Raw genomic sequence first — 514,873 nt, forward strand, 5'->3', positions numbered from 1 at the left:
ACCTGGGCAAAATGTTCTAGTCCAGCCCACTCCCTGATACGCCAGTTTTGTACCTGCAGCAAGTGTTTCATAAAGAGAAGCATTAAATGATGTGATTTTTCTCACCAGCCACCTGTCATCTCAGGACCCAGTCCTATCCAACTTTCTAGCACCAGTGCAGCCATAATGCAGCCCCAGGGTAAGGGAACAAATGTTCCCATACCCTGAGGAGGCCTCTGTGACTTCCCCCCCACACCGTAGGATGCAGCGCAAGCCCTATTGGCACAGCTGCACCGGCATTGGAAAATTGGATAGGATTGGGCCCTCAGTCTCCTACACGGGTAGACCAGGTCTCCTACTGGGAAGTTCACATCCCCCAATCACTTGGAAGATCACTACCCCCCAATCATATCAGCCAGGAGTGGATCTGATGGATCAATGGTCTGACATAAATTAAAAAGGCAGTTTTGTTCCTCAGGTTATGGTTTGATAAGGCAAAAAGATTGCCTTACAATATGCCAAATGTATCAAATATATCCAGACAAATCCACAGTGTAGATAACTACTGAATCAAAAACACATTAAAATGGTTAGTTATGATTGCTAATGTCCAATATCATAACACAATTGCAAATCTGCAATTGAATCTTACTGGTTCCCATGGCAAATCATGCTATTTTATAAGTTGCGCTCTTATTACTGTCATTCAGGAATACCCCCAACACCTCCCCATTATACATAATGGTAAATGTTACTTTTAATAATACATTCTAAAAACAAAGTTATTTTAATTCTTGCTGATGGATCGTAAGGATATGATAGCACACAAACCTTGCCACATTCTGTATTATAATTTAAAAATCACTTTCACTCACCTTTTGGCCCCCTTTCTTTTGACTTGGGCTGCTTTCTTTTGAGTTTGCTGTGTATTATCACTGGGCATTTCTTCTCTGTTGCTCCTAAAAGAACTGGCAAAACATCTTTTCCTATGGAGCATAGTTCCTTCCCATCAAGATACTTGCCCAGTTATATTCCTGGCATTGGAACTTTACAGCTTGAATTCTTCCTTGGCTTGTAAGGGATCAGCCCAATTGCAATGCAAAATAGCTCTATTTATGATCATTACACCAAGGTGATAAATTTGCCAGAGCCCTGACAAATTCCACAACATGCACCTAATCATAGAGGAATAAATTCCTTAAAGATATGATACATTTTTGGAATTAGAACAAAAACACTGCTCAAAGGGCCAGAAATAAAATCTGTTTAATTCCTTCATGTCCACCAATAAGGTTTTGGAATCCCAACAAAGGCTCCCATTTTCTCTTATACTTCAGAGGTTTTCTAGATGTCTCTTGTTCCTTTAAAATAGCTTTTAAAGGGTGTTAAGGGGGCATACTGGATATACCCATGTCATATTTCATCTCAGTTCTTTCCCCCTTGATATTCAATGCTGCATGTTGTCCATATAAATGTGTTGTTTTTTTTTCCTTTTCAGAGTTGCAATTTATTTACTTATTTATTTCTGTAAAAATGTGTTTATTTAAGTAAAAAATGGAATCTATATGAATCACGCCATACATACAAGATGCAGATACAAGATACAGATACCTACCAAAGACTAAGATGCCCCTGTGTCATGGTGCAAACTCATGGTCAGAAGAAGAAGAAAAGCAGGGGAGGGCAGAGGAATTGTTAGTAGAGAAGCAGAACAGGGAGCAAGTGCTTGTGTTTTTTCACTTTCCTCTTCTTTGCTTCAGATCAGGCTCCTATTCGGTTTTCTCCTATATACAGCATATCGCAATTGCTTATTGCTCTTAGCTGCTGTGCTGTTATTTTATGAATGTTTTAGGACCCAATCCTATTTAACTTTCCAGCACCGGTGCAGCCGCAGTGCAGCCCCAAGGTAAGGGAACAAATGTTCCCATACCTTGAGGAGGCCTCTGTGCCTGCTTCCTTAACATAGGAAGCAGTGCATACTCCATTGGCACAGCAGCACCGGCACTGGAAAATTGGATAGGATTGGGCCCTTAGTTGTTTTTACTCATGTTTTGTCTTCATGTTGTTGTCTTCAAATTTCGCAGGAGTATATGTGCTATTCCTAGTAAGGCAGCCTTTTGTAATTGGTTGATGGTACTTGTGCTCTTCCCAATGGCTTTCAAGTACTTTTCATCATAATGATGATGATGATGATGATGATTTAAGAAGAAGAAGAAAACTGTTGTATGTGTACTGATGCATCACCTAATTGGGCGCTCTGAGCAAATATGGTCCCTGATTGCATGGACCACTTACAGCGCAATCCTATACATGTCTACTCAGAAGTAAGCTCCATTAATTTCAATGGGATTTACTGCCAGGTCTACATACTGCCAGGTCTCTTACTCAGGTCTGTCTACTCTGTCTGCTTCTGTCTACTCAGAAGTAAGCTCCATTAATTTCAATGGGATTTACTGCCAGGTCATTTACTGCCAGGTCTCTGTCTACATACAGAGAATGCTAGCAAAGAGCTACTTGGTCCATAGAGCACAACTCATTTGTGAAGTCTCCCAATTATGGAGAGAAACAACATGGTTTGCTCATAGAGCAGCGATTTTCAGCCACTGTTCCATGGCACATTAGTGTGTGCAGCAGGAGTTTGGGGGAGGATCATTTATTAGTAGGGCCATTGGGGAATGTGAGCCCCCGCCAACAGCATAGTGCGACTTATCAATTGTCCAAATACTGATGGTGTGCCTTGACAATTTTAGTGCCTTGTCAGTGTGCTGTGAAATGAAAAAGGTTGCAAATTGCTGGTCTGGAGGAATTTTGCACTTATGCCAGGTATAGTTCAGCTTGTTTACTCCTCCCTTAAACTTCTGCAACTAAGGGCACAATCCTAACTGCGCCTTGGGCCAGTGCAAGTCCCTTGTGCTGGCCCAGGAGGGTCGTAAACATGCTGTAAAGGAGGGTCGCAAACATGCACCTCCTTGAGAGTTGGCAGGGCTGGCGCAGGGACATGCACCAGCCCACGGAGGCTGGATGCAGCCTCCGCGCCGACTTAGGGAGGGAGGGTTACGTCGGTCGAAATTGGCTGACGCAGGGGTCTGTGGTTGGTGGGGAGGAAGCAGCAGGGAGGCGTTCCGGGGCAGGGGAAGGATGAGCGGAGGGCAGTCCCAGGGGCAGGCAGGCAGGCAGGGAACAGGAGACGGGGTTGGGACTCAGCTGTTATGCCAGATCCCAGCCCCATTCCCTGAGCAGCACAGGGTAGCTGAAAGTTGCTCTGCTCTCCTCAGACTTATGTCACTGTCGTACACTTCGTACACTCCCAGGGTTTTGGGGTGCTCAGAGTTCTTGGTTCTAGAACCCTAGAGCCCCCAAGGACCCCTGTTCGGTAGTACTGCCACCACCCTGTATGTGCCAGTGTCTCAGTCCAGGGACACTGAGACCCTCTAGGCTTAATTCTATCCCTTGCAGGCACTGAGCGCTTCCTTTAATTAAAGCCTCAAGTTACTAGTCCTCAATGAGGATTTGGTAGCTTGCTGAACGGCTAGGCAGGATTCTGAAACTTTGTCCCCAACAGACAATGAAACAACTTAGTAAAAGGATTTTTACTTTATTAAATACATAGGGTTACATAAGTTACAAAAAGCAGCAAATGCTAGAGGCATAAAACTTCTAGGAAACATATCAGCATTAAAATAACAAAGCTAACTGGCTATCTCTACTTTTCCCTAACTCTCACCAGGGTCAGCTTTCTTTTGTAGATCTTTCCTCTAAGTTACCTATGAGGCCACATGGCCCTGGTGGATCAGGCTCTCCGCCTGCCGATGTTGCACCCACGCCAAAAAACAAAGACAAAAGACCAAGACACCCCTTTGGGCTTTATTCTTATACTTCTCATGCTAACAGGATGGGGTGACTCTGTACTCATTTAAACTGTCCAATCAGAGGCCCTTGGGGCCAGAATCTTCCCAAAGTAGGGCTGGATGCTAGTCCTTCCCCTCCCCACCGGAGATTCATGGGCGCCTCTCTGTCCATTTAGGTGCTACATTATCACCTTCCATTGAGTTGTAAATTCCTTGCAGCTAGGACTGCAAGCCACTTCTCTGTTACTGGGTTACTTTGGTTCAGGCTTTACATGCTCCTAGGCCTAAAAACTGTACATATTCATGACAGTCACTTCCGGAGATGGCGCAAGTCCAAGTAGATCCATTGGGGTTCTGGTGGCTTACCAGGGATAAGGGGAAGAGTGTCCCCTTAACTCTGGCTGAGCCACTTCAGACCCCAATCTTGTGCTGGACACAGTTCAGGCCTCCTGGCCTGCCTGTTCCAGTGCAAGATAGGATTGCGCTGCACATGACCCTTTTTTTCCTGTTTGCACTGCCACTTCCATTGGGAAGTTACCTGTTGGTTTGCCAGCACTAAAATGTAAACTGGTAGCTCTTCCATATTCCCGTGGTTTGAATAAAGGGCCATGGAGGATGCTGTTTTTGAAAAGGGCATTTGACATGTTTCCACCCAGGTATATAGAACTCATTATGCACTTTTTCCCAACTCATGTCTTTTCAGAATTTTAGGGCAATAGTAGTAAAATAATTTCACACCAAGCAGCTTTTGTCAAATGAGATTTTTTACCACAATAGGGGATACATTCATAAAGGGGCAGCTTTATGTGGGGCTGCCCCTGAAGACGGTTCGGAAACTGCAATTAGTGCAGAATGCGGCGGCCCGTGTGGTCACTGGAGCTAGGTGGTTTGACTCTGTCAGTCCGCTTCTCCGGGGGCTACATTGGCTGCCCATTCATTTCCGGGCCCAATTCAAGGTGCTGGTCTTGACCTTTAAAGCCCTATACTGCTCTGGGCCAGGCTATCTTAGAGATTGCCTACTCCCGTACAATCCGGCTCGTCCTCTCAGGTCATCAGAGAAGGCCTTTTTACATGTGCTGCCGCCTAAAGAGGTACGTGGGGCGGCTGCAAGAAATAGGGCCTTCTCAGTAGTGGCACCAATGTTATGGAACTCCCTTCCCCTTGACCTGAGAATGGCTCCTTCCCTCGAGACCTTTCGGTGAGGCCTGAAGACCTTGTTGTTTACACAAGCCTTCTGACTCTATGGCCTTTTAAACATCTTTTATACATCTTTTAGTTTTTTACAGGCGTGATTCCTCTTTGAACTGCTATTTTATGCTCTTTTTATTCTGACTTTTATTTGATTACTGTTTTTATGGTTTCTCTTAATGTGTTTTTAATATGTTTTTATCTGTTAAATTATGTTTTAATTTGTTTTTTTTAATATGTTGTAAGCCGCCCTGGGTCCCTTTGGGGAGAAGGGCGGGATAAAAATAAAGTTGTTTATTATTATTATTATTATTATTATTATTATTATTATTATTATTACATTCAGCAGAAAAAAACTGGACAATTGTTACTGGACCATTGCAAATAATATATCCAGCCTCAAGGAAAAACCCTGGCATGGGGTTAGTTGCTGTACTCTTAGGGTATTCTGTGTGCACACATGAAGTTTACATCAACCATACAGTTGGATTTCATAATATGAATTAAATCTGCCATGGTCCCAAATAGTCAAATCCTAAATGAACTGGTATAAAAGTCTGTACGCACACTAAAAACACCATAAACGCTCATTTTAATTGCCACCATAAACACACTTTAATAAGCTTTCTGTCAAATTCTGTAGTTTGCTGAGGCACTGAGAATTCTCTGTTGGAAGCCTGTAGCCTGCCCCCTGCAGAACTAATCCCCATTCCTTAGGGAAATGGAATGAGCCCTAAAACCTATACAAACCTGTAAACATGACCAGTCAACAGCGAGTACTGTACCTCAGCAGCAATCATGCAGTAGTGCTTCTTCAACAGCAGAGGGCAGCATAGGATAACAGTGTCATACCTTGGTTCCAATGATGGCAGCCATCTGCTGAAATTGCTAGTGGTCTGTTTCTAGCTCTATATTGCCAAATGTGTCTAAATAACAACCAACCACTTAAATACACTTACGGATATTTGAGTATTTCATTTAAGCATTTGAACTATTAGAATGTGCAGCATATATTTTTTGTTCTACTCTTCTTCCTACAATGTTCTGATGTCGTTTCCACCTTGAAACACACATCTAGAACACGTCCTCTTTGTGTATGTTAGTGTAATGCTGGTTTTTGATGCCAGCAACTCTTCCCACCCTGAAAGCCTACCTGGTTCCTAATACAACGTCCACAAAACAAACAGCATTCCATTTTGTGAAGACCTTTCTAGGCATTCAAATTTGTTTCCTTCCAGATCTGCGCATCACTTTTCACATGAAAAGTATAACTGCCTTGAAGAAGATATGTTGGAGAAACTTGATGTCAGCAGGCTTTGACTTTTGCTACTAAATGCTTCATTTTTAATGTTTGCATGTCAAGTTGCTTTGGAAGATATTACAGTCCCTCCCTTAGGAGGACTGGCCAAGGACCCACATCAATCAGAGGGCTCTTCTGGGCAAGCCCCAGAGCCCAGTGTTGGTGGCAGTAGTAGCAACCAGTGCAGCATTGGAGAGTGGGCAGGGGGTACGAAGGTGGGTCCAGGGCAGGGCTTTGTTTCTGGGCCTCCAACAACTTGATGCCAGCACTGCCCCCATGAAAGCATGGCCAAAAAGCTGAAAGTGGCTGTACTTCACATGGAAGCAGAAACATTTTAACTGGCACCCCATGTGTTGCACCTATTGGATAGCACCTGTGCACACTAGCACATACCATGGATGTGCCGGAGCCACAGTGCAGAGTCCCAAGTTGAGTCCCCAGTTTCTGCCCCTCTTGACTCAACCATGAGTCGTAACAGCAGCCATCGTGTTTCGCCCAGGGCCATTTTTGAGTCATTTTGACTTGAGTCTGAGTCTTTTTGAAAAGCAAGTCAAGCCCCAGAAGCGGCGAAGAAAAAGCAAGCAAGCACACACAAAAGTAAGTCTTTACTAGAATCTATTCGAGTCTTTTCATTTTTAGGGTAAAACCCCTGAGTCCCAAGTCAGTGCCCAAGTTTTTGACACATGTGACTTGAGTCTGTACAAGTCGCAAAAAAAAAAAAATCTGTTCTCGCGAGTCGAGTCCAAGTCATCTGAGTCTTGGCCCATCTCTGGCACTTACCTAGGGGGAGGAAGATTAACCTTGTCACTCAGCAGAGTGCCAAGTTTTCTTTTCTTTTAATTATTTCAAATTAAAGCTCTACCTCTGACAGCGTTCCCCCCTTCAATACTCAAGATACTACATTGTTCCAGAACACTGTGGGAAAAAATGGCTACCATGGGAAAAAGCAAATAATATATCCAGCCTCAAGCAAAAACGCTGACACAGGAAAAAATGACTGCTGTCACAAAAACACTGTCTCTTCCACTAGCAGCAGCCATCCCCCCCATGATCTGGAATGATGCAACATCAGGGACACTTCAGAGAACAATGGCAGATGTCAGAGGCAAACATCCAAAGGAGATATGTCACTCCTTTTCGTCTCTAAATGGTTAATAAGGATAAAAAGGCTGCCACTCTCCTTTGCGACAGCCCCCCATTCCAAAACCACATTTGTGAACAAACTGAATGGTACATATGCTAGTCAGGAACTTTTCCCATTTGTTTCATAACAAATTAAGAAGGATTCAAATATGCTTGATTCAAATGTTATTTCATTTGTTCCCAAACAAATGTGCTGCCCAAATCTCTCTCTCTCTCTCTCTGTGGATGTGTATGTGTCACTAACCATGCCTCAACAGAAGCAAAAGGATTTCAGCTGCCTGTCCAGAGGTTTGTTTAGTATCAGGATCGAGATTTGGCAGTCATTGGCTCTTCCTGAATGGCTGCTGTTGGCGATGAAAAACGCTGCCACATTTCAGAAGCAGGAACCAAACACGCTTGCTTACTTAGGAAGCAAAGCTGACAAGTTTGTACAGATCACTTGGAAACAAACACTGTCACTCACTCAGAATGCTTCCTGTTAACGTTGACAAACTGTTGGGCTTACCCTCCCAGCCTAGAGAGTCAATGAAAGCAGAAGGCATTGCTGTGTGCATACAAATGAACCAAGGGGGCAACTTTTTTGGAAGAAAATGTTTAACATTCTGATTGTTTCTCTTTGGCTAGATGCTGCACTGGGTGAGTGTCCACATCTTCTGCTTTCCAATGATTCCAAACAGGAAAACTTTGTTAGATTAGCTTTTTTTTCATTTCACTGTGTTTATATATCACTACTGTTTATTGAAGAAAGAGGAAGGAGAATGTCTGATTTGGAAGGACTCACTGCATAGCAGAACCCTTCACGATTGATTGATTCTTCTAACCGACTAATGCACTTATCTGCTTACTGAGATCCCTGCAGCTGCCAGATCAATCCCTGATACTATTGGGGATTACTATGAATGAATGAGTGCCACTGAATTTTTTAGATCTTTAAATTTTGAGCAAATAGATCAATGAGCAAAAGGGGGTAAGTCGGTGAATGCTGACAAATGCAAGGCATGGTGAACAAACACATCATGCCCCTGTTTCATCAATCGTTTCATCAATTGAATTTCATCAATTCAAGATGCTAGTGATAACCTGTACAGTCTTATATGGCTTGGAAGCTAAATGGCCATCTCCCCTGTATGAATCTGCCCATCCCCTGAGATTAACTGAAAGGACTTCCTTGTATGTCCCACCACAAGCAAGAGACATAAGAGAAGGCTTACTGTTGATTTGTACAGTGGCATAAAAACATTGGCCATTTTATTCTCAATCCCTCTTTTAATGAACCCAAGCATGGAATTGGTCTTTTTCACAGCTGCAGCACCCTGGGTCAACAAAATAAAAGGCCCCCCGAGGGGTAACTGTTTGTGACACTAACATTATTGAAGTTCATAGGGTTCATTCTGTCTTGATCATACGTGGGCTCACTGGTTTCTGGAACATGTTGCCCAAGTCTTTTTAGAGACTTCGGGCGCAATCCTAACCCCTTATGTTGGTGCTTTCCAGCACTGGCATAGCGGTGCCAATGGGACGTGTGCTGCATCCTTCAGTTGGGTGTCACTCATGGAGGCCTCCTCAAAGTAAGGGAATGTTTGTTCCCTTACCTCGGAGCTGCATTGCTGGAAAGCATTGACATAAGGGATTAGGATTGCGCCTTTATTGGATCTGAGTGACTGTAGGAACTTGTTGTTGTCATTCAGTAATTTAATCTAGATTAGCAACTGAATTTCTGGAGTAAGAGTGCAAGCCTACGCATGTCTACTCAGAATTAAAGCCCATTGTGCACAGTGAGGCTTACTCCTGGGAAAGTGTGTATTGAATTGCATCCTAAGGCTGCAATCCTATCCACACTTTCCTGAGAGTAAACCCCATTGAACAGAACGCTTCTGAGTAGACATGTATAGGATTGTGCCCTGACTCAGTACAAAGCTGACAATAATGACCTGTGGAGGTATCCAAGCAACTACAGAGTTAAATACGTATCTGAAATGATTCTGTTGACGCTACAGTTATGTCTTGCAACATCCATGGAGTAATTTAATGCACACCTTTGCCATTAGCTTACAAAGTAAATGTGCTGGCAAAGACAGGGCAGCTACTGTCCTGTACTAGTCTGTGAGCCTTATTGGCCAGCAGAGAGTGCAGCCATGCAGGCTGAATATCCCAGTGCAAACTGAGGACTCTGTCTGAATCAACAAGCCTTGTTTATTTGGCAGGGGATCACAAACAGATTGCAAAGGCAAACAGTATTTTTCCTCTTTTCTTACAGGTCTCACACTACTCGGTGTGACATCTGAAAGGCCAGAGCCTGTCCCAGAAAATGCTCCTGCACACACAGTTGTAACTAACATCACGGTGGTTGTCCCTCAGCACCATTCTTTAGTTGGAGACCCGGCCATAGTGAATGCCAACCCCTTAGTGCACCCATTTGTTATATCTCCGGCAGACACAAATAGATGGCAGGTGAGCATCTGACCCTGACCCCTGAGTTATCATGTGGTACGTCTAACTTCACATGCCTGGGATTGTGCTGTTAGTTTACTGTAGATTTACACCACCTAAATCCCAATTCATAGCTCAATCTCATAACTACAAGGCTACACTGGATGGTAGGTCCAGGACTTCGTTTCATGTACTGTGGGATCAGTCCTGACAGAGGAGCAAGATATCTTTGACTATCTCTGATAGTTTTTAAAAACAAACACACACCAGGAGTCTGATGACCAGTCCATCCAAACAGAATTTTCATGTTGCAGTGTTTATGTCTCTTGCCAAATCTGAGTTCAGCTTGTTATGGGAAGGCCATTGTCCACTTGCTTTCCTCCCCTTGCAACAAATGGTTGGTTGGCAACCTTCAGTCTCGAAAGACTATGGTATAAGCCTACAGCACCCTGTATTCCCAGGCGGTCTCCCATCCAAGTAATAAATAATAAAAATAATAAAACTTTATTTTTATCCCGCCCTGCTCCCTAACGGGACCCAGGGCGGCTAACAACATATTAAAAACAGATTTTAAAAAACATTAATACAAGCAGATAAAAACATTTAAAAACACACTACAGAGGCCATAAAAACAGTAGTCAGATTAAAAGAGTAAAAGAGCAGATCACCGAGGAATCAAGCCTGTAAAACTAAAAGATGTATAAAAAGTTAAGAAGGCCAGAAATCAGAAGGCTTGTTTAAACAACAGTGTTTTCAGGCCTCGCCGAAAACTCTCAAGAGAGGGAGCCATTCTCAAGTCAAGGGGAAGGGAGTTCCATAATGTTGGTGCCACTACTGAGAAGGCCCTATTTCTTGCAGCCGCCCCCCGGACCTCCTTGGGTGGCGGCACTTGCAAAAAGGCCTTCTCTGATGACCTGAGAGGACGAGCCGGATTGTACGAGAGTAGGCGATCTCTAAGATATCCTGGCCCAGAGCAGTATAGGGCTTTAAAGGTCAAAACCAGCACCTTGAATTGGGCCCAGAAACGAATGGGCAGCCAATGTAGCCCCCGGAGAAGCGGGCTGACAGAGTCAAACCGCCTAGCTCCTGTGACCACACGGGCCGTCGCATTCTGTACTAATTGTAGTTTCCGAACCATCTTCAGGGGCAGCCCCACATAGAGCGCGTTACAGTAATCTAACCTCGATGTCACCGTGGCATGGATCACCGTGGCCAGGTCTGCACGATCCTGCCTGACCCTGCTTAGCTTCCGAGATCAGACGAGATCAGGCATGTGCAGGGTAACAGTTGCTGCCTGCAACAAATATCACCCACGATTATAAGTGAGATTGTTTTATTAATCACATTTTATTTGTTTGTTTACCACCTTTCCAGTTTCAGTTTCAATTTATTTGCTTAAAACCATAGGTCGTCGCATACCACCTTTCCAATAATCTCAAATCTCATATTCACAAGGTGGTTTACATAGGAAGGCTAATCATACCCCCCCTTTTTTTCAAACGGGATTTTTACAAGTGTTATTCTATGTGAGAAAATCATAGAATCCAGGGACAGACCTCCCAAGCCCCAGCTAGGGGCAAAGGTCCATGATGGTGCCCCCTGCGGGCTGTCGCTGCCCCCCCTGTGAAAATCCGCCCCCCACTCATCTGAGGCTCACAGAGCCTCGTGTGACCTAAGCCCATGTTGGAGAAGCCTCTCTGAGGTTCCCGACGCTATAAACTATGCTTCTGGAAAACCAGAAGCACAGTTTCCAACCCTGTTGGGAGCTTCAGAGAGGCTTCTGCAGGGCCCTAGAGGCTCGCTCCTGGGGCAATTGCCCCATTGGACCTAATGGTAGGTCCACAGCTGATAGAATCTTCCATTTCTCCAGCTGTTTCCCTTCATGGTGCAATCGTCGTTCCAGCTACACCAGTCTTGAACCACAAAGTCACTTCTTCTGCAACTCAATTTAATGCGGTCTGCCAAATTAATTGACTAACAGCCCAATCCCATGGTTTTCTGTGCCATACCACAAAGCTGCACCAAAGTGGGTTGTGCTGCATGCTGTGGCGGTGGGCAGATCAGAAGGCTTGGGAAAGGCACATATTTACCTCAGCTCCCCGTAAGCCTCCCAGTCACCAAGGGGTCTCCTCAAACCTGCATCACCTCTAGTACAGGTCTGATGAGAAAATGGGGTCAAGTCAAGGAAAAGGATAGCATCTGGCATAATTCACCTGCACTGGGTACCATCCCTGACCGTCTACAGCTTCGGTCCTGCTTCCGCTCCATTCCATTCCACCCTCCCTGCTAATTCACCATAATCAGCTGGTGCTCCTCTTCCTGGCATTGTGCTCTGGGCCTCTATGGTCTGTTGAGTGCATATGTGCATTTCCAGATAACTGATTATGTTAGCTGGAAAGAGCAGTCTGCTATGATAGGATTGGGCCGTAAGACTTTAAAAGAAGAATGTTTGTGAAGTTTTAGCTTAGTGCTTCTTTTTCAAGGATGAATGTCTCATCCATTTGTATTTTCCATTGAATTTATTCCCAAGCATCACCCATCCATCATCCGCTTCGCGTGCTATAGCCAGAGTTCACAACTTGGCAGATTTCTGTTCAAAACAAAACAAAACTTGTCCTTCTCGAATGAATACATGCTGCTTATGAATGAATTTGTAAAGTGACAGTGAAGGAAACTAGTACAGCTGAGGAGAAAGGAGCCAAGTACCCTTGTTGGTATTTATCTTGGCATCGACAAGCATCAGAAAGCAAATGTGCCTTTTTGCATTTGTGTTATCCTATCCCTTTGCTTAGGAGCCTTAGTGCTTAGGAGTGCTTAGGGCCTTAGGAGTGGACCTCAACTGGTGGGAAACCCTGGCCTCTGAGCAGCCCGCTTGGAGGCAGGCTGTGCAGCATGGCCTTTCCCAGTTTGAAGAGACACTTGGCCAACAGTCTGAGGCTAAGAGGCAAAGAAGGAAGGCCCATAGCCAGGGAGACAGACCAGGGACAGAGCGCACTTGCTCCCGGTGTGGAAGGGATTGTCACTCCCGAATCGGCCTTTTCAGCCACACTAGACGCTGTGCCAGAACCACCATTCAGAGCGCGATACCATAGTCTTTCGAGACTGAAGGTTGCCAACAACAAATTATCCCTTTGCTTGTTTGTGCTACAATTATTCATACCACCTAAGAAGGATCTGGGCAGCTAGTCAAACAAAAGAACAGTGATTTCATCAGGGAATAATGGCAAGGCAACCAAACACACTGATTGCATAGAGACATCAGTGCAAAAGAGGCACAGAAGGTATGTAATTTGCCAGTCGCTGCTGGTCCATTGCTCTGAGTTTAGTTAGCTACATGAAATGCTGTGGGGCCATGGGATGGTAAACTAAATTATGGATAACTTTTGAAGCCCTGTCTGCTTTATTTCTTTCAACAGCAAAACTACTACTGAACCCAAAGAGAACTTTATACTTGGGTCACTCTTAATTATTTAATTTATAAAAGCATTTCTATGTCACCTCTCTGGTACAGCCAAACGCAATCCAATGCAGCTTGCAACACAAGAAAATGGAGAACTACAATCTTATCCACACCTTCCTGGGAGTAAGCCCCATTGATGATAGTGGGACTTACTTCTGAGTAGACATGCATAGGATTGGGCTCATAGTGGCCAAGCAACTGTGCTGGGCGTTGAAACTTCCCTGGTTCAAAGGTTGCCTCTTTCATCAACTCAATAGGAAAGTTTCAGCTTCAACTCTCCAGCTGCATAAGAGGCAGAGCCAGCCTCAGGTGGTAGACTGGTGGAAGGTGCCCATCTCTGCCTGCCTACTTACCTACACTGCTCCTCTTTTGCCTTCCACTTGATAAATTGGAAAACAAAGAGAGGGGCAGGGAGGAAGAGGAGAAGTGGAGGGGAGGAGAGTGCTAATCTAGAACATTGGAGAGGGGGAGGATCAGAGGCTGGCATATTTTGGGTAAGGGAGGCAGCATTGGGTGTGCCCCCTCAGAAGGACTTGGACCAGCCCTGAACAGGACGGTAATAATACTTACCTTGCAGGGTTGTTGTAAGGATTCCAAGATAATTCATGTGAAGTATTTTACACAAAAAGAGTAACTGCAGCTAAAATCACAACTTACCAGATGGGGGACCAGATATTAACCAATCTGTTCAGGTCAAAGTCCTGCCTGATATAAAAGTCTTAAGTAAGTGGCAAAATGCTATGGAGGGGGCCGAACAGAACTCCCAAGGTGAGGGGTTCAGAGGATGGGTGCCACCACTATTTTTATCCACAATTAAATATACTTCAGCTTATTACTTTGTCACATTTCTTCAACTGTCTAGTTGATGACGAAAGCATCACCCAGGTTGGATTTTGAAACTGTCAGCCTTTACATCCTTCCCATTCTTGTGAGAGACAACAAAGGGAGTTCAGCTTCTCAGACTATCTTTGTCCAGATTGCGGATGTCAATGAGCCACCTGTCTTTACTGGAGCCCTTTCCCAGCCTGGCCAAGGTATAAAGGACCTTTGCTTCTATGGTGGGATCCGTGGTGGTTTTCTAAAGGTGTTCTTTCCATCTTGTAAGGCAAGGGTGTCCAAAGTTTTTGGCAGGAGGGCCACATCATCTCTCTGACATGGTGTCGGGGGCTGGGGGGGAAAGAATTAATTCACATTTAAATTTTGAATAAATTTACATAAGTTTACATAAATGAATATATTAAAGATGAACTTATATAAATGAATGAAGGTCTTGCAATAGCTCAAGGCCTATAAAAGGCCTTGTGCAAAGCAAGGCTGGCCTTTCCTTTGCTGCCACTACTGCATCACAGACGTGAAACAGCAAGCAGTGGAGGGAGCCCTCATCCCACAGCTAATGTGAGAGGTCAAACAGTTGCCCTCACTCTGAGAGCAGTTGCATCGGGCCAGTGTGGGCTCCAACAAATCTCCAGAGGGCCAGAGGCTCATTGGAGACTGGGGGCTCCCTGAGGGCCTCATTGAGGGACCTTGAGGGCCGCAAGTGGCCCCAGGGCCAGGGTTTGGGCACCCATGTTGTAAGGCATTCCTAGGGTGATAAATGGGACTGGGATAATTCTGTGTTTACGGTGACATGTTTATGACTGACATTCATGGTCCCCTCAAGTGTAAGGGATGGAGTGGGATCAATAAAGAAACCAGCAAGTAGGAAGTCAGTATTCACATTACAAGAATAATCCTAGACCTGTTATTTTCCATTGGCCTATAGCGGTTGAAATTTATATAGCAGAGGATATCCTACAAAACACTGGGATTTTTACCATCACAGCCAAGGATCCTGAAGAAGCACCTTTGAAGGTAATTTTCAGTGACTTCTGTATTTTGGGCTAAAATAATTAATGTGGCTTCCTGCACTATTTTTTCCCTACCCATCTTCTCCTAATAGCTTCTATGAAATAAAGTAAAGCTATCATGTCCATTTGTCCTGTACAAACTGTAAATCTGCAGGTATATTGGCGTGATGGACTTGGTTGGTTGATTAATCATTCCAGACTTAATCTATTCTTTAATTTATTAAATTCATTAAAACGGATTATTTAATTTGATGCATAACCTTATTTATATTTTTTTATTTGCATAACCTTCCATTTGAGTGTGGTCAGGGCTGGCGCCAGGCTGTTTCGTGCCCTAGGCAAGGCAGACTAATTGCACTTCTCTCCCAAATTTTTTTTCCATAAGACTTTATCATTAATTATTTTGCGCAGCACTGCTGTGGTATTTATCTTAAAATCGAAAAAGCATACATTGTCAGTTGCGTTCTTTACATTGTTAAAAAGCTGATCTGTATAAAATTGTGCCCCTGAAATGTCAGCACTGTGCCCCTTTCAGGTCTACACCTTAGGCAGCTGCCTAGTGACCTAATGATAACACCAGCCCTGGTGCCTCTTGAAAAGGAAGTCTGGGTGTAGCTCAGAGTCTGGACCATTTAGTGTTTTTGTTTTAAAGAGATCTTCAGTGCAGGAATATTGCCAGCTTCCCCATGTGTTTCCAAAATATGTTCATTTGCCCATCCATCCCTTAATTCCTCTAAGATCCAAATCCTAACCAACATTCCCACACTGGCACAACTGTGCCAATGGGGCATGTGCTGCATCCTACAGTTGGGTGGCAGTCACGAAAGTCTCCTGAAGGTAAGGAAATGTTCATTCCCTTACCCCGGAGCTGCACTGCCCTTCCCTCTGTGCTGGAAAGTTGGTTAGAATTGAGCCCTAAAAGAGATACTGAGACTTGGAATACATGCTGGAGAAATTTGGTGGTTTAAACTCTCTAGTGGATAAGGAGGCTGGTGGAAACAGGCCACATGGAAAATAGTTTCCGGTGCACGACCTGCAATAGGGTCAAGGCCTGGAAGTCATATGAAAAGGTCAAAAGTAAGTATGGATCCCAATCAGGCCAAAGCTAAGGTCCAGGGCAGTAAACACAGATCAGAGAAGCAAGGGGAGGTGCAGAGCCTCCTTAGCCAAGAGGCTGCCTGAAGCAGCTTCTCTGAACAGAGTGCTGGGGGGAATGGCCAACTGACAAGGACAACCTACCTCTTCCTCGAGTACTGCCATTGTGAACAATTGATGCTGCAGGGCGAGCCTGTTCTAATTGCTGACTTCCATTAATGATCAGGAGAGGACTGCTCAGCTCCACCTTCTTGCTCACCCAGCAAGAAGACCAGAAGGAGAAGGAAGAGGAGCTTGTCACTCCTTCTTTCTCTTTCAGGCTATCTGCTGACATCTCTTCCTCCTTGCCCTTCACCCAGCTCTTTGAAACAAAGAGGATGGGCAGAGCATGCTGGGAAGTGAGAGGAGGGGGGCTTTGGATTGGCTTGGTTTAGCTCCTAGGTAAGCAAGATGTAGGAGAAATAGGAGGAGACAATGGCTGTGGCAACAGCAGTGGCATCAGGGCACAGGCGCTAATGTGAGATGATTATTAAGAGGGGAGTTATGGGGTTGTGTGAGTGAGCAGGCAGGTGAAGCAGATCTCTGCAAACCCAGGCAGCAGATCCTCTAGGACCATTCCAGGGCAGGTGTGTATTCAAGGTCATGCAGATGGTCAAGTTGCAAAAGGAAGCAGTCAAAGAGGTAGAAGCAACAGCTTCTGGTGTTGGACTTAAACCTGGAAGATCCAGGTTCAAATCCCCATTCAGCCATGAAGGTTCCTGGGTGACCTTGGGCTGGTCGCTATCTCTCAGCCTCATGCACCTCACAGAGTTGTTGTGAGGACAACCAGAGGGAAGGAACCCTGCACAACACCCTGAGCTCCTTGGAGGAAGGGCAGTAAAAAAAAATGCTCTGTATAAAATAAAGTGGGAAGCATGGTACAACACAAAGAGTCTGTATGGGTACTATCAGTGGTGTAGCTAGAGGAGGAGCAAAATGGTACGTTCTGCAGGTGCTGCAATGTGTTGTGTAAGCAGCCCTTCTGCTTGCCATTGGAGCTATTACAGGCAGCGATGGCAACTCATAGGAGATGCCTACGTATTGCCATCATACCTGGAGTGGCTCAGATGGGAACCAGGTGGGAGGGGCCAATTACACAGTGCATTGTGGCACCTTCAGTACTCACTGTGCCGCCCCCCTTCTGACTATGCTACTGGGCTGGGAACTCCAGCAACAAATTGTTCAGGCTGAGAAACTGAGCCTGAGGCAAGTTATGTATGTCTAAGTCAGCTCCTCTCTGATGATTAGCTGGGTGGCATTACAGAGCAGCTAAATTGTTTGTCCAATAACTGCCCTAGTGAAGCAGTAAGTCACGTGCCTGCTTCCTGCTGCCAGGTTCCCGACTTCAATCCCCGTCAGGCCTCACGTGAAGTGCTTCTGTCAGAGATCCTCAAAAAGAGACTAAAACCTTGAATCTTTGTGCTAGACCTTAAGTCATGGCGACCCTTTTCATGAAGGAGGCTTTATTGGGAGACTCTAAAAAAATAATCATAAGTAGTCATCTCCATGAGAAGTAATTATATAGCAAAGAATGATACGTTAGCAATGCCTATAATTAAGGAACTGTTTGGATTTTAATTATAAGGCGCCGTCTTCAGTGGTTGATAATTCGGCTACGAAGCAAACATTAAACAGAAGCATGACAGTTTCCAAGATATGGGGCAGAATATCGGCGTGATTTATTCTTATCGCTTGTTCCTTCATTCTAAGCTCTGGGGAGACTCATGGTTAAATCCTCAAATGCGAGGCCGGAATATATTTTTGTATAAATTATTCAGAGCAGTGGATGTTCTTTTAATGAGCATGTCTCGCTTGGGTCCACTTCTGCTCTTGTTGCATGATCTTTCAGCACCAATGGGAGTTTCACAACTCAGAGCAAAAGGGAATATTTGTCACCTTATTCGGTCCAAACACAAAGTAAATAGAAGTGCCTTAAAAAAAAATTCAGCCGAGGATTATAGACCTGTTTGCTTTGAAGCAGTGGATTCCTCATCATAGAACAATTCTTGCGAAGCGCAGGCAAGCATACGTTTTGCCACGTGTTATCTCTTTTGAAGCGGTCATTACAACCTTGGGCATGATATTTCCTAATTGAGAACCAGGGTGGTGTAGTGGTTCGGGAGGTGGACTTAGACCTGGAAGATCCAGGTTCAAATCCCCCTTTAGCCATGAAGCTTCCTGGGTGACCTTGGGCCAGTCACTTACTCTCAGCCTCACCTATCTCCCAGGGTTACTGTGAGGACAAAAGGGGAGCAGCTGTGTACACTGCCCTGAGCTCTTCAGAGGAAGGGTAGTATAAAAATGTGAAAAATAAATAAATAACATAATGCGAACATAACAAATTCTGGTTAGGGTCCTGGTGCAAGAAGGATTGGTGAGCAGTGGCATAGCGGTGAATTATGAAGCACAGGAGCTTGTCATGAGCCCCCCATAGTTATGCCCCACAAGACTACACAACCAAGAAAAACCCCACCCTTTAAATTTCTTCATTAGAGCAATTTCTTTTCCTACTGCTTTCTCCCACTTTGGGACTTATAATATTTCACTTAAAAGGAATGGATCCCATTTCATCCCAAACTCTTGCAATTGTTTTAAAAAAAATTCATAAAAATTGGAAAAAAAAAATGGAATTTTAAAACCCCCATCCCAAATAACTATAAAATGTATGCTAACATACTAGCTTATATGTTTACTCAGAAGTAAGTCCCACTGTACGGTCCAGTAGGATTTACAATCAAATAAAGGTTGCAATCCTAACCAATTTTCCAGCAGTGACAAATGGGCAATGCAACTCTGGGGTAAGGGAACAAATGTTGTCTTACCTTGAGGAGGCCTCCGTGACTGCCCCCCAATTGCAGGATGCAGCACATGCCCCACTGGCAGAGCTATGCCAGTGCTGGAAAGTAGGTTAGGATTGCGCCCAAACATGCATAGGATTATAACAATAGTGTAACATAAGCTGCAAGAGGGATCTGAAGGCCTTAGGGATGGGCCTCAACAAGTGGGAAACCCTGGCCTCTGAGCGGCCCGCTTGGAGGCAGGCTGTGCAGCATGGCCTTTCCCAGTTTGAAGAGACACTTGGCCAACAGACTGAGGCAAAGAGGCAAAGAAGGAAGGCCCATAGCCAGGGAGACAGACCAGGGACAGACTGCACTTGCTCCCAGTGTGGAAGGGATTGTCACTCCCGGATTGGCTTTTTCAGCCACACTAGATGCTGTGCCAGAACCACCTTTCAGAGCGCAATACCATAGTCTTTCGAGACTGAAGGTTGCCAATACAATACAATGTAACATAAGCTATATACTGTCTCTCAGGCAGCCCTTGGGATGGCCTAGACATGTCCCTAGGTAAATTTCTCAGTTTGCTTCCTGTTGAGCCTGTTGCTTCTTCTTGATTCAGGTTTCTCGAAAAAAACTTTCAAAGTCAGAAAGAGCACCAGAGCACTTCTCCTGATGACATCACTGTTCCAGCTGTAGGGGAGGAACTGACACTTTGTTCCCCCACCCCCCAGCTGCACCCATCGTATTGAACGTGAAGACAGGAAATTCATAGGGCCTTCATTCTGGGTAACAGCTGGTGCACACTAAGGAGAGGAATAGAAGGGCTCTATTGAGCCTTCAGTCAACCTTTCTGTGCTCACACAGGCACTTGTGCTGGAGAGAATCCTAGTACCTGATTAGAGAAGACATCTGGGGTTGGCTAGGTTGTATAATGGCCGAGGGCTTACATCCATCAGAGAGCCCACCAAACCAGACCAGCTCCTGAACCCTTAATGCTGGTGCCTGTCAGAAACATCTAATGTATCATCAGGGGGTGGGTAGGGGTCACCATTGAGGTCTTAGTGCAGGATTTTGTCCCAGGACCCCAACAACCTGGCACCAATTCTATAAAAAGTAGGATGAAGCGGATGGGTTATTATTTAGTTTATACATGAATTGATTGCTTTCACATGACTAAGCTTACAAATCAACTTACAGTAAAAAAGAAGAACAAAAAACGTATTACTGAATACATGGTGGCTGAAGTGTTGGCCAAGTCAGGCAATGGCCAAGGGCCCACAACCATCAGAGGGCCACCTGGCCAGGGCATGTACAAAACATTCAGCACCAATGGAAGCGTCTGTTGCACCATCAAATGGCAGGTCCAGGTGCCATGGGGGACCCAAAGTAAAGTTTTACCCCAAGGCCCCCACTGTTAGTAACCTGAGGACCACAGCAGCAGAAGATAGGGAGGTAATGAATTTCTAATTGTGTCCATGGTCTAACACCATATTAGCCACCAGGTGGCAGACAAGTTCATAACTTTAGTTGACCATAACTAAATGTAGCATTTAATTTTTCTACGAAGTTACAATTTGCAAAGATGTAGGGTAGCTCTAGAGTTTGTGAACTAGTTCACATTTATAAGTGTCTGCAGTTTTGGTACGAATCAATGTTGTTTGGCCTACCTAGATTAATAGGAATGTGATAAGAGTTTCAGTGGTAAAAGAAGGGGTGAATGGTTGGATAGACAGGAAACAAAAATGGTTCCTAGAGGGTCAACCCGCCCAAGAGGCAGACTAAGCATCTGCCTTGTGCAAGAAGCTGGGAGGGAGGGTGAACTGGCAGGGAGTGCTTGTCCTCTATGCCTTTCCTGGTCCACTGACTAGCCAGGCAGCTGACCTGCTCCCCAAGCACCTCTGCCAGGGAACATGCTGACAGAGCTGAAAAGAGGGGTGGGACTAGCACTACAGTCTTGTTCTTGATAGTTCTCCAGCAATTGGAAAGAGGACTGCCACCTCCCTTTTATTTGCCTTCACCTTCCCTGCTCTCTGTGCCCTTGTCCATATATTCACAGGCTGGACAGTGAAGACGTTGGGAGCGGAACTTCCAGATCCTTCCCATCCAGCCAGATTTGAAGATATGATAGCTTGTTGTCTTGTGTGTTCCCTGAATCATTTGGTGGGCCACTGTGAGATACAGGAAGCTGGACTAGATGGACTTTTGGCCTGATCCAGTGGGGCTCTTCTTATGTTCTTATAGGCAGAGGAGAAGGGGCTGAGAAGGGGGCAGCAGCTGTGATACAAATCAAAACCCAGCTCCTACATACAGTATTCAAAAGGAACACAATAAAGCCGTCACCTAAGACATTTTCAGTTTTCAACATTTCTGAATTTCCTAGTACACAGCTGAGCTGACGGATTTTGGTTTTTGTTTAGCCCAGAAATGACAGGCAGCCCAATCCTGAGCTGTGCGTTGAGCCGGGACTGCCACAGCACCGAAACAACTGCCACAGCATCCTGCATGCAACAGGGCAGCGGCCGGTGGCTCCTCGGGGAAAGGGGACTTCCCCTTTCCGTGGGTAAGGCAAGTAGTCCCACAATAGGGCTACTCAATTCTGCAGCAACCCTTGGGCTGCCACAGAATCATGGATGCTCTGGGTGTGGAAGAGCAGAGCTCCTCCGGTCCCGCCTCCCTCCCACCCTGCTCCCTCCCCCTGGCACGCTTCCTCCCTTCCCTCTCCCTGCCCTCTCCCCACCTTTCCCGCCCCAGAACATCTCCTCCCCACCTCCCCCCACGCCCCCACCTATCTCTCCACTGCCCAGCGGTTCAGGCGACTGCAGAGTGGCAGAGCAGCAGCGGTTCACCGGCTCTAGCCCAGTGCCAGCTGGCACTGAGTTAGCACCAGCACTGGATCGGCGCTGAGGGTTGCAGACATGCCTTACGGCATGTTTGTGACACTCAGCACCAGAGGTGGACCAGTGCCAAGAGCTCAGGCTTGAGCTCTTAGCCCAATGGTTCCCAAACTTTTTAACACCAGGACCATCTTTTTTAAATGACACTCTATCAGGTCCCACCTAACTTTATGAGACTTTTTAAAAAAGGAGATCACAAAGGAAATCATATTGTATCTATAATATTATAATAATAATATGTAGGTATTTATTTATTTACAATCATAAGAGGACTAATGCCTACTTCCTAGTGCCATGCTTCAGGGAATCACTTGAGAGAGGCTAAGGGCATAATCCTAACCGGCACTTATGCCAGCACAGGAGCCCCGAGAGGGTCACAAACGTGCCGTAAAGCATGATTGCGCCTCTGTGGGAGGAAGCTGCATCGGTGTATCTAAATGACCCAACGCACAGAGGCTGGCAGAAGCCTCCGCGGTGGCTTCCTCCCCCCCAGTTGTGCTGGCACACCCGTGCTGACACAAGCGGCGAAGGTAGGCATGGGGGGCGGGGAGAAGGTGGGAGGGGGTGTTTCTGGGTGGGGGAGGGCGGGCGATGGGCAGCCCTGGGGGTGGGCGTGCAGGGAGCTGGGGGTGGGGCTGGGACCTGGCGGTTATGCTAGATCCCAACCCCCGTCCCTGGGGAGAACGGAGCGGCTTGAAGCCACTCTCCTCTCCTCAGACTTGCGCCACCTCCAGAGGCAGCACAGGTCCGAGGAGACCCATTGGGGCCAGCAGCCCTTACCCAGGGGTAAGGGGAAGAGCTTCCCCTTGCCTCTGCTGAGCCGCAGCCGGCCAGTAACCCGCATTGGATGCAGCGCAAGCCTCCTGACTTGCCTGCTCCAGTGCAGGTTTGGATTGCGCCCTAATCCAAATGAAATGAATTTACATGATAGACTCTCCTCCCCCTCCTCTCTTGTCTTTGAGAAGAGTGACAAAACTTGTCATGGTGGAGCTTTGAACCATGATAGTTTCATTTAGCCCCCTTCCCCACCGCCCAACAAGCTTCTCTATCTCTGTGTTTTCCTCCTCCCTCAATCCAGCTTGGCAACTTCACCCAGTTTCCTTTGTTTTCTGAGCCGCATGTAGTAGCCTCAACCAAAAGAAATAGGAAAGGAAGTCGAATGACAAATCTCTGTTATGCTATGTAGTGTCATGTATCTTTCTTAGACAAGTCAAGAGAGAAATTTTCCACCTTCAGTAGGGGGCAGACTCCTGAAGTGAGTCAACTGGTCCTGAAAACTGGCTGTTCACTTTGAAACTCTGCCCTGTGATGGGAGAAAAGGAAACCATGGCCCCTTCGGTTCTAACCCTAGAATCCACCTCTGGAGGTGCTGGAAATAATCCCTGCAGCAGCGACAATCACAACGGGTGAGAAACCCCTGCCTTTATACCAGCTGGTGAGGGGAGCTATGAGCAACCCTATGCAAGCATGTGGTTGCTGAATAGATGGGCATCCCCTCTGACATCAGGAATTCATGACCACTTGCCTGGGCCACCCTGGGCCACCTGCCCGCTCAGCAACTGTGCTCCTGCAAGGTGATGGTTCTCACTTTCCACTAGCTGGAAGAAAATGTAGCGATTTCGTTTATCACCCATTGCGTCTGCCCAAGAGCAGCACAAGGTGATTTCATCAGCTTTGGGATCATTATTAGCAGGTCACGGTCTGGGGGGGGGGGCATGGGACATTCTAGGACCAGGACACGAGGATCTTCAGCTGTCTTTTATTTTCTCTGTGGCAACAGGAGCTTTAAAGGCAGCAGCTGATCTCTGTTCAGCTCACCTGGCAACCCAAGTGGTGAGCTAACACTTATCAATTATCCTCACACAGAGGGTGCAAGCCAGTCAAATTTAAGCACTTACAAGACCCACTGATTGGAATGGCAGATGTGCCAACTCCCCGGTTGACATTAATGGATTTGAAAGTGCTTAGTGTCTGAAGTGTGCCCTTAATATCTTAATAATCCCCGGGAAGCACCGGTGTGTCCGTTTGCCAATAACAAGCCGAGGCAGTTATTCCAATAACTGAAATTATTGTGATTGCCTCTCACAGGCTCCAATAGTTGTGAAAAGTCATGCAGAATGTCCTGATTCCTTCAGCTGTCTGTTGCCTAGGAACCATTCAAGCCCCTCTGTAAATGTAAGCGTATCAGACTGTAACAAGCTATCGGCCCGAGTTTGTTTGTGTAATGAGGGAACGAAGCTCTCCTGGCATAACTCTTCTCTTTCCTATACAAATATTAAATCATTGGAATTTATACATTTGTAACAATGGCTGAGAAGCATCAGAAGAGTTCCTTGTCTGGCAAATTCGCCTGTCATTTGAGAACAGAGGCCTGAAGCTGCAATTTCTCTAGTTATTGTAAACTTTTAGAGTAGATCTTATTTATGGCTTTTGATACTGTTGACTATTACGAGTCTTGAGTGATATGACTGTGGCACTCCTCTTACACACACACACACACACACATATATATCAGCTTTCAGAGAGGTAACAGGGTGAGATTACTGCAGTAAAAATAACAAACAGCCTTGTGGCACCGTAATGGCTAAAGTGCAATCCTGAGGGCACCTTTGGCTGGTGCAAGTCCTTTGCGCTGGCCAAAGAGTGTCTTGAAAGTGCTATAAAGCACTTTTGCGCTGACTCTGGAGGAGGGAGGCTGATGCAATCCCTGCTTGGCCAGTAAAAGAGGTAAGCCCTGTACCAGCTGAGTCAGGCCAGCGCGGGGGGGGGGGTGTGATTTGGGGAGGCAGGTGGAGGGCAGGAAGGAGGCATTTTGGGGCAGGGGGAGGGAGGTCAGTAGATGGGCCATGGGTGGGGAGCTGGCAAGGGGTGGGTGGGGCCAGGATCTGGCACTTATGCCAGATCCTATTCCAGGTCCTGGGCAGCCTGGAGCAGCTCCGGGCTGCTTGGATTTGTGCCACCTCTTGAGGTGGTGCAGATCCGAGTGGCCCCATTGGGGCTGCTGCGGCATTACCTGGGGTAAGAGGAAGGAATTCCCCTTGCCCCGGGCTGAGCTGCAACTGGCCCCAACCCTGCTCTGAATGTGGGGCCGGCCTGATCCTATCCAGCTTTCTGGAGCCGATGTAGCCGTAATGCAGCCTTGAGGGAAGGGAAGAAAATTTCCCTTCCCTTACCTTGAGGAGGCCTCCATGACGTCCCTCCCGTTGCAGGATCCAGTGCACCGTTGGCATGGCTGCATCAACACTGGGAAGTTGGATAGAACTGGAGCCCAAGAAATGTATTGTGACATATTCTTTTGTGGATCAAAAGCTGAAGCCAAGCAATTCCATCTGCTCTGAGCGTGGGAGGATGGAGGCCAGAATGTGAAGCCAGATCGGAATGAAACACCTGAATGTAGTGGTTCTTGAAAGAAAGAACCTTCTTTCAATTGTAAAAATCCCAATTTAATAAGGGATTTAAATAAAGCCTGCCTATGTAAACCGCCTTGAATAAAGTCTTGAATAAAGACCAAGAAAGGCGGTATATAAATACCTGTTGTTGTTGTTGTTGTTGTTGTTGTTGTTGTTGTTGTTATTATCAGGGTCTTCCTCATCAGATGCAGCTTATGCCACAATTATTTATTGTAATACTTATAGACCAGTTTTTAGCACAAAAGAGTTGACAAGGCAGTTTCGACAGCTAGATAAATAAATATTACTATCACTGCCACCACAAGCTTACTGCTGTCTGTATGCATATGAAAGGAAGGAGATGGAAGGCAGGTGGAAGGAAGAAGAGAGGAAAGAAGAGAGACAGAGAGGCAATGCAAGAAAAAGCAGTTGCTTTACATTGGCTCCTCTGTTTCCTGTTGGGTGGATTCCAGGAAACCAGAGATTGCTCATCACTTTATTGAAATTTTCTCCGGGTGGGAATCTCAGAGTTCTAGCTCAGCTTATGCTCAGCATATAGGCAACCATGTTAGACAAGACTATGTAGAGATTTGCCATTGGTTTGCTATCAGCAAGCCATCAGAACACCTGCTTGTGTGAGTATGTCAATGTATATAGAGAGATTAATTGAAACTGAAGGAATTCATTTTATAATGTTGTTAGGATTTGGTCCAGTGGGATGAGAATCCCACAGCCAGGGATGGGGGTGGAAGGGAGAACAGGTTTAACACTTTGCCTCTAATCTGACAGGATTATAATGCAAAAGCCTGGTGAATATGGAGGTTCAGGAAAGTAAACTATGGAAGGCTATAGCAACTGTACTAGGAATTTATAACTTATCTACATTTATACATTGTATAACCCCCTATACACTGGTCTTCTCCAAGGATGTCCCTGTATGAGTACCTCACCTTGTGGGGTATAATAGAACTGGTGACTATAAGATTTGGGGTCTTTTCAGTGATGGCACTCCAGTCATAGGATTCTCTGATCAAGAAGTCCACTTACTGATCTCCTTACTTGCAGGTAAATCCAGTTCTCTTTCAAGGAGGATGTGCTTAATTAAGATAGGCTCTTGTACTTTTATTCTAAAGAACAATTTAGTCTTTGCTTTGTTTTACTATTACTGATGTTATTTAGACAATACCGGTTTTTGTTGTTGTTTTTGCTGCTATTTCATTAGTTTTTTCTGCTATTTATTCATTAGTTTTTCATTCATTAGTTTTTGCTGCTATTTCAAACAGTCTGAAAAACATTCAATGAAAAACATTCATTAGTTTTTGCTGCTATTTCAAACAGTCTGAGGCTAAGAGGCAAAGAAGGAAGGCCCATAGCCAGGGAGACAGACCAGGGACAGACTGCACTTGCTCCCGGTGTGGAAGGGATTGTCACTCCCGGATTGGCCTTTTCAGCCACACTAGACGCTGTGCCAGAACCACCTTTCAGAGCGCGATACCATAGTCTTTCGAGACTGAAGGTTGCCAATACAATTCATTAGTTTTAATTGAAGGGGTGAGAATAACTTTTTATGCATAAATAAATGAAGAACCCGATGACATTGATGGATTATCCCATAGTATGCAGTGGGCAAACAAATGTTTGAATTCACCTTATGAAAGAATTTTTGTCAACCTCACTCAACATAATCCAGTGTCAAAGCTTTATATACACCTCAGTTATTGTTGTAGCAGGAACATAAGAACAGCCCCGCTGGATCAGGCCATAGACCCATCTAGTCCAGCTTCCTGTATCTCACAGCGGCCCACCAAATGCCCCAGGCAGCACACAAGGCAACAAGAGACCTGCATCCTGGTGCCCTCCCTTGCGCAGGAGACTGTCCTGTGACTTGAGTTGCAAAGACAGAGCAGGGAGAACATGCCTCAGAATGAAACACAGGAGTCCATTAATGTATCAATTTCTATCCACCTGTTTTCTTCTGATCTATAATACTGTGCATTAAAAATGCACTTATGTTTTATGTGGAAACGAATCAACACTGAATTTTTTCCTAACAGTTCTCTATTGAGGTCACCCCAAATCATACAGTGTTTGAGATTGATGATACAGGGACCCTTTCTACAATAGAATCCTTTGATTATGAAAGCAGCGAGAAAAGGTAAGCAGGGGTTTGTTCTGTGGGTTTTTTAAACTTAAAAATCATTGGGTTTTTTCCCCCCAATGGTGAAAATCTCAACTGTTTTTAATTCAAAATATTTTCTATTCAGGGCGGCTGCAGCAACAATTATTGTTATTATTTTGGGGATGGCTAATAATTTATTATTATTATTATTATTATTATTATTATTATTATTATTATTATTAAATAACAAGATCTCCTTAATGATTAAGGCATAACAATAATTCTTCTCAATATTTTTCGTGTTAAGAAAGCAAGCAAGCTGAAGGCCAGCCCAAGAGCTCCTGGTATCTGTGGCAGTGTGCCAACTGCTGCCTGCCCTTACCCAGTGATGCCCTCATCTGTCCTCCTCCCTAGATTGGAAAAAGAAGAGGGGGATCCGAGGCAGGGTGACCTGGTGATGTTGCCCCCTGCATCACTGTGACACACCCTGTGCCACCCTGCCACACCTGCAACGTCCAGAATGGCTCCATTTTGGAGTCACAGGGAAACAGGGGAGGGTGGGAGGGGGTGGGAGGGCCCAACACTCCTGTTGCTTTCGTTGCCTTCACCAACGCTCTTCACTTCCTTTGCTACCTGCTGTAAATCCACACCCAGTGCCATGCCTCAGTTGGCACCTGGAGCGCACGACCTGACCCTCGCACCACCCGGTATCCCTCTGAGTTAGAGAGGGGGGGATCAAGGAGACATTTTAAAGTGAGGAGAAGAACCCTAAACCTTTAAAAGCTTGATGAGTGGTCAGTCCATGTGTATTCAAAAAGTGGTTCAAACTGGGCCTTTTACACGATAACCTCAAAATCTTAGTGTTAGAGAGTTTGCATAGAAACTCTTCATGAATTCATAGGAATTCATTGCAGAAGTTTCTTTTAGAGATTAAGATTAAACATCTTCAGCCCCTTCCCTCTTGTGATGTTCAGAAACCCACTCCTTGTTCCAGGGGAACCCCTTGCCACAGGATGTGGTGATGGCATCTGGCCTAGATGCCTTTAAAAGGAGATTGGGCAAATTTCTGAAGGAAAAGTTCATCACGGGTTACAAGCCATGACGTGTACGTGCAGCCTCCTGATTTTAGAAATGGGCTACGTCAGAATCCCAGGTGCAAGGGAGGGCACCGGGATGCAGGTCTCTTGTTGTCTTGTGTGCTCCCTGAGGGATTTGGTGGGCCACTGTGAGATACAGGAAATTGGACTAGATGGGCCTATGGCCTGATCCAGCAGAGCTGTTCTTATGTTTTTATGCTTTCTACTAGTGCTAGCATATCCAAATCTATAGAATTTCTAACCCCAGTTTTACTGATCACTCATTGTTTCCATAGGCTAGACTTGCTCAGGATCCATGATTGATTCTGGTTGGTCTCAGTCTATAGGTGTGTGTGCACTAAAGTTCTTTCATTAAAACTGGATTTTTGCCATAATGAATTCTCTGTGTTTTCCAGGGTCTGTGAAAAGTGTAACGCTGGCAATAATTTTTGTATTTGTATATTTTACACTTGTTTATCAGTTTCCTTAGAGGCAACTGAGTCAAAGGTGCCTAATTTGTTTAAATTGGGAATGGCTAATTAATTCAGACTGCCTCAACAGTAACTTCAGCAACATTTGCAAGATGCAACAGGGCTAGAGCTATAAATGAATAAGAATACACTGCATTCATTAATTTCTCTCCATCTGCATATTAATAATGCCTGGTGTTATTTAAAAAATAAATGCACCTTTTTAAAAATAACATTTCTTACTTGGGTAGCTTGGGGGAAAAAATGAACTTGACCGAAAAATATACATGAATCGCTTTGCTCTGTTTTACTGTGTTATAAGAGGTTGCTACAGAAATGATAGCCAGAGAGCATCCCGCCTTATTCCCTGGGAGGGTACAGAACTTTCTGCTCAGCCAGGAAAAAAAAAAAGTATTAAATTAATTATACACTTTTAATTTACAGATGCTGCTTGTTTATTGCTACTGTTTTACTCTAGCAAGTTAAATGACAGGGGGAAACTGCTGATCATTATACTTTCCAGAGAGCACTCTGGGAGCGGAGTGATGATTTAACTAAATCAGACAGAGAGTGGGACAGGAAATGGAATTATCGGGAAGGGAAAGACAGTTGCCTAGGGACACATTATCCTCTCACCAGAGCTTTCAGTTCATAGCTCAGTGGCAGAGCACGTGCTGAAGGTTCCAGGTTCAACACCTGGCATCTCCAGATAGGGCAGAGAAAAATTCTTCACTAAAAGCCTGAACTAAGTGGGTCAATAACCTGATTCAGTATAAAGCAGTTTCAGTTTCATTTACTGACTATATTGTTATGATCCCTTCCTACCACACACAGAATATTCAGTGTGGTGGAAAGTGCTTCTTCACACAATACATAATTCATGTGCAGAATTTACTGCCACAGGATGTGGTGATGGCCACTTAGGTGGCTTTCAAAGGGTATTAGACATATTTGTAGAGGTCAGATCTATTCCTGGCTATTTGTCATGATGCCTCTGGGGCACTCCTACGCTCAGAGGTCGTATATATCTGAATATCAGTTTCTGGAGGAGGGGCTGTTGTTCCTTCATAGACTTCCCAGAGGGATCTGGTTGGCTAGTGAGAGGGGGAACAGAATATTGGTTGTGATGAACATTTGTTTCAAGCCAGCAGGACTCTTTTCACTTTCAAGCCCCCCCCCCCACCCATGTATAATGCATTGAACCTCTTCACACCCAAACACTCTTAAACTCAGTTGATTCAGAGTTCATTTACAACTCCCTAAATAGGTTTGAAAAGTTGGATCAGCCTCATGGCACATGGCAGTGATTTGCTTGTCTAATCAAGGCTCCCATGGTTACTGGCTGGTATGGCCACCATTTTGAATTAGTGTGCATCCAAAAACTCGATCCCTGTGTAGCCTCTTTAGTGGACAGCCAGGTTCATTAGATTATCAGCAGAGCATTTAATATAAAAATATTACAGGACATAGATATAATCAACACCTCAGAGTCACACTTAGCATTGGAAAACTGTTATCTGTATGTGTGTTTCGCTCACAGCTATGCAGTGAAGGTGACAGTGACAGATCCAGAGGGCCTTTCTTTGAGCAGACATTTAAAAGTGTTTCTTGTACAAGTGAAGGACACTGGCCTCATTCTTTCATGCACGTAAGTATCTGGAATGGTGCTCATGTTTACAGATGGTGCACATATGTGCTATGTATGGCTGATAGTTTTTCAGAGACTTACAGCCCACCATTTCTATATGGGCTTTATGCTTCTGGAACTAGCATTCCAGTGGCATAAAGCACTTCACAGTGGTTGCAAACACCACCCATTGTCATGAGCATCTGGGCCACTGCCACAAGCACTGACTAGTGGCAACAGCCTGGCAGTGGATCTGTTGCATCCCCCAACACTGGTAAGTTTGTGAAGGGGTGGGTGGGAGAATGATTAGGAGGGGGCAGAATGGGGTGGGGAGGAAAAGGAATGAGGAGGCAATGGGAGCAGAATGAGGGTTGAAAGGGAGCCATACTGGTGGCAGCAGTGCAGCTGATAACCTATCCCCCTTCTAGACCTCAATCTGCCCCCTTGGACTATCCTAATCCCACAATCCTAAACCCACTTGAACTTTCACCAGTGAAATCACTGGTGCAGGTCTAGATAGATCTGTTCCAGCTTACACCTAGGTAGGAGACTGAATGTTCTCTTACATCGAGACCTCCGGGACTGTCCCCCCAACCACAGGAAGCAGTGCATTGCTGTGGTGGTGTGGTGGCATTGGTGGGGATGGAAAATGATAAAGTTGGGGCCTTAAAGTCAGTTTGATAGAGCTATAGTTTCCCACAAGTATGAATGTGATGTTTTGTATATTCTCTGGTCAATCAGATATTCTAGATTTTTGAAACATGACATAAACTTGCAAAGCTTGTTTCACCATGGATCACAGTTACCCACACACACACCCCCACCATATAATATAGCACCTTCAGATCTTTCAAATAACTCTTTCTCCTTCACAGCCATGGAAATCCAAGGTGATTTCCAGAATAGAAAGCCATTTTCATGTACTTCTATACCACGTTTCATATATTTCTTGCACGCACTTTTGTTTAGGAACAGAGGTTGTGTGAAATCTGGATGTTCACGTGAATAATGTCAGACCAAGTTTTCATCAACTGATCTCCCAAATTCTCCAACCATTGCTCTGCTTTTATCCCAACTACCCTAACTGAGTGAAGGGCAGTGTAGCAGTGTCCATAAACACAAGTTGTGGGTCTGGTTGTCCCTTCATCAAATCTCAGTGGAGTTCTGAACCTCCTGTCCTTCAGCAACATCACCTCTGTCTCAGTCTGAAGCTAATAATGCTGGCCTACCGCAGGGCTGTAAGAAAGGTTGCATCAGATGATCCTCTGATATGAGTCTTTTATTGAATTGTTGTATGTTGCCTTTTCTCTTTGTGAAAAGGAGTTGAGTATACTTTGAAGATAAATAACATGGCTGGCTGATAATACTGGATGGTACGGATAAGGCACAGTGAGGATGCTGTATGTCTGGGCACGAGAGGATTTAGCAAGCCAGCTCTCACCCAAAGATACAATTTTATAATGCAAAGAAAACTGGGCATCTACTACTGAATTGTGCATTATGTTTTGTTGATGTTTCTAGTTTATTCAGCATTGCCAAAGGTGGACTGACTTCCAGAACAGAAGATTCTACATCATTGGCTACAGTAAACATTACCTTGGATGAAGAAATTTCCATTGGAAAGACAGTCGGCACTTGTCATGTTGGGAAGAATGACCCAATCAATGACGTCACCTTCAGTCTTGATCCAAGCAACCCTTACTTCATGATTGACAGAAGTAAGTGATGGTAGACACTGCCAGCAATCTTCAGAAACCTTTAGTTTTATTAGTCAAAGGGAATAGGATCACCTGATATAATGCTGAGCTCTGTCCTATCCTTTACCCCCTGCTGGTGCAGCCACCTCAAGGACCATGCTGTATCTGGCGGGGAGGAGGATCAGGAAGCTTTGGAGAGGAAAAGAGATTTAAACCTCCTTACCTCTCTGTAAGTTTCCCACTGTGCAATGGGTTTCATTCGACCAGTGCCAGCTCTTTAGCTGGTACCTGAGAATAGAAAGGGGGGAAGTTGCTGATGGAGGGGATAGGATCTGGCATCCACCATTGCCACTGGATCCACGCCTCCCACAGCTTTCCCACTGAATTCCTCTCCCCTCCCCACTTCCTCCTCTCCCCCCAGTTTTGCCCCCTCCTCACCACCACCTTACTTGCTTCAGCAGATGTGATGTCCTGGCCATGTACAGAGAATGCTGCTACTTCTTGCAACAGCGCTCCCAAAATGGCCACTGATAGAGTGCTCTGCACACCGTTTTTATCCCAATTACCCGAACTGCTTGGCCTTTGCTGGTGAGAGTAAAATAGTCAGGTTTTGCCAACCATCCTCACTATCATATACCAATGTGGGAGGCTAGGTTGAGTAGCTTAGACTGATTCTCCCAGTCTTCCATTGATGGTAAAGGTAATGCTACAGCTCTGTGTTTCTGGGGGCTGTGTGTCTCTGAACCTACGACACATGCCTATTGCCGCTCCATAACCTAGCATCTATTTTGCAGCCCATGGTACCCTAGCAATCGCATCTCGACTTGACATGGAAGAGGATGGCTTTCTCAGTGCGCAGTCCTTCACAATCAAAGCTTGCAACAAAAACCGGAGGTGTTCAGGCATTCCTGTGGTTGCAAATGTTCATGGTATCAATGATAACCAGCCATTCTGTGATCAGTATGTGTACAGGTGAGTTTGCAAACTCTTGCTTCCAAAGGGAAGCAAATAGCTTCTATGGAATAAGACAACCAGCTGAATTAACTCTAACACAACTGACTTGACTGGTGAGCCACATAAAGACAGCTGCTGTATGGTAGTGACCTAACTGGGGCAGCTCTTTAGCATGGACAGCCTGAGTGCTGTAAATCCTGCCTGTCCATTTCATTTTTACATTGAAACTGTTTCTAGACATATTTTTAAGTTAGGTAAGATGATCCCTCCTGAGATAAGTGCAGGCAGTTGGAAAGGAGCTGGACCAACTCTGCTGCTTAATTGCAGTTGCTGAAGTGCAATAGCTGGAGAGTCTTGTTGACTTCCAGTCCAGCTGGTGGGATTCTTGAAAGCACCTTGTTGGCCATTGCGGGAAACAGGATGTTGGATGATCTGGGCCAGTGGTCTGACGCAGCAGAGCCCTTCTAATGTTCTCTTCTAATGTATTGATGCCATTTTGACACCTTCTAGTCCTTGGTGGAGCTAGGAGTTGAATGCTAACCCAATATCCATCACTTTAGTACCAGGAGTCTGGATGTCTGGCTGTATGGTCTCTTGGTCACTGCATCTTCTATCTTATCTCCAACCTTCATTGTGTTCTCCTTCTTCCACCTCATATAGATGTGGCCAAGAGGAAGGCATGGCATGTCAGACACAACCTGCACATACAATTTTACAGAACCTTCATCCTGTTTTGCCCCAACACTGTAGCTGTGCAAGTATAGTGCTTTAAGCCTGCTGAAGTCTCCATAAAGCGTAGCTGTGGAAAAGTAAGCCAGTTAAACCTTTTCCTCCTATCTCCGAGACATCCAGTCCTTGCTGTCAGTACTGTATTCTTACAAGACTATAAAATGGGATTCATTTGAACTCCTGTCAGGGTTGCACTTCAACTACTGGGTATAAACATTTGCAGACACATGGCTCCTCTCCCCTGGGGGCTGGGGGATAAGAATAGGCCCTCGGTTTGGCTGTACTTGTCGTAAGAGGCGACTAAACAGCCACCGGGTAGTTGGGACTTGTTAGCCTGGGAAGGCAGCTCATCTGAGAGAAGGAAAACTCTGATCCCAAACCTCCACTGCCTTGTGGTTACATCCAGTTATGGAAAAGGCTTCAGGAGTCAACCTCGAGGCAAAATCCGGAGATGGGGTCCCTGAGGCAGTTCATGGCTGAACACAGTCACGTTTTGGCAACTCCTGTGACGCCGGTGGAACCAACCGTATTGGCTTCTGCCTTTCCATTGGACCATTTCAGAGATGTGGAGAGGGGGGATTTGCTGCATGGGTAACAGTCTATCCTCCATATCTACTTTACCCAGGCTTTGCGTACTGGAGAGGACACTCTGTTCCAGAACCACCATTCAGAGCACAATACCATAGTCTTCCGAGACTGAAGGATGCCAACATACGGCTCCTATAAATCAGAGTGCCTTCTGAAGCATTGTAGTGGAACTCTTCCCAATTTTTGCTCCCTGAGCGTCTTGCTGAATTATCTCTTTATAATGGCAGGTGATATAGTAACATTTCATGCCTGATGGATGTTTATAAAAGATAATTGGGGTTATTGGTACAAACGGAATCTCTTTTATGACATTCTGATGGTTTCTTTTTCATCAGATATACTGGCAAAGAAGTTATTGCGAAGAACACTGTGGTCGCTAATGTAAGCTGTCATGATGGAGACAAGCCCCCTGATGTACTTCATTATGAACCAAACAGTGGCCCAGTTGGGGCTGGAATGCTATTTGAACAAGTTGCGGGTGCCAGGAATGCCATTTGGGTAAGTAAATGAAGATCTGAAACAAGATTAGACAGCAGCTATAGATGCACATGGAAGCCTAAGAATTGGATCTCATTGAACATCTGCCAGGATGGTTGGAGAAGGGATTCTCTGGGAGAACAAACATTGGGCCACCAGGATTTAGCAGAATTGATACCTCCCTGCTAACTGGGCAAAGAGGCATCCTATAAAATAGTGACCTCTTATATTTGGCAGAAGGAGAGTAACTATCCCTCTTCATAGCAGCATGTCATCTTTTCCAGCGGCCATTGTTTGTGTCTCTTCTGTGTTTTTTTCTTTTAAGATTGTGAACAGGGAACCATTTATTGATTTCTTTTACTACGTATGTAAACCACTTTGTGATCTGTGCTTCTTGAAAAGTGGTATATCAATATTCTTAATAACAATAACAATGATGATGATGATAACAGACGGCCATTATATTCAATGGCATTGCTAGGGGTGTGTGGGGAGCATGGCCTGCACCGGGTGACACGCACGGGGGGGTGACATGCACATGCTAAAATCATGGTTTGTAGGAATAATACCATCATGTTACATACCATTTGATGTGTAATTTACAGCAGAATGCGATGAAAAGACCCAGAGTGAAATATCTCCATTCTATCAAAAGTTACGGCGAAAAAACCAGAACACAAAATGCAACTTTCTTATACTGTATAACTAAAAAGTACATTTGCTTAATTCAAAACGGACCAATGAAATGAGTGTTCGAAGAGCCCATGAGATGTTATTATGAGACAGCATGGAAGCAATAAGGTGTTAGTAAGGTGATAGTCTGGGAGGGGTGACACCACTAGTGACCAAAATCGCTAAAATCGTGGTTTGTAGGAATGATACCATAATGTTATTTACCATTTGATGTGTAATTTGCAGCAGAACGCAATGAAATGAACTGCTTTGAAATATTTGTATTTTGTCAAAAGGTATGAGCAAAAAACCCGTGGGGGCAGAGCAAAGGTACATCACCACACCCTCCGCTTTGGTTGTTGCCCTGCCCACTGCATGAAAGGAGGTCCATCATGGGGGTGACATGCTGGCCTCTTGCATTGGGTGATGCAAACCTTAGTGAGGCCACTGATTATAATTGTACATTATACAGCAACAAATTTGTACTCCACAGAAGCCTTGTTTCCTGGCTCCTTGTTTAGTGTCTTTGCATAGTTCATGTGTTTTCAAACATGTTTGCTGCATACACACTTGGTATTTTGGAGCGTACGCTTGAACAACTAGGGCCCTGCACATGCCCAATCTCGTCTGATCTTGGAAGCTAAGCAGGGTCAGGCCTGGTTAGTACTTGGATGGGAGACCGCCTGGGAATACTGGGTGCTGTAGGCTTCTACCATAGTCTTTCGAGACTGAAGGTTGCCAACCATGCCAACCAATCGTATCGCCCACTACATTATAGCATGCAGTAGAAGCAAAGGAGCGTGTGCTGCATGCTCAACACTGTAGCTGTGCAACACTGTGTAGCTTCCCCCTATGGGGGGGGGAAGGGGAACCTGAAGGCAAATAGGAGGTAAGTAAAATCTTTTTCACTTACATAAGCCTACAGGCTGCCTAGGATCTCCTCAGACACACTCCAGTCAATTTGGTGGTGTATGTCCAAGAAGGGAAAAGGGGAGAAGGTTTTGGAAAGCGGGGATAAGAACCAGGGTGAGTGATTGCCACCAGATCCACCCTGTCCTTCCCACTCCTTGTTCCACTTCTTCCCCAAAATGCTTCATTATTCCCCCCGCCTATGCCCCTCCCGAGAGCTGATGTACCAGCACCTCCACAGCTTCCCAAGGCTGCTGTTGCAGGCACCGCACCTCTTGCCATTTACAGCATCAGCCCAGCAGCGCACAACTGCAGCCCAGCTTCCACACTGCCATTGATAACCTTATGCTGCTGGAACACGAGTTCTGGCAGTGCAAGGCCCCAACAGGATCGGGGCCTAACGATGTAATGCATTGAACTTAACGGGACTTGCTTCTGAGTAGACATGTATAGGCTTTCAGTGTTAAGCTACCGATTTGAAATATGCATGAACGTTGATTTGTCTTCGACATGATAATTGTCACTTAATTGCTCCACTGTTGCTATGTTGCAAGATAACCCGAGACTTAGACTATGAGGACCCACATAATCTTGCAGTCGATGGCATCTATGAAATGGCGCTCTCTGTTTCTGACAGTGCAAATCCTTCACATACAGGTGAGCTGCAAAAAGAACACCCACATATTTCTCAGCATGTCAAACCTCCTTACAAGCGAGATTATTTGCCTGAGGATCTGTCTTGTTCCTATTTCTTCTTTGACCCACAGTTTTCATTCATGTGAGATGAATAAGGCTGCTCTTTGCTACTTTTCACTGCTTACTTGCCAGGCAGCTTGGAACAAGATACAATTTTTGGTCTCAATCTCTGTGAAGATAATGAATTATATACATTTGTACCTGGTTTTCTATCTATTCCTGCAGGGAAAATTTCTCCCTGATATTGCAGTGGAAGAAATATCATTCCAATGAAAGTTGGTTCATAGCAGATAAACTCAAATTAAATTTTTATTGGACCAACTTAGGTTCAAGAAGGTGTACATGGCACTCCTGATGGCCATTCTACCCTGTATGCCTCTTCTTCTGGGTATACAATGATGGCAGTTTAGTCCTAAAAAAGTATGGCAGAGCTATACCACTGAGTTCTATTAACTTTACTGTATGCTATTTTCCTGTTATCAGTTAGTTGGCTAGTTGAATTCTCAGGTTAAAATTTTGGAAAAACTGATCTCTCTGTTCTTTTACCAGTAACTGCTATGATCATTGTGGAAATCACACCTGTCAATGAATTTAGTCCAGACTTTAATAAAGCACATTATGTATTTATGGTTCCAGAAACAGCTGGAGGTAGGTTGTTTTAACTTTGTTTCAGCATAACCCAGGAACCATGCTGGAGATAAGTAAGGTGTGACTCTGGCCTGTATTGAGATCGGACCACCAAAGAACCTTATGTACTTGACTTCTGTGTTTAGATGAAATAACTTATAAGGACAAACCTGAGTACAGCATCAGATGTTGGCTAACCTACTTGAATTAGAACTTAAAAACCAAACACCCGGGAAAATTAAGTCTAACCTGGTGGTAAAAACTGTACAAGGATTACACCTTGTAAAAGGTATGGCTGTTCTGCAATGATTCATTTTCACTGTCCTTAGAATCATAGTTTGAACTGACAAAAGACTGGGTTCAAATTTGAGTTGGAATTGAGGATAGAATGTCAATCAATAGGGGGAGGAAAGCTGCGTGATAGTAAAGGACAGAGAAATAGGATAGTACTACAGTGTCATTTATTCTAGTGCCCTGCTACCCAAAATATCAGATGTACAGTTAAGTGGACATGCTATTAATACTAAACTGTGTGGGAATTAAAAATAAAAAAACACATGATGTGAAAAAATAAGGACCTTAGTCTAAACAAGATTCAAATAATGGGGTTGGGTAGCAAATTCTCTTCAAAATAAATATGCTAACTTTTTTAAAATTTTACCTAGTCTCTCTTAAAAGTCCAGGGATGTAGGCAACCTTCAGTCTCGAAAGACTATGGTGTCGCGCTCTGAATGGTGGTTCTGGAACAGCATCTAGTGTGGCTGAAAAGGCCAATTCGCGAGTGACAATCCCTTCCACACTGGAAGCAAGTGCAGTCTGTCCCTGGTCTGTCTCCCTGACTATGGGCCTTCCTTCTTTGCCTCTTTGCCGCAGACTGTTGGCCAAGTGTCTCTTCAAACTGGGAAAGGCCATGCTGCACAGCCTGCCTCCAAGCGGGCCGCTCAGAGGCCAGCGTTTCCCACTTGTTGAGGTCCACTCCTAAGGCCTTCAGATCCCTCTTGCAGATGTCCTTGTATCGCAGCTGTGGTCTACCTGTAGGGCGCTTTCCTTGCACAAATTCTCCATAGAGGAGATCCTTTGGAATCCGGCCATCATCCATTCTCATGACATGACCGAGCCAACGCAGGCGTCTCCAACAGAATAAACTAAGGGCACAATCCTAAGCATCCATTTGGCTGGCACAAGTCCCTTGCACCGACCAAGGAGTGTTGTGAAAGTTCCGTAAAGCACTTTTGCGCCATTCTTGGGGGAGATAGGCTGGTGCATGGACATGTGCTGACCTCCCTTCACCTTCATGAACCCCAGGGCCCAGTATGTTTGCATTGGCCGAGCTCAGCCAGTGCAGGGGTCTGGGGAGGGCACATGGGGAGGGTGGGGAGAAAGCTAGAGGAAGGCATTTTAGGGCAGGGGAGGATGGGCAGTGGGTGTTCCTGGAGCCGGGTGGGGAGTGAGAGACGGGGACAAGATTTGGCACTTATGCCGGATTCTAGCCCCATTCCCGCACGGCCTGGGGCAGTACTGAGCTGCTCAGATTTGTGCCGCCGATTTAGGTGGCACAGATCTGAGTAGCCCCATTGGAGCTGCTGTGGCTCTCCAAAGGGTAAGGGGAAAAGTTTCCTCTTTCCTCGGGCTGAGCCTCAGATAGCCTGAAACTTGCAATAGATACAGCACAGGCCCGCTGGCCTGCCTGTTCCAGTACAAACTAGAATTAGATTGTAAGTTACTCTTTGTATTAGTACAAAATTGCCTTGTACAGGGTCTTGATAACTATATAATTAGGGACAATTATACCACTCTGAAATATTTAAAGTAATTTTCTCTGATGAAGTTTGACATGAACCTGGGTCCTGTATTGACAGCAAAAGGGGGGGAAAAAATGAGCACGCATATAAAATTAATTTTCTTTTAACCTGAAAAATTATTTTTAAAAAATCTGGAAGAGTTTTATCACATCCTAAATGCTCAATCATGTTGTGCTAGAAATCACGAGGGAAATGAAATTCATTTTCAGTCATCTTCAAGGAGCAAAGTTGGCAGCTTTTCAGGAAGTTTCATAATGGTTCTTTTTAAAACACGCACTTGAAAAGTACTCAAGTTAGCTTCTTACGATTTTATTTTTCACACCTGCAAAAAAAAAAAAATCAGTTTTCCATTAAATGGAATATTAAATGTGAAAATGAGAGAGAAGGACAGCACTCTCATGAACAGCAAGAATGGCGGATGGTTAAGCTTTCCATCCAGATTTGGTAGTCATAACAGATAGTAGTAAGTAAATGGGACAGACCGGGAATGGGGGGTCAGTAGTAAGTAAATGGGCTGGACCGGGAAGGGCTGTTTTACCTCCACTGGCACAGCAGATCACTGCCAGGGTGGAAGACCACATGGGAACTATAAAGCCACCCTGACCTCTATTAGAGGGTACAACAGTGGCATTCCCAAAGGGAGGGCACAGCACTAAGTTTTGCAGAGTGCCTCTATGGGCAGTGTAAGCTGCCCCACTTCCTCGCCTTTAGAGCCATTCTGGACAGCAAGAGCGACGGGGAGGAAACACCACTGCATTGCTCTTGCTGCCCAGAATGGCTCCAATAGCCAAGGGAAGGCGCAGCTTACATGGCACATTGAGGCACTCAACAAAAACTAGTGCAGAGCCCCCCTCTGGGAGTGCCACTGGGGTACAGCCCCTGCCCAGAGGTTGTATAACAATAGTAGGATGATGATATTAAATATCTCTCAGACTGGAAACTTTGTCCACAGGCCAGCATCTCTTCTTGCCCCCTTTAGACCTTCCAGGGTTGCCAGTTCACCATACTTACAAACATGGCATTGTGGGAAATCTGGAAATAGGAGCTGCAAGCTGGTAAGATCCAAGGATCCCTGATGATGCAGCAGGGATACACAATAATGCATATGAGGTGGGATAGAGGCTGGACTGGGGACACGTGAAGGAACAACCTTCTCCTACCCAAACCCAAAGATGCTGAATCTGAACCTCATCCTGGTATGTACGTACAGCCCTGTACGGCAAATCACAAACATAGTCCCAGTGATTGATCACATTGGGACATTACAGGGCAGATTTTCAGACAAGTATCAGAGTTGCATCCCACGTTCTGATTTAGGGACACATGAATGCCCCCACCTCCCAGGAGTTCACCTAATAGTCTGAAAACTTAATGTCAGACAAATAAAAGCACATAACTAGACTAGGGGAAGATGCACCTCTAGAGTCTCTTATAGTGAGGTCAACCGGAGACAAGTTTAATGGTCAATTAAATTACATTCTCATCCTAACAGTGATAAAAGTATCTTAAGCCTTGCACTCATTGTAAAGTAATTAATGAGCAATGTTTGTATGAATCTGCACTGTTATATGGCTAAATAGAAGTGATTGGTAATCAGTATTACAAAACCAGCATAGAAGATTTAATAGAGTCATTTTTGGTGCACTCAGCTTTCAAGCACTACCACATTAATTCTGACTAAATGAAATAAAAGCTCTGCAAATTAGCCTACATAAAGTACTGCTATCTTCTTACAGCCAAGCATCAAGTTGGAAAAGTAACAGCCACAGACAAAGACTACCCACCAGACTGTGTGACTTACAGAATAGTGAAGGAAGACATTCGTCCCGTTAAGATGTTCTGGTTGAATCCAAAGTCTGGCATGCTAGAACTGGCAACACAACCAGACTATGAATCTGTCCAACAGTACAACCTGACCATTGAAGCTGTTGATTGTGATACGGTCACCCCTAGAACTGCTGTTACTCTGGTAAGTCAGATGCAACTTTGGTAAGAAAATGCAAACCAGTGATCTGTCCAATTGCTTTAGCAGCTACACAGTCCAGTAAACTGGAAACATCAAAGGCAGCTGGATGTTATGTAGACTACATTGTTTCTTTAGGGTACAAATATATAGGAACCCCTGCCTATGCCTTTGCCACACCATTCTGATGGCCTGAAATGGTCACAATAAACCTTGACATGGCTTTCATTGGAAGTTCTCTCTTTATAATCACGTTGTTGGCAACCTTCAGTCTCAAAAGACTATGGTATCGCGCTCTAATCAAACTATCAAATACAGCAGGCATCAAAATGCTGTGGTCAAAGATTCCAAAGATTTACTGATTATACACAGTAGTATGTATATACAAGAAGCTGACGGAACATACCAAGATCCAGGTCTACAGAGCTTGCGTCCTGAGTACACTTCTGTACTGCAGCGAGTCATGGACTCTCTGCTCACAACAGGAGAGGAAACTGAACACTTTCCACATGCGCTGCCTCCGACACATTCTCGGCATCACCTGGCAGGACAAAGTTCCTAACAACACAGTCCTGGAACGTGCTGGAATCCCTAGCATGTATGCACTGCTGAAACAGAGACGCCTGCATTGGCTCGGTCATGTCGTGAGAATGGATGATGGCCGGATCCCAAAGGATCTCCTCTATGGAGAACTCGTGCAAGGAAAGCGCCCTACAGGTAGACCACAGCTGCGATACAAGGACATCTGCAAGAGGGATCTGAAGGCCTTAGGGATGGACCTCAACAAGTGGGAAACCCTGGCCTCTGAGCGGCCCGCTTGGAGGCAGGCTGTGCAGCATGGCCTTTCCCAGTTTGAAGAGACACTTGGCCAACAGTCTGAGGCAAAGAAGGAAGGCCCATAGCCAGGGAGACAGACCAGGGACAGACTGCACTTGCTCCCAGTGTGGAAGGGATTGTCACTCCCGGATTGGCCTTTTCAGCCACACTAGACACTGTGCCAGAACCACCTTTCAGAGCACGATACCAGAGTCTTTCAAGACTGAAGGTTGCCAATACAACACAGTAGTATGTTTGAGATGGGAAAATAGGATTTGTTTTGGAGAAAAAGAGAGAACGGATGCCTAGAAGAAGAATATTATCAGACCAAAAAATGAGGGACTGTGTGCCTTCAGCTAAAATAAACAAAGGAAGGACCGAAAGTATGTCACCAAGAGAGATAAGGAAGGAAAATGAGGATATAGATGGCAGAGGTACAAGGAAAAAGTTGAGAGTAGTTTTTTTTAAAAAAAGGGATTTGCTGACTAGTGAAAAGTTATATAAAGATCTGATTGACAGCCAAGGAGGCTCATTGTAATAATCTGATCCAACATTCTGCTAAACAAAAATCATTCAAATCATTGCAACTTAAGACAGGGCAACTCTTCTTGAAATGCTCCAGCCCCACTTTGCCTTGGAGATGGGCTGTCTATTCCATGTTGCTTAGCAGAGAAGGTGAGGTTCAAGGGAAGCCTGGAGCTGTGCTAGACATAAAGTTGGACTAAATGAGTTCTGAGAAGGTAATCTCAGACCCTCTACATGCACATTGTTTCCCATTTCAAGCTAGGGGGTCTGTATGAGCCTTGAGAAAAAGAAATTCTTGGGATTGTTCCCCCCCCCCAAATCACTACATACTTTGCATGCTAGCCAAGAGGGATGTAAAAATAGAAGCAAAGAATAGCAGAAGACATGGCTTGATAAGTTGAAGCTCTTCATTTTTCTGGTAGATCAAAGTCATGAAGACAGCTAGCGCTGGAAGTCCAAGTCACAGCTGGGGCCTGCTAAGACTGTGGGCTGCTGGCTGGTGCACCCAATGCATCACAAGCTGTTGTACAACTCATCTGGTATTTTCAGTGGTGTGTGCAGTGTGTATCATCTTCTCTCCCCAGCTGCTGGGAACATTTTAATTAATGCTTGCAGGCATCAGATCACTAAGGCACAACCCCCCCCCCCATTTATTGATTACAAGTTACAAAGCTAGAGTGCTTTCTCCTTGAACCCCAGGGTATAATAATGACAGGTACCTTTTTTTTTTTTAAGGGGAGGAGCATGAAGAAAACATAGAAACGGGTCCTGCAGGGGCTTGGTAGTGTTTTTAACCAGTGAAGAACTTCCTCTTCTGGTTTTTAATTAGAATTTCTGCCTTTAAAGTATGCCTTCAGATGATAGGGAACTAACAGCCATCTGATGCAAGAATCATAATGTCTGGTGCAAGAATTATAATGTCCTTGGAGTTGTTCTTAAATTTGGACTGGTGACTCAGCTTCATCCTGTGGAAGTCAGCGAGGCAAAGGCAACATACCTAGCACATGCTACACTCACTGCCCATCTGCACCACAGCCACTGCCCCATCCTGTTGTGGCTTGCTTTCCTTGGACATGAGCAAGAAGTTGAAGGGGCAGCTCACCTTCTGCTCCACTGCCAAGATCATGGCTGCAGAATTGACGAACAAGGCTGCAATCCTGTTCCTAACGGCACTCCTCCTGGAAGAAGTGCCATAAGAAAGAACATTGCTTCTTCCTTACCTCCTGATCAGCTGTTCAAAACAGTCTAGTTTGGGGAGGATCCCTCCCATGATCCCTCCATTAACCAGTGTTGAAGATCTACCAGTGGAAGAAGTAAGGGGAGCTGTGGCAATGATGGTGATGGGGGAGTGCATGAACTTGAAAGGGCTCCTGAAATAAACATGGAGGGACGGCAGAATTGGCTGCCTCAAGTGGTGCTCAAGCATCAGCTAGGTCTGGCTTTGGGGACTGCTTTTGCCTTAGCAGGTTACAATTTTGCATGCTTAAAGCATTGTTCTACATGTCTTCAGGTTGATCCGTGATGCTTCTCGCATGTCTGATGCTCCCCTCATGCTCTCCTCATGTCATTAATCTTTGAAATCCCCTCATGTGCTTTGTCACTTTATACCAGTGGTTCCCAAACTGTGTGCTGGGGCAACCTGGGACACTGGCAAACTCACAAGGGAGTCACAGGATGTCCCTGGCAGCCTTTCTTTCTGGCTTGGCAGGCCAAGATTGCACAAAATCTCATGCAATTGCATGAGAATTGCATGAGATGTCATGCAGTATCACACCTTGACAAGGGCCATAAAAGAAGAGCACTGTGACTGTGATAAGTTTGGGAATCGCTGCTTTATACCATCAAGGGCAAATAAAGTTTGCCTTTTAAACCACATTTAGAGGTACATTGGCTTCTGTATAAAGAAGGTTAATAATTGATTAGACCCTCTGAGATTAATGGGACTTACAGCCCAATCCTATCCAGCACAGGAGGGGTGGCCCCATATGGCTACTGTCAGATCTTGCGCTGGATCTGAGCAGGCAGGTGGTCTTCTTGGGGGAAGGGATCATTCGTCCCCTTACCCTGAATAAAGCCTCAGCCTGGTCGATGGGGCTTCTCAAGTCTGCACCAGCTATTTTGCTGGTGAAGGCTGGAGAAGCTCTGTGTCAGGCTTCTGAGCCTGTCACAGGGGATAAGCTTCAGTGGAAGAGATCTCCGCCAGTTGTATCCCCACCCAGGCCTGTCCCACTTCCCATTCATTCTCTCTCCACCCTCTCTCTGCTCAGAAACACCAAAAGCAAGCAGCTCGTTCAGAAGCCGTAATCAAACCACGGAATTGCAGATGTCCCCCACCTTGCTGGGGACTGATGTGTGAGAAGTGTGCCTGGAACACCTCTGCTGCTGGGGCAAAGCTCTGATGGTTCATGCAGACTGGATGCAGGCAGGGACACATCCTACCCTTCAAACGAGTGCCATGCTGCTGTATCCTCAGGCTCCCATAATATGTGGCCTAGGAGACTGCTCTTTTCTCTGCCTGCAGGCTCACTGGGAAGTGCCTACAAGGCTGTGCAAAGAGCCTTCCTTCATAATTCAGCCCATAGAGACTCATTATAGAACTACATCTAAGTTGGGGGGGGGGGGAGGTTTCCAAGACAGAAGATATGATTTGGGTAGGCTTGTTTTAAAGTACCTTTCATTTTATCTGTTAAGCCCTGGGATAATTACAGTAACTGAAAATGTGAATTATAAACATCTGTAGGGTGCCCACCTACAACACCACTGTCCTCTCACACAGGTAGATTATTGATACCTTTGGCTTGCATTTTTGCAAACAACTGGAAAATACAATGACGTGCTCTCTCCTCCACACCTGTAGAAAATGCTTCCTGAAATCATTTTCTCTGAGAATTATTCAGGATGCATTGGCAGGTGGGAGCAACTTGGTGACAATGGTGGAGCACGACAGAAGCTCTAGTCGCTTGGCTGAGTTAATAAGAAGTTGCAGAAAGTTACTCTCGAGCTCTTTGGGGGGGGCTCTTGAGCAAGGGAAGCAGCACATTGAGATGACTCATGAATGTTTCAAGTGAGATACCATTCGTCATCTCCGTGGCAAGTAACCTTTATGTTTAGCCTGGCATTTTCAACTTGTTGCCATTTTGATCTTTTCCATGTAAATTAAGGCAGCAGATTCCCCCCCCCCCCAGATTTAGAAAATGCAGTTTGAGGTATCTATAATAATTCCTCCTGTGGATACAGAAGGAATAATGCTATTTATGTGAAGGAGGTAGAGAAGGGCACAAGCCTGTCACATTATATATTGTCACATTGTGTGTGTGTGTGGGTGGGGGGTACTAGATGTAGGGTTGAAATTTGGTATGACATCAAACTTTTCCGAGTGGTAAAGACCAGAAGTGATTGTGAGGAGCTCCAGAAGGATCTCTCCAGACTGGCAGAATGGGCAGCAAAATGGCAGATGCGCTTCAATGTCAGTAAGTGTAAAGTCATGCACATTGGGGCAAAAAATCAAAACTTTAGATATAGGCTGATGGGTTCTGAGCTGTCTGTGACAGATCAGGAGAGAGATCTTGGGGTGGTGGTGGACAGGTCGAAGAAAGTGTCGACACAATGTGCGGCGGCAGTGAAGAAGGCCAATTCTATGCTTGGGATCATTAGGAAGGGTATTAAGAACAAAACCGCTAGTATTATAATGCCGTTGTACAAATCTATGGTAAGGCCTTACCTGGAGTATTGTGTCCCGTTCTGGTTGCCGCATCTCAAAAAAGACATAGTGGAAATGGAAAAGGTGCAAAAGAGAGCGACTAAGATGATTACGGGGCTGGGGCACCTTCCTTATGAGGAAAGGCTACGGCGTTTGGGCCTCTTCAGCCTAGAAAAGAGACGCTTGAGGGGGGACATGATTGAGACATACAAAATTATGCAGGGAATGGACAGAGTGGATAGGGAGATGCTCTTTACACTCTCACATAATACCAGAACCAGAGGACATCCACTAAAATTGAGTGTTGGGCGGGTTAGGACAGACAAAAGAAAATATTTCTTTACTCAGCGTGTGGTCGGTCTGTGGAACTCCTTGCCACAGGATGTGGTGCTGGCGTCTAGCCTAGACGCCTTTAAAAGGGGATTGGACAAATTTCTGGAGGAAAAATCCATTATGGGGTACAAGCCATGATGTGTATGCGCAACCTCCTGATTTTAGAAATGGGTTATGTCAGAATGCCAGATGCAGGGGAGGGCACCAGGATGAGGTCTCTTGTTATCTGGTGTGCTCCCTGGGGCATTTGGTGGGCCGCTGTGAGATACAGGAAGCTGGACTAGATGGGCCTATGGCCTGATCCAGTGGGGCTGTTCTTATGTTCTTATGTTCTTATGGTATACGCTAGGAAAGTTGTCAGCTTTGGTAAGACAGTATAAAGGTTGGTGATCCACTACCCAGTTTTGAAGATTTTATTTTATTCTTAGGGCACAATCCTAACCAGGTCTCCTCTGAAGTAACTCCTATTTTGTTCAATGGGGCTTACTCTCAGGAAAGTGTGGTTATGATTGCAACCCAAGATTTATATTCCACTTTTTATACAAAGACTCCAAAGTGGTTTACAGCAGTAGCAAAATATTTAGAATATCAGCATCCAAAGCAACCAAACAAAGAATCAGGCAACATCCAAACAAAGTTTTATACCTTGTGCTCTCCAACTCAGAAGACCTGGTGAAAAAAAAAAAATGGTTTCATGGGCTAAATGGATAAGTAGAGCAGATCTGGCACATCACCTATGGGAGGGAATTCCAGAAGTATGTGTGCAGGGAGGTAGTCCTCCCTGTGTATCCAATAAGCCAGCAACAGATATATGGTTGGGTGCAGAAATAGTTTGTCATTGACTTCCTGTTTTGTTATGTTTGTAACCTGCTCTTCCTCCATGTAGCTCAGAGCTTATTATATAGGTTCCCAGGCAATCTCATAAAAATACAAGACTGGCCCCTGCTGGTTGACTGCAGACCAAAGACCAACTTACTGTCCAGTCCTGTATGAACCTTGTGTCCATCAGTGCAATATGCTTGTGCTCTTATTTTATAGGTTACCATAGATATTGGAGAAGAGAATGACGAGGCCCCTGAATGCAAGCCATCAACCTACAGAACAAAAATACTTGACAGCCTGCTGCCCGGAACAAACATAAACAGCTTTAAACTCAACTGCAATGACAGGGACTCTGCTCCCACCGCCATGAGGTTTGAGATTGTCTCTGGTAAGAGTTCTTCTCACTCTCTTTAATGTAAGCACTTTCATTCTCTTTAATGTAAGCACTTTCCAAATATCTTGGGTCTCAAGTTCCAAATGACCCACAGCCCAATCCGATCCACACTTTCCTGGGAATAAGCCCTATTGACTTTAATGAGACTTACTTCTGAGTAGGCATGCATAGGATTGGGCTGCCAGTCAACTATTAGGGTTTCTCATGATGCAGGCTCGGTGCCTTTAACAGCTATAAGACTTTCAGAAGTTCAGCAGCCAAAGCCGTTCCTGGCCTGATGTAGCTGATGATTTTGCTTTTCAACAAAACAGTTGTCAAAGCTGTTTGAAATAATAAAAAAAAAAGTGACAGAGAGAAAAATGGGCCCCTGGTCCAAAAGGTTTCACAATCTAAAACCCACATACAAGTGAGGCACCAGCAACAGCCATTGGGGTGTGTGTGTGTGTGTGTGTGCGCGCTGTTTTGAATGAGGACACTTGGGCTGCAATCCTAACCACACTTTCCTAAGAGTAAGTCCCATTGAACAAAATAGGACTTACTTCTGAGTAGACCTGGTTAGGCTTGTGCCTGCTAACCCCCAGCTCAGTATGAAAGTACTGCTCTTTAAAAGGTGCCTCTCGCCCAGTTAGTAGGAGATCTGCAGTGATGGATAAAGTTTTCCCTGCTGATTTCTTCCTTTGCCACTGAACCATTGCTCACCTCTAATGCCAAGACCAATCCTTAATTATTTTTATCATGTGAAGCTTTCTTGTATCTAATCAGTTCAATAGTCCATCTCGCCCCAAACTCAGACTGACAGTAGCTCTTCAAGGTCTTGGGCTTAGGTCATTTGTAACTGGTATTCTGTTCCTATTAATACTTCTAAACACTTCCTCTACAAGCCATTCTCCTTGCCTTCATGAACTGGGTAGATACCAAGCCTGTGGTATTTTTGGATTTCTGATTGTCCCTGTCCTCTAATTGCTAATCTTCATTGTTATACATTGCCACTGACCTATTCTGCTGCCAATCTAGCATCTTGCTGGCTCTGATTTACATTGGTTGCTCATTTGGATAAAGATCCACCACTGGAAGAGCTCTAAAAGCCAGCCTAGATGGAAGACGAGGGTTCTGAGATTGGGGGCTCAATCCTGTTCAAATTTCCATTGCCAATATGTCTGTAATGCAACCCCCTTGAGGAGGACTTGCTGATTCCCCCCCCCCCTCCCTTGCAGGATGCAGCACATGCCCTTGTTAGCACAGCTGCATCAGCACTGGAAAACTGGATAGGATTGGGCCTGATCTTACAAAGTCTTTTCTTTTGCAAAACACAACTGCAATGGAGACTGGTTTAAAACAGGAGACCCTATGTAGGGGAGCAGAGGCAATAACCCTTCTCCCTTGTACTGTGTGGCACAATACAAGTCCATCTGAAACTACTGAAGCTGCAAAGAGGAAAAATAAGGGCTTCAAAGTAGCCCATGTATTGGCAACCTTCAGTCTCGAAAGACTATGGTATCGCGCTCTGAAAGGTGGTTCTGGCACAGTGTCTAGTGTGGCTGAAAAGGTCAATCCGGGAGTGACAATCCCTTCCACACCGGGAGCAAGTGCAGTCTGTCCCTGGTCTGTCTCCCTGGCTATGGGCCTTCCTTCTTTGCCTCTTTGCCTCAGACTGTTGGCCAAGTGTCTCTTCAAACTGGGAAAGGCCATGCTGCACAGCCTGCCTCCAAGTGGGCCGCTCAGAGGCCAGGGTTTCCCACTTGTTGAGGTCCATCCCTAAGGAAAGTAGCCCACGTGTTTTCAACTCTGTAGTAAACAGCAACTGCAGGAGAGCACATTATCAGCCCATTTCCCAGGGCCCAGGAGACGTAAGGAAAAAGCTTTGTTACCTTTCTAGAGTGGATAGAAGGATGTTGTCTCCCCTCTCATAGAACACCAGAACACATAGACCAGGGGTGTCCAAACCCCGGCCCGGGGGCCACTTGCGGCCCTCAAGGCCTCTCAATGCGGCCCTCAGGGAGTCCCCAGTCTCCAATGAGCCTCTGGCCCTCCGAAGATTTGTTGGAGCCCACACTGGCCCGATGAAACCACTCTCACTGTGAGGGTGACTGTTTGACCTCTTGCATGAGCTGTGGGATGAGGGCTCCCTCCACTGCTTGTTGTTTCACATCTGTGATGCAGTAGCAGCAGCAAAAGAAAGGCCAGCCTTGCTTTGTGCAAGGCCTTTTATAGGCCTTGAGCTATTGCAAGACCTTCATTCATTCATATAAGTTCATCTTTAATATATTTATTTATGTAAACTTATGTAAATTTACTCAAATTTTAAATGTAAATTAATTATTTTCTTCCCCAGCCCCTGTCACAGTGTCAGAGAGACGATGTGGCCCTCCTGCCAAAAACTTTGGACACCCCTGACATAGACCACCATAGAACACCAGAACACATAGAACACCAGAACCAGGGACATCCACTAAAACTGAGTGTTGGGAGAATGAAAATTGCCCAGTGTGTAATTAGTCTGTGGAACTCCTTGCCACAGGATTTTTAGAGTCCATCAGATTACAAGCCATGATGGGTATGTGCAACCTCCTGCTTTTAGAAGTAGGTTACCTCAGAAGGCCAGATGCAAGGGAGTGGAACCAGGATGCAGGTCTCTTGTCCTGAATGCTCCCTGAGGCATCTGGTGAGCACCTGTGAGATACAGGAACCTGGAGTAGATGGGCCTGTTCAGTGGGGCTCCTCTTATGTTCTGTAGGCTGCCTATGTTGATACTGGCTCTTTAGCTGCCATAAGTCTGAGGACACTCCTACTCCTGAGGGCAGGGATAGAATTGAGTCATAAATCAGGAAATGGATGCAGTATCAAAGAGTTAAACTCCACCCACTTCAATTTTCAAACCCCTCCCCACCCAACTGCTTTCTTTTCTGGATAAAAGAAAAAGGCATTCACAGAACTCTAATCACAGAATGCTCACATCATACAGTTTCCTTTAAGATTCTGAAATTCCTTGAGAATGAAGCATCAGCATTCCAGAAAGAAGAATAATGTATTGCTTTGCTATGAACATGTGATTGCTGATATTTCATTGTTGGCGGAGTCCATATATAGAAGATCTGTAGTTCTAGTTATACTGTATGCTTTGTTATTGAATTGTAATGCAACTGAATTCTAAAGTCAGCATTTTCATATCTGCTCTGGAAATGAAAGCCAAAACAAACAAACAAAAAACCAAGTCCATTGTTTGTTCCTTCATTTAGCCATTTGTCTTCTGCAAATGTGCATCTTTTATGGACGTGACCCAAACAGCAAACACTGGCAACTTTTCAGATAGCTGCATATACTACATGTCTTTTGCTCTATTAAAAATATGCCCAAGAAAACATAAATCTGGAGACATTCTAATCTCTCTTTTTCTGTCCCACACAAAGGAAATGTGAATACCCATTTTGGCTTGGATCCGTCTCAAGGGTCTAGCTCACCTAAACTGATCCTGAAGACCCCGTTTGACTTTGAAAGTGGGGTGGACATCCAGCAGCAATATCACCTTGTGGTTCATGTTATAGATGATAATGTGTACAATGCCACAGTTTCCAAACCTAGGACAGGAATGGTCTTAATAGACATTTCAGTGGTAAGAACAAATACACCTTCTCCAGCAACAACTCCTTTGGAGGTAAGTAGATATATGTGTTCAGTGCAGACAAACCAAAATAATCATCAAAAAACAACAAAGATGTGTCCAACGAAGTGGGCTCCAATCTACAAAAGCTTATGCAGAAATTAATGTGTTTGTCCTTAAGGTGCTACAAGACTGTTTGTTATAGATTTCCAATGGGAAAAAAATGTTTGAGAGCAGCAGTCACCAGTTTGGTGTCAGAAAAAGTAGTTCCCGTTTGGACCAGAGCTTACCATTCCACCCCTGGGCCATGTGCCTTCTCAGTAGTTATGGGCACTGGGATGCTCTGGGCAGTTGCATCTATTGCCTAGCATCTCAGAAGACTGTGCAGCACACAACTCCCAGGCACACAACTGCCCAGAACATCCCGGTGCCCAGATCTACTGAGAAGGCAACGGCTTGGATGCAGAAAAGTAAGCTCCACTCTTGGAGCAGAGAGCTTTCTCCAAACCCCAGATCTGGCCTCCAGGCCAGAGTTGGAAAGCCTTGTTTTAGAGTACAGGTGAACTGGACCCGATTCCTTCCCATTGCTCTTTCTTTTTGTCATTGTCTTATTTGTATTCTGAGAATCTCAGCTTTCATTAAAAAGAAAATTTCTAGATGTCATGGTAGTTTGAGGCAGAATTGGGCTGGGACAGAGTGCGGCAGGCGGAAGGGCAGGGGAGGAGGATGAATGCCCTTCGGGGAGATATAGCAGAGTAGAAATTCAGTCAACAAATAAATGTTGGTGGCGGTAGTACAAGCTGAGAAACTATGCCCCCTTCCCAGCCTGGACCAACCCCCTAATTCTTCTCAGAATTACACCAGTAAAAGAGCTGGCATAGGTCCAAGGAGACCCATAGGTGGCCAAGTGACCTACAGAGACATAAGTAAAAAATGTTTTTAGTTACCTCTTGTAGGATGCCTGGTTCCCCCCCCCCCACCACCACCATAGGATGCAGCATACACTCTGTGGGCACCACTGCATCATTTAAACTGATGCAGGATATGATTGGGGCATGAATTAGTAGATGCCCCTATTGCAGCAATTATCAATCATTTTACTACCGCAACCCACTTTGTTGGCCGTGGCAGCTGTGACACACCCCAGAATGCTTTGCTGGGGTGCACCCCAGAATACAAGGCTGCGAGGCATTCTGGGGTGTCATGTGGACAATGAAGTGGGCCGTGGGTCAGCACTACTTGCAAGCCGCAAGGCATTATGGGGCATGACATTTCCCCAAATGCCTTGCTGCTTCTAAATAGTGCTGGCTTTGTGACCCACCAAAGATTGGGTCATGGCCCACAAGTGGGTTACCACCTGCTGTTTGAGAACCACTGACCTCTTCCCATTTCTCCCTCTTCATTGTGCTTTCTTTCCTCTAAAGATTCTATTTCCACCCAGTTCTGCAAAGTTTGTTTTCAAGATAATGAAGCCAGCTCTTTCTGCTCTTGAAACAATCCCCACTGGCAGTGGCAGGTGTTGTGTACACTCCAAGTGACTCCTCTTTCTCTGTCTTATTAAGCTTAAAAGTCAGGAGTCTGTTCAGAGCCACTCAATATCCTGGTTGTCAGCTGCGCTCGGCTTTGTTCAGTGGATACAAGGGAGAGTCAGCAGCAAGATGATCTGATTATAACACGGATGGGGGCGATACTTTCACAGTAGCATCAGCCCCAGTTGGCCAGCCAAATCTCATACAATGAGAGTCTTGACTATCTCCGTTTATTCGCTTGCTAACTTGAGCATAAAATTGAAAGAACGTATTGGTTAATTGGTGAAAAGCAGAATGTATGACTCCTAGAAAGAGATTAGCTGTGAGGCCCTGGCTTTTTGGAAGATGGCAGTATGAGCTGTGTTGTTGTTGTTGTTGTTGTTGGCATCCTTCAGTCTTGGAAGACTATGGTGTCACGCTCTGAATGGTGGTTCTGGAACAGAGTGTCCTCTCCAGTGCGTGAAGCCTGGGTAAAGTAGGTATGGAGGATAGGCTGTTACCCATGCAGCAAATCCCCCCTCTCCACGTCGCTGAAATGGTCCAATGGAAAGGCAGAGGCCAATACGGTTGGTTCCAGCGACGTCGCAGGAGTTGCCAGAACGTGACTGTGTTCAGCCATGAACTGCCTCAGGGACTCCGTCTCCGGATTTTGCCTCGAGGTTGACTCCTGAAGCCTCTTCCATAACTGGATGTAGCCACAAGGCAGTGGAGGTTTGGGATCAGAATTTTCCTTCTCTCAGATGAGCTGCCTTCCCAGGCTGAAGAGTCCCATCTACCCGGTGGCTGTTTAGTCGCCTCTTACAACAAGTACAGCCAAACTGAGGGCCTATTCTTATCCCCAGCCCCCAGGGATAAGAGCTGTGTGTACCATCCCAATTTCCCATGTATTATGCACTTTTGGATGAATTCATTGAAACTCCTTATCCCAAAGCTGCATTTCTCTCAAATTGGTGCCATCCTCGAATTCCCTCTTCAGAAAACCTTGTACTAATGTATTTAGGGATTTAATTTTTGAGGCTTGCCTCTTGGCCCCCAAAAGGACCCTTTAGCCACTGCGGATCCTCTTCCGCCCTTCACGGGAGGAGCTGGATATCCAAGCGATTAATGAGATCAACTTGAATTTTTCTCACTGTGGGAGTTTGTCTGAACAAAAACTTTATTGTGTTGCTTGTTCTCTTTGCATTTACAGCAAAAGAAGGGCCTGACCATTGTGTACAAGTCTGTCAACACCTTCAGTCCTGATGATTGGTATATCCCTTTCATCTTCACATTAATTGCCATAATGTCTATTGGGCTGGTAGCTGGTTGCTGTTACTTGATTTGGAGATATGCCCGTTGTGAAGAAACCTGTTTTAAAAAGCAGGCCAAAACTTCAAAAGCAATAAATGAGTAAGTAGGCCTAATGCGAACTGGGTTACCCCTGCTGGGTTACCCTACTAACTGGGCAAGAGGCATTTTTTCAAGTGGGAGTTGCTCTTTTATTTAGCAGGGGAGAGTAACTAGCCCTCCTCACCCTAGCAGTGTCTTTTCTAGTGGCTTTCTGCTGGTGTTTTGTATCTTTTAGATTGTGAGTTAGGATTGGGTCGCCTGTTTCCTTAGCCTGGGATGGTGGCAGTGGCTATTTCTCTTCCCACCCCCAACCCCACATTCAAATACTGTCCAAGTAAATCAGTGAAGAGCAGGAAGGAGTGCTAACCACTAGGCACTAGTCCATTTGGTCAGCCCCTGGCTTCCTTAAAAGGATGCCATAATATAGTATAGTTCTTCCTTGCTTCAGTTTCATGTCTCAAGCACATTCCAATAAGTTGATCCAGTAAATTGATGCATTTACCAGAGCCTTCTACTCTTAATGAAAATAAATGCTGGGCAACCATTTGATCCGCCTGCTTCAAGCATCTTCAAGAATAGGTGTTCTGTATACTTTATGTACACTATTCAGACAACAGAAAGTGTTGTAGTACACTGATTTTAAATATACTTTTTCTGCAGATTGCAAACATACAAGCCCGGTGAGTCCTTTTGTGCTACAATAATAGACATAACTATTTTTTGTATTGTGATGTGTGCAGTGTGTGTGTGTGTGTGTGTGAGTGAGTGAGAGAGAGAGAGAGAGAGAGAGAGAGAGAGAGAGAGAGAGAGAGAGAGAGACTATAAAAGTAATTATGATGGCATGCTGTTTGCTCACTGCCCAATTTTGTTCCCCTCCCCCCTAAGACAAGGGCAGAGGACTGCTCCCAGTCAATTGTCTGGGGGTGAGGAAGATTCACATGGTCACTTGAAGCAGGTATGGTGTGGGTTTTGGGTAGGATAGGTAAGATCTGGTGTCCATCTGGAGCAGCAAGGTTGGAGAGACAATCATGCCAGCTCACGCTTGCTTGCCCGGCTTGGTGAGACAGGTTAGTCATCCTCAGGTCATGTATGCAACAGCAGATGGGGCTTGTCCCATCGTCAGCACTATCCAGCTACCCCAACCCCTGTGGGGTGGCAATGATGGGCATGCCAGGTTTGCTAGCTGGCATTTTCCAGAGTCAGGGTGGTTCACCCATAAGTGAAGAGGGGATGTAGACAGACAGTCCTTCTCCCCCTTTAGTTAGAACCTGCACAACTTTGGGATTGGAGTTTAGGACCCTGCTTCAGTTTGTGTATTAAACAGTTCATAAAGTGGCCCCTTCTTCCATCAAAACTCTGTTTATTTAGGGGTGAGGGTGTAAAATGTCTTTAATGCTTTTATCCTCATAATGAAAATGAATATTTTATTATTGAAACAGGAACCTGGAAAGAAACTGTAGAAGTTACAACGGTAAGTAACATTTTCGATCACCTGAAAATGGCACAGCATATAAAGGATTTTATTGTGCCCCATTTTTACAACTGAAGTATCGACTGATGGCCCAGTCCTATTCGGATGCCTCATTGATGGCACTTGGACACATGCAACATCTGACACATCCTCAGCCTGTCCTGGCAGTGCCATACTGAAAGCATACTGACACTGGTACAACAGGGACTAGATGCCACACCTGTCCTTGCAAAGTAATGCGAGGTCAGCCCTTCCCAGAAACACCCCCAGCATCCATGGAAACGTTGACACTGCCTGTTATCCATGGAGCAACATCCTGACATCAGTGGCTCATCCTTGATGTCATGTGTCACTGCTGTGCATTTCCCCTCACCAGCAAGGCACTCACCATTTGCATGACTGACCAGAAACACCCACAGCAAGGACAACAACAGGCAGAGGAGACCTGTTTCGAACCCACACCAGCTACTCCTCGAGGTTGCTCACTAACCACCCAGCCACTGTAGGAGATATATAAAGAACACCCTATCCAGCATCTTGTATCACCTTAGTGCTTGTGTTCATGGCACATATATTGGTAGGTGAATTTCTACCTTGGTGGGGCTGTTGTTGCACTGGAGATACACTGACACACCTTGAGGGTTGGATTAGGCCTTCACAGAGCTGTTTCTCCCACTGAAATGACTAAGGAAGCAAATAAAGGTAACCCATATAGTTCTATGGCATGTGCTGAAAGCGCATGATATAGCTACTTTACTAAAGCTATACACATCATGGGAGAATGAGCACGAAAATTGGCCCATTGCTGAAAATTGAGTACTTTTGTTATAATATTTATGAAGCATCAGCATTTTGTCCCCTCAAGGAAACCACTAGTTTTGAAACTGTGTTTGATGGAGAAGCCAAGGATCCAGGTAAGTTTTTTTTCAAAAAATATTTTATTTGCTGTGGGTCAAATTTACACCTAAGTGATAATTTTAACAGCAGTAGATCAATATGTTTGTGGATTTCTGAATGCTTGAATTTTCGGCTTTAAATTTGATTTAAATCATGATTGCTTGATATGTAGACTCCAAAGACATCATATGAAATGTCTTCTCCAAAGGATATAGAAAGGTTTGTAGGTGCACGTTTTACTCATAGCTATTTTTATTTCTAATTAGGGTTAGAACTAAGTTTGGGCTGGAAAAATGTGCAATTCAAAGGAAATTGCCAAGGTGAAACTTGAAAAAGTTTCTAGAACTTTTGAAATGAGTTTCTAGAAGACATATGACATGCCTTCTAGTGGTTCCCCTATCCAGTGCAGAGCTGTGTCCCTTTATGGCCCAGGTCTGGGGTATTTGAGGGACCGCCTCCTTCCCTACAATCCTGCCCGTGCTCTTAGATCATCTGGGGGGGGGCCCTTTTGACTGTGCCGCCACTAAGAGATGTGAGAGGGGTGGCGGCCAGGAAGAGGGCCTTCTCGGTGGTGGTCCCTGAACTGTGGAATACCCTCCCCTTAGAACTGAGAACTACTCCCTCGCTGCTAACGTTTCGGCGTGGACTGAAGACCTTTTTATTTCAAAAAGCTTTTAATTGTTGACAGGCTGGCTGGCGTTCTTGCTTTTTATATGAAAATCCACGGGGTTTGTTTGTTTTTAGATTTTTTAATTATTGTAAATTGCTTTTAATGATTGTTTTTAATGTATTTTTAAAGTGTTGTAAGCCGCCTTGTGTGCTTGTTGGGCAAAAAGGCAGGGTATAAATTAAAATAATAATAATAATAATAATAATAATAATAATAATAATAATAATAATAATAATAATAATAATGCCTTCACAGTGCAGAGCTGTGTCATGCGACAGTATTAATGTTTGACTGAATTAGTATTGAATTAGCTATTAGTATATTCTTACTGAGAACTGCGATGTTCAAGCAGGAAGCAATCCAGACTATGCCGGTTTTTCATGCAATACAAGCAGGGTTATGTGCATTAATGTGCTGGGACTGGTGCACAGAAGACTCTGCCATAGGATGTAGCGTTAGATATGCTTATGACCTCTGGATTTTTTTTTTACCATAACATTCTGGGCAATGGTGTCACTAGGAGGTGTGGGGAGTGTGGGCCACACAGAGTGATGCACACAGAGAGGTGACACCACTACTGGCCACATTTTTTAAATCTTGGTATTTTCAAATAATGGCATCATGTTATATATCATTCAGTGCATAATTTCATGCAGAATGCAATGAAACAAACAATACTGTTGTTAATAATAATAATAATAATAATAATAATAATAATAATAATAATAATAATAATAATAATAATAGCAGCGCAATCCTAAGCCTTAGCTGAGCTGGTGAGGCCAGCACTGCACTGGCTCAGAGTGTTGCAAATGTGCTGAGGCCCATTTGTGGCTATTTGAGAGCTGGCTGGATTGGCGTGAAGGTCTGCGCTGGCCTGCTGGTGCCACGTCCCATCCCTGCACTGGCCAGTACAGATAAGATTGCACTGGGCAGTGCAGGGACTGGGAGAAGATGGCAGGAGGGCATTTTGGAGGTGGGAGGGGGCATTTCTGCAAGGGAGGACAGAATGGAGTGCGGATCAGCCTAGGAGGTGAGTGGATTTGGTGACGGCGCACACCACATCCTAACCCCCTTCCTCCAGCCAAGGAGCCCTATACGAGATTTCCCACTGCATTGGATGCAGTGCAGGTCATGTGGTCTGGCTGTACCCATGCAGTTTAGGATTGGACTGCCTGATTAAGAACATTGCTGAAATGAAACCTACATTGTATCTATTGTTAATAACCCAAATAGGCAATAACTCAAAATTATGTTGATTTCTTTCCTAGTCACAGGGGATTTCTACCAATATAACAGCAAGTCAGGAGCAAGGAAGTGGAAGGTCTATCAAGAGCCCAAGAGGAAAAATATGGAACTTACAAATGTTTATTTGGTGTCTCAAAAGCTCTCTCCTAACAACAACATGCCAGTGAAATCCCCAAAGAACTATAGCTTCAGCAGTCATTAAATAATATTATTTTCATCATAATTGTGATTTATTTCTCTACCATGTAAAATGAAGTTAGCAGTTTTGTAGCTGAACTTTTGGTCATGAACTATTCGATGAATGAAGAAGAAAGTTACAAAACGAATCTATTATTGTTTTGAAGTAATATGTGGTGTTGCCCCAGGCTCTTTTTTTCAGGGAAAGTCAAGGGATGGCAACTGCCAAAGGCATTACACGGTGCCACATCAACTTTGGCTAGTAATATACTTCATTACAATATATTACTTGGCTAGCAATAAACTTCAACCATGAAAAGAAAGAAGAGGGGGTTCAAATGAAGGTTCAGACCCTAAACTTCTTGTTGTTATCAGTAGTGGACCTCCCTAGCCCTGTGCTGTGGGGCAAAGGTCTGCGATGGTGCCCCCTGTGGGACGCCGCCGCCCCCACCACAAATCCCCCCCACTTACCTGGAGTGCACAGAACCTCACATGATTCAAGTCAAGCATGCCTCCTGAAGCTTTCCCGATGTTTTAAACTGTGCTTCCAGCAAACTGGAAGCACAGTTTCCAACCATGTCAGGAGGCTTCCGTGCAGTCCTAGAGATGCGTGAGGCTCTGCACCTGGGGCATTTGCCCCATTCATTTAATGGCAGGTCCGCCACTGGTTGTTATAAGAAGGCCTGATCTCCACACATTTTATAAAGCAGTGTTGCCCTGCCTTCATAAACTGCAGTTACCATGAATCAAAGGCAGAGAAAATCACAGTGCAATGGCACAATTTCAGTTAATATGTATACAGCACACCTCTTGTCTTTTTGGAAGGAAATCCAAACCCAAAGCAGCTTAAAATAAGGTAAAAAACAATCAATATATTACTAATGTCACATATTTTATATCACTAGGTATTTTTGAGAGAGGTGAGGAGGAGATGGAGAGCTGCACTTTTGGCACATGCTAGACACCTGCCCAAACATCTAGTTCTGTTCAAAATTTGTCCTAGGTTCCACCTTATCTAGTTTTGTTTATACTAATTGTTAGTAATATTCAGGCAGACCGATGTGATGGTACCCCACCACCGATGGTACAGCCTCAGTGCTGGTGCTGGGTGTTGGAGACGTGATGTAAGGCATATATGCATCACCCAACGAGTAAGCAGCACTGGCGGGAGGTCTGCCCCATCTATGTCTCAGTTGAAGTCCTGGCCACTAGTGGAGCAGAAGGAGGGTGATAGGTGGGCATGTGGGATGTGTTAAGGACATAAGAAGAGCCTTGCTGGATCAGGCCCAAGGCCCATCTTGTTGCGCTTCCTGTATCTCACAGTGACCCGCCAAATTCTTCAGGGAGCACACAAGACAAGGAGGGCGAGTGGAGGGCAGAAAAGGGGAAGATGGAGGGCAGAACAGGGGAGGGATAGGCCCAGAATTGGGGGGGGGGGTGGAGCTGTCAGAAGCCTTCTCTCCTGGCTCCTATCTCCTGCATCAGGCTCAGAAGCCCGATACGAGGTAACTCGAGTCTGCGCCAGTTATTTAGCTGGAGCAGACTTGAGGGGCCTCGCTGAACAGTCTGGAGCTTTACTGGGAACAAACGTTCTCTTCCCCGCGAGGAAACTTCCAGCCTGCTCAGATCCAGCCCAGGATGCAAAGGTAGGCCTTTAGAGACGATGCTCCTATGCTGGACAAGATTGGGATTTAAGAAGTCTTTACCTGTCCTGTTGCTTGTTACCCTAAGGATAGAACCTGTCCTAATTTCTGATGGGGAAAAAAAGCATGCAGCTTGTTATTGAGCTAAAGCCATTTTGCAGTGAAAAGGAAATTTTTGGATTGTGCCATCACTCCTAAAGCACATATTTAAAGCTTTAAAGCTCTTAAACGTCAACTATGATTTCCCTGAGCTTTATTTTGTGTGCTAAACAAATCACCAACATTGTCTGATCCATGACTCTTATATCAAAAATTGTATTTATCACATATTTTAAATAAATAACTCTTGATCAATTGTTTCCTTTTGAATTATTTTTTTAAGTGTAAAATTAGCAATAGACAAATAATTTCCCTTATGCCCAGTCTTATCCTCAGCTGGCCCACGAACTTAGCAATTTGGTTACTTTAAAATTTTTTACTTACCTATTCTACTATGCCGTGGTTTCCAATGGGCCTGTTCTTATCTGGGCCAGCCCTTTGGCCAGCCTAAATCTAAGTGGGTCCAAAGGAGAATGTCCAGCAGGGAGCCAGAAAAGGAGCATAGGATATCAGCAGCCCTGCTTCTACATGTCTACCTGAAGTCTCTGCTGGCCTCAGAATGACAGAGTCAATATAATGTGACTTCTGATTTCTATTGTAAAACAAGGTGGCGTTTTTATTGCCTTATAAATCATTCTGAGGCTCAGGGAAGCTCCAGGGTGGGGTGCAGGGAGGGGTTAATTAAAATCAAGGATATGAGATCCGTGGATATGCCCCCCCCCCCGTATTTACAACCAAAGGTATTTATATGGTCATGGTTATAAATACCCTCCTCTTCTGTATTCACATGGGAGTGGGCTTTTTTTTAGAAGCCAGATTTTCACTTGAATTTACCCAGGCTTAGTGTTTTAGCAGCCTTCTAGCTGGGGAAATTTGTCTTTACTGTCTGCACTTTAGTGGAGCATTCACATCTTTGTTCCTAGTGGTATCAGGATTTTAAGTTTTGTGTTTCAGTCCTTTGACAATGCCCTTCAAAATAGAAGGTGAAACATTAGGAAGAGCTAAACGTTTATGACTGTGGTCCAGAAGCCTGTAGGAAGAATTTTTCACCCCACGAAAATTTTTACATTGTATCACAGTATTGGTAGCCATGAGAAAATTTTTGACAACTGTCAAGGCACACCATGCTGCTGGTGGGGGTATCACATCCCCCAAAGCCCTACTAATAAATGGTTGGTCTGTGGAACTCCTTGTCACAGGATGTGGTGGTGCCTTTAAAAGGGGATTGGACAAATTTCTGGAGGAAAAATCCATTACGGGTTACAAGCCATGATGTGCATGTGCTGTTATATAGTGGGTCCATGCGAATAAAGGAAAGCATAGTGATAACAGCTCAATATGTTTATTCCATCTTCAAAACAGAACCTAGCAAAATATAAGGCAAACCCTGGCTTTTTATAGCCTTTAACTCCACCCAGACTTCCAGTGATTGGTGCAATTGAAACCTTAACTAGAGGGCCAATTGGATGGTAGGATTTCGATCCATCACCCGATTGGCCAGAACTTACAATAACTAGAGGGTCAATCGGATGGTAGGATTTCGATTCATCACCTGATTGGCCAGCCATAAGTCTGGGCCAATCAGTTATGCAGGATTTCGATCCTACATAACTTACATACATAACACCTGCAATCTCCTGTTTTTAGAAATGGGCTATGCCAGATGCAAGGGAGGGCACAGGATGCAGGTCTCTTGTTATCTGGTGTGCTTCCTGGGGCATTTGGTGGGCCTATGGCCTGATCCAGTGGGGCTGTTCTTATGTAAAATAATTTAAATACACCTAGACCACTCAGGGTCATTGATACAAGCAGGTTTTAACCTGGTTTGAATTACTTCTTATTTTAGTTTATCAATTTTGTTCCAAACCTGGTGATGCTGATGAAGCAACCAGGATGAAACTTCATGATGCTGGCAACTGAAGTGAAAGGGAATTCTGTTTCCACAACCAGAGAAATTGTTGATGGGCTTACATATAACTCCAAAACATCTGTAGGGCAACAATGATGAACAAAACACCCTGTTTCTCTAGAAAAGCCATTTTCAACACTGTGCCATGAATGGTCTGCAGATGTGCTGCGGAAGTTTGGGGGAGGGTCATTTATTAGTAGGGCCATTGGGGGATGTGAGGACCCCACCAACAGCATGGTGTGCCTTAGCAATTGTCAAAAAACCGATGGTGTGCCTTGACAATTTTAGTACCTTGTCAGTGTACCATGAGACAAAAAAAATTTAAAATCACTGCTCTAGAAGTAACAATAGAAGAAGGTGTTTAAGGCACACAATCAGTGGCACAATTTTCTATCTCAACTGGTATGATATTGTAGAAAACGGTGTAGATATCTGTAGGAACATAAGTCACCCATCTGCTAAACACATTTGTATTTTCAATGCAAGTAAATAAAACCTCAGCTTTTCAAAAATGCTATAACTTTCTATAAGTGTAGAGGCCATATCTGAGATGCAGATATTTTTAAGACACCAGGAAGAAGCAGTTGGAGAAGGTCTGATTAATTCCAGTCCAGGATTGTGTTGTTGTGCACAGATATTTCCGACAGCAGAACAAGAGTTCCGATATTATAAAATGTCAACCAACAGAGTAAGCACAGTTCTGTCAGTGGCCATTTTGGGAGCACTGCCGCAAGAGGCAGAAGAGCTCTCTGTCCATCGGCAGATCTTCCTGGACCTGCTGGAGTAGGTAAGGTAGCAGCAAAGGGAGTGAGAGGCTGCGGGAGGGGTGGACCCAATAGCGATGGTGCGCACTGGATCCTATTCCCTCTTTTTTTGAGCCTCCCCGCCTCCCCTCTGGCTTTGGCCTTGTGGCAGCTACAGAGCTGGCACAGGTCTCAGGAGACCCATTGCTGAGTGGAAGCCTCATGGAAGGGTAAGGGGATTTAAATTCCTTTTTTCTTTCGAAGCCTCCCGATCCATCCACCCCACTCGATACACGTCGTTGGCAACCTTCAGTCTGGAAAGACTATGGTATTGCGCTCTGAAAGGTGGTTCTGGCACAGCGTCTAGTGTGGCTGAAAAGGCCAATTCGGGAGTGACAATCCCTTCCACACTGGGAGCAAGTGCAGTCTGTCCCTGGCCTGTCTCCCTGGCTATGGGCCTTCCTTCTTTGCCTCTTTGCCTCAGACTGTTGGCCAAGTGTCTCTTCAAACTGGGAAAGGCCATGCTGCACAGCCTGCCTCCAAGCGGGCCGCTCAGAGGCCAGCGTTTCCCACCTGTTGAGGTCCATTCCTAAGGCCTTCAGATCCCTCTTGCAGATGTCCTTGTATCGCAGCTCTGGTCTACCTGTAGGGCGCTTTCCTTGCACAAGTTCTCCATAGAGGAGATCCTTTGGCATCCGGCCATCATCCATTCTCACGACAGGGTACGTACCCATATTCAGTGTGCCTGCATCAGCAGGGAGGTGGGAAGAATCGGATTGGGCCATGAAAACACCTGCATTGACCTGTAACAACATAGGTTCTTTGCTGCATTTCTTACCTTTACTACAGCTGTATTCCTAACCCAATGTTCGAACATCTGCTCATTCACTTCTGTTATTACGAATTTGATACTTGTCAAAAGGAACAGCATTAAAAAGAAGAAATCAGATGCCAAATTTTTCTTTGGGGAAATTTTATTCTCAAGGTTTTCTTTTTTTAAATGCAGATAGCTTGCAATGATTTCTCTAGGTGGCTCATCCTAATTTGTTTATCTATATCACATTGTGCTGGTTGAATTAAAAAAAAAACCTGTTTAGACTGAACAGGGGAATTCAGTTAGTATCAGATGCCAAGGTTCTTGAATACCTGATTTTTATGCACACCTGAGTAGTTTGGAATTATTAAACTGACAACCATTGTTTATTTCCATCTCTGATGAGGAGTAGAAACCAGAGAAAAATGGATGTAAGTGTTCTTTAGACTTTTTAAAGAAAGTCCATTTTAAACATTTTAAAGAAATGGGAACCCAGCAATAATGCTTTCTTTTGCTCCTTGAAATGCAGTCACCTCTGGATGACTGATGCTCAATGCAAACTTAGTTAAGACTGTCCAACAGATAAACCCTTAGTGAGAGGAGCTGACACTTTCATTAAGTTCCTGATAGACGCTCATCATCATCACTCTTGTGTGCAGCAAGCAATGTGCAGTCACATTGGGGAAATATATGCCCAGCAACAAAAAGAGACTAATTTCACCTATTGATTGCTTATGCCAGATGACTTGCTTGAGATTAATTTAACAGTGAAGAATAGTTGGAACAGCTGTCTACCTGTATGCCCCCCTGTGTACTAGAAAATGAAACAATAAATTGCCAGCAAATGAACAAGCCTCCCTTCCACAGTTCTCATTACTGAGATCCACAAGTGGCTTCCTACATTCAACAAGTGCTGCTGAAAAGCTGTTTGGTCAGGATGATTCCATTCATGATGACTTCACTTCCTTATCTTGCCTTCTCTAATCATGCTTTCTGGCTACACCCACAATATTCTGTGCACTAGAGTATACTATAGAGCAGAGGGGCGTAAGCCCCAGCCCAGAGGCCATTTTTGGCCCTTGGGGACCCCTAATCCAGCCCACAGGGAGCCCCCAGTCTCCAATGAGCCTCTGGCCCTTGTAGACTGTTGGAGCCTGTACTGGCCTGCGACTGCTGGTCACGACCACCAGATGTGAGCTGCAAGCTGAGTTAGAGCAAGGCCTTTTATAGTCTTCATGTGTTTTCTGCTTTTCCCTGGGTTATTTTAACCTCCCCCCCCCCCCCATTGCCTCTGAACAACTTATGTCTCCATGGGTTTCTGGCTTAGTCTGTATGTTTTCACTGTGCAAGAGGTGTGTGGCAAACAGTTCATAGTTCTCATGTGGTTCTACATGCCTGTATTAGAGTCCTCATGTGTATTATAAACAAGCTCAGCAAAATTCATTCATTCATATAAGTTCCATTTTTAATATATTCAATAATGTAAATTTATTCAAATTTGAACTGTGAATGGATCCCCCCCCCCGGACCCCAACACAGTGTCAAAGAGATGATATGGCCCTCCTGCCAAAATGTTTGCCCACCCCTGCTATAGAGTTTCAGCAAGGACCTAAGCCATTTCCTAAAGAAGACACGATAAATGGGTTAATGCTGGAGCTTGCTGCTCTAGATTACTTTGTATCCAGCCTGACTCTTGTTACAGCTGCACAATGAGCTAACCATGGTTCTGATCTCCTGTGAAGAATTAGCCTGTGCTCCTGCTGAATGTAGCCAGTACCCATAGCAAGCCCAGCCTGAAACTGGGTCTCCTATAGTGAGAAGAGCACTGAGAATGTTTTTCTCTTATGCATCTTAGGGCACAGTGTTAACCCCTTATGTCACTTTCCAGCACTGACACAAAGGCAATGCAGCTCTGAGGTAAGGGAACAAACATTCCCTTACTTTGAGGAGGCCTCCGTGAGTGACACCCAACTGCAGGATGCAGCACATGCCCCATTGGAAAGCACTGACATAAGGGGTTAGGACTGCACCCTCAGCTGTTCACCAAGCTAAGAGAAAGACAAATGCTAGTCAGAGGCTAAGATGTGTAGGAAGATTGCTTATAACCTCTGTTGCTGTTTACGCTGGTAAAGAGATTAAAAAACCCTTTGGCTATGGGAGAGTATGATGGATGCAAAGTCGTTGGAACTCTAAATCTTTCTCATTTCAAGTTATTGCAGCTTTTCAAAATTAATTGCCAACCTGGGCTATAGGCTGACCCATGCAATAGTCCCAAGCGAACGTCCTTATAACTTTGTCCCATGTGATGCTTTCCCATCAGGACCAATGGCCATTTCTTATGACATAGCATATGTTCAAAGAATGCTCAGTTGGCCATGTCAATTCTCAATGAGTGATGAGATGAGACTAGAAAGAATTACATTCCTCTTTATAAATTTTCAATTAATTTAAAGGAGCATTCAGATGACTTTGACTGTTTTCATGTGGGGGCTGAAGTTGCTTCTTAAGTCTTTACTTGTGGTATTTATGTGGAAAAGATGTTTTTGTAATGTGAATCTTGCCAAGCTGGGATTTCCATTTGCATCACAGAATGACTTAAGCAAATGTATAAAAACAACCTGCTCTAATTTGCTACACAACTAGCTGTAATGATTTTTTTTTAATTGGCAGCATGCTCTGGGCTGGTTTCGGGGTTGCATGAATCAGCCCAAAGTCACATTACACAACCTGCTATTTTGTTTTTCTTAAATAGGTGCAGAACTCCTTTATTCCTTTTTCCCTGCAATTTCCTTCTTTTCAGAAAGATCTCAGTAACTTTAATTAGACTCAGAGTCTCTTTGGTTTTGGAACATGAATATACATGATTGTCTCTAACAGCTTTCCTAGTGCAATTGTTTGAATGATGAATGGGAGGACTTTGAGAATAATTAGTATTCTCATGAAAATTCTTTTTGATGCAGAGAGGTTTAAATAACCTTAAATCGCTTGTGCTAACTAGTTATTGTCAGATTATTCACAGTAAGAGGAAGTACATCACCCCTAACTTTGCTCTTCCTTCCTTATCCCCAAAGGATGCTGGGAGAGACCGGGCAGGTTGTCAGTTTACTTATATTCTAAGCAGGATCAAAGTTTCAGCCTATATACTTCCATTTGTCAATCACACTGAGAAACCATGGGAGGCACATGGCGATGGATAAAATATGGTGTTTTATAAAGCTAGATAATGCATGCACAATAGAGGCAGAGCCATCTATTGGATGCCAGAGACTGGCAGGCACAATGGGGAGGAGAGTACCCTGTTGTGTGATAAAGCTGTACACTCCATAATGATCACAAAGGCATGACAAATGCTGAACAGATGAGCGTTTTAAAAAGGTCTATGTAGCATCATAGAACAACATGCTAAATGTGATCATGAGAAAGCAAGGCATTAGGTGGTTTCTTTTAAAAAAAATGCATTTCTCTGTAGTGCAGCTCTTCCCATTCCCTCATATTTAATTTGAACAACAAAGCTTTGAAAAAGCCACTTGGCATTCTCACAATTATGCTGCAGCGGACTCAATGAATCATTTCCCCAATATGCCTGTCTCTTCCTGGCATGGCCACTGGAAGACATCAGCTTTAAAATTAAAAAAAAAAAAAAATTAAAGTCCCCCTGCTGTAGTTCACATTAACCTAATTAACCACCATGATGAGTCTAGACATTTTGCATAATTAAACAGCAAAGACAATTGCTCACAACTTTTTTTTCTTTTGGTAACTAATTCCATGTATACTACCCTTCCCTTCCATCTCCTTCCTTGGATGGAGCACCTGCAACTCACAGGCTTACCTATGAAACGGCACAATTACTTGTGATGGTGAAAACATTGTGCTAAAGATTGCTCTGGAGCCACCAGCAGAAATGGCCAGAGGCTGCATGCAAGTTGGCAGATGCGTTGAGAGAGGATCAGGGTGGAGAGAGAGCCAAACCGAGGGACAGTTCAAGGGCAAGAGGGAGTGAATCCTAGTGGCTGTCATGCAAGATGGATCCTATCCCCTTTTCCTGGCCCAGATCCACGTCTTGAGGCTCCTTGGACTTATGCCAGCAAAACAGCTGGTGCAGGTCTGAGGAGGCTCATTGCTGACCAGGCGGCCTACTAGGAGGTAAGTAAAAAAAAAATATTTATTTTTCTCTCATGGACCATCTGGTCACCCCTGTCACAATCAGGTGGGCAGAAGATTTTCACAAGTCAGGCAATCAGCAGGGCAATAACTCAATCACCCTCTAAATACCTAACCAGCTTCTGCTCCCTGTTAATTTGCTCTCTCAACCTGAGAAGCCCACAGACCATACCACAGGTCAATTTGTACTTTTCCTTCCAAAGCCTAGGCTTACCAGCCAGAGTCCCCACTCAGCTTGCAACAGGTTGCAAGGCACAGTTACTGGGCATTGGGGAAGCGTAAGGCCAAGTCACTGGAAGCCAGTCCCATTTACCACCAGTTTCTCCCTTTCCGTGGTTCCACTAATCCAACCAGCTGTAAATAGATAGGATTTATTAAGGGACAGAAATAACATATGACGGGTACTTTACTTAGGCATAGATTTAGGAATTTAAAGAGAGCGTACAATACACGCCAAAATTAAACTTACAAAAACTAACTCCTAACATAATACTATCACTCACCAAAGTCTCACATCAATAAATCTCAGCTGGCCCTGCTGCAGTCAGGATCTGACCAGCTTGTAACAGAGTGGTCAAAGCTCAGGCCCCACAGACTAGAGAAGAACTAAAACAAAGAATGTTCCTTACAGGTGACCCGAACCAGGGGACATCCACTAAAATTGAGTGTTGGGAGGCTTAGGACAGACAAAAGAAAATATTTCTTTACTCAGCGTGTGGTTGGTCTGTGGAACTCCTTGCCGCAGGATGTGGTGATGGCATCTGGCCTGGATGCCTTTAAAAGGGAATTGGACAAATTTCTGGAGGAAAAATCCATTACGGGTTACAAGCCATGATGTGTATGTGCAACCTCCTGATTTTAGAAATGGGCTATGTCAGAATGCCAGGTGCAAGGGAGGGCACCAGGATGAGGTGTCTTGTTATCAGGTGTGCTCCCTGGTGCATTTGGTGGGGCCACTGTGAGATACAGGAAGCTGAACTAGATGGGCCTATGGCCTGATCCAGTGGGGCTGTTCTTATGTTCTTATGACTCTTGTAACTGACTTGAGCTCAACAGCCAATTAGAGATCAGAAGCAGTCAAAGGTTCTAGTGGTGGACATGCGGTCAGGGAACTCACTTATGGAGGGCCACCCCTCCCAACCTGAAAACCTGCAGCTGGAACAGTCTCCTAATCAAGGTGTCCTTGGTCAATCAAACCACTCTGAGAACAGCTATCTCTTAGAAATGAGGGCCGGATGCTCCACATCCCTCCGAGAAGTTAGCTCTTGTAGAATGCTCTAATTAATAACTCTCTCACAGCTGCATCTGACTAGCATGGTTCCAAGCATTTAACATGGCTTCAAGCAGAGGCCTATATTTTTGCTTTTACCCAATTTTTGCCTTTCCTGTGACAACCCCCTCCCACCATTGCATGCAGCACATATTCTGTTGTGGAGATGGCGCAGGTAGGATTGGGCTACCCTATATATTAAAAACCATAAAAGCAATACCTCTGATATAGCTGGCTTCTTTAATGCTGTTTTGTTACCACACTCTTCATCCCAGGTCGTTTGGCAGCTACTATAGCCAATGGGGGCAATGTGTCCTGGGAACAGAGGGCCAATCAGTTGTCAATCCTTCCAGTGGTATCTTTTTAGGACTCTTTCATGCAGTGATTGACTTTGGAGGAATGAATCTTCTGTGCTGATGGAGATATTACTATACATGTTACAAAGCACAACACACAACAGAGACAGGTAATTTCGTGGAAATTATTGCCTGGTACTATCCCCCACCATTGGCGCTGATGCAGTTGCACTGCACGCTGCATCCATTGGTGGGGGAAGGCAATTGGACAGCCAGCAGAAGGTAAGTAAAAATCGAAGTAGGCTTCCCAATCACCTTTGGGCCAGCCATTTTGCTGGTGTATGTCTGAGGAGAGAAAAGGGGTTAGGTGGCTTGGAAAAGAAAGAATAGGTCTGGCAAACCCTGGTACTGCTGAGATCTACCCCCATTGCCCAAATTGGCTGAGGTCTATAGTGGCTGATCTATAGCGGTAAGGAAGAAAAAAGGTAAGGGTGAAGGAGGCAAGCCCACAGCCTGCAGACTCCTGCTAATAGCAGGCTTCAGGAAAGCAGCAGCACATTTGGGGTGAGAATCAGTCCGTGTGCTTTTGCTGCTCCTCTTAGCTCATCACTACACAACAGTTGCCTCACCCTTGAGCCACTTCTGATAGGAGTTCTTAAACCTGCAGCAAATCACTGTTGGGTAGAAAGGGAATTTTTGACTTCTCTAGTAAGTGATCAGGAGAAATATAGGAAGTTTCTGTTGAACTTGATCAAAGTTTTAGGCCATGCACTGACAGCTACTCCTTCATTTTCCTCTTCAATCTCTCTGGTTCAGCTGATATTGTGTGTATCCCCTGTTCTTGATGGGTTTTTGTTTTTTGTTTTTTGTTTTGCATAAAAACTTGTAGTTACTACTTTTTTGGGACCATTGTGCTTTCCCTCTCCTCTTCTGATTCTCCTTAAAGCCATTGGATTTAATCTTATGATGCATTCCAGTCGTTTCTAACTACTTTTGGATTTGGGGATGTAAGAAGTTATTACTTATATTTCTTATTACTGTTTCCAAAGATTACTCAGATGGAACTATGACTTTTAATTTTCTCCGTTTCATGATGGTTCTGTTATAACGATTCTTAGTGGCTGTTACTTTGCGCTGTGCAATTTTCATTAAAATATCAATAAAAATGTAAATATGAATGAAAGGGAGAACAAGAGAGAAAAAGCAAAGAATGAAGGTATGTACATCCAAGAAATTATGGACTGGGGAGAATGAATGATAAGATTTTTTGGTTTCAATTTTACCCCTAGGTATGTGCACATAAATCTCACTCAATTCAGTGCATGTATCACTATGTTTAGGACTGCAGCCCTATGTTCCAATTCTACAAATCCTTTTGTTGGTGTGTGGGTACTGATGCAAATATGGATCTCATATTTGCTCCTTGAGGCTTCATTCATTCCAGTAGAGTGGGTACTTCAGTGGTGTGCCATGCGCATTTGTGCCCTCTTCATTGAAGTGGACAAGGGAGCCTGATCAGGCAAGAGCTCTGTCTGCCCACTAGGATTAATACACAAATCTCTGAATCTGGGGTGTGGGCAGCGATCTTTTTGCTAATTGTCTTGCATTAACATCCATAGATGTTCATCTTGAGATGGAGAAAACAGACAGGGAAACTGGAGATATTGTTATGTATTGAGAGAGAACACAAGACATGTGGAAACCTGATCACTAAAGTAAAGAGTTCCAGAAAATCTGAGAGTAAAATCAGAAGGTTGCTGTGCAACAGACAGGCACATAAAACTGTTTACAATGGAGAAGTCGGAGGCACTGGTGAAAAGAACAGCATTGGCCAACTCTTGTTTTATTGCATGAAAACCTGACCTTTCCATCAGATCCCCCAAAGCAGCATATTTTCCATCAAACAATAAAACCCCCAACACAGTAATTCCCCATTCTACAATCTTTTAAATTGCTCCATGAAAACTGCTCACAAGGTGCAAAATCAAACAGTGAAAAATGTTTTTTTTCTATAGGTTCCTATGTTATAATTTCGGATTGGTTGCTGGATGCTCAAAAATTCACTCTCAAATCCAAAAATTGACCAAGATAAAGCACAGAGTGTTACGTAATTGTGGAAACAATTCCTGCACAATGATTTACGCAATTACCTTGAAGTACCTTGTGACCCTTGGGGTGAGAAGTGGGAAGAGCAGGGGTGGCTCGGGGGCAGGAGAAGTGGATCCTTGTAGCAGTAGCATGAACCTTACATGGCCCCTCCCTCTCCTTGGACTTGCGCTAGCAAAAGAAGTGGTGTGGATCAAGGAGACCTGTTGGTGACTGGGCGGGCTATTGGGAGGTAAGTTAGAAAAATGTTTACTTATCTCTTTCAGGTCATTTTGCTGACCCCACCCACATCCCTTACCATTGCACGGAGAGTGTGCTTCATCAGTGTAGCTGCATGGTGTAAAATGGTGGTGGATATTTTGGGCTGTTTGCATTTGGACTGGAAGAGTTGTGTGATCCATCAGTATACAGCAAAAAAAAAAAAAAAAATCAGTCTCCTCTGACTCCCCTTGATTCTCATAAGTGTTCAGTCTAATGATGGTGTCCTCCTCCTCCAAGGAGGAGGCTTGTCCAGTTGTGGTCTGGTTCCAACAAGAAGATGCTAGAGCACAACATAGACTAAGAGCAAACATGAATTTGGCCCCAATCCCGTTGGGGCCGTGAACTGGCAGAACTAATGTTCTGGCAGTACAAGTTCCTTTACAGTGGCACAAAACCCAGGCCACTGTTGCATGCTGCTGGGCAATTGCTGTATATGGTGAGAGGTGCATGCGCAAGGCAGTGGCCCTGGGAGATTCTGCACTGGCAGATTGGCAGCAGGGGTGGGCCTTGGCCTTGTTACGCATACGGGATCTTATCCCTCCCTTTTTTCCCCCCCACTCCGCTCTCTGGCTATCCTCAGACTTGCACCAGCTGCATAGCTGGCATAGGTCTGAGGAGACCCATATGCATTCAGGCAGCCTTCCAGGGGTAAGTAAAACTATTTATACTTATCTCTTTCAGGCAGTCTGATCACCCGCACCCTACCCTTATGAAGTGAAGCCTCAGGTGGTGTGGCTGCATTGGGTAGTTTGTAATTTAAAACTGCAACCCATCTCACTAATGGCACACATGACCAATTTACATACCCACATTTTAAAAAGTGAAATTGACCCTGTTTGCCATTTTCCATTGATTTTGGTCTATACTCCAGTGCTTGACTAGCCTACATCACAGATCATGTTATTTGGCTTCATTGAACTTGGCAAGAGTTTTTGAAGATGGCTTAGAGATGTGTCAGGTAACTTATAAGAATGCTAGATCAAATTACACACCACCTCTGCCACCCCTTCTCTATGAGTGTTAAGAATCCAGTCTGCTTAAGAACTCTGTTACTGTGTAGGTGAAAACCATTTCTGTGCCACGAGAAATTTGTCAAGTCAACAGTACCAACATGATTGGAAAAGAGGTGACCCCCCCCCCCCGCAGTACAGAGTTCAATTGAGTTTCTTCCAGTTTGTGCCATACCGCATCTATTAGTTTGCTGCTCTTGGCTGAAGTACTACAGTTTAGAAAGTCACCTAGATGAGAGCTGAAAAAGTGGAAAATGCCTCCAATACGTTGAAATGACTTTCACTGTTTTAAAAAGAAATGAACCTTAGTGCCATATCATCCTCTTTCAACCTCAGATCTTCTTCTTCTTCTTCTTCTTCTTCTTCTTCTTCTTCTTCTTCTTCTTCTTCTTCTTCTTCTTCTTCTTCTTCTTCTTCTTCTTCTTCTTCTTCAAAAGGGCACTGGATATATGTATGTAAAAATTTCTTGGCCTCCTTTCAGTGAAACCAAGGTGACTAATGAGAATGAAACAATCCTTAAAACAAATACAACAATGAAACCCAACTAAAACATAAAAAGAAACCAGATTTATTGGGAGTAAAGCCAGCAATAAAACAACAAGAACAGATGAAATATGAATCATGGGCAGCCCAATCATATATGGGCCTTATGCTGCCAGAATTAGCATTACAGCGGTGTAAGATCCTTTATGGTTGTTGCAAAAGCTGACATACCATATCAAGGATATGGGCTGTTGCCAGGAGTGGCAAGAAGCTGTGGCTCCACGTCACCCAGTGCTGATAAATCAGTGCAGGAGGGGAGGAAGGCAGGGAGGGGGCAGAATAGTGTGGGGTGGGGTAGAATGGGGAGAAGATGGGGCAGAATGGGGGGGTGGGCTGGAAGGGGCTAAACGAATAATGCATATGGTGTGGTGGGGACATTAAATAAAGAAATAGAAACTCCTCTTTGGCTTGCCACTGCAGAATGACTGAGGTTCTTAAGTCAAATATTGTACTGTATCAACCAAAGGTCATTGCAATACTTTTGGGGTTGGGGGTAGGAAAGACATGTACACATGAAAGTAAAAAGCATTTTAAAAGGACTAGAATGAGATACATTATTAGTCCAAACAAGAAAAAGTGATCTTCCCCATTGGCTTAGTCCTAAGATGCTCAGCAGATTGGCAAACGGAAATGTCAGCTATGTTCCAGACACATCTACTTTATAGCTGCTATAAGATAACAACTCTTCTGGGCTTCTGTAAAATCTAATAAGTTAGTTATAAGGTCACAAATAAATATCCCTTTCAGCTCTTTATAGAGGGAACTTAGAATCCTGTATTAGGAGAGTACGACTTCTTTTTAGGTAACCAGACAGCAGCTCATATTTTCCAGGGGTTCTGTTTTAGCATTTCATTTCCATCATGACAAAGGCAGCGAGTGTTGGGATAGAGAGACTGATCTGTGACTCAAGACTTCTCCAGTTTGAACCTTGTCTCTGCCATTAATGCACTAGGTAGCTTCCAGCAAGACACACCCTCTCAGCCTCAGCTGCAACACCTGGACAGTAATCTTTTCTCATCTTACAGAAGTTTGAAAGGAAAGCACCATGATAATAAATGCAATACACTTAACATGCCCAGAAACTGCTATATGGTAAGTGTTATTGGAAAGCTCCCTCAACAGGTCTAGGTCTGATAGGAAAGCTGTAGACTGCCCTTCCACTTAAGATCAGTCCTTTAAGATGAATGAGCCTCAGAAATCCACTTCTTGAACTGGCACAGCCATTTCATACAATACTTTGAGAACCGGGTTAGGTAAGGCAGCAGCAATGAAAGCATGAACTCAGGAAATGTGATGTCTCAGGTTTTCATCCCTTCCAGAAGACTTGCTAAAATCTTGCTGGGACTTTTCCAGACGCCTGCTCAGGAATCTTGAGTGGCTCCTTGTTATGTGTGGAACTAACCAGCCTCAAGGAAAAGAAATTCTGCATACATTGTAGATGGGTCTTTGGAGGCTTATTAGGTCTTATTTGTTTTGCCTTCCCAATTATGCATGCTAATACAGTTTGGCACTGTGCTCTTCAGTATACAAGTTAAAAAAAATCAAACTCATTTGGGAAACTGGGCATTGAGTGCAAAGTGGATTTAGCTTCCCCTCCTTCCCCAGCCCTGCACTGCCCAAGGATTCCTTGGGGATTGTCATTCATTGCCTCCCAGTGCATTCAATCAAGCTTTCTAAGAAAGCAGACTGTTAAAGACTCAGCAAGGCAAAAACAAAGCAAAGTGATAGCAGCTTTGAAAGGAGCAATTTGATAACTGAAACTGGTTCTCAGAATTCCTGATGACCACCAGAGGTAATTCACTGGGGCTGCTGCTGGATGGGAAATACTATTTTCTCCTGTCTCCAGCAGCAAATCAAATTCGGACTTTCCAGCAAGAAGAGATAAAGATTATATCATGCTGTTAGATGAAAAACCATTCAGGAAACAAAGTCTGCTGCCTGAAGCTAAAGCAGGGGTCTCCAAACTTTTTGGCCAGAGGGCCGCATCAAATATCTGACAAGGTGTTGAGGGTCGGAAAAAAATTTAAATATAAAATTTATTTAAATAAATTAGAGATAGAACTTAGATGAGTGAATAAATGAATGAATGGGATCATTCATTTAACCTCTCTGGCCCTTGAACACCCTCATGTTTGGCCAAGTGGGCCAGAGGTTTTCAGGGGAAAAGAGGCTGGAAGCAGGCCAGATAGAGGCTCGCCGAGGGCTGCATCTGGCACCCGGGCCAGGGTTTGGAGATCCTGAGCTAAAGGGTAATTGCCAAGATGTTCCCAAAGGACAGAAGTTACCAATTGGTACCAGTTGGAGTAACATGGTCTACCTGGGAGGCCTGAGTAGCAAGCTGGAATCCTAGGTTTGCACTAGTTGCAGTATCCAGATTCTATTCAAGTCCACTGCAATAACCACAAGTGGGATTTAACTAACAGCCCAATCCTGTTACAGTGTTTGGGGCTCTTCAGTCTAGAACAGTGCTTCTCACACATTTAGCACTGGGAGCTACTTTTTAGAATGAGAATCTGTCAGGGCCACCAGAAGTGATGTCATGACCAGAAGTGACATCATCAGGCAGGAACATTTTTAACAGTCCTAGGCTGTAATTCTATCCACACTTACCTAGGAGTAAGCCCCATTTACTATCATTGTTGAAAGAATGTACGTAGTAGTTTGTTAAAAGTACAGGTCTCTAACATTTCCCCAAATCCAGTCACATACCATGCTAGCATCAAGTCTAATATATTAAAAATAAAATATTGAAATGAATGGGGACCCATCTGAAATTGATTCATGACCCACCTAGTGGGTCCTGACCTACAGTTTGAGAAACACTGGTCTAGAAAGAAGGTGTATGAGGGAGGACATAATTGAGACATATAAAATTATGCATGGGATGGATAGAATGGATAGAGACATGTTCTTTTCCCTCTCAAGCAACACCAGAACCAGGGGATATCCACTAAAACTGAATGTTGGGAGAGTTAGGACAAACAAAGGAAAATATTTCTTTACCCAGCATGTAATTAATCTGTGAAACTCCTTGCCACAGGATGTGGTGATAGCACCTGGTCTCAATGCCTTTAAAAGGGGATTGGACATATTCATGAAAGAAAAGTCCATCACAGGATACAAGCCATGATGAGTATACACAACTCCCTGGTTTTGGAAGTAGGCTACCTTAGAATGCAAGAGGCAAGGGAGTGGCACCAAGATGCAGGTCTCTTGTTGTCTTGTGTGCTTCCTGAGGCATCTGGTGGGCCACTGTGAGATACAGAAAGCTTGACTAAATAGTCCCTTTGCTTGATCCAGCAAGACTTTTCTTATGTTCTTACATGTATATGTGAAATTGGGTTTTTTTGTCCCAAGGTACATCACTTTTCACTTGTTGACATTGAACTGAATGTGCTACCTTTTGCTTGTTCACCTAGCTTGGGGAGATCCTTTTGGAGCACTTCACAACTCCTTTCGGTTTTCACCATCCTGAATGCTTTGGGTCAGCTACAATCTTGGTCACCTTGCTGCTTATTCCTAACTCATGGAAGTTGATGCATAAAGCTGTTAAATTCTGTAACCAGAAGTACAGATAAAGAATGCACAGTTTGGATGTTGGACCTCAGTTCTTCAACCAGTTCCAGCCTAATAATATGATTATCTCTAGCACCGGGGTTCAAAATGGAGAGCATGTTCTAAAAGTGGAAATATCCATTTACAACCTTTGCTGGAAAGCTGCCATTTCTCCCTACATTATTTCCTTGGTACATTTCTAGGTACTAAAACACACTCATTCCTGCTTCCTTAAAAAAAAGAAAAGCAAAGCTAATTATATGGCATAGATCAATTTGTTAGGACACCTGCTGTTTGATCGTAGACCAGCTGCCATTTCTTTACAGTTTGTTTCTCAAACTCTGACACTCCTGGGCAATTTCTTGGAAAAGTTGCACTGCAAGTAGGTTCAGGGAGGCAAAGTTGTGTAATGAGGATCATTTACCCCCACACTTGTTTGCCATTGATTTCGCTGGGTGGAGGGTGGCAAGTAACCAGTGCTTTTCCTGTGTCTTGCTTTGTGAGACATCCTTCAGGTTTGTTATTTTTTTAAAAAAAACCTACATTTATGTTTTGGATTAAAGTACATGCCTGAACTTGCAGTTGCATATAACCCCACTGCCCACGTACAGAGCTAGACACCCTTATGCTAAGTCAATAAAATGCAGGCGATCAGATTGTTAGTGGCCATGCTGATCTTACCAAAGACTAACATGGAGTTGATTCAGGCAGTGCATTTTATTGATCTGATTAATGTTAACAGCTTGCTCCTCAGCCAGCAATTTTCAACCTTTTTCATCTCACGGCATGCTGACAAGGTACTAAAATTTGAACACCACCAGCTTTTTAACAATTGACAAGGCGCACCACAATGCTAGTGGGGGGCTTGCATCCCTCAATGATCTTACTAATAAATGCCCTTCCCCCAACCCCCGTGGCACACCTGTGGACCATTCACAGCACACCAATGTGCTGCAGCACACTGAGTTAAAATCACTGCCCTCAGCACTAATTAGTTAGTTTCAGACCATTTTCAATGGGACCATGGGATGAAGGGAAAGAGTAAAGACCTTTGCCCCGTGTGCCATGATCCCAGGCATGATCAGGCCCTCCAAACTTGCTAATGTTTAAAAAGATGGAAGTCTGCATGTGGCACTTGTCTCGAGCCTAATGCTTGAAACTTGCCAATGACTAGCATTCTTCGAAGCAAACCCTGAACAAAGCTTATATGGGCTTTGCATTGGACAAAATGTGGTAGAAACTGGCAAAGAAAATATGACACTAGTCCAACGTTCTGAATGCAGTCTAAACTCAGTGTTTGCTTCTGTGCAGAAATGTATCAACCAGCATTTTTTTAATGCTTATCACAGAGACATTCCATTGCACCCCTGAGGCCTCACAGCTTTTTCCTGTGATACTTTCAAATACTGCAATTCCTGAAAGGGGGGGGGGAAACCCACTGGAGATAGCGAACACATCATTTGGCTGCCTGGTGGAACAGCAGACCTTAGCAAGCAACTTCCAGTGAAGGTTCATCTCAAGACCAATGGCTCTGTGGAACTCGAAGACATTATGGCAACCACCCTCCAAGTCTTCCCCTTGAGACTAGCTGCCCTTGCAGTAATCACACAGCCGACATCTCATGAGAACAAGTTTTGCTAAGGAACAATGTATACCTGATGAATCCTTGTGATTTATCTTGCAGAGAACAGCAGCCCTGGGCTAACACCCTCCTTCCCCTGCCATAACATTTAGTACATACTTCCTTGCGTTCTGATGTCATATTGTGGTGCATTTTCCCCACCTCTGCTCAACATCATTGACTACTGCTGGGGAGACCCAAGAAGCACATTAGGACCTGAGGCAAGTTGTACTACAGTGGGGGGATGACCAACAACTTGCCATTGATGGCAACAAATCTGAGGGTGCTATCCAACTTTCCAGCACTGAGATAAGGGCAATGCAGCTCTGAGGTAAGGGAACAGACATTCCCTTACCTCAAGGAGGTCTCTGTGACTGCCACCCAACTGCAGTGTTCAGCACATGCCTCAATGGCACAGCTGTGTCTGTGCAGGAAAGTTGGTTAGGCTTTGGGCCTAAGTTTCTTATACTACTTAGATATCATTCTCACAAATGGTGGGTAGCATCCAGTTTCCTGGATCCACAGAAAGAGAAATTGTCGATGCTCCTCCAAAACGAGATGGTACAACTTGTGTCTGGAACGAACCACTTCAGACTACTGTTGGAGTTTCACATAATTGAATGTTTCCCCAGTGGGAAAAGGTTCCTACGTGTCAGTGCCAACATCAGATTGCTGGGAAACTTTGAGTGCTCCCCCACTTCATGCTGGCATACCACTGCCCCTAAGAGGTCAGTTGTCCTGCACACTCTGATGGCCCATCTGCTACTAGATCTTACTCTCAGTTTCACTTGTAAGATGCCAGAAGAGACATCACTACACAGTGTTCATGGATGTCCAAGTTTGTCCTGAACCCAGTGAAATGTGTGTTGCTTCCAAAGCTTTAGGGAGACTATTCCAGAAGTTGCACCCATCGTTGTTTTTGCAACTGATAGGATCAGGCCATGAGTTCTTTCTTGGGAGGCTGGAACCAGAGCCACTGAGAGGAATTATATCGGAGGGTGCAAAGTTTATTTTGGACCCCTTTCCCCTTCAAATGTGAATTTGGCTCCCAAGTTCCCTTTTTTGTCTCCCTTTGGCTCCCAGGACCCCTTTTTGACTCTGGGCCCAGGTACAATGTACTCCCAGCATTCCTCTCTCAGAGGCCCTGCCTAGAACAGTTGCACCCTTGCCTTAGGAAAGCTCACGTGGGAACTCCTGTTCCTTTGCAGTCGTCCAGCCTTTAATGCCAGTGGGGTGTACTGATGAGAGTATTCAAATTCCCACCCAGCCATTAAGCTCATAAGGTGACTGTGGTGAAGAGACTTCACACGGTTCTGTGTAAGGATAAAGGGGAGGTGGGGAACTCAATGTAACTCTGCGTATACCGCCTTGTAGGAAGGGTGAGATAAAAATGAAATCAATTAATAACAGCATTATTCTTTCAGGAAGGGGGATCTTCAGGCTCATGTCAGCTGTGAGAAGTGCTGGTTGCCAGTGCATACTGAGCTTCATGTCAGTGAGCTAAATCTGCTCTTTACGCCTATATATTTTACTCCTTCATTAGCACCAAAGGTCATCAGTGAATGGGCTAATTTTTTCCAACTTCTCTTTCTTCCTGCCAAAAGAAAATAAGAGCATGTCAAGGCAAAGGCACCGCCCATCCGCCTCCACTTCTCAGGCAAGTAAGAGAAAATGAAGGGGTTGAACGACTGTGGTTGCACTGATACCTTCCGAGCCTTTTTTGGGCATTTTCCTTCCAAATTCTTATTTAAAAACATTCGTCCTGCTAAAGTAGGGGAATTAGAAAAATCTGTAGCACAGAATACAGAGCTTTAGAGACAGCAACGGTTACCCTGCACATGCCCGATCTTGTCTGATCTTGGAAGCTAAAGCAGGGTCAGGCCTGGTTAGTACTTGGATGGGAGACCGCCTGGGAATACCAGGTGCTGTAGGCTTATACCATAGTCTTTCAAGACTGAAGGTTGCCAATCACCATCACCAATGTTAGGGTGCAATCCTAACCCCTTATGTTCAGTGCTTGCCAGCACTGACATAAGGCAATGCAGCTCTGAGGTAAGGGAACAAACATTTTCTTACTTTGAGGAGGCCTCCGTGAGTGACACCCAACTGCAGGATGCAGCACACGTCCCATTGGCACCTCTATGCCAGTGCTGGAAAGCACCGACATAAGGGATTAGGATTGCACCCTTAATTACCTATTTCACACACTGGTTTTTGAATTCTTGCTGTTGATATTTCAGTTGTCCCAATCCTACTTTTCTGACAGCTCAATCCTATCCATTCCCCCAGCACCAAAATGGCAACTGCTGCATCATATGGTGGTGGGGGGGGGGGTAGTTGCAGAGGTCTCCTCTGGGTAACAGACAGTCATTCCCTTACCTGGGGGTAAGCCTTCACAGTGCAGGGGGTGTATTTGGACCTGCATGACCTAAATATCTGCCACAGGTCCATGCGGAACCACACCGCAGGATCAATTTCAGGAAAGAGGATAGGATATTGGTGGTGCTGGTGCTGCCAATCCCACCAGCATCCTAGGCTGGATCTACCCATCCTGCCCCTCCTCATCTGTGTTCCATCCTGCCCCACCCCTCCTGCCCCACCTGCTAACTTACCTGCTTTGGTGAGTGGTAGGGGAAGTAGTTGAGTGGTATGCTGGTGTTCTGCCAGATTCCCAGTCCAAGTTCCACCTGGAGAATTATGACCACTTTTAGCTAATTAGCTCCCCTTCTTTCCTCAAAAATGACCCTGGTTCTGCCCTGCAGTACTGCTGGACCCCACCACCAGGGAAGCTCACCTGTTTAACCTACAGAGGTCCTCCTTCCTGCCAGCAGCCTCCCACCACTACAGCAGCCCCTTGGTCCTCAGCAGGCCTTGGTCCTCAGCACAGCAGCCAAACACCAGTCTTAGTGTCTCCAGTAGTTTCTGCTCCAGCAGCTTTCAAAGTCCATTCACACATCAGTCCATTAGCCATCAATCCCTTGGTCCAGTCTGTCTTTCCTCCTTCTGTTGCCCACACCAAACTCTCCCTTCATCAGGTGCTTTTATGCCTGAGGGCCCTATTGCCTTCAAGTGACTGCAGCTGTGCATCACACTCTGCTGGATGCTCAGGCCTTACCCTTAAAGGGGCCACTGCTGACACCACATCTACCTCCTTGCCAGATCTTCCGCGATTCCAATACAACTGGTGAAGCACTTTTTAGGAAGCACACTGCCAATGGGTGGCACATGTAAGATTAGTGCATTAGTGCATACACCGGCGTCGCTAGAGGGGTGCTGGGGGTGCGGGCTGCACCAGGTGACGCACTGGGGGAGTGATGCGCCCTGGGGGGAGGACACGCTAGCATTGCTGGGTTAGGAGGTACCGCATCAAGCCATATGCTGTTGGATGTGGAATGGCCAGCAGAGTGTAGTGCAAAAAACAGCATTGAAATAGCTCCTTTTGTTCAAAAGTTATGGCCAAAAAACCAGAAGGAAAAAATGCATGGAGCACTATGGAAAGAGAAGGTGAGCCATGTCGCGCGTTTACTAGTGAGTAGGCGAACTTGCCATAGTCTGTTGGAAAGGGCAGGCTGAGAGGAATCCAACGACACCACAATGGTCCGGATCCAATGAATGCAGCCCCCCAAAAAACACCCGAGAAGCGCCCCCCCTCCCAGCTGTGAGCCGGAAATGAAGAGCCTGCCTGCGGGCTCCCAATCAGGTCTACTCAGAAGTAGTCTCATTAGAGTCAATGGGGCTTACTCCCAGGAAAGTGTGGATGGGATTGGGAAGTGCACTGGGGGAAGGGCAGATGCTGCTGCGCAGGTGTGCTCTCCTAGGAATGGGGCCGGGCAGCAGCACTCTAGCACAGGAAAAGCTGCACGCTGCTGCTCTGCGCCTCTGCGAGTTGCTTTTTTCTTACCTTGTGCCTGAAGAAAGCCTAAAATGGCGGCGCCCAGGCTTTGCCCTCTTTCAAAATGGCGCTGCCTGGGTCTTTTGCCCTTTTCTTTGCCACCAGCTTCTGGGGACCCACCTGAAATCCTTTTGCGACCCACAGTTTGAGAACCTCTGAGCGAAGGAATTTGAAACCTAACCTTCAAGGGGATGCAGGGGTAGTTCAACGGGGACAGGATGATCATGTACATCTGAATGTGCCTTGTCTAATACCTTTCCTATTGTTCCACATAATACGAAGACCACATTCTCATTCTACCTGTCCTCAGTGTGGATGGGAACACTTATTAGGTATCAGGGAACAATGTGTATAGCATTTCCTTCTAATGTACTGGTCTCATACAATACCTTATTGTGTGCGTCTGCTTCTGAATTGGGGCTAATATCTGGTTTTTGCCATGCTGTATGATTTTTATTCATTTTCATGCAATTTTATTAAATTTAGTCCATTCTCAGAAGTCAACTCATTAATGGGATTTATTAATGGGTCCCTTTTAGGGAGAAGGGCAGGATATAAATAAAGTTTATTATTATTATTATTATTATTATTATTATTATTATTATTATTATTATTATTATTATTATTATTATTATTATTCCCAGGCAAGTGTATACATGACTGCAGCCATCTTGTGCATGGTGAATTCAAAAGTCCTACTGAATTCATTGGGACTCAATATTCAGGAAGTATGTATAGGATTGTGACCTTCTTATCTTATGAATTCTAACCTGTATTTGGAAGAAATTCTACTGATTGCAGTGGGCCTTTGAGTAAGCATACACCAGACTGCCACAGTTCAATTTCTCATCTGATCTTTGATGTATTTAGATTGTAGCCGAAAGGCATGTACTATCTAAATTGTTCTCTGGATAATGTCTAATAATGTACTTTTCTGTGGTCCTACAGTCGATCTATCATCAGTTCAGGAACTTTCCATAGTATAATATCATTTTTCTCAGTTCCCCGAACCACAAATTCATCAGTTCTGACATTCATTTAGTTTTCCGCACATTCTGGATCTCTTGCCGGAGGTCAGACATCAAGGTGAGACTAAGCAGCTGAACCATGAAATCTTCAAAATCAGTTTGGTCACTCATGTTCTCATCAAGGGCAGAAATGATTTCCTGGTATTTGGGTTTAGTTTCTTGTCCCTGTGAAGGAATTTGAATAAGTTTGTAGCAAAAACTGCAATCATTGTTACCATCACCACCGTTAGTCCAGTTCAGCAATCAAACAACAGAGTCCTTTTGGTGGAGTCTCAAGACTTTTAGGGAGACTTTTAAATGTTGACATTGAGGGGCTGGCGCTTTATATGAAACATCATTTTAACTGTGATCCAATTGAGCTTATTGTTTTAATTGTTTTTTATGGTTTCAATTGTTTCTACATTAATGTTTTAGCGTTGTTTTATCCATTGTATAGAAATATTATTTTGTAAGCTGCCTTGAGGACCCATAAGCGGGGTGGAAAGATGGGAAACAAACAAACAAACAAACAAATAATATTACCTGCAGAAAATGTGTAAACTGAGTTTGTAGCAGTGCTTTAGTTTCAGATTTGCTGAGCTTGCCCTCAGCGTCTGCAGCGTTATCATAAACCAAAGCTAGTGTAGCCATGGCTTTTTCAAGATCAGAGCCTTTCCCTAGAGCTGAGGAAAAAAATATGCATGTGAGGAAGATAGGAACATTTTCTGGAACCATTATAGTCCAGAATAAATCAGCAAGAATATCTATCTATCTATCTATCTATCTATCTATCTATCTATCTATCTATCTATCTATCTATCTATCTATCTATCTATCTATCTATCTATCTATCTATCTATCTATCTAGCAAGAATAAATCAACCTGATTTCATCATTTAAAAAACAAATGAAAAACAACACACCCCCCCCCCCCCCCAAAAAAAAACAAACACCACAGAACGTACTTGCAAAAGAAACATGACCAGGGGTGTACCTGGGGAAGAGCAGAGTGCTGGACACAGGTTTACAATAGCCTTGGCTCTCTTTGAAAGGGCCTGTGTGTTGCAAGATGTGTGTCCATCCATCCCCCAAAAAACAGTAGACAATGCTAGGGTAGCAATGCAACTAAGGACGTAATCCTATCCAACTTTCTAGCACAAATGCAGTTGCAATGCAGCCTGGAGGTAAGGGAGCAAACATTACCTTAATAGAGCCAGGGTGGTGTAGTGGTTTGGGAGGTGGACTCAGACCTGGAAGATCCAGGTTCAAATCCCCCCTCAGCCATGAAGCCTTCTGGGTGACCTTGGGCCAGTCACCTTCTCTCAGCCTCACCTACCTCACAGGGTTGTTGTGAGGACAAAAGGAAGGGAGTGGCTGTGTACACTGCCCTGAGCTCTTTGAAGGAAGGGTGATATAAAAATTTGAAAAATAAATAAGGCCCCCATGATTGCCCCCCTCACCACAGGAAGCAGTGCATGCCCTGTTGGCAATTCTCCATCAGCACTGGAAAGTTGGATAGGATTGGGCCCTAAGAAAGATGAGGAATATAACAAAGTCCTTGGTGACCTCAAGGTTTAGGGAAACAACCTTCTGACTGCAAAAATAGCCCTTTGGGTAGGGCCAGGGATGGAGTCAGCAATGTCTGGTGGGTCAAAGAGGAGGCTGGAATAATCTGAAAGTTGAGGGATGGCATCAGAATACAATACAGGGGATCAGGAACAGAGCATGAGCAAAATTTGGCAAATCAGAGGCAGAGAATGGGCAGAATGTGGAGTTCATTGGCCTTTTACACTATTTATTTCATATATTTTTACCCTGCCTTTCCCCGCCACTGTGTTCACCCATGGCTCTCTGTTCCGGTCCTAGTTCTCTGACAGGATGCTGTTTCTGGTTGGAACTGGAAAGTACTGGTTGGTTGCCAACTGTAGTCCCTGTGGGCACTGTTCTGTATTGGGATGCTATACATGCCGGGGATAGGGGGGCCTGTATTTTAAACTTGGTATTTGTCAGTATTGGTATTAAAACTTGGTATTCATGAATTCTCTAATAAAAATATATTGCCTGACTTTCAGCTTTGCCATTGTATTCTCCCCTTTGGCCCAATACCTTATTGGCAATTAATTATTGCACTTCTGACCCTTTGGAGATAGAATCCTATGCAAGCCGTGGAGCTTCCCAAAAGAACTGCTGGACTACGTAATTTTGGGATGACAATGGTGTATGCTTTGTATGGCAACATATCTATTCACATGTTAATTCATGGTGTCTGGTGCTGTGTTTGATACCAAGAAAACAGATGGATGGAGGGAGTAAAGCAAGGAGTCGACCACCTTACCTTTAATAGAAGTCAGCTGCTTGGATATTGGAATACTGGGAATTTAACAGAGACACAAGAGTATTACTGGAGTGGTCAGTTCTGCTAGGAATGTATTCCTGTAACTTTCATTCATGGGGAATGGAAGAGATTATAGTGGTAAGTGGTTTCTAATACAGGCAGACCCCTGTATCTGTGAATCTGCACCCCACGTACCCCTACCCCCCCCCGAGTCCAATAATGTTACTGAAAGTCTTACTAGGGTGAAGTGTTTCTTGCTTTTATAGTAGTAGTTGGCAACCTTCAGTCTCGAAAGACTCTGGTATCGCGCTCTGAATGGTGCTTCTGGAACAGCGTCTACTGTGGCTGAAAAGGCCAATCCGGGAGTGACAATCCCTTCCACACTGGGAACAAGTATAGTGTGTACCTGGTCTGTCCCTGGCTATGGGCCTTCCTTCTTTGCCTCTTTGCCTCAGACTGTTGGCCAAGTGTCTCTTCAAACTGGGAAAGGCCATGCTGCACAGCCTGCCTCCAAGCGGGCCGCTCAGAGGCCAGGGTTTCCCACCTGTTGAGGTCCATTCCTAAGGCCTTCAGATCCCTCTTGCAGATGTCCTTGTATCGCAGCTTTACAGGCCATTATAAGCATTTGAGCTTATAGTGATGTGCAGGCAAGCTGCTGGCAGCCTGAATGCTTGAAAAAAAACTAGATCGGGATGCAGTTAACAAAACTGAATGGAGAAGGGAACAGGTTTGCAGAGGCTGTGGGAAGGGGTGGATCTGGAGGTGCTGACTCTGGCTAGATCCTATTCCCTCAGACAGAAGGCTTCCCACCCTCTTTCTCTCTTTGGACTTGCACTAGCTAAAGAGCTGGCACAGGTCCATGGAGATGCAATGTCAAGCGGGAGGCGTATGCTGTGATCAAGGAAAAGAATAGCCCTTTCCCTTCCAAAGCCTAATGCTCCCACCCCCACTGGATACAGTGCATACCTTTTCGGCACAAAAGCACCAGTAGGGGGTGGGGGATGGGGAAGGATTGAATTGGGCCACAAGTGAATGGGCTAGCAGATCCCCATACGGTTGCTTTGTTAACACTCAGCTAAATTGCTGTGGACCTCATTTGTGCTTGGCTAGCGGACCATAGGGAGTGTCATGTAAGCCAGTCAGAGATTTCTGGAAGACTGGGGCTTACCTCGGACAAATAAAATACATAATTCATGTTTTTTTTTTCTTTTTTCAAAAAAATTACTAAGAAAATGTTCTTGGAGGATTTTTCCATTCTCCCTCGGGCTTTAACATTTTAATAGAAAGAATGATTACTTTTGCTAAAGTGGTAGAATCTCATTATAGTCTAGCCCACAAGCTGTGAAATCACGGTCTCTTTTCTCGTGGGGGTGCACAAGAATACACAGACACACTCACACAATGCAGATAATCCATAATAGATAATGAACTTTGGGATAAATTAGGCGTTCGTAGAGAGGGAAAGAGAACAGGTTTCTTGCTTACCGTTTGGGCATTTTTGCTGAAGGTTTTGTCCCTTTGCTTGACGGCTGAGCTTGAGAATCTGATTTTATGTTTCCAGTGCTGGACGCACAGCCACACATCTTGCCCTGTAGCCTGGCCACTGTTTATGATCTCCAAGGCACCTGAGATATTGCAAGCACTCAAACCTTTGTGCTGTTCAGAGTGAAGGCGGCACAGCCTGTTTGCTCGCCAGGCCTACAGAAAATGGCAACGCTTCCTGGTCGTTGAACTGCTGGTGAATTAAATCAGTCTGAAGTGCCTGCTTACTGTTTGGGTTGTGTATCACACTCCTGAGTGATTCCATACATTATGCTATAATTTCTGCGGAATTTCTCTTGTGGGGTTTGTGTGAACATGTGAATGCTGACATGAAACAGAAACTAAATGTTTTGACGGAATAGCTTTTCAACCAATGTAGGCATTACATTAGAATTTTATCTGATCAGGAAATGCTACAAGCAGCTCAGTCTTCCGTATGTACACTGCAAGTTGCTTAAGGATGCTTAGGACTGCAGCAGCATTAGTGCCATTTATTTACCCACACCCTCTGAGGAAGTGAACTGGAAAAATGCTGACAATTATTTCCAAGTTTCCTTGTCAATCATGAGGACTAGAAACTTCATCTCTTCTTTAAATTAAAAGTGAGGTTCTTTGAATGCAGATATCAGATTTTATTCTTACACAGTGAAGCAATTTTTTTCCTTTTTTGAGATGGTTCTCTCAGTTTCCAGTTATATCATTTGAAAGAGATGATAGCAGAACTTCAAGAACTGGCAGATCTCCTTTGAACTTTGTTATTTATCAGTGAGACTGATGATATTTGAAACTGTTATCTTCTGCCATAGATTTGTGTGTGTGTGTGTGTGTGTGTGTGTGTGAGGAAGCACCTTAAACTTAAACCAGTGTTTGTGAGCACTGTAAAACAGTGCAGTGGAACCACAGGACTGAGAGCCCAATCCTGTGGTCCGCGGCACGGCTCCATGCCGCGGACCACAGTAGCAAACGTGCCATAAGGCACGTTTGTGGGGCTTACTGCCGGGCTCCCACCGGACCTAGCCCAGCACCAGCTGGAGCTGGGCTAGTGCGCGCCAGTCTCCCGGACCGCCGGGCTGCGGAACAGGAGGCGGGGGCGTGGCCGGGGGCATGGGGGAGGCGTTCTGGGGAGGGGGGAGGCATGCCAGGGGGTGGACGGGAGGCGTGTCGGGGGGAGGGAGAGAGGCGGAGCCATAGAAACCAACTATGGTATGGCAAGGTAATTACTCACACAGTTACGATTAATCAACATGCTGCTACACTTTACAATAAATGCTTTTTTGTTTATGTAACACCCCCCAATATAGGGGGGCTTGTTATCTGCTTTGGAATGGAACTGGAATGGGAAAGTGTGGTAGAAATCCTTGTCACCCAGGGACTTACCCTGGGCGGCAATTCACAGCAGGGAAGGAGGAGGACGAGAAAAGGCGAGCTGAGGGAGAAGGAGTCCCCCCCAAGGGAACACCCAGAGGACTGCCCTGGGGGGGGCGAGGAGCCAACCAGGGAGGGTAAGGATCCAGGGCCACGAATACAGACAGCCCATTGGGCAGGGCAGAAGCCTCCCAAGAGACAGGGCAGCCCAGGTGCAGCTACCCCTTTTAACAGGTAGGGCGGGGCCTGCAGTAGGAAGACCTGAGATCAGGAGATCTCAGGCCCAGGACAGATCAGGAAGAGGCGGGGCTGGAAGGGCTGCCCAGGAGGATAAAAAGAGACTAGGCAGCCACAGGGGAAAGAAGTGCCTTCCTGAGCTCCAGCAGGGAGGAGACAGAAAAGGCAGAGGCGTGGAGGATGGTCGGGGCTCTTGCAACCTGGAGGCAGCAAGAGCCTGGAGGCAGCCACAGGCTGGCCGAGGCCAGGGACAATGTCCCAAAGAGGGGAGACCCTCCCCAGGGCTATTGGAGAGCCCTAACAGAAGGAGACCCCAGGAGCACATCTAGCCTGGTCCCACATACCTGGGGCGAGGACTACTCCCCATCTGGATGGACAAGGAACCCTGTGACCGTTGGACCAGAAACTACCTGGGGGACTGAGAAGGGGATGAGAACGCAATCCCGGCCCCTCCCAAGACAACTCCCGTTCCAAGGGCACTGCCCTGGTGTACCTACCTTGCAGTGGGGATCACAACTTACCCAGCACAATTCGTGGTGAGGATTACTGGAGAGGGGACCCGTGAGGTAATTGGCCCCCTTTGGGGGATTGTTATGGACTTTAACTGGCAGTGTATGGGGAATGCTCCGAGGATTCCTGTGATGAAACAGGGCCACCCCCAGATGAATGTAAAAACCTCAACTAAAGTAAAAAAGTCAACAAACCCCTTTTTGCAGCTCCCCGTTCTTTGCGCCAGCTAGGGAGAGACTGGGCGGGCCTGGACTGCACAGTAGACACCGCACCCCTTGATTCCACCTCCTAGATGGACATCACAATCCTTTAAGCCAAATAAATAAAAGGGACTTTGCTTTAAAGGTGATTAAAATAATTCAGGAAGCTCTGTTTATTCATATATGGCTCACTGTGTACCCTGAGCATTCCATAGCTCTTTTTATGCTGGCTCCCCAAAAGTCTCCTGAGGATGTATTACTACCAAGACATTGGTACAGGCCACTTCATACTGCTGTTTCTCTAATTGCTAACAAATATTTTCTGTGCACTGCTAAAATACCAGCAACATAATCATCTGCAGTGAGACTTTATGCAACGTGATGACTCAGAGTCAAAGGTGCAACAGATGGGCCAAAGATTTACACTGTTTTCCTCATTAGTGAAAGTGAAATTACCGAAGTGAAAATGAATACAGATGCTTTCTCCCTTCTTGAATGATCATTATCTTTCCTCAGGTCTGGGAAAGGACAATATTTTTCCCATCTTTAGCATCTCATCTTTAACACCATTTCCCACCTGTTCCTTAGTAAATGTTCAAGATGTGTTAGATTTCTGGTGCCTTCTTTAGGGAAGGCGTATGAATGAAATCCAATCCAAACGTATAATCTATGCACATTATCCCCACAATTAATATGCTATATATATATTTGGATTATTGCTCATGCTTAATAACAAGGCTGCCCCTGATTTTCAGACTGAAAGCAGATTGCTAAAACTAAATTTCTATGCAACTTTAGCATGTTAATTGTGGGGATATTGAGCATGGATTAGCATGCTGTGTTTTGGCGGTGACACCTTAGTTAGAGATTGGATTTCATTCATAAGCCTTCCCTAAAGAAGGCACCAGAAATCTAACACGTCTTGAACATTTACTAAGGAACAGGTGGGAAATTGTGTTAAAGACGAGATGCTAAAGAAGGGAAAAATAAAGATTGTCCATTTTTAACCTTATAACGAGGCACAGAATGCCTTCTGTCTGCATCTGGGGTAATTGGCCAAGCAATTGGGAAGGTTTGGGTCATTAGCTGAGATCTGAAGTACTGCTTGCATTGCATTTATTTTTAAGAGTAGCCCCCTCAGTGCTGCACATCAAATCACTCTTGAAATGGAGGGCTTTTGCAAACATAATTTGTGACATGGGGGAGGGGTGTCATCCAGAATAATAGTGAAACCTTTCACTGAGTTTAAGCCCTTAGATAGCCTGAGTCACTATTTGAATCCCAACCATTGCATCCCTGATGTAGAATCTCAGCTGTAGAAGGAAAGACTAACAGCCCTAATATGGCTGTAAGGTACAGTGGTGCTGAAACAGCAGTTGCTGTGTCCCATGGAGCCAGGGAGGCAGCTGGAGATCTCAGTTGTTCAGTTGAACAGTTGTTCTCTTACCTTGTGTCACACTTCAGCAGCCTCAATGGGTCTACTTGGATCTGGACCAGCTCTGGCAGAACTAAGTAGCCCCATGAAGGGCTTTCAGGCAGGGGAAGGGGACATAAGAAGAGCTCTGCTGGATCAGACCAGTGGCCCATCTAGTCCAGCTTCCTGTATCTCACAGTGGCCCACCAAATGCTTCAGGGAGCACACAAGACAACAAACACAACCTGTGGCCTGGTGCCCTCCCCTGCATCTGGCATTCTGAAGACAAGATGTGGCAGTAGCCTCTGCTGCTGCAGGAGGTAAGGACACCCAATCACCTTTGGGTCTCCTTGGACCTATGCCAGCCATTTTACTGGCATAAATGCAAGGACAGTTGGAAGCATTCCAGGAAGGGGTATTGGGGATAGGATCCAGGTGCAAGTCGCTGCCACTGGATTCAACCCCTCTCCTCAACATGCCCTGCTGTTCCTCCTCCAACGTGCTCCATTTGGTCCACCTGGACTGTCACTTGCAAACTTCCTGGAGTCTCTTACCATGTGCATCTCACCTCTTGTCATCTGTGCCAGCAGCCTGGCAGTGTGTGACAGCGGCTTAGCTTTTGTACTGCTGTACAGCACTCTGTGCTGCTGTAACTCTAGTTCTGGTAGTGCAAGCCCACGATATGCACTTATACGTCTCTTTAAGGTAAACATGAATATGTTAAGAAGATATAGATACCATTTCAAAGGCATGTGTGCAATGGAGATCTCTTTACATTGCTGAAACAGCACCATATGCCTTCAAGTAAGCATTATATGCAATAAACTTTATTTATTAGGGTCAAATATAGATATTTCACAATATTGATTCATCCACTGAGCAGCCATACATTGGTTACAACAATCATATAAGTGACTATGCTGTTTTATGCTAAAAGATGCTTCGAACATATACAGCTCATACAATGATATTATAGATACACTTTTATTTAGAAATGCAGATGTTCAGTGGTTTTTTTTTTATCATGTGTTTTGTTGCAGGCTGCAAAATGAATAAGACAGAGGGTGGCTAAGGTGACCCTTGTTTTGCTGGACACTAAGCCATGTGATCTCATTTAGTGGTTGGCAACATTTTCTCCTTCCTGGAATACACCAGCCAGTTAGACATGTGGCAGGATACAGTGGCAGCAACTAAGGGCACAATCCTAACCAGGTTTACTCATAAGTAAATCCTATTTTGTTCAATGGGGCTTACTCTCAGGAAAGTGTGGTAAGGATTGCAGCATCGCACTAGTAAGATGTTTCACCTGGTCAGGTAGAAACTGTTCCATCTCATCTCATGGCATCTTTCAGAAAGCAGTCAATACTCAGCTCACACAAGACAATCTTTTCCTGGAATCCGGGAGAAGTTGCTTTCAAATTCACTTCCACTTAACAATGGGAGATGTGTGTAGCCTTGTTGCTGTTAAGGGTCTGGTGTTCTATTTAAAACTGCCCATCTAAGGGCAGACTCTTAGAAAGAAAGACTCTTAGAAAGAGTCTGACCTTGATCGCTTGCCATGGAGCTAAAGGAAACTTCTGTGGATAAATGGTTGAACGGGAACCATTTTTTCATTGAATTAATAGAGAATGTGCAATTGGCATAGTCTCTAAGTTAGTTATGTCCCTTGTATGCCTGCTAAGGAACTGGCTCTGTGGTTTTGATTGTTGAGATCTTGACACTCTCCTACTTACTGATAGCACCATATCCAGTACTCATCATAATGACTGGACTGAACAGACTATGAACAATTTTGGAACAGCATAGAGAAAAAAAAAACATTCGTCATAATCAATGGTAATATAAGAATAGCTACTCTTTTGTAGTTTTTAACCACAGACTACATGTACACATGTCGCACTATCAATCAACATGGTAATTTTTCCATGTGGTTTCACTTACTGATATCTGCACCTCTGTTACCCTAATGAAGTAAATAACTTTGTAAACATGTAAACACAGTTACTTGGTCCTTATGTTACACAGTTCACGTTCAAAGGATCACAAAACATCAATAGAAATATGGATCTGTAGAAGGAGTATTGAGCTTGAATCAGTCAGTTTATAGCATATATTTCTGAATGCCCTTTAAGGAAAGTCATTTTGAGTTATACATGGCATTCAGGGTTTGGATAAGCCATTGATCTCACTCTGCAAAATATATAAAATAGGCATACATATATTATCTAAAACATTATATTAAACCAACCAACCAATTGAAAAGAGTAGTGGCAGTCATTGAAAAAATCCCATGTACAGAGTGCATCACATTCTCTTGGTGTGAAAAATGTGTTGCTTCATGCATTAAGAAATGCGAATTTGCTAATCAGGAAGGATGTCAAAAAAAAAAATCATTCAACAGCAAATTAAATAAATAGAAGAGGACAAACTTAACAGTTGTACAGGCAATGCTGAAATCCAGGAGCTACAGTGCATGCATTGTGATGTACAGAGTAACCTTCAGGAATCATATGAAAACACATTTTGCTCTTCACCCAAATGCAGAAGAAAACCTAATGCTGATTTAATTGTGTTCAAATGCATATTACATACTACAGACTCCGGGCTACAAAATGCTGCTACATACACATACAAAACTACTGTAAAGTTATCTATACAGTACATACAACAATTATTTACTCCAATTCACCACCTGTGATGAATGTATCATCAATCATCTATTCACTAGAAGAAATATATAAACAAATAAGAGCTACAACCCTCCTTCTTCAGTTGGCCCTGTCAGATTTTTGATTTACAGAAAAACGCTCTGTCTCATTTCTTTAAAAGCTTCTGAAATCTGCTGCCGCTGTGTTTCAGCCTGCCACATATATGACGCTCAGCATTAGAATTCTCAGAACTCGGCAAGTGCTAAATCTGGTTGGCAAATGAAGTTGTACCACTCTGACTCAAGCTTTGCGGCTGCTGCTGCCCAAATTCACCAACTTGGCCATAGCTGGTTTGCTGGCCAAAGCTGCCTCCCTGTTGGTTATACCCACCACTTGGCCCATAGCTATCTTGGTTGTATCCACCTTGGTTGTAACTGCTCGATTGTTTCTCCATGGTGTCTTGAGGGTACCTCGTTCCTGAAGAATGCCAGCCAGTCTCCTTAAAAACAAACCAAATGTTTCCTGCCCAGAGGATAAAGTTCAAGTATCCAAAGACCTAAACAAGAAGCAACAGAAGCCATTCATTTTCTTATATGGTTTCATCATCTCCTAAAGCTTGACAAATCAGAATCACATTGTCACAATAGTAGTTGTTTAAAAAAAAACAACAATTATAATTTATAGGTTCAACCTTTTCAGACACTGATTTTTTTATCCATGGATTAGACTCAACACTGATGGCCACTGCAGATAAGAAGGACTCTGCCAATCCCTGGAGATTGGAAATCCCTGGAGAATCCACCACGCTGCGCCAGAGCTTGAGTTTTCGGATCAAAACTGCGCGCCAGAGTTTGGAGGCCCTTGATTTACATATTACATACTTACAGTATTACATGCTTCTTACATATCACAGAGCATTAGGTGATAATACTAAAGTGTATATAATTAGGGAAGTGGCCATAGCTAAGTGGTGGAGCTCCTGCTTTGCATGTAGAAGATTCTAGGTTCAATCCCCAGTGAGGGAAGAAATCATCTCTTAAACCCTACAGTTAGTGCTTACAATACTGACTAGTCTGGACAATTTATCATAAGGCATGGTATACTGATTCTATAGGCTCTTTCTTATACTCAGATTGAACTAAATTAGGCTAGAGCTATTCAAACTGGGGTGTCGTGACACCCCAGCCTGACAGCCCTGGCCGCTGCCCCCGCTGCCTCTCTCCCCTCCACTGCAAGGACTTACTGCGGTCCTCAAACTCCCTGAGGGTTTGAAAATTGCACGGTTAGGCAATGGGAACATTTTAACTGATCATGTGGTGAGTTATTGCCTTTTTTCTTTCAGTCGGATTCTTTGTTCATTTACTATAAAGGAAATACTCACCACTGAAGTATTCAAACTGGACATAACAGGGCTGCGCAGAGGCAAGCACTTGTTGGACTGCTGTTTGCAAGCGGACATGAGTAAGAGCACTTCATTTGGGTCAGTGGCAACTTTCACATCCGACAGTCCTTTGGCCCAAGCAGAAGAACCCACTAGCCACATGAATGAAAATACCACAGTCACAATGAAATCCTATGGAAAAAAAAAAAAAGATCAAACACTGGAAACTTATGTTTGGTATACAGTGAGAATGATACAGTTATACTGTAGCTTATTTGAGAGGGGAGAAGGTCAAGTAGCCAGAAGGACATGTCTTTCATATGACTGGACCACACTGGATTGCAACCCTGCAACTGGTATTAGGCTTTGTTCATCACCTCAGCTGTTCACTATGATGCTTTATCATAGGATAAATGTGGATCATAGGATCAATTTATCATAGGATAAATGAGGATGCTGTTTTGTTATTCTGCACTGCAAGCAGGGGCTATAGAGCCATTGTCACTTGCCTGTACAGTTACACCAGCGATTTTCAACCTCTTTCATCTCACAGCACACTGACAAGGCACTAAAATTGTCAAGGCACACCGTCAGTCTTTTGACAATTGATAAGGCACACAATGCTGCCAGTGGGGAGCTTACATCCCCCATTAGCCCTACTAATAAATGACCTTCCCCCAAATTCCTATGGCACACCTGTGGACCACCGACGACACACCAATGTGCCATGGCACAGTTGTTAAAAACGGCTGAGTTAGGGCCCAATCCCATCCAACTTTCCAACTCTGGTGCAGTCACAATGCAGCCCCGAAGTAAGGGACCAAATGCTCCCATACCTTGAGGCGGCCTATGTGACTGTCTCCCCCACCACAGGATGCAGCACACGCCCCATCGATATAGCTGCACCAGCCCTGGAAAATTGGTTAGGATCTGGGCCTTAGTCTCTCAATTTAAGGCCAAGTTTGATAAGATGTTGGAGACCCATCATTGGATCTCCTTTCTCTTCAAATTGCAATTGTGAAAAAGCAATTGTGAGGAGACGCACTTCATACTGGAATCATGATAAAGGAGAAGAGGGGTTGTTTTCTGTGCGCTGTTATTCAGATGAAAATTGTTCTCCCCCTACTAGCAATTTGTGCTATTAGGGAAAACTGAGGTACGCTGCCCTGCTGATAGACACAGGAACACTCAGCCAGCCTCTAATAAGAATATAGTGGGCCCTCCTTATCCGTGAGCTTGACATCCATGGATTTGAGTATCCACAGATGCCAATCCTGCAGCTGGAGAGCCTCAGAACACCTCTTGGATGCACCGGCATAAACCAGAAGTGCCTGCCTTCTAGTTGTGTCTGGGTGACCTTGTGAGGAGGAGGGCCTCCTCCTTGGAGTTGGAGACCCTCCAACTTCAGGAGGGCCAGGCATGGCCCACAGGTAAGTTATTGCAGCTGTGTTCTGCACCTCCCCCCACAGATTTCATTATCCACAGAATTTGGTATTCCTCGGAGGGGGGGGGGGCATGTCCTGGAACGAATCCCTTGAGGATTCCAAGGACCCACTGGATTCAGGGCTGGCCCATCCATGAAGCCACCTGAAATGTTGGCATGGAGTGGCATACAGGCACACTTGGGGGAAAGCCAACAAATGAACCCCTGCCTGCCTGTTTGCCACTATCTCTAGCCTGCTGGATGCTGTGATCCTCCTCTGACTTGCTGAGAGCAAGCAAGGTAGGCAGTGGGAAGCGGATTCCGGTGACACAGAGGCACATACTGCCCTGGAAATACTCCTGATATGAACTCTCTCTCCAAGCAACCTGGAACAGCAACTGAGAATTTGGGGAAGGTGTCAGGAGGGGGAGGTAAGGAAAAAGGACACAATTTGTCTGTCCCATGCTTGAAAAACGTGTCCCTTCGGTGCTACCGGTACTAAGGGCTCTGTTCATGACTGACTGATGAAGATTCTGGATTGAACTACATTCAAGCTCGATTCATTTTTGTTAAGCTAAAGGTACCCTCTGGGGATTTTCTCCAACATAATTTAGTGTTCCTTCTGAACACATATAGTGAGGTCTGGTGTTTGTTTACCATGTCTTGGAGACCAACAGAAAACAAAGGTTCTCCTGGGTGTGGCGGAAAAAAGTGAAATCTAAGCGAATGGGGATGCACTCAGAAGTAAGGTAAATATAAAGGGGGAAAAATTGACAGGCATGAAAATGACAGGCAAGCTTTGCCAAAGTACATAGCTGTGGCTAACAGCACTTTGATGTATGTTGACCTCACTTCAGTTCCCAAGGAACTAATCACAAACATCCAAACATGAAAGCACTTCATGACAGGGTGTAAATGCTAGCTAAGAAGATTCTCACTGAGACCTCCAATCAAAGGTAATTATTGCGTACATGAAATCCTATCAGTTAACAGCATTTCTTTTTATTTCTGTTATAAATTAAATATTAAAACAAAAAAAATCAATAAATCTTCAAAATAAATAAATAAATAAATACATCCCCCATCCAGCTACGAAACTCACTGGGTAACTTCAGCCACTCAGGGTCTTTCAGTCTTACTTCACACAGTGCTGGGATGAAGGGCAGGTGTTGGCGAGGGACATGACTGAACTTCTTCAAGGAATGGTGGGATCAAACTTCTAACGGAATAAGATAAGCTTCCCTTTTTACAAACTTCTGATTATCTGTTTTGGCTTCCCCCTGAGACTGTATGAAAACATTGAACTGATTTATACCGACTGTGACAGCTCCACTAATTATTTTCACAGATTGAAGGCGATGAAAATGTCACCACTGTAACTTTTGTACTGTTTAATCCTATTGTTTGTATTCTGCTTGTGACTGTTGACTGGGGATTCAGGAACTAGAAATACATTAATATGTGCTGGCATTAGGATTCTGTCACAACCTCTGCTAATCAAGATTATCTTCACTGAAAATAATGGAGTCACAATAGTGTTAGATTGCTCAAAGGGGGGGCTATCAGATTAGGGACAGGTCTGACTTGGAAATGTCTTTTACACATCAAAGTGAGAGATTATGCTCACTGGAGTCAAGGGCACCTATGTAATGAATGCTGCCTGTTGAATACTAAACTACGCATACACACAGGCCTATTAACTCATTTTTGCCCAGTCCACAGGTGATCATATTTGGTTCCTGTTGCGTATATGCAACATTGGGCAGAAACGTTAAATAAAATGCATTGTGGATGGCAGCAAATGGGTTGTTCTAATGGAATTTGTACCACCCCTATCTCATTTTTTCCCCCCCCAGAACATGGAAATTTGTGCATCTTATATTTCTCCACACAAGCTTCTATCAGGCTGTCCAATGTGGCCACAAAAAAGAAGAGATCAAAATAAACAAAAATGATCTCTGCAATATAAAACATCAGGATTGTCAACAACCCTAATAAGCACGTATGGTGGGTGGGAAGGCAGGTGAAACAGATCCTCCCCGCCTTCGAAAAGCTCTGCCACCGTGGGAGATGTGCAAGCACTCACAATCCACGCACTTCCATACGTGGGTTGTGAGTGCTTGCATGCCTCACATGGTGAAGGTGGTTTTTGAAGGACTCTGGTGGGGAGGCTCTGCCTCACCTTCCTCCCCACCCACCACACATCCCTGACCCCTAACAGCAGAGTGTTCAAACAGCAGAAAATCAAACTTGAACCAGCAGAATGGCAGGCATGTAGCAGAACAATCTACTCTGCCCCCAAGCCTTCCTGAGTGTAAAGGTCTTTAAAGAGCATTGTAAGCCCCAGACTGAAGGGGCCCTGTGAGTGTTCTGGGAAGGGAAGAGAGTTCCACATTTGGAGTGCAATGACCATAAAGGCTCTGTCTCACACACCCACCTGCCTAAACTCTGAAGGAGGGGAAGTACAAAAGAGGACTCCACTGAAGTAGGCTAATAAGGGAAGAGGCAGTCCTTCACTATAGCAGGGTGGGGAAGGAAACCTGCTTGAGGGTTCTGTGAGCACTAGAGCGTAGAAACAGAAACAGTTCCTATCTGATGATAGGACTCCAGAAGAGACAGCAGCATATTTTGATAAATATTTATGTTGGTGTGAAGGAGCAGATGAATGGAGGTAAAACTTGTTGCACGTTACAGGAAGAGGAGGAGAACTAAAGCACTGGGCAATGGTGCGACAGAGAAGAACAGTCTTGGTTATAGTAATCTGAATATCTCATGATGTGTTGGGTAAAGGTACTGGTCTTTGGGATGAAGAGATAAAGATTGTAAATGAGAAGGGAGCTGTAAATCCCTCCCCCCCAAGGCTTCAAAACATAGCTCTTCTCTTACAGTCTTATTCAATCTGATTTGGGGTTCATGGTGGCAGATCTCACATCTTCACTTTAAGTTCTGGACTGATGGTGCAAAAGCTGTGCTGCTGTGTCCATCACTACAAATGGTCACAGGCTCCACACGCCTGACAGTGGCTTAAAGATGCCCCACCAGAGCAAGTAGGGGCAGTTCAAGTGAGGGTGTTGGTTTAGGATGGGGAGTGAGCCAGGAAGGGGTGGGAAAGGGAGGATGTTGGTGGCAACCATGCACACTGAGAGCCCATCCCCCTTTCCCCACCCTGCTTTGAGTCTCCTTGGATGTATACCAACTAAAAGGTTGGCATAGGTCATAGGAGACCCATTGGAGGCCAGGCAGCCTCTGGGAAGGTAAGATTTTTATTTACCTCTCCTGGGCTATCTGGTCACCCCACTGTAGTATGCACGCATATTCTAACAGTGGTGCTGCATACTATGGGCTGACAGAGGGTAGAATGGGGCCCTTAATTTAGGAACTCCTCATGACCACCATACAATGCGGGGTGTACTGTGGACTAGCCTCTTTGTGGTGCACTTGTCATGGCCAAATTGTCTACACACATTGGCTGCTGGATCTACATGGACCTCCCAGCAAGAAGAAGCAGAATGAACCATACAAGGCCATCTACTGAACTTCATGCAAAGCAGGTGCTTGAATCTGTCTCTCTTGTCTACTCTAAGCCCTGTTGTCTAACCCACTCCCCCCCAAGCAAGCCTGATAGTGCAAATTTGTATTTTTTCAAGAATTGCAGGATAGTTCTGTGACTTCAGGTGGATCTTCTTCTACACTTCTGATGGAGGTAAAATGTTCTTCTATTTGTTTTTATCCTACTGCCATAGAGATTTAATGCTTCTTGTCCTTGTGCCCTGTGATGGTGATGACCAAGTGTCCTTTTCCCTTCAAAGTCTCTTTTAAATATGCAAGCTCTGTCACCTTGCTCTGCCAGCCCTTAATCGTCTATGCTAAACATATGCCACTCCTTCTGCTGCAAATGCCCCAGTGATCAATTCAGTGTCAGAACAGCTCTTTGCACCTGCAGTTACAAAGGAGGCACAAAACTCTAACCATCATCAAATATCTGAGCACTTACAATATGCTAGTCACTATACATTCATTTTGGATTATTTTAAGGGAGACAGATAATTTTTCATTAGAGAAATATTGAATCCTTTTCAGTGATTTTTTTTAAGACTGCCACTTGCATGGAAAAAAAATCAATCAGCAAATGAAACAAAATGTGCTTTAATTACTCAGCAAAAATGTAATCATTAGTATTGTTTTTTTTTAATTACTGAACCACTGCAGAGCATTTTTGTTACACTTGGGAAATTTTAATGTTTTGATCCCTCGATATTTTATTAAATCACTCTCAAAACACATTTTGCGACTGTTTGTTTTACACTGAGTGAAGCCTGCCTCGCTTATATTCCAGCAGTCCTGCAGCCTTTCACACTAGAATTAATGGCCTCTCCTTCCTCTAGCACATTCTGCTTTTTAGAAGTGTTCAAAGCACCTTGAGATGTATGTATACAGATCGGACCTCATCGTCTGTGGATTTTTAATTCACATGGTTAGCAACCTTTAGTCTCGAAAGACTATGGTATAAGCCTACAACACCCGGTATTCCCAGGCGATCTCCCATCCAAGTACTAACCAGGCCTGACCCTGCTTAGCTTTCGAGATCAGACGAGATCAGGCAGGGTAACAGTTGCTGCTTAATCCACAGATCTGATTCAATGTGGGTCTCCCGACTCACACCGAAGCCCGATCTGTACCCTCTGAATTTAACTGTAGCTGTGCTCTTGTTGCATTTAGAGGATGTACTGAGGGCTGCCCCCCACCCAACCCTCAGAAGGCCTTGAACCATTTCCAGTTCTTCGGCGAAAACTGGAAGTGACATTTTAAGGCCCTCAGAAGGCCTTAGAAGGCACTTTGAGGGACGGGGAGGCTGTGCCCTGGCAACATTCATGGCAACGTATCTATAGGGCTAGTGATGGCCCTATTTGATAATCTAAAACAATGTTGCTTTCTCCAATTCTGCTTCTTGCATCTCGTAAGGGGTTTGCTCTTAAGCACTGGAAGAAAAAGGCAGCATGCAGATTGCAGCAAAACCTTTCCCTGTTTACAAGTCAACTCTCCATATAACAGTTGCCACCAGCGAGGACTCTCAAATTTGTTCTCTTCCCCAATTTCTTTCCTTCTGTCCAATCTTGCATCATTAGTAAATTTGCCCGCTTAGATGCTCAGCTATCTAAATTTCATCTCATGAAGCCAGGGCCTCTGATGTGATCTTCCACATTTCTTTTCCAGTAATAGCATCCTCTCCCCGGGAAGACCCATGCAAACTTCTCTTCCCACAGTTAAGTGGTCACTTTGTCCTGTCTCTCCTTCCTTTTCAAGAGGAAAAGAGAGATCTCATGTCTCTGAGACCCATTCCTTGCCCTCTGTAACAATCAACCTGTTAAAACTCTTGCCTATGATCTTGATAGCTAGACTATCATTTGACTGGCCTTCCCTCAGGCTATATAGCTCTCCTCCTTAGTTGATTCAAAAATGCCTCAGCAGAAAGCACCTCCCTTCCTGCCTCCCCCAGCTCTCTCTCTCATCTCATCTCTAACACCATCTAATACTTATGCAAGGGATTACAGTGCAGTTCCTTGTCTTTCTTGCAGCCCTTGAATGGCCAACTGAACTGAAGAAAGTTCCACTGTGCCCTGGAGCCCTGGTCACTGACCAGCAGGCCGGGGGGGGGGGGACTTGAGAGGACAGTCCTGCTCGGAGGGAAGAGGGGGGGCCTCTTCTCTCCCTCCAGGCAGCCTCCCTCCGGCTCCAGCCCAGCTTCCCCCCCCCAACAGGCAGGGACAGGCCGACACCACCCAGGGAGGCTACCGGGGTCCCAGGCAAGGGCTGCTGAGCTCCCAGACCCCAAGGCGCCCGCGCAGCCCCTTTTGCTCCCTTGTGTCCCCCGGGTCTGGGGCTGGTAGTCCGCAGTGAGAGGCGGGGAGGAGAGGAGGGGCCAGCACCAAGCAGACCCTGCAGGCGCTCCGGCAGCAGCGCACTCGGGCAGGGATGAGACCCGGTCTCTGGGAGCTCAGCCTCACACCCCCATGCAGGAGAGGCTCACCCTCGCATCAACTCATCATTCTACATCATTCTACACAGCAGGCATCACACAGCTCCTCCAGGGAGGGGTTTGGGCTGGGATGCAGTTCATCTCCTGGAAGTACACTCCATCCCTCCCTCTCCTCTCCCTCTTATCCATCCCTCCCCCATCCATTCCCCCATTCATCCATCCCTCCCTCCCCCTTCCCTCCCATCTGTCCCTCTCCCATTCATTCATCCCTCCCTCCCCCTCTGTCCCATCCATCCCTCCCTTCATACATCCATCCATCACTCCCCCCTCCCATCCCTCCCTCCCCTTTCATCCACCTCTCCCCCATCTAGCCATCCTTCCACCTATCCCTCCCCCCTCCCTCCTATCCATCCAGGGAGTGGAAGGAGGAGGAGGAGGAGCAGTGAAGGCAAGTAGGTAGAGATGAGCATTCCCCACCAACCTGCTGCCTGAGACGACTGTTTCAGTGGGCCTCATGGATGGGCCAGCCCTGCTCCAGGGGAGAAACCAGTCAGTTGCTGATTTCTGCTTTGCTGAATTGAGCCCCACTTTGCTGAATTTGCCTCACTCACTCTTTACAGCTTAGGTGGGAGTTTCTACTTCTGTTTTTTTCCAGAATGGGGACGGTGAAAACCTGCTGTGCAAAAGTGTGATGTCAGCACCTGTCATTGCGCAAGAAGAAGAGGACGGACCATTCTTGTCACAGCTCAGCCTTTTTGAGATAGAAATCACCCATGACAAATGCTGGGCTGCTCATTGGCCCTCCGTTAAAGATGACAAGTTTTTGAGGTGGTTCCCTAAGGTCATTCAGGAAGGAGTCATGGCGGGGGTGAAATGGGAACTGGGAAGTCCTGATTCACAGTGCAGTCTCTTAGCACTACACAACATCAGCTTTCTGGTGTAGCAACTGACATACAATCATTATATGCTGAAGGAGAAATTGTCCCTTCAACAAACAAAGCTGCTTTGCTCCACACCCTCTGTGACCCTCACTGCTTTATTCCACATTGATGTTTTAAGACTGTATATATAAATATATATATAAATCCTTACATGAAGGAAGTCGCAGTACACTACCACAGCATGATAAATGATTAAATGCACACAACAGGGAATATTCAGAGAGAGGCTAAACAAATCAATCACTTAGAAGGACAAAGCTGGTAACTTCTGGGTACGGCACACTTACGATCAAAGGGCCCCTGTTGTTTTCACGGTATTTGTTCTGGAAGAAAATGTACACCACTGTGGCTGCCAAGGAGTAGAGGAAGGCAAAGACGGCGATAGTGACAAAGAATTCTGCCGAAGAAGAGAAGTCTCCTACTAGCGAGAGTTTTTCTCGTTGTTTGCCTTCACAGGTGGGAACATCAAAATTCACCTGGTACAACCTAAAATCCAGAATGAGAGGAAAGTGAGTTGGATGAGAAAAGACTTTGGTCACCTGCAAGTGACTCAACCTCCTTGCAGTCCATTTGACTTGAACTCTGTTGCGGGTAGCTTTCGCAGCAAGCAGCTGGCCGGCAGTGCAGTCTGCCTATCTCTCAAGGCCAGAGCGTAGACACTCCCGGGAACAAAGACGACACATGGCAGATGTCTTCCACCAAACGTCCCTTTACTATGTACAATATATACAGTAAACAGTCCAGATAGCACACAATTCACGGATCATTCTGACGTAGCCTTCGGCACCAAATCCACCTCGCTTCTCCCACAATCCAGCTTGCCCTGGCCGGAGTATATACTTGCTACAGCCAATCAGAGTGAGCCAGAAAGTGCTAAGTCGCTCTGATGGCACATGGGGTGACACACCAGGTGACTGCCTCTGCCTGGTGTTGCATCAGCCTTTCCCATGATGCTCTGTTTAGTCAGGCCAAGGCTTCAGGGCCTGATACTATCCAGCCTGCAAATTACCTGCAGGCCCGGGAATGATCCCTTGACAAACTCCTTTTCACAATTGACATAGCTAATCCTCTGCATGCTTACTTGGAGGTAATTCCCACCTTGTAAACATAGAGCACACTCCCAGGTCAGGGTACTTAGGACTGTAGCCCCAGGCCACTAAAATTTGCAAACACATGGCTGCATATCGAACCATTTAACCAATCAGGGCTAAAAGCACTATGATAGCTGCAACAGGGTGGACCTGCTGTGACCTACCAAATCAAACAGAATCTACCAGCCATATCCAGCTGTTCACCAGAGGCTCACTAAGGGTCCAATCCTAACCAATTTTCCAGTGCCGGTGCTGCTGCACCAATGGGGTGTGCACTGCATCCTGTGGTAGAGGGGACAGTCACAGAGGCCTCCTCAAGGTATGGGAACATCTGTTCCCTTACCTCAGGGCTGCATTGAGGCTGTTCTGTACTGGTGCTGGAAAGTTGGATAGGATTGGTCCTTCATCCCATTTTTCATATAAGCCAAGGACTAAAACAAGAGTGCTGTCAAGCCATGATTTTGGGCCAACCATACATGACTGTTGGGCTGCATGTGGCTTGGTGGGGCCAAATTTATACTCAGATGTGCACACCTGAAATAGGGTATCATTAGTACTTATTTTCCTCAACCTTTTAATATGTCCATCTCAAATGTTTGGGCAGAGAAAAAAAGAAAAAGAAAAGAGAAAAAAGCACAAGTCATCTACAGACATAAAACCAGAGCTGATAAGTCTGTCCTGGGAAAAATTCTGAGCAAGGTTGCTTGCTTTCTGTTTCCATAATGTATCCACGTTCCATTTTGGGCCAACAATTCACCCGAAACCCTGCAGAGCGTTGGATATCTTGGTATCTTTCGAGTTCTCAAAAACCACCAATGCCTTCTAAGACAGGCCTACAAGATCAGTGGCTGAGTGTAGATAGTGAAAAAGGTGGCCATTCCATGATGCTTAAGGTGAGAGAAAAGAGGAATTTCTTGGCCACAATAGGTAATTCAGGAAAGGACAAATGCATAGTTCTCGGATGCATTTTAGAACAGCAATCTTCATCCAATCAAGTCCCATTCCCCAGCAGCACCATTTAGGGGTCTCCTTCTCTGTATTCAGCACCTGAATCTCTGGTTATTCTGAGGTATACAAATATGACTGCAACTAGTGCCGAGTAAAAGTAAATAAGAGCTCAGTCCCATCCATCCCCACCTGCTAGCACAGCCGTGCCAAAAAAAGGGCACACTGTATCCAGTGGGGAAGGGTAAATTGGGAGACTTCAGAGGGGAAAAGGGACTTACAGCTTAATCCTATGCTTCCCGGCGCCTGCTAGAGCAGAGGCGCCAAAGCGGCTACTGCTGTATCCAGTGGGTGCCGGAAAGCCACCGCAAGTCTCCTCGGGGGGAAGTGGTCTTTTGTCTCCTTCCCCCCAAGGTAGTGGTTCTCAAACTGGGGCATCGCGATGCCCCAGCCCGAGGGCCCTGGACTCTGCCTCCTTAAGGGGTGGGGGAAGGGGAAAGGCAGCGAGTGATCCCCAGGATCGCATCACTAAAGGGCGCGCAGGGACCAGCATGTACTTACCAGTCCCTGCAGCAGCCTCCTGAGGGTGTGGGGAGCTCTGTGGGACCCTCCACAGGGCTCCCCGAGTGTCAGAAAGTGAAAGCAGAGCGATCGCACCCCGCTTCTGGTTTGCGATTGGAAACCGAAGGCGGGACGCGATCACTTTCGTTTTCTAAATCTCGGGGAGCCCTGCGGAGGCTGCTTCAGGGACTGGCAAATGCAATCCTGGGGATCACGTTGCTACCTTCCCCCACCCGCTCCTGCTGCCTTCCCCGCTCCCCTGCAAGGACTGGGGGTTTGAAAACCGCTGCCCCAAGGAAAGCCCTGGCAATGGTTCTCCGAGCATCTGTGCTATTTTGCTGGTGCAGATGCAACCTCTGTGTCAGGCCTTCTGGCCTGACACAGAGTTCAGGATCCGGTGGAACAGGGCGCCACTGGTCCAACTCCTCTTCTGCTCCGGTTCCTCCCCCGCCCAGCCTCCCCTGCCCTCCCCCAGAGGCCACACTGCTGTCCAGCAGTTTCACTCCCCCCCCCCCGGTGGCAGTGAATCCGTGCCTGCCCAGCAGTCCCTACTTAGAGGGTGCCTTAAAAGTACTTTACAGCATGTTTACAGCACTCAGCACTGGTGCTAGGACTCAGCACTGGTGCTAGGTAAGCATAAGATTGGGCCCTTAAATCCTCTTACTTAAATCCTCTAAGTGTCCCGCTCCTCAGTGGCTTTCCTTGAACCAGCACCAGCAAAATCGCTGGTGCAAGTCTAAGGAGCCAAAGGGGGTGGGGGTGGGGGCTTTAAAATGAGGGGATAGGATCTAGCACACACCATCGCTGCTGGTTCCATGCGCTCTCACAGTCTTCCACCCCGCCCTGTTTCACCCCCTCTCCACTCCTTTTCACCTCCTCCCACCCTTGCCACTGCCTTACCTGCTCCAACGGGCGCCAGGTGGTCCAGCGATGGTTGGGGAGTACTGCGTCCTCCTGTGACAGCGCTCCCCAAATCACCACTGCCGGAGTGCTCTGCGCTCCATCACCAGCCATTTTATCACAGCGGAACTGTGTTCTGCTGTGATAAAGCCCTGCATGTGCCAGCCCAATTCTATGTATGACTGGGCTGTAAGAGTCTTATCTGGACCTTTGCTAGTAGAATATATCTGGTATAGAATAGGGAGGTATAAACTGCCTCCCCATACTGTGTGTTCTAGAAGCCTCTTTGCTCCTCCCACTGCACACACACTCACCCCTCCAGTCCATGAGGACAAAAATATCTGAGCAAAAGGATGAGCTTATGAGAGTGACAAAGATGCTTCTAAACATCAACAGGGAGTTTTCTGACCAGTCTTTCAGGTTTTCTATCTCAATTATGCAAATAATCTTCATCAGGGTTTATTGTCCTCTCATGGAAAAGGAAATCTCTCTGAGAATCCTGTCTTTACAGTTTTTGAAATGAACCAAGGTTTTGGAAATGCTTGAAGTACGTGATGGACTAGGGCACACATACAAAACTAAAAGGAAAAAGCAATTGGCAAATAACGATGTATAAAGTTGCTTCTTATGTACAGTACGTACAGAGAGTGACTACTGGAATAAATCCCATGCACTTCAACAGGATTTGGCTCCCTTTATCCAAATTGCACCCTTTGAATCAGGGCAAGTTGAAGCCTTATATAGATCATACTGCTTTAGGCTTTCACAACCTTGCCATTTCTCTTCCAATGAAGAGATTATGGTTAGAAACCATAACCACTTGTTTATATGATATATATCAAAGATTCACTGACGATCATAGTTACAAGGGAAAGGGCACAAGTTTAGATCTGTGAAACTTTTCCTTGATTTGTCAACTTTGCTGCTACTATTTTTATTACACCCAACCCCAAAATAAGAGGAAGGGCAGGGCAAAGAGAAGGTGCCACTTTTGACCTCTTCCTGCCAACCTGCATAACCTCCCACGGAAGAGTCAGAGTTGCAGCTGAGCCCCTTTGCTTTGGTCTTCTCAGTTAAGAGAATGTCATGTGCGACTCAGTTCCCTGCACAAGCAAACACAAGTCGCACTGAGAGCAATCTGCCTTGCAATGTATTGATGTCGAAAAGCCCATCAAGTGTTTTGATTCCATAGTCCAGCATTTGGTTTGAAAAGAGTTTTGAAAAGACATTTGCAAGGACCAGCAGGCACTATCAGATCACATTCTTTTTGAGGGTGTCCAAACATCTGAATTTTGCTGCAAGACTTGCATTGCACATTTAATTAAAGTCCTCCATTGATCTTCATCTGACATCCTAATCTCAAAATAAATGTAATGAGAAGTCTGGCTGCAAATTTTTAAGGCTTTTATTGGACAGACCAGTCTAAAAAAAGCAAGCTTCTGAGTTTCTCAGAATCATTATCTAAAGCATATGGGCTGAGTATAACGGGAAATGCTTGCTTCTATTTGAATAAATATTTATCCTGTGAGACCAATGTGGCCACTAACACTATCACATTCATCATGTGTATCAGATGTAATATCCCTATATATTCAGATGTTCGGATTTTTGCTTGGGCAATGCATATGAAAGGTGAAACACCTGGAATTTCCTGGTATTTAGACACAGAGACCAATGCACTCTGTCTTTGTTCTCAGAGATTGGGGTCCTAATCCTATGGGCCATGGTGCTGGTGCTCCGCTGGTGCCGCTGGCCTGGCCTGTTGCAAAAGTGCCATAAGACACTTTTGTGCCAGTGGAACTGATGTGCCGTTAGCGCCGAGGCCAGCACCAGTCGGCGCTGGGTCTCAGCATCCAAAGATTGCCGCTGAGAGCTCCCAGCGGTAGGAACGGCAGACGGCAGGACTTTACAGGACAGGAAGGGGGCAGAACCGGTAGGGGAAGGTGGGGGGAGGGGAGGCGTGGGCCCGGGCAGGGGGCAGAGGTGGCAGCAGGCTCTGCGGTCATATCCTGACCCCCCCCTCCCATGGTTCTGCACCAATAGCTCAGACAGCTATTAGTCAATAGCTCTCAATAGCAGGTGCAGATCCGAGAAGACCCATTGGGGCTGTCTGGGTCTTACATGGGGTAAAGGAACATTTGTTCCCTTACCCTGAGGCGATCGAGTGCTGCTTCCCTGCCCCATAGAATGCAGCGGTCGCCGTTTAGGTGCCGCTGTAGCCCTGGGTGCTAAGGAAGCATAGGATTGGGCTGTGGGAGGCCCAAGATATAAGCTTATAAGATGACTATGCCATACCCCCAAAACTAGAGCCAGTCCAGCAACCTCGATTCCATTTTTACAATTAGCAACCCCAAAATATCCTAAATTCATCCTTACCTCCGTGGTAGAGCGTGTGCCTTGCATGCGAGAGGAGCAGCTGTAGTTCTGTGATTTTGTGCATACTTTCATGCCGAAGGTCCCAGGTTCAATTCCCCAGAGTCTCCAGGCATCTGAAACCTTGGAGATCTGCTGCCACTCAACACGGAGAATAAGCCAGATGAAGCTGACTCAGCATAATGCAGTTTTGCATGGGGATCTCATAATGGTTACTTTCTAACAATAGAAATGCTGAAATTTGGTATATGTGATCTTGTCTGATCTCGGAAGCTAAGCAGGGTCAGGCCTGGTTAGTACTTGGATGGGAGACCACCTGGGAATACCAGATGCTGTAGGCTTATACCATAGTCTTTCGAGACTAAAGGTTGCCACCATTTTTTGTTTGCACTTATCACTATTACACAGGCCTACACACATTTTGCTATCTTAAAAATTAGACCTATTCTTGGGTATGTTTGGGGTGCTGAAGGCAAGAATAGTATCGGTCTTGGCCGATTGGCTCTCGTTTTGGGGGTATGGCATAGCCACCTTCTATGCCAATTCAAGCAGCTTTCCTTGTGAGGAAGCCATGGTGTCGGTTTCCTCCTGAGGAAGCTGCTTGAATCAGCCCAGAAGATGGCTGTGCCCTACCCCAAAACGAGAGTCAATCAGGCCACACCGGTGCCATTTTTGCATTCAGCACCCCCAAAATATACTAAATTCATTCAAGCATCCTTGGCAACTAAAAAAAAAGTGTGGGTTTTTTTTTCTTTTGTAGTTGATTTCCCCAGCTTGAGTTCTGGAAGTGAACATCTTTAATTGGTAAATCCTGCTGCAATTTTAAGCCTCGGGGTCCACCAAGTAGAGTGCTTTGAAAGAGAACAGGTACAGGGAATGTGACAGCCATCTGCTGAAGTTGCACACAGCCACAGCTGCTTCCGTTCTAGTGATTACGCTTCACCACACCTCTTTAGGCCTGCCGTTTGCTGGTCTGTCTGGCCGTTGGGCACCTGCAGTGCAGTCCCTTCTCCCCTGGATTGGCACCTCAGGCTGAAACACAGAAGCCGCAGCAGCAGTTCCAGCCCAATCTTTGCTAGCAAAGATTGCCAGTGAGCAGGAGGGGAAGAGAGAGCGGCTTCTGTGAGTGAGGAACTTTCCCCCAGTTACAGGGAACTTCCTTGAGAAGAAATTGCAGCATGATTGTGGTCAAACCCTAACAGGAGCGGTGATGGGAAATTTCAGGCGGTCGGTCTTGATGCTACCCAGAAATGGATCTCTTAATCACAGAGGCCTCCGTCATCACTCACTGACAATCTCCCAGTTGTATATTCCCCTGGGGGCTGGGGATAAGAATAGGCCCTCAGTTTGGCTGTACTTGTCGTAAAAGGCGACTAAACAGCCACCGGGTAGATGGGACTCGTCAGCCTGGGAAGGCAGCTCATCTGAGAGAAGGAAAACTCTGATCCCAAACCTCCACTGCCTTGTGGTTACATCCAGTTATGGAAAAGGCTTCAGGAGTCAACCTCGAGGCAAAATCAGGAGCCGGAGTCCCTGAGGCAGTTCATGGCTGAACACAGTCATGCTCTGGCAACTCCTGCGACGCCGCTGGAACCAACCGTATTGGCTTCTGCCTTTCCATTGGACCATTTCAGCGACGTGGAGAGGGGGGATTTGCTGCATGGGTAACAGCCTATCCTCCATACCTACTTTACCCAGGCTTTGCGCACTGGAGAGGACACTCTGTTCCAGAACCACCATTCAGAGTGCGATACCATAGTCTTCCGAGACTGAAGGATGCCAACAAATATCTCAGGATAGTTTGTGTCTCGTTCCTCCTCTGTGCTGCCCCAGCCTTCTTCAAAAGAAAACCCTTCAAAGCGCAGAATGACAGGAGAAAGCCTGTCATTTGGCAGCATTCATAGCGGTGATGAACCATTCTTCGCATTGCCACCTCACCTTCTCATTTCCATTCCTGGTAGCATTGAATCAGGTATTCTGTTCTCCCAAGGAGGCTTCTTCAACCAACAGCTATGCTGTGTTAGCAGACAGACCCTTCCTGATAGGTTTCCAAATTATCTATCCCATCACAAAACCAAAAAGCCTTCCTCATTATAGAGGAGTAAACATGAATGGCCTCAAATGAGTCTTGTCAAGGCTGTGTTTTGTACAGGCACACGGGTACCACTGCTTTCTTTTTTATGTATATGGAGTAATTGGCCCTGCATTCATTACTATTTTTTTTAAAGGGCGAATTCCACCTGGAGAATTACAGTTTGGAAGGCATGGCTCGGAGTTTTGATAAAGGAGGGGGAAAACACCCCCTAGGATGGAAATGTTGGCTCTCAGCTATCAACAGCTGGTAAACCTGGTTTTGATCCTAGCTGGGAAGATGGTGAATCTCTAGCACAATCTCTAGGCCACGTGCTGTTCATTTGGTTGTGCTGAGAGAGAGACAAATGTTAGGGCCAAACTGCATGTCATGAGAACTGCACAATATGGTCCAGTGGTCCACTTCTTTTTCCCAACAATTGTGCTGAGGGGTATTTGATATGGGGCAAAGCCATAGTGGGGGTAGGAGTGTGTAGTGGAATAGTGGAAGATCTGGCGAGGAGGTAGAGTGTGGTGTCCACAGTGCCCCTTGCTCTAAGGAAATGCAGGGTTAAAGCCCAGGTGGTAGCTGGAGGTGTGCTGCACAGCTGCAGCCACTAGAGGTTAAAGTGAACCTGGGAGCATATAAACAGCACCTGGAGGAACTAGTGGGTGTGGGTTGTAGGAGGAGTGCAGGTTGGAGAGGAGACTGACTTGGTTTATGGACTTTGGAGTCTGACCTTGGACTGGGACTTGGCATGCTGACTTTGGACTTGGATACTCTGACTGATTTGACTGACTTACCTGGAACCTGACCTTGGACTGTAACTCGGCTTATTGGCTCTGGACTCTGATTTGGCAACTCTCATTGATTGGACTGGTTTACTTGGAATCTGTGGACTGGAACTGGACTCTGACTTTTGCTTGCTGCACTGGTGAGTTTCAAAAGGGAAACTAATCAGCCTTAAGTGGGCACAAGGCCCAGTGAATTGGGATTTGGCAGAACAGAGTGTTTAAGCTTGTTGTCCTAGCCATGGTTTTGATCTTGACTGCCCCTTCCCTACTATTTTGGAAAACTTGGCCAACTGAGCCCCAATGGACCCAAGGCTCTACTCTTAGCTATTCTCTGTATTACAGATAAGCTGCTATGCTTCCACAACAAGATTCCAACTACCCTCCTATTTTCCCCTTGCATTTTGTCTGCCTCTCTCCTGCTTGCCCTAGAGACTGATCTCATTGCTGAACCACTGAAATCCTGGGAAAACTGACATTTGGTATCTGTGCTGCATCACTGAGACAATGTCACCTTATTAATTAATTCCCTACCATTCTACTCCCTCCTTTGGATCAATGAGCTTATTCAGTACTGTCTGCACTGATTGACAGAGGGCAGGGTTTCAAACAGGATTTTTTTTTTTTTGCCCTACAAGGAGGTGCCAGAGACTAAATGTGGAGCCTTTTGCATGCAAAGTGATGCTCTGCCGTTAATTGCCCAATCCTATCTCCCACCAGGCCATAGCTTGCAGCACTGCTGATAGAGTGCACACTGCATGCTATGGTAGGAAGATGACCAGACAGTCTAGGAGAGGCAAGTAAAAATATACTTACCTTTCTATAGGCCGCTTGACTATCAGTGGGTCTCCTTGGACCAATACCAGCTTCTTTGCTAGTGTAAAGTGATGAGAGTCAGGGTCAAGTTTGGGCTGGAAAGGGATTAGCATCTGGTGCATGCTGCTGAGATCCACTCCCAGAATGCCTCTAGTTCCTCTCCCAAACTTCTCCTAATCCTACCATGAGCTGCCCCTGCCACCACCTTCCCTGCTCTGGTGCAGTCTGGGTGGGGATATTGGTAAGTGCATGGCACTTCTGGCTGTTCTGCTGGCAATTCTGGAGCACTCAAAGATGGTGTGCCTTTCATGCCAGCTTAACTGGACTTAGGGCAGTGGATTGCAAGATCCACTTCCCTAGGCCCGGAACACAACTAGGCCACTTGCCACAGTTCCTCTCCCCCTAGCTCATGTTTTTAACCATATAGTACACCAGCTCTCATGAACAAGGAGAAAAAATAGCTCTCAGATTGGTTGCTTTAAGAAAAAATACACACTAGATCTGAAACAAAAAGAAACACCTCTAAATATAATCTCATTGAGGCTTTTTGAGAGAGTATATTAAAAATGAAAATTGGTAGTAAAATATTAGACTATTATTATTATTATTATTATTATTATTAACAGTATTTATATACCACTTTTCAACTAAAAGTTCACAAAGTGGTTTACAGAGAAAAATCAAATAAATAAATGGCTCCCTGTCCCAAAACTACAGGGACTACAGTTGACTACATTAACAGAGTCAACAAACAGGTGAAATTTAATCTTGTTGTTGAATATTCTTGCAGCTTAGGGCATTTCTCTCATAATTAAAAAGAAAAAGACAATCATTATAAAAAATAAACAAGTAGCAGCTCCATACTTATGCAACTACAATACTAGTACCAGCGGCACTGATATTCCATTGGCCTAAACTGTTTTCAATTTTCTTTTTTAGTACTCTTGCAAAAATGCAAAACAGATGGAGCAAGCTCATAAGAACATAAGAACAGCCCCACTGGATCAGGCCATAGGCCCATCTAGTCCAGCTTCCTGTATCTCACAGTGGCCCACCAAATGCCCCAGGGAGCACATCAGATAACAAGACACCTCATCCTGGTGCCCTCCCTTGCATCTGGCATTCTGACATAACCCATTTCTAAAATCAGGAGGTTGCGCATATACATCATGGCTTGTACCCCGTAATGGATTTTTCCTCCAGAAACTTGTCCAATCCCCTTTTAAAGGCGTCCAGGCCAGTCGCCATCACCACATCCTGTGGCAAGGAGTTCCACAGACCAACCACACGCTCCCAGAACGTCTCCCTATTCCAAAAAATCAATTTGATATGCATCTTTTAAATGAAGGGTATATCAGACGTTAAACTGATAGGAACAAATATTATCCTTGATCTTAGCAGATACACCAAGAGGACATAAAAATGGTAAAGTTTAAAAAACACCATGGAGAAGGATATTGTGGCATTTATCACTAGCGATGGTCATGACATTGCAAAACCACTGTCTCTCAACTTCAGTTCACTCTCTGTAAAATGGGAATAATTTCAAACCAAGACTCGGGGTTGTTAGGAAGGTGAATGCCAACATTTTGCAATTACACTGAAATAAGGATTCCATCAATGATACCAGAATTTCCTGCTTTCTACTGTTAAAGAAACAGCTGTGTCGAAAAGCAAAATCCATTCTGGCACCCAGCAATGGCCTGATCTACACGTCCAGCAGAATGGTGATGTACAGGAAACATTCTGGGCCCAATCCTATCCCATTTTCCAGTGCTGGTGCAGTTGCACCCGAGAGGTGTGCGCTGCATCTTGTGGTGGAGGGCCTTCTCAAGGTATGAGAACATGTGTTCCCTTACCATGGGGTTGCATTGTGACTACACCAGAGCTGGAACTTTGGATAGGATCGGGCCCTTAACCACCTGACTCTCACTTCATTTTGCTGTATGTGTGGACCAGCTCAACACAAAGAAGCATCCAATACTGCTTCTTTTAAGGGAAGAAAACCTGATCTGAGAAGAAGAAAAAAAGTGTCCCATTTAATCAGGAATGGAATCATGCTGGGTCCCACATGGAATTCCTATCATTTGTTGCTGACTGCCAGCACTGGTTCTTCCTCTAGTTCCTGACAATGAGACACGTACACTCTTCCGAGTCAGGTAAGTGTCATTTTAAACGCATTCTGCCCTCTTTCAACCCAGCAACAGCAATTCCCACACACTCCTCCCAGGGCATTTGCATAGGAAGAATAGCAGAGATGCTTCAGTAGTGCAGATTTTCTGGTGTTCAAAACTGTCACCTCAGTGCTTCTCGGTTGAAGAAAAATGACTTCAGAAGCACGGTTTCACTGCCAAAAAGGCATACAAGCAGATTAGATCTTCTTCCGTTTACCAAGCAGGCTTGAAGTCCAATTTTCCTTTCCAGTACTGAGCCAGAGGTGATATCTGCTAACTTTCTTTCATGGGCAGTCCAATTCTGATCTGCCTGGTGCATGAAACTGCCAACCAAAATGGCTACCGTGGTATCCAATGTGCGCCAGGCAGCCCATGGTGACTCCTTGAGGGAAGGGGACTTTTGTCCCCTTCTCCTGGCTAAGGGAAGTAGCCCCACAACGGGGCTGCTTGATTCTGAGGTGGCTCTTGAGCCGCCGCAGAATCGAGTCCTGTGTTGGGCTGCGCAGAATGACACGGGGTTCAGGATCAGATGGAGCTGAGCTCCACCAGTCCCGCCCCCTCCTGCCCAGCTCCCTCCCCCGCCGCACCTCCTCCCTGCCCTCCCCTGCCCCGGAATGCCTCCTCCCTGCCTCCTTTTGCCCCCACTCACCTATGTGCCACCTGGTGGTACAGGAGAGCCACCAGGTGGCAGAAAGTGGGCCCAGCGCTGGAGCTGGCCCAGTTCAGGTTCATGCTGGGCTAGCTCTGGCGCTGGGCCCATGGTAAGGCTCACAAACATGCCTTACAGCATGTTTGTGACAGTGCATGCTAGTGGCAGCAACTGTTACCCTGCACATGCCCGATCTCGTCTGATCTCAGAAGCTAAGCACCTCGGCAGGAGGTCTGGTCTAGAGGGTAGAGCCTCCGTCTGCCTGAAGATAACATCCACAAGGTCGCCAGTTTGAGGCCACCGGCACCGTGCGACCTTGAAGCAGCTGACAAGCTGAAGCCGAGCTATTCCATCTGCTCTGAGCGTGGGAGGATGGAGGCCAGAAGGTGAAGCCAGATCGGAATGAAACACATTGAATGTAGTCGTTCTTGAAAGAAAGAACCTTCTTTCAATTGTAAAAATCCCTATTTAATAAGGGATTTAATAAGCCTGCCTATGTAAACTGCCTTGAATAAAGTCTTGAATAAAGACCAAGAAAGGCGGTATATAAATACCTGTTGTTGTTATTGTTATTGTTATTATTATTATTAAGCAGGGTCGGGCCTGGTTAGTACTGGGATGGGAGACCGCCTGGGAATACTGGGTGCTGTAGGCTTATACCATAGTTTTTCGAGACTGAATGTTGCCAACCACGCCAGTGGTAAACCAGTGCATGCACCGCTGGATCGAGCCCTAAGTTACTAAAGAAAGAGGATAACAGTATCAGAATACCATATACGTGCACCTGTATTTAGGATTTGTAACTATATACAGTATAAGAACAGTACTGTATACTCAGTTTGGTCTCTCATCTCAGAAAGCAAACAGAAACAAGAAAGCAGCTGAGAGGGTGAGCTGTTCCATAAGCTTGTAAGTCTGATGTGTATGAGAAAGGTCCATGCAATAATGAGTTGGGTGGAGACAGTGTAGAAGAAAAGAAAACTCTCCCAAAATATACATTTGAATGAGACAGTGCACTTAATAAACACTGGCTGTATGACAAGCAAAAAGAAGTACCATCTCTGGGGCTTATTGCCGCACGCAACTGAGGAGGCAAACATAAATTATGGCCTATACACGCATGAAACAAACTGCAGGTAGTGACCATCTTGTCCTGTTTCTGATCTTCACTATAGATTCAGGCTGAGCTACATGAAGCCATTCCAATCCAACCAGACAGAGGTTTAGGTCTCACTGTGGTGGTAAACTGGTCTGGGCTGTCCCATTTCAGATTGCATGTGGGTGGCTGACACAATTATTGGGGTCCTCCATATAAAAAAATTATTTGCCCACTGAAAACTGGCATAACAGGGAAAAAGGGAGTAATGGTACATGCAGGGCAGAGGAGAATATTACTTGATTAACTGCCGCTGACTGAGCCCTGATAAAAGGTGGAGAAACAAGTGCTTATTTGAGTAAGTGTAGAGTAGAGTAAGTGGGTAGAGTAAGTGGGAAGAATTAAGAGGATCAGCAAAAGATAAGCGTGTGCAGCTATGTAGCAGCTGGGGGACTAATGCCATGTTGTCACTCTGTGGGACAATTATCCCAAGCAGAGGGTTCAAATATCCCAAGCAGAGGGTTCAAATGCTCCTTTCACAAGCTCTCTCTCCCCCTCCCAACAGCAATGGATGGACTGTGACATTTCAACTATCCTTAAACTGCAGCAGTGTTTCTCAGACTCAGGGCCCACTAGGTGGGTCACGAGCCAATTTCAGGTGGGTACCCATTCATTTCAATGTTTTATTTTTAATATATTAGACTTGATGCTACCATGGTATGTAACTGCATTTGGGGAAATGTGACAGACCCGTACTTTTAATAGGCTGCTGTGTATATGCTTTTAACAATGATAGTAAATGGGACTTACTTCTGGGTCAGTGTGGGTAAGACTGCAGCCTAGGATTGTTAAAAATGTTCCTGCTTGGTGGTGTCACTTCCGGTCATGACATCACTTCCGGTGGGTCCTGACAGATTGTTATTCTAAAAAGTGGAACCCGGTGCTAAAAGTTTGAGAACCACTGAACTAGAGCTTATTAACTAGCATCCACAAGATTCCAAAACTACAAGGGATTTTGAGACATCCTTGAATGGCAATGAAAACTGTTACAGGTAGCTTCAGGAATTTGGGGAAATGAAATGTAGATAATGGATGAGTTCCAGTACGATGCAAAATAGAAAACAATTTTTTTTTTTTTCAACCAGTAAGGTTGAAAAGCGGCTTTGCAACACGCAATCCCATCTCCTTGAACCTGAAAAATGTTGTCAATTATTCAAGCCGGAAGGAGACATCAGTCAGAAATGTCGATTGAATAATAATTTACATAGTCTATCCATCACTGAGCAGAGCACAGACCAAGATGAAAATTTTCTGAACATTGGATAAATGTATTTTAGGTAACACAACCACAGCCAATTTTCTAAGGGCCCAATCCTATCCAACTTTCCAGTGCTGATGCAGCTGCAATGCAGCCCCAAGGTAACAGAACAAACATTCCCTTACGTTGAGGAGGCCTCCATAACTGCCCCCCCCCCCCCAAAAAAAAACACAATATACCCTGCTGGCTCAGTTGCAGCAGTGCTGGAAAGCTGAAAGGGATTGGGGCTACTGATCTCTACCTTCTTAAAGAAATTACTGATGGATGGATCTGCCCATCTTGATTCAGAACTGGCTGTTTCAGGAGAACTCTCTGGGGTTGTGTTGTTTTTTTTTAAGAGTTCTTCAAAGCCTTTAAAGACCTAGCGTTTACATAACCATCTGTTCATGTTACTGGATAGTTGAACCTCTTGCACTGCCTTATATAAGAGTCTGCCCTCTTGTCTGCGCAAATGCTCTAAAGCAGGGCAATTTGACCTTACTTGCAAATTCCCCTTCTCAGTGGTTCTCTCAGTCAGGCCTTTCCAATTTACATCGCAATCCTAATTAATTCTTGAACTGGCCTAGCTATCCGTGCACCAGCTCTGAGTGTTGTAACTGTGGTGTACAGCATGTTTGTGGCTACTTGTGAGCTCACAGCACCAGCCCAACACCCTGTGTGGGCTTGCTGGCACTGCATCCTGGAGCAGTGCTGGCCAGCACAGGTAAGGTTGCAGCAGGCAGTACGGGGGATGGGAAAAGGTGGTGACAGGGAGGGGGCATGTTTGGTCAGGGGAGAGTGGAATGGGGTGGAGCAGGCCTGGGAGGGAGTGGGACCAGCTCAGCAGGCCTATCCTAACCGCTCCCAGCCTGCCCAGCATTACATCCAGCTCCCTGAATTTGTGCCAGCTAAATAGCTGATGTGAATCCAAGAAGCCACATAGGGACAGCTGGGGCTTTACTCGGGGTAAGGGCAGTGGCATCACTAGGATTTGCGTCACCCGGTGTGGGAGGCCTGAGCATCACCCCATGCAGTGGGCGGGGCAACGGCCCAGGTAGTGGGTGTGGTGATGTGCCATCGCCCCGCCCCCACTAGTTTTTTGGCTGTACCTTTTGTTAGAACACAGATATTTCAATATGGTTTGTTTCATTGCATTCTGCATGAAATTACGCATTGATTGATATATAACATGATGGTATTATTACTCCAAATTCTGCTTTTAGTGATTTTGAAAACTTGTAGAGTCTCTCACACACACACACCCCCGTGTCAACTTACTAACACCTTACTGCAGAAGTTCTCAAACGTTTAGCACTGGGACCCACTTTTTAGAATGACAATCTGTCCAGGACCCATTGGAAGTGATGTTATGGACAGAAGTGACATCATCAAGCAAATTAAAATAAATAATTATAAATAATTAAATTAAAATAAAACAAATAATTAAATAAGGGGGAGCCAGTCCTGTTCCACTAAGTGAATCTACTCTGAAGTAAGTCCTATTGTGGTCAGTGGGGCTTACTCTCAGGAAAGTGTGGGTAGAATTGCAGCCTGTGAGCCCAATCCTAGGCATGTCTACTCAGAAGTAAGTCCCATAGTGGTCAATGGAGCTTACTCTGTAGTTTGCCTGCAATAACAGCCCCCCCCAATAAAAAGAAGCAGTGAGATTTCCAGTCCTCCCCAGTGCCCAGTTTAAAGTTCTTCTATTTCAGGCATCGCAAGATAAGGACCCACCTGGCTTTGCAAGTGCAACATAGAAAAAATTCCGCTTACCAGTTCAAGTCTCTTTTTTGTCCTTTTTAGTGTGGGGGGGGGGGGCTTCCTTCTGGAGCATTTGTTGCACTCCAGCTCCATCGGATCTGGACATTCCCCTTTGCCTGGCCTGACCACCAGCCAAGGCACATCTGCCTACTTGTGAGTAAACGTGACTGTGAGGCTGCTTCGCTTTCCATAGGGCTCCATAGACTCGCAGCTGGGAGGGAGGGACCTCCTTCTCCGGTGTTTTTTTGAGCTGCTTTCATTGGATCGGGACCATTCCAGTGTTGATGGATTCCTCTCAGCCTGCCCTTTCCGACGAACTATGGCAAGTATGCCTACTCACAAGTAAATGAGCAATACAGCTCACTTTCACTTTCCATAAGGATCCATTCATTTTTTTCTGGTTTTTTGGCCATAGCTTTTGAAGTAAAGGAGCTATTTCAATTCTGGTTTTTGCATTGCATTCCACTGGGAATTGCACATCCAATGGTGTATGGCCTGACAGGGTAGCTCCTAAAGCAGCAATTTTAGCGCATCACCCCCAGGGCGCGTCACCCCCCTGGCACGTCACCCGGTGAGGCCTGCACCCCCTGCCCCCCTAGCGACGCCACTGGGTAAGGGGAAATATATTCCCTTACCCTGTGGATACTGCCAGCTGCCTCCTGAGCTACATTGGATGCAGTGTAGGCCATGTGGCCCAGCTGTACCAGAGCAGGTTAGGATTGGAGTAGCCGAGGGTGAAGGAACATGGTAGTGGACAACTGTTCCTATGTTGTTCCCATTACTCCTCACATTGTGCAATGAAGATTTTTGAATATGATCAAAGCTTTACAGCCCAATCCTATCCCTGCTTACCTGGAAGTAAGCCTCATTGACTCTAATGGGACTTACTTCTGAGTAGGCAGGCATAGCATTGGGTCATCAGTTGCCAAAAGTAATGCTGATTCCTCCTGGTCAATGAGTCAGGAAAAAAAAAAAATTACAGTACCCACAGTTGCTGTCAGTAACAGAGGCTCGAAATTTGCCGTAAGCCTTCAATGCAGAGATGGGGAACTGCGCAACTACCTGAGGAAGAACATGTGTGACTATTTCAAGCCCTCCCAGCTTTTGTTTTCCTTTGCCTGTTTACACTTGATTAGTTTGGGAAGGTGGAGGAACAGATAAACAGGCAGGCAGGGTGGCTGGTACGGAACCATTGTGATCTATACTGAATTTTTAAAGGGTTTGAACGGGGGGGGGGGGGGCTTGCATTGCAATAGCTTAAGGGTTTCTTAAATCCCTAGCATAAATCACAAGGGCAATGATCTCTTTAGAGGGGAAAAATAAGGAGGAACCAATTCTCTAAATACGGAAGATGACATTGGAAGTTCTCAGCATCACATTGTCATACTTATCTCAGCATTCATGAGTTTATAAATTCTCATGAATATCAGAGGGAATGCAGGATTCTAATAGGCACTGTGAACAAGAGAGAATGCAGAACTCCTGAATCCCAGGCCAACATCCTGGCTTTTCTCATTTACAGTTTGAGCACACACTGTAATGGAAATGCGCAAGATCTCTTGAGGAGGTAGGGTGTGGTGTCAACAGTGCCCCTTGCTCAGGCAGGCAAGTAAAGTTAATCCCAGGGCTCCAACAAGCAGTGGGTAAGCTGCACAGCTGCAGCCACTATGGGTAACCAGGTCATTAAGGGATAAAAGCAGCACCTGATGAAGGGAGAGTTGGGTGGGTAGTAGCAGGAGGAAACTAACTAACCAACCCGAGGAACTAATAGCTGATGGACTACTGCAACTGCTGATGGACTAACTCAGGGGTCTCCAAACGGTGGCCCGAGGGCCAGATGTGGCCCATGGCAAGCCCCTATCCAGCCCGCTGCCAGCCTCTCATCCCCTGAGAGCCTCTGGTCCAGTTGACCAAACACAACTAGAGTTGTGCTTGTGGAATAGGGAAATGGGGGTCCATTTAAGTGTGGGCTTTATTTCTTGGGCTGTGTTCATGCTTGGACATTTGAGCCCATTAATTTAAGCATTCATCTAAGTTCCATCTCTAATGTATTTATTTACATTTTATATTTAATTTTTTTTCCGGCCCTCAACACTGTGCCAGATATTTGATGCGGCACTTTGGCCAAAAAGTTTAGAGGCCCCTGGACTGACTGACTGACTAAAAGATAGATGGGTGAATGGACTTTGGAGACTGCTGGAAACACTGGAGATTGGTGTGTGGCTGCCATGCCCAAGACCAAGGTGTGGCTGTAGTGGCTGGAGAAGCTGCTAGAAGGAGAGAGGAGGAAGGAGGACCTCTGCAGGTTGAAAAGGCGAGCTACCCTGGTGGTGGGGTCCAGCAGTGCAGGACCGGGGCCTGGAGTCTTGCAAAACATGCATGTGCGTGTGTGCACTCGCACACTCTTCAATGTTGCTGCTATATGTTGTGATTCACGCATTTGATGATGGCAACTGTCTTTAATGGCCAGCATATATTTCAAGTTGAAAAAAGGGGGGGGGGGAGGGAACTTGTAATGTCTGCTTTGTTGTTTGAAAGACCACTAAAATGGGTGCATTATTTAACTGTGCCCAACTGACTAAGCATGTTGATATTGCTATGGGTTTGATGTTGTCCAATGTGATTTTATGTTCCCAAACAATGAGAAAGTAATTACTTCTATAAATGGACCTAGAACTGTAGTAAATATACAACATTCAGTACCTGCTTTTGACATCATAGGATAAGTAAATAGTATACAATGCAAAATTTAATTTTCTTCTTCTAGAAGGCTATGTTTCTCTATGTTGTTTAAAATAAGTTTCTCATTATTTAAGCACACATATGTTTTTGATACTTACACTTCATCTTATTCAACAATAAGCTTCTTTGCCCCATATTTGACTCTTGTGCAGTGTTTCTCAACCAGTGGTACTTGTATCGTCGGTGGTACTTGAGATCCTGTCCAGTGGTACAAACAGGACCCCTAGACTGCTACTTGGCCACAAGACCAGCAATGCAATGTGATAAGCAGTGGTAGAAGGCTCGGCGGGCAGAGCTCCAGTGTGCACTTTTTGCCTGCTTGAAAAAGCCCCCCCCCCATCTGCCCAGAGCCTCTTATTGGTGTTTTTTGCATTGCGTTTGGTCTCCCAATCTAGAAGTAACTAGTGATGACATCATTGTCAGTTACTTCCGAGGGTACTTCCCCAATAAGTGGAGCATGCGAAGTAGTACAGCAGTGAATAATTGTTGAAAAATGCTGCTCTGGTGTCTTCAGAAAGCCTGTAAGGCAGTGGTTCCAAACCTTTTAGCATCAAATGGTTGGCAACCTTCAGTCTTGAAAGACTGTGGTATAAGCCTACAGCACCTGATATTCCCAGGTGGTCTCCCATCCAAGTACTAACCAGGCCTGACCCTGCTTAGCTTCCAAGATCAGACAAAATCAGGCACATCAGGACCCACCTAAAAAAAGTTTCACTTTACCCACCACTCAAGCCTCTGTGGTGATTGGGCAGCAGTGCCCCCCACAAGTAGCGGTTTGTTTAACCCTTGATGCACATAACCTAATCTACCCTTTCAGTTTCATGAACCACCAAAAATTGGGTTGTGAGCCACTGGTGGGCCCTGGAACCACAGTTTGGGAACCACTGCTTGTGGATGCTCCCACAGGCTGTGGGAAGGAAGCAAAGTGGAGGTGACTTCCCTCCTTCATTCCCATTGGAGAATAGCAGCTGCTCCATTCTTCCTACCTAACCAGGGGAGGTGGGAAGAGCCACTGTTCTTGAAGATGCCCGTCATTTGTTAAGGGAAAGGTGGGAGGAGCTATTGCCTGCCATTTCGGTAAGCTTGGTGGCTCTAGGGCAGGACTTGGCCCCAAAGTCCCCAGCAACCTGGGGCAGGCACAGCTTTCTTCCTTTTCCCAACCCCTGGCCCAAGGTTTCTCAACTTTGTAGGCTTCCCCAAAATATCAATGGGAGGCGTTTTTTTGGTCTCAGCCCTAATAATAACCTGAGTACAGGATCAAAATTAAATGCCGATTCCTTCAAGAAATGCCTGCATTTTTGCCTTCCTAACCAAGCAGCTCAAGCCCCTTATTAGGTCACATTAAATATGAAAGGGGAATTGAGCTGTTCAAAATGTCACAATGAGAGCCGTGTGCACCCTGAAGGCTTCTTCTCCACAGCAGGGTGCAACGCTAATCTCTCCGCTCATTTCATTTCCAGTTTGAACTACAGCAATTCAAAAAGGAAACGCAACCAAAGAGGCCTGCTTAGGCAAATCTATTCACCGAATGGTATAGAAAATAGTCCTGCCGGGACCAGGATGTAACACTGAATTCTGGAAGGCGATCAGAAAAGCAGTGACCTATTCCTCACTGACCATCCTGGTGGGGCCGTTTTTATAATTAGTTAGCAGCAGCGCTTCAGATCTTTCACAGTGCTGATGTATTATTGAATAGGGATGCGCAGAGAGCTTGGCAGACTGGTGCGAGTGGACAAAAATTGAGGAAGGTGTGAAGTGCACATGGCATTTACTCACTCCAGCTCATACATTTTCACGTTGAGTGTCTGGTGGTTAGGAGCAGTTGCACTTTTTTTGTTTATGACCTGCCACAAAAAACCCTGAAAAATAAAAACAAACTACAGGTCCAGCCTTGTTATACATGGATTTTTTATACACAGATTTGACTCAACACCACGAATGGCCACTGCAAATGAGAAGGAATGTGCTGATCCCTGGAGAAGGGGAAAAATGCACCCCTTTAAAATCAGTTTAAAAAACTGAACAGTCCTTTAACAATAGCCTCTTTAATGAGAGAGAGGGAAGGCAGCTGGCTGACAATCCATCAATCCTTCTCTCTCCAGGCGACCCTTTCCCTCCTTCTGAGCACTGTGCATTGGTGAAGGGAGGGACTGAGTGAAGTGCTCGAGGGGACTGACTGATGGATTGTCTTCTTAATCACTCTTATCTTCCATCACAAAGGTCAGCAAGGCTGTTTTTAAATAACCAGAACAAAGAAACTTTGTTTTTTCAATTGATTTGCTATAGTGTGTTCTTTGCCATCCACCTGAGTGCTTGGAACAGAACCCATTCGAATAATGAGGCTCAACCTGTATTGTGGATTGCTATGAATAATGGTTTATAGCCAAAGAAGGGCATGACTAAACACCACTGAAATCCATGAGACCAGTTAACTGTGACTAAGGGTCCATTGATTTCAGTGCAATTTAGTCATGACTATCTTTGGATACAACTTGGTTTTATTTTTTCACTGATTTTGGTGTTCTCCAAAGGTTCAGTGGCAGACCTCCCATTATATTCAATGGGGCAAATGCCCTGGGTGCGAGCCTTTAGGACCCCACGGAAACCTCCCTGAGGTTCCTGACAGCGTTGGAAACTGTTCTTCCATTATTCTGGAAGCACAGCTTATAGCATTGAGGAATCCTCACAAAGCTTCCCCAATGCATCTTGAGGTCGTGCGAGGCTCCTGGAGCCTCAGGTGATGGGGGGTGAATTTGTGGGGGGGCAGTGACAGCCCACGGGGGGGTGCCATCATGGACCTTTGCCCCAGGGTATGGGGCTAAGGAGGTCTGCCACTGCAAAGGTTAGAAGGCAGAAAGCGATGTCATGTGGGTTTTTTTTTCAACACTTACATTATAATTATAAATTATAATCACTGGAAAAGTGTACTAGGTAGGCAATATAGGCGGTATAGTGTCAGCAGATGCAATCACAGTCATTACCCATGAACCCCTCAATAAAGTAATAAATAAAAACCAAATTAAATAGTTTTATTTTTCCCACAGATATTGAGTTTTGTTTTTACAAAACATGAGAAGCGCAGAAAGCAGTGTTATGTGTTTTTATTTCATGATCACCATTTTCTCCCACCTGAAATAATATTTTTTAGCTTCTTTTTGTTGTACACACTGCCATATTGTGGAGAAGCCAAGGCACAGTCTTCTCATCTGTCATTCCTGGTAGCCACACCAGGTGGAGGCCCAATTTCTACCATTCTTCCTAAGGAAGAGGAGGCAGTGCACAAATGGAGTTTATGCATGAACAGAATGCCTGCTTCATATTGTTGCGTTATTTGCTAAGGAGGACCAAAATGGAATAAAAATAAAACAGACAAAAATCAAACACTATAAGAGAGCTTACTTATAACAGTGTAGAAATCATGATAGGAAAGAAGAATGTAAGAACATAAGACCCCACTGGATCAGGCCAAAGGCCCATCTAGTTCAGATTCCTGTATCTCACAGTAGCCCACCAGATGCCTCAGGGAACACACAAGACAACAAGAGACCTGCATCCTGGTGCCCTCCCTGGCATCTTGCATTCTGAGGTAGCCTATTTCTAAAACCAGGAGGTTGCAAATAATTGCTTGTAATCTGTGTTGGACTTTTCCTCCAGCAATCTGTCCAATCCCCTTTTAAATGCATCCAGGCCAGAAGCCATCACCACATCCTGTGGCAAGGAGTTCCACAGACTAATCACATGCTGAGTATTTTCTTCTAACTCTCCCAACACTCAATTTTCGTAGATATCCCCTAAATGTCCCTTTGACGGGATGTCCCCTAAAATGTCGTAGGAGGTGGTCTAGGACCCAGTTAATACAACTGCCAGGCTAATAAGGTCTTTGCAGATCAGAGAAGAAGGCTTCACAGCAGGTGTGTTGTTTCCTGCTTGGTAACTGAGACTTGTAGTCCCAGTGCAATCCACAGAGAGAACAAATGTTCTGAACATGTTTCCTATTGCAGAGAGGGCTCGTGGAATTGCCAGTATTGGAGCACCTATAGCCATCACCAGGGCTGGCTTTAAGCCAATTGAACCTAATGGCTTCCCACCTAAAGTGGCTCTGTGCCAGCCACCACTGAGAGCAGGAGGGGCTGGAGTGGCCCTTAGTGGTGAGCAGGAGCAGCTCCTCTTACCCCTCTCTGCAGGGCCAGGGCAAGAGTGAAATGGTGAAGGGAGAAGCCGGTGCCAGCTCAGAGCAATTGCCAAGCCCCAGTCACCTGGATGCGAGCTTGCAACACTTCAGTCCTATGACGGTGCTGTTAGTGCTGCTAGGAGCACACCCTGCTGCCTTTCTACTGAAAGATTACAGACAAAAGGAGTTTGTGGTGTAGTGGACAGGGGGTTGGACTTTGATGGGGGGAAGATCCAGGTTCAAATTCCCACTCAGCAATGCAAGTTATCTCTCAAATTAACCCACTTCACCGGCTTGTTGTGAAGATCACAGTGGGGAGCCCAGAATACATGTGCTGCCCTGAGCTACTGGGAAGAAGAGTAGTATATAACAGATCTAGATGCTAGACCAGGGGTGTCCAAAGTTTTTGGCAGGAGGGCCACATTGTCTCTCTGACACTGTGTCGGGGGCCGGGGAAAAAAAGAATTAATTTACATTAAAATTTGAATAAATTTACATAAGTTTACATAAATGAATATATTAAAGATGAACTTATATGAATGAATGAAAGTCTTGTGATAGCTCAAGGCCTATAAAAGGCCTTGCACATAGCAAGGTTTGCTGCCGCTACTGCATCACAGACGTGAAACAACAAGCAGTGGAGGGAGCCCTCATCCTACAGCTCACACAAGAGGTCAAACAGTCACCCTCACACTGAGAGCAGTTCCGTCAGACCAGTGTGGGCTCCAACAAATCTCTGGAGGGCCAAAGACTCATTGGAGACTGAGAGTTCCCTGAGGGCCGCATTGAGAGGCCCCCCTGTTCTAGACTATCTTATTCACTGATCTACCCAAGAAAATCTACGTCTTCTTTTTTCTGATTCTTAAGATCTTCCATATGTATAATTCTACAAGAATAATTCAGAAGATATGCCCCTGGAACAGAATGCAACCTTAGAACGAACCTTTGGTGAAGAAGATTAAAAATTGCACATTTGTCCAAGCGTGCAAAATTCAGCCAGCCAGTTGTGCAGCATGGCTCCTGTCCGGACCAAATCCTGCTTGCTCTTCCTCAGGCCAAGGGTATCAATCCATTCATTTTATGGTTTAATTAAGTTTCATTTCAATCATTACATTTTCCCAGAACTGACCTCTTGTTTCCACACTTACCACACCAAAACAGATCACGCGGCTCTATGCAATAAACATGAATGAAACACATCCCGGTCGCAAACACACAGGCTGCTTCCAGAACAGAGTTGGCTTGGAAAAGACAAGTATTAAAAATCGACTTCCCCCCTTTCCCTGCTGCTTCAGTGCTGCTCTTGACAGCCTTGACAGCTGAAAGCACCGTGGTCTCTGGGCGGCAACTTGTGTTCCTGGCTCGCGCCCACACCTCTTCTGTTGGCAACTGGTAATCATATATCAGAGGGGAGTCTAGTGGAGAAACTCTGGGAAAAACAGGATTTTTTTTTCAGTCCTGGATGCAAGAAGGAAAATCCTACACATTGTCCTTTTCCTGAAGAAATTCACTTATCTGAAAAATATTTGAGATAGCTGAAGCTCCTACAGTCCCAGATATGAAGGTGCTTCTTGCTGGTCCTGCGATAATCCATTACTGACCCTGCACTCTCCAATACACTAGAACCCCTAATATATATATATCTCTCTCTCTTTCTCTCTCTCTCACACACACACACGCACGCACGCACGCATGTGCATGCACGCACGCACACACACACACACACACACACTCCATAGCTATGGGCTGTAAGAGCTCTGGCTTCTATATGCTGAAATGAGATTTTGCTAGCCATTGTGTTAGCTGTTGAGATATTATGAAATGCTGATGGTTATTCCAACAGCTCAGAAGCACAGCCAAACAACCCTTAAACCAGAGATGCTAAGGCACTCTCAGGTCTGAGATGTACAAAAAAGCGATTGGTGAACGCCCTGTGGCTTTCATTGAACTGATTTAGGAAAAAAAACCCAAGTCATTTCTCCCACTCAAACTGAGAAGTAGCTAATTTCTATGCCAGTTTGAACCCTTTCCATGTGCCTGTTAACCCTTTACTCTGCAACAGATTTGTTCAACCAGGATTGTTCCCAGCAGTGTCTCTTCTGCCGCACAAAGCCATCACTTATAGCCAGGGATTGAGGAATGGAAGGGTAAAAACTTATAACAATGCAGAGCTTTGTGAAAGCTGTATTAAAAAAGCTTGAAACCATTTCTGCCCAGCTCTGTACACATCTGATCCCTGTGGCGTATATGCAACATTGGGTAGAGATGGCTTAAAGGAACAATGGAACTCCTTTTGGCATCTGCCTCCTGCCATAAAGACATGGTGATCCCCATTGGGGGCTGCCATTTTTTTTTTCTTAGAATGCCACAAAAACAATGCAATGTGTGGGGCATTGTGCAGAGGGAAATGGTGACAGCCATCAAAAGAAACTTCATTAGTCCTTTTAGATTTTAAATACTGTTCAAGTTTCAAATAATAAAAATTATGACACTCCTCCAAACTTCAGATATAGTCCTCAAATCTAGAAAAATAGCAGCAACTGTTACCCTGGACATGCCCGATCTCGTCTGATCTTGGAAGCTAAGCAGGGTCAGGCCTGGTTAGTACTTGGATGGGAGACCACCTGGGAATACCGGGTGCTGTAGGCTTATACCATAGTCTTTCAAGACTGAAGGTTGCCAACTACCACCACCTAGAAAAATAAATAGGGAGCTCCAGATGAACTGAATGGTCCATTTATTCATTAACCAAATGTGCCTTGGTTGGTCATGAAATGAATACATGCCCCCTAATGGTTTTAAGCCCTCAAATGTATGTTCTCTTTAAAGCAATGCATAGCATCTTGTTAATGATGGATTGCCACCTTTCCAGTCTTCCTTTATTAGCTCTTTCCATTAGTAAGACTTCTTATACACATTTCTATTAAAGAATTTTTTTCCCCTTGACACGATTTCTTCTGTAAAGAACACTCATGAAATGTGATCTGTTTGGAAGGGAATCAAATTATAAATTTGCATAAGTCAATTTTTGGAACCTGTTTTATGAATAGTTAAAAAAAAAGAAGAAGCAGTGAAAGACAGTGCAGGAGAGCAACGTTAGCAAGAATCTTTTTTAAAAAGGGCAGTACAAGTCTGCACAGTACAAGTATGCCGTAAATATAACAGAAATTAACAATTCAAGAGCTTGCCAGCTGCTCAGATCCATCCAGTGAACATCATTACCATCAGTTAAAGCATTAATGAAATGCCTAAGCAAAACAGCAAATAACATCTGATTTAAATAGCCATTTTACAAACAGATGGTGATGCCTTCTTTAAACGTATTCTTACAGCCCAATCCTATCCTTCCTGGTGATGCCAAAATGGCAATTGCTGTATCCCATGGGTGCTGGGAAGCCACCAGAGATCTCCTCAACCTCTGGTGGTCAAAGAGCCCTCCAGTGGCTTTTGTCCCCTTCCCCCAAGGTAAGCGCCAGACTCCACAGTGGGGCTTCTCATGTCTGTGCTGGCTATTCTGCTGGTGCAGACTTAGAACCGTGTCAGGATTTTCAGCTTGACATGGAAGATAGGATCTGGTGGAGAAGGGCTCTGCCGGTACCAACCCCTCCCATGCTGGTTCCTCCCACAGCCCTTCTGTCCCCAGCCCCACTACGCCTCCCCCCCCCCACAGAGCTCCTACCATCCTCCAGGTGGTGTCCTTCCAGTGCGAAGCCCAGCACCAACTGGCACTGGCCTGTCACCAGTGCTCCTTCTTCTAAAGGTGCTGTAAACGTGCTTACATGTGCATGTTTGCGACACCCAGTGCCGGTGCTGGAACTCAGTGCTGGTGCTATGGCTCATTAGGACTGGGCCTTTAATTACTTTGAATAGAGTTTTTATGAAAAGAAATAGATCTCTATGAATTCTACTTTGAGGTTCTGGAACTTTTAATACAGTGTTTCAACATGACTGTTTAGAATGGGGAAAGCAGTTTGAGTGAGTGGGCCAGCAGGCATACATTCGGAGGTCCAAACTACACATTATGAGAGGAACAAGTAGCCCATTTTTTCCCCTCTTTTCAAAACAGCATGTGGAGAGGGGCCCTATATGAAATGAGGCAAGGTCATAGCAGAGGACGAAAGGGGCTCTGGCACTTTGCCCCGTCACAGTATTGATCCTGATTATGTGCCATCCCACCCTGATTATGTGCCATCTGCTATTTTAAACCAGAAAAAAAGTTTCCATTGAATGGCAAGTTTTCATCCAGTTTCTTTCCTGGTCACCCAAATCTCCATTATCTATGCCCGTCAAAAGAAGTTGCAGTGGTAGCAAAAGATCGTAATTGCTCCCCTACCCAGATTAGCTCCCTTTGCATTCTTCAGCCTGTCTGAAACTTTCAAAATGTGGATTGAGTGTTGGCATTCATACTACGGTCAGTGCCTATGAATGACCATTCAGATGGTACCATCTAGAATGAAAAACACCAACTGGGTCATTCTGAACATCTGTAAGAATTGGCTCATAGTTCTGCTTGGAAGATGTTTTGTGATCTGTGGAAAGGAATGGAATTGGCCTAATAAATGATGTCACCTTTTCCTATTTATCACTTATCACCTGGAAAATGTCTTGCAGCGGCCATCTGCATTGAACTACCCCAGACAATAGTAGGCTTCGACGCAATTACAACACGATACATTTCACCTGTGCATGCAGAAACCAAAGAACTGTATGGCATTACCTGAATGGATAGGCAAAGGCGATGTCAATGTTGAGATCGCTGTCTGTCTTGTTTACACAGTCCACGCTGAGCCGCAGTCCTCCAGAATAGCCACCACATGTTGCAAATGCAAAGATGGCAAAAAGCTGTCAAAAAGACACATGGTGATCATGTCAGCTCACCCATTCATTTTAGCATGCGCAAATATTTATAGCATAGTCAGTGGCATCACTAGAGGGGTGTGGGCCACACCAGTTGATGTGTACGGGGGGTGGGGGGGTGGCGTGTATGACACCATTACTGGTCAAAATTTCTAAAATCTTGGTATTTTCAAAATAATCCCATCATGTTACATATCATTCGATGCATAATTTCATGCAGAATGCAGCGAAACAAACCACATTGAAATATCTCTACTCTGTCAAAAGTTATAGCCAAAATCCAGTGGGGGAGGGCAATGGTTCATCACCACTCCCACTGCCTGGGGTGTTGCCCAATGATGGAGGAGGTCCATCATGGGGAATGACGTGCTGGCCTCCCGCATCAGGAGATGCCACGGGGCATAGCGAGGGTTGCAGCTCCCAACATTGAGTAAGAGTTCCTAGAAGTTTCATTCATTTTATTGTTCAGATGTATCAATGAGGATCAATGAGGGTGGATCCACTGAGGAGTAGTGGTGGTGGGTTAACAAAAGTAAAAAATCCTCATTGAAGCATCATTGAGATAAGAACATAAGAACAGCCCCACTGGATCAGGCCATAGGACCATCTAGTCCAGCTTCCTGTATCTCACAGCGGCCCACCAAATGCCCCAGGGAGCACACCAGATAACAAGAGACCTCATCCTGGTGCCCTCCCTTGCATTGGCATTCCGACATAGCCCATTTCTAAAATCAGGAGGTTGCACATACACATCATGGTTTGTACCCCGTAATGGATTTTTCCTCCAGAAACTTGTCCAATCCCCTTTTAAAGGCGTCTAGGCTAGACGCCAGCACCACATCCTGTGGCAAGGAGTTCCACAGACCGACCACACGCTGAGTAAAGAAATATTTTCTTTTGTCTGTCCTAAGCCCAACACTCAATTTTAGTGGATGTCCCCTGGTTCTGGTATTATGTGAGAGTGTAAAGAGCATCTCCCTATCCACTCTGTCTATCCCCTGCATAATTTTGTATGTCTCAATCATGTCCCACCTCAGGCGTCTCTTTTCTAGGCTGAAGAGGCCCAAACGCTGTAGCCTTTCCTCATAAGGAAGGTGCCCCAGCCCAGCAATCATCTTAGTCGCTCTCTTTTGCACCTTTTCCATTTCCACTATGTCTTTTTTGAGATGCAGTGACCAGAACTGGACACAATACTCCAGGTGTGGCCTTACCATCGATTTGTACAACGGCATTATAAGACTAGCCGTTTTGTTCTCAATACCCTTCCTAATGATCCCAAGCATAGAATTGGCCTTCTTCACTCCCGCCGCACATTGGGTCGACACTTTCATCAACCTGTCCACCACCACCTCAAGATCTCTCTCCTGATCTGTCACAGACAGCTCAGAACCCATCAGCCTATATTTAAAGTTTTGATTTTTTGCCCCAATGTGCATGTCTTTACACTTAATGACATTGAAGTGCATCTGCCATTTTGCTGCCCATTCTGCCAGTCTGGAGAGATCCTTCTGGAGCTCCTCACAATCACTTCTGGTCTTCACCACTCGGAAAAGTTTGGTGTCATCTGCAAACTTTGCCACCTCACTGCTCAACCCTGTCTCCAGGTCATTTATGAAGAGGTTGAAAAGCACCGGTCCCAGGACAGATCCTTGGGGCACACCGCTTTTCACCTCTCTCCATTGTGAAAATTGCCCATTGACACCCACTCTCTGCTTCCTGGCCTCCAACCAGTTCTCAATCCATGAGAAGACCTGTCCTCTAATTCCCTGACTGTGTAGTTTTTTTAGTAGCCTTTGGTGAGGGACCGTGTCAAATGCCTTCTGAAAGTCCAGATATATAATGTCCACGGGTTCTCCCACATCCACATGCCTGTTGACCTTTGTCCTATCCTTGGCCAGCTTCATCATGGATTCCATTGAAGGCTAGCCCAAGTAGATTCATAGCTGAGCAGTGATTCTTGCCTGCCTGCCTAGATGGGTTAACCCTTATAAATACATTCCTCTTAGGATGCACTACGTCTCATGCCATTTTTGCACTGATATTTTTTAAAACAGCAGGAGCCGTATTTAGGAAATCTTCTCACCAAGCCTCAGACATCATTGATTTTTTTACATTGCTAATCAAGAGCTATGATTTAGCAAAACGCCTCATGCTCTGAGCAGTAGAAATTGCTCTCAGTTCAAACTGCATCAAATAGCTGGGAATAGTAATTTCAATTCATTAGATATTAATGCAATAAATTTGTAAAAATCAATGCAAAATGGACTCCTCTTGTCAAGGAATGCCAAAGCAGATGATACTGACAGTCAATTCAAACAAGTCACATTGTGCTACAAACCCTCATGGTAATTCAAGGGACAATGTTATCCTTGCATACAATTTGTCACTTCCCATGACGACAACTTTACTAGGCTTTACTACAACTTTACTCATTATTTGGTCCAGGTGGCTGGCTGAGACCATAGAAAGAGAGTTAGCCTTCAATTTGGGACTCACATTCCCCCCTCTACTACTGATGAATTGTGCCAGTCATGTTGGACATCCATTCCGTCTTGGCCTCACTTGCCCATATGTGAAATGGACATAACTATTTTCATCTTGCAAGATTGTTCTGAAGACCATAAAAAGTGTAAAATAGCTAAATGAGCGGTTGATTTCTTTTGCTTTGTTTTGTAGTTATGAATTGAAAACGCACCAGATCTGATGCAATACACTCTTCAGCAAGAAGTTCACCCCGAGATTGTCCAGTGTTGTACTGCTATCACCCCATTCACAAATGGTGAAGTGTGGAGAAAATGCCAGCCTCCTAAATTATTAAGTAGTAGTTTCAACATTCACAGTTTGTTTAAATGATTATAGGAAAAACACAGAGAGAGCATTGTGTGTGTGTGTGTGTGTGTGTGTGTGTGTGTGTTGGGAACTCGAGTCAGTGACTTAGACTTGAGTCACCAAAATGCATGATTTTGGGTGACTTGTTGAGTAGTGAGTCACATGCATGGAAGACCCTGAAAAACACTTGTGTCAGGACCTTCCTGACTTGGCACTCGTTCCCACACATGCTGACTCAAGTCTGCCTGTGTCTCAGTGTGCTTGCTTACTGTTTTCACAGTGTGAAAAACCTCGTGGGGCCAGCATTCTGACCAGGCGAGCAGCAGGGAAGTTCCAGCCAGGAGGCAGGGAAGGGTTAATGTTCTCCTCTTACAATGAATGGGGGAGGTGGGACTTTTCCCATATCTGATAGGAAGGAAGGAATGATCATTGGATAAAGGGTGGGCATTCTGATATTTTCATTGGCTGAGGGAGGGCAAGAGGAGGAGCCAAGAGGGTTCTTGCCTTATGATTGGCTTGAGAAGCCCAGGGAGGGGGAGGAGGCAGGGAAGGGGGGAGGGAGTTTATAGCGATCACTCTTTGCCCCGAATGGCTGGTAGGGAGGGGGAAGCCTCATTGAATGACCAGCTACAGTGGAACTACTTCTGAGTAGGGCTGCAAAGGGTTGTCTTGGTAAGCCTCACAGCTGCTGCACATGACTCTTCTCCCTCTTGCTGCTTCTGTCCTGCTCTCTTGCAGTCCCTCCCACCCCCTCCCGTCCTGTTTACAGATGGGGCAAGGCAGCAGGGGAGAGTTTAAAGAGAACTCCGACACACACAGAGCCTGGTAGCAGACCCATTTTTTCCGCAGCTGGCTTTTTAAAGGGGGGGACTCGACTCGAGTCTTTTAGAGTCACTAAAGGGTGACTCTGCAACTCGGAAAGTGCCCCCATTATGACTGCTTTTTGACTTGAGTTGCAGGGGAAGGGCAATGACTCTAGACTCGACTTGAGTCAAGCCCCGCTGGACTTTCCTATCCCTGGTGTATACACACCCCAAAACAAACACAGAACCTAGAGCAAGCATAGAGCTTGAAAAGAGATATTCAGACAGTGTGCAATTGCATAAAATGGTATGCATTTACAACAATTCATAAGATAGGTACAGATTGTATTAAAAGGTAGTATGATTCAACAGAACATATTTCTAAAAGTGGTTTATGTAAAATATATTTTCCCAGAACCTCTGAAGCATATTTGCTTATCTAGGACATTTATTTTATACAACTTTTTCACTCCTTAAACCAGCGTTTTTTCAACCGCTGTGCCGCGGCACACTAGTGTGCCACGAGGCTGCCTCAGGTGTGCCGCGAGATCAGAGCAGACAGGCAGCAGCGGTGCACGCGGGGGAAGCGGCTCCTTTGAGCCTTATGTGCAGCAGAAGGAAAAGGGGCAGCCGGCCAGCCAGCCAACGAAGGGGCTGGTCGAGGCTGCTTTGCTCCTGCTCCTGAGCAAGAAGAAGGCTGCAACCTGATCCTGATTTACCTGGGAGTAAGCCCCATTGACTATTATGGGGCTTACTTCTGAGTTGACACGCCTAGGATTGGGTATTAAGTCCTTGCCTCCTCTGCGTGCTGATTGGGTGACCAGAGAAGCTTGGAGGAGGTCCCGGCAGTGGAGTGAGTGAGAACGAGGGAGTCAGGAGCAGGCAAGCAGGTATGAAGCGAACGAGTCTGCTGAGGCCACCAGCCTAAGAACTGGCTGCCTCAAAGGGTCCTGGATAGTCCCTTTTCCTTGCCACAGTTTGCCTGCAACTCCCCAAAGCGACCCTCCCTGCATTGCCTTTTGCCTTCTAGGGGAAGGGCATTGGGCCCCAATCCTCTCCATACTTACCTGGGAATAAGCCCCATTGACTATAATGGGATGTGGTAAGCCCCATTGACTATAATGGGGCTTACTTCTGAGTTGACATGCCTAGGATTGGGCTTTTGGTCACACTTTTTTTTCTTAAATACAGGAGCAGGCAATTGGCACTTCTCCCCACCCCACTCCCTCCCACAGGCACTTGCCCCCCAAATCTCATAATTGCAGTCAGCACCTCTCACTGTCCCTTCTCCGCACCTTCCAAAGGTTCAAAATCACTTGCTTCAAGCTCTCTCTTCCCCCCGCTCCAGCTGAATCCTGCAGTTGTTTCACTCATGTCTCTTCATTGCCCCACAGCGCTCCTATGTGCTCCATCTGACCTCTCTTTGCCAGCACTTTCTCGCATAACACTGTAAGAACATTTTTCATCCTTTTCACAATCACATATCCTTTCCTCTCTAAGCTTCTTGTGAGTTTCTTTGTCATGTAATAATATAATCATATTAATTGAAATGCAGTGATTTAATGTAAGTAAAAAACTGGTAGTGTGCCTTGACAATTTTAGTGCCTTGTCGGTGTGCCGTGAGCTGAAAATGGCTGCCTTAAACATTAAGGGTACAATCACAGAAGCAATTCCATAGCACTCAACAAGGACCTGGTCCCCCTTCATCTTGGTGCATGTGCAGACAGCATATTAGGGCAGTCCAGGGATTAGGAGCTTGGGTAACTAGTCTGAGCAGAAGGAAATGAACAGGTTGGGATCTATTTCTTGGACTGCCTTGCTGCATGATCTGCTTGCTTGCACCAAAGGATGAGCAGCAAAACAAGACTATTGAATTCCAGGCAGGGGTGCTGGACTCCTATGAGGAATAACTGTATTCCAGCGATTTCAGAATTTAAAAATTTAGTACAGATTAGCAAAGTGCTGAACTCTAGTTTCCAAGACATGCAGCATTGCACAAAAGCCAGAAGTGTTAGCAAAACATCAGTACAGTGATGCCTCGCAAGACAAAATTAATTCGTTCCACGAGTCGTTTCGTATTGCGAAAATTTCATCTTGTGAAGCGCGATTTAAAACAAACCAAAACAAAAAAAATGCAAAAAAAATTTGTCTTGTGAAGCATGGCCATAGAAAAATTTGTCTTGCGAGTCACCAAAAAAATAGCAAAACGCTTTCGTCTTTGGAGTTTTTCATTGCGCAAGGCATTCGTCTTGCGAGGCATCACTGTATTCTGCAAACATAAAGTTCGCCTTGGGTGCCCTTTGGGGAGAAAGGCGGAATACAAATCTAATAAATAAATAAAGTTTAGAATAGGAACTGGTACTGAACAATTGGAAGGGACACATGTAGGACAGTCTTCTAGACCGAAATCAGCTCAGCAGATCTTCCTAGGGGATTCCTCCCTGTTATTGCATGAGAATTGTGGGCTCAAAAAGATACCAAGGAACTGGAATACTGTAGAAAAGCCACAGTTCTTTCATTTTATTAATGACATTTTACAGATAGTACACTTTCTTCAGCCACAAAGTGAACGTGGTCATAAAAGGCTATTTGGTGCCACAGTACTTCTTTACTAACTCCATAAATTAGTATTAAATTCCTCCATTGTGGCTTTTAACATTTTGTTTTGTTACTTGTTGCTCTAGTGCGGGTCTCAAAACATTTACAGAACAGATCTGCTTTCAGCTCAGGATTGCAGGCTGTTAAATTCTAGCTTCATAGTTTTCTATTTAGCCCAAGGGGCTTAAAAATAGAGAGAACTGGCATACAGCGGCAACACCAGTCTATGGCAGTGGTTCCTAAACCACTGGTCATGTTTGGGTCTAAGATGATGCGATAAGGGGTCATTGGACTTGCGCATATGGTGGGAGTTCTTTAAAATCTACAGCATTGTCATGAGATGACCCACAAAAAGGGGCTGGAAGCTCTGAAGAATACCTGAGAGTGGCTACAAGAGGATGATTTCCGTATGTAAACTGGTAAATCCTCCAGCATTTTTGGCAGTATTATCTGAACTGATGTTCTAGTTCTCCTTTGTTGTGAAAAACAGGAGAATGCACAATAAAATGTTAATGGAACCATTTGTTCAGTGCCAGGTAGGGCCAACTGACAGGCTGAAATGCTGGCAAGTAAAACGGAAGGCAGAACTCGATGTGCATTTTGTTGTTATATATTTACACGGAAGTTCTAATTGTTGCTGCAATGTCACGAACAATAGACCTCTCACAAGTAAATGAAGCTCAACGATACTACCTAACAAAACCGCAGGCGCTGCTCTTCCCTGGGAATTAATTGAGTTATACAGGGAGCAGCCGTATGAATGGGTGTTAATCGCACGGCTACAAAGGCAAAGTCAAAAAACAATATATTTGGGTAGACTGGGAAATGCATGGAAGCTGAGAACATCTTTTGTAAAGGCCTAATTACAATTGTCCAAATTACCTCTTTCGCTATCAGCACCTTTTTGCCTACAGAGCTTGACCCCCTTTTTGGTATAGCTGAAAGCATCTTTGTTGGCTCTAAGCAATCACTATGCGTATTTCTGGAGCAATGACTGACAGCAGCTACATAGCCTTTCTTGATATTGTTGCCTCTCCTGGTTTACTAAACTTTTCAAGACAAAAAGTGGCTGTTCTGTGTTTAACAAGTGGCAAGCTCATTTCGGACTGGCCTTCTGTTGTTCTTTGCTACCCTCTGCCCCACTTTTGTATTTAGAAGTTGATCGCCAATATAGCCCCCTTCCTGCCCCAGTTGCACCTGGTTTCCTCCCTGGGGGAGGTGGAGGGATTACTGCTGGGCCACTGCCATTGCGCATCCTTTGAAGCAGTGGCCCAGCTCTGTGATACAGCGTATCAGTAGAGATGGGTGAAAACGATTTTATTTTTTTGTGGATTTTGGTGTTTTTCAAAGTTAGAAGAGTAGAAAGTGGTGCTGTGTGTTTTTATTCCAAGGGTGCAAAATAGAATAAATAAATAAATCATTTGGCAACCATTGCAGGCACCTGCCTCTGCTGTGTAATGTGGGAACAGCTTCATACTGATTCCATTGGTCCATCTAGGTCAGCACTGCCTATACTGCAGCAATTTTTCAGAGCTTCAGGCAGGCCTCCCTGGAGACTCCAGGAACTGAATCTGAAACCTTCTGTTACTAGTCCTTGCATCAGTGAAACCTCTGGGATCTTGGGCTGCACAGTGCAAGAACTTAGTAATTAGTAGAAATGTTGCAAAATAGGAGGAAGACTGGTGCCATGCTATCTTTTTTCTAGAGTATACAGTCTGGTAGCTCGTCAAATTATTATTAATGCTATAAAACTGGGCTTTATTAAAAAAAATTGTGTAAACTGTTGCTCTATATTTGTTTGTGTTTATTTGTCAGAGTATCTGCAGGCTGTCTTTACATCTCCTAAGAAGCCTTTAAGGCAGCTTACATTTGGTTAAAAACACAATTCGTGTAACTTTAAAACCACAGCAGGTAAAGGAGAAAATCACCATTAATTTAAACGGCATAGCAAGCAATGGTGGATTATATGGTGTATGGATAGATTCAATACTAATGTTACCCACAAGCCAATTTTATTGGGAATCCATGGCCTATAGAACTGGAAAATATTGCAGACAGCAAAGCCTTTTTCTTGTCTTGGCAGTTTAACTGCCCCCTATAAACACATGTGAACATGGGCTGAATGATAAATCCCTTGCCTTTTGTACTCCCTGGAATATGTTGCATTTCTTTTTCAGTGTACTTTAAATAATCCCACAGATAAAATCCTAAACTTATCAAAGCGAAAGACGCAGCAAACATTAGTTAATAAGGGCAGGCATGTTGCATACTTTGCAAACACACAAAAACAGGTATGACCATAATTTCCAAAGCCTGGTGCAAAGCCTCTGCCACGTCGCAGAATCGGAGCGGCTCCTTGGTTCACTGAGGAGCTGCGAAGGATGAAGCGGCAGGGCAGGTGTCTAGAGCGACGGTGGCAGAAAACTTGGGATGAATCCGATCGGACATGGAGTAGAGCCCATTACAGAGCCTATTCCGTGGCGGTGGTAGCAGCGAAGAGATCGTTCTTCTCTGCTACCATTGCGTCTGCTGACAACCGTCCGGCAGAGCTGTTCCGTGTGGTGTGGGGCCTCCTCCATCAGGCCCCCCCAGTAGACCAGGAGGAATACACGGTCAGCCGCTGTGACGTGTTTGCGCAACATTTTGCAGATAAAATCGATCGTATTCATCACAACTTGGATGCCACATTGACAGTGTCTGACGATGTCCCCTTGGCAACTGCTTGTCCTGTGTTGTGGGATTCTTTTCAGCTTGTACAGCCTGAGGATGTGGACAGACTCCTTCGGAGTGTGAGGCCATCTGCCTGCCTGCTCGACCCTTGCCCAGCTTGGTTGATAAGAGCTGCCCGGGGTGGGCTGGCTGAGTGGACAGGGAGGGTGGTCAACTCTTCCTTGATGGAGGGGACATTACCACTCGCTTTGAAACGGGCGGTGGTTCGCCCCCTCCTGAAGAAGCCCTCCCTGAATTCCACTGTGTTGGATAACTACTGGCCAGTCTCCAACATCCCGTTTCTGGACAAGGTAATTGAGTGGGTGGTGGCATCCCAACTCCAGAGGGTCTTGGATGAAGCGGATTATCTGGATCCTTTTCAATCTGGCTTCAGGCCAGGCTTTGGGACGGAAACCGCCTTGGTCGCCTTGGTGGATGACCTACGCCGGGGACTGGACAGGGGGAGTGCGTCCCTGTTGGTCCTGCTGAACCTCTCAGCGGCTTTCGATACCATCGACCATGGTATCCTTCTGGGCCGATTGGCCGAGTTGGGAGTGGGAGGCACTGTTTTGCGGTGGTTCCGCTCCTACTTGGAGGGTCGGTCCCAGATGGTGGTGCTGGGGGATGCCTGTTCGACATCCTGGCCCTTGAGATGCGGGGTGCCACAGGGCTCAATTCTGTCCCCCATGCTATTTAACATCTACAAGAAACCGCTGGGAGAGGTCATCCGGGGGGTTGGAGTGGGGTGCCATCAATATGCTGATGACACCCAGCTCTATCTCTCCTTTCCTCCAGACTCCAGGGTGGCGGTTGAGGGCCTGGAGCACTGTCTGGAGGCAGTGAGGATCTGGATGGGGGCTAACAAGCTGAAATTAAATCCGGATAAGACAGAGGCTCTCCTGGTTCGGAAATCCTCGATGCAGGTGCTGGACTATTGGCTTGCGCTGAATGGGGTTGCACTCCCTCTGAAGGAGCAGGGCCGCAGCTTGGGGGTCCACCTGGACTCGCAGCTGCTTCTGGATTCCCAAGTGGCGGCTGTGGCAAGGGGGGCCTTTGCTCAGCTTCGGCTGGTGTGCCAGCTGCGGCCGTACTTGGATCATGCAGACCTGGCCACGGTGATCCATGCCTCGGTGACATCGAGATTAGATTACTGTAACGCGCTCTATGTGGGGCTGCCCTTGAAGACGGTTCAGAAACTGCAACTAGTGCAGAATGCGGCGGCCCGTGTGGTTACTGGAGGTAGGCGGTTCGACTCTGTCAGTCCGCTTCTCCAGCGGCTGCACTGGCTGCCCATTCGTTTCCGGGCCCAATTCAAGGTGCTGGTATTGACCTTTAAAGCCCTATACTGCTCTGGACCAGGGTATCTTGGAGATCGCCTGCTCCCGTACAATCTGGCTCGTCCTCTTAGGTCATCAGAGAAGGCCTTTTTACAAGTGCCGCTGCCTAGGGAGGTACGTGGGGCGGCTGCAAGAAATAGGGCCTTCTCAGTAGTGGCACCAATGCTATGGAACTCCCTTCCCCTTGACTTAAGAATGGTTCCCTCTCTTGAGACCTTTCGGCGAGGCCTGAAGACCCTTCTGTTTAAACAGGCCTTCTGAGTTCTCAGCCTTTTAACATCTTTTTAACATCTTTTAATATTTCTTACAGGCCTGATTCTTTTATGACTTGCTGCTGCTCTATGCTCTTTTTATCTATTTTTTTTACTCTGACTGCTGTTTTTTATGATGTGTTAATATGTTTTTATTTGTTTTTAAATTATGTTTTTAATATGTTGTAAGCCGCCTTGAGTCCCTTCGGGGAGACAGGCGGGGTAAAAATAAAGTTATTATTATTATTATTATTATTATTATTATTATTAATTATCAAAGATACACACAGCACAATACTATGCATGTCTACTCAGAAGTAAGTCCCATTTTATTAAATGGAACCTACTCCTAAGAAAGTACATATAGGATTGTAGCCCCAAGATCTACAGCGTATGTAGTGCTGGGATCAGGCAATGAAGACCCTCCAAAACCAAAAGAAGTATGCTTAGGAGAAAATTTAGGCAGTGTTGGCCTGAGCCTTGAGAAACAGCACTTGAAGGCTTGCGTTGTGAAACCCAAAGCTCAGAGAGAAACTTTCAATCATTGATGCAGATGTAGATGAGAAGGTAAGGGCCAATCAAACGTCTGTTGGGAGGTCATTCCACAAAGTCAGTGCCAGCACCAAAAAGTCTCTGCTTCTAGTGGATGTCTGCAATTGCAATGGCACCCAGCAAGTCCTAAGCTGATAACTGATGCCTATGGGAAGGCACAAATGGATGAAGATGGTCCAAGTCCCAAACTGTTGAGAGTTTTAAATGTCACAGTCAGCACATTGATTGAGCCTGGAAGCAAAATTGCTTGAGTGTGGACAAAAAGGCAGAAGGTATGGTGAAACTGAACCCAAATGAACTAGCTGCTCTGTACTAAAGAATACACCCACAACAGTATCCTAAATGGCATGTGAAAGGAGCCCTTTAAAAATGAACTATGGGAAAATATTCAAAAAAAATGACAACCAGTGAAAAAAATTATAAATATTCTGGGAATATACAAGGTAAAACTCACATATGTGCCTGAACAATGCTCTGATATTTAAAAGAACAACAAATACAATTTGAATCCCCTTAGGGTTCATTTGTTCATTTAATTGATGGTACAACTGAGTGTGTGTACCGTAATACAGTATAGCTTTTATCAGCTTTTTTGAAAAACATGGACTGCAGTCAATACATTTATTATGAAAGGAACAGGATTTTATTTTCGTTAGAGCTAGATGGCCTGTCAACAATAGATGCCGTTTCCTGACTTAATAACAAAACTGTCAAAAATATTTGCTCCATTTAATTAATGCCTTTGTTGATTTAAAAAGGCACAGAAGGCATGTCAGGGAATATTGTTTAGCACCAACACCATGCTTCTCAAAAGATTTCAGTTTATAAAAAGAGAAAGGCAATGGCCTCAAAATGTTAAACCCCTGCATGGAATCGCATTCTACTTGCCTCCAGCTGTCTTCAAAAGGGCTTCAGGAGAGTAAGTCAATGGAGCTCTTAAGAAGTGTGATAAAATGACTGGCTTTTACCATTTTGGCTTTCGGCTTTTGCCACAGCAGGTCAGCATTCAATCTAATTCACACCGTGTCGTATCTTGATGAAATTATGATTTGAAAAAATATGAAAAAATAAGGGCAGATCAACTTTAATGGGTCAGTAATGAGCTGCTTCAGAAGCACTGAAAGAAATGTATGACAGATCTAGTATGAATAGAGAATTGATGTAACAGTGGCCAATCACTCAGGAGCCAGTTCTTTTTCAAAAACTTCCATATCCTACAGAGTTGTTGTAAGGACTACACAAGATAAGACATGTGAAGTACAGGTTGGATCTTAGTATCCATGGGGGATCCTTTCCTAGATCCCATGTGGATACCAAAACCCATGGATTTGTGGGTAAGGTCCAATAGGACCTCCAGAAGTGCCTTCCAGCCGTGTCAGGAGGTGTTCTGATGCCCAGGGATACACCATACACAGCATCTACAGTCCTCAGAAAGCCTGAAGTGCCTTTCCAACATCTCCAGGAGGTGTTGTGAGGCCCGGAGAGGCTGTGCACAGCCTCCTCAGGCGTCAGAAAGCCATCCGGACGCGACCAGAAGGTGCTTCTGGTCATGTCCTGGAGATCCTTCAGACAAGGGTTCGGAACCTGCAGTGGATCAAATCCATGGTTCTGAATCCACAGTTAGAAGACCCTTTGGACTTCAAAGACTCAAACATTAGTTATTATTACTGTAGAAGTTTTCATGCATAGATCCAATATGCTGACTTGTTGAACATATATAACATATAAGGCTGCCTGAGATGGAGACTGATTAGGCAATCTAGGTCAGTTTTGTCTACCAGGCTATGTTGACTTCCCAGTCCTATCTGCAGAGATTGAACCTGGGACATTCTGCATGTGAAGGGTGCATTCTACTATTGAGCTACTACAGCTTCCTCTTGAAACCATTTATCTAGTCCAGAGAGAATTCACGTATAAGATAATGTCTTGCTTTCTGTCCCTTTCCGTCCCTGGGATTCTTACAGTGCAATGCCTATGCGTGTCTTCTTGGGAGAAAATTGACTTGAATTCAGTAGACTTCGGGCCCAATGCTATCCCACTACTGCCCCTGGAATTAGTTCCAGTGGCAGGACATGCATTACCAGCATTGGAAATGACCTTCCAGAAGCATGCAGAGCTACTGGAGAGGCCATGGAGAGACAGGTGTGGTTGCTGACAACAGTGAGTTGGTGGCGGGGGGTGGGGAGGGCAGGGAGGGGGTGGACTGGGGCTGTAACTGGGCAGGGATATCGTCATAAGATTCTTACTGTTCCAGGTAATGTGTCTGTTCCCCCCCTCCCCCCAGAGCTGAGCTGGTGTAATTTGCTCAAAGCCATGAATACGGAGGCATTTCTTCAGTCTTCTAGGCACTGCTCCCAGAGCTCCAATGACAATTAGCATAATATTCATCTTCCCAGGAATGCCCAAGTTCTACTCTCAGGTCTTGTGATCTTTTCATATTCTTCATCTTCCATTCTGGAATTCTTCGGACCTGGAATTGCAGTATCAATGATCCAAACTTGATTTTTCTTTTGGCAAACTACGTTACATCTGGTGTATTTTGTTCTAGATCAGGGGTGCCCAAACCCCGGCCTGGGGGCCACTTGCGGCCCTCGGAGGCTCCCAATCCGGCCCGTGGGGAGCCCCCAGTCCCAAATGAGCCTTTGGCCCACCAGAGACTTGCTGGAGCACATGCTGGCCCAATGCAACTACTCTCAGCGTGAGGATGACTGTTCAACCTCTCACCTGAGCTGTGGGATGAGGGCTCCCTCCACTACTTGCTGTTTCACGTCTGTGATGCGGCAGTGAAGGAAAGGCTGGCCTTGCTTTGTGCAAGGCCTTTTATAGGCCTTGAGCTACTGCAAGACCTTCATTCAATTGTACAAGTTCCATCTCTAATATATTCATTTATGTAAATTTATTCAAATTTGAAATGTAAATTAATTATTTTTTTCCCAGCCCCCGACACAGTGTCAGAGAGATGCTGTGGCCCTCCTGCTAAAATGTTTGGACACCCCTGTTCTAGATGTTTATCTGGCCGTAATCTGAATACCCGAAAGATCTTTGCTAGGTTGTTCATCACGATTTAATCAGGTTTATGACGCCATGAATTTTGGGGTGAATTATATAAATTGTTTGGAAAGATGAATAATAATAATAACAACAACATTTAGGCTAGGTAGCAAAAAACCCCTGTATCTTCATTTTTGTTTCTTTTCATTAACAAGTTCTTCCAGTATTACTTTCAACAGCACAGGCCTTAATGTAGTATAACACATTTCGAAATGAAAACCACTAATATGAATCTTACAACCCAATCTGAACGAGGGCCTGCACCAATGGAACATGCATTCCACCAGCACAGGCTGTCACAAAAGTGCCATAAAGCACTTTGCGATTGCCCAAAGGCCAGGTGTGCTAGCAGAAATGCTGGTTGGTGGTTATTGGAAGACCCACTGGAGCATTGGAAGTCCAGTGCAGGGCAGGGGGAACACAGGGGAGAGTGGGGAGGAGTTGAACATGATGGGGGGAGAATAGGGCAGCGGCAGGAGGTGAGTGAATCGGACCCAGGAGAGATCAGCAGCAGCAGTGTGCGCCGTATCCAAACCCCCCCTGCGGGACCTGATTTACATGCATGGATCAGTGTTGACTTGTGCCAGCAATTGAGCTGACATAGGTCTGAGTTGACCTGTTGCAGCTGCTGGGATTCACCTGGGGTAAGAGGACAAATGTTCCCTTATACCAAGGAGACCTCCAGGAGCCCAAAATCCCCCATAGGATGCAGCACAGCCCGTGCCAGTGCTGCTGGTTCACCAGGCATATTTCCATTGGATTGGGCTGTTAATGAATGGATGACGACACTAACGTTGTGAACATTTTTAACTGAGTAACCCCCGTGTTCTCATAATTTTACTTGCATAATAGTTTAATTCCCGGGATAGACCATTTTCCATCTTTTTCTTTGAGGAAAATCTTTATCTTAATCCTCTCCCATTGATTATTCTAAAAGAACTATTTCCCACCCGCCCTCAGCACACCATTTAGCTGAACCACATAATGGAATACGAGTGCTCTTACCTCATTATATTTTAATAGAAATAGAATAAAACCCCATTTGCATTCTAAAGAATTGAGATGCTTGCTGGTTTCTCCTGATGGTCGCAGGACATCTTTCTGCATTGTCTTTTCTAATTATCAGCTACAGCACCTAATGGAAGTTAATGGGATATATATTTCATATGTACGGTTTAGCTGACTATGGGCGCAATCCTAACCCTCTTTTCAGCGCCGATGTGAGAGCAATGCAGCCCCTAGGTAAAGGAACAAACATTTCTTTACTTTGAGGAGGCCTCCATGATTGCCCCCCAACTGCAGGATGCCGCAAACGTCCCATTGGCACAGCTATGCCAGTGCTGGAAAGTGGGTTGGGATTTGGGCCTATATTGTTGAATGAGAAATCAAGTACATAACCTAGTATACAATAAAAACAAAATACTGTAGTAGGTATACATATTCAGCTTCAAAGAAAACTCTAGGTGGCCATTTGGACTCTCTTTTCTTTTTATTTCAGACAGATAGCTGTCCAAATTCTATTTAGATAACTCCAGTGAGGAAGAGTTCACTGAGCAACCGGTTTTACTGCCAAACTGCTCTTACTGTTAAGTTTCTCTCAGTACTCAACTGAAGTCTACCCTCACTTAAATGAAACCCATTTGATCTAGCCCTGCCTTTGAGGCATTAGGGAATAAATGTTTGTCTTCTTCTATGTGATAATCCCACAGGTACAGATAATCAATACAAGGGTGATATGGAACCTTGCTAATGCTAAATAAATAGAAAGGATTTTTCTTCCCCACATTTCTGTTCTTCCAAGGAGATCAGGGCAGCATTCATGGGCTCTCCACCATCTCATCCTCACAAGTCTTGTGAAGGACTGAAGGAGGCTGAAGGCCTGATCCTGTTGAGTCACTGAGCTGCCAGAACACACATTTTGGCCACCGTGTGCTTCATGGTGGTAAAGCAGGGCCACCACTGTAAATAGTGGTGGCCAGGCCACAGTGGCTTCCCTGGATCCCCCAGCACTGGTAAGGCAATGGTGGAGGTGGGCCATGTGGTGATGAGAGGAGGCAGTGGGAGGGTTTGAGGGCATTACTGGGCAGGTAGGGAGAAAGAAAAGAGGTAGGAAGGGTGCAGGGAGGGGTTGATCTAGTGGCAAAGTCAATACACCATTTTTTAATGCTTCCTTATTCATAGGAGAGCCAAGATAGCCGAGCGATGAGGCAGCTTTGTAAGAATGAATCAACTGAGCACTGGATTTAAGCACCAGCACAGTAAGGAAGCCATAGCAGTTGTATCATTCAAGGAGCCAATCCATGCCTCTAGCTTCCCTATTAGTTGGATGATGGGAGAAGAGGGTGTCATGTTCCTTTTGCCTGTATAGTATGCTTCTGCTTTAAATGTACCAAATTCCTCAAGAACAACCTGCTTTAAAAGAATGTTCAGCTTGACTTTCCTGCAAAAGCACCAAAGGTTACAGCTGGCATCCTTAATAGTACATATTGCTGCCTACAATCCTCAATTGCAAATGGTTTCTTCAAAAAGAGTTCCATTTTTGGAATTTAAAGACAGTAACTTCAGTCATCCATATGGTCTTAGGGCGCATCCAAAATATTTAAGGAATTTTGTGTTGCTTACAAGTCTTGCTTACATGCTGAGACAACAGAATGATTGCTTGGCAACCTTCAGACTCAAAAGACTATGCTATAAGCCTACAGCACCTGGTATTCCCAGGCGGTCTCCCATCCAAGTACTAACCAGGCCTGACCCTGCTTAGCTTCTAAGATCAAACCATTCTGCAATTTGAATAGCCAAGCTTAGACTGAGACAACAAAAAGCTTCATGCAGGACACTCAAACAATATGGGTCGGTTTCACCAAGCTTGGAATAATGGGTATTCTACTTCCAACAGCAAAATGAGTCCAGGCCTATGGAGGAATCGCTATCATCAAAAAGGCTAACAAGCAAAGCTGGATTAACAGTCAAGAGAGAGTGCGGATCTGGGATGGAAGGCCTGATAGTGCTTATTCCTCAGTTACAGCTGTAAGATGACATTTCTGCTAGACCCGTGTTTCCCAAACGGTTATCCAATTTTTAACCCGACAATCTATTGTGACCTACATCTCATGGTCAATGCAAGGTGACGAAAACATGATGGGATAAGGCCAAAGGACAGCCGAGCACCAGCTCGAGCTGCCACAAGACCAGCAGCCAGTGGTGAGTCCCAGGCCTTTACGACCCACCCAAAATAGGCTCGTGACCCATCAGTGGGTTGTGACCCACAGTTTGGGAACCACTGTGCTAGACCATATGCATCCTATATCTTCTGCACAAATAAATTTGGTTGCCCCCTCTCCCAGAGAGGCTGCATTTTTTTTCTCTTCATGGTAATGGGCTTACAGATCCCTGCTAGGTTCCTTTGGGCTGGATATAGTGTCTCATTTCCCCTTGCCCCACCCTGTTGGGGCCCTGGCTGTAACAAGTGCTTTCCTATTTTGAGCAGTGTTGAACAAGTGAGACAGGTTGGTTTTCCCAACTCTGCCCAGAAACACAAACATCCTTATATTTGTTTTCATTTCTTAGGGGTTCACTTAATCCAGTCCCACCTAGTTCTAATACTGAACTGGTAATATCTTTTGCACCCTAATTTCAGAAGGAAAGTCAGGGATGAAGGCAACCTTTCTTAAGGCACAAAATTAAAAGCATCCCCGTCTTCACCACACAGTGAACATTCCTGCACCTGGTCCAGGCAACCCTGTAGGCTGCTAGCAGGATGATACCTGTTGCCTTCTCTGTTACCTGTACAAGGACCTGAACTCTTCCTCTCTTGCTGCCATATCCAAATAACAAATGCAGACACCCCAAAAAGCAGTCCTGGGAAGGTGCCTTTGATGATTTTTGAACCTAACTACAGCGCATAAGAACAGCCCTACTGGATCAGGCCATAGGCCCATCTAGTCCAGCTTCCTGTATCTCACAGCGGCCCACCGACTTGTGCGAGTGAGGCTGCAATCCCTGTAGGAAGATCTATTGAACACAGTGGGACTTACTTCTGAGTAGAAATGCCTAGGATTGTGCTGTGAGTCACACAGCTCACACCAAGCAATATGGAGCCAGTGAAGAGAGAGGGCGTCAATCATGCACCTAATGTGTAAACCAGCCTACAGATTTGCATTAGAAATCAGGGACTAAACTTGTCCTAAAAGATCTGCCTGACACTCAGAATGCCTAGCATTAGCCATGACCCTGTCTCCTGTGCCTTTCCATTCCTGCTTACTTGTCCGTCTGTGGTCGACAGGGTGGATCTCAGCAGTAGCAGTACCTACTACATCCTATCCCCCTTTCCCATCCGGTCGCCTCTCGCCTCCCACTGTACACCCTGTTTGCAGCACTGCATGCTACAGAAAGGTAGGGTATAGGATTGGGCTGCACAAATATTCAATGCAGGGATTGGGGAGAGGTGGAACGGAGAATTCATTCTGTCATAACATTTTTCTCCTAGTGAGGGCTTTTGGATTCCCCATAATCACATACATACGGAAAATGCTCTGTCGAAAAATCTACAGTACACAAATTCATCTGGAGAGATTGATGAGCAGGTATCCCCTCACAGATCGCTCCTCAAAAATCCACATCAGGTCGTCTCTGCAGTTATAATTCAAAAAGCATTCTTGGGGAGAGAAATGTAATGCCAGGACTGGCTCTGAGACAAGGCTTCTCTAGTAGTAATGTTCAGTGGTAGAGAGGGGAGGGATACAGACTCTCAGAATAGCTCAGTGATAACAGGGTTCAGCAATCCATCCTGACATACCGTTATTCGGTACATAAATGAGTCACTCTCTCTCTCTTCTCTTCTTGCAACTATATAAACGAGATGCTATTTGCAGGCTTGCAAAGTGGCAAGAGAGCAGGACGGAGCAAACAGGAGGGGAAAAAATTACGAGAATGACAAAACTCTCCTGAAAACCATCTTCTATACTCCCTCCTTAAATCTCCGTCAAATATTGTGACTAAAGGTATAATCATGATCTTTCTTCCAGGGCCCTAATCGCACAAAGATTCTCTCTTTCTGGAGGGAGCTATTTGGTCAGAGGAGTCTCCAACTGGGATTGAGATCCTGGTCCAGTCTAACAGGTGGGAACTGCTTGGGGCATCTCTATTACAGCTTGTGTTTGCAAAAGCTGCAGGGCAGCATTTGGAGTTCATAAGCATTTATACCCCAAAAGCCAATATTTCTCTGCCCACACAATACACAAATGGCTGTAATAGATGGAGAGGTAAAATTAGAGCTTGTGCTTTTCCAATATATCTTCAATATGTTTATACATAGTCATTCTTTTAAAAGAATACCTTCTAAAGACACCTGTTGATATCTATCATGGTTGAAGCTTTGGTTCATGCAGGAGTGGCATAGCTAGTTAGTCAAAATGGAGTGCTCTCCAAGTTGAGAGTTGTTGGATAGTCAGAAATGGATTTCATAACCAAACCTAGAAGGAACTAGGCCAGGGGTCAGCAACCTTAAACACCCAAAGAGCCATTTGGACCCATTTTCCAGAGGGAAAAAACCTCAGGAGCCATAAAACCCTTTTGACATCTAAAATGAAGATAATACTGTATATATAGTTTTTTTTTCACCTTTATGCTCTTATAGGTCCCATTTTTATAATGTAGCCCCCTCTTGTAGCTTTTAGTTAGTTCTGTCATACATTCTTGTCCTGTGTTTTCAGACACCTGGTCCTCTATGGTGTTTTGCCCGATTCCAAGGCCATCCTCTGCCTGGAGAATTAGGCCCACTTTAAGCAAATTAGCTCCCCTTCTTTCCCCCAACAAATGACCCTGGTTCTGCCCTGCAGTCCTGCTGGACCCCACCTCCAGGGTAGCTCACCTGTTCAACCTACAGAGGTCCTCTCTCCTGCAAGCAGCCTCCCACCACTACAGCAGACCCTTGGTCCTCAGCAGGTCTTGGGCACACCAGCCACACACCAAACTCCAGTGTCTCCAGCAGTCCATTAGTCACAAAGTCAGTCAGAGCATCCAGGGCAGAGGCCAAAGTCAATAAGCCAAGTCACAGTCCAAGGTCAGATTCCAAAGTCAGTCAAAGTAGCCAAGTCAAAGTCAATAAGCCCAGTCAGTCAGTCTCCTACCTCCAAGCTGCACTCCTTCTACAACCCACACCCCCTTCCTCAGGTGCCCATTATATCCCTGAGGGCCCTATTGCCTTCAAGTGGCTGCAGCTGTGCAGCACACTCTGCTGGATGCCCAGGCCTTACCCTTAATGGGGCCACTGCTGACACCACATCTACCTCCTCACCAGATCTTCCAGGATTCCAATACATATGGCTGTTATGACATCTGCTTATCTTACACGGATACTAAAGAACTCCCCCCACCTTCCAGAGGCACTCTGCTAGAAGGAAAAAAAGGACACAGACTCCAGAGGTGGGGAAGAGAAGAAGCCAGAGCTGGGGGGGCAACCACAGGCCAGCTTCTGCCCTCCCTCCCTCCCTCAGTCTGCAACCCTCTCCACACTATCCTGGGAGTAAGCCCCATTGGCTACAATGGGACTTCTGAGCAGACAAGTTGGTTGGAGCTTTCAGGCTGCAGTTCTCTCCACAGTTTCCTGGGAGGAAGCCTCACTGACTACTTGTGAGTAGACCTGCATAGGAGGGGGCTGAGGCTGCAGCCCTCCACACCTTCCTGGGAGGAAGCCCCACTGACTACAGCGGGGCTTACTTGTGAGTAGACCTGCACAGGAAGAGGCTGAGGATACAGCCCTCCACACCTTCCTGGGAGTAGCCCAGGGACTACATGGGGCTTACTCTCGAACAGACCTGCGCGGGCTCCCACTCACCCGTCCTTGTGCTTGGCCTTGACCAGGCTTCAAGGCTGCCATCCCAGGCACCCTTTCCTGGGAGTAAGCTTCATCCGCTGTAATGGGGCTTACAACTGAGTAGACACGCATAGGAGCAGGCTCCACGGCTGCAATCCCAGGCACCCTTTCCTGACAGCAAGCTTCATCCACTGTAATGGGGCTTACTACTGAGTAGACACACAGGATGTCGCCTCTACTGTGGAGGAAAAGCCTCTCCTTGCACTGAGTGGGGACCTGATCAGAGAAAGGCGGGTTGCAAGGGCTGGCAATGGCTGAGGAGGAGGGTGGCTCAGGATTGGCTGGTGGTCAGCCAGTGAAGGGCCCTGAGCCATTCCAACAGAAAAAGCCAGGAGCCTGCTGGATGCTGATTGGCTGAGCCTGTTGGAGAGTTGGGGAAGGGAGAAACAGGGACCTTAAGCCTGCAGAGCAAAATTGAAAAGGGAAACCAATGCAGGCAGGTGGGGGTGAAGGGAGAGGAGGGCAGTGACCTCAGGGGGCAGAGGGAAGCAGCCTGCCCTCCCAACACAGGTGCCTCCTGTTACCCCCTTTGCCACTTTCACCGGGAGGAGCCGCAGCAGACAGCTGAAAGAGCCACATGCGGCTCTAGAGCCGCAGGTTGCCGACCCCTGAACTAGGCAATAGCCTGAGCTGGTTCCTGGGAGGTAAGCAAGGCAAAGGAGCCAAGAGTGCATCTCAGGTGAAAGTTTATTGAAAGGTTACTCAGTGGGTGCTGAGGAGAGGTTTGTTGCACTCAAAGGGATGGGGGCACAGGAACAAGAGAAAAAGAAGAGGGAAAGAGACTGCCCTAGCTTAGTGGTTCTTAGGTCATTGAAGGAACTGAGGGTACTTGTTCTAACTCCAACAGGTAACTCTCAGATATGGGCAGCCCAATCCTAACTAAACCCCCCCCCCATGCAGCTGTATCGCTGGAGCATGTACTGCATCCTGTGGGGTGGGGCATTGGTCTCATAAGAACATAGGAACAGCCCCATTGGATCACACCATAGGCTGATCTAGTCCAGCTTCCTGTATCTCACAGCACCTCACCAAATGCCCCAAGGAGCACACCAGATAACAAGAGACCTGGTGCCCTCCCTTGCATCTGGCATTCTGACATAACCCATTTCTAAAATCAGGAGGTTTCACATGCACATCATGACTTGTAACCCATAATGGATTTTTCCTCCAGAAACTTGTCCAATCCCGTTTTAAAGGCGTCCAGGCCAGACGCCATCACCACATCCTGTGGTAAGGAGTTCCACAGACCAACCACACGCTGAGTAAAGAAATATTTTCTTTTGTCTGTTCTAACTCTCCCAACACTCAATTTTAGTGGATGTCCCCTGGTTCTGGTGTTATGTGAGAGTGTAAAGAGCATCTCTCTATCCACGCTGTCCATCCCCTGCATAATTTTGTATGTCTCAATCATGTCCCTCCTCAGGTGTCTCTTTTCTAGGCTGAAGAGGCCCAAATGCCATAGCCTTTCCTCATAAGGAAAGTGCCCCAGCCCAGTAATCATCTTAGTCACTATCTTTTGCACCTTTTCCATTTTCACTATGTCTTTTTTGAGATGCAGCGACCAGAAGTGGACACAATACTCCAGGTGTGGCCTTACCATCGATTTGTGCAAAGGCATTATAATATTAGCCGTTTTGTTCTCAATACCTTTTCTAATGATCCCAAGCATAGAATTGGCCTTCTTTACTGCTGCCGCACATTGAGTCGACACTTTCATCGACCTGTCCACCACCACCCCAAGATCTCTCTCCTGATCTGTCACAGACAGCTCAGAACCTATCAGCCTATATGTAAATTTTTGATTTTTTTGCCCCAATGTGCATGACCTTACACTTACTGACATTGAAGTGCATCTGCCATTTTGCTGCCCATTCTGCCAGTCTGGAGAGATCCTTCTGGAGCTCCACACAATCACTTCTGGTCTTCACCACTTGGAAACGTTTGGTGTCATCTGCAAACTTAGCCACCTCATTGCTCAACCCTGCCTCCAGGTCATTTGTGACGAGGTTGAAAAGCACCGGTCCCAGGACAGATCCTTGGGGCACAACGCTTTTCACCTCTCTCCATTGTGAAAATTGCCCACTGACACTCACTGTTTCCTGGTCTTCAACCAGTTCTCAATCCATAAGAGGACCTGTCCTCTAATTCCCTGACTGTGGAGTTTTTTTAGTAGCCTTTGGTGGGGGACGATGTCGAACGCCTTCTGAAAGTCCAGAAGTCTCCTCCAGATAAGGTAAAATTTGTTCTCTTGCCACGCCTGGGGGTAAGCCCTTGCTGTCTGAATGGGTCTACTCTACGCCTATGTGAGTTCTGGTGGTGCAGTAGCTTAATAGGATTGGGTCCTAAGAGAAAAACAAATGTGTACACAAGAGATCTGTGACCAGACCTGTTAAACAGATAGTAAGTCTACTATCTGGAATGAGTTCATCCCACCACTCTTTTGTTCCCTGTGGAGATGATTCATCTCCTATTGTGTAGCATCTGGGAAAGGTTTAGCTGGGGACTTTTCAGTTGCTCAGGAAACCTGCATCCTGATTAGCATCAGGCTCTTGATTGAATTTTCAATAAAGTTTGTAAGAGGCAGTAGCTAAAGGCATATCTTGCCCTATTTATCTCCGGGTCAGGAAGCTCCCAGGATGTGACATTGTTTGCAGGTGAGAATAGGATAGCCAAGCAAGGTGTGACCTGTGGAATTTTCCAAAGACTTTTCGCAAGCCAGCAAGGGGAGTGGAGGTTGTTCCAATGAATCAAAGTTTGGTCATTTACCTGAATGCTTGTGGGGCATGATGCCCTCTTGCCACTAGCCCAAGTGAGACTGGACCATGAGAGTCATGGTCTCCTGGCATGCACCCAGCGCCACATACACATGTAAACATATGTGCTCTGCAACACCATGCTGCTGATGTTTGACATTTTGAGGAATCCAAAAAGGAAGCTGTTAATAGCAATGGATGATTTAATTTAGTGGTTCCCAAACTTTTTAGCACAGGGACCCACTCTTTAAAATGACACTTTACATTCAACATACAACAAACCTTTATTAGGCATATAGCTTTACAACTAAAATCTCAAGATGACACTTTATTGGGACCCACCTAGGTTTACCAGACTTTTAAGAAAAGGAGATTTAGAAAGAAATAATATTTTATTGATTTATAAGTAATAATAACCTGAAAAAAAAATCCTCAAACATTTATCTCGCTATATTGACCCGTACTTGCAAACTGCAGGAGCTGAACTCTTTGCAAGGTAATAAGCAGCTATAGTATCTGATTTTTGAATACCCTCAGGTCTTGAGGCAATTCGTTATCTGATCTTTCCATCCCCCTTTGGTGAACCACCAAAAATCAGGTCCCGACTCACAGTTTGGGAACCACTGATTTGATCCATTGCCTAGGCACTGGTGACGGAATGGAGAACGTTGTCCAAAGATGATAAATCACAAACATTTCACATTTATACAGCCTTCTTGGGCATTCAATATCCTTATTCATCATCTCCGTGATCCTTACTACAACTCTGTAAAGGGGTCGGTATAATTGTACTGCAGATGGGGAAGGGGTGGAACCAAGGCTGAGCTGGAGAGATAGCAATGTGGCACACAGCCATCTAGCAAGTTCATGGCTGACTTGACATTTGAACCAGGAGATTTTTTTCTCAGCTTTCAGCTCATGCTTTCAACTCCTACGGCAACCCTCAGAATGACCTGGGAGACACTGTCTTGGTTCTAGAGATTTGTTTTCTCTTCTCCTTTCTCAAGGACTGAGTGAAGGGTGAGAAATCATGTCATGGGTACAAGATCACACCCTGCTATTCTTTGTTGATTTATATATAACAAGTTACATATCCCGTACTGTGTGGCCAACATGGATGAAAGACTCATGGTCCAATCTTATGGGCATGCTCTGCCCCCAGAACTAGTGTTCCAGGGGCTTAGTGTGCTTTACGGCTGTAACAAATGGCATTCCCCATTTTGCACAGCTAGGCTACAGCCAGAAACAGTGCACAGCCAGGGCTGTATGAGAGGGTGGTATCAGAGGCGCCACCAATATCCTATCCCCTTCCCAGCCTTGATCTGCCTTCCCAAGTTGACTCAGACTTATACCAGCTAAATTGCTGGTTCAGTTCTGAGTAGACCCATTCAGGCAGTGAAGGGAATAAATGTTTCCTTACCCAGGGGATACCTCCAGGATTGCCCCCGCTGCTGGATGCAACATGTGATCCAATCGTGTGGCAAGGCAATAGGGTTGGGCTATCTGTTTCACCCATAATAATGTGTTGAAAAATGGGGGCGACGACATGACCTTGATTGAGAAGATAAGAAGCCACATTTAATTTGGATGTGAGAAATTCAAGTTCCAATCAATGTGCAACCTTGAGGTTCACTAGGTGAAAAGTCACTATGCATTGCCATAAACTATACATTATTCAAAGGGTAGATAACAATTTGTAAAATCACTTGTACAGTGAAAAGTGAGGACAGAAAAGAATAATAATTATTAATTACAATACTGCAGTTTAGCAGTATACTTGCAGTATAGCAACTTGTATGTTCTTTGGACCCTGTTGCCCTGTTTCTTTGTACACCTTCCCAAAAACAGCTCTCAAGATTGGCAAAAGTCACCGTTCTAGGAGGTGGGATCCTCCGGGTTAGTTATATGATGCCCTGCCCTAAGACATCATTTGAATCAACGTTGTACTTTTGGATCATATTATATTACAGTGCAATACTAATGACCTGAAAAGCATAGAATATATTTGCCCGAATGGCTGCGGAGGTACAAAAAAGTGGCACTGCTGTCCTTTAGCAATGCACAGTATGGCTGCAATCCTATACACACTTTCTTGAGAGTAAGCCCCATTGACTGCAATGGAATTTACTTCTGAGTAGACATGCATAGGCTTGTGCTGTGATTCCTTTCACTGGATGTCAAGACAGCCCAAAAGGTTGTGATCAGGCTAAGGCTTTTATCACCTAAAAACACTCATTTTATTGGGGGGGGGGAGAACTACAGTAACAGCATCCTTTAGAGAATATTTTCACCTCTTTAGCAGCTGGTGGAAATTATTGTATGATAAATTGTATTGTAAATCATAACTACAGTAACTGGGTGTAAACATATCATTGCAGGCAGCTCTGTTCAAATTGACCAGCTTTTATGCTCTTTCCCAGATAGCTAGTGATGCAAATTGATGCCACTTTTTAATTAGAAAAGGCTGGTACCCCAATTCCCCAACTTCTTTGAACTAAATCACTCCAGCTAATGCCCATCTGTTATGAGCTGCTAAAGTGCTTTTGCTTGTACGAAGGTACTGCTTGCAAGTCATGCTTGTACATAAGAAAGAATCCATGTTATTGGGAAATGTATTTAATCATTCTTACTTAAAAAAATAACACAGGCAGCATGCTGCAAAAGTTTCCAGAACTGGTTGTACAGATAAAACAAAATACTGCTTCACAAAATCCATATTCAGTTTATGGAACCCACTCATAAGATGTGGTGAAGGCCCCTGGCTAAGATGGCCTTAAAGGGAGATCAGACAAATTCATGAAGGAGGGGCCTACAGTGGCCAGCCATCTGGTTGGCCACTGTGGATATGAGAATGCTGGCCTAGGTCATCTGATGCAGCAGGGCTCTTCTTGCGCTCATAAGAATACAAGAACATAAGAACAGCCCCACTGTATCAGGCCATAGGCCCATCTAGTCCAGCTTCCTGCATCTCACAGCAGCCCACCAAATGCCCCAGGGAGCACACCAGATAACAAGAGACCTCATCCTGGTGCCCTCCCTTGCATCTGGCATTCTGACATAACCCATTTCTAAAATCAGGAGGTTGCGCATACACATCATGGCTTGTATCCCATAATGGATTTTTCCTCCAGAAACTTTTCCAATCCCTTTAAAGGCGTCTAGGCTAGACGCCAGCACCACATCCTGTGGCAAGGAGTTCCACTTGACCACACACCATCAACCTGTCCACCACCACCCCAAGATCTCTCTCCTGATCTGTCACAGACAGCTCAGAACCCATCAGCCTATATGTGAAGTTTTGATTTTTTGCACCAATGTGCATGACTTTACACTTATTTACATTGAAACTCATTTGCCATTTTACTGCCCATTCTACCAGTTTGGAGAGATCCTTCTGGAGCTCCTCACAATCACTTCTGGTCTTCACCACTTGGGAAAGTTTGGTGTCATCTGCAAACTTAACCACCTCACTGCTCACCTCTGTTTCCAGGTCATTTATGAAGAGGTTGAAAAGCACCGGTCCCAGGACAGATCCTTGGGGCACAACGCTTTTCACCTATCTCCATTGTGAAAATTGCCCATTGACACCCACTCTCTGTTTCCTGGTCTTCAACCAGGTCTCAATCCAGGAGAGAACCGGCCCTCTAATTCCCTGACTGTGGAGTTTTTTCAGCAGTCTTTGATGAGGGACCGTGTCGAACACCTTCTGAACGTCCAGATATATAATGTCTACGGGTTCTCCCGCATCCACATGCCTGTTGACCTTTTCAAAGAATTCTAAAAGGTTTGTGAGGCAAGACTTATCCTTAAGAAGCCATGCTGATTTTCCCTCAGCAAGGCTTGTTTGTCTATGTGTTTTGAGATTCTATGTTTGATGAGGCAGTCCACCATCTTACCTGTTATAGATGTTAGGCTGACCGGCCTATAGTTTCCTGGGTCCCCCCTTTCTCTTTTTAAAGATCGGTGTGACATTTGCTATCCTCCAATCTTCTGGCACCGTGGCCGTTTTGAGGGACAAGTTGCATATTTTAGTCAAGAGATCAGCAACTTCATTCTTTAATTCCTTTATAACTCTTGGGTGGATGCCATCAGGGCCCGGTGACTTACTGAACTTTAATTTATCAATGAGGTCTGAAACATCTTCTCTTTCAACCTCTATCTGATTTAATTCCTTGGTCAGGAGGGGCCATTCGCGCAGTGGTATCTGCCCGAGGTCTTCTGCCATGAAGACAGATGCAAATAACTCATTTAATGCTCTTGGATTTATATCCAACTGTGCAATAGCATAATTTGGTCCAAGGGTCAAAAAATGACCATGGCACAGGTTTTATGTGTTTATTATAAACTAAAGGCTCAATTCTAACTCCCCAGTGACATTGCAGCCATGCCAATAGGGTGTGCATTGCATCTGTGGTGTGGGGGCAGTAACAAAGGACTTCTCGAGGTAAGGAAACTTCTGTGCCCTTACCTTGGGGAAAGCTTCTGCTTCTCCAGTGGGTCTCCTCAGATTTAGATGAGCTATTTTGCTGGCATACATGCAAGAGAGTAAGGGAGAAGTGGAGAGGGAATGGGGATAAGATTCTGGTGCTGCTGGTTTGCATTCATTGGTCGATCAATCCACCTTTCCCCAACCCTACCCATTCCTCCCCATTTCTCCCCCTCCCCACTCTGTTCCTCCCTCCACCCAGCCCCCATGCCAGCTTTCCTGCAGGCCTGTGGGTAGTTGGTAGCAGTGGTGGGCTAGCAGTAGCACCACCATCATTTGTGGCGGCAGTTCCAAAATGGCTGCGCACTGCCGTATGACCATTGATGATAGTGGACAACAATTATGTTGTTACTGTTAGAGTTTGGACTGAGCTGCAAGATTCTAGCAAAGTTAAGGTTGCAAAGACAGTCTTGGATGTGTGTTGTTCACTTGTGATTTCAGAATCACAAGAATTCAGAGAGGGTAGGTGTGATGCTGGTACTCAGCAAGATTTCTCATGGGAAACTTCAGTGTCCCAAATTACGACTTTCTCTTTTCCTGATGAGAAATGAAATAAGCTACAGTGGACCTGCCTTATCTGCAGGTCTGGCACCCGTGGATTTCACTATCCATGGATGCCACAAAAGATGGGGTCTGCTTTGAAAAGTGTTTTAAACAGTCCAAAGAAGCCAGAAAATAGCCTTTCCTACTGTAGTACTGGGGCGAGCCAGGGCTGAGGGAGGGGTTGTGTGAACCGGAAGTAGCTTCTGGAATGGCATTGAGTGCCTGCAGCCCTGTAAACAGTAAAGTTTTGGAGTGTTACAGTAGCAAAGGCTATTTTTTTTGACTTGTTTTGACTTTTAAAAAAGCTTTTAAAGGTGGACCCCAGCATCTGCAGATCTCTATATCCATTGGAGGGGAGGGGGGTGGCTGGAACTGAATCCCTGCAGATCTTGGTTGACTGTATGTTAAACATGTCATTTTACATTATTTACATAGGTTGAAGCTCTTTTTGATACAGAATGCGGGGGACCTTGGCTCAGAAGAATGGTTTGTTCTGGAGCCTGGAGGTATAATGAGTTATATTTAAAACTCTCAGTGCTGAACACTAGAAAAAGGGGAAATGAGGAGCTAAGCTAAACAAACAAAAAAGGTATGATGATAGGAATTTAGAAGAAAAGCATCTCTTGACAGTCTCATAATATGACCCTTTTTCCCATCTGAAATTGACACATTTTTCTTGTTGTAAATGTGACTTGCTTATTATAAGCCTACTCAGCAATCAAAGCAACTGAACTGTTTGGCTATTACGAGGATTCGTGGAAATTTCTTTGGTCTATATCAGGGGTGTCCAAACATTTTGGCAGGAGGGCCTCATCATCTCTCTGACACTGTGTCGGGGGCCAGGAAAAAAAAAAAAGAATTAATTTACATTTAAAATTTGAATAAATTTACATAAATGAATTTATTAGAGATGGAACTTATATGAATGAATGAAGGTCTTGCAGTAGCTCAAGGTCTATTAAAGTTTACAAAGGTTTACAAAGCAAGGCCTGCCTTTCCTTCACTGTCACTGCTGCGTCACAGGCATGAAACAGCAAGCAGTGGAGGGAGCCCTTGTCCCACAGCTCATGTGAGAGGTCAAACAGTTGTCCTCATGCTGAGAGCAGTTGCGTCGGGCCAGCATGGGCTCCAGCAAGTGTCCGGAGGGCCAGAGACTCATTGGAGACTGGAGACTCCCTGAAGGCTGGATTGGGAGTGCCCAAGGGCCACAAGTGGCCCCCGGGCTGGGGTTTGGGCACCCCTGGTCTATATGACTGGTGCAAGTCTTTGGTGAGTCTTGCTTTGGTGAGTCTTGTAGTTATGGTTGCTTGCCAGTCGGGGGTGGTGGTGGTGGTGGTGACCTGCCCTGGCCTTTACCTCCTCTTTATATCCTTTTTATTTTCTTGTGACTTGACTCATGAAAAATTAGAAGTCTTTCAAGTCCGGAGTCAGAGTCGCTTTGTGAAATGAGTTGAGTTGCAAGTCAAGGACTCCCCTAAGCAAAACGTCCCTGTCTCCTTTCACCCCTCCCTGATTTATACAGAAAAAAACTCCAGCTGTTTGTACCTATCACAAGAATCCCCCCATCTTTTGGGCACTTCCTTTTCTCCCCTCCGTCACCCAGAAATAAAATTCAGCCATGCATTCCTGTATATTTATTTATTTATTTATTTATTTATTTATTTATTTACATTTTTATACCACCCTTCCTCCAAAGAGCACAGTGCTCCCCTCCTTTTGTGCCCACAACAACCCTGTGAGGTAGGTGAGGCTAAGAGAAAGTGACTGGCCCAAGGTCACCCAGGAAGCTTCATAGCTGAGGGGGGATTTGAACCTGGATCTTCTAGGTCTCAGTCTACCTCCCAAACGACTACACCACCCTGGCTCTCATATCTTGAAGAACTTTTCTCACCCTGTGTCCTGGCTGCCCCCCTTCTGTTCCCTCCCACAGCCTCTTCCCCTGCTCCCCCCATCTCCTAGAACCAACCTCCCACCACATCTCCAACCATGTCTGCTGGATCACCCACAAGGTGTACAGTGTGATGGGAAGCGGAGAAAAAAAAGTAAGCAAGAACACACACACACACACACACACGCACACGCACACGCACACGCACACACTCAAGACTCAAGTTATTTCTAGTCTAGGCTCCTTTTTAGAGTCACTGGCCCTGAGTCAGGAGTTGAGTAGGGGTCAGTGATGTCCATGACTCGAGTCGACTTGAGCCATCAAACACAGTGTTTTTGTGTGACTCAAGAAGAGTCAACCCGAGTCAAGTGACCATCCCTGCAGGAAGCTGGACTAGATGGGCCTTTGGCCTGATCCAGCAGGGCACTTCTCATGCTCACTCTGTCTTTTGCCTTTGGACCAGTTACCAGAATTTGGTATGTAAAAGCCAGCATGCCAGGCTGGTTGCCAGATTTTTTTGCATCAACTGGAATAGTCTGAGTAAATGCTTACAGCAGCATTTTCACTTAGTAACCTATTTGTGGGCACTTAGGACCAGGCTACAGAGCTCAGCCCCCAACCCACCATTTCATATACAACCAGTAGCTAGTTTTTAGGAGCACTCTTTCCACTTTCAGCTAAGCCAACTGCACCTTTTCCTGGACAAATCAAGCCTGGCTACGGTCATGCCTTTGTAATCTCTAGATTGGACTCCTATAATGCACTGCAAATGGGACTGCTCTGTAAAAGCATCCAGAAGCTTTGTAAGTGCAGATGGGTGGTAGGGAATCAGAACATTTGACTCCAGTCTTCTCCAATCTGCACAGGTTTGCCTTGTGATCCCAGGTTTTTCACCTCAAAGTCCTAAATGGTTACCTTAAGAATTGCCTCTTTCCTTATGTGTCTCTCCAAGTCTCTCAATAGCAGTCATGCTCATTTTTGGTGATGAGAGTTGCTATTATCTTGCTGGGGATATTCTGTGCACTTGATTATTATCATTATCAAGAACACTCAGATACTCCTTTTCAACAAAGAAGTTCACAAAGCGGTTTACAGACTAAGGGCCCAATCCTATCCAATTTTTCAGTGCTGGTGCAGTTGCGCCAGTGGGGTGTGTGCTGCATTCTGTGGTGGAGGGGCAGTCACTGGGGCCTTCTCAAGATAAGGGAACATGTGCTTCCTTACCATGGGACTGCATTGTGGCTACACGTAACCTGGAAAGTTTGATAGGATTGGTTCCTAAGGCTGCAATCCTAACCTCACTTTCCTGGGAGTAAGTCCCTTTGAACACAATAGGACTTACTTCTGAGTAGACCTGGTTAGGATTGTGCCCCAAATTAAATAATTAGGTGGCCCTGTCCCAAAAGGGCTCACCATCTAAAAAGATGCTGAAGAAGTACCAGCAAACAGCCACTAGAAAATATACTATATTGGGGTAAATACACACAGTTGCCCTTTACTATTAAATACAAGAGGAGCACCACTTGAAAAAAGTGCCTCTTTGCCCAGTTAGCAGCATATTCTCTTTTACAATGTGATGGCATGAGCACAGGCTCACTTCACTGTACCTGCAAACACCAGTCATGAGAAGCAATTGAGATCTTTTGCTATTAGCTCTAATCTTACTAGTGTCCATCAGCCCCCTTCCCCCATGCTATATTCCTGGCTCTAACAAGGTATTGTAAGTTTTTAATTAAGTTTGGCAACTCTGTTACTCAAAACAAGGATGCGCTGATTCAGAGGGCATGGTGAGTGAGAAGCATGCAATCCCTAGCCTCTTCAGACTTATAGTCTTGTTATGTCCTCACGCTTCTTTCTCTGAGGGGCAGAGCATTATCCAGGATCTGGCTCCCTTAGGAGATGAGTTCACTAGAGACTGGCTCTGCACTTTCTGCACAAATCCACAAGTTGTGCATTGTAATGGAGGTGTATCGTGGAGCATACCTGCAGGCTACAACAGACTACGTTTTAGGCGTCTTTCATAGCTGCTAGGTTCTGCTGGCGGCCAGCAGGTTCCATTTCAGCTGCAAACTCAAATCACATCTACCCATCTTTGTCTTAACTCCAAATGCACTCATCAGAAACTGCCAGCTCATAGCTCTTTCAGCATTCTCTTTTCTGCCCACTGAGTGAGAGGGAGGAAGGGGTCACTTCACAGAATCACCTCAACCCCTGCCCTTGGGCACAAAATGCCATTGGGGTTTCTGGAGAAATTTTTGGTTTTTGGACCGTTACAGGTCTTACTGACCAAACTAAAGCAATGGCTGGCCAGCATTCTTGAATGCCAACCCATTACACACCCTACCCACTGTGCCACTGGGCATCTATTGTACGTGCAATGTTGTTGGAGAGGCAGAGGTCACATGCATTGCCACCACCACTGGGGTGGGGATAGGGCCATGTAAGAATTTAAATGGCTGCAGTATGGCGATGTCAGCATTGCTGAATGAAACTGACTGAGTGGCCTTAAGAAGTCAGTGTACTGGCTTCAATGAAAAGAAGCTGATGTGTATCACCCATGGTGGGTTGACAACCTAGTCACAGTGTTTACCTACTTACTGCAACTGGAGTCATTGCTTGGATACATGCTTAAGAAATTATGTAAAAATGGGTCTTGGCACTGATTGTATTAACGGTGAGAGCAGAATCCATTAGATTTGATTCATATCTCTGGATATGGCAGGTGGCAGGTAATAGTGATCTCTCTTCCTGTTTAAAAGAACTGGAAGATTTACACAGTGGCAGAGGTGATGCAAAATCCTGTTTCCATAAAAAGTTGGCATGGCTGCGTTGAACAAGTGTATTGGAATTGCGGAAGATATTACCGAGGAGATAGGGTGTGGTGTCCACAGTGCCCCTTGCTCTAAGTGAATGCAGGATTAAGGCCCAGGTGGTAGCTGGAGGTGTGCTGCACAGCTGCAGCCACTAGAGGCTAAAGGAGATCCCTCAGGATATAAGGAGCACCTGAGATAGAAAGGATTGTGGGTTTTGAAGGAGTGCAGGTTGGAGGTAGGAAAGGAGACTGACTGACTGGCTGGCTTGGTTTATGGAATTGGGAATCAGACTGGATTGTGACTGGACTTTGGCTTTGGACTTTGATTTGGATACCCTGATGGATTGGACTGACCTACCTGGAACCTGACCATTGGACTGGAACTTGGCTTATTGGCAACTCTGATTGGACTGGCTTGCAAGGCCCAGTGGCTTGGGATTTGGCAAAACAATTGGTACCAGGAGTGGGGTACAAGCCCAAGGCAAGTAGTATCCCCTTGTCTAACAAGAGAGCAAGCAAATGGATCTCTGGCAGATCTGGGAGGCCCTGGACCTTGCTATATGGAAAGCAAATGCTCCTGTCCTATTATGGAATGTCTGGGCTACTTTGAGCATTCTTTGGACCATTTTCCAGATGGTGCAGTATATGGGAGGACTCATTAAATATGGCATCCTTTCCCTGAAAAGGCTCAGGGGGTCAGGTGGGGAGGATGTGGAGAAGAGAATTCTGAGAGAGGAAGTTGCCAAGTTAAAAGGGCTAATTTGCATTGAAAGAGAGAAAAATCTCACATATGTGAAGGCCTTTGCAAATGCCCACAAAGATATAAAGGCTGCAGAGAGCCTGTATAAGGCACAGGCAGGACGCCTGGTTGAACTGAAGTGCCGGTCTGGACTAGAGATAAAGGGGTGGGGCTGCAGGAGCAGCAAAGAGGGCCTCTTTGACTCTTTTCAGGCTGGCAGATTGGGAAGCACTGTGTTTGTTGCCAATTTGAAGTACAAAGTTGGCTGGAAGAAACTGAAGGATGTGTTCAGCATGGCCGGTGTGGTTGTCCGTGCAGACATTTTTAAAGACAAAGATGGCAGAAGTCGAGGGATTGGCACTGTGACTTTTGAGCAAGTAATTGAAGCTGTCCAGGCCATCTCCATGTTCAATGGACAGTTGCTGTTTGGTAGACAGATGCACGTGAAGATGGATGAACGAGCCTTACCAAACAGAGACTGCTCTCCTCCAGAGCAACCCCAGCAGCTTCCTCATGGACTTGGGGGCATTGGTATGGGGCTGGGACCAGGAGGGAGACCTATTAATGCAAACCACTTGACCAAGGGCCTGGGGATAGGCAACTTGGGACCTGGAACAATGGGTATAGAAGGCTTGGATTTTAGGATGAATAAAATGGGAGGAATGGAAGGCCCTTTCCATGGCATGGAGAGTTTGGGCCATTATCCTCCTAGAATGGGGCTTGGCAGGATGAATAAAATGGGCTTTGCTGCTGGAAGGGGGTTTGAAAGAGACTCCCCAAGAAATAGAATGGGAATGCCTCGTAGTTTTAGGGATGCCCTAGAGAGGGGAACAGATGGAAGTGGAGGAGCCAGCATGCCTGCAATTAATAGGATGGCCTCTGGACTTAATTGCCGGACCACTGGGATTGATAGGCTGCCCTCTGGGATGGGGCATGATATAGACCAAATGGGCACCAGAATGGATTGGACTGTATGGGAGCTTCAGCAACCGGTATGGAAAAGATGAAACAGACCAAGGGGTGGATGGTCCAAGAAAAAAGAGCAATTGATCAAGGGAACCACTGTGACACCAAGGGGTGGATTGTATTGGAATTGCGGAAGATATTACCGAGGAGATAGGGTGTGGTGTCCACAGTGCCCCTTGCTCTAAGTGAATGCAGGATTAAGGCCCAGGTGGTAGCTGGAGGTGTGCTGCACAGCTGCAGCCACTAGAGGCTAAAGGAGATCCCTCAGGATATAAGGAGCACCTGAGATAGAAAGGATTGTGGGTTTTGAAGGAGTGCAGGTTGGAGGTAGGAAAGGAGACTGACTGACTGGCTGGCTTGGTTTATGGAATTGGGAATCAGACTGGATTGTGACTGGACTTTGGCTTTGGACTTTGATTTGGATACCCTGATGGATTGGACTGACCTACCTGGAACCTGACCATTGGACTGGAACTTGGCTTATTGGCAACTCTGATTGGACTGGCTTGCAAGGCCCAGTGGCTTGGGATTTGGCAAAACAACAAGCTTTACAGCTAGCATCCTGATGTTCTATAGTCGGTATACCAACCAAGAGCAATTAACATTGTGCTGGGACTACAAATTCATAGCACTGATCCACTTCAAACATACATATAAAAAACAATGGAATAAAAATGCGTACCATAATTTGTTGCTGAAATAGCACAGGTTCTTATCCCTTCACTTTTCTGTCTTTATTTTTCTTGGAAAATCTTGAATCTCTATAATACAGTTCAGTTTACCCCCCGCCCCTTCTTAATAAGCTCAGTATTTGGATAGCCATGCCAAATTCTCCTCCTTTCCTTGGACCCAGCCTGCAGACCAGATCAAGCAGAATGTCAACCTCTTGTCTCTTCCCATCCTCCATCGCACCCCATTTCCACTCTTTACTTTCAATGCACATTCTTCCATATGGTTTATGAACGAAGCCAAGATCTCCTGACACCAGAGTCAGTATACCAAATACTGTCTCTCTCATTCAGCGACACAAGTCACCTCCCACCATTCTTCCTCCCACTACCTGGATTCAAAAAGAGGGGGAAGGAGCAGAAGAGAAAATATGGAGGAGGAGAATGTGGTGGGTTTAAAAGCTAAAGATGCTGAAGCCCACCACTGTCTTCTCTGGTGCATTCACTCTTCTTGGTTCTCAGATGTGAATGGAAGGAGGAGGAGCTGTGCAGGTGGGCAGATGGACAGAGGCTCCCACCAATTTACTGCCTGGGGTGACTTCATCAGGTGACCTCACATATGGGCCACTCCTGAATGGCGTAAGCATTGTGTAAGGCCTTTAAGGTTGCCATCAAAAAGTCCATTTTGTGCATCGCCTTTCCATTTGCTTGCACATCTGCAGAAAGGACTTTTAAGAGCTGATATAGCTGGCGCAAGTCTGAGTTGATCTGTGCAGGCAGATCAGGCCCAGGAAGGGGGTTAGGATATAGCTTGCACCGGTGCTGCCAATCCTGTCCCTTCCCAGCCTCTATCTGCTCACACCGCCCTATGTCCTCCTTGTTCCACTGCTCCCTACCCTCCCTCCCCCTGCCTCTGCACTGAGCTTACTTGACCCAGTGAGTGTCCTGATGGCTGCCAGCCTTCCAGTTGGCACCAGTGGCAGACTTCCATTGAATGAACAGTGCAAATGCCCCAGGTGTGGAACCTCATGCAACTTTAGGACCACGTGGGAGCCTCCCTGACGTTCTCAACATGATTAGAAACTGTGCTTCCCGTTTGCCGGAAGCACATTTTGAAGTGTCGGGGAAGCTTCAGGAGGCTTCTCCAATGTGTCCTGAAGTCATGCAAGGCTCTGTACACTCCTGGTAAGTGGGGGGAGGGTGGATTTGCATGCGGGAGATGTGGTGGCATCCCATGGGGGGCACCATTTTGGACCTTTGCCTCGGGGCACAAGGCTGGGAAGGTCTGCTACTGGTTGGCGTGCCAGCTCTTTGCACTATCACAAAGTGCTCTATAGCGCTTTTGTGACAGCACACAACAGTGTGCAACAGTGGACCATTGCAGTGCTTGAATAGGATTGGGCCAGTAGATGAACAGTTAAGTATTGCTGGGCTCTGTGATTTGTAGGATCACATGCAAGTTGGCCTCTTTCATATGGGAGATTTTTACATGTGTGAAGTTACTCTCTCTTCATCACTCATGTTAAACACTTGAAACAAAATGTTTGACAAATTCACAAGTTGTCTGGAAATTAAAATCAAGGTTGGGAAAAAATCCATTTATTCTTAGTTGCTGCCAGCATCACATCTTTACTTTTTTCTGACCTTGACTACCATTATTCCACATATTAAAGGTTTTGGCTACTAGAGCATCTATGCCACCAACAGCAAGAACTTAAGTCTAATATATAGTTAAAATGCCTTCATTTGCTACACTTAAATTTGCTACACTTAAATTTTTGTAAATGACTGCACTTGCACAGATTATTGAAAATACAGAGCATTTTTGATATAATGTTTCAGAATATTTAAAATGATTGCTAGCATTCTAATTACAGTATTGGGAACAGTTATCGTCACACATCCAAGTGACCACTCCAGTTTTTTGTCTAACACTTCATTATCATTTACTTTTGGAGGGCATGCATAATAAAAAACAATATTAATATGGATTTCTGTTTAAAGCAGGAGAGAAAGAAAAAAAAGTACTTTTTTCGTGAAACATTGTAATTGGACAGCTTAAGTGTGCCTACCCATTCCAAATTCTGCTCCCAGGAAAATTCATTTTCAACTTCTACTGAAATAAACAGCTCTGCCTACTGACTTTTCCTTTAAGCTGGACACTTTCACCTGTTTTGACCAATCTGTTTTGAGCGATACCCTGCTAGATAACATGACAACACAGGTTGAATAGCTGAGTACTGAATGACAAAGAATCCTTTGCTCATATATATATGTTTCATCAGTTGAAAGTGCGTAACAGTGGAACAGTAATGGACTTTTCCTTGTACTTTTCACACACTTGGCTGCAGGATCGTCAGTTTCAGGAAGGCTGAGAAATTACTATGCTTGTCTTAATTCCACTTCACAAGTCCAGAAACTATACTAGGCAACTTCAGCAAGACTTTGTTTTGATCAGCTGCTGTGTTGTCATTGTACACAGTATTACTATGATGTTGCAAAATGAACTGTATCTATTGTGCTAATTGCCTAGATTTATTTTTGCTGGTGGCCCATTGCATAATATAAAGAATGCCTTCAATCAGTTCAAAAGGACTACAAACAGTGAAAGGATGAAAGAATACAAAGAATCTTTGCAGAAGGATGATTGTACCTCTGCAATCTGCCAAACTAACAGTCTCTTGAAAGGTGCTATTGACCTCTACTGCACAGACAGGCAGCTACTACAACACTTAACTCTTTTTCTAGTTTTGTTTAATACCTATCCACTAACAGCAAACAGCTTCAGCAAATCTATTGTAATTTATTGTGCTGTTCCAGAATTATACCATACAGCTTTTTCTTCACTTTCACCTTTTCCCACTATATTGTATTCATAGGTTAAAAAGAGAGCATGTATTCCACAAAAACGGGTGCACAGTGCAATGGGCTGATGATAAATTAAAACCAGATTTAGGGCACAAACCTAACCGGGTCTACTCAGATGTAAGTCCTATTGTGTTCAATGGGACTTACTCCCAGGAAAGTGAGGTTAGGATTGCAGCCTCAAGTTTTATATCACTTACTTATGCACACATTAGTGTGCTTTTCTGAAGTGCAGAATAAGTTCACCCAAACTGTTCTCTGTTCACACACACAGAAAAAAAGGAAGGTAGCAAATATTATTACAGGCATCGAGGAAAACACACACAAAGAAATGATATATGATTTTGAATACAATACAGAGACATATGCACACTCCAGTGTAACAAGGATAGCCAAAAAATTTTAAAGCAGATTCCTTTACACAATACACAGTCGCAAGGGGAAGAAGGGGGAAGATTAAATACGTTCACTTACCGGAGCAAATATCACCATACACATTTAAAAAAGGTTTTATAATCCAACTTTCCTCATCTGAAAGAAGACAAAGGTTGGCTCATGCTAAAAATAAGACACCCAAAAAGCTCCTCAGTAGCCAGCACTAGCTCCTGTCCCTGTTTATATGAAGCAAATAAAAGGAAAGCAAGGGGGAAAAAAAAATCAATGCTCAGGGAAAGTGAGATGATATACCAATCAGGCAGCAGCCACAGACTTATTTGCTGGGGGGAGATGGTGGTGGTGGTGGGGAAACGGCCTCATATTATTAGACAATGACTACACAGTCTAAGGACAGGAATCTAATACCTTCCTCTTGAGGAAGACCTGGCTGCTTTTGCTGGCTGTACTTGCGATTGCACTTGCTGTCGCCTACAACACATCATGAAGATGCAAAGCCCCATTACTCAGAAGGGTGAATGCACTACTTGGGCTCCGTGGAGAATGCCGGAGTGCCATCCTGGGGTGCCAGTTTACGCTAAGCCTGAACAGTCATTCACATCCTGGTGCAGAGCATTTGAAAAGAAAAGGTGGAGTGTGGCTCGGGGTGAGGGGCAGCTTGCCTTGAAATACAGAGAGTTTTTTTTAATCAAATGCTGAGCACCTGCAGAAAGAAAGAAAGAAAGTGTTTGAGCGTGATCCTTATCTTCCAAAAGAATGTTTGCTTATCAGAATCATTACCCAGCACTCCACCAATAAAGAGAGCAGGCAGCAGTTATGGAATTAAAATGGGCCACTTGATTGAATACACAACTTCTGCAACAGGGCAACTGAGGGCCAAACTAAAACCCTTCCCAAGTGCGGGGTACTAAGTAGGGGAAACATCCCTAGCCGTCTTCATCCCCCAGTCTCATAGGGCGTCCACCTAACTCCAGGTGTCACTCAAAATTTATTAAGCCCGCCTCTCAACATTGCCTGAACTGCCATGCCTTACCAGTTACCCCTGCATGGCCCACCAGTTCGGGTAGGGGTCTTGGACTGCTCTGCCCAGGTGCACGCGTGCCTGAGCAGAACTCTGGTCTTGCCCCCCCCCCCCGACCAACCAGCCAATCGGCTGGCAGCCTGCTGCTGGCTGAGGGGGGAAGCCTGGGCAATTCCCCGCTAGCGTGCCAGCAGACACACCAGCGGTATTTCTCATAGCCAACCCACGATGCAGGTCACAAAGGAATCCAAGGGTGGTGGGTGTTTGAAAACCTGTTGGGAGTGTTATTGCGTTGTTGTCGTTAACATGAACAACAGGTATATGTGGGTACAGCATTAGATTGTGATATGAAGATAAAAGTTGCACGCGCAGGCATCTGATTCATATGTGTAAAAGTTTTGTTTATTGTGTAGCTTTTAAACATTATCCTCCCCCTCTTACTCTTCTAGTATGTGCCTTCAACAGGAACTGTGCAAAGTAAACATTTATGAAACTACTCTTACGGCACAATCCTACGCATATCTACTCAGAAGCAATTCTCATTGATTTCAATGGAACAGGCAGCCCAATCCAGTCGGGGCTTAAAGCGGTGGATCTTAACAAGGTGCACCACTGTTGTGCACTGCGGGACTGCGAGTGCAAACAGTGTGGGGTCCCATATGCACACTAAAACTCACTCAGGATGCACTGCAGCCAGTTAGTTGGGGGTGGGGGAGGTCATGGGCAGTTTGGGGGAGGATTATGGCATTGAGAAGAGCTGGCGGGGGCAGTTTGAGGGCAGGAGGGGTGGGTCTTAGTGACAGTCATGCATGCCAGGATCCCATCCCCCTTTTCCCTTCCTGATAAATCCCTTGAGGCAGCCGTGGACCTCCCGTGTCCCGCGCCCGGGGCAAAGGTCTGCGATGGCGCCCCCCATGGGCTGTTCCCACCACCCCACTCAAAAAGCACCCCCTCACCCGAGGCTCATGGAGACTTGCGCAACCTCCAGCTACATCGGGGAAAACCTCTGTGAGGTTCCCCGATGCTTTAAACTGTGCTTCCGGAAAACTGGAAGCACAGTTTCTGCACCCGTTGGGAGCCTCAGAGAAACTTCTGTGGGATCCTAGCAGCTGGCACCTGGGGCTTTTGCCCCATCTCATCCATGGGAGGTCTGCTGCTGCCTTGGACTAACACCAGCTAAATAGCTGGCATAGGCCGGAGGAGACCAATTGGTGGCCAGGCAGCTTATGGCTTTCTGGTCAGCCCCCTCCCCATAGGATGCAGTACACAGTCCAATAATTTCCAATCTTGTCTAAAGTGCAAAGAAAATTTTATTTCAGATGTATCCAAATTGTATTTGCAAATATAAATGTGGCTATACAAATCTTATTTATAACCCACATTTGTAGAAATTTTCTTCTGCTCAAAAAGAGACTTCAAGAGAGCATGCAGCAAAAATAATAACAAATACTCTTTTAAAAAATCAATACAATACTGCATAAGGCACAATGAAGGCTTTTAAACAGATATAGAAACACTTTGTGCAGTACACAAGTGCATATACATGATATGGATATTGATTTGTATACACACTTTTTATTTCTGCCCCACTGGATCAGGCCAAAGGTGCATCTAGTCCAGCTTCCTGTATCTCACAGTGGCCCACCAAATGCACCAAAGAGCACACAAGACAACAAGAGACCTGCATCCTGGTGCCCTCCCTTGCATGTGGCAATCAGAGGCAGCCTACCTCTAAAGCCAGGAGCTTGCACATACCTACTATGATTTGTAACCTGTAATGAACTTTTCCTCCAGAAATTTGTCCAATCCCCTCTTAAAGGCATCTAGGCAAGGTGCCATCACTACTTCCTGTGGCAAGAATTTCCACAGACTAATTACACGCTGGGTAAAGAAATATTTTCTTTTGTCTGTCCTAACACTCCCAACACGCAGCTTTCGTGGATGTCCCCTGGTTCTGGTGTTATGTGAGAGGGAAAAGAGCATCTCTCTATCTACTCTGTCCATCCCCTGGGTGATTTTGTATGTCTCAATCATGTTCCCCCTCAGGTGCCTCTTTTCTAGACTGAAAAGCCTCAAACACTGTAGCCTTTTGTCATAAGGGAGGTGCCCCATCCCAGTAATCATTTTAATTGTTCTCTTCTGCAGCTTTTCCATTTCCACTGTATCCTTTCTGAGATGTGGCGACCAGAACTAGACATAATACTACAGATGTGGCCTTACTGTTGATTTGTACAACGGCACTAAAATATTAGCCATCTTTCTCTCAATACCTTTCTAATGATCCGAAGCATGGAATTAGCCTTCTTTACCGCTGCCACACATTAGGTCGACAGTTTCATCGAGCTGTCCATAAGCGCTCCACGATCTTACTTACAACTTTACATTTACTTACACAATCAGTTATATGGTGTAGTATAGGATGAAAGTATATGTGTATGCTGTAAGTTTTGCTTGTATGTCTGTGATGATTACCTGCCCCCTTATTCCATTTAACCACTAGTGTTTTGTCAGTTCTTTTCCATTACGTTCATTAAAAAATCAATGCATTAAAAGTATAGAATCAAAGAATCAATTAAATAAAACAAGCATTTAACAGCAGTAACGCAGTGACAGGCCACTGACAAAAACGGTATTTTCTAATGGCGATAAGCAATTTATGGAATGCAAAATTCCATTGCATTTTTAATATTTTTCCCATCGAAAAATAGTAATGTACAAATGTACAGGTTGGCAACCTTCAGTCTTGAAAGACTATGGTATTGCACTCTGAAAGGTGGTTCTGGGAGGACAAATGTACACATGTTCACAAACACGCATATCTCACACAGGTATAAGACAGCTAGGACTCATCTTTGCAATATATGAAAGAGCTATTAGGGAATTAAGGTCCTGATCCTAAGCTGGGGCAGTGCTGGCAGCTGGCAACCGCTGTCACCAAAGTGCCGCAAGGAGAGGATGCGGTGCCAACACAACTGGTGCTGGCTTCAGTGCCAGGAAGGTGATGGTGTGAAGTGGCTCCAACTTCACCAGTGCTCCAACTGGTGCTGGCTTCAGTGCCAGGAAGGTGATGGTGTGAAGTGGCCAGTGGAAAGTGCTACCACTGGCTGGCAGTGTTTCAGGGCAGGGTGGGGTGGAGGGAAGGCAGCACTGGGCTGAGGGAGGGCAGACCATGGGGAAGATCGGGCCCGGGAGAGAGGCAGGGATGGTGGCAGAGGCTACCGCCAAATCCTATGCCCCCTCCCAAGCCTGCAAAGCCAACGTGGCCTCCTCAAGCCTGCAAAGCCAACATGGATACTGTAGCTCACTAAATAGCAGGTGCAGTTCCGAGAAGACCCATTGCCGATTGCAGTGCTTGGCTCATAATAAGGGAACTACTATACCTTTACCCAGAGGAGACTCCGGCAGCTTCCCCAGCCCCATTGGATGCAGTCGCAGCCATTTCAGCATTGGTGTACCACTGGGCATTGCCAGACCATAGGATTGGGCTGTAAGAGACAGTGGTGATACACTGCAAACTTTTCAAAGCTGCTCCTAGGACCTGGGGCTTGATCCACTGCATATGTGCATTATAATATCTTTTCTAGTTTTTAAAATATTATAGTTTTTTTATTATACCAAATATTAAAACTTAACATGTATACAGCACTTTCAGAGGGTACAGTGCACTTCTCATACTTGATGCTGCCTTTGATACTGTCATTACAAAAATACGGTAATATAAGCGTTATCTCCCTATTGCACCCGAGGCTGAGAAGGAATCACTTGCCTAAGGCCACCAAGTGAGTTTAGGGCAGAGGCAAGATTTGAACTGGGGAAAGCTCTTGGCCACCCCCACCTAATACAGGGTAGTTTAATACTATGACTACTGCCAGCATTCATGGAACACATACATGCTTAGCAATATTTGCTATTGCCAATGACAATATATTTGTTATTGGCTCATAAGAATCCAATGTGGAAGATGACTTACAGCCCATCTGACAGAAAGTTCAGTAAGGCTGGCTATGTGTGATCTGTCCAGTGGCACATGAATCCATGGCAGAGGGAATACTTGATCCAAGTCAAAATTCCATGAAACACTGGCTTGTAGTAGATTACTATTGAAATTTGTACCACATTTGATGTTCACAACCACCATCCATATGGAGTTCATGCCCAGAGATACAGTGATTTACCAAGCGAGTAGCAAGGTGGAACATGTCTAGCATTCATGTACAAACTTAGTACACTGCTGATTTCACTGCACATCCTGCTTCAATGAGTCTAATGCCCAAGCCCCATTGGGGACTTGCGTCCCAGGGTGGTGCCACAAAAGATGCCCACTGTTTTGTATTATGGGATCACCAGCAGCACCCTGCACACACATTAATGGCTCACCCAGGTGATGCCACAGCAGGTAAAGTGGTGGTGAGGGCAATTTGGGGGAGGATCAGGGCAGGGAACAGGACAGTTTGAGGGCAGGAGGGAGTGGATCTTGGTGGCAGTCATGCATGCTGAGATACTATCCCCCTTTTCCCAGCTGAGTTTCTTGGACTTATGCCAGCTAAATAGCTGGCGAAGGTCCGAGAAGACCCATTAGCAGTCAGGTAGCTTACAAGGAGGTAAGTAAAATACATATTTTTTTATTTACCTCTGCCAGGCTGCCTGGTCACTACCTAACATAGGATGCAGCATATGCTTCATTGGCATCACTGATTGTGTAGATAGAGGACAAAATTGTTAGCTGCTGTAATCCAACTTTTTCAAAGAAGGATTCTGTTTTCTCTTAATAGGTGGTGGGCAGTAGTAGGGAAAACATAAGAGAACTTCTCCTAGCTGCTGCTGCTGTCTTGTGGCCCAATCTGTGTTATTGGGGTGGAAGAAGGAATAGGATCTCATCTCTAAATTGTAGTCACTTGTACAATCTCTAAATTGTAGTCTAAATGGTAAGAGAGTCACTACTATTAAGGATGTAGAACACCTGTAACTTACAGTATATTTGTATGTATGCCAACTCAGAAGTTAGTCTTATTGAGTTCAGTGGAACTTACTCCCAGGTAAGTGCACCTAGGGGTGCAACCTTATGTTGGTCAACTGAACAAGGTACTACCTTGGTATTTTTACAGGGATATGAAAATGGCTTAAGAACTTCTCCTGATGTAGAATAGAACTGAAATCTTGGCAGACTCACACATTGGCCAATAACCACAATTTTGCATGCACCCAGATGTGCACATGGAACTTCTGAGTGCAGGGGTCCTAATTCATTGAAAGGAGGGATTCAGCATTGTTTTCTGCATGCAAATTGAGTCTCTGTCTAAATGAATATGGAGCAAAACCATATTCAAAACGCGACACAAAGCAGGAAGTGGAGAATTGTAGAAAGTGGAGACTCGCAATGTATTTTGCTCTTTTCTTCTGTTAAAAACATGAATTTCATCTCAAGAAATGTTTGCATTGCAGAAATAGAAATGTAATTACTATGCCTCTTTTTTCCTTAGGGCATATTGAACCTCTGTGTCCCCAGTTCAGTACCTTGATGGAAAACCAGAAATGTAGGACACAAAAAATGCAGAAGTTAAATCATGCTTAAGGACTATTGAAATCAATGAAACAAGTTAGTCGTGACTAACTTAAATCTCATGCATTTCAATGACTAACTTTCCCTGGATAAAGGCCAGTATCAGGAAAAATGAAATTCTTTTCTGACTAGGGCAGTGGTTCCCAAACTGTGGGTTGGGACCCACTGGTGGGTTGCAACTTGATTTTTGGTAGGTCGACAAAGGGAAAGAGAAAGATCAGATAACTAATTGCCTCTAGCCCTGAGGTTATTCAAAAATGATACTGTAGCTGCTAATTACCCTGCAGAGAGCTCAGCTCCTGCAGTTTGCATGGTAACTGCTAATTGCTCTGCAAGGAACTGAGCTCTTGAAGTTTACAAGCATGTGTAAATATAGGGAAATGAATGTTTGAGAGTATTTTCTCTGGTTACTATTATTTATAAATATTATTTCTTTCTAGATCTCCTTTTATAAAAAGTCTGGTAAACCTAGGTGGGTCCTGATAGAGTGTCAGCTTAAAAAGTGGGTCCCAGTGCTAAAAAGTTTGGAAACCACTGGACTAGAGTTTGGAAGACTTCTATGATGGACCTATCTGCACAGACACCATGGCTCCTTCATCTTTCAAATGGAGTGAAAGGGGCAGTGTGGTACATGGCCTTTAAGATTTGGCACACAGGCAGCCCAATCCTACCTTTTCCCTACCACTGGTAAAGCCACATTAAAAATGAGCATGCTATATCCAATGGGGGGGCACCTTTGGAAGAAAAGGAGGATTTAAATGCCCTTATTCCTCCATAAGCCTCCCACTCTCCAATGGGTCTCCTCGGACCTGCACCAGAGATTTCCCTGGCACAAGTCCAAGGAGAGAAAGGTGTAAGGAGGCTGCTACTGGAGGGAATAGGATCCAGTGTACGCCATTGCTGCTGGATCCACCCCTTCCCGTAGCTTCCCTGCCTCATTCTGCCTCCCCTCCCTGCCCCGTTTTACCCTTCTGCACTACCATACCACCCTCCCCTGCTGTAGTGATCCCCCAGCATGCACGGGAAGGCTCCAGCCTTCCCAGCAGCACTCAGGCAGCGAGCTACTCTGCACCCATCAGGAGCACACTTTATGGCTGCTTTGCAGCAGGAACCACCAGCAGAATGTGTGTTCTGCTAATGGTTGGCACCCAATAGGTTCGGGTTATGGGTAAACCATTTCAAAACGCTTTTAAAACTTGAAAAGTAATTTGTACTTGTGGTGTTGTGCCAATCTAACAAAATAGCTCCTGATAGTCCTCTGGTTCCTGTGATGTCTCACTATTTCCAAAACGGCCGGCTTTTATTGAATCAAAATGAGAGCATTTCTTCCCCTCTCCATCCCACTGGCAGACCCGGTCTTGTTTTGTAATTCATTGCTCTGACCACTGAATAAATCAACCCAAGAAAACCACAAGGCGTAACGCTGCAGTGAAATATTCTTTTTATTGAAGGCAGATCATTGTGGAGTCCTGCCTTACATCAAAGCCGACAGAAACCAAGCATATTCTCAAAATAAACCGAACGCACGTCATGCTTTTAAAAGATTAATCAAGGTTCATGCCCATGGGACGCTATCTTCTGGGCTATCTTCTGCAAGCCTACTGAGCCTAGTGTTGAATCACCATACCAGGCAGCAGAATTTGACTTTCTGCTTCTGAACCAGAGTCCTGGTGGTGTCACAGAAATGAGTTACAATTCTGAAACTTAAATAACACCCATATTACATCACCAGGAAACCTATTTGGAATAAACACTCTGCATATTTCCTCATTTTGAATGTATCTTTCTGGCTACAAAATTTGGGAGACTTTACATTGGGAATTGTTTGTGCAAATTTTTTTAGGGGGGTACTAGATTGGAACGTGGATTAGTGGAAGGGCCAGGAAAGTGTGTTGTATGCATCTCATCTTCTTGACTACTGATTTCTTAGCTTTCAGCGGCAATCATTCTGACATGATTTGTAATCATAAACTGCAGAACAAAAAAAGAATCCAAGGATTCTTCTGTGTCAGAGGCAGTGTCCAACAATTCACATGGGGCTGCAGTAGTAACAGTTCTATTTACAGCGGTGTGAGGTGGCCAATAGGGTGTGAGGAGGGCAACCTTCCTCCAAGGTATAAGGAAGTCCTGCTCCAAGTCTAGTTTAATTTCGTTTAAACTAGTTTAATTAATCTAGTTTAATTTCGTTTAATTTCATCCCGCCAAATCCTGCTCCAAGTCTAGTTTAACAAAAATTTTGTACAGCAATTTGTCACTCTTTTTTATGGCTGTCTACCATCCCTCCATACTGGTTACAAAAGCCTTGTGATGACAAAAGCCACTATTCAGAACTATTTGGACGGCCGAGTTCTTCTCAAGACCCGTTTCAGGGATACTAAAAATTATCAGGAATGAGTGGTGGTCCAAGAGTCAATTCACACTATATGTTGAAAGCTTTTTCTACATATAGGCAACTGCAGGTCTCATTTTCGCGGTTTCACTTATCCATGGTTCTCAAATTCCCTTCCCCGTCGTGCTCATGATTCTCCTCTCCTCATTGCAAATGCTTTGCAAAAGGCAGTTTTTTCTTCCTTTGGAAATTGAAGCAACAGGGAGTTTAGCATTCTAGCTGCCTGTCTGCTTCCTCTGCTGTCCACTTCCTATTCTCACTGTTGCCTCCCCTAGCGTTTCTCTAGCAGCTCTGAGTCTAGGTTCTTGCTGTCTGTTTCATTTTCCAAAGCATTCCAAAACAAAAGTAAGAAAAAGCTGCCTTTTGCAATGAAGAGAGGTGGATTATGGGCATGATGGGGGCAGTTTGAGAAGAGTTTGCTACTATCCACAGTTTCATATATCCGTAGTAGCAGCAGGAACCATGGATAAGGGGGGAGGATGGATATCCACCATGGATAAGGAGGAAGGTGCTTGCATTTAAGGGAGGGCACCAGGATGAGGTCTCTTGTTATCTGGTGTGCTCCCTGGGGCATTTGGTGGGCCGCTGTGAGATGCAGGAAGCTGGACTAGATGGGCCTATGGCCTGATCCAGTGGGGCTGTTCTTATGTTCTTATACACAGCAGCAGCTAATGCCATGAAAAGAAAGAAAGGTCCCCTGTGCAAGCACCAAGTCATTACTGACCCTTGGGGTGACACCGCTTCCATGATGCATTCCTCGCAGACTATAAGAGGGGTGGTTTGCCACTGCGTTCCCCAACTGCCATAAAATGCCATAAAAACAAAGTGAATATATATAACTAACAGCAGGAGGCATGTATTGGGGAGCTGCGTATTGGGATTCTCCAATATGTCTTCACTACACATATTGGACTACCTTCCATTGCAAATACTGGTTGGTGGGCACCAAAACAGTCTTGAAGCCTAAAGAATGAACCTGAGTTTGGAAGCACACACCCTCATTTTAGAGAGAGATGCGTCTGTTAATAAGTGTTCCTTACTAACGCTTCAGTGTGGGGCTGCCCCTGAAGACGGTTCGGAAACTGCAATTAGTGCAGAATGCGGCGGCCCGTGTGGTCACTGGAGCTAGGCGGTTTGACTCGGTCAGTCCGCTTCACCGGGGGCTACATTGGCTGCCCATTCGTTTCCGGGCCCAATTCAAGGTGCTGGTTTTGACCTTTAAAGCCCTATACTGCTCTGGGCCAGGCTATCTTGGAGATCGCCTACTCCCGTACAATCCGGTTCGTCCTCTCAGGTCATCAGAGAAGGCCTTTTTACAAGTGCCGCCGCCTAAGGAGGTACGTGGGGCGGCAGCAAGAAACAGGGCCTTCTCAGTAGTGGCACCAACGTTATGGAACTCCCTTCCCCTTGACTTGAGAATGGCTCCCTCTCTTGAGACTTTTCGGCGAGGCCTGAAGACTCTGCTGTTTAAACAAGCCTTCTGACTTCATGGCCTTTTAAACATCTTTTATACATCTTTTAGTTGCTTTTTGCAGGCCTGATTCCTCTAAGAACTGCTGTTTTATGCTTTTTTTTATTCTGACTTTTATCTGACTACTGTTTTTATGGTTTCTGTTAATGTGTTTTTAATATGTTTTTATCTGTTGTTAAATTATGTTTTAATCTGTTTTTAATATGTTGTAAGCAGCCCTGGGTCCCTTTAGGGAGAAGGGCGGGATAGAAATAAAGTTTATTATTATTATTATTCCTACTAACACTGTTCTGTTCTGGCATAGGGTGAATGGTACTGCTACTGCTAGACATACTGCAGGCAGTGCCACCTTAGGAAGGGTTACCTTGCATTTTGAGGGAGCATGAAGAGCTCCACATTCCATGACATCCAAAGTTATTATATGGGATGACACTTATGCCCCGCTAACTGAGCAAAGAGGTATTTTTCAAGTGGTGCTCATCTTATATCCCTCTTTTCTCCAGTACTGTGTCTTTTCCAGTGGTGAACTATTGAATGAACGACTTAGCACTCCCAAGGCATGAGAGCCGAGGAACATCACCCCCAAATCGTCTACTGCTGTGGAAATTTCAAAGCCGGGCCATCTCTCTCTCTCCTCTCGTGAGCACTCTGCAAAAGTAAAAATAAAATAAAAATACAGATTACACAGGGAAGACAGAGAATATCAAAAATTCATTCTGAAATACAGCACAGTTGCCTGACATGAATGAATGTCTTTACACTGGATAATATACAGGTGGCACTTCAGTCAACATTCCAGGTGGATCTCACAATGATATCACTTCCATGCAGGACAGTAGAATCACAACATATAAGACCGATCAACAGATGTATTCAACACAGTGTGAAAAGGTGATTGAGGAACATGGAGGAAAAAACCCAAACTTACCATTTAAAAAATCCCATTGTAATTGAATCAGGAATGATTGCATTCTCCTGTTACCATCCCTTTCCTTCCTGTTCCCATTAACACTCATTGAATTTCACTTGTGGGCTGCCCAATCTTAACTCAGAGCCCAGTCCTGAGTTCTTCAGTGCCAGTGGTATAAGCGTACCGCTGGTGCTGGGTGTTGTAAATGTGTAGTAAAGCATGTTTATGGCACCCTCTGTGCAGGAGCATTGGTGCCAGCCCAGCATGGGTGTGTGGGGCAGGAAGAGGCATTCTAGGGCAGCAGGAGGGAGAGTGGAGAGGAGTAACCAGGACGGGAGGAGAGTGGGACCAGCGGAGTCCTGCTCCACTGTATCCTATCCTCTGTGTTGGGCTGCAAAGCCCTTGTTGGGCTGCCAGACATGGAGGCTCTCAAGTCTGCACTGGCAAAAAATCAGGTGCAGACCTGAGAAGTCCCATTGTGGGACTTGAGCCTTTTCCAGGGGAAGGGGATGAAAGTCCCCTTCCCGAGGACACCTCCAGTGGTGCCGCTGGATGCAGCAGTAGCCGTTTCGGTGCCACTGCACCCAGTGCCACCACCGCTGTTAGGGTTGGGCAATAAACCTGCCCCCATGATGCAGCCATGCCTCCAGAGCACCCAGCATACTGGGGGGAAGGGTCATGGAGGTGTCCTCCACATACGAAAAAATTTGTGGGAGTATGCCTCCATTCGGTCACCCTGGATCTTTGCCAGGTACTTTGCTGGTGTAGTTCTGAGGTAAGGGACAGGGAACAAGGGGAAAACAGGACAAGGATATTGGTGCAAGTTGCTGCTGCCTATATCCATCCCATTCTGTCTCCTCTCATCCCAGACACTCCCCTTGGTTCCCCCATCCCTGCCCAATCTCTGCCCCACGGCTGGCTTACTGGCTATGGTAAAGGAAGCGATCTCTACCAGAGAAGCTGTGGTGCTGCCGCTCTTGTGGTGACACTCACAAAATAGCTGCTCGCATGTCATCAACAACCATCTTACAACAGTGGAACACTGTTCCATTGCTATAAAATCCTCCATGCGCCCGCTTCAAGAATAAAATGTCATGAAGATACCCTCTGGATCCAGAGGATGTTCCAGAGCAGCCTTTGTGGGGGAATGAAGAGAGGGCTGCAGAAAAGAGAAGGACATTCCCCTTGTATGAACAGAAGTTCCTTTCACTAACACAGGAGGGTATCTGAATCCAAGTCAAGATCCTTAAGACCAGGAAAGAACTTCATTTAATGGGATCTCCTCCTTCATACAAATAATTAAGATAATACAGCTCAGAAGAGTTTTGGTTACAAGAAATCCAGCAATTACCTAAAGAGTAAAAAAGATGACCATTTGTTTAATGTGTTTTGTGTTCTCGTGATGGGTTTGTTTAATTTTAGCTCCTTGTTCAGAAGTCTAGGCAACAGGAGGCAAGTGTCTCCCATTTTCCTTTGCGGTCCTTTGTCTCCCTCAGTATCCTGCACTTCAAAGTCTCCATCTCACGCTCGAATCACTGGCCTTACTCCTGATCAATAGTTCCCTGCAAGGAGGCAATGATAACACGTAAATGTGTTTGCAAACATTCCTAGGAGATCAGCTCGCATTATCTATTTTTAAAACATATGTAGAAAGAATAGGGCAACCACAATGCATTTTATTTACACCATCATAGTTATTTCACGGGTGGTTATATGGAATGTTTTAGCAGAAATCCAGAGTGTTTTAGCTATATACCTTGGCCTGTTTTGGGTCACTTTCAATTTACTTTTTTACTTAATTAATTGTAAGATATGAACTTCACAGATTGTGATGAAAAACCCTCTAATACTTACCTGATTTGCCTTGCTAATGTGTCAAAACTGAGATGGATATCTCTTACACCCTTACAGTTAGCCTGGTTAGGACACAGCAATTGTTTTGCACCCTTGAGGCACTTTTAGGCTTCTGTAAGCCAGAAGATACTAGTTATTGACTTTCTGGGTTTCAGAGGAACGTGAGAGTACAGTATTGTATTATAATTTTGTGTTGTACCTTTTGCCGTTAGCCAACTTGAACATTGTACTTTATGGGAGCAAAGGCAGAATACACCTGTTGGCAACCTTCAGTCTCGAAAGACTCTGGTATTGCGCTCTGAAAGGTGGTTCTGGAACAGCTTCTAGTGTGGCTGAAAAGGCCAATTCGGGAGTGACAATCCCTTCCGCACTGGGAGCAAGTGCAGTCTGTCCCTGGTCTGTCTCCCTGGCTACGGGCCTTCCTTCTTTGCCTCTTTGCCTCAGTCTGTTGGCAAAGTGTCTCTTCAAACTGGGAAAGGCCATGCTGCACAGCCTGCCTCCAAGCGGGCTGCTCAGAGGCCAGGGTTTCCCACCTGTTGAGGTCCACTCCTAAGGCCTTCAGATCCCTCTTGCAGATGTCCTTGTATCGCAGCTGTGGTCTACCTGACTTTCTGGGTTTCAGAGGAACGTGAGAGTACAGTATTGTATAATAATTTTGTGTTGTACCCTTTGCCGTTAGCCAACTTGAACATTGCACTTTATGGGAGCAAAGGCAGGATACAAATACCTGTAATAAATTAAATAAAGCTTCCCTATGTTCCTCAGCTCAGAGTGCTATACAGGGTGGTCATGTTTACTCCCAATATTTACTTGCATCCCTTCCATGGCTGTGATTTCCCCTTTTGCAAGTGTTCAGATGTGAAATACAAACATGTTGCTTCAAATTACATCGTGGTACAGCTGAAATGAGCTTGCCCCAGTGGGCCCAGCAAGTGGCTGCCTTGCCACTTTGGGGAGGTTGCTGTGGCCGGGTCACCCAGCGACAGGCCTGGTTGGAAAGGACCGCTGGCCATCAGGGGCCGGAAGCAGCGAACGCCCTGGACACTTTTAATACCCAGGAGTAACTTTTAGGCAATTGGAGCAATTTCACCCAATTGGACCCCACGAATGGTGGGGGCCCATGCTGCCTTTCTGCCCACTGCTGCTTCTGCCTGAAATTAGGAAGTAGCTCCTGCCCACCACCCTTCCAATTGGCCCAAAATTGGTGCCATGTAGGTGGCAGCATGCATACCTCACTCTTTCCCTGTTCTTGCAACTCCCAGTGCCATCCTCTCCCCCATCTCACTCCAGAGCAGGCTGCTAAAGACAAGGCAGTGATGAGTGAGAGTTGGGGAGCACTGCAGGCTGGGCGCACACTGTACCACTAAAGGTACAGGACTCCTTTAGTTTTAGTCCTTAGGAGCTGCAGGGTCCAATTGAAAACACTTTTGTGGGGCCCCCTCTACTAAATTTTTAGCTCTTAGCTTGAATGGAGCCAGACCATGAAAAAAAGTTACTTCTGTGTATGGTCTGGCTCCATTCAAGCTAAGAGCTAAAAAATTAGTAGAGGGGGCCCCACAAAAGCATTTCCAATTGAACCCGCAGCTCTTAAGGCTGGCCCAATTAATACCCATACTGCATAGCTTTCTAAAGCCACACTATTTTATTCCTACGTATCAACAGAACCTCTCTGATTTCTATTCAAACTCTCTTATACGTATTATCAAATCTAAAGGTATTTGTGCTGTACTAAGAAACAGCATAGGCTGATGGGTCCAGACACTAAAGTAAGAAGACAGTATGTGCTTGGGGGTGTGTGTGACATATCTAGGAACTCTGGAATAAAAACAAGATTCCCTTATTTTTAATTTCACTTTTTGTGAATTTCAAAGTTAGCAAAACCACAAAATTAATGAACCCCCAATACATCTGAAAATAATTTTCCTTTCCTTCTGGAAAATTGTTGACAACCTTCAGTCTCGAAAGACTATGGTATCACGCTCTGAATGGTAGTTCTAGCACAGCGTCTAGTGTGGCTGGAAAGGCCGATTCGGGAGTGACAATCCCTTCCACACTGGGAACAAGTATAGTGTGTCCCTGGTCTGTCTCCCTGGCTATGGGCCTTCCTTCTTTGCCTCTTTGCCTCAGTCTGTTGGCCAAGTGTCTCTTCAAACTGGGAAAGGCCATGCTGCACAGCCTGCCTCCAAGCAGAACGCTCAGAGGCCAAGGTTTCCCATCTGTTGAGATTCATTCCTAAGGCTTTCAGATCCCTCTTGCAGATATCCTTGTAGCGCAGCTGTGGTCTACCCATAGGGCGCTTTCCCTGCACAAGTTCTCCATAGAGGAGATCCTTTGGAATCCGGCCATCGCCCATTCTCATGAAATGACCAAGCCAATACAGGCATCTCTGTTTCAGCAGTGTATATATGCTGGGGATTCCAGGACTGTGTTGTTTCTCTACCCACCACAACCCAGTCCTCCCCCTCACTTCCCATATCCCACAATCCTCTCCTCCCGCTGCTTTCTCTACCTACCACAACCCAGCCCTTCCCCTCACTCCTCCATGTCCCACAATTCGCTCCACCCTCTGCAATCCTCTCCCTCCACAACCCCAGTTTGGCTGTACTTGTCGTAAGAGGTGACTAAATAGCCATCGGGAAGATGAGGCTCGTCAGCCTGGGAAGGCAGCTCATCTAAGGGAAGGAAAACTCTGATCCCAAATCTCCACTGCCTTGTAGCTATATCCCGTTGTGGAAAAGGCTTCAGGAGACAACCTCGAGGCAAAATCAGGAGCCGGAGTCCCTGAGGCAGTTCATGGCTGAACACAGTCACGCTCCGGCAACTCCTGCGACGCTGCTGGAACCAACCGTATTGGCCTCTGCCTTTCCATTCTGGAAACTGCATGTTACTTAACGAACATTTGCCCATTCATTTCTAAATGCAAATGCCACTGAGCGTGTACCAATCCATGGCTTGTTGCTGCAGTTTGCAATGCTAATGAGTAAACTGGGGCCGACACATTATTATGTAAGCTAGTTTCAAAGAGAGATTTTTGGCAAGCCAACTGTAAACACAGGCACCCTCCTGGCATCCAATTAAAAAAAACAACACATTTCTGAATGAGCAAGTTCTTACAACCAGGATCCCCTAGACTTCGGTAGAATTATTCCTCATTTACATCTGCATTAAGTGGAATAGAAGAGCGGGCAGCCCAGTCCTCACTTGCACTGGAACAGGCAGGCCAGTGCTAAAATGTTTGAGAACCACTGTCCTAGAAGTTAAATTATCAAATTATTCAAAGATAATCCTGCATGACTGAATAAATATTTCCCATATTTAAGTACTCGCACGACTAGGCAGCTAGGGTTTTTCCATTATGATTATGTTCACAGAATCAAAATGATTATAAGGATGTAAAGATTCTCAACAGCTCTTTCTTCAAAACTCTACAACAGGCCACACTCTTCTTACCTACATGAAGTAGTTCTCCAGCCTCAAACAGAGGGTGGAATGCAATAGATCTGTTCAGAAGATACTCCAGCAAGGCAAGAGTACTGAATGCTGAGGGATCAAAGTTTGTTTAGCCTGCTAGCCCAGGAGAACTAGATTAGAATGAGCTCAGGAATGAAACTGAATCCTGAAGAAGCGAGAGAATGGAGAGAAATACCAAAAGAGGACAAACTGAAGCAAGCAACTTTAGGGTGCTTATACAGATGCATTTCATAATCACTAAAAGCGGCTGCAGAGAAGAAAAAAAGAACCAGAGAAGTAATATAAGGAAGGAAACTTTTTCCACAGCTATTTTAAAAGAGAAGACCAGGTTGGTACCCATGTAAAACTGTGCTGGATACTACTTGAGAACTTTTCAATCTCTATTATACTAAGTGTGCCACAGCGCATGACAGCATTTTTCACACCATGGTAACTTTGCTCTTTCCTTCCACACCCACTCCTCCAAATCTTGCTCCCTTTTCAAAAACAACCCCCTTTTCTGTCTTTCTCCAACACAATGCAGTTAAAACATATCACCAATCATGCACAAGCGGCAAACACCGATCAGTAGGAAGGAATAAGATGCTTTTCTATTGTGATTTTTTTTAGTTATTTAGAAGTAAAAATCAACTAATTACGACTGTCAGCTGTACATTACATTTTCAGCTATCCAACCAGTAGAAAGCTGTTATTAAACTACTAATTGCCTTTCTTATTCTGCTTCCCACACAAGAATAATTATTTTACTCATAGCTAAACTCACAATATTGGCTTCATAAGAGGAGCCGTCAATCAAAATTCCCAAGTTGCTGTCTAATAGAGAATATTTAAACTGTTCTTTCTCTGGGCCCAGCTGCAATAGCTGTTCACGTGGCCAATTACTTTCCCCATTACTGTCCTTGGGTTCGCCTCGCACTCGACACCTGTTGAAAAACAGGATGCCAGTAACTCAAATGATAGACGTAAATGAGAAAATATAGCTCATGTCTCCAAGGCATTCTACTCAGGGGGTTCTGCTACAGTTCTGAGTGCATCATTTGGGGAAAGTATGTCAGCATGGGGTTTACTTAGGTATGCACTTAAGACATGTGCAATATAGGAACCCTTACTATCAACATGTTCTCTAAAAGTCCAAAAACAACTAGTCTGGCTCTCCATATCTTGGTGAGGCTGCCTTTAGCTAACTCCCAGCTTCTGTGCCTTTAAGAGGCACCTTGGCCTTTTGCATCCCTCCACAATAATAAAAGGAATATTTATACACCGCTTGTCAATCAAAGTAGTCCAAAAGGCGGTTTACATAGCAAAATAAATCAATACTGAGAGTTAAAAACTAAAAATAAAAACCTTTTCAAATTAAATCCAAGAATGTCACAAGGTTACCATAAAATCACAGTAATCTCATAAAATGCTCTGCCTGTCATGGACACGCAACACTCAAGGTGATTCAAATAAGGTTCCTCTGTACTAATGCCCATTACTGTAAGAGCACCTTCTGCAGTCTGTCTGTCTGTCCTTCCTAGACAGTTTTCCTAGCATGCATCACATGCAAGTGTGCAATGGACAGGAGCTTATATTTGGGGAACCTTTCAGCTTGAAGATACCCACTCACCCTGCCCCAGTGCACTGGCATACGTGGGGGGAGACGGGGGCAAATGCCCTCGGCGGCACCCAGCGGGGGGGCAGTATCGCAACCCTTCCCCCTGCCACCATTTTTTTTTTAGTTTTTTGGGCCTTTTTTGAGAACTTAGAAGGACTTTTTAAGGGCTGGCGAGGCTGTCCGCGGCCTCCCCAGTCCCCAGAAGGTCTAGAAAATGCCGACAAATGAAACTTCTGGTTTTCCACAAAAACTGAAAGCGATGTTTTTTGGGCCAGGGGGGCGGCATTTTGCAGTCCTGTAGCCCCAGCGGCACTGGGGCCAGGTCTGCAATTGCCCCAGTGACCTTTTCCCCATGAACGTTCATAGCTTTATACACTAGATTTTCTCCGATTTGGGAGAAAGCAGAGCTTTTGTGACCTCACAACTATCCATCACAACTATCCCCATCCTAATTGCACACTGCTTTGAATATTACCCTCCAAATAGAAGTGGCACTTCCTTCTACTGGACGTGTGGGCAAATTTGCATGTGGCCTGTCTGCATCGGACCACAAGCCACACTTGATGCACAATGAATATGGAGTCCCCGTTATACAGATTCGTGAGTAAAAAGTAGCTGATGCAATCCCCTGAGATTTTGCCTCATCCAGGCACGTGAGCTTAGCTTTTAGTGCCTGACACGTTAAGGCAAAGGAGGCATCACTACTACCAGGTGCAAACTAATGAAATGTGATAGCACTTTTACCCCCAAATTAACCCAATAGTGGAGGAACAGACTGACCATTGGCAAGAACCTGCTGCTGCAGCCACCGGCGAGCTATCAAGAACATGCAAGAATTGGCCAGATGAGCTCACAGGAGCCCCTGAACCCTTGGTCAGAGTCTGTTCTGGTTCATCCATGGCACTGCCCAAGGATACACTAAGCCTAAGGGAAATTGGTAGTGAATCCAAGGCTGGCCCAAGACTTCCTGGCACCTGAAGCAGCATACCAAATGGTGCATCCTCTTACCTGGTGATGTGTCAGCCTGCACTCCTTCTACTCCTTTTTTTGGAAAAGGAAGAGGAGGGTGGAAGTGAAGAAGACGTAGAATCACAGAGTGGGAAGTGTGGGGAAGATGCTCTAGCCCACTACTCTCCCCCACGGTTTGACCTCTGCTCCAACCCCTACTTCCTTTCAATCTAGGGACTGTGAGGTGAAGGAGGTGCAGTGGAGGTGAGTGGGTGGATGGAAGTGGGCGCCCCTCCACACCAAACAGCTGCCTGAGGCAAACCATCTCGGTCAGCCTCGTGGATGGGCTAGCCCTGAGTGAATTCCCCTAATAGCACCTAAAGGTACACATGGCTGAAAAGGTACACATGGGGGAAAAGGTACACATGGGGGAAAAGGAGGAACAGGTAAAGACAGTGGCATAGCTAATGATCACGAAGCCCAGTGCCAAGCGCAAAATGTTACCCCGGAAGTGATGTCACAAACGGAAGTGATGTCACAACCGAGTTTTTTTTGGGAGGAACCCACCTCCTCCCCCCAGCAGTTCACCACCCACTTGCTCTGCTGCCTCCTCCCAGTCAGTGGCATAGCTAAGGCATCTATCTGCTACCTGGGGTCAAAGAAGATCTGTAGCCCCCCCCCCCAACAAAATCAAATTTAATTAAGTAAATAAATAAAACGTGAGCTCCTGATTGGTTTGAGACACTGTACTGGGGTGAAGAGGGATGGTTATTCTCCCACTGCTAAATACCACTTAATAAAAAGTGCCTTTTTACCCAGTTAGCAGGGGTAACTGTGTTATGATACATGAGAGCTGACTCATATTAACACCTTATTGGTTTCAAGCTGTATCATGATTACATGCCAATAACATGTCAATAACGTAATAACATGTCATTGGCTCTCAGAAAAATCAGTCTTATAGGTCCGTTTTGAATTAAGAAAATCCACTTTTTGTTGTGTTTTCATTTTCTGGTTAATTGGCCATAACTTTTGATGGAATACAGATATTCCAATGCAGTTTGTTTCATTGCATTCAGCATTAAATTACCTTTCCAACGATATATAACATGATGGTATTATTCAAACATACCAAGATTTTCACAATTTTGGTCATTAGTGTCAAGTTCAGCTTGTTGCCCCCCCTAAAGCTTGATGCCTGGTGCAACTGCAACCCCCTGCACCCCCTTAGCTATGCCACTGGATAGAGATAGCAACTACCCCACTAAGTGACTTGCCTGAATGTCTGACATGGGCCTTGGAAGGCCTTCTAAGGTATAACCTGAATGTCTATACCCCCAGCAGGCAGTGCCAGATTGCACATTGCCAAGTGGGTGAGATTCCAGGAGCTGGTGTTGAAAACAATGAGGGAGTACCTTGCCTGGGGCTGTGCCGCATTGTCAGACAATGTGAAGTTAAGCACTATACAGGTTGAGTATCCCTTATCCAGACTGCTTAGGACAGGAAGGTGTCTGGATTTTGATTTTGTCTGGATTTCGGAACACCGTAATTGCATAGAATAAGAAATGCTTTCTCTTGCAATTTCCACTGTTACCCATATGGGTGTCTGCTGCCTCCTTGACATTTTCCAGCCATGTCTGTACAGGTACACACCACAGAGGACCAGAACTTAGAGCCTTTAGCTACACCTTACGTGGGAATGAGCACAAGACCATCTGGTGTTCACACTACAAAATCTGGTTGGCAACCTTCAGTCTCGAAAGACTATGGTATAAGCCTACAGCACCCAGTATTCCCATGCGGTCTCCCATCCAAGTACTAACCAGGTCTGACCCTGCTTAGCTTCAGAGATCAGGCAAGACCGGGCATGTGCAGGGTAACAGCTGCTGTATACACTACAAAAAGTACTACACAAGTGCTCTTTGTATACACACTACATTAACACTTCCTCTGTTCACACTTAACTTCTTCTGCAGTTAACTTCTATACACTTAAGCGCTTCTTCTGCAGTCTGCAGTGTGCAGACTACTTGGCTCTGTATGTCAGTAGTGTAGCTAAGGGGTGCCATAGGGGTCACAGAACCCCCAGTGGCACACTTCCAGGGGACAATCACCACAGTCCTGCCCCTCCTTGCTCTGCACAGTCCTGCCCCTCCTCCCCTTCCAAATGCAACTAGAACTTTGCTCTGCTTGCATTCATGGGTTGTTCTGAGGCCCCCATGCGCCTTGGAAGGCCTTCTAAGGAAAAAGAGAAGTGACATTCTAAGGTCTCCCGAAGGCCTCAGAACACCCTCTGGATATGACTGGAACACAGCTCCGGTCATGTTCAGAAGGGGTGCAGAGATGAGGAAGGGGGAGGCAGGTCCTGGAAAGTGTGCCCCAGCGTGGCACATCTTCCAGCTACACCATTGCTGCTTTCTGCATGCTAAGTCCTGGACAAAAATGTCCAGATTTCGGAATAGACCAGATTTCTGATGTAGGAGAAGAAGGAACAACAGGGAGAACATTTGGGTTTGGTTGATAGATTGTACCATCTGCCACATTCCGTCCCATCAGCTGGGTACCGTCCCTTGCTATAGCCTGTGGGGTACACTTCCTTTCAGTCAAAGCAATTCACTCCCTCTGTGGTCCCAAAGCTAGTGTTTGCATACTACAGTATCTACTAAAGGTGGTGTAAGGGAAACATATATGCACCAGCATCCCTTCTGTGACTTTGGGAGGCGGGGCTGTGGGGTGGAGGGAATCTGACTCCTGTAATTTGTGGAAAGCACTTATCATGCTTGAGCTCTAATTTGTCCCCTTCAGGGATGCAGGGAGGCACCAGGTATAGTATACGCTACAATATAATAAAACAACATAAGCAAACCATCTCAGTGAAAAACAAACAAAATCATCAAAGGCCAAGATTCAGGAGCATTCAAAGATAAGATTACACAGCACCGTCTCAAGTCCATCACCTAGAGCAGGGGTCTCCAAACGTTTTGGCCAGAGGGCCGCATCAAATATCTGGCATGGTGTAGAGGGCCAGAAAAAAATTTAAATATACAATTTATATAAATAAATTAGAGATGGAACTTAGATGAATGAATAAATGAATGAATGGGCTCATTCATTCAACCTCTCTGGCTCTTAGAACATCCTTCAGATGCAACCAGAGCACAGCTCCAATCGTGTTCGGCCAAGTGGGCCCGAGGCTTTCAGGGGACAAGAGGCTGGCCACGGGCTGGATAGAAGCTCGCAGCGGGTCGCATCTGGCCCCCGGACTGGGGTTTGGAGACCCCTGATCTAGAGACCACACTGAGCTGCCATTGCTACATTCTCCTCTTAAATCATTCTAAAGTTACTCAAACACGAAAAACAAAATTGTGTCTTGTACTCCAAGTCCCTTCAATAAAATCATCATGCCTTACTGAGCATCTCTATGGGACTGCTTTCATGCTGCTTTATCTATGACAGGAAATTTGAGCCATTGTCGCTCTCTAGTGGCCACTGAGGACAACTGCTTAAAATCATGAATAAGAGTTGGGCAAATCTCAGAAAAATTAGTTCATCCCAAGAGAAACAATAGTCTTGGCTTCAAAAGAGGTCACAGAAACCCATTACCATGCATAACTGGTAGCTCGTTCTCCAATCCAAAATACAGAATTTAGTTCAGAAAACTTATGAGATCTGAGATGGGCAAGGTGCTATATTTTCTGCAGGTCCATTTCTGATGCCTGGTTCAGCAGATTGAAAATGCTGCTAATTCACTGTTTATAAAGAAGCAACAACTGGTTACAAAATAAACTGTTGCAGCCATTTTTCCAGCAACATATGTAAAATTCTTGTCTGAAGGCACACAAGACAGAAAGCTGTCTGAAGCTAAGTGGTTCTGGCTAGTAACTGAAAGTATAGCACCTTGAGTTCTGGCATAGAAAAAAAAGGCAGAATATACTGTAAATATGAAAATATGCTGAAAAACAGATGTTGTTGAAGTGACACCCAGTAAGGCTGGGAGGGGGCTGTGAGCCTCCAGGAGCCTGCAAGAGGCCAATTCTGCCCCTCAGGTAAAAAACAAGCCCCTTAGTTGTGACGGAGCTGCAATCGCTACAGCACCATTGCTGCCTCCTCAAATACCTGGTTCCTAATTCCCCTGTAGGAGTTTGGGAACCACTGGTTTAGGGTCAAACTATATATTATGTTATGGCCCAATGTGTTTGATTTTTCCAAAATAAAAGGGGGAAAAAAGCATTTTGGGGGGATATGTGAACCAGGGCAAAACAGTGGTGGAAGTAGGGTTTTTAAATCACTTTGGGCCCAATCCAATTTTTGAGAGCTAGTGCCAATTTTTCCAGGACCAGGCTGTCTGCATGTCACTCTCCTCATAAATTAATTGAAAGCAAGGGTGGCAGGGTCCAAATCTGGAGTGCTGCTCTCCCCTCTTCTTCCTGCAGGACTGAAAGAAGTACAGGGTAAAAATGTTCCTTACATCCTCTGTGTGCCCCACTCTCACATGGCATTTAAAGTTTCCAGGAAACATGTTCCTTTAAACTTTAAATACTATGCAAGTATGGAGCCAGGGGAAAGACAGCGAAGTGCTTCTTCCTCACACAGCATTTAGTTTAAAAGGATTCATTCCCTTTAGTTTTAAACTCCATGAAAGAATGGATCATATGGAGGAAAGGTGATGATCCAATTCCTGTTTGCATTTAGTCCACCATGTCCCAACTGTTATATAGTGGGTCCATGCGAATAAAGGAAGGCATAGAGATACGTCTGTGAACCCCCTGCCATAAAACCCCTGCTGAGTAAGAGGCACTTTTTCAAGTGGCTGCTCCTCTTTTATTTAGCAGGGGGAGAGTAACTGGCCCTCCTCACCCCAGCAGCGTCTTTTCTAGTGGCTTTCTGCTGGTGTTTTGCATCTTTTAGATTGTGAGCCCTTTTGGGACAGGGAGCCTTTTTCTCTGTAAACCGCTTTGTGAACTTTTGTTGAAAGGCGGTATATAAATACTGTTATCAACAACAACAACAACAACAACAACAATAGAGATGACAGCTCAAAACGTTTATGCCATCTTCAGAACAGGACCTGGCAATGAATCTGACACAAGGCAGACACCTCCGGCTTTTATACCCTTTAGCTCCGCCCAGACTCCCCATGATTGGTGCAGTTGAAACCTTAACTAGAGGGCCAATCGGATGGTAGGATTTTGATCCATCACTCAATTGGCCAGTCACAAGTCTGGGCCAATCAGTTATGCAGGATTTCAATCCTGCATAACTTGCATACATAACACCAGCAAAAGTTTCTTTGTGCACCACTTTCGGCATGCATGCCATAGGTTTGCCAGTCCTGCTTTATAACAGTTAGATTTAGTGCCAGGATAACTTTGCTGCTGACAAATTATTTGCAAAACCTACAGCCCAATCTGGAACTAGCAGTTTGGCAGTAGTTGCAAAAGGAGATCCAGACGCTTGTGTAGCCACACACTACTGGACATAAGAACAGCCCTGCTGGATCAAGCCATAGGCCCATCTAGTCCAGCTTCCTGTATCTCACAGTGGCCCACCAAATGCCCCAGGAAGTACACAAGACAGTAAGAGACCTGCATCCTGGTTCCCTCCCTTGCATTTGGCATTCTGAGGTAGCCCACTTCTAAAATCAGGAGGTTGCACATACACATCACAGCTTGTAACCCGTGGTGAACTTTCCCTGCAGAAATTTGTCCAATCCCCTTTTAAAGGCATCTAGGCCAGATGTCATCACCACATCCTGTGGCAAGGAGTTCCACAGACTAACTACACGCTGAGTAAAGAAATACTTTCTTTTGTCTGTCCTAACTCTCCCAGCACTCAATTTTAGCAGATGTCCCCTGATTCTGGTGTTAGGAAAGAAGGAAAAAAGCATCTCTTTATCCACTCTATCAATCCCCTGCATAATTTTGTCAATCATGTGTCAATCATGTCCCCCCCCCCTCAGGTGCCTCTTTTCTAGACTGAAAAGCCCCAAACGCCGTAGCCTTTCCTCATAAGGGAGGTGCCCCAGCCCAGTAATGATTTTGGTTGCTCTCTTCTGTACGTTTTTCCTTTTCCACTATATCGTTTTTAAGATGTGGGAACCAGAACTGGACGCAAATCTCCAGTTGTGGCCTTACCATCGATTACTTACTTAATAGTAAGTACAACGACATTATAATATTAGCCATTTTATCCTCAATACCTTTTCTAATGAATCCAAGCATAGAATTGGCCTTCATCACCACCACACATTGAGTTGACATTTTCATCAAGCTGTCCACCAGCAACCAAAGATCCCTCTCCTGTTCCGTCACAGACCGCTCAGAACCCATTAGCTTATGTGTGAAGTTTTGATGTTTTGCCCCAACGTGCATTACTTTACACTTACGTACATTGAAATGCATCTGCCATTTTGCTGCCCAGTCTCCCAGTTTGTAGAGATCCTTCTGGAGCTCCTCACAATCTCTTCTGGACTTCGCCACTCAAAAAAGTTTGGTGTTGTATGCAAACTTAGCCACCTTACTGCTTAACCCTTTCTCCAGGTCATTTATGAACAGGTTGAAAAGCACCGGTCCCAGGACAGATCCTTGAGACACTCTGCTTTTCACCTCTGAAAATTGTCCATAGACTCTCTGGTTCATGGTCCTCAACCAGCTCCTAATCCATGAGAGTACCTGCCCTCTAATTACCTGACTGCAGCAACCTTTGGGTGAGGGACCATGTCAAACACCTTCTGAAAGTCCAGATATATAATGTCCATGGGTTCTCCTGCATCCAAATGCCTGTTGACCTTTCCAAAGACTTCTAAGAAGTTTCTGAGACAAGACTTACCCTTACAGAAGCCATGCTGATTCTCCTTCAGCAAGGCTTGTTCATCTATGTGCTTTAAGGTTCTATCTTTGATGAGTCATTCCACCATCTTACCTGGTAAGAAGGTTCTGGTAAGCTAAATAACTGAAGATTAGAAGGGGACAAGATAATATTTTCTGTGTGAGCTTCCACATATAATTTTTTAAAATTTTATGGGGTTTTTTGATGTAGAAAAGTACACCACTCACTGCAAGCACACATTCATACTGTTATTGCTGAATATCTGAAGAAGATAAAGCACTTAAACTTTTGGGATTTGCAAGTGAAAAAATAGTTTTTTGATCTTCCTTGATGTTCTAGGAGGAAGAAAAGCATGATAAAAATGTAACTACAACTAAGAAAGGAGTCTGTGTTCACCTGCAAAAACCTAGCCAGAGGGAATAAGAAACTTCATTTCTTTGTAGACAACTTGGAGGGACGTCTATCTCTCTCAGCAGGACTACATGTTTGTAGGGACGTCTATCTCTCTCAGCAGGACTACATGCTCCACTTCTGTTTGTACATGGTAGGCTGCTTGTCTTCACAACTGCCCCTATGTGATATGAGTGCCAAGACATGGCACAATTATTCTCCTCTTGCTGCCTCAGCACCAGAATAGGAAATCAGTAGTAAGGCTGCTTCTAGGATGTATGACTAGGTTTAATGTTTGGTGTTCCTCTTCTCCCTATTACCCTGATGTTGCCAGGTAATCTTAATGCAAAAATGTTCCAAGAGAACACATGTACATAATATTTTGAATAAGGATGCAATCAACACAGCAGTTTGCAAAGCCACACAAACCTAAAATGCCCTTACCAGAACACTGCAAAGGCCATTCAGTACTGAGGCAACAAGGGATATCTCTTCTTCAGCTTCAGCTTCAGCTCACTCTCTCTCTCTCTCTCACACACACACACCCTACCAAAGGCAGCTGCTTGGCACACTTCATTTTCTTTAGACATCTGGGCATCTGGTTTGGAGAGGGTGATGCAATAAGGTGAAAGGTAGCAGAAACACATTTGCCTTACACAATTATCATATGTACAGTTTTAAGAAACACAGAGGATAAACAGGCTCTTAGAAAGGTACAACAAAGGAGCTTGGAAGAGTGTCACATGCAACAGACATGATTAATGAACCAAGATGCCTTGCAGAAATTTAAAACCTTCAGGATTTTCTGTGGGGAGGAGAAAGCAGCGAGACCCCTTATGGTCATATACATCATTCTTCAGAACTTTTCATCAGGCTGGATGTCAAGCAAAGCAAAAAGAAGGTGGTGAAAGGCTAACAGCCCCCCCTCCACAAATAGCAGTTGTGCCACAAACCTCCCTTACATTGTTCCTGGAGCTTTAAAGAGAACAAATAGACAATAAAGGGTGGGGGAATCATGGAGATACATTGATTCTTCATTCTAAAACTTAATTTTAATTAACCCATTTCTGCGCTGCCAACAGGTGTACACATTTGATCCCTGTTGCATACATGCAGCATTGGGCAGAATTTAACTTAATGGCAATTGGGGGGGAGGGAAGAGATTTAGAGCCCAATCCTATGCATGCCTACTCAGAAGTAAGTTCCATTAGAGTCAATAGGTCTTACTCTCAGGAAAAGTGTGGATAGGATTGGGCTGTCAATCATCTATTTATCTATCAATGTTTCATGTCTGGATAAGAATTCCTTCCCTCTTGATTCCAAGTCAAAGGATGATGTCTTCTGTATGTTTATCTCAGGTTAATTCCCTTGAACACAGTAGGACTTCCTTGTGAGAAAGCACGCATAGGAAGTCACACAGCAAAGGAAAGCAATTGGACTGTCCTACATCTTTCAAAATATGACCAAGATTTAAGTTCAAGTTTATTTAGTTTAATTGCCCATAGGCCATTACGCATATGATCTGGGTTTGCATATGTTCTCTTCTGCTTATTTCGGGTCATGACCTGCTTCATGACATCATTTCCTGCTTTACGACATCACTTCTGGCCCTCAGCAGGCATCATGAATGCTATTCAGCCTGCTGTCTGAAATGAGTTTGACACCCCTGATTTAAACAAATAAGAGTGGTGGTCTTGGTCTGAACCCAATGGTGAATGTCTGATAGCCAGGGCCTGTATGGCTCTCTAAGTGTTGATCAACAATAGGATATTTTATTACTAGTGAATGGAGCAGGGGTAAAAACCCTCAACAGAGTAGAAGATGCTTACAGACACCTGGCCTCAACAGACAACAGACCCATAGGCACTAAAAGTACTTTACAAGTGCCCTTTTCAATGTGCATTTAGTTTTCCTGCTGCTGAACAATTGTGCTGGCTCTTTGTTGCACCTCTGAGGTTTTGTTTCATGGTAATTTTCCTAGTAAAAGAGCAGCCTCTTCTTCTCAAACACAATTAATGTGTCATTCACATTGTACTTTGGATGGGAATATAGCTACTTGCAATAGCTGCTCCAGGGGAAAAAAAAAGCCCATAATCACCATAATTATCACTTGTGCCGAACAGTCAACTTCCTTGCTATGGCAACTGGAGCTGGGCAAGCTATTTAATTCAGGGGAACTGTAATGCACCCAATTACTTTCCAAAACATTTGACTGCCCACCTGCGTCCACTAGAAATGGGATCAAGAGCATAAGAGCATAGAAGTGGATGGTTCACTTGACTGTCTGAACGTGAAAATGAGAGGTAATGAGCAAAGTCAGAGGCTAGTGCATTATGCAAATATCGGTTCTGATTCTTTGTTATTATTACTCTGAAATGGTACATATGTTGCCATGCTCATGTCTCTATTTTCCACAGTGAACGATTTTCTGCAGACAGTGGCTTCCTCCTTCTTACACCAGAGCAGTGACGGGGGTGGGGAGGAGGGCAGATCAGGCCTAGGAGGGTAGGATTGGCCACAACAGCACACACTTAATCCCAAGCCCCCTTCCTGATCCACTTTCCTAGGACAATACGGACTCGCACCAGTGATCAAGGTGGTGCAGGTCTGAGTTGACCCATAGTGGCTGCTGGGGCTTACCCTGGGGCATGAGGACAAGTGTTGGAGACAACTGAGAAGACCTCCAGCAGCCAAAAGTCTCCTGTGGGTTATAGTGCTTGCCGTGATGGTGCTGCTGCATTGCCATACAGGGATTTAGATAGGATTGCGCTGCCTGAGATGTGCAAGATGCAAAGAAAGAAAGAATTATCAACTGATGAGACATAAGGATGAGTGTGCACATGTGAATCTGCTCTGAATCTGTGAATTATACTGTGGTTATGTGTGAGATAATAACTCTTCATAGTTTGGACATCTAGCACATCATTGTGTCCATACAATGATGGACAATACATACATTGTATGTATGCCATGTATGCTATGTATGCCATAGATTGCCATACAATCTAACATGGGCACCATGCGTACCCAGTCATATTCATATACACTAGAGTTGCATAATCTTTCCCTACACTCTGGGAGGTAAGAGCAATGTGGAGGCATCGCTTTCACATTGCTCTTACCTCCTGGAGTGGCTCTGATGGCAAGGGGGAGGGGCGGCTTCCACGGCACATTGAGACATCCCGCAAAACCTAGTGCTTTGCCCCCCACTGGGAACACTACTGCCATACACACAGGATCCTTAGCCAAGGGAGAGTGGAAAATAGTCCCTTACACAGAGCAAATTATCTAATGCAAATTATCTAATGCACTGAGGCAAGCTAAGAATAGACAACTAAAGACATAAACTCACCCTTGATAGTTCACAAATATATAAACTATTTACACTTCCCCAGCTTCAAATAAAAGACCTCTCGTTCAAAAGATTGAGTGCTTTTATATTTTCTGGCTACTCACTTAGCTCATTAACACATGCATTGGCTGGTTCTTTATCTTATGACATTAAGGGCGCAATCCTAGCCCTTTCCAGCACTGGCATAGCGGTGCCAATGGGACATGTGCTGCATCCTGCAGTTGGGTGGCACTCATGGAGGCCTCCTCAAAGTAAGGGAATGCTTGCTCCCTTACCTCAGAGCTGCATTGCCCTTATGCCAGTGCTGGAAAGCACTGACATAAGGGGTTAGGATTGCGCCCTAAAAAGCAATTGAGGGCGCAATCCTAACCCCTTATATAAGGGTGCTTTCTATGAGGAAGACTTTGTGAGTGACACCCAATTGCAGGATGCAGCACATGTCCCACTGGCACTGCGATGCCAGTGCTGGAAAGCACTGACATAAGGGGTTAGGATTGCGCCCTAAATTAGGTAGGTTGGAGAATTGTTTTGTTACTCATAAATACAACCTTGTTACACTGTGTACAAAGAATACATTTCATTAGAGGGGAAAGGACCAGCACAACCTTATAATGAGTTTCTGGAGTTAAACGACCACTAGTACTAGTATAACTCTTGTTCATAGTGCGACTCTTTTCAGTAATTCGCACAACCACCCTAAAAGGTAGATCAATATTATTATTCCCATAATATAGATGAGGGGATGAGGCTTCTCATGCAAGACACAACCCCTAAATCAGCCAGTGAATACACAACATAAACTGAGATTTTAACAAAGGGGCTTCATGGTCCAGAAAGCATGCTCTTAACTACCACACTGCGCACTAGCTCTTGAATGGGGCTCGAACTAGACATTATAAACAAAAGGTGGCTGCCACTGAAAACATCACCATCATCATCATCCTTTATTTATGGTCACAGACCCAACATCACTGAAAACAGATTTCCTTGCAAAGGTAAGTCAGCAGCAGGGGTGGGCCATGGACAGGGAGGAATGAGGCATGGTGGGGAACCAGGGTGGTTCCAAGCTTGGAACCAGGGTGGTGGGGGAAGGGGGTGAATTCAGCAGCAGTCATGCACACTCAACCTTGGTTGGTTGGTTGGCAACCTTCAGTCTCGAAAGACTATGGTATAAGCCAGGGGTCGGCAACCTGCTGCTCTAGAGCCGCATGTGGCTCTTTCAGCTGTCTGCTGCGGCTCCTCCCGGTGAAAGTGGCAAAGGGGTTAACAGGAGGCACCTGTGTTGGGAGGGCAGGCTGCTTCCCTCCGCCCCTGAGCTCACTGCCCTCCTCTCCCTTCACCCCCACCTGCCCCACATTGGTTTCTTTTCAATTTTGCCCACTCTGCAGGCTTAAGCTCCCTGTTTTTCCCTTCCCCAACTCTCCAGCAGGACGCCCTCCTCCTCAGCCATTGCGAGCCCTTGCAGGTCCCCACTCAGTGCAAGGAGAGGCTTTTCCTCCACAGCAGAGAAGACATCCTGTGTGTCTACTCAGTAGTAAGCCCCATTACAGCAGATGAAGCTTACTCCCAGGAAAGGGTGCCTGGGATGGCAGCCTTGGAGCCTGCTCAAGGCCAAGCACAAGGACGGGTGAGTGGGAGCCCGCACAGGTCTGTTCGAGAGTAAGCCCCGATGTAGTCCCTGGGCTACTCCCAGGAAGGTGTGGAGGGCTGTAGCCTCAGCCTCCTCCTATGCAGGTCTACTCACAAGTAAGCCCTGCTGTAGTCAGTGAGGCTTCCTCCCAGGAAGGTGTGGAGGGCTGCAGCCTCAGCTCCCTCCTATGCAGGTCTACTCACAAGTAGTCAGTGAGGCTTCCTCCCAGGAAAGTGTGGAGAGGACTGCAACCTGAAAGCTTCAACCAACTTGTCTGCTCAGAAGTCCCATTGTAGCCAATGGGGCTTACTCCCAGGATAGTGTGGAGAGGGTTGCAGCCTGAGTGAGGAAGGGCGGGCAGGCAGAGCAGAAGCTGGCCTGTGGCTGCCCCCCAGCTCTGGATTCTTCCCCACTTCTGGAGTCTGTGTCCTTTTTTCCTTCCAGCCGGGTGCCTCTGGAAGGTGGGGGGAGTTCTTTAGTATCCATGTAAGATAAGCAGATGTCATAACCGCCATATGTATTGGAATCCTGGAAGATCTGGTGAGGAGGTAGATGTGGTGTCAGCAGTGGCCCCTTTAAGGGTAAGGCCTGGGCATCCAGCAGAGTGTGCTGCACAGCTGCAGCCACTGGAAGGTAACAAGGCCCTCAGGGATATAAGGGCACCTGAGGAAGGGGGTGTGGGTTGTAGAAGGAGTGCAGGTTGGAGGTAGGAGACTGACTGGGCTTATTGACTTTGACTTGGCTATTTGACTGACTTTGGAATCTGACCTTGGACTATGACTTGGCTTATTGACTTTGGACTCTGCCCTGGATATTCTGGCTGACTTTGTGACTAACTGCTGGCGACACTGGAGTTTGAAGTGTGGCTGCTGTGCCCAAGACCTGCTGAGGACCCAGGATCTGCTGTAGTGGTGGGAGGCTGCTGGCAGGAGAGAGGACCTCTGTAGGTTGAACAGGTGAGCTACCCTGGAGGTGGGGTCCAGCAGGACTGCAGGGCAGAACCAGGGTCATTTGTTGGGGGAAAAGAAGGGGAGCTAATTTGCTTAAAGTGGGCATAATTCTCCAGGCAGAGAATGGCCCTGGAATCAGGCAAAACACCATAGAGGACCAGGCGTCTGAAAACACAGGACAAGAATGTATGACAAAACTAACTGAAAGCTATAAGAGGGGGCTACATTATAAAAATGGGACCTATAAGAGCATAAAGGTAAAAAAAAAAACAACTATATATGCAGTATTATCTTCATTCTAGATTTCAAAAGGGTTTTGTGGCTCCCAAGGTTTTTTTCCCCTCTGGAAAATGGGTCCAAATGGCTCTTTGAGTGTTTAAGGTTGCCGACCCCTGGTATAAGCCTACAGCACCCGGTATTCCTGGGCAGTCTCCTATCCAAGCACTAACCAGGCGTGACCTTGCTTAGCTTCTGAGATCAGACGAGATCGGGCCCTACCCCACCCCTTTTCACTTTGGGGACATGTCACCAAAATATGCAGCATATGTCTGAAGAGACCCATAGGCAGCCTGAGGGCTTACATGGAAGTAAGTAAAAATGTTTACTACTTACCTCCTGTTTGCCTTCAGATCACCCCTCCACCTGCACCTTTTTGGCATGGCTGTAAGGGGGGGGGGGATAGGATTGGTCTCAAAGTCTCTTGATTGATGCTCAAGGTCTCCGGAGGAGTTCCGTCTGGAATCTCCAAAGAAACTCTATTTCTGGAGAGGGATCAGTCAAGGGAATATGTGGAAGGAGACTAATCTTGAGTCTCCGTCACAAGGTTAAAAGCTCTTACAGGGAGGCAGGAGCCTTGTTGGAAGCTTCACAGCAAAGGAGTTGAGCTGCCTTTCTTTCCAGGAGGGACAGAGGAAGTAGGAGCCTTTGGGGCCCAATCCTATTCAACTTTCCAGAACCAATGCAGCCAACTCCAAACTCTCCCAGTGGTTTTATGGAGATGCTAAACAGCACAGGGAACGAGATCTAACCCTCTGGCATCCTACATGCCAAAGGCCAGCATGTCAAGCAGTCACACTCCCCCCCCCCCCCCAGCACTACCTTTTGGGATGTGTTAGCCAGGAAGAACTGGAACCATCACAACACCATGCCCCCAAACCCCAACCTAACCAACTGACCCAGAAGGACGGAGAATGGCTGATAGCGTAGAAAGCAAAACTAGTCGCTAGGCAGACTAAAATAATAGAGGCAGCCTGACATCATTATCCTTAAATTACTCTAGTGAAGGATGAAAAACAACATTGTGAAGGCTGGAGAATGAATGGGATATGCAGATAAAGGCCATTTCCCCCAAAACTAGTTTTATTAAAACAAATTTTAATAATGGTTAAAAAAAGAACAAATTAAATCCTCTTGTGCGATGGAAAGATACCCTGAAGGATCTTGCTCTTGAACAAGCACAGTTAGGGTTTAGATTTGCTATAACATCAAGCTGTTCTTAGATGGAGACCTGGCTGGTTTCAAAGCAGTTAGCTTATACCAGCTGCAGGAGAAATGGTTATCTGCCAACTAACACAGTGGGCTTGCATCCTCCTGCTGTGTGCTTACTTATATCTGAGCATGGTCCTTTTGAGGGAGTTGGTCCTGCTCTGTTCTGGCAGATCCTCATATTTGGATGTAAAGCAGTGTTCTCAGGGATTGAGAAGTGTAGCACTCAACCCCTGGCCTTTTGATAAAAGGGACGTCTGATCTAAAATGGGGGTGCTTGGCCCAACCTGGACTTCTTCCTCGCTTGGTAAAAAAAAATGATGTAACTACACTTTGGACACTGAAATTATTCACACTCTGCAACATTTCAAGTTGGTAATGGGAGGGGAGAAAGAAAAGAGGGTGTCACACATTTTGTATGACATTTACATATTAAAAATAACTATATGTGGCATGTGCCCCATCCACACCCCCATCCCAAGAGGGCAGCTCCACATCCTCGTGTAAACGTCAAGGCGGAGCACTGTAAGTCTCTGTTGGGGTATCAGCCTCAAAAGGGGAGGTCCCCTTGAGATTTCATCCAGAGAGACTTTGGGCTCCGGCTGCCTGACACAGTTCCTCTAAGGTTCTCCCCCCCTCCCCAAAAAAACCTCTGGCCATCTTCTTTCTTTCCCCTTTGCTCCTCACACTTTATCTGCCTCTTCCTGGTTTCTCAGTCCCACTATCCTTCCTGATGCCTTCCCCGTCTACTCTGTCTTATCCCCACTGGCCTTTCTCCTATCTTACTCCATTCACCACCTCCTCTTCCTTGTGTTCTGCTCGTCCTCCATCCTCTTTTGTCACCCCTGTTATCTCCTTTGGCTCCTTCCATATTCTGGATCTTCTCCTGTCTTCCTCCCCTGTTCCCTGCTTTGCAGTCCCTTTTATGGGCTGGTACCCACTCCTAGCTACTGCTGATGAGCACTCGGTGATGACATCAGTGCCAGGGACCACCATGGAAGTTCCCAACAGGCCCCTGGTGTGCTGGGCTTGCTCAGAGCCACAGCAACCCATGGCATGCCGCACCATATGACCTATTCTTATCTGCTGAGATAAAATCCAGGCAATACAATTCATCGATTAAGAGGAAAAGGAAAATGGAAAAAAGAAAAGGGAGGGAAAGACTCCCAGCAATAGAAATATAAAAGCAAATTGCGCCCTCTGCTGCCACAGACATTTCTACAGAGAGTCAAAGTAGTAGTTTTCTCAGCTACACGAGCTGCAGAGTCAGGCACTTCTTAGTAGGATTCCAAAAAAGTTATAAGAAAGCAGGCAAAAGCACTCCAGGTTGCAGGCTGATTGGGCACCAGGACACAAAGTCTCCACACAATTCTGAAGCAGCAAAGTGTGAACATCTCACTATAATCTTTATGCCATTTTAAACAAAAGGTTAAAAAAATTCCTAAAACAGATCCTTTTGCAAACCCTTGCTAGTTCCTTATTAGGTTGCTCGATTTCAATCTAAATCCACAAACTCCAGGAGTAGACTTTCTTCCCTTATGTTCAAAGCTGGTAGCCAGTACACCAAAACTACATCAACAATTTATTTGATCAGATACATTTATGGTTGGCAACCTTCAGTCTCGAAAGACCATGGTATAAGCCTACAGCAGCCTTCCTAAGTGGTCTCCCATCCAAGTACTAACCAGGCCTGATCCTGCTTAGCTTCTGAGATCAGACATGTGCAGGGTGACAGTTGCTGTTGATACATTTATATTGGTTAGAGAAGACCACATTGCAAGTTTGTTTTCCAAATTAGGGGTTCAGGCAGAGAACACATAAGAACATAAGAACAGCCCCACTGGATCAGGCTATAGGCCCATCTAGTCCAGCTTCCTGTATCTCACAGCGGCCCACCAAATGCCCCAGGGAGCACACAAGACAGCAAGAGACCTGCATCCTGGTGCCCTCCCTTGAATCTGGCATTCTGAAATAGCCCATTTCTAAATCAGGAGGTTTGCATATACACACCATGGCTTGTAACTCATGATGAATTTATCCTCCAAATTTGTCCAATCCCCTTTTAAAGGCGTCCAGACCAGACGTCATCACCACATCCTGTGGCAAGTAGTTCCACAGACCAACCACACGCTGAGTAAAGAAATATTTTCTTTTGTCTGTTCTAACTGTCCCAACACTCAATTTTAGTGGATGTCCCCTGGTTCTGGTGTTTTGTGAGAGTGTAAAGAGCATCTCCCTATCCACTCCGTCCATCCCCTGCATAATTTTGTATGTCTCAATCATGTCCCCCCTCAGGCGTCTCTTTTCTAGGTTGAAGAGGCCCAAACGCTGTAGCCTTTCCTCATAAGGAAGGTGCCCCAGCCCCGTAATCATTTTAGTCGCTCTCTTTTGCACCTTTTCCATTTCCAGTATGTCTTTTTTGAGATGCGGCGACAAAAACTGGACACAATACTCCTGTGGCCTTACCATAGATCTGTACAATGGCATTATAATATTAGCCGTTTTGTTCTCAATACCCTTCCTAATGATCCCAAGCATAGGTCATTAGGGCAACACATTTCCATTCAAGATGAGAACAAGAGGTTTTCCCATTGCCCTCTTAGTTTACACGTTTGCCTCTTTCAAGCTTGATCAATGCTTTTCAAGGCCGAGACAGACTATGGAATATTGCAAATTAATGTAAAATACAGTATTGAGATTTTTATCAGTACTCTCCCTTTCCTATATATAAACTCAGCCTGATTTTAAAGGGATAGGAGAAAGTGAACAGCAGGTTGGTCAGCCTCCTTCTTCTTTCATCTATTTTACACAATGGGGATATCATATTAAAAGGAGCCAAAACCAATTTGTTTCAGGACCTAAACACTCTGGAAAGTCTAGCCATAGCATGATACCCATTTGTGGAAATCTTATTGATGAAACATCTGTGACAAGAGCCTCAGACAATTAATTGCTATAAAAAGACAAATTTTGTGCTTATCTGTGTAGCTCAAATTAGCATTTCATAAACAAATCAACTGTGTCATTGATTACAGGGTTGCACATATATCCTCATGACTCCTCTGGAGAGATTTTTTGACTGGCAATTAATCGCTCCAACAGCAGGTATTCAGAATACTGGGCAAAAAGTCTGAAGTTTACCAAACCTATCTGCTGGTGGGCACATTAGTTTAACAGAAATAAGGACACAGGAATGGCAATACAGTAATGATGGGCCCAGGTCTACAGAGCTTGCGTCCTGAGTACACTTCTGTACTGCAGCGAGTCATGGACTCTTCGCTCACAACAGGAGAGGAAACTGAGCGCTTTCCACATGCGCTGCCTCCGACGCATCCTTGGCATCACCTGGCAGGACAAAGTTCCAAACAACACAGTCCTGGAACGTGCTGGAATCCCTATTCACTGCTGAAACAGAGACGCCTGCGTTGGCTTGGTCATGTCGTGAGAATGGATGATGGCCGGATCCCAAAGGATCTCCTCTATGGAGAACTCGTGCAAGGAAAGCGCCCTACAGGTAGACCACAGCTGCGATACAAGGACATCTGCAAGAGGGATCTGAAGGCCTTAGGGATGGACCTCAACAAGTGGGAAACCCTGGCCTTGGAGGCAGGCTGTGCAGCATGGCCTTTCCCAGTTTGAAGAGACACTTTGCCAACAGTCTGAGGCTAAGAGGCAAAGAAGGAAGGCCCATAGCCAGGGAGACAGACCAGGGACAGACTGCACTTGCTCCTGGTGTGGAAGGGATTGTCACTCCCGGATTGGCCTTTTCAACCACACTAGACGCTGTGCCAGAACCACCTTTCAGAGCGCGATACCATAGTCTTTCGAGACTGAAGGTTGCCAATACAAATGATGGGCCCAATCCTATCCAACTTTCCAGCACTGGTTCAGCCAAAATGCAGCCCCAAGACAAGGGAGCAAATGTTCCTTTACCTTGAAGAAGGCTCTGTGACTGCCTCCCCACCATAGGATGCAGCACATGCCCCATTGGCATGGCTGCACCGGCACTGTTAAAGTGAATAGGGTTGGGCCCAATATCATTTAGTCTGCCAAGCAGAAGTTTAACAAAACTGCAAGCTTTGAATTTAATCAGAACATTTTTTACCCCTCAGACAAAAAGGGTATTCAGAGTACAGAAAGAAGAGGAGAGGTCTTCTAGATCAGTGGTTCCTGAAGTCCTACTCGGACTTTGGGAACCCTGTAAGTCTTTGCTTTGGGGAAGGGGGGGCAGCAAAGCAATTGCTATGATCATGTTGTTGCTAGGCAGAAAAAGGGTTTTTCCACTTACCTGGGGGTCACTATGGCTCTGCTGTAAAAAAGGGAAAACCAAACACTTTCTTTTTTCATCCCGAAACCAGAAGTGGTTTTTCCTTCCCCCCCCCTTTTCAGAGCAGTTTGAAGTGGCCAGGAAGGGATGCAGAGAGGGTCGCAGGCTCTTCAGACTTTACAGAGAGCCATAGTGATCCCCAGGTAAGGGCCCAATCCTATTCAACTTTTCAGTGCCAGGGCAGCATCAATGCAGCCCCGAGGTAAGAGAACAAACATTTCCATACCTTGAGGAGGCCTCCATGACTGACCCCCCCACAGCAGGATGCAGCGCATGCCCCACTGGTACAGCTACATCAGTGCTGGAAGTTTGGATAGGATACAGCCCTCAGTGGAGAAACCCCTAACCTGCCCAGCAGCAGCGCGATTGTAGTGATCATATTGCACCAATTTCTGGTTCCTCTTCTGCTGTCAATTTTAGCCGATTTTCTGGTTCCCCTGGTGGGTTGTGACCTACCAGTTTGGGAACCACTGTTATAGGTCAATTTTACATTTCCATCTGGGTTTTCTCTGCAGAAACAAATGACTTTGTAATATCCTTAAATAATAACTGATCCAATAAGAGATGATATCCCACTGATTTTATGTCTCTAGATTTCACCAAAGCATCCTAAACTGAGCAAGCTGGGCCGTCCTTTGAGACCATTTGAATGCATTAGCTAGGTCAGAAGTCACCAACTTACTTGCTGAAGTGGAGTAGGCAGAAGAAACTCCATTCAAGATTGTAGATTTTTGAGCAACTCACAGCGCAATCCTAACTGGCCCTTGAACCCGCACTGACTCTGAGTGTTGCAAAAGTGCCGTAAAGCATGTTTGTGGCTACTCATGAGCTGGCAGTGCTGGCACCAGGGCCTGCACCAGCCTGCCGGAGCAGTGTTGGCCGGCACACGTAAGGTTGTGCTGCTAGGTGGCACGGGAGGGTGGGAGAAGGTGGCGGGAGGGCGTTCTGGAGGAGGGAGGGGTTATTTTTGGGTGGGGGAAGGGCAGATCAGGCCCAGAACGGGGCATGATTGGCTGAGCAGGCCTCTGCCATATCCTCCCCCCCCCCCCCGCCATTTCATAGACTCCCGCCTGGCATGACACCAGACTTCCTGGATTTGTGCAAGCTAAATAGCTGGCGTGGATCTGAGAAGCTCCAAAGGGACAGCTGGGGTTTTATTTGGGAAATAAATCGCCTTACCCCAAGGAGACCTCCAGCCAACTCCTCAGCTGCAATGGATCCAGCATGGGCCATGTGGATCGATGCACCAGTGCAGCTTAAGATTCGGCTGCCCTAGGCATTGATTTTTTTTTTAAAGCTAAGCTGGTATAGACTTTTTGTATACATTTACAGCAAATTCCCAACTTTACATTTCCATAAGCATATATGTGAAATTGGCTGTTTGTTTTTTTTTCTTTTCTTGGCCTTCATGTAAATTACATATTACAGCCAGGACGGTGTAATGGTTTGGAAGTTAAACCTGGAAGAGCCATGTTCAAATACCCACTCAACCATGAAGCTTCCTGGGTGACCTTGGACCTGTCACTACCTCCCAGCCTCATAGGGTTGTTGTGAGACGAAAGGAGTGGAGGAGCTATGTATACCACCCTGAGCTCCTTAGAGAAAGGGTGGTGTAAAAATGTGAAAAATAAATCTAACATTATTTCACATATGAAGGTAACATTCAATATTTTTTGCTAAGTTGTTGCCTTATTTATCTCATTTGGACATGTTCTTTGGGTGTCCTTTGCAACCTGCTTAAATTTTCATCATCCTGAATAATTTGATATCATCCACAAACCTCACTGCTCCACATTATTTATGCATAAATTAAATAGCACTGTTTCTGTCTTTTCTACCCCTGATGCAATGCGTTGGAGGAAAGCAATCATGTCCTTTTAATGTAAAAGCTGGACACGCTCAGGCATTAGGCCTTTCATCGCAGTTCCTTTTCGACAACAAATACGTCAGCCTTCCAAAAACTCTCATGCTGCATGTCCTCAGAACAAAAGGCTGGCTTGTATCCTGAAGGCAGACAGTGAAGGTGGATGGAAAAGGGAGATGGCATGAATAAAATGAACAGAGTAATTTTGGCTGACACTTAAGGACGATAGAAGTTTCAGGCAAACAAAACAAGCAGTCCATTAAATCTATGCATTCCCCTTCCAAAGCCAAGCAGAAAAGCAATGAGGCTGACGCTGTAATGTCATACCTTAAGAACATAAGAACAGCCCCACTGGATCAGGCCATAGGCCCATCTAGTCCAGCTTCCTTTATCTCACAGCGGCCCACCAAATGCCCACCAATTCAAAACACATAGACGAACAGGCCTTGCTGAGGGAGAGTCAGCATGGCTTCTGTAAGGGTAAGTCTTGCCTCACAAACCTTATAGAATTCTTTGAAAAGGTCAACAGGCATGTGGATGCGGGAGAACCCGTGGACATTATATATCTGGACTTTCAGAAGGCGTTTGACACGGTCCCTCACCAAAGGCTACTGAAAAAACTCCACAGTCAGGGAATTAGAGGACAGGTCCTCTCGTGGATTGAGAACTGGTTGGAGGCCAGGAAGCAGAGAGTGGGTGTCAATGGGCAATTTTCACAATGGAGAGAGGTGAAAAGCGGTGTGCCCCAAGGATCTGTCCTGGGACCGGTGCTTTTCAACCTCTTCATAAATGACCTGGAGACAGGGTTGAGCAGTGAAGTGGCTAAGTTTGCAGACGACACCAAACTTTTCCGAGTGGTAAAGACCAGAAGTGATTGTGAGGAGCTCCAGAAGGATCTCTCCAGACTGGCAGAATGGGCAGCAAAATGGCAGATGCGCTTCAATGTCAGTAAGTGTAAAGTCATGCACATTGGGGCAAAAAATCAAAACTTTAGATATAGGCTGATGGGTTCTGAGCTGTCTGTGACAGAACAGGAGAGAGATCTTGGGGTGGTGGTGGACAGGTCGATGAAAGTGTCGACCCAATGTGCGGTGGCAGTGAAGAAGGCCAATTCTATGCTTGGGATCATTAGGAAGGGTATTGAGAACAAAACGGTTAGTATTATAATGCCGTTGTACAAATCGATGGTAAGGCCACACCTGGAGTATTGTGTCCAGTTCTGGTCGCCGCATCTCAAAAAAGACATAGTGGAAATGGAAAAGGTGCAAAAGAGAGCGACTAAAATGATTACGGGGCTGGGGCACCTTCCTTATGAGGAAAGGCTACGGCGTTTGGGCCTCTTCAGCCTAGAAAAGAGACGCTTGAGGAGGGACATGATTGAGACATACAAAATTATGCAGGGGATGGACAGAATGGATAGGGAGATGCTCTTTACACTATCACATAATACCAGAACCAGGGGACATCCACTAAAATTGAGTGTTGGGCGGGTTAGGACAGACAAAAGAAAATATTTCTTTACTCAGCGCGTGGTCGGTCTGTGGAACTCCTTGCCACAGGATGTGGTGCTGGCGTCTAGCCTAGACGCCTTTAAAAGGGGATTGGACGAGTTTCTGGAGGAAAAATCCATTATGGGGTACAAGCCATGATGTGTATGCACAACCTCCTGATTTTAGGAATGGGTTAAGTCAGAATGCCAGATGTAGGGGAGAGCACCAGGATGAGGTCTCTTGTTATCTGGTGTGCTCCCTGGGGCATTTGGTGGGCCACTGTGAGATACAGGAAGCTGGACTAGATGGGCCTATGGCCTGATCCAGTGGGGCTGTTCTTATGTTCTTATGTTATGTTCTTATGCCCCAAGGAGCACACCAGATAACAAGAGACCTGCATCCTGGTGCCCTCCCTTGTATCTAGCCTTCTGACATAGCCCATTTCTAAAATCAGGAGGTTGCGCATACACATCATGGCTTGTATCCCGTAATGGATTTTTCCTCCAGAAACTTGTCCAATCCCCTTTTAAAGGCGTCCAGGCCAGTGCATCAATACTAAAATTTCTTACTTGCATTTTGGCCAAAGCATGGTGCCTGCAGAATTCTTCAAGCATTAGACTGGACCAGTTCAGACAGCCATTGGTATGCATCATACAGCGGTGAAGGGGGGAAATGTCTGATACTATCTAAAATGTTCCATAGTACTTTGGTGTAATCCCCCACCATTGGTTTGTTAAAAGTCAATATTGTAGGTAAGTTCCACCATTATTTTTATATCATTTGCCCGTTCTACGTGATTTGTGTTGAGCATTCAACTTGAGACATGTTAAATTTTTTTCTCCCTTTGGATCTGAGCATTCACCCACAGTCCAAGTTCAATCATCTAAATCAGGGCCCTCCAAACGTTTTGGTCAGAGGGCCGCATCAAATATCTGGTGTGGTGTGGAGGGCCGGAAAATAAATTTAAATATAAAATTTAAATAAATACATTAGAGATGGAACTCAGATGAGTGAATAAATGAATGAATGGGCTAATTCATTCAACCTCTCTGGCCCTCAGAACACCCTCCAGACACAGTCAGAGCACAGTTCTGGTCATGTTCAGTTGAGTAGGCCAGAGACTTTTAGGGGACAAGAGGTTGGCCGTGGGCCAGAAAGAGGCTTGCTGCGGGCTGCATCTGGCCCCTGGGCCAGGGTTTAGAGACCCCTGATCTAAATCAGTGGTGATGCTGCTGCTGAAATTGCCACATTAAACTTACTTAAGCACGGCACACACAGCTCTTTCTGGTCACCCAGAAATTCTCTGATAACAATGCAAGGTCTTCACAGCAGAGGTGTCACTGAGGTTGGAGTTACTGATGTGGTAACTCATGGTGTCACCCCCATGGACCACCTCATAAACGTTATCAATGTAATAATAAATAATAAACAAACAATAACAAGAATAATAATAATGTGTCGCTATTTTTTACAAAACCGTAATTTAAACTTAAGCCATGAAAATTTGTTCTTGTATATGTTCTGAGGGCAGCAGGTTGCGTGTGCAAAGTGTTCCAACATGGTGGCGGCCTTTCTGACAAACACCTAAACTAAGTGTTACTTGAAATGATTGAATGATGTATGGGATGCCCCCTTATATTTTAATAAGCATTAAACTTCACGATTTTTAACATTAAATACCCACCACATGTTCATGGGTTCTCTTGTATGTGATAGAGGCAGGTTGATCCAGACTCAAAATGTATGTAAACAAATACTTAGAGGAAGGCCCTCCCGGCTCAATCAGAAACAATGCCTGAAAAATTGTATTTTTGCAAGAACCAAGAGCCCAGTGAAAGCTTCCCCACATTTTAAAGCACCCTCCAAACAGAAGACAATTAAACATTGTAACCCCATTAGGAGGCATATATGATATCAATCTGGTGAATAATACATTGTTATATACACATTCTGGAAGAATAATTACTTCTAGAGAGCCAGGGTGGTGTAGTGGTTTGAGAGGTGGACTTAGACCTGGACGATCCTGGTTCAAGTCCCCCTTCAGCCATGAAGTTTCCTGGGTGACCTTGGGCCAGTCACTTTCTCTCAGCCTCACCTACCTCACAGGGCTGTTGTGAAGACAAAAGGAGGGAAGCAGCTGTGTACACTGTCCTGACCTCTTTGGAGGAAGGGCGGTATAAAAATGTGAAAAATAAATATAATTAAAGTGATGTATATGTGAGGTGGGAGAAATTGGATTTTGAAATCAGTGAGCTTTCAGATTCCCTCTCCGCTTTATATTGCTATGCTTTTCTGGGTGGTTATCCTGACCACTAAAAGACTTTTGGCTTAAAATAGTTAAGGAAAAGCCTTACTCTGTCTGAGAGCCCAATCCTATGCCTGTCTACTGAGAAGTAAGTCCCATTAAAGTCAATGGGGCTTACTCCCAGGAAAGTGTGGATAGGATTGAGCTGCCAATCTTCTAGCTTTCTCTTTCACAGAGAGATTGTGGCTGATCCCAAACTGATTCCCACTTAGAAGTTCCAGAAACCATTTCATTTGCATGTTGTTTTTCTACAGAGCTTTCCAGAGTTAAGGGCAGTTTGTTACTTATTCACCCCACATGGAATAAACCACCAAGGCATTGGTTGGTTGGCAACCTTCAGTCTCAAAAGACTATGGTATAAGCCTACAGCACCCAGTATTCCCAAGTGGTCTCCCATCCAAGTACTAACCAGGCCTGACCCTGCTTAGCTTCCAAGATCAGATGAGATTGGGCATGTGCAGGGTTTTCTGAATCTCTAAAAAATAGCAGAACCACAGAAGTTGCAGAGCCACCTAACAGCAGATGTGTACATCCTCTGAGAATACAAAGTATACCATGAACTCAGAGTGTCACTACACAGCACAAAGGAAATATCAACCCCATTTTAGGTTCCCTATATCCCCCTGCTGCAAAACATAGCACAAGTCTGTCGCAACCTTGCAAACATCCTGGCCAGTTAGCATCAAATAGCATTCCAGGTCTTGCTGCCCCTGGCCAGGACTCTTCCAAGGTGCGAACAGACTTGCATATGCAAATGAAAAGGATTGAAAATTTGCCTAGTATCAATGGACAGACCACTAACAGCGCAGCAACCACCAACACTTCCCCATCCTGCCAACCACAAGGATGACCAGCAGATACAAAAGCAAAGCTGCATTTCTTTCATATCAGGGATTCAATGCAACATGCTAAAACTAGCCAGCAGTGCTACACAAACACGGGTCAGAGGAAACCAATTAACACTCATCCTTTGCAGATGAGGGATTAAGAAACAAGCAATTAACAAAGTGGTTCCCAAACTTTTTAGTTCCGGGACCTACTTTTTAAAAACACTAAAGCTAGTTGGCACCTGAGGGGGGACATGGTTAAGACTATAAAATTATGCAAGGAATGTATAAAGTGGATAGGGGGGGTGCTCTTTTCCTCTCACACAACACGAGAACCAGGGGACATTCACTAAAATTGAATGTTGGGAGAGTTAGGATAGACAAAAGAAAGTATTTCTTTACCCAGCATGCCATTAGTATGTGGAACTCCTTGTCACTGATGAGGTGATGGCATCTGGCTTGGATGCCTTTGAAAGGGAATTAGACAGATTTCTGCAGGAAAAGTCCATCGCATGTTTCAAGCTGTGATGGGTATGTGCAATCTCCTGACTCTAGAAGTAGGCTACCTCAGATTGCCAGATGCAAGGGAGGGCACCAGGATGCTGGTCTCTTGTTATCTGGTGTGCTCCCTGGGGCATTTGGTGGGCCGCTGTGAAATACAGGAAGCTGGACTAGATGGGCCTTTGGCCTATTCCAGTGGGGCTCTTCTTACGTTCTTATGAAATAATTTTGAAATCCTAACACCTTTTGTAAAATTTGCAATTGCATTCTACACCGTTTGTACTGACTGTACTGGTTAATACAAGTCTTTTAAATCTCTCTTTTTTATTCTTGAGTTTTATATTTTGCTAGCTTTAATTAACTGAATATATAATATCCAACCTTGGGGTGAACTCAATAACTGGACAGAACCGCATAAACGTAATGAAGTTATTTAAAGCTCTTTGATAATTAGTGTGATTCATTATGACAAAGAATATGCGACATCCCAAAAGAAAAGGTTAATTTTAATTGCTCTTTTTAAAAACAAGTATTTAAACTTTAATTTCATATTTCATTTTACAGAAAACTATTTGAGGCTTGTGATAAAAATGCTGACATTGTTAGATACAACTGCCTTTAACCAACTTTTGAAAATCCTTTTATCATATAGGGGCCGCCATATCCACGGATCCTGTATCCACGGATTCACTTATCCACAGATTGGGTTGTGGGGGTCCCCATCGGCGCCCCCTCAGTGCGTGTCCGTTTAAGGCCTCTGCTGGGTTTAGACTGAGCCCAGCAGTTAAAAAAAACACAACTTCCAGTTTCATGGAAAAACTGGAAGTGACTAATACCTTACATGGCATTACGAGGCCGGGGAAAGTACTGGAATGTTTCTCCGTGAACCTGGAAGCTGTGTTTTTTAAACTGCTGGGCTCTGGAGGGTGGGGGGGGGAGGTGTTTGCCCATAATGTGGTTTCACATAACCACAGAGGGTTCCAGAATGTAACCACCGCAGATATGGGGGCACACCTGTATTTTATCATTAAGGTTATTTTAACGCAGGAAGATTTTGGTGTTTCCAGACCATCATTTTTACTTAAAACCGATAAATTACTATTATAAAAACTGATTCTTACTTGAATGAGAAAGCCAGTAGAAGTAGCTCAGGAAGGGTGCAAATTAGACAATTGAGGGTGTTATGCAGGATCGAAAGAGATCACTGACACCAAAGTAAGTTTAAGGCTTTTATTAGGAGGAATGGAACCTGAACCAAATAAAACAAAGTGACCTTGTTTCAAATTCCCCCAACTGAGAGAGGACCTGAGGCAGGCAGGCAGGCAGGCGGCAGCAAGACTTGAGGCAGGCCAAGGGCTGGAGGCTTGATGGAAGTTCCCCTCTGGTTCTCAGCTCCGGCAAGGGACACTCTCTCCAGGGCCCCTTCCAGCAGCTCTCTCAGCTCTCCTGCAGAGCTAAGGGTTCGGCTCCTCTCTACCAAGCTTCCCTCAAAAAAGACATAGTGGAAATGGAAAAGGTGCAAAAGAGAGCGACTAAGATGATTACGGGGCTGGGGCACCTTCCTTATGAGGAAAGGCTACGGCGTTTGGGCCTCTTCAGCCTAGAAAAAAGACGCTTGAGGGGGGACATGATTGAGACATACAAAATTATGCAGGGGATGGACAGAGTGGATAGGGAGATGCTCTTTACACTCTCACATAATACCAGAACCAGGGGACATCCACTAAAATTGAGTGTTGGGCGGGTTAGGACAGACAAAAGAAAATATTTCTTTACTCAGCGCGTGGTCGGTCTGTGGAACTCCTTGCCACAGGATGTGGTGCTGGCGTCTAGCCTAGACGCCTTTAAAAGGGGATTGGACGAGTTTCTGGAGGAAAAATCCATTATGGGGTACAAGCCATGATGTGTATGCGCAACCTCCTGTTTTTAGGAATGGGTTAAGTCAGAATGCCAGATGTAGGGGAGAGCACCAGGATGAGGTCTCTTGTTATCTGGTGTGCTCCCTTGGGCATTTGGTGGGCCGCTGTGAGATACAGGAAGCTGGACTAGATGGGCCTATGGCCTGATCCAGTGGGGCTGTTCTTATGTTCTTATGTTCTTATGTTCCCTGGTCGTCTCCCCAGCTTGCTTTTCTAACTCCTTCTCTGCAGAGCTTCCCTGGTGGTCTCTGAGCTCTCTTTGCTGGTGTTTAGCCTCTTTTATAGCCTCAGTGGCTCCGCACACAGCAGCCTCTACCTTTCCTCCACTGGTACTGCAGCCTTCTCTCCTGCAGCAGTTTTCCATTTGGTCCTCCCATTCTCAAGGGCTAGTTACAAAGTACTCAGTTCACTTTCCTCAACAGTGACCCCATTGGCTCAAACAAAACTTTATAATGATTGGCTCAGACAAACTCAGACTGACTGTCTATTGGCTCATGAAGGGCACAGGCTACAATCCCCTCAGGCCAATTTACAGCAGTCAACTGAGCCCAAGTTCTGCACATATCAAGGGCCCAATCCTATCCAATTTTCCAGTGCCGGGGAAACTGTGCTAATGGGGCATGCACTGCATCTTGTAGTGGGGCAGCAGTCACAGAGGCCTCCTTAAGGTATGGGGACGTTTGTTCCCTTACCATGGGGCTGCATTGTAGTTGAACCGGGGATGGAAAATTGGATAGGATTGGGCCCTTAGAACGCAATAAGATGGGGGGGGGAATATGTCTGATTGTCTGAATGGGTCAGTATAGAACAGATTTGTTCTGATCCAGCTCACGTTGCATTTAAAAGGTATTTATTCATGACAAATTATAGCAGAAAATGGACTGGGATACAAACTAAAATGTGCATCCCGCAGAGAACAATTCAGCATGAATAAAGTTCATCCAGACTTGGATGCACAGAGGCTGTGCATTTGGATTCATAATGGTGCCAACATTCAGAAAAGGGGGTTCATAATGGTGATATTTCAAAACCCATCTCCAGGCCTTCTTCGAAGCGGTTAAAAACATTGATGAAGCTTTGGCTCACTGATAATATGGACATCCAGCACCATCATCGCACCATTGCACCCACCCTTTCCTAGCTACCTGGCAGCTGCAGTGATGAGGAGGTGTCAATAGAGGCCGCACATTTGCAGTGGCTAGCTCTGGTGCAATGTGTGCGCTGCTGATGCAGAGGCCGCCTAGGACTGTGCCCTTAGGCAGTCTACTCTGTCTCAGCCTCAGCACCCCAGCTGCAATACAGATATAATAATACTTGCCTTACAGGGTTACTGTAACACGAAATGATATTTTATCTATGTATTATTAGATAAATAATCCAAGGGACACCTTGGGTGCCCTTCGGGGAGAAAGGCAGAATACAAATCCAATAAATAAATAAATAAATAAATAAATATTATTATTATTATAAACAACCAGAAAAAAGGATCTTCAAACATTTATCTCCCTATATTTACACATGTTTGCAAACTGTAGGAGCTGAGCTTTTAGCAGGGTAATTACCAGCTACAGTAACTGATTTTTGAAAAGCCTCGGGGCTTGAGGAAATTAGTTATCTGATCTTTCCAACACCTTTTGGTGACCTACTAAAAATCAGGCCGCGACACACCAGTGGGTCCCGACCCACAGTTTGAGAACCAATGCATCGGTTGAGGACCTACCATCGAAGTCTATGGGGAAAATGCCCCGGGCATGAGCCTCTAGGACTCCACAGAAGCGTCTCTGAGGTTCCCGGTGGGGTTGGAATGTGTTCTTCCGGTTTTTCAGTGTCGTGCGAGACTCCATGAGCCTCAGGTGAGAGATTTGCATATGGGAGGCGGTGACAGCCTGTGGGGGTGGTGCCATCGCGGACCTTTGCCCCGGGGTGCGAGGCTGGGGAGGTCCGCTGCTGCACTGCATTAGAGATTAACACATAAAGCTGCCTTCCACTGCTAGACCATAAACCTATATAGGTCAGTACTGACTGGTGGCAGCCCTCCAGAGTATAAGATGGGGCTCTTTCCCATCTCTTTCTTGAGATGCCAAAGATTGAATCTGACATGTTCTGCATATAAAGCATGTGCTATACAAAGCATGGTAGCCCCAAACCCATCAGATCTTCTCTACTTGTTTTGCCAGAATATCATGTTTCAGGACAGCATCATAAACTGTTGATCCCTCAATAAATCTTGGAACCCCACATATAACTTGGAACGTTGGTTACCCAGGGCCTGAAGACAGCATTCCACATAGCCAGACACCTCTGCTGTGAGGCTGCCAGTGCCACCCAAACCCAAGATTATCTGATATTTTGATTTGGGGTAGCCTGGCCATGACTTCTGGGGCATGCCTGGGTCATTTTGTTCCTGCTTTTCTATAGGAATTTCTGTTTCAGAAGGCTATCTATAGATCAGTGTTTCTCAACCAGTGGTACCGGTGTCATCAGTGGTGTCTGATGGTACTTGTGGGGCCCCTGGACACTTGCTGCCTGGCATTGAGACCAGGAACGCAACACAACAAACAGCAGTAGGAGATGGGCAGAGCTCAAAAAAAGCCCTCCCGTCCATCCTGAGCCTCTTACTGATATTTGTTGCATCAAAAACTTCTGGACCTCCAGAAGTTATTTCTGGGTCTCCCAACCCAGAAGTAACAGGTGATGATGTCATTGCCAGTTATTTCTGGTAGTACTTTGAATAGGTGGACAATGTGAAGTAGTACAGCAGGGGACAAATGGTGAGAGGCACTGGTGTAGATGCTTTTTTCAACTGTATGCCACAATAAATTTATCAGTCTAACACAGGGGTGCCCAAACCCTGGCCCTGGGGCCACATGTGGCCCTTGAGGCCTCTCAATGTGACCCTCAGGGAGCCCCCAGTCTCCAATGAGCCTCTGGCCCTCCAGAGATTTGTTGCAGCCCACAATGGCCCGACACAACTGCTTTCAGCGTGAAGGCAACTGTTTGACCTCTTTGCATGAGCTGTGGGAGGAGGGCTTCCTCCACTGCTTGCTGTTTCACATCTGTGATGCAGCAGTGGCAGCAGGGGAAAGGTCAGCCTTGCTTTGTGCAAGGCCTTTTATAGGCCTTGAGCTATTGCAAGACCTTCATTCATTCATATAAGTTCATCTTTAATATATTCATTTATGTAAACTTATGTAAATTCATTCAAATTTTAAATGTAAATTAATTATTTCCCCCATCCCCCATCCCCTGACGCAGTGTCAGAGAGATGATGTGGCCCTCCAGCCAAAAACTCTGGACACCCCTGGTCTAACATGTAACAATATCCTTTGTTGTTTTTGTTATTAATATGGGTATGCCTCTGAAATTGCCCTTCTTGAATTAAATTGTTTTTTAGCTGAGTGCCCTCCATTAGTTTGCTCTTTGACATATTTTGAAAAACATCTATCTGTGTTGAAGACAAAGGTACAAAGTAGCATAATTCTCTCTTCTTTCTTTTGTAAAGATTCATAAATGGGTTGTCTTGGGAAAAATTTGTCAGAAGAAAAAGTAGGCCTTCCCGCAAGCATGATTTTAATGTCTCGGTAAGGATTTGTTTTATTCTCCTTGATTTCCACATGTAAGCAGATATTATACACAGGTTAATGCACATAAGAAGTAAAGCCAATTAAAATTCCACTGCTTCCACAGAAAATAAAATGGATTCAGCATAATTCAAGCTTCCAGATCTTTTCATTTGATGTAATTGCAAAATGGAAATATTTATGTAATCCAAACAGAACCTTTGATATTACTTTAAATGAACCAAATGGCTAACCAAATACCAAGGAAGAAACAGTGAAAAGCTGGAAACTTGAGTCAGATAACTCCGTCTCCTCACTTAACTTTGCCAAAGGCTTGAAATACTGTCAACACTTCAGCTTCCCCACGATGGCACATAATGTGCTACATTCTCACATGGGTGTGTGAGGTGAGCGAGCTGGAGGAAAAAACATGGAACATCAGGGTAGCAGCATATGTCAACAAAGAAAGAATACTCATACTATACTCAAATCAAATATAATAAGAAACCTATCAATGTGGGTTTTTTTTTTTTGTGCATCAGGGCATTTCAGATCAAAATTGTGGGTCCACTGGAAAAAACAAAACACTGTAATGACGCAAATCATGGAGAAAAAGAAAGTGACTGATACAATGGGTCTCCATTAGTCTTGCCCACCACTTGTGATACAATACAGCCAGGGTAGTATATGTTAATTTGGCAGAGGGATGAGATCTAGGAGATTTTGCATTAAAGCAGGAAGTGTAAGTCTAATGGCACAAATTTAAAGGGGCCGGCTGTTACCTCTTATGACTGGCACTGACTGCTTTATCAAGCCCATGCCAGCAGATACATAGCTGCCCACCACTGAGGAGATGGGAAGGCGGCATTGGGGTGAAGGAGGGTGAAATGAGGTGGCAAAGGAATGGGGGAGAGCAGATTGGGTGCAGGAATGGAGAAGGTTTGGCAGCAGTTGTGGCTGGCAAATCCTGACCTCCTTCCTAATCCAAGGAACGATTGTTCCCTTACCCAGGGGAGACCATCACAACTGCCCCCCCCCCTCCCGCAGGATGCAGCAGTAGCCATTTTGGTGCCAGTGCAGGCAGGGAGGGAAGAATAGGTTTGGGCTCTAAGTGACCCTTCATGTCCTTGTGAGTCAGGCTTCTGTACTGCAGTGAGTCATGGACTCTTTGCTCACAACAGGAGAGGAAACTGAACGCTTTCCACATGCGCTGCCTCCGACGCATTCTCGGCATCACCTGGCAGGACAAAGTTCAAAACAACACAGTCCTGGAACGTGCTGGAATCCCTAGCATGTATGCACTGCTGAAACAGAGACGCCTGCGTTGGCTCGGTCATGTCGTGAGAATGGATGATGGGCGGATCCCAAAGGATCTCCTCTATGGAGAACTCGTGCAAGGAAAGCGCCCTACAGGTAGACCACAGCTGCGATACAAGGACATCTGCAAGAGGGATCTGAAGGCCTTAGGAGTGGACCTCAACAAGTGGGAAACCCTGGCCTCTGATCGGCCCGCTTGGAGGCAGGCTGTGCAGCATGGCCTTTCCCAGTTTGAAGAGATACTTGGCCAACAGTCTGAGGCAAAGAGGCAAAGAAGGAAGGTCCATAGCCAGGGAGACAGACCAGGGACAGACTGCACTTGCTCCCGGTGTGGAAGGGATTGTCACTCCCGAATTGGCCTTTTCAGCCACACTAGACGCTGTTCCAGAACCACCATTCAGAGCACGATACCAGAGTCTTTCGAGACTGAAGGTTGCCAACAGACCAGAGTCCGGCTGTGAACACTGCATGAATCCTCTGACAAACTTTTGCTCCTCACCATTTTCTCCTTGATTTGTTTTTTTCTCACTTAAGGACTGGGAAAATATTTAACATTTCCAGCATTGTTACAAAAGTTTCTAAAAATGAAATGCAACAAAATAAAAGAAGTAAAACATAGTTTGGCTGTACTTGTCGTAGTAGTTGGCAACCTTCAGTCTCGAAAGACTATGGTATCACGCTCTGAAAGGGTGTACTTGTTGTAAGAGGCAACTAAACAGCCACCGGGTAGATGGGACTCGTCAGCCTGGGAAGGCAGCTCATCTGAGAGAAGGAAAACTCTGATCCCAAACCTCCACTGCCTTGTGGCTACATCCAGTTATGGAAAAGGCTTCAGGAGTCAACCTCGAGGCAAAATCCAGAGCCGGAGTCCCTGAGGCAGTTCATGGCTGAACACAGTCACGTTCTGGCAACTCCTGCGACGCGCTGGAACCAACCATATTGGCTTCTGCCTTTCCATTGGACCATTTCAGTGACATGGAGAGGGAGGATTTGCTGCATGGGTTACAGCCTATCCTCCATACCTACTTTACCCAGGCTTCGCGCACTGGAGAGGACACTCTGTTCCAGAACCACCATTCAGAGCGTGACACCATAGTCTTCCGAGACTGAAGGATGCCAACAACTAAAACATAGCAATGGTGAAGGACAGAAGCAAGGCTAAGAGCACCCCCAGGTCTTTACCTAGGCAGAAAGGATCATAATGATCCTATCAAACAGCAGTAGGTTTATCCCCATGGCTTTTTCCTTACCAGCATATCACCTCCATCTTGCTTGGGTTTAATTTTAATCTATTTTCATTCATTCACTGAACCATAGCCCTCAGCCACTGGTCCCTAACTGTTATGCACACGTTCTTTCCCAAACACATGTGCAGTTCAAACTGACTTCATCTTAGTTTCAAAGCCAGGCAGGCCTCCCCCCACCTCCCTCGAAAGGGAAGAGGTCATGCTGACTCCCAGGAAGGAATGGTTCCTCTACAGTCCATAAGTGCTTAAGTTCTGTGCTTACAGTCCATAAGTGCTTAAGTTGGGTGCTTAAGTTCTGACAAAAGGATAGCCAGCAAGAACAAAGTCCTGCCTGAATGTTAAATTACAATTGCCCAACTGGGTAGTTCTTTTCAGACTCTGGGCCAATTAGTCTCTCAACCTGAACTTGAGGCAACATCCTGCCAAGTGTATTGTCCAGCGGGAACTCTCCTGGAAGGGCCATCAAGCTCTTTTTGTGACCTCCTGGGAGAACCCAATCAGGCCCAGGAAGTTCAGGATGCATAGCTAAAAAAAAAATCCAAACTCCTTTGCCCTGCCAAAAATTCCTTTGTTTCCTTTGTAAAAAGTTCTATAACTTCCCTTGCTCTAGTAAGCAGATGAGAACCATCTGCCTTTCCAGCAAGATGTCTTGAACCTCCATTTTTGAACAGGGCCAACTTTCTCTCTCTCTCTCTCTCTCCTATGGTGAGCTTTGAAGTTTCTCCTCCACTTTTTCTGTCACTCCTAGAGCCTCGAAGGAGTATCCTGTCCCTGCTTGCTTGGAGGAAGAAAGTCTTCTCCATTTTTAGTATTTTTGAAACCTGGAAACTTTGATTCTCATAGCAGTTCTCTCTCACTCTCTCTCTCTCACCTCCCAAAAGCTTACTCTCTCCAACTAACTCCCAAGACCAAACACAGCTGTTCATAAGAATTACTGAAATCTATATTTCTTTAATAAACTCTATTTTCTTTTGGAAAAAAAAACTCTGACTTGTGGTTACTGTGAGACTAATTTTGAGGCACTCTGAGATTACTTGCACTGATCATCCAAAACATTGTCACACTGCTGGATTTGACCTTTTACTTGCTAATTTCCCCCGATTTCAGTTATTTGTGTGTATGCACAATACATGTAGGACACATGTGTACATGTGAATGAGCAATGTTGGCAACAGACTGCCGGAGAAAGCAGGCGCAACACGACAGAGACAGCTTTTTCTAGACACTCAGTGAACAATATTTAGAGCTCAGCATGGTAGTTTTACCACCAAATTTTCAGGCAGCAAAAATGGGAAGCCAAGTTTTGCAAATTTTCAGGAAAGTGTCTGAGAAATTCAGATAAACTGCTGGCAGTCACTCATTTTCTGCCCAGAAAGACCCCTCATATTGTAATCAATGTTGATCCAAACAGGCCCTATTCTCAATCAGTGAAAATGGGAGATGGGGCTATCGATGTGTTCAGAGCGCAAAATTCTGAAAATGTTGCAGGGGAAATTTACTCTTGGCTTGTGGCAGTGGGGAAAACCTTTTACAAAATTAGTTTATACCTGTCTCTGGAGTGGTGCAACAGCAGTGCTGAAACTGCTACAGATCTTTGCAGCAGCCAGCTCTGCTCAGCCATCATTTTTTCCCCCAGAATGTCCCAGAAATTGCACTACGACATATCACATAATTTCAAGGGGATTTCTGCCAATGGAGCAATGCCCAAGCATCCACTGAAATCTGGAAGTCTCCTCGGAGCTGAGAGAGCCACAGTACGGTTTGCCATGCCACCTTCAGACATTAAGGAAAGGCAGCTGGTGAAGAGGTTGCTCCTTTCCTTGGCTCCAAGACACAAAATACATGCTATGGCAGCCACTATTCTGGTTATTGAATTAAAATGCTGCTGTAGCAAATGACACCTTAAGAGTTAAATAGCTGATTCAAGGGAAAATAGCATCAAGGTAGAGTTAAATATTCTCTGCCTCCATGTCACAACCCCCATCTGCATGATGACTCTACACCAGGGATTTTCAACCTTTTTCATCTCACGGCACACTGACAAGGCACTAAAATGGTCAAGGCACACCACCAGGTTTTTGACAATTGACAAGGCACACCATGCTGCTAGTGGGGGCTCACATCTCCCATTTGCCTGATTAATAAATGACCTTCCCCCAAATTCCTGTGGCACACCTGTGGACCACTCGCGGCACACCAGTGTATCACGGCACAGTGGTTGAAAACGGCTGCTCTACACAGTAAAATGAAAACTAAGACATGAGCTGCACTATCATGTAGCTATTGTAACATAGTTCAGGTCTGAGACAGGGAGACAAGACGAAAAAGAACAAGGGCAATTCTGCATATAATTATTTAACACCCCTCCTCTGGATCTGAGACTGCAGCAACCAGGGAAACAGCTCCTCTCCTGGTTCCCCCAGTGTGCAGGTTTTCTGGGGAATCACAGTGCCCCCTCTCTACTCCAGTAGGTTTGGTGGGGTGGGGCCTGCAGAACAGAGCACTGAAATGAGGACCACTGGAGCACTGGTCACATAAAATCCAACTCCAAAGCTACAGATTCCCACTGTCAGCAGCCTTATGATAAACAACATCATTATTAAAACTGAGAGCCCATTCCTCTCTGTTTCCACCACCCACACACCCTGGCTGATGCAGCAACACTAAAATAGCCACCACTGCATTCCATGGGCTCCGGGGAAGCCTCTGCAGATTGAAGGCATCTACTCAGACCTGCACTAGCACATTAACTGGATCAGGTCTGTGAGGACTTGCACTGCAGGATCAGGTGCAAGGGAAGGAAGGGGGCTAAGATTTGGTGGCAAATGCCAACACTGAACCGAGCCCCTTTGCAGACCAAATCCTCCTTTAGTGCACCCATCGCCACCCCATCCTGCCCTCCCCCACCTCACTGCCTCTCTGTTCTGTCTCCTCTGCCCCCATTCTGCCTCCCTCCGCACCCATCCCACCTCCCCTGCTTGCCTTACCTGCTTCAGCCCTAGCAGCAATCTGGCTGGTGCTCTGGCATGCATTACTTCACATACTGCTGGAAATATTTTCACAGCTAGCGGAACCCTGGTTCTGTCGGTGCTATGAGCCTATTGGATTGGGCTGTGAGTCTTGTGGAGCTCCACATTATGATTCCCAGGAAGCTGAAATAATGTCTCCAGTGAATGGCCTCTGAAATACACCATACTGAAGATGGTCTAATAATAGTCAGGGGACCATAGTGCTGGGCCAAAACTTTCTCACTTTAGCACTCTTGTCTGTTTTGGGGTTGAAGTGGGGGAGGGCCCATGGGGTGGAAATTGTCAACCTTCATGGGTGCACCCATGAAAGTGACATCAAAGTTTCAAGGTTTTGCCAGTAGTAATTTTCTTCAAACTGCATCAAAATCCTGCATAACTGATTGGCCCAGACTTCTGGCTGGCCAATCGGGTGGGGGATCGAAATCCTACCATCTGATTGGCCCTCTAGTTAATGTTTCAACTGCACCAATCATGGGGAGTCTGGGCGGAGCTAAAGGGTATAAAAGCCAGGGGTGTTTGCCTTGTGTCAGATTCATTCAGATTCTTTGTCAGGTTCTGTTCTGAAGATGGAATAAATATATTGAGCTGTTATCTCTATGCCTTCCTTTATTCGCATGGACCCACTATACAACAAAACACTGCTGCCTCTGTGAATGGCATAGGACAGAGGTTTTCAAACTGGGGTGTTGCAATTTCCCAGCCAGAGAATCTCTGTCTCTACCCCTTTAAGGGGCGGGGAGGGGGGAAGCAGCAATGCAATCAGGATGATTGCCCCACTGCCGGGGCTTTCTGGGGCATTTTAACACTTACCTGAATTCGTGTTGGCCTCTGGGGGTGTATGGGAAGCCCTGCAGATGCCCCCGCAGAGCTCCCCAAGCCTCACAAAATCAAAAAATAAGGATTGCCACCTACTTCCGGTTTTGCATTAAAAAATCAGAAGTGGGTAGTGATCTTTACATTTTATAAGGCCTGGGGAGCCCTGTAGGGGCTTCTTTGGGGTCCCTGCACTTCCCAGAGGCCAGTGCGAGCTCAGGTAAGTGTAAAAATGCCCCTGAAAGTCCTGGCAGCTGTGTGATCATCCTGATTGCTTTGCTGCATTACCCCCTCACCCGCCAAGACTTACAGGGGCTCCCAAACTCCCAGAGAGTTTGGAAACCATTGACATAGGAGTTTTCCTGCCCCCTTCTCCATCTAAAGATAAAAGGTCATCCACTGAGCTATCAATGCCATCTCAGGCCTATAACAAGGACAAAAGCCAGACTGGAACAGATGAGTCATTCAGGAATACCTGGAGTTACACAGCACAATATATTTCAGCACCTGACCCAGAAACAGAAGACAGGAAACTGGTTGGATATTGGCCATGTCTTCCTTATCTGATGATGGTTCTGTCAGCAGAGGTCAAACCACTGCCTCCTTTAAAAAAAATTAAGGAACTTTGTCTTCTCTCTTTTGGCCAATAGCCTGTTCAACTGTATCCAGCTGGCTCTGACAGGCCACGATGGGCAAGCATCCAACTTACAAGTTGTGGCTTTTGTAAATCCAAGCCCTGACAACATCTTCAAAGAAGAACAGATGATTTAAGCAGTTGTGACAAGTGGTTGCTTTTGACACTGTCAATACAGATTCTGCAAGAACGTCTGCATCCAAATTGGACCAAATATGAGCAGACTTATCAGCCAAACAATCTAGCAGAAGCATCAGAGTGAGCAACAGATGGTTTGTTTTGTGGGAATTCCAAACTGTGATTCAATAAGCTTTTTACAACTGGGAAGACTCAGCTGGGTGAATTCCACTGGTGTAACAGTGGTGGAGAAAAAGAAATAGTTATAAAAAGTGTAAGTACCTGTACTATTACCCATGGGGGCTGGGGACAAGAATAGGCCCTCAGTTTGGCTGTACTTGTCATAAGAGGCGACTAAACAGCCACCGGGTAGATGGGATTCGTCAGCCTGGGAAGGCAGCTCATCTGAAAGAAGGAAAACTCTGATCCCAAACCTCCACTGCCTTGTGGCTACATCCAGTTATGGAAAAGGCTTGAGGAGTCAACCTTGAGGCAAAATCCGGAGCTGGAGTCCCTGAGGCAGTTCACGGCTGAACACAGTCACATTCTGGCAACTCCTGCGACGCCGCTGGAACCAACCGTATTGGCCTCTGCCTTTCCATTGGACCATTTCAGCGACGTGGAGAGGGGGGATTTGCTGCATGGGTAACAGCCTATCCTCCATACCTACTTTACCCAGGCTTCGCGCACTGGAGAGGACACTCTGTTTCCAGAACCACCATTCAGAGCGTGACACCATAGTCTTCCGAGATTGAAGGATGCCAACAATACCTGTACTATAAAAATACTCTGAGGCCACCTCTAATGTCTGCCAGTGGGCTGTATGTATGGCTGGTCAGATTTAGCATGAGTCTTCATCTGCCCATGTTCACATCCTGGACAAATACACTTCACCATACTGCCCTATTTCCCCGCAAACCAAAGAACTGAGGGCCTTTGAAGCAAGGGAAGGGGATACTAAGGGCAGATCCTGTCAATTGGCCCAGCCAAACTGCTATTCTATAGTCCACAGAATTTTGCTCTGCATTTGCTAAGTAAATGGAGCAAAAGCTCCTGCCTGTTGCTATACTCCAATCTCTTGTGCACCGTTCAGCCTCTTACTGCAGGGACCCTGGACTGAAGAAAAGGCACTCCAGGTCTAGCTTCTGACTCAGGCATAGCTTTCTTCTAGCACTAAGAGTATGTGAAAATGAGGCTAACCAGACTGAAATAAAATATACACCACATTTTTTTTACTTTAAAAAGATGTAAAGCATTTTATGCATTAAACATAAAAATAATCACCACCATGAACTGCATTTGTTGCTTAATATTCAGAAGAGATTTAACGGAATTAATTCAGCAGTTGCTCACAATGCCATTTGCAAGTGTCAGCGGCAATTTTTATTGCCACTTCTCAGCTCCCATTTGAACAACCTAGCCATCAAACATCCCTAATCAAAGAGAATTTATTTCACAAGTCTTTAAGCATAATTATTTTATAAGGTAAAGAAATTACATCTGCAATAGCTAGCATAGTGAGTTACGAAGGACTCACACAAGCAAAACCTTTGCAATTAAAGGTGCCTGAATTCAGTCTATTTAAAAAGCATACATGCCCTCTGCTGGAAGCTGGTTAAACTGCCTCCCTAAATTTAACATTTATTTCAATATTATATCATGGTTGTATCTAGATAAAGTGTGTGGGGACAAAAAAAAAATGATGAGATGACCCAATGAGATCAGTCAATAAGAAGGTGGGCAGAATGTCATCCTAACTTTAGGCATACATCTACAAATGCACTTCTGAAACACACTCAAGTGTTCTAATCTGAATTCTACCACTCTCCCACACACATGGTATAAGGTTCAGGAACAGACATGGAAGATCCAAGTTCAAATCCCTGCTCAGCTATGAAGCTTACTGACTATATTTTCTGGGTCACCTTGAGCCAGTCACCATCCCTTAGCCTCACTTACTTCACAGGATTGTTGTGAGGACAATAGGAGGGGAGGAACCATGTATACTACCCTGAGCTCCTTGGAGGAAGCATGGTTTGAAATGTGATGAATAAATAAAAACCTCCCAAAACACACTCAAACATTCTAATCTGGATTCTGCTACTCCTGCAGAAACACACAAACACCTCCCTGCTCATTTTGCTGTACCAAAAGCCTTTGAAATAGGAGAGGAGGTGGAAGGAGGCATTCTAGGGCAGGGGAGGCAGGGGGAAGGCAGGAAAGAGGCATGGTGGGAGAAGGGAGTGGGGCAAAACTGGTGGAGCTAGGCTCCACTGGATCCAGAGCCCTGTTTTGGACCATGTAGTCTGACATGGGACTCTGATTCTGCATTGGCTCAAGAGCCGCTGTAGAATTGAGTAGCCCCATTGAGGGGCTATCTCCCTTACCTGGGGGAAGGGGACAAAAGTCCCCTAATCCCAAGGAGGTGCCAGTGGCTGCCCAGGGCACGTTGGATGCCATGGTCGGCATTTTGGATGCCATGGCTCTATGCTCTGGGCAACTCAGAATTGGGCTGCCCGTGACCTCAAGCAAATGAGGTCACATTTCCCACCATTCCTCCTTCCATACAATGGAATTAAAATATTATTTCATTTAGTGTCTGTTTGCTATAGATGGCATCAAAATATTTAATAATTTAAAATATTTTCTAAAGTTCAAATACATAATACCCCGGCCATAATAGCGGCCAACGTTACAGCAGGCACAAATCAGGTCATACATATAATTGAATGCAAGTGCTTGTCAGCATTTCTCATTTACATGCTCTAAATAGCCTCAGATTAGCAGAGGAAAGTTTGCAATGACAATCAAGAATGTAAATCTGAAAGTGAGCTTGTGTCCCACATACACATTACTAGAACCAGGAGTCATTCATTGAAATTGATGTACAGCAGATTTAAGATGGACCAAAGGAGGTACATTTTCACATCGCACATTAGTCTGTGGAATTCTTTTTGAAAAGATGTGATGATGGCCACTAGTTTGGATGGATTTAAAGGGAGGCTGGACACATCCATGTAGGATAGGTCAGTCAATCAATCAATCACTCAATCAGTAAATGGTTGCCATCCCCACATGGCTAACAGCAGTATTATCACACTGCAAAACCCTGTGAAGCTGTTGCTTTTGACCATGTCCCAATGAAGTGCTCTACATGTCCTCAAGCTTCACCTAACTTGCCCTGCATTGCTTTATATCAGTTTATAAAACTTTTAGGCCAGAGGGTCACATAAAATATCTGGCATGGTGTCGAGGGCTGGGAAAATAAATAAATTTTAAATATAACATTTAAACACATACATTAGAAAGGCTCAGAAGGTATAAGATATTTAGACAGCTCAAAAATGTCACTTCTGGTTTTTCAGAAAAACCAGGAAGTGATGTTTTTAGGCCTTTAGAAGGCATTCTGGCTTCCCCAGCCCTCAAAACACCCTCCAGATGCAACTGGAGCACAGCTCTGGTCACATTTGGTTGAGTGCACCAGAGGCTTGCAGGGTCTTGCTGCAGGCCGGATAGAGGCTTGTCGCGGGCCGCATCTGGCCCCCGAGCCGGGGTTTGGAGACCCCTGCTTTATATTGACATCATACGGTCACATAACAATCAGTCTTCTTCCTTCCAAGCAGCTGTTAAAAGCACAGAACATCCTTCAAGACGATTCAGTGGAAATTGTACCTTTTTGGTCCTACGGCAGCGAGCTTGTCCTAAGGAACAAAATGGCAAGCAGACTGATAACATCAAAACATTCAGGAAGAAAAACTGCTTCAAACTCAGCAGTCATTATGTTTTTAAATAAATTATTCATTGTCATGTGTGCCCTCACTGCTTCAAGTGATTGCAAATGAGGAAAGAGCAAAGAGAATGAGAGAGCAGGAGATAAAAGTGTCCTAATGACCAACATCTGCAAAATGTACCTCAAATTGAGATTTAGGGTTTCAGATCCATTTACACCACTGCAAAGCATGCAATTATGGATTGAGCTGATTTCCGGCTCCAGCCTGCGGCACATGAGTTTCAATAGCAAAAGGTTTCCTTCTCTGGAAGCTTTCCAATGTCCTGACGCACCATTGCAAACATCTGCAGCACATTAAAACTGTGCCATTTGTTATCGCTAAGCAGCAGGAACAATGCTCTGTGTCTGACTGAACAAATCACATGATTACCTCAAGAGATGCCACAGAATAAATATTAGGCATCCATATCCTCTGCTTTCGCAAAAGGATCCCAATCAAAACAGAGAGAACGGGTCCAGGCACATTTTTGCCCACCAAAAATCCAGTGCACAACTTACAAAGCCCTTTCAGACAGCCAAACCAAAGAGGAAGGGAAGGGCAATGGTTTAGTGACAGAACACGCACTGTAATTCACACGGACATAGTATCAGGATCAACTGTGAACTGTCTGCAAGATTATTCAAAAGTGCACGTATTTCATTTGAATGAAAGGAACGTCCCAGACAACTATGTCCCAGTAAATGCATCCCGGTGTTGGACATTTGCATTCAATCTTTTTGTGACCCAGACACTGGTGTCCCAATGTATGTATATTTATATCCATGGCACTTTAAAAAAAAAGTTTCACCTTACAAGCTGCTCAAGCCTCTGTTTTTATCCTATTTATTATGGTGGGGGGGGGCTACCTTCTAGAACATTTCTTGAGCTCCACATTCATCCAATCAAGACCGTTTTGGTGGCCTTGCATACCCCTTTATTTGGCCTTCGATAGGAGCCGAGGCACATTTGCAGCTCGAAACTAAGTGCACATGTGTGGCTCAGTTTCGTTTTCCATAGGGCTCAATACATTTTCCTTGTTAGCTAAGGGGAGACTTCCTTCTCTAGTGTTTTTTGGGGCCTGCATTCATCAGATTGGGACCATTCCAGTGGGATTGCATTCCTCTTGGTCTGCCCTTTGAAGTGGACTGAGGAACATTCACTTATTCCCAAATAAACATGCATGTGTGGCTCAGTTTCACTTTCCATAGGGCTCAATGAATTTTCCTTGTCAGCTATCAGCTTGCCAGTTTCAGCTTCACAACCCACTAATAAACAGGTTGTGACCCACTGAGCCACAGTTTGGGAAACACTGCTCAAGAGCATTACGTTTCTCCTAAACAAAAAAAAAAAATCTTCAGACTATGTGTTGTCTTAGGATTTGCTTTGCGGTTGACAGCACCTTTCCCCAGGTCACACTGGAGAGTCGACTGCGACCACTTCCATGTGATAGTGATATAGCCCTTGTCATGCATGCTTTGTTTCCATTTTGATGTTCACTTCTGCAATGCACTTTTGCAATGATGCTGCTTTCAAAAGCAGCTAGTGCAAAACGCCGCGGGTTGCCTCCTGCACAGAATGCATCAGTTCTACTTTGGCCCAACTGCAATGGCTGCCTACATACTTCCAGACAGAATAAAAAGTGATGGGGATGATTTTAGATTTTTTCTTGGGGCCTGCATATTCTGTGTGTTACTGTCTGCTTCTTTTGATCTGCAGAAGAGATGGATGAAGTACTAAACTAGCCACTGAGAGCACAATCCTGTTCAGAGCGCACCGGCTCAGCGCCAGTGTGCACTGTCACAAATGTGCCGTAAGGCATGTTTGCGGGCCCTAACACCGGTGCTCTGCTGGTGCTAGCCCAGTGCTGGCTGGCACTGGGCTAGCACCAGTGGAGCACCAGAGTTCTGCACTCAGTGGTCGCATGGACCACCAGGCAGTGGAAAAGTAGGTGGGGCATGAGGAGAGGCAGGTAGGAGGCATTCCAGGACACGGGAGGCAGGGGAGGATGGAGAGAGGGGAGGGAGAAGGTATGCTGGGGAAAGGGAGTAGGGCGGAAGGGAGAAGTGACTCCACCAGATCCCAAGCCTCCATGTCAGGCTAGCCACCCAACATGGAGGCTCTTGATTCTACACCGACCTTCGGGTCATCGTAGATTTGAGTAGCCCCATTGTGGAGCTACTCGGTTTATGCAGGGGAAGGAGACAAAAGTCCCCTTCTCCCTTGGAGGAGGCAGCGACTGCCTGGAGCGCGCTGGATGCAGCGGCAGCCATTTTCAGTGCCGCTGCAGCCCCACACACTGGGCAGCTCAGGATTGGGCTGTGAGTTGTCAAAAGGAATTCAGGTGTACCTTCAGGAGAAGCGTATTCAAGAGCCTGTCGACCACCACAAAGAAGACGTGACTCACTGTCCTTGGTAGACCTTACCTCCCCCCAAGGGAAATGCCACCTTTTGGCAATTCAGCGGCTAGTTTAGCACTTCATCCATCTAAATGTTTCTCCCAAGATTCCCCCTTTTTATTCTCATAACAGCTGAGGTAGCTTAGCTGAGAAAATGTGTCATGGATGAGTTGGAATTTGAGCCTGGGCCTTACCAGTCAATTCCCAGTGCTCTGTCTGTTACACCACACCAGCTTCTTAAGGCTGCCTGACCAAGGAAGGTGCAGATTTAACTTTTTTCTTTTTTCAGTATGTCTTCGGTAACTTGGTTTTAAAATGTATTCCTGAGTTTTCAGATTATTAGCACTCTGTAGTTTATCACTTCAAATGCTGGTTTTCAAAATGGAGAAATGGCAGAGAATGTAATGCTAAAAGCTAAACAAACAGATAATTATTAAACAAATACTTGTTCCTCCTAATGGTTATACACCACTAACTATCCAGTGGGTTCAGTGTGGAGGAAATTCATCATGAGCTAAAAGGCCATGCCTAATTTACACATTTAAATTACCTGTAAACTTTTTTTTGGTATTTTTATGAACATGGCAGATGCAAAAGTATAGCTGATAGTCATTATTTTCTTATTGTACTTTATCAAGGAACAGTACCACTGCCTTCTAGCATAAATGCCTCTAACCAAGACTTCATTTTCAAACTTTTCTTTTAGTTGTTGGCAACCTTCAGTCTCAAGAGACTCTGGTATCGTGCTCTGAAAGGTGGTTTTGGAACATTGTCTAGTGTGGCTGAAAAGGCCAATTCGGGAGTGACAATCCCTTCCACACCGGGAGCAAGTGCAGTCTGTCCCTGGTCTGTCTCCCTGGCTATGGGCCTTCCTTCTTTGCTTCAGACTGTTGGCCAAGTGTCTCTTCAAACTGGGAAAGGCCATGCTGCACAGCCTGCCTCCAAGCGGGCCGCTCAGAGGCCAGGGTTTCCCACTTGTTGAGGTCCACTCTTAAGGCCTTCAGATCCCTCTTGCAGATGTCCTTGTATCGCAGCTGTGGTCTACCTGTAGGGTGCTTTCCTTGCACGAGTTCTCCATAGAGGAGATCCTTTGGGATCCGGCCATCATCCATTCTCACGACATGACCGAGCCAACGCAGGCGTCTCTGTTTCAGCAGTGAATACATGCTAGGGATTCCAGCTCATTCCAGGACTGTGTTGTTTGGAACTTTGTCCTGCCAGGTGATGCCGAGGATGCATCGGAGGCAGCGCATGTGGAAAGCGTTCAGTTTCCTGTCCTGTTGTGAGCGAAGAGTCCATGACTCGCTGCAGTACAGAAGTGTACTCAGGACGCAAGCTCTGTAGACCTGGATCTTGGTATGTTCCTTCAGCTTCTTGTTGGACCAGACTCTCTTTGTGAGTCTGGAAAACGTGGTAGCTGCTTTACCGATGCGTTTGTTTAGTTCGGTATCAAGAGAAAGAGTGTCAGAGATCGTTGAGCCAAGGTACACAAAGTCATGGACAACCTCCAGTTCATGCGCAGAGATTGTAATGCAGGGAGGTGAGTCCACATCCTGAACCATGACCTGTGTTTTCTTCAGGCTGATCGTCAGTCCAAAATCTTGGCAGGCTTTGCTAAAACGATCCATGAGCTGCTGGAGATCTTTGGCAGAGTGGGTAGTGACAGCTGCATCGTCGGCATCGTCGGCAAAGAGGAAGTCATCGTCGACAAGAGGAAGACATCGTCGGCAAAGAGGAAGTCACGCAGACATTTTCTTTGCAGCCATAACAAAAGCAAAGACTGTCAGCACACAAGGGCATCTGAAATGGCATGCAATCTTCCCTTTATCACCCACATGGTACAAACTTCTCCTACGTGAAGTGCTGCAGTGACAATCAGTAAATTGCCCTGTAATTAATCTCACATGACAACTACTAGTCTGAGAAATCTGTGGCAAAACAGGCAAATGAAGAGCAAAGCTCAGACTTCCTTTTTTTAAAAATGAAAAGCAATCTCAGCAGGCTGCGAGTTTGAGTGAAAGGTGAAAAGCTTATCAATTCTCTATAACATCAGCCATTTCCCCATTCAAGAATCACCCAGATGTGACACTTACGGGATTTCAGATATGAGATTCAAGGGTAGCTCCACATATGCGCCAGGAAGCTGAAGGAGTTCTGGAACTGGACTTGGACATGGAACAGCTGGGTTACCTTGGGCCAGTTACTATATCGCAGCCTAACTTACCTCACAGGGCTATTGTGAGGACAACAGAGGACCAAAGGAACTAGGTACAGCACCCTGAGCTCCCTGAAGCAAGGGTGGTATAAAAATGTGAAATAACAAAATAAATGTATTCATCCACAAGTAAGGTCTGATGGGACACATTACCCAGATAGTCCCTGACTTAAGGATGTCCCAACTCAAAGACAGCTGCTTTCACGCAGGTGCAGTCTGTCTGCTCCAACAGTGCTGGTGGGCAGTAGACAGGTGACAGTCCTTCACTGCTTCTTCTGTAGTTCGCAACTACAACTACCACAGATACGCGGCCACAAGCCAATCTCACAGATCTCACAGATAAGTCGAGGGCAGGTTTCGAAATCATGGAATTTTCTATGACCCTTGGATAAGTCGGGGGTTAAACTTAGGGGGGTGTCTGACTATAGTTTTGACAGATTTTACCCGAGGCCAGATCCTGAAATATAACTTACCGCTAATTGTTACCTAAGAACTGTACAGTCTCTAATTTATTAAAAATATAGTAAAAGATCATAAGATACATTTTTATTCTTTTTAAATTCTGGTCTTCACCACCTTTTTGTAAACACTATCCATGCACTGTAAACAACATACCAGTAGAACAGTGGTTCCCAACCTGGGCTTCATGTACTCCCAGGGGCACTCAACAGGACCTTCAGGGGTCCTTGAAAAAGAATGGTATCATGGCAGAAAAAGGCAGGTCGTGCTCCAGAATGCTTTGCAGGGCCAGCAAGGCAGGAAGGAAGGTAGGTAGTTGGCTGTGAAAGCCCCACCAATAGCTAGTTTTTGGTCATCAATTCATCTATGAACCAGTGATTGAAAACCAGCACAGTAAAAAAGCTGAAACATAATATGGAAAGTGATCAATCACCCAGAATTTCTCAGCACACTTCTGGTGCAAAACAGTGCAAAGGCAGAGTCTTCTGTTCTTCAAACAGATAAAAAGAGAAAACACTGTGATAAATACATGAATTCCGGGCTTTCATATAGAGGAGATGAGGCCTTGTATTATTAATTACGAACATTTTGCTAATATGAAGGGTACAATCTACGGAAATGGACTGCCAAAGGATATGTAAGTGACAAAGTGGGAACCACTGCAGGAGATCCATGAATCAATCTACCTTTAAGGTGTCTGGTGTGTTAAGTCAGAAGCTCTACATACAATATACAACCCACAACACATAACTGAGAGTGTGCAATTCAATTCACAGCAGAGAGATGAGATATTTGCAACCCTTTTTACTCAGAAGTAGACCCACTGCTTTCCATGGGTGTTATTCTTAAGTAATGGTGCACTGAATTGTAGCCTGGGACTTTGCTTCAAATGGAAAGGAGGATCCCATCCTGGTGCTGAAAAAAAAACAGATCTCTGCTAAATGCAAAACAGAACTAGGCTGCAACAGCATTTGCAAAATGGAACAGAGGAGAATAAAAAGTTAACTTTAGCTGGAACTTCCCAGAAAAGTTACTATAGAAACTAATGATCTCTGCATTGCTTCTAATGAGCCTGCTTGAGCAAGAAACTCTTCAGAGTCGAAAAGCTCTGCCCTCTGATTGACCCGGAGATAAGTCAAAATGATAATTGGAGCTTGATTACTTAGCAAAAATTTTCAGTGCTATAGGCGAGTATCTACAGTAGTTGCAAACTAGTTGTGAAGGAGGACTCACATCCACTGACACTGCCTGCTCCCCCTACCTCCTAGTAAGCCTTCCCATTGGGTTCAGGGTTCTGGCTTGCTTACTGGGTGATGGAGGGAAGAAGTCTCAAGAGTCAAGAATGTATGGCCCTCTGCTATGTGCCCCACCAGACTAGAGACTACCAATATCTGGAACCTCATAGTGAAGAAATAACTGATGAGATCTTGAGTGCAAACGTAAGCAGTAGCAAAACAGTTAAGCAGCTCTTTCTACCACCTTACCTAAAACGTCATATTTCATTTCATTTTTTCAAAGTACTAGTCAAGGTTTCATTGCACGCATTTGTATATAATGTATAGTTTGCCCCCTCTCAAGCATAAGCTGTACATTTTCAAGAGAAGTGACAGGAGTGTGGGGGTAGGCATCTATGGCTTAATTGAGACCTACTGCAGTCATTTTCACTTTCATCCAGCTAATTCATAATATGCCATGGTACATGATCAGAGATTTAACAGGGCCTCATATTCCCTTAGCAGATAACATAAGACCACAAAGAGAGCATGATACTTGTAACTTCATTCTCTAATGCAGGGGTGCCCAAACCCCGGCCCTGGGGCCACATGTGGCCCTCGAGGCCTCTCAATGCGGCCCTCAGGGAGCCCCCAGTCTCCAATGAGTCTCTGGCCCTCCAGAGATTTGTGGCAGCCCGCACTGGCCCAACACAACTGCTCTCAGCATGAAGGCAACTGTTTGACCTTTTTGGATGAGCTGTGGAATGAGGGCTTCCTCCACTGCTTGCCACTTCATGGCTGTGATGCAGTAGTGGCAGCAAAGGAAAGGCCAGCCTTGCTTTGTGCAAGGCCTTTTATAGGCCATGAGCTATTGCAGGGCCTTCATTCATTCATATAAGTTCATTTGTAATATATTCATTTATGTAAACTTATGTAAATTTATTCAAATTTCAAATGTAAATTAATTCTTTCTTTCCCCGGCCCCCGAAACAGTGTCAGAGAGATGATGTGGCCCTCCTGCCAAAAACTTTGGACACCCCTGCTCTAATGCCCTAAAATGAACTCACTGGAACATAAGGGTTCTGGAAGCAACCAAGTACACAGTAAATGTAAGCTGCCTACTTTTTTTTGAACTTGTGAATCCTTCTCAGACATGATCATGAACCAAAGTAATCCACAGTACTTTCTGTGAGTCTTGCTACCGAGAAGAAGTAAGTGACATGAGCTAGAATGTCCTGCCTGCATATTCCAAAATAAGACTACTGGGCGTACAGAATACTTTGTTAAACAAGACTTACAGCCCAATCCTAACCAGCGCTGGCACTGCAGGGACTCATAGGACACATGCCGTATCAAGCAACATTTGTTCCCTTACCCCATGTAGTGCCCCAGCCTGCCCAAAGGGGCTACTTGGATCTTTGCCAGCAAAATCACTGGCATAAGTAAGAGAAGTTCGTTTAGGGCTTAATGGCCCAGGAATGGGGTTAGGATATGGCAGAGGCTTCCTCTGCTGACCAGACCCCCTTCTGAGCCTGAGCTGCTCCCATTACACCCTCACTCACCCATTACACCCTCACTCACCCATTACCCGCCCACCCCTGCCATCGACCTTGTGCAACACGCAGCAGCTCTTACCTGCTCTGGTGGCCACTGCTCTGAATTCAGCACTTGCAGAGTGGTGCAGGCCTTCCCACCAGCGCTCCTTACTCTACAGCCATTGCAAACGTGTTTTAGGGCAGGTGTGCAACCACTCCACCCGCTCTGAACTACATTACGATTGAGCTGGAAAAAAGACTTGTTTCTGAGCCATTAGAGAAACACTGCTTATCAGATTGGGCTTATCAGAACGGTCTTGGTATAACAAGAGCTTCTCATGAGAGAAAGAGAGAGAATTGAGAAAGAGACTATATTGACCTTTATTCTTGCAAATGCATCCCATTTCAATTACTCTCATTACTCTCTCCTTCACTCCCCATTCCCCTCACCTGCCTAAAAGCAAAGTCTATTAATTTAGGGCCCAATCCCGTTCAACTCTCCAGCGCTGATGCAGCCATGCCAACAGGTTGTGTCGTACATCCTGAGCTGAGGCTGCATCAGTGCTGGAAAGTTGAACAGGACTGGGCCCTTAGTTAATTAATATATCTATCTATCTATTGCCTTGAAAAGTAAACTTCTCAGTCATAAGGCAATGCACACAAATTTAAAAGAACTGCAATTTATAAAAGGAAAGAATACAAAAGGTGCAAACAGCAGGCAAGACTTCTACTTGACTTCCATTAAAACCACCGTTAAGTCCAATAATTGAAATCAAGTAAATATATACTTGATATAGATATTGATATAACTGTGCACACGGTACCTCTCATCCAACTTCTAGCAGTCCTCCTCTTCTTCTGCAAACTTTACTGCCCCTTAGCTTGGAAAACGTAACCATCCTAAGGAGGTTATTAAGGCAGAACAAAATATTCATTCTACAAATATTGTCCTTATCTGGGTGTTTTGTATAAACACAAAATGTTTAGACAGTATTTTCACATTGAATATTTCTAACTTCCCAAGTGTTACCCACATTAGCATAATCTAGAGAGGCTGCACACATGCAACATCTGAGATGACAAACTGGAGTACATTGTGCTCTTTTTATAGTTAAGATTTACTCTGGGCGTAATAAGCCAGCTACATTGGCCTGCTGGATATTCTGTCCTTTGTGATCGCATGATGAAGACAAACTAGCCTACTGCATCAAGCATTCTTTCATTTCTCCTACTTCCTTCCTAAAAGTCTCAAACCAATCTCTTTGGATAGGACACAGTATTTTTGCAAGCATCATAAACAAACATATCATTGACCACTTATGGGAATTAGTAGATGCATGCCAGAGGAATGGGATTTTGATTCAGATGTCTGCACTTTGCATGGGAGCATTTTGTCCTAGTTCTCATGTTTTTCTTCTTCCCCAATAACGGCTAAGAATGGCTAAGTAGCATAACAAAATATTTAATGAGACAAGCATATTAGTCTATGCAAGTTTACTCAGAAGCAAATCCCATTATGTCTAATGTGGCTTACTCCCTAGTATGTATGTTTAGCATTTCAACCTTAGAGTGCAACTCCAGCAGCGCAGTCCTAACTTGCGCTGGAACAGGCAGGCCAGAAGATTGGGCCAGACGTTGCTCAGTCGGAGGCAAGGGGAAACTCTTTCTCTTACCCCTGGGTAAGCCACCATGGCCCCAATGGGTCTCCTCAGACTTGCACCACCTCACAAGGCGGCACAAGTCCGAGGAGAACGGAGCGGCTTCGAGCCGGCACATGCTGCTTGAGGAACAGGGTTGGGATCTGGCATGACTGCTGGGTCCCGGCCCCGCTCCCACCCATCTGCCTCTTGAAATGCTGGATGCAGCCTCCATGGGCCGGCATGTGTCCCTGCACCGGCCCAGCCGACTCCTGAGGAGGCACAACCGTGCTTTACAGCGCGTTTGCGACCCTCCTGGGCCGGCACAAGGGACTTGTGCCAGCCTAACAAATAGTTAGGATTTCATCCAACGTCATTTAAAAATCAATGGGAATTGGTCTTTAGTTTGAAATTGGTTTCAACAGGCTACGACACTAAAAAATAGTTTAAGAATGGTTTGTTTACTCAATTCACTCAAAATAATTCAAATGATTGCATAGGAAGGAAGTAGATTCTTCAAAGTTTCCATAAAATCACACTAATGTTCGTAAATCAGCTGTGGTGGTATAACGCAATTGCAGGAGGGCAATAGGGATGAACTGCCCCAGGTGCTACGCTCCCAGTCACATCCCCAGAGTCTCTGCCAAGCAGAGCTCTGTGCTACATTTGGTGGCAGAAGGGCCTGCCCGCCCGCCTTTGCATTGAATTGGTTGCAAATCACGGCCCACTGGAAATAATTGGCGGTGGCACAAGGATGCACCAATGCCATCTTGTCACCACCAACTTTCTTCTGCCACTGCCAACAACGACTGGTGCTCAGCACCGTGAAAGGGCGTGCCGTGTAGGAGGGGCATAGTTGAAATCATTTGGGAAGTGTTTGTCATGTACAATGATATCAAGATCAGTGTCCAGACAGACACACCAGGGGCAGACTGCACTTGCTCCCAGTGTAGAAGGGATTATCACTCCCGAATTGGCCTTTTCATCCACACTAGACGCTGTTCCAGAACCACCATTCAGAGCGCGATACCATAGCCTTTCGAGACTGAAGGTTACCAACTACTCCCACTAAACCCCTTTTACACTGCTAGGTATATAAAAACATTCCCCTGATCCTTAAGGTGATTAGAGCCACTCTGTTTGCCCTGCTCTGAAAATGCTCCTTATCTGGCGCTCCTAGAGCACAGCAATTGGATCAAGTTAAATAAACTTTTGGAATATTGAAGGATGCAGTTTAATAACGGGAATTAGAACATTGCTGTAAGAAAGTAACAGCACAGTCCTATGCATGCCTACACAGAAGTAAGTCTTATTGTTTTCAATGACTTCCACGAAAACTGTAGGATTGCAGCCTAAGGAAAGACCTGCTGGTTCCCTGGTGGGCAGGAGGTCTGGTCTAGAGGTTAGAGCCTCCATTTGCCTGAAGATTAACATCCACAAGGTCGCCAGTTCGAGGCCACCGGCACCGTGCGACCTTGAAGCAGCTGGCAAGCTGCAGCTGAGCTGTTCCATCTGCTTGGAGCGTGGGAGGATGGAGGCCAGAATGTTAAACCAGATCGGAGTGTAACACCTTGAATGTGGTGGTTCTTGAAAGAGAGAACCTTCTTTCAATTTGTAAAAATCCCTGTGCGGATTTAATAAGCCTGCCTGTGTAAACCGCCTTGAATAAAGTCTTGAATAAAGACCAAGAAAGGCGGTATATAAATACTGTATATTATATTATTATTATTATTATTATTCCCTCCCAAAGGTCCATCTAGTCCACTATCTTGTTCACTCAGTGGTTCAACAGTTGCCTCTGGGAAGTACACAAGATGTACAGGTGGGTCCTTCTTATCCATAATTCGAGACCCTCAGATTTGACTGGCTGTGTGTACCAACCCACGCATGGAGGGCCTCACTGAACGTCCAAGACGTGACTGGAAGTAACTTCCGGTTGTGCCTGGGAGGTATTCTGAGGTACAGGGAGGTCATGTATGGCCTCTGCAAGCCTCAGAAGGCCTCTCAGACGCTTCTGAGAGCCATTTCCAATTTGATGAAAAAAAACTGGAAGCGTCTCTCAGAAGCCTCTGGGAGGCCTTCTGAGGAGTTGGGAGGTCCTTCGATGGCCCCACATGAGGATTCAATTGATGGCCCCACATGAGGATTCAATTAACCACAGTTTTTGGTATCTGTGAGGGGTCCGAGAACAGATATCCCACAGATACAGAGGGCCAATCTGTACAGTACATCCCTCCTGCTATAAATTGGATTAGTTTTAAAGTATATCAATGATTTGCAATGGGCAGAGATGGAAGAAAACAAGTTTTCTTTTTTTTACTGATGATACAGCTTAGCTATTGAAAAAACTTCAAGGTTTTTCCACATACCGATTCATCCGTGTGTACAATATGTGATTTATTTTTAAAAGTGTGATTTATTAAAACAATGACATCACTTCCTGCTTAATGTCATCACTTCTGGTCTTCGGGGGGGGGGGGGAGGTCCTGACAGGTTGTTGTCTCTAAAAAGTGTATCCCAGCACTAAAAAGGTTGGTGCCACTGAACTAAACAATGTGTTATAGCCATAATTTGAGTCATAATGATGACGGTTTTCATATTATTTATTTTGTGATATCTGAAAAGAATGCCCTCAGACTGCTGATTCAAACTTTACACATCTACTCAAAATGACTTTTTTGTTAAAGGAGAATCTCACTTTTCATTATGGCTTCTATACCTAATGTTTTAAAGGGGGAAAAGTGTTGTTGCAGGAGTTGTGATTTTTAACAAAAATGTTAAGTGTTAGCAACAGTGAACATTTTGTTACATGACATGTTGCTTTTCATTGCTGTCACTTGGTTTTTCAGATGGCTGTGAAAATGTATCTGCATGCTACACATGCCAGAGAGGGAGAGTGCATCTGTGTGCATAATGTACGTCTGCACATTATGGCTTCCATATGCAGAAGAAAATTATAAATAAAGATGAAATCAAATCAGGACAGTAATTATTGGAAAAGGAATAAGCCAAATATTTTCAAATATACAGATATAACCTAATTATGCAGGGATTTTTTTTCATCTTTTATCTCGATTCCATGAGAAGGGCCCTTCAAATTAAAGGAAAAACATCCCTCTACTCAGCAGTTTAAAAACAACCTTGCTTACCATTGTAATGTGGGAGAGAGACAGCAGACAGACAATCAATCTCCCTCTCTCCAGGGGCTTAGAGCAGCTTAGTTTCAGTTCACTCCAAGGCAAGCAACCCCTTCAGTCCCATGAAAGAATGCAAAGCAGAAGTGATTATCACCTGCACTTTGCATTATCTCTCATGCTCCAGGGGGAAGGGAGGGGTTGTTTGCCTTGGAGTGAACTGAAACTAAGGCCCAAAACCAAACCAACTTTCCAGCACTGGCATAGCTGTGCCAATGGGACGTGTACTGCATCCTGCAGTTGGGTGGCACTCATGGAGGCCTCCTCAAAGTAAGGGAATGTTTGTTCCCTTACCCTTATGTTGGTGCTGGAAAGTGGGTTAGGATTGTGCCCTAAGCAGTTCTAAGCCCTGGAGAGAGGTTGGTTGGTTACCTGCCTGCTGCCACTCTCCTGTATACAGCCTCCTGTATGGCAAGGGAGGCTATTTTTGAACTGCTGAGTAAAAGGACGTTGTTCTTTGAAATGGATTTCATTTAACATGATTTTCGACACCTGCAGGGGTTCTGGGAATGGAACCCATGAGGATGCTATGACATAGCCTGTATTCAGTAGAATTGTAATTTGTTCACACATTCTCTGGGGCAGATTAAAAATTAGTAAAAAAAAAAAAAATGTTCCCATAAATTATGCACTAGGTTTTCAAAACAGGTCAGCTCAGATTTTTGACCTGGAAAAATCAAAGACCAGGACTGAAAGCCTGAATTCCAGCTAACACCTTTATCTGACCCTATGGTGAGACCATCACAATAATAGTTTGCTGGAAAAAAAATACAGCGCAACTAAATTGTGCCTGCTGTATCTACGGATTTGAGACCCACGGGTTTCAATATCCATGGGCTGGACCCACCTGACCTTCTGGAGGCGATGGCAGCTGTACTTCTGTCACTTCTGAAGGCACAGCTCCCGTCACCTCCAGAAAATCCACGTGGGTCCGACCCGCATGTTCAGGGACCTGCTGATAAAGCTCTACAGGACCCCTCAAAACCTGCAGGTTTTCTTATCCGTAGGTGTTCCTGGAATAGAACCTGGAATGGAACCTGGAATGGGAGGCCCTGGATTTTGCTTCTGAAATCACTGTCCCAATTAAGGAGGTGAACTCCTTACTGGGAGGGCTGCACTGGTGTGGCATTGCCTTGATGGACCTAAGATATGATGGACATTGCACTTAAAATGCCCAAGCAAGAATTCAGAATTTAAAAACACTGAGCTGAAGTCACGGTACTCCAATCTGAGCTGTCTCTGCTTCTATAAACCACTGCATATGAAGATAAATATTTGATAATTGGATTATGCCACCACATTTGTTATCTTATGTACTTGGAGAAAGCAGACCCTCTGTTGTTAAAAAATATGCAAGTCTTACAGCTCAGTACTATCTTACCTCCTGCTGATGCATCACAGGACTAGAGTGTGTGTTGCGATCTGCTGGGGAGGGGAGGGAAGGAGTCCCGGAGGTTTCTTCCAGGTAAGGGAACATTTGTTCTTTTGTCCCAGCATAAGCCTTTGCTGTCCCTTTGGGTCTGCTTGGACCTGCAACAGTCATCAAGGACAGGAAGGGGGGGGATAGGCTATTGATGGCACCGCTGCCACTGTTACCTCCCCTTTCCCAGCTTTAACACATCCCTCTCCACTCCAGACTTTGCCCCATTTGTCCCCCTCCTCTCCATGTTCTGCCCATTTCCTGCCTGCCCCCTCACACCAAATTACTGGTGCCAGGATGTCTTTTAAGGTCCCTTGTGGTGGTGACCTGGCTGCATGGAATGGTGTGGCTGGTAAGGGGTTACCTGAGGGGAAAGGAGTATTGGTTGGCAATCTTCAGTCTTGAAAGACTATGGTATAAGCCTACAGCACCCAGTATTCCCAGGCGGTCTCCCATCCGAGTACCAACCAGGCCTGACCCTGCTTAGCTTCCAAGATCAAACAAGATCAGGCATGTGCAGGGTAACAGTTCAGGGCTAAATATTCCCTTATCCTGAGGAGGCCTCCAGAGGTTGAAACTCCCCCAGGGGATTCAGCAGAAGTAGGACTGGGCTGTTAAGTCAGTGGTCCCATTGTTAATCCATTTCTGCCCGGCCCACAGGTGTACACATTAGATCCCTATTATGTAGGTGCAACGTTGGACAGAAAGTCAGTGTTTAGAGACCTGATGCTCAATTGTTTAAAACAACTTATGAATTACTGTGGCAGCAGTTCTTAACGTTGGCTGCAAAGGCTCCTGCAAAGAGGTACTTACGAAGAACTGCAACAAAACTCAGGACCAGGCTGGACCATTTTTCAGAATACAGAAGGACACAAATAGAATTCATGACAGGATGGTGGTTTTTCCTAGAGCAGGTCTCTCCAAACCCCGGTCCATGGGTGGATCTGGGGTTTGGGAGAATCCTTCCTCCCCATGAGTGGCACTTACTGTTCCACTATGCCATGGCTCTTCCGGGCACCAGATCTGCACAATGTGATGCTCCAGGCAATCGTATCTGTCCAGAAATCCGGGTGCAATGCCTTCTGGGGCACTGGATCATAGACACAACTGCCTAGAGTGTTGCATCATCCAGATCTGGTGCCCAGAAGAGCTGCGGTGTGGCAGTAAGTGTCATTTGAGCTGGGGAAGGCTGACCCTCCAATTTGGAAACCACTGTCCCAGAGGAAAGTATGTAGGGATCCATCCAGAATGCTTCAGCTCAAGGGCTGGGCCTATTCCAGTGTAGTAACTGAGACTTGTTACCCCTCGGGTCAGGGTTCCCAAACATACCCTGGTCATGGTGCCCTTGTTTCATGGCACTCTACCGCATCAGCACCATGCCATGAGAAGATGAGATGACCGTCAGCACTCCCCTGAGATTGCATGTGAACCATGCGCAAATTGTGCAAGATCTCAAAAGAATCGTGTGTGATCTCTGCCCAGCCAAAATGGTGGGACCTGGGAGAGCCAGGAAGAAATGGCCACCCAGGAGATCTTGCAGTGCCCCTGTGAGTTCACTATGGTATCCTGGGGCACTGCGGCACACAGTTAGGGAACCACTGCCTTAGGTAAGAGCTATTCACTAGCTGGAATAGTGACACAATAAATAATTGCTGTTTCCTTGTAAAAAACCCCAAACATTTCATAAGGCAAAGAATGCACAGCAGGATATATTTGCCACCACCAGCCAAGAACAGGATGCAGCTTCAGCTGCCAGAGAGCAAACTCTTTATTCTCAGCTATTAAACCTCTAAAATGGCCTTTGCCTTCTCTGGAGTCCCCAAATAGTTTATGAACAAAGAACATAACATTCCCAGTGACTCTGAGGGTTGCCAAGGTTTGAATGCACAAAAATTCCTAGACACCACCTATTGGAACAGGAAATGCTTATTCCTAAAGTGTTTCAAATATATACTATTTCCTTGGGTGTATCTGCACACATGCATGTATATAAATGTAACTTATACACATAAATTATATAATGTTTAAAGCATATACATGATCATTTTACATAATAAAGATATTTGGGCGGCGTAAAAGGGCTTGTTCAAGGCTTAGAGGTTATTTTTCTGGGCAGCCTTGACAAAAATGGGGGCATCTTGTATCATTACAGTCATTTATTGCTGTTATCTACAGTTCACACATTTTCATTAGGGAAACAAGATGGTTTAACAGAAGCAAGGTTAAAAAGAAATATATTCACAAAAGTGGGTCAAGCCACAGTATAAATCCTCCTGATTTTAGAAATGGGTTATGTCAGAATGCCAGATGCAAGGGAGGGCACCAGGATGCAGGTCTCTTGTTATCTGGTGTGCTTCTTGAGGCATTTGGTGGGCTGCTGTGAGATACAGGAAGCTGGACTAGATGGGCCTATGGCCTGATCCAGTGGGGCTGTTCTTATGTTCTTATGTTGGCATCCTTCAGTCTCGGAAGACTATGGTATTGCGCTCTGAATGGTGGTTCTGGAACAGAGTGTCCTCTCCAGTGCGCGAAGCCTGGGTGAAGTAAATATGGAGGATAGACTGTTTCCCATGCAGCAAATCTCCCCTCTCCACATCGCTGAAATGGTCCAATGGAAAGGCAGAAGCCAGTATGGTTGGTTCCAGCGGCGTTGCAGGAGTGCCAGAACGTGACTGTGTTCAGCCATGAACTGCCTCAGGGACTCTGGCCCCAGATTTTGCCTCGAGGCTGACTCCTGAAGCCTTTTCCATAACTGGATGTAGCCACAAGGCAGTCGAGGTTTGGGATCAGAGTTTTCCTTCTCTCAGATGAGCTGCCTTCCCAGGCTAACAAGTCCCATCTACCCGGTGGCTGTTTAGTCGCCTCTTACAACCAGTACAGCCAAACTGAGGGCTTATTCTTATCCCCAGCCCCCAGGGGAAACAGTATAAATAATTTGTTGAACAATGTTCTATTAGGCAGTATGTAGTTTGCCACCAGATGTCACTACGTTCTTGATCAACTAAGTGCCAGTTTGACACAGAATCTTTAAAATCTGCTTTTAAAAAAACACAAAAACCCTACATCACTATTTTATGCAGTGAAATTACCAGTGTTCAAACTGCACTTATTCATTATTGTCTTATTTGTAATCTCCTATAAACATGATCAAACCCAAAGCAATTTCTGTGCTGCTTCCTGTTCCTTCCTCTAATAATATGCATAGTTCCACCCTCCCCAATATCCTTAAGAACATAAGAAGAGCCTCTCTGTATCAAGCCAAAGTTTCATCTGGTACAGCTTCCTGTAGCTCAGTGGCCCACCAGATGCCTCAGGGAGACATGAGACAACAAGAGACCTGCATCCTGTTGCTCTCCCTTGCATCTGGCATTCTGAGGTAGCCTTTTTCTAGAGTCAGGAGGCTGCACAAACACATCATGGCTTGTATCCTTGCCTTACAACACAATCTGATGCATGTCTACTCAGAAGTAAGTCCCACTGAGTTTAATGGAACTTACTCTCAGGAAGGTTTGTGTAGGATTCCAGTCTCACTCAGTTATTTTATTCTGTGAATGCAGCCCTCATGCAAGCCAACCAAGACGGCAATCTTACGCACATTTTCCTGGGTTTAAGCCCCACTGAACACAATGGGACTATCTTTTGTGTAAAAATGCAGAATTGGACAACATAAACTATCTCTGTGCAGCCAGGGTGACCAGAAGGTATAACCGCAAAAGAGAACAAAAGATGATAGTCCCACTATGTTCAATGTCCAAAATGTAGGACATCCAAGAACATGTAGGACATGTCCAAGAAAAATGTAGGACATGACAAAATAAAAGCTAAAAACACTTGTATATTGATTTCCTGTGGTTAATTCAAACATGATGTTACTTATTAAATTTAAAACTATATAACATAATTTATTACATATAAGGTGCAATGCTAACTTGTGCTGAAACAGGCAGGTTGGTAGGCCTGTGCTGTATCCAGCGCAAGTTTGGGGCTGGCTGAGGTTTGGCCTGGGACAAGGGGAAAAAATTCCCCTTAACTCGAGGAGAGCCACAGCAGCCCCAATGGGTCTACTCAGATCTGCGCCATCTGATGAGGTGGCACAGACCCGAGCAGAAGGGAGCAGCCTGGAGTCGCTCCACACTGCCCAGGAAGAGAACTAAGATCCAGCATAACTGCTGGATCCTGGCCCTGTCTCCCACTCCCCACCTGCCTGCCCACATTCCTGCCTGCCACCCACCTGGAAACGCCTATTCCTGCCCTCCCCACACACACACCCCCCAGATCCCCGTGCCAGCTGAGCTTGGCTGGCACAGACTCACCAGCTGCCGCTACCGCAAAGGCTGAATCTGGCCTCCATGGGCCAGCACATGGAGATGTGCCTGTGTGGCCTAGTCCAAGGGGGGCACAAACATGCTTTATGGCATGTTTGAAACTCTCCCGGACTGAGTCAAGGGACTTGCGTGACCCAGGGCACAGTTAGGATTGCTCCCATAATTCCCAAAGAAGACTATGAGCTGCTTGCAAGGGGGCACTCACAGGGAAAAGGAGAAGATTTAAGTTTTTTCCTGAACAAGAAGCTAAAAAAGAGGACATGTCCTGGAAAAAGAGGACATCTGGTCATCCTATGTGCAGCTGAAGTATATAGAAAAATTAAGTTGTCATTGCTGGATGTTGACAAATGAGGCTCACAACATACAAAAAATCCAATAAGTTTAGGTAAGCAAATTCCAAACTGTGTGGGAGCACTCTCGCTATCATGTGTCTTTGCAAGAGAATACTTCGGTGTGCTTTAACCCATTTTTGCCCGGCCCACAGATGTGCACATTTGGTACCTGTTGCGCATATGCAATGCTGGGCAGAAATGGCTTAAGAAATAATGCAATGAAATAAAACTGAAAGGCTCCTGTGTGTGCAAAGGAGGCTGGGTAGCCCATGGCCAATAGGTGTGAAACCATTCAAAGGAGGAAGAAATGCAATGCATACAGTGCGAAAGGGTATTTGTGAACCGATGTCAATACAAGTAGCAAGGGATGCAGGGATTTGTTATCGTCCATCTCAATTCATCATTGCTTTGCACTTTAGTTTCCAACATTTCTCACTCTGTATAAGAGAGAGAGAGAAGTGCAGCTCTTTTGTACTGTGAATGCTTAGAAACTAAAAGACAAAACGAGTGCAAATAATCATAACAGCCAATCCTATTACATGCAAGTATCTGTTGTTGCATTTCATTAGAACCGAGTTGCCCAAGGCCAATAGCTGTGCTAATATATCTGAATGCTGCACTGTTCTTGTGTCAAGCTAACATTCTCTATTTAAGCAGCTTTACTATGCTAACAAGTCTGCATCAAATTAGTGATGTGCTACACTAATAGAACCAGAGCTGATTAATCAGAGATACTTTGCTGGATTCAACTGCTTTCTTCTCATTTAATACAAAATTGTGGACGGTATATGCATTTGATCATTATGAATGGCTCCAGAAGCAGACAGAAGCATGCAGCTAACTGAGCATTATCCAATAACTGTGAATTTAAAGTGCAGAGCAAACACTGCTAAACCTACCCTGTAAGATTTACCTTATTCATAAGAGGGCATCATGAGCAGCCTATCGAAATAACCTTAGGCCCTTGGCATAGCTGTGGAGACCCTAAAGATAGAAACCTGAACTTGGAGGAAGCAGACTGGGGAATCTATGCTGTTCTTATAGGGACGGTTCTACCCACCCATCTCAAAAACACAAGCTTCCTTTCCTCAATACAGGTGGGGCCTCGGTATGCATGGGGGATTCGTTCTCGGATTCCCCATGGATACTGAAAATCACAGATAATCAAATCCATGATTTTCAGCTCCATAAGCCTTCCAAAGGGAACTGGAGCAAGGCTTTCTGAATTCCACAAAGGCAGCCTTTATCTGCCTGCTGCCCCTGCGGGCTTAAGAATGATCACTTTGGCCAGAAAAAAAACGCTACTTCTGGTTTCTCGAGGCATTCAATGGGAATTACAGCACAATCCTATGCATGTTTACTCATAAGTAAGTCTCATTGTGTTCAGTGGAGCTTGCTCCGAAGACAGTTTGTATAGAATTGCAACTAAGATGTGGGTATAGGACCCCAACTTTAAGGCAATCGTGGTGCTCATTGCATTTTTTCTTTACACTTGATGGTTATGAAGAACACTGGTACACTTCCCCTGGGGGCTGGGGCTAAGAATAGGCCCTCGGTTTGGCTGTACTTGTCGTAAGAGGCGACTAAACAGCCACCGGGTAATGGAACTTGTTAGCCTGGGAAGGCAGCTCATCTGAGAGAAGGAAAACTCTGATCCCAAACCTCGACTGCCTTGTGGCTACATCCAGTTATGAAAAGGCTTCAGGAGTCAACCTCCAGGCAAAATCCAGAGCCGAAGTCCAGGCCTCAGAAGACTTCTCTGAGGTATCAGAAAGGCACCCCTTTTTTGCAGCCTCCCTAGGCCTCATAAAGTCTCCCAGAAGTGACCAGGAGATACTTCCAGTCACATCCAGCAGTCACATCCAGGAGGTCCAGCAAGGCCCTTCATCGTGGATCCAGCAACCATGCGGAGTAAAATCAGTAAGTGCCAAACCTACAGATAAAGAGAGTTCCCAACTGGTTGTTCAAAAACAAACATGCCTTAGGAAAGGAAAGAGGAAGACAAGCAGCCACCTTTCTCAACAGGTGTGTAGAACTACATGATGTCTGTGCAGCTTGCCTCAGCTCTGATTTGTCTTGCCTTACCTTTTCTTGTCGGAGATCGTTGAGCCAAGGTACACAAAGTCATGGACAACCTCCAGTTCATGCGCAGTTCTGAGCGGCCCGCTTCTGAGTTCAGTTCTGAGCCGCTTCTGAGTTCAGTTCTGGCTGCTTCTGGCCGCTTCTGGCTTCTGGCCACTTCTGAGTTCAGTTCTGAGCGGCCCACTTGGAGGCAGGCTGTGCAGCATGGCCTTTCCCAGTTTGAAGAGACACTTGGCCAACAGGATGAGGCAAAGAGACAAAGAAGGAAGGCCCACAGCCAGGGAGACAGACCAGGGACAGACTGCACTTGCTCCCAGTGTGGAAGGGATTGTCACTCCCGAATTGGCCTTTTCAGCCACACTAGACACTGTGCCAGAACCACCATCCAGAGCACGATACCATAGTCTTCCAAGAGTGAAGGTTGCCAACAACCTTTTCTTGTGAATCTTCTTTGACAGAGCCTTCACACTGTCTGGTCTTTGAAGCAATTGCTGAGTGCTTCTTATCTTTTTGAAGAATAAACAAGCATGGTACACCTTATTGACCTCTGCCTGAACCTTCAAGCATGCAATTGATGCCCAAATCATGATCTTTGAGCAAATGCTCTGCCCGGGTACAAGTCCTTGAATGACATCTATCAACTTTTCAGTTTTTGAATACAAATTAAGCCTTCTGCAGTATGTTGGTGTTTTCACTGAACCTGGGTGAGAATTAGCTGAAATGCATACAGAACTGGAACAGAGGACTAGCTATCTGCAGCACCCCCTCCCCCTTTAAAGGGCAGAGATGTCAAAACACATTAACATAAATTTGAGCACTGCAAATCAAAACCCTGATTAGCTTGTGAAAAAGGGCAAAACACTGTTTTGGAATTATTCCATAATCCATAGATCCATTAAAAATGTGTCCCTTTATCCCCCCCCCAAATTCCCTTGGTCCCCCCCACCCAAATTCTTCCTTTGCTGAGTTTTTGGTCTACCCTGCCTTCTAGAACAGATGCTAATCCCTTGCAGTGCAAGCCTAGGCATGCCTACTCAGAAGTAAATCCCACGAAATTTGCTCCCAGACAACTGTGGGTAGGACTGCAACCTAAGAGAATACGGGCACAATCTTGATCCAGGTGGGTCACAAACATGTCGTAAGACACGTTTGTGCCTCCTCAAGAGGAAACCAGGTCAGCGCTCTGAGAAGCACTGGCCTGAGGAGGCTGACATAAGCCTCCGTGCCGGCTTCCTCTCAGATGCATGTGTCTGCTCAGCTGGGCCAACGAAAGCAGCAAAGGTAGGGGGGAAGGCGGGCAGGAGGGAGGAACAGGCAGGGGGTGGGAGGCAGGGCTGGGACCCAGCAGCTGTATTTCAAGCCGCTCCACTCTCCTCGGACTTGTGCCACCTCAAGAGGGGGCGCAAGTCCGAGGAGACCCATAGAGGCCAGCAGCCCTTACCCAGAGGTAACAGGAAATGTTTCTCCTTACCTATGGCTGAGTTGCTTATGGCCAGCACAGGATAGGATTGCGCCCTATCTTTTAAAGTCCCACATTCAATCTTTGATAGCTCCAGATAAGTCTGTGAAGGGCTTCCTCTCTGAAACTCTGGAAAGTCTCGGAATGTCTGCAGACAATATTGGCCTAGCACTTGATGAAATGTTGCTGTGAAACCCAGTTGCAAGAGTGGAACAAGGATATGCCCTCTGTGAATTATCTGGAAGCCACTATAGGAGTGCTGGACTAGATGGGCTTTTGACCTGATCCAGCAAGGCTTTTCTTATAACGTGGATCCACAAAAGCTTGGGCTGATATCTTTAAAAATCAGTTTATCTTTAAGGTGTTGCAAGGCTCTGTTTTTTGAGTAGCTGCCACTGAGTGCTAATTTCTTGTTACTATTTCATTCATTGGTCCTAGTGCCTCTTTACTGGGTACAATGACTTGTGGGGAGAGGTTCAGGTTCAGCTCTTCTAGAGAAGTCCTTTTGTTTCTTCCACATTTCCCCTTCTCTACGTTAACATAATCGGTTTACACAGAAGTTGGGTTTGGGAGACTTCTGTTAGGATCACTTCAAGGCACGTGATCATAAAGAAATACAGACAGCCTGCATTATCTGTGGGGGTTCCACTCTTGGAACCCCCACAGATAAGGAAATCTGCAGATGTTCAAATCTGTGGATTTGGGGGGCCCCTTGAAGCCTTGAGGCAAGGGGAGCTGTGCTGTCCCACCTCCGGAGGCTCTTCTGAGCCTCAAAAATTTTTTGGTCTAATTTTTTTAGGCCAAAAAAATTATCCCTGTCCAAGTATAGAGTGCTGATAAAGCGCCCATTATCCATTACACACAGATTAAGTTTCCCCAGGCCTCAGAATGCCTTATAACAGTGTTTCTCAAACTGTGGGTCGGGACCCACTAGGCGGGACACGAGCCAATTTCAGGTGGGTCCCCATTCATTTCAATATTTTATTTCTAATATATTAGTCTTAAGGCTACTATGCTGCGCTTGGGGAAATTTTACACATCTTTACTTTTAACAAGCTACGCTGTATATGCTTTTAACAATGATAGTAAATGGAACTTACTCCTGGGTAAGTGCGAGTAGGATTGCAGCCTAGGACTGTTAAAAAATTTTCCTGCTTGATGATGTCACTTCCAGTCATGACATCACTTCTGGTGGGTCCTGACAGATTCTCATTCTAAAAAGTGGGTCCTGGTGCTAAAGGTTTCAGAACCACTGCATTATAAGGTATTATCCCTGTCCAAGTATCATTTTTTCAGCCTAAATACCCATTCATACCCGCAGAGGCAGCGGATGGTTGTGCACTGCCTCTCTGGGGCTCAGAACACCCTCTGGAGGGCTCAGGTCTGCCCACTTGCAGGTTGGGGGACCTGCGGATAAGGAAATTCACAGGTTCTAAGTCCACATATAACGTGGGTGAACCTGTACTTCATCTATCAGCACTCTACGCTTAGATAGGGAGAAAGAGAGACAGCTCCTACATGCTTGCTATCTGACTGGAAAGGTATTCTGGGAAGAAAGAGAAGAAAGGAAGGATAGCCTGAGATTAGCAATCTGTGTATCAAAGAGAGCTTTAGTGGAAGAGTAAGAGGTTTCATTCTCCGCCACCCTATTCCATCCCCTCCCAGCCCCTGCATGGTCTTCCTTGAAGCAGTGGGCATCTGTGGTCCATCACCACATAGATCCAGCTGTTCTCCACTTCCGGGGCAACCAGGAAATGGCCTCTGGCATTGTCACTTTTATGACAACTGGAAAGCATACTATGCCAGTGGAATGCATGTTCTGCCAGCATTCCATGTGCTTAAGGTTTGGCCCTTACTGCACTTCAGAAAAAGAGAATATAGAAGCGATGAAAAACCACAGGTGTGCTCAAAAGCAGGGGTGGGCAAACTTTCAACTTTAGGGCTCCTGGACCTTTAGTAATTGTGCTGGGTTCGAGAATTTCAGCAGGTGCAGCTTGTTATCTGTGAGATGACAAGCTGCACCTGCTGAAATTCCCTCTTCTATACAATTTAACAATTGTATCCAGGATCCCTAAAGTTGAAAGTTTGCCCACCCCTGCTCTAAAGAGCCAGAGTAATGCAGACATAGAAGAAGAGCTAGCTCTATAAAGACACAGAAGGAGAGAATAATGCTTTTCCAAGCCATCTTCTCTAATCATCACTTGAAAAAAGTTGCCAGTGTAAACATACTAATTAAAGGTAGACAGATGCCCAGAATAATCCATTCAGTTAGTTTATTTGCTTGAAGTTCCTGCAAGCTGTGACTACAAATAATTTCTAAACAACATATTAGTGTTCTAACAGCATTCAGACAATCGTTCCATGCATTCAACTTGAATGGATTTAGGCTTCCACTACAATAAGCAGAAAACCTCTTGCTGAAGTTCAGCCAGTACTCTGCACATCCTGTTTGAGACCATCTTACTATCATGGCGTTGTATCCTAAGGTTTTCTTAAAACATAGGATATAGCCTATTATTACTAGAGATTGGCTCATGTAACTCTGTTCTTAGGTTAACTTCAATGGCTGCTCAATTGAAAGTGCTGATTTTTGCCTTTGAAGGCCTCAACTGAGTAATTACAAGCAATTGTCAAATTTCCTTCCACTTTTAGGCAGGCACTGAAGATTCATCTATTTAGATAGCCTTTTAATAACTAGTGACCTGCAGTTTTTAAGGTTATTGCTTTGCTACTGTGTTTTATTTTGATGTCGATGATTAATAATGACATTTTATTATTTATTATTAATTATTATTTATTATTAATGGCAGTAAAGAAGGCCTATTCTATGCTTGGGATCATTAGAAAAGGTATTGAGAACAAAACGGCTAATATTATAAGGCTGTTGTACAAATCAATGGTAAGGCCACACCTGGAGTATAGGCCTCTTCAGCCTAGAAAAGAGACGCCTGAGGGGGGACATGATTGAGACATACAAAATTATGCGGGGGATGGACAGAGTGGATAGGGAGATGCTCTTTACGCTCTCACATAACACCAGAACCAGGGGACATCCACTAAAATTGAGTGTTGTGAGGGTTAGGACAGACAAAAGAAAATATTTCTTTACTCAGCGTGTGGTCGGTCTGTGGAACTCCTTGCCACAGGATGTGGTGACGGCATCTGGCCTGGGTGCCTTTAAAAGGGGATTGGACAAGTTTCTGGATGAAAATCCATTATGGGTTACAAGCCATGATGTGTATGTGCAACCTCCTGATTTTAGAAATGGGCTATGTCAGAATGTCAGTGCAAAGGTGGGTACCAGGATGCAGGTCTCTTGTTATCTGGTGTGCTCCCTGGGGCATTTGGTGGGCCGCTGTGAGATACAGGAAGCTGGACTAGATGGACCTATGGCCTGATCCATTGGGGCTGTTCATATGTTCTTATTTTTTTTAACTGTGGTTATTGTTGATGTTATTTGGTTGCATTTTTGTAAGCCACTTTGAGAATATTTGTGTATAGACAAGCAGGATATATACCTGAATAAATAAAATGACGAGGATGATTAATACATACATACCAGAATTTAAGGAAGGAACTCATTATTATTTCTAGTGACCGTCACATTTTTGGGAGGGTGTTCAGTTTTAAACATCCTGATTACATAATATTTTGTCTTCTAACATCAATCCATGACAACAAGAAATACAAGCAAACCCCTGTAATAAGGATCATTTGAATTAGAAAGCGTCAGTCCAGTTTTTACAGCTTTTACGCTGGTGGGGACACGTACATTTTTTTGGGAATCACTTGCAGGCAAAATGTCATGCAATGAACAGTTGGCAGTGAAATGACATGGAACTGATGGATGTGTGTGTGCGGCTGGTAGCAAGAAGAAAAGATTTTTAGAAGATGCTTCCTGTATGTTGAAGTCACTCTCAAAAGATGGTTTGCATTCTAAATGAATCATAGGAAACACCTGCTTTTTCTAACCAATTCAAACTGCTGTGCTAAAAATGGTACTTTTTAGACAGAGTGTTTTTATAGTCTCATTTTTATTACTGGAACAGGTTAATATGTCAGTCATCCACCAGACCATTCATTCATAAAGCTACTATATGCATGCATACATCACATGGACGTTGTCTGAATGATGCCCCATGCAATTGTATAGCTTTTAACAGCACAAATACAATTTATGACACTTCTATAGTTAGAAATCCACCTGGACATCACACATACAAATGGTTTGCCATGTGGACTTCTCCATACATTGTGTTATGAGTGGCCACACACACAGATGGTTACACATATGTAGTGAGCATACGTTAACTTTATTTTAAAATGCAGTGAACTGCGATGAGAAATAGCAACTTGTCCAAGATTATTCATGTGAGCAAAATACAAAAATAGTTAATAGATCTACCAAGTCCAATATTCTAGTCACTGAGCCAATGTGGCTGCTCTCAATTATAACAAAGAGAAAAGAACTACAGTAGGTTCTCATTATCTGCTAGGATTCGGTTCCTTGAAACCCTAGTGGATAACAAATGCGCAGATAATGAAACACTGATCCTATAGGATCAACAGGAAGGGGTACCTTCCTTGCCACCAGAAGAATCCAGCAGAGATCCTCAGGAAGGAGCAGGAAGTGCCAAAATATCTCTGAACGCTGCAGGGGCCTTCCAGAGGCTGCATGAATCTTCAGAATGGCATCCACAACCAGGGCAGACCCCTTTAAAATGACCGGCAGAAGCTTCCGCTGTCCTTTTTAAAGGGGTCCACACTGGTCAGAGACACCATTCTGAAGCTCCCTGCAGCCTCTGGAAGGTCTCTGCATAGCAGATAACAGGAACAGAGGAGCGGGTTACAAGAGATGGTAGCAATTCTGCCCCTTTGGGACAAGCAAATTCGCAGATGAAAAATTTGTGTATAAAGAGAATTGACTGTATAAAGCAGTCTTGACCTATTGTACTACTGTTAGATGTTGCATGGCTGGGAGGGGAGCTAGAAAAAATTCCCCATTTTTATCAGCCATTATGGACCGTTTGTCTTCGTAATGCAAGAGTTCATTTCTATGCCAGTGTATTTTGATATGTAGCACGGTGGTGGAGGGGAAGCCATTCTTGCTGACACTAGGAACAACTATATTTGAGAAGTTTTCATCTCTCATTTTACCCACTGAGGGATTCATTATCAAGAGAGTTATCGCTGTGCAGCTACACTTATTTTTGTATTTGAGTAGAAAGACATTTTATTATTATTTTTATCATTATTTTTAGTTTATATACCTACAGTAGTATATAACAATACTTTCTGCTTCCTTTCACAAGAACATAAGAACAGCCCAGCTGGATCAGGTCATAGGCCCATTTAGTCCAGCTTCATGTATCTTATAGTGGCCCACCAAATGCCCCAGGGAGCACTCAGGACAAGAGACCTGCATCCTGGTGCCCTCCCTTGACATCCTGGTGCCCTCCCACAAATTCTGTTTCATTTCTCACCACAACAAAGCATCAGGCAGTAATAGCCACATTACAGCTGAATCCTATCTAGGATTGGAACAGCATGTACAGGGCTTAATGACAGTGGAACACAGTTATAAAATGGTTGGTCCGCTGTTATAAAATGGTTGCTGATAGAGTGCCCCATGCTCTATCAGTGGCCATTTTGGGAGCACAAGGTGGTTGCACTCCCAGTCCGTCGACAGAGCTGCCTACGTGTGCTGGAGCAGGTGAGGCAGTGGCAGAAGCGGGGGGGGGGGGGAACAGGGTGGGAAAGCTGCAGCAGCAAGTGACTCAGGTGGCATATGGCATGCACAGATCTTATACCCCTTTTCTGCAGCCTCCCCACCTCCTTTCTCTTCTTGGATTTGTGCTAGCTAAATTGCTAGTGAAGCTCCAAGGAGATCTATTATGGAATGGGAGGCTTATGCAAGGGTAGAAGGATTTAAATCCCCTTTCAATGCTGAAGCCCACCAAACCTCCCCCCTCCCCGCTGGATTATCACACCTGTTTTTGGCATGACCGGGGGGGGGGAGATAGGATTGGGCTGTTAGTAAATTATTTCTTTGATTTCCCCTTTCCTCCTCCCTTGTGACCAATTTGGTTATGAAAACTAGAAGAGCAACGTGTCTCCAAAAGTATGTCCAGGACCAAAAGCTTCAATTACCTCTAGCAAGTACTCATTTAGTGCTACACTGAGAGCAATATTTTTAGCATAAACAGATTGAAATTAGAGTTTAGAGTTCTAAGAAAACCAGACCTTTTCAAACAAAGGTCATGCTCACGTAAATAGTTAATAGTGATACACACCAAGAACAATGCCACTAGGTTATTGGGCGGAAGATCTAAAAAGAGAAATCTATTTTTGCTTATAGATCTAAAGTCCATGGCCAGACCACAAGATGTGTGTAATAAAGCCACTCCTTCTCCTGTCACCCTTAAACAGAGCACAGATACATGAAATACAACAATGGCCTTATTCAGTTATTGAATAAAAATGAGGGGCATTGATCCATAGGGGCTTGGACAAGCATGACTCAAATCATTCATAAGAACATAAGAAGAGCCCCACAGGATCAGGCCAGAGGCCCATCTATTCCAGCTTCTGGTATCATAGTGGCCCACGAGATGCCCCAGGGAGCACACAAAACAACAAGAGACCTGCATCCTGGTGCCCTCCCTTGTATCTGGCATTCTGAGGTAGCCTACTTCTAAAATCAGGAGGTTGCACATACCCATCATGGCTTGTAACCTGTGATGGACTTTTCCTCCAGAAATTTGTCCAATCCTTTTTTGAAGGCATCCAGGCCAGACACCATCACCACATTCTGTGGCAAGGAATTCCACAGGCTAACTACACAATGAGTAAAGAAATATTTTCTTTTGTCTGTTCTAACTCTACGGACATTCATTTAGTGATATCCCTTGGGTCTGGTGTAGTGTGAGAGGGAAACGAACATCCCCCTATCCGTTCTATCCATCCCCTGCATAATTTTGTATGTCTCAATCATGTTCTCCCTCAGGCACCTTTTTTTCTAGATTGAAAAGCCCAAAAGCTGTAGCCTTTCCTCATAAGGAAGGTGCTCCATCCCATTAATCATTTTGGTTGCTCTCTTCTGCACCTTTTCCATTTCAACTATAGGTCCAACCTTGTTATACACTGACTTTTTATACACGGATTTGACTCAACACAAATGACCACTGCAAATGAGAAAGAATGTGCTGATCCCAGGAGAAGGGGAAAAATGCACCTCTAAAATCACAGTTTAAAAAACTGCTTTTTACTATTGTAGAGTGACAGTCATGCAAGTGATTACAGGTATAACCTAATTATCCACAGATTTTTCTGTCTCAACATGATGAGAAGTACCCTTTAAATTAAAGGAAAATAGTCCTTTAACAATGCAAGAGAGGGCATCTGGCTGACAATCCATCAAGCATTCTATCTCCAGGCGCAAGGCAAACCCCTCCCTTCCCCCGGAGCATGTGAATGAAGCTAAATGGCAGTGATTATCACATCCATTCTTTCCCCCACTGTGGCTCCTGGTGAAGGAAGGGATTGCTGCCTCCTAGCAAAGCCGAAGTGCCTGGAGAGAGACTGATTGTGTGCATTTCAAAAAGTCAGCAAGGCCAGATCATCACCAGAGCATAGGGACTTTGTTTTTTAAATGGATTTGCTTTTGTGCGTTTTTTGCCATCCATGTGAGTTCTGGGAACGGAAACCTCAGAAATAATGAGACTCAACCTATATATCCTTTTTGAGATGTGGCGACCAGAACAGGATGCAATACTCCAGGTATGGCCTTACCATTTATTTGTACAATGGCATTATAATATTAGCTGTTTTATTCTCAATAACTTTTCTAACTCAATAATTTTTCTAACTCATCCCAAGCATGGAATTAGCCCTCTTCACTGCTGCTACACATTGGGTTGATGCTTTTATCAAGCTTTCCACCAGCACCCCAAGATCTCTCTCGTGATCAGCTCAGAACTTATGTAATGGAAATTGCGCAAGCTCCCTCAGGAGATAGGGTATGGTGTCAACAGTGGCCTCTTGCTCTGGAAGGCAAGCATGGGACTGCTGTAGACTGGTTTGTGGCTGCCATGTCCAAGACCAGGACCAAGGTGTTGCTGTGGTGGCTGGAGAAGCTGCTGGCAGGAAGGAAGGTTGAACAGGCAAGCTAACCTGGTGATGGGGTCCACCAGTGCTACAGCACAGAACTAGGGACATTGTTTGGGGGGGAAAGGGAACTAATTAGATTAAAGTGGGCATAAGTTCTCTATGCCAAGTTTGGAAAGGGAATTTGGCAAAACAGCCTATATGTGAAGTTTTAGCTTTTTGCACCAATGTGCATTACTTTACACTTACAGGTGAGCCTGTTTATCTGCGGATTATACATCTGCAGATCTGGCTCAGCGCGGATCCCCTGAACCCGCACTGAGCCAGACTCAGCTCCACTTGAGCCCTCTGAAGAGGACCGGAGTGGGCTTTCTGAAGCCCAGAGAGGCAGCGCACGGAGGGGAGAAAAAGCCAGTTCCAGTTTCCCTTGGGAAATGGGGTTAATGGGGCGAAGAGCATGGATTTGCGTATCTGTGAAATTCGGTATCATTGGGGGGGGGGTCTGAGAATGGATCCCCCATGGATACCGAGGCCCCACCTGTACTTACAATGAGATGCATCTGCCATTGTTCTGCTCATTCTCCCAGTTTGGAGAGATCCTTCTGGAGCTCTTCACAATCCCTTCTGGTCTTTACCACCAGAAAGGTTTAGTGTCATTCAGAAACTCGGCCACCTCGCTGCTTAACCCTGTCTCCAGGTCATTTATGAACAGGTTGAAAAGCACCAGTCCCAGAACAAACCCTTGAGGAACACCACTTTTCACTTCTCTCCACTGTGAAAATTGCCATTGACACTCACTCTCTGTTTCCTGGTCCACAACCAGTTCCTAATCCATGAGAGGGCCTGCTCTCTTATTCCCTTACTATGGAGTTTTCTTCTTATGTTCTTATGTCATTCAAAGTAGAAAGTAGGACAAACAGAAGCTATTGCAATATGAGTCTATTAAGGAACATTCTTTTATTTCTTGATGATCATTGATAGTCCATTACTACTCCATGATGATTTCTGTTTGGAGATGGTTGTCTATTGTTTTGCAGCCTGAGGAGGGTTGCAGCACAAAATTCCCTAACTGCTGTGGGGGTCTGTTCCTCAGCTAATCTACAACTCACACCTGACTTTGCAGAGAAGTTGACCGGGGAGCCAAGGCTAAAGTAGTTCTTTTGTGATCATTAATGGTCTTCTGTATCTCAAAGTCAGGAGGGGCCTAGGGTATGGCCTTGTACAAAAGTTTGAAATCTGCTGACTAAGCAAGGTGAGACCAGCCATGGCATTTTTCAAGCAGGAACTATGAGAAGGGGTGGTGGTGCAGGGGTAAATTGTACCTGGGCCTTGGGTTAAAATGGGGACCCAGGAGCGGAGCAGAACATTTCCTGGTATCTCAGAAAATGTTTGCATATACTGTGTGAAGACTAGCAGTCACATTTTGTGTAAGTCTACATAGTTTTATATATAATTTGTAGAAAATATAATCTAACAATTCTATGAAATTATGATTCTGACGATCACGCAATGTAAGCAGTGAATCAGGACCTTGTTTGGCCGAACCAGAAACACAAGCGTCTCCTCCCCTGAAAGGAGACTGGAGAGGAGCTGGGAAGGCCCAGAGGTTCTTAGGGAATCAGCACCCAGGCCTCTTCCTCCTTTGCACATGGGCACAGTGCTGACACCCACACGCCCGTCCCTAGAGCAGTCTGAGTTTTACTGGTCGCCGTTTGGGGCTGGGTAGGAATTTTTTGCTGTCTGCCAGGATTGGCTGGTGGCAGGCAGTTTTTTTGCCTCCCCCAGACTGCTGGGGTTAAGGGGTTCCTTTTTCCTGCTATCCTAGGTCACTTTATGGCAGGTGGTGCGGGGTAGAAGGTGTGAACTGGACTTTGGGGGGCACCTTCAGGCAGCACAGACAGGGCGGAACCCACTTTCAGTCCTCAGGGGCCCAGTGGCTCGAGGGCAGGGACGGGACCCTGGCCGGGACTGCAAGGTCACCTCAGAGGCTCTGCGGCTCGAGGTGGCACTGCCCACAGTCTGGCTGCCTCACCCCTTCACGGGGTGAAGACCTGAATAAGCTGCGCCACCTGTAATGGGGGCAGGCTTGGAGTCAGGTGCAAGCCCAGCCCGGGAGACAGATACGATTCTGGTGCCTTCTGAGGGGCCAACCTTCGCACCACAGGTGCTTCACTGCCACAGCATCTTCAGGTCTCTCTGTCTCTCCTTCTATACTATCTTACTTGTTAATAAAGTGGCCCTTTCTCCCAGCTCAGTTCTTTCAAGTGTTCATTGGGGGGGGGCAAACAAAATGGAGAAGGGAAGGAGTAAAAAAAACACCCCAAAATCCCCCCACAAAGGGACCCAAAAGAAACTTTGCAGGCCCCTGACAAAATTCCTCTCAGAGATCCTCTTTCCAAGAGCAAGGTTTCTCTAAGTAAGTCAATGAGGGCCTTTTTTGCAGTTCCCCTAAAGAAAACATTTCAGCACTCTTACCAACTAGAATGACATGACTCGTTGAAAGTGATGTCATTAATCTGGACGTGATTAACCAGAAGTTACATCATCAAGCAGGTGTAAAATTAACACCATTTTAATGGTTATTTCAAATTAAATTAAAAGTTTACCATATGTATAAATTTGAATATTTATTTAATTAAAGAAGAACCCTTCTAACTCTCCCAAGCAGTGCTGATCTGTTTGGGGGGGGGGGAATCCTCCAAATATCCCAAAGGCATCCTATCCACACTTACCCAAAAGTAAGCCCCATTGACTATAATTGTTAAAAACATATACATAGTAGCCCGTTAAAAGTACAGATCTGTAACATTTACTCAGATGCAGTCACACACCATGATAGCATCAAGTCTAATGTATTAAAAATAAAATGCATACTGAAATGAACAGGGACCCACCTGAAACTGACTCATGACCCACCGTTTGAGAAACAATGCCCTAAAGCAAGGGTCTCCAAACCCTGGCCTGGGGGCCAGATGCAGACCGCAGCAAGCCTCTTTCCGGCCCGCGGCCAACCTCTTGTCCCCTGAAAACCTCTGGCCCATTCAACTGTACATGACCGGAGCTGTGCTCTGGTTGTGTCTGGAGGATGTTTTGAGGGCCAGAGGTTGAATGAATGAGCCCATTCATTCATTTATTCACTCATCTAAGTTCCATCTCTAATTTATTTATTTAAATTTTATATTTAAATTTTTTTCTGGCCCTCAACACCATGCCAGATACTTGATGCGGCCCTTTGGCAAAAAAGTTTGGAGACCTCTGCCCTAAACAAACACTGCCCTTTTGGGACCTGATACTTCCTGTTCAACAGTACAAGCAATATAATGTGCACCTGCTGTCACCTGGGAGGCATCCAGAACCATGAATGTTTCTTTTTGCTTCTGCGGCGTGGCAGCCCCGCACTCCAAGCAGCTCAGGACTGGGCTGTCAGTTCAACTGAATTTGCATAGTTTTGCATGAAGTAAGCCCCAAGTTCAATATGTGGCATATCCAAGGTAAGACAGACAAAAATTCTTCTATGAAGCCTTGCAGAGTATTGTCAACAAGCCCTATAGGTGCATGGCTGGGGCAGTACTTAGGGTAAGGGGAAAATATCCCCTTACCCTGAGGTGACCTCCAGTTTCCTCCTAACCTGCATAGGATCCAGCACAAGCCATGTGGCCTGGCTGTACCGATGCAGGTTAGGACTGTGCGACAAGTTAGATTGACTTCATGGGCTGACTCAGTCATCAGCAGCATCAAATGTAAGAACTTCACTATCCAACAGAAAATGGCTAAAACGTTAAACATTAGGAATGAGTAAGATTTGCAGCAACAGACAGTGGTAGCTAAAATCTATAATGATGTGGAAAGATCTCAGTATACCTGCTGTAAGGGGTTGGTTGGTTACAGTGAATGATGTAATGCAATGTTGCAAAATATAACTAGTTAGGAAGTTCTGAAGGGCGCAATTATACAAAGTAAATCTGTCTAAAGTTGCATTTCTCAACATTTGTTCTCTGCCGTACCCTTCTGCATGGTCCACCTATTGGAAGTACCACTAGAAGTAACTGGTGATGATATAACTGCCAGTTACTTCTGGATTGGGAGGCCAGATGCGACCAGTAAGAGACTCTGGGTGGACAGGAGGGCTTTTTCGAGCATGGAAAAGCATGCCTTGGAGCTCTGTCCGCCGAGCCAAGTCTCCTACTGCAGTCTGTCGCATCGTGTTGCTGGTCTCAATGTCAGGTGGCAGGAGACTTGGGGGGCACAGTGGAATTACCACAGGGCACAACCTCAAGTACCACAGGTGACACCCATACCACTGGTGAGACCAAACACTGGTCTAAAGGAAATATCCTTTCAAGTTCTGAAGAAATTATGGACAGATGCTGAAAAATTATTGGGGGTGATGTTTTTGAATCTGTATTTGGTAATTATCTGTCAATAAAATGGCTTGATCAAAAAATTGATTGGGGTCTGCTAAATGAATCATTGAAATCCATTTTTATTACAGTATTCCTTCTACATATGAACTTTTTTAAGGCGTTGGGGGGCTCTTTTTGCTATGTAAGGCATGCAATATTAATTTTTGTTTTGTTGATTGTTGCAGGTCTTTATACATTAGAAGTAGGTGTCAGTGATTTCAAACTGTATACAGAAGTACACTGGAATAGATATAGTAACACTTAGACAACATGAATTGTATTGGACTTTTAAAGCTAGCTTGCTGATGAGTACAGGATCTTTGTTTATTCATAGGAGGATGTAATGTCAAACTATCTGACCAAAGAATATATGGTAATATTTTAAAAAGTGTTTTTTTTAGTTATGAATGACCATAAACCAAAAAGTTTTATAATCAAAGCATGAAAAGGGCAAAAATAAAAAGACTGACATTTACAGACAAACTACTCTGTGACCTTTATTTATTGATGTTATTTATATCCCACCTTTCTGCTTTAAAATAAAAGGCTTCAAGGCATCATACAAAGAATAAATCAATAAAAACATAAAACCAACTATAAAAAAGGATTATAAAAACTAAATAAATACTCCCAGCGGGCTAGCCATATAAGCGTGTTTTGGCAGAAACAGCAAAGAATTTTGTGGTCTGGAAGACTAACACATTTATTTCAAAATAAACTTTAATGGTTCAGAGCCCAATTCATCAGATAGATGTATTGCTATCTTCAGAGGGTGTGTGTGTACGTGCATGTTGGCATCCTTCAGTCTCGGAAGACCATGGTGTCATGCTCTGAATGGTGGTTCTGGAACAGAGTGTCCTCTCCAGTACGCGAAGCCTGGGTAAAGTAGGTATGGAGGATAGGCTGTTACCCATGCAGCAAATCCCCCCTCTCCACATCGCTGAAATGGTCCAATGGAAAGGCAGAAGCCAGTACGGTTGGTTCCAGCGGCGTTGCAGGAGTTGCCAGAACGTGACTGTGTTCAGCCATGAACTGCCTCAGGGACTCCGGCTCCGGATTTTGCCTCGAGGTTGACTCCTGAAGCCTTTTCCATAACTGGATGTAGCCACAAGGCAGTGGAGGTTTGGGATCAGAGTTTTCCTTCTCTCAGATGAGCTGCCTTCCCAGGCTGACGAGTCCCATCTACCCGGTACGTGTGTACGTACCCGGTACGTACACACACTGAAAGATACGAACACTGGGGAAGAAATGCGAAAGGTATAGTCTGACAATATTCTATATAATGCTAAAATGTACCAATGACCAAATCCTTAGGAGCCAATCTGCTGGTGGAACTAGCTCTACCAGCAGATACGGCCGTATCTGGCAGAATGCTGGTGGGGAGGTTGTAGTGGCCCCACATGTGGCAATGGATCAGGTCCAGCCAATTGACCCAGGTAAGTTGACAGGGGAGGCAGGATGGGGCAGTGATGGGGATGAGGAGGGAGGCAGACTGGGTCCAAGAATGGAGTGGGTTTGGAAGTAGTGGAGCCCACCAAATCCTTACACTCTTCCTGGGTCTGATCCACCTTCATGGGTCAACATCAGCCAGACCCAGCCAGAGCCCAGGTCCACAAAGACTGCTACAGCTATTTTGCTGGTGCAGGTCCAAGTAGACCCTCTGAACCTCAGAGGCTTACCCTTGGGTAAGGGAACAAATGTTCTCTGAACCAGATAAGACCTCCACCCCCGCCCCCACCCCCAACACAGAATGCTGCACAAGCCTTTTTGGCGTGGCTGCATGAGCAGGGGGAAAACAGGATTGGGCTATAAGTGATAATTGTACCTACTGGATAATACAGGAGATTATTGTACCTACAATGATAATGTATTGTACAATACAATAATGTATTGTATTATATTAATACATTGTATTGTATTAATACAATAATAATACAATAATACCTACAGTGATAATTGTACCTGCTCTCCTGGATAATTCCCTCCACCTTTTCATCCAAAGTGTATCCCACTATTTTATAAATCTACTCCCTTCCTCCCAGTGCCAGTCTCACCATGGAAGCATCAGCTGACTTTAGGGCTAGTCAAACCCAGCCCCTAAAATCTTCAATTTGCTCCTCCCAAAATAATGGTTATGCTTCCTGAGGGAGGTCAATCATTTAACCATTGGACAGCAGTACCCTCAAGTTGATGTAGTTCCTGCAGGAAGCCAGAATATCCGAAGGTCAATCAGTCATATATATTTCTTTTATCTATTTTAAAACATTTACTCAACAATCAGCTCAGAAAACCACTCTTTGCAGCTAACGTTATAACAAGTATAAAATATAATTAAAACAGAAATTCAAACCACAAACACCAAAGAGCAAATCAAACAAACTGACCTAACACTCGTAATGGCCCAGATACAAGTAATGGGGTCCAAGTCACTTGTAATGGGCCAGTTACAATGGCCCAATACCTTCCTAAACAGACAAATTTTTGCAGTCTTTCTGACCAAAGATAATAAACTACCCAGATGGCCTATCTAGGCACAGATTCCTTGGGAAGGTGCTACCATAGAAAAAGCCCCATTCCTTACTTCCAAAAGCAAGGACATTTAGATCCCAATCCTATCCTTCCCACCACTGCTGCAGCTTCGTCAAAAAGGAACATCCTGTATCCAGCACATCCCAAATATATCCAATGTATCCTGCACATTGGGAGGCTTTGGAATGGAAAGGAGATTTTAATCCTCTTACTCCTCCATAAGCCTTCCACTCCATAGTGGGTCTCTTCAGACCTGCACCAGTGGTTTAGTTGCAAGAGGGGGTGAATCCAGCAGTGAACTGCATCAGATCCCATCCCCTCCATCATCAGCCTTCCCCTTCGTGCCTCTTCTTTCCCACCCAATTTTGCTCCTGTCCCACCTAACCCAGTTTACCCTCCTTCGGCAGCCACAGAGGGGTCCAGCAACAGGCAGGAAGCGCTGCTTGCTCTTGGGGCAGCACTACCAAAATGGCCAATGGGGCAGCCAATGGAGTGTTTGTGACTGCAATCAGTTCTGCGTGACAGCCCAATCCTGCGCTGGATTGGGCTCTAGAGCTGGAGCTTCAGTATCTGGCTCTCTGTGTGTGTATTTTTTTTACCTTTCAAGTTTTAAACAAACCACACTTTGAACTGGGCCCAGAAACTGTTGTATTTTGTTACTGCTCCCCCCTAAAGAGTTAAACGAACACAAAGATGGCACTGTATGTGTATTTTTTTTAACCTTCACATAATCTTTAACATTCTATTAGGGCAACACGCTTAGCATGCAGCATTTTGTATTGCTAGAGGAACAAAATGAGTCATTCCTCCAAATGGAAGAGCAAGGGTTGTGTGACAAGAGTGTTTACTGAAGCTGTCTACATTACGTCAAGCAAGCAGCCGTGTCTCAGCTGAAAAGGCATATAAACAAACCTGGCACATGTGTTATTTTACAGATAGATGTATTTCCCCCCTGAACGTAGCATGTTCATTACATCTCTTGAGATGTGGTTTTATTTCTGTGATCTCCATGGAGACAGGTCATTCACTTAACCATCTGGTAATCCTTCAAAGTGTATCACAGCTGCATTTTGTAATCAGGACTGTTCCTCTCTCCCTCATTCATCCTAAAAAAGGTACACACAGCTGCTTAGCCAGCCTTTTAAGTTAACATGCATCTCTCCTATTTCTGATTGATCATCTCTTTCCAGCTTTTATTGCTGAAATACAAAATTATAAAGGTTAGCCAGTTATAGGATAGTTATGTCTGAGGAGGTGCAGCAGACGGGCTTTTAACCAGCAGCCACTGGGCAAAACCTTTATATGAAACCACGCTTTCCCTGTAAAAAGGTAAAGGTTTCCCCTGCACAGTCATATTCAACGCCAGGGGCGGTGCTCATCTCAGTCTTGAGCCGAGGAAGCCAGTGTTGTCCAAAGAGATCTTCCATGGTCATGTGGCCAGCATGACTAAATGCTAAAGCTCACGGAACGCTGTTAACTTCCCACCGAAGCTGTACCTATTTATCGACTTGCATTTACGTGCTTATGAGCTGCTAGGTTGGCAAGAACTAAGGCAAGTAATAGGAGCTCAGCCTGTTCCGCAGCACAGGGGTCTTGAACTCCTGGGCTGCCAACCTTCCAGTCGACAGTCCAGTGTCTTTAACCACTGTCTTTAACATGATGTAAAGTTTCTTTTTTTGTTGATAAAAATAGGTTTCCAGTTCTCATAGGTGAAGGAAGATTTAAACCATGCAGACCACGCAAACTGAAATCTTAGACAGTAGTTGATGAGGTCTTTGATGACCATTGGCCACAACCTTATACAAAGTACACTTTCCTTTCCTCCTTCTAAAACTAAGATGGTGTAACCTCCAGATTCAATTCCAAGAAGCCAACTGCAGTTCACCTTATTGAATTATGTCAGATTAAGCAACTGTCTGGAAAAGCATCTTTCTGTAGTTAAATGTACATCTGCGCAGAGAAGAGCTATCTTGCACATGTTCAGTTAACTACGGGCCCAATTCTATTCAATTTTCCAGTGCCAGTGCAGCAGTGCCAATGGGACGTGCACTGCTTCCTGTGGTGGGGAGGTAGTCACAGAGGCCTCCTCAAGATATGGCAATGTTTGTTGCACCGCAACCGCAAGCTGGATAGGACTGGGCCCAAAATTAACTATTTAAACCCTGTTGCATCCTTGAAGTCTCAAGGAGGTAACAAGTTAAAGAATCGGATGTGCTTTGTGCCTGCTTTGCCTGAGTGTTCCAAGTCTCGGCAAATGCTGCACAGGGCTCCCCGCAACTCCTGCAGACACCACCAGTCTTGTCTAGTTAAATGTAAGTACAAAGCGCACCCCTTAGCTAAGCGATCACTTCGCTGCCCTAGCCCCTCCCTTGCAAGGACTTACTGAGGGAGTAAAGCTCCCTTGACATTTGAGAAACACTGCTTTAGAGTCTTAGGGTGCAATCCTAAAGCACCCTTGGGGGGGGCACAAGTCCCTTGAGCTGGCCCAGGGTCGCAAACATGACATAAAACACACTTGCGCCTCCATTTAAGTTGGGAAGGCTGGCGCAAAGATGTGCACGGCCTCCCCATGCCACTGTGGGCCCTAGGACAGGTGAGTCTGCGCCAGCTTTTCCAGGCTGGCATGGGAGTCTGGAAGGGCATGGGGAGGAGGCATTGCAGGGCAGGGAAGAGCAGGCGGTGGGCCCATGGGCGGGCAGCAGGAAGGGGGAGGCAGGGCCAAGATCTGGCACTTATTCTGGATCCTAGCCCCATTCCCGGGCAGCTCGGGGCAGCACCGGGCTGCTCAGATCTGTACCACCACTATAAGTGGTGAAGATCTGAGTAACCCCAACAGGGCTGTTGCGCTGTTAGCCGGGGCAAGGGGAAATATTTCCCCTTGCCTTGGGCTGCACTGCTTCTGGTCCCAAACTTACTCTGGATACAGCGCAGGCCCACTGGCTTGCCTGTTCCAGTGCAAGTTAGGATTCTCTGTTAATGGCTTTGGACTGGGCTATCTGAGGAATCAGATCGCTTCTTGGCCTCTTCATTAATCAGACAGGTTAATGGCTTTTTCTGTATGAGATGGCCTGGCATCCTAAAGTCTGTGTGTCTTACCTCCAGCTGGATTAGTTGTTGGCATCCTTCAGTCTCGAAAGACTATGGTGTTACGCTCTGAATGGTGGTTCTGGAACAGTGTCCTCTCCAGAGCGTGAAGCCTGGGTAAAGTAGGTATGGAGGATAGGCTGTTACCCATGCAGCAAATCCCCCCTCTCCACGTCGTTGAAATGGTCCAATGGAAAGGCAGAGGCCAATATGGTGGGTTCCAGCAGCGTCGCAGGAGTTGCCAGAACGTGACTGTGTTCAGCCATGAACTGCCTCAGGGACTCCGGCTCCGGATTTTGCCTCGAGATTGACTCCTGAAGCCTTTTCCATAACTGGATATAGCCACAAGGCAGTGGAGGTTTGGGATCAGAGTTTTCCTTCTCTCAGATGAGCTGCCTTCCCAGGCTGACGAGTCCCATCTACCCGGTGGCTGTTTAGGGTTGGATTAGTGGTGACACTGGATGGGGCATTTTCAATTGCAGCATCATAGTTGTGGAAGGCCTTCCCTTTAGAGTTGATAACCTTACCTGCTCTGTTGGCTTTCTGGTGGGGGCTAAAAATATTTGTGTTTCCTCTCACGTTTTCAGTTTAATTTCCTTTGCTGTTGCTGATTTATTATTGGGTGCTGCTTTTTTAATTTAATCAATAAATTTTTCATTTGCATTTAAGGCAAAATGCAGCATATAATGATGCTGCATTTTGCCATAAATATATATATATATATATATATATATATATATATATATATATATATATATATATATATATATATATAAAAACAACAATCAATAAATTTTTAAAACATGGTGAATAAAATCATGAATAAAATTACATAATATGTTATATATGAGCAATTACTAAGTGACTAGGCGTATGGCCAAATATCTAAAGCATTTAACAACTGGACAGCAGTACCCTCAAGTTGATGTAGTTCCTGCAGGGAGCCAGAATATCTTCTAAGGGGGCATTCCATTGCAATGTGATGTAAAGTTTGCAGAACATTCACAATTAGGATTATCAACCAATCCCCAATATTGGCACCTGCCAGGGTTAGTACAAATTGGATTAAGCACTGTCCCATTCCTCCTCGGAAGAACAAAGCTGTATGGGCATTGCGCTGGATCAGACACTAGATTAAACAGATCTGCGTTGGAAGTTCCCACTCCTGATGCCATGCTGTCTCAATATCAAGATCTTCTCTGACTAGTTGCTGTCCAAATTTCCAGGACGGATTCCTAGATTTAAGTCTGAATATTTGATCATGACAACCCTCCTTTATAGGTAATGGTTTTGCCTTGCATATCTGACACTCCCTTTTTAAGGCTAGTTGTCTTCTAAGATGTGGAGGTGGTATAACGCTGGTAGCCATTTGGAGGGTGTTGATTTTACGGTTCCTGATATTAACCTCATAGTGTGATTTAGGGCGCAATCCTAACCCCTTATGACAGTGCTTTCCAGCATTGGCATAGCAGTGCCGTGTGCTGCATCCTGCAGTTGGGTGTCACTCAAGGAGGCCTCCTCAAAGTAAGGGAATGTTTGTTCCCTTAAGTCAGAGCTGCATTGCCCTTAAGTCAGTGATGGAAAGCACTGACATAAGGGGTTAGGATTGCACCCTAAGTTGGACATCCACTACTCTTGTATGGACATTGTTTAGTCATATAGGGCTACAGTACTCAGCCACCAAGTATATTAGGGCAAGAGATGATAAAGAAATAAAAAAAATAAACTGTTCACAGTGTTTTTATTGCATTTTATGTTTGTAAAATACATTATAAGTTGCCTTGGGCACTTTGGTTACAAGGAGAAATGAGGGTAGAAATATTTTAAGTAAATAAATATCAAGAGTACTTTATGGGGGTAGGGGGAATATCTTGTCTTTTGGTTCAGGCAGCAAAATGTCTTGGACCATCCCTGCGTTAGCCTTGCCATTAGTCAGGGTAAACAGCATGAACAAGCAAAGTGTTTTGGGTCATCTCTGATAGGACTAGGCTGTTACAGAATGGGCAGCCCATTCCAATGTAAATCTCCATGCAACGATGCAGTGACACTGACTATGCAGGAGATATTTGGCTGCTGGAGGTCTTCTTGGCGAAAGGGGACATTTGCCTCGGAGTAATCTTCAACAACTCAACTGCTTGACTCAGGCCTACTGATCAGTATGGAAAGATCAGGCCCGAGAAGGTTTGGATATGGCCTTCACTGGCACTACCAACCCTGCCCCTTCGCAGTCCCAGTTTGCCCATACTTGCTGCCATCACCGCTCTGTTCTGCACTCTCTCTGCCTCCATTCAACCTTCTCCCTGCCCTCCCAACCCCTGAGCTGGACGTATCTGGTCTGCCTGGCTCTGGGTATCCTGGCCCCTGTGCTGCTGAGGACCAGGACCACATGGTAGCACCCACCACCAAATGCTGCCTCCTACCATCTGGGGGCTTCAGAAAGCTGGAGAGGTTGTGCACCTCTGGAAGGCCAAAAATAGCGACTTCCAGTTTTCAGTCAAAAACTGGAAGTTGTGATTTTCAGTCATTTGGAGGCCTTAGAAGGTCTTCAGAGGGCCAGGGAGGCCTCCCCAGCAATCTGAAGGCCCCATGATGGGGGCAGGGGGTGGCGGCAGGGGGCAAGGAAGGTGACATCACACCCGTAGACATGGTGCCCTGGGGCATTTTCCCCTCTTGCCACCCCAAGAACGTCTCTGCTTCCAGACCTCTCAATGACCCCCCCCATGCCAGCGGGAAGGCTCTGGCCTTCGTGCAGGTGCACCTGGACCTTGCACTGTCACAAAGCACTTTATTTTGTTTTTGCGGCAGTGTGCGCTGTGGAATCCATGTACTGCGAGTGCAGGCCCTCATTACGATCAGGCCAAAAACTATGTGACTGCTTTGGTTCTTACGGTTTCCTTTCCTAAGCCATAATCTCTGAAAACCAGTTTTACAAAAGATGAATGAAACAACCCTAAATTGCCATCAAGAAGCAGTTACTGATTACTGGCTAGCTATTTGTTATTATTTATAGCAGACACAGATGAGGTATCACTTTCCCAAGCATCTTTCCTGCAGCTGTCTGTTTCCAGCACCACTAGCATCTTTAGTCCTGGGTAAAAAGGACAGAATAAATTTGGAACAACTGAGAATCAATTATCCTTAATTGTGGGCCTTGTCAATTAGAGTAACAAATCTGTACCCTTTTGGCTATTTGTGCTTGTGGGATACCAGGTGGAATCAATAATTGCCATCCTCTTGGAAAACAACACCTTCAAGTGGAGACTATGACTGGCACAAAGAAAAAGATGTTGGCCTTTAAACTCTCAGAAACTAGAAGAAATGGTAGGACAATTGGGACATGCTACTACATCTGAAGAATATATTCTAAGTGCTAACATCACCATTTTCAGACGTTTACTGTAATGTCAGCTACAAACGTATCAGACAAAAAATGGAAATACTGGTATATCAGTTGCACATACACACCCTGCTAGAATTTGAATTTATTTATAATTCTCAGACTGATTTTGCTATCTGTGGAGGGGAATAAAGCTGCTGTCCTGATACCATTTGAATGCAGCTGCCTAACATGTTTTATCATGGAACAAATAAACAAAATTTACACACATACTCCAATTCTGAGGTGCTTTGTCACTGCTTTCAATTCACTTACTGTAAGTTTCCTTGAATATGTAGACAATGCTGAAGCTGAAACAAATGCAGAGATCCCTGAAATTTAGGAAGACCGGTTGAGGAAGCAAGTCATGGATGAGACTTTAGTGGTGGCATAGCTAGAGGGGGGCCATACGGCTCCGTTTTGCTCCCCGCCAGGAATGGCTATGAAGGGAGGGGCCACTTGCCCGCTCCGCTGAGCCTAGTGGTGGCATAGCTAGAGGGGGGCCATACGGCTCCGTTTTGCTCCCTGCCAGGAATGGCTACGAAGGGAGGGGCCGCTTGCCCGCTCCGCTGAGCCTCCCCACCAGACTGGCTGCTCCGACCCCCTCCAGCTATGCCACCGGAGTTTAGAGCAGTCTTTTTTCTTCAAAATGTGCTCCAACGAGTCCGGGGGCTCCCTGAGATCCCTTTGGAGTCTCCACAAAGCACACCATAAGTGACAATCTGCTCAGCATTGCAGCACTTCACACATGAGCTGGTGCTCTGGGGTCCCCCAAGACTATGTTTAGGAGTGTAAAGGGATCTGGAGACCAAAAAGTTTGAGAACTGCTGTTTAGGGTTGCTATTGCTAACTGAGCTGCTGTTCCTAAAATGCTTGCAAGTTGCTTTTTAAAAAAAATCAAAACCTTGCCTTTTGTAATGAAGGAGGTAGCTTACATGCAAATATAGTTCAGTGACCATCATTATATTCGACCTCTGATCTAAGAAAATATTTTTTAACCGCAAAAGCTTAACTCCCAAAAACCAGCCAATTACTTTTGCTGCATTAGCCCCTATAATGGTGCTTGTAAGAGCTAACTGTGAGCTGGAAGGTGAGGATATCTTCCCTTGGAAAACATTTAGTTAGTACACACAAGAAATAACTCTGGTGTGTTGAGTCATATGTGCTACATGCAATGAGTATCCCTGAACAAGCTTAATCAAAGCCTAATTCATCCCAGCAAAAGGCCAATTGACTTACATAGAGCATCACCTTGCAGAAACTAATACTACTTCAAGCTTCACCAAACATTATTTGGTACAAAAAAAATCCAAATTTATTTCGATAACAACATTTAGCTCAGGCGGGTTGCCATGGCCACAACAATCAGGTGGTGTATCTTTAGAATACAGATCTTTAGAATACATTCTTTTAACAATGATAGTCAATGGGACTTACTCCTGGGTAAGGGTGGATAGGATTGCAGCCTAGGATTGTTAAAAATTGCTAAATGTGTGAGAACCACTGACTTATAAAATGCTATTTGAAAATAAGGGGGTTTATGGTCAGTCACCTATGTAGACTGCCTAGAGTATACGAGAAAGCAGTATCGGCGGCCCTTGTTATCCTCAGGGGTTCCATTCCCATGGACACTATAATCCATGGATAATTAAATGCGTGGATTAAGGCCCCCCACCCCCGCGAACCCCCTGAACTTGATCAGAACTGCACTCTGGTTGCATTCAGAGGGTGTTCTGAGGACTGAAGAAGCCAAGCATGCCCTCAGTGGCTGACCCTCAAAGTGTCCATTTTCGAGAGGGAAAAAAAGTGACTTCCAATTTCTTGGGGTGAAACCGGAAGTGACATTTTTATGCCCATATAAGGTATTCTGAGGCCGAGGGAAGCCCTGCCATGTGTGTCCTTCCCAGCCCTTAGAACACCCTCTGGATGTGATCAGAGGACAGCTCTGGTTGCATTTGGAGGGTCCAGATTCCCCACCCCCCACCCCGCAGGTTTGGAACTCGTGGATGATGAAATCTGCGGGTACCAAACCCACGGATAATGTGGGCCCACCTGGATATAAATATTGTAATAAATAAAATAAAATATAGAAACAAAGAAGACTGCAAAATCTATTCAGACTGGAAAACAACAAAATCCAGTCTTCATGGGAGGGTATGTGTGAAACATGTGCTGGGGCTTGAGATACAAAAAAAAAAGCTCTGTATCTTATTATTTCTTCCCTGAGCCATCAGCTTACCAATGACTGCTTGTTTTCATCTAACTTTTTTTTTCCCCAGCTACCCGGAAAAATGGTAAAAATAAGCGAAATCACCTATTTTTGTACTTCTGAAGTGACCAGTTAAATAAAAGTCCTCTTGCTGTCTGAAAATCCAAGAGACTGTGCCAGACCTGTGTGATTAAGACCATATGTTTCCTAGGTGATAAGCTTTTTATTATTTTTTTTCTCTCTGGAAGACATTTGAAATAGAGGAAAGAAAAATTAATCCTCCCTCCTGAGAGAAGCAAGGGTTCATTGACTAATTTTTTTTTAGCATTTAGATGTTATAATTAAGCATATTGATTCACCCAGTTTGTTACTTCCTAGGATAATTAAATAATTAACAAAAAAACTTCAATAAAACATTTGAAACCTAATTCTGTGCTTTTTCATCAAACACAGTCCACCTGATATCCATATAAAAACATGGAGAGAAATTTCCTCTCACATATATGCAGTATTAATCTACACAATTAATCAACGGAAGTTCTGGCAGCCCTAAGGCTCCACTTTATCCTTTGCACAGCATAATTTATTTTAGCTGTATAAATGCGGGATGGTTGGTGGGGCTGAAAGACGACGCTTTTTGCTGTGCTAGCATTCCAGCTTTATTTCAAAGAGCCAACGGAGATATGCAAAATGTTAACTTCCAAAAGGTGTAACGGTAGTTCAGGGTCGTTGTGGGGATAAAAAAGGGGGAAGGAACCATAAGCGCCACCCTGAGCTCATTGGAATAAGTATTAAAATGTCAAAAATAAAAATAAATAATTTACTTCTTGGTACTTAAAGGCCTAACCACAAGTTACTCTTCTCGGCGTCTCTTTACGTGGAAACAGCTTACATCAGTGTTTCTTAACGTTTATCCTCTGCAGTATCACTTCACATGGTCCACCTATTTGAAGTACCATTAGAAGTAACTCACAGTGGTCCGCTGTGATGATGATGATGGCCCACTGTGGTGATGATATAATAGTCAGTTACTTCTTGGTTGGGAGGCCAGATATGTGACAAATACCAGTAAGATGCTTTGAAACTCAGCCTGCCAAGCTGAGCCTCCAACCATTGCTTGTTGCATCATGCTCCTGGTCTCACTGCAGGTGTCCAGGGTCCCATGAGTTACAAGTCTTGTAGGTCTCATGAATTACAAATCATGGTAGGTATGTGCAAGCTCCTGGTTTAAGAGGTAGGCTGCCACTGATTGCCAGATGCAGGGGCGGGCACCAGGGCACAGGTTGTGTCTGTTTTCTTGTGTGCTCCCTGAAGCATTTGGTGGGCCACTGTGAGATACAGGAAGCTATACTAGATGTGCCTTTGGCTTGATCCAGCTGGGCACTTGTTACAAGTACCACCAGACACCGCCTCAAGTACCACTGGTGCCACCCATACCACTAGTTAAGAAACACAGGCTTACATAATTGTCTGAAGACCCATTCACATGGCAAAAGTGGCATGATTAACAGATGCCTGCAATGGGGTACAAGCCATGATGTGTATGCACAACCTCCTGATTTTAGAAATGGGTTATGTCAGAATGCCAGATGCAAGGGAGGGCACCAGGATGCAGGTCTCTTGTTATCTGGTGTGCTCCCTGGGGCATTTGGTGGGCCGCTGTGAGATACAGGAAGCTGGACTAGATGGGCCTATGGCCTGATCCAGTGGGGCTGTTCTTATGTTCTTATGCTCTTAACCCAGTGACGTCAATATAAGTGACTCCATCCCATGCATTCTTTTTCATGCTCTCAGAACTGGATTGCATAAGGGAATTAGGTATGCTTTAAGATGTGCTTTTGTTCTGGTTCAGGCCAAATCACATCAGAAGATGCTAGCAAAAATTAGAACATTCATCAATTACAGTGAGAATAATGGATCTCACAGTATATTCATAAACATACTTTAGTAATATAATTTATGTGGACTACTAACTTATGCAGGGTGACCAGATACAACAGAGGACAGAGTGCTTATACCTTTAACCATTATGCAGAAGAGGGAATATTTGGGTGTAGCTTCTTAAACCCTTCCATGTTCATCTGCACCTGCCAAAATTCCCCCTTGGTTAAAGGTACAGGCACTCTGTCTGTACTCCACTGTATCTGGTCACCCTGATCTAATGTATTCTCTGTTGGCCATTAACTGTACAGATGCTAATCGTATCCAGCATGCCACATGTTACTTTGTTTCTGTATGCATGCAAGGAATGTGGGTGTGCAAGGCAACACTGCATACATCGTATATATTGGCTAAGTTTTATCAGCACTTCATTTTGTCCTGAAAAAGTGATCTCCCTTAGAAGAGACTTGCAATTCCCCAGGAAACTTACTTTTGCTGAGTTAAATGAACATAGAGATCTAAATGTCTCTACCACATAGATTCAGAAAGCAATAGAAATGTGGCAGCAGCACCTGGAGAATGCTGCTAAAATAGGTTATTACGGCTCATTTTGCAACTTATAAAGTGTTTGTACATTTTCTTGAGGTACCCTGTAGTTGTGAGGGGCAGGATGGTTGGCTCTTTTATGTAGAAATGAAATCTGACAGCATCCAATACACTGTTTTTCAACCCCAGCTCCCTTCATTCATTCTTCCAGTAATCAAAAACAATGGATATTGTTACTTCATGGCTCCCTGTTGACCCTATTTCTTACTGACTTGGCCCTCAAGATCCTTGTTTTATAAGCTCTCTTGCGCTGCCTGCACTCTACCCTGGCTTACAGCAAGAATTTCCCCCCCCCCCCAAACTTGGTGTTAGTGTCTTCCTAAAAGGGTGTTGCAAATCTAGGGTTAGGAGGATGCAAAATATTGAGAAAGTCTGAACTAGCAGATGAAATCCAGTGCAAAGCAAGGCAGGAAACTCACAATGGGTTAGGCAAGTGTTTCTCAAACTGTGGGTCGGGACCCACTAGGTCTAGGATTGTTAAAAAATTTCCTGCTTGATGATGTCACTTCTGGTCATGACATCACTTCTGGTGGGTCCTGACAGATTCTCACTCTAAAACGTGGGTCCCGGTGCTAAATATGTGAGAACCACTGGGTTAGGCCTTTGAAGCTGATCTTGGGAATACAGATTGCAATATGAAAATTAAAATGCTCAATTACTTTGCATGGTTGATGTCAAGATTACTGGCTTAATATACATGAAGCACTTTGAACACACTGAAGTATTATTAAGTGCCCAATCCGTAAGGCACTTTTGCAACAGTGGAACCGATACACCACTGGTGCTGGGCCACTGGCCAGTCAGCGTTAGTCCTCAGTGCCCGAAGGTCGTAACTGTGAGCTCCCAGTGGTGAGTATGGCTGCTGGCCGGTGGCAGAGCTTTTTCAGGTGGGGAAGGGCAGGAAAGGGGTAGAACTGGGCAGAGGGAGGGCGTGGGAGGGGAGGAGTGGGCCCAGGAAGGGGGTAGAGACAAGGGCAGGCTCTGCCCCAATTTCCTGACCCTCCACCTGGACCAGGAAACCCCGACATGGGTCTCCTTGATTCTGCGCCTACTCAGATCCGATGAGACTCATTGGGGTCACCTGGGTGCTACAAAGGGTAAGGGAATATTTGCTCTCTTACCCTGAGAAGACCTGGTGTTGCTTCCCTGGCCCCAAAGGATACAATGGTCACCATTTTAGTGCCGCTATAACCCTGGGCACTAGGGAAGCATAGGATTGGGCTGTTAGTCTGCAAAATTGTCCCGGCTCCAAATGGACCAAAGTTCATTATCACTAATGAGTCATCCTCTGTACCTTCTTTGTCTTCTGTCTCTTTTATGCCTGTAGCTCTAACCCCAAAGCAAGGTTTGCGCTACCTTCCCTCTCCACCCTAACGTGTACCAACAATTTCAATCTCAACAGATTCACTTTGCATGAATATAAGAGAAACTATGAAGGTTTACGGAGATGGAAAAATCTTCTTGTTATCAGACACAAGATAATGACAGGTTATAGTCACAGGATTCTTCAGTGCAGCTGCCAGTTCAGGATGAAGTCAGCCAACCCAGCAGTTTCCTGGCAGTGTCCCTAACAAGACACAAGATCCTTTGTATCGGACATTTCTTTTAAAATCCTACTACTTACTAGAAGTTCAGTTATTATGTTAATAGATCAACAACCTTTTTCAAACAAAGGATGATTCTTGCTATCAGAACAATAGTGTGTGGGGGGGGGAGAGACCCCACATGATCCAAGTATACTTCCAAGAGTTTTGACTGGGGCAATGAGAAGAAGGGGAAGGATGACACACAATTTTATCAAAAGGCTGATCTCAGGTTTGAACCACACATTATGAGAAGCATGTGTTTAACACCTTGTGCTTTTAAAAAAAATCACAACTAGCAGTTGTGAAGGCCCGATCTGTGGTATCACAATGCCCCAGTCATGCAAGCTGTCAAGGGCCCCTTAAGGGGGGGGGGGGAAGGCAAAGGAAGCAAGTGATAGATATTATCACACTGCTGCAGGAGAGGGAAGGGTTTTTAAAACCCTGTCCTCTCTGGCAGCAGAGGAGTTGCTATGGCCAGAGTCACTATGGCTTCCTGGAGGGTCTGGTGTGCCTGTGACTCCCTCTGTAGCCCTCCATGAACCTCCACAGTGCTGTAAAACACACACACACACACACACACACACACACACACACAAACCCCACTTCCGATTTTGCAATGAAAACAGGATGTTTTTTCCCCCCTTTGTACAGCATTGCCGAGGCTCGTGGAGGGCTGCAGAGAGGGTCGCAGGCTCTCCAGACCTTCAGGTAAGCCATAGCAACCCCCAGGTTTTTAAAACCCTTCCCTCTTTGGCAGCAGCGCGATTGTCCTTATGTTGCCGCCCTCGTCCCTCCCCCACAAATACTTACCTGTTCCCAAATTCTCCTTGAAATTTGGGGAACCACTGCCTTAACCTTTTCCCCCTTGCTAATTTCCAATCCAGATTGGGTTCCCAGCACATCTCCCAGATCAAAGAGCAACTGTAGGAGCTCAAGCTAGATAAGGGGCATAGTGGAGGAAAGTATTAAAGCCCTCTTCCCCATAGAATGGTCTAAATCTGGGCGCCTTCCCCTCCCACATGGTAAATACCAAACCAAACCAAAAAATCAAGCTTAGAAGTGCCCAACACACATTTATTATAACATGTAGTCAGTCTCAATACGTCTTGCCAAAACCTCTATCAGCACAATCCTATACCGGTCTATTAAAAAGTAAGCCCCCCAGTGTTCAAAGAGTTTATTCCTAGGAAGTGCATATAGGATTGCAGCCTGTGAACCGGATTGTTGTGTTGTTGTTTTTAAAACTAAAATAGGATGAGTTTAACTCAAATTCAAGCAATGTGCATATTGCAGTGGCTATAATTTCTAGGCATTATTGCAAAGTATATGAACTTGACTGACAAATACTAGTAAAAAAGATGACTAAATACTTTTTAAATCCTAAAAATATTGATCATTCAAGTGCAAATGATTGTATGCACGTATTATCTTAATTCCTTCAATGTGAGATCTGAAGTCTTGCTTCCAAGTGACTCTGTATCAGTGCTGGGCATTGGGGCAATTGAGGCATGGCCCCTCTTCTAGGATCCTGAGCACCACTGCTTATGCGCTGTTGTCACCACCTTCCTCCTCCTTCTCTCACTGCTATGACTTTTGCCACCCATTGTGATGATGATGATGATGATGATGATGATGATGATGATGAAGAGGGAGGTAGCCACCAAAGTTCCAGGAGAGTGTAGGGCACATCCCTGGGGATGAGCACTGGAAGAATGAGACATATTCTTCAACATTTAAGGGCACCCAAGGTGGCTAACAACAATCAAATACAAAAAATGATAAAATACAGATAAAACTATAAAAACTATAGACGTTAAAAAACAAACAGTATAAAACAAAGCAGCAAGAACCATGAACTTCAATAAATAAACTCCCAAAAGCAGCCATTAAAAGGCCTCAAAGGCTTTCTGAGATAAAAACAAATGTCTTCATGCTTCACTGGAAGGTGAACAAAGAGAAAGCTGTCCTCAGCTCAGAGGGGAGAGAGTTCCATAATAAGGCACCATCACCGAGAAGGCCCTGTTTCTGGCTGCCATCCCCCTGTCCTCACTCGATGGCGGCAAAACCAACAGGGCCTCTCAGGTGACCTAAGAGAATGGATCAGATTGTATGAGAGAAGGAGGTCTCTCAAGTACACTGGTCCCAAGCCATTTATGGCTTTAAAGTTCAAAACCAGCACCCCATCTCCCTGCTTTATTCAATGCACTCTTGCAGCAGGCGGCAAGAAGAAGAGGAGAAGGGAGGGTGGCAAAAGCACAAGGAAGCTGGAACACCGCCTCCATTTCAATTCTTCCAATGCCCAGTCCAGATGTCAAGGTCAGACATTAAATAAACTGGGTTTGTGACCAAAACTCCTGACACTTTTGTCACCTTTCCTTCTTGTCCTCTTGCTGCCATTTTTCTACTCACAGTGACAAACATGCCCCCCCAGTCTATAATATTTCCATTGTTGTTCCTGTTCTTATTGTCAACAAAGTAAGTCTTGGGATGGACTGACCCAAAAGGAGACAGACCCATGAATTTGTCTAATCCCCCTTTAAAGTCAACTAAGTTAGTGGCTATCATCAAATCTTCTGGCAGTGATATCACAACACTAGTCCCAGGTTTGCTGGTTATAGAAATCAGAGCACCATCACATCTGTGAAACTTTATTTCAGGGGATGCAAATCAGTAAAGGTTACATTCTCAGCCTTAAATATGGGTGCTGCCGTACCATCACAATATCACAGCTTGCACTTCTAGGCCTGTTTGAGTACCAAATGGCAGGGAGACCTGTCAACCTAGTGTGTAACTTAGATTGCATACACTTTCTTCCCTGTTCCTGTGCGGGGAAAGTAGCATACTTAATTGAACGTGGCATCTCCTTGGCTACCTAACCTCTCCCAGGAAAAAATGGTCATTTTTAAGTCACAAGGCCAGGTAGGTACCTACCACTTTCAAGTAAGCAATATAGCAGAGTACAGAAATGTTTTTCCCTCTTGGAAGGATTCATAAAGAGGCATGCCAGGTGCTTCACTCTTACTTCCAACTGTCCTTCTGTGACTTTCCTCTTTTGCTTCCCTTCGGCTTTGATAAATAGCTGCTCTTTGGCTACTTTTTTTTTTTTAAAGCATATTTTCAATCTGCTTTTGTGGCTCCCTATAATCTTTTTCCTAACTAAACTTGGATGTTTATCCAACCTAGGCTTTGCTTTCAAAAGCATTTCATATTTTTGTAGCTCTCCCATGAATTTTTCCTGCTTATCTCCACTTTCCCTTGTAGCACAGACTGAAACCAACTGGACAAAAGTCCTCACCCATACTGACTAGACAAAAACTATTCTTCCAGTCCACTTTACCTTCATATAGCAATAAGGACCACGAACAACCTCTGCACAATGAAGATAAAATCCATATAAATATCAGTCCCCACGCAGACTCCAAGCTGCAACATGTGAGCACTAAGAGGATTTGAGATGCATTTGTAATTTTGAAGCCACAGAAAACGATGAATTCACTTCATCCAAGGAAATGCACATTACCAGAAAGTGGAAACTGCAGCAGAAAAAGGGGGCTGGAAGGACAGAGACATAGTTCTTTTGAAATTCAAATGCACGCTGAAAAGCACATGAAAGTACTTTCACGTTTTTTTTAAGGTAAAAATTATTTTCTTTTGGAAACTTATGAGGATTTTTCCTCCACACTTTATCTCACATCCCTCCCACTCCCCAGTACTTCACAATCAAGTAGTATTTCAAACCCATTATTCTACAGTACTGCTTGCTATGTTTTCAGGTATTTCTTCTATGATAAATATCAAACTGACAGGTCAGTAGTTTTGCAAGGCTTGACCATTTTCCACAGGAAAAAATTCATGTTCTGCAGAAGTGGACAGGGCCTAGGAAAGGGGAGGGGTAAAGGGGTTAATTTGTACCCAGGCCCAGGGTCAAGAAGGGGACCGGGAGCCAAAGGAGGGGGCCCAGAAGTTTCCTGGGATCTTACATTTTTCTATCTACTCAGACCTGTTGCCTGCATGGGATTGCTGGGGACACTACTACAAGAGTGTGGCTGCAGCTGCTGGCAAGACATATATGCTGGGCTGAGGAATGCATACGTGACACTGCTCAACACGGTGTCAGATGTGAGAGGAAACTGGCCTGCTATAGTAGCTCTTTGGCTTGTGGATCTGCTTACCATGAAGGAGTGTCTAGGACAGGGGTGCTCAATAGGTGGATCGCGATCTACTGGTAGATCGCGAGGCAAAATGAGTAGATCGCGGAGCCCTGTCTCTCCAAACTGTTAATATGTCAGTTTCATCTAGTGACTAGACGAAACTGACGTATTTAGCTGACACTAAACTGACACTGGCGGACATATTTAGCTAATAGACTGGCGGCCGCCATCTTGGAAGATGGCAAGTGAGCTGGAAGATGCCATCTTGGAAGCTTGCAAACCTGGTTGCCAGCATTTTGAAAAGTTGCCAGTCAGGTCGTAGAGAAACTTCAGTGCTGAAGAGCTACTGGGGTGAGTAAATTAAGGAAGTTGGTGATCTACAGGAGTATGTGAAATGCTGTGGGGGAAATGAGGGAATGAAACAAGTTAGTGATCTGCAGGAGTATGTGAAATGGCGTGGGAGAAATGAGGGGAGTAAATTAAACAAGTTGGTGATTTACAGGAGTATGTGAAATGGTACGTGTAGTAGATCTGTTCTACTGCTGCATAATTTGTATACCAACAGTTATTGAGTAAGGAAAATGTGCTTACAAAATGAACATTTCTGCGTTAAAAAGTTTGAGAACCATAGCACAATGCCAATGCAGGTAGGATGAACCCCATAAGGAACAGTAGAGAATGGAGAGAGCAGAAAATTGAACCTTCTCTCACCCCTGTCCTTCCTACTTCTCTGTGTTGAAGCATAGGAAACAGACTACATTTGGCAGCCACCAACTCAAGTACTAAAGTACCTGCCAGGGAGACTACAGCTCAGACGATCAGATTTGCGGCATGGGCCCATGTCTCTCTAATCTCTAAAAGGGGAACTTTGCTTATGGGTGAAACCATGGTGAAAGGGCACTTTGCACAGAGAGGGAGAACTTTGCACAAACAACCTCTTGTTTTGCAAATTTCCTCTTGGAGTAAATTCCATGCTGCCATACACTGATGTTGCACCTCTGTCTCTACTCTGTACTCCCCCTTCAGGATTACCAAATGTGCCTCCACTATCAACGATGTTGCCTAACCATGAGCAGGGAGTGCCTGCAAGGGCTCCAGTCGTTAGTACGGCTGGCCAGACAAGAGGAGGAAAATTACCTTAAAAATGTTCTTGTTGGAAATGGATGATTGTGCATAGCTGTAATGAGCAGGACAATCCTATGCATGTCTGCTCAGAAGAAAGTCCTGTTTTGTTCAGTGGGGCTTAGTGTATAGCCTGAGCAGAGTCAGAGAATCCTGGTAGATCACATTTCACATAGAGCCTTTCTAGATACCGTCGTTGAAGCACCTTTGTGCAGAAGGTCACAAATGGAACTGAACGCCTGACATTTCTGACAACCTCAAAAATCAAGGTTGTCGTGTTGTTGGCATCCTTTAGTCTCGGAAGACTATGGTATTGCGCTCTGAATGGTGGCTCTGGAACAGTGTCCTCTCCAGTACGCGAAGCCTGGGTAAAGTAGGTATGGAGGATAGGCTGTTACCCATGCAGCAAATCCCCCCTCTCCACGTCACTGAAATGGTCCAATGGAAAGGCAGAAGCCAATACGGTTGGTTCCAGCGGCGTCGCAGGAGTTGCCAGAACGTGACTGTGTTCAGCCATGAACTGCCTCAGGGATGTCATGTGTGTGATAAGATATTTCACAAAGGTTTTGTAAAGTGTTCTTGTCAGGTAGCAACTGTTACCCTGCACATGCCCGATCTTGTCTGATCTTGGAAGCTAAGCAGGGTCAGGCCTGGTTAGTACTTGGATGGGAGACTGCCGGGGAATACCGGGTGCTGTAGGCTTGTACCATAGTCTTTCGAGACTGAAGGTTGCCAAGCCATCTTGTCAGGTGTCTTGCGAATCTAACCTAACAGTCAAAGTTTTGCTTTATTCCTATGATTACAGGCATAAACCTTTGGTTGTTGAAACAAAATATAGGATCAAACTACACTGCCCTTCAGGTTTACCCAGGCCTACCCCTGGTTCTCTTTCTGCTGAGTGTAGTTTGCCTTCCAAACAACACAGTCCTGGAACGTGCTGGAATCCCTAGCATGTATGCACTGCTGAAACAGAGACGCCTGCGTTGGCTCGGTCATGTCGTGAGAATGGATGATGGCCGGATTCCAAAGGATCTCCTCTATGGAGAACTCGTGCAAGGAAAGCGCCCTACAGGTAGACCACAGCTGCGATACAAGGACATCTGCAAGAGGGATCTGAAGGCCTTAGGAGTGGACCTCAACAAGTGGGAAACCCTGGCCTCTGAGCGACCCGCTTGGAGGCAGGCTGTGCAGCATGGCCTTTCCCAGTTTGAAGAGGCACTTGGCCACCAGTCTGAGGATAAGAGGCAAAGAAGGAAGGCCCACAGCCAGGGAGACAGACCAGGGACAGACTGCACTTGCTCCCAGTGTGGAAGGGATTGTCACTCCCAAATTGGCCTTTTCAGCCACACTAGATGCTGTTCCAGAACCACCTTTCAGAGCGCGATACCATAGTCTTTTGAGAATGAAGGTTGCCAACAAAGTGCCTTACAGATTTAGGGAAGTACCACAGCAGCCAGAGACTCTGTGTGTAGACATGTGTATATGTTGGGGGGGGGGGGCCAGCGGAAGGAAGGGTATGTGTAGTAGATCTATTCTACTACCGCATATTTTGCATACCAACAGTTATTGAGTAAGGAAAGTGTGCTTACAAAATGGACATTTCCACAGGTACTTATGTAGATGTGATTGGTAACCATTTTCTTTATTGGAGGACCTGTTTAGTTCCCAGAGACTTGTTTGATGCTTCACCATCCTGGAAAGGCTGACGAGTCATCTTGATGCAATAGCAATTATCCTGGGATGCTGTCCTTTATTTGACCATCATCTTCCTCTTGACAGGCGTACAAAGAGCCGGCTCCTTGGACTGCGAACCCTACCTGATGTCCAGGAGTGGTAGATTCAGAAACCAGGTGACTCTAGACACCTGAGGTGGCATTCCAAATGCTGCCCCCTTATCCAGTGACGCTCACTGTACCTCTCGTACTCCAATGGTTTGCTCAACATTCTTTTCCCCTCCACACTTCCTCTACCTTTCTGTCCCCCTCTCCCTTTAAGAGGGAGTAGCAGGAGAAGCAGCAGCAGTGGAGGAAAGTAGGCCAGCAGAGAAGGGTGCCTCTCACCAACCTGCCTGAGGCAGCTGCTTCAGTTGGTCTCATGGATGGGCCAGACTTGTTAGAGTTACCACTTCAGATTGGAGAAAATCTGTCCTATCTCAGTTAGCAGCAACTGGGACAAGGACTGGACCCATAAACTTATGCGCGATGAGTGATAACTGCTCTGATTCAAAGCAGAGGTCATCTACAAAACATTACAACAGAATGTTCTCAAACTGTTGTTTCTCCTTTTTTATCCTTTATTTGTGTTTGGTAATGGATACTTGGGGAGGTTGCTGTAGCTCTGTAGCGAGCATATGCTTTGCATGCAGAAGTTCCTAAGTTCTGTCCATGGCATCTCCTGTGACTTCACACAACCCAGATGTACCTCCGGTTTCAGGGCCTCTGAGAGGAATTTTATCAGGGGGTACAAAGTTTCTTTTGTGCCCCTTTGCAAAGGAGGAGGGGTGAAACAGAGGAGGGGAGGGTGGTGATGGATGAGCAGAATGGGGCAGGGAGGGGCAAAACAGTGTGGGGGGGGAGGGTGGAGACAGCTTTGGAGCCCAGGTCTAACCATCCACGTGGCATAGCCAGCTAGATACAGTAATGCACAAAACCAAACATACTCCTAAGTCTCTCTAAAACCTTTGAAATATAGAAAATCATGCAGAAAATTAGTACCGTCATATTTACGCTCTCACTAGAATGGAAAGTGTCTTGTGTATAACAAAACTTGTTTCTGCAGCAGTTGTCTTGCAACTGTGTCCCTGAGCTCCTAGACCAGGGGTGCTCACACTTTTTTGGCTCAAGAGCTACTTTGAAACCCAGCAAGGCCTGGAGATCCACCAGGGGGGAAGGAAGCGTCTGACAGACACCCCCTTTAATGTATGGAGCCCCTGCTGGAGTCTAGTCAGTTTTGTTGCTGCATGCCTGAAGAGCAGCTGAAGTGTCAGTTTCAGTGTCAGTTTAGTTGGTTGGTTGGATCGCAACCAACAATATGAGAAACAGTGGCATAGTGTTTTTCTGGCATCAGTGGCATGTCCATCACCTGAAGGAGATTAGGATTGGCATATGTCAGCTCCTCCTCATCCCTCCCATGTCTCTCCCAAGTCTCATCACATCTCATCCCCATTTTGGCCTCTCTTCCCATGGAATTACACTGATGCAGTGTCTTCTGCTATTGTGCCAGAGTCCACTGGTGCGTGGATTTCTAAACCAGCAGAGCTGTCATGCTGGCATACACTGGCGTATCTCAAATATAGGCCTGGACCCTTGGTGGGTACAGAGTAGGTGGAATTCAGTTATTCTTCCTGTCCTACCCTCCCCCTGCCTCCCAGAGGCCGCACCATCAGTTGCATTTACCCCCTGCAGTTGCACTTATCCCCAGCAGCACCACGTCCTCATCCTGCCAGTGCTGGACCCAGTGCCTCACTGGCACAGACCCAGCGCCAGCACTACTTACTCACTGGGTGCCATAAACATGCTTGACGGCACCCAGCGCTGGTTTAGTCTAGGATTGGGCCTTGAATCATCATGAGGCAGTGTTATATGTTAAGCCAAACTAAAAATTAGAATTTTACCTGCTTTGTGTTTTCTGCTGTTGAGGGTAGTAAGAACAAGTGCACATGCCTTAAATGGGGGAGAAACAATTATGGATATAGTGAAGAATGCAAACAGTGAAGATGGAATAGAATCAGTGTTGCATGCTCTGGTCTGCCTGCCCCAGTTAATATTCTGGCAGTGGCATTTTGAACCTACTCAAAACTTTCAAATCTTTCTTCTCCAGCCAATATCCATTCAGCCCTGGGTTCAGTACATGTATTTGCAGAAAGTAACAAATACTCCTGAATCTTCCCCAGCAAAATATTTTGTCTGAAGTACTTGCTCTCTAGAAGTTACACTGACCCAAACCATTGGGAGTATTTGTTTTCCTAGAATACTATTTAGCCCCGATTCTTCCATTGCTTATGATGTGTGTTGAAAATTGAGGCTTGTGTGCTTTGATTTATCTGAAGACTGCCACGATAAAATTCTAAAATAAATTTCAGCTACAGATGGAGAGATAAATACAGTGCGCAAGCATTATCTGTACATTAAAGAGTTTTCAATTTCTGCTGCAAAACAAAATGAAACACATATTAAGAAGGGTGGGGGGAAAGAGAAGGAAGATAATGAAGGCAAAATTGAAAAGCAGAGATGCTTTACCCAGATGTAAGGAAAACAAGGGATGATCTGGTAACTACTTTCTGCCTGTTTTATTTTCACTTAATGTTTTCTTTCAAAGACAGCTATTCAGATCAGAAGCTACATGCCTGTCAGGTTTTGTTGGAGTCATCAAAACGTATTTTAAAATGAGCAAAACGGGTATATCAGGGCTCACCATGAAACTGCAACTGCTAATCAGAACAGTCGTCCTTCCTCACTAAATCCATTTTTTTAAAACTCTGCTACACCCAATGAGATTTATAGTCATATATCCTGTAACAATACAAAAACAGTTCACAGTTCAGAGGGGGAAACAGTGCTGGCCAAGAGAGCCAAAGCTTCCTTCCAAAATCAAGCTTCTCCTTCCAGTCCTGTGTCATTCCTCCTGGTATTGGCGTAGGTCAACAGAAACAGTCTAGAGGGGGCCACTGTGAAGGCTACACACCTTGCTTCTGAAGTTAAGGATGTCCCTCCCTGTCTCATTGCCAGCTTTTGGGCACATCTGGGAACACCACCTCATTACCACAGCACAGAGATTTCACAGAGATGAATCTACTGTATTTGTATGGTTTTAATGGTTATGAGCAAGTACATTTACTTCCTAAAACCTGAAGTTACAAAAGTCTTTTAAGCTAATCAGTATTAGCCTGCCTGGGGGGGGGGGGAATTTGTTGGCAACTTTCAGTCTCGAAAGACTATGGTATCGCGCTCTGAAAGGTGGTTCTGGAACAGCGTCTAGTGTGGCTGAAAAGGTCAATTCGGGAGTGACAATCCCTTCCACACCGGGAGCAAGTGCAGTCTGTCCCTGGTCTGTCTCCCTGGCTATGGGCCTTCCTTCTTTGCCTCTTAGCCTCAGACTGTTGGCAAAGTGTCTCTTCAAACTGGGAAAGGCCATGCTGCACAGCCTGCCTCCAAGCGGGCCGCTCAGAGGCCAGGGTTTCCCACTTGTTCAGGTCCACTCCTAAGGCCTTCAGATTCCTCTTGCAGATGTCCTTGTATCGCAGCTGTGGTCTACCTGTAGGGCGCTTTCCTTGCACGAGTTCTCCATAGAGGAGATCCTTTGGGATCCGGCCATCATCCATTCTCACGACATGACCGAGCCAACGCAGGCGTCTCTGTTTCAGCAGTGCATACATCCTAGGGATTCCAGCACATTCCAGGACTGTGTTGTTTGGAACTTTGTCCTGCCAGGTGATGCCGAGAATGCGTCAGAGGCAGCGCATGTGGAAAGCGTTCAGTTATTATCAATGCACCCAAGGAACCACTCATATGACAGAGAAGCATGGAGGAATGGTAGCCCAGTAGTATATATGTTTTTTTGCATGCAGAAAGTCCCAGGTTCAATCCCTGGGGTGAAAGATGCACAACACTGCTGGCAGGTGACATTACTAAATAGCAGCATGAAGTACACCTGCCGATGAGGCATCCTTTCATGGGAAAAGTGATAAACAAAATTCCTACCTAGATCCCTTCACAGGACTGATTCTCAAGACAAGCACAGAAGTCACTGCATTAAGGGCTTCAGTTCCAGGATTCTTGTCAGAATAAGCCTTTTATGAAATAGGTTTTTTGCAGTCTATGTGAACAGAGGGAAGGTTGACAATGCAATATCCTGCAGCAGCTTAACTTGAAATTTTTTCAACCCTCCGATTACAATGATTATATAAAACCCCCATGGCAGAATCATAATGGTCCTGTGAAACCAGCAATCATAGATTCACAGGTGCACCAAATGCAGCCTCAAGTTTAATTCTTGGACTGCATCCTTTCTGTACACTCCACTCAGCACAGAGGGAGATTTGGGGACAATAGGACTCTTACTAAGAAATGACAGTCTCTGCAAGTCCGTTTATCACCACCTTGTAAATTTTTCTGGCCACCTAGGGAGTACCTACTCAGTAGTTCTATGTCCTTTAGCCACTCACTCAGCTTGCCAAACCCATCCAGGATGTCTAACTTTTAACTCTTTGTCCTCCCTAACCCAAACAGCTACTCTTGTTTCTAGGGCTGTCAAGTATGTTTCAGATTTGTAAGCTTGGCAGATCCTGGCAGGTACTATGCTGTGGCTGTGGAAGTGACAAGAGCTTAGATCAGTGGTTCCAAACTTTTTAGCACCGGGACCCACTTTTCTAAATGACACTCTGTCAGGACCCACTTCGGTTTACCACACTTTTAAAAAAGGAGATCTAGAAAGAAATAATTTTTATTTGTAATAACAAACAGAAAAAAGATCCTCAAACGTTCATCTCCCTATATTTACACCTGCTTGCAAACTGCAGGAGCTGAGCTCTTTGCATGGTAATTAGCAGCTACTGTATCTGATTTTTTAATAACCTCAGGGATTGAGGCAATTAGTTACCTGATCTTTCCATCAACCCACCAAAAATCAAGTTGTGACCCACCAGTGGGTCCCAACTCGCAATTTGGGAACCACTGGCTTAGATGACTACTTGTTTAGAAAGCGCAACAGGGAAAGGACCTACAGACCAAGCTTCCTTACAATGTTGAAGAATGCACTTAAAAACACCGTTTGTATGATGCCTCTCTCCAGGGTCAACCCAAACCCTCCTGACTCCCAACGTGAAACACCAAACACTGCCCCCATAACCTATTATGTGCCTGCTTCTCCCACTCTCCAATATTCTTGCTCAGCACCCTCCTCCCCTCTACATTTCCCCTTCCTTTCTGTCCCCTTCTTCTTTTTCCAATCCAGGAAGGAGGAGTAATGGAGACAAGTTGGCAGACAGTGGGCCCATCAATCTGCTGCCCAAGTAAGGGTGCAGGCCCCACAATGGGGTTACTTGATTCTGCACTGGCTATTTTACTGACACAGGCTGCACAAGCTCCATGTCAGGCTTTTCAGCCCAACAAGGAGGATAAGATCTGGCAGATGAGGCCTCCAACATTCCCTCTCCCTGCCCCACCCTCCCCCACCCCAGAATGCCTTCCCCACCCCAAAAAGCCACACTGTCAACTGGCGGTACTATTTCCATCAGCAAGAGGGATCTGAAGGCCTTAGGAGTGGACCTCCACAAGTGGGAAACCCTGGCCTCTGAGCGTCCCGCTTGGAGGCAGGCTGTGCAGCATGGCCTTTCCCAGTTTGAAGAGACACTTGGCCAACAGTCTGAGGCTAAGAGGCAAAGAAGGAAGGCCCATAGCCAGGGAGACAGACCAGGGACAGGCTGCACTTGCTCCCAGCGTGGAAGGGATTGTCACTCCCGAATCGGCCTTTTCAGCCACACTAGACGCTGTGCCAGAACCACCTTTCAGAGCGCGATACCATAGTCTTTCGAGACTGAAGGTTGCCAACACATTTACCCCTAGCTGGTGACCTCCTGGCACTGGGCCCAGAGCCAATTGGTGCTTGTCTGACACCGGCACTCCCTACTCCCCTGGTGCTGTAAACATGCAGTCGCGCCAGCACTACTGGCCCACAGGATTGGGCCCTTAATCACATTAAAACTACACCACATTTTATTTTACAAAACAGAAACTATCATATGCCATTTAACACTTAAAATGGAACAGTTGTAAATCTGGAAATTAAGAAGCAGAATTGGACTGTTCTTAAAAAAAAAATGCCCCAAAGGATTCTAACTGGTGCAGGATTTGCCAAAGGAAACAAACAAAAATCAGCACAAGGTTGTTGGTTTCTTATTTTTTACATTTTAAGCAGTGGCCACTCTGGAGCATTAGATCCACAAAAAATGGAGTTGGGAGTCTATGACCATTACATGGAAGAACAAATAAATAAGACACAACTATAAACAAAAAGTGACATAAAAGGCAAACTGCCAGATTGGCAGAGGAGACCTCTACCCAGAACTGGGCTGTCCTGTGAAGCCCCTTATGACAATGCAAGGGATTTCCACTGTTGCAAAATGGCTGCCAACAGAGCATGGAGTGCTCTGCTGGCTGCCATTTGTGCATGCTGCTTCAAGAGCACCGCCACTGGACCCTGCCATACTCATCAGACCTGGTAATGCAGTGGTGGGTGCAGGGAGTAGGCAGGGAGGTATAGAAACAAGGTGATGAGGGGGAGGAATGAGGCAGGGAGGTGGCTGGAGGAGGTAGATCTGATGGCAATGAAGCATCCCAGATCCTATCTCCTCCATTTGAAGGCTCTCAGTCCCTTTCTTCTTCTCAGATTTGCACCAGCTAAAGAGGCTGCGTAGACCCAAGGACCCCCACTGGTAAGTGAGCAGCTTAGGGAGGGGTAAGGGGAAATAATTCCCCTTTCCCCATCAATCCTCCTGATCTGCCCTACCACCCACACTGGATAAAAGTATAGGTGCAGCCTATTTATCCACGGATTTTTTATTTGTCTCAACGCAAATGGGGTGGGTGAACCGAAAGTCACACACACCTTTGCCTCCTTTGCCCTGTGCTGGTGTCTTGCTCCATTTCCCAGGCAGCCCAAAACACTGCAAAAAGGCTCTGCCTCGCCCAGGCAGGGAAATAGCCCTGGAGCCCTGGAAGAGGTTCCCCTTGCAAAGGAACAGTAACACTCCTGGAGCCCCTGAGCCAGCAAAGAGGCTGAAGAGGGGAAGGGGGGGCTGAAAATCTCTGTAGCCAGAACATGTGCAGCAAGGTGTAGCTCGCGCACACGTGCGCACTCTCTCTCTCTTTCTCTCACTAACTCTCAATCACACAGTGGCAGGTGTGGTAGCAACAGAGGAGATTGCTTTAAAAAACCCAGGGAGTGTTTAACAAAGTTCCCCCCCCCCACTGAGATGGTGCAGGCAATTACCGACATAAGCAACCCCCCCCCCCATGGTGCAGACAATGACCGGCACAAGCAAGCCTTCCCACCAAGCAAAGCATGAGATACAGTCTACAATCATCTCCACACTTTCCTGGGAGTAAGCCCAGCAGAAACACATAGGGCTGGACTCTTAAAAGATCAGCATCCCATGTGAAAGAAGCCAGGCAGCTGGCAATGGGGAAGGCTGAGTACGGAGCAGAGGGAAGGGGATTGATAACAGCTGCCTTAGTTTCCTTCCATCCGGAAGTGTCAGGCTGCAGTGTATTTGCATAACTCTATGGAATTTAGCACAATGTGTTTTTTGTTAATCTCACCACAGCAGGGGTGGAACGATAGGATTGAGCTCTAAATGTTGCAGAATTTTACCACTTGGGTGATTATAAACCTTTCCAACTATTACCCAATTCGTTTCCATTTAGAAGTTAGTCAGGAAAAAGGAAGTTAAAACAAACTGAAAGCAATTCTTTTTATGGTTTTATTGTAAACTGTTTTGAGGGTCAGTTTGGCCAGAAACCGCATGGTACCAGTTTGACAAATTAATATGCATTATGGAGTTTCCCATTCCTATTATTATAAAATGGGGAAAAGAGATAATAAGTACAAAAACTGCTCCTGAATTTCACAGCACAGGTGTAAAGCAGTCACAGAACAAAACTGAGACAAACTGTGTCACCACTTTACGAAACCCTGAAACACTCTGCGAATACGACAATCAAACCTATGTCATTGTGTAGAAGATGTTCACAAAGGACTTTCAAAATAAATAAAGGACAAAACAAAATAAATGAAAAATTGATTCCTTGTCCAAAGTGGTTTACAATCTTAAGGGGAAAAAGACAGAACTAAAACTGTTATTTCTAGGAATACACAAGTGATAGTGCAATCCTACACTTACCTTCTGCCCGCACAGCAGCCAGTACACTGGCCTGGAGAGTTGAAAACATGCCACAAAGCACATTTGCAACAATTCTAGAACAGGTAGCCCTGGCGGAAAGGCCTGGGATGGGCTGCTGGTGCTGCATCCAAAGGAAGAGGTCAGGAAAGCACCAAGCGGATCTGGAGCTTGTAGGGGAGGGCTGAATAGAGTCGGAGAGGGTGCATTTCTGGGCATGGTGAGGGTGGATCAGGGTTGGACAGGCGCAGGAGCAGACAAGATTGGCAGAGGAGACCTCTGTCATATCCTAACCCCCTTTCAGGCCTGCCAGCCTTATCCAGGGTTTCCTGGATTTGCACAAGCAACTGAAACCCCTGTGAGCAGACCAGGGCTTTACCCAAGATAAGGGGAAAATATCCCCTTACTCTGGGTAGACCTCCAGCCTGCTCCTTACCTACACTGGATACAGGGCTTAGGCCAGGAGGCCCCACTCCACCAGCGCAGGTAAGGATTGGGCTGTGAGACACTCTGTATTTCTCCCTTGAATGCTCTCTAAACCACATTGCTTTGATCAGCCTGGATTAAGGGGGAAAGTAGTCCCATCAGTACCAGAATGGAATGAAAGAGGAAGTGTGAAAGAGAGGAGCAGGATGGGCTAGTGCACTGAGGTCATTCGCTTCCTTTTCAAATCCAGGGATGGGAGGTGAAATGGCAGAGGTAGCAGTCGACATGCTGCTGGTTAAGGGTGGGGGGCACATTTGGTGCACTACCTAAGGTACTAGGTTAGGCCGGTATAAAAAAAATCCAAGAGAATGATATAGAGATAATACACATATGTACAGTAGCATTCAGGTAATACAAACGATATACTAGCCATAGGAAACAGCCCTCTAACCCAGGGGTGCTCACACTTTTTTGGCTCAAGAGCTACTTTGAAACCCAGCAAGGCCCGGAGATCTACCAGAGTTTTTTTTACAATGTTTGCGCCATCATAACATATAACATTTATGTGTACAATGTATGTTGGTGTACCTTGAGCCACACGGAGTATAACAGGGCTTACTCCTGAGTAGACATGCCTAGGATTAGGCTGTGAGGCTGCAATCCTAGCCACACTTACCTGGGAGTAAGCCCCATTGAGTACAATGGGCCTTACTCCCGGCGTTTCCTCCCAGAGGCACCTGAAGGGGGGGGTTGGCACTCCGCGATCTACTCATTTTGCCTCGCGATCTACCGGTAGATCGCGATCCACCTATTGAGCACCCCTGCTCTAACCGATCCATAAGCCAATCATATATAGCTATAAGTAGAGTATTTCCTGTCTGCCGAGATTACATGAAACAACACACAGTTCAAAAACTGTCAACACGTAGAATAGCTAACGTACAATAGCTTCCACTTTGGTTTTTCATAGAACAGATATAAATCTGGCCACAACTGAAACGGACATCCATCCATGTGCTATAAAATCAAAGTGAATAAACTGTGACTAGAAGGCAAAACTCAGTTTCCAGGCACAGCTTGTCCTTCATGTTCTTTCACTGAAATTATCAAGATGATTATCTAGCTTCTTACATGTCCTAAGAAGTGCACACATTAGCATCACAAAGCTCCTATTGCTCAGAGCCCCTGGCTACATCACTCTTTGCAGCCAAACTGCAGAATTTTCTGGCTGTACCAGTCTTCTACAATTGTCTAGTGCAGTGACTTTCAACCTTTTTTTTGTCTCATGGCACACTGACAAGGTACTAAAATTGTCAAGGCACACCATCAGTTTATTGACAATTAAAAAGGCACACCATGCTGTTGGTGGGGGGCTCACATGCCCCAATGGTCCTACAAATAAGTGACCCTCCGTCAACTCCCATGGCACACCTGCAGACCATTCGCGGCACACCAGTTGAAAACGACTGGTCTAGTGGCTTGAGAATGGCCATCCTATTTCTAATTCAAGTTAGTTACCCTAATTCTTCAGACCATTCCTCCTTGTTCTTTCTTCAGGGGTTTTCAGAGTCTGGGCAGGCCACATGCCAACTTCATTTCAGCACCTGACATTCTTGGAACAGAGCAGTGAAATCCTTTGAATAACCACAAGGACCTGCTAATCATGGGAGATCATCAATGCCAGTAGTTAGCTTATCAGCCCAGCTCCAAAGGGCTGCAACCCACAGCATGTTTCTTTCACTTCCACGTAGAAAAGCCTCAACCGCATCAATTCATGCCCAACAGGTACTCCCATGCAGTAAGAGACCCCTTGTGCAAAGCATTTCACTAGCAAACAAAACTTTTTTTTTTTTTTTTTTAAGAAAAGTGCTTTTTTGGCTTTCCACAACCATTGTGAGCATTTAAACAGAAGGAGTAATGGTTTGGAGAAAATCACAGATTAGCAGCATCCCATTTTTCTTCAGGCAGGACTAAATAATACAACTAACATTATTTCAAGACATATAGGAACTGAACTGGAAGTCACCCAGAATAGCAGCAGAAGTGACAGGAGACTACCTAGGTAGCAACACATGTGATTTTGGAATCCTGAGAGGAGAAAGCACTACATTTCAGCAGCATGTAACAGACAGCAGTCATACAAGTACATATTCAAACATCTTTAGAAACAACACCCTTAACAATGAATGCATATGTTAAAAAACCGCAATACTTTGCTCCTTCAGAGGTTGAATTCATCACCAACACCCTGATGTACATCTCCAATTTCATACAATTTGTAAATAAATCTGCACAGGCCATACAGATATTACATAATTTCCCAGCCAACATTAGGGGGAATGTGATTAATCCTCCTTGACGTGCTCTGAACTTTCCGTTCAGATAGGTTCTTCCTCCTCCTTCAGACCTACTGGCAATGGATGTCATTTGACCTGCAGATTTCACTCTGAATAACCGTCAGAGAAACAAAACAGTGGCATTCTTCTGCTAACCAATTATCTGCCTGCGTTTACTGCTCAAGCCCAGAGACCAGTTTGCTAAAGATGTAACAAGGGATGGGGAGGGGAGGGAGATTTGTCAGAAATGGGAAAATATCTTCACACCTAAGTAAGCGGAGAGCATGTCTTCTGACGGCGCGAAAAGGCAATCAAGCAAACCACAGAAGCGGGGATCCACAGCACTGTGATCCAGGCAGGCAGAGGGACTGGAAAGCTCCCAAAAGCGAGGAAGAAAAAGCAGCCAAACTTTTATTTATTTATTTTTTTGCCATTTCTTCTATAAGCTGTCCAGGAAGAATGGTCTCAGAAGCGGATTGGAAAGCTATTATCAACTGGCTGGGATGGAAGGAGAGAGGCAGGCTCTGGTCCCATTTGACTTTCTGTTCTGTAATCCCATCCCCTCTTCTCTTGCCTTTGCCCTCCCCCTCTGGTTGCTAGGAGGAACATGTGCCTCTGCTCCATCATGTGTTTACACTTTAGGAATCTCTCACTCTTCCTCCTTCCCCCTCCCCATTCCTATCCCAGGGAGAAGGGAGTGCGATGGTGCTGCTTTCCCAGAAGAACAGCCCCGCTGGATCAGGCCATAGGCCCATCTATTCCAGTTTCCTGTATCCCACAGTGGCCCACCAAATGCCGCAGGGAGCACACAAGACAGCAAGAGACCTGCATCCTGGTGCCCTCCCTTGTATCTGGCATTCTGAGATAGCCTACTTCTAAAATCAGGAGGTTGCACATACACATCATGGCTTAATAACCCGTAATGGATTTTTCCTCCAGAAACTTGTAAATCCCCTTTTAAAGGCATCCAGGCCCAATGCCATCACCACATCCTGCGGCAAGGAGTTCCACAGACCAACTACACGCTGAGTAAAGAAATATTTTCTTTGGCTGTCCTAACTCTTCCCAAGAGGCTCCATCTTGGCCCATGCTCATGCCCCCTTCCTCAGCCAGGGTGTAAGGATGTCAAGCCCTGCCTGAAACAAGGGAAAGTCCTAGATCTACAGGAGGACTGTTACCCAGTGAGAGATCACAGAGGGCACTTTCCCTGCTATGTTTTGCTTATTTCCCTTTGATCCACTAAGACTTCCCTTGCCTCAAAGGGAGAGGGAAAACCAGAAGCTGAACTGCAGAGAGAGGTGATGGGGAGTCTCCCATCAGGTGTTCTGCCCTGGCACCAGTCAAGGGGCTCTATGATCAGTAGGGGGGGAGGGTCTGCCCGGGCACAAGATGCCACCCCAAGGTGCTGAGACCAAAGCCAGCCTGGCCATTCTTCCTTCCCAGAAGCTGGAGGGGTCCCTCCACCTGCTGGAGCCAGGGGTCCCTGCTGGAGCCAACTCGGGTCATTGGTGCTCCTGGCCTCCCCTGAGGGCATGCCCAAAGACTCGCCCCCCTTCTGCCAAGCAGACTCCGTGACTTACCCACTCCAGGACCCTCAGGAAAGCCAGGGGCTCCTTCACCGCCCGGAAACTGCCCTTGGAGGCAAGCTGAGGAGAGAACAACACAGAGGGCAGGGTCAGGGGATGCTGGGTGCAGGAGGGAGCCTCACAGCCCCCATCTGTGCCTGTCTACTCAGAAGTAAGTCCCATTATGGCCCATGGGGCTTACTCCCAGGTAAGCGTGGCTAGGATGGCAGAGCCCCATCCTGGGCCTGTAAGTCCCATGATAGTCAATGGAACTTACTCGCATGTAAGAGTGGCTAGGATGGCAGCCTTAGAACCCAAGTCTAGCCATGTCTACTCAGAAGTAAGTCCCATTATGGCCAACGGGGCTTACTCCCACGTAAGTGTGGCTAGGATGGCAGCCTTAAGAGCCATGTCTACTCAGAAGTGAGTCCTATAATGGCCAATGGGGTTTACTCCCAGGTAAGTGTGGCTAGGATGGCAGCCTTAAGAGCCATGTCTACTCAGAAGTGAGTCCTATAATGGCCAGTGCGGTTTACTCCCAGGTAAGTGTGGCTAGGTTGGCAGCTTTAAGAGCCATGTCTACTCAGAAGTGAGTCCCATTGCGGCCAATGGGGCTTACTCCCAGGTAAGTGTGGCTGGGACGGCAGCCTCAGAACCCCATCCGACACCTGTCTACTCGGAAGTAAGTCCCATGATAGGCAGTGGACCTTGCTCCCAGGTAAGAGTGGGAAGGACCCCAGGAGCGCCTTACCTGGTCGACGGTCTCCATCGCTGCCCAGCTGGCTGCGCGCAAAGTTCAGGTGCCAGGAGCGTCCCCAGGAGGAGGCTGGAGGCTGCTCGCCCGCGCCCAGGCAGCAGGCAGGCGGCCAAGGAGCCCGGGCTGGAGCGAGCGAGCGAGCGAGGCAAGCAGAGCCCAGCTGAGCTGCCAGCGCGCATCCACGCCCGAGCCGAGCGCGCTGGGCGGAGGGAAGGCGAGGAGGGGGCGGGCTGCCGGCGCTCGCAGCTCTGCCTCGCTCGCGTCGCCTAGGCGGGTGCCGAGTGCCCGGGCCGCGGCAGAGCGCAGGGGCGCGCTACGGACTCTCCAGCCGCCTCGCTTTGGCCCAGCGCGTGGCTCCACTGAGCGCTTCCCACCTACGGCCGGCGAGGGGTGGGAAGGAGACAGACTACAAGCCTGTCCCTCTTTCCTGCGAGTAAGCCCCATTGGCTATGGAACTTACTTCTGAGTAGACGTGCGTAAGATTATGTTCCGGATCTGTGGAACTCCTTGCCACAGGGCGTGGTGAAGGTGTCTGGCCTGGATGCCTTTAAAAAGGGATTGGACACATTTCTGGATGAAAAGTCCATCGTGGGTTACAAGCCATGATGTGCAATGTCCTGATTTTAGAAGTGGGCTATGTCAGAATGCCAGGTGCAAGGGAGGGCACCAGGATGCAGGTCTCTTGCTGTCTTGTGTGCTCCCTGGGGCATTTGGTGGGCCACTGTGAGATACAGGAAATTGGACTAGATGGATCTATGGCCTGATCCCACAGGGCTCATCTTATGAGAGAATTTGAAAGGGGGAGGGAGAGGAGAAGCAGCAGCGCTTTGTTGGAGCTACCCCTACAACAGCAGGCTTTCCCACACTGTGTCCTTGACCTTGTTGTGCCTTGCTAGGGCCCGCCCCTCAGCCTACCCCTCAGTCTGTGTCATGGCACCAAAGAAGAACCATTTCCTGTTAATTACACACATTTTGCTTCCTTAAACGTCACACCAATTCCTGGGTATATTTGGGGTGCTGGTTCCAAAAATGGCATCCGTTTTGCCCTATCACGTCTAGTTTTGGAGACATGGCATAGCCTCTTTAGTGAATGGTTCAAGCAGCTTCCTCATGAGCTAGACGTGATAGGGCAAAATGGATGCCATTTTTGGAATTGGCACCCCAAATTCATATCAAACCACCATAAAGTTTGGGGAAAACTTTTCTGACCCTCAATTTTGTAGGCCTGTGTTATGGTACAAGCAACCCTTTCCCTAGGCACACTTACTGAGGGCCCAATCTTATCAGGTTTTCCAGTGCCGGTGCAGATATGCCAATGGGGCATGCGCTGCATCCTTTGGTGGTGAGGCAGTCACAGAGGCCTCCTCAAGGTATGGGAACATTTATTCCCTTACCTTGGGGCTGCATCACAGTTGCACCAGTGCTGGAAAGTTGGATAGGATGGGCCCTCAGACGTCAGTGCCAGTGAACTCTTAAGTTAGGAGGACTGACTTTATTTGTTTCTAAACATCAGCAGTGCGCCTGGCACCTTATCAAGTCATGTGGGCGAAAGCAGACAGGTCCCTGCCACAAGGATATTCCGACTTAAATCAGATTGTGGGGCAAGCAACAGAGAGAGGAAGAGACAAGAGTAGGTAGGGCATGCTGGCATGGCAATCACATGTCCTTGGTTACAAGCTCTTGAGTGCACTCCCATGCGCTTTCAGTCCTCCAGCTTAAAATCATGAGGAACGATCCCTGATGTTTATACAGGTATCAGAGGCACATTGCAGAAAGCAGGGCTCTCTTTGACGAGGGGTCAGCTTTCATGCTGTCGCCTCCCCCAAAATCTGAGGGCACAGTGGGCATCTGAGGGCATTGTGCCCACCACGATCAGTAATACACCAAATGGAAGGTGCAGAAACAGCTGTTTATTGCAGGGTAACCAAGCAAGGCACAAGAAGAATGTTCTCAGATCATGTGCAAAGTTCAGCTGGACAGAACCAACCTTTAATACTCAGTTCAGAGCAATACAATTCAAATTCATTAAATTGCCACACCTGCTCACTCAAGCTCCCCTCTACCCCTCCTTTTGGTAGTGCTGCCCTTCTGCTGGACATATTTTGCTCCTCTTGCAAGATAACAGGGTGCTTACACAGACTGGCCCCATGGTTATCTTCAAGGACCAAGGCACTGGGGAACTAGATCTAAAAGCATTGGGTGAGGACATGAAGCTGTCCCCCTCCTTAGCAAGCAAAATGTTTGTAAGCATTTAGTTTTACTCTTGTCTTTAAGCATGGAGTCACTGTTGTCAAAGCATACAGCCCCCCTGCACTCAGGATGTTCTATGTCCTGACCTGGACCAACAGGGGAGCCAATGGCATCAATGCAAAGTAGCACAGAATGCAGAGCCCAAGAGGGTGTGCTGAAAGACTATGGTATAAGCCTACAGCACCCGGTATTCCCAGGCGGTCTCCCATCCCAGTACTAACCAGGCCTGACCCTGCTTAGCTTCCGAGATCAGACAAGATTGGGCATGTTCAGGGTAACAGTTGCTGTCAACAGCCAGCCACCAGGCAACTGTGCAAATCCTCATGCTGATTGATGCTAGTCCAAATTAAGCCTGACTTTATTCAGTGGGGTTGATCAATGTACATAGGACTGCAGCCCTAGGACTGTGAGACATGCCTGCATGCGTCTGCACACTGGCTGTGAACTCCCCTGAACAGAGGTGGGAATGACTTGCAAAGAGGATTAAGCATACTTGGGATTGGGAAATTGGAGAGAGGTAGCCACAGTGGTATGAAGCGGCGTGGAGGGTTAGGGCTAGAATGATGTTCAACAGTTTGGGCGAACGTTTCTCAAACTGTGTCAGGGCCTACATAAGCTGGTTTCAGGTGGGTCGTGTAGCACCTAACTCGGCCGCCATTGAAAATACAGAGCTGAAAATACATGGTACAGAGTTGGCCAGGGAGGGGCAAAGAATGGGTAGGGAGGCTGTGGGAGGGAATGGATTTGGTGGCAACAACACATTCCAGATCCTGTTTCCTCTTTTGCAAGCCTCCCTTCCCCTCCTCAGACTTGCACCAGCTACAGAGCTGGCGCAGTCCAAAGAGGCATGTTATTTTATGGATGTTTTTGGAGGAGTAAGGGGAAATGATTCCCCTTTCACCTCTGAAACCTTCTGATCTCCTCCCCCCCCCCCCGGCTGGGTACAGCACCCTGTGGCTGCATCGGCAGAAAAGAGAGGATAGGATTGGGCACGCAATCCATTTTAAATTGTTTTAAATTACGATACAGTTTAGAGTACAAGACTCCTAGGCACATCTTCTACATTTTTACAATGCCTATTTATAGGGGCAGTGGTGTTCTGGGCTGGCCTCCCAGGCCGAACATCTGTGAGACCTTGGAAGAACTGTACTAGTCATAGGGAAAGTTTTGAGATGTAATTTTTCAGTAGGCAATTTCAGTTGCTGAAAATCTTCAGATTTTCTAACCCCACTCAAGTGTTCTTAAAAAGGGGGTGCTTTCCAGACACCAACTTGCTTTGTGTTCCTCATTCTTGGGACCAAAATGGCAATAGCACTTCATGCAATTGTTTTGATCTTTATGGGTGCATTCGCAGCGTGTTTTAAAGTGCTCTAAATTGTAGAGTACTTTAAAACAATTTGAAAAAAGCTTTAAGAAAGGGTTCACAAAAGAAAAGGAAAAAAAATATCTCCTAAAGAGTGACCAGAACAGCAGAACCAGTTTGTGCTGTCGGCTGTATTCAAGCCAACACAGTCTCAACACCACTGCTAACATTCAAATGGAACAAATGGGTTACTGTGTTTTATTATTCTCTTATTCCCTAAATATACTTTGAGTATTGATCAAGCACAACAGGGGTAAAATTCTGCAACTTTATTGATATTGGTGGTGTGTTGTTTTTAGCCATCAAAAGCATTCTAGAAACTTCCTAATAATGCAACAATTACTATACAGATCCCTTCTTTTCTTGTTTATATGCAGTACTGAAAGCAGTGGATTCTTCTCCAGCAGGCGGTTAGTTACTTTGTGGTCCTGGGAGATGTTCAAGAACCTTCTGATAATGTGACTTCCTTGGCCCTCTGTAAAGATAATTCACAGAATCTACAGATGTGCATTGCATAGCCACATTCCAACCAATGAACCACATTTATGACAGTCCATCATTGCTTTTACTGTGCAGAAGCTGGTACTCCTTACCTTTGTGTTGGTGTTCTGGGGTTGTCATTAGGAAGCCCCAGAGATCTCTAACATGTTGTCCTTAGGCCTCCATGGGCTTCAGGATTATTTTGGTTCTTAGGGCACAATCCTAACCAACTTTCGAGCACTGGCATAGCTGTACCAGTGGGACATGTATTGCATCCTGCAGTTGGGGGGGGGGGCAGTCACAGAGGACTCCTCAAGGTAAGGCAATGTTTGTTCCCTTACCTCAGAGTTGCATTGCCTTTACCTTGGTGCTAGAAAGCTGGTTATTTTTAGCTACAGATATTACTAATGGCTAATTAAAATGTTCACTATTTTTTTCAGTACTGTATTTACATTTATCCTAATAAAGCTGGACACAAGTAATTTCTCTTAGGGCCCAATCTCATCCAGCTTTCCAGTGCTGATGCTGTTATGGGCTTACTCCCAGGTAACTTAGGCCCAAATCCTCAACTGCTTTCCAGCACTGGCATAGCTGTGCCAATGGGACACGTGCTGTATCCTGCAGTGCAGGAGCACTCACAGAGGTCTCCTCAAAGTAAGGAACTGTTAGTTTCCTTACCTAGGAGCTACACTGCCCTTAGGTTGGTGCTGGAAAGTGGGTTAGGATTGCACCCTAAGTGACCCAATCCTATCCATGTGATATGCCAGCAGACTGTGAGCTCTGCTATTGTACTATTCAGTCCATCATCATGACAGCCTCTCTGCCAATCTGTGGCCCAGAAGACTGCATGCCACCAAGAGAGCCCCCCTCCCCCCCCGATCAGCTGCCAGTTTTGTACCCAATTCAACTATGCATGGGATCAGACTTCTGATTACTCCCTGCTCAAGGAGTCCTGTGTGCAAACAGCTACTATGCTCACAGTTTCCAAAATCAGGGAGCAAGAACAATCCAGTAGTCAAATTGTTGCAGATAGTGCAGAATAGTACTTAAAGATGTTTTTGTTCTGGGATGACTAGAACACTGGTACTCAAACTTCTCAGGAGCAAATCTCCCAAGTTAAGGCTTTGTGGGGGAGGGGGAAGGTAGTGATACAATTCCCAGGATCAAGCCTCTGCGGGAGAGGGGGGCTATTTTTAGACTTACAAAGTGCCATGATCCGGGGGAGGGGGGAGGGCTTGTAAAATGTGAAAGTTGTGATCGCAACAAAACTAGAAGTGAGTCCGGAGCACTCTGTGGGGCTCCCCACACCACCTGGATCCCAGCAGCAAGTTAAAAAATAGCCCCTCTTCCTCTGCAGTGGCACAATCTTGGGGATTGCATTGCTGCTTTCCCCCTGCCCCTTAAAGGGAAAGGGGCAGTATTACATGGGCTGGAGGGGTGTGACCCATCAGTTTGAGGACTAGAAAGATACACAGTTCTCAGTTTAGAATTGATTGGAAAAAAATAATGTATTTACAATTTATTATTTTAAAATAGGTACCCAACTTATAATTTAAAAAACACAGCCGATATCAGTTAAAAACAACAATTAAAAGTTGTTCCAAGGGTGGTGCAGAAAAACCAAAATAGTGAGTGGTCAAAACTTCTATAAATCCAACAAATACGTACCGTCTCATGATGAACTTAAAGCACAGTAAGAGAGACATGTGGGAACTGAGAAGATTGAAGAGACAGCAATTTCGTTCTCCCATCTCAGGCTCTCTCTGGGGCATATGCTGAATAAGTGGAATGGCAATCAGAATTGCCTACACTCATGGTTCCCAAACTGTGTGCCTTTATGCTCCAGGCTGCTGCACAAAATTCACAGGGGCACCACAGGTTATTTTAAATTTTTGTGGGAATTTTTCGGACACCATGCAAACTAGTAGCTTGATGTGACTCACCGTTTCAGCTTGAGATCATGTTACATTCCTTTTGATGATGTTCTCAAAAGTTGAAGATGTTTTTGTTTAGTTGTGCTTTTGGTTATGCCAGTAATTTCTTGAACCAAACTACTTAATAAATGGAACTGTTGGGTATTTATTTTGGCCTAGGAGTGCCGTAAAAAAATTACTGAGACACTAAGTGCTCCGTGAACTGAAAAAGTTTTGGAACCAGTATTTAAACTTCTGTTTTTCTCTCTCTCAGATTTTTTTTTCCTTTTGCCAAGCACATATATTTGAATTCACACCAATAAAGTGTGAATGTGGGCTGTCTGTACATAAGTCAGCAATGTCAAATTCACTGAACATCAACAGCCTCTGCAAATACAAAGCCTCATCCCTAGGAACTGTCACTGGGCCACTAAGCAATAGTAACAAAATAACATAATGGTTATGTTAATAACAATAACAATACAATTCAACAATTACAGCAATTACAACTACAACAGTCATCTAATAGTGTTTGTATAGGGGGGTGAGATCTTAAGAAAACCTATTGCAGTGGTTCTCAGATGTTTAGTACTGGCACCCACTTTTTTAGGATGAAAATCTTTCAGAACCCACTGAAAGTGATCTCATGACCAGAAGTGACATAATCAAGCAGGAAAATTTTTGACAATCCTAGGCTGCAATTCTACCCACATTGACTCAGGAGTAAGTCCCATTTACCATCATTGTTAAAAGCATATTCACAGTAGCCTAGTAAAAGTACAGAGCTGTAACATTTCCCCAGATGCAGGCACATACCATGGTAGCACCAATATATTAAAAATAAAATATTGAAATGAATGTATACCCACCTAAATGGGGACCCACTAGTCTCGACCCACAGTTTGAGAAACACTGTTCTATTGCGTCTAACGAAGGAAACCTTATATTGCTCCTAACAAAATAGCAGATGTTTGATGGTAAAAAATCTAAAGCTGTGAGGTGCAAAGCTTTACAAGGAAGCTCTGATGACACCCCCATGGAGAGAGCAGTGGTTCATTGTAAAAGTACCTCCAAGCAGAGAGAACGCCAAAACAATACCAAGTATGGATAAATAGAACAGCAAAGAAAACTAGCAAAATGGAACATCACAATTTCAAATCTGTTTGAACAGTACTCCTAGGAATTGGACGAGTATGGCATGGATTGACAATCCTGTTTATAGACTGAGAAATGCTGCTTTCTCTGCCCTTTATTAAGATTTCCAGATGGCTGAATGTGCACCACAATATGGCCCAAATCAGCTGTTTTGGTTTCCACATCTGCTGTCATCACAGACAAACCTTAGACAGCTTAGCAGTTAGCATATCAGGCTAGCTGTCTCTTGACACTCAGTCTACAGCTTCCTCTAGAAATAACATCTCGTGTTCAGCACTAGAGACAGTTCCTTGTGTACCTTTTTCCCCTCTTCAGATTCAACTACATAAACATCTCCATCTGTTGAGTTCACTGCCATGCTAGGTTCATCAGTGTGGCAAAGCAAATACGGCATTACATTTAGCGGGAATTCCAAGGTTCAAATCACTGCTCAGCCATGGAACTTAGTGGACAGTCTCAAAACCCAGTTTTATCCTTGAGATTTGCCAGTGTTTGATAGTGTAGAACAGGGGTGCCGAAACCCCGGCCCGGGGGCCACTTGCGGCCCTCAAGGCCTCTCAATGCAGCCCTCAGGGAGCCCCCAGTCTTCAATGAGCCTCTGGCCCTCCGGAGATTTGTTGAAGTCCGCACTGGCCCAACGCAACTTCTCTCAGCGTGAGAGACTGTTTGACCTCTCGTGTGAGCTGTGGGATGAGAGCTCCCTCCACTGCTTGCTCTTTCACATTTGTGATGCAGCAGTGGCAGCAAAGGAAAGGCCAGCCTTGCTTTGTGCAAGGCCTTTTATAGGCATTGAGCTATTGCAAGACCCTCATTCATTCATATAAGTTCATCTTTAATATATTCATTTATGTAAACTTATGTAAATGTATTTAAATTTTAAATGTAAATTAATTCTTTTTTTTCCCCTGGCCCCCCCACACAGTGTCAGAGAGCTGATATGGCCCTCCTGCCAAAAACTTTGGACACCCCTGGTGTAGAAGACAGACTGCCTATGGACACACTGTGGATGCTGGCATAATGTTGGAAAATGCCGTGCTTTTGTAGCTCAGATGTCACTTGGACACCAGCACAATTCCATCAGCGGACTAGCCAAAACAGAAAAGGAAATTGCCCAAGCTGCAATGCTCTCGCCTCTTACAGGGCACCATTGCAGGTACCCCCTGGTGGCAAATGATGAATATGCCAGAGGCTCAGGTGTGCTTGAGGCTGTTTTCAAGTCTCTGTTACTCTTTGTGTGTTTCATCTTGATCCCTACAAGCAACTTATCCCACAGGTGGAGAGACTACGCAGATCCCAAGGGAGACCTGAAGCGCCTTCCTGAAGTGACCAATGTGAGCCCAGCTGCTGCTTGGTGAGGTTGCTGACCTACTCATTCCAGTCAAGGCCCTTGTGGCTTTGCAGACTCAATGGCAGACTGTAATGGAAAATCAGAAGATCATCAGGTGGATGATGTGGTGTTGACAGCGATTCCCTGTTTTGACAGCTGGTTGACAGCTCTGGGAAGGGCAGGGCTGGCTCCACAGCTGTAATCAATCAAGGCCAATGGAGACCTGGATGGACACCTGAGCTTCATTGGACCTTGATGGGACTTTGCATGGACTCATGGACTGAAGAGATAGCTCAGCTGAGCCTAACTTGGACTTAACAAGGTAGCTCACAGCTGAGCTGAATTTGGACTTAACAAGGGGCTGCAGGATAAAAGGCAGCTTCAGAAGGAGCCAAGGGCTGGCCAAGCAGGACGCTGACCCAGCCAGAAGCCGACCAAGAGAGCTACCTGACCCAGACCTACAGGAAGAGAGGACTGCCAGGACCCTGCTGGAGGAGACACACTGCTGGAGAGGAGGAACTCTACTGCAGAAGACTGGACTGTGTTTTGGAGACCAGATTGGACTTGGACTGGAGGCTTCAGATGTTACCCCCGGAGTTAAGTGGAGCTTTGGGGAGGGAAAGCCTCTGGACAAGAGGACTTGCAGGGAGTGTCTGTGTTTGTAGCAATAAATTCTTGTTAATTGCTATAGATAAGAAGTTCTGTGTTTATTCCTTTGCACACCACAGCTGTTGTTCTTGAGAAAGGGGGTTGTTAATTAGCCAAAAAGCAGGCATTAGAAGGGAGTTGGGATATTTGGCAGAACACAGACCATGAACCAACTGGTGGATCTGCCCCCATCCCCTGCTGAGTTCACCCTGGTGGTACCCTCTCTGGCTTTCAGAGTTGGGGATGATTGGATACAGTGATTGGCTCCTTGGACATCATACCAATGGCACATGGATGATGTTCCGATTTCACGGCAATGACCACAGATCTCACACAGATAACCCATGGATGAGACAGCAATAAAACACTGCCATCAGGACCCTGCTTCAAGGATAACAGGCTGTGTCAGAGTTTCCATTAAGCTGGGTGTGTTACTAGGAAGAACTGTGCCAGCATCACATTGCCAGGACACAAGGAAAGGTTTGGCATTTGGACCACGATGTACTGGTGTCTATGCACCATTGGTGTGACATTGTCAGGATGGGCTTTGGATATGATGAACATCACACCTGCATCCATGTGATGTTGGTATAGCATTTGAATAGGATTGGGATGTTGATCGCTTGGATGGGATGGGAGAGGAGAGAACCTTTTATCCTTCCTTGAACACTGTGAACAAAAGATAGGATAAAAATGTAGTAAATACATCAGAAGAGGTAGAGACTCCCACAGTAATTCTCTTTTTATAAAAGCATCCAGGGGAGCAGAATTTGGATTAAAGCTATAAAATGGAACAGAGAGTGTACATCTCTGTTTCCTCCCCTGCATACTACATTGTCAATCCAGAAGTTGTCATTAGTTGTGAAGGGGGAAACATGAAACTTCATGCACCTGGACTACCACTGACAAAAGTTCACTTTGAAATAAACTGGTTGGTCTTTAAGGTGCCACAAGACTCTGCTGGTTTTTGTGCCCTTCAGTTTTCTTTTCTGTAGTTAATAGAAGCTTATAGAAGCAATCTAGCCCATTCCCCATGTCAGGGAACTAGCACAGTGGTTGAACTCTGCCCCACGTTTCATGACCTTGATCCCAAGAAGGCCCCTGCAACTGCTTTTACAAATATGTTGGGAGTTATGTGCCTTTAACAACCTCACAACCGGCAGAAATCCAATGCATGACTCTTCCTGGCATCAAGATGTAACAGCTTTGTTGACTAATTTTTTCCCCCCTGAAAAATGCAGCTGTTAGAAAACACTGAGCCTCTCTTAAGTAAAAAAGGGGGGGGGGCATTTTGTAAGCTTCAAAGCCTTGTAAGTTATTATTACTTATTCCACATGAAAGAAAGAAAGAAAGAAAGAAAGAAAAGATTTTAACTACTCTTTGTGCATTATAATCTATACCCAGTGGTGGACATCCCATTCACTTGATGGGGAAAATGCCCTGAGTGCAGAGCCTTGTGCACCTTTAGGACCCCACGGAAGCCTTTCTGAGGTTCCTGACAGGGTCAGAAACTGTGCTTCTGGTTTGCCAGAAGCACAGTTGAAAGTGTCGGGGAACCTTCAGGAGGCTTCCTGGTGCATCCTGATGCCACGGGAGGATCTGTGTGCTCCAGGAAAGCGGGGGGGGGGGGAGGTGATTTTCGCACGGGGAGGAAGTGGTTCCCACGGGGGGGGGGCAGTATTTTGAACCTTTACCCTGGGATGTGGGGCTGGGGAGGTCTGTCTATACCCATGTACTATAATTTGACTAGTAAGTAAGGGTGTTGCTGATCTGAATCAATCTTAGAAGATTTTCATATGATTAGTCGGAAGATGAATCTACCGGACTATGAATTAGTTAAACTGCCATATTGCTTCAGGGTGAAACTTCAATTTAGATTTAGCAGACTTACATCCACTTGAAACTAAATAAAACTAATACATGCTTCGGCACATTCAGAAATTGGGCTGACATAACATGTACATCATCACAAGGGTCATTTGGGCAATCCAGAATTAGGGGGCTTCCCTCCCCAGAATCCTAGATTAATGCTTTAACAGCTTTCTTTTCTTTTTTTTTCCTTTCATGAGTAAAGCTTGCATACTAACAAGCATGGCCTCAGAACTGTTACTTACATGAAAATAATTGGTCATGAAACTGTGCTTCTTTCTCATGCACCAATGGCAGTCTTCCAGATGCTTTCACAAGCACAGTAACAAATTAGTAAGTCACCTGGCAATTCCAGGTACTGGTAAGTGGCTCTGCTTGATTTAACTTCTGATACAGCTAACAACACAATGGCCTAAGTTAATCTAAGGTTGAAGTACCAGCCGGTATGTTGTAGGCTCACCATGGGGAAAGTGGCACATACAAAAAAATGGATGTTAGCTGCATGCTAATAAATATGAGATTATTCCCATCTTCCCCAGAGTTCTCCAAAGCCTTCAGTAGAGTGAGAGCTATAAAACAGTTGTGCATTGGGGAGAATGTGAAAAGCCCCCCTGGGAAATTCCACTAGTCTTTCTAGAACGCTTTGGTTTCCCTGCAGAATTCCTCAGTTTGCTTTGTGAATTGAAAATCCCTATTTTCAGTGCAACGTGAAAATAAGCCTTCAAAATTGGCTTTATTGTTGACAACCCAATCCCAACTAACTCCCTGTGTAGCGATGCAGCAGGGTGTCCGCTGTATCCTGCAGGGAAATTTTGGCCTCCAGAGGCTTCCCTGGGCCAAGGAAACATTTGTTCCCTTCCCCCGGGGATGTCCCCTGCCAGTCTGGTGAGTCTACTCTGACCTGTGCAAGCTATATAGCTGGTGCAAGTCCTGAGTGGATCTGTGAAGGCAGATTGGGCCCAGAAAGGGGGCTAGGATTTGGCAGATATTGCTGCCACCAAACCTGTCCCCTTCCCAGGTCTGATCTGCCCTCCTCCCCACCCCATCCCCTCTCCATTCTGCCCCCCTCCGCCCTGTTCCATCTCTCACAGCTCCCTCCAAACCCCTGCACCCAGTTACCACCAGCAGCAGGCATTTCTAGTCTGCAGGCACGTGGATCTGGTTCCTTGCTCCAGTATGTTGGATTTGTGACAGCCAGAAAACGCATTGTGCTCCCAGAGCGCTTGTTCTGGGGGTGCAACAAACGGGTCGGATTGGGCTGTAAGAATATTTATATGCCACTTTTTAACCTAAAAGTTCACAAAGCAGCTCACATAGCAAAATAAATAAATAAAATAATGTCCCCAATGGGAAGAATCACCAGCAAATAGCCATTAGCAAAAAGATCTTGCTGGATTGAAGAAGGACATTTTGTAGGAGACTTTAGGCAAAATCCAGTGCCAACCCAGGGATGTGCATTATAGATATTTTGAGAATATACACATTTTTAGATAAACAAATTTTTAAAAGCTAGTTCACCCATATTCTGTGAATGTCAAGCAGTCACCAACTGTTATTGGTGAGTTAATTGCAGAAACCCAAAATCTTGTTCAGCAATTGTTGTCCTCTAAATGAGCAATTGCAAACAGACCTTGACTTTTAAAGTCTCAGCTCTAAAATCATGGGAGTTGAAGAGGGACGATTCCATATTCAAATTTTAAAAATCCAATGGAAGATGTCACATTTCACTCATGTAACATATCCTAGGGGTGACCACTGCAGTCTTTCAAATCGGAACTAATCAGCCAGGGCTGGCCCATCTATGAGGCCCACTGAAACAATTGCTTCAGAGCCCAATTCTAAACAGTGCGCGCCAGCTCACTGCTGGCATACACTGTTGCAAATGTGCCATAAAGCACGTTTCCAAGCCCTTAGCACCAGCCCAGCACCAGAGCTAGCCCAGCGCCTGCTAGCACTGTGAACACACTGGTGGAAAGCCTATGCTCCACCACTTGGCGGTGGCCCAAACTGCTGGGCGGTGGAGAGGTAGGTAGGGGAGGTGGAGAGGAGGCATTCTGGGGTGAGGTGGGGGAGGGCGGAATTGAGTAGCCTCATTGTGGGGCTATTTTCCTTATCCTGGGGAAGGGGACAAATGTCCTTTTCTCCCAAGAAGCTGCCGATGGCTGCCTGGTTCACTTAGGATACTGTGGCAGCCATTTTTGATGCCATGGCAGTCCAGTCTGCTGGGCAGCTTAGGATTGGGCTGCCCAGCAGCAGTTTGGTGGGGGCCACCCATCTCTGCCTGCCTACACACCTCCAAATGCTTCTCCTTCCACTTTCTACACTGGAAAAGGAAATGTAGAGGTGAGGAGAGTGCTGAACCAGAAGGTTGGAGAGCAGGAGGAGCAAAGGCTGGCACATAACCAGGTAAGGGGTCCCACCATAGGTGTCAGAAGTTCTTGGGTTAGCCCTGCAGCCAGCCAGCTCTACGTGTTCTCATTTCTTTTTGACTTGCTACAGTCCCTAATGGCAGTTAATATTACAGCTAGGCCAGAAATTGAAATCTCAAGTCCTAAGACTTCCTGCTAAGACCACTAATGAATATCAACTTATGTCAGTCTTCTTTAGTGCCTACTCACTCATAAGTGATATAAGGGTGCAGCCGCAGTTTTTTTAATCTCATACCCAATGAAGTGACACATGCCAATATATTCTGACTGGAGTGTAACCGAGAACCTTGTACATTATTAGTATTTAATGGTGTCATTGATTTGTATAATTGGATTCACTTACAAAGGAAGTGTTCAGGCAATTAAAAGCACTTTTTTTAAAAAAAAAAGGTTTTCATAGCATTTAATTTCATTTCATCTCAAAGACTGAAGCATAGCCTGCTTAGTTTTGATAATAAACTCACTTACTATGAGCTTTTGTGTGATTTAATTAATCCAAACCATTAAGTGAGGAAAAATCAACCTTTGCTGAACAAACGTATATACATTTGCTGCCCACAGATGCAATGTGGTCACAGTCCAGCTGGCCTGAGCGCAGTGAACTTTGAACTTGGAATTTCCAGCTCATTTGGAATTCTGTTTACTCAGACGTAAGTCTCATTGAATGCAGTTAGATTTACACCCAGGTAAGTATGTATAGGAATGCAGACTACGGGCCCAATCCTGAACTTCCTTAGCACTGGCGCTGAGTTTCAGCGCCAATACTGGGTTTCGCAAACATGCCAGAAGGCATGTCTGAGGCAATCGGCACTAGGCCAATGCAGTCGGCGCTGAGCCTTAGCACTGTGTGGTTGGCCAGCTGGTGCTCCAGCAGCACTGACTGGTGGTAAGTAGTTTTGAGGTGGGGGGGCAGGGAGTAGGTGGAACAGGGTGGAGGAGGGCAGGGGGGAAAAACCAGGGTGGGAGGGGAGTGGAACCGGTGGAGTTGAGTTTCACCACATCCTGAACTCCTTGTTGGGCTGAAAAGCCTAACACGGAGACTCTCAAGACTGCACTGGCAAAATAGCCAATGCAGACTTGAGAAGCCCCATTGTGGAGCTTGGAGCTTTCCCTGGGGGAAGGGGATAAAAGTCCCCTTCTGCTGAGGAGACCTCCTGCAGCTTCGGTAGTGCTGCTGGATATAGCAGTAGTCATTTCAGTGCCACTGCACCCAGTAGAGCTACTGCCTTCAGGATTGGGCTGTTACATCCTCATCCTAGATATGTTTACTCTAAAGTAAGACCCATGAATTCAATGGGATTTACTCTCAGGGAAGAGTACATAGGAATGTTTCTTTACATATGGAAAACAACAGTCCACCTAACTGACTCACAAATACCCAGAAACACATATGTACTGGTCAGCATTTAACTATAGGCAAAATTGTGCCAGATGGTGTGTTAAAATGATCCTGTCCCTGCCCAAAAAAACCTAAAATGTCTGTCTCAGAACAAGGCTGAAGTGGTGCTTTCTACAGAGTCAGGCCTGTCAGTAAGTACCACCCAGATTGGGCCACAGCAAGAAGGAATAAGGCTTACAGGCACTTGAAGTTCTTATATGTATCTAGCAGCTAGAATAGTAAGCTTGAACAAACATTGTTTTAAATACATGCTTAGCTATGAGATTAGCGGGTGATCATAGGCACATCATCGTCTCTCTCAGACCTCCGACTTTCAGCTTCCTGAAATGGAAATAATGGTGATCTCTCTCTCACATGGTTGATGTAAAGGAAAGGCATCTTTCCAAACCACTGAAAGCAGGGATGATTGGGCAATAAAGTATTACTGTCTCACATTTAGTGCTAGTTAATACAACAGCCTATCATTCTGCAGAGAGAGAAATATAATTTTCCTGCAGGGGAGATAGTCATTCTATGGGGGGGGGGTGTCTATGGATTACTTTCATTTTAATTAACAGGGTGGGACTCCAATGTGTAGCTATTGTAGCTACCAACGAAAGCTGTGTAGCTGCATGTCCTAGAAAAGGAAGCGGGCAGGGCGATATAATTCAGCATGCATGTTTGCTGCCAAGATCCACCTCTCTAGCCCCACCCACCCACCCTCAAACCATGCCTGAACTGCCCACATTCTGCCCCTGCTGCCAACTTACCTGAGTCAGCAGAGAATTCTAGTGAGTCTGGTGTATGTATGGCCTATGGCAGTAGACTACAAGGTCCACTGCTGTAGGGCCTTGATAGAACTGAACCATAAGTGACATCAATTGGCTCTTCAGCACTGAAGACCACAGCAAACAATCTACTTAAATCATATGTAATTGGTAGCCTTCTTGACTTCCACTTTGGGTTCCCCCCCCCCCCAACTTTGCTGATGTCAGGAGTTTACATGGCCACTATCACTTGAATCAGGGAGAGATAAGCCTCTAAAACTGACTAAAACTTATATAAAATAAGATAGAATTCTTAAAATAGCACAGGTAAGTAGCAATGAGGACAGGATTGGCACCAGGGTTTGTGGAAGAGGTGTATATTTCTGTTCGGTCCAAAAGCACTGCAGAAATAAGCTCCTTTATAGAAAAGTCTGTCAATTAGAGCCAGATAAACAGATCACCATTACTGTGAACAGTATGGCTTTTAACTCTTAAAAAAACACCTTAGACTCCAATATGTTTGACACCACAGTGGCTATTGAAATGTAGTACAGAAAGAAAGAAAGAAAGAAAGAAAGAAAGAAAGAAAGAAAGAAAGAAAGAAAGAAAGAAAGAAAGAAAGAAAGAAAGAAAGAAAATGAATGTATGAATTTTCTGCTTTCCTTCTTAAAAAAGAAAAGAACACATCAGATTAGAACATTTTTTTAAGGAGAATAACATTACTTAATATGTACAACAGAGATACAAATATATAGGTTTGGTGACTCCTATTCCCCATTGGTTTTCGCCCTTGATCCCAAGATGTCATGGAGCAAGGATTCTGAATACCTCAAGATCAGGGATTCCCTCCCCCTGTAGAGTCCCACACTGAGGTCAACTGAGGTCAGTCCCACAACAGGCCAACTGAGTCATTAGAAGGAATCCTTAGCTAGGGTGATCGTTCTAAAGGATGCACTGAACTGGATCAGTGACAGAGCAGCATCAGAAAGGGAAGTACACCAGTGGGGTTGCCAACCAACTCTGCCCTTGTTACTCTGCCCTCTGGGCTTGTTATTCCATAGCAAAGTATCCAACAAACAGCCAAGTAACCAGTGCTTATGGGATCCGGCTGCACCAGTTGGTTCACTGTCTGCCATTGAGTTTGCAAAGCTGCAGGGGATGGCAGCTGAATGAATACTTACTTCATCAAGCAGCAGCTGGGCTCACACTGGTCACATCACACAGGCTGTAGGCTTCCCCGCAAGGTGTCCTTGCTTGTGGAAAAGTTGTCTGTGGGGATCAAGGTGAAAATCAGAGTGAGTGAGTGAGTATGTATGTATGTACTTACTTACTTAGCCTTCCTTTCTTCCCAAAAGGCACCCTAAGCAGCTTACAACAACAGGGACTAGGCAACAGCATCAGTCAAACATGTTCTCTGGCTTGTGACACACACTTAGTGTTTGCGAGAATGGTCCCCCCAGAGTGTACAGGTGTGCCCCTGTATTTGCGAATGGGAAAGATGTCCCACCTCCACCCTCCAGAGGCGAACTGTGCTCCCCTCATCTTTGGAGGGTCTTCTGAGCCCAGCAGAAGCTGCATATGTCTGCCTGTGGCCTTTGCCAGATTCAGAATGACTTAAAACAGCAAAAAGACATAAAAAATGGAGAAACCGGAGGTAGCTTTTTTCCTGTTTTAAGTCATTCTGAGCCCAGCAGAGGCTGCAGGAGAATGCGCACGGATATGACATGGGAAGCTCAGAAGACCTTCCAGAAGAGAGAGGAGTGCAACTCCTCTCGCCTCCAGAAGGTGGAGCATGGGAGCCCTCCTGCATCTAGGGATAATTGGATCCACAGATAGATACAGGCTCCCCCCTGTACTTGCAGTCGTGCCCTGTTCAGGGTGAGAGCATAATGGCTTGGGAATTAACTTTTCCCTCTCCTGGGGGGTCGCTCCAGTAGAACCCTGCAGAGGCCCACTTCAGAGCCCCCTATGGCAATGGTGCAGTCCTGAAAAACAAAAGGGTTTCAGATGAATGTTGGGTCAGCAGTAGCAATGCTTGGAGTTCCTGACATTCACCAAAAGGGAGCAGATACTCTCTACTCTGAGCTCTTGCAAAAGGAGGAGTTGGTTACCACTGACAGCCACTGATAGCCAAAACATGTGATAATTCTGAGGGGTCAGGAGATTGGTAGAGATAGGAGACGGAAATGTACCATCCAATACATTGTGGCATGGAATTCCTCCCCTCTGCTTACTTGTGCTTGCTTCCCCTGTTGGTGTGGTGAGGTAGAGGCTCCAATAGGGTGTCTGTCTGTGGAGTCCTCCTGGGGCAGAATACAGCACCTGCAATAAGAGTTCTACAAAGTTAACTCTTAACATAATATCTTGCCACACATGTTCTGAAGGACAAGAGGTTGTTTATGCAGAGTGCTCCCTTTGTCCTCCAATTGTCCTTTCTCTCTGGCTCCCATTGACAAAGTTCCCTTTGAGGGACCAGGAAAGCATAACCATGTGCCACGCATCTGATCATCTGAGATGTAATTAGTGCTATTGTAGGTCTGGAGTTATTGGCTGCCAAATGTAGTCTCTATCCTATGCTCCTTCTTGAGAGAGTGGTCAGGGCACAGGGTGGAAGGAAGTGCAACTGTCTGCTGTTTTTCCCTTCCCCACTGTTCCTTATGGGATTACCTATGCTAGCTCTGTCACTAGCATAGCATTTATTTTTATTTGTTATTTTTTGCATTGGGAGCATGTCTGTCTGAAGAAGAGTTAGGATGTGGTGTACATCTGCTCCTTTTTATCCCTCCCATGTCATATCCTAATCTCCTCTCTGTGTTGGTGTCTTGACTGGTGGAGTTGTGCTGGCATCCAAGTGATATCTGAGCTATGTCAATGTGGCATTTTACCTTTAAATTTCACATTTCTATACTGTCCTTCCTCCAAGTTGCTCAGGGTGGTGCACATGGATCCTTCCCTCCTTCTGTCCTCACAACAATCCTGTGACATAGGTAAGGCCAAGAGAGGTTAGCCCAAGCTTGCCCAGGTTCATGGCTGAGCGGGAATTGGAACCTGAATCTTCCAGGTCTAACTCCTAAACCACTATACCATCCTGCCAGTATCCATGGTGCATCAATTGGCAGGCAGGCAGGCTTCTATACTTGCAGGGCTGTCATTGTACTGGCATACGTGGCAATAGATACACCGGTGAATTTCAAGGATAGGATTTAATCTCAAGGTCTACATATCCTAGAGTTCAGCAGAGCCATCACATTTGTCACTACTTAAAATCTGGCCTAATTTTTAACCTCACTGACAGCAGAACTTTGTTTCAATTTTGACTGCTGATCACTTAACCATTCTAACCTCTGACACCAGGGTTAAACAGTCAGGTGCCCTTTTCATGGTTGACGACTATGTAGCAAACATGAGCCACAGACTTTTTCATCTGATTGAAATTCTTGGTATTCTTCCTACTGAGTGCACTGACATTAAAGACAAGTTCCCTTTTAGCCTATAACTTCTCAAGAGTGAAGGCAAGATTAGGAGCCCATCCCCTTTCAAGTTGTCCTTTCAGCTTTAATACCCAATAGCATCCCAGGCATGAATGTCATCTATAATGTGATAGCATGCTTCTGGAGATACAGCACATTCCCAGTGGAGGGGGTGACTGACTTAACAACACGATATAAATGACAGGTCATGTCAGTCTGTGTCTTCCGTAGGGATCGCTCCTAATGTCACGCTTTGCATTGATGAGGCAGTAGTCTGCTCTGAAAAAGGAATGCCATAGGGATTGTGGGAAACACGTATCACAGGGCTCCTTATTCAGTGGAACAAAATGTGCTAATGAGGTATGAATGTAATGAGCAGGTTGCATTACCCTATTAATGTTTGCCCATTTTTAGGGCATTCATACTGTGCTGCCATTGGAAAACTATTGATGGTATGGTGGCTAAAGTTTCTGGTACCAGTTCAGTTCAGTTCAGTAAGACCTTTATTGGCATAAAATACAGAGAAAGAACAGAACAGAACAGGAATGTACAAAGACAACACAACATAAGCATAAACATCAGTCACTGCCCAGAGTCCCAGGGCTCTGCCTGGCTATTACCCCCGATAAAAAGGAAGCAACATTATCCAGAATCTCAGGATCAGGAGTGGAAAGGAGAGACTGAAGCATGGTTGAATCCTCCCAGCCCTGCATCCTAGCTAGCAATGGACCTAGAAATTTCTTGCGTGACACAACATGTAGCGGGCAGTAAAAAAAGGTATGCATTAAAGTCTCAACGCAATCCCTACCACACTTGCATTTCCTCTCTAAGTAGGGGATACAGCTGAACCTGCCCGTTAACAAGGCTGATGGAAGAGCGTTACACCTTGCCAGTGTGAAAGCTCTCCGGGCCTGTGGGCACACCAGGTGGTAAAAGAAGGAGGCCGGTTTCCCAAAACTGACTGGAATATGAAGATGGAGTGGAGAACATGTGGTTCTGGTGGCACTAAACAGCTCTTGTTGTTCAATATCCAGAATTCTTCCTTTGACAATTCTGTAAGCTGCATCACAACCAATCATACCTAACTCTGCAGTGTCCAGCCCTGCAGTGTCTGGTACCAGTACAATGTAGTACAGGCTAGGCTACCAGGTTCAGATGGGAGGCACTGACATTCAATACTCTGATCAGTCAAGAAGCAAACTGGATGTCCTTGGGCAAGTAATGTTCTTCCAGTCTGACCTACCTCACAGAGCTGAGGCTTAAATACACCTTTGAGTTCCTGAGAAGAATAAAATACAAGTGAAATAAATCCCTTGCTTTGCTGCCTTTGCAGCCCCATTGGTGCTGGTGAGTTGGTGGTAGGAGAGAATAGGGTAGGAGGAATGGGGTTGTTTCTGGCAGGGAGAGGACAAGAACCAGGATAGGGACAAAGCAGTAGGGAGCAGATCCAGCAGCAAGGGGAACATCAGACCTTATCCCTTCCCTTCAGGCTGCAGTTATTATTAACAGTATTTATATACTGCTTTTCAACAAAAAGTTCACAAGGCGGTTTACAGACAAGTCAAAGGGCACTTTTAAAGAACATTTCCAGGGAAAAAGGAAAGGTGATCCAGTAGTGCTATTGTAAAAAAAACCTAACTACCTTTTTTAATACGAACCACAAGCCATTCTTGCTGTATTTCGCTGTTTACAAGTCTAAAAATCACTTTGGAATTTCAATACAGGCAAAACGTTTTATTTCAGAATCCAGCAGGGTACCCGGAACCAACGTTCTGCAGCACAGTGTTGAATATTTGAGAATTTCTTGCACTACGACACAGAAAATATAGCCCTCCGAAAGCAACTCCCTTAAGACATGATTTAAGCAATCAAGTGGTTTGACTGTAGCTCTTATCAGTGTTTCCAAAATGGAAGCGCATAATTAAATTATTTAAAGTTGCCGCTGTAATCAGGGGCATGCATTTAATGAATATTCAAGCCAACAATCATTTGTTTTGGAATGAAGACGAAGGTGCTCTGAGCCTGGCTATGGTTTTTCTCTCTTATTGTCTAAAGAGCCATCCAGAAGATGGAGCCCCAGTTCTGTCTGTAACATAAAGCAACAAACCAATAACTGAATTTGTGTTTTTCAAACTCTCAGGAAATGGAGATACATTGATAAAGTAGAGTGAAACTTTTTAAATCTCAGAATGCTGAAAGCATGATCCATGGCGCGAGTATTTTTCAACATTCAGCCTGGGTTGCAAAATTGAGGTGTCTTGGTGACGTGCCACTCAAAGCAAGGACAGGCAGTACAGCAAGAAGGGCTCCAGTTATTATAATTCTGTCCATTTTCACAGATTGGGTCACTGCTAATCTTGAAAAATCACCTATCAGTTCAAATTTTGAAAACAAGATGAGCACAATTAGTCCCTGGTCTGCCGCTAGAGGATGTATTATGGACATTGGAGCATCAACAGAATGCAGAATTCTTTTCTTTTGGTTCAGAACATCCTTCTACTGTACATCGTTTTGCCCAAACGAGACAATTCCATTCCTTGTTACAGTGCCCACAACTTGACTAATTTTTCCCTACAACATCTCGCAGAACTTCCCAGAACGTTATTAGGAATATCTTACCATAACCTGAAATGAAGATATACAGCAATATAACATAATCTTTTGACCATTTCGGTTGGAAACAGAGCATCTTAATTTTGATCCCGCTACAATTCTCTCTTGTCTGAGGTCTCTTCTATGTAGCTCAAGCAATTTGTCATCCGATTAGTCTGATGAAGCATGGCGAAGTTATTTGAACTGTAAATTTTCCGCAGGCAAAATAAAATGCAAACAGGAAGAGCTTCCTGTGCCTGCCAAAGCGATGATCCTTGGAATACAAATAAGAGAAAGCCAGGCTGACAGCAAGACCTATTTTTACATCCATCATTGGCTTGCAGGCATCATGCCTTGAACTGGACTGCATCTGTACTCCAACAAAAGTGAAGCTCTTGTCTTTTAGAACCTCTCCTTAATCATAATGAAAGAAGATGCTGTGTGTACAGTGTATAATTCCCAGTTCACATTCAAGCCAGGTATTTATGATTCAGGCCAGTTTCAACTGAGAAGCTAGATCAGGGAAAGATCCCCAATGTTAACAGGTACTAGAGGATTCAAGGGGGGGAAATGAAAGAGGCGTCCCTGCTGGTGACATTAAATGGTCTTCATGCCTGGTAGGGAAAAACGAGTGGGAAATCCTCTCTTGCTCGAGCAAATCTGTGTAATTTGCATAATGACACACTCCCGAAGCCCTCTGGGATGGGAAGACTCCCCCCCCCCAAAGAATGAAAGTCAGGATATCTCCATTAGGTTTATTTCCATAGCACTGAGTCACACTGGAGATGAGGGCATTTTGCCTAATCTTGTGTATCTTCAACAGCAATTACACAACATCTTAGCTGGTTCCAAGGCAGCATTTAATGTGCATCGTACAACAGGGATTTGCCTCTTGGTTCTGTTGTATCTAAACGTCTTTAGCTCCATGTAATGCAAGGCTCTGTACTTAAGGGTGCTGGCCTGGGAGCTCAGTTCTTTGCATAGGCAGAAACTTGTCCCTCCGTTTATCCATCCATTTGAACTAAGGAAGTAGGTTATGGTAAATACAGCAATATGCACCAGTCGATCTAGGCCTGAAGGTGGTAACTCTCTGAAAGAGCAACTTCTATGAGTGCAAAGACAAAACTTCAAAAAGCAAAGGTGCATAACAGGTTGAAACAATTCTATAAGAAAGGAGTCATAGCATCAGAATTCCTTTTGGGGTGGTTATGCTAAGGATCAATGCATGCATGTGCAAGAGGAAAAAGAAGCAAAGCAGCTCATGGTACCATAAAGACAAACATGTTTATTACAGCATAAAAGTTCATGGACTACACTTCAACAGGCTACAGCGCATTCATTCATTTTGCGTGCTTTCATTTGAAAGGGAATTGCACTCTGAAACGAATCACCCAGATTCGGAGCTGCTTCAGACAGAGCCTTTCACAAAACAAGGTCCCTCCGAAACACTCCAAACTGAAGCAAAGTCATCCGAACCAATTTGGATAGTTGTCCACTTCATTTGGCATTCCTTTTTTTTTTTTTGTCTTTCTACTGCCTGGAGCCTTTTCTTTCATATATGAAATGTGATTTCCGAACAGTTAGAGGCAGGAGGCAAGGGACAATGTGATTGACAGCTCTGAGCTGAAATGAGGCACATAGCCGCTGAATGACTGTTGTCAGTTGGTGCTTCCTTTTCTTCCTTTACCAATCAGTGTGGTTCTTAGGAGGGATCTATGAAAATGACAAAACGTATAGGGCTTGGGCAAGCTGCTTTCTCTTCCCTGAATTCTCTTGAAACGCAAGAGCAGGTGGCGTATTCTTTAAGTCAGTGTTTGTCTGCAAGAGGGATCTGAAGGCCTTAGGATTGGACCTCAACAGATGGGAACCCTCGGCCTCTGAGCGTCCTGCTTGGAGACAGACTGTGCAGCATGGCCTTTCCCAGTTTGAAGAGACACTTGGCCAACAGATTGAGGCTAAGAGGCAAAGAAGGAAGGCCCATAGCCAGGGAGACAGACCAGGGACAGACTGCACTTGCTCCCAGTGTGGAAGGGATTGTCACTCCTGAATCGGCCTTTTCAGCCACACTAGACACTGTTCCAGAACCACCATTCAGAGTTCAATACCATAGTCTTTCAAAACTGAAGGCTGCCAACAGGTGTGCATACATGCGCTTGGTCAACCTGGCCATCCAAAATCATCCCCCTACTCAATTTTTCTGGTTGTTAGCATTTCGTTCATCTGCCTGTACAAGTTCAGTGTGGTGTAGTAGTAGTGGACCTGTTTGCATATGAGAAATCTGTGTGTGTGTGTAGGCAAGTGCATGCGTGTACACACAATTGTGCATATGGGCTGCATCGCACCCAAGCGGAGAGTTCTTAGAGCCCAATCCTATCCAATTTTCCGACACCAGTGCAGCCATGCCAATGGGGCATGCGCTGCATCCTGTAGGGAGGGTGCAATCATGGAGGCCTCCTCCAGGTAAAGGGAGCATTTGTTCCCTTTCCCCAAGGAAAGTTGGATAGGATTGGGCCCTAAGTCAGCAAAAGCACAGGCACATATCTTCATATAATAAAGGTATATTGAACATGAGACGAATCAGAGGCAATGCCACTGTCAAGCCCTTCTTCAGTGATGCAAGGGCAGACCTCATGTGCAATATAAGCCTGAACATTCCAATTCTTCTTGCATATCTAACCGCGCAATCCTAACTTGTGCTGGAACAGACAGGCCAGTGGGCCTGCGCTGTATCCAGTGCAAGTTTTGGGCTGACTGAGACTTGGCCCCAGGCAAGGGGAAAAAAAAATCCCCCTTACCTTGGGGAGAGCTGCAACAGTCCCAATGGGTCTACTCAGATCTGCGCCACCTAAAGAGATGGTGCAGAACAGAGCAGCCTGGAGCCATTCTGCGCTGCCTGGGAATGGGGCTAGGATCCAGCATAATTGCCAGGTCCTGGCCCCATCTCCTGCTCCTTGCCCGCCCTCCCCCACCCTGAAATGCCTCCTCCTTGTCTTTCCCATGCCCCCCCCCCGAATTCTACACCAGCCAGGCTCAGTCAGTGTGAACTTACCTTCCATTGGCACGGTGGAGGCTGGATGCAGCATCCTCAGGCCAGTGCACCTCTGTGCGCTGGCCCAGCTGAGATGCAAGCTGGGAGATGCAAACATGCTTTATTGCAACCCTCCCGAGCTGGCACAACAGACTTGCACTGTCCCAAGGCTCAGTTAGGATTGTACCCTAAGCAATACACTGTGTACATGAACTGCAGAATTGCACCTCAGTCACAGATTCACTCTGCCTAATAATATTACTTATTGAACATACTTGTAGGAAAGTGGTATACAAATATTATAATTGTCATTAATACACTCTCAGTCCAATCCTAACTAACTTTACAGTGCTGATGCAGCCGAATTGCAACACCAAGGTAAGGGAATAAACATTCCCTGACCTTGAGGAGGCCTCCATGATTGCTCCCGACCACAGAATGCAGTTTATGCCCAGTGGCAAGGCTGTATCAGTGCTGGAAAATTGGATAGGATTGGTTCTCAATATACACAAATACACTTAACATTTGTATAGAGCTTTCTATTTGGGCAAAGTGCTTTCCATATATTGAAAATATATAAATGATAATTGATGCAGAAGAACAATGTATCTTGACTAATAACAACTGTTCACTATTTCCTCAATGGATTTGTTCACACTTTTTAGAGGGAAACCATTAATACCATTGTTGATTGTGACATTTGACACAGTGTAACAGAAAAAAGAGGCAACACCTGGGAGTAGGGTGTGTGTCCCTGAAGCCAAAGATGCTACTGGAAGCCTCGGAGTCTGTGTGGGAAGAATTCTTCTGAGACAAACCCTGAGAAAAGAGTTACTGACTTGGAATGTTGTGTTCAGTGGCGGATAAATAAAACTTTTTGTTGTTCTCAAACTGGATCTGTTACCCTGCACATGCTGGATCTGGTCTGATCTTGGAAGCTAAGCAGGGTCAGGCCTGGTTAGTACTTGGATGGGAGACCGCCTGGGAATACCGGGTGCTGTAGGCTTATACCATAGTCTTTCGAGACTGAAGGTTGCCAACCAACCAACTGGATCATTGTCATATCTGAAGAATAATCTGCCTGGTTGAGCTGCTGGAGTGGGCCACAAATGAACTCAACAATATTCAGTGATTATGCTCCAAAAGTGGCTTTGAAGGAAGTGTTAAGGGACTGAAACAGAACGATAAACAACAGTGAACTGAACCCTGAAATAGGTCAGCTGGCTATGAAATCTCTACCATAAGCCATGCTTTAGTTTCCATTATTGGCACCCTCCATTGCCGTGCAGGCATATGGCTGCTCATTCCAACAAAAAGAAGAGCATCCCGCTGGTACCTCAGCAGGAGACGTGAATGAAAAGTGGGATTTTTTTCCCCCCTCAAAAATATAGCATTTGCAATATATTCAAGCACTGGGACATCAGAAAAAAAAGAGGCACCAACTGTTTACTCCATATGCCACTGAGGACAGAATGAGAGGCAACTGGTTCAAAAGACAGAAACACAGGTTTAGCTTAAGCCTTAGGAAGGCTGTCACACTGCACATTTACTCAAAAGTATATCCCAAGGTGATATACTTGGGATGGTACTGATGGTATTTTACTGTAAAATACAGTAAAATACTGATGGTATTTTACTACCTAACCGATTTGTGTAGAGCAGGGGTGTCCAAACATTTTGGCAGGAGGGCCACATCATCTCTCTGACACTGTGTCGGGGGCCAGGAAAAAAAGAATTAATTTAAAATTTAAAATTTGAATAAATTTAAATAGATGAATATATCAGAGATGGAACTTATATGAATGAATGAAGGTGTTGCAGTAGCTCAAGGCCTATAAAAGGCCTTGCACAAAGCAAGGCCAGCCTTTCCTTCGCTGCCACTGCTGCATCACAGATGTGAAACAGCAAGTAGTGGAGGGAGCCCTTGTCCCATAGCTCAGGTGAGAAGTCAAACAGTCGTCCTCTTGCTGACAGCAGTTGCGTCGAGCCAGCATGGGCTCTAACAAATCTCTGGAGAGCCAGAGACTCATTGGAGACTGGGGGCTCCCCGAGGGCCTGATTGAGAGCCCCTGAGGGCCGCAAGTGGCCCCCGTGCCGGGGTTTGGGCACCCCTGGTGTAGAGTAACAGCCTTAGCTCTAAGCTGTTCACCTATGGAATGAACAGAATCCAGAACAGTGCACGCCAGCTTACCACCGCTGTGCACTGTTGCAAACATGCTGTGAGGCATGTTTGCAGGCCCTACTGCCAGGCAGCCACTGGAGCTCTGCCACTTGGCGGTCTTGGGGACCGCCGAGCAGTAGAGAGGTAAGTGGGGGTAAGGGGGAGGTGAGGAGGAAGCATCCGGGGAAGGGGAGGAGAGGTGAAGGGCAGGGAGAGGGCAGAGAGGAGGTGTTACAGGGAGGCGGGGAGAGGGTGGGGAGGAGGCATGTTGGGGGGAGGGAGGTGGGACTGAAGGAGCTTTGCTCCACCAGATCCACAGCCTCCACGTTGGGCTCACCACTCCACACAAACACTCTTGATTCACCGCCAACCTTTTGGTTGGCGGTGAATCGAGTAGCCCCATTGCGGGGCTACTCCATTTACCCAGGGGGAAGAGACGAATGTCCCCTTCTCCCAAGAAGCTGCTGGCAGCTGCCCAGAGTGCGCAGCTCAGGATTGTGCCGCTAGTCATCAGGAGCTGTTGAGGGATCCATTTTGTCAGGCGTTTTCGAGAAAAAGAATGCAGGGAAACATCAAGAAATGTTCAGTAATCTATCTTAGAAGCCAGCAGGCTTGATAGGAAAAAAATAGCATCAAACATAGTATTAAACCAGAGTAATCTGGGAACAGTGGTAATTTGTGAAGTGCAGGAACAAGACATATCTCCAGAGCCAAATGTTCAGTAGGCCTTATGTGAAATTCCTGAGTAAAATGGTCACCTTATTGAAACATGAGCAACATACAGTCTCTCAGGCAAGCCTTGCAAAAGAGGGCCGGAACCTTCACTTATGCCCCAGGCAAATTTCTCAGTTTGTCGCCTGGTGAGCCTGACGCCTCTTCTCAACCTTCTCTTCTAAGGTCCTCTGAAAAAAGTTTCAAAGGCAGCACTGGGGTGCCACTGCTGATGACTCCATTGCCACTGCTGTAAGAGAAATCTTCCCCTCAACTATGCCCCTGGTTGGGATAGAGAAATGCATGTATTTTCCCAGCCAGCTGCTCTGTCTCAGAACAATGTTCAGCAGTTGGCTGCTGGGACTATTTACTTAGCAGTCCATCTGAAAAAAACATCCAGGTATGCTTTTTGTCAGAAGTTCAAATTTCCAAGATGTGGATCTAATTCTTGTTTCATGTCCCTTCCCTGAATCCTTGCTTTATTCCTTCTTTCACATGACAGCTTACCATCCTGTTTGTCTTTCTGGGACAGCTGGAACAGACTCCAGCAGACTGGACTGGACCTGGAATTCCTGAGCTGTGATTCTCCAAAATCAGGTGGATTTGATGGAGAATTCCAGTTTCTGTGGAATTGTTTTGTGAAGCGCTGGACTCCACGCTGCCAGCACACCTGCCAAGTACCATATACAGTACAGCTAGAAGCTCTACTCCTTTCCTGCGGTTCTCAGAGTGAAATAGGGGCCCTTTAAACATTACTCAAGTCCTGCATGGACAGCTTTTTTCATGAATGGTGCTTGGCTATCTGGGAGAACATTTAAATGAACCCTATCTTCCATGAAAAAAATATTCCACATTGCCCCCACACTTACGTGGCTGAGGCATTCAAAAATTCAAAAGCTGTTATGTGTGAGTCTTGGGACAGAAAAACTCTGTTCTTTGTTCTATCATTATTTCAAGTTGTATTGGCAGGTATCAGGAACACTGCTTTGTTAGTGGTGGCCCCACAACTGTGGAATCCTCTACCATGATTCCATCTTTCCTGTTTCTAAGCAGGCTTTGAAGACACTTCTCTTTTGCAAGGCTTTAAACACTTGATTGAATTCTTCTGTCCTGTAAGACCATAATCTTGTGTGGTGCTGTGCTGTTTCTTATGCATCTTCAGCCCCTGGGAGAAGCAGGTCACAGCTTTATTGTCTGCCACACATTTTCAGAACAGTGTCTTAGCGATAAGGCATTGTGCTCAAAATGTGTGGCAGAGAACAGAGCAGTGACCTGCTTCTCCCAGGGTGACAAAGTAAGCTATGGGCAAGCAGCTGTTCACACTTGATTGTCAGAAAGCAAAATCAACTCCCATATACACAGGAAACGTCCATCCCTGATGTTGTTGAGGTTCTGATGGGGTTAACACAAGACAGCTTCTGAAGTACAAACAGCAAATCTTCTCTCTCTCTCTCTCTCTCATAAAAAAATGTACCTTGCCTGGTCTGATGGGAGTGTTCAAGCTCGAAGGAGGGCTCTCATCCAAATTATTAACAGTGACTTTTCCTTTATAGCAGGGATTTTACCCTGGAGGAGAAGAGAGAGAAAGAGGCAGAGTCAATGTCACGGATAAAATTCAAGCCCAAACCAAATTTTCATGCTCTAGTTATTTGGCTGGATCAGAGGTCTTGATGGAGATCCTTGAGAATGTGGGGGAAAAAAAGTAACAGTGAACATGTGAAAGCAGAGAGGAAGCTGTAAATATTCTCCATAGATTCCCCCCCCATTCCACTTTTTTTAGGGGAGATTGAAGTACTACATGGATCATGAATTCAGTTTCTTTGATCTAGAAATTGCCTGATAGAGAACCCATATTCAAGTGACAGCCAATGAACGATTAGTAGACACTTGACCCATCACCCACAATGACCTCTTCCAACAACACTAGATGCAGTTAATGGCTTTTCATCTCCATCAATTAGATCCCTGTGCTATCCTTTAATTCTGAGGCCATTTTGTCTCCCATTCCTCTTCTTGCTTTCTGGAGCCACCATTAAAATAATAAATCAGGTAGGGCCAGAAAAGAGATGTTCCTCCTACTCTTTATGTGCCTGAATTGGTTTTCCATTCTTAGTAGCAGGAACAGCTATTAATAGTTCTGTTGCACATTGGCAGGCAGGAACAACACATTAGAATGCAGATTAGATCATCTCAAGGCCGCCTTTGCCATGAAATGACTTAAAGCATTTGCCTGGAGTGGCAGCTTTGGAAGGGTGGTGAATGGACGAGCTCCCAGCCCCACTGTCCACTGCCCTCTCCAGCCCACCTTCTCTAGCATCCAGTGCTACTGTGAGGAGGGGAAACAAAAGCTGGCAAGGCTCTAGCTTCTCCCCACATAGCTGGTGCTTATGAAGCACCAAGCAGGGCAGATAGAAGCAATTGGGAGCCCACGGCCTTCCTTTCCCTACACTTGCCAGAGCAAAATGTGCATCTTCTCTCCTTCACGTGGCTTCCGTTTAAAAAGATCAGATGTAGCATGTGCCCTCCCCAGCAGGTACTGCCCCTGTTCATTTCAAAGAGAAGCCAAATGACTGAGAGAATGCACACAGAGCTCTGAAAAGGGAAGTAGGGTGGGGATTCCTCTCTTCCTTCTCCCCCCATCCTCCTGCCTCATCCATGGGGGTGGCAAAATTGGGGAGATTCAGGCATCGTGGTGATACATGATTACATTGTGATAGCTGCTGTAAACTGGTGAGAAATGGAAACTTAAGGAGCGCATCCAGCCCAACTATCCTTCTTGACTGCATAAGGGCTTTTCCAGTTGAAATTCGACTGACACAAACCATATACCTGCCATAGCTTAATCAGACTTGGTTTACTGCAGTTTTCAACTAATGCTGCTTCTAGCGCTGCTTGACCTCTATTAATTACGTTTGAAACCCATCTTTCTTCCATGGTAGAGCTAAAGAAGATGGGTTCCTAACTGATCTCCCATCTAGGCACCATCCAGACCATGAGTTGCTTCGTTTCAATGAATTGGCTGCATTATAATATTATCTGTTTTGTTCTCAATACCTTTTCTAATGATGCCAAGCAAAGAATTGGCCTTCATCACTGCCGCCGCATACTGGGTTGACACTTTCATTGACCTGTCCACCACCACCCCAAGATCTCTCTCCTGATCTGTCACAGACAGCTCAATCCCCTTTTAAAGGCATGTAAACCAAATGCCATCATCACATCCTGTGGCAAGGAGTTCCACAGATTAAGTACACGCTGAGTAAAGAAATGTTTACCAAGAATCTCAAAATCCTAGCAGGTACCTAGTGACTCCCTGCAAATAGGCAAGTGGTCCACCAAGGCACTGTGGTCTATTTCTTCCTCACCCCACTTTTTAAATATGCATTTAAGACAGGTTTGAGAAAAATTCTGATTTTATTTTTGTCCAATTCTATTAGGACTCTCCCCCCCCCCCGCCGCTGCATCACTCCTCATGCTCCCGAATAATGTGGAAGCAATCAGCAGGGTGCCAGCTGATCACATTTCATATGAGCTGCTACATTCGCTTGAATTAGCAGTGTCTATTTTTAGGCTGAATTTTCCTTACAGGTACATAACAAAGGGTACACAAGGGAGAAGCTAATTAACTGACTGGCCATTCGAGACTTGCCTGGAAGGTCAAACTACTTTCAGGTCCGTGCCAGCAAAAACAGCTGTCAACATTTTGATTGTGTTGTTACTAATCGTAGAGAGAGTTTTCAACGGCTTGGGCTTTATCAGCATTATCAGGTCTCATGCCTTCATTCTTATGCCTTATGGTCAGGCTACTGGCATCGGCTGCTTCTGAATCCATGGAATATTTTTTGCGACTCCTGATTTGCAGCATTCTTGTTTTTGTGGAGCTGGGATCATCGCAGACAAATCGATTCCAGATAGCTGACAAAGATACCAGTTACGATCTAGCAAAGCCACTTGCATTTTTACACATTCACATCCACAAACACAAAAGTGGCATATATGCATCCAGCACATTTTGCTACTCTTGGCTTGATGCCCCATCTTCCCAGAACTGGAAGTAGTAGTGGCAACAGAAAGAAAAAAAAATATGGATAGCACAGGTGCACAGAAATATACAGATGGCTGGGGAGGCCTTTGCCACGTTAGCCTTCTCCAGCCTTACAGGGCTCTGGCACCTCCCATCCAGCTGGTCTCCAACCATTTCTTAGTCCTGTCCCTCTCCTTATAGTCCCCTTCCTGGTTCAGCCCACCCAGCCTGGTCACCTTCTGAGTCCTAAGCCCCCACTTCTGGGAGACAGAAAGGCTCCTGAAGACATTTGCCATGCCTTGCTGCTCCAACATACGCTGGTGCACTCTGCTGAATGGGCTGACAGCTTGCGCCCTGTCCCACCGATGCCTTTCCAGGACCTGGTCCTGTGTCCATTGGGCAGGTCGCTCCCTGGGTCTAGTAAGACTGATGACATTCCTGCCTATGAATTCAGCCTACTTAGGCACCTTCACTTGGAGGGGTGGGGATAGTTCAGAAGTAGTTCATTTGTTCTGAATGCAAAAACCCCTGGGTTCAATCCAGTGGCCTAGATGCCTTTTAAACTGGATTGGACAGACAGGTTGCTGAATGGGAAGTCTGGACAGGGGTTGCCTGACTCTGATTGGTCCTTGCCTTGCCTTGCCTTGCTCTGATTGGTCTGATTGGCTCCTTGCCACAGGAGGTGGGGGTGATGGCTTCTGATGGCCTAGGTGTTTTTCAAAGGGGGTTGGACAGCCAGAGGTGCTGGACACAGGGGTTGGCTGACAGACTCTCTCCCTCTCTGCCCTAGGCTGTCAGGGTCTGTGGGGGGTGGCTTTTCAAGGCATTGCACAGTTTCTGTAGGCAGGTGGGCCTTCCTGTGATCAGCTCTCTGGAGCAGTGAAGCACCCTATCTGGGTCTCCCTGTGTGTCTGGAGCCGAGACCACATGCCATCATTTCAGGGACTGGAAGTGCCCAAAGGGGCGAAGAGTGCAGAACCCTGCATGCCCTGCTGGATGCCTCCCTGGGGGCTGCTATCCACTTGCACCAGCAGGCATGGGTTGGACCATGGCTTGGGTGGCAGGAGGGTGGGCGGGTGGGAGAGAGAGATGGGCCTCTTGGCTGGCTCCCTCCCTCCAGGTGGCTCCTCTCCCATGAGAAGAGTCACCCAGCTGGAGGGGGTGTCAGGAAGGGGAAAGGTGTCTAGGTGGGGATGCTACAGCAGCACCGTGGAGATGGGGGGCACAAAGCAGCGTCTCCCCCTCCTCTCCTGTCTGCCTGCACTAAGGGCTGAACTGAGGGACTGGACAAGGGTAGGTGGGGGATCCCTCCTACCCCTGGTTCCCTCCCTCTGGGCGGCTGGAGGAATGCAGACGACACTCCTTAACACAATATCAAATCGGAGAGGAAACTGGCCTGCTACAGTAGCTCTTTGCTTGTGGATCCGCTTACCAGAAGGAGCGTATAGGAGCTCAGGGACACAGCTGCGGGACCACAGCTGCTGCAGAAGCAAGTTTTGGTATGCACAGGACGCCTTCCATTCTAGTGTGAGTCAAAATACAAGAATGCTAATTTTTGTGCAATGATTTTCTACATTTAAAAGATTTTAGAGAGACTTAGGAATGTGCTTGGTTTTCCATATGACTGTACCAAGCTGCTGTCTTATTATCTGTAACAAAACAGATAATATTATAATGCAGCCAATTCATTGAAACTAAGCCCCACTCTTTAAAAGGTTTATCAGAAAGTAATATTGGTATATTCTGAAAAAGAAAAAGCATTTTTGGTAGTACATTCATTTTAGTTACAGATATTCTTCCCAAAAAAGATAATTTCAGCCTTTCCCATCTTGCAAAATCTTTTTTGATTTCACCCCAAACTTTAACATAATTATTTTGAAATAACATACAATTCGTGTTTGTCAAAATAATACCTAAATACTTAATCTTCTTCTCCACTTTGAACCCAGTCTTATTCATCAACTTCGATTGGTCTTGTTCGTTCATATTTTTAGATAAAATTTTAGTTTTCTGTTTATTTATCTTAAATCCTGCTAATGATTCAAACTTCTTCAACTTAACCATCAACAACTCTATGTCTTTTAAAGGTTTTTCTAAAATCAAAACCATATCATCTGCAAATGCTCTTAATTTAAAACATTCATTTTTAATCTTTGCACCATGTAGTCTTTCATCTTGTCTAATATCTCTACATAACACTTCTAAGGTAAGTATAAATAGAAGTGGCGACAATGGACATCCTTGTCGTGTTCCCTTTTGAATCTCAAACAGTGTTGATAATTCTAAGATTTTAGAGAGACTTAGGAATGTGCTCGGTTTTCCATATGACTGTACCAAGCTGCTGGTGCCATGTGGGCAGATAGACCTGGGCTCTGCATCGGGAAGTCAAGTAAAACTGGACTCCAAAGACTATTCCAGCTGTCACTACTCTCACCCCCGCCCCCGGTTTTGCCCTTCCCACCTTTGGGAAGGGGCCCAAAAGAAACTTTGTACCCCTTGATAAAATTCCTCTTAGAGACCTTGGGGAGGGGCTGACTTTCATCCCATACATCAGATTTCTGAAAGAAAAACAGCGCATCTTACAACAGTCCCATCCTAAGCAGAATCTGAAGGGATCCAGGAAATGGGGCTGCAGCTTGGTGGTCAAGCACATACATTGCACGCAGAAGGTCCCGGGTTCAGTTCTTGGCATTTCCAAGTTGGACTGGGAAACACTCCTGTCTAAAACCCTGGAGAGCTGTTGCCAGTCAGTATAGAATAGATACTAAAGTATTGCCCTAAATTAGGGGCGTCCAAACTTTTTGGCAGGAGGGCCACATCATCTCTCTGACACTGTGTTGGGGGCTGGGGAAAAAAGAATTAATTTAAATTTCAAATTTGAATAAATTTACATAAATTACTATATTAGAAATGGAACTTCTATGAATGAGTGAAGGTCTTGCAATAGCTCAAGGCCTATAAAAGGCCTTGCGCAAATCAAGGCCGGTCTTTCCTTCACTGCCACTGCTGCATCACAAATGTGAAACAGCAAGTAGTGGAGGGAGCCCTCGTCCCACAGCTCAGGCAAGAGGTTGAACAGTCACCCTCATGCTGAGAGCACTCGCGTCGGGCAAGCATGGGTTCCACCAGCAAGTCTCTGGAGGGCCAGAGTCTCATTGGAGTCTGGGGGCTCCCCAAGGAAGGCATTGGTAGTCCCCGAGGGCCGCAAGTGGCCCCCGGGCCAGGGTTTGGGCACCCCTGCCCTAAATAGACAAATGGTCTTACTCAGCAGACAACAGCTTTATACATGTCAGAAGTGCCTTTCCTTCAAGGAGTAGCAGGAAGGCAAGCTACTTGTGTGGGGAGAGTGTTTGTTTGCTTTGTTCTCCCCCCCCTCCCCCCCCCAATGGTGCCAACTGTGACTGGGAACTCTGAACTGAAGGCAGTGGTGCCTTTTTGAATTAATTTTCACACAGCAAACTCTAGCAGAAAACATTTCTCTGGAAATGACCTGCTTAGATCAATGTTTTTGGATCCACCTCCATCACAGGTTACAAGCCATAATGGGCATGTACAGTCTGAAGTTAGCTGGTGGTTCATCATGAGGGCCGTCTAGGAATTTTTTTTCTGTCATCTGAATAGACCATGGACAGCGGTTTTTTCACCTGTCCCAGACTGGCGAGAGGAGGACAGTGTGCTCAGTAGGTTTCATGTTTTAAAAATTGGTCACTTGTGCTTAATAAAATGGTCCAAGTTAAACCCAAGCCAGTCTGGTGTTTTCATTGTGTGTGTGTGTGTGTGTGTGTGTGTGTGTGTGTGTGAGGGTAAATAGAATGCCAGATGCAAGAGAGTGGCAGCAAGATGCAAAGCATCTGTCTTTTGTACTCCCTGAGACATCTGGTTGGCCACTGTGAGATACAGGAAGCTGGACCCCTGGACCTGATCCAGCAGGGCTCTTATGTTCTTAAGTGCATTGGGGTTTTCTTTTCTTTGTTTGATTTGTAAATTGCATACCTCATGCCTGGTTTGCACAAGTACCAATCTGCCAGCTGCTTTTAAGTGAAAAAAGCTTGTGAAAGCTGGAAAGCACTCTACACATGTTCAGAGACAGCTTCTTCTCTCCCGTCCATTGCAGGACTAAAACCTGCTGCTGGAAACAAAGTTCAGAGCTGATCCTTGAGTCCTGGCTCCAATTAAGCCAAGGAAAAGTTTAGGCAGATGGTAGAAACTAAATTCCACTATGAAGAACCTCAGGAACTATCCAATTGTCCCACAACATCCCAACGACGCAGATGGGATTCTAATATGAAAGGACTAGATGGAGCAGATGACTGGATATACACCAAATCCAGTGAGTCAATGTCATAACAAAATTGTTAATCTGCCAAACAAACATGGTTCCAGTTATTTATTGTATAAAACAGCCATTCTCACAAATTTAGTGCTGGGACCCACTTTTTAGAATGATAATCTGTCAGGACCCACTGGAAATGATGTCATGACTGGAAGTGACATCATCAAGCAGGAAAATGTTTAACAATCTTAGGCTGCAATCCTATCCACACTTTCCCAGGAATAAGTCCCATTTACTGTCATTGTTAAAAGCATATACACAGTAACTTGTTAAAAGTACAGGTCTGTCACAATCCCCAAATGCAGTCACATACAATGGTAGCCTCAAGTCTAATACATTAAAAATAAAATATTGAAATGAATGGGGACCCACCTGAAACAGGCTCACGATCCACGTGGTGCGTCCTGACCCACAGTTTGAGAAACACTGGTATAGACCAAAAAATGGGGGGAAAACCCTGCACAGTATTTAAAACTGAGGAATCAATATCCAAAGCACATCAGAGTGTATTCAATGCTGATAAATATTTTCTCCCTTATAGACATTCTCCTCTGACTACTGATGCTCAATTAAGCTTCAGCTGTATAGGTTTTTTCTTTCCCTTGCCCTTCCTTCCATTTTATGTCAGTTTGTGAAACCGAGATTAGGCTATATGCACCAAGGGTTAAACAAGCTGCTACTTGCGAGGGGGAGCACTGCTGCCCCATCACCATTATAGCCATACCCCTTGGCATTTATAAATCAGGCAGCAGCCTCTAGGGCAGCTATTTTCAATCACTGTGCACACTGTGTGTGCTGCACACACAGGGCACACTGGTGTGCTGCAAATAGTCCCCCAGGCATGCTGTGGGCCTTTGGTGGAGGGTCATTTATTAGCAGGGCCATTGGGGGGGTGTGAGGCCCCTACCAACAGCATGGTGTGCCTTGGCAATGATCCAAAAACTGATAGTGTGCCCTGACAATTTTTAGTGCCTTGTCAGTGTTCTGTGAGACAAAAAGGGTTGAAAATTGCTAGGGCCTCTAAAAAGTTTGAGAACCACTGCTCTAGTATAAGATTTAAGAGCTAAATGGAGTTGCCTCCCCCAGATTACTGGAGAGTCCCTAAATTGGTGTAGATGTCTTCAAATCAAACAATAGTGGAACTTGGGCAGTCTGGGAAATATAACAAACCACTTCCTTCCAGGGGAACTGAGACCAGGCAAGTAAAACTAAAGAAATCTCTTAATTGGCTACCAAATATCAAAGCAATGGAGGGGAAAATGCAACAATAAAAAACAAGGCACTGATAACCCAGCCAAAGGTGAAAAAAGTGAGAAGGAAAGAATAGCAAGGATGTTAAAATGCAAGCAGGAAATAGAATAGGATAGAACCTCCCTTATGCTCTGCAAGGGTCTTGGCTCTTACACCCATTCTTCAGCAGGATGGGTGGGCAAAACCTTGTGAAAAAGCATCAAATGCTTCTGACCTTGACAAGTGTGTTAAAGGGGGGGCAGGGTGTAACTCCACTTTTTATAACCTGTGGGCTTTGTATAACCAAGTTTCACCTGTAGGATTGGGCAGGTGTGTCATGATCACCTGAGTCCTGAATTGCCTATGCAGGCTTAGTCAATGAGCTCTGTTTACCAGAGGCAAAGAAGAAGATGCTTGAACAATAAACAACAAAGTAGAACAGACATGGCTACTGTCTTTGAATGACTCAGCAGCCTGTTTGCAATGCTGAGAAATCACAGAAGCCTGTGAGGTTGCAGAAAGATCCAAACTAAAATACAAATGTTTTTGTTTTTTTTAAATGGGAGAAGTGGGGATTTTCACAACAGTGTTAAATTAAATACATCATTTAGCAAGTATCCTCTTTGTCTCCTCTGTCCTGTGCTATATTATTCCTTTGATTTGTCTTGGTCCCAGTTGCAATCTACACTGTGACCACTTGGTGGGGCCAAATGGCTTGTTCAATTGAAAGAGAAGCTCTGCTTGCTTAAATTTAACCCCATCTTTAACTCAGCTACATAAAAAGCAAAACACAGAGATGGTAGATTGACAATGATATGTATATTAAACAAAGGCAAGGGAGTCCAGGGCCACGTGAAGTTCTTCTAGGGTTGGTTCACTGTCAAGCTCTTCCAGCACAGCCAGGCACCCAATGTTGTTCAGTGCTTCTTCGGTGACTACATTTTCTCTGGAATATAGCTCAGAGTAGTGCTGCACCCAGCGTTCCATCTGCTGCGCCCGATCCTGGATGACCTCGCCTGCGGCAGACTTCAGAGGGGCAATTTTCTTCTGTGTTGGACCTAGGGCCTGCTTGATACCATTATACATCCCCTTGATGTTGCCCGTGTCAGCTGCTATCTGTATCTGGGAACAGAGCTGGAGCCAGTAATCGTTAGCACATCTCCTGGCAGTCTGTTGGACTTTGCTGCAAGCAGCTCGGAGGACCTGCAGGTTGCGCTCACTGGGACAGGCCTTGTATGCTGGAAAAGGACTGGGACAGGCCTTGTACACCTGGAAAAGACAGCATCCCTGCTGAAGTCCTAAAGTGCTGCAAAGAGATCATCGTCACTGAGCTGCATGAAATCCTCTGTCTTTGCTGGAGAGAAGGTGGAGTACCTCAAGACATGAGGGATGCAAACATCATCACGCTGTACAAGAACAAAGGTGACAGGGGTGACTGCAACAACTACCGCGGCATCGCTCTCCTTAGCGTTGTAGGAAAGCTGTTTGCCCGAGTTGCACTAAAGAGGCTCCAGGTACTTGCAGAGAGCGTCTATCCAGAATCGCAGTGTGGCTTCCAAGCCAACAGGTCCACCACTGATAAGGTATTCTCCCTTAGACAACTGCAGGAGAAATGCAGGTAACAACGACAGCCACTCTTTATAGCCTTCATAGATCTCACAAAGGCTTTCGACCTGGTCAGCAGAGACGGCCTCTTCAAGATTCTCCCCAAGATCGGATGTCCACCCAGGCTCCTCAGCATCATCAGATCTTTCCACAAGGACATGAAGGGCACTGTTGTCTTCGATGGCTCCACATCAGACCCCTTTGACATCCGAAGCGGAGTGAAGAAGGGCTGTGTTCTTGCGGCAACCTTGTTTGGGATTTTCTTCGCTGTCCTGCTGAAGCATGCCTTTGGAACTGCAACAGAAGGCATGTGCACATGCCCAATCTTGTCTGATCTTGGAAGCTAAGCAGGGTCAGGCATGGTTAGTACTTGGATGGGAGACCGCCTGGGAATACCGGGTGCTGTAGGCTTATACCATAGTCTTTCAAGACTGAAGGTTGCCAACCAGAAGGCATCTATCTCCGGACCAGATCAGATGGAAAGCTCTTCAACCTCTCCAGACTGAGAGCAAAGTCCAAAGTCCAGCTGAAATGTCTGCGTGACTTCCTCTTTGCCGACGATGCAGCTGTCACTACCCACTCTGCCAAAGATCTCCAGCAGCTTATGGATCGTTTTAGCAAGGCCTGCCAAGATTTTGGACTGACAATCAGCCTGAAGAAAACACAGGTCATGGTTCAGGATGTGGACTCACCTCCCTGCATTACAATCTCTGCGCATGAACTGGAGGTTGTCCATGACTTTGTGTACCTTGGCTCAATGATCTCCGACACTCTTTCTCTCGATACCGAGCTAAACAAGCGCATTGGTAAATCAGCTACCACGTTTTCCAGACTCACAAAGAGAGTCTGGTCCAACAAGAAGCTGATGGAACATACCAAGATCCAAGTCTACAGAGCTTGCGTCCTGAGTACACTTCTGTACTGCAGCGAGTCATGGACTCTTCGCTCACAACAGGAGAGGAAACTGAACGCTTTCCACATGTGCTGCCTCCAATGCATCCTCGGCATCACCTGGCAGGACAAAGTTCCAAACAACACAGTCCTGGAACGAGCTGGAATCCCTAGCATGTATGCACTGCTGAAACAGAGATGCCTGCGTTGGCTCGGTCATGTCGTGAGAATGAATGATGGCCGGATCCCAAAGGATCTCCTCTATGGAGAACTTGTGCAGGGAAAGCGCCCTACAGGTAGACCACAGCTGCGATACAAGGACATCTGCAAGAGGGATCTGAAGGCCTTAGGAGTGGACCTCAACAAGTGGGAAACCCTGGCCTCTGAGCAGCCCGCTGGGAGGCAGGCTGTGCAGCATGGCCTTTCCCAGTTTGAAGAGACACTTGGCCAACAGTCTGAGGCAAAGAGGCAAAGAAGGAAGGCCCATAGCCAGGGAGACAGGCCAGGGACACACTACACTTGCTCCCAGTGTGGAAGGGATTGTCACTCCCAAATCGGCCTTTTCAGCCACACTAGACGCTGCTCCAGAACCACCATTCAGAGTGCGATACCATAGTCTTTCGAGACTGAAGGTTGCCAACAGGTATATTAAACAGTTCAGGGCCAAACTATTAGTTATGCAGGAGATCTGTATATAGGTACTTTTTTTAAACTGAAGAGCAGCTATGGGGAGCAGGTAATATGAACTGGAATGACAGACCTACCAATGGAAGAGGATGGTATAATTTTTTACCATGGTAAAATTTTATACCATTTACAAGTGGTATAATTTTTTTCCTTTGCTCCATTTTCAAAATGAAAACCACCACCCAAAAAAACACCTTGTTCTTTGGGCAAAATATTCAGATCTATTTTTTTTTTTTAAGAAATGTTTTATCTCGTTAAACTCTTTAGGACAGATGTTTAAAAAAAAAGAAATCAACAAAACAAAAATAAGCAAAGGAAAAAACAGAACAACAACACACAACAATGCAAATTCAGGAACGGTACAACAATAACAAGCAGCAAAACTGAACTGACACATATAGTGCCTGTATATTTTCCCCCTAGCAAAGAGTAATTTTGGAGGGGGGGAGGGCAGATGGTTGTCTTCAGGAAGGAATATGGCACAAGCTGGAAAAGGGTAAAACCTCTTTCTCCATATTGCTGAGACCCTATTGGAATAGTAGCTGCTATTCAATGCAGAAGACTCTGTTTATGGATCTCTCACATTATGGCTGCAATCCTATAGCACTTCCGGGTAGTCAGTCCCTTTGAAGTCAGTGGGGCTTACTTCTGAGTATATCCGGGTCCAGCCAAAACACTAGCTGACTTCACAACATTGTGGATTGGACAAATGTCCCCCTGGGGGAATGAAGGATGCTTCAAGAGGCCTGAGAAGAGGGGCAAGGTATGCACAGGGCAGATGGATGGGAGCATGACCTGTCATTGCTTCAAAAACGACATTATACCCTCTTTTTGCAATGAGTTGGCAATGAAACTGCTGCAGCACAGCAATGCGGGGGCATGTTCCGTTCACCCTTCCACAACGGCAGAAGTTTCATTGCTTTCCTTTGCAGTACCTAGAGGGAAAAAGACCCTGCACTGCCATGTGCAGGCACACAGGCAACGCCATTTCTCTGCACACCGCTATGTAATAGGCTACCTAATCATGAGCTGTGCTCATTCAGCCAGGCCACAGGGCCCGCGCGGCGTCCATCGCAGCTCAGGAGGCAGCCGAAGGTCTGGGGCTTCCCAGTTTTGCATCAGCTGGTGCAGATCTGAGAAGCCCCATTGGGGTGGCTGGGGATTTACTTGGGGTAAGGGGATATATTAGGGCTGTGCCACAGGGAAAGGGGGTTAGGATGCAGCATATGCCATCATAGCCAATTGTGGGACCAATCCTCCTCCATTCTGTCCTCCCCCACCCAGAAACGCTCCCCCTCCAAAACACCCTCCCACCACCCTTTCACAGCTCTGCGCTGTCTGGTGCCACCTTACCCGTAGCAGCTTTTCACCAACATCTCCCGCTTCTTGATTAGCCACAAACACTTTGCAGCGCTCTGGTGTGGGGTGGCTGTGCCAGCTCAGCGCAGCACTAGGATTGCACTGCTAGATGATTTTTTACATTTGCTGTGTGGTGCTGTCAAGTTCATCTTAATGTTCTACATTATATTCTGTCTCACCTTTCTATTCGATACCTGATCTCTGGTTGGAGTCTTCACACAGAAAAATAGAGGAGAAAGAATGGCAGCAGGTGAGCAGAGAGCAGAACACTTTGAAGTTGGGGGATATTTTCCACTCCTCTGCCCCCCATTTTCATCCCAATATTTTCATGACTGATAATTGGGTTTGGCCCTCATTTTTTTTTGTTAATCTTTTATTTGCTACATTTGCACAACGACATTTGGGAAGGCACGTGTAGGCAACTTACAGACAATGAATGTAGCACACAGTAAATCTGTGGTCTCAGAAACCGCCTCTATGAATCCAAATTCATCTACATCTAAAATAAACGTTGTCCAAAGCTGATGTGTCACTGCTACGACATTCTATATTCTGCTTCTCAAATACGTACAACAGTTTCAAAATCATACTCATGCACTGGTCAAAATGCGTGCCTCAAGAGTGTCCCACTGCGCTGCTTTTTGTTTCAGATATCAGACTTGGCAAATCTGTGATAATTGAGCCAAAGGAAGCATTAAGATTATGCTGTAGTGCAGCGTCATACACTCAGTGGCACTTCACAGTATGGCAAGACCACTGGTTGAAAAGCCATTGGTTGGCAACCTTCAGTCTCGAAAGACTATGGTATAAGCCTACAGCACTCAGTATTCCCAGGCGGTCTCCCATCCAAGTACTAACCAGGCCTGACCCTGCTTAGCTTCCAAGATCAAACGAGATTGGGCATGTGCAGGGTAACAGCATTGCTGCAGCATGAACAGAACTGTATTCCAGAGGCCCAGATTTTAAGGGTTCTCCCGAGCTATCGCTAAGCTCAACTATGGAAGACCCACTGTGAAGAAGATCCACTATGAGAACTATGGTGGCATATCCTGGAACATTAGCCCAATTTCTAGTACTATAGGGGCTGCCATTAATATCTTCAGTTCCAAATATTCATAGTTCCTGTGTGGAATACCCCTGAAATTTACACTTATTGGGTTATGTATTCTCAGGACTGAATAGATAAGCATGATATAGAAATGGGAATTGGCAAACACTTACATGTGGGAAACAGCAGAACAATGGTCAGAACAGCTTGATCACTGGTGCAAGTCCGTGTTGACCTGGGAAGGCAGATCAGGCTTGGGTAGAGGCTCAGAATTCAGTGTGTGCCACCAATCTTGCCCCCTTCCACGTCTGATCCATCCTCCTCCACGCCCTGTCACTGCCCCATTCCACCCACGCCTCCCCCATTCAACCCCTCTGCCCCATGCAACCTCCTCCCACCTCCCTCCAACTCCTTCCGTGAACTTATAGGCTCATTGGAGGCTGCTCTGGCCTCTTTGTTGACAAACCTGCAGTGCACACACATCGGTGAAAGATGTTTTGTGGCCACTGTAAAGCTAGTTATGCCAGTGGGGCAAAGAGATAGGATTGGGCCATGTCTGTCAGGATCTTGGCGGTTGCATGTAGTCAGTAGCATGCTTATTTGCTCATATTTTAGCTGTAGTTAACAGTAGATGGGGCTGACAGTGTGGAATGAAGCATTTCAGATATTCTTAGAAGCTAAATAGCAAAAGAACATGAGTTTGCATGAAACAAATTGATTTACAGCTCCCTTTGCGGAGAAACCCTCAGCCGTGTAAAGTCTACCAAACACAGACACGGCTTAGTAATTTGTCTTTGAGGCTGCGAATTTGAACAAGACATTCCAAGATCAGAAACATCATGGGGATTGCTGTCCATCTGTCCCACTCCCTAAGCCCACTAAGCAGCTTGAATTCCTTTGACTCTTTATAGTCTGTTAAGGGGAAAGCAGAGAAGCAGGATAGGAAAAGCAATGGTGATTTGAAATTGACTGCTGCTTCGTCTCGTGAAGGAGTCTCTGAGGCTCAAAGGTACTCTGAGAAAAGCTAATATTTCATCAAACCAAACTTCTAATCTACTGTCTCCTAAGTTGAAGTAGCTATAGTATAAAAATTACAAGCGAGGGTAAAGAATACTGCTACGCTTCCAGAGAAATTGAGAATAGAAATCAAATATCTTTGTGGGAAAAACACACCTGCTTTTTAAGAACATAAGAACAAAAGAACAGCCCCACTGGATCAGGCCATAAGCCCATCTAGTCCAGCTTCCTGTATCTCACAGCGGCCCACCAAATGCCCCAGGGAGCACACCAGATAACAAGAGACCTCATCATGGTGCCCTCCCCTACATCTGGCATTCTGACTTAACCCATTTCTAAAATCAGGAGGTTGCGCATACACATCATGGCTTGTACCCCACAATGGATTTTTCCTCCAGAAACTTGTCCAATCCCCTTTTAAAGGCGTCTAGGCTAGACGCCAGCACCACATCCTGTGGCAAGGAGTTCCACAGACCGACCACATGCTGAGTAAAGAAATATTTTCTTTTGTCTGTCCTAACCCGCCCAACACTCAATTTTAGTGGATGTCCCCTGGTTCTGGTATTATGTGAGAGTGTAAAGAGCATCTCCCTATCCACTCTGTCCATCCCCTGCATAATTTTGTATGTCTCAATCATGTCCCCCCTCAGGCGTCTCTTTTCTAGGCTGAAGAGGCCCAAACGCCGTAGCCTTTCCTCATAAGGAAGGTGTCCCAGCCCCGTAATCATCTTAGTCGCTCTCTTTTGCACCTTTTCCATTTCCACTATGTCTTTTTTGAGATGCAGCGACCAGAACTGGACACAATACTCCAGGTGTGGCCTTAACATCAATTTGTACAACGGCATTATAATACTAGCCGTTTTGTTCTCAATACCCTTCCTAATGATCCCAAGCATAGAATTGGCCTTCTTCTTTTTAAAGGCAATTTGTTGAAGTGAGTCAGTTCTAGAGGGGTCCGTGTAAACTTTTTTTTTTTACATTTAAGCCCCCCTCCCTTGATTTGTTACATTTCTTTTTCAACATAGCAAGTGACATCCAATCAAGAGCTAGTGCCACGAAAGTGATCCAGTCTTCATGGACAGGAAGTGGTCTAGAGGTTGAGCTGTCACCTTGCCTGAAAAGCTCAGCAGGATCAGCAACCTTGGATAGGAGGCCGACGGGAGACTGAAAGCTAAAGATATCTGCGGAGGAGTGTGAAGGAATGCAGAGGAGCTGGCAGGATAACACCCAAGGCTTAATTTGACTACACTATGAAGGGAAGAAATGGGGGAGTGGTTCTAGGAGTCTCTCTTATGGAATAATGTTTAAAAAAAACCTGTTGAAAAATGGGGTTTATGACTAGCCTGCCTATGTAAACCACCTTGAGTCTATGAGAAGGGTGATATATATAAGTAGTTGGCAACCTTCAGTCTTGAAAGACTATGGTATCGCGCTCTGAATGGTGGTTCTGGAACAGCGACTAGTGTGGCTGAAAAGGCCGATTCAGGAGTGACAATCCCTTCCACACTGGGAGCAAGTGCAGTCTGTCCCTGGTCTGTCTCCCTGGCTATGGGCCTTCCTTCTTTGCCTCTTTGCCTCAGACTGTTGGCCAAGTGTATCTTCAAACTGGGAAAGGCCATGTTGCACAGCCTGCCTCCAAGCGGGACGCTCAGAGGCCAAGGTTTCCCACCTGTTGAGGTCCACTCCTAAGGCCTTCAGATCTTCTCAGGAGGGTTACAGCAAAGGGAGCATGAATCAACCGTTCACTCAAGGTACCTGCAGCAGGAAAACCAGGCATGTTGTTCTTCAGTCCGATGAAATGAATAAGCTCAATTTCCCTGCATTGTAATGTACATACTGGACCATCAGAAAGAGAACAGGACCTTCTTCAGAGAGTTCCTAAGGGAATGCTGAGAAAGGAAAGCATCTTAATTCCAGGATAGGGCACCTGCTTCCCATCTGGACCTTGCAGGTATCCCTGAAGAAGTTCTTTCCACGTCCTTGGACTGGAGGCGGTGCATTTTGCCAGAGGGCCTTTGGGACCAACTGAGTGTGAAGGAATGCGCTGCTAGTTTCCACTTCTGCTTTGCTATTGTGTGCTCTTGTGTACATTGTTTTTGATTGCATTTGGATGTCAACTTGTGAGCCATAATGGAAATCTTTTTGTTGTTGTTCAAAAGACCGTACAGAATGAATAAAGCTGTGCTGCTGTTTTCAGATGTGGTTTTATTTTTATCTGATACCATTGACAGTTTGGGATTTGTTAGGGCGCAATCCCACCCTGCACTGGAACAGGCAAGCCAAAGAGGCTTGAGCTGCATCCAGCTCAGGATAGGGGCCCAAGCCAGCTCAGCTAGAGGCAAGGGGGAACTTTTCCCCTTAACCCTGGGTACGGCACCCTTGCCCCACTGGGTCTCCTTGGACTTGCGCCACTTCCTGAGGTGGCACAAGTCTGAGGAGAACAGAGCGGCTTGTGCTACAGGGGTGCAAGCCATTCTGTGTATCTATGCACTGGGCTGCAGATTTTATCCAGATTGGGGAAAGCAGCTGGCCACCAGAGAGACATTTCTATACCATTGCATAGAAATGCCATTTTGCATGCCATTTTGGCGAGGCAATGAACTATACATGCACTGTTGATTCCAATTGTGGGCATAGCATGCCTCCAGCTGCCACAGATCTGAGACTGGAATTTCCCCTCCTTCCATTCTGCCCGAATTTACTCTGAGTATGTGACAAATATGACCACACCATGCAACAAATGCCGGTTTGCTACTGCAGTACATACACTCACATGACACAGGTATAGCGCCTCTGCTGCGTTTTCATTTCAGGAACCCAAACACCTGCATCATGAACATTCATCCTTTCTGAATGAAAATTGAGTGGCAGAAGCCCAGGAATAATACCACTGTGTTTAAAAAAAAAATGCGACTGAAATTTCTAGGACAAACCTTATACACATATGGAGCTGCTTTATCCTAAGTCAGTATTCTTATTCCATCTAGCTCAGCGTTGTCTGCACGGACTCACTGGGATTTGAGACACAGGTTCGATGAGAGCCAGGGTGGTGTAGTGGTTTGGGAGGTGGACTCAGACCTGGACGATCCTGGTCCAAATCCCCCCTTAGCCATGAAGCTTCTTGGGTGACCTCGGGCCAGTCACTTTCTCTCAGCCTCACCTACCTCACAAGGTTGTTGTGAGTGGAAAAAGGAGGGGAGGAGCCATGTACACCACCCTGAGCTCTTTGGAGGAAGGGCTGTATAAAAATGTTATAAATAAATAAATATTCCCAGCTGCAACTGAAGTTAGGAAGAATTGAACTTGGGTCCTCCCGCCAGCAAAGCAGGTGATCTACTGCTGAGGGACCTCCTGCTCCAGTTGTTGTAGAGGAGTAACTGGGCAGTTTCCAAGTAGTCTCCAAAACGAAAGGCATCCCAGTGGTGTCTTTGTTCTCCCTTTTCTTTGTTCTCCTTTTCTGTACAAGTATTGTTCTCTTCAATATAGTAGTGTAGCTAGAGGGGGGTGGAAAACACTAAGCCTTACCACGGTGTTCAAGAGCCCCTCTCCTTTGGAGCCCTTCTGGGCTGCTGGAGCAAAATGAAGGAGATACCAGAATGGCTCTGAAGGGGAGGGGGAAGGACTGCTTGCACACCGAAATCAGGCGCCCTGCAAATCTTAGTGTTTTGCATCCCCTCTAGCTATGCTACTGCTTCAGTATTCCACACATCCTCTCCTTTCCATCACCCAGGTTTCTGTCAATATAATGCCCCACTATTCAAACATCACCGTGTTAGACAATACCCTAAGCATACTATCAATTATAAAGGCTTAACTAAAATAACATTTAACTCCTTTTGCTGATCTAGTGATTCACATATCATTTAATTAGTGTCTCCCAAGCATATTGGCCCTCAAATTGTCTTTGTTTCCCCCCATTCCTCACCTCAACAGCATCTATTGTAATTATTGAGGCACCAGGCAAAGAATGATAGTTCTTTTTGATAATAAAGCTGCATTTCTTTATGGCTTGTAACTTTATAAGTGGTTTTGGGTGTTTTGAAACAAATTAAAAAAAACAACAAGAACATAGATACAGTACAGCTGAGGAATGAAATAAGATTCTTGATTCCTTCTGTGTGTGACTGTTCTCACAGTCCTAGCATCTTTCTACAGAAAATTTTGGGTTTCACCCACCACCCTTGCTCTCATTCGCATGACCTCCCACAATGTGGGACAGGGGTGCCCAAACCCCAGCCCGGGGGCCACTTGTGGCCCTCAGGGGCTCCTAATCCAGCCCTCAGGGAGTCCCCAGTCTCCAATGAGTCTCTGGCCCTCCGGAGACTTGCTGGAGCCCATGCTGGCCCGACGCAACTGCTCTCAGCATGAGGACAACTGTTTGACCTCTCACCTGAGCTGTGGGACGAGGGCTCCCTCCACTGCTTGCTGTTTCATGCCTGTGATGCAGCAGTGACAGTGAAGGAAAGGCAGGCCTTGCTTTGTAAACCTTTGTAAACTTTTATAGACCTTGAGCTACTGCAAGACCTTCATTCATTCATATAAGTTCCATCGCTAATAAATTCATTTATTAATTCAAATTTTAAATGTAAATTAATTATTTTTTTTCCTGGCCCCCGATACAGTGATGATGTTTCCTGGCCCCCGAGAGATGATGTGGCCCTCCTGCCAAAATGTTTGGACACCCCTGATGTGGGAGGAAAGGAAGGCAAGCAGGCTTCGAAAACATTTTGAGTTCCATCCTGTTGGGGAAAAGCTGCACTGAGATGCATCAACCAGCAGAGGGCAGTATCTAATGTTGTGAAGTGATACCGCACCTGTTTCCTTTAGTGATTTTTGGAGGGTGTGTCCTTTCCATCTCAGGACACACTGACAAGGTGCTAAAGCCGTCAAGGCACACTGACAGGGCACACTATGCTGCTTGTGGGGGGCTAACCTCCCCCAATGGCCCTAATAATAAATGACCCTCCCCCAAATTCCCACAGCACACCTGCAGACCATTCACAACACACCAGTGTGCCATAGCACACTGGTTGAAAATCGCTGCTCTAGGGTATATATACTCTTCCATCCTGACTTCTGTGTGTCTCTGTTTCTGCTCTTAGTTGTTATTTTAATTGTGCTTGCATGCTTCCAGGAACAGCTATCTAGGGCTCCTGGTGTAATGAATTCTTGGTGTGACTAAGTTTATGGATGAACGTCCATGGAACTGTGAGTAAACCTCCTTTTAACTTGGAAACTTTTGGCCTTTTTTGTGCCTTATTAATTGCACGCAGCATGGGTGGAAGAGCAGCTTTTTTGGTTAGTGATTGCTCTGTTGAGCCTACCCCTATTCCAGCACACCCAACATCAACATCTTCCTTAAAAGAGTGCAGGAATCCATATTCTCATTCTCTCTTCTGATAATACCCTACTCTACATCCCCTCCTTGTCTGAGATGGTGAATACACAGCACAGGGCCTTTCAGTCATTGTACCTGGTAGTAAGTGGGATTCTCTTTCCTAGCCAGCTTGTATGACTTCCATCACCCATCATTTTTTACAACTTCTAAAGAACTTGTTTCATTAAGTAGGCATCAGGAATAGGCTTATTGACCCTGACATGCTTTAATTTTTTAAATTAAAAGCTTGGAGGGGGACGACGACATTGAGATTGTAACCATAGTATGGGAGAGGGAAGCTTAAATCTTTGCTCTAATCCTGATCTCTTCCATGGCTGCAATTTATCCTGGGAGGGCATTTCAGCCATCATGCAGGACCCTCACTTTGAGCAGGAGCATGGCAGAACAAAGGGTTAAAGTTCCCTTCTTCCTATCCTTCTCCAGAATAGTCTTATTCAAGACTGGCCCCCTATCTCAGCAAGTCCAGACCATAGTTGCTTTCCATGTAAGTGTGTGATCTGGCCCTCTGGAACATGATGTACTTAGGTTTTTAGTTGTTTTTCCTGTTTCCTTGCAGTTCATTATTTGTTTGTCTCTGCTTCAGCTATTGTTCTACAGCAGTGGTTCTCAAACTGTGGGTCTGGGACCCACCAGTGGGCCGTGACCCAACTTTTGGTGATTTGCAAAACTGGACAGGACAGATTAGGCTATGTGCTTCAAGGGTTAAACAAGCTGAGGAAGTACTGCTGTCCAATCAATCACCATTGTAGCCACACCCCTTGGCATTTATAAATCAGGCAGCAGTCTTTAGGGCCTCTAAAAATTTTGAGAACAACTGTTCTACTGGTTTTATCACTGGATTTTAAGCACTTTCAACCTTTCATTGTGCTTGCTGCCTTGAGTCCTTTTGTTAAAGCAGAAAAGTGAGATGCAAATGTTTTACATAGACAATAAAACCAGTAAAATATCCTTGCTGAACATGGATGCTGCCTTAGCGGGCAGCAATTCGGGAGTTGGTAGTAAGCTGACACATGGTGACATGCCATCAGGATGTCGCCTTGCCTGGAAGTCTGGCTGTTCAGCACAAATGCAGCTGAGGAGCTTTTAGACACCACCTTCATGTGTCTAAAAACAGCCCTTGCCCTCAATGTCTCGCTGAGCAGGCTTCCTTCCTGTCATTAATTGTGGCTACATCTCAAACATGATGGAAGATGGCTTGATGAGATTTGGCAATATGTGCAGCACATACTGTGACTGCTTCGTTTTGCTAGAATTGCTGAAGGAGCCCTTATCAGCACAAGGCAGAAGTGTCTATCCATATTAATTTAATTCCAAATGATTTGAATTTCAGAGTCTCAGAGAATTAACAAAGGGCTCCTCTTTGAAGAGCGAGGATTAATCATGGCCCTATTTTCTCATCTTTTGAACGCTTCAGAAGCAATCAGTCCTTTTTAGGTTCCCTTCCCCCAATCTTTTTTTTTACAGTTTTTTAAAAGCTGTGAATGGCAGGATGAATGTCTTCGGGGCATAGATGTTTGCTGACAATGTTTTTCAGGGAAAAAAGAAGTGATCACATATCCCTAAAACAGCTTGTACTCACTACTAGATCAGATTAAAGTCCATTGGGTCCAGCACTCAGTTTCTCGCAGTGGTCAGCTAGATGTCCCTAAGAAGCCCCCAAGTAAGATACAGGGTGACCCCCCAAAAAACCCCAGAACCCACAAATCTTTGAATAAAACTGTTAATTTTAATTTTTCTTCTTTTTTCTTACAGAGTATACAAGTCGACTTTGTGCATGAAATATTGGAATAATAATCTTCCCCAATATGTCTTGTTTGAGTTCAGTAAGTTTCTTGAAATTTACTGGACCTTTGTAGGATTTAATAAAAATTTTATGGGTTCTGGTTTTTTTTTGGGTTACCCTGCATGAAGAAAAATGGAGGTTCCACATAGTCATCATGACTAGTAGTCATTCATAGATTTGTTCTCCATTAATTTATCTTAATCCCCTTTCAGAGCCAGCTAAGCTAGTGGCTATCACCACGCTCCAAGGCAGCAAATCCAAACATTTAATTACAGTATACATTGAATGAAGTACTGTACTTTCTTTGGTCAGCCTAAATAACCTGCCAATCATTCATTGGATGGCCCTGAGTACAGGTGTACGTTGCTTAAAGTGCCTTGCTTTAGAGCACTTTGCTAATAATGGCACTTTAATATTATATTCATATTTTTTTATTTTTGGCACTTGCCTTGCTCTTAAGGGGGTTTTCAATGGTGATGAGTACATCAGCTGACTCTGAGCTGAACTGAGTGAGGCAACCAGCACTGTTTGTCACCTGCATTAATGTACTATATGTACTGTAATTTAGCAGTAAAAATCTAGCAATTGAAAAAATATTCTTATTAACTATCACTGAATTAGCATACTATGCCTGTACTTGGGGCGGGGGCGGCGGGGAGAGGGTATTTCTCTCTCAGCATTCTCCAATTGATGCTTTATTTTATAAACTTCCACCGTGCCCTCCAGATCATCACTTTTTTTCTGAACTAAGGAGCCTCTCATCCTAGGGAAAGAGGGTCCAAACAACAAACAGGAATGAGGATCAAGGCAGCTCAAGGAGAATCAAGGTAACACAAAAATACAACAGCTACCAGGACTAGTGTTTCTATTGACCTGCCATGTGTGTTTTGAATTGGAACTTGTCAAGGGAATAGTTACCTGAGAACATAAATATCCATGTTGGCCACCTTCAGTCTCGAAAGACTATGGGTATCGCGCTCTGAATGGTGGTTCTGGCACAGTATCTAGTGTGGCTGAAAAGGCCAATCCGGGAGTGACAATCCCTTCCACACCGGGAGCAAGTGCAGTCTGTCCCTGGTCTGTCTCCCTGGCTATGGGCCTTCCTTCTTTCCCTCTTTGCCTCAGACTGTTGGCCAAGTGTCTCTTCAAACTGGGAAAGGCCATGCTGCACAGCCTGCCTCCAAGCGGGCCGCTCAGAGGCCAAGGTTTCCCCATCTGTTGAGGTTCATTCCTAAGGCTTTCAGATCCCTCTTACAGATATCCTTGTAGCACAGCTGTGGTCTACCTGTAGAGCACTTTCCTTGCACGAGTTCTCCATAGAGGAGATCCTTTGGGATCCAACCATCGCCCATTCTCACGACATGACCAAGCCAACGCAGGCGTCTCTGTTTCAGCAGTGTATACACGCTGGGGATTCCAGCTCGTTCCAGGACTGTAGATACAGATTCTTTACAGAACTCATGGGCAGCCCAATTCTGTGCTTCCCAGAGCCCAGGGCAGCAGCAGCACTGAAATGGCTACCGCTGCATCCCATGGGGCTGGGAAGCAGTGCTGGATCTACTCAGGGGTAAGGGAGCTGACACACTCTTATCCCATGTAATCCCCAGATGGCCCTGATGGGTCTCCTCAGATCTGTGCCCAATGTTGAGCAGGCGCAGATTTGATGAGACCCATATTGGGTCTCCTGGGCCATCTTCACACCATGCCCTGCTTTCCCCCACTCTGGAAAGTGTCCCACCGTCCTGACTTACCACTCTGCCATCCGGCACGTGCTCTAAACTCCAGGTGGCAGTCCTCTGTCCAGTGCTAGCCCAGCAGTATGTGTCACAGATATGCCTTATGGCACATTTGTGACACTGTGCACCAGCGCTGGGCTGTTGTGGGCCCTAAGAAAGGAAACCACTAAAACTGAAAAAAAAGTTAAATTCAAAAATACTGTACTAGCTTGACTCTTTATAAACCATAATTCATGCCTTGGTCACTTAATTGGTTTTAGCGTAATAGAGTAATAGAGTAATCTCTGATTCTTACTAGTCTTGTCTTGCACAGTTCTGATTGGACCATGATCCATGTCACCATAAGATGTAACCGTTTGCCTATCTTTTAAGACGTAGATTTAAAAGAGTTAGTCCCAGGCACAAGTTCTCTCTCTCTCTCTCTCTCTCTCTCTCTCTCTCTCTCTCTCTCTCTCATGGTTAGGTGAAGCACACACTGATAGATGGGAATTTTCCAAGCCACTTCTGGCTTAGCAAACATGTGGATCACACCATGCTGAATACTTTGAAAAGCTCTGAAAGGTAGATAACTTTTGTCTGCATCTTTGGTTCATGAAAGTCTGCTTATTAACCAGATTTAGAAAAACTTTTGCTTTGTTTTATGAATGAATGCCAAGTTATTCTGATTTCCTAATTAATGTCTATTTTTATCAATTTCATATTTTGCCAATGGATTTAAACGCTCTACTGAAATGTTCTATTGTGCTGTGCTATTTATACCAATTACTAACGAGACATTTTGGCTTGCTATGGGGTCAATATTTTATTTCATTTACTTAATTTTCTCTAATTTAAGGCCTTCCTGGAGGGCAAAAGGCCAGACCAGTAACATGCTTGTTTTACAGGACTGATGGTAAGAAGCACAAATCCAAAGACTAGGAAGGTCATACTTGTCACTAAACAATGCAATCACCTCCCCCCTCCTTAGTTAATCCTTGGGTCCAAATGCTCCAAATTTGAATTGTGAATTATCTACTCCTTAAATATAAAAGGAGTTTTTGCACCCCAAAATATTCAGATGAAGCCTTCCAGCTCCAAATCCAGCTGGAACAGCATATTTGGTGTCTTGTGATCACAACCACCTCCTAAAGACTCCTGAGTTTGGGAGGAAAAATGGTAAAACGGAGGAAAAGCTCCACAGCTCCAATTGTCCTCACCATCACTATGATGAAACTCCAATCAAGGAACAATCCATTCAACTTGATACCTTGTCCTCAACTGGATGGGGAAAAAAAGACTGAAACCAACAGGGATCTTTGACTAGCAATATTGTACAGAATTTCCTGATAGCCCAATCCTAACCTATTCTGGACTAGGAAGGCCAGCTGTCCTGTGCCACACCCAGAGCAGGGTGGGGCTGGGTTGTAGCACAACTTAAGGGGAATTAATCCCCCTACACTGCATTGCGTGGCAGCGCAGCAGCTGTTACCCTGCACATGCCCGATCTGGTCTGATCTCGGAAGCTAAGCAGGGCCAGGCCTGATTAGTACTTGGATGGGAGACCGCCTGGGAATACCGAGTGCTGTAGGCTTATACCACAGTCTTTCGAGACTGAAGGTTGCCAACCATTCACCCTATGGGGCTACTCAGATTGGTGCAGATCTGAGTGATCTGGTGTAAGGGGGTTACAATTCAGCCTAAGTGCTGGTCCAGCCCGCTGCCCAACCTCCCACCACACGTGAAAGCCCCTGAAATACCCTCCCCATCCTCCTGCCAGCGTAAACTTACCTTTGGGTTGGCACCGCGGAGGCCAGCACACCTCTGCGCACTGGCCTGCTGACTCTCCCAGTTGTGCAGAAGTGCCTTGCAGCAGTTTTGTGGCTGCTCCCTTTGTGGCTGCCTCCCCTAGCCTTTAGTTGCCTCTTAGCTCTGCCATTCTAGCAGCAAGAGGGAAGTTAGGAGTACCACCACCCCTGCATATACTTCTCCCAGCTTTCTTTTTACAGCCCTTCTTTGCTGCCCCAGTTTAAAACACGACAGCTGGATTAAAAGAGAAGGAACATGAGCTGGGGGTTGTGCAGCCCTTGCCCCTGCCCCATCCCCACTGCTGTCAGCAACAAACAGAAGCAGTGGAAGAGAAAGAGGTGGGGATGGCAGGTAGTGCTGGGAAGAATGCTGGGCTGCCGTTATCATTGTCCCATTGTGTACCCCGCAAACTGAAAGGGAGGAGACAGTAAGAAGGCAATGGCAAGAACTGGGAGGAAGAAGGCTGTAGCACCCTTGCCACTATTGGTGTTGTTTTTCATGTCCTCTTTGTGACTCTGATTCCTTGAAATTGAAGCTAGGAGGACAACAGGGAACGGGGGGGGGGGAGAGAGAGAACAACAGAAGCTGTCAAAATTTCAGTGACATTTCAGGCTTCATTTCCCCTTTGCTCAGACCTTGCAAGTTGGCTGTGAGCCAGTGGTGTAACTAAGGGGGGCAGAGGGGGCAATTGCACTGGGTGGCAAGTGGCTAAAATTGTGACAAACTTGGTAAGTACAAATAATATCATCATGTTATTGGAAAGGTAATTTAGTGCAGAATGCAATGAAAGAAACAGCAGTGGAATGTCTGTATTCTATCAAAAGTTATGGCCAATTAACCAAAAAAATGTTTTATTTATTTACTTAATTAAATTTGATTTTGTCATGGGGCGGCTACAAAATCTTCTTTGATCCCAGGCAGCAGATGCCTTAACTTTGCCACTGCCAATATCCTTGAGCTGCCTCTGCTTTACCTGATACCACCCCCTTGCCTACAAATAAGAGTATCCCACAGAGGCCTCTGGATCATCTCAAGGCTTCTTCAGGGCACTCCTTCTCTGTAGGGAAAGGAGAGGAGCTGCTGAAGATTGCCATCATTTACTGATGGGGAGTGGGGACTGCCCTCCATCCACCAATAAACTGGAGGGAGGTGCGGCAACCCGAAACACAATGGGGACCCCAGGAAGGGCTCCTGACACCAACAGTGATACTGGCACCAGTTCTATTTTGCTTAACTTATGTCCTATCCAGGCCTTGCACTGATGGAATCTGCAAATAGTTGGCAGTCCTGGCTGCACACCAGTGGACCACCCAATCTCCAATGAAGCAGCTAAGCTGATGGAGAGGGCATTCTGGGGAAGGATTGGGGGTGGGGATTGGGGCAAACTGGAGATGTGTTGAGGGCAGGCTGGGGGGGATGGATTTCAGTGGCAGCAGCTCTGCCAATATCCTATGCCCCCAGCCCACTCTTGACACACACCGCTGGACCCACTTCAATTTATGCCAGCCAAAGAGCTGGCGCAGATCCAAGTAGGCCCATTGGGGACCATGGCACAACATAGTAGGTAATTAAAACAGTTTTGACTTTCCCTTTAATTGCTGCATAGCTGCCAGTTGGTCCATAGATGAAGCAGAGGCTGCACCAGTGCCTCTGTAAGCTGAGACAGCCCAGGATAGTATTCAGTGGTTAATCAAGGTCTAGAAAGAAGAAGTAGGAATTGTCTCCCCAGAATGTGTGGCCTTGAACAGAAGTCATTTGCAAAGACTTGGCACTACAATCAAGATGTACTGAATTATGATCGATGCTGTTAGAGCATTATTTGCCCAAGCCAGACTCCGGGAAAGGCATATTGCCAAACCTTTGCAGAACAGAAGCTTGTGAATGGTGCCAATTCCTGTATCGCTGTCAGCTGGATAATGGGAACCTCTCGATGTGCTTTTAGAAATTGTATCTATATGGAAATGCACAATCTAATTTCATGCTCGTCGTGCTAAGTGCAACTTCTATACGTTTTGATGAAACTTAATATAAGCAGGCTTAGATCCATATTTTTATGCTAATATTTGCACATATTCAGAAATAACATGCCTTCATATTGACTATTTATATCATAATTGCTTATTTGAGTAGATCCTGAATGCCAAAACACCTTCCTCCTATACTGATACACCATCCAGTCCCTAATTCCAGTGTGCCTCCCAGTAGTGTTTCAAGTTTCTATTCCCAAAGGAAAAGCAATTATAGTTCTTTACTTCAAGGTCATAATAAAGTCAGACGATGGCACATAAGGCCATAGTAAGATGGAAGCTGAATTTCTCCACTCACCCTGAGCCAGGTAACCACCAATGTAGGTGTCCCCATTCAAGCCTGGGATGAAACCTACCAATTTGGGTAGCCTCTGGGAACTGGTTGCGGTTCTGACCTCCGGTCTTGCTTGCCTGAAGTCAGACACCTGATTCTTATTCCTCCACCCCACCCTGCACTATCCTGCCAGCCAAGACCAGTGTGGCTAATCCCAGCCCAAAGATCAGTCTATTGTTGGTAAAGTCCCTCCCAGGACAACTGTGAGAGGAGCAAAAAATTCCTACCTGGTCCTACAAGGCAACCAGCTAATCTCAGAGTGTTACCTACAAGCAGCTGGGTGGGTTCTGCTGAAGTAACATAAAAAGGAAGGCCTTTAGAAGGTCTTCGGAAGACCTCAGTGTTGCAAAGCATCCTTCTAACGCCCTCCTACTTCAGGCCTACCCAATGGCAGCCTGGCAACTCACATGGGAGGAGGAACTCAACAAAGAAGCCTCACTCTAAAGAGCCCCGTGCATTCAATACAGTAGTAATCTTTCCTTCATAAGAGCATCTCTTTGCGTTCCCCCGTCCCCACCTCAAATCATGGCATGTTAAATGCTTACAATATCAAAATAAATAGCTTTAGTCCTTGCCTTTGGTGAAAACAGCAGCAGGGGAAATCAGAGAGGCAAGTATGCATGAATTCAAACGCTAAGGTTGCGAAGAAAAATCCTGATCTGAAAAAATAAAAATCTTTCTGCAGGGAGGACTTAGCATTCTCACATTACACGCGCAGCCTGGACACACGCCTCTTAGTCACTGGAGAAAAATCAATGCTGAACATCGAGGCATTTACGTCAACTCCTGCTTGTGCTGAACTTCCCCAATCATCTCAGACTTTACAAGAACTCAAGGTGCTGGGAGAGGAGAAGAATACATTGTGTACTGCTTGCTGAACAGTTGCAGCAGAGAGCTACTACAGCAATGGGGCGTGATAGCTGTAACATTTGCCAAGGACCGAGAGGTGATGACTGTTAGGAAATGAAGCCTTCAGGCAAATGCTAGCAAGAACTGGATGCTGTTGCATCCCAATTGACATATATCTGAAAAAGCAACAAGAATTGACAGTCGCACATGTCATGCCGTAGCTCAGTGGCACAAAGATAACACAGACAATTGCGGGGACTGAGCACAGAGGGGCCATCTCTGTGATTACTGGATCGTATCCAGCTGGTAGTTTCTGGTGGAACTAATTGGGCACTACTGGACGGCAGCATAACCAGAAGGGGCAGTGTGGCAAGTGCTGCAACGCACAGCGTAAACGGCCCCTCCCACTCACGGTGGGAGCCATTCTGGGCAGTGAGCACCTGCGCAGTGGGAGGGGCCGCTCCCTTCTCGCTATGCTAGAGCTAGTGTTTGAAGCATCCTTGGGAAAGGCAGACGCCTTTCCTTTCCGTTCCTAACTGTGTCATTTTACATTTTAAAAACTCCAAGAGTACAGCAAACAGGAAAACAAAAACAACAGTGCCTCAGCTGAGAAGTTACAGAGATGAAATTGCAAAGTCATAGGGGGGCAGCAACAGTACCCAAACCAGCTATGCATCCTGGGCAGTTTTTAGTCAGCTGTGGGTGCTAGGGTTGGAGAATGAGCTGCAGCTGGAGCTACAACTTGCCGGGGCCACAGCTGGTCAGAGAGGACATGGTTTGCAGGCAGAAGCCCCAGGTTCAATGCCCACCATCTCCAACTAGCCGGAGGACAATTCCTGCCTGAAAACCCAGTCAGGCTCCATCTGCCAGTGCTACAATAGCTCAGAGGTGCTCAAACCCCAGCCCTGGGGCCACTTGCTGCCCTCGAAGACTCCCAATCTGGCCCTCAGGGAGCCCCCAGTCTTTAATGAGCCTCTGGCCCTCCGGAGACTTGCTGGAGCCCACACTGGCCTGATGCAACTGCTCTCGGCGTGACAGCCAAATGTTTGACCTCTCATGTGAGCTGTGGGACAAGGGATCCCTCCACTGCTTGCTGTTTCGCACCTGTGATGCAGCAGCAGCAGCAAAGGAAAGGCTGGCCTTGCTTTGTGCAAGGCCTTTTAGAAGCCTTGAGCTATTACAAGACATTCATTCATTCATATAAGTTCCATCTCTAATATTTTCATTTATGTAAATTTATTCAAATTTGAAATGTAAATTAATTTTTTCCCCCCAGCCCTCGACACAGTGTCAGAGAGATGATGTGGCCCTCCTGCCCAAAAGTTTGGACACCCCTGCAATAGCTAGATGGAGCAATGGACTCTGTCTTGATAAGGCAGCTCCTCTGCTCCTATCCGTTGAAATCTGAAGCTCTTCTGGCAGATGGTATTTGTCTGAGACCAAGCTCTGGGACAAGCTGCAGCTGGGCATCCAATTCTAACTAATTCAGATGCTTTATTCTGCCTGCTAATCATGAAGAATGACGTTACATCCCCATTTTGCCTTTTGTGTCTGAAGAAGCACAATCCCAGTAGTCAGGCTATCCAGTAGTCAGCTAATCACAGGTTCAATACCTAGCTCAAGTCATAAGTTCTTGCTTCATTTTCTAGAGCAATGGTTCTCAAACATTTTAGCATCAGGATTCGCTTTATCGAATGACAATCTGTCAGGACCCTCTAGAAGTTATGTCATTAACCTGGAAGTGATGTCATGGCTGGAAGTGACATCATCAATTTAGGTTTCAAACCTAAACTGAAATCAAGGAGGCACCCTTGGGGCAACACCCTTGGGTGCCTCTGCAATCCAGAGGTACCCTTGGGGCAACACAAGTCCCTTGCACTGGCCCAACATTGTCGCGAAAGTACCATAAAGCACTTTTGCACATAAGGAGAGATAGGCCGGATGTGTGCTGGGCTCCAAGGAGGAGGAGCCTGGGGGGTGTAGGGAGGGCAGGAAGGAGGCGGGAGGGAGGCACTTCGGGGTGGGAGGGATGGATAGGCAGGGAGTGGGAGGCAGGCCAGGATCCAGCACTTCTGCTGGATCCTAGCTCTGTTCCTGGGTGGTTCGGAGCAGTCCCATGCTGGTCATATTTGTGACACCTCTTTAGGTGGCACAGATCCGAGTAGCCCCATTGAAACTGCTGCTGCCCTTCTCCCCAGGGTAAGGGGAATAGCCTCCCCTTGCCTCGGGCTGACACATGAGCCTTGGCCTGCCTGTTGCCTGAGGCCTGTAAGGCCTCTGGCCTGCCTGTTGCAGTGCAAGTTAGGATTGATCTGTCCATGTCTCATTACACAGCACACTCATGCTGTTATTTTGCAAAACTTGGAATTCAAATATTTCAGCTTGGAAGGCAAAGCGGAACACGGATCCTTCCCCAAGCACACAGCCCTCCCCCCTTTCCAGTCTCCCATCTTCCCACCTATTCAAGGCAAAGCACCAGGCCTCTCTCCCACCAGGAGCCTGCCCTGGCCAGCAGCTCTGTACCCTGTATTTTCAGCTCTGCATTTTCAGTGGCCGCTCTGCTAGGTGCTACGTGACCCACCTGAAATTGGCTCGCGACCCTATTGGGTCCCAATCCACAGAGCGTCTGTTTCCCCTGGGAAACTTAAGAACATGAAAAACCGAAGTATCTTGACATTTGCCTTGACTAGCTACTCCTGGGAAGCTCACAAGCCAGAGAGGAAAACATTCTTCTGTCCTGCCATGGCTCCCCTGCAACTGGTATGCGGTAAGTAGCACATTGCTACAGGAGGCAGTGCAAAGCCATCGTGACTAGTAATCGTGGAGAGGCTCGGCCTCCTTGAATTTGTCAAACCTTTTTGTAAAGCCACTACCATGGGTTGTGGCAATGAATTCCACAGACGAATTGAAGAAGTGCCGCAGAAGTTCCACAAACAATGTAATGAAGTGCTTCCTTTAGTACCTCCTAAATCTCCCATCAATCAGTTTCATTGGATGACCTACTGGTTCTAGTAATGCAAGAGTAATGTCAGAATGCCAATGCAAGGGAGGGCACCAGAATGAGGTCTCTTGTTATCTGGTGTGCTCCCTGGGGCATTTGGTGGGCTGCTGTGAGATACAGGAAGCTGGACTAGATGGGCCTATGGCCTGATCCAGTGGGGCTGTTCTTATGTTCTTATGAGGAATACTGGTACAAAAGGTGAGCGGTGCCAGCCACAAGGCAGGAGCTTATCTGGTTTCCCTAGCACCAGTAAGTTGGTATAGGGGGTGGGCAGTGGGTGGGGAGGGGAAGTATCAGGGTGAAGAGAGAGACAGTCAGGGTGGGAATCAGGGTCACCAGGAGTCAGGTCAGTGCAGGCAGGGAGTGGTTAGTAGTGGTAAAGGTACTGCTAATATCCTATGCACCTTGCCTGGCCTTGCCATGTCTTGGCAGGTCCACTCAGGCTTGTACTAGCCGAGAAGCTGGCACACAACCAGGTAGGGCAACAGGAGGCTTACCTGGAGGTAAGTTTCCTTCAAGAAGGCCTCCTGACTGTCTCCCCACCACAGGATGCAGCTTAAAACTCCATGTTGCGGCTGCATCTGTGCAAATCTTCATTTTCTTCTTTAGTCACCTGGTGCTTGGGGAGCAGGTTGGCCTCTTAACCAATATGCTGCTGTAAGTGCCTCTAGGATCAGTGTGTCATTCATGACACACTTCCACTCTTTGCAATTGTTGGTGATATTTCTAGCCGCATCAACGGTCAATCGTTGGTCCCTTAGATCTTCCTCAATGTATTTAAGCCACGTTTTCATTGGTGCTACCCGTTGAACTCTTCACTAGGGAGGTCACTCAAACTTGTTCATGTCTGATTTGAGCAGAGTCCATGTTTCTGACCCATATAGAAGAACTGACAATAGGATTGGCATATAGGAAAAAGAGGCAAATATCTGTGCAGATAGTGGGGGAAAGGATTGGGGCGTTAATCTCCATGCTCCATTAATCTCCAAAAGTTTCTCTAAAACTTAAAAAAAACCCATCTAAGCGAGTGACTCTCACCACATCTTGTGATAGCAAACCCCAGAAGACAATGACATGTTGTGTAGGGTACTTCTCTGAACTTCCCTGAACCGACTGCCAATCAAATTCCGAGGCTGACCCTGCGTTCTAGTATTCCGAGACGGAGGGAACATTTTTCTCTTCCCACTTAATCCATAATTTCTATAAACTTCTACTCTAGTTAGCATTTTTTTGTGTTTTGCTCACAGATGGGCATGACTTGCAGGCATGCTTCTCTGTCGTTGAATTGTAGCTCCCGGAGCTGCCCTTCACAGGTCTTGTTGATACACAGCATATATTCAAATTCGTCATTCAGGCGCTTGTCAAACTCCAGCAACTGTTTCAGTATCTTACATGACCTTATACAGAGGCTTTTCTGGTGTGAGCAAAAGTTCCCATTTTTTTTTCATTGGCTTTTTTTGGAGACCCCCCCCCCCAACCCCAAGCCTTATAGAATGTGTTTTAATGATTTTCTAGCTTGTCATTGTTGATCCCCCCCCCCCGGTTCAAATCTGCTGTCAGTTTGCTGCAGATCTTTTGTAATTGATATTTTGCTAATTAAGAACTGGCATGTCTCTCTCTCCCGTGATGTGCCGCCTTGGGTTTGGATCAATTTGTTCATTGGTTTTATCTTTAAAAGTTAATTGTCTGAACATTTGCAGTAATGAACTCAGTGTCTTGCCGTGATATTTGGCAGCCATGAAGATAACATAACTTTGTCTGATGTACTGTAGAGAAAACCAGAAGCATGTTGAGAAGTTCACTGTCTCAGCTGTCAATTCACTGCCCACTACAGCTGGCAGGACGTGCCCCGGCGCTACAATGATGCCTCGGGATGGGGTCTCTGGCTCTAATCCAACACAGATTTTTTTTTTCACATGTTTCAACCCATTGAAATCAATGGGCTTAACACTCCATTGGATTGTTGCCCCTGAGTTGTTGTTTTTTTTTGTACTTGCGATTGTTTGATATATTAATCTGTTGCTTTTGGCTGCTCTGGCTTTTGTATGTTTTAATACGGTTTTAACCTTCTTGCTAACTACCTTGAGCACCAGGCTCTTAGCCTGGGGAAAGGTGGCATATAAATCTTCTAAATCAGTGGTTCCCAACCTTTAGGAGCCTACAAACCACTGATGCAAAAATTGGAATCGTAGTGGACCATCCTGCAACCCCACCCCACCCCCTACACACAGAAAAAATGCAATTATCTGGTGTGCTCCCTAGGGCATTTGGTGGGCCGCTATGAGATACAGGAAGCTGGACTAGATGGGCCTATGGCCTGATCCAGTGGGGCTGTTCTTATGTTCTTATAATTAGATAAAATTTATTAGATTTATTATTCATAGAGAAGACTTGTGGGATGCTGCTTTTGTTGGTTGCTGTTTTTGTTGACAGGCAGTCCATTCTCTGCCTTCTCTGGTGGTCTGTGGGCAAGTGTCTCCCAAGCAAGCGCTCCCCCACCGACTAAAAGAAGACAGAGAACAGACCACCCATAGCTGCAGCCGACACTTCAGTGCTGGCAGAGAGTGGTCTGTTTTCTGCCCTCTCTGGTGGTCCGTTGAGAGCGCTCATTCGACAAGCACTTTTCCTGGGGGGTGGGGGTGGGGGGTTGCAGTAGAACTGTTCCAAGTCTGTGGCTATGGTGCAGGCCTGAACAATGAAGGGGGATTCATGTAAATGTTTGGCCAGCAGTACAATGGTTAAAGTAAGTGGCATTTGCCAAAAGGAAGCAGATGCTGCTTGCTCTTAGCTGTTGCAAAAGGAATAGGCAAAAAGTTAGCAAACACAGTTGATAGCAGAGACACGTGTGATTATCCTGAATAGTCAGAAGGCCTCTGCCTTTCCATTGGACCATTTCAGCGACGTGGAGAGGGGGGATTTGCTGCATGGGTAACAGCCTATCCTCCATACCTACTTTACCCAGGCGTCGCGCACTGGAGAGGACACTCTGTTCCAGAGCCACCATTCAGAGCGTGGCGCCATGGTCTTCTGAGACTGAAGGATGCCAACAGTTTAGAGACATGAGACAGATGCAGCATCAGTGCACTACAGTATGGAACTTTCTGCCCCTCCCCTTGGCTTAACTGTGTGGGGTACACTGTGCTTGCTTCCCCTGTTGAGTTGGTGAATTGTGAGTTCCAGTTGAGTGTTTGTGGAGCCCTCCTGGGGCAGAGTACCTATAACAAGAATTCTGAGAAGACAGGTATTAACCAAATATTTTACATACCTGTTATGAAGGACAAGAGGTTGTTTGTACAAAGTGCTCCCTTTGTGTGCTCAATTTCTTTTCGCCATGGTTCCCCTTTCAGAGACCAGAGAGGTATAGCTCTATGCTGCACATCCAGTAATCTGAGCAGTAGTCTCCTGGCAGGGGCTCTAGTACTGTGGTTGGTGTCCTGTGATTGGCTGCCAAATGTAGTTTCTGTCCTATGAACCCTTGTAGGAAAGAGGGTCAAGTGGAGGAGATGCAATTTTCTGCTGCTTTTATTCATTCCTCATCCCCCCCCATGGGGTTACTGTTATCTACACTAGTTGGGTTGTTGGAGGAGTGTTTTTCCTGGATCAGTGTCACTGGAAAGGGGGGTTAGGATATGGAGCAGTGGCATAGTTAAACATCTGGCACCTGGAGGCACAAAAGTTTTTAACATCCTCCATATGACAAAATCAAATTTAACACCCTCTTTCACATCCAGTCATGTCTGGGAGGTGCCTCCTTGCGCCTCAGAAAGCATCCTGAAGGCCTTAGAAAGATACTTCCAGTTTTCACAACTTCTGAGGCCTGAGAAGGCTGTGCATGACTACTGTGACTGGTAGACCACTTTCTTACCACAGGTCTGCCATTGGGAGTATGAGTTGGCACCCCTTCAAGATGTGGTACCTGGGGCAATGTACCTCCTGCCTCCCTTAGCTACATCACTTATATGTTACGCATCAACTCTTCCTTGTCTCTCCCACGTCTATGTCACATTCCAATCTCCCCCCAATTTTGCCTTTCCCATTGGCAGAATTACACCCATATCTTAAGGACATCTGAGCTACATTGGCACAGTGCTTTTCCAGTGTGGTGCTGGCATCTGTGATGGGTGGACTTCTAAGCCAGGGGGGCTGTCAGCATAGATGGAGATATGCTCACTGGCGTCGCTAGGGGGGCGCGGGTCACACCGGGTGACACGCCAGGGGGTGACGCGCCCTGGGGGGAGGATGTGCTAACTTTGCGGAGTTAGGAGCTAGCCTGTCATGCCATAAATTGTTGGATACAGAATGGCTGGCAGAACGCAATGCAAAAAAACAGAATTGAAATCGCTCATTTTGTTCAAAGGTTATGGCCAAAAAACTGGAAGAAAAAAATGCATGGAGCCCTATGGAAAATGAAAGTGAGCTGTAGCGCGCGTTTACTCGCGAGTAGGCATACTTGCCATAATCCTTCGGAAAGGGCAGGCTGAGAGGAATCCAACGACACCAGAATGGTCCAGATCCAATGAATGCAGCCCCCAAAAAACACCCTAGAAACTCCCCCCCTCCCAGCTGCGAGTCTGCGAATTGAAGCCATGTAGTTGCGTTTACTTGCAAGAAGGCGAACTTACCTTAGTCAAGGAATGGTCCTGATCCAATGAATGCATCCCCCAAAAACACGGAGACGGAGGTCTCCCCTCCCAGCTGCGAGTCTATGGAGCTCTGTGGAAAGTGAAGCAGCCTCATGTCGCATTTACTCACGAGTAGGCAGGCGTACCATGGCTGGTGGTCAGGTCAGGCAAAGGGGAATGTGAGGACACTGGAATGGTCTGGATCCATGGAGCTGGAGCGCAACAAATGCTCCAGAAGGCAGCCTTCCTCCCCCCCTCTAAAAAAGACAAAAAGTGGCTTGAACTGGTAAGGGGAAGTTTTCTATTTTGCACTTGCAAAGCCAGGTGGGTCTTTATCTTGATATGCTTGAAACAGAAGAACTTTAAACTGGGCACTGGGAGGGCTGGAGATCTCACTGATTCTTTTGGGGGGGGGTTGTTATTGCAGGCAGACTACAGAGTAAGCCCCATTGACTACGATGGGACTTACTTCAGAGTAGACATGCATAGGATTGGGCTTACAGGCTGCAATCCTACCCACACTTTCCTGAGAGTAAGCCCCATTGACTACAATAGGACTTACTTCAGAGTAGATTCACTTGGTGGAACAGGACTGGCTCCCCTTTATGTAATTATTTAATTTTAATTTAATTATTTATAATTATTTATTTTAATTTGCTTGATGATGTCACTTCTGGCCATGACATCACTTCCAATGGATCCTGGACAGATTGTCATTCTAAAAAGTGGGTGCTAAAAGTTTGAGAACTGTTGGAATAAGTTGTTAGTAAGTTGACACAGGAGTGTGTGTGTGTGTGTGTGTGTGTGTGTGTGTGTGTGACTCTACAAGTTTTCAAAATCACTAAAATCAGAGTTTGGAGAAATAATCCCATCATGTTATATATCAATCAATGTGTAATTTCATGCAGAATGCAATGAAACAAACCACATTGAAATACCTATGTTATAACAAAAGGTACAGCCAAAAAACCGGTGGGGGGGGCAATGGTACATCACCATGCCCACCTGGGGCATTGCCCCGCCCACTGCATGGGGTGATGCGCAGGCCTCCAGGCACCAGGTGACTCGAATCCTAGTGACGCCACTGGTATGCTGGCATATCTCAATGATAGGATTAGGCTGTAAACTTGCAATCTTATACAGGCTTACATGTGAGCAAGTCCCATTGAACTCGGTGGGACTTACTTCTGAGTAGACATGCCTAGAGCTGTGCTGTGAGGAAGGCTCAGCAGAGCATAAGAGTACCATGTATGTTTTCAGCTGAGAGGTGCAAAGAGATTTTAGTGGGGAGATGTCAGATTTAGCAAGTTAAGTTAAACTGCAAAACGAAAAAAAGGAAGTGCCAGGCATTTTTAACAGTATTTGCTGTGATTTTCTTATATACCTCAAAATAATTCTAACAGTGTCAGCTAAACATGACAGACACGTTTGTGTTATGAAGAGAATTCTTTTGCCTTTGGTACCCATGCCTCATTAGTCCTTTTAAGTACATATATTACTAGTTGCTTGGCATGTAGAAACAATGAGCTGGCCAGAGGTATAGCGGTCCCCAAGGAGTAATTTCATAGGGGTTGCAATTCAAGGCAGGCAAGCAACTGCCCCCTTGCACAGATGTAGATCATGGGCAGCCAATTGCACTAGGGACTATTTTCCTCAAGGATGCCTACCAGAGAACTTAATTTTGAAGATTTTAAAATTCTTTAAGGGCACAATCCTAACCGGCAGTAATGCCGGTATAGGTGGCCCTGGAGGGTCGCAAACGTGCTGTAAAGCTTGTTTGCACCTCGTTAGGTGGCAGCTGTGTTGGTGCATTCAGATGCGCCGATGTGCAGACGGAGGCAGAAGCCTCTGCCGCGGCTCCTGTGCTGCTGCTTGTGTCGGCGTGAGCGCGCCGACATAAACAGCAAAGGTAGGTGTGGAGGGGAGGGAGCAGGAGGGGCCATTACTGGGCAGGGGAGGGCAGGGGAGGGCAGGCCCAGGGGCGGATGCGCAGGGAGCCTGGGGCGGGGCTGGGACCTGGCGGTTATGCTGGATCCCAACCTCCGTCCCTGGGGCGAGCAAAGCAGCTTTATGCTGCTCCACTCTCCTCAAAATTGCGCCACCTCTGGAGGTGGCACAGATCCAAGGGGACCCATAGGAGTGCACAGCCTTTACCCATGGGTAAGGGGAAGAGCTTCGCCTTGCCCGTGGCTGAACCGCTGCTCACTGCAATCCCACATTGGATGCAGCGCAAGCATCCTGGCTTGCCTTCTCCAGCGCGGTTTAGGATTTCACCCTAAGTGTTTCAAAAGCCCTCTGTCTTTCAGCAGGTTGTGCCACAGATCCCAGCTAGACTAGACCAACTGACAGACCAGTTGCTCCTTTGTCTCTCAGATAAGTTGGATGGCTCTTGCATTGGTCTTTGGCTGATTCTGGGATGGCAGGGCTGTGGGGCCCCTGGGATGATTGGGGAAGGGACCTGCTTGTCCAGGTGCTAAGCATAGCTGGCCCACCCCCAGCAGTCAGTCTACCCCCTCCCCAACTTCAGTTCAATGCTTGATTCCCTTCCCCTCTGAAAACACAGAAGTCTAGTATTTAGTTATAGCTGAGAAACTTGAGCCCATGGAGACTGACTGCACCACAGGGTCCTCAACCCCAGTCCTCCTCTCCCAATCTGGGAGTGTCCTTGGTCCCCAGTCTTGGGCCAGTACTATCATTGCCAGCAAGTAATCATCCTCTGCTTCACCTGGTCTCACCCTTTAACATGCCGTCCTGTCTCCCTCGCAACCCATACGCACCCAGCAGGTCTTTTGCCATTTCCATGCTCTGTCAGGCTGGCCCATCTGTTCTTGTGGCTTCACCAGCCTCTGTTTGGCTGTCTCCAGCCCCTTCTGGGCTTCAATGCACTGCCTCCACATCTCCTCCCGTCAAGGACAGCAGACAGCAGGGATTTTCAGGCCTCACGCTGGCCAGACCAACGGCGCGGGTGTCACAAGCACTGACTTAGCAGGATCTGGCAAGCATCGCTCTGCAGCATTCCGTCACCTGCTAATAAGAGAAGCTGTCATTCTGTTATTACATTTGTGCTACAAACTCTCAACATATGTCTGTCAAAAATAAATTACTTAGTAGTTAGTAAAGAGACAATACTCCGCTCCCCCCTCTCCAGCTTCAGTGAAATGTGTGATTCCTTCCCCTTTGAAAACTCAGAAGTCATTTAGTTACAGATAAGAATGTTGAACCCATGGAGACTGATCACAGCCTGTGGTACTCCAAAGGTCCCATTCTGTTCATGGGACAGCATTCTGTTCCATGTTTTTTTTACTATCTATAGCTGGAAGAGATAATCTGGGGGTTTGGCACAGTGGTCAACCTCCTCAGTCCTGCACCCAGGGCAGTGGTCATGATGGTGCCCATCTGCAGGCTGTTGCCACCCCCCACGCAAAAATCTACCCCCCCCCACTCACCTGAGACTCACGGAATCTTGTGCGACAAGCCCACATCGGGGAAGCCTCTCTGTTGTTTCCCGACACTATCAACTGTGCTTCTGGAAAACTGGAAGCACAGCTCTTCAACCTCTCCAGACTGAGAGCAAAGTCCAAAGTCCAGCTGAAATGTCTGCGTGACTTCCTCTTTGCCGACGATGCAGCTATCACTACCCACTCTGCCAAAGATCTCCAGCAGCTCATGGATCATTTTAGCAAGGCCTGCCAAGATTTTGGACTGACAATCAGCCTGAAGAGAACACAGGTCATGGTTCAGGATGTGGACTCACCTCCCTGCATTACAATCTCTGCACATGAACTGGAGGTTGTCCATGACTTTGTGTACCTTGGCTCAACGATCTCCGACACTCTTTCTCTCGATACCGAGCTAAACAAACGCATCGGTAAAGCAGCTACCACGTTTTCCAGACTCACAAAGAGAGTCTGGTCCAACAAGAAGCTGATGGAACATACCAAGATCCAGGTCTACAGAGCTTGCATCCTGAGTACACTTCTGTACTGCAGCGAGTCATGGACTCTTCGCTCACAACAGGAGAGGAAACTGAATGCTTTCCACATGCGCTGCCTCCGACGCATTCTCCGCATCACCTGGCAGGACAAAGTTCCTAACAACACAGTCCTGGAACATGCTGGAATCCCTAGCATGTATGCACTGCTGAAACAGAGATGCCTGCGTTGGCTCGGTCATGTCGTGAGAATGGATGATGGCCGGATCCCAAAGGATCTCATCTATGGAGAACTCGTGCAAGGAAAGCGCCCTACAGGTAGACCACAGCTGCGATACAAGGACATCTGCAAGAGGGATCTGAAGGCCTTAGGAATGGACCTCAACAAGTGGGAAACCCTGGCCTCTGAGCGGCCCGCTTGGAGGCAGGCTGTGCAGCATGGCCTTTCCCAGTTTGAAGAGACACTTTGCCAACAGTCTGAGGCAAAGAGGCACAGAAGGAAGGCCCATAGCCAGGGAGACAGACCAGGGACAGACTGCACTTGCTCCCAGTGTGGAAGGGATTGTCACTCCCGAATCGGCCTTTTCAGCCACACTAGACGCTGTTCCAGAACCACCTTTCAGAGCGCGATACCATAGTCTTTCGAGACTGAAGGTTGCCAACAACTACAAGTTTCCGACCCCGTCAGGAGCCTCAGAGAGTCTCCTATCTTTCTCAAGCGAATGGGGTGACCCAGTTACAGGAATTCCTGGATGAAATTGATTTGCTTGATCCTGAATTGGTGAGCCACCATTGCTGTGCAACGTCCTGATTTTAGAAATGGGCTATGTCAGAAGGCCAGATGCAAGGGAGGGCACCAGGATGAGGTCTCTTGTTATGTGGTGTGGTCCCTGGGGCATTTGGTGGGCTGCTGTGAGATACAGGAAGCTGGACTAGATGGGCCTATGGCCTGATCCAGTGGGGCTGTTCTTATGTTCTTATGCTTCAGCATGTATCCTAACCAGGAAACCCTCTGCCTTGTATGAATTTAACTTCAACTTGTTTGCCTGCATCCAACTTTCCACTGATTCACCATGGCTTCTGTCTGCACATGGGGCCACATTTGGGGTGGGGAAGGGAGCTGGAACTTGCAGTTGCATCGTAAAACTTTACATAGGCCTTTGTGGAGGTGAGTTTCTGAAAGCAGTTTGCTCCTTCTAGATGCTCAGTTTGGTCCTTTCTTTAAGAAGTGCCTGAAATATTTCTGTCTTGATCTTTCCTCCTTTATTTTTATGTGTTTCAGATTTGTTTATCATCTCCTCTTCCTTTTCCCATTTTTAGTTGGTTGTAATATTTTATGAGATTTATAGTACTTTGGGTCCTAACTCCCCCAGAACTAATGCAGCTGTGCTAATGGGGCATATGCTGCATTCTGCAGGGGAGGGGATGGGGACAGTCACTAAATCCTCTTCAAAGTAAGGGAACTTTCCCTTACCTCAGAAGAAGCCTGGGTCTCCTCAGATCTATACTGGCTATTTTCCTGGTGTATGTCAACGGAGAGTAAGAGAGAGGGAAGGGGAGAGAGAATGGGCTTAGGAACCCAGCACAAGTTGCTGCCTTCTCTCTCCAATCCACCTCCTGCCACCCCCCCCTCCCCAACCAGACACTACCCCAGTGGTTTTCAAACTCTCATGGAGAGTTTGAGCCACTGTAAGTGCTTGCGGGGGTGGGGGGGAGGCAGCGGAAGCAGGGGATCCCCAGGATCGTGCCACTCAGGGGGGCTGCAGGGGCTTGGGTGCACTTACCCAAGCCTCCTGCAGCATCCCAGGGGTGCAGGGAGCCCGGTGCAATCTTCAGCAGGGCTCCCCGCAGCAGTGAACGTAAAAGCGGAGCGATCGTGCCCCGTCTCCGCTAAAGCGGAAGTGGAGCGCGATCCTGGGGATCGCGTCGCTGCCTCCTCCCTGCCTCCAGGCTGCCCCCACCCCTTAAGGGGGCAGAGGCCAGGGCCCACAGGTTGGGCGTCGCGACGCCCCAGTTTGAAAAGCCCTGCACTACGCTGTTCCTCCACTTTCCCCATCCCCTTGCCGGGTGACCAGATACAATGGAGGACAGACTGCCTAGGTCTTTAACCATTGTATAAAAGAGGGAATTTGGGCAGGTGCAGCTTTTTAAACCCTTTCATGTTGAATTGCACCTGCCCAAATTCCCTTTTCTATGCAATGGTTAAAGGTATAGGTACTCTGTACTCCACTGTATCTGGTCACCCTGCCTCACTGCCCACTTGCTTACCTGTGCTCCTGGCTGTGACACTGAGCCACCAATATGCTGCAATTTGTGGCAGTGGCTTCCAGTGGTGTCGCTAATGAACATGTAGCCCTCTGGCGGCAGCTGCGGGGTAACAGGTTTCAGCAGCGTCACCTTTAGGATTGAGCTACCCATAGCTGACATGCTGGTGAGAAGGCTGGAGCATTCCCATGTGTGCCGTTGGCTGTCAGAATTCCTGCTGGACCAGGTAAATCCAGTGCAAGAGTAGGGGAAAACGGGGAGGCATGGAGGGGTAGAATCAGGAGGACATGGGGCAGGAGTTGCATATTCGGCTCAGGGCCATCAGTGCACACATTATCCTAATTCCCTTCCCAGGCCTGATCTGCCCGCACCAATCAACATGGATTTACACCAGTGATATGTCCACCCCGAGGAAACCAAATCAGCTGAAACCCGCCGCAGGATACACTGGTGCCTCTGTTTTGTCGCACTGGATTTAGCTAGGGTGGGTCGACAGATTCATGTCCTTGCTGCATATTGTTTGGCTCCAAGTGTCAAAAATTCATATTACTTGAAGCACGTGCCATGCAAGCATGTGCTTGGTTTTCATGTTATAGGGTCTGCCAGGGACTGCCTCCACCATGGTTCCAATTAAGTTCCTCTCCCCCTGCCTGCTACTTATACTTTCCAAGGAAAAATAGCTCCCATTGGCCATTTCCCCTCATTTGTCACCTACCAGTGACATGCAGGAAATGAGAGAGAGAGAGAGAGAGAGAGAGAGAGAGAGAGAGAGAGAGAGCTTGGCAATTATTCCAATTATTCCTCATTAATTCACAGAAAAATAAAAAGCAACAGTAGTGTCACATTGTTTATTAGGGGAAACGATAATGCCATCAAATAGTGAGCAAGGTTTTGAGTTTCCCAGAACTTTTATTTATGCTGGATATTCAGATAAAAAAAGGGGGGGGGAGCTGAAGAGAAAAATATGCCTCGGGGCCTGATGAAAAATTCTCAACACCTGCAGTTATAACCATCTTAAAGGAGCTATTATGCAAACTTAATTGGATTTTAGTTGGTCTTAATAACAGGTATTACATGATTGTTGCTTTGGGACCTTTTCCTAATGGATCAGCACAGCTCTCTGTTATGTTTATAGGAAGAAAATGCCATTTCTCCCCCCCAACATGCAAAAAAAGTGTTCCTTGCATTTTTGGCAACGTTTTCCATCAGAGCGGGCATTGAAGAGTGTTCAAAATAGGGAACTTTAAAGGAACTTTCAGGGAACTTTAAAGAAAAGGGCCCTGGGGATGAAATCCAGAGAAAAGACGTGAAGAACACAGTGCTTTGAAGTACATTGTGTATTTCAAAAAAGGTTGCCCATTATTTGAATTAGTTTTACAGAACAGAAAACTCTTCCCACATCCATTTGCCTGCCACAGAGCCTTTGCATGTTGCTCATAATGCTGAAGAAAGTTCCAGGGTGATAAAACACTCTTTGCTCTGGGGAAGAAAATAGCTCCATGGTAAAGCAAATGGAGCAGGCCCATTGTTCAACCCCAGACCAGTTAAAAAGATCAGATAGCAGGTGATGAGAACAATAACCTACCTGAGACTCTGGAAAGTGTCACCACCAGTGACAGTAGATCGCAAAGGGCTAGAAAGATGGAGCTGGTATAAGGAAAGGGGTGTTGAATTTAAATGGTTTGGAGGGTTAAATTCCCCACCCAGCAGATGCCAAGGACTGCACGCATAATGATTTTCACTTCAAACATCAATTCCATCTGTATTCACTACCATCAGTGCTTTGGTGCACTACAGTTCTGATCTCTACTTGACATGCTCCTTAACAATGGGGTTCTAGTTAGAGGGCATGGTGAGGTAGGGGGAAGTAAGACTAACAACAGATGATTCTGTGATTTGTGTGAAGTATGAGAGTGGTTCTGTGGGCCAAACTGTGGATCACTAAGGGGCCCAATAAGGTCCTTAGCCCTTATCTCTGACATATGCAGATGTCTCTAGAAAGCCCAGAAGAAGGGACAGAAGAAATAGCTACTGTTGCATTCTGTGCAGCTGATATTCAGTGGTGCATGGTCTCTGAACCTAGAGGCCCTATTTAGCCTTGTCACAGTCATCACAGTGATCCAATCCCCTTTTAAAGCAAGTGCCCACTAAAGCATCTACAGTAATGTCATCAATTATTCTGAATTTTGGACAGACTTTCCTTTGTCTCTAATCTGATTCTCCTGTCAATCCATTTCACTGGATGGTTCCAATTTTTGCAGTCTGAAGGAAAGAGAAAAATTTCTGTCTACCTGCTTTCTTCACCCCATGTTTACAAACCTCTATCATGTCACTCCCATCTGAGTGAGTGATGATCTGAGTGAGATCTGAGTGATGGGACTCATCAGCCTAGGAAGGCAGCTCATCTAAGAGAAGGAAACTCTGACCTCAAACCTCCACTGCCTTGTGGCTACATCCAGTTCTGGAAAAGGCTTCAGGAGTCAACCTTGAGGCAAAATCAGGAGCCGGAGTCCCTTAGGCAGTTCATGGCTGAACACAGTCACGTTCTGGCAACTCCTGCGACGCCGCTGGAACCAACCGTATTGGCTTCTGCCTTTCCATTGGACCATTCCAGCGACGTGGAGAGGGGGGATTTGCTGCATGGGTAACAGCCTATCCTCCATACCTTCTTTACCCAGGCTTCGCGCACTGGAGAGGACACTCCAACTTCGCCATATGGTGTCGGCACAACACGGGAAGCAGCAGTTTACCGGTTATAAGTCTTTGCTCGATTGGCGTAGAGCATGACGCCAGGGGCTGCTTCCGACGGTGGGAGAGATCATTGCATCTCATTGGGCAGCTACCGCCCGCCTTAAGCTGGGCAGTCCCCAGCCAGTAAGGTGTTGCCTCGCCACGGTCCGTTAACCTCATGGGGTGCGTGGGGTTTAGGGTGAAAATCGACAAGCGGATCGACAACTCTGCACCATGCAACAGAAAACAGAAAACTACTGCCCTAAAGCTGGGCACCTGGAATGTTAGGACAATGACACCTGGCTTCTCTGATGACCTGCAAGAAATAGACGACGCACGCAAAACAGCTGTCATCGACATGGAGCTGAGCAGACTGCAGATGGACATCGTCGCCCTTCAAGAGACTAGGCTGCCAGATTCCGGATCTGTCAAGGAGAGAAATTTCTCATTTTTCTGGCAGGGAAAACCACCAAACGAAACCAGGGAACATGGTGTTGGCTTTGCGGTCAGAAATACCCTGCTGAAATCCATCATCCCACCTACTGTGGGAAGTGAAAGAATTTTGTCCCTGCAGCTCCAGTCATCAGCAGGACCTTATGTCATCAGTGCTTATGCACCGACTCTGTCGTCTCCAGCAGAAGCCAAAGACAAATTCTATGATGACCTGGCCACCACTGTCAAGAAAATCCCTGTAAAAGAGCCATTGTTCATCCTCGGCGATTTCAATGCTAGAGTTGGTGCTGATTACAGTTCATGGCCCACTTGCTTAGGTCAGTTTGGCACTGGGAGGATGAACGAAAATGGCCAACGCCTGCTAGAGTTTTGCTGTCATCACGGTCTCTGTGTCAGCAACACGTTCTTCAACACAAAGCCCCAACATAGAGTCTCTTGGAGACATCCAAGATCAAAGCACTGGCACCAGCTCGACCTGATCCTCACCAGACGCTCCAGCCTTCCCACCATCAAGATCACACGCAGTTATCATGGTGCTGCCTGCGACACTGACCACTCCCTGGTGTGCAGCAGAGTGAAACTGCAAACAAAGCGACTGTATCACACGAAAAAGGAAGGAAGACCTCGCATTGATACCAGCAAGACCCGGGATCAGAGAAAAGTGGAGGAATTTGCACAAGCGCTTGAGGAATCTCTTCCAGGCCCGGCCGACGCAAACGCATCCAACAGATGGGAACATTTCAAGAATACCGTTTACAACACCGCCTTGTCCATATTCGGCAAAAAGACCAACAAGGCGGCAGACTGGTTTGAAGCCCACTCTGAGGAGTTGACACCAGTCATTGAGGAAAAGAGGAGAGCTCAAGCAGCATACAAGGCCTGTCCCAGTGAGCGCAACCTGCAGGTCCTCTGAACTGCTCGCAGCAAAGTCCAACAGACTGCCAGGAGATGTGCTAACGACTACTGGCTCCAGCTCTGTTCCGAGATACAGATAGCAGCTGACACGGGCAACATCAAGGGGATGTATGATGGTATCAAGCAGGCCCTAGGTCCAACACAGAAGAAAATTGCCCCTCTGAAGTCTGCCACAGGCGAGGTCATCCAGGATCGGGCGCAGCAGATGGAACGCTGGGTGCAGCACTACTCTGAGCTATATTCCAGAGAAAATGTAGTCACCGAAGAAGCACTGAACAACATTGAGTGCCTGCCTGTGCTGGAAGAGCTTGACAGTGAACCAACCCTAGAAGAACTTCACGTGGCCCTGGACTCCCTTGCCTTTGGCAAGGCACCTGGAAAAGACAGCATCCCTGCTGAAGTCCTAAAATGCTGCAAAGAGATCATCGTCACTGAGCTGCATGAAATCCTCTGTCTCTGCTGGAGAGAAGGTGGAGTACCTCAAGACATGAGGGATCCAAACATCATCACGCTGTACAAGAACAAAGGTGACAGGGGTGACTGCAACAACTACCGCGGCATCTCTCTCCTTAGCGTTGTAGGAAAGCTGTTTGCCCGAGTTGTACTAAAGAGGCTCCAGGTACTTGCAGAGAGCGTCTATCCAGAATCGCAGTGTGGATTCCGAGCCAACAGGTCCACCACTGATATGGTATTCTCCCTTAGACAACTGCAGGAGAAATGCAGGGAACAACGACAGCCACTCTTTATAGCCTTCATAGATCTCACAAAGGCTTTCGACCTGGTCAGCAGAGACGGCCTCTTCAAGATTCTCCCCAAGATTGGATGTCCACCCAGGCTCCTCAGCATCATCAGATCTTTCCACAAGGACATGAAGGGCACTGTTGTCTTCGATGGCTCCACATCAGACCCTTTTGACATCCGAAGCGGAGTGAAGCAGGGCTGTGTTCTTGCACCAACCTTGTTTGGGATTTTCTTCGCTGTCCTGCTGAAGCAGGCCTTTGGAACTGCAACAGAAGGCATCTATCTCCGGACCAGATCAGACGGAAAGCTCTTCAACCTCTCCAGACTGAGAGCAAAATCCAAAGTCCAACTGAAATGTCTGCGTGACTTCCTCTTTGCCGACGATGCAGCGGTCACTACCCACTCTGCCAAAGATCTCCAGCAGCTCATGGATCGTTTTAGCAAGGCCTGCCAAGATTTTGGACTGACACTCAGCCTGAAGAAAACACAGGCCATGGTTCAGGATGTGGACTCACCTCCCTGCATTACAATCTCTGAGCATGAACTGGAGGTTGTCCGTGACTTTGTGTACCTTGGCTCAATGATCTCCGACACTCATTCTCTCGATACCGAGCTAAACAAGCGCATCGGTAAAGCAGCTACCACGTTTTCCAGACTCACAAAGAGAGTCTGGTCCAACAAGAAGCTGACGGAACATACCAAGATCCAGGTCTACAGAGCTTGCGTCCTGAGTACACTTCTGTACTGCAGCGAGTCATGGACTCTTCACTCACAACAGGAGAGGAAACTGAGCGCTTTCCACATGCGCTGCCTCCGACGCATCCTCGGCATCACCTGGCAGGACAAAGTTCCAAACAACACAGTCCTGGAACGTGCTGGAATCCCTAGCATGTATTCACTGCTGAAACAGAGACGCCTGCGTTGGCTTGGTCATGTCGTGAGAATGGATGATGGCCGGATCCCAAAGGATCTCCTCTATGGAGAACTCGTGCAAGGAAAGCGCCCTACAGGTAGACCACAGCTGCGATACAAGGATATCCGCAAGAGGGATCTGAAGGCCTTAGGAGTGGACCTCAACAAGTGGGAAACCCTGGCCTCTGAGCGGCCCGCTTGGAGGCAGGCTGTGCAGCATGGCCTTTCCCAGTTTGAAGAGACACTTTGCCAACAGTCTGAGGCTAAGAGGCAAAGAAGGAAGGCCCATAGCCAGGGAGACAGACCAGGGACAGACTGCACTTGCTCCCGGTGTGGAAGGGATTGTCACTCCCAGATTGGCCTTTTCAGCCACACTAGAACCACCTTTCAGAGGTGTGCCAGAACCACCTTTCAGAGCGCGATACCATAGTCTTTCGAGACTGAAGGTTGCCAATACAATCATGTCACTTGCACACTCAGTACCACTTCTCTTTTTTTTCAAAACTAAAGCATAAAAATGTATTACTGATCTCATCCCTGAAGAACCCCTAATAAACCCTTGAAACCCTCTTCTCCAAAGAGAAGACTTTAAAACCCCAAATGTGGAGCAAAATGTAAACATTTCTATATATCTCCCAGAATACCTGTTATTCACTCACAATCCCTAAGTTTTTGGAGAAATATTATAGCTGAGATCCATCAATGCATTCCAGTTCTCATTTTCAGGAATGTATCTGGGCTCACCTCAACCCCTCCACCCTTTCTCAGCATTTACACTTTAAGAAGTGTAAATTTTTAAGTAAAAAAAAGACTGTCGCCATGCAATATGTGAATGGAATAGATTTTATAAAACTTCACAAAGCCTAAAAGTATTACATTCCATGAGCAGAAGGGGGCACCCTAGGAATAATAAAATATCTGGTAGGCTGTTGCAGTGTAAACAGCATTTAACCTACTCTGATGAAAATTCACTCCACACAGTACTGCGAGAACAAGGACTTAAGAAATAGAGCTGTTGCATAAGGGGATCTAAGATGGCATTTAGAAAAAGGCAAAATGCTTCCTGCATTTGTGTCACATGGCCACATATAGGAGGAAATTTACATTTCTATCATATAGTAAGTCAGTCATTCTTGGATTTTGTGAGTACCTTTTATAGTAGGATCTAACTAGACACAGCTAATGTGTTCACCTGAAAATGCATTGAGGGTCGTCACTTGTAAAGGAGAACAGGACAGCTCTAATGAGAAACTTGGCAGCTTTCCTCATTCCATGTGACAAGCAGCACTGAATGCTACTAAAGATACAAGAGTCTTTTCCTCTGGTCACCCCAAAAGCATAGTAAGACCTGTTAGTATATCTGAAGTATGCAATGTAAAGAATACTTGGTGTTTTTTTTTCATAGATTTGATGGCCATTCACTGATCATGTGCTGGCACAGACCTTCCATTTCCTTGTGGAATTTTGCACTGGGGCAAAAAAAACAACCCAAACTTCTCTGTAAAACGGTGATGTCTCCATACATTGCCCAAATGCCCCAAATAAGATATGAGACAAGGTGACTGGATACAAACAGGTCACAACTTTATTAATGTTAACACATTGCACTCATGTTTTGGTTACTTTATAAAGGAATAGCTAGACATGGTGCTCAGCATTTGACTGGAGCCTAATAAATAGCAGAACTGCATCCAATTCTCTCCTCTCTTCCCATAACATTTAGATAGATTTACCTGTCCTTGGATTTTCCACCCTTGCTAGTAGCAGCCAATGATATGGAATGGATGGAGAGCCACATGATGTGATAGCCTCATAATATAGGTAACTTTGCCTAAACTTTGCTGTAAGAGGTAGGAGAACTTGATAAGGAGCTTTGGTTGTCAACCATGGCACCATATCAAGCAGCAAGGCTAGTTCTGTCCTAAAGCACCACGTGTACCAGTAACTAGTCCCCTGGATAGTTATAGGGCTTAATAGGGCAATCTTTTCTCCTTTCCCCATGACAGGTTATGCTCATACCTTCAGGCAGCAGCCACTAGCCAGGCCATAAGAAAACTGTGGCATTACAAAAGGTGCGGTGCCATAGTGTATGCTCTGGGGCACTGGTGCAAATGGTCAGAAGCCCTGTGCATGCACTAGCAGCTCCCAGATGCTACACCAGTGCAGGTAAGGTGGCAGCAGAGGCAGTTTTAGGGAAGGAGGGGGAGGATCAGGATGGGGAGCAGAGTCAGCAGGGGCAAATCTTGGTGGCACTAGCACATGCCATATCCTATCATCATTTTGCCAGCCTGACACATTTCCTGCCACTCCTCAGACTGTTACCCTACATATGCTTGATCTCATCTGATCTTAGAAGCTAAGCAGGGCCAGGCCTGGTTAGTACTTGGATGGGAAACTGCCTGGGAATACCGGGTGCTGTAGGCTTATAGTCTTTCGAGACTGAAGGTTGCCAACCAACCAACCAATGCCTCAGACCTAGACCAGCAAAATAGCTGGTGTAGGTCTGAGGAGACTCATCAGAGGCCAAGCGGTTTGCTAAGAGGTAAGTAAAAATTTTTTACTTACCACTCCTGGACTGTCTGGTCAGCCTCCCCACCACCACCACCACCACCATTGGATGCAGCACACACTCTAGCAGTGTGGCTGCATTGCATAGGACAGCAGAAGAGGAGTTAGGATTGGTCCATAAGAATAGTCTCCTGAATCAGACCAAAGGTCCATCTAGTCCAGCGTCCTTCATCCCCAATGGCCAAAAGCCGGTAAGCTATTGAAAGCAATATATATCACCTGCTGTTGCTTCCCCCTGTTCATCAACTGGTATTCTGCCTCTAACAGCAAATGATTTGCTACTTGCAAATGCATCCCATACTCTTTTAAAGTCATCTCAGCTAACGGCCATCATTATCTCTTGCGGCAGTGAATTCCATAAGGTGAACTGTGTGATGTGTGAAGAAGTACTTCCTTTTGTCTGTTCTGAACCTACCATCAGTTAATTTCATTGGATGACCCCCTCCCAAGTTTTAGTGCTCTGAACCTAATTACCTTGGGTCCCTTCCGGAAGAAAGGCGGGGTATAAATAAAGTAAATAATTACAGGGATTAGAGATGTCTCTGCATGTCTATCCCAATCACTCCTTCCTCTTGGTACAATCTGGTTATGGATTACATTTATATCCTGCCTTTCTTTTATTATGGAACACAAGGGGTTTCCAGGAAGTCACCATCCAGGCACTGATCAGATGGCCAAAACAGATGCCCTCAGGCCATTTGATTTGGAGAAACCTGTATCCAGGTGAGAGAGGAAGGTAAATGGAGATAAAGGATGTGTACACAGAAATCCAGATTCCCATAATGCTGCTTAGTCACACACCTGTGCATGTGCATCAAGGGGAAAACACATTGATCCCAATGGAACCGTAGTCCTTTGAGGACAAAACTGGAGCATGTTATCTTTCATTATCTCTACCCCCATTTTATTCCCTATTCTATCATTTACCACCACAACTCACTTGAGCCATACAGGCTCTTAGTGGTAACAGAAATGGAAATAAAATACATGGAGACCATCCTCTAGAGTAGTGGCTTAACTACCGGTACATTACAAATGCATTTAATAAATTGATTTTTTTTTTTTAGAGCAAACTAAGCTTACTTAAATCCTATCCTCATCTGTCAGCACTACACAGTTTTAATAAGGGCACATAATTATATAAGACACAGTGCAAGGATTTAATAATGATATAAGTTACCCTGAATTATTTAATAGCTGTCTCTTCCTATGCATCCCTAAATCCCTTCTCTGAAGTTGTTTCACACAGAATGCATTTGCTCAGGCAGAAACCAAGTTGTGCTTCATTCTTTGTTTTGTTTTGCAGGGGGAAAAAAATGACACACTTAACAGGTCACCAGTTTGGTATTTATGCAGTACAACCTTAGGACCTAAAAAATGTGATGCTGCAAATGCCATTACTGTATGATCTTCCTTTCTTTTTTAAATTTCAGTTGAAGGAAACTTCTATTCAATTTGGGACCATGGAATGTGAAGAAGAGATTTTTAAAAAAATCATTTCCCAGCCAGGTGGTGGTGCCAAAGAAAATCACCCCCCCCCCCAGCTATTGATTCCCAGAGGGTGCCAGGAAAATCACCCCCCCCCCCTTCAAATGCTATTGATTCCAGGAGAGTGGCAATAGAGTCTTGCAGGACCAGGAAGACAAACAATGGGCCACTTCTCACTAAATGCTTATGTTGCCATGGGCTCTGAGCCCACAAAAGCTCAAGTGCTTGTCCTTAAAATGCCAAGGATCTCTTATGTTTTTAAAGTAAATGTTCCTCACAGTCAAATGTCTGCATTAAAAACAATGTTAGAAAAAGTTCAACATTCTAAAAGTTGAATTTGAGGTCTGAATGTTTGCCTTCAAGAAAAAAAAAAACAACTATGCTTTTATTCACAACTAATAAATCATGCTTTTTTCCTGATAACTTATACCAAAGGGACATCAAAACAAAGCCACAGCAGAGGAAATGGGTACAATCAAGCATCAATAAAATACAGAGAAAACACAGTAACGTGAGTGACAAAAAATTACAAGGTAAGTATGCCTGACCAGTATGATTCATGCTTTCTTGCTTCATGTCTAACAGATATGTCTTAAGTTGTGACGTTAGTGGATGCCACTGCACATCCGAAGAGTCAGCATGGACAATTCTGTGTTTGCAGTGTGAGCTTTTCCATCTGGTACCATTTGATGGGGGCGGGGGGACGGGGTGTAGACTCTTCCAGTGATCAGATATTTCCATCTCAGCTGCTACAGGAGCTTATCAGGTCTCTTTGTTTCCGCACTGTCCAAAGAACACTCGAGACAACAGATATGGAAGAAAGGGCCACTTTATTGTACATTAACAAGAGGAGTAGAGACTGAGACCTGCAGCATCCGAGGCAGCGAAAGCCCCTGTGATGCGGGGAGGGACCTCTGGGCGGTACCAGAAACCTCTGCCCCCAGGCGGGCATGCACCCGACTCCAAGTCGCGCCCCGCTGCTGGGACAGCGCATCTCATCCATGTCTATCCCTTAAGGGGAAGGCAGCCGGACCGCAGACTGCGCCACCTCGAGCCGCTGAGCCTCTGAGGTGTGCCCCGTGGTCCCGGACAGGGCCCCGTCTACGTCCTCGTGCTGCCTGGGGACTGAAATAGGGTTCTGCCCTGCCTATGCCGCCTGAAGGTGCATGCCAAAGTCCCATTCATGCCTCCTAACCCGTACCACCTGCCACAAGGAGGGGTCAGCCTAGCGCTTGACCCCCCCCCCGCTCCCAAACAGGGGCAGAAGTGACTTAAGGCCGTCCTGCAGGTCCTTAAGAAAGATGTCTGCGCCTCCCTCCGACAAATGAACACCATTGCCCCTATACATGCCAGGTAGCGAGAACACAATCGCAGGATGCATGACCACCCTGCCACCAGCGCAAGACACCAAGTTGCCAATGCTCCTGGTAACTTTCCTGCGCATCCTCTCAACCTTAGAGCAGCAGAAAGCCCCCCGCCACTCACGACGCTGCAAGAAATCCGACCAAACCAAGATGGTCTCCGGCAGCCAACCCATAAGGGTGTCAATGTTCTCGCGAGCTTTGTTCATCAGAGCCAGACCGGACATCCTGCACAGGTCGTTTTCGCCCAGGTGGAGCACCAAAATGTCCGGTGGGGGGTTCACATTCAGGAACTCCATCAACGCGGGCAGCAGCTGGCCCCATCTCATGCCCCTCATGGCTAGCCAAGCCACCTGCACTGCTGAGCCGAGGCCCAGATTTGATCCAAGGGGGGTAGCAGACGCCCTCTTGCGGGCCCAAAAGATAATGGAGTGGCCGCAGATTAACACGCGTATCGGGCTACCATTGCGTCCTGCAAGATGAAAAACAGAGATGTTATTGCAAGGCATCCCCTGTTACGACGAAGACAGGGCACAAGACGAAATGCTGCACAAGCCTCATGACCCTGGGGGATTTGGAAGACATCGAGTTCACTACTGCCACCACTGCCTGGTTGTCGCACCAGAAACGCACCGTGGCATTCTGGAACTCACCAGCCCAGATGTGTACCATCACCACTATCGGGAAAAGCTCCAGGAAAGTAAGGTCAGCCGTGATGCCAGCCTGCACCCAGCCCTGTGGCCACGGTGCAGCGCACCATCAACCACGGAAAAAGATGCCGAAACCAAAACCTCCCGCTGCGTCTGAATGCACCTGCAAGTCAGCCTTGAGCAGCTGCTCAGAATGCCAAAAGGAAACCCCGTTGAATTCCTCCAAGAAACGAAGCCAGACCACCATGTCTTCCTGCATGGCTACTGTGACCCGCACCCTGTGGTGTGGCGAGCGCAACCCCGCCATGGCCTCACACAATCTACGCAGGAAAGCCTTCCCTGGCGCGACCACCCTGCAAGCAAAATTCAGGTGCAATTCCCGCAGCGTAATCTTCTTCGCCTGTATCACAGCCTGCAATCGGGACCCTAGCGCTGTCAGCTTGTAGCTCGGTAGCCTGCTTGCCGCCGCCACCGAGTAAAGCTTGATGCCCAAAAATGTCATGCGGGAAGGGGGGCCCTCTGTCTTGTCCTGAGCCAGCGGGACCCCTAAATCGCGTGCCAGTGCCTCAAAAGTGGTGAGCAGTCTCTGGCACTAACCTGTGCCAGCTGGGCCCATAAAAATAAAGTCATCGAGATAATGCGCGGTAGTTCGCGCTCCGCACCACTTCTGTAGGGCCCACTCCAGCATTGTACTAAAGCGCTCGAAAGTGGCACAACTCAACGAACACCCCATTGGAAGTGACTGATCCAGATAGAATTGGCCCTGGAAGCCAAAGCCCAGCAAGCAAAAATCTGCAGGATGCACCGGAAGCAGGCGGAAAGCAGACTCAATATCACATTTAGCCATAAGCGCACCTGGGCCGCAGCGTCTCAATATGCGTACTGCATGGTCAATGGACGTGTAGTAGACCATGCAGTACTGGTCGGGAATTCCGTCATTCACCGACGTCCCTTTGGGGTAGGACAAATGGTGAATGAGGTGGTATTCCCCTGGGGCCTTCTTAGGCACCACCCCCAGCGGAGAAACCCTAAGGTCAGGCAAAGGGGGAGTAGGAAAAGGGCCTAACACTCGCCCCAAACCCACCTCCTTAGCGATCTTCCTCTGGACTATGTCCTCCATGCCCTTGACTGACTTCAGGTTTTGAGCTAAGCTCACACCCTTGGGATGTGGTGAGTGTATACGGAAACCCTGATTGAAACCTTCCCACAGAAATTCAGCCGCAGCGCGATCAGGGTAGTCGCGCAGCAGCTCAGCCAATACCGGCAGCCTAATCGGACTTGGCCCCTTTGGAAGTGGGCGTGTCACCTGCACCCCCTCCCTTCTTCTGACCTGAGCCTCGACGCCTAGGTCTCCTGTGGCGGTAACCCCTCAGGCAGGAGGTGATCGGGTGGCCTGCGCCGCACAGTCCACAGTTGTGCTGGAAGGTACAGCTTGACCTAGAGCAGTACCCTGACGAAGCATATTCATAGCAAGCCCACGGGGGTTGAACCCGCCGGCCCGGCACTCCCACCTGTGGCAGCCCCGTCGGGCGCGAATTGCTGCTCCTGGCAATCAGGTGGCCGCTGTCTGAGCGCTCACCCCTGGCAGCACTTCCCGCCATCACAAGCTGCATCCACAACTCTGAGTTTGTCCTCTTCCAAGAAAGCTGCGGATTATTTCCCAAGCGCATGCAGAACTGCTCATCATACGCCAACCAACCTGAACCCGAATATCCCCTAAAGGCCCTGTGAATCAGGTCCAGGTACTTTGCCAGCGCCGGGCCTTTGGACAGATCTCTCTGCAGTACTACCCCCATGTAGATGGTAAACCCTGCCAGTCAATTAGTCCAATTCCGATCGATTTTAGCCTTACGAACTGTCTGATGCTCTCTATTGCACTCCCCTGGTCTGATCGCAGGCTCTCAGGCTCCCTGTGGAGAAGGCTGAAAAGGTCCACATACTCACCCTTCCATATCTTCTCTTTAACTGCCGGGGCCAAATGATCCCCCAGTGGAAGCGCCTCCTCCCCGTATGGCATAGGGAGAAAGGGGGGAGCCCCCTGAACCACCGCCTTGGAAGCTGGGGACGATAGTGGCCATGTACCCGCTGCCGGCCCTGCCTCACTCTGTACCGGCAGCCCAGCCTGCCAGGCCTGTGCTGCATTGGCCAGCTGTAATGCTGGGTAAGCCTCCCCCTGCACAGCTGGGAGCTCGTCTGTCACTGCAACCCCGCAGCCAGCTGCGCGCTTGCTCCCTGGGCACCGTCCTGTGCTTGCGCAGGGCCCAAATGCGACACCACCCCTGACGACGCTGGGCTGCCCATCCCTGCGGGGAGGCTGGCTGTCTGCCTTCCAACAGCTGCATAGATACTGACAAGCAGCTGGGCTGCGTAGTCTCCGCCACAGCCAAGACGGGTGAAGGCTGAGGCAAACCTGGTTGCCCTTCTGGGCCATCAATTACAGACCCTGGGCACCCCCACTGGTTGTGCGGAACAGCACAACCTCCCCAGACTCCCGCAATTCCCACCAAGCCTCTCCCTTCATACTCACCCCTGCCGGCCTGGGCCCCTGTGTTGGGGTTGGGAACTGCAACATACGTGGATGGCGCCTCTGCTGCATTGCTGTCTGCAGAGGCCACTGGAGCTTCTCTCACTGGGGTCAAAGCAGGGCCCGAAGCAGGCCTCTCCATTGCCGCTGGCATCGCCGCTGTCGCCGGCCTGCTACCCTCCAAGGCTGTAAGCCTGTCCAAAATCCCTTGCAGAACATCGGACAGGGAGGAGCACGCCCGCTTCTCGGGCGGGGCATTGCCCCCCACTCGGGGAGTACCTGATGAAGGCACCATATCCCCTTGTAATGCCATGACCTGTGCAGCTATGCTATCCAGGCCTGGCGTGGGGACCACCTGTCCCACCGGAGAAGTCCCCACGCTCCTAGTCGGCAATGTGGCAGCATACGCCTTGCGGTTGGCTCTACGCTGAGACCTACGCATGATGAAGAGAGATTGAGCAAAGAACAAAGGAGCTAACCTGGAAGGGAAGCGATGAAACAAGCAGTTAGTGCCAGATACACTCTCCCGTATAACCCGCATGAGCAGCGATTGCATACCAATACTGTAACAAAGCCTCAACAGGGTGAGGGAGGCCCAGACCCCCATCAGCCCACTCCCGGCCACACACCACCCTCAGGTCGTGCCTGGAAGGGGGACCTGATGAAGCCCGACAGCTCAGGGGGGTAACCCCCAGAGGGGAAAAAGACCAAACCCCTTTTGCCCATGGGGGGGTGGTGAATGAGGAGCCCACATAAGGTGAACCTAGCCGCTCTCAATGTGGGGGGGCACCATGGCAGACAGCCAGGCTCCCAGGCGCTCTGCTCACTGGGGAGAGGGTCAGAGGCACCCTTTAGACTGACCTGGGGACAGGTGGTCCGGCGGGGGTCCTGCCTGGCCGCCGCAAGCACTCGGCAAGGAGGGGAACCCTCCCAAGATGGCGGCGAGGGCAGGCCGAGGGCAAGCACTCCCAACATGGCGCCGGTCGCGCATGCGCGAAACCGGCGCCATCGCCATGTTGTTCGGGCGCGGAGGGAGCGACCCTCCAAACATGGCGCCTGTGGCTGCCCACAAAAACCCCCCAAGATGGCGCCGGCCTCACATGCCGGCGCCAATTTGCGTGTGCGCGAAGGCCGAAGACCATCCCAAGATGGCACCGGCCTCGCGCATGCGCAGAAGAGTAAAAAACGGAGGGTCAGCTGCGCAAGGCCCTCCCCAAGATGGCGGCCCCCACCGGTCCCCGGAGGCAGCCCCCTCCATCGGCGCCCGGACCATGGGGCCCCCAGCAACTGGCTGACCTGCCCGGTGCCAGCTCGAGCCCAAAGGCCAGGGCCCGGAAGGCAACATGAAGAGCCGGCGCCAGCCTAGGCCAACCGAGGCCCACCCGGTCGCCCACCTGCAGGAGAAGCGACCGGGGCAGCCGGCCCCGCAGCTACAGCACATGTAGCCCAACCCGGCCTGCGCAGCTCCCCCCACCCGTGCCTGGAGCAACCCGCCAGCCCGCCCACGCATTCCCCCACCCGGAAAATGTAGGTGTTGAAATGGGCAAAACGGGGGGGAGGAGGGGTGCATGCCGCATGGTGGGCGCTGTGGGAAAATCGGGGAAATTGCCATGCAGGGGGCTAAGGGATAGAAACAAATTGAAGGGGCAAACCAAGGGGGTGAATCAGGCAGACCCTCCCCCCCTTACCTCACAATCCAACTTCTGCTGGGAAGCACCCACTGCTGTTGTCCTCAAGGATGCCGGAGAGCAGCAACTGATGCTATTCCCACGGTGCCCACGTGCGCAAGGAGGAAGAGGGCTGGGTCTTGTCCCCTTTTAAGGGTCTGATGTGGCCTGCCAGCCCAGCCCCCTTCCCCTTCCCCTTGGGGAGGGACTCTCGTGTCCTGGCCAGGCAAAACAATCTCCGACCACCTCTTTAAAGGGGGCGATCGGGATTCATTTTCCTTCATTTCAGATTGTATGAAAATTGGTTTCCCAACTGGAAATCCCAGTGTATGATAAAAGAGCGTTTGGCTCAGGAAACCTGAGTTCAAAATCTCCATTCGACATGAAGCTCAACTATTGCCTAATGGAAATCACCATCTTTTTGCCTAACCTTCCTCACAAGGTTATAGAGAGGGTAAAATTGGCACAATCTCAGCTCCTGGTTATAACAGGAGGATATAGGAGGAGATGGGTAGATACATTAGCCCATAGTTGTGATTGTAGACTGTATGACATTGTCCCACACACAGATTTTCTGCTGTTAATTTATTTAGTTTGCTTTAGTTAATCCATTTAGAGACCTATTTAATTTTCTCCTTTGTATTAGCCAGTTAGACTTCTTACTTTTTCTTAGCAGTTGTAATATGCTATGGAGAAATTAACAGCATGGCATATTACATTTTCATTTCTAAAGGAAAATACTGCACCACATTTTGCATGCCAGAAAACTACTCAAAGACGCAATCAAGAAACAGAAGACCCACCATAATCTGAACAACAGATTCAGTAATAGTAATCTAATTCCCAAACACTTGTCACTTGTTTTTCCAGCCCCTCCTAGTTTTATTCCAGTCAGTGTAGTCTAACGTGTTTCTAAAATTGCAATCCTCTGCAGACTTAGTTCTAAGTAAAAAATGTACAGTGTTGACCCACATGGTTGCAATCCTATACATGTTTTCTTCGGTGCTGTGTCCCTTGAATACAGTGCAATTTACCAAGCAAATTTGCACAGGATTAGGGTACATGTGTGAATGTCTTTATTGGCCATCAGAGTACTGTAAGCAATTTACAGTGCATTGGTCTGCAAGTCTACTCAGAAGTAAGTCCTGTTGATTTCAGGAAGATTTACTTCCAGGTTTGTGTGTATAATGTTGCAGCCTATACCAAGTTTGCAAAAACTGAGTTGCAACAGTAGTTTATAAAAGCTTCCCTGAAAGTGGTTGTCAGATGTAATTTAATTGAAATAATGCAATGTGCAGAATAGAAAAAGGATAGATGTTAGTAAGGCAATAACATCTTTGTTTCCAGATGTGTAACTGAACTGCAAATATTAAAATCCTATTCCATTTATCTTGTATCAGTGGTGATAGAAATCTAGATTCTTTAAAAGTTCATGGGTGTGACTAAAGGCAACAGGAAAATTGCATGTATGACAGTTTTTACTTTGGGCATTTATTTTGATTGAAAAAAATAAACAACTCTGATTGCAAATTCTGACTGAAGTTCTTTCACACAGAAAACTAGAGCCACTGCGACAACCCATGCTGTCAGGGAATTTTACTAGATAACTAAGATTTTTAGCTGATTGTTTTATGTTTACTGAATCTCTAGTCATGTTGTTTATATAATTCCCTTGCTTCTCCAATGACCTACTTTCACATTTTAAAGCTCATAACACAGTGTTTCTCTTTAAAAAAAAAAAAATTAGGTATTGTCCAGCATGATTCCACTTCATTATAAAAGTTAACTACTCAGGGCCCAATCCTATCCAATTTTCCAGCACAGGTGCAACTGCAATGCAGACCCAAGGTAAAGGAACAAATGTTTGCATACCTTAAGGAGGCTGGAAAATTGGATAGGATTGGGCCCTCAGTCTCCAAGTTTCTACAATAATTGTATGGGGGGGGGGGGTGTTGGAAAATACTGTCAAAGGGGGAGTTGGGTGAGGTGCAGCAAAAAGATTTTCATTCCCCCCCCTTATGAAAACTCACTGTACTGCAGTCCATTCCTAGAATAAGTTGAAAGTCCTTCCTTATGCCTGCCAGCCTGACTGTTCCTTGGAATTCTACATGCTTGTGATTTTGGAATTCTTGAGGTTTGGAAGAAAGTCCCATTGAGTTCAGTGGGACTTCCTTCTCTGTAAACATGCTGTTGTGAAAATCCTTGATGTTTCCCTGTCGTGCAGCTCTTCTAGTCCCCCAGAGGATTCTATGATGTCTCCACATACTAGGCTGGCTGCTGAGATGTCCTGAGCAGTGGCCATTGTCCTGGAATGCTTCCCTGAGAATTTTTGGATTAAGCGCCATGGCAGAAATGCCATGTGGCAAAGCCAGCACAGCAAGTCAGTTTGTGGATTATCTTCATTGTTTGGGTCAAAGCAATAGACCATGTCCAGCCCACCTGCTGGGAATGGCATGAAACAACAGATTAGTTATGCAAGCTCAAATGACCAGGTCAAAGGCAGGTAGATATGCCTGGGTGGTAAAAAAAAAAAATCATCCAATCAGCTGCACTCATGACCTAATTAACCCTAAGTTTTTTTTAAAAAGATGCTTATGGTCCATCACTTGACCACAGCAGCTATTATGGTGGAAGGTGCCACTGATATCCTAACCCCTTTCCTGGACCTGATTATGCAGTGTGGGTCAATCCAGCTTGTGACAGCTATTTAGCTGTAGCAGGTCCAAGTAGACTCCTCCATGTTGCAAAGGTTTACGTCTGGGTATTGTTATCTCTGGGTAACTATCATTCCCTACCCAGAGGAGACCTCTGCACCTGCCCCCTCCCCCCAACATAGGATGCAGCAATTGCCATTTTGGTGCTGCTGCATCAACAGGGGGTGGAGAGGATAATATTGGGCTGTCAGCTGGCAAATAACATTTAAACAAAACATTAAGCCATGTCATTCAGACGCAAGTGCCTTAAAGAAAATGAGGGAGTGCAGACTCAATAATGCTAAAGCAAACCTTATGAAGAAATATCAATTAGATGCAAAAACCGTAGCCCAAGTGCCGGAAGAATGGAAGCAAAGGATGATTGCAATAACCTAGTACAACGGTTCCCAAAGTGCTGGTCCATGGCCCACCATGGCTCATAAACAAATTTTTGGCAATTCCTGAAACTGAGGGCATAATCCTAACCCTGACATAAGGGCAGTGCAGCTCTGAGGTAAGAGAACAAACATTCCTTTACTTTGAGGAGGCCTCCATGAGAGACACCCAACTGCAGGATGCAGCACACGTCCCATTGGCACCGCTATGCCAGTACTGAAAAGCACTGACATAAGGGGTTAGGATTGCGCCCTGACAGGGTAGATTAGGCTATGTGCATCAAGAATTAAGCAACCCTCTGCTTGGGGGGTGGGGCGGGGAGCACTACTGCCCAATCACCATTATGGCCACGGAGGTTTGAGTGGCTGGTAAACTGAAACTTTTTTTTAGGTGGGCCTAAAGTTTGGGATCACTGTCCTTGTATTATTATTATTATTAACAGTATTTATATACCGCTTTTCAACTAAAAGTTCACAAAGCGGTTTACAGAGAAAAATCAAATAACTAAATGGCTCCCTGTCCCAAAAGGGCTCACAATCTAAAAAGATGCAAGAAGAACACCAGCAGACAGCCACTAGAACAGACAGTGCTGGGGTGAGGTGGGCCAGTTACTCTCCCCCTGCTAAAAAAAGGAGCACCCACTTGAAAAAGTGCCTCTTACCCAATTAGCAGGGGTTAACCCAATTAGCAGGGGTTGTAGATGATTAACAGGTAAAATGGCAGGATTCAGCAACATAAATAATATTTTCAATTTCAAACCAATCAAATACAATTCTATAAATCATTGAAGTTGGAGTTGGGCAGCTTCATTGAGTTGAAGTTGGATGGGCAGCTCATTCTAATGCTACTCCTGCACAGTTGATGAAGCTATGTCATACTCTGCAGGGGTGTTTGGGGCCCTGGAGGCCTCCTTAGGGTAAGGAAACATTTGTTCCCTTGCTCTGGGGTAAGCCTATGCTACCATCCTACCACCTGAACACAAGGAATCTACCACAAATTATGTGGAACAAAAGATCAGCTTTTAATTGACAAGATGCTCCTACAAAATTGAAAAAGGCAGAAAACCAACTTATATGGTGCTTGGATTGATTACAAAAAAGCTTTCAACTCACTCCCTCCTATTTCGATCTTAAAAAGTTTAAAAATGATTGACATTAGTAAAAAAGTAACAACAGTCATTAAGACTGCAATGAGCAGATGGAACACCAGACTGAGAGTGGATGGAGAGTATAGTGAATGGAGAAGAAATTGGAATGTCCATAAACAGCCCAAGAGGAAATTTTCAAGGAGATTAGCTACTGCCATGGCTCTCTATCATTGCGCTAATACCATTAACAATGGTATTATGGGCGCAATCCTAACCAACTTTCCAGCACTGAGATAAGGGCAATGCAGCTCCAAGGTAAAGGAACAAACATTCCCTTACCATGTCTTACACCCAACTGCAGGATGCGGCACATACCCCACTGGGACACTGTGTCAGTATTGGAAAGTTGGTTAGGATTTGGGCCTAAACAACATAGGTCTTGGACACAAGCTCTCAGAAGAGGCCCCAAAATATCACGTTTACCATACTGTACATGGACAATTTGAAGATATGAAAATACTATATGGAAAGTGACTTTCAGATATCAATTCTTTGTTAGATACAGTTTGAATATCCAGTAATGACATTGCCATGGTATTTGGACTTGATAAATGTGCCCTAGCACTTGAAAAGTGTGTACTAGCACTGAATAGGGGAAAAATCACTCAGCAAGAAGAAATCAGGGTGCCAAGAAATAATAACAGGGGACTTGACTTTGAAGAGGGCTTGACTTTATACTGCAAATATTGTGGAATTTTGGAAGTGGATCACATAAAGCATGACCAAGTGTAAAAAAAAAAAAATACAACTGAATATTATCAACAAGTTAAAATGATTTTATTGTCAAAAGTAAATGATGGTAACACAATTAGCAGCACAATCCTAACTTGCTCGAGAAGTAGGCAGGTCAGTGGGCCTGCGCTGTATCCAGACTAAGTTTGGGACCAAAGGCAGTGCAGCCCAAGGCAAGGAGAAGCCTTTCCCCTTACCCCATGCAGTGCTGCAGCAGCCCCAATGGGTCTACTTGGATCTGCACCACCTGATGAGGTGGCGTAAATCTTAGCAGAATGGAACAGCCAGAGGTTACTCCGCGCCACTCAGGAATGGAAGCTAGGCTCCGGCATAACTGCTAGGGCCTGACCCTGCCTCTTGCTCCCCACCTGCCCACCCCCAGAAATGCCTGTTGCTCGCCCTCCCCCTGCCCCAAAATGCCTCTCTCCCACCTCCTCCTCGCCCCCCATGCCCCCCCCAGACAACCGCATCTGCCAAGCTTGGCTGATGCAACTACCCTTCCTCTCTGGCCCATGCTGGCGTGCACCCAGAAAGTGGTGCACTTTCAAGTAACACTTTCAGGTCAGTGCAAGGGACTTGTGTCAGCCTCCTATGAGGAAAAGCTGCAGCTTTTGGGCCTCTTCAGTCTAGAAAAGAGGCGCCTGAGGGGGGACATGATTGAGACATACAAAATCATGCAGGGGATGGACAGAGTGGATAGAGAGACGCTCTTTTCCTTCTCACATAACACCAGAACCAGGGGACATCCACAAAAGCTGAGTGTTGGGAGAGTTAGGACAGACAGAAGAAAATATTTCTTTATCCAGCATGTAATTAGTTTGTGGAACTCTGCCACAAGAAGTAGTTATGGCATCTTGCTTGGCTGCCTTTAAGAGGGGATTGGACAAATTTCTGGAGAAGTTCATTATGGGTTACAAGTCATAGTAGGTATGTGCAAACTCTTGGTTTTAGAGGCAGTCTGCCTCTGATTGCCAGATGCAAGGGAGGGCACCAGATTGTGTCTGTTGTCTTGTGTGCTCCCTGAAGCATTTGGTGGGCCACTTTGAGATACAGGAAGTTAGACTGGATGGGCCTTTGGCCTGATCCAGCAGGGCTCTTCTTATGTTCTTAAGTGGGGGCTAGGATTGAGCCTTAGAACACTTAATACTTGGGCTGTCCCAGTTCTACACTATATTACTGTCATTATTGATTGGATGCAGGCAGAATTGAAGCAATCGACCTCAAGTCCTGGAAGATCATGACAATGCATCTGTGTTTCCCAAACTGTGTTTCCCAAACTGTAGGTCGGACCCACCACTGGGTTGCCAGGTAATTTTTGGTGGGTCACAAAAAGTTTTTGAATCATTAAAAAAAAAATTTGCAAGCACCCTTGCCCCAGTTGCAGAAGAATATTGGGCAATCTGGATGGAGAGAACGCTCTCTTGCTTTCTGCAAGCATTTGCGTTTGTTTCATTTTTGAGAAGATGTTTGCAAACAGTCTGATGTCCATCCCCAACAGGTCATTTATGTGCTGTAGATCAGGTGTGAACCCAGTTTCAGCTTTTCGTCTGGTCTGGAAGTCCCTAACCGCAGCATCCAGTGCAGCCTGGGAAACCCTCGGTGGCTCCTCAGGGGAAGGGGACTTTTGTACCCTTCCCCCAGGTAAGGGAAGCAGCCCTGCAATGGGGCTACTCAATTCTATGGCAGTTCTGGAGCTGCCGTAGAATCAGAGAGTCCCGTGCCAGACTGCATGGTCCAAAACAGGGCTCAGGATCTGGTAGAGTTCTGTTCTACTGGTCATGTCCTCCTCCCTCCCTGCTCCCTCTCCCTGCCAAGCCTCCTCCCTGCCCTTTGCCTACCTGCCTCCTGCCTCCCCCCGCCCCAGAACACCTCCTCCCCACCTCCCCCCCACACCCCCACTCACCCCTCTGCCACTTAGCAGTCCAGGCAACTGCCAGGCAGCGCAATGCAGGCTCACTGCTGGAGCTGGACCAGTGCGAGCTCATGCCGGGCTACCTCCAAGGCTCACAAACATAGCTTGTGGCATGTTTGCAACAGTGCGTATCAGCAGTAAGCCGGCGTGCACAGACTCAGGATCAGGCCCTCAATCTCTCTCTCTCTCTTTTTGGTCTAGTACAGCTAGATGGGTCCCAATAGACTGTTGTTTTAAAAAGTGGGTCCCGGTGCGAAGAAGTTTGGGAACCACTGCCCTAGAATGGATGTTGACAGACTTTACGTTCCAAGGGCCCAATCCTATCCTCCTGCTGCATCACTGGAATGCATGTTCTGGTGACGCAGCACACTTTATGGCCATCGCAAAATGTAGTGCAGCGTAGAGAGCAGACTGGCCGCTATCACAAAAGGTAAACAGCAGTGGCCAGGTGACAGCAGCCACTGCAGGAGCCCTGGTGCAAGTATGTTGGTACAGAAGGTGGGGGGTGGGTGGGTGGAAAGGGAAGGTAAAAGAACAGGGCAGGCATCAGGGTAGGGATGAGGGTGAGTCATGGGCAAGAAGGGGGCAATTATCAACAGCAGTGGCTATCCTATCCTTCTTTCCAGCTTTGATCCACCAAGCTGGGTTCACTTGGGCTTGCGCCAGAAAATCACTGGCACGTGTCCAAGTAGACTCATTGGGGCAGTAGAGGCTTGCCTAGGAGCAAGGGAGCAAATGCTTCCTTACCTCTGGGACTCAAAACCTCCCTGTGGGATGCAGCATGCACCCTGCTAGCATGGTTACAATGGTGCCAGGGAAGTTACGTTGGATTGAGCTGCAACAAAATCAGGTAGAAAGGATCTTTTACAAGGTACACAAACAGCTGAATAAGGAAAGCAAACACTGAGTGATGATGTCATGAACAGCAGAGAAAGACTACTGGTTCAAGTCTAAAGGTGATCTACTGGAAGTGATTGGAAGTAAAGAAGACTACAAAAAGGCTGAGGTTCAAGCACACCTAGAAAACTGGAAAGGAAAACAACACCATGGACAATATTGGAAAGGCATCGACAACAAGATTACTAAAGAAAATGCTTGGATATGACTCCGGGATAGACACTTGAGGAAACAAAAGGAAGGTCTCATGCTAGAACAGGCACTTGAAGCAAATAATATCAAAGCAAAAGTGGGAAGACCAGTGTCAACAGCAGATGTTGACTTTGTGAGATGAAAGATGAAACAGTGAACCATCGGGTCGGTGCCTATAGCTAGACTGGTCAAATTGACAACAAAGAAGGTCATGACAGAGTTGCAGGTACAGATCACTGGAATCCTTGCAAAAAAATAAAGTTTGGAAAATGGATCTCGCAATCCCAGGAGACGGCAGAATTGAAGACAGAGAACATGAGAAGGTCATAAAAAAATCAAAACCTGTGAGCAGAACTCGGTTGTCTCTTGAGGGAGAAGGTCAAATGTGCAAATTGTCACTGGAGCCCTGGGAGTAGTGTCTAGAAGTCTGAGGAAACATCTCAACATTCTTGGCCTTGAGCAAATTGCACCAGCTCAGCTCCTTAAAAAAACAACATTGCTTAGAACAGCAAGAATTCTACACAATATCTCTGTGATTCCCATGATCTTGGCTAGATCCCCAAACTACAGAATATAACCAGTCCAGCACATTTGCTTAGGCTCTGATGAAAATTCATAATAATCGCTTGCTGGACTCCACCCATGAGTTTGTTTAGAGTTCTGCAATGGCTCCTATTATATTTTTGCATTGTTTGTGCTTTTAATTGATTGTGTTTTTAACTGATACTTTAAGCTGCCTGGAGTCCTCCAGAGGGAGAAAGGCATGCTAGAATTTTTGTTTAATGGTAATGTGAAGTCTGAATGGAGCCAGTGTGTTAGAAGCTCCTTTGGGAGCTGAGGAACGTGCGTCTTCAAAAGTATGCATCCGTCTCCTGAAGACAGGTGAGCATTGGGCAATTATTGCTGTTTCCCTGCACTGTTTGAAACTGTTCAGTTTACATTTTTATTTGAGCTAGTGAGCTTTGACCTTTTAAAATATTTTGGTCGGTTCTGTGCGGCAGTAGTTTTAGAGAGAGCACTTGTGCAGCCCAACCTTAACCAGCTATACCTGGAAGGAAGTCTGATAATGAATGGACAAAATGCTGTGTAGTCTTTTTACTCAGATCCTGCACATGACAGATCACGACTGCTAGCTCCCTGGAAGCAGAGAACTGTCTATATTACCTGTGTAAGTTTGCAAGGCATTGTGTCGACTGATGGTGTGGAATCACAACCGCAACAAAAGATCAGAGATGACCAATGGGTGGTCCAGCTTTGCATGTATGTTAGGTGTACACAAACCCACCCATGCACTCAGCTTTTATATATAGCTCCTGGTGGTAACAACCATTCCCACCACCACAACCACAACAATAATAAACCAATCAATGAATAATAATTTAAACCAGTCAATAACACCTATCTGATAGTGTGAAAATCTCATAATAATAATGGAATAAAAATCACGCAGACAGATTACAAAGTCAGACTCAACAGAGTTACAAAATTTATCCACTGGTCATTACTGGGAACATCAGGTTGATAAGGTGTTGGGCACCTGATATAACAATAACAGAAAATTGAAACATCTAGTTAATTGATATTGCAATTCCTGGAGACGCCAGAGTCGATGAAACAGAAAATATGACAAAACACAGAGACCCGGCCATTGAAATCACTATGGACACCATTGAAATCACTATGGAACAACTATGGACAAACCAAAGTGGTCCCCATTGGCATCAGGACACTTGGAACAATCTCAAAAAGTTTAGTGAATTACTTTAAACAGCAGAGCTTACTGAAATAGCACCATCAGATCTGGAAAAAATAAATAATGGCACTTTTAGGAACATTGCACTTACTGTGCAGATACCTAGTAGATACTTAGTCTCAGGTTGAGTCTTGTATCAATTGCTCAACATTACTTAACTCATGTAGTTTGGAATAATGATGATGATGGTGATGATGATGATGATGTTACATACATGAGTGATTACAAAAGCTGCTTGCATTTGATGTGTATGGAAAATAAGTCTCCATGTTCACTTTCTTCAACTGTGATGGTATTGCTCTCTCATGTGCCTTGTGGAAATGCAACAGACTATAAACAAATTGCCTTCCAAGAGGATATTTCACGACACGTCTGTTCTGTTCCAAATCCCTTGTTAATAACCGCATACAATTCAAGCACATGACCACATACATGTGAAGCCCTTCCTGTTAGAAGCCATCTTTTGAGCCTGATCATTATTATGAGGTTTCAGAGATTGGTCTGGCCCACGTTTTAGTGTCTGGAGAAGAGAGCACAAATACTAAGGCTCAGTGATAGAGCACATGCTTTGCCTAAGGAAAGTCCTAGCCTAAACCTGGGCACCAACAATTCAAACATCGCAGGTAGAAGGAAGGGGAAAGACTTGGAAGAGCTGCTGTGATCAGTTCAGACAGTTGTGGGCAAGACTGGACCAATGGTTTGACTCTGTAGAAGGTCAGTTCGTTGTGTCAAATAACAGTGCATGACCTAAGCGGGACAAGGAACCAAATCATTATTTGATGTTCTCTGCGAACATTGTGTTTGCTTTGTGAACTTTTTTGGGTTGAAAAGGGGTACATAAATATCCTTGACAATAATAACTGCATGGGGAAGTGGCAAAAACTTTGGAAACTGTCTCCTTAATGTCCTTGGGAACATCAGGAACTCATGTACGATGATGTCTCAAAGTGGCTGGAAAAAAAAAAACAAATGCTTCAACGTCATCAAGAGGAAGTAAAAAATATTAAGGACGCAGTTCACTGTATCAACTGCCCGCACACATGGTACCATGTCGTACTCATCATCGCATGCCCCGATAACAAGGGGTTAAGTGCCATGTCTAGGCTGGAGCTTTATTGTCTTACAGCAAACATGTTCAAGGGAATGTCTGAGAGGCTGGTTCCTATCACCGAAAAACGGCAGACAAGGCTTCTGATGTGATTGGCTTTTAGTGTGCGCCAGAAGTGGGAGGGAAGCCACTCTCCAGGGGAAATGGTTTGACCTTTGAATGGACCCTCGCTTTTAGCCGCAGCTCTTCAAAATTGCATTGTCCGCAGCTTTGGCATTCTCGCTCAGAAACAGGACAGCTTTCCTTCTAAAACGTTCCTTTGGGAAGGCCCATACCAGCTTTCCGGTTTCCCCTCTATGAGAAGTTTAGCCTTGGCAATAATGTGCTTCCTGGCATAGTGAAGCCTCGTGACTGATGGCATAGTGAGGGGGGATGACATTGAGAAACTCTCCATACGGCTTCAGGCATCCACTCCACAAAATGTCCAAAGCAGCCACCTTCCCTCCGGAGCCACCTCTGCTGCTTGAATTAGTTCTGCCTGAGAGAGCAGGCTCCCCTTTTCCATTTGCCTCGGCAACGTGACTGTAATGACCTCTTATGATAAATGAAAATGCTTATTAGGGCTTGAAAGACTTCAGAGGGAGGCAAGTGAATTTATCACAGACGTGACTCTATCAGGTGTCTGCTTGCCATGGATGAAGACGCCAGCCCCACAGGAAGCAAGCACGACTTCAATGCTAATCATATTCAGTGGTGTATCTATCTAGGGTTCCCGTCACCCGGTGCGGGAGGCCAGAGCATCACCCCACACCCCAGGTGGTGGGCATGGTGATCTACCATCGCCCCACCCCCACTGGATTTTTGGCGGTACCTTTTGATAGAATAAAGATATGTCAATGCAGTTTGTTTCATTGCATTCTGCATGAAATTATACATTGATAGATAACATGATGGTATTATTTTTGCAAACTGTGATTTTAGTGATTTTGGCACTAGTGGTGTCACCTCCCCCCCCCCCGGGTGTCAACTTACTAACACCTTATTGGAGCAGTTCTCGAACTTTTAGCACTGGGACCCACTTTTTAGAATGAAAATCTGTCCAGGACCCATCATAAAGCAAATTAAAATAAATAATTATAAATAAATTAAAGTAAAATAAATAAATAAGAGAAAGGTAGCCCTGTTCCACCAGGTGAATTTTCTCTGTAGCCTGTCTTCAATAACACCCTCCCCCCCCCCAAAAAAAAAAGCATCAGTAAGATTTTCACCCCTACCCAGTACCCAGTTCAATTTAAGTCTTATATTTCAAGCATATCACTATCAGAACCCACCTGGCTTTACAAGTCTGAGAGCAAAATCCTATGCCTGTCGACTCAGAAGTAAGTTCCATTATAGTCAGTGGGGCTTACTCCCAGGAAAGTGTGGATAGGATTGCAGCCTAAAAACAGAAAAAAAATTAACCTCACCCTGTCAAGCCTCTGTTTCATTCTTTTTATGGGGAGGGGGCGCTGCCTTCTGGAGCATTTGTTGAGCTCCAGTTGCCTCAAATCAGGACCATTCTGGTGGCCTCACATTTCCCTTTGCCTGACCTACCCAGGAGCCAAGGCACATTTGCTTACGCAAGAGTAAATGCAACCATGTGGCTTAGTTTCACTTCCCATAGGGCTCAATACATTCGCCGGCTTGGAGGGAGGGACCTTCTTCTCGGGTGTTTTTTTGGGGCTACATTCATTGGATCAGGACCATTCTGGTGTTGTTGGATTCCTCTCAGCCTGCCCTTTCTGATAGACAAAGGCACGTTCACCTACTCATGAGTAAATGCATGATATGGCTTGGTTTCACTTTCCATTGGCTCCATGCATTTTTTGTTTTCCGGTTTTTTGCCAATAGCTTTTGACAGAAAGGTGATATTTCACTCCCGTTTTTTGCATTGCATTCAGCTTGAAATTCCGCATCCAACGGTCTATAACATGATGGTATTACTCCTAACCACCGCGATTTTAGCACATCACCCTCCCAGTGCACGTCACCCCCTCTTGCGCGTCACCCGGTGAGGTCCGCACACCCTGCACCCCTCTAGCGACGCCACTGTGACATATTTGTAATTCACTCACTGTTTTCTAGTGACCACAGAGTTAGAAAACACTCAGATCAAGAATCATTCTATGAGAACTGGAGGCATTGCTTGAAGCAGCAGTTCCTGGAGTGGTGATGTCACTATGTTGCGTGATGTTGTGATGTCACTTCCTGGTTCTCCTGGAAGAGGAGGTAGTGGTGGCAGTGGCTTTGTGAACTGACTGCCATTCCCATTCCTTCTCTTTGGAGGTTCTTGTTGAGCCTCCAAAGGAGAAGGAACGGGCAGCAGCCAGAAAGCTGCTGAAACACAAAGAGGTGTGTGGCAGCCTTTACGTACCTGGGACCATGGCTGCTGCTGCCGCTTCTTCCACCACTGCCATCTTGGCTGGGCATCACATGGCACCCCCTTCCAGCCCAGTACATGGGGCAGATCACCCCTACCACTGTGTGTTATGCCACTGATGAGAACTTTCCTGGAGGGGGAAAGGAAGACTACCAAGTACCAAACTAGGTTTTGCTCTGCATTTCTATGGTGTCTCCCTTTCAGGAGTTTAATTACAAGTAGAACTGAGTTGAAACTAATTTTCATGATCCGTTTTTCCATCTTCACAAATAGAGCATAGTTTGCAGTGGAGTTTCTTGGGGGGGAGGGGCTCTTGAACGCTTTCATCTATGCTAATTTGCACTGGATAAGTGTGAGCCAGACGGTGTATCAGTAAGGTCACAAGATGTCCAGAGCAGAACATTATTGGCCGCCCACTCTCAGGTGACTGCCAGCCACCTTCTGATTTGGAGGGGCATCTAAACAAGCCTGAAATGAATAGATTAGATAACAGTTTCTAGAAAATACGGCTTTCAAAATCTTGTTGACTGGATTCTAGCAGGAGGGCTGTTTAAAAGAGTGATTGCAACATCAGTGTGCCCGGTCAGGGGCTAAGGTACCAGAAAGCAAATTTTTAAAAAAGATTAATATTTACTGTAGAAATCTCAACTGTTTCCAAGGCAATTTCGGGATGCTGGAACAATAAGGCTTGGCAATTCTGCAATCATCGCCATGTGAAGCAATCTCAATTGCAGATGCAAAATATGCACATTCTGTAAACATAAGAGAGTTTTCTGTAACTAGTTTCTTGCTCAACCAGATGGCTCATTGCTCTTTGATAGAAAGAAATGGAAAGAGTTCCATTTCAGGACGCTATGATAATGAGCGTCTATCAGGATCGCACATTTCCTGTAGCTTCTAGTCAGGCCTAGGGCTAGAAGCAGAATATTGGACATAATTAACTACCAGTAAAGTCCATTAAAACTGCATTTATATTTCTATAAAAATGCTTTTTTGCCATAGTTTTGAAAGTACACTGAATGCTACTGAATATTATTGGTGACCCAATCCTACTGTAGTGGTCGGCTGCCAGCATGCGTTTTCGGCTGTTGTACATGGCAAAGCTCTGTGCTTCAAGGTAGCTGCCTGGAGGCCCAATCCTATCCAATTTTCCAGTGCCGGTGCAACCGTGCCAATGGGGCATGCGTTGCATCTTATGGTGGTGGGGCAGTCACAGAAGCTTCCTCAAGGTATGGGAACATTTGTTCCCTTTCCTCAAGGCTGCATTGCAGCTACACTGGTGCTGGAAAGTTGGATAGGATTGGGCCCAGAGAGACCACAGAGGTCCAGCATGTATGTGGTGGTGGGAAAATGAATGCAGGCCAACAAGGGTGAGTCAGCAGGGAGGGTGGAATGGGGAGGAAGGGGGAGGGTGGGAGGCATGTTGGAGGTGGGATGGAGTGGCACCCAGTGCAGGTGACTTGCTCACAATGCTATCTCTTCTGGAGCAAGCCACCATGCCCCTGTATTGGAATCGCAGAAGATCTGGCGAGGAGATAGGATGTGGTGTCAGCAGTGGCCCCTTTAAGGGTTAAGGCCTGGGCTTTCAGCAGAAGGTGTGCTGCACAGCTGCAGCCAATAGAGGCAACAAGGTATCTAGGGATATAAGGAGCACCTGACGCAGGAAGGGTTTGTGGGTTGTAGCGGAGGAGGGAAAGGAGATGTGCTTGCTGACCAAACCGATTGACTTTGTGGCTAACTAGACTGCTAACTCATGGACTGACTTATGGCTCTGCCCTTTGAACTGACTTACTGGCTCTTAACTCACCGACTGACCCATGACTCTGCTAATGAACCAATGGACTGGCTAACCACGTGCTGGACTTTTGGACTGGCTCACTGACTAACAGACTGCTGAGAGCTGAGGTGGTGTTACTGTCCCCAGAAGGACTGCTGCTTGAAGGAGGGACCCTGCAGACTTACAGGCAAGTCAGTTGCCTACTAGTCTCCTTCCTGCTGGTGCTGGGGTACAAGGGTAGGTTCTTGCAGTCTGCTAGAGCTAGCTGTGGTCAAACTGGGGGAACTTATTAGTTTTGGGCATAAGTCCTTTAGGTGAAGCTCAGAGCAGGAATTTGGCAAGACAGCCCCCTTAGTTGTTTTGGACTTACCCCAGCTATGGACTTGCCCCATTGGCAATTGTGAGGTTTACAGGAGGTAATAGAAAATATTTTCCCTTCTCCCAAATCTCCCAATCAGTCTTCCCCATGGCATGAAGTGCAGCCCATTTTGGAAAAGCTGCATGCTGTGGTGGGAAAAACCATAGGATTGGGCTGTGAATTATTAATAAATATTATTATATTATAGAGCTGAGTTATTCCACCTGCTCTTTGGTGTGAGCGAAGAAGTGTCTTGGCTGCCCTCCATGTGAGAGATGAAGGAGCTGCTTGTCAGCTTGGGTGGGAGGAAACTGGAGGCCAGAATGTGATACCAGATCAGAAAGATTCATCTGAAATGTTGTGGTTCTTGAAAGATAGAACCTTTCTTCGATTGTAAAAATTCCTGCGGGTATTTAGAACAGCTTGCCTATGTAAACCGCTTTGAATAAAGTCTGAGGAGAAATCTGACAACCAAGAAAGGCGGTATATAAAAACCTGTATTATTATTATTATCTATCATGTAGGAAGAGATCCTGGAGACATGCTTACATTGGGCTGTTGGTGCATTGTGTAGCCTTGTTTTAAAATAACTATCAGTCTTGGGGCACAACCTTAACCAGGTCTACTCAGAAGTAAGTCCTATTCATTTTTCATTTCCTGAAAGTGGTTAGAATTGCAGCCTCAGTCAAATAGGTATGACCATCAAATAGGTATAACATTAATCTTCACAGGGCTATTGGATGAATGAACTCATCCAGTTTTTAAAGCAAATTTTAAATCAGCACATCAGTGGTATTATTCCTTTGCAGTATTTCTGCCACTGCTTCGTACAGTTTGTCCCTTGACATTAGTAGGTGTGGGCTAAAAGTCCACACTGGAAACCAAAGGTTATCTCTACAGTCAAGATTCTGGTTGGCAATGCTTGGGGAAGGCAAGGCTTTAATCCGATTTCTCTGGGATTTCACAACCCATTTTCTCTGGACAAAGACTTTCTTGGGAAGGTAGTCTTCATACTCCAAGAATGGAGAAAAGATGCAGAAAGAGCCAAGTCTGAGACTTGGGTTACAATCCTTGACAAATGTACTGGGCTAAGGAATAAGAGCCACTGATCACAAAGGCTGCAATCCTATCCACGCTTATCTGGGAGTAAGCCCCATTGACTATAATGTGACATTTCTGAGTTGATATGCATAGGATTGGACTGAAAAGGACTTGTAATCAAAAATGCACTTGAAGGCTGCCCTTATAAACACATCCTAACCACACAGTGGGACTTACTTTCCAATGAACAGAAGATGATTGGGCTGCATGGATGCAAACCTAAACCCTTACCTGTCACGCAGGTAGTAATCCCATGGGCTTGGGGGAAAGACACCTTGAACACCATGGGAGTTACTTCATAGTTAGCACACAATCAAGCCAGCTGGCACATGGCCATACAGCAAAGTTTTTAGTCGTCCTGTGAACATATTTCGCAAAAATATTGCCAGTGACAAAAGCAGAATAAAACATCAGCTTTGTTTAAAGGCCTTGAGTGGAGAAAATGATGAATCAGTGGTTGTTAATAGGCTTTTTAATGCAAAAAGAAAGAAGGGGGGTGGAGTGCCAGTGGACATATTGCAGGGCTCTCGGAATACTTGAAATGCTTATTCATTCAGATAGCTGTAGATATACAGTATGCACAAGAATATATAACTTTAAAAGGCACACACAGTCCCTTAAAAGATAAGGAATGCCCAAATGGAAGCCCTAGTATTGTGTACACATTCTGCTGTGTCCTGAGTCACAATGTCTGTGCCAAGACACAGCTGTCTGTTCCCAGGGACATATTTCCGAGTGAATGACTGTACCTGGGTTCATAATTAGAGATCAACAATCCATGTACGCCGAATACAGATTGTGCCTGCACTGAACGGAAGGTGTGAATAAATGAACCCAGATTCACTGTATCAATGCTTGTACCTTGGTATGATTTAATGAGTGAACAGCTGTCTGGTTAAATTTGATCATAGATCATTGTTGCAAGGCCTGAAACCTTGCCCAGTACATCTGAAAATCTTTGGCAGACCCATAATACTAACAGCTTAGCTATAACATGATGGAAATGAGAAAGTGCTTCTGCTTTGTCAGTTCAGTATTGGAGGATATTTTTTAAAAGTGTGAAGGAACGGCTGGACAACTTTAAGACAACTGGGGAGATGGGCATGAACATAAAATCACATGTATGTTATCTAGGGCCCAATCCTATCCAAATTTCCAGTGTCAATGCAATTGCAATGTATGTTCCCTTATCTTGAGGAGGCCTCAATGACTGCCTCCCCACCATGGGATGCAACGTGCACCCAGTGGCTGCATCGACACTGGAGTGTTGGATAGGATAGGATTTTTAATTATTAAGTCCAAGCAGTGGCATAGGTAGAAGGGGTGCAAAGCGCTAAGTTTTGCAGTGAGCCTCACCAAACTGAGCAAGTGGCCCCTCCCCCTGGGCACACCTTCATTTTGTTCCCACCACCTGGAACTGCTCTGGAGGGGGAGGGGATGCTTGCATGACATGGTGAGGCTTCCTGCAAAACGTTGCGCTTTGAACCCCCTCTAGCTACACCACCGGGTCCAAGCTCCAGAGACAATGGTTGAGGCATTGTCCTAGAAAAGGAATCATTCTCAAAGACGCATTTGCTGAATCTAGCAAATGATGGGTTGTTATACTAGGCACTCTTTATATTGAAAAGCAAGTGAGATCATTGGACTTCTTTGATTTCTTTCAACAGGCTTTTTGGTTTGTATCATGATGAGTTACTTCTGCAATCTACACCTCATTTACCTGAAAGCCTTCCAATGCCAGTCATATCCACCACACTCTTCTTGCATCTCCCACCTCATTAAAACAAGGTGTCAATGAGCATCTTACCTCTTGCATCTGGAAACAAAGTGAAAAGTGTTGGTCATCATTACCGTGACTTATGACTAAAAGGATTATGCCAATCCTACAAGAACCCTCTTGAGTCAACTGAGATGACCTGAAAGCCATCAAAGCATGGTCAGACTAGAAAAAAAAGATCAACAGTAGAAGGGGGAGGAAGGTCCCATTAAGAGTTACCATTTTAATGGGCTTGGAAAACATCAACAACAGGTTCCCTGAATGGAGTGGATTAGGAATTCATCTTCTAGTTGAGGAGGAAGGAAGTGGAACAATAATAAAAATCAAGCTGTATTGAACACTAGGCACAAAAGAGCCAGTTGGACTCTGGTTCCTCCTGTCAATATTAATCTGTCTTTTTATAGCTTGCTAACCCATCCCTTGCAACACAATGAGTTGAAAGGAAAATTAACACCAATGCTGGATCCTTTAGGAACTCCAGACAAGAAAAGTCATCAAGTTACTAGAAGAATTAAATAAAAATACAATTATGTTTTAGAACATGTTTTCCTTAGCCAGGAACAAACCCTACACGGTGCTACAGGCTGCAGTAATATTCTGAGGGAAGTTATGGAACCCAGGCATCTTCCATCTGTTCTGTGAGTTGTCCCATGACCTTGCCTAGTCCATGTTGCAGGTTGAAAGTAGCCGCTTTGTGCATGGGGGTAGAAATGGTTCCTGAAAAATATCCTAAATGATGCACAGGTTCGTCCTTCTCATTTCTGTTCACTGACCACTGTTTCCTCTTCTGCTCTGATGCAATTTTTTCCCTGCGTTTTCATTCTGGGGTATATCACAGACCTGCTCCCATCCTGACATTTCCTATGATCTGGGTCAAGCCCTGGTCTCAGAGTTCCCAGACCCCCATTCTCATCTATTACCATCAACACATCTGCCTTGAAGTCTGCTGGAACCAGCACCTCAGAACCACCACCTGCCTTAGTAACCTTGTGGTATTCTTCCTGACCATGCTTCTCAAGGCTCTGAATCCTGTTAGAAAGAGATGGGCAGCTCAGTCCTAACCTGCGTTGGCACAGCCAGGCCGTATGGCCTGCACTGTACTCAATACAGGTTAGAATGCAGCTGGATGACTCCTCGGGGTAAGGGAATATTTTTCCCCCCTTACACCGAGTAATGCCCCAGCCTGCCCTATGGGGCTACTTGGCTCTGTGCCAGCTATTTAGCTGGCCCATGTAGGGCTCTGAGGAAACTGGCAGAAGTCCAAACCACCTGGTGTAATGCTTGATGGCCCAGGAAGGGGTTCAGATATAGCAGAGGAGGCCTGAATCAATCCCAGCCCCCTCCAGCGCCTGCTCCCACCCCATTCTGCACTCCTCTGCCTAAAAATGCCCCCTCCCTGCTTCATGAAACCTTCCCAGCCCCTGTGCCACTCAGCACAAGACTCACCTCCAGCAGTGGCCCTGTGTCAGGATGTAGCACTGGCAGGCCGGCACATATACTAAGTAAAAGAAATGGTGGGTGGCATTACCTGCACTGTTTTTGTCTTTTTTTTTTTTTTTTGCCCAGTGCATGTAGTTGAATTTGCCTAAGTAAAGTGGGCTAAGATGTGGGCTGACTGTACTTCTTTTGCAGGCAATGAAGATGGCTGGGACAGTGATGCACCAGTTGGTAAGATGTGGCTGTGCAGTCACCCGGCCATTCGAAGGTTTGGGGAAGAAGTGTGCAGGGCAAAGCCCCAGCTATGGGGCAAGTCACCCACTCCTGTGCCCAGCAGCTGTCTCTGGTGCCAGCAGTGGTATCTCCAAAAGTGGTACCCCACAAAAGACAGTACTTGTAAAAGTGATCAACCACAAAAGCTTGAAGCTTTGCCCTAAGGCCACTAGTCACTTCTTATCAGACATTCACTGTTGATCAGTGCATGTGTGCACATGTGTGGGTGGAAACCATGTCTTGATTCAGGAAATGGGGCTGGGTGGGAATAATAGCCATTACTGCAAGGATATTTAAAGAGTGTTATTAAAACAGATTCAATGAGTGCAGCAATGATGAAAAGTTATTAAAAAACCTCAGGCTATAATTTTAATTAGTAGTATATATCTATATCTAGGTCTATGCAGTAAGGTTTACTACTTAAATATCCTCTCAGATGTAGATGTAAGACAATAACATCACTAGACAATTTCAAGTGGCAAAAATACTTCTGTGGTACATTTATACATGTTATGTAATATATATGGTGTATTTTAAATCGGCTTCCAAGAAATGAACAATCTTTAGAGATACTCACAAGTAAGTTCTATGATTCAAGATCTTGAAGCCACAACTAAAACTGGTGTCTCAATTTCAGCCCAAAATCTAACAAAGAACATCAACTACGGTCAGTTCTCTAGGTACAAATTTGTGAACCACGAATTTGCTTATCCTGAAGGGCAGAATTGCCACTTATCTCATTATCTGTCTGATCTCAGAAGCTAAGCAGGGCCAGGCCTGGTTAGAACTTGGATGGGAGACCGCCTGAGAATACCGGGTGCTGTAGGCTTATACCATAGTCTTTTGAGACTGAAGGTTGCCAACCAGGTTATCCAAGAATACTGTGCTGGTGCACTCATTGTAGGGGGGCTCAGCACAGCTATGAACAGGCACAGGGGCAAGAGAGGTTGGGAGGCTGATGATGAGGGGTCTCTAGAAGGCAACCTCGGGGCTACTCTAGGGTTGGGGTAAGCTCAGGAAGGAGCCAAAAGACAGATGGCGGAGGAGGAAGGGTGAAGAAACCCCCTCCCCACTGCTGAACTCTGATGCCTCATTGTTGGGACAGCAACTTTCAACAAGTCAGCCAACACAGAAAAATCACCATCACCACAACCTTCAACACATTGAGGGGGTACCAGCACAGAGGAGGAAGCATCTGATGTCGAAGATGTTGCTGTGCCCTCAGTTTCACCCAGCCCCACAGACTTCAAGTTAAGATTCAGGTTCATAAAATTCATAGACTGAATGGTGAAGAGGGTTCCCTGGAACCTAACCCAATTGTTTCCATAGGCTCAATGATTCAGTATCTGCTAATTCAGTATTCCTAGGTTTTCCAGAAACCTAACTCTAGTGGATAATGAAAACTGACTGTACTTAAACTAGAGCTTTAAAAAAAAAGGTAGTCAGAGTAAAATCCTAAATGTGAATGATACAGGACAACATATTTGAATGTGAGGCTTGGGGGGGGGGGAGAGAAATAAGACAAGAAGGGTTGGGTGGCATCAGAGACCCAAATAGAAACGGGGCCAGATTTTTGGAGCAGGGGGAGTTTGTATTTCAAGCACCCTCCTTTCAAAAGTTTTGCACCGTTATCAGTGGTAATATTATTGGGGTGTTGTAACATCCATGGCGGGCGGAGACTTACCCTGTCGAGGCAAGTCGGTCGTCGGCGGAAAGAAGGACAGGAGGCAGACACAGCTGTTCTGCACAGATGGTTTACTCGTGTCAAACTCTTGACACTCATGGGGCCTGTTACATCACAGGCCCCGTTGCCTTACACGGACACGTGGCGTCGGCGCACGATATGCTCTTTCCCTGCTCCTTCCCGACCCCTTGAGGTTTCCAGCCGAGCTCTCTGGCTGGTGCCTGCCGGCCTAGGATATGGGTTCCCGAGGGCAGCAGTGCTCTTGCCTGGGGTCAGCTTAGCAGTCCTCAGGAGGGCCCCCAGTACCTCCAGGCTTGCCTCCTGATCTGCTGGCCTCCAATGGAGGTAGTTGGTACCAGGTCGTCAGTTTGGCAACCTCACCTCTCCTGCTATTACCCCCGGGGCCCGGGCAGGCCTAGGATCGGGGAGTTCCCAGTCCCCGGCCCCTTTCTCCAGGGCCAAGGTCAGCAAAGTTCCCTTCAGGTCCTGGGTCATTGGCATAAGGCCGGGTGGCTACCCCCTCTGGCCTTCCCTTCAACCCTGCTCCCAACTGGAGAGGAGCAACCTCTCTCTAGGCTATCCGGCCTCCTTATGAAGCCAGCCTTGGGCTGGGCCAGCCCCACCCCTTCTGCCCACGTGTCTGCTGGCTGCTCCCAGGAGGCACTAGGTCCTAATCCCAGGAAGGTGTCTTGCCTGGGACCCCAGTCCTGACAGTGCTTACGTCTTGCTCCCGAGGAGGCCCCTACCTTTGTAGAGATCCCTGCTCCTGAGGAGCTCCAGGCCACCTGGGCTGGGCCTAGGTGACAGGTGTATATAATTTAAGAATAGAAAACAAATTGGCATATTTACACTTCTTAGAATAAAGGATTGCCAGAAGCAAATCCAATTTTGAAAAAACATATCGGTTGTCAAATGCAGACAGAGGAAAAAAAAATTCATCTCAAATATGAACTCCACTAAGGAACACTTTTGTTTGGGAGAGGTTAGATTTAAAAATGCAAAGTTGTTCCTATCGAGTCGTCATTTTTCTTACAGCTCCAGCAGGGAATACAAATATGTTAAAGGACATTGACAAAGGAACTGTAATTTTGGATAGGCTACCTTGACTCACTCCCACCATTAATTATTAAACCTGCCCTAGGACTTCATATTAAATGAAGCCTTATTAAAAAATGAAAACTTTTTTTCTCCATAAACCACAGCTTCAGTATGAGACCAAATATTCTTTAATTTGATCAAATAAAATAGCATTGAATTCTTTGTTATTTGATTTTTCTCTGTAAACCGCTTGTGAACTTTTAGTTGAAAAGCGGTATATAAATACTGTTAATAATAATAATAATAATAATAATAATAATAATAATTCTCAGATCATTTTGCTTGATGGTACAGTCTGCATGCTGATTTCTGTTTGGACAGTTAGATAAATGTCCCTTCCTCTTATTGCAGGAGCATTGTAATAAAGCAAGGACTTCCTAAGGAACCTAGGTGCCTCACTTTTCGCTTCACTATGATCATGTCATGCTCCTCTTAAGTGCCTACACTGGTTTCTTCTTCACTCTGAGATCCAGCTCAAGCTCCATAGCTCCAACTGGCCCTCTTCACCCCAGCAGTGTCTTTTCTAGTGGCTACCTGTTGGTGTTCTTTTGCATCTTTTTAGATTGTGAGCCCTATTGGGACAGGGAGCCATTAGTTATTTGATTTTTCTCCGTAAACCGCTTTGGGAACTTTTTGTTGAAAAGCGGTATATAAATACTGTTAATAATAATAATAGTAACATCTTCAAAGCTCTCCATGGTCTTGTCCTTCTGTTCTCATATCCTATTTCATCTCTTCCTGTGATCTTCAGTTCCGCTACCCTTGGTAACCTAAGGGTTAATCTCCTGCTCTGGAGGAGATGTGGTAAGCTTTGGGGAACAGAGTTATCCACTATTTTTAAAAGTGTGTTTATGCCGGAAAGTTTGTGTTTGACATCTACCTTGTAACTCAACTCAGCTTAGAAGTCTTCCAAAAGTCTCCTGCTCCCTCAAATGAATCTACAATTTAATCTCTTGCTGCTCCTTATTCTTGGAACATCCAGTACATCTCCATGATACTTCTCTTCCTTCCTTCAAATCCATCTTCACAACTCACCATTTCCACAAAGGCTTTAGCACAGTGGTTGCGACCCACCAGGGGAACCAGAGAAGGGGAATGGCTTAGAAGGAAGCAGCAATGTGATCGCCATGATCCCCTCTGCAGCAACCCACCTGGCAGCCCTCCCTGAGGATTGGAAATGCTGTAAACCCACTTCTGGTTTTCATCCTAAATCAGAAAGTGGGTTTTTTAAACATTTCCAAGCCTCAGGGAGGGCTGCAGAATGGGCCGCAGACTCCCCAGACCCTCTGGAGAGCCATAGTGATCCCAAGGTAAGTTTAAAAAAAACCCTTGTTCCTCGCCCCTCCCCTGCTCATACGAAGACTTACAGGGTTCTGAAGTCTGAAGTAGGACTTTAGGAACCACTGCTGTATTGCATCTCTTCTGTCAAAATCTAGATTGTCCTATCATCCTCTGTAAAATGCGATGTCTATGAATGGTGCTATATGAATAACATAAAAGCAAATAACATATACGTGCAGACATGGTGCCTCTTTCTATTGTCTCTTCTCTCTGGAAAGTGCCGACATGACAATGGCCACTGACAAATGGGACAAATGTGGTGCCCCCTTGGACAAGGGGCAGGATGGGAAAACTCTCCACAGTGGGAAACCGTAGCCTCTGCTCACCTGGTTAGGGACCCCACTCTGTAACACATGTAGCCTAATGGTTCATCCAAGCACTGCTGTGATTGGGGAGCTTTGAACTGGATGATCTGGGTCTTGTATAACATACTGAAGGCACACTGTTAATGGACACCTTTGAACATGGAATGGTTCAGCCTGTCGGGGCTATGCTGTGTGCGCAACCCGTAGAGAAAGATAAAGTGCAGCAAAATGCTGGCATCAGAAGAGAACCAGGACAGGCCCACAAAGAAATCATACCGACTAGACAGAATTCCACCACCACGCTATATTTAAAGATAGCCAGACTCTCTGGCAGCAAAAGAGCACAGATCTTTGACACTCCAACACACTCTCTCTCAGACGCCTCACCCACGACACAACAACCCATGAGGTAGGCTGTGCCTGCTTCCCTTAAGTACTTTTGTTGACCAATCAGAGTGAGGATGACCTCATCCCATGACCTCATCCTCACAAGGTCCATTGCATCAGCCTCCCAGAAAGTACCTGTCACCTTTTCCATTCACTTACATTGAGGCTGTGGAGTCATCATGACTCAGTACTTTTACACATTGGATTGGTCATACTGGAGTCACATGTTGTACAGTTACATCCAGGTACTTTCATTTTACATGGGCTTAGAAACAGGTCAAAACATTTAGGGAGCAATCCTAGCCCCTTATGTCAGTGCTCTCCAGCACTGGTATAGCGGTACCAATGGGACATGTGCTGCTTCCTGCAGTTGGGTGTCACTCACGGAGACCTCCTCAAAGTAAGTGAATGTTTGTTCCCTTAACTCAGAGCTGCATTGCCCCTATGTCAGTGCTGGAAAGCACTGACATAAGGGGTTAGGATTGCGCCCTTAGGCCTTGCCACACTCAGACAGCAAATTTCTGGTACTTTGGATCAAAATATCCTGACACAGCCATTCTGCCTTGGAGACGGGAGAAAATCTTATTTTCCCCAAATAAATGGTTACATGCATGAAAATGAGCTATTCAAGAAGATATCTGAAGTACTTTCAAGGGACCAGCTCACTGCGTGAAAGAATGTATACACAGTGAAACAGATTTTTGAAGCTGCTAAAAAAATCTGAGGGTGTACATATAAACACAGTGTACTGTAGTGAAGTGGATCTTTTGGCTCCGTGCATGAATCAAAATCTGTGGCTGTGTTGTATATTAATCTGCAAGTTCTAAAATCAGGCTTCATCTTAGCATTACGGAGTACGGAGTGCTGAATGCCAGGTTTGTATTTACCTTGTAATATGAAATCGAAAGACAAGGTCTGGGTTTTGTTTTCTAGCTCCTCAAAACCCAGAAGAGAGAGAAAGCATTATAAATAGTTGGATTGTGTCATCATCATCCCTTGCCACATGCTACACTCTGTGCTTCAGTCATCACCACTTAATTTGGGCTCTAGGGAGGTCAGGAAGAAATAATTAACGAGGGTAGGTACACCTGGGTGTTTGCAGCTGCTTTTACAGTCATATTTTCTACCCTGAAAAGTAAACATTTGACTAGAGATGATAAATCCTGGGTGAATATGTGTTTTTTTTTTACCTGCAAAGCCACCTGTCTGCTCATTATATGCTATTATGCTCTCTGATCATTCAAGCAGTGTTGCCTTAGGCCAGGGTTGTCAGGTGGCTCTTAAAGTTGAATTAAATAAATAAGTATACTCCTTGTTTTATAGGATCATCTCTTACTCCAGAGTATAACTGCTCCTGAATATATATCCTTGATTTCAAAACATCACTGTTCCACTGCAGTTCATAAGGAGCCATTTCACCCTGAGTGTACTTCAGTCCCCACCCCTAAATCTTGGGATGAATGGGTGGTTGGGAACTCTGCTACAGTTGGAAACTGTTTTAACAATGGCCAAGCGGCAGAAAATGTAGCCTATGAAATAAGCAAAGTCATGCTTTTTTTTTAAATGTGTAAGCAACCTTCATTTTACAGATGAAGCAGGAATGAAACTCTTCATAAGGCAATGAACAAACAAGTTTCTTAAAGCCCATTCTTATAATTTTGGTTTACATTTAATTTCTATTTCAAATTGCCCAATCCTATCCATTCCCTCCCCTGCCAATACAGAGGTGCCAAAATGGCAACTGCTGCATCCTATGTTGAGGGGGGCAGTTGCAAAAGTCTCCTCTTACCATAGGAACAACCCCACTGGATCTGGCTATAGGCCCATCTAGTCCAGCTTCCTGTATCTCACAGCAGCCCCACCAAATGCCCCAGGGAGCACACCTGATAACAAGAGACCTCATCCTGGTGCCCTCCCTTGCATCTGGCATTCTGATACATAACCCATTTCTAAAATCAGGAGGTTGCACATTCACATCATGGCTTGTAACCCGTAATGGATTTTTCCTCCAGAAACTTGTCCAATCCCCTTTTAAAGGCATCCAGGCAGGACGCCATCACCACATCCTGTGGCAAGGAGTTCCACAGACCAACCACATGCTGAGTAAAGAAATATTTTCTTTTGTCTGTTCTAACTCTCCCAATGTTCAATTTTAGTGGATGTCCCCTGGTTCTGGTATTATGTGAGAGTGTAAAGAGCATTTCTCTATCCACTTTATCCTTCCCGTGCATAATTTTGTATGTCTCAATCATGTCCCCCCTCAGGCGCCTCTTTTCTAGGCTGAAGAGGCCCAAACGCCGTAACCTCATAAGGAAGGTGCTCCAGCCCAGTAATCATCTTAGTCACTCTCCTTTAAGCCTCAATGATGAGAGGGGGTCTATTTGGGTCTGTGCTAGCTAAATAGTCCAGGAAGGGGAATAGGAGATTTTGTGCCCGCCCTGCTGCCCAACAGTCTCCCTGCCTGAGCTGACTGGGGTGATCTCGGGGGTGGCATTGGAGGCCCCCCGCCTATTAGTGCTGGGGGACTTCAATGTGCATGCCGAGGCCCCTGCGTCAGGTGCAGCTCAGGATTTCATGGCCGCCATGACAACCATGGGCCTGTCCCAGAAGATCTTGGCCCCAACACATACTGCAGGACACGTGCTGGACCTGGTGTTTACAGCTGGGCACGGGGGCAGTGATCTGGACGTAGAGGAGATCAAGATCACTCCGTTGTCATGGACAGATCACTTCCTGGTAAGGTTTAGGCTTGTTGCGACTTCCTACCTCCGCAGAGGCGGGGGACCGTTTTCTATGGTCCGCCCCCGGAGGCTAATGGATCCTGAAAGTTTCCTGAGGGCTCTGGGGGATTTCCCCACTGCCAAGACTGGCGTCTCATCTGAGGCCCTGGTTGACCTCTGGAATGGGGAAATGACCAGGGCAGTGGATGAGATTGCTCCGGAGCGACCTCTGCCACGTCGCAGATTCGGAGCGGCTCCTTGGTTCACTGAGGAGCTGCGAAGGATGAAGCGGCAGGGCAGGCGTCTAAAGCGATGGTGGCAGAAAACTCGGGATGAATCCGATCGGACACGGAGTAGAGCCCATTACAGAGCCTATTCCGTGGCGGTGGTAGCAGCGAAGAGATCGTTCTTCTCTGCTACCATTGCGTCTGCTGACAACCGTCCAGCAGAGCTGTTCCGTGTGGTGCGGGGCCTCCTCCATCAGGCCCCCCCAGTAGACCAGGAGGAATACACGGTCAGCCGCTGTGACGTGTTTGCGCAACATTTTGCAGGTAAAATCGATCGTATTCGTCACAACTTGGATGCCACATTGACAGTGTCTGACGATGTCCCCTTGGCAACTGCTTGTCCTGTGTTGTGGGATTCTTTTCAGCTTGTACAGCCTGAGGATGTGGACAGACTCCCTTGGAGTGTGAGGCCATCTGCCTGCCTGCTCGACCCTTGCCCAGCTTGGTTGATAAGAGCTGCCCGGGGTGGGCTGGCTGAGTGGACAGGGAGGGTGGTCAACTCTTCCTTGATGGAGGGGACGTTACCACTCGCTTTGAAACGGGCAGTGGTTCGCCCCCTCCTGAAGAAGCCCTCCCTGAATTCCACTGTGTTGGATAACTACTGGCCAGTCTCCAACATCCCGTTTCTGGGCAAGGTAATTGAGTGGGTGGTGGCGTCCCAACTCCAGAGGGTCTTGGATGAAGCGGATTATCTGGATCCTTTTCAATCTGGCTTCAGGCCGGGCTTTGGGACGGAAACCACCTTGGTCGCCTTGGTGGATGACCTACGCCGGGGACTGGACAGGGGGAGTGCGTCCCTGTTGGTCCTGCTGGACCTCTCAGCGGCTTTCGATACCATCGACCATGGTATCCTTCTGGGCCGATTGGCCGAGTTGGGAGCTGGAGGCACTGTTTTGCGGTGGTTCCGCTCCTACTTGGAGGGTCGGTCCCAGATGGTGGTGCTGGGGGATACCTGTTCGACACCCTGGCCCTTGAGATGCGGGGTGCCACAGGGCTCAATTCTGTCCCCCATGCTATTTAACATCTACATGAAACCGCTGGGAGAGGTCATCCGGGGGTTTGGAGTGGGGTGCCATCAATATGCTGATGACACCCAGCTCTATCTCTCCTTTCCTCCAGACTCCAGGGTGGCGGTTGAGGACCTGGAGCACTGTCTGGAGGCAGTGAGGATCTGGATGGGGGCTAACAAGCTGAAATTAAATCCGGATAAGACAGAGGCTCTCCTGGTTCGGAAATCCTCAATGCAGATGCTGGACTATCGGCTTGCGCTGAATGGGGTTGCACTCCCTCTGAAGGAGCAGGTCCGCAGCTTGGGGGTCCACCTGGACTCGCAGCTGCTCCTGGATTCCCAGGTGGCAGCTGTGGCAAGGGGGGCCTTCGCTCAGCTTCGGCTGGTGCGCCAGCTGCGGCCGTACTTGGATCGTGCAGACCTGGCCACGGTGATCCATGCCTCGGTGACATCGAGATTAGATTACTGTAACGCGCTCTATGTGGGGCTGCCCTTGAAGACGGTTCGGAAACTGCAACTAGTGCAGAATGCAGCGGCCCGTGTGGTTACTGGAGGTAGGCGGTTCGACTCTGTCAGTCCGCTTCTCCAGCGGCTGCACTGGCTGTCCATTCGTTTCCGGGCCCAATTCAAGGTGCTGGTATTGACCTTTAAAGCCCTATACTGCTCTGGACCAGGGTATCTTAGAGATCGCCTGCTCCCGGACAATTCGGCTCGCCCTCTCAGGTCATCAGAGAAGGCCTTTTTACAAGTGCCGCCGCCTAGGGAGGTACGTGGGGCGGCTGCAAGAAATAGGGCCTTCTCAGTAGTGGCACCAACGCTATGGAACTCCCTTCCCCTTGACTTAAGAATGGCTCCCTCTCTTGAGACCTTTCGGCAAGGCCTGAAGACCCTTCTGTTTAAACAGGCCTTCTGAGTTCTTGGCCTTTTAACATCTTTTTAACATCTTTTAATATTTTTTACAGGCCTGATTCTTTTATGACTTGCTGCTGCTCTATGCTCTTTTTACCTATTTTTTTTTACTCTGACTGCTGTTTTTAGTATGTGTTAATATGTTTTTATTTGTTTTTAAATTGTTTTTAATATGTTGTAAGCCGCCTTGAGTCCCTTCGGGGAGAAAGGTGGGGTAAAAATAAAGTTATTATTATTATTATTTGTGCCCTCCCCACCTCTCTTCCAGCCTCCCACATTTCCTCCTGCCTCCCTTGGTGACTTACATGCTCCAGCAAGTGGTGGGGGATGTGTTGATGTAGGCGGAAAGGCTTAGGCATTCCCATTGGCACTCCCAGCAGTGTGCCAAGTGGTGCACTGTCATAGTGCCTTTTAAAACTGGCACGGACCGCTTTGTGGCAGTCAGTGCCAGCATGGAAGGTGCACCATCAGCGGGCAGCACAGATGGCTGGGTGGTTGGCTGGGCCATAGTTTCTGTAGGAATGTGTGCCTATGCATGTATATTTGAATGGTTTTGGCAGTATGAATGGGTGTGCTCTCCTGTCTCGAATTCAAACAGGCAGCTCATCTGTGTGTGGACAGCATTGATGCCTTAATATATCTGAATACGGTTAAGAGAATTGCAGTGTGGCATAGAAATCTCCCTGTCCCCTTGTTGCCAGCAGATCGCCCTGAGCCACGGACGTTACAAAAAGTCAGTTCCCGTCCCACCAAATATGTTCATCTTTCTAGAGCCTACACAAATCGCTGCCTTGGGGCCATCTCATGCAGTAACTTTCTGCTCAGTGAAAATAGCAGTGAAAAGGCGAAATATTAGGAAGGTTTCTGCCAAGAAAAAAAATCTATCAAGCATAGGAAGCCTGAGTGGCAGAGCGGTTTTGCAAAGGCCAACTCCTTGGCCTGCTCATTAGCATGAAAATAACCAAACAGGAAGGAAAAGAAACTCTGTCCCCGCTCCTAGCTCCCTTTTCCAGGATTGTCAGAAGAGAAAAGGGGGGGAGTGGAACGTAATCAAGACGTTCCATCAAGTCCCCATTTTTCTGGGGACTGCGGCAATGGAAATACAGCTGCATTGTTGAATAATCTGGCCAACTTTGGATATTTTTTGGGCCTGTTGCGACCGCTCAGGCTTACAGAAGAATACTGTGAAGACAGCCTTCACCTCATACATGCATATGCATATTTCATGTGGGTATTCATTCCCTCCTCTAAATGCAAGAATAGGAAAACGGACCACACCTGCTGACCACATGAGGTCCATGCATCAGACATGCATGTAGTTGTATGCACACAGAATTTTTCCATGCATTCCATGCATCCAGCATCCTAGATACCCGTATACAGAGGAGTCCTTTCACTCTAATGTCCACTGGTGAACCTCAAAGGGCATGGCCGTGATGGTGGAGCCTGTTTCCTGTCATGTATTCCCTGAACGTGGGGGTGGGTCGGTGGGTGCCTGAATGTTCATCATGACTTTAAAAGCGGCAGCACTTGGTACATCACAGTCCTAGCAGTACAAATTCATGGATGATTTAAAAATGTCTGAGCGAAAGACATGCTGGGGACATCTTGAAAGTCCACAACTCACAGACGTCGATCTCTGGGTTCAAAACCAGTACCTGCCACAGTCTACATGGCTAAATGTAGGTGGAGGAATTTCTTAGATAAGGTAAGTGATTGATGGCTGAATCCTATCCATGAGATACATTAGCAATGGTGAGGGCTGCTAGGGTATCTTGCAGATTGCTGGTGCGGCAGCAGCTCTGCCATTCCGTGGCGCTCTGCTGATGGTGTGACTGCTAGTAAGCCCTACACCAGCAGCAGTGGGCTGCGGACCAGTCATTGGAGTAGGTAAGGTGGTGTGGATCGGAGCGAATCGGGGCAGGGATCAGGCGGGGTTGGGGAGAATTTGGGCAGCAGCTTCATCTAGGAAATCTGGAACCATCAGCACAGTCCTGACATGCCCTTTTTGGCCTAACTTCTGTACTGCAGCGAGTCATGGACTCTTCGCTCACAACAGGAGAGGAAACTGAACGCTTTCCGCATGCGCTGCCTCCGACGCATCCTCGGCATCACCTGGCAGGACAATATTCCAAACAACACAGTCCTGGAACGAGCTGGAATCCCTAGCATGTATGCACTGCTGAAACAGAGACGCCTGCGTTGGCTCAGTCATGTTGTGAGAATGGATGATGGCTGGATCCCAAAGGATCTCCTCTATGGAGAACTCGTGCAAGGAAAGCACCCTACAGGTAGACCACAGCTGTGATACAAGGACATCTGCAAGAAGGATCTGAAGGCCTTAGGAGTGGACCTCAACAGGTGGGAAACCCTGGCCTCTGAGCAGCCCGCTTGGAGGCAGGCTGTGCAGCATGGCCTTTCCCAGTTTGAAGAGACACTTGGCCAACAGTCTGAGGCAAAGAGGCAAAGAAGGAAGGCCCATAGCCAGGGAGACAGACCAGGGACAGAGTGCACTTGCTCCCGGTGTGGAAGGGATTGTCACTCCCGAATCGGCCTTTTCAGCCACACTAGATGCTGTTCCAGAACCACCATTCAGAGCGCGATACCATAGTCTTTCGAGACTGAAGGTTGCCAACAGAAAAATTTACACCAGCAAAATAGCTGGCATAGAGCTAAGTAGGCCTACTGAGAACCAAGGAGCAGTGGAAGAGGTGAATAAAAACTGTATTTACTTACCTCTTCCAGTCAGCCTGCAGGATGCAGAGGATCATACAAGCTGACTGATGACAGGACTGCGCTGTGAGCTGTGGTCCCTGAGAAGAAGACATGCCTCTTTCTGCCATGGTGCCCAAGGCAGGCCACTCTCTCTCAGACTTAGGTCCCCACTACAATATGAAGGATACTCAGTAGTCTAGTAATTGTAATATGGAACAAACGGGTTAAGAATTGCTGAGATAATATCTATGAAATGCTTTCAGCTTTCTTCAGTTGTATTGAAAAGGTCACGTGGAACTCTTTCTGAATTTTCAGGTGACCGCAAAAGCCACAGGCAACTGTTGTGCAGCTATCCTGTCACTTGGGCTGCTTTGTTAGAATACAGCAAAACAATTCAAAACATGTTTGCTCGAAAGTAGGTTCCACACTTCCTAGTAGATTGACTGGCAGGGCATCCCTTTAGCTACCCTTACGGAGAATGAATACAGCTGCGGGATAAATAACGTATCATAGTTTACCGAGCCTTATTCTGACATCACCTGCACTTTGGGATGACAATTACTCAATCATTCGTTACGACTCCATCCTAATAAGATTACGCTGTCATGTGCTCTGACACCAAAGTCGCTACTAATAAACACTCTGTAATCTTCAATGGATTTTCTGCTCAAAATGGAAAATTAAGGATGGAAGAAAGTGAGGCCTGTTGTTACTACTTTTGAAATCTTAACCAAACTTCTGCTCCTGTGTCAGCAAAATCCAGTGCGCGACTACTCAGATGTAAGTCTCATTACAGACTATGAGGCTTATTCCCAGGTAAATGTGTATAGGATTGTAGTCTGTATGTTTATTGCTAGCAACTAGTCCAGGTGGTGGGGCATTTTTGCCACAGGCAGAAGGGCTTTCACTTACTTTTCTTCCCCCCTCCCATCTAGCACTCCTCTCAGTCCTATTCAGAGCCCACTGTAGCAGCAATAGGTAACAGAAAAAGACACAGGAAGACCCACAATGTGTCTTCACAACTGCATCACAACTAGTTTAGCCCTGCGACTGGAACAGCAAGGAACTTTTATAGCACAGTTGTTTTGGTGGGCATAGCGGAATAAATCTTGAGTTCATTTCTGCGGGAATTGGACCTGTGACTTCCATTAACAATCATTGTCATAATTTTCCACAGCAGGTTTTAGTAAAATAAGACCAATGAAGAAATTGCAGCCATCAATCTGTTTTATGATCAATCTCAAAAGAGAGAGGTGGGTGGGGAGGAACCATTCAAATGAAAATAGCATTAGAATTACAGCAGGTACCAAATAATAAATTATTTCCACAGTACGTATTTGTTGGGCTGGCCGTGATATAGGTATATTATGGTGGCGCCCACAAGTTTTGCTGCTGCATAGATTTTGTTAGGATTACCATTATTAAATCCTGTTTTCCGAGGAGAGGAGGTTTTAAAACTTTTGACGGTGGAAATATACTCCAGGCTCGAGCTTGACATTTTCAGCTTCCGTCGAAAAGAGATTAATTTTAAAAAATGTATTGAAGTTCATTCTGCCGGTTCTTAAAGTCATGTGAAAATAAGCTGCTCAAAAATGCATTTGGAAAATGCAACATATTTTGAAGTTGTGAAAGAAGCCTCAAGGACTACTGGTTGTGGTTGTGGTTGTGGTGGTTGTGGTGGTTGTTGGTTGTGGTTGTGGTGGTTGTTGTTGGTTGTTGTTGGTTGTGGTTGTGGTTGGTGTGGTTGTGGTTGTTAATGATAATGATAAAGCACCTTTGTGTTAATCTGTGCATGCAAACCAATAGCATTTGGTTATTTCAGTTATTCTTCAGTTATCCTTTCAGTTATCCCAATCCTTGTGCAGACTAAATGCATGGATGGGGTGTGGGACCTCAGTGACACTGCACTCCGCTGATCCAAGCTATACACACATCAGTGTCCCGGTGGTGTAGCTAGGAGGGTGCAAAGCACTTAGTTTTGCAGGGAACCTCACCACAGCGTGCAAGGGGTGATGAGCCATTCTAGGTTGGAAGGAGCAAAACAGAGGTGTATGCGTATGCCTCTGTTTTACTCCACCAGCCTGAAATGGCTCTGAAAGGGAGGGGCCCCTTGCACGCTGTGGTGTGGCTCCCTGCAAAACAAAATGTTTTGCACCCCCTCTAGCTATGCCACTGCAGTGTCCACTTCATTCCTTCTGCATTAGATGACAGGGACAACATGGCGGTATAAAGAGAAATCTATTCATGGTGGTAATGACTGAGTAAGTAAGGTGTAAGTTTTGGTGGCTTCTCTTCCATATACAGTCTATTCCACTACTACTGGAACTTTTGCAAATATCAATATGTCAAAATATTTCTTCTTAACATTTACATTAATTTTGTTTTCAGCCTGCCCTAGCTGCAGTACTACAATTATCCCTTAAAATAACTGAAATCTTACAGTGAGGTTTCAGTAGGAATTCAGTTAATTCTAGAAGATACCATTTTGTTTTCAGCCTGCCCTAGCTGCAGTACTACAATTATCCCTTAAAATAACTGAAATCTTACAGTGAGGTTTCAGTAGGAATTCAGTTAATTCTAGAAGATACCAAATTATGATCCCCCCATTTAATTCAGTATAGAAGACAGTAATATTATTAACAGCCTGATCCTCTCCCCCACCAGCCCAGAGCATGTGCTACTGTATGTTATGGGGGTGGGGGGGATGACACACACATTCAGATGGCCTAGGAGAAGTAAGTGAAAATATTTTTTTTACTTTCCTCCCTATAGGCTGCCTGACTTCCAATGGGTCTTCTTGAACCAATGCCAGCTATTTAGCTGGTGTGCATTCGAGGAGACTCAGAAGGACAATTCAGGTTAGAAAAAGGGAGGCTATGAGCTTGCTATGTTTGGCAACTGCCACCAAGATCATTCCACTCTTTCTCCTCCCACCCCTAGTTTGGCCGACTCCCAACCCCAACTAACCTCCCTCCCTCTGCCAACCTCCCTGCTTTGGTGGGTCTTCTGCAAGCCTCTATCAGTCATGCAGGGCCTCTGACTGTGCTTGTGGCCTCAGTCTGCACAATGTGATGTGACTTTTGCAGACTTTATAATCAAAAATTGCAAGATCTGCCACCTTAAGGCCCAGATAGGATCAGACCTTAAGACAATTAGGTAATTCCAATGTCAAGTCAATGCTTCTATACCATTGGGATCCAATGTTATTAAACTGCCTGTTTCCTTGATCAGGACACAGTGAGTTAAGAAAGGAGTTTAACTTTCAGAGACCTCAGAGTGAGCTGTAACAAAGCAGCAGCTGAATGCACAGAAGAGGTAAATAGAACAGAATCAGAGGATTGAAAAACTATAACATTTGCAATACAGCACAAATTACCTCTCCTAATCTTCATTTCATAAATAAAACAGATGAAAGGAGAAGTGAACTGTAACAAGTGATTTAAAATATTGCAAGATCAACAGCCACTGAAGGCACATACTTCCCCATGGCACTAATTCAAGGTGCTGGATGCGATTTTTCAAGATATCAATTCTTTCCACCCACATGAGCAAGGGACTTCAGTCTTTGTTGACTTCCTGGCAGTCTACACAGACCAGCATCAAAGAAGGCATAATAAAGGTTTGAGCATGGTGTGGAGAAAGAGTTTTGTTTTTGTTTTTTCCCCCTCTTTCTCATATTCTCCCTCTAATTCAGGGTCATTCACTGAAATTGACTGGCAGGCGATTCAGTGCAGAGAAAAGAAATGATGCATTCCTCACACAATGCACAATTCATTGATGGAATTCATGGACACAAGACATGGTAATGACCAAGCTTAGATTGCTTTAAAGGAGATTCGACAAATGAATGGAGGATACATCCATCACAATGACTAATAACTCCATGTTCAGTGGAAAATTCCCATTCCTCCTTATATGTACATTAGTACCCCAGTTATACTGCAATTTATAGCACTATTTCTGGAATGTCCTTTTGTGTATCCCAAAGTCAATATAACCCTATGTGAGCATCGCTTCCAGTTACCTGAAAATTTCACTGCCAAATTTTTTAGATGCCCCTCAAGCCGTTTGGATAAATTACATTTTGATAAATGAGGGTGTGGCAACAGAAGATTGTTCTCATTTTTCTGGTGGGAATTTAAATGTTTAAAGAAATAGGACGAGAAAGATAACACCAAAAAAAAAAAAATCTCAAAAAAGGCTGTGAGGGATCACATTTGTCATTGCCCAGACACAAAGAATCGATCAGAATGAATTGCTATGTATCTGTACAAAGCAGCCGAAAAACCAGAGAGAACACAAGCAGTGTTTTAAAGCATAGACCTTTCTTCTCATCTTGTAACAACTAATATGAAATACAGTATATTTGTGAACCCACTTTTGCTAATTGTTATGGAAGGGCAGGTCAATGCAGCGCAGGTTCCCCTGCACAGCATCACGGCTTGTACTGCATCCTATGGAGGAATTCAGCAGATGGGAGGTCTTCTCAAGGTAAGGGGCATTTGTCTCCTTGCTCCAGGGAAAACCCCAGCCAACACAATGGGGCAATTCAGATCTGCGCTAGCTCAAATGCTGGCGCAAGTCCACATTGCCTTGTGTTGGAGGATCAATCAGGCTCACCTCTGATTCCGCCCCCTCCTTGGTCCAATCCACATTGGCACTGGAATATTGATTAGGGTTTTGCTGTTAGTGCTGTAGTCATCTGTACCATATTGGAACAGACTGTACCTTGACCAGAACTGTTGCGCTCAAAAGTTCTGAGCTTTGAATCGGGATTTTGCTGATTCAAGTTTTGTTTCTGCTGTGAGCTTGCGTGAGCAAGCCACTCTCTCTCAGCCTCAGCTCCCCAACTGCAATATGAAAATTATAGTACTTATGACCCAACCCTATCATGGGGCTTATGCTGATAGACTTTCTAATCTGTCAGTGTAAGGTGCGTTCTGGTGGCACAAAAACTGTGCGCTTGAGAGCCACCGATGCAAATGGCCATAAGCTCCGTGTGCACAACAGTTTCTGAGAGGCAATATATTCTGATGTCACAATTCATATTTGTCACAATGACCTCTGTAGCTTCAGACCCAAGTCCCCAAAGCTCTATGGGCTGCAGCCCTAACCACACTTTCCTGAGAGTAAGCCCCATTGAACAAAATAGGACTTACTTCTGAGTAGACATGGTTAGGATTGTGCCCATAATCTCTCAGCTTTCTCCATTGTGTTTGGGGACAGTCAGGATTCCAAAACCAGCCATTCCGCAGCTGTCGGGGCACGGCAGAAAATAGTCCTTTCAGGCTGCTTAGGAACCATACAATGTGTTTCCCAACCAACTTCTGGATGGATAGCATCATAAGCAAGCAATACGTATAGGACTGCTGTCCCATCATGGTTTCCTCTAATCTACTTTGACTGAACTAAAGCCCACGTGTTAGCAGTGCGGAAAAAGTTCTTGTGTACATAAAGGTGTAAAAAAGTTTCCTTATGTAGATAACCTGATGGATTATCTCACTGACTACCATCAACTCTGTCTGGACTCTCCAGGGTCTCTTAAGCAGTAGTTCAACCTACGACATTTTCAAGCTAGAAGTGATTGGGTTGAATTGCAAGCCAGTAGTAGATGGTGAGATGGTGATTAGATGGAGGAGCAGGTCCTTAATTATAAGTGTCATGTGACCCACATGGATCACTGACATCGTAGATCTTTGACAGTACAAGGTGCTGCTGCCACCTGTATTTTGCCAACCTGGCTATCTTCAACAACATGGGATCGACAACAGAATGTTGTGTTTGCTCTGAGATGGCAGCAATTTACTCCAGACTGAATATCCCTTATCCAAAATGCTTGGGACCAGAATTTTAGATTTATTTTTTTTTCAGATTTTGGAATATTTGCATATACATAATGAGATATCTTGGGAATGAAACCCAAGTCTAAACATGAAATCATTTATGTTCCATATGCACCTTGCATACATACAGTAGCCTAAAGGTAATTTTATATAATTTTAAAAATAATTTTAAAATTATTGAAACAAAGGTTGTCTACATTGAACGGCCAGAAAGCAAAGGTGTCGATATTTCAGCCAGCCATATGGACGATCTGTGGTTGTTTGGCATTGTCATCATTCCTGACTCTGAATTTATATGCTACCGATAAGCAATCATTTTCTTACCCTTATTCACACATAAGTATTTAACAGTAGAAAATATCTTTAACACAGTGGAAAAAACAATGCGTTCAAGGTAAATGGAAAGTTTTGGATTTGGGAGCATTTTGGATTTCAGATTAGGGATGCTCAGTCTGTATCTGCCATATGTTCTCACTGGCCACAATTGAGTATGTCAAGAGAGGTGGCATCAAAACCATATGTAGCAACATTGTCATAAATTCCCCCAGGCTGCTCATCACCTGTAATTAAGAAGAGTGCTGAATTATTGATAACAACACACAACTGTGTATTTCATACTACCAAAAATGTTCATTTCACATTACAACATCCCTGTAGTCAGAGGCATAGCTAGAGGGGGTGCAGGGCACTAAGTTTTTCAGGGAGCTTCACTATGGTGCGCAAGCGGCCCCTCCTTTTTGGAGCCATTCCAGAAGGTGAGAATGGCTCCCACCACCTGGAAAGTCTGGGGGGGGGTGCTTGCATGCCACAGTGAGGTTCCCTGCAAAACTTAGTACTTTGCGTTCCCTCTAGCTATGCCACTGCCTATGGTAGCTATGCCTTTTGCCAGATGCAAGGGAGGGCACCAGGATGAGGTCTCTTGTTATCTGGTGTGCTCCCTGGGGCATTTGGTGGGCCGCTGTGAGATACAGGAAGCTGGACTAGATGGGCCTATGGCCTGATCCAGTGGGGCTGTTCTTATGTTATTATGTTCTTATGTAGCTGATGTCTGATTACAAACTGCACACTTCTCTAGCTTTGTATTTTATCCTTCTTACGTGGCAGGTGATTTCTTCTTCTGCTGAGGACATTCCGTTCAGAACATTCTGAGAAGCACAGTTCTTGCTCGAGGGCATTTTCTTTTCCAAAACTTGGTCCACCGTCAAAAGCTTCGCAATCGCCACTAACCTTAATACTGTCCCTTTAGCTGCTCCCTTTTGACGATGAGCCTGTCGTTTTGCTAAAGGAATGGATAATAATAGGAACAGATAATTCATGAGAGTCAATGGCCTATGACAAATGGCATCATGTATTAGGTCAGGACTGCAGTAAGTGACATCTATGCAACGTTCTATGCAAGGGAAAAGCTGCTCTTGGTTCCAAGTAGTGAACTTGTACTTCATCATCATCATCATCTCCAGAAACTGGAGCGTTCAGTACTTCCTATGAAAATGACTCTAGGATTGTCTTCTTTTCTTAAATAGGACTTATTTTTGTAGGCTGTAGATCAGGTACTGATTTTATTTTTGTAGGCTGTAGGTCAGATTTTGTAGAGGTGCACTCCCTTATTCACAGGGTTCTATTTTGGTACCCCCGCAGATAGCCAAAGCGGCTGATATGGGTGAACGCCCACCCCCTTGGTCTGGACCCTCTGGAGGGAAGGGGAACCTGGCTCTCCTCCCCTTACTCTCCCATCTACTGGGAATGTGCAAAGCAATTGCATGGGTCACACAGACTTACAGTATGTGCTCAAGGTTCTCACCCTACTGATGCAAGAATTTTTGAGTGCAAACACTTACTCTCTGGCCACTTCATTTATTCACCTTCAAATGGAACTTCACCGTGGGGATCTGTGTAACACCTGGCTACCTGAAGCATCATATTCTTCCACAAGAGGCCTGCACAAACGCAGTGTTGTTCATCTTGCCCCTCCAAGTATTCCTGATACCTCACCCGGCTGACTGCTAATCAATTAAAAAAGACAAAGAGACAATGGATTGTTGAAGTTGCAGAAAGTTGCCATACCCCACAAGGATCACAGAGAGAACAGGTAGAAAGGTCAGAATCACTGGGCCATAGCTTGACCCTTTCTGGACAGCATCCTGCCCCCTCTGGACAGCAGATGGAGTTGCATCAACTCCAACATTTTCAGGGGCGGGAGATGCCTTGGACCACTCTTGCTGTCCTTTCAGTGCTAGGTAAATACTTTTTTTATTATCCCAGCATTTCATCATGTTTTAGTCCTGATTTTCACTTTGCAGTGTGCGGTGGATGCTTGCAGCCTCTTGAAGGGCTCAGAACACCCTCCGGAGGCGAGGGGAGCAGAGCTCTTTGAAGGGGGGGCACACTTCTGCAGATGTGGGGCCCCTCCGTATGTCTTTCAACAGTTTCATAGCTTCAAAATCAATAATGCAATCCTAGCCATTTATGTTGTTTTAAAAAATAGCTTCAAGTGATCTCTTACTCATTGCTTCAAAATATTTTCCCAGTCACTCTAGCTACAGTTAATACTAAATAAGTAATAGCAGTAATAAATAAACATTTTAAATATATGTATGCAGCAACTGAAATCTGAAAGCACAAGAGGCGCAATCCAGCAAGCAGAACACTTCTGGGACTAGGCCCCAAATCCTAACCAACTTTCCTGCACTGACATAGCTGTGCAAATGGGGCATGTGCTGCATCCTGCAGTTGGGTAGCAATCACGGAGGCCTCCTCAAGGTAAGAGAATGTTTGTTCCCTTACCTTGGGCTGCATTGCCCTTAAGTCAGTGCTGGAAAGTTGGTTAGGATTGTGTCCTAGGTGCCAGTATCTGTGAGAAATGTAGCTTCTCTAGGCTTCTTGGTCATTAGCAAGGATCTCAAAGCCTTGAAAACATTTCCCTGAGACAATGGCTCTAAAGCGGCAGCTTCAGGAAATAGTGGCAGCAAACAGGATTAAAAAAAGAAGATACTAATGCTGTCCAATTGCTGTAAAGAAATATTTTTAAGCCTCCCTTCATATCTTTCTACCTGAGGACTGAAACGAGAGAATATTCCATGCAACCCAAGAATGGAACCTATACGTTTAAAAGAGTGTGGTATGAGTTACCTAGGTAGGCATAAAAAGATCAAAGGGTTTGGGAAATTGGCCATCTGGATTCTAAAGGAACAGCCACTGAAGTTCAAAAAAGACATTAACATAAGTATTCAGGGCCTTTCCCCACTGCACTACTTGGGTACTGCAAAGTGCATAGGAGGATTTGTAATAATCACTCCTAGGCATCTTGTATCTCTTGAACTGTCAAGAGATGTGGGAAAGATGGAAAAACTTTGACTTACTCCTTTTTCACCTGCAAGGGAAGCACCATTAGATAAAAAGGAGGCTTTATCTTTCTGCCCTCTTACCTCATACTTGAATTTTAGGATTCACCACCTAAGACCCATTTCACCGCAGCAGCAACAGTGGGAGACAATAGTTCTTCTTCAGTCTTCTCTGCAGCTTAATTTCTTCCCTGCTGAGAAACTTTTCAGGCTCCAATGAAAATCCCATCCTTTTCTGCCACCCATGGCATTGTGGCCAACACAGACTGCCGAGTCAGTAAAAGAACCCAGAAGGGGCCAAGGCAGCTTTTGCTGTGAGCCTGTTCTCAGATCTCATTCACTGCTTGGGAGAGATGAGGTTACAACCTAACTTCTGAACACAAGAGTTAACATTGATTTTCTGCTATCATCAGACTGCAGAGAAACTTGGCAAGGGGGAAATGCAGGCTGGGTCAGTTACAGTGTAAGGTCTGAATGAAAAGAAATCCCTGAACAGAAAGGGGGAAAAACTTACCCCTGTTGCTGAATTACATGTAAGATGGTGTTCAGTTGGATTCATACTGTTCGGACTGATACTGACATCGTCAACCACGTATGAACTTTAAAGGAAGCTTCTGCTGAATCACTGGGCTTAGTCCTAAACAGGATTATCTGGAAGTAAATGGGACATAAGAACATAAGAACATAAGAACATAAGAACAGCCCCACTGGATCAGGCCATAGGCCCATCTAGTCCAGCTTCCTGTATCTCACAGCGGCCCACCAAATGCCCCAGGGAGCACACCAGATAACAAGAGACCTCATCCTGGTGCTCTCCCCTACATCTGGCATTCTGACTTAACCCATTCCTAAAATCAGGAGGTTGCGCATACACATCATGGCTTGTACCCCATAATGGATTTTTCCTCCAGAAACTCGTCCAATCCCCTTTTAAAGGCGTCTAGGCTAGACGCCAGCACCACATCCTGTGGCAAGGAGTTCCACAGACCGACCACGCGCTGAGTAAAGAAATATTTTCTTTTGTCTGTCCTAACCCGCCCAACACTCAATTTTAGTGGATGTCCCCTGGTTCTGGTATTATGTGAGAGTGTAAAGAGCATCTCCCTATCCACTCTGTCCATCCCCTGCATAATTTTGTATGTCTCAATCATGTCCCCCCTCAAGCGTCTCTTTTCTAGGCTGAAGAGGCCCAAACGCCGTAGCCTTTCCTCATAAGGAAGGTGCCCCAGCCCCGTAATCATCTTAGTCGCTCTCTTTTGCACCTTTTCCATTTCCACTATGTCTTTTTTGAGATGCGGCGACCAGAACTGGACACAATACTCCAGGTGTGGCCTTACCATAGATTTGTACAACGGCATTATAATACTAACCGTTTTGTTCTCAATACCCTTCCTAATGATCCCAAGCATAGAATTGGCCTTCTTCACTGCCGCCGCACATTGGGTCGACACTTTCATCGACCTGTCCACCACCACCCCAAGATCTCTCTCCTGATCTGTCACAGACAGCTCAGAACCCATCAGCCTATATGTGAAGTTTTGATTTTTTGCCCCAATGTGCATGACTTTACACTTACTGACATTGAAGCGCATCTGCCATTTTGCTGCCCATTCTGCCAGTCTGGAGAGATCCTTCTGGAGCTCCTCACAATCACTTCTGGTCTTTACCACTCGGAAAAGTTTGGTGTCATCTGCAAACTTAGCCACTTCACTGCTCAACCCTGTCTCCAGGTCATTTATGAAGAGGTTGAAAAGCACCGGTCCCAGGACAGATCCTTGGGGCACACCGCTTTTCACCTCTCTCCATTGTGAAAATTGCCCATTGACACCCACTCTCTGCTTCCTGGCCTCCAACCAGTTCTCAATCCACGAGAGGACCTGTCCTCCAATTCCCCGACTGTGGAGTTTTTTCAGTAACCTTTGGTGAGGGACCGTGTCAAATGCCTTCTGAAAGTCCAGATATATAATGTCCACGGGTTCTCCCGCATCCACATGCCTGTTGACCTTTTCAAAGAATTCTATAAGGTTTGTGAGGCAAGACTTACCCTTACAGAAGCCATGCTGACTCTCCCTCAGCAAGGCCTGTTCGTCTATGTGTTTTGAGATCCTATCTTTGATGAGGCATTCCACCATCTTACCCGGTATAGATGTTAGGCTGACCGGCCTATAGTTTCCCGGGTCCCCCCTCTTTCCCTTTTTAAAAATAGGCGTGACATTTGCTATCCTCCAATCTTCTGGCACCGTGGCCGTTTTGAGGGACAAGTTGCATACCTTAGTCAAGAGATCTGCAACTTCATTCTTCAATTCCTTAATAACCCTTGGGTGTATGCCATCAGGGCCCGGTGACTTATTGATCTTTAATTTATCAATGAGGTCTGAAACATCTTCTCTTTTAACCTCTATCTGACTTAACTCCTCGGTTAGAAGGGGCCGTTCGGGCAGCGGTATCTGCCCGAGGTCTTCTGCCGTGAAGACAGATGCAAAGAACTCATTTAATTTCTCTGCCATCTCTAAGTCTCCTTTTATCTCCCCTTTCCCTCCCTCACCATCCAGAGGGCCAACCGCTTCTCTGGCGGGTTTCCTGCTTCTAACATATTTGAAGAAGCTTTTATTATTCCCCTTAATGTTGCTGGCCATGCGTTCCTCATAGTCTCGCTTGGCCTCCCCTATCACCTTCTTACATTTCTTTTGCCACAGTTTATGTTCCTTTTTATTCTCTTCATTAGGGCAAGACTTCCATTTACGGAAGGAAGCTTCCTTGCCCTTCACAGCCTCTCTAACTTGGCTGGTTAGCCATGAGGGCACTCTCCTGGATTTAGTGGAACCCTTCTTTCTTTGCGGTATACACCTCTGCTGGGCCTCTATTACTGTTGTTTTAAGCAGCCTCCATGCACTCTGGAGAGACTGGACTCTTTTTACCCTCCCTTTCAGCCTCCTTCTAACCAGCCTCCTCATTTGAGGGAAGTCCGCCCGTCGGAAGTCAAGGGTTTTTGTTAGAGATTTGCCTGGTATTCCTCCCCCAACGTGCACGTCAAAACGGATCGCAGCATGATCACTGTTCCCCAATGGCTCAGTAACGTTTACATCTCTAACCAGGTCCTGCGTACCGCACAAAATTAAATCCAGAGTCACCTGTCCTCTGGTGGGCTCCGTGACTAGCTGATCTAAGCCACAGTCATTTAGCACGTCAAGAAATCCGGTTTCCTTATCGTGACCAGAACACAAATTGACCCAGTCAATATGAGGATAATTGAAGTCCCCCATGATTACAACCCTGTCCTTCCTTGTCACCTCCCTGATCTGTTTCCTCATTTCAAGGTCCCCATCAGATTTCTGGTCTGGAGGGCGATAGCACACCCCCAGTATTACATCGCTGCTCAAGCCTGGTAATTTAACCCACAGAGATTCTACGGTGGAGTCGGACCCACCTTCAATCTCTACTTTGCTGGATTCTATCCCTTCCTTAACATAAAGGGCCACCCCACCTCCAACACGCCCCTGCCTGTCCCTCCTGTAGAGTTTATAGCCCGGGATTGCGGTATCCCACTGATTCTCCGCATTCCACCAGGTTTCCGTTATGCCCACTATGTCAATATTTTCCCTTGTCACCAGACATTCTAGTTCTCCCACCTTTGCTCGTAGACTTCGGGCATTCGCATAAAAGCAATTATACACGGAATGCCCCAGGATGGGCTGCTTATTCGCTCCTTTGTCCCCGCATCCTCTCATTGTGCCAAACTGTCTATCACATCCCATCTCCCTACCTTTCCCAATTTCTTCTCCTACCCTGCCTTTGTCTTGTTGTTCTCTAACCTCCCCATCCTCATCCCATAGGGATGAGGAGTCCCGAACCGGATGCCCCTCGGCTCCTGTCGGCCTTCCCCCAGGGATCAGTTTAAAAGCTGCTCTGCCACCTTTTTAATGTTATGTGCCAGCAGTCTGGTTCCATTCTGGTTCAAATGGAGCCCGTCCCTCTTGTACAGGCCCCGCTTGTCCCAAAACGTTCCCCAGTGCCTAACGAATCTAAACCCCTCCTCCCTACACCACCGTCTCATCCACGCATTGAGACCCCTGATCTCCGCCTGCCTAGCTGGCCCTGCGCGTGGAACAGGTAGCACTTCAGAGAACGCTACCTTTGAGGTCCTGGCTTTCAGCGTCCTGGCTTTCAGCTTCCTGCCTAAAAGCCTAAATTTGGCCTCCAGGACCTCCCAGCTACACTTGCCCACGTCGTTGGTGCCGACATGCACCACAGCCGCTACCTCTCCCCCAGCACTGTCTACCAGCCTGTCTAGACGAGAAGTGATGTCCGCAACCTTCGCACCAGGCAGGCAAGTCACCATGCGGTCCTCACATCCATCGCAAACCCCCCTCTCTATGTTTCTAATAATCGAATCCCCCACTACAAGAAGCCCCCGACCCCCCTCCCGCCGAGGAGTATCCCGAGTGCGCTCGGATACGGGCCCATCCCCTGGAGAAGGGATCCCCCCTAGGGGATTGTTTCCCTCCTCTCCAGGATGACGTCCTCCAGTCCCGAGACTTCCCACCCGGGCAGCCGAGGAGCTGCACGCCTGAGGTTGGGACGAAGCCTGATCGTCCCCAGAAGTCTCCCCACGGTCCTCCTCTGGCTGCCTGCGCTTCTCCAGGTCGGCCACCAAGGCTTCAAGGGAGCGGACGCGTTCCCTGAGAGCCTGGAGCTCCTTGCACCGAGGACACACCCATGACTTATGCCCCAGAGGCATATAATCATACATGTGGCACTCGATGCAGAACACTGGATAGCCCCCACCCTGCTGCTGGCTGTCTGACTGCATAGCTTTTTTGTTGTTGTTGTTGTTTTATTTAGGGGTCCTTTTAAAAACCGTACACTGGATAGCAGCCCTCTTCTCAAGGGAAGAGGAAGGGCAGTGTCTGGGGCCCTGGCCTCCTCGCCCTGCTGCTGAACTCGCCCAGATGCTAAACTCTTGTGCCTTACCTGGCACTTGGTTCCCAGAGGCCACACGCGTCTGCAGAGAGCCTCACGCGATGGCCTGCCTAGCTTTATACTCCTGGCTGGCTCCTCCCCCCTCCTTCCTTCCTGATTGAAAGGGGGCTGGCCTTCCCAGGTGAGTTTACAAAAGCTCAGGAAGGCAAATGGCTGCTGATGGGCGTGACCTACTCTGCAGGCTCCTGAATGGACTGCTTGGATTAGCCTACTGGGGCTCTTACTGGGTTGGGAATTGGCCCTTCCTAGGTCCTTTCCCTCCTAGTTCTGTTCTCTTAGGCTGGACTGTTTTTGTAACCTCAAGCTAGTTTTTATTTGGGTTTGTTTAATTATTTATTGCTCTCTAGATCCTGTGTCCCAATTTACTGACCTGTTTAGGTTATGTTCCAACTTAGATTAGGTTTAACCTGGGTTAAGTATAGGTTTAATTTAAACAAGTAGAAAACCTGCTTTTCACTTTATCCTCCTCCCTTCCTTCGATTAAGTGTTACCTTAGGTGCAGCTAACTTTCAATTTTGATTTAAATGCCTGACCCTTGGGCACTTACTCACGAGTAGGACGCTGCTCTTACTCACGAGTAGGACTCTGCTCCTGCTCAGAGTAGCCCTATGTACCTCCCTTAGGTGCTAACTTTCAATTTTGATTTAAGGTTGCTTTAAAGGTAAGGTTAAGGTTAGAAGACAGGGAGTTAGAAAGACAAAGCGTTAGAATGAGTACACTTACCTCCTCCTCCTGCTCCTGCTCCTCCTCCTCTCCTTCTCCAAAACTCAGAGGTCTCCTTGCCTTCTCCTCGCCCAGATGCTAAACTCTTGTGCCTTACCTGGCACTTAGTTCCCAGAGGCACTTGGTTCCCAGAGGCCACACGCGTCTGCAGGGACATAATTTTATGTTGATATATTTAGGGCTGGGCTTTGAAACAGACATGGATCTGCATCATCCCCTAGATCTCTCACCAATTGTCAGCTGTAGGGTTGGGATTCTATCCAGGGCCAGAGTGCCAACTGACCAAGAGGCTTCCTTCACTTTGCTTTGGGTGCAGCAATGCCAGGAACTCCTGGAGGATTAGTCATGCAAACCTATGCATGTCTACCCAGAAATAAGCCCCCTTGATAGGGGTGTTTTTTGGTGATATTTTTTCCCACATTTCTTGACTAAAATAGCAAATTGTGGTGTTACACATTTTTATCCAAATTCTTATTCAAAATTGTACAAACAGCGCAATAAAGCACAATAAACATTGCAACTGTGAACTCTGTATCATTTTAGATGGTTACCAAACATGTACATACATATTCATTGGTTTTCCAAGCTTGTCAAAAGTTCAGCACCACACAGGCAAGCAGAATTTTTTTTTTTAAATCACAGTATCCCCCTTTGCATACCAGAATGGCAAACAATGTGCAAAAAAGCCACGGAAAGTGATCAAGTCAAGATGCGGTACAATAGAGAAAGGCTTCACTGAGCCTTGCTTGGTTTTCCAAGCTTCTCAAAAGTGCACCGCCACACAGGCAAGCACCACACAGACCCGCCCCATAAAAGGCATTTACAGAGGGTGACTTGGGGCAGAGGGGAGAGCCAGATCCGAGCACATTCATCTGATCACAGATCACGTACAGACCACAGTTTACAACTCAATTGCATCACCTTTAGATTACAGTACGGTGCTGGTACCCTGACTGGGCATAACAGAATGACATGAAATTGGAAAAAAAAAAAAACCACAGAAAATGAGCAGATCAAGGTGCAGTAAAGTACAGAAAAGCATTGCTTGGTTTTCCAAGGTCCCCCAAAGTGCAGCACAGGTAGGAGGAGAAAGGACTAAGCCACAAGCCCCCACCTAGGAGGTGATGACAAATTACAAGCTTTGACTAGTGAAGAAAAGCAAAGAGGGAACAAGGCCGGTCGGAACTGAAGGCTTAGCTCTTCCTTCTCAGTGCCTCTGCTCTGGAATTTGCTTTCTCCCTGCCCACTCACATCTCTTCCCCCCCCTGCAGCTGCTACACATGTACACTCCCCAGAGTTCCCAAACCTTTTAGCACCATGACCCACTTTTTAAAATGACAATTTATCAGGACCCACCTAGCTTTACTAGACAAAAAAAAATGTATGGAAAGAAATATTTATTTATTTATTTATAGTCATCATAATCATCAGGGTCCTCTGCTTCTGACACTGTTAGAGACCTTACATATAGTATATGTCGGTAGACATTTGCTAGATTCTCCCTAGAAATGGAGTTCAAGAGCTGTTCCCCCAACCCTTGTAGTCATTCCAGGGTACCCAGAAGGTTGAACTGGAGAGCTGTAGGTGCAGTTAAAGACAAGCCAGACAAAAGCCTGAAATGGGGTTCACGCATGATCTAGTGGATTTCAAAACTATGGCACACCAGGCAGTTTGCAAGCCTCTTCTTGAAAATGAAACCAACCCAAATGCTTGCAGAAAGTAAGAGAATAGTCTCTCTATCTGGCTTGCCTGCAGCTGCAATTTTCTTCTGCAAACCAGGCAAGGGCACTTGCAAAGTTTTTTTTTTAATGCTTCAAAAAATTTTTGCAACCCACCAAAAATCGGCTCATGACCCACTCCTGGGTCCCGACCCACAGTTTGGTAAACAGTACTTTTGCCCAGCCGCTCCACCATTGGAAATGCTGCAAGGGCCCTCTGCCTTAGTGAAAACTACTTCTGGATGCCTCTAAAGTAAACAAAGTGGTGTTATTTCGTGTATATCGCAATTTGAGCTGAAATTCGCGTTCTTTTGTGTTCTGTGTTGGTCACCTAAAAAGACACTCCTACCTATTGAGCTCCATGGGGACCTACTCCCAGGTAAGTGCATATAGGATTGCACCTTAGGAAGGTGATGCTGAAGTATCCACACCTTCAGCCACTACTGTTAATGAGAAACAGAGCTAGGATGTGCAGGAGCTGGATATCTACCTGAGACAAAGTCCTATCCCAACAGAACCTGAAAACAACTGGCAGCTTAGCAAGAGACTGTCAGCCTACTGGTACTGCCCTCTATGGCCACTACTGCAGTGAGGCAGGAGCACAAGCAAGATGGGTGAGAATCACTTATTATATCACTAGTGATTCTCATGACCACAACTCTTCAAGTGTTCTGAGGACTGAGAGCTCCTCATAACATCTGCCCAAATAGCAGGAGCAGGGACATCCAAAAGCATAGAGCATTGACTGTGAAGATGTGAAGACCCCTCCCTCCCCATTAGTGTCCTTTGCTGCTGCTGTTGAGAAGGATGAAAGCCAGGATCTCCAGCAGTTGGACACTAGCCCAGGTTCATCGGTCAACACTACTTGGGATGCTAAAGACAAATTGCTTTTACAAGAGGCTCATTTCTCTTGCCTGAGGAATTCTGACAGACCAGCAGGATAACAATATTCAAATAGCATCTCCTCCTGTACTTGGGCATACATCATTGTGAGGGCAATATCATCCACCTATGAATGTGATTTTGGTTGTGAATGATGATGGGAATGATTGTGGTTGAAAAAAGTATTGGGAGACAGTCTTTTCTCTCTCTTTTGTCTTTCTCTGTAGCATGTGACTCAGCTTCTTTGCATGAGTCACCTGGTTTGGAGCTTGAATCATTTGAGGGGTAAAAAAATGTTCCAGTAAATGCTAATTCGAATTTGCTTGCAAAAATTCTAATTTTCTAAACCTACTAACTTACACACAGAATTTGGCAGATTTTTAAAAAAGTATAATAGTATTAACATTATTGCCTGAACATCATCAAATTTTAACAGGTATGGTGCAGTAGTTTGCCGCAGAACACAGACTGAAACTTGATCGTATCTGAAACGGAAAAAAAAAAAAATCTCTAAATCAGACTTTCAAGCTGTGCCAAATTAAATATTTCTGCAAAAAAAATAAAAACAAAAATCCGGCCCTAAACTAAAACTGACTGATTTGTGGGATATGGTGCAAAAAGTTCAACACTGCTGTCTGCCTGTGGCACAGTTTTGGGCATAGGAGATTCTATGAATCAAACTGTGTTGCGTACATACAGAAGAATATGACCCCACATAAATGGTCTGAATGAGTAGATCTTTGTGGTGATTGGGGGTTAGAAAAACAATGGCTTTTGACCCTTGGGACGATGGGCTTCCTTGGCATCTAGCATTTGAAGGGGATGTGGGATCCAAATGAACCACAGTGCAAAGCCTCCTTCTCTCAATTTTTTTTTTTTAAATACCTCGGGCATAAGATAAACACTTGCTGCCTGATTCATCACATCCTGAAATGACTAAGAGATTTACAATCACTCTATTCAAGTCTAGATCAGGCTCCTGACTGGCAGCACTTACTGAATCCACAGGCTTCACAGCCCGCTTATATACTTATTTTCCTTTATGAGTGTAGTAGCGACTGGCACGACTCCTTTATCTGATTTCCGCCGTCCTTATGTAACCATTTGGGTCCAATACTGCACTACTCAGCCTTGACAAGCAGAAATGTGCAGATCGATTGCATCAGCATTGCCATTCAGAAGCACAGCAAGGCTACAGGTGATGGGTTGCTAAATGGGGAGGCAGGAAAAGTGGGAGGTTGGCCATCACGACAGTTCCCTGGTGTCAGTATGCTGCTTCTTTATTTTCCGATGCAGACTCATGAAATACTGTGCTGGTGAATTCAACCCTCCTTGCTTCCATTGTGCTGAAATACTCACACACTCAAGACACTGGTGGTAAGACGGCAGCAACCTGAACTAATTTTGGTCACTGCAGCACACTCACAACCAGCTAAAAGAATGTGTTAAGGCAGCCAGTGATAAACACACACTGCTGAAATAGAAGTTGCACCTGTGCTCAAAGAATTGGTTGGGAATTAACTTGTGTGTTAATAAAATATTGCCATTGGAAAGCAACCAGAAGCTCCATGCCGTTACAGACATGGAGGGCAGGGCTGGATTAAGATAGCAGCAAAAGTAGCAAATGCTACTTTTTAAAAGCCACACATTTTTAAGGGCCCCACACCCCATGGTGTCACTAGCAGGGGGCTTTGCCAGCTGCACCTACAAAATGTCCAAGATCTGCACAAGTAAAGATGCACATTCTTTGGTCTATTTTTCTGCACTTTACCCTTAAGGTGGAGGGCAAATCCACTGAAATCCTATTCATGCCTACCCAGAATCAGCATTTTGTGGTGTTTTGCAGGCCCCTCCAACCTTGCTTTCTTCTACAACCTTTGCCCTTAGCCTAAACCTTAGCCCTTTTTAAATTCTGTGAGGGGGGAAAGAGAAAATATTTTCCCTTATTCCTCCATAAGCCCCTTGACCATCAGTGGGTCTCCTTAGACCTGCACCAGCTCTTTAGCTGGCGCAGGTCCAAGGAGACAAAGGGGTCATGTCAGCTCCTGCAAGAAGGGATAGCATCCTATGTTATGTTGCTTGAGCCAGGTGCCACCCCCTCCTGCATCCAACACCCTGGCCCTCCCCGTTATGCCCTGTTATACCAATCCCACCATTTTACCAAGATTAGTAGGCTTTCTTCTCCCTGTCATTGTGCGCAGGGCCTCGGTATTGTCTGTGGTAGCCGTCCAGAAGACTGTGGCTAGGTATTTTTCCAGACCAGCATTTGTGATGCCATAAAGCCTGTTTTGCCACCAGAGCATTGGATTCAGTGACATAAGATTTGACTGTGCATCATCCAAATTGGAATGAGTTGTCTATTCTTGTTATACCTATACATGCTGTATATGCAAAAGTATGAAAGCAACTGGTGATAAGCTGACAACGGTCTCACTCATTATTAGTCACAGTGGCAGCAAAATGTACACTGGGGACACAGACTGACTGTATTCATGTATTCGTTTTTAACATTCATATCTCACCTAATGGTAACAAAAAAGCGTTTCAAGATGATCAAAGTCTCCCACCCACAAAATCAAAAAATAAACATTATTTGGACGGATGACTTGCCCAAAGCGATCCAATCAGTCTACGACTCTCCTGGGTTGGAAGTTATCTTGAAACACCCATCTATACGGCACATAAAACAGTTTCCACCTTTATCATCTGAGTGCTTCAACACTATTTCTTCTTCACAGTGATGCTGGGGGGAAAGAAAACTGGGACATAACTAGGAAATGAGAGGAAGACAAAATGTAGCACACGCAAGATGTATGTTCACAATAGATGAGTTCTGGGTTCCTGAATAAAAGAGATTTTAAACAATGTACATAATTGTAGCTCAAAGGTTAGACTGAATTGCCAAGACCAGAATCAGACGTGTGACAAAACAGAAATGAGAATTATTCAGACAGGATGAGTTCTGTGGTACTCAAGAGAAGAATGATTCCTCACTATTTAATAACTATTATTATTATTTCAATTAATGTGTAATAAGGGCTGTGGAATACAGTGCACTTAGCCAAGGAATTTTCTCAACAATTTCTTGAAAGCCTGAAGGATATTTTAATGCAAGTAAACTGAGCCCAAGATGAGCTGATTCCAAAGGTTGTGCTGGTCTATGTTCAGTAACAATTGAGTCAAACAGGACTGTGTGTACCACTTCAGAGACCAAAGGCAGCTTGAAGCTCAAAGGTAGTGCAAGACTCAGATTTAGTAGGCAGCAAGCCGCTCTGTGTTGTATTTGTTTTTGAGTTAAAAATTAATCTGATGCCTTATGCTGAATGAGCTGAACAGGCGGCCCAAGACTATGCTGGGTGCTTGCTGGATGCGATCCCCTCCCTCAGCAGCCTCTCCACCCACCGTCTTCCTCTCCTTGGTTGTGTGCCAGCTAGGAGGAGGCCCACTGACCACCAAGTGACTTGTGCGGAGGTAAGTAAAGAATTAACATATGGACAATGGGTGGCCCTGGGGGTGGCTGGGTGGGGAGTGGGAGGCAGGGCAGGGATCCAGCAGTTATGCTTCAAGCCACTCCGCTCTCCTCGGACTTGTGCCACCCCAGGAGGTGGCACAGGTCCAAGGAGACCCATAGGGGCCAGCGTGCCCGGAGGTAAGGGGGAAAGGCTTGCCTGTTCTTGGCTTGCCTGTTCCAGTGCAAGATAGGATTGCGTCCTAAGAAAGCTTGACTTTTACCGAAGTGATCCTCTTGATTTTATGATTACCATTGTGGAAAATCACACAAACCGAATGTATGAACACAAGATTACATGATTTCTCTTCCGCATCAGTAACCTTTATGAAGAGTGTGTCCAAGAGGATGAACAGTTTTATTTCCCCCCCTTAATTCCTAGGCCTTTTTATGATGAATAGGAGTAGCCTTTAATCCCTCCAGGAAAAGCATTATTGACATTCTAGGCTCTGCAATAACAGAGTGTGTTTAGCTACAAACCAGTGAAATATACCTAACTGGAGAAACTCAGTCAGTGTGAAATGCACATTTAAAACACATGCACACTCCATTTTGCAGCCAGCAAAGCTAAGACCCAAAACAGTTTCCCAAGCCAAGAGAGTTCTGTTTGTCCTCCCTGCTGCTTTCGTAGCAGCATGCATTACATTCTTGCAACCCATTTATTCTAAAATATAAATTTCAACCTCACCTTTTCTGTGCTTTCTCTGGCTGACTAACCTCCCCTCTCTCCTTCATACCACTACTTTATCAAGTCACCCCTTTCAGCTTTGTGAAAGTAGCTATTTCTAGCTTGAAACTGTATGACCCAAAGTAACCAAGGTTAAGGGGTGAGGAACTTTAATTTTTCAATAACCATGATCACAATTTTTACAAAATCCAAAACAAAGATTGTTAACGACTAGTTAGCCTTTAATGGGAAAACCATTGTTTGCGGATCACTAGATTTGTACTGAAATTTAAAAATTATGAGAGCTTTGTGAAAACCCCATACTGAAACCTAAAAGAAAGCCAAGGTAAGCTTCCATAGCCCTTTTTACACAACTATGCACAAATAAATTGTGATAATTTCACTCAGTGCATAAAAGAATCCTGGGAACTGTAGTTTGGGCAAGGTGTGGAAAATGTTGACGATACCTAGCCCTGATGAACAGTGGCAGCCTTTAATCCCTCCAGGAGAAGAATTATTGACATTCTAGGCTCCTCAATAACAGGGCTTCCCTAGGTTAAAAGAATAATGGTCAAAGCAATTTAGGTTTGTATGCCCTATGTATTCTGACCCATGTGTCCCAACAAATACAGGATCCAAACTTCTTGGTTCCATATACATATCAGTTTTTCAGTGTTGCTTCCAGCCTGTGGGACCAGGATGGGGTCATCATCGAGCAGCTTTGCCCTTCAACTATTCCTTTATTTTCCCAGGAACTCTTTTTCTTACTTCTAGATGCCCTGAGAGATCAAGAACCAGCAAGGCAGCCTCCCCATGTATCAGCTCCTGCCTGCTCACCTTCTCTCCATAATTTGTGTCACCTCTTAGAAAAACAGCACATGGCTGGCAATTAATCATCCCACTCTCTGTATGCTTATGCCATTCACTATCTGAAGATTCGCAGGGCATTATCTTCACTGGAAAATTACACTGGCTGAGTCACTCACCATATCATTGATTGAAAGGGTCATATGTGCTCTATCTCATTGCTGATGGTGCACCAGGAGGTATTGATCAAGTGAAGCATATCCAAATAACAGCAAGGGCAGCAGTTGCTTAGATTATTCATGATAACAGCACTGGCTGAAGTCTTGCAAATTCTGCACATTAATACAGAGTTCTAGCTACTTTTGTAGCTACAACAAAAGCATAGGAAAATGCTTGATGCTAGACAGAGACATCAGTGTCTTTGGCATTCTTGTTTAATTAAAAGTTAGTGGTGACCAGTGCATTCAAACCACTGGAAGTTGAAAAAGTATCCTGAATTTTATTACTTTGATGAATTATGCAGGTAGGCCAAACCAATGCATGTTTACCCAGAAGTAAGTCTCACTTATTCTGAGGTAAGGATAAGTCACAATGAGTCCGTGAAAATGCATCAGTGATCACAGTGTAACCGAGATTTAAGTTTAAAGGAAAACCGTTGCAAAATTGTAAGAAAAATTATTTTGACCATTTGTTGTTTTTGGTCTAAGCCTTTATATTCCTAATGAATTGATTGCCTAAACCAGTGCTCCCAAACCTTCTAGCACGGGGACTCATTTTTTAAAACTTCAGTCTATTGCAACCAAGAAAGAAATATTTTATTTATTAATAATTAATCCTGGAGGCAGTGGCATTGCTGGGGGGTGCGGACGGCACTGGGTGACGTGCTGGGGGGTGATGCGCCCTGAGGGGGTGATGTGCTAAAACCGCAACATTAGGAGCTACCGTGTCATGCCATATACCGTTGGCATGACTTGGATGCAGACTGTTGGATGCAGACTTCCCAGCGGAGTGCAATGCAAAAAACAGAATTGAAATCACTCCTTCTGTTCAAATGTTATGGCCAAAAAACTGGAAGGAAAAAATGCATGCATCCCTATGGAAAGTGAAAGTGAGCTGTATCACGTGTTTACTCACGAGTAGACATACTTGCCATAGTCCAACGGAAAGGGCAGGCTGAGAGGAATCCAACAACACCAGAATGGTCCTGATCCAATGACTGCAGCCCCCCCCCCAAAATGGGAGGAGGTCCCTGCCTCCTTCCCAGCTGCGTCTATTGAGTCCCAAACATAAGAACATAAAAACAGCCCCACTGGATCAGGCCATAGGCCCATCTAGTCCAGCTTCCTGTATCTCACAGCGGCCCACCAAATGCCCCAGGGAGCACACCAGATAACAAGAGACTTGCATCCTGGTGCCCTCCCTTGCATCTGGCATGCTGACATAACCCATTTCTAAAATCAGGAGGTTGCGCATACACATCATGGCTTGTAACTCGTCATGGATTTTTCCTCCAGAAACTTGTCCAATCCCCTTTTAAAGGCATCCAGGCCAGATGCCATCACCATATCCTGTGGCAGGAAACGAACCCATGTGGCCGCATTTATTCGTGAGTAGGTGAACTTGCCTCAGTGCATTGGAAAGAGCAGGCAGAGAGAACACCAAGGACTCAGAATGGACAATCCTGGACAGATTGTCATTCTAAAAAGTGGGTCCCGGTGCTAAAAGTTTGAGAACTGCTGCAATAAGGTGTTAGTAAGTTGGCGTGTGTGTGTGTGTTTGTGTGTGTGTGTGTGTGTGTGTGTGTGTGTGTGTGTGTGTGTGTGTGTGTGAGAGAGAGAGAGAGAGAGAGAGAGAGAGAGAGACTCTACAAGTTTTCAAAATCACTAAAATCAGAGTTTAGAGGAATAATCCCATCATGTTATATATCAATCAATGCGTAATTTCATGCAGAATGCAATGAAACAAACCACATTGAAATATCTATGTTCTAACAAAAGGTACAGCCAAAGAACCAGTGGGGGGCGGGGCGATGGTACATCACCACACCCACCACCTGGGGCGTTTCCCCGCCCACTGCATGGGGTGACACGCAGGTCTCCCACATCGGGTGACGCGAATCCTAGTGACACCACTGCCTGGAGGGCACCAGGATGCAGGTCTCTTGTTTTCTGGTGTGCTCCCTGGGGCATTTGGTGGACCGCTGTGAGATACAGGAAGCTGGACCAGATGGGCCTGTGGCCTGATCCAGTGGGACTGTTCTTATGTTCTTATTGGGGTCCTGTGCTCCTGAGGTTGCTAGAGATGTATTATGAGGCTGCTTACATACAATAGGTGTGTGTAGACCTTTGCTAGGCTCTGCCTAGAAATGGAGTTCAAGGACTGTTGCCCCAAACCTTTACAGTCATTCCAGGGTACCCAGAAAGCAGAACTGGAGAGCAAGATATTCAGTTAGGGACTTCCAGGCCGGACAAAAGACTGAAACTGGGCTCACATGGGCTCTATGGCATGTCAATTACTAAGGACAATTGGAAAATGCGACATTTTAATTTAGGGGGTATGAAGATTATCTCATACCTTTTTCTTCTTTTTTGCAAAGTGGGCAAGGGTGCTTGCAAAGGTGTTTTTTTTTTAATGTTTGAAAAACATTTCACAACCTACCAAAAATCAACTCGTGACCCACTGGTGGGCCCCAACCCTCAGTCTGGGAAACACTTCCAAATCAACCACAGGAGCCAATATTATTTTCTTTCTAAATTGCACAAACTTTTTTTTTGAGAAATGATCCTGTATGATTGTCATCAGCTGTGCAACCCACAGTAGAGAAATATACGAGTCATCACTATGAGTTATTACCTTACCGATGTTCTTTCTGAATGTTATCTCCTCCTCCTTACGCTTGAGGTGCAGAACTTCTTAATACATCAAACTCCCTGAATTGTTCTAGAGAGTATCTTCCCTGCTTAGAATGCAATAGAAACATGAAAATCATGCCAATGATTCACAAGATCAACAGATTGTCTTGTAACTGTAACCTAAGAAGTTCTTTCTTCCAAACCTGGGATTCCTGTAAGGGACATGAGTGAGTCTTGGTTGCATACCGACAAGCTTGGGAAACTATGTATGTGGCTTCAGCAGAAGTGGGGCAGAAAATATGGTCACCAGCTCTTATCTTGAGAAGGTATCTGTTCTCTAAACAGCTCCACAATATTACTCAGGTCATTTCTGTCCCTCTGCAAGAATGCCAGCTCAAATTTTCCCACCAAGCAAGAGTCCCGCTCTCCTCGGCAGAACTAGTATTAGCTATGCTAGTATATAAGTATCGCATTGGGAATTTGACTTTGGATTCCACTTAGAAATTGAGCATTAGATTCACACAGGTATGCTCATCAATTGCTGTCTGCAATATCTTGTAATTACTTGCATATGTGATTGGGCCATCACTTGTACAATGCTGCAGACAGAATTTTCATGCTGCCTCACTTATTTCAAATGCATTGCTTGCAATGTGAGGAGTCTTCACTTTTCAACCATTTCACTTATTTGCAGACCATCATCCTAATTACCACAATGGAATCAAGTAATGTTCATGGACATGTAAATCTGGCCTTAAAATACACAGGTGAACCAATGTTTTCGTCATTCTGTGGTAAGCGAATATAAAGTTCCCGTTTTTTTTTTTCTTTTAATAACTGAGTTTTTTATTGTTTAATAATAATAGCAGTAATAATATAAATTTGCAATCAGTTTTACACAACTGTAAAGATCTTGTTTCCAAGTCAGTTTCAAGGATAGATGAGTGGTGCTGAAGGATAGATGAGTGGTGCCATCCATGAAGCCTTCCATGAGGCCAACTGATTGCCATAGGCAGTAAGGAGATTGACAGCACACACTTCTGTCTGTCCAATTGCATCCAATGATTCTTCTCCTTCTCCCACTTCCCGGATTGGAAAAGAAAGAGGAGGACAGTGCAGAAGTGTGGAGGATAAGACAGCGGTGGGCTAGAGTGTCAGGAACAGAAGCAGGCACATCACCAGAGAAGGGGGCAGCATTTGGCATGCCACTTCAGGTGCCAAGAAGTCTTGGGCTGGCTGTGAATGACATCCTCTCTGGATACTATTCAAACATATATTGCTTCCACTGGAAGGTTAATACTCCATCCCTTCCCTAGAAAATCATGTTTCCCCATAAGACACTTTGATATAGTTCACAGTTCAGATGAGCGGAGGAGACAAGGTCTAAGTCACTTACGCTTCCTCTCTTGCTCCCTTTTTGAAGCTTCCAAAACACCTCTGAGTGGGGAGGTGTTCAGGGGAACTGCTCTAATTAACCATTCGATATCAGCCCTCAAAATGGGATTCAGCTTCTGGGGACATTTTCAACGCTGTAAACATTATCCACAGATTCATCATTATAATAGTGAAAAAGTTTGCTTCTAAATACTAATTAGAATGGGGATTCCCAGAAGGAAACGGGTAGCAACACTGCTCCTGATTAACATTGCATGAATCTGCTACAACAGGGAGGGGTAAACTCCTCACCAGCTTTTCTAATCATAAAGGATGTTGGTTGCAAAAAATGGTTTTGGAGGACATCCTGCTGAAATATTTAGTAAAGTTTAAATGCCAGCAGAAATCTGAAGCAGAGTGGCAATGTACAACTATCTAGAACAGGGGTGCCCAAAACCCAGCCTGGGGGTCATTTGCTGCTCTTAGGGACCCCCAATCAGGCCTGCGTGGAGCCCTCAGTCTCCAATGAGCCTCTGGCCCTCTGGAGATTTGCTGGAGCCCACACTGGCCTGGCACAACTACTCTCAGCACAAGGGCCAACTGTTTGACCTTTCGCATGAGCTGTGGGCCGAGGGCTCCTTCCGCTATGGCCAGCCAATAAAAGGCCGGCCTTGCTTTGCACAAGGTCTTTTAGAGGCCTTGAGCTATTGCAAGCATTCATTCATACAAATTCCATCTCTAATATATTCATTTATGTAAATTTACTCAAATTTTAAATGCAAATTAATTATTTTTTTTCCTGGTCCCCAACACAGTGTCAGAGAGATGATGTGGCCCTCCTGCCTAAAAGTTTGGAGACCCCTGATCTAGAACAGTGAACAATATATACATAGGACAGAAAAAACAAAGACTGAGATGGTAAGTCTGCAGTGTCCCTTCTTCCCCAGCCCTTCCCCAGGCTGGAGAAGTTGGATGTTGTGCCAGTGTCCATGCAATATCAAGAAGGCATCTGAATAGGATTTACAGCATAATCTTAACTGGCCTAGTGTCAACAGAATGAGTGTGTGTCTTGTCACTGCCCGTGCCAGATCCATGTGGAGCACCTGACCAAACAGGTAAGCTTGCACTGGTCAGCAGAGGGCAAGTGATGGCAGAATAGAGGTGGGGAGTGGGTGGATCAGGGTCAGGAGGGGAATGGGAATGGCATCAGGGGCTTCCAATCCCTTTTCCTGGGCCTGATTTCCCAACGCGGGGCTGTTCGGACTTGTGCCAGTGGTTTTGGTAGTGCAAGCTGAAGTAGCCCCATAGCAACTGCTGGGACATTTGTATGTCTACAGGACACGCCCGTAGCCAGGATTCTAGAAGTGGGGGGGCAACCATTTTTTCAGGGGGGGGCAATTATGTCAGGTATCTATACTGGTGTGCAAAATGAAGGATAAGGATGGAGAAACATCAAAGACCCATGATTAACCCAAATTTCATTAGCAGGAAATATTTAGGGTCGTTGTTTTGTTTTTGAAAGATGCATTCATTATCTGTAAAGCAATCTAACAATGATCTGCATAGAACAGGGGTGCTCACACTTTTTTGGCTCGAGAGCTACTTTGAAACCCAGCAAGGCCCTACCAGGGGGGAAGGAAGCGTCTGACAGACACCCCCTTTAATGTCTGGAGCCCAAGCTGGAGTCTAGTCAGTTTCGCCAGTTTTGTTGCTGCATGCCTGAAGAGCAGCTGAAGTGTCAGTTTCAGTGTCAGTTTAGTGTCAGCTAAATATGTCAGTTTTGTCTAGTCACTAGATGAAACTGACATATTAACAGTTTGGAGAGACAGGGCTCTGTGATCTACTCATTTTGCCTCGCGATCTACCGGTAGATCGCGATCCACCTATTGAGCACCCCTGGCATAGAATAAATGCATCTCTGTATGCAATGTAAAATCTATTTGTCTACATAGAAATAACATGCAACTTGCAACACTGCAAAAGTAAAACATATCACTATGATACAGGTAGTATTTACTTGTATTGAAAGCCTTTCATTTGCTGATGACAAAAGTAAATTTACTTTACCTAAAAGCAAGAGGAAAGAGATTGAAGTAAAATATAGCAACGCCATGGAACATTAGTTTTTAACATTATTAATTCACTGGCAAGGTGTAACGCTCTTCCATCAGCCTTGTTAATGGGCAGGTTCAGCGGTATCCCATACTTAGAGAGGAAATGCAAGTGTGGTAGGGATTGCATTGAGACTTTAATGCATACCTTTTTTTACTGCCCGCTACATGATGTGTCACGCAAGAAATTTCTAGGTCCATTGTTAGCTAGAATGCAGGGCTGGGGGGATTCAACCATGCTTCAGTCTCTCCTTTCCACTCCTGATCCTGAGACTCTAGATAATGTTGCTTCCTTTTTATCTGGGGTAATAGCCAGGCAGAGCCCTGGGACTCTGGGCAGCGACTGATGTTTATGCTTATGTTGCATTGTGTTGTCTTTGTATATTCCTGTTTTGTTCTGTTCTTTCTCTGTATTTTATGCGAATAAAGGTCTTACTGAACTGAACATTATTCATTACTTTTAAAAAGCAAGGTACAGAAGATTTGAAACTACCTAGTAGAGCTGAATTCTCCTATCTTTCTGAGAATTGAATCTTCTCAGAACCTTTTCCACACTTAAATTCTTGGTTCTCTTTAGCTCAAAAGCTAGGTATACTAAATTAGCCATTCTTGAGTGAGACACTGATGGTCTTTGAGGTCTGTTAATTCATGTAAGCACTGAGAAGGTCGATTCACAAACTGCTGCGCTACATGCAAAAGTTCTTACTGCCCCTAACATAATGTAAAGGCACTCCAGTGTTTGTATATTTCACTGAAGAAATTTCGCTTTTCAATTTTGTTCTTCTCAAGGAAATGTTTTACTACTTTCATTTCTTCTTTATTTGGAATGGTAATATTGAAATTTTTTAGATAATTAAGCCTACCATTTTCAACATCTAAATTTTCTGCTGCAATTATTGCCTGAAGAATCTCTTCATTGTCGTGGAATCTTCTTTTTATTTCGGCTAGCACTATATCCAGAATTTCAAAAAAGTCAGAAGCATGCTTACTGTGGGTGTCACTACATGATGCACTGTTACCTGTTGTTTTAGACACCACATAATCATCAAGTAAGGAATTAAATTTCCTTCTCCTTGGCATTTTTACTTCTTCCTCTTTAGCCAGTTTTGATTTTTCCTGCAGAATTGATTTCAAAGTCTCACTGTTTCTTAAGTCTTCTACTGAACTTTCTGTAGCTTGAATTAAGTTATAGGCCTGCTCCAAGGAAATGTCATGACTTTGGAGTCCCTTATCTACTGGAGAAAGAATTTCCAAAATATTTTTCATTACCACTAGACAAAATCTAAACTCTTGCTTCTACATTATAAGATGGAGACCAGTGCCACATCTTCCCCAGCAAATCTTTTTCCATTATTTATTGATATTAGTTCAAGAGTTTCTGATATATGTTTGTATTCTTCAAAAATTGTCCTTCACACCTGAAGATGTCCTAACCATCTCTGTTCCAGCAGATGAGAAAGAGCTTTGCCTTCATACTCAGCAGCTACTACCCCATGGGACAAAAAGTTGTACAATTCCACACATTGTCCAAAAAATTCCCTCACCATTGGCACAATTTCAACTGCTTTAACTACAACTAAATGCAACCTGTGGTTAAAACAATGGATGTATGGAATTTCTTTCTTCCGTTTTTTTTTTTTTATTAATGCCTGGACACCACCTTTCTTGCCACTCATAACTGATGCTGCATCGTAATATTGGCTCAACAGATTGTTAGGATTTAAACCATACCTTCGGAACATATCTAAAGTTGTGTTTGTAAGCAGTTGTTGTCTCTATGGATAGCATGGATTTGTAAATTTCACCATCTTTAATATATCCAGTAGCAATTGCTATATTTTCTCTTCGTTTTTTGTCTTTTGTTCCATCCTCCAAGACAAAAAAAAATGGGACATCTGCATTCTTTATGTCGTTGGAAACTTCCTCTTGAATGAGATCAGTCATTACTTTAACTTAAGAACATAAGAACAGCCCCACTGGATCAGGCCATAGGCCCATCTAGTCCAGCTTCCTGTATCTCACAGCGGCCCACCAAATGCCCCAGGGAGCACACCAGATAACAAGAGACCTCGTCCTGGTGCTCTCCCCTACATCTGGCATTCTGACTTAACCCATTCCTAAAATCAGGAGGTTGCGCATACACATCATGGCTTGTACCCCATAATGGATTTTTCCTCCAGAAACTCGTCCAATCCCCTTTTAAAGGCGTCTAGGCTAGACGCCAGCACCACATCCTGTGGCAAGGAGTTCCACAGACTGACCACGCGCTGAGTAAAGAAATATTTTCTTTTGTCTGTCCTAACCCGCCCAACACTCAATTTTAGTGGATGTCCCCTGGTTCTGGTATTATGTGAGAGTGTAAAGAGCATCTCCCTATCTACTCTGTCCATCCCCTGCATAATTTTGTATGTCTCAATCATGTCCCCCCTCAAGCGTCTCTTTTCTAGGCTGAAGAGGCCCAAACGCCGTAGCCTTTCCTCATAAGGAAGGTGCCCCAGCCCCGTAATCAGCTTAGTCGCTCTCTTTTGCACCTTTTCCATTTCCACTATGTCTTTTTTGAGATGCGGCGACCAGAACTGGACACAATACTCCAGGTGTGGCCTTACCATCGATTTGTACAACGGCATTATAATATTAGCCGTTTTGTTCTCAATACCCTTCCTAATGATCCCAAGCATAGAATTGGCCTTCTTCACTGCCGCCGCACATTGGGTCGATACTTTCATCGACCTGTCCACCACCACCCCAAGATCTCTCTCCTGATCTGTCACAGACAGCTCAGAACCCATCAGCCTATATCTAAAGTTTTGATTTTTTGCCCCAATGTGCATGACTTTACACTTACTGACATTGAAGCGCATCTGCCATTTTGCTGCCCATTCTGCCAGTCTGGAGAGATCCTTCTGGAGCTCCTCACAATCACTTCTGGTCTTCACCACTCGGAAAAGTTTGGTGTCGTCTGCAAACTTAGCCACTTCACTGCTCAGCCCTGTCTCCAGGTCATTTATGAAGAGGTTGAAAAGCACCGGTCCCAGGACAGATCCTTGGGGCACACCGCTTTTCACCTCTCTCCATTGTGAAAATTGCCCATTGACACCCACTCTCTGCTTCCTGGCCTCCAACCAGTTCTCAATCCACGAGAGGACCTGTCCTCTAATTCCCTGACTGTGGAGTTTTTTCAGTAGCCTTTGGTGAGGGACCGTGTCAAATGCCTTCTGAAAGTCCAGATATATAATGTCCACGGGTTCTCCCGCATCCACATGCCTGTTGACCTTTTCAAAGAATTCTATAAGGTTTGTGAGGCAAGACTTACCCTTACAGAAGCCATGCTGACTCTCCCTCAGCAAGGCCTGTTCATCTATGTGTTTTGAGATCCTATCTTTGATGAGGCATTCCACCATCTTACCCGGTATGGATGTTAGGCTGACCGGCCTATAGTTTCCCGGGTCCCCCCTCTTTCCCTTTTTAAAAATAGGCGTGACATTTGCTATCCTCCAATCTTCTGGTACCGTGGCCGTTTTGAGGGACAAGTTGCATACCTTAGTCAAGAGATCTGCAACTTCATTCTTCAATTCCTTAATAACCCTTGGGTGTATGCCATCAGGGCCCGGTGACTTATTGATCTTTAATTTATCAATGAGGTCTGAAACATCTTCTCTTTTAACCTCTATCTGACTTAACTCCTCGGTTAGGAGGGGCCGTTCGGGCAGCGGTATCTGCCCGAGGTCTTCTGCCGTGAAGACAGATGCAAAGAACTCATTTAATTTCTCTGCCATCTCTAAGTCTCCTTTTATCTCCCCTTTCCCTCCCTCACCATCCAGAGGGCCAACCGCTTCTCTGGCGGGTTTCCTGCTTCTAACATATTTGAAGAAGCTTTTATTATTCCCCTTAATGTTGCTGGCCATGCGTTCCTCATAGTCTCGCTTGGCCTCCCCTATCACCTTCTTACATTTCTTTTGCCACAGTTTATGTTCCTTTTTATTCTCTTCATCAGGGCAAGACTTCCATTTACGGAAGGAAGCTTCCTTGCCTTTCACAGCCTCTCTAACTTGGCTGGTTAGCCATGCGGGCACTCTCCTGGATTTAGTGGAACCCTTCTTTCTTTGCGGTATACACCTCTGCTGGGCCTCTATTACTGTTGTTTTAAGCAGCCTCCATGCACTCTGGAGAGACTGGACTCTTTTTACCCTCCCTTTCAACCTCCTTCTAATACCTTCTAATACCTTCTAATACCTTCTAATACCTTCTAATACCTTCTAATACCTCCTTCTAAAGGTATTCTAACTATTTCATTTTGAATTTCTGGGGATTGGTAAGTGGCATTCTTTGGAATAATTTTATAAGATTCAGATAGTTTTGGGTCCTTTTTGAGGGTATATTTGAAAATAAACTTTCCTCCACATGTTCTTCAATGTTGTATATTCCCCTCAATGGAAACTCATTAGCTACAAGAAACTGAATGATTTCAACAATGCTTGAAATGTAATACCTATGTTTTTCAAGCACTGTCATTAATTAGAGTTGAAATAGATGTGTTTGAATCAGTTCTTTGGTTTCGTTCAGACCACATTAACATAGCCTGCATGTGAGTCTCAGATGAAGCATGCTTGAAAAATCCTGATTTAGTTTTATTCCAATTGCTAAATCCCTTTTTTATGTAAGCTTGCTCTTTAGTAAATGGAACAAATTGGCAACACGGATAGCAAAATGCAGCATCTAGTTTTGAAGAATATTCCAACCACTTAAAATGTTGAAACCACTCTGATCTGAATGATCTGCCATCTTTGTTCTTTGAATATTTACCAAGTTTAATTTGTTTAATAGGCTCTCCTATTCGTGCTAAATCATCAGGAGTCTTCTCATTAATTGCCTTACTGGTGCTAGCAGAAGCAATGATATATCTATCTCCACCTGTTGTTTCCAAAGTTTCTGGTTTACACGAGTTTGAAGCTCGGTTTGTTCTGCCAACAAAACGGTCCATGTTGGAAGATTTCAACACTAATTCTTTTTCACTCAGGTTCTTCAGAGTAAATGTCTGTTTATTTGGTGGTGTATATTCACACCTGTCAACAAACCATTGCAAAAAAATCACACTTTTAATGAAAATATAACAGTTTGCAGGAGCAAAGAAGTCAAGTGTTCAGTGGTCACCCAACATATACACAGGAGGGCCACATCATATATCAGGCATGGAGTTTAGGGCCAAGATCTATATTATTCCAATTTACACAAACTTTGAATTCCAATACCAATAAAAAAAACTCAGATCTCTAGGAAAGATTCAAAATCTTAGAGGCCAGACCCTTGATTTCCTCCCTCCCCCCCCAAAGAGAAAGGCTTTACTGGACCCAAACAGCAGAAATGGTCCATCCAAAATTTCAGATGCCAGAGCCATGCTTTTCTCCCCCCCCCAAAGAGAAAGGCCTACCAGACCCAAACAGCAGAAACAACATCCAAAATCTCCTGCCTGCTCAACTCCAAATGATGCCAGAGTCACTCAGCAGCAGCCTCCAGGGTCCTGCAAAGTGCCTGCATAGCCACTCAGCTCCCAGGAAGGGGATTGAAGACACTGAGCACATTCCCTCCAGGCTTTTTCATGACACAGTGTAAAGTCATGCACATTGGGGTAAAAAATCAAAACCACATATAGGCTGATGGGTTCTGAGCTGTCTGTGACAGATCAGGAGAGAGATCTTGGGGTGGAGGTGGACAGGTCAATGAAAGTGTCAACCCAATGTGTGGCGGCAGTTAAGAAGGCCAATTCTATGCTTGGGATCATTAGAAAAGGTATTGAGAACAAAACAGCTAATATTGTAATGCCATTGTAGAAATCGATGGTAAGGCCACACCTGGAGTATTGCGTCCAGTTCTGGTCGCCGCATCTCAAAAAAGACATAGTGGAAATGGAAAAGGTGCAAAAGAGAGCGACTAAGATGATTATGGGGCTGGGGTACCTTCCTTACGAGAAAAGGCTACGGCGTTTGGGCCTCTTCAGGAAGCTGGACTAGATGGGCCTATGGCCTGATCCAGTGGGGCTGTTCTTATGTTCTTATGAATGTCCCCATGGTAAGGGGACATTCATAAGAACATAAGAACATAAGAAGAGCCACACTGGATCAGGCCATAGGCCCATCTAGTCCAGCTTCTAGTCCCATTCTAGTCCATGGTAAGGGGACATTCATAAGAACATAAGAACATAAGAAGAGCCCCACTGGATCAGGCCATAGGCCCATCTAGTCCAGCTTCCTGTATCTCACAGCGGCCCACCAAATGCCCCAGGGAGCACACCAGATAACAAGAGACCTCATCCTGGTGCCCTCCCTTGCATCTGGCATTCTGACATAACCCATTTCTAAAATCAGGAGGTTGCGCATACACATCATGGCTTGTAACCCATAATGGATTTTTCCTCCAGAAACTTGTCCAATCCCCTTTTAAAGGCATCTAGGCTAGACGCCAGCACCACATCCTGTGGCAAGGAGTTCCACAGACCGACCACACGCTGAGTGAAGAAATATTTTCTTTTGTCTGTCCTAACCCGCCCAAGACTCAATTTTAGTGGATGTCCCCTAGTTCTGGTATTATGTGAGAGTGTAAAGAGCATCTCTTTATCCACTCTGTCCATCCCCTGCATAATTTTGTATGTCTCAATCATGTCCCCCCTCAGGCGTCTCTTTTCTAGGCTGAAGAGGCCCAAACGCCGTAGCCTTTCCTCATAAGGAAGGTGCCCCAGCCCCGAAATCATCTTAGTCGCTCTCTTTTGCACCTTTTCCATTTCCACTATGTCTTTTTTGAGATGCGGCGACCAGAACTGGACAAAATACTCCAGGTGTGGCCTTACCATAGATTTGTACAACGGCGTTATAATACTAGCCGTTTTGTTCTCAATACCCTTTCTAATGATCACAAGCATAGAATTGGCCTTCTTCACTGCCACCGCACATTGGGTCGACACTTTCATCGACCTGTCCACCACCACCCCAAGATCTCTCTCCTGATCTGTCACAGACAGCTCAGAACCCATCAGCCTATATTTAAAGTTTTGATTTTTTGCCCCAATGTGCATGACTTTACACTTACTGTCATTGAAGCGCATCTGCCATTTTGCTGCCCATTCTGCCAGTCTGGAGAGATCCTTCTGGAGCTCCTCACAATCACTTCTGGTCTTCACCACTCGGAAAAGTTTGGTGTCGTCTGCAAACTTAGCCACTTCACTGCTCAACCCTGTCTCCAGGTCATTTATGAAGAGGTTGAAAAGCACCGATCCAGGACAGATCCTTGGGGCACACCGCTTTTCACCTCTCTCCATTGTGAAAATTGCCCATTGACACCCACTCTCTGCTTCCTGGCCTCCAACCAGTTCTCAATCCATGAGAGGACCTGTCCTCTAATTCCCTGACTGTGGAGTTTTTACAGTCGCCTTTGGTGAAGGACCGTGTCAAACGCCTTCTGAAAGTCCAGATATATAATGTCCACGGGTTCTCCCGCATCCACATGCCTGTTGACCTTTTCAAAGAATTCTAACAGGTTTGTGAGGCATGACTTACCCTTACAGAAGCCATGCTGACTCTCCCTCAGCAAGGCCTGTTCGTCTATGTGTTTTGAGATCCTATCTTTGATGAGGCATTCCACCATCTTACCCGGTATGGATGTTAGGCTGACCGGCCTATAGTTTCCCAGGTCCCCCCTCTTTCCCTTTTTAAAAATAGGCGTGACATTTGCTATCCTCCAATCTTCTGGCACCATGGCCGTTTTGAGGGACAAGTTGCATACCTTAGTCAAGAGATCTGCAACTTCATTCTTCAATTCCTTAATAACTCTTGGATGGATGCCATCAGGGCCCGGTGACTTATTGATCTTTAATTTATCAATGAGGTCTGAAACATCTTCTCTTTTAACCTCTATCTGACTTAACTCCTCAGTCAGGAGGGGCTGTTCGGGCAGCGGTATCTGCCCAAGGTCTTCTGCCGTGAAGACAGATGCAAAGAACTCATTTAATTTCTCTGCCATCACTAAGTCTCCTTTTATCTCCCCTTTCCCTCCCTCACCATCCAGAGGGCCAACCGCTTCTCTGGCGGGTTTCCTGCTTCTAACATATTTGAAGAAGCTTTTATTATTCCCCTTAATGTTGCTGGCCATGTGTTCCTCATAGTCTCGCTTGGCCTCCCGTATCACCTTCTTACATTTCTTTTGCCACAGTTTATGTTCCTTTTTATTCTCCTCATTAGGACAAGACTTCCATTTATGGAAGGAAGCTTCCTTGCCCTTCACAGCCTCTCTAACTTGGCTGGTTAGCCATGCGGGCACCCTCCTGGATTTAGTGGAACCCTTCTTTCTTTGCGGTATACACCTCTGCTGGGCCTCTATTACTGTTGTTTTAAGCAGCCTCCATGCACTCTGGAGAGATTGGACTCTTTTTACCCTCCCTTTCAACCTCCTTCTAACCAGCCTCCTCATTTGAGGGAAGTCCACCCGTCGGAAGTCAAGGGTTTTTGTTAGAGATTTGCCTGGTATTCTTCCCCCAACGTGCACATCAAAACAGATTGCAGCATTATCACTGTTCCCCAATGGCTCAGTAACGTTTACATCTCTAACCAGGTCCTGCATACCACACAATATTAAATCCAGAGTCACCTGTCCTCTGGTGGGCTCCGTGACTAGCTGCTCTAAGCCACAGTCATTTAGCACGTCAAGAAATCCGGTTTCCTTATCGTGACCAGAACACAAATTGACCCAGTCAATATGAGGATAATTGAAGTCCCCCATGATTACAACCCTGTCCCTCCTTGTCACCTCCCTGATCTGTTTCCTCATTTCAAGGTCCCCATCTGATTTCTGGTCTGGAGGACAATAGCACGCCCCCAGTATTACATCGCTGCACAAGCCTGGTAATTTAACCCACAGAGATTCTACGATGGAGTTGGACCCACCTTCAATGTCCCCTTACCATGGACAAACTTCCAGAAGCCTCTTTTCCTATGCTGGGTACAGTAGAAGCTGTTTTGGTGCCACTGCATCACAGTGTAGAAAGCTAGTTCGGATTGGGCTGCCCTTATGGTAAATGAAGATGACATGCAGATTCTTTTAGTGTTAGCACCAAGACAGTGGAGCAATGCTAAAGGAAGTCTGCCTGGCCTGATTGCAGCTCACCTTTCAATGTATGATGAAGACATAAAGATCTTTTCCAATGGGTTTTTTTTTCAGGATCTTTCTAAATTGTTGCTCTCCTCAGCTATTTTTTTTTGTGACACTAAATTTTATTGTTGTCTTTGTTTAATTTTATAGATTTTTATAATGTTATTCTATTGTTTGACTTGTACTATTTTGCAACTTGCAATTTTATAGAAAAGAGGGATACAAATAAAAATAAATACTGAAACAACTAAGAATAATAGACATTTTACATTTGTATGTGCTGTGTTAGGAGAGCGTTAGACTGAAGATCTAAAGGTCCCTGGTTCGATTCCAGGTTTTGGCAGGTCTTTTGTTGGGTTCTGCTGTCTATTTAAGAGGTGCCTGGGGGGAGCATGATTGAGACATACAAAATTATGCAGGGAATGGACAGAGTGGATAGTGGTGTTCCTTTCCCTCTCACACAACACCAGAACCAGGGGACATCCACAAAAGTTGAGTGTTGGGGGAGTTAGGACAGACAGAAGAAAATATTTCTTTAACCAGCATGTAATTAGTCTGTGGAACTCTTTGCCACAGGAAGTAGATGGCATCTTGCCTGGCTGCCTTTAAGAGGGGATTGGACAGATTTCTAGAGGAAAAGGTCATTAAGGTTACAAATCATAGTAGGTATGTGCAAGTTCTTGGTTTTAGAGGCAGGCTGCCTCTGATTGCCAGATGCAGGGGAGGGCACCAGGCCACAGGTTGTGTCTGTTGTCTTGTGTGGGCCACTGTGAAATATAGGAAGCTGGACTAGATGGGCCTTTGGCCTGATCCAGCAGGGCTGCTTCTTATATTCTTAATTAGCCCCCCCTCCACTTCAGATAGGAGAACTGCTTGCCTTCTTGCATTAAAAAATCCACCAGTCTAATCTAACATCTAACAGTAAGAACTGCTAATTTTTTTGCAAATTCAGCAGTTTCCTGTTCTTTTCCCACACTTTCCATTGAAAGTTATCATTTTGGTCATCTTTATCTTTGTTGGAATGCAGTCACTTTTCCAAGATGATATTTAGGTGTCTTTCAGCTTAAAGTTCTTTATACTTAAAGATCATACTGATAATTAGATGCCAATAATTTTTATTTACCACTTGGGAATAGAAGGAATCACTTAGCGAAGGGTTTGCAAATGGATAGCCCAATTAAAGAGCAACACACTGCATTTGCATACACTCCTTGCCCACATAAATATTGATTGGGTGCCAAATGTTTGGTTTCTCTGAACTGTTAAGTAACAGCTGTCATAAAACAGCAAAAGTTGGGGTCTGCGTTACCCATGCAGTTTCCTGAGTGTTTGAAATACTGTGAAGAAACCTTAATATGAACGAGGACAAGATTCTAAGAACATAAGAAAAGCCCTGCTGGATCAAAGGCCCATGTAGTCTAGGATCCAGTTTCCCACAGTGGCTCACCAGCCGCCTTTGAGAAGAAAGAGTGAAGGCATAGTTGTTTCCTACTCTTGCTTCCCTGAAACTGCTATATGGGCAAGCTGCAGAGTTGTGTATAGCCATAATGACAGGTAGCCCTTGCTAGACCTCTACCCATATCTTCACTAACCAGATAAACATCTGCTGATTTGAAGAGCCTAGAAACTATAACATAATAATTGACTGAAAATGATTCCCATTTCAGAATCAGGTGGGAAGAAAGGTGGAAGAAAGGCAGTGTGGGTGGCAAGACAGACTTGGAAACTAGTGGTTAACAATGGCATTTCCTCCCATGCTGTTCACTTTCCATTTTCTCTAACTGGTCAAACTGGGTTTAATGGAGAATTGGTAGTATTCAATTGCTACCATTCAAGGCTAGGAAGCCCAGAGTTGCTTTGGAAAAGCTCTCCTCCTAAGATAGCCAAAGAGCCCCTAAAATCAGAAAGATCATCCTTGAAACCAAATGGTAGTGAATCAGTAGTCTGGTACATGTGAAAATCCGCTCCCTCCATAGTGAACAGAGAGCAGACAATTTGTAATAAATACCACTTAATTGGAAAGATGTAAGGAATAGAACAATGGATGGGAAAAAAACAAAAGGGAAAAATGACGTACTTTTTTTTTTAATCAGGAGATGCAAAACATGGAAAGAAGATTGTTGGCCAAGGTGTTTGTGGACATTAAAAAGCAAGCAAAACACACTCTGGCACAAATAACTGAGTGCTTCTGTTCTCTTTCTTACTTATGCTATCCCAGGAATCTGGTCCCTGTACTCACATGGTGAGTGGGCATACCTGCTGCTAAATAGTTGCCATTTCCAACAACAGACAGGGTCAACACACACCAGCACCCCTATGAGCTACCTTGTAAGACCTAGGGTTAATGATGTCATGGGTTTATCCAATGGGATGATTTTTGACCACCTGGGCATCTCTCCCTGTCCCTTGGCCTGGTCAGGTGAGACAGGGTGCCCAATCAGTCAACACATGCCAATCCAAATTGGAGGGGTGGCTAAGGTCCATTGTTCTTGAGGAGGTTGGACAAGAAGACAATGAATCCACACTCCGATCTGGCTGAATTCAATGAAGCTCTTGCAGCAAAATATCTTAGCAACCTGGTTCAGGAGGCTGAAGCTGGAAGGATCCAAAGATATGACAATATAGACAAAAATATGGTGAAATCATGGGGGTTTTTTGTTTGTTTTTTAAACCACATCAAACACAGAAATCACATAAAGACAACTATTAATGAACAAACATTCGGGTTGTGATTTTAATATGGGGAAAATATATTACAGAGCAGATGCCTCTAAAATACAGCTCCAATTTTTAGGGACCACAAAGAGTGAGTCATCTGACAAGGCTATTCTTTATTTTGGGGGAGCAGGAGCACTTCAAATAAGAAAGCTGGCTCTTTTCCCCTCAGGCTTCGATGCAGCCATCCATACTGTGAACAGCACCGAGCCAGACTTCTCCAGGACACCTCTGGCAGTTCATCAGAGGTTGCTATGCAGCCAGTCATTGTGTTCCCTGACTCAGTGATGCGACTTGTCACCTGCCTTTGCGCACACTGTCAACAAGATTATCTAATGATGGTACTTTTCATTGACATGTTGTTTATAATGGTTTCTGTAGAGGAAGCTTTGTGGGATATCCATGTGCATGAGCTCAAAATAGAAATAGATCCACACACACAAAAATGTAAAAAGAGAGATATGAGGAATTTTGCAGAGACCTACTTGTTCAAGCAGCAATGCTCTTCGACTAGCTAGGTGCCTTTAGCATTTTCATGTTTGTTGGTACGTCTGGAAAATGTGTTATCAGAATGAATGTCAGGGCACTATGACATCCATATAGAAACAGACATCTTTATTTCTGAAACATAGACACAGTAGATGTGCTACTGTACCAACATTAAACTTTTGGCTTTAAAAAAAAATAGCTTGTTTGAAATCTCGGGAGGTAGAAACATTTAACAGCCCAATCCTGAGCTGCTTGGTGTCCAGGGCTGTAGCGGCACCAAAATGGCTGTCACGGCATCCTGAGTGCACCAGGCAGCCAAGTAAGGGAAGTGGCTCTGCAATGGGGCTACTCAACTCTGAGTTGGCTATTTAGCTGGCACAGAGTAAAGCAGTTCCATGTTGGGCTGAGCTCTGCCAGTCCCACCCCCTTCCACCTCACTCCTTCCCTTGCTGTATCTTTTCCCCACCCTCCCCCTTCCCGGAACACCTCCCCATGCCCCAACTTCAGTTCCTTTGGGTAGAAAGGCAGGGTACAAATGAAGTCAATAAAAATAAACTTACCTCTCTGCCAACCAGCAGAGAGGTGCCAAGGTGCCTCTCTACAACCAGCTTTGCATGGTGCCAAGCTTGCTCTGGGGCTGGGCCGGCGCTAACTGCCGCAAGCATGACATATGGCATGTTTGCAACAATGTGCGCCGGTGGTGAGCCAGTGCACATTCTTCTGAATCAGGTCCTAAAAGAGCAGTTTTATCTCTTGTCAGACGGTTTCATGTTCTTGATCCAGAAGTTAATAAATCCGGAAGTTAATAAATTGGTAATCAATATGGAATGCTGGAAAATACTCCTGTGCCTGCTTATAGAAATGTACTGGAAAATTGAAAACGATTGAGTATCAGGCTGTTAAAAACAACCCATAAAAATCTATAGTGTGGCCACATAGGTCGCCATACCTTAAGAAGAATATTGAACAGCTGGAACAGGTGCAAAAGAGGGCAACCAAAATGATCAGACGATTGAAACATCTTTGCTATGAAGAATGGCTACAGTGCTTTAGGCTTTTGAACTTTGAAAAAAGGTGATCAAGTGGGCACATGATTGAGACTTATAGCATTATGCAGGGAGTGGAGAGGGAGATATGTCCCCCCCCCCTTGAAGCAGGGTTCATTCAGTGAAATGAATTGGTGGGGGATTTAGGACAAAGAGGTACTTCTTCACACATTCATTTATCTATGGAATTCATTGCCACAAGATGTGGTGATGGCCACTAGCTTGGATGGCTGTAAAAGATTGGACAAGTTCAGAGAAGAGAGATCTAGGCTACTAGTCATGATGGCTAAGTGCACTTCTAGGTTACATAAGAACGTAAGAAGAGCCCTGCTGGATCAGACCCAGGGCCCATCTAGTCCAGCTTCCTGTATCTCACAGTAGCCCACCAGATGCATTAGGGAGCACAGGCAAGACAACAAGATATTTGCATCTTGCTGCCACCTCCCTGCATCTAGCATTTTATTTACACTCACACACGCCCAGCGAAGACACCAGATTTCAATTGGGTTTAGCTTGTGCTACTTTGTTAAACACAGTGACCAACTGACCAATTTTTAATGCATGAAACCTACTGAACACACCTTACCTCCCCTTGGCAGTCTGGGGTAGGCAAAAATTCAGATGATAGAAAAAAAATTCCTACCTGGCCCTCATAATGAGTGACCAGCTAATCTCTGCCTGTACATACCCATCATAGCTTATAAACTATGATGAAGTTTTCTTCCAGGAATCTGTCAAATCTCCTTTTAAAGGCATCCAGGCCAGATGCCATCACCACATCCTGTGGCAAGGAGTTCCACAGACCAATTACATGCTGGGTAAAGAAATATTTTCTTTTGTCTGTGCTAATTCTCCCAACACTCAGTTTTAGTGGATGTCCCCTGGTTCTGGTGTTATGTGAGAGTGTAAAGAGCATCTCCCTATCCACTCTGTGCATCCCCTGCATAAATTTGTATGTCTCAATCATGTCCCCCCTCAGGCATCTCTTTTCAAGACTGAGGAGCCCCAAACAGTGTAGCCTTTCCCCATAAGGGAGGTGCCCCAGCCCAGTAATCATTTTGGTAGCTCTCTTCTGCACCTTTTCTAGTTCTACTATATCCTTTTTAAGATGCAGCGAACAGAACTAAACACAATACTCTAGGTGCAGCCAAACCATCAATTTGTACAATGGCATTATATTAGCTGTTTTATTCTGAATCCCTTTTTTAATGACCCCTAGCATGGAATTGGCCTTCTTCACTGCTGCTGCACACTGGGTTGACATTTTCATTGAGTTGTCCACCAGCACACCAAGATCTCGCTCCTCAGTGGTCATAGATAGTGCGCACCCCATTAGCCTATATGTGAAGTTTGGACTTTTTGCCCCAATGTGCATAACTTTAAACTTACCTACAGTTCATTGAAACACACCTGCCATTTTGCTGCCCATTCTCACAGTTTGCAGAGATCCTTCTGGAGTTCTTCACAATCCCTCCTGGTCTTCACTACTTGGAAAAGTTTAGTGGCATCCACAAACTTGGCCACCTCACTACTTCAGCAGCAGCATGCCTCTGTATATCAGTTTCAGGGGAGTAAGAGTGGGCCAGCACTGGTGTACCAAGGGAGGGTTAAGGGGACACATGCCCCAGGATACCACGCTTGTCACCATCACCCCATGGCCCCTCATTGCTGCTCCTGCCATTCATGCACCCTCACTGCCTTCCTCAGCTGCCCTCCTCAGGCCTTCTGAGATCTCTGGTGGGCCTTTAGTCACTACTTCTTGTTTTCCTACATAAGACATCCAGAGGGCCAGTGGAGGCTGTGCATTGCCCCAAACATGACTGGAAAGGAGACAGTGGAGGTATGGCATTCTACATCCCAGGCCCTGAGTTGCACAGGGGCAGGATCATTAGTGTGGGACAGAAGCATGCTTTCTCTTCTGCTCCCCAGAGACAGCTGGTTGGCAGTGGGAAGGATGCTGGATTAGATGGGCTCTTGGTTTTACCGCAGGGCTTTTTTGATAATTGTTTCTTATCTTTCAAGCCGGAAGCTATGGCTGTGATCCAAATTCTGTTTAAGTCAGAGGTCTCCCCCACCCACGTCCCGAGGAAAAACTGGCTTTTTCCAATTATTTAAGAATGAAATTTTAGTTTTAGAGCAAGACACATGCTTTCTAAATGTATTATTTTAATTTCCAAACATTTAGCTCGAGACTCGCATTTACAGAATTTTAAATCAAGTGCCATAAATGTGCACCAATTCCTGATATAGTTCTGAAAATCAAAGACAATATTTACCCTGAGGAGTCATGTTCTCCAAATCTTTGTTAAGACTATATGAAGTGACATACAAACGGGTGGGGGAAGGGGGGAGGAACAAATGCCAAATTATGCTGAATCCACCTAGGCTGATATCAGCCATTCATTGCTTTCTAGGTTTCCTGAAATATTAATTTCAGCTATCATTGTCTCCATGTCCCAAAGCAATATGTGCACGCACCATTTTACAATTAGCCTCAGAGGTAACTGATTTCAATTATAGGGGAAAAAAGCAGGAGAATGTCAAATAAAGAGATGTCAAGTTGAATGTCCTCTATCACAATTCGATGCCCCAGGAGATTTTGTGAGAGCAGAAATGACTAGCAATGCCTTGGATTCCTATACATTTCTGTCAGAAACAATGGGAAATCTCCAAAGAGTGAAAATGCCCCAGTTAGTTGCTGGGTTTTTTTCTCCTCAACTCTTGCTCCATTCTACTGACAAGAGGCCTCTGGGGAAGGATTATGCAAAAACCCTCTGGGACCATTTAAAATGTGTCAGATGTCTAGCAGGATGTGTGCCAAAAAAAGGCATGTATAGAGAATCCACAAAGTTACTGTTCTGTAGAATGTTCCAGATGCCCCATCCAGACAGTCCTTCACCTTTTTTTTTTTAAATGGAGAGGTGCAATCCTTTACCCAGCATGCGTCCTCTAGTATTTCAAAAGAAGTTAGATCTTTTTGGTACCTTGATTTGTATGCTTTAAATTGAGATTTATTTTTTTTAAGTGCTATGGACTTTCTGATATAATATTTTTGGCTTGAAGCCTGTGGGTATCAGGAATCGCAATGTCTTTGCTTTTCCTTCATTTCGACAGGGACTGTGTATAAACTGCACTAAACAAAATTCTCCAGTCAGATTCAATTATGCAAATTGAGTCAATCTGCATATAATCTATGACTCATTCTGCTTCGGCTAGCCATGGGGAGAGAAAAGGTGATATACAGAGCACTGAAGTCACCAGGCAGTGTGAAAAAGTTTTGGGCGGCCCAATCCTAACCCGTATTGGAATGCGGGGGGGGGGGAGGTGTGTGTGGTTGCAGCTCAGCCCAGGGCAAGGGGAATTCATTCTCCTTACCCCGGGTAACACTGCAGCAGCCCCAATGGATTGCACCACCTAAAGAGGTGGTTAGGCTTCAGCACAAGTGCCAGATCCTGGCCCCACTCACCTGTGGCCCACCCACCTGAAACGTCTCCTTCCCACCCTCCCCCTGCTCCCCTGTTCCCCACACCAGCCTGTCTCAGCCAGCCTGGACTTACATTTAGCACCAGCCCGTGAGACTTGGGCTGATCTCTCTCCTCACTCAGTGGCGCAAATGTGCTTTACGATATGTCCTTTCAGGATCTCCCTTTCAGGGTTGCTCCCTGAGCTTAACCTGGGAACCAAAAGGGCTAGGAACTACCTCTTAAAAAAAATAAAACAAGGGCTAGCATTTCTGACACCAGCAGGCCCCACCAGTGGCATCGCCGGGGGGGGTGCAGGGTGTGCGGCCCATGGGGAGGTGACACACACTGGGGTGGTGATACCACTACTGACCAAAATAGCTAACATTGCATAGTTAGGAATAATACCATAATGTTATACACCATTCCATATGTAATTTACAGCGGAATGCAGTGAAAAAACCCGAGTGAATAATAACAATAATAACAATAATAACAATAATAACAATAATAACAATAATAACAATAACAATAACAATAACAACAACAACAACAACAACAACAACAACAACAACAATAACAATAATAATAATAATAATAATAATAATAATAATAATAATAATAATAATAATAATAATAATAAAAAGGGACCCAGGGCGGCTTACAACATATTAAAAACAGATGATTAAAAACATAATTTAACAGCAAATAAAAACATATTAAAACATATTAACAGATACCCATAAAAACAGTAGTCAGATAAAAAGAGCAAAACGCAGCAAATCATTGAGGAATCAGGCCTGTAAAAATACTAAAAGATATAGAAAAGATGTTAAAAAAGGCCATGAACTCAGAAGGCTTCTTTAAACAAAAAGGTCTTCAGGCCTCGCCGAAAAGTCTCAAGAGAGGGAGCCATTCTCAAATCAAGGGGAAGGGAGTTCCATAACGTTGGAATAAGTGTAATATCTCCATTCTATCAAAAGTTATGACCCAAAAGCCAGAGTACAAAATGCAACTGTCTTATGTAACTAAAAAGTACATTTCCTTAATTCAAAACAGGTCAATGAGACGGATTTTTCGAAGCTCCAGTGAGATGTTATTATGAAACAGCAAGGAACCAATAAAGTATTAGTCAGGTGATGTTCTCAGGGGGGTGGGGTGGGGTGACACTACTAGTGACCAAAATGGCTAACATCGTAATTTGTAGGAATAATACCATCATGTTATATACCATTCAGTGTGTAACTTACAGCAGAACGCAATGAAAAAAGCCACTTTGCAATAGCTCTATTCTGTCAAAAGGTATGGCCAAAAAACCAGCTGGGACCGGGCGATGGTACATCACCACACTCACCATCTGGGTTGTCGCCCTGCCCACTGCATGGGAGGAGGTCCATCATGGGAGTGACACGCTGGCTTCCCGCATCAGGTGACACAAACCCTAGGGACGCCACTGGGCCCCACCTTGTGGTATTACAAGGCCCTGTCTCAGAAATCTCAGGTTTCTGGATGTGCCCTACATGGCAGCCCTATTTACAACCCATGAAGATCAACATTTGGTTGGCAACCTTCAGTCTCGAAAGACTATGGTATAAGCCTACAGCACCCAGTATTCCCAGGTGGTCTCCCATCTAAGTACTAACCAGGCCTGACACTGCTTAGCTTCCGAGATCAGATGAGATCAGGCATGTGCAGGGTAACAGTTGCTGCAACATGATCACATTTAAGATAGGAAGTATTTTAAGCATGCACTTTCTGTGGTCCAGAACCTATTTGGTACCTTTCACTTGGAAGTGTGCAGTTTTGCCCACACCAATCTCTTTTGTGAAATACTTTCTTTCCATCCAGTAGCATCTCTGTGACTGCAAGTTTGGTTGTGGGAGAAGCTAACTCACTCTTACTCATGGCTTAGCCAAGCTCACCCCCTTCGTTGTCAGAGAGAGGAAGAACAGATCCAAACAGCACGAATAAAGACCCACAGCTTTTCTCGTTTTCTTTTTTTACTGTGACTTATCCATTTTAAATTGCCTTCTGGGTTTTGAATATCCTAAATTTTAAAAGATGCCCATTTTTAAAAATGTGATGTTTTCAGGAAAAAAGGGGGAAGGGAGAGAGTGCTTACATGACTCCCTAGGCAGAAAGGGCTCCTCTGAGGTTTATAAATGATCAATGTTGCACAAATTCGTCTGTACATTTTTTTTTCCAAGGATGAAGCAAAAGCATACGCAAACAAACCATCTTCTTTCATGTGACACATCTAGGTTACAGTCAGCTTTTCAAAGTCTGGAGTTTCTTGCCAAAAGTTAGCCATCAGCAATATAGCACCAAATGCGGAGGGAAAGGGAGGGGGGGGGAGTTGAAAATAAAATTCTCCTGCCACCATTAAATGAGAAACAAAACAATAAAAGCAATTGGCTGTAAAATAATAAATGATCTTGTGGCATTTGCTGTTGATTGTCTTGAGGTGTGTTTACATGGCTAGGTCGGTTTTTCTTTCCTTTTTTTTTTAATGTGTTGATTGCAATAGATTGATTTTGCTTGACAGGAGTCTGTTCTCACCGATGGAGCATTATTAAAGCATAAAAAACCGCAAAGATCAGCATCTAAACTGGATTTCCAAACCCTAATCTATGCCCCACCAGCCCAAAGCAAGCAGCACCAATGATAAAGCATGGACTATTGGGGGGAGGGGTGACCAGATGGCCCCCAAGAGGTAAAGAAAACTTTTTCTCACCTCCCCAGTGGTTGCTAGTCCTCCAATGGGTCTCCTTGACCTCTGCCAGCTATTTTGCTACATCTGAAGAGACTCAGGGAACTTTTTGGGGGTGGGGCAGAAGCGGAACCCAGGGGGGGAAGTGGTAAGTACAGCATGCTCCACAATGTGCTGTGTAAACAACCCTCCCCCTCGGCATCAGAGCCGTGAAGGGCTGTGATGGCACTTTGCCACACTGATGCTCTGCAACAAGCTTACATGACTTGTTGCAGAGCATGCTGTACTTACCATTCTGTCCCCCGGCTCCTCTTCTGGGGTGGGGAAAGGGGGATAGGATCTCGCCATGCACCACTGCTGCTGTGATCTGCCCCCTGCCTGGCCTCCTGGACTTCCTCCACTGCCAACCTACCTGCTCAGGCATCAACAAACTCACCTGTCAGCTCTACCAGGTGGTCTCGTTGCAATGGATGTTTTAGCATCTTTTTAGGAGGCTGGTACATGGGCAGTCCAATCCTATTGGGCTGCAGAACTGGCATTCTTCCAGCACAAACTGCCTTATGGCAGCAGACAGAGGTGTGTGTTGCCAGAGCTTTGGCAGGAAGGTCAGAGCTTTCCTGTGCATGCCAGCAGATCCTTCAGGACTGATAGAGGTGCATTGGCAATGGAGATGGGATGGAGTGGAGGAGGAAGGAATAGGGGCAAGGGAAGGCAGGAAAGGGGCAGCAGGAGGACTGAATTGGTAGATCACTAGAAAAGAAAAGGTAATTCACTGCCACCGCACCAAAAAAAGTGGAGAGGGTAGATCATTGCCACCACCCAAGACTAGAAAAGTCCAGAGAAGGCGGTCACCTTCCTTGAAGAAGCTTCCTGCCCAGATTAAAAGAGAACCCCAAAATCTGGGATGAACATCTGTCCTGGAGTGAATAACCAGGATGGGAAAGAACTTTTCCCACTGACCACACCATTTGAAGAGGGCCGCATTGCCACTTTAAGACTCACGGCATGCAGAGTTGTAATGCTAAAGGCTGTTGGCTCAGTAGGGCTGCTCAGTTATCATTCGGTGGACCCCCCACTTCCAGCTTCACAACAAATTAGATTAATTGCTAACTTTCCAGCCAAGACTTCAAGCAAGGATTGATGAAGCAGCCAGAAAGTCTAATTAATTCAGCAGATTTTCACCAACTCCCCAGTGATATAATGAAGCCGCAAATCTTGAGATCTTTTAAGAAACAGGGTGGAAAGAAGGCCGTGAATAGCACATTATAAAGCATGCAACTGGTTTACTGTCCATTTCCAACACTGATGTGCCCCCAAACCTGTCTTGGATTCAGGCATCCTTCTAACATAGTGCCGAAAATGGCCAGAACAGGCAAACAGGCCATCAGTTTGATAAATCACATTAATTCATGGCACCCTTAGGGTTTACTCTGAACTATAGCATCTGTGCCATTCATCTACCCAAGCTGTCCAGCATGTGGCTTGGCATACCCTAATCTGCTGATCCCTAGCATACTCAAGACTGTGATCCTGGAGATTTCTCTCTAATGATCCAATTGTGTTTAATCTTGAAATGAGGGAAGAAGACTGAATTAAAATTCTGCAGTCACACTTGTGTTATACAGGTCTTTAGAACAATAGAAGTTATTTGCAAATGGAACAGATATGCAATTGGTTCACAGAACAGACATTTCCTGATTTTTAAAATATGTGATCATATTTGTACTGGGTCAGGCAACAAAGTTCAATGTCCTGATGCTTAGATCAGCACCAGGTGAGTAGGTAGGGCATAGGAAACAAGGTTCACTAAAGGACATTCAGAAGAGAGCTGGGCCGTGAACTTTAACCAAGGCATCTGGGATGAAGAGGGCCATCACGTTCAAGAGCTGTAAGGATCCAATGGACTCTTTCAGTGGACGCATCCTTTCCTAATTAAAAAAGCATATGGGGAACACAATTGTGGGATCAGAACCATAGCAGAGGAAAAGAGGTTAAAGCTTCCTACTCCCATCATGGTTTCACCCCCATTTCATGTCCCCCCAATACATTTTTATTTTTAAAACAAGGGAGGGAAAATTTACATACATTTAAAGTTAAATATACTTTGGCCCTCAAATCCTTGTACACTGGGAATGTATCCTCCAATGTGGTGTCACTAGGGGGTGCAGATCACAACAGATGACACCCTCGGGGGGGTGACACCACTACTGGCCAAAACTGTGAAAATATTGGTATATTTGAATAATACGATCATGTTATATATCATCGGATGGGTACTTTAATGCAGAAAGCTAAGGAACATGTCTTGTTGAAATATATGTATTCTATCAAAAGTTATAGCCAAATAAGCAGAAAAGGAAAACACAACTTCTTTATGTAACAAAAAGTGGATTTATTTAGCTCAAAAATGACCGACGAGACTGACTGTTCTGAGAGCCTATATATATATATAGGCAATATATATATTGGCAACCTTCAGTCTCGAAAGACTATGGTATCACGCTCTGAAAGGTGGTTCTGGCACAGCGTCTAGTGTGGCTGAAAAGGCCAATCCGGGAGTGGCCAACCCTTCCACACCAGGAGTAAGTGCAGTCTGTCCCTGGTCTGTCTCCCTGGCTATGGGCCTTCCTTCTTTGCCTCTTAGCCTCAGACTGTTGGCAAAGTGTCTCTTCAAACTGGGAAAGGCCATGCTGCACAACCTGCCTCCAAGCGGGCCGCTCAGAGGCCAGGGTTTCCCACTTGTTGAGGTCCATTCCTAAGGCCTTCAGATCCCTCTTGCAGATGTCCTTGTATCGCAGCTGTGGTCTACCTGTAGGGCGCTTTCCTTGCACGAGTTCTCCATAGATGAGATCCTTTGGGATCCGGCCATCATCCATTCTCACGACATGACCGAGCCAACACAGGCATCTCTGTTTCAGCAGTGCATACATGCTAGGGATTCCAGCATGTTCCAGGACTGTGTTGTTAGGAACTTTGTCCTGCCAAGTGATGCGGAGAATGCGTCGGAGGCAGCGCATGTGGAAAGCATTCAGTTTCCTCTCCTGTTGTGAGCGAAGAGTCCATGACTCGCTGCAGTACAGAAGTGTACTCAGGACGCAAGCTCTGTAGACCTGAATCTTGGTATGTTCCGTCAGCTTCTTGTTGGACCAGACTCTCTTTGTGAGTCTGGAAAACGTGGTAGCTGCTTTACCGATGCGTTTGTTTAGCTCGGTATCGAGAGAAAGAGTGTCGGAGATCGTTGAGCCAAGGTACACAAAGTCATGGACAACCTCCAGTTCATGCGCAGAGATTGTAATGCAGGGAGGTGAGTCCACATCCTGAACCATGACCTGTTCATGACCTGAGAGCCAATGAGGTGTTGTCATGGCATAGCAGGGAACCAATAACATGTTAGTATGAGTCGGTTCTCATTTCCATGTATCAGAACTAATACAAGAATGCTTATTTCATCTTTAAGTGTCAACAGGTTGACCACTGGTTTTTTGTTGGTTACTGATTTGTTGGGTGACCTGTACTGTTACATATTAAAATAAATAAATGCAGTTAATGGTGGTGACCTCACCCCTAGTGATGCCACTGCATTCAGTCTGTGTGTATGATATTGTAATTTATTCCGTATGGTCTGGTACAGGAGGAGCTTCATCATAGGGGTAATGCAATGAACTCTTGCACTGGGTGACACAATCCCTAGTGATGCCTCCGCTCCAGTGTTAGAAGGTATGAGAGAAACGCCATGAGAATCCGAACCCCCAGTAAGATATCTTGCTTACAAGGATTGCTTCTGAAGTCATTCATTATAGAAGAAGTGGGACAAAAATACTTTAGGAAAGATTAAAAAAAAAAATTGAAAGGGCAAAACTGTAAAAAGGGATGGAATTAATCACGGCGTAAAAATAAAACTCATTTCATGTGTTCATTAACGTAGGTATGACTGCATGTAAAGAGCATTCCCTTTCTTTTTCTCTCATTGAGATAGCAATGATTATAAGGTCAGACTAGTCTGGAAATGATCTTCTGCTTGCAGGTGGTACTGTAAGTAAGATTGGACTTCACAGTACCAAACGTAGACACAATTTGTGGTCCCCCACTGTGGACCCCCATTAAACAGCCACGTTTCTCAACAGCATCCACAATCATTGGCTTGTAGGACACAGTGACTGTATAATGATCATGTTTATATTCATCCTTTAGAAGAAAGCCTGCTGGTTCATGCACATAATTTGGGGGGTGTTCAACATCTGCTGCTGGAGCAGCCATCATTTGCCCATCTCTTTGGCTTGTTAACTAATACTCCCCCAGACGGTGATAAATGTGATATTATACATAGCAGTGAAAACCAAGGCTATCATCTGAGACTGTGGATGCAGAAGAAGAATCAAGGTGCCAAGGTCTTTTTTCCTCTGTCGGCAGATTAATACTTCCATAAATTGTTGTGATACACTGAAAAAGGATTTGCAGCAACATTCTTTTCAGGGGCACAAAAGTAGACACAAAACATGCTTCTGTCGGGTCAGATTTGCTTCTTGCAAAAGGAGTGTCAGACAAGAAAATGCTAACTGAATCAAGACTCATCGAAAGAATAAATAGGAAGAGGAAACTGGAACCCTGGGCTCAAATCTGAGCCATCAGAAGCTCTTCTTGGTGGCTCCCAACATGGATGGTTAGAGTCAATGAACTTAGGCTGCAATCCTATGCACATTTACCTAGTAGCAAGTTCCATTGACCACAGTGGGGTTGACTTCTGAGGTCTGCACAGGCTTGGGCTGTTAGTGCCCTAACTCTGTGGAGGAATGTCTGAGTCTTTGCCTGTGTGTGTTTGTGTACTCTTGAGTTCGTCATTTCAAATCCATTGATACAGAAGGCAAGGACAACAGATTCTTGTCTAATTCTCATACCTTCTTAGACATTCTTAGAATCTCTAAATTCCTCTTTGAATTTTTGTAAATGAAATCTATTAGCAACTCAATCCTGATCTTAGGACCAAAAAAGTGTTTGAAATGTCCAGTGTCATTTTTCATCACCACACAATCCTCACACAAGCCTGGCACAGGGAAACCTGCATCAACCAACCCTGAGAATTAGACTTTTACACCATGAAATGCAAGCTGCAATTCATGTTGGCACAAACCATTTAACTACTGGCTCTTCCAAAAAGGAAACTCCTCCCTTTCAGTCCAGCCCCATACATTGTGCTTGAGTGGCAGACTTTGCCATTCAGTTCCTTAATTCCAGCCAAGCTCAATCAACCTGGTTTCCTCTCAAAAGCTCTTTACTGACAGTTTTGTCTGCCTCCCACCTCTGAAGGTCATCACTGGACACATTCACTCCAATTCGGGGGTTTCTTCATTGAAAAAAGCCACACATTTCTCGGTTCTGTCAATCATCCTTTGGCAGACTTCCTGTTTCTGCATGTATCCCAGTAGCACTTCCCAGTCAAAAGTGGTGGGAGATTCCTGTTGAGGATTTGCCTTCGGAAGGCAATAAAAAGTATCCTGCTTTTGCTACTGATGGTAGGATTCCTGTGCTATATGTTGAGTGTGTTTGCTTACTGTGCATGGAGAGCTGACTGTGAGCAAGCCCCCTGCTACTCCTTTGGGCTTCCATCCAAGAAAGTGGGCATAGGGTTGTGCCCAAGCAGGTATGTGGAGACAGCAACCCAAGCAGCCACCCTACAATCCTTTACACCCACAATTCAGAAAAGCACACAAAGAGATCTCAATTTCCAAAATAATTTTTATTTTATTTAACGGAATATAAAAAGAGATGAAGGGCCCAGTCCTATGCCATGTGAGCAAGCTCACTGCCAGTAATTTAAACAACAAGGACTGCTGCACTGGACAACAGTTGCACTAGACCAAAAAACATGGAGTGAGTGTGGGCCACATTGGAAAGATTGCCAATGAGGATGGACCATCAATGTATGTATCAATGTAGATTGATTTCTTTTCCTTTTTAAGATCTGGAACTGGTGTTCTGGACAATAAATAAACTGTACTGAGTAACATGAGAAGAGCTGCTGGAATACAATCAATTCAAAATGAGAATTCCAAATCCACTGGTGAAATAGCAGAACGTAGATTAGATTAATATCTCATAGAACCATGCAAGCTGGGGCCATAAAACAAAACAAACAGGAGGCAGGACTATGCAAATAAGGTTTAGTTGGGCTGTCATTGGCTCCCATTGAAGACTATGGGACAAAGAGAACAATAATAAGTGAGAGAAGGCATATTTAGATCCCTGCTCCATACCCTGGGATGATGCACCACCACTCCAATGGTCTCCCTGAGAATGGTCTCCTTTACTTGTGGTTGCCACATATGGAGGGTACACTCACACACACACTGGCTCCCCTCGCTACAGGGTACCTGCTCTTTCCCATTGTACCCTTTTCAATGATGGACATTTTGCTAGTATAATATAATGAAATCAGTGGTACGGTAACATTTCAAACTCTGAGTTCAAGTTTCCTTTTCAGACTGGAAGTCATTCGTTTTCATGAATTTAGTTAACATGAATCGAGGCACCTTGAAACCTTGTAGCAGATCGCTTTGAATTGCTGACAAATTCATTTGAACATTGTCAACAAAAACAACTGCCAACATTTTAAAATTCACGAGATAGATGCAAGCTGTTTCCCTGACCTTTAATTCTTCTCCCTCTTATACCTGCCAAGTGAATAAAACTAGCCCAGGTACTTGAATAGCTAAATGCATTCTGTTCACACACCAAAAAGTATGCTATAGTGATAAAACCCTAATGTACTGAGGAGTACATCATGTTGAGGCTCAACAATGAATTTAAGCCCTCCCCTTTTTGCTGTTGTTTTTTTTTAATGAACTCCAGTTCAAACATAATTACATAATAAAAATTTTAGGTTTTTTTTTTTAAAAAAACACACACACACAAAAATATCAGTGGCAAAGTACAGCAGTAGAGCTCTTGCAAGATCTGGCAGGACAGCTCATTTCTTGCAAAGTTTGCCTTATGTCTGACAGGACCAATGAGGGCAGGATATTCCGGCTTCAAAAGCCCTGGCTAGGGGCTCTAATGCCTTTCCAGTGACAACAGAAAGGGGAAGCTGTGAAGTGGCATCTCATGCAACTCACTGAGCCAGTCAACGCTATCTTCTCATTGAGGGGGAGAAACAGATTGATTTGCGAAGTCCAAGTTTGAATTAACTGAGGGGCAGGGAGTTTCACGCTTCAGTCCTTATCCAATATCAATCATCTCTCCCACTTAAAGGGAGATCATTTGGCTCTTGTTTCTCTTCCTAGATCATGAGTCACAGCAAGGAAGATCCCACTCAGTGCCAAGTGAGATGGCAAGCAACAGTCTTAGCAATGCTCCTAAATTGATATTTTCCTTAAAATGAGGTTTCCTGGAGGCATTTCATGGGCTTCCAGATTAAGGGCGCAATCCTAACTTGCAGTTAGGTTGGCCCAAGTCCCTTTGGCCAGCCTAGGAGGGTCGCAAACATGCCGTAAAGCACGTTTGTGCCTCTTTGAGGGGAAGCCAGGCCGTTGCTCCGAGAAGCGCCAGCCTGCGGAGGCTGACATAAGCCTCCACACCGTCTTCCCCTCAGCCGCTTGTGTTGGCCTGCCTATGGCAACGCAAGCAGAAAAGGTAGGTGTGGGGGAGGTGGGGAGGACGTGGGAGGGAGGCATTCCTGGGCGGAGGAGGGTGGGCAATGGGCGGCCCTGGGGGCAGGTGGGGAGTGGGAGGCAGGGCTGGGATCCACCATTTATGCCGGATTCCAACCCCTGTTCCTGGGGAGAACGGAGTTCCAGAGGTGGCGCAAGTCCGAGGAGACCCATTGTGGCCAGCAACCCTTACCCAGGGGTAAGGGGAAACGTTTCCTCTTACCTCTGGCTGAGCAGCTTCTGGTCACAATTCTGCACTGGATACAGCGCAAGCCTCCTGGCTTGCCTGTTCCAGCTCAGGTTAGGATTGCGCCCTTAGGCTCTCTCTTTTGAATCACTCATGTTCACAGAGAGACCCATTGATATTTATGGTACAGATCTACCAAGATTTGATGGAGGAAACCACTAACAAGCACATGCCAAGCAAAACCTTGTTAGATGTCAACGTGCGGAACAGTCAGAGAAAGGGTAGCAACCATTTGCATTGATTCCAAGACTTGCAAAGCTGAAATTACATCAGAGAAAGATCTTTCTTTTGGGGGGATAAAAGTTAACAGCTTCCTTTGCTAGGAATCTATGCCACCTAGAGCTCTGCTTTATCTGACTTTCTTCCTCGCAAGTATCAAAAGGCTGGCAAAAACACAGAAACAAACAAGCTAAATATTACAGTACTTATCAGACATCACACCTGTAAACACACTACGTAGCCCAGAGGAAAGGTTTGATTCCACACTGGCTCCCTTCTAGAATGCCGCTTCTGTTGTGGAACAGCAGCACAAATGACACAGGCTGTGAGAAGCTTCACAACTAAGGAAGAAGTGAACACACGGAGCTTAGAAGTAAGCGTCTAAGTGCCTGATCCTATCAATAATGACCCAAGTAGCTCTCGAGCATGGCAAATAAGAATTCAAGGCTAGACACATAGGAGTATGACAATAAAATAGGATGGATTGGCTTCTCTTACTTGCCTAGGCAACTGACCCTGATAGTTTTTGTTTGTTTGTTTTCTTGTGGGGGGGGGGAGAGACAGGGGAGATATAAGTGGTGGAGAAAATATCATAGTACATTTAAAACATCCGAAGCCCAGATTAAACATGACAATGGGTGAGCAAGCATGTTTAAACTGGGCTCTTCTGTTCACAAGCCCATGCAGCACACACACACACACCCACAGTACTGGATCATGAGCACGCTAACAGTATGGTGTAGTGCTTATAGGTTTGAAATAGGATTGGGGAGATCAGGGCTCCAATCCCTCACTCAGACATAACACTCATTGGATGACCTCAGGCAGGTCACAGGGTTGTTTAGAGGCGGGAAATGCTTGGTTAGTCCAATGCGTTGGAGGAAGCGTGGGTGACAATAAGAGTAACAATGCCCACACAGCTTAGGTGTCCCTCTTTACACAAGGTGTTGGACCACTTTGGATCATGGTGGTGTTGGACCACATGATGCCAGGCATTGTGGGGAGATGGAGCATGAAAGTTCAAAGGAGTTTCCCTTTCAGATTCAGTGTTGGAACTTACATTCTTATGGTTGGCTGTCATCCATGGCTATATTACCCTAACTCCCCCAATAAACACATGATACATGTGGAATGTCTATTGGGCCACTTTTATGAAATGAAGCAAATCAAAACCTTGACTAAGCCAGCAGTAGCATGTCTCAAAAACTCCTTCCCCCTCTACTGCAGACAACGAATCTATGGGGGAGAGCAAACCAGCATCTCTTCCCCTTTTGGGCAACCCCCCGAGCTGCAGATCATCTGTTGCCAGTCCCTCCACCCCAACCCCAAGCGCTCAAGGAAGTTGAACTGCACTGCTTCTCCCAAGTCAGAAAGTCTTTGAGGTTGACTTTGCCATCAAAGTCAAGGGCTCCCCGGTCAGCCTCTGTGAACCAGTCTCCAGGGATTGGTAGAGGTTCATTCTCAGAGTCATACCAACTTCCTCACTCTGACCTCCTGGCCACTATGGCTAAAAAAACAACCCGATCCAAGGAAACAGTCTTTAGTGTGTGTGTGTGGGGGGGGGGGGTGATTACCCTCCAAAGCCAGCAAAAATTTCTGGCACCAAATGCAACTGCTGAATCTCAGACTGCAATAAGTGGGTTGGTGGGGCAAAAGATTGAAGCTGACAATGAGGGGTTGGCGAACTAATGGCTCAAACACCATACCCCTCAATGCAGCACCCAATAGGTGTCCACTTCCTCCCACCCTTGCCTTTTAAGATGTTGGGACAGAGCAGGGATTAGCCCCTTCACTGGCATGGCAGATGCAGGGCAACATTCCCTTAAAAAAACAAAAAAAACTTTGGAAATCTGTTGTACAGGCCGAAACTCCTCTGCAGCCTTGCCAGGGCTGCGACTTGCTTATCGCTTACAGAAGGTCGTATTTTTTTCCATTTTAGAAAGAGGCCGGTGAAACAAAACCTGCACATAAACACAAAAACAAAATCCATTTTCAAAAAAAGAGTCAGACTTGGGGGGGGGGGGAAATCAAGCGCCTGCAATGCTTCTCTTTTGTGTGGGTGAGGCAGATTACAGCTTTCACTCTGATGCCTGGAATTTCTCCGACCGAACCGCAAGATCTTAAAATGTCGTTCTCTTTTCCGCTGACAGGTTGTTTTTCCACATCATTTGTTTTTTGAAACAACGTTCTTCAAAAGAGGAAAAAAAAGAAAAAGAGGAGGAATGATGACTGTTTTCAGATGAAAAAATGACAATTTCCATCGAACCTGTTCAACCATAGCAAAAGGAAGACTATAATTTTGAGATGGAATCCTTCTGCTTTGTGTCATATATACGACCAAGCTTGGGAACTTTGGAATATGTAGAAAAACGATAAGAGATAATGCCAGATGGATAATATACAGCTGGTATAAGCTCGAGGAACAAGAAGAGGGAGGACAGGTTCAAAAAAAGGGGATATGTTTCTGGTGCAAGTCACTGCGGCTGGGATCCACCCCTCTCTTCAAAATCCCCCTTCCTCCACTACCCTGCCCATGACATGCCCTTGCTGCCAACTTACTGGGAGCGGTGAGGCATCCATGACCCACTGATATGCAGGCCCTGCCTCTGTTAATTTGTGGCAGCAGCCTGGAAGCATGCAATGGAGGCCTGGCATATGCGCCACCATAAGGGCTTCGCAGTGCTAGAATGCTAATTCCAGCAGCTAATTCCAACAAGGACCAGATCGGCATTTATCATCTTTTTATTAATAACTGCAGGGTTGTCTGTTATGAAGTAGTTGTATGCTTCTTGATTCACATTTTTCTTCAAGGTGGGAACGTGACTAACAATGTCCTCTTAATGATGCTCAAATCTGTGCTGTGTTCAAGGGCTTGGCACCTGGAGGCCAGCTGCCATTTAGTCAAATGTGAAGCCTAGGGTAATCTGGAGTTATGAGCCACATCATGTCTGTCATCCATCACACAAAAGGTCCTTAAGAATATAAATCTCAAGCCCACTTAATTGGAAAATAGATGCAACCCAAGGAGAAAACCTTGATGTGGAAGAGTTTGTCCTTGAAAGAACATTGGCTTCCTGAAAATATGGGCTAGATTTTCCCAGCCTGTGGTCAAAACATTATAGCACAAGGGGCCAAAGAGAAGAATGCAGAAATGAAAATGAGATATGTGCAGTCCATCTTTTCATAGATCTCCTTCTGGCTTCCCAGAAGCGTCTGGTAGGTCACAGTGGGCAACAGGAGGCTGGGCTTGATGGACATATGATTTGATCCAGTAGCCAGTGGTGGACCTGGGGCAGGGGAAGGGGGCAAAAGCCCCAGGCACGATGCTTGCTGCTTGCTTGCCACTGCCACCTCTGCCCGCCACACCACCCTATCTGCCTGTCCAAGCCATTCCGCAGGCAGGCGAAGCTCCAGGCAGCACTTGGCAATGGGCAAGAAGTCTTCTGAGGCTTTTCCTGCTGTTTTAAGCAATACTTCATAGTATTGCTTCATCGGCAAATGGGAAGTATTGTTTAAAGCAGCGGGAGAAGCCTCAGAAGGTTTCTTGATTGCTGCCAAGCTTTGTGCAAGGCTCCGTTATGCCTGGGTAAGTATCCAGGGCAGGGACAATGTGCTGGGGGGGGCAGCATGTTGGAGGGAGGACAGCATGTCACCGTCCTGCCCCAGGTTGCTATGAAAGCAGGTCTGCCACTGCCGACAGCAGGACACTTACTATGAATGAGTGATTCACCACATTCACTAAGAAAAGATTTTGAAGTATATTATTAATGCACATGACCAAATTCTGTGCGGAACATTGTAATGATTGTTTTTTCAGGTGACAAACTGATAATCAGAGGGAGTTGACATCACCCATGTCATAGGACAGGGGTGTCAAACATAAGGCCTGTGGGCCAGGTGTGGCCCCCAAAAGATAACTTGGTTTGTAAACAGAACCTCACATTCAATGTTAAGCTGAGCTGCTGAAGTCTGCTATAAAATGGATACATTGTACAGGCGTGCCCCCATATTCATGGGTTTCTGTTCTGGAACCCACTGCAGATACAAGGGAATGCCCCCATACTCTCCGGAGCTGAGGGGAGCCGAACTCTCCTCTCCTCTCCTCACCTTCAGACAGATTTCTGAACCCAGCAGAGGGCTTCCCCAGGCCTCCCTATGCCTTATAAGGCATTAAAAATATCACTTCCAGTTTTGACCAAAAAAAGGTAGTGTTTTTTCAGGTGTAACAGTCATTCTGAGTCTGGCAGGGGCCTTGGGCAGATGCATGTGGCCTTTTTTGGGCTCAGAAAACCCTCCAGAGGCAAGGGATTGTGTGGAGGCCACAGACCCGATCCATGGTTAAGTGAAACTGCGGACATGGAATCTGCAGATCTCACTGTACAAGCCCTACTGCTGTCAGCAGAGGAGGCAGAGTTTGGGAATTGCTGGGCTAGGACAACTCAAACAGAACAGTTGGCATCCTTCAGTCTCGGAAGACTATGGTATCGCACTCTGAATAGTGGTTCCGGAACAGTGTCCTTTCCAGTGCGCGAAGCCTGGGTAAGGTAGATATGGAGGATAGACTGTTACCCATGCAGCAAATCCCCCCTCTCCACATCACTAAAATGGTCCAATGGAAAGGCAGAAGCCACTACGGTTGGTTCCAGCGGCGTCGCAGGAGTTGCCAGAATATGACTGTGTTCAGCCATGAACTGCCTCAGGGACTCCGGCTCTCCATTTTGCCTTGAGGTTGACTCCTGAAGCCTTTTCCATAACTGGATGTAGCCACAAGGCAGTGGAGGTTTGGGATCAGAGTCTTCCTTCTCTCAGATGAGCTGCTTTCCCAGGTTAACGAGTCCCATCTACCTGGTGGCTGTTTAGTCGCCTCTTATGACAAGTACAGCCAAACTGAGGGCCTATTCTTATCCCCAGCCCCCAGGGGAAGCAACTCAAATAATGGAGCTCCTAAAGACCTAATGTCATCTTAATAGTGAAAAAAATTCTTGTGGCCAACTAATTAAATTCTAGAAATGTAGATGTGAGAATTGTCAATAAACCCTATCTAGAGCTTTCTACTGTAAGAAAACTGAAAGCATTGAAGAATGCCAGTTTTTTATAATGTTATATTCTCTGTTCCCAGAACTCTGATCACTTGTCCAAATTGAAGTGCTCTTTAAAACGTTTAGCGCACCATTAATTTTAAATTGCTGCATTCAGGAGAGGGCCAGAACTTTCTTCATTTCCAAACCAAAGCACTCTTTATAATGGCAAAAGAGAGCAAATGATTTAAAGTCATTTTGGCCTGCCATATTTTCAAGTTCTGTGTTAACTCTAGTGAATGCCAAAAGAAAAATATTAGTACTCAAAGCAGGCTGGAAGGAAAAATCCTCTACTTTTAAGTCCACAAAAGCACAAGTTCATAGTGAGCTTGCCATTTGCATGGGAAAAAGCAAAGCTCCTTAGGTGTCCCAAACTTTCATTCGCTTTTCCATTTCACAAAGTTTGGACTGTTATTCATCTATTGCGGGGTGCCCAAACCCCGGCCCTGGGGCCACTTGCGGCCCTCGAGGCCTCTCAATGCGGCCCTCAGGGAGCCCACAGTGTCCAATGAGATTCTGGCCCTCCGGAGATTTGTTGGAGCCCACACTGACCTGATGCAACTGCTCTCAGCGTAAGGGCGACTGTTTGACCACTCGTGTGAGCTGTGAGATGAGGGCTCCCTCCATTGCTTGTTGCTTCACATCTGTGATGCAGTAGCAGCAGCAAAGTAAAGGCCAGCCTTGCTTTGTGCAAGGACTTTTATAGGCCTTGAGCTATTGCAAGACCTTTATTCATTCATATAACTTCATCTTTAATATATTCATTTATGTAAACTTATGTAAATTTATTCAAATTTTAAATGTAAATTAATTCTTTTTCCCCCGGCCCCCGACACAGTGTCAGAGAGATGATGTGGCCCTCCTGCCAAAAACTTTGGACACCCCTGATCTATGGCTTTCAAAATTACATTGTTCAGATGTGCAATCAAAATCTTTGAAATTGAAACATTGACAGCCCAATTCTAACCTGTGCCGGCACGGCCAAGCTGCATGGCCTGTGCTGTAGCCAGTGCAGGTTAAGAGGCAGCTGGAGGTCTACTCAGTGTAAGGGAATTTTTTTCCCCTTATCAGAGTGCTTTTCCAACGTTTTTGACTGGCAGAGCCTTTGACCTACTAGGCCGTCGGCCCTGGTTCCCCATTAGAGCGACAGTCTTTAACATTAGAGGGTAGCAGCCTTTTCTCAAGAATTCCACAGGTCCCCTGGCTGGTTTCCATGGCTCCCTAGGGAGCCATGTAACTTCCCAGGTAACTTCCTTACCCTGTGTTGAGACCCAGCCTGCCCTATGGGACTTCTCAGATTCAAATGTGGGAAGGCTGATGTGATGTCATGAGGACCAGGAAGGGGGTTAGGATACAGCGAAGAAGAATTTTTATCTATCACAATGTAATCCTGCCACCTTCTGCACTCTATTTCTGAAGGATCTCCCAATCCTCCAAAATGGATTTTTGGAGGTCATTGGAGACTGCTGTGCCAAGTAGGAGAGGGGGAAGTTTATTTCCACAAGCTTCGAAGCACACAAGCCCATCTACAGAGCAGGTATTGTGAATGCTCAATCCTGCCAAACCACCAAAAAGCAATGGTGCTGGAGACGTAGTTCTAGAGACTTCTTAGTGCTGGAGACAAATCCAAGTAACTGCTAGACGCTATTCTTAAAAACAGCGTGGGGAAATAGCCACTTTGTCCCAAAACAAAGCAATAGCATAGCTGGGTGAGGCAAAACGGTAAGTATTACAGGCGCCATAACACAATGTGTAACCAGCCCCTCCTAGTCACCATCTGACCTCCATTCAGATTCTGGACTACTGCCATTCTGGACAGCAACACACAAGCGCTCAGTGAACCAAACAGTATCTCCTGTGCTTTGCCATAACTGCCCAGAATGAATCCAATGGCAAGTGGGAGGGGCCACTTACATGGTTTAAGAACACAAGTACAGCCCCACTGGATCAGGCCATAGGCCCATCTAGTCCAGCTTCCTGCATCTCACAGCGGCCCCACCAAATGCCCCAGTTTGTTGCATTAATTACCCTCCCCAGCTATGTAACTGATACAAATTGAAATCTCTTGCACCTAGCTTAACATCCAGCCTGATTGACAGTTCTCAAGAACTCATTAATTTATTAACTCCTTTATGATATTTTAGTTAGTTTTCATAAAGCTTTTTCCCTACTGTGGTTATTAAGAACATAAGAACATAACAACAGCCACACTGGATCAGGCCATAGGCCCATCTAGTCCAGCTTCCTGTATCTCACAGCAGCCCACCAAATGCCCCAGGGAGCACACCTGATAACAAGAGACCTCATTCTGGTGCCCTCCCTTGCATTGGCGTTCTGACATAGTCCATTCTAAGATCGGGGGCTTGCACATACACATCATGGCTTGTAACCCATAATGGATTTTTCCTCCAGAAATTTGTCCAATCCCCTTTTAAAAGCATCTAGACCAGATGCCATCACCACATCCTGTGGCAAGGAGTTCCACAGACCAACTAAACGCTAAGTAAAGAAATATTTTCTTGTCTGTCCTAACTTTCCCAACACACAATTTTAGTGGCTGTCCCCTGGTTCTGGTGTTGTGTGAGAGGGAGAAGAGCATCTCTCTATCCACTCTATCATTCCCATGCAGGGCCAGCTTTTAGGCAATTGGGGAAATTTCATCTTATGCCCACTGCGGCTTCCAATTGGGCCAAAATTGATGACATGCAGGCGGCAGCATCGCACTTCGCTCTTTCCCTGCTCTCACATCTCCCAGCACCATCCTCTACCTGTCATGCTCCGGAGCAGGCTGCTGTGGACAGGGTGGTGATGGGCAACAGTCGGGGAGCACTGCAGGCTGGGCACACACTCCCTCCCTCTAGCTGACCATCCAGGTGCCTATTCTACACAACCACTAAAGGTACAGGAGTCCTATCCACCTGCACAGAAGTAACATATGTTTTCTTTTTTTTATTGGTCTGACTCCATTCAAGAGCTAAAAAATTTAGTAGAAGGGGCCCTGCAAAAGTGTTTCCAGTTGGGCCCCACAGCTCCTAAGGCCAGCCCTAGATACTGATATTTATCTATACATTGTAAATATCTGCAAATGGGACATATTACACAGAGCAATTTGTTTATTGCACAGGGCAGGAGGTCTGGTCTAGAGGGTTGAGCCTCCGTTTGCCTGGAGATAACATCCGAAGGTCGCCAGTTCGAGGCCACCGGCACCGTGAATGGCGAGACCTTGAAGCAGCTGACAAGCCCAGCTGAGTTATTCCTCCTGCTCTTGGAGAGACGAAGGAGCTGCTTGTCAGCCTGCGTGGGAGGAATCTGGAGGCCAGAAAGTGATAACAGACCGTAAAAGATCCATCTGAAATGTTGTGCGGTTCTTGAAAGATAGAACCTTTCTTCAATTGTAAAAATCCCTATGGGGATTTAGAACAGCCTGCCCATGTAAACTGCCTTGAATTAAAGTCTGAAGAGAAATCTGATGACCAAGAAAGGTAGTATATAAATGCCTGTATTATTATTATTATTATTATTATTATTATTATTATTATTATTATTATTATTATTATTTAACCTGTTGTTATTGGGCTTTTGTGGATTTCTTGTTTGAAAATATGGAAATCACCATGGTACGCTCTCTTCCAAAATCTCTTTTGCCAAAAACAAGGATCCAGATTGAAAACACACCTGTTCCTTCACTCAGGAAGCCCTTGATTCCGGTCCTGTAGGCACCAGCACTTGACAATCTCTAACTTTGCCCCTCTTGGGGGCTACAGCGGGTGCAGTAAGGTGGTAATAAATACTTTCACTTTCTCACTTTATAGTGAGCTGCCGTATTAATTTTGCTCAGAAATATTTCACAGGAAAGCAAACACCATAGAAAAAAATGCACCTTGTTTGTTGTACATCTTGGTTGTGCTGAATCTTCAGGTTGTTTGTTTTCTAGCTGGGAGTGACTTACAAAAAGCCCTGCAGGCCGTAAAGAGACCCTGGTTCCAACCATGGGTCAGAGCTATGTATCTTTCCATTGTACCACCAAGTAACAACTAATTGCTTCTAATCTCTAAGGCCCCTTCAGCTTTTCCTAAGGTATTGCTTGTAAGGTGGTTGTGAAATTTTGGTGGAAAGGTGTTTCAGCTCAAATAATATTGTGCTAGAAGCACTGAGTGATGAGGAAGAAAAAACGGGGTCAAAAACATCTCTATAATCAATGGACATTGTGTCCGTACTCCAGTGATGGGATGGTTAATATCTACAGTTGCCTTAACTGTATAACACACCAGTTAGTTAGCACAGTTAATATAACCTACAAATGGCCACTGGTATATGAATAATTGACTGGTTCAAAACAATAATTTAGACAGGTGTCTCTGAGTCACCATGTCCCTTAGGGCTATACATCAGGTAATGTAATTTGTTCTGTCCCCTTGTCATCAACCTTTATGTTTCTAAGGATTACATGCAGACATTGTCAGGAATGCTCATATTCTGAATCACCCACCACCACCTCCACCTGTCAAATGTAGCAGGGAAAGTTGTATTCTGAAGTCACATGCATTCAAATCAATCATATGTATGGAAAAAATATTAATGGGCAACGTTTTATTATGAAATATAAGCTGTTTTTATAACACAAAATCTGGAAAATGTTAGCAAGACCCATGACGGCATTCGGAGCTGCATTGGGTGAAAGAGAGGCAAGAAAGGAAGCAGCAGTGGAGCAGAAAAGTCTGCACAGTGAACAGTATGGTAGTGTGCTGAAATGGGAATAAGGTGACCTGGATTCAGGTTCCTTCTTAGCCATAAAGCTTACTAGGTGATCAGCCGAATCTATGCATGTCTACTCAGAAGTAAGTCACATTATAGTCAGAGGGCTTACTTCCAGGTAAGTGTGCATAGACTTGCAGCTGGTCTCACACAGTGCTGCAGCCAGGTTGCTGAGGGGCCCTGACAAAGCCATGCACAAGACCCCCACCCCACCATGGTGCTACCCTACTAGCCCCATGGGTGCTACCAATGCCACTACTAATGTGGACTCAGCGTGTGGTTGGTCTGTGGAACTCCTTGCCACAGGATGTGGTGATGGCGTCTGGCCTGGACGCCTTTAAAAGGAGATTGGGCAAGTTTCTGGAGGTTACGGGTTGCAAACCATGATGTGTATGTGCAACCTCCTGATTTTAGAAATGGGCTATGTCAGAATGCCAGGTGCAAGGGAGGGCACCAGGATGCAGGTCTCTTGTTATCTGGTGTTCTCCCTGGGGCATTTGGTGGGCCGCTGTGAGATATAGGAAGCTGAACTAGATGGGCCTATGGCCTGATCCAGTGGGGCTGTTCTTATGTTCTTATGTCAGCCCAGTCAGTGGAGCCCTCTGGGTTTGGCTGGTGCTAAAACCCTGACTTCTCAATCTAATCCACCTCATGAATTATTGTTAGGATAAAATGGAGGAAAGCCATATATGCTACTTTGGCCTTCATGGAAAAATGGTGGGAAACAAATATACATATATTGATAGATAGATAACAAAGCCAAGTCCAAGGGTCCTACTCAGGCCTTAACTTTAGTACACTATTTCATTCCAAGCTATCTGACAACTGTAGGATACTATACATGTTGAGCATCCCTTATCCAGAATTCAAAAATATGGAGCATTCTGAAATATGGAACTTCCACCGACAAAGCACGACACGACTTTTTTTGTTTTACTTTTTTGCCTAAAGAAATGAAATCACAAACTGTGTTACATGCACAAATTTTTTTTAAAGTATTGTATAAAATTACCTTCAGGCTATGTGCGTAAGGGGTATACGAAACATAAATGAATTTTGTGTTTAGATTTTTTGTGTAGATGAATTTTGTACAGGGGTTGTGGAGGCATCCTAGAACCCCCGCAGATATCAAAATCCGCGGATGTTGGAATCTGCAGATTTCGGGGGACCCCAAGCCCTCCAAACCCAACTGGAGCACAGCTCAGGTCAGATTTAGAGGGCTACAGGTGGCTCACCTTGCGGGTTCAGAACCCACAGATACTCAAATCTGCAGCTACCAAACCACACTTATGGAGGGCCGCCTATATTCTGAAATATAGAAAAATCCAATATCCAAAATGCTTCTGGTCCCCAGCACTTCAGATAAGGGATGCCCAACCTGTATATATATTTTTAACTGGACAACTAAAAATATTGCTTTAGTTTCATTGCTGCTTTTACTTACAGAGGAAGCGGGGAAAGAATACAAATGGTCAAAGCTATAAAAAGTAATGGCCTGGAATGTGGTAGCAGTTGTAGCAATTACGTGCTGGGTTTATTCAGCTTCACGCCTCACCTAGGGTTGATCCTCAATTTACGTTTTGTACTCAGTTCACAGATAATACAGGTGCAGTATATCTCGTTGGTGACTCTTTTCTGCATGCCCTTACCTGAAGACAGGTGGGTAGCTGCAGGTGAGAGAGCCTTTTCTGCAGTTGCCCACTGATGGTGGAGCTCCTTCCCAAGGGAAATCTACTTGACCTTTTTATTATTATCGTTCAGCCACATGGCAAGCCTGTCCTGTTCACTTGTTGATACATTTATGCATTTATTGTAGAGATCAGTCCAAGTATTATTTCTTTCCTTCTTGTCTGTTTTGGTATATACTTTCCAACGGCTGCTGAATTGATGTGTTTTACCCATCATATTTACATCTGTCTGCTGTCCATGTTTTGTTTTTTTAAATGAATGCTTCTAAGGTACTCTTGGTGCCATTTGGCAGAAAGACAGAATATAATTTTGATGATGATGATGATGATGATGATGATGATGATGATGATGATGATTGAACCCTCAATGGAGCTGACCTGATCTAAACTAGCAACATCACACCAGGCCCTTGGGGACAGGAGATCAGGGAAGAGCTTGTAAATAAATACTCTTGCAATACTCTTTTTCATTCTCCTGCTAGTGGACATGCCAGGAGTGTTATGTTTGAGAGCTCCCCTGGCAGAGGGAACCTTTCACAATTGATAAACTCCACACATTTGTTGTGCTGCACTAATCCAGTTGTGTCCCTTTCCGTTCCGAATGAGAAGCTGTGCTTCCAACTGCCCTGTAGTGGGAGATGCTTAGATGGTTTTGCTGAACCAGTCCTGACATTCACCGGCTGCAGAGTTTAAAGGCTTCCTACTGCCGCTTCTGTCAGAGTGAATCAGCAGGCTTGCAGATTCATTACAACCAGGGAGGCAGATGGTTTTTCAGTTACAGATGGTGCCTCCTTAAAGGGCATTAGAAAGAGGAAGTGACAATGGGACATGAAGAGCTGCTTGCCCTTCCTCTCTATACAACTGCCACATCCTTTAACAAATCTTTGGGGACCAGGGTCAGAAAGTGCAGATCATGAGAGTTTGTTTTCCCTATCTGAGGCCCAACCTTCATTGTCACACAGTGGTATTGAGGAAGGAAGCTAAGTTTGGAGCTGGGGCAAGGCTACCACAGCAAGTGGCATTGATGGCAGGCGGTCTTCCCCATCCAAGGTGAACCAAATAGCCTGTGGTTCCTGTCAAACAAGATCAGATAGAACAAAAGCACAGTCAAACTGGGCAACCAGAATGTTATGGTTGGGTGGTGGGCCTGGGATACCCGATGGGTTAAAAGGGCAGCTTTAGACTCCAGTCAGCTTTAAGCCATTGCTGCCCAACATTGCATATACACAACAGGGATCAAATGTGTACACCTGCGGGCTGGGCAGAAATGGGTTAATTCAAGTATTTCAGCATAACCAACTTCTTTTAACATGGATATATCAGATTTTTAAAAAAATCTATTTCTCTTTCAGTCTGGTTTTATGCTATGACTTTAACTTCAGTGGCACAAAACATTCGTATGACTTCTGCTACACCAATGGAGAATGACGATCAGGGCATAGAACCATAGCGATGAGCAACGTTGTCCTGTTTTACCAACACTGGAGTCTGGTGCCTGATTCTGTCCTCCATTGCTTCTCCACAGCACAGGATTGGTTCAATCCTGTGCTACCAATCCAAACAATGATTCACGCATGTTCATCACATCCTAAATGCAACATACATGCTAGGGATTTCAGCACGTTCCAGGACTGTGTTGTTTGGAACTTTGTCCTGCCAGGTGATGCCAAGGATGCGGCAGAGGCAGCACATGTGGAAAGCGTTCAGTTTCCTCTCCTGTTGTGAGCGAAGAGTCCAGGCTGTGCAGCATGGCCTTTCCCAGTTTGAAGAGACACTTGGCCAACAGACTGAGGCAAAGAGGCAAAGAAGGAAGGCCCATAGCCAGGGAGACAGAGCAGGGACAGACTGCACTTGCTCCCAGTGTGGAAGGGATTGTCACTCCCGAATCGGCCTTTTCAGCCACACCAGACGCTGTTCCAGAACCACCATTCAGAGCACGATACCATAGTCTTTTGAGACTGAAGGTTGCCAACACACAAATGCAACATGGCATGATGACTTGCATGTATGTTTGGGCTAGCATGGATACAACACCCCAGGCAGGCATATCAGTTCAAAGGTTTTCTAATGGTGTTAGCTTACAGTTGCTGGTTTTCAAAGATAGGTTCATGCAGTTCTAAATTCTCCATACAGAGTGACCGCCCCCCCCAACACCCTTGCGTGAAAAGAGGAGCATATTAGTCCGGGTGTCCATGTTGACAGACACCTCTTCCGACTGGCAATTTGCATGAGAACACTCAGCTTAAGGCTGAGTCACTAGAGTCACAAACATAGTTACATTGCCCCATATGCTTCTTCCTCTATGCAGCTACATCCATGAGAGTCACTCTATGGAAATAATTCTTATATATCTGAACCAACCCACAATATACATGCATGTGTGGACCAACTCTTAGATTTACCAAGTTCAGATCAAACATTCTCTCAACAGAGAAATGCCTTCTGTAAAGAGTGTTTCCTTCCTGACTACAGAGACTTGAGAAATTTTCCATCTCAGTTATTGTTGACACACAGTTTTTAATTCAATGTCACGTTTTTGAAATGTAACATGCACAAATTTCCTGCGAGTTGTATATCAACAGGAAGATCTATTAAACGACACTGGTTACAAACGGGATGGTTATCATGTCTAATGAGTTTGCCACAAATAATGATGAAGCTGTATACGGTAGCTGAATGAAAAGCTGGAAATGACAGAAATGTTGACAAGAATCAGGGATCACTTAACTGCCCTAATAGAAAGTTCAGAACTGATTGCTGTTATTAGGGATCTTGGATGGGTTTTCGAATTGTAGATTTATTTCCCTCATCCTGATTTACAGTCACAATGGCATGATCCGTGGGGCATTTGAAATATTTCAAAGTAAGTGACCTTGCTGGGTACCACAAGCCCTTCTCTGTCTGCCTGTGATGCATTTGACACTTATGACTGACAGCCGGGGGGGGGGGCTTAAAAGTGATAATTCCCTGCAGGCACCACTTAAGGCCTTATTTAATGTTTCTAGCCTGATAAATGCCAGAACGGGATTCAAAAAGAGTCTGCCAGGAGCAAAGCAAGTTTGGAAAACGTCAGCTTTGTAATGAATTGCATATCACACCACCTTGTACAAACTGGTTGCTCCACTAACAAAAGGGCATGAACAGAGTGGGATGAGTGTTCAGTTCCATGCGCAGTGACAGCATTGGGGAAAAAGATCAATCAGAGGATGTGGATAGTACTCAACGGCAGGACGGAGGTGCTCGATGCACATGATGGGTTCAGGGAGAATGAGGAAATGCAACATCCCAAATTCAGGACCAGTTTGCACTAGCATTCCAGTGAGCACACACAACACAACATGTAGTCTGTAGTAAATACTGAAGTGCATAAAATGACCCATTAAAACAATTGAATTTAAAGCATATACTCTTAATTTGTTTACCTTTTATATATTTCAGAAACACGCTATGAGGATCCATGATTGCCTTCCTACAGTGTATTTCCACAGCATACAGAAAGTTAAGAAGGCATATATACATTTCAAATATTTTAATGAACAACAACATGGATCGGTGAATATAATACAATCGGGGAATACAATACTCACAATCGTGATGTGAAGCCCACAATAACATGTACACCATGTTGATCCAGTCCCAACCTTTTCCTCACTGTTGTCCTTCCTCTGCAGTTTATAAAGTGTAAGCCTGCTCTGTTTTCCATACAAAGCGCATGATAAAGGATTTTCATGATAAAGGATAAAGCGCATGATTGGATTTTGATAAATGTCAGAAACAAAATAATTACGTTGCTTTATATGAGACATGTACAATCTGGACTACATTGTTCATTGATGATACATACTTTAGACCCCTTTGCCCAATAATTGCCTGATTGAAAAAATTAATTCACGGTCAATGTATTATATGGTCAAAGTAATGCTTAAGGAAGAAAAGTTTTTGATTAAAGTGGTAGCAATTTATCAGGAGACTCTATAAGAAAGTGTGCTTCTTCAAAGTGTACTGGACACCTCAAAAAGGTTTTTATTTTATTTAATCAAAAAACAAAAATGCAAACAAAGAAGTCCTTAGCCCATTAAGAATGCCACTTTGCAGATTGCTTCTGATTTTCATGGGTGGCAGGTTAAAGTATTTAGAAATTGATAAGCAAAACTAATTTCAAAGATGTCTACAAAATATTTAAATATTTATCATCTTTTAAAAAACTTTCTTCACATCAAGATTGGGACTGACAAGTAAAATTAAACATAAAGGCTGGTTATTGAGCAATTTGCCTTGATTTTCAATCAAAAACGATCTCAGGCATATTTGTGAGCACTGTTGGCCTTTTGTTGCAGTTTTTTTGCACTGTTAAATCACTTCAAACTGTGCAAAATACTTATGTAGCAGTCGGTTCCATCAGTGGTGTAGCTAGGGGGGGTGCAAAGCACTAAATTTTGCAGTGAGCCTCACTGTGGCATGTTAGCAGCCCCTCCCTTTCAGAGCATTTCTAGGTGGTGGGAACAAACTCTGTTTTGCTCCCCCTGCCTGGAATGGCTTTGAAGAGGAGGAGCTGCTTGTACGCCTCAGTGAGGCCAAACTGCAAAACTTAGCACTTTGCCCCCCTCTAACTACGCCACTGGGTGCCACTGAAATCAATGGCACATCGACCTGGTTCATAGTTGAGGACAAGTGCCCCAGAATGGTCTGATACTGGACAGAGTTTGCATGAAAATGCAATCTGTGTGAAGACCCCATATCAGCATAGTCTATGCAGCATTCAAAAAATCATGGTGGCACTTTTTCAAATCCCAGCATTGCAGTAAGCACATAGACACCTTCACAGGGATGCACCAGTCATAGAAATGGCAGTTCCGTAAAAATACTACAGAGTTATGAGCTGTACAGCAGCCCCATGTGCTCCTGTGGTGAATCAGTGTGTCAACCGGTTCTTACTTTTGAGTAAATGTGGTGGTTATCAGGCTGTTGAAATCAATAGGATGCGAATGCACATTCCTGGTTGTCAGACTGCAGACTTTTATCTACCATCATCACTCAGAAGTCTGTCAGCTATTTAGAGACAGCTGTGGCTTGTCTTTCACTATTTACATCCAGCTGGGAATGAAAGAAAGCATTTTGTTGAAATCCACTTTTCTTATAACAAGAGGGGGAAAGGAAAGGTCCTCTTTGGAAAGTTCCCTGTTGTTTTTATTTCTTGTCGTACTATCTCAACAACATAATGACAGCTCAACATCAAACTGGTGAATATTTATTTTTATCTCCTCCCTTGATTCATCAGACTATGACTTTGACTTACAGACCCAATCCTTTGTGAAGATTACGGCAGGGGAAATTGCCTTTTGGGGCTATAAATGCAGCACCCACCATCAACAAGGCACTGTTTTGCAATTTGGAGTCACAAATGGATTGGGTGGAGGGGTATATTGTGGTTGGGGAAGGGAAGGTTTGAGGAAGCTTTGGGGTGGGGAGGGGGAAAGAAAAGGGGCAGTTTGGGGTAGGGAAGGGGTGGATCCCAACAGCAGAGACTTGTGCCATCCTTTTTTATTTTTTTTTATTTTTTTTTTTTATAAATTTTACTGAGATTTTCACAGTACATTATATCTTCAATAGATTCAAATCATCAACATTCGTTTCAAAAATTACATTTCTACATATTTTTTTACTTCACATGTATATTTCAATCCAATCCCTCCCTCCCCACCTCGGACTTCCCACAGCGTTTTTACCATTTACAGTTTTATTTTTACCGGGATAAACTTTCATTCATTATATAACTTCTTGTTAACATTCTAATAACCATAATAAACCCCTAACATCCCAATTTTTCTCCAGATAAATTTTAAATTTATGCCATTCCAAATAGAATTTCTCTGACATTTCTTCATTCAAATTTCTCGTCAGTTTATCCATTTCCATCGTATACATCATTTTTTGCAGCCACTCATCTATATCGGGGACTTTGTCTTGTTTCCAATATTTCGCATACACAATCCTTGCTGCTGTCACCATGTGCCCTAATAGGGTTCTATCATTGACAAGTATTTCCTCCAAATTTATACCTAACAAAAACAATTCTGGGCTCTTGAGACTTGTGCCATCCTTGATTTCCCAGCCTGCCTCTTGCTCCTAAGCAACCACTCAAGATTGGTTCTTCTGTCAAACAAAGCTTATTAAAGCAAGATAATTGATAATGGGTTTGTGATCCCTTAAGACTCTTCAAGGTGATTAATGACTGGAGAAATGTGGGTGCCCAGGCTTCTTTGGTGCTTATATGTGGACTGGTTACATTCCAATTCTTATTAGTGAAACCAGTCCAGATCTAGCTGTCATGCTGTGCATTTCATATAGCTAATGCTCTGGATGGGGGTGAGGATTCTCATCTCAAGACACCAAATCCAATGTTGGGATTGCGATGGGACCAGTTTGATGGGACAACTTTAGTTTCACGCTGGGAACAGCAGGGAGCAGTTCTCATGTCAATGAAATAGAAAAGTTACAGCAACAAAAAAAAAACCAAATGTTTCAGTCTTTCTCCCTCCACCTCTCCCATTCAGACCCTACCACGTAGTTGACGGAGGTCAGGGATATGGAAAAACGACACATGGCAGGTCTTTGAGTGATGGTGCCTGAAGTCCTCCACCATTGATTACAGAGAGGGAAAAACAAACAGTAATCTTGCTAGGGATTAGAAGTGAGGTGAAGGACTTGAAATAGGTGAGAATCTGAAAAGAAACCGTGTGCTTGAGATGGAAGGCAATATATCTGTACTGTCGTTTTTCTAATACATTAATTTTGGGTGTCGGAAGAATATGAGACCAATAACCAAAGCCATTTATATCAGTAACTACCAATAGGGTGAAGAGGAACCTTTCAGAGCAGTAGCTCTCTTATACTAGAGGGGGAACAACTGCCCTCTCAGTGGCTCTTTGCTCAAGGCTTGGGACATTTTCTGGACTTTTTCAGAAACTATCAAAGATGGTTAGATGTAATGTTTATGAGCTGTAGCATCTGGGTCTTATTTTAAGTTGATGTATTCTCATGCTTTGTCTCTTTAAGCTATGCATAAGGGTGATAAATCAAAAATAGTGATCAAGCGTGGATGGCTACTTCCATTTCCTTTAAAGACCAACTGAAGTTTTAGTCTTTGCCTGCTTCTTTGATCCATTCATCATGGAAATAATTGTTCTATCACATTACCATCACTATATCACTCTAGGCAATTTTCCTGTAAACCCAGCCAAAGTAATTTTTCTAAAACTCTCAGGGTAGAATTAGATGTGACCAAGAACACAGGCCTATAATTAAAAATGGAATCAGCATGTTGAGTTGCCCCCTTTCCTCTATAAAATGCAATTGCAAGGACAGCCATGATATGGTATCATCCAGGGATGTGCCAAAGTCACGGCACTGAGTCGCAAATCAAGCCCTGAGTCTCCGACCCCCAACTTGAGTCGACTCATGAGCCATAAAGGCAGCCATCAGGACTCATCCTGAGCTACTGTAGAGGCATTTTTGACATAAATCTGAGTCATTGCAAGAGATCAGTTGCGGTGCAAGGCAGGCACAACCGAAAAAGGTAAGCAAGGACACACACATACAGACATAAAGCAGAGTTGCAAGCGCATACAAAAACAAGTCAGGACTCGAGTCTATTCGAGTCATGACTCTTTTTCAAGTCACAGGCCCTGAGTAGTATTTTTTCATGGACACTTGTTTTCAATGGGCTGTTCTCGTGATGTGACGGCAGGTAAATGAAATATTCAGCATAGACCCTCAAGAGCAACTGCCCAGCAATCAGGGTCTGCTCAGTGCTGAAGTGCTTGTATGAAGCACTCTATAAAGCACACTAGGGTATGCACTGTAGCTAAAGAATGCAATAGAACAGGTGACATAAAATCCAAAACTGATAGGCACAGGGCTTAGTAATACCTCTCTTTTTTCTTTCTTTTTGAAATTAGTGTTGGAAGAACTAGAACAGAATGATCAGGTTTAATAAATATAGGTAGCCAGTCAGATGCGATTGTTTTTTTCACTAGTTGCTTCTAGCACACATAGAAGACGAAGAAGACGAAGAAGAAGAAGAAGAAGAAGAAGAAGAAGAAGAAGAAGAAGAAGAAGAAGAAGGGCAGCACTTAAGATGATTCTGGGAAAAGGAAAATTGACTAAGGGCACAATCCAAAGGGCGCCTTATGCTGGCCCAAGTCTCTAAGAGGGTTGCGAATGTGCCGTAAAGCATGTTTGCACCTCCACGCGGGGAAGCCAGGCCAGCGCTCTGAGAAGCAGTGCCCTGCGGAGGCTGGCATAAGCCTCTGCTGCAGCTTCCCTGCAGCTGTTTGCGTCAGTGTGCTCGCACCGGCACAGGCAGCAAAGGTAGGCATGGGGGGCAGGGAGGAAGAGGGAAGGAGGCGTTTCTGGGCGGGGGAGGGTGGGCGATGGGTGGCCCCGGGGGCGGACACACGGGGAGCTGGAGGCAGGGCTGGGACCCGACAGTTATGCCGGATCCCAACCCCCATCCCCACAGAGAAAAGAGCGGCTTCAAGCCACTCCACTCTCCTCAGACTTGCGCTATCTCCAGAGGTGGCACAGGTCCGAGGAGACCCATTGGGCCAGCAGCCCTTACCCAGTTTCCCCTTGCCTGTGGCTGAGCTGCTTCTGGCCCCTATTCTGTGCTGGCTACAGCGCAAGCCTCTTGGCTTGCCTGTTCCAGCGCAGGATAGGATTATGCCCTTAGTCAGATAGATTGACAGATTTCAGAACCTTCTGATTGGCAAAACAGTTGCCCTGAGTATACTGGTTTCATATAAACACTTATGAAAACCTCAAATCGGAAGGACTATCTTAAGGCTCAATACCTTAAGATTTGGCTGTAGCGCCAGCGCTGAGCTCCAGACTGGTGCTGGGTGTCGCAAACGTGCCATAAGACATATCCAAGGCAGAGGAGGGGCTGCTGGTGCTGGGCCTCAGGGCAGTGCCAGCTGGTGGTATTTGGGGGGGGGGTGAGAGGTAGGGAATGGGCAAAGCGGAGTGGGGGAGGAACCAGCCCAGGTGGGAAGTAGGACTGCTAGAGCCCTGTTCCGCTGTATCCTATCTTCTGTCTCAGATTGCAAAGCCCACCATAAAGCTCGCAAGTCCATGCTGGCAAAAGAGCCAGTCCAGACTTCAGAAGCCCTATTGTGGGGCTTATGGCTTCCCCTGAGGAGACCTCCAAGGCCCTGGTGGTGCTGCTGGATGTAGCGATAGCCATTTTGGTGCCACTGCACCCAAAAGACCAGGGGATAGGATTGGGCAGGATTGGGCTGCCCAAAGAGGCACTCCAGCCAATGCATAAGAGAAGGGGAAATATCTCTCATAAGATGATGCCTGCTACAATGCTCAAGCCTGTCATTGAAGGGAAGGATGCTTTGTTGCTTCAGAGCTATTGTTTTATTCATATGAAAACATGCAAACTGACTAGATCAGTTGTCTAAAATCAATTTTGCTAACTATCAAATGTAAATGATTAGCTAAGATTTCCTTAAGTGGGTAACAGTCTAATAATAATAATCATTGTCACGGTTATTGTTAAAACTAGTAAGAGGCCAGTACGATATGCTGAATTCAAGTCATACTATAGCTGACTTTGATTAATATATGGCGATAATTAAACCTTGATTGAAATCAATAGGGCTTCAAGTAGTTGAATGCTCCATTCCATTTCTTTTGATGCAGCTTTTCGTGTATAACTAGAAACAAATCAAGATCAGTCCATGAAGGCTATTTCTTGCGCTCGCTATCTTTGATTTATGGTGATGGGCTCGACAGGATCTATCTCGTAGTTACCTTAGTTGAAAAGCTTTGCTGGCCCACTTCACAGCAGGCATCACTCTCAGAAGACTATATGAAAACTAAATAGGACCTGCCTCCTGTCAGACTTGGCACTTAGCAAGGCATGGGGAGTGAATCTAGGGTGTGGGCCAAGGCAAGGCTGGGTGTGGCAAAACAAAGATGTGGGTGAATAGCAGCATCCTGACCCTGCCAAATTGTTCAGACCATATAACAACCGACCTCGTGCACTAAAAGCTTTTATCAACTGACCTCGTGCACTTCTGCTTCGTTATCGTGAGATCTATCCTTTCTGCCGGCACTTAGGCTAAATGAGTGCCTGATATCACCAGTGCTCACTGTACAGCACTGCCAGTGTAAGAACTGTATCAGTGTATCACTGACTCACTGTACAGCACTGTACACCACTGCCAGTGTAAGAAGTAGGTGCCTTTTGGAGTCTTCACTGGATCTGCCATTGCAGAGGTCAGTCGTCTGAATGGAGAATGAGCAAAAGCTGATACTTTGTTCATCAGTTATGAACCTGTCCGGAATACCACCCGGGGCCAGGTCTGCAACATGCCACCTCCCCCCTACTTACCCAGGCACATGTGACCTCCTGCAACCTTCCACTCAGCACTCCAAAAGCCATTTGAGGCTTCTGGAGCACAGTAAAGCACTTCGATTTTCTGATGGAAAACCAGAAATACTGTTAAGGTCACTCCAGAAGCCTCAGATAGCTTTTGGAGTGCCGAGGGGAAGGTCATACTGGCTGTATCTGCCCCTGGAACGACTCCAGAGGGTGAGTGGAGGCGGCACCATGATGGATGTGGGGTACCGCCTTCATACGGCCCATGGACGCGGTGCCTGGGGCTTTTGCCACACTGCCCCCCCCCATGCCTGCCACTGCCTTTCATCCAGTAAACTTGGCATCTTTTTAAATTTTGGATGAGAAAACACTCTTAAGTGCCTTTTAGTGGCTTCTTTCTATTAGGACGCAATCCAAACCCGTGCTGGAGCAGGCAAGCCAGGAGGCTTGCGCTGCATCCAGTGCGGGTTTGTGGGCTGCAGCGGCTCAGCCAGAGGCAAGGGGAAACTTTTCCCCTCACCCCCGGGTAAGGGCCACTGGCCCCTATGGGTCTCCTCGGACTTGCGCCACCTCCTGAGGTGGCACAATTCCGAGGAGAGCGGAGTGGCTTGAAGCTACTCCATTCTCCCTGGGGACAGCCCCGCCTCCTGCTCCCTGTCCTCCCGCCCACTCCCAGGGCCGCCCACCCACCACTGACCCAGGAATGCCTTCCTCCTGTCTCTTCCCCGTCTCCCCCAGCCTCCTCCCCGCCTATCTTTTCTGCTTGCGTCGGCCCATCCAGGCTGACACAAGCCTCAGAGAGGAAGCCGGCAAAGAGACTTGCATCAGCCTCCGCAGGCTGGCTCTTCTCTGAGCGCCGCCCCAGCTTCCTCTAAGGGACTTGCGTCGGCCCAAGGGCACTTTTGGATTGTGCCCTAATTGCTTAAATGTAGCAATAACCATTAGCAGCACTGGGATGAAGGGAAGGACACCCCAAACAAGTTGCCCATCCACTCTTCGCCCATTGCTAATTATAAATTGTACATTAAAATAAGACGACAATCTTGAACTTGCTTGCTTGAAAGTTAAAGCCCTCCGGACTTCAAAGAAAGTACACTTAGGATGCGAGCATTAATGCAAAAATATTTCACACAGCTTTTTAATATAGCTAATGTAGTTTTATCAGGTTGCTGTTTTGTTGACTGATGTACTGCTGGCTGAATGTCCTGTTGCTGTTCCATTATGTCATTGTGTCAATTTTAATTACTTTCCAGTTCTGTTTTATGCATTAGGGGGTTGGGGTTTGAGTTTTTTTATGTGCCACTTTATGTATTCCTTTGGATATAGAATATCAGTGTATAAATCCTCAAAATGAATGAATAAAGAAAATATTATTTCTGTTGCAGAAATCTAACATGAAGGAAAATGCTCACCCAAAGTACCCTATTCCTTTTGTGCTCTTCCCACCCTAAAATTTTGTTTTTCTGGTGCTGGTGTTGGCAACACCAGCCGCACTTATATAGCACTCACCCTGAGTGCTGTTGAAAGTGTTTTGCATTCATTACCCCAGCAATCCTTATAACCAACCACACTGTAATCTAAGCCACATTGCAGATGCTGGGGAGATGTTGGAAACATATTACACCTCTTAAGGAGCCCGCTACACATTCCTTTTTGGTGTTGTTGGCGACTGACACCTTAACGCACTTAGAAGAAAGTGTGCTGAACCGCTTACAGATTTTCTACACAGAAAACATAGAGTGCAAAGCCTATTCTTAGACACCCACAAGACTGCGGCAGTACAAAGTGCTGACTCCTCGCACAGTTGTGTCGTCTGGTGACATATTGTTGCAGCTGTAGTAATTCAAAATGAAGTGTTGCTTGCTCTCCTCCTGAGATCTGCCAAATGTGGTTTAGTTGACAAGCGGGATCCAGAGCCACTTGGTCTCTGAAAGACACCAAGCATTTCATGAACTAGGGATGGACCACATCTCTGCTCAGTAGCAGACCTTCCCAGCCCTGTGCCCTAGGGCAAAGGTCCGCAATGATGCCCCCATGGGATGTCACCCCACCCACGCAAATTCACTCCTCCCCCCACTTACCTGGAGTGCACAGTGCCTTGCGTGACCTCAGGATGCAACAGGGAAGCCTCCTGAAGGCTCCCCAATGTTTTAAACTGTGCTTCTGGAAAACCAGAAAATCAGAGAGAGTCCGTGGGGTCCTAAAGGTACGTGAGTCTCTGCATCTGGGGCATTTTCCCCATAGAGTGAATGGGAGGTCCACCACTGTCTCTGCTCCTTTAGTATCAGACTTTCTTGGGCTTACTGCAATTGAAATATACCAAAAGATGCTGATCATGAAATGGTTTTATGACTGCGGTATGCCTTCATTTATCTCAGCGACCTGGAGGCTCCCAACCCCTCCCCCTCAAAAAAAAAATTGGAAGAACTTGATTTTTGTCAAAAAGCAGAGGTGGAGGAATTGTACAGACAGATCCTTGATGCTACAAGTCTGGGGTGCCACCTCATAGGATACTATGCAATAGTCTATGAATTACACATTGGTCAGCAGTAACATTCCAAGGGGAAAGAAGGCTAACTGTGATTGTCGTAAGGCTTTCACCTCAGTCCCATCTCCAGGGAAGCTTGCCAAAAGTCATGATGAGCCTTTCTTCCACTCAGTGGAAATGGAGCATCACAAGAAAATTTCCAATGAATGTTTATTTATGTTTATTTACTAAATTTCTACCCCACTTTATTTTTCCAAAGGGCATTCAAGTTTAATTCAGTTATGTGGTGTCCCTTTTGTCACAGCAGTAAAGCAGTGGTCTTGAATTTGTCACGAACTGGGACCTACCTCAAACCCCAAGTGCACCATGGGTCCCACCTACAAGAGGCTACCAGTCAAGAGAAGAGGACAATTAAGTGGTAAAGTTTTTCCTCTTTTCTCACTCAGTGGCAGCCAATCAGCATGAGTTATAATCTGGACCAGTTTTAATTAGGACTTTAAGCTCTGGAGATCCTTCAAACTGTGCTTCCAAACAGCTTCAGAACAAAATGACAGAGGCAATACTGCTCCAACCCACCAGAGGATCCAACCCACATGTTGAAGACCTTTGAAAGAAAGGGGCGGGAAAATTAGAAGGAAAAACTAGGGCTCCCTTGTCTCTTGATTCCACGATGACTTTAAAGATACAAGGATACCAAGTTGTAACCTAGCAATCATGGCTTCATTTATATATTTCTGGTGCTGGTTTCCATGCTGCTTAGCTTATTTGTTGGTATTTAGTTGCTCTTGTTTTAATATGCATTTTGAAAATTGTAAAGTCTTCACTACGATTTTTTTTTTTTTTAATCTTGTGTTGTGTGCCATTTTGGGGATCTAACAATGGGCAGATAATTACTGATATGAATAATCTTTTAATTAAAGAAGAACTCTAACCACAGTCTAAAGAATTGTACAAGGAAATAGGGAAGCATATTTTCTCACTGAGCATCAGGGATACAAAAGCACAGAAGGACAGATCTTCTCCATGGTTTTCCCTTATTGCAAGAATGATAAAATAGCAATCCTATTTAAAGAGTCACATGTCCAAGACCCATTGTAACTATGAAACTATCCCGATGATTGTTACCTTTCATGTTCTGTGGAGTTAGAAAGTGCACTATAAATCACCAAATAATAAATATTTATCATCAGCTTCCAGAGAAATCTCACCTAATTGGCAGCCCATCTGATTGGCAGCCCACAGACTGATAAGAGTTGTTAAATGTGATACTTTACAGCATGCCGCTGGACCACTGCTGGAATGTGGTGCCAGCTGTAGCCTTCCTGGAGCCTCCAGTCAGCAGCAGGGATCAGGAGAGCAGCACAGTAAGTACTGAAGGCATTGATACGAACCATGTAAGCAGCCTCTCCCACTCACCACTGGAACAGATCTGGGCAGCAAGGGCAATGTGCCTGCACATTGCAGTCGCTACCCGGAATGGCTCTGACAGCGAATGGGAGGGGCTGCTGTCTTGGCATGTTGTGGTACCTATAGTACTTACCGCACTGCAACTCCCCCCCCATAGCTATGCCAATGGTGGGGGCAGATCATGGGTGGGGAAGGGGAGGATTGAGGTGTTCCATGGGAGGAAAGTGAGCAAGGAGGAGGCAATAGGGGGTGGATCTGGTGGCAATGGCACACACCTGACCCTATTCCTTCTTTTTAAAACAAAACTGCCCTTTTCCCCCCTCCTCGGACATATGCCACCAAAACAGGTAGTGTTATGTCTGATGAGGCACTGGCAGCAACAGAGCTTACCCAGAGATAAGTAAAGAATTACTTTTTTTTTTACTTACTGATTGCCCTTGGGTCACCCCCTCCAGCACTGAATGCAGTGTACATCTTTTTGGCATGATTACATAGGCACTCATAGCAGGGGGTATTATGGGCCCAATTCAGTGCGTGCCAGCATGCACTATCACAAACATGCCATAAGGCACGTTTGCAGGCCCTAGCGCTGGTGGAGCACCAGTCCTAGCTCAGTGCTGGCCGGCACTGGACTATTGCTGATGGAGTACTGGAGCTCTGCCACTCGTGGTCACACAGCCCACCAGGCAGCGGAGAGGTAGGTGGGGACATGGGAGGAGGTGTTCTGGGGCTGGGGGATGTAGAGGCAGAGCGGGGAGAAAGCAGGGTGGAGGTATGTTGGGGGAGGGAGCAGGAGGGAGGTGGGACCAGGGCCCAGGTAGCTTCGCTCCAACTGATCCTCCAAAGCTCTTACTTCAACGCTGACCTTTGGGTCATTGTAGAATTGAGTAGCCCAATTGTGAGGCTATTCACCTTACCTGGGGGAAGGGGACAAAAGTAACCTTCTCCTGAGGAGCCGCTGGTGCTGCCCAAGTTGTGCTCAGGATGCAGCGGCAGCCATTTTTAGCGCCGCTGCAGCCCTGGGCACCGGGCAGCTCAGAATCGGGCTGCCTGACTGCAATGTGAAAATACAAGGTTACCTGGGAGTAAGTTCCATTCAACTCAATCAGACTTACTTCAGAGGAGACAAGACTCGGATTGCACTGTAAATGTCTTTCAAGTCAATTGATAGATTTATCTTTAATTAACTGGTTAAAAATAGGTTTGAAGCACAATAGGTGACAGTTCATGGACAGGTGAACAACAGTTGCGAATTTTTCTCCATTAAATAAGAAAAATTCTTATTTACATAGGAACATTAGTATATGTGCTACCTACCTCAAGAAATGTGCATAGACTGGCTACAACTGAGCCAATATTCTTTCAATAGTAGATGCTATCCAGTAAAAATCTGGGGTAGGGGAAAGGTACCCTTTAATCAGATGTTAATGTATTAAGCAATTAATCAAATAGATTGCACAATTAATGCTCTCTTGGAGTTTCAATCACCCTCTGCTGCACCAGCTAACTTTAATTAACTGATGTTGTGAACGCCTAAAGGTATAGAATGATAAAATTTTATTCATATGCAAGAGAGTGTAAGAATTTTTTTAAGTAGCTGATGAAGTAGCTAGTTCATTCATGTCATTACTTGTCAGAAAAGTACTTGAAAGCTGCACTAAATCGACCTGAGTTTCAAGTAAACATAGGATGTATTTGCACTTAAAGTCTCAAACTGCACTCATGTCCTTCAGCAGTAAAGTAATTCACTTCTATACTGCCTGATATTGCCTTCATGGGAAGGGCATTCTACAAAGCTGGTGTCACCCCCTAAAAGGCCCTGCTTCTGGTTGAAACATGCAAACTTCAGTGGACAGGAGAAAGACTTTGGGCATTGAATGGAGTAGACAGGGGGTGCATAAGGAAGAAGAGGGTACCCAGATGGCAAGCCCTAAGCTCCTATAGATCATTACAGATGCAGAAAATGTGTATTTGGTGTACTCTAGAGTATGCAGTTCATGGGTCTGTCGGTTCTGTGACCACATGTCTAAAGGCCATGCTCACAAATAGCACTAAAAGGGTTTTTTGATTACAGTTTACAAGTGCATATAGAGTGCATCACTCAAAATGCTACAGAACACATGCAGACACAGGATCAAGTGCTGTGTTTCCATTTTTTATATTATGGGGAAAAAAATATAGCAGAAAGCAATCGTTATTTGCCACAGCAATTGACCGTTGTGCTTTCCTAGAGAAACTGTATACTATCGTGACACGCTGCAAGGCAGTAAATCACGGTTGGATCATTAGCCAGTTAATTTGCAAAGTGATTCCCAGCAATCACATGATATGCCTACAATTTTCTACTAGAAATTAATTCCAGGGCTGTGAGTTTGGCACATTTCATTTTAAGTCACTTATTCATGACTTCAGCATTTGGGGCACTTCAGCTTGGGCCGAGCCAGAGCATTGCATACAAAACTGCAGGAGAATGAAACACTCAAATAAAGAACACTTCTAACACCAGTTTTAAAAATAATTTTATGTTCCTTACAATGAAAGTGTGGGTAAATGGCTAATGTGTAGCTCTAACTACACAAAACTGCTTTGCGTTTGTGCATTCCTATGTATTATTGTATTGTTATTTTACTACCTCATCATAGCCTGTGCTGGGCCAGTGTACATTTCAGGATCTAACCAAGATCTTGGGAATCACAGAGATATCTTCCTAGGATTTTTATTGTTCTAGGGAACATTTTCGAGAATTAAGCAGGTGTATTTTGCTCAAGGCCAAGAATGTCGAGATGTTCCTTCGGACTTCTAGGCAGTGCTTCATGGGCTCCAATAACAATTGACACAAACATAGAATCAATGAATCATAGAGTTGGTACCCACAAGTTCATCTAGTCCAGGGGTGTCAAACTCATTTCATCTTGGGGGCCACAATGGATTTATGGCACCTGCTGAGGGCCGAACTCCAAATGTGGCACCCGGAATTGACCTGAACACAGGAAGTGATGTCACTTGTCTCACTCTTTAAAAAGCTGAGACTTCCCCCTCGCCATGCCTCCCCCCACCCCATACCCCATTCTACCACAAAGCATCCCCTGCCTCCCCCCACCCACTCTAACACAATGCATCCCCTGCCTCCCCCCACCCCACACCCCATTCTACCACATAGTACCCCCTGCCACCCCCACCACCCAAAGGCGCCTCGTGCCCTCGGACCCCCTCTGGCCATAGCCAGAGCCTGGGTGAGCTCTGGCCATGGCCAGGGGGAGTTGCAGGACTGGGATGCCGCGCACAGCTCCTCCTGCCCTCGGACCCCCTCTGGCCTCAGCCAGAGCCCAGGCAAGGTCAGGCCGCAGCCAGGGGGAGTTTCAGGGCTGGGACACCGTGCACAGTGCCTCTTGCCCACCAACCCCCTCTGGCCGCAGCCGCAGCCAGGGCAAGCTCTGGCCGCGGCCAGAGGGAGTTGCAGGGCCAAGGACACCACACACGGTGCCTATGTCATTCTGAGGGTTGGGGATGCTGCGTGCGGCGTTCCCAACCCTCAGAATTTTCCTCTGGCTGTGACTGGCCGTGACAGAGCTCCGGTCATGGTCGGAGCGTGGGTGGGGCAGCCACAAAGCTCCCCCAGATCATGGGGGCCAGCCCAAATGGCTCTGCGGGCTGGATCTGGCCCGCGGGCCTTGACACCCCTGATCTAGTCCAATCCCCTGCCTTTAGCAGGACATCCTCCTAGAGCATCTCCAGCAGATGCCTGTCGAGCCCCTGCTTGAAGATCGCCAGTGAGTGAGAATCCACCACATCCCTCAGAAATCTGTTCTACTGCCAAACCACCCTTACAGTCAAGAATTTCTTACCGATACCCAACAAGAATCTCCTCTCTTGCAGACTGTACCCCTTTGATCCACTCTCAGAGGCAGTTGAGAACAAATTTGTTCCTTCGTCTTCCATATGACATTTGAAGAGCACTTTCACAGCCTTCTCCAGACCTCTAGCCTTCTCCAACATATTGACCTTCATGTTCCAGAGATGCCAAAGTTCTACTCACAAGTCTTGATATCTTGTTATCTTCTCATGTTCCTTATCTTCGATTCTATTGTCACCCAGGATTGCAATATCAATGATCCAATCTTGATTTTTCTTTTTGTCAAGTACTGTCCTGTCTGGTGCATTGTGTTCTAGAGATGTTTATCTGTTTGTAATCTGAAGTCCCAAAGGATCATTGCTTGGTTGTTTTCTGAGATTTTATCAGGTTTATGACTGCAGTAATTTCAATGTGAAGGTAAATTGTATTGTTTGCAAAGAGTCCAGTGAACCAGGGCTGTAGTTCGATTGTGACATTCTTTATACTCAGTTTGGGAACTCTTACTACAGGCACTGACCGTATAGTTGACTGTTTCATCTTCCATCTTACAAAGTTGACATTTGCTGTTGTTACCAGTCTCCTGAATCTTTGCTTTGGCATTATTTGTTGCACGTACCTGTTCCTGCGCAGCTCGGATGAGACTTTCTATGTCTTTCTTCAAGAGTCCTTTCTGCAACCATTTCCAGGTGTTTATCGGTTTTACCTGCATGGAGACACAACGCTGGAGAAAATTGATGCTACTGTTAACAGTACAGCATTATTGTCAAGAAAAATATTGGCAACTGTAGTTGCAAACTTTTTCATGAGCTCCTGCACCTTTGCCTTTGACAGCAATTCAAGCATTAGCAAACAACTGTGCTGTGAAAAGTGTCACCTGCTGACTTCTGCAGATCAAACTGCTGTCAAGTCAAAGGTACAGGAGAAGGTCATTCAAACTTTATAGGTCCCCCGCAGATCTTGTTAGCACAAAGTCTGTGTTAACACCCTTTCTTCTTAAATTGAGACTTTTGGCCTAGTGTGATAATTGAGAAAGCGGGGAAAGCTGCTCATGCATACTAGATCCAAGGCAGTCGGAGTTGCACACTCAGCACTGTACTGTTGGAAATTGCTGTTCAGCCACTGCTAGCTCTCAGAGGATTTTAAGGATACTAAAACAAAAACCCCACACACAAAACACATCAGTACCAGGTCACAGTTTGAAGTCAGCCTCTGGCCTCAGTTCTTCAGCCTCTCCTAGAACATGACTGGGGTTGTGGATTATACAGCTGCAGGACAGACAGAAACTCAGGATTGACAATGTTCCCCATCACTCCAGGTGCCCCCAGGCCAGTAAAACCTGCACCTGTTGAATGTTTGCCTTCCCTGCAACTGTTAAAAATTAAGGCAAAGGGGCCAGGAAAAAAATTGCTAGCAGCTCAATTTATTTGGGGCATTTATAGCCCACTTTTCAATTTAGAATAAAATTTCCACCATAGGATGACAATGATCATTTAGTTAAAAAAAACAAAAAACTTCAAGCAAAATACTTAAATCAACAAAATCATAGCTGATTTTGGTACTATAGAAGTGGCATAAACAACATCAAATAAAACGGTATTTAAAACCACTCAGTATCAAAAGGCATTGTTGGTCACTGTTCAGTAAAAATATCACAACCAACCCACTTTTACCAGTGCATGCCAATCTTCCTCATCTATCAATTGGTAGGCTTAAATCCAGGAAGACTTCTCTGGCACTCGCACAACATCTGTACAATAATTTCAACATCAATGCCCAATGGAAAGTTAAATGGGCAGGTGAACACCCAGGAACAGGTAGATGCATAGACAATCCTACACTTAAGGTGCCAGGTTTCGACTTGCCTCGCCAGCACTGGAAAACTTTGAACAGGATCTGTACCCTACCTGGTGTTTGCCAGGACTCAGTGTTTAAATGGGGGTGAGTATCTGCCCCACAGTGTGATTGCGGGTTTCCCCGCCAAACCATATACCACATTGTGTCTGGCTGCAAACTGAGGCCGTATTCTGGCCCATGGTCTGACTTTTTCAATGAAGGTAACGCTGTCCTTGAATGGTTGGACAAACTGGACATTGATATTTGATCTAGTTTAATGGTTATATAAGTCCATGAATGATATGCCATATGCTAAATAAATAAATAAATCACAACCAAAATGTCTTGGCAAACAGAAAAGTTTTAAATTGATACCTAAAGCTTAATAGTGAGGGTACTGGGTGAGTTAGTCTTGGGGGGACATGATGCCACCACTGAAAAAGTCCTTTTCCCAGTTGACTCCTACCTCTCCTCCAAAGGCAGGGTTGAGAGCACTCAGAAAGGATCCTCCCATGAAGTTCGTAATTCTCAAGCAGGTTCATTTATTGGAGAAAAGGGTCAAAAAGGGGGGGGGAGAGAAAGTGTCAAAATAACTCTGAGAATAACAACTTTTGTGGGAAATCAATATACATTTTGGTGTAATATCTTCTTCAGGAGCTTTCCCCCCCCCCCCTATTCTTTGTGATCTTTTGTCCCTACAAGCTTTGAGTGCCATAGCTGGCCTGTGCTGGCTTTCTCTGCCATAGCTGGCCTGTGACAATTGCTGATTTCTGGGGCTGTTTGCCAGATTTTGGTGAATCACAATGGCAAATCTCCCTGCTGGACACCCCAGTTGAGTGAGTGGTGCCATCACTATGATGTGGTTGCTGGGTGGGCAGGCACGCCTCAAGTATCAGGGCCCAGTCTGGCCAAGTTCTGGTGCTTACCTGCAAAACAGAAGTGGTAAGTATTCAAGATCTTTAACCAGATCTTTATGCATCAATGCTCAACAGTTTTAGAAGTCTGGTAGTAGCATTCCTGGTCTGTGATAGATGTAAATGTGTACTGTTCCCTGGGATGCAGTGAAAAATTGCCCCTTGCCTCCTAAATCTCCTTTATGTACCTAGTTCAATCCTACCACTATTTTGCATGCAGCTCCAATTTGTGAACTTCAGGGTTTCCAAATATAAAACAAAATAGATCTATAAGCTTGAAATCTGTCCATTCCTATCCTACTTAGTTATTATATACAGGTACTTTGGCCTTTGCAGTTGGTCTCCCTCCTTAGAGCAACATAAAAATAAGCAACTATTTATTACAAGCAAAAATTAATTTAGCTTAATGTAAATGGAAACGTAGCATGTGCCCAAGTCTTTATAGTGGTCAGCTAAACTTTGAAAGAGGGCAAACAAGACAGCAGCATTTTCCAAGAACAACTAGCTACAAACTTGGCTTTCCTCTTCTTCTCTTTTTAATTTTGGTTGGCAACCTTCAGTCTCGAAAGACTATGGTATAAGCCTACAGCACCCAGTATTCCCAGGCAGTCTCCCATCCAAGTACTAACCAGGCCTGACCCTGCTTAGCTTCCAAGATCAGACAAGATCGGGCATGTGCAGGGTAACAGTTGAGCATCTAGTTTTTCACAAAGTGTGACACTAAAGTTATTGTTCTCTGGGTTTGCCCGCCCCCTCCCTGAGAACATGAGCTGACAGCTGGGAAATGCACAGCAAAATGATGCCACATCACCCACTGCAGAGAATTCAATATGAACAGAAAGAGGGAGAAAGAGACAGAAAGGACTATCAGCTGTAGGCTTCTTAGAACATCTAGTTAGGCCCTAAGATCAATGTTATTAGAGAGTTTACTGATCAGAGACCCACTTTAGTTTACTGATCTTTAGTTTACAGAGAGTTTACTGATTAAAGACCCACTTGACACTTCTATTTCAAGCCTCACAAAATCTAAAATTCCTAACTACACTGACAAACACCTGGAGCACTGCAGCATCTGCAGCTGGCAAAGTCATCACAGAATGAAAACACCCATGCATTGATGTCAAATATCATGGCACATAGAGAAGAATTCTTAAGCATTCTTACTAGTTTTCATCACATTTATGGCATTTATGGCATCACATTTAGGGACAGACTGCACTTGCTCCCAGTGTGGAAGGGATTGTCACTCCCGAATTGGCCTTTTCAGCCACACTAGATGCTGTGCCAGAACCACCATTCAGAGCGCGATACCATAGTCTTTCGAGACTGAAGGTTGCCAACAACAACAATGGCAAATTGTTCAAAACCAAATTTATAGAAGATCTCTCTCTCTCTCTCTCTCTCTCTCTCTCCCCCCCCCCCCCAATTACTAAAATCATATATAATGAGAGCAAGGCTACTGCACATGACAATCACACATGCGTGCATTTCATCATGCGTACATATGCCAAGAAACTGTTAATGGTCCTCATGTCCCAGCATGCTGTGAAATATGCCTGAGTGTGAGTTGCCGAAATGACTCTCTGCATGTGGTTTGGATGCTATTTCTTGAATGAATGAGAGTCCATGCAGGAAAATTTTAACCTTTGCAGTAGTTCTAAGATCTTTGTGTGTAGGTAGTGACCTAATCGGCAGGATAACGCTGCAGGGGAAATTTGATGCAAGAGAGAGCACCAGGATGCAGGTCTCTTGTTGTCTTGTGTACTGGTGTTTCTGTTGCTAACAGATGGATTTTGACACTGAAGTAGCCAGTATGGATTTTGGTGCAGTAAGAAGATCAATGAAGTTGTTCCATGAGGAAAAGCGACATGAAATCTCTTTATTGCATGAGCCATATATAAGTTATATCAGAGGATCATTTGGCCTTTTAAAATCGTTTCAAACAATTGACCCCAAATGAGCAGTGTTTAGCCTATTGCATGAAAAAAGTAATGATAGACTTGCTGTCATTTATAGCAATTTCCTTCTTATTGTGATCGTCTAGTTCCCCAATTATGTGTTAAAAATTAATTCTTTTATCAATGCAGAATTCACTGGATCTCGTGTTAGGAAATTATAGAGTATCAGCCACAAGAGGGTTTTTCCCCCCCTTTTTATTCCTGCCACGAAGGACAATTCTGTATCTAAAATGAGGGCCTCGTCTCAACAAAGAATACTTGAGAGGAGGAGAGTAAGTACTCCAGTTGCACAGAAAGGCTTGGAAGAGTTCCAAAGCAAGCCTTTCAAGCCAGTATCAAACTCTGGATTCTTTAGCTGCTGCAGTTAGAAGATATCTTGGATACAGAAGCCAAGCTTCTGAAAAAAATGTGCAACACAGCATTTTCTGTTTTGGTCAGTTAGAATGAATCAAAGCAGATGCCAACTATTTCAAGGATGCTATGGAGAGGGGACTAATTTTCTGGGGCTTTCATCTTTGATAAGACACGTTCATTTAAATTATCATGTCTAAAAAAAGAAGCACTGTGTTTCTTCAACCTCCTTACACTAGAGGACAAATGAGGACACACATTCTCATCAACTTCTCACATCAGGACTCTGTAATTTGGTGGCAATGTGGACAAACTGGCAAGGTGTCAGATCACAGTCTCAGAGAT

At 45.5% G+C, this 514,873-nt stretch overlaps 2 protein-coding genes, 1 long non-coding RNA gene and 5 pseudogenes across 10 annotated transcripts; 1 reads left to right on the top strand and 7 right to left on the bottom strand.

Moving 5' to 3' along the window:
• Window positions 1-84,267: 84,267 nt before the first annotated feature.
• Window positions 84,268-88,158, bottom strand: SNTN (sentan, cilia apical structure protein). Its single transcript, XM_066612990.1, has 4 exons — window positions 88,061-88,158; window positions 86,576-86,610; window positions 84,784-84,923; window positions 84,268-84,426 (listed from the first exon to the last, which is right to left on the bottom strand). The coding sequence occupies exons 1-4, from the start codon at window positions 88,156-88,158 to the stop codon at window positions 84,268-84,270; spliced, it is 432 nt and encodes a 143-aa protein (XP_066469087.1).
• Window positions 88,159-92,648: 4,490 nt separating this feature from the next.
• On the bottom strand, window positions 92,649-303,879 carry SYNPR (synaptoporin). 4 transcript variants are annotated; one of them, XM_066615012.1, is made up of 6 exons: window positions 303,495-303,879; window positions 302,759-302,824; window positions 132,369-132,493; window positions 104,501-104,699; window positions 95,873-96,064; window positions 92,649-95,047 (listed from the first exon to the last, which is right to left on the bottom strand). In XM_066615012.1, exons 1-6 carry the CDS (start codon window positions 303,510-303,512, stop codon window positions 94,754-94,756), a joined length of 894 nt encoding a protein of 297 aa, XP_066471109.1. In that variant the 5' UTR covers window positions 303,513-303,879; the 3' UTR covers window positions 92,649-94,753. The 4 variants fall into 4 exon arrangements, 1 of the variants encoding a protein (XP_066471109.1); XR_010793764.1 differs by lacking the exons at window positions 92,649-95,047; window positions 95,873-96,064; window positions 104,501-104,699; window positions 132,369-132,493 and adding exons at window positions 179,631-182,714; window positions 184,328-184,538 and having other exon boundaries at window positions 303,495-303,518; XR_010793765.1 differs by lacking the exons at window positions 92,649-95,047; window positions 95,873-96,064; window positions 104,501-104,699; window positions 132,369-132,493 and adding an exon at window positions 179,631-182,714 and having other exon boundaries at window positions 303,495-303,518.
• Window positions 115,057-115,179, bottom strand: LOC136643386 (U2 spliceosomal RNA; annotated as a pseudogene).
• Window positions 130,181-130,300, top strand: LOC136643179 (5S ribosomal RNA; annotated as a pseudogene).
• A 2,043-nt stretch (window positions 303,880-305,922) lies between the features above and the next one.
• LOC136643221 (5S ribosomal RNA) lies at window positions 305,923-306,042 on the bottom strand (annotated as a pseudogene).
• Window positions 306,043-308,727: 2,685 nt separating this feature from the next.
• On the bottom strand, window positions 308,728-371,764 carry LOC136640139 (uncharacterized). Of its 5 annotated transcripts, none has more exons than XR_010793768.1 (8): window positions 371,548-371,764; window positions 368,771-368,861; window positions 367,414-367,622; window positions 346,392-346,453; window positions 332,516-332,607; window positions 321,314-321,401; window positions 320,261-320,348; window positions 308,728-309,443 (listed from the first exon to the last, which is right to left on the bottom strand). It is a non-coding gene; the product is annotated as an uncharacterized lncRNA (long non-coding RNA). The 5 variants fall into 5 exon arrangements; XR_010793769.1 differs by lacking the exon at window positions 308,728-309,443 and adding an exon at window positions 311,571-313,305; XR_010793767.1 differs by lacking the exon at window positions 308,728-309,443 and adding an exon at window positions 319,445-319,614.
• On the bottom strand, window positions 345,980-346,101 carry LOC136643500 (5S ribosomal RNA; annotated as a pseudogene).
• Window positions 371,765-470,588: 98,824 nt separating the features above from the next.
• On the bottom strand, window positions 470,589-470,708 carry LOC136642658 (5S ribosomal RNA; annotated as a pseudogene).
• Window positions 470,709-514,873: the final 44,165 nt, after the last annotated feature.

The sequence above is a fragment of the Tiliqua scincoides genome, chromosome 2, assembly GCF_035046505.1.
Source record: "Tiliqua scincoides isolate rTilSci1 chromosome 2, rTilSci1.hap2, whole genome shotgun sequence".
Classification (NCBI taxonomy): Eukaryota; Metazoa; Chordata; class Lepidosauria; order Squamata; family Scincidae; genus Tiliqua; species Tiliqua scincoides.

Coding starts and splice junctions, on each gene's coding strand:
- SNTN (XM_066612990.1), bottom strand. CDS start 88,158: ATGTGTGGCTGTGCGTCCAGCACTGGAAACATAAAATCAGATTCTCAA. Junction 84,924..86,575: donor GCAGCTGACTTCTATTAAAG/GTAAGGTGGTCG, acceptor TTTTTTCCTCAG/CTCTAGGGAAAGGCTCTGAT. Junction 84,427..84,783: donor AGTTTACACATTTTCTGCAG/GTAATATTATTT, acceptor ATTCCTTCACAG/GGACAAGAAACTAAACCCAA.
- SYNPR (XM_066615012.1), bottom strand. Junction 104,700..132,368: donor GCCTTTGCCTATCCATTCAG/GTAATGCCATAC, acceptor TCTGGATTTTAG/GTTGTACCAGGTGAATTTTG. Junction 95,048..95,872: donor CCAGTTTGAATACTTCAGTG/GTGAGTATTTCC, acceptor CTTCTTGTTTAG/GTCTTTGGATACTTGAACTT.